The 576,716-nt window shown below is 35.7% G+C and overlaps 30 protein-coding genes across 57 annotated transcripts; 12 read left to right on the top strand and 18 right to left on the bottom strand.

Moving 5' to 3' along the window:
* Positions 1-42,579: 42,579 nt before the first annotated feature.
* On the bottom strand, positions 42,580-63,264 carry LOC115448483 (acetylcholine receptor subunit alpha-type acr-16). Its single transcript, XM_030175934.2, has 8 exons — positions 62,048-63,264; positions 59,044-59,119; positions 58,587-58,781; positions 55,854-55,940; positions 52,180-52,289; positions 51,642-51,868; positions 49,653-49,868; positions 42,580-49,206 (listed from the first exon to the last, which is right to left on the bottom strand). The coding sequence occupies exons 1-8, from the start codon at positions 62,081-62,083 to the stop codon at positions 49,122-49,124; spliced, it is 1,032 nt and encodes a 343-aa protein (XP_030031794.2). The 5' UTR covers positions 62,084-63,264; the 3' UTR covers positions 42,580-49,121.
* A 10,902-nt stretch (positions 63,265-74,166) lies between these two features.
* LOC119190581 (neuronal acetylcholine receptor subunit alpha-7-like) lies at positions 74,167-140,594 on the bottom strand. The gene is made up of 4 exons (XM_037442794.1): positions 140,549-140,594; positions 86,726-86,865; positions 78,791-78,835; positions 74,167-74,280 (listed from the first exon to the last, which is right to left on the bottom strand). Exons 1-4 carry the CDS (start codon positions 140,592-140,594, stop codon positions 74,167-74,169), a joined length of 345 nt encoding a protein of 114 aa, XP_037298691.1.
* Positions 140,595-148,435: 7,841 nt separating this feature from the next.
* Positions 148,436-150,337, top strand: LOC115448201 (mediator of RNA polymerase II transcription subunit 27). The gene has a single exon (XM_030175558.1). The coding sequence runs from the start codon at positions 148,562-148,564 to the stop codon at positions 149,459-149,461; it is 900 nt and encodes a 299-aa protein (XP_030031418.1). The 5' UTR covers positions 148,436-148,561; the 3' UTR covers positions 149,462-150,337.
* Positions 150,338-150,609: 272 nt separating this feature from the next.
* On the bottom strand, positions 150,610-154,372 carry LOC115448194 (RCC1-like G exchanging factor-like protein). The gene is made up of 7 exons (XM_030175545.2): positions 154,133-154,372; positions 153,483-153,658; positions 152,745-152,936; positions 152,202-152,404; positions 151,692-151,864; positions 151,210-151,374; positions 150,610-150,992 (listed from the first exon to the last, which is right to left on the bottom strand). The coding sequence occupies exons 1-7, from the start codon at positions 154,245-154,247 to the stop codon at positions 150,655-150,657; spliced, it is 1,362 nt and encodes a 453-aa protein (XP_030031405.1). The 5' UTR covers positions 154,248-154,372; the 3' UTR covers positions 150,610-150,654.
* Positions 154,373-154,972: 600 nt separating this feature from the next.
* Positions 154,973-157,831, bottom strand: LOC115448185 (centromere/kinetochore protein zw10 homolog). Its single transcript, XM_030175534.2, has 5 exons — positions 156,331-157,831; positions 155,881-156,087; positions 155,677-155,806; positions 155,433-155,574; positions 154,973-155,334 (listed from the first exon to the last, which is right to left on the bottom strand). The coding sequence occupies exons 1-5, from the start codon at positions 157,829-157,831 to the stop codon at positions 155,119-155,121; spliced, it is 2,196 nt and encodes a 731-aa protein (XP_030031394.1). The 3' UTR covers positions 154,973-155,118.
* Positions 157,551-160,538, bottom strand: LOC119190528 (protein POLR1D-like). The gene is made up of 2 exons (XM_037442601.1): positions 160,280-160,538; positions 157,551-158,085 (listed from the first exon to the last, which is right to left on the bottom strand). The coding sequence occupies exons 1-2, from the start codon at positions 160,345-160,347 to the stop codon at positions 157,833-157,835; spliced, it is 321 nt and encodes a 106-aa protein (XP_037298498.1). The 5' UTR covers positions 160,348-160,538; the 3' UTR covers positions 157,551-157,832.
* A 289-nt stretch (positions 160,539-160,827) lies between these two features.
* On the top strand, positions 160,828-163,568 carry LOC115448212 (translocon-associated protein subunit beta). The gene is made up of 3 exons (XM_030175569.2): positions 160,828-160,979; positions 161,132-161,508; positions 162,977-163,568. Exons 2-3 carry the CDS (start codon positions 161,137-161,139, stop codon positions 163,175-163,177), a joined length of 573 nt encoding a protein of 190 aa, XP_030031429.1. The 5' UTR covers positions 160,828-160,979; positions 161,132-161,136; the 3' UTR covers positions 163,178-163,568.
* Positions 163,569-177,790: 14,222 nt separating this feature from the next.
* LOC115448371 (CSC1-like protein 2) lies at positions 177,791-180,655 on the bottom strand. The gene has a single exon (XM_030175785.2). The coding sequence runs from the start codon at positions 180,418-180,420 to the stop codon at positions 178,171-178,173; it is 2,250 nt and encodes a 749-aa protein (XP_030031645.1). The 5' UTR covers positions 180,421-180,655; the 3' UTR covers positions 177,791-178,170.
* Positions 180,656-182,720: 2,065 nt separating this feature from the next.
* LOC115448592 (scm-like with four MBT domains protein 2) lies at positions 182,721-196,701 on the top strand. Its single transcript, XM_030176070.2, has 8 exons — positions 182,721-182,962; positions 190,660-190,792; positions 191,690-191,967; positions 193,565-193,687; positions 193,913-194,041; positions 194,157-195,019; positions 195,291-195,466; positions 195,786-196,701. The coding sequence occupies exons 1-8, from the start codon at positions 182,888-182,890 to the stop codon at positions 196,616-196,618; spliced, it is 2,610 nt and encodes an 869-aa protein (XP_030031930.1). The 5' UTR covers positions 182,721-182,887; the 3' UTR covers positions 196,619-196,701.
* Positions 196,702-196,828: 127 nt separating this feature from the next.
* On the bottom strand, positions 196,829-199,048 carry LOC115448603. The gene is made up of 2 exons (XM_030176079.2): positions 198,864-199,048; positions 196,829-197,898 (listed from the first exon to the last, which is right to left on the bottom strand). Exons 1-2 carry the CDS (start codon positions 198,865-198,867, stop codon positions 196,865-196,867), a joined length of 1,038 nt encoding a protein of 345 aa, XP_030031939.1. The 5' UTR covers positions 198,868-199,048; the 3' UTR covers positions 196,829-196,864.
* A 328-nt stretch (positions 199,049-199,376) lies between these two features.
* LOC115448761 (neuroglian) lies at positions 199,377-252,097 on the top strand. 2 transcript variants are annotated; one of them, XM_030176325.2, is made up of 16 exons: positions 199,377-199,524; positions 199,904-199,993; positions 204,431-204,557; positions 212,317-212,931; positions 214,366-214,556; positions 221,163-221,438; positions 240,509-240,650; positions 242,300-242,427; positions 242,775-243,056; positions 243,356-243,578; positions 243,710-243,854; positions 244,108-244,269; positions 244,482-245,454; positions 245,660-245,867; positions 246,032-246,129; positions 248,036-252,097. In XM_030176325.2, the coding sequence occupies exons 2-16, from the start codon at positions 199,939-199,941 to the stop codon at positions 248,197-248,199; spliced, it is 3,789 nt and encodes a 1,262-aa protein (XP_030032185.2). In that variant the 5' UTR covers positions 199,377-199,524; positions 199,904-199,938; the 3' UTR covers positions 248,200-252,097. The 2 variants fall into 2 exon arrangements, with proteins under 2 accessions (XP_030032185.2, XP_037298858.1); XM_037442961.1 differs by lacking the exon at positions 248,036-252,097 and adding an exon at positions 246,655-246,878.
* A 3,306-nt stretch (positions 252,098-255,403) lies between these two features.
* LOC115448851 (protein shifted) lies at positions 255,404-269,262 on the top strand. 5 transcript variants are annotated; one of them, XM_037442925.1, is made up of 9 exons: positions 255,404-255,765; positions 260,887-261,047; positions 262,091-262,330; positions 262,694-262,837; positions 263,801-263,815; positions 264,994-265,194; positions 268,047-268,142; positions 268,338-268,541; positions 269,059-269,262. In XM_037442925.1, the coding sequence occupies exons 2-9, from the start codon at positions 260,888-260,890 to the stop codon at positions 269,097-269,099; spliced, it is 1,101 nt and encodes a 366-aa protein (XP_037298822.1). In that variant the 5' UTR covers positions 255,404-255,765; position 260,887; the 3' UTR covers positions 269,100-269,262. The 5 variants fall into 5 exon arrangements, with proteins under 5 accessions (XP_037298822.1, XP_037298820.1, XP_037298823.1 ...); XM_037442923.1 differs by having other exon boundaries at positions 262,694-262,858; XM_030176430.2 differs by lacking the exon at positions 255,404-255,765 and adding an exon at positions 257,431-257,552 and having other exon boundaries at positions 262,694-262,858.
* Positions 265,770-271,229, bottom strand: LOC115448859 (5-demethoxyubiquinone hydroxylase, mitochondrial). 3 transcript variants are annotated; one of them, XM_037442927.1, is made up of 4 exons: positions 271,211-271,229; positions 267,768-267,862; positions 266,645-266,873; positions 265,770-266,147 (listed from the first exon to the last, which is right to left on the bottom strand). In XM_037442927.1, the coding sequence occupies exons 2-4, from the start codon at positions 267,849-267,851 to the stop codon at positions 265,870-265,872; spliced, it is 591 nt and encodes a 196-aa protein (XP_037298824.1). In that variant the 5' UTR covers positions 267,852-267,862; positions 271,211-271,229; the 3' UTR covers positions 265,770-265,869. The 3 variants fall into 3 exon arrangements, with proteins under 3 accessions (XP_037298824.1, XP_030032328.1, XP_030032302.1); XM_030176468.2 differs by lacking the exon at positions 271,211-271,229 and adding an exon at positions 271,005-271,177; XM_030176442.2 differs by lacking the exon at positions 271,211-271,229 and adding an exon at positions 270,928-271,059.
* LOC115448809 (DNA-binding protein Ewg) lies at positions 270,545-287,650 on the top strand. Of its 9 annotated transcripts, XM_037442917.1 has the most exons (12): positions 270,545-270,660; positions 270,827-270,897; positions 274,458-274,617; positions 275,458-275,623; positions 276,034-276,158; positions 276,461-276,634; positions 277,807-278,082; positions 278,352-278,468; positions 279,921-280,043; positions 280,631-280,885; positions 285,508-285,645; positions 285,934-287,650. In XM_037442917.1, the coding sequence occupies exons 3-12, from the start codon at positions 274,519-274,521 to the stop codon at positions 285,973-285,975; spliced, it is 1,515 nt and encodes a 504-aa protein (XP_037298814.1). In that variant the 5' UTR covers positions 270,545-270,660; positions 270,827-270,897; positions 274,458-274,518; the 3' UTR covers positions 285,976-287,650. The 9 variants fall into 9 exon arrangements, with proteins under 9 accessions (XP_037298814.1, XP_037298818.1, XP_037298813.1 ...); XM_037442921.1 differs by lacking the exons at positions 270,545-270,660; positions 270,827-270,897 and adding an exon at positions 271,069-271,198 and having other exon boundaries at positions 275,470-275,623; XM_037442916.1 differs by lacking the exons at positions 270,545-270,660; positions 270,827-270,897 and adding an exon at positions 271,069-271,198.
* A 1,832-nt stretch (positions 287,651-289,482) lies between these two features.
* Positions 289,483-291,029, bottom strand: LOC115448887 (cytochrome c oxidase subunit 5A, mitochondrial). The gene is made up of 2 exons (XM_030176489.2): positions 290,776-291,029; positions 289,483-289,948 (listed from the first exon to the last, which is right to left on the bottom strand). The coding sequence occupies exons 1-2, from the start codon at positions 290,910-290,912 to the stop codon at positions 289,627-289,629; spliced, it is 459 nt and encodes a 152-aa protein (XP_030032349.1). The 5' UTR covers positions 290,913-291,029; the 3' UTR covers positions 289,483-289,626.
* A 520-nt stretch (positions 291,030-291,549) lies between these two features.
* Positions 291,550-296,476, bottom strand: LOC115448770 (bifunctional arginine demethylase and lysyl-hydroxylase PSR). The gene is made up of 3 exons (XM_030176335.2): positions 296,289-296,476; positions 293,673-294,376; positions 291,550-292,139 (listed from the first exon to the last, which is right to left on the bottom strand). The coding sequence occupies exons 1-3, from the start codon at positions 296,359-296,361 to the stop codon at positions 291,756-291,758; spliced, it is 1,161 nt and encodes a 386-aa protein (XP_030032195.1). The 5' UTR covers positions 296,362-296,476; the 3' UTR covers positions 291,550-291,755.
* Positions 296,477-297,079: 603 nt separating this feature from the next.
* On the top strand, positions 297,080-373,466 carry LOC115448135 (kinesin-like protein Klp10A). 3 transcript variants are annotated; one of them, XM_030175455.2, is made up of 14 exons: positions 297,080-297,140; positions 335,264-335,457; positions 346,293-346,329; positions 360,452-360,621; positions 361,605-361,820; positions 362,165-362,344; positions 363,322-363,467; positions 363,772-363,883; positions 364,345-364,479; positions 364,880-365,035; positions 365,355-365,508; positions 366,005-366,354; positions 367,148-367,322; positions 368,534-373,466. In XM_030175455.2, the coding sequence occupies exons 1-14, from the start codon at positions 297,080-297,082 to the stop codon at positions 368,680-368,682; spliced, it is 2,235 nt and encodes a 744-aa protein (XP_030031315.1). In that variant the 3' UTR covers positions 368,683-373,466. The 3 variants fall into 3 exon arrangements, with proteins under 3 accessions (XP_030031315.1, XP_030031347.1, XP_030031336.1); XM_030175487.2 differs by lacking the exons at positions 297,080-297,140; positions 335,264-335,457 and adding an exon at positions 337,839-338,040 and having other exon boundaries at positions 368,534-368,682; XM_030175476.2 differs by lacking the exons at positions 297,080-297,140; positions 335,264-335,457; positions 346,293-346,329 and adding an exon at positions 352,244-352,476 and having other exon boundaries at positions 368,534-368,682.
* A 786-nt stretch (positions 373,467-374,252) lies between these two features.
* On the bottom strand, positions 374,253-379,975 carry LOC115448160 (protein adenylyltransferase Fic). The gene is made up of 4 exons (XM_030175500.2): positions 378,772-379,975; positions 377,842-378,039; positions 377,032-377,212; positions 374,253-376,324 (listed from the first exon to the last, which is right to left on the bottom strand). The coding sequence occupies exons 1-3, from the start codon at positions 379,800-379,802 to the stop codon at positions 377,080-377,082; spliced, it is 1,362 nt and encodes a 453-aa protein (XP_030031360.1). The 5' UTR covers positions 379,803-379,975; the 3' UTR covers positions 374,253-376,324; positions 377,032-377,079.
* Positions 379,976-381,145: 1,170 nt separating this feature from the next.
* On the bottom strand, positions 381,146-430,421 carry LOC115448167 (transmembrane protein 205). The gene is made up of 5 exons (XM_030175513.2): positions 430,121-430,421; positions 398,794-398,963; positions 392,042-392,205; positions 387,140-387,262; positions 381,146-383,488 (listed from the first exon to the last, which is right to left on the bottom strand). Exons 1-5 carry the CDS (start codon positions 430,363-430,365, stop codon positions 383,327-383,329), a joined length of 864 nt encoding a protein of 287 aa, XP_030031373.1. The 5' UTR covers positions 430,366-430,421; the 3' UTR covers positions 381,146-383,326.
* A 46,915-nt stretch (positions 430,422-477,336) lies between these two features.
* On the top strand, positions 477,337-479,585 carry LOC115448572. Its single transcript, XM_030176048.2, has one exon. The coding sequence runs from the start codon at positions 477,862-477,864 to the stop codon at positions 479,506-479,508; it is 1,647 nt and encodes a 548-aa protein (XP_030031908.1). The 5' UTR covers positions 477,337-477,861; the 3' UTR covers positions 479,509-479,585.
* A 10,157-nt stretch (positions 479,586-489,742) lies between these two features.
* On the top strand, positions 489,743-526,625 carry LOC115449042 (zinc transporter 2). 6 transcript variants are annotated; one of them, XM_030176757.2, is made up of 11 exons: positions 489,746-489,843; positions 509,565-509,663; positions 518,968-519,134; positions 522,179-522,283; positions 522,366-522,486; positions 523,279-523,458; positions 523,783-523,876; positions 524,340-524,495; positions 524,968-525,099; positions 525,583-525,691; positions 526,153-526,625. In XM_030176757.2, exons 1-11 carry the CDS (start codon positions 489,827-489,829, stop codon positions 526,296-526,298), a joined length of 1,326 nt encoding a protein of 441 aa, XP_030032617.1. In that variant the 5' UTR covers positions 489,746-489,826; the 3' UTR covers positions 526,299-526,625. The 6 variants fall into 6 exon arrangements, with proteins under 6 accessions (XP_030032632.1, XP_030032617.1, XP_030032602.1 ...); XM_030176749.2 differs by lacking the exon at positions 489,746-489,843 and adding an exon at positions 504,866-505,016; XM_030176772.2 differs by lacking the exon at positions 509,565-509,663 and having other exon boundaries at positions 489,743-489,843.
* On the bottom strand, positions 526,624-535,565 carry LOC115449024 (myrosinase 1). Its single transcript, XM_030176699.2, has 11 exons — positions 534,574-535,565; positions 534,176-534,273; positions 533,349-533,541; positions 532,895-533,066; positions 532,395-532,599; positions 531,951-532,045; positions 531,335-531,526; positions 531,013-531,123; positions 530,473-530,714; positions 529,881-530,028; positions 526,624-526,866 (listed from the first exon to the last, which is right to left on the bottom strand). The coding sequence occupies exons 1-10, from the start codon at positions 534,612-534,614 to the stop codon at positions 529,881-529,883; spliced, it is 1,497 nt and encodes a 498-aa protein (XP_030032559.1). The 5' UTR covers positions 534,615-535,565; the 3' UTR covers positions 526,624-526,866.
* A 190-nt stretch (positions 535,566-535,755) lies between these two features.
* Positions 535,756-540,504, bottom strand: LOC115449031 (myrosinase 1). 2 transcript variants are annotated; one of them, XM_030176713.2, is made up of 10 exons: positions 540,418-540,504; positions 540,169-540,266; positions 539,295-539,487; positions 538,853-539,024; positions 538,445-538,649; positions 538,024-538,118; positions 537,263-537,454; positions 537,028-537,138; positions 536,516-536,757; positions 535,756-536,155 (listed from the first exon to the last, which is right to left on the bottom strand). In XM_030176713.2, exons 1-10 carry the CDS (start codon positions 540,456-540,458, stop codon positions 536,008-536,010), a joined length of 1,497 nt encoding a protein of 498 aa, XP_030032573.1. In that variant the 5' UTR covers positions 540,459-540,504; the 3' UTR covers positions 535,756-536,007. The 2 variants fall into 2 exon arrangements, with proteins under 2 accessions (XP_030032573.1, XP_030032583.1); XM_030176723.1 differs by having other exon boundaries at positions 540,451-540,479.
* A 1,172-nt stretch (positions 540,505-541,676) lies between these two features.
* LOC115449008 (myrosinase 1) lies at positions 541,677-546,774 on the bottom strand. 5 transcript variants are annotated; one of them, XM_037442643.1, is made up of 10 exons: positions 546,684-546,774; positions 546,282-546,379; positions 545,978-546,170; positions 545,509-545,680; positions 545,184-545,388; positions 544,307-544,401; positions 543,609-543,830; positions 543,370-543,480; positions 542,996-543,237; positions 541,677-542,573 (listed from the first exon to the last, which is right to left on the bottom strand). In XM_037442643.1, exons 1-10 carry the CDS (start codon positions 546,722-546,724, stop codon positions 542,423-542,425), a joined length of 1,530 nt encoding a protein of 509 aa, XP_037298540.1. In that variant the 5' UTR covers positions 546,725-546,774; the 3' UTR covers positions 541,677-542,422. The 5 variants fall into 5 exon arrangements, 3 of the variants coding, with proteins under 3 accessions (XP_037298540.1, XP_030032528.1, XP_037298541.1); XM_030176668.2 differs by having other exon boundaries at positions 543,639-543,830; XR_005112982.1 differs by having other exon boundaries at positions 542,338-542,573; positions 542,996-543,250.
* A 3,489-nt stretch (positions 546,775-550,263) lies between these two features.
* LOC115448640 (protein lethal(2)essential for life) lies at positions 550,264-551,115 on the top strand. Its single transcript, XM_030176138.2, has one exon. It carries the CDS (start codon positions 550,317-550,319, stop codon positions 550,917-550,919), a length of 603 nt encoding a protein of 200 aa, XP_030031998.1. The 5' UTR covers positions 550,264-550,316; the 3' UTR covers positions 550,920-551,115.
* A 2,087-nt stretch (positions 551,116-553,202) lies between these two features.
* Positions 553,203-553,979, bottom strand: LOC115448649 (protein lethal(2)essential for life). The gene has a single exon (XM_030176150.2). The coding sequence runs from the start codon at positions 553,906-553,908 to the stop codon at positions 553,360-553,362; it is 549 nt and encodes a 182-aa protein (XP_030032010.1). The 5' UTR covers positions 553,909-553,979; the 3' UTR covers positions 553,203-553,359.
* Positions 553,980-555,923: 1,944 nt separating this feature from the next.
* Positions 555,924-559,079, bottom strand: LOC115448613. Its single transcript, XM_030176091.2, has one exon. It carries the CDS (start codon positions 559,004-559,006, stop codon positions 557,774-557,776), a length of 1,233 nt encoding a protein of 410 aa, XP_030031951.2. The 5' UTR covers positions 559,007-559,079; the 3' UTR covers positions 555,924-557,773.
* A 972-nt stretch (positions 559,080-560,051) lies between these two features.
* On the top strand, positions 560,052-560,860 carry LOC115448936 (protein lethal(2)essential for life). Its single transcript, XM_030176570.2, has one exon. It carries the CDS (start codon positions 560,142-560,144, stop codon positions 560,670-560,672), a length of 531 nt encoding a protein of 176 aa, XP_030032430.1. The 5' UTR covers positions 560,052-560,141; the 3' UTR covers positions 560,673-560,860.
* Positions 560,861-565,769: 4,909 nt separating this feature from the next.
* LOC115448696 lies at positions 565,770-566,689 on the top strand. Its single transcript, XM_030176215.2, has one exon. It carries the CDS (start codon positions 565,801-565,803, stop codon positions 566,575-566,577), a length of 777 nt encoding a protein of 258 aa, XP_030032075.1. The 5' UTR covers positions 565,770-565,800; the 3' UTR covers positions 566,578-566,689.
* Positions 566,690-571,215: 4,526 nt separating this feature from the next.
* LOC115448984 lies at positions 571,216-572,474 on the bottom strand. The gene is made up of 2 exons (XM_037442912.1): positions 571,776-572,474; positions 571,216-571,423 (listed from the first exon to the last, which is right to left on the bottom strand). Exon 1 carries the CDS (start codon positions 572,433-572,435, stop codon positions 571,896-571,898), a length of 540 nt encoding a protein of 179 aa, XP_037298809.1. The 5' UTR covers positions 572,436-572,474; the 3' UTR covers positions 571,216-571,423; positions 571,776-571,895.
* Positions 572,475-576,716: the final 4,242 nt, after the last annotated feature.

Genomic DNA, 576,716 nt, shown 5'->3' with positions numbered 1-576,716 from the left:
GACCTATGCAACAAATTACGAAGTCTAAAACTTCGCGAAGGTTCCATTGGCAAGTGCATAAAGAGGATCAATTTGAACTTAACAAGGTTCATTTTATCGAAAACTGAATAATGAAGTAGGAAAGAGCTCGTCGTTCGTAAAATTAACAAACTAAAAGGACAAAGACAAACTACTAGTAAGTATCGTATTTAAAATATGATCTTTATTTCTTTAAGTTTATATTTATATAGAGGTTAAACTAAAATTAGCCAACCTATGTTTACTGGTAGTAGGATATAATTTATATCCTCCCGCATAGCGAGTAAACAAGGTGTTAAAACCCGCCATAGTGGCCCACGTAAGAGTGTCGCGTTCCAGGATCAGCCTGTGTATATCCGGTTCCAACAGGCCGGCATAATTGTGTCGACTACCGAGGGATAATCTTCTCTCATCAGTTGACATTCTATTAATTCCACTCCATCAGCAGCATTGGGGTCACTTTGCCGTGCTCTCTGCTCGTATAAAAAAGATTACTTTTATGACATGATGAATATGACTTTTAAGGCACCGGGCAGATACTATGAACTATTTCACCACATCGACAAAGAATGGCGACGAATTATGAATATTTCGTATTGAAACAATATAGTCTGCCGATTTCTGCCATTAAGGAATTACTTAACACAGTTTATTGATAAGAATAATTATAAATACGAAATATTTATTCAAAAAATCATACTATATTGACACAAAAGCTTTTGCAAATTTCAAACACGAGCCTAAAGTAGGCTGTCACCTTTCACATCAAATAAATAGTACCTTTCCACGTCTTCCTAATAAACGCAGGGGAAGCTGGGAACATCCCACACATAATTAACAAAATGAGGCCCATATGTGCCTAGAGGTGTTAAAATATTTTTCCCCCGTATGTATAAACAATATTAATAATGCATGAATGCACAAAAAAGCAATATTTCTGTCAAAGTAAACGTAGGTAATCCCTTGTGAGGGAAACAAGCCTTTATGATTTTGTTTACGCTGGAATGTATTATTTTATGATTGTCTTCTAATCACTAACTCTAGCCATGTGTTAAATGAATGTCACTCTTATATTGGCACGCTATTATTCTCTAGCGAACTCAACCCTTCGGGGAGATAGGGTAATAATGGCACATGCATTTTTATAAAAAAAATAATAATAAACCAGGCCTATTGTGCTCATATCTGTAACTCACGCGCTATTAAAGAGGTCTCTCAGAATACCGCGCCGGAGCGCCGGACCGTATCTCAAAGCACCTTTGCCGTCGATAAAAAAACTAAGACATTTTACGATGGTCATCACAAAGAAAAATATAACCTAAAAATATATTAAACTTTCTTGGGATAGTGCGAATCGCGAAACTCTAAAAAGAGTTCCGTACATAATTAATGTAATAAACTTATTATATAAACAAGTAACGTTTAAGAATTTTAACAGTTCTAAGGTGATATAAAAGACTTATTTATGTTACATATGGATGTTTTACTGATTATTATCGTTTGCCTTAAAGACAAAAAAACGTAAAGAGTTCTACATGTGTGACAGGTTTCCATATTAATTTAGACAGTACATATAGTTACCCAAAGCGTATTTCACCATCATAGTGGTGCCTAATATAATACAAAAAAACTTACTAAAAGAAAAATGTTACTTAGCTTTTAATTATTAAATGCCTATACAGCAATGTTTGAGGACATTTCAGAAGGTCAGTCTAACCAAATATACTAAATACAAATAGGTTTTAATCCAAACGAACATGTAAACTAAATATAAAGAGTAGTAATGAGTGTACCTACGGGACCTTGCCGTCCCGTATCTAGTGTAATGGAGCCTTTTAATAGATGCCGGGGATCTTTGGAGAGGCAACTTCAAATAAAAGGATTATATTTTATATACACTTGTAACGTATCTTTCTTGATTAGGAATTTTAGTAAAGATAATGAGATTTTGAAGGTAATGAACGTGTTTACTCGAGTAACGAGAATATTTAGTAAATTTTAACCATGATGTGGAGTATAGACTTAAAGTCTATAATTAGGGGTTTAAGGTCTTCTTGAGGTCTAATAACTTTATTAACAATGAAAGCACTATGATAACTTATAAAACTTGGTACCCCGTTCATTATTTTCACCGAAAGATTTGATAACTTAAAGTATTTAAATATTTTATGTAAAATACATAATACACACACACAACATCACGGATTTATCCCCGAGAGGGTATGCAGAGGCGCCACAAGGGCACCTACTTGTGTTCCGTTCTATGATGTGATGGGGGCGAGCCTATCACCATATCGGGCTGATACTGAGCAGAAAAACCCAAAAATCATTTCGCCCGACCCGGGATTCGAACCCAGGACCTCAGAGCTTTGTCGTACCGCGTATTCAGTACATTTACGCCACCGAGGCAGTCGTAAAATACATATAAGTTTACAAAAATTATCTAACAGTGGAAAGTTCCTCTTCGATATACATTTACCACCACCCTAATATCACTGGCGAAAACCAAGCCTATTCCATTGCACGTCCACTCCTTTGCAGAAACAGGCTTAATATTTTCATCAATGCTACACGTAAGCTTCTTATAGGAACGTTTGGACCAAAGATTAACAATGTGCTGGGATTTATCAGGGTTTTAGAGCTTGAAATATTTCAATCCTTAGTTTACAGTGATATATGTTTGTCTAAGCTTGTTGAGTAATATGAGCACTTCAGCTTAAAGAGGTTTATTCAAGATCAAAGAATATATATTAATATCAGCCCTGTTATATACTGTCCCACTGCTATTCACGCGCCTCCTTTTGCTACTGTAAGGGATTAGGCCTCAGTCCACCATGTTGGAATAGTGCGGATTGGTAGACTTCACACACCCTCGAAATTCTTACAGAGAAATTCTCAATTATGCAGGTTGCCTCGTGATGTTTTCCTTCACCTTAAAGCAAGTCATAATTCACAAAGAATATGACGATGGAGTTATAAGGTCAAAATGTAATAGTCAAGAGAATAACAACTTTCTCTTTGCATCGAAGGTTGAAAATAGTTGTTGCTCTTCATGGTGTACTGGAAATTGTGAAGATTTAGAACTTAGAACAACAATATCTAATATCTGGCGATGATGCACGTACTATAGTAATATGCAGTGTTTTATAAATCAATGTTCTAAATATTGCTTTGGGGAAGGGTCCATATAACCCGATTTATGCCGGCTTCCCTTTCTGTAGAATCAAATTATCATAAGAACGATTTTAGACCTCGTTTATACATATTAGTACCTATATGTTGTATCGGATTTCCTTTCGTAAAATTTCACTATTCGCCACTGCCGGGCAGCCATTTCGTTTGCTATCCGATGAACGGCTAGTTTTGTTTTAGTAACAAAAACACGTCCTTAATTTTTTATATATTACTAGTTAAATTTATTTAATCTTTAGCGACTCTTTCTTCGCATGCCTGATTTCCTCAGCCTCCTCTTCCCCAAAATCATTAGTCTTTTCACTTGTCAACATTGCAGTTTAAGAATTTGTATTCCATAGAGCGAGCATTATGACGAAAATATATCTATTTTGTTTGAAAACAACCGATGTAAAGGGGAAGTTGGGGCCGCGTCGCTGGATAAGTTCAAAGAAACTTATTCACGAGTGGTTAAATTTCAATACTCAGAAATGAAAGAACGTATTTCGTAACTTTATTACAAAATTTATGGAGCGCTGTTACAGACCGACTATTATTCATTTCAGTCTTTGAAGGTTTACGTGTAATTTATTTTCTGGATAATTCTTGGATTAGGACTCTTGAATTTGGTAAATTATTTGGGAATGAGGCCATAAGCTTTGATGAGGGTCTGTCAATTTCATTTTTAGATTACTGTTCTTTTTCTCTCTGCATTTTTTCACTCCCATATGGGGTTGGAATAAATTACCTTTACAAGCATATTATAGACAAAGTGTGGCAGAGGTACTTACAAAACTCAATACATATAGTGTTTTTATTCCTAAAGGCATGAAATGCATTGAATTTTGGAATTTTTTACCGAAAAAGTAGGCAGAGGTACAACCAGCGCAGTCACTTTTCTCATGTTTGTTCTACCCTTTAATATAACAGGGGGAGCCTACTGTTATAATGTACACAAATCCCAGACTCTGGGAAGATAATAAGGATAAAATCCTAATGCCACTTCTCTCATCCCGAAATTCAAATCTGGGACCTCAAAGTAATGTGGTATCGCAGACGCAGTGCGAGTACGCCACTGAAGCAATCTTCGACAGTGAAATAGACATTAAATAACCATTAGCGCGTTCATCAAAGACTTCAGCTTTATATTATACTAGTTTTTGCTCGCGGCTCCGCCCGCGTTGTAAAGTTTTTCAGGCTAAAGTTTTCCTTCCTGGCTTATGTTCTTCCCAGGATTTCAAACTGTCTCCATACCAAATTTCATCTTAATACGTTGGGTAGTTTTTGAGTTTAAGACGTTCAGGCAGACGGATGCAGCGGGGGACTTTGTTTTATAATATATTTTTATAGAACTTTTTAAGAGGAACAATCCCGTCATACATCATTGTTGCATAACTTTAACCGTTTACGCAGCGCTCGCAACGGAAGCTCTCAAAACTAATAAATTGTCCCCATATTTGCAACATGTTTCATTACTGCTCCGCTCCTATTGGTCATAGCGTGATGATATACAGCCTATAGTACCCCATAAATAAAGGGCTATCCAACACAAAACGAATTTTTCAGTTCAAACTGGTAGTTCCTGAGATTAGCCATTACTGCTCCGCTCCTATTGGTCATAGCGTGATGATATATAACTTAGAGCACTCCACAAACAAAGGGCTATTCAACACAAAAATAATTTTTCAGTTCGAATCGGTAGTTCCTGAGATTAGCCATTACTGCTCCGCTCCTATTGGGTATAGCGTGATGATATATAGCCTATAGCACTCCACAAACAAAGGGCTATCCAACGCAAAAAGAATTTTTCAGTTTGGACTGGTAGTTTCTGAGATTAGCCATTACTGCTCCGCTCCTATTGGGTATAGCGTGATGATATATAGCCTATAGCACTCCACGAACAAAGGGCTATCCAACGCAAAAAGAATTTTTCAGTTTGGACTGGTAGTTCCTGAGATTAGCGCGTTCAAACAAACAAACAAACAAACTCTTCAGCTTTATATAATAGTATAGATTGATGCTCTGCTCTATTGGTCATAGCGAGATGTTATACCCTTCCTGGATGAATGAGCTATCCAACATAAAAATAATTTCTCGATTCGAACAAATACTTCCCGAGATTAGCGCGTTCAAACAAAAAAACTCTTCAGCACTAGCCTACGCCGCAACAAGGGAACGAGCCTGACGTGTGCGGGGCCGCGGGGTGGGGAAGGGTGTACTTGTAACGATCAGCTGTAGTAGTAGGTATCAGGGAGCGACCGACATGCGCCGAATTTTATTAATACAAAAGATAACTGCATGACGTAATTTTAATTTTTTTTGGGATAAAATATAACATATGTAAAAAAATTGTGACAAACTAATTTCGAGTTTGTATTATACTTAAAGTATATTATATAAGATTTCCTTCTCAATGACAAAATTCATCTCATTACGCCGCTCTTAATACGCGAACTGACGCTAAGTTTAATACAAAGACGGTGTCTGCGTACATGATGCAGTTTACTTTGTATATGAAAGTTTCGAATTAAGACGTAAATGAGGCGCTCGAGATATACCTCGTCTCCCCTGTTTCGAAGTACAATTCTGTATTACTCCTTTCATGTTGTTTCTGTTATCTTACTAATGAATGTGTTGGTGAACATAATTGTATGGAAGTTCAATTTTTTTCTATACGGATATAGCATTACCCACATTGTAAGGTAAGCGGAATGGAAGATAGAATGTCAACTAATGAGAAATCATTATACCTTGCCTGTCGACACAATTATGCCGGCCTGTTAATATTTAGATTAACATAGCAAGGAAATTAGACAGAGCCTTAACGAACTTCTTGCTGGTGGTAGGATATATTTTATTTGCGCTCGAATAGTGACCACCGTACACAATGTATTAAAACCCGCCATAAAGGCCCACGTAAGTATGTCGCGTTCCCGGATCAGCGTGTATATATCCGGTTCTAACAGGCCAGCATAATTGTATCGACTGTCGAGGGGTAATCATCTCTCGTCAATCCCATTGGACCTCACTTCGCTTACCATCAGGTGCAGTGGGGTCACTTTGTCATGCACTTATAAAAAAGAACGACACCTCTTCCTTGATTTATATAAAAATTGAGAGTCTAAAGTCCGAAAATCCTCCGGCTCTCAGGTGGCGTTATGAATGGCCTTCCAAATTGCAACTAGCTCCGAAGTGTGATACTAAAGCAATTCATATTTCAAACACGTTCGAGCTAACACGGGTCAGGGCCCGGACGGAGACGTTACGTCGCAAATTAGATACTGCCTCCAGGAAGAATTTAAAATGTGAATCAAGAGAAATGGTTGGTGTCGGAATTCTTACAGTAAATGCCGTGCTTTATCAGGATTTGAAGGCAAATGCAGTTTCCAACAGGTTGGTCTGGGAATCTTTAGGGAAGACCTATTTTCAACGTAGTGGTTGATGATGAAATATAAGATATAGATTTACTATATCGCAACACCAGACTATTACGTGTTACCAATTATCAAGATTAAGCATCGAAATATTGAATAGCGTCAATAAGGCTGAGCATTGCCTCTAAAAGCAACTAAATCAAAAACATAATATCGAGCATCATGCCGACCACATTGCAGAACATATATTTATATTCTTAGACTGACCGAATGGAACGAATTTGAATGAATGATTTCGACGATATTCTACGTCAGCTAGTCGCCTCAATTAAGGACTTGCAAAGGCGAAAGTTTTCGCGTAGTTTTCAACTTCTTATGGCTCGATAGTCGCTCGGTAATTTTTCCTTACAGTTTGTCGTACCTTTTGCTGCATAACTTTAATACGGAATTTTCAAATATAACTTTTATTTTATTCAATAAAGAGACGATTTAGTGGCCTGATAGTTAGTAATATTAGTGCCCATAAAGAACTCCAATATTCCCGAGGTTTTATAATTAAAAACACTATACTCATCATCTTGTCTACTGCTTCGCAAGTCTCAAATTGGCTAATGATAATTATACCCGCTAACGGCTATAATTGCATTAAAGCCAACACATGATAGTTCTTTCACACTGCTGCTTACTAGTAAAAATACACAACGCGACCCTAAGCTCAGATAGAACTTCCAAGATTATTTTTTTTATTAATTGCTAAGCCAGCCCATATTGTACTTTTCGCCAGAACATATCATCATTCCTTCCAATAATTATGATAATTTCTCAGCTATTAGCACGTTGAAATATCTCCTATTTTATACGTTTGTAAATTCTATGTGAATACACGGTGTATTTTTGTGGTAGTTTACGCGCAGTATTCGAATCTCTCCCGCAGGCGATAATTGCAAGATTCTCTGAAATGTATAGTGGGAGCATTTAACGCGTGTCTTTACCTACCTAATGATATTAGAATTTCTAATGTGCCGCTTTTAGTTTACCAGTAATTGTCTGTAATGTGATAGTAATTAGTATGTATATTTAATGTAATATCAGCTGTACGAATGGTTCTGCTTTCATAAATTAATGTAGTCTCTAAGCTTATTGGAATTTCGTCTTCCAAATAATATAATTTTCTTCAAATACAAATTACATGTTTTATTGTCAAAACTAAAAAGGAATCTTAAATTCACGATTGTTCGTAATCATTGCCAGTTGATCAGATTTAAACAATAAAGTTACTTCTGTGGTTAGTCTTAGGGTCTCTTTCGGAGTCGCAAGGATTCGAAATCCAATAACACATGATCACTCTTCAAAAGGGTGACGAGGCACAAAAGAACCATCACATCAAATCAATTATAATACATTACCATAACAATCACATAGATAATGTATGCGAGCCCGCAACGAAAATACAGATCTTCCGCCCCAATTGGGCCGATGCTAAGTACGAGTGAAATCAATGGATTGTAACCTCAGGGCAGGGACGTACTAGTTTAACGAAATAGGCTTGTTTTGACATTTCTGCATAAATATTTTTGTCAGACTGCGGTGAAGTAAGGAAGTTTGAATGACGAGACGAGCTTGCCGTTCGCCTTATGGTAAGCGATACGATCGCCCATAAACAGTAAAATACCATCCAATATCTTTAATTATAAAGCATTGTTGGGTATACCACTGCACTCAAATATCTGAGTCTTGTTATGTCCAGTAATTACACTGGCTATAATGTCCTTCAAACCGGAACACAACAGGGACTACGTACTGTCGCCTGGCGGCAGAAATAGACATTGCGGTGGTACTTACCCAGGCAGACTCTCACATACGAGAGACCTACCACCGGCATGGTCATGAACTTAATTCCCTATGTATATATTGAATAAATATTTCAATCTAACGCTTCTTAGTCCTAGCGAACCGATTTTAATCAATGATTAAAATCAATCAATCATCAATAACCGTGGATACTGAAATATATAACGTTATATTTTATTTATTAAAGTACTTAACCTTTTTCAATATAGTTAAAAAAATCAAGCCAAAAATACTGGTTTGAACGGTATACAAGTATTTCTAAACGTGGAGCACCGAAACACTCGAAAACATGAAAAAAGTTTGTTTTAACGCATCGAACGTGCTTGTATTGTTGGATTGCACAGTTTGACATTGGATTTTTCGATAGTAAACACGAACAGAAAAATACGCTCAACTTATTTCGTGATACACATGTTGCGATGTTTTTGTGGAATATCAAATTAATATTATAAGTAAAATTCTTTAATCAAATTATTTTATTTTAGTGGCCATGGTGACAGAGTATGTGAACTTTGAATCGAAGGCTTGGATTCGTTTTTTTGAACAAAAGTTTGAGTACGTTTTGTTATAAAAATAACAAAATTTGCTAGAATGCATTCTCCAGAAGACGTTGACGTCGAATATGCGATACTAAAAAATAATATTTTTATAACATATTTGATTAGTTCCTATCTTCCAATCCCACTTGAAATCGGGACAAGAGAAGCGGGCAGACGAAAACATTTCTTTTTATATCGTCTCTACATAAGACAGTTACTAACATTTCATGCCAAATCAAGTCAAAAAAAACAATTATCAAGAATATCCAGTCCAGCCCGCCCCTGCCCAGTCTCCCCACGAGGGAGCCGAGAGATGCCCCGGGTGTCGTTATATCGATCTGAATTGCATCGCCCTTACCTGTCGATTAAAATATTAATTTGCTTGAATTGATATACTGTATAGCTCTTAATGCCATACGGGTTTCGCCAAACTTTGCTCTAGTTCACGCGTCCGGGCGAGGCTTGATAATAACATGCGAAATATATATAGATAGATGTCTAGAGTCTAAACTCTAGATATACTTTTTAATGTCATATTACTGTTTGTTTGTAATAAATGTATTTGTGAATGTTGGTACATCTTTATTTGGTAAGCACATAAGGACAGTACTATACACACATACTAAAAAAAAATTGATTCAATGTTTATCATGTGTAAACTGTTGATGTTCCTAATAATTATAATAATAATAACAATTAAGAAGTGAATTGCAAGGCTTTGAAAATTAGTACGTTTTAAGTGAAGGATGTAGAAGGAATGATTTTTGAGTCCCCCCTGGACTATGAAGGTTGCATAGTCTTCAAAATGTCTGGAAAATTATAATATAAAAAACTGTAATAAAATCCAAAAATTTGTTTTGTTACAATAACAAGCTATACGGTGAAGAATGGTGCATATAATCTGATTCTTGCTGACTTTCCTTACGTAATTGATGTAAAATCTAATTATCATTAGAACGAATTGCAGGCCGCATTTATGCATATTAGTGCCTATATTATGTTGTATCGGGTTCCCTTCTGGAAAAAATCATTCTTCACCGCTGTAGGTCTATATAATATATGTTTTTCACACTCGTCAAGCATTGTAATCTATGCTCTCCCACCGCAATACAATTTGCAATTAAATCAACAATTAGGCCAGCATTAATAGTATCCGATACCAAATTTTGTTAACCGAAATTGATACGAAATTTATTGTATATTTGAATTCAATAATTACATTATGATTACACGTATTTAATTAGTAAAATTCACGCTCGTGTCGATATTTACGGAAATGTCTATTTGTTTTTGATGCCACTTTAAATTAATCGAAGTTATTTTTGCAAAAATAATTTACAGATTTAAAAGTTTCTTGTAAACATACGGTTCTTGTAAAACGTTCTAGTAGGTAAATACGCGGACGCAACTACGAGTGTAATATTATGCATTCAATCCTGGGTTCGAATCCTGGACAAAGTGTTATTTGGGTTTTTCTACTCAATATCAGCCCGGAATTTGAAATTGTGCCCGATACGGCGATAGGTTCGCCCCCTATCATGGGACGGAATAAACTTGGCAAAAAGTGGGTGCCGTGGTTGCGTCTCTGCATACCCCTCTAGGGATAGATACGTGATGTGTGTGTGTATTAAATACTAAAAAACATGAAAGCGTGTTTACAACTTGTGTTAAAATGGCGATAACTATTTGTAGGACGGAAAGCCTAAGATATCGTGATTATATGTTGTTGATTGTTAACTACCTAAATGTTTTTTAATGGCACATTACCAACGATCAAGTTCAATAATTGAATTCCTCGGGCTATAAGTCTATCAAACCTTAACAGAAATAATCAATTTGGTAGTTACTCAATTCCCAATCCTAAAAACTATTACTTACATAATTTATCCATTGTTACCAGCACTCGCATTCGGATTACGTACCTCCAACTCTTCGCACTTAAGAAAGTAACATCAAAAGATTAAACTTGTGGTTCTCGGCTGCATAACTTTTCGACTCCATTTTGTCTTATTTACGCCTTGAAAACAATAAAACGTTACCTGCAAGATAAGGGTCAGTGCACATTGATAAAAGGTAAAGGTATTTTTGAATCGGCTTAAAAACCTGCCATGCGAGTATCTATCTGCATAAGGTTTCTGTCGGTACGCAGTATTGTACATGTTGTGTTTCGTTTTAAGGATATTGTAGCTAGCATAATTACTGGAGATTATGAGAAATATCATAAGAACTCGTGCGTTGTTAGTAGTTTACTGTCTTGAGTGGTATTATCTCTACTTACTATTAAGCGCGCGGCTTGCGCGTCTGTTAGTGGAGTTGTGTAAAAAAACAAGAGGTTTTATATTTTCCACGTGTCGTAAGTGTCTGTTGATTCTTAACAAAACTTTAGCTGCATATCCCGACGTTTCGTCATCACCTAATATATATTTTTCAATTTATATATCACTGACTAAACTAGGTCGGTATTGTAACTCTGGCTTTTCGGATGACTAGCAACTCAGTCCGCCCTATGACCACGAAGGCTGTAGTGTTCAAAACGTCGGGAGAAAATTAAAATACAAAAACCGCGATCTAATCCGCAAAATAGTTTTATTTCACAACCTTATCGCTAGTGTGCGATATCCCTTAATGGACACCAACGGACTTAGAGGCTTGTTAATGAAATAAAACAAGTTTATTTGTAAGAAGCTTACTTATTAATTTGGGGAAGAGTTTGAGGGATTTATTTTGTAAATTCCTCGGCTTAATTGATGTTTTAGAGGCTATATTTAGAAATAATCGACGGATTATATTTCTCTCTTTATCCATTATAAAGTCTGTTAAAGAGATTTGCTTATCGATTTCATGAATGTCGATTCGTCTTCGAAGTTACTCGGGTTTTATCTTAATAAAATTCTAACTTGTACTACATAAAATACGTATTATGTGGGTGGCGTTCCATGTATAGAATTCTAAGCCAACAGCTTTATTTATGTAGGAATAGAACGTTAGTGTGATGCTTGGAATGGAATGTAAAGTGTGTGAGCGAGATGAAAAGAGAGAAGCGTAAATGACAGACGAGTTTTGGAAACGACAGACTAAAGACGTCAGAGAGAAAAAATATTAAAAATGCAATTAACTTGAAAAGTAAAGTTTTATTTTGTAACTAATCCCACATTTATATCTGGCATCAAGAAGTAGTTGCTAGTGTGTGTATTTCCCATTTAAGAACATCTAAGACTAGCGGTGGTTCTCAAAGCAACAGCACGGCAGTGAAAGGCGAAATTTTACAAAAGAGAACCATAACATATAAGTACTAATATACATGAATGCGGTCTGCAAATCGTTCTAATGATAATTAGATTCTACATAAATTACGAAAGAGAAGCCAGCAGGCTTATCCAGTATAACTACTGGACATAAGATTTAACATCTCATGTCTTAGGATGGCGAGCGCAGCGGAATACCAAACAATAGTTTGTAATTCATGGCGTTGGATGGTGTTTGTCCTGTTTATGGGCAGTCGTATTGCTTATCATCAGGCGAACGGCAAGCTCGTCTCGTCGGCAGCAGCAATCAAAAAAGCAGCAATCGGGTTATATAAACCCTACTGCAGCACAGCGTTAGACACTGCAGTACAATCTCACTCTTATTGTTGGTTTATATTCAGTTGGTCACATCAGGCGATCGGCAAACTGTGATTCAGTTATAAAAACACATAATCCCACACATCGGCAAATAAAAACATTTCGGAATTAAATCCCGCGAATGCGAACAATAAAGCATCAGTAAACAAATAACGCAGTTGCGAATGAAATATGAAATGCGTGGACAAAAATTTGAGCTGACCCGTTAACCGACGAACTTTTAAATCTCACTTAAACTTGGTGAAAAATTTAAATCTCTGAAGAGCTTGTGTCCCTTGACTTCAGATTACATTCAGATGCTTAGATGAATTCAGATAGGCATATCAGGTGAGTAGACGTTTTATTAATTTTCTTCATCCACCTATAGGAGTAAAGTACCACATTGAATTGCTGGTAGTAGCCGATAGCATAATTGTATCCACTCGAATATCGACCACCAAGATGTAACACCCGCCATAGTGGCCCACGTAAGTGTGTTGAATTCCGAGATCAGCCTGTGTATATTTGACTAAAACAGGCAAGCATAATTGTGCCAACTGGCAAGGGGTAATCGTTTCTTGTCAGTTGACGATCTATCTAGACCTCACTCTGTTCACCATAAAGTAACAGAATGCAAATACCATCTGGGGTTGTATACTACGTGGAACTTGTAGAGACTAGGCGGAATTTTCGTGCTGAAAGGTTTGTGCTTACCTATTATTTAAATCAAATCTAACAGCTCATGTGATAGGACCCTTACATTATTTTTTTAACCGTGGTGCTTTACAACTGGCTTCTCTAGTTGTAAACGTCGCTATACGTGAGGTTAAAATACTTTCTTAGTTCATCACTTTGCTTCCGCTTTGCTGAGGAGGGAAGTGGATAATTAATATTTCCAACTGCTCCCTATCTTTCTATTTGATTAATTTCGTTGCGGGATAATGACAAATTAGTTTTCCCCGAGTCTAGCTGAGCTTCAGCGCTCATAAAATGCTTTTTTTTTCGCGAAAAAAAACGCGTTATCGCTATCACCACTTGGAGGGTGAATGGAATGGTTATGTTGGTTTCACCGGTCTTACGACCCAATGTCGACGCTCAGGAGTATATCATCATCCGAGCGAGCATTGGACCGAGTCCTTAACCCCTGTATACCCTACACCGGCATACCAACCAAAACCCGCAGAGGCCTTCTTCGGCGCATACGGGACGGCCTCGGGGTATCTTGTTATACTAAGATAGCTGCTCGAAACCGTCCCTGGTCATAAAATGCTTGCTGATTCTGATTCTGCCTCGCAGGAGTTGTAGTGGTGTAAGTGCGGGAAAGTCTCTAATCAGGTGCACTTTGCAGTATCCTTAAGTAATAAAACACATACTCTTACACGCGATTTGGTTTAGTTTTATTGCCGGTCACCTACCTAAAGAACGTTGTAGCCAGTGTAAATACTAAAAAAGTACGATGACAGACATTAACATTGAAAACTTCATGGAGCGCACTGCAATATGCAATACTTTGAAATCTAAATATTCACTTTTACGGCAACAACAACGAACTAGCTTTTAATGGTATTATACATTTTTAAAATCTTTTTGATATGAAACCTAATTTTATTTCTTTAATAATCAATTAATAGACGACTGTCAATTCGTAACAGGCAACGTCAAAATGGCGATCAAAATTTTTGGTGCACTGAAAAGATTTTATTTCGTTTGGTAAGTTATTTTAGATTCGAATAGAAATATCAAGGCGTCTGCTCCAACAATAATAGAGACAGCCTAATAAAGATTGAAAGGGAAGGTCTATTCCAGTGTATATCTTATATTCTAGTCTCTTTTAGACATGTCAGGCCAAATGCAAATTTTAAAAGTGTTAAAAATGTACAACTAATATATTGTAGTCTCAACTCTTTTAGGCACGGCAGATCTAATGCAAAGTTTAAAAATATACAATTCGTTGATACAATATTATGTGTGAGTTATTTTTCTTTGAATATATGTTTTAAACTTGTATGCAAGACGGATATATGCTGGCATGGGTAACTTATTGTGTGAACGCCTCCTAATTATATTACGATATTGTGTTTGTTTAATTTGCTGTGCTTGAATTAATTTTAAATTAAATTATATAAGTACATGTTGTTTTCCGACACACGTTTTACACTGGACACTCATTTATCTTTAAAATAATTATGACAAAAAAATGATCGCTATAATATTTTTGTAAAAAGCAACATCTCTTTTCACTTTTTTCAATTACTTGGTTTTATTATTCACTATTTGTCGTGTCCTGAAATAAAAGGCTTTTTATTTTATTTATTATTACATGTTGAGTTTCCCTGGGTTTACATTATAGCTATGTTACAATATTTTAATTACTTAATGTAATTGTGGTATTAAGTGTGCTAGAAAACCTTATAAATAATAAATAAGACATTATTATTTATATGGCATTATAAACCTTCTATTTATTGACTGTCATAATGCTTATTATTATTGAATGATTTGTTTAACAATACATAGAGACAACGTAGTTTAATTTATAAGTATGGTTTCATCATAATAATGCAAAACACAATCTCGTCACAGCTTTATCCCGAAGATGTAGACAGAAATGCAACCAACGCACTTTTCACCTTGTCTGTTCCGCCCTAGGATATGATAGTAAGTGAGACTAAAGCTATATCGGGCATAAACTCCAGACTCCAGAACGACCGACCGACCCGGGAATACAACCCGAGACCTCAGAGTGGAATTCGTACCGCGAACGCAATAAAACTACAAAACCGAGGCATTATATTTTATTAAATGACCAAAAACGTAAAGGAGAAATCCAACAAAATACTTTTTTAACCTTAGTTACTAAACTCTTCCTTCAGTTTCAGAACCAACTCGTTTGGGTACAAAAAATGCCAGTCGCCGCTAGCGATCAGCCCGCACGCCTACGCCATCAAGCTTGCCACAGTCCGCATCTCTCCGAACCTTAGGCTTCTCTCGTTCAGGGTCTCCAAGAACTATCTCTACTTCAGCTTCGCCTCCCCTGACACGGACCTCATGGAGTTTAACCAACTATGCCAGGATAATGAATCTGTCTGATATTCCACTGGTCTACATTCAAGTTCATGTATTTGTTTAATTTTTGGAGTTTATAATGTCGTTGGTTTGTCAGCATAGGCAATTATGGCGAATTTGTCCATTTTATTACTTTGAATTAGTAATGAAAACATACGTGATTTCGGAAATATAACATGTGACGTTACAATGTAAGTAATATAGTAATTAGCTGTGAGTAAATACAGTAAATTCATATATGATTCCAAGCATTTTGACAGTGCACCGCGTGATATTACTCCCCGCAACCGTACTTTGGCAATTGTTTTCACAATATGGTTGAATTTTTTCATTAAAACCAAAAGTATTTATGTATGTGTTGTGCGTTCAGTGTTGTCTACTTGTAATATTGTTTTATCTGTTGTAATTCTAAGTGTTCTAATTGTGTTTGTTAATAAATATTTTTTTAATAATAATATGTTAACATTTTTTTCATAAATATATTGAGTATAGCAGCGGTGTTTTAATATATCATATATTTGAAAATGATAATGATGGTTCCGAAGATGGTATTGCGTCAAAACTTATTACAAAACGGGAAATATTAGTATTCTCGTCACATATACACGTCAATATAATGACTGGTTCAGCCTGTATATATCCGGTTCCAACAGGCCGGCATAATTGTGTCGACTGCCGAGGGGTAATCATCTCTCGTCAGTCGACATTCTAATGGACCCCAATCTACATACCATTAGCTGCAGGGGGGTCATTGCCGCGGTAGTACAAAAAAATCTCACATTCAATCGAACCTATATTATTTTTAACAATACCTATGAACTGAATGATAGACGCCTATTCATTCATCGTTTCCTGAATCGATTGTGACCAGTCTGAGATTCTAATGCTCTTCATATCTTTAGAATACGCCCGTCAAAATTACTTTCGAACATATTGAATGTCAATACATATTTTTTAAACGTGTTTGCACACTATGTAAATTTGACCAAGCAAAGCAAGGCTCAATTTTTGACATGAATAAAAACTTTTCAAAATAATAATATAGAAGGATACGAGCGAGATTCCACCTTGTCATTGTTCTGAGGATTCCACAATAGTCTATGAGATCTGACTTCACACATCAATTGTCAATATAAGCTAAATAAATCCATTAAAACATGCATTAAATTCATTTTATATCAACCGCAATGTAAACCATTCAATGATTTAAAGATAATGATAATTCAGAAGCACAAAAACAAATAAAAGCCGAAAATGCATAACAATGGGGAAGTGCCAAGACTTCTTCGGGTCCCTTTGCTGCGCTTGCAGTATATGTGACTGTGTGAGACAGTGCTTCAGAAAATGTACGCAATGTTGCCGAAAAAATGGTATCAGGCGAGTGGAACAAGTCGAATACGTGAAAATAAGAAGAAGGTAATGGAAATATTGTATGGGAAAGTAGCATGATTGTACACGGGAAGTAATATTATTGTACCAACAAATTTAAATTATGTGATGTAAATGATATTAAATTAATAAAGACCGTGAAAGCTAGTTTTTGTTGTCTATTGAGGACAAAAATAATTATTGCATACTAAAATTTTGTAAAATAATTATATTTAAATCATTTTCATAAAATGCAGAGACGTATACGTTAATTGTATTGGATTAGTTACCCAACAACACTTAAAAAAACGCGAAGAAACGAAAAAGAAAGATATTTCAAAACACATCTAAATTACTAAAATATATTATCAATCAAGCAGTAGTACCTAAAACAAGAAAAATTAAAAGAATACACATTAAATAATCAATCAACACAACATGAAATTTCATTCATTCCATTAGTCGCATTCCCTTAATGCGAGTACTTAATTGCAATTATGCAAAAATATAAGTTTTGGTTAAAGCAGGCGCGGTTTCGTTAATGGATCTTCAACGTACTGCCGATATATAACTTTGGAAGTTCACGCAAGCTAGAAGGATGTAAGAGGTAACATCAAATAACCCAATAAATAATTCAAATAAGACAAACATTCATTGATATTAATTGCAAATACGATATCACTCTATCATATATTGTTTAGGCTCGGATATAAAAATTTCACCTATACTGGTATAAAATGAGCATAAAGGACTTGTTTAAAACATCGCTACAAACAATATTTTTTGGTTATTTAAATGCAGAATGGCGATTAATTGCTATGTGCTTGAATTTAAATATTTAATGAACAGATTTCCTTCGAATGTTATTTATCTGACATTCCTAGTAAAGGCCTGGTCAAAAGTACCTTGAACCGGCGGGAATGCATGAAGATTGATGAAGGTGAAGGAAACGGAAGCAGTATGCCAGACTTGTGCAAAATGGCAATCCATAATCTCTGCCTACAACCATGGGATAGAGGCGTGATGTATGGACAGATTTTGAGCTAGTGGTTTATTATTTAGTTGTTTTAACGCATTAATCGCTGGATCTACTGCTTTCATTCCAAAAATCTTTCTCAGTTAAGACTTAAGAGTATACATTATCTTCAAGGTTTATGAGTGGCATAGACCACTTTTAACCCAGCAATGAACTATTGCACTAACCAATGCAAATCTATACATTTTATAAAACAAAGTCCCAAAAAGCTGTCTGTATGTGATCGATTTTCTCAAAATCTACTGAAGGGATTTTTATACGGTTTTTACTAAAAGATAGCGCAATTCTTAAAGACGATTTAGGTTAATAGTACATTACGATTTATGTAAACTGACTGGAATATAACGATTACTGTTGAAGAGGTCGCGTGTTTGTAAAAAATCTTTGGGTTGGGATTTACGCGGGAAAAAAATTGTGACATACTGGTCCACGCGGGCGTACCGCGGGCACAGCTAGTAGATTAATATTTCTACTACTAAAATTGATTGACTGCGTCCTCCGTTCAGACATAAAAAAGCCCAGAACAAAATAAGCGTGAATACAACCAACTTTCTAGAACATTAGCCAACAGATACCGCGGCATCGCGTGAGACGGCGGTGTTTATCACTGAGTGATAAGCGCCAGTCGCGACCTACTTCGCTCGCGTATTCGCGATATTTACGCCCGTGCAGCTTCCGTCCGATACTACACATAAGGTAATGTGTCTTGATGTGTTGTCATGTTTGAAAAAGGTTAAATCATTGACGTATATTCTGTAGATATGAACGTCCATATAAACTATTTGTTCAACTCAAACTTCAAAACATCACTGTTATAACTTATTTATTTACTTGAACAACAAATAATTTTACTTATATGACTAATATTTTTTATTCACATCCAGGTTTGCACTTAGACTCGCGTTTTTATATTATGAGCGCCATTCCGAACACAACCACAAGCATCAATATTGACACCATACTAAAATCAGTTTCAATGGATGACAGTTCATTTCAGTTGAACACAGTGAATGTTCGAACGCCACATCTAGTACGTAGTACATATATATCGATGGTAAATTTAGTTCTCGGAATGGAAAGAGTACTGATCTGTAATCCATTCGTCGTTATTACAAATATTCTCAGAAGATACATTTATTTGAGCCATTTTACCCCATAATGGAATAGAGGTAACCATATCACCATTTCGGGTATGAATTCACACTCATTCTATTTGCTACGCCTGGACATCAACCTTTTTTTAAGCGAGCACGGTAAAGTGACTCTCATGCACCTGATGGTAAGTGGTGGGGACCAATAGAACGTCGACTGACAAGAGATGATTACCCCTCGACAGTCGACATAATTATGCCGGCCTGTTGGATATGGATATACACAGGCTCATCCTGGAACGCGACACTTACGTGGGCCACTTTTACCACCTTGTGTACGGTGGCAGCTATCTGAGCGGATTTACAATATCCTACCAGAAGCAAACAACCTTGGAAAGACGTGGCTTACAAATTCAGTGTGCGATCATTAAACTAATAAGAGATAACCCTGCATAATAATCTACATTCATCTACTTAAACACAAATACTTAGCAAGACCTCTCGAATACTTTAACTGCGCAGCGCTGAAACAATTTTCCGGCAACAAATCACCATTATTAGTCACGAATCCTCATAGAACATCGTTCTGGAACAGCTGTCGCTCGCTCGCTCCGTCCATTATAAAATCCAACGATATCTCCCGTAATATTCTTTAAAAAATCACCACAAACAATGTTTAATTGTTTGAATGCGAGATGGCGATTAATTGATATTGTGCTCGCATTTAAATTTTTAATAGACAGATTTTGAAGAAGCGCTTTATTGCTTGTGGTTTTAAGTTATATACTCGGAAGCTTAGATTTTTATTGCAAAGGACAAATTAGCAAGAGTCTTACTGAAATGAAATTAAATAATTTATTTGAACCTGTAAAATGTTATACATTATTTAGATTCCGTCATATAAACTCTACCACCAGTTCGGAAGCTGTTCTCACCAGAGAAGAACGGGCAAGAAACTCTGGTGTTGCTCTTTTCGAAATCAGTTGTTAAGTTAAATCCCCTTCTCAGCTAAATAAAAGCCTAGAATATAAGCATTATATACATTAGGGTAAGTATGAACAGACCGGCGGTCGCTGCAACGCCACTTTACGACCCATCGCGTTAATAGCCTTTAATCCTTCGCTCGTTTTGATTGGTCCAATGACGTTTTATTACGTCATTGTTTTATTTCTAATATATAATTCATTAGACTGTTGAGTGGTTTTATAATTAAATATAGGTAGCCATTACGCTGGCTTACTACAAGGTCCTGTGATATTTTTTGCATATATTGGAAAAGTGAGATTAGGATTTTTATGTTGGTAAAAATTCCTACTTTATTCCTCCTTGGGGATAAAAAAATAACAAAATACAACTATGCCAGTAGTCAAGGCGAATGGGTTAAAAATACACGATAAACAACTTATAATTTACATACTAGAATCTATCTGAATAACAAAATGAAAAGCCATCCCCACAAACGCGGCAATAAAACAAATAGACAAGGGGTGGTGGTGGGAAGAGAGGGGGGATCTATGGAGGTAAATAGAACACGTATCGCTGCCGCCGACAGGATATAAACCGCATGTATGAGTTAACCGGGTCGCTGTCTTCATTATAAAGTATTTTTGTTGGATCGTAAATTGTGCACTTTTACCCCAATATGTTGGGGCGAGTTTATGGACTGTTGTTTTAGTTTGAATTTTTTGCTGTACATTAAAGTTTGTTGTTAAAATTGTTTTTGTAGAACAATGTATTTACCCCAATAACATATGAAGAAGAAGTTATAGTATAGTACGTACAGTTAACCTAAGAATTTAGTAATGACTTGCTGAATTCTTAGGTTGAATACCCATGTTTACGCGTCATACAAAACGTAACGCCAATTTTGATTTCTATTTTCCACGATAAATCAGATTTCGCTTCTATTGTATTAAATTCTGTGGAATTCGTATCTACTCATAATAAATTACGACTTCAATGTAAGTCAAAGTAATAACATAAAATCTTATACCATTGATAAAGTTGATTATATTTTTACTGCTATTGTTTACTTATCTTTTATATGGAAGAGGGGTAGAGTCAAAGAAGGTATATATTTTATGTTTGAAGTATTGTTTAACACGCTATTACGAATAATATTTATTACGATGCAATATAAAATACTTACCATGCAAACGTATCTGAATGGTTATTTTATCAAATAATAGTAGAATTTACGAATACAAAATATTTTAAACGGCTATTTTTATATAAAACCAGTAGGTAACAGACATTTCCTTGCAATAGACCGCAGTGGCCTAGGGTTACATTTTCCAAAAGGGAAACAATATATGTGTAGGTACTACTACCCTGTAAACCAGAGATTCCTAAACCAGAAGGTTCCGCTCAGCCATTGCAAGGGGCTATGTTGGGGTCTCCGTGCCTCTTACGACCTCTATTAATATTATCTGCCTACACTAATAGGTGAAGTCAAGCCAACATTTTAGTACTTTACTATCAAACCAGACAAATTTACGTGAACCCCCGCTTACCAATTGTGGACTCCCATTTCTTATTCACGCCAACGTACCCCGTCTAGTCTCCCGTGGACCCCTGGGAGTCCGTATGGACCACTTTGGGAATCAATTCTGTAAATAAAAACACCCGATTGTCGTCTTATGGAGACGGAAGTTGCGGCAAGTTACATCATCGTTTGGACCCAAATCTTCTGTACTACGACCGCTCTAAAAATAGCAAAACGACAAAGAAGAAGCCCTCTTATACCCCATCCCAAAACTATAACTAAGCTAAAAATGTCGTTGTACAAAGATATTTAAAATTAATAAAAACCACGCTTTTTTCTTTTACATTTACGATTCGAGTTATTAAAGTATATTTCATCAAGATAAGTACGTGGTTTCATAACGCTATGTCAAATGAAAATGAATCATGTAAAAACACCATTTATCATAAATTCCATATTTGAGACAGAATCCTGGAAAAGCTTCCAGGAAACAAGACAAGGGTCACTCGCTAAACATTGCTGGTATTGGCCGAGTAATTATTTATTGCCACCCGCCGACCCGGGAGGAGCTTTTTGATTTAACAAAAAATAATGTTATTGGCTATGTCAAACACAAGTACTTGATAATTTTAGTTAGAAGCAGTGAGGTTTTAGTGAACTAGGGATTAGTACTTAATAAAATTTGGGATTTCGTTTTCATTTATTAGATCAATGATAAAATCACAATATTACGTCTAGTCATACATAATGTAATGATGATTGCCGTTTACCTCAAAAGATGGAACTAAATAGATAGATAGATAAAAAAGTTTCTTTAGGCTACAATTAACACACAGTATAACTTAAGATATAACAAAGACAATAGACAAGTAAGTACATATTCATTTGTGCGATATCGCAGCCGCAATCGGGCCCCAGCTCAGCAATATGCTCTGGTCCAAGGAGCAAAACGCTGGTAATTCTGCTGGTACCCAGTATAACGTATCAATACAGATCATAATAAATATTTAGCTACTCCAAGTGGCACGCTTAAACATGGAAGAAAGAGAAAACAAATGTGTATAAAAGTGATAAAATATACAATTGACAATATCATAGTCTTACATAGCGCCAAAATAAAGAAACTTTTATCGTCTGCCCTAATTCCTTTTCATTCCAGAATGAAGTGTACAATTTTTCAATCACAAATTTTTCCTTGTGACTTCGCCCGCGTAAAGGTGTTTTCCGGGATAAAAGTTCCGCTATTGTGTTGTTTGCAACCTTCCCAGGGTCTCATCATAGTTTCCTGGCCATCCTACAAGCACATTATATATTTTTCTTAAATAACATTTAAATTCGAAACCTTACGGGAGGAATTCAATAAACAAGGCATTGGCTATAATGCAAATTGTTAAACTAATTAGGACTATTTGAAAATAAGTTTAAGGAACAATTTAGCTTACAAACGTCCGCGAACAGTAATTCAGTTTGTTACTTTGATAAACAAACTTCGTTTTATAAGAAAATGTGTTAATTTAAGTGCCATTAGCTATTTAAAATGATTTAAATAAAAAACTAATCACAATGACACTTTATTTATAATTAGGTGATAGGCAAACAAATTTCTAGTACAATAAATATGTAACAAAGTAATACATTCAGAAAATTAATATCTATCAGTGTTTAAGTATCCGTATAACTCTATTCCAGTCAGCTTCCCTTTATTTAAAATTTATTTAGAATCTTATTATCATTAGAACGATTGCAGACGGCATTCATGCATATTAGTACCTACCAGTGGCGAAGCGTCCATACAAGCCGATTCCCACCGGCTTCCCTTTTAGGTTTTCGGTGATACTAAACAATATATTTAATAGGTAAATTTAAATTACAACATATCAGACAATGGACAATAATTATAATAGCTTAAATTATTAATTAATGATAACTTAATAATGACATCTATCGGCCATTAGCCCGTTGTTTATTAAATTTAATCGATATCGATTACTTATTTAAAATAACATTAGATGGCGCACCTTGTATTTAGTTCCCCAGAAATTCCGTTACCAAAGTGAAATTGTGACGCTACAGGCGCAAGGTAACCCGCTGTCAAGCGGCTTAATGTCGTAGTATGTTTTTTAATATAGATGGCAGCACTTTCTATGACTTTCTATGCCAGTGTTCGTCGAAATCGCGCGGAAGATATGGGCAAAGGTAACCCGAGCTAATTCGGCTTCACGTTAACCGACTTTGTATAGTTGTCGCTTTTTACGTCCTTCAAACGTCATAATTTATTATGCTACCAAGTTGCGGTGTTTGTAAATTGTCATATTCATTTTATTTTTTGATAGTTCTGTGTTATTTAGTTACCAACGCTTTGTAGTCCATTGAAAAGTTACATTTGGGGTTGCGTTTTTTAGAGGACGCAATTTTATTTTTTTGAAGTGTAGGGGGGGTCAGTCTAAATCTAAAACCAAGTTTGTGGGGTCGCCACCCTTGTCCCACGGCCGCCATCTTGAAAATAGGGGTTGAAATGGTTTTTACGATGTATCTCTTAAACTATTTATCTGACAAAAAAAATGTATAAACATTTTTATTGCAAATAAAATTCTCTATAACTTTGGTCTAGTAACTTTTGTCGTAGAACTATAAATAAAAAAGTTATAAGCGAAAATGTTAAGAAATTCAATGTTAAGCAATGTCCATTGCAACGTCATCAGAACGTGTGTTTATAAGGTTCATAATACTTTTTTATACTCTCATTAATACCCAAATACCCAAGGGACCATTAGGGAACAAAAGAACATCTGCCTGCTATTATTATTATTATTTCTAACCTCTCTTATTGTAAGAATAGCTGATAATATTGTGTTGAAGTTGTCGTAAGTAAGTTATTTATTAGCATATTGACTTTTAAAAGTCTTTTAAAAGTCAAAATGCTAATAAAAAAAAAGTAGTTTTCACTAAAGTTAAAATCGTGTCTAAAATCATTCGAAATCGTCTTCACAATCAAAAACAGAATAAAATACATCCGCACGTACAGAAATATGTAGCACAACTAAAAGATATAAGTTGAACGACAACTTCAACACAATATTATCAGCTATTCTTACTATAAGAGAGGTTAGAAATAATAATAATAATAGCAGGCAGATGTTCTTTTGTTCCCTAATGGTCCCTTGGGTATTCGGTTATTAATGAGAGTACAAAAAAAAGTATTATGAACCTTATAAACACACGTTCTGATGACGTTGCAATGGACATTGCTTAACATTGAATTTCTTAACATTTTCGCTTATAACTTTTTTATTTATAGTTCTACGACAAAAGTTACTAGACCAAAGTTGTAGAGAATTTTAATTGCAACAAAAAATGTTTATACATTTTTTTTGTCAGATAAATAGTTTAAGAAATACATCGTAAAAACCATTTCAACCCCTATTTTCAAGATGGCGGCCGTGGGACAAGGGTGGCGACCCCACAAACTTGGTTTTAGCTTTAGACTGACCCCCCCCCTACGCTTCAAAAAAATAAAATTGCGTCCTCTAAAAAACGCAAGGTAAGGCCTAAAAAATGTAACATTTCAATGGACTATTGCTTATTTAGAAACTACAAATAAAAGTGTATTATAATGGAAATAACTAACTACTTTGTGATCAGTTAATGTCTACCTTTACGTAAGTATATTATTAGTAAGTATGTGATTTCACATATTAGTATTTAGATGGTTAAATATTTGAAGTAGATCTGAAAGTTGTTGATTTCAGACACAAAATGTTTGTTAGAAGAAAATAAATATTATATTTTACTGAATTTAAAATATCACCACGCTACAATCAAAAATTAACGAATAACCTTTCTTGATTATTTAAATTGATAATTATATAAGTTTATCATGTAGGTGCATTTAAACTGTTGGTCTGTTTGGCGATCGTGATAGCTATTTCTATACGGAGAAATTACATTTACTTACAGTTTATTTTGAAAATAAACAGATAATCATAGGTACTACTTAGTATGGTTATAATTTGAATACTTACTTTTGTTTGCTGTTATAATAAATTAATACGTAGGTACTTATAATTGTGATGACTGGAAGGGGAATTATCTACGTTTATTGTTCGATTTTATGGATGTTTCAATTATTTACGCATAATAGGTAATTAAGTAGGCATGTCAATGTTTGTCGATTTCGATTCAAGACTAATTCGTTGTCTTCGTTTTTGTTTTCCAATAAATTGCCCCGATATCTTAACTGACGCCAATTTTTTTTACACCGGGTTACCTTTTAAAAAATTTCACCCTTCGCCACTGACAAGTAGGGCTAGTTTTATGAAATATTTAAATTTCTTTTAGTGAGATCCGATCGAGGAAAAATTGAAAAATTTTCTGCTGTACCAGATTTTTTGCTAAGTGCCGGCATAATTGTGTCGACTGACGAGGAATCTCTCATCAGTCGATGCTCTATCTCGACGTTATACCATTTACTATGAAATAGAATGCAGTTAATAAATCTATCAGTGGCGAACGTCCATACAGCACGATTCCTACCGGCTTCCCTTTTAGGTTTATTTACGTTTGTCTTAGTCTTTGTTTTCTGTTAAATTGGCCGCCATATGTTAGTTAAGACAATTTTTTTTCTCGGGTTACCTTTTGAATATTTTCACCCTTCGCCACTGGTACCTATATGTTATGTCGAGATCCCTTTAGGAAAATTTCACCTTTAGCTACTGATATCTATATATAATGGGCATCATAAAAGTACATACACCTAGGAGTCATTCATAGGAAGATATTCTTAATTATACACCAATAGTTTTTAAGTAATTACTAAAAATAAAAAAATGCCTTATCTACTGACGTTATACAAAAAACAATGCGATGGCATAAATATTTCCCTAAAAAGGTAAGTAAGTAGGTATTTTGGGTCATAAGTTACATTAAATGAATTTATATTGTCTTGTCTCTTCTACATACCCTATATCTGTTTGTAAAAAAGGAGGAGGTTATCAATTCTATGTGAATGTTTTGTTTGTAATTTTTTTTTTATTTTAAATTCTACTGGTGGTAGACCTCTCATATGTGAGAGTCCGCCTGGGTAGTTACCACCGCAATGTCTATTTCTGCCGCCAAGCAGCAGTGTGTAGTCACTGTTGTGTTCCGGTTTGAAGAACATTGTAGCCAGTGTAACTACTGGACATAATGAGACTTAACATCTCACGACTCAGGATGGCGAGCGTAGTGGAATACCAAACAATATTTTGTATTTCAAGGTGTTGGATCGTGTTTCTACTGTTTATGGTCATATCGTTTACCATCAGGCGAACGGCAAGCTCGTCTCGTCATTCACAGCAATAAAAAAAAACTATTGGCGTCTACACTTTCCTACTGCTGGACAGAGTCCTCTACTACATTCGAAATTTTGATCCATAATTCTTGGGTATGTCGATCTCCTTACAATATTATAATCCTCATTGCTTATGATTTATGCGATGAAATCTCTATATAACTGAATTATAAATAATAAAAAGATATACTATTTCTCGCCTCCACACACGCCCGTGAGCTTTTTCACCCTGAATGAATAAGCAGCTTTGACACAATATTTTATTACTCAGCGTACGATATTTATATTCTTCGATTTTATGGTATTACAGAAACATTTTAATGCATTATAGTTTTATATTGGATTTGTTATTGCTGGATACTTACTTAGATAAAATTAAAAATGAGAGAAAATTTTATATTTATAATGTATAAAAATATAAAAAATCAACGTCAAGCACTTTATCATAGCTGATAGAATTAAGGCTATCGTTTCAACAATCTGTTTAACTTCTATGTAGGCTATATTTTTTTCACGTGACATATATCAATTAGATAATATTCCTTAATCTTCTTGAAAGTAGGTGTATGATAATATTTTATCAACTGTCGCTCGCTTCCACGGTAAAGGAAAATATTATGAGAAAACCTACACACCTAGAAATTCAACATAAGAATTTTGTAATCTATATAAAGTCTGCCAACTATCACTAAAACGTAGTGGACTAGGCCCTGGACCCTTATCTTAACCCGCACGCGACAGTGAATGTAAAATACACGTAATATTATTTAAATTATCTTCCCTAAATCAAAATAACCGTAAATCACAAGAAATATTTATATAAATTACAAACAGGAGCGTATTACAATACGTACGTGAGAGGCAGTTCCTGTACATAATTTTAATTTAAACTAGACCGCCTGCTCAAGACTATCTGATACCGGACTATGCTTGAATTCTTAATACACCCGTAAACTATATAAATAACTATAGTTAGGGGGCTCTATTCCGTCTACAGAGGCATATCCATCTATTTGCAAATTACGCGCATTCTAATTGAAGGACAGTTTTCTTAGCAGTATAGGTAAGAGTAAAAAAAGCCTATTTACCAATATAACTTGTACAGGTCAATTAAAACGCCAGTGATTGCAAAAAAACTGATTCGCCCTGTCGATGGAATAGGGCGCCATTACTATATGTTTATTTTTTGTTGAGTAAAAGACTGCGTCGCTGGCGTAGAGTATTGCGTGCGCGGTACAACTTCCGTGCTGAGATGTCGCTTTCGAATCCCGAGTTTAATAAATTGATATTGTTTTTTATTCAGTGTCAGCTATTATATGGCATTTATATGGCGATAACCTTATTCCTATCACATCATGGGACGGAATACATATGGTGTAAAATGGGTGCATTGGTTGTGCCTTTCCCTACCCGAGGACCTAATCCTTCGAAAAAATAGGCGTAAGTGTGCGTGTGCTTTTGTCAGTGTGTGTTTAGATTCCAATAACAAAGTTATAATAATAACCGGCTACATCATCCTTCAACTATAGGTACAATATACTTCAAAATATATTATCCTGTTATAAAACATAATTATTTAATACAAAAAATGATTACAATCGCCAAAAGGTGGTTTTACAATAACACAAAACATTAATATCTTCCATACCGGCCTGAATTGCAACGAATTATTTTAGAGCAAACATTTGCATTACCTAAATGAAGCAGTGGCGAATAAATCTTCAAACTTTTCGGTGTCATTTCCCATTCGTGACTCGTGCCGTAACCCAGGCTTGGTTTTAGCTAGCCTTTTATATAGCAAGCCATTTTTAATTTAAACTCCGCGACTAAGTCAAATATTTGCGTGCATAGTTCGTTACCTTTGATGGCGTGCGCTAGATGTTTTTCATGTGAATTTGTATAAGAATTGGAGAAGAAAATTAAATGCAATGGACTTTGTTAGAGTGTGTTGTTAAAGATAAAACATAAATAGTAGTCTAAGTTATAGACATCTTTGTCAAAGGATTTAAAAAACGTTGTCTTATTCCAATTCACCTTATGCTGTTTAATGAAAAGTCACTTTGTTTCTTACAGCCGAAGCGACAAGTCAAATTAAATTAATCCGTGTTAAAATGTATAAGCTCTAGTTATCAAACTGCGTAGTACTCTACAAAACAGCGATTTGGACAAATTGTATGCCTAGATACTTATTTTATGCGACCATTAATACACAAGGTGTTAAAGCCTTAATGGCCCACGTGAGTGTGTCGCGTTCCGAACTGTCCGTCAGTCCGTTTTTGCGACACTAAGTTACATATTTAAAATCAACTCGTTTTTTTTTCTTTTCTAACCTAATAAAAAATTTACGAAAAAAGATGTCTCTTAAGTCAATTAACCTTCCAACCGTCGATAATACTAATATACTAATAGGCATGAATGCAGTCTGCAAATCGTTCAAATGAAAATTAGATTCTACCAATTCTATATAAACGGAAGCTGGCAGGAATAGGTTATATGGACCTTCGCTACTAATAAAAATACATGTATATAAACGTAAAAGTAGGATACAGACCAAAATCTAAGCTCAATTAGTTTACCTTGTCTTGCATACCTGAGATATGTATACAGACAGCAAACTACGTAAACTGAGCTATGCATTATAATTTTTATCAGTATCAGCTATTTTCTCATCATTTATGGCGATAGGCTTACCCCTATCACATCATGGGACAGAAGTGGACACGACATACTTTTTCCTACCCCTGGAGTTTTTGTAAGATACTAAAGATTACTTACAAACAGAACATCACTATATGATTTTAATAAAAAACAAACACAAAAGTCTGAAAACGTAGAGCTGTTCCCGCCTTTCCCATTCGAGTAATCATCTCTACGTACAGGTGGGCCTTCTAAAATATTGTGCATTAACGTAATTGCTATATCGATGGGCCTATCGGGGCTGTGGCTAATCGATTTCTGTTTTACTATAGTTAACGGGTTTCAATAATGCATTGTTAATTTGTGACGTATTATATTGGAAAGTTGACTATTAGAAGAATATTCGATGTTAAAATATCTATAAGAATTATTCTCCGTAATATGATGAGTCAAATTACATTTAATTTAAAATCATTTTCATTGCTATATTTAAAAAAAATCGTAATAGTACTTTTTTATGTTTTTAATTCTATAAGATTCCGTGTTTAGTATGCATATATTTTTTTATTTTATTTTAAAACTCTGCTTAAAATATGTTTCAATATAGACTACTTCTGAAACAAAAGAAGAATATATGTGAAACTCATACTAGCAAAGGTATTTCCGGGCAAAGCCGCGTGCAACACCTACGCACAAAATATCTAATAAAGTTGAACATTACAAGAATCCCTTCTACAAATCCACGATGAGATGTACATTGAATACACTAATGGAATATAAACGTATAAAGTGAAATGTTCTTTTGTTGCCTGCTTACGCACTACTCTCAATTTTGTATATGAAATTTTTATCTCGGCTTATGTATGGACTCTATGATTCCGGAGGTTTTGGGATATTCCCCTGTATACTTGATATAATATGTTGAATTAGATTAATATCAATATATAAAACCAGCCCTGTCTTATATACTGTCTTCTGGTGAGCACGGGTCTCCTCTATTACTGAGAGGGTTTAGGTCGTACTCCATCAGAACTTAGGCTCTACTTAGACTTTACAATATACCTTCTTATTTATTTATTTAAGGTAAAAGCAATTGTACTATAAATTTTATACAATTAAGATTACAAAATATCGGAGGCAATTGTACACTTAACTACATTATCCAAATACTCAGATAATTTAAATAAATATGGAGGAATCTCAGACATGTACGAATATTCGAATCCGCAGACCGAGCCATACCCAACTAGGCTATCGATAATATAAATATTTCATTAAATTTTCCCATCCATATTGAATTCCAATGTGAGTTTGGTACAACACAAACTTACAAGAATTTTGAAAAAAAAATGGATAATATTTTACAATCAATTATCTCTTTGACGGCCTCTTCAGAGATACTTCGTGACAGGTAAACTATGCAAAAAGGGACAAAATTGAAAGTGTTGCCTGATCTAGTAGAAATGAAGACCTCTATAATCTGCAACTCATTTTATAACTGCCTTTAGTCCAAAGCATACCACACACGAGATAATGATTTCTACACGCATGTGAAATAAAACTAATCCAATAATTAATTTTATTTCAATCATCAAACATCTTTTGCACTTATCTGCCGAATATAACACTCATCTAAACTTTCCCAGACCGACCTGTTAGAACCGGTCTGCTCCAGCGATATTCATCATACAAAAGTCTTTATTAAATAAATATCCCAAATAACCTCAAACAATAATCACCCTACAAAACTACGAAGCCAGTCGAATTAAACCGAACACAGACTGCGAGTGTAGACAAATTTACCTCACGCAAGAATAATATTTTCATATCACATACCAAGTGCACGAAGTCTTTTATTAAAGCGCCATTCGGAAGCTATGTTCCTCTACATTTTCGTGTCGTCAAAGAACTGAGTAATTTCTCGCGCTTACGAATACTTTTAGATGGTTTGGTAATAGATGGCTTATCTCAGGTTGGCGCTTTTCCGTGGCTTTAAAATTTCAGTGAAATGTAACGTTGGACTTTGTAAGATAGGCTCGAAGGCGCTTTGACCCGTAATGAGAGTGGCTGATATTGTAGGTGGATCGGCTATGTTTATACTGACTTTCGTTCCCGTGTGTCTTGGAATGAAATAAATTTTTAAAATATAGTAAAGCTAATTTTTTTTTTATTTCTTTGAATGACGAGACGAGCTTGCCGTTTGTCTGATAGTAAGCAATACGACTGCCCATGAACAGTAGAAACAACATCCAACACCTTAAATTACAAAATATTGTTTGGTATTCCATTGCGCTCGCTACCCTGAGACTTGAGATGTTAAGTCTTATTATGTCCAGTAGTTACACTGGCTACAATGTTCTTCAAACCGGCACACAAATAAATAAATTCAACAGTGACTACATACTGCCGCTTGGCGGCATAAATAGACATTACAGTTGTCCCTACCCAGGCGGAATCCCACATACATATGAGAGACTAACCACTAGTTAAAGAATTTTTAGAAGCTTCAATAGTTCTAGATAACAGACAATTTTGATTGTAACATCTTGCAAGAAATATCACGTCTCTCATGTCAATGAAATAGTACAATTATAAAGGTATATTTAACCCGCATTGAGACGGTTGCGGTGAGACTGAGTAAATGAAACTTATTATAGTACAATGTCTGGATATACTGTGATGATACAATATATAAAGTACTCGGCAGTGAATATCATGTAGACTTGAAAGATAATCTTCTAGTTCGCCTTATTTGTCGTCTTCTTCTGACTTGTCGATTATTACTATAACTTAATGTGGTGTTTACTAGTACTATACTCGTGTGCCCGAAACAGTTTGCGAGGCAGCAACGGGGTCGAGGAGCAAACTAGCGGCTCTCTTTAAAATATTAAATTTAATGGCACGCTTTTGTCACCCGCGGATTACCCGTCCCTGCACCTCAACCCCAGTCTTAGTTAATAATTAAAACGCTAATTTACTCGCCTAGCCCGGTTCTTGTTAGCGATTCTTTTTTAATCTTAGCAAGTTTAAGATACATTTTAAGTTTAAGAGGTAATAGCGTCAGATTCGTTTCAGTATCGACTAATTCTGAAATTGCTACTTTAGTTTTTGTCGTCACATGTATAGCATCTTACTATATGGAACCTTGCACGTTCAGGCTTAGCTCTGCTCAGCTCCTTGCACGATCAGTTTCCGAAACATATTATTTACTAGCTTCCGATCGCAGCTTCGCCCGCGTGGATTTCGGACTTCAAAAATGGAGGAGGTGCTCAATTTGTCGGGATGTTTTTTTAAGTATGGCGGTATGCAGGTGGTCCGATTATCCTGTCAGGGTCTGATGATGGGATCCTGGTGAAATCGAAGGAAGCTTATAGCATGATTCAGTATTCACGCGTGATGGCTTATTATTAGCGTATTTCATGTATAACTTTGGTGTTTCTATACCGATTTCTATGAATCTTTTTAAGGAATATTTAATAATGTTAACTTTTTAATTAGGGATGACTGAGAGTGTTATAAACGTAAGAGTAGTCAAATATAATGAGAAAGCTTCGAACTGCTAAACTATCGGGAGTTACACGTGTTATTGTGAGTCAACCATAAAAGATAGACATATGCTGTCGTGGGATATTTTTTACATAATTTTAAGGAGAACATTTCCGTCATACATGATTTCTGCGTAGCTTTAACCATTAAGGTTGCACACGCGATGGAAGCTTAAAAAATGGAGTAACTTCCCCCGTTTTCCCAACATTTCCCTTCACTGCTCTGCTCCTATTAATTGTTGCGTGATGAAAAGTATACTATAACCAGCACAGGAGTATGACAAATAATTGTACCAAGTTTCGTTAAAATCCGTCGAGTAGTTTTTGTTTCTATAACGGTTATACAGACAGACAGACAGACAGACAGACAGACAGACAGACAGAAAGACAGACAGACAAAAATTTTACTAATTGCATTTTTGGCATCAGTATCGATCCCTAATCACCCCCTGATAGTTATTTTGGAAATATATTTCATGTACAGAATTGACCTCTCTACAAATTTATTATAAGTATAGATATAGATTACACATACTCTTTATATGTCGTATAACCGGGTGTACGTTCCCCCGGGCGTCTCAAGGAGCATTGGCTTGATGTTCTACGGGATATGAGAGTCAATGGTCTGAGCAGGATGCAAAAGACTGGGCGAAATGGAAGGATCGCAGTAGGAAGGCAGATACTGGCAGCTAGGCCGGGATGACGCCTAGCAGAAGAAGACGATGACTCTTTGTATGTAACAGCTCATTTGTATCACGTATACTCCACGACATTTCCTTGAACACATATTCTGCTCATTACGCATAACTCTTTATATCTAGCAACGAGTTTTGATCACGTATACTTTACATTTCCTTGACCATTCTTCAAAAGAACTTTTAAAAGTTATCCGCGGCTAGCACCTTGCCTATGTTCTATCATTGCTAATATCGCTGATCAACAATAAACACGTACCATTAAATTATTGGGCAGATGAATTACTTTCCCGTGCCAAAAATAAAAAAAAAAACGACCATCTTATACTACTTATGTCCAATATAAAATTGTAGTTATATAAGCGACATAATTTGAGCAATAATTAAATATTCTCATATACCTTGACTTATCATAAGCGCAACTATGTTCATTTACGTTGAATAAAGCATTTTTTTATACTTAGCCAAATCCCATTTAGTAGATGAACAACCCCGACCGCAGCGCGATTAATAATTTATTAGCTTGTTTAATGCAACACTTGAAGTTTAACGCAGCCGCAAGATCTAGGTAAGCTAGATTAGAGACTTCACAAATAAAAAATAAGGGTTGATTTTGTTTGAATGATCATAATGTCCTAACGTATCCGTCGACAGTGACTCTTACTGTCTTAGATGAGATCTGATATGACTGGAGAATCCGATTTTTATCTTAAGTCCGGTCACATGTGGCGCAATATAGTTGTGTGATAATAATGTGTGATTATAGAGTTTGTTTTCTACGTAGGCATGGCAAGATGTACTCAATGAACCTGATGAAAGGTCATGATAGAAGATTGGTGATAGGATATTTGTTTTCGTCAAAATAGCGACCGTACAAAAATATAAAACCCACCATAGTGGCCCATGTAGGTGTGTCGCGTTCCAGGGTCAGTCTATGTATATACGGTTCCAACAGGCCGGCATAATAATCAAGAGAAAATCATGTCACTATCTGGACTTCACTCCGCTTACCATCCGAAGCAGTGGGGTGACTTCCGAGGTCATATATAAATAAAACAGCACTGCAGCAATTACTTACGGAATTGTTAAAAAATAACTATGAAAGGTGTATATTTTGTTGGCTGTACAAAAAAAAATAAAAAAAACAGTGGAGTGGAATCTTAATAGATTACCAATCGATAATAGATATACCAGGCTGTTGGTGTTTATGAGAAACAGGTTGGTCTTCATATTACCCGGAACGTGACACACTTACGTGGGCCACTAAAGCGGGATGTTTTCATAAAATATTGTTAATTAATTGTAAAATGTATGCTTTTCGCCTTATTTCCAAGAAACAGTATATCATCACCAGTGCTGAAGTTGAAACAACTGTAAATGTGTTAAAATATGTCAGTGTTTCACAACAATTTGTTGGCGTCTTCACTAAGCCTTAGAAATGAATTCTTGCATTAAACGAATCCTAAAAATACCCGGCAATGTAAAAGTCTAGAAGCAACGGATGCTGCTTACCATCAAGCAAACCGCTTGCTTATTTTCCTATTAAAGCTATACAAAAAAAATCCGAGATCACCTAACACGTCACAAACTCAAATCATCATCATCATCAGCCCTGTACTATATACTGTCCCACTGTTGGGCACGGGCCTCCTCTATTACTGAGAGGGATTAGGCCTAAGTCCACCACGCTGGCCAAGTGCGGATTGGTAGACTTCACACTCTCGAAATTCCTATAGAGAACTTCTCAGGTATGCAGGTTTCCTCACGATGTTTTCCTTCACCGTTAAAGCAAGCGATAATTCACAAAGAATACACACATAATTTTTTAGAAAAGTCAGAGGTGTGTGCCCTGGGGATTTGAACCTGCGGACATTCGTCTCGACAGTTCGTTCCACTACCAACTAACAAACCCAACCGAAGCCCCTCACTTCTCACTGTATCCTTCAATTTCCTCAGCCGGCCTCAGTCATACGTCAGCGACGCTAATGTTAAAAATGTTCGTCCTGCCCAAACATATTGGCAACTTCCATCTTGTTTAACTGAATTATCGTGGCAGTCTGTCTTGGTTCTGGTGTAACGGATCGACAAATGTGATTGGTCATGCGATATTCTTTATTTCTTTTGATAGCCATCAAAAGAAATAAAGAATATCGCATGACCTATCAATTAGTACCTATCTGTTGTGTCAGCTTCCTTTTGGCAAAATTTCAGCTTTCGCCACTGTTATTTATAATTATATAATATCCATTTATTAAAAATAAATTACCAGATCATATTCAAGGAGCGATAATACTGTTAATAAAAACATTACCTTCCTGAGACCAGGGGCTATCGGGCAAACATGACACTCAAAAGAATAATACCTCGTAATTCACATTCCGCGCCCGTTTTATTTTTACGAACTTGTTAAGCCAAAGAAGTAAAGTGAAAAACTTGACGTCATTTGTTAGCGACGAAATGACCAGCCTCTACCGTAATGATGAAATGAACGCCATCATTCCAAGAACTGCGCGAGATTAAAATTGTTTGCAATGATATTAAAAAGGGAAAACAAGAGGTCCGGAACTTTATGAAACATCGCCTTGTATTTGAATACGAGTTTTTTGGGAGATTAATTTCAATATTTCTTTTAATGTAGTGGGTTTTTTGGTTTCTTGAGTTTTGTTAAATAATACTTAGCATAAGTAAAATATATTATATCAATTTATGAATGACCGTATTGTGTATATCTTGACGGTCAATTTTGCCCGAAAATTCGTGTATATTACGAAATGTTGCGCATCTGGGAATCGAACCCAAAACATCCCGGTCCATAATCTAAAGTCACTAGACCAGGGCAGCGACTCTATGTATAATAAAAATATGCAAATATAATTCATTCTATCGATTAAATAAAAAATTACATAATGTAATCTCAACATCAAAGAAAAATTGCATATTGAGTAATTGCATTAGAAGTAATTTTTTAAATAACATTTTCCGGTCAAATCCCAGTGAAACAGTAGCTTTATTTCATAGAATATCATATATAATTGACGGCTATCAAAGAAAAAAATCCCACGACGAGATCTGTAGCAAAATTGTTGAATTTCGTCGGAGTTTGTGGTTTCTCCCGCGGTACGTCAATGAAACTGCCCGATTTGCATAATTCGCAACGAGAAGAAACTACGTAAATTCTGGCAAAATGCGAGTTAGACAGTTTCATTTTCTGATGCTTTGTGTTTTAAAGTTGCTTACGAGTCAGTGGTATCTTCAAAGGAAGTCAATTATAATAAAATATTTAGCTTTTATAATTATTATAACCTGAAAATTATCACAATTTTTCATTTTGCACCTATGTCGTCTGCGTGATTAATAAAGATTTATATATATTATATTAATAAGACTATGTACTGAATAATATTTTTAGCGTATTTCAAAAGGACTTTTGTCAATAAATATTTCAGATTATTACAATATTTTTAAATCAATGGGTTTCAATCACCATCGTATCTCAGTTAAACACCTTGACTCAGTTTAAAAGATCGGCTCGTCGGGGGTCCCGCGGGATCGATACGCACCCTGCCGTCGCTCCCCCTGATAACCTGGCTATCGGGAACACAATATTTAGGTTACGAGGTGCAGGTTTCAATTGCTTTGTTTTATTTTGTTATAAATCTAGTTAGCAACACCAGAATTTCTTGCCCGTTCTTCTCTGGTAAGAAATGCTTTCCGAACTGGTAGTAGAGTTAATATTGACGGTATCTCAATAATGTATAAACATTTTACAGGTTCAAATAAATTATTTCATTTCATTTCATATCAGCACCATAGACTGTTCTTCTCACCATAAATACCTCTGTCCCATGGTACTTTAGATATAATCAAAGGACCTAATAATTCAAGTGGTCCAATGAGATAACACACGCTCGGATAAGAGTCCTCTGCCACAAAATCACCACTTTAGAAAACAAATGGGCTTTTAGATAATTTTTGGAAATATATGTACGTTTTTTAAAAATGATATTTTTCATTGATAAGCATATTTTGGTAGCAGTTTATGAAATAATATTCATAATAGCATTAGAATATAGTATATTAAAATCTAGATATATTAACTTGCGTACCAAATTAATATAATGCCTAGAGTTTTAAATCGACGTTTCACGACTGGCTTTGTAACAAGACTCTGAATCCAGCCACCGAAATTTTTGGCAGTTTTAAAAAAAATCTGTTTTACCTTTAAAATCGATAACATAAAATTTCCTTTGTTATGAGTCTGCAGATAGATAATCAGTTCATTTCTCAAATCGCAACCTTCATAGTATATTAACACTAAATTCCCAATAACATACGAGTAAAGACATTAAACATTATAGTTAGTTATAGACTAGACAACAAGAGCAAATTTGTGCTCAAAAAGTATTCAAATAAGACAGCGACTTATTACCAATTGGTAATTGAAATGCGACAAAATGTCACAGCGTCCTTAGACAGATACGCTAATAAGCTCATTAAAAACATCCAATTCACAATATGGAAGAAATATAAAGTACTTTTCTTTGTTTTATTGATATTTTTCGGTCGATTGTGTAACCATGGACGCAAAATTTTTGTACAACAATCTTCCTAATGCCCGCTCTATGTATTCTTAGAACTCTTCGCATACGAACAATGAAAACTAAATTTCATTTTTGAACGTGGCAGGGGCGGGCTGAACCACTTGTCTCGCTATCTAGACATATTTGAATTTTGAAACCCTAATTGAAATTTAAATTTTGGACTGGATTCAGTGAGACTGGAAATCTGTTGCTGCGAGAGTGATTTTTGAATTTAAACTCGGCTCTCGTGGTCTGCTACGGCATTTTCAGCCATGGGGATAAGTGGCATTAAACTATATTACGCTTGGATGGCAGGGGTAGGCAGAGAATATGGATCGTAATTTTGCAAGGTTCTAAGGACTACTTTCGTTAATTTTTCTTTCTATATGTTTCTCATGCAGCCAGTTAAGGGTAATTAATAAAAAATAATATAATGGGACATTGTGTTGTGACTTGTGGTACATTAAACTCCAATACTTGGCAAATTTTGAGCTGTAACTATGTATGAGACTTCATTCTTAGTAATAAACGTCCTCACAGTGGAAGACCGCGATATTTTTTTATTTCTCCGTACCTGCCAACCCGAGCTGGCTTCTTCGTTTTACCATGTGCTGTTACCACATACATATAATATTGCGTAGCTTCAACCATTTACGTCGCACACGCAACGGAAGCTCTAAAAAGGAATAAACTTGCCTCTTTTTTGCAACATTTTTCGTTGATGTTCCGCTCCTATTGGTCATAGCGTGAAGTTATAGCCTATAGCCTCCTCCATAAATGGGATATCCTACACTCAAATAATTTTTCCATTCGAACTAGTAAATACTGAGATCATCGCATTCAAACAAACAAACTCTTTGGCTTTATATAATAGTACCTACGTCGATTTGATGATATAAATTTCCCTAAGCACATCTATTTCATTGCATGTGTATTAATTTAGAATGCTCGGATATTATGAGACTTACCATCAGATAAAAGCATTTTATGCCTTATAGACAGCTTAATAGGAGCGTCTAGCATTCACTTATCAGTATAATTATTGAAGCTTCTGAATATATTCTGAATTCTTCACAAACATGAACAAAACTTGAACTCAAAGTCCCAGCCAATTTCAAGAAAAACAACAAGCCTATGAAAAAACACGATTCCGTGATGTCTCCGTTCATTAACTTCTCAATTTGTCAGCCGTCGGCAGTAGGCGAGGCTTTAAAAATGCCACTCTCGGGTGCCTTTCAAAACAGATTAGGCAGGTCAAACGCTCGGAGCGACGGGTCAATGGAAACCGTCTGTAATCTCGGATGCTCCGTTACAGACTTGCCATTGGGACGGATAAACGTCTATTGCAAACAATGATCTGACGTCGAGATCATCTGTGTTCTTCGATCGGATTTCTTTCTATTTGAAAATATAGATGCTGGCTTTCGTACTTCGAGATAATTAATATCTATAATCTTAGAAACACATTTATTTTATAATTTTTTCTGAATTTAGCAATAACTTCATTCATGTAGACTGTGTTTAACCTAACTTATATTCAACTCGCTTTAAAGCCCTATATGTCAAACATATTCATGTATTTGACTCATGAAACATTTCGTAGAAAAGAAAGGCAAATAGACGGTATGAAAAATGTTGTACCTTTCCGACTAAATTGACATAATAACTTGGACAGTAACCTTTACCACTTACCTATTATTGTAGGTAGCAGTGGCAAAGGGTCTTTAAAACTCGATTCCTACCGGGTTCCCATTTTGTACAATTGATGTATGAACTAATGATCATTAGAAGATTTGCAGACTGCATTAATGAAAATGTTGTTTCAGGTTCTCATTCGGAAAATTTCACCTTTAGCCACTGGTAGGTAGTAGGTACTTAATACTATTGCTTTTGAAACCGGTCAATGGTCTGCATCTCAGTAGATATGTCATTTATAAACATGTACTATATTAAAACAGAAGGGTGAAATATAAATTATAACAACTTAGTCGTCATAATTTATTTGCCGTATAGCGTTCCACCTCTTACAAGTGCCCACAATTCAATGTCTCCTAAAATGAATACCTCGGGTATATACCTAGTCTTGCCATAAATATTGTAATAAAGAAAAAAGAAAATTGTTAACTGCAAATAACATTTATTACTTTTACAGTGTGTCAGTTTAATACATAAATATAAAACAATTAAAAATATAAAAAGCTTATTCGAAGTGGTCTCCATTGGCTGCAATACAGTCCTTTAAACGATGAGGCCAGTTATCAATAGAAGCACGCACTCTTTCCATGGGAAAATTCTTCACTGCCAATCGTATAGATTGTTTTAGGGACTCCAAATTATCATGGCGTTTAGAGCAAGCTGTACTCTCTAAAACTGACCACAAATCATAATCCAGCGGATTAAGATCGGGACTAGACGACGGCCAGTCTTCAGCTCTGATGAAGTCCGAAACGTTCGATTCCAACCAAGACTGCGTGGACCGAGCTTTATGACCCGGCGCCGAGTCTTGCTGGAAGGACCATACTTGGTTATTGAACATGGTGATGTTAAGGGGCTTAACTACCTTCTCAAGAATGGTATCTTGATACACTTGTGCCGATGTTTTGATACCTTTTTCACAAAAATATGGCTCAGTCACTCCTTCATAGCTAACACCCCACCAAACCATCACTGAAGTCGGATAATGTCCACGTTGCACTCTGTCGACTAATTGGGAAGCTTCCTTAGAGCTTTGAGCATAAATACGGTCATTTTGTTTGTTAAAATGTTGCTCAATTGTAAAAATTTTCTCATCCGTAAACAAAATTTTTCTGTGACCTCCCTTTGCGTACCGCTTCAGTAGTTGTTTCGATTTTACCACCCTATTCTTCTTTAAATTATCAGTTAAGAAATGGCCAGTGCGTCTCTTATAGGCTGCAAGTCCTAAGTCATCTTTTAAAATACGCGACATGGTTCTAGGTGCTATCTTCATTTCCCGAGATAAAATCTTTTGCTTTCGGACAGGATTTCTTCGAATTCTTTCCCTTACTGCTTTGACCACCTTTTTCGTACGAACACTACGTGGACGGCCAGATCTTTTTCTGTCACAAACAGAGGAGGTCTCATTGTACCTATTAATAGCCCGGTACACAAACATTTTACTAATACCAAGTGTATGGAGAGTTTTAAAAATTGCATTTGGCTCCATACCTACTTTGTGTAATGCTATCACAGCGATTCGGTTCTCTTTATCACCCCACACCATTTTAATATCGCAAAATATTTTACAATGTATTGGCGCCAAAATGAGAAAACACAATGAACAATCGTATAAAAATGACAGATTCGAAATTCAAATGTAATATTTTTTTATAATTAAGTGTAACAGTATTTATGGCCAGACTAAGTATATTCGTAGATTTAATTTGTCCCCTTACAAGTGCACATAATAGAATGTTCCCTGAAATGTATGACTCGGGTATTTATATTCATAGATTTTATTTGTCATGTCACGAACAATCAATGGCGGTCCATAGATAATATTGATACTTCTGCTAGCTCAATTAAAAGTTGCGGCATTTCATCTTCGTGGCATGACTTTAGCTTGGCTTAACACATGGCTGACTTTGCATAGCATGTGCTGTGCTGTTACAATATACATGAATATATATTGTGTAATGAACTATGCAGTTGAAAACAGATACAACAGGCCGGCATAATTATATCGACTGGCAAGGAACGAGAGGTCAATTGATGCTCTATCTGGATGCTACCTTTATCAAGTGCAATACAATCACTTTTCTTTTCATTAATTAAGTTTGAGGACAAAGTAAGTAAAAGTAAATCTAGACAAAGCTCGCTCTGAACCTAATGAAGTTTAGCGCTCATTTGTGTGTAAATTGAGAGTTCTTTTTCGGTCCCAAGTCTGTTATTGAGGTAAAATGTAGGCCATCTAACCATATCTAATCTCTTCAAGTTCTAGAAAATATTTCTTCTTGTGGTGTCTTCTTTTTGATTTTTTTAAACAAATTTGTGACCTTTCTTTATGAGAATAGGGTCCATATTCTTTGTAAATATGGGATGCAACACTTCAAATAAAACAACATCATATTATAAATCAGATTGCTTTAATTTATTTTATAATTTTATACAAATCGAATACTACTTACGATAGTCAATTTTAACGAATAAACATTTTTTATCCGTTCGCGTTTTTATTTTACAAATTTACCTTTGTATTTTATTTTATTATTATAGTTTTCATCTATTATAAAAACCTCCATAGGGGCTTTCGTTATAAACTTACATTACACTCGGCTGTATTTAATTTTGCAGTCGTATATAATTGTCCATTTTTATTAATTTAATTAAATTTAATTAATTATTCCATTAATGGTTAAGCCACAGGAACACAATGTGGAGCATCACGTGCGAAAGAGATAGAAAATAAATATACAATGAGTGAAAGAGTAAGCTGGCATGTTTAAATTATGAACTTATTTAATGAACTTAGTCCGCCATCCATATTATTTATAACATATTTTTAAACGTAGACTGTACACATAAAACTATAGTAGATATAATGTATTTAAATACAATGTAACGTAATTCTTTATACCTTTATAAGAAATGATAATAAAATAACAATACACTCATACAACAGGACAAGGTAAATATTGTAATCTATTCCAGAATTCAGTTTAAATAAAATTTTCCATGTTATTATATTTTATAAACACTTTTTTATATTGTAACAACTGTAGTTTTCAAATACATATTTGTCTATGGATGGAAGACCAACGGTCATTAGTACGCGCCATTTCTCTATGTCAGCGCCATTTTGTATTTGCCATCATTCGTAAATCATACAGCCAATTTAAATACAATTTTTTTTTTAAATAATTGGCTGAAAATCTATGGCGCATACATTGGCTTACTCTGTCTGAAATAATAATAAATATAATATGACAGAAGCACTCTTGAGGCAATGTTGTGATATTCAAAATGTACTACAAAGCGATCGTGATGAAAGTTTTATGTTTATAGACTTTTCTTGACGAATAACGAATGAAAAAATATATTTTATGTTGACTGACATTATGAATAGAAAGATATTTTAGTATCTAAAAAAGTTACTAAAATTTATTTTGCTGTTTCAAGTATAGCAAAGATTTTACATTTATTTTACACGTTGAATATTATCACTGCTCACGGTTTAAAAGAGAATTATATATACAAGTGAATACCAAAACGAAACAATGTTGAAGAAATTTACTTTCAAATAAATAACAATCGCAGCCGTCAAGAAAAGTGACAATTTGAAATTTCGCGATAGTTTTAAAACGTCTCAAAGTCTTACATCATAATAAATTTTAAACTTGAAGATGAAAAAATGGAAATTATTTTTTAAAATCTTAAATTACATAGCGTTCAGAAGTAGAAATGTACATGTGAGTCCAAAATACCTGTTTCACGATTAAAGCATTAGTTTCTGTTGTGCAGTATGCTGGTGTGTTTGTATGGCATATGGTTTAAAAATTACATAAATTGAACTGAAGAGTTGGTCCTTCGAGCCCGACAACGGAACCCTGTTATTTATCAATTTTTATCTTTAATTTTTTAATAATCCATTACAATCAGTTTAAAATTTAAATTGATTTCTATTTGATTCTTGCAGCCAAGTTTGTTATTTGTTTTTCAGTATCTCGAGACGTCCCATTTCATATATTTCATCAAATATATTTATCATTGAACCACATAAAATACCTCAGAAAAATTTTAGCGTGAAATCAGCAAAACACTAAGTAATTCTAAAATAATTTCTAACTGTAATTCCAGGACCAATTTTGTCGAAATATTTTAAATCTAACCACTTGCAGACCACTAAAAAACAATTCAATTAAAACTTTAGCAAATCTAGATCACGCGAGATATAACCTCAAAATGTCTTCGTGAGAAGTCAATGGACCGCCGCCCGCGAACATTTGAAGATCATAAGAGCGCATCTGCTATCGATTAGAAATAGAGGGCGACGCACTCTTCAATGGCTTCGACTTTGCTCAATTTAGAGTATAGAAATTTAAACAAAGAATAATTTTTTGTAACGCCGAAAACAAAGAGTTTTTAATAAACATGAAACCAATGCATATTTAAAAACAGAATTGGCTATTTATTTTCCTAAACATTTAAAAATGGAATAAGCGCTTTTGCTAGAAATTAGATTCATTTTTTATTCGATTTTAGAAATTCGTGATATGCTTAGGTATTAGGATCAGAAAGAAAGATTTTTCAGAGCCGTGAAATGCGCGCGGCTTAGGACATAATCAGATACTGCCATTTGCGGTTGCTGGGACACAACCTTATTACACCCTACAAATTTAATTAATTAAAATGAATTAGAATAAAACAAAAAATAACACGTTATTGTAAAATTACACTATTATTCGATAACTATTTAAGTCACCACTTCCACCATGTGCAAAGCATATTGCTTTATAAAAAACGCACAACAAAGCGTGTTACAAGAATGTTTTTAATAGCAGCAAACCATACAAATAAGTAATTTTTAAAGTTCGAGTTAAAAACTTTATATGCCATACAAACATTTAAAAATAATTACACGTATATAAATATAAGTACTTGATAATATAATGCAATTCGGAAATTGTGTTAGGAATGAAATACAAAATTATATTTACACATTTAAAAATCACGAAAATATCAAAAAATTATCCGCATAATAATTTTTACACTAAAAGACGGAGAGAAAATTATTTATCACGATATTTTCAGCACAATAAAACACATTTTATGTCCATTATTGGGAGCTTTCACTTTCAAAAGCTATTTATTGGTCCTGGCTAGTAAATTGATGGATTGCCGATTATTAAAAAGCATTTCAAAAGACTGGCCACTAAGTTAAAGAGAAACACATCAATTTAAAAATAGAATCCTGTGAATTTTTAAATGAAAAATACAAGTAAGTAAATATTAATTTCTCCACAGCTCAAATATTGTTCAAACATTTTATGATATTTTCGTGATAACGTTTCGTAGACTTTGTAAAAATTTCGTAGTTTTTAAAAAGTACAATTAGTATGGAAATTTGATGACCTACAAGTGCACTGAAATATGGATTAAACAGACCAAAAATAACATGAGATCATCGCTTCAGTTCATTTTGTACGTTTATTCTAACCCGGTCCCGAGCAGGCGATTTTATTTTTATCCCATTTTTAATAATTATATTATACTACTCGTTTTTAATTGTATATTTTTATATTAAAATCGATCCATCACCGCGGCCCTTACATTTCACAACCTTTTATTTTTTTAATAAAATAAGTGCTTTTAAAATTGGCTGATTGAGCTGCGGTGACGCACCGACGGAGCAACATACGCGTTAACAATGTCCCTAGTTCGTTTATTCATTTTTTACAATAAAATCCAACTTTATTTAAACCCTATAATTCAACTTAATTAGATATTTATAAACCCTATTTTTGGCACTAACAAACCTAATTAAATGTTGGATTAATAGGCGAAGTCGGTTACGACGACTTATCGAATGAAAATCTGAATCGATTTGAGAGCTCCATTATCCATATCGATTATTGTCTGCGCACTAGGGTTTGCGCCGCTCAGTGTTAGTTACACATAAAGAAATGTGGACTGTTATTAAGGCGCTCAATATACTAGAACCGCTCATAGTACTCGCCAAATGACTGTACTTAATTTTTATTACTTTTCACACTATATTTGTCCCGAACAGTTTTAAATGTCGCAATTGCTGATTTTAGCGGAAAAATTATCGCCTTTCGTCATAACCGATCCGCCATTTATATTTTGAAATATACAATAGGGTTCAAAAGTAATCAACAATTGATAAAATATTTAAAAAAACAACGTGAGATCAACCAAGTCCTGCACAAGTACCGTACGGTACTAATAAACAACAATAAAATAACTTGCGAAATTAAAACATTTGATAAATTCTATTTTATGTTGGTCGAGCGGCTGTTGTTCATTGACAGGCTAAGTCGACGATTGGTAATGTTAGCTAACTGCATTAGACGGAAACGAAAATTAGCTGGATATAGCTAGGAATTTTGATTTCAAATTTAAATTAATTTGACTTCATAGTCAACAAACAAAACTTTATTAAATTAGATCATATAGTGTCAATATCTAATCAAGAAAACTAATAATTCGATTAGTCGTCCAACAAAACTGCCGCTCTCCCGTAGGTAACACGACTAATATCTTAAAACGACGCTCTTACTCGAGTAGTTATCGCAATTCCTAATAATTCCTTAAGCTACATTGAAAATACGCTTTTCAATTCGTACACCAAAAATTCATTTACACAAGATATTCGAAATATTAAAAATAAAAATAGAAAAGGACACACATAGATCGTTTAAAACTATCATTATTTAGTGAGCTTTCTTACTTTATTCTAATTCAAAGGGACACGACAATAACTAGGCTATGACGACATCTATAAGAGAAATCGAGGAACGAATATAGATAAAGATTTGAATTATTTTTAATTTAAATAATCTATACATACAAAACTGTGGCAGAGTCGCATCTCGGACTGTCTGTGAAATATTTTGACATAACGTTTTGTTATAGTTTATAAGCATTGTCCGTAGTTAATTAGCGAAAGAAATCGCTATGTGTCTTATAATTGTCGTTAATATGTGATTGAGTGTGTTGGAGTGTTTCGTTTTGAAGATAAGCATCATTAAGCGTGCGAAGTCACGGTAGAAACTAGTGTATCTATAACTAGATGCTACAGTAGTGCTAAGTTCGTTTGTCACTCACTGTCCCGTTAACATAAATCTGATCTCGACCGCCATATTGACTTAACCTCACTTTTAAAACTTTCCAGAATATTCGTTCGAACTCACAACGCCATTTTTAATGAAAACTATCTCGAGAGACACGTCTTAATAGCATTTTTAAATTGCAATGATTTCTAAAACGATGCTTAAGATTGGGTGATCTAAGTGAAGAATCGAGTCTTTTTTTCAATTTATAAATTTTTTCTCCTAATTTATATACATGATATTCTGTATGTACATACTTATAATATACGGTTATATTGATATTTCAGCGGCGTTGTATATTTTGGCTATGCGTTAACTGTATATGTGTAAAACAACTAGATATAATCTATCATTAACAGTGTGATAAAAGAAAACTACTCGAATACCTCAAATTTATTTCCGATTATTAATAGTATCGATTTTTCATATCGATTCTTTATCGAATTTGTTTTTTAACAAATTTTAACGCATTTTACGTCTACATTTTAATTGTTATTCATTAATTTTAAAGTTCAGTATAAGGACACAACCTTCCTATTATTTTGGTTCCATTTATATTGTTGATTCTTTTATCAATTCCACTAGTTAACAATTCCTGAATAAGTCGAGTTTCGAGCGTTTTCTACTACGATTGTTTAACTAAAGACACTCGTTTCGATTGCGAATTATTTCATTGGTCTTTTGTATCGATTATAAAAGAAAAAGATTATGAATAGCTGTAACATTCAATTAGTTTATTAAATATTTATTGCAGTATAACAGTGATATATATTTCATAAAATCGAGATGAACAATTAATTTAACAGCAAAACTAATTTGATTAATAAATATTAACAATATTGGCCTATTTACTAATATTGGAGGGCATTAACTTTATTGCAATAATATTTCGTATCCACATACGATGCCGTGTGTGGAAATATCGACGTTTAATCGATTTCAAACATAATCGATACAAAAGACCATCGATACGCAACGTTTATCGAATAGGTCCTTCTTATAGTAAACTATTATGTCGCTACCATTACTTGATCCTTTATGTTATGTACACCATACTTAATATAATGACCATGATCCCTCTTTTTACTAAGGATACCATCCGAACGCGATTGCATATAAATTTCCCTTCAATCCTTACATATTGTTTCGATAAACTTCGAGCAGTTTTATTAAGATCAATAAAAGAAAGTACTTAAGGTTTGACATTAAGATGACACTAAAAACGTTTCTCATTCACGTGGCAGTGAAAGTTTTTTATGTGACTTGTCCAAAATTTTTCGGTTAAAAAACTATTTTTATAGAAACATGACATTGTTCAATTACATTAAAAATTATATCGAAATAAAATGAAAGAATTGAGGACATTGTGGTTTTAACTTTTAGGTATCTCGGCTCAAAACATAGATTTCTTTAACAAAATTCCCGCGTCGACAAACTAACGTCGCCGGAGTTTTCATTAATCTGTCTTGTCGCCGAACACCGGATTTGGCAAACGCAATGACATCATACCGGCGAATGACAAACGATCACACAACCTCTCGACCTTAATAAAACTCTCGATAACATCGATCATTCGTTACATCCGAGTCGATTAAAATCTTCCACGAAGCCTAATTTAAAATGAAAATATTAATCTCGTTTTTTAATTTAATATTAATATTATTTATTTAACAAATTACACTCGTCAACATTTATCTGTATAACGTACATAAACATCACAATTTATTTATAATACTGGACTTAACTACGTTTTTAATTATTACATTTACCGTCTTTGGACTTAGGGTTGGTGTGCACACGCGCGCTGGCGCTTGAGTACACCCACTCAAGTGCAGACGTGTGCGTTTGAACCACGTATTTAAATGATTATAATTATGGTCGTCTAATATTAGTTCTCTCTTTGGTGCGGACGTGAGTCCGGCGCTCACTGCACGATGATATGCGGCGCTGACAGCAGCACGGCGACCGTCGCCACGATTGTGAACAGTGTGAACACGAACAGGCAAAACCTGCAAGTGACAACCCTCAGTGCTCTGCTACATCGCTAGGGTTTCTACAACTTAAACTATGATTCATGAGGTGTGCAACTTAAATCATTTTAATAGAATAAATGAGATGGAAATAAAATCATATCTCAACACTCGAATATCATTAGGCAAGTATAATTACCATACCAGACCCATTAATAACATCAGAAATTTTACGAATCTATTAAACTTAAAGAGCAAACGCGTTATTCTATTTCCATCAATGTCATATCTGAATATTATAATGGGTTACGTATTAAGTTGCGTTCTCATCAGTCATGAAAATGCATTTTTTTATTACAATTGTATACCGTAGAATGATAAGCGATATGATGGTTTATAAACAGTAGCAAAATCAAAATAAAAAGGTACTGCATAGTAATAATCGATATAACCTTATTGAAAACCTTACGATATGATTAACTGACCTGTCAACAACCATCGCTGCGAACTTCCAGTCGCTAATCAGTTCAGCCTCCTCATCAGCCTTCTTCATCCTGGCTGTAATGAACTGAAGCTCCCTCAGGATCAGGTGGAGCTCCCGGTGGTGCCCCAGGCCGCCGCCCACGTCCTCCATCGTAGACGGACGGACGAACGAACGGCGAAAATCCGTGCGGAATATTGAACACCTGGTTGGAGAGAGTCTGTCAAGAGGTTACACAAGTACTTTCATGGAAAACATTTGCTTCTGTCTTATAGAACATAATAATTTGTTTAATCCTACTAATATTATAAATGCGAAAGTTTGTGAGGATGTATGTTTGTTCCTCTTTCACGAAAAAACTACTGAACGGATTTGGATGAAAATTTACAGTAATATTGGTTATACATCAGAATAACACAAAGGCTACAATTTATAATGATTTTGTGTAATTTGGTCATAATATAACGATACATATCAAGTAAGTCGAAAAAAAATTATCCCGGAAAACTCCTTCACGCGGGCGAAGCCGCGAGCAAAAGCTAGTAATTAATAACTTCGGAAGCTTACTGAAGTAAAATATATATCATTGGTGGAAACCTTCATTAATTTAATTCTATTTCTCATTGCAATACTATCCGCTACGACTAATCAGGTTTTAATTAAAATACAATAATTAGAACTTGAATGTGTTTTAATATATTTTTTTCTCTGAAAATTTATCTGTATCGAAGCATAATAGGTAATTAACCATTATTTTGTACCAATGCTTAGAAATACGCTCATTGCAGAAAACTAAAAAGCCCTAATATTAGCACTACTAAAAACACCAGAATCCACTTAATCAGAGAATCCAAGAACCCTTTCTAAAGTAATTGACTATCACCTCATAAAACCAGCATTGAAACACGTACTAACAATAAAAATACATAGAACGAATGGCCTAAATACAAGTACATTTATGAGATGAAGACGCCCTTGAGCCAGTTCTAGGCTGCATGCCTCGCCTTGACCTGTTGCTGATAAGAAAGAATAGGAACCAGGGTATTTATGTCGAAAGCTTTATTCTGCTATTAGTGTTAGATGTGTAGACTCGTCTTTATCACATCATGGGACTGAATACACTTTTGCTGGTGGTAGGATATATTTTATATCTACTCGGATAGCGACCACTGTACACGAGGAGTTAAAACCCATATGTCCACGTAAGTGTGTGGCATCCCGGAATCAGCATGTGTAAACCGGTTCAAACAGGCCGGCAAAATTGTATCTATTGTCGAGGGGTAATCATCTCTCGTCAGTTGACATTCTTTTGGCGGTTCCTCCACTTACTATCAGGTACAGTAGAGTCACTTTGGCGTGGACATTTAAAAAAACGGTGGAAACTCGGTGCTTTGGTTTTGTACCCCTTAGTGAATAAACGCATGATGTGTATTATTTTGTTTCTTAGTTTCCATTAATCTTCTGGTATTCATTATAGAGTACAATTTCGATTACTATTGAGTGCTTGTATTATATTGAAATCTGCCTCTTGTATTAATATAGCTGATAAAATATTTTATCCCCAATAAATAAAATGTATCGACATTTTCAATAATTCTGTATTGCACAGAAAAGCTCGCTGTAAATGAATACATATTGGTAAAGATATGATTGAAAAGCAAACGCAAAATGTATACTTATATGATAATAATTTAATATCATAATCAGTAAAATATTAAAATATTTTTATAGTTATGATCCGATGTATTAGCTACATAATATGCCGTTTTTGCTACGCCTAGAGCGGTATAGTAACAACATCATCTTGTAACTTCTCCTATCATCTCATAGAGAAGTTGATTGAAAAACAACACTACTGTTTGATTGGTCAGCTCACTCGGTTTAGAATGTTTTTATTTTGTGTTCATTGGCTTTTTAATGCTTGTCCTCGTCTACGATAAATAGATCTTGACTGATTTAAATAAGTAAAATACATTATCGAAAATCTCCTTACCCCGGTCCCAGATTCCCCGTAGACGCCGTGCTGTTCGGCGGCGGCGGCGCGTGTCTGAAGTCATCGTCGATGTCCAGCACGTTCGCCAGCAGGGACTTGGACGAGCGCTCCTTCAGTTCCAGCTCCCGCATCCTCGACGACATGATGATCGTCTTCCGCGTGATCTTCTTCCCCGGCCTCGACATCCGCAGCACCCACGGCAGCCATTGTAGGAACACTGTTTTTATCTGTTGTAAAATTTTGATTGTAACTTATCCCCATCTAGTATCAATAGTTATTTGAGTAAAAGAATTTTAGCTAGACAAAGAATGTATCGTCTTAAAGGCAATATTTTTGCAACTGTTTTTTTAGCCTATCACGCTCTGTAAAACACATTTTAAATGGGATATCTAAGTCATACCCTACGGTTTAGTCACGTAATTAACTACCTACTTTTTCATGTCATGCGTTGTTTAAACTGATCTCGTAAAATTACAATCTGTCTTTACACCTAAAACTGTGTATAAAGTTGAAAATAACAATATCACCACACACTCACCCACTGCGGCATCTCGTGTATGTCGGCGGTGCGATGGTGGTAGTTGAGGACCACGACCGTCAGCACCACCGACGATGCCACCATGAACATGATGCAGTTGAAGTACGTGCCTGTCATACAATACCACTGCTTCACGCTTTGTCGTAAAGCACATTTTGCGAAAGCACGCGACGCCATTCATTACGTTACAGATTTGGTGTTTGTATGAACTCGTTTTTGCTTGTGCGACGCTGTTACGTACGCGTGCAAACACTTGTAAAGGATATTGCTTATACAAGTTTTCAAATAATCGTGATACATTCCGCAACATCCTAGTCTCTAAGGAATTTGAGCAAAAACAAACCCACACGCGTTAATCGGTAAACGCTTTAAGCATAAATATTCCAAAAAAATATACTGACGTAAACAAAAGGTCATACACGTAGCAGTGGACGCACAACTATCCCACAGATTTACTGATAAATTTAATCGTGTATAGATATTTCACAAAGCGGAACGTACAGGGTAATCCATACCAGATTAAATTAACAGTTATAAATCGTTAAGACAATTAGTTCAACCGCCACGACGTCTATAACCCGTCTAAGTCATATATGGAATAACCTCAATAAATATGGAATTACTGAGTTCTTATATAGCAAAAAGGTGCATAGATCTTCGAATTACACAGAATAAATTGACTGCCACGTCTATACGCTCTAAAATCTTTTACCTTTCCACTATATTCGAAGCTTTCGCACGTGGGTACATGCTCTGCATTTATCGAGATATTTCGTAACATAATTACTTACATGGCGCCGCGTGTCGCAAATGCTAACAAATACTGTTAACGCTAAAGGATCTACAGTGCTTCTAAGGATGGTCGAACAAAACATAAATATAAGGAGAAAATTAGGTACTTGATTTATATTATATTTATGAAATATATTTTATGGTTGCTAATTAAAGTCGACACAGACAGCCACATGCATTTTAAATGAGCATGCAACGCGTCTAATTTACATTTAGATGAAATTTATGCGTTGTATTTCATCGTTTGTAAATTATGTTACATATTTTTAAGGTTTCATGGAATTGCAATGAATATGATTTGTGATTTCATTGTGTTTATTGATCTAGGTCCCGTATACAAATTAGATGTCGAAATTATACTTTGAATCTATTATAATTTGATCATGGATACAAATTCTGAAAAACGAGAAATGACATCAAATTGATAACAAAGCCTTGCTTTTATTATTATATTGATTTTATTAGAATTGTAATAATGAAATTGAAGAATGTTTGCTTCTATTAAAGTTACTCTTTAACGGATTTTTTTTGTTTCATTTTTTAATATACTATATTGTCAATAGGAATATTTCATTATAATTAACACGATTATAGCAAAAAGTATTATAATTACAGATTGTTTCCAAAAAAATACAATAAATTATACTATAAATCACAAGGTATTCTACATTTTTTGTTGGTATAAATAAAATATACACAAGTACTTATATTCATTCCAATAATCACCAAACAATTTAATCACTAATTTATATTGATTACAAAATGTGATTATTTAACAACGTAGTCAAAGGAATGACATTTATAAAATATAAAGCAAGCAAACGGCGGCACATTAGAGCGATTTAATCAAAAGAACTTAATACAAAGAAAACAAATTGTAAACAAGTAAAGCAGTAAGCTTCAAACTGGAAGTTTGAACTAGTTAGGTCTGCAGTTCGCTAATCGAGTCACTCCTTTGACAACGCCAAGTAAAGTTTAAAGGTTGTCAGTAATTGGTAACAGACCACACAGAGAGATCCGAAGTTCACGAGATACTTGGAGGCTGGACTCTGACTACCCGCATCCACTTTGTTGCTTAAAACCGTTGTTTAACTTTAAGATCCTTCAAACTACAGGCAATCACCTATTTAAAAAGCTCGTTTAATCAGGAGAGTTGTGCTTTATTTTGTATCGTTTAATTTATTTTAGATCATGCCAAAGTAAAATCTGACGTCAGTAGTCACATAAACACTACGGCATTTTCGGAGGCCAATCGAAAAATAAATCGGACAAAATAATCTCATAAAATTTTCAATGAAATGAACAAGGAACAAAATTATTTTTAAACATTACAAGAAGATCGGATGCCAGTTAAGGATACCATCAGAAATTGTATGTTCAGCGTCTAAGGATTTGACTAGCTCGTATGAGTGCAGTAATTCTAGCTGAAGTGTCGACAGAACCGGCAAGAGCTGTAAAGCATAGAGTAGTCCCTAGAGATGCCGAGACTCTAAAATGCAAGTCGAAAACAGAAAAAAGTACAAATCTATGGTCTCGTTTAAATAAATTTAAAATCAAGCAATCGCAACTATTTAGATCTTTGTTAGTTTGGTGTCGCGGACGGCCGGAGAAATATTTTGGACACAATCTCCGTTGCTCTTGAAAATATTCCTCTAAGCGCATCCTGTGTTTACAAATCTAGTCATGTATGTTTATTATTTGCTCAGTTATTTAATACTTTGGTTGCAAACGACATTTCTCACCTATTAGCGGGATCGCCTCTGAGGTTTTTGTGATAACATGTCCCACCAATAGAGAGAAAACTGTTTGCGACAGGAGGATTGTAACACCTGCAAAGATCAATATAATATTCTATGAAAAACAAAAAGTTTCTATGTTCCAACCTACGGGTCATCGTGTACATCCAGTACTCGTCATGGGCATGATGCCGTGTCGGTGTGCTGAGTCGGTTCGGGGCTCAAGTTAAATCATAAACAAAACATAACGGATAATCATGCAAACTATTTAAATACAAATATTATCTCTGGCTTTTATATTGTTTTTTAAGAAGGGTATTATTTAATTATTAACGCTACACCACCCTCCAAGTATCCACAAGTTAGTAATACACGAGACGGAGAACTTGTTTTCAAACAAAAACATTCAAATTTGACACGAAAACCCAAAAGTGTACACCATGGAATCGATTACGTATGAAACAAAAGAATCACATATTCCTAAAAATTAAAAACACGAATCACATTTAATATTATAAAATAACTCGACTTACCTTCGGATCCACCAGATTAACAAAAAACCTTGTAAAATGAGTAAAATGCATGCCATGCCACTTAAATCGGAAATAAGTCTGCTTGTATTCAAAACCATTTGTGTGTTCAAGTATATCAACCAAAATAATGAATAATCAATTCATTAAGCTAAAGCAAAGATCCACGAAATCGATTCCAGGATTTCTTATCCAAATTTAATTATGAGTATTAAGTACTAGAAACAATTACGACTTCAAGCTTCAATTACTTGACTTTGTTTAACTAATTGAATCGCTCACAATAAAGCGAAGCATTTATTTTACAATCACAATCAATATGTATGACCAATAATCCTTTAAGAGTATAATGAAAGCTAATGATACCACTCAGAAGCTATTTAAGCTTGCAAATTTCATCATGATGTAATTAACGTACATAATTTACTCCTTGTAATGTTTTAAAACAATTCTTAATTAGATGTATATTTTAATAAAACGAACAACAAAAACGAAATATTGATAGAAAAATATGTGAACGAAACAAAATCAAAAGGACATAATGATCGTGAAGAGAAAACAAATGGAGCGAAGCGGGATGGAGCAAAACGGTCGGGGCTAGGTGTGGACAGTGTACCTAACAGGGGGATAGCGTCGGAGACCTGCGGCAGGGTCTCTGCCACCAGGTTGAGGAACACCGTCAGCGATAGAAGAATAGTGACTCCTGCAATCAAACACAATGTTAACACCCCTACCAGCCCTCACCCGACCGAGTACACAACTCTTCTAATCTTCTCCTACATGTCCAGGGCTTTATACAACATCGCTGGATGATGATCGTGATGATGCTACACCAAATTACTCACCACTTGCCTCTACATCGGATCTTTGGGGTACTAAGACAACACATATTAACAGTCATACCACATTCTAGACAATCTAATATTTATAGAGTGCACGCTGCTTCCTCACTAAAAGTATGAATTTTATCTGACACCTGCACGTCCGGCAAGCAACGAATGAAACTCTTTGAAACATTCAGTAGCACGTGAAACGCGGCCGTGTGCTTTGTGTGAACTTTCATAAAAGATGGACATGCATCAAGAATTATATTTTGCTTTGTACAAATTTTTATCAGGCATAAAAATTCTGTGTGCGAATTTTAATTTGCTTAATGCATCTGGATTAACTTTATCTCTTCCATTTTGAGCATAATTATGTTATTAAGGTTAAATTAATTTCTACAAATTATTATTTTTTATACATTATCAAGATTCGTCAGATCTATTTTTCTGGAAGCAGCGTGCGTATAAGTTCGGTGTCCTAGAGGGCGATACCTATGAGAGGCACTGCGTCCGATGTCGAGGGCATCTTTTCAGCGACCAGGTTCAGAAACACGGTCAACGACAACAATATCGTCACACCTGCCGACACCAGCCAAATTGTTATGCTGGCCCTTTTTAATGTTTTAATAGGTATCCTTTTAGGGTCATAGTAAGCAATTTATTTAAAAAATTGATAAAAATTTAATGCCACTAAAGACACTTATATCTTCAATCACATGATTGAGTTATCGAATAACTTACTTATATGTTGGTATAATACTTACAATTATAAATTGCCCTTATACTTGTCATCTATTACTAAGGAAGCTATTCTCTAAATATCGCAATCATTTTCTATTCATAAAAAGTATACTTCAAAGAATATATTATCGCGCAGATTTAAAATTTTTAAAGGTTTCAATGTAAAATCTTTTACCAATAGAAATACTTCAAACGGAAACTACGTTTTTCAACTCTAATTAATTCCATACAAGGCTTCAGTGAAAAGAAATGTCCCGATAAAAGCTAATACAAAATTTTCAAACAGTTAAGTCAGATCTCAACTTCGAGAACCGTCCGCGCAATTAAAACCGGAACTTATATTTAAATTATTTCTAGAACAAAAAGGAATGTCAAAGACTTCGCGGAACGGTCCAAGTCGGAACAAGACATTATTGATGGCTGGATGATAATGCCTACATCGTAGATTGGCTGTTAAAGTAAAGTGTGTTCCGGAAAGCCGTATTTGAGCATTGTGGCCTCATTAAAGATAATTAAATTGTAAAAGCGGTAATTGTGGCCAGCTACTTTGTAACAAATTGCGACTGCCGGAGAAATGACGTCTCTTTGGTGATAAAAATTACTACTCGAAACGGCATTCGGAGCTCCTGAACTAAATTGAAGTCTGTTATGAGATCTTAGAGAATAAGGAACGTGCTCTCTGTGTCATAAGGACAAATTATGTTCCTAACAAACTCTCGAAATTTAATCTAGAAAATAAATTAGTGCGTAATGTAAACCCTGAACCTATTTATGTTTAGAAATCTTTCTGAAGCGTTCAAAGATTTATTGCTTCAAATATTATACTCTCTATTAATTTGTAACTTTTTAAATAAAGTTTCGACTAAATAACAAACCATCTAAGCAACTTTAAAAAAATATATTTACTTGTTCAAATGCTAACGAGCCTCATATAGAAAGAAGTACGAGCAACTGACTGCTTGCACTCACTCGAAAGACGACAAAGAACATTAAGCGTTTCAAAGGAAAGCATTAAAGAAAACAATTCTTACATCTCGTTAGAAACAAACTATGCACAACTAAATCACAGTATCCCGTTTTCTTTAAATGATTTGTTGCATAAAAGTTTGTATTTCACGAACATTATTATTCATTCAATATATCTATTATAGTTTGAAGGTTTGATCTCAGCTGCCTCGTTCTGGAAAATTGAATATAATCCAGTAGCGCTAAGCTATAGCCCCTGATGTATCGTTTGGGAATAACCTGAAATCGCCCTAAGTTCTCTCGTGTGACTCTAAATTCTCCAAATTCTACTTATGTGGACCACTTTTGAATATTATAAATTTATAATCTATGTTTATTCTTTGATCCGGTAAAGCATTTCTTTATAACATAATATCAAAGAAAAATATTTTATAGCTTCCTCAATCTTTATATGATTATCCTCAATACGCTCTCTAATTTGATGCCCAAAATATTGTTTCTCGTTATTTGAATATCAAAATATTAAATATATAATTTACACTTTCAAAACAGAATATCTAATTTGGCATTACTTATTCTTGTACTCTGTTTACTTATTCTTCTTTGGATTCTGTATCTGATATTGGCCTCCATATTATGCATATTGGCACTTTAATTCATTATTAGCTCGACTCAGAGTCGAGCGCAAAGAACTCGTCATAATATTGAATCCAAAATATAAATTGAAAAATAAATATGTTCCTTTAGCTATCCCCATCAGAAAATAGTATATCCCAAATTACAACATCGATATAAATTACAAAAGAACGGATACTGACCGAGTGTGAGTTTCTCCCCGGAGTCGGGAGGCAGTGTGAACCCGAGCAGTGCCATCGAGGATATGAGCACGCACGGCACTATCAGGTTGAAGAAGTAATACAACGTTCTTCTCCTGATCATGATGGTGAACGTGACGTCTACGTACGGCTCCGGACAGCACGCGTACGTTATCGTGTTCTTTTTGCCCGGCATTCCTGCGGAGAGATTTGTTGTGAATGATCTTGTTGATTGTTCTTGTGTTCACTCGTTGAACGTTAATGATATAGGAGATTGAATTATTCCATTGTTAAATGTTCAATACAGACAACTGATATTTAGATTTTATAACAAAGTAATGTACCATAGACAAGTCATTATGTTCGAAATATACAACATTTTGTAAAACTATTTCGACAACTTCAGGTCTTATATTGAGCTCATTAAAATCTTAAAAAGTATTAATAAATATCGACTCACCTATTAAGTACCACTCTCCATTCGTGATGAAGTCAGACAGATCACCGCCAGCCTCATCTTTTAGCACCAGATCCAGCTGCCAGGGAAACACAGTCAAACCTCATACAATACAAGCAGCCGGACTAACAGTACCATACTAGGAAGTCATGCAACCGCCTCATGCCGTCATCATACAGACCGACAGGGAAACGTGAGAGACTTAAGAGTGCAGGGTAACAGGGGAAGGAATGCATCATGCTATGTAGAAAGAAGATAGAAAAATTAAGAACTGCCATACGGATTACGCTTCTTTATTAACAATCAGGTGCATATAGCAATACCGCTGATGAACACCAATTTAACAATCGTTGAATTGTTATCGATGAAATTTTGACAGACCGGTGTTGCTATATAAACATTTAAAAGCGGAAACTCGTAACCAATCCTTTGCTTACAAATTTAATTAAATCCTATAGTGTGTTAAGTGAATTCTGCCATTGTCAGTCGGTTTATATTCAGTGTATTTGCGTTTGGCAGCAGACGAATCCTCATTTGGAGGGTCCCTTGTAGTGATTTCGACAATGTCACTCATCTCACGCCGGATGTCTTATGCCTAAACATTTCCTTTTCTATTACGTCATTCTTAAATTATATTTTGCTACAAAATGGAAATATATTTTTCTTATCACCACTGTTATGAACCAGGATTAAAAGCCTAATTTAATAATTTGCAAGCAAAGGATTTTCATTTCACAACACATTTTCAAACACACGTTTTCATTCATGATTGACATTTATTACATTCAATTGATAAAAATCTTTACACTACTAAATGAAGAAAAAGGGTGCATTATACCTATCTCTATTTTACTCGGCTAATAGGTAGAGACAACATAACAAGTGGGTCACATAATCCTAAGTTATCACTGCAACTACTATACAAATTTATATCTTGGCTTCGTTGAAGTTACTAGTTCAATTTGGTCCATTCATTTCCTCGGAATAATCGCATCACACCCCTGTATTCCAAATTATAACGTCAATAAGTACTGCATACATTATGACACGGCCTTTACAGATAACAAGGATGAACACCGTCTAAGTATTGGCTCCACAAACCACTTTAAAGGTGTTGGAGTGTGTGCAAGTTTAGAACTTCTAAGCTAACTAACAGTCACTGGGAACAAACATCTGTTACCATTTAACTACAGCTCGGTTTACCGTAAGTACTCGGAAACGAAATTCCAAATGTAAACCACTTTGTTAAAAGTCTAACTAGTAAATTAGTACTCATTAGACGAATGAGAATTACATCGGTTACAGTTAAATTTTGGATTCAGTTATAGCCTTATATAATAGACAAAATTATTCAACTCCAACTATGAAGTTAGATGAAGTCAGTAATAAACGAGAGGATCTTACCGTAGGTAACAAGGACCAACTGTGATAGAGTGAGGAATTATTCAGCCAACATTCAGCGGGTGGAGTGGTTTAAGGAATTTATAATAAGTCTCGCGGGCGTGCTGGAACGCGTGGAGGGTGACTGCGCTTGTGGCGAATGTGGGATATTTAACCTGCACGTGAAGCCAAATTTCGGATAAAATTCTATCCATGAAGTTTTTATATCGAATAATGTCAAATAGTTTCTTATTAAGCGAACATTTAAAAATTAATATGAAACATTCTGACTAATAAAATATAAATTGAAAGAGACAAATACACTGAAAACGGTACTGCTTTATGTTTTTCTATAATATATAACGAGGAAGATAGAACATTCTCTTTTTGAACCACCCAACATCTACAAACACTCGTATACCTATATGAACTACTTTCTAATCTAATCCTAGACTAGGTTTAACTAAGTCTATCCTGGGAACCTGAACGTGTGGTTAACTAAGACACGAGAAGCTCCAGTCCCCAATGCGATGAAACTTAAAGTAGTTATTGTATTAACTGCCGTAACTTAGCAGTTTATTTATAAGATAAGTTACGAATTAGGTATTTAAGAGAGTACAATAATTTTTAAGTATATTTTCGATCTCAAGTGATTGATAAATTTTTCTCTAGGCTAGTAGTAATGCTATCGTGCAATTATATCTAACTAAATTCAAGAATAAACAAATCGTATGTGACCATGCCATCTCTTCTAAAACTAGTAAAAAACATAATATACAATTCAAGCGTCACAAGAAAAGGCTAATTTTTAATACAAAATTATATTTGGAGTAGATGTTATATCGAATTACTTTAACACTTTACCTAAATCAGTAATGGACAACTATGTACACGTAACTAAAAAATATGCAACTGAAACTAAACATATTGAGTTTTGACATCATTTTAAAAATAAAACAAACCATAATGCTACAACGTGAAAAAACGTGCTAAACAAAATCATATAAGCGCAGAAGTAATTTTCACACGAAATGTGCGAACTTTTGGATTAGAAATTACTTTCGCGCTGGTTCATGCTCAACTATAAATACTAGACTCAAATGCGTCTTAAGGCGCATCCGTATGGCAGTACAGAAGTAAAGTTTGTGACTATATTTTTCCTTTGAGTGCTTCATGTGTTGCGCCATGCAAAATAGTACATACAAAACTTTTGGGATAGTAAAAGATATCCTTCTGGTTTTCTCACATGGTTCCCTTGATTCCCCCTACTCCTAACGCCCTAGCTTAAACGATTTATATCTATTCTTAAATTAATCGATACATAGCTGCTGTTATATGAAAATTTATTAAAAAAATGTAAAAAGTTAACTGTCATGAACATTTGAAACATGCTTTCCAGGTCGCGTGGAATACTTTTTACCAACTCTTGACGCTTTCTAATCGACCTCAAAAATTATCGATTGACTGGTAAAGTATCGATTCTAACCAATAAATTAAATATCATTAAATTTCCAACACTATTTTGAAATCGATTTTAAAAACTTGTAAAAGAGGTGGCAAAACGAATCCCACAATTTCACATACCAGCAGCTAATTGTAATAAAATCTATCCGAAGCTATGCTATACCTGATTGCCATCGTAAGTCCAGCTACCGAACTTCATGTCACAGTGTTGGTCGTCGAAGGGAAACCACGTGATGTCTATCTTGCATGTGCTCTTGAAAATGCCCGGGGGCACGTACAGGCAACTGCCGTTGTTTCTGACCACCACGTTGGTTTGGTATGTCCCGTCAAAACCTTCGTCAGCACTATGGTACCAATAAAAAACTCGTCAACATCTTCATCCTCAACATCGACTACGTCATCCGAATAATCGACTACCGATCGTCCGAGTGTTCCATTTTTAAAAATGCGAAGTATTTAAACTTGACAAGCCAGTTTAGTTTTGAGTTCGAAATGAAACTTTCTGACAGCGAAATATGTTTCAAATTTGAAATACGCTCGCCGTCCTCGACGGACAGTTGGCATTCCAAAAACTTTGCTACCGATTTAAATACGGTGCTCCAAAAACGATGCCATAGATTAATTAACAAGGAAAATTTACAGTAACAAATAACTCGAACAAACTGACCCTTCTCAAATCCATAGCTAACAAATGTTGCCTGGAACGACATTCTGATCAGAAATTTGATTAAAACTTCTCTAAAGCGTTCGTAATAAATATTTAAACTAAAAACTCTTTTTATTTATTATTTTAACGTTTAAAAAGCATCAGTGTAAGGCAACGATGAAAGAAAAATAGCGTTTAGTGATAATCTGTTGTTTATTGGTTTATGGAAGAGATTATGTCGACATTTATAGTTTAAGTTTATCTAAGTCAAAGCGGCTTTAAAGCGTTTATTTATTGTATTTAGTGCTTCGGATTCATCTGGGACTAAGTTAATACTAAGCTGTTATTGATGAAATAGATTTCATCACTAACAGCGCGACATCATCTTCTCGTCTAACCAGACTGCGGCATTCGCCCTTTCATTGTTGGTAACATTGAAAGAATGAAGTGTTGCCAGTTACAAAGTTTGACAGACGAGATGATGACAGTGGTGTTTCAAATCAGCGACTAGCGTGCCATGTACGTTTATATTTTTATTTTATGCGGTGGCAACACTAGTAGGAGTTATATTCCACGCGAACGATTGTTACTTAAGGCTGAACGTAAAATTTAAAAAAAAATGAAGTACCAATCGTCACATTCGGGCGTATCTCCTACTGTGTTGTCACGATATCTGAAAATGGCTATTATGTACATTATTTTAATTATTAAAAAAGAAAAAAAAATGCAAATAAAATGAGGTGCTGACAAATAAAAATCGTTTTATTTTTTCGTTTATTTGTTATTGATTTTAAAGTAAAAAAAATTAAGTAAAGCATATTAAATGTATTATCGAGAAAAAAAAGAAAATAAATTTAATAATAGTTGATGAATTAAGAAATGTGTGGATCGTAAATACATTATAAATATATTATTTAATTTTAAATATATAATTTTTATACAACTACAGACGACAGCAACTCGTCTGATGATAAGCATCAATTCGTCTTACAGTAGCCATATCATAATATTACCGAGAAATATGAAGTATAAAGTAAATTCATTATTGAAATTTAAATGTATTATTAATTTAAAAACACGCTACTGCAATGCTTTCGTCTTTCTAAGACTTTTGACATTGTAGTGTATTAATTTTGACAACTACACTCAATAAAATTTTATTTCATTTAAAATATCAGACATCTGACATTTATTAAGAAATAAAATCTTAATTTAAGCTTTATACTAGTTTGATTCAGTAAGTCTGTTTCCTACAATATTTATTGTAGGATGTTTGAAAATATAACAACATATAACAACATCAAACTTGACAAAGTATACTATTAAACGACTAATAAAGACTTTTTTATTTTATAGAAACATAAAAATTTAAAAAAATAAGTCTTATTCTAATACCACCAGATTACATATTGCTTTTTTTTACCAGCAAAGGCAAATTACATTGTGTCTAATATTAGCACAATGTAATTAAATAAAATTAACGACTAAAAATATCCAACAATTCGATGATAATGGCCAACTCCTTCAAAAACCTTTTAGGTAACTTGTTACTAAGATGCGCATTGGCAGTTTTTGTAGTTCGAGCCAAATAATAGGACCCATTATGGAGCCAGGATGGTAATTGATATGGGGTTTTTCTGCTCAGTATAGTCCGGAATCTGAAATTACTGCCCGATATACTGAGAGGCTCGCCACTATCACACCATGGGACGGAATACATAAGGTGAAAAGTGGGAGTCCTGGTTGCACCTTTGCCTACCCCTTTGGAACTAAAGTCCTGTGTTTTTTTTAGTGAGACTAGCAACTCGTTCGCCAGATGATAACCTTGTTCAATCCTGTTTCTTAACTATAATAATATTATATTATCGTCATGTCATCATGGTATCTTAGTAAAGGCAAAGGGAGAAGGGTTGCTTAAAACCACAATGGAAGCTACTAGAGAAGGCTTGTGCCAACAGGCACACTGGGTTGAGAGATATAATACAACTTCAAAGATCAGATCTCTCACACAGTTCAAAGATCTAATAAATAAATAAACTGCCATCATCAAATGAAATGTAATAAAATATCCGAAAATAAAACAATTCATTGTCGCCCTAACAAAATGTAAATTTTATATGTAAAAATGTACAGAGTTCCTTATTTCACAGGACATTTTCATTTCGGAATAAAACATTATCCCCATGAGGAGTAATTAGCGATCTTCTGTCGTATATAATAACGCTGAGTTCTCTTTCCCTGCGAATGGGAGGGGTTGAGAGAATTTTTACTACCGTCCCAAAGCTGGAGACGGTCTTTCACCCCATTTTTTGTGGATATTCATATTAGCAAGATTTATAAGATTAAACTATAGCTATCATTAAAAGCGGCGATAGCCTCGTTGGGTGTAAAACGGATTGCCGAGACGAATGTTCGCAGGTTGAAATCCCAAGGGCACACACCTTTGATTTTTCTTAAAATTATGTGTGTATTATTTGTGAATTGCTTGCTTTAACGGTGAAGGAAAACATGTTGGGAAACCTGCATATCTAAGAAGTTCTCTATAGGAATTTTGAGGATGTGTGAAGTCTACCAACCCGCACTAGGCCAGCGTGGTGGACTAAGGCCTAATACCTCTCAACAGTAGAGGAGGCCCATAAGTGGGACAGTATATAATACAAGGCTGATATTATTATAGCTATTATTGAAATAAGAAGAAACAATGAGGCATATTTATTGTCGGTAGCAAAAAGCAACCAGTATCATCAACAAATATAAAACAAATAGAAAAATTTACGCAATTTTTGCATAAATTGACTGAACGGACGAGATATCACGTCACAAATACGCAATCTCTATCTAGGTGGTCATTGTTACTACAACTATAAAATAAATTAAAAGATTTACGCGATTTTGATCCATAAAAGAATACGAATCACGTCCACATAAATTATCTGAACGGACGAGATATCACGTCACGAATACTCAGTTTAAATCCCTTTTACCTAGTCCATCGGGGATATATGCGAGCCGATGAAACGTACCGAATTATTTCGTTTACAGTTCGGGAGTTAGAAATGAGTCCGCTAAACACAAAGCACTCCCTCGGGATCTTGTTATACACGATTCAACACTATTTTAATACAATTTCACGTACATGTTTTATGTGGAATTCTCAGCTTGAAATTGCGAATGTCTGGGTTAGTTACTGGATATTATTCTTTCATTACGTTGGTATGTTTTTGAAACTTACTCGGGTGTTCAACAGATACTGTAGACTGAAAACCTAACGTTATTATTATGTAATTTTAATGTAAAAAAATAATGATTTATTATGTTACGCGAATAATAGATCGAATTACAACTAGTTTTCGGAATATGTCGCGTTATTTTTATATTTAAAATAAAAAACTTATATTTATTTTTAAATAAAATAATGACGTATTTTATCGTCATCTCTCACAAACGAATTCCAAATTCAAATCTTCAAACGTCACCTCAACTGACCAATAAGACACTCTCAGCTAACCCTTCAAAGGCATAGTTGAAAACGTCAACATTTTTATAACACAATAAAAGTAAAGGCGCTCGAGCGGTGTGATAAAAACGAGATAAAATCTCATAGGAGCCGATGCCGCGGGCCGTGTGCGGAGCAACAAAAGTATCCCGGGGTACTTTATGTAGTATTCATGGATGGGAACGTGTCGCTGTAACCACTCCGTTGGCTGGCGGCCCGCCAGCAAATCTGTATTAAGGGTTGACTCACACCGTTGTTTTTGAGGGTTATTGAAATAAGATGGCCATTTTTGACTGTTAAAGATAGCGGGTGATACTAGCTGGTTTTAGGGTTGCTTGGACGAGGTGGTTGCATTGTCTATGGTGAAAATTGATTTGACACATGTTCTTATTAAATCTTTAGTGTTGTTGGAAAATAGGGATGTAAATCGATACTATTATAAAGAGGAAGACTTTGTAGGTTTTAAGGGCTAATCTCTGGAACTAAGTATAGGGAGAATTTGCAAAGAGCCGCGGGCAAAAACAAGTTATAAATAGATGTCAAACAAATATATAATTACAATATACGACACCCCATATAAATGTAATTACTCTACATATAAAATCTCTATACGTGTAAAATCATGACCCACTGTTCATACAAAAATAAATTAATGTTGTATGTTCAAACACTATTATAATTACAATACGATTAATACCCACGTTCCATCCATACCAATAAAATTAACCAATTTAACTTTTAATGAGGTTGCGTTAATAGGTCTCTTGAAACAGGCCGCACGAAAAGTAATTATAGTGTTATTTTAACCTATGCAAAATTTAATTCCAAGTTTTCCGATTATATTAAGTAATGAATGCACGGCTTTATTATTCTGTGTCAGCTTAAATTTAAATTTGGAATCGATGTTAATATCGATTAATTAATTGCTATTATAAATCATTTATATCTTAAAATCATAAACTGGCATTACAATGATTAAAACTTAAATATATAACATCTTGTTCCATTTTCAAATAAAAGTTACAGTACGGTGTAAATATAAGTTTCGTTGAACCCAACGAACGGCAAACGGCCGGCAGTCGGTAAACAAGATGCCACTACTAGACGAACTCCAAAGTGATTTAAAAGGCTTCATAATCGAACGTTGGGCAGCGGTTTGGCTCGTCGCCAAACATTGGACCCAACACCAATGTCAAACAGAGCCCGACAGGATTTATCATCAATTTTATATGAAGAAATTAAATTTTGGGACCCAACTTAAATCTTTTAGTACGGTCGGTAAATCCGTTCGTGATTTAGCTATTTTTCATCGACTCCTAAATATTTCATTTCGTGATGGTCTTAAAACTCAATCAAGTAGAACTTTAAAATTGCCGAATAGTAGAGTATAGGGCTAGCAAAGTGACGTCACTGTAACTAATAGTAAGCTAGTGTCGACTGAACAGAGATACCCTCGTCAATCGACACAATTATGCTTGTGTGAACCAGATAAACACAGGCTGATTCCAAAACGCGACACACTTACGCGGGTCACTATGGCGGGTTTTAGCATAATATGTACGGTGGTTCTACCCGGGCGGAAATAAAATATATCCTGCTACCAGCAGGATAGCTCTTGGTGCTAGACTGTTACTGACTATTATTCCTTACGGGTATTCCTTGTCGTGGTTGGTATCCAGGTGGATACACATCTCTCACCATTAATTATTTTTATAGAATTGTAAGTGTTAATGGGTATTAATGATTTAGATAATAAGACGACTCGTTGGTTATCATCAGACATTAAACAGTATAGTTATAAAACGGACATGAGAACCAAATTTATCCTCCAAAAGATATTACCAGTTGCTAATAACATGTCCTGTTTGAAATGTCCGTGTGACAAGATGTCACAGAGTCTATCTATATTAATATAAAAATAACATATTTACATAAAATATGCTAATACACGCAATGAAAACGTATAAATTACGATATGAAAAAATGTGAAGAAATTTATATTGGTGTTTTGCTATTTCATAGTAAATTGAGTAACCTCAAATTTTTGTATGACAACCTTTATGTTTACTTTATATAATCTTACATCTGAAGTTATCAATGAGTGCAACATTTATGTTTGACAACCTTTATATCTACTCTATATAATGTTAGATCTGAAGTTATCATCGTATGAACAGTGCTAACTATAAAAAAGATAGCAACGAATGACTTTGCTTTGCTCTCATTAAAAATAAGTCTCAGAATCACTTCCCTTTATTTCAGAAACCGATATTCAAGCTTCTTTTATCTGTCAAAACATTTACCAAATATTATCGCGCGTACAATAACATCCTTTTGATTCATACGAACTAAGCAAACATGTCAGATAGACATTGTTTTTCCTCTTCCCCTTTTATTATTTCATATTATGGCCTCAAGTACAGAATAACTGGTTGGGAACAAGTAAAATAATCTTATATATTTGTTACAATTTTGTTCACAGTTAAAATACATTGCTAAAAGAAGGGCTATTTAATAATAAATTCTGTGTATCTACACATAGAGTTGTTCTTTCATACATCAAGTAATCGATGTCATTTGCTACGCGAATAAAAACATTTTAATCACAACTGTTTGAACTAAGGTCCTTGTAATAGAATTTCAACCACGAACACTAAATATAATTCAAACAACACAAAACTAATAGAGAACAAATTGAATGTGCCCAAAACCGGGCTTTTAGCTGGCTTCAGTCCAGCATGGCCGTTTAAACCTATTTACGTGTATTTGTGGCCATTTTAAAGCTCCGTACGATAAAGTGCTTTACACAGGGGACGGAAGCTTTTACATTAAAATGTTATATTAATGTATTTGCAATAAAGTTACACGAATGAAGTGGAGATTTTATCTCGGATATTACTCTCCTGGGATTTTATTTATTGTTATGATTCGAGTATGGAATTTATTATTATAGTCAATTACATACAAGTGTGCACCTACCCTGAACCGGTGAGAATAAAAAGATTGATGAAGTTGAAGGAAGCGAAAGAAGTATGCCAGAATCTGTCTCTGCCTACCCCTATGAGATAGAAGCGTGATACTATTTATTAGTGCGGACCGCTCAGAAAGAGATTTCGATCCGACTGTATCTTCTGATTTTTCAAAATGGAGTTTAGTTTTAATTGTTAAACAGTCTACATAAGCAATATTTCATAATTTATCAAAAATTAAAACATCAACGCGTTAAAACTCCCAACACAACTACTGCAAAATCTTCACATTCGTAATCATATTGATAGATAACAGGGACAGGAAACATAAACATAAAATACTATATTATTTATTTAAGCAATGATTGCACCAACAATGGGCCTTCCATTCAGCTTCGCGGCAGTAATGCAGCGCTGGTTTTTAATGAGACAGACATCAAACCGGTACATTTAACATAAATATAACAGGGAAACATGCCCATGACCTCAATATGGTTTCCATATGTAACCATTACACCAACTGAGGTAGTCTAACAATTGAGTACTTATTATATGTTAGAACTTTGTGAAAACTATTTTGTCATATTCTAAACCTATAACTATAAATCACCCCCCCCCCCTTTTGTGTGCGCGGTCTCCACACGCCCATGCACTGGGAGATAGTTGTCGCGGCCCTATCCATACAGTTAAGTGTGTATACCTCATGGTTGCCATTTCACATTGAGGCCTATAAGGGCTCACGAACAGTTCCTACCGTTCTCCCCTCCTCCTATTCTAAGAGGTTTCCTTATCCTTTCCCCACTTTCCTCCAGGACCCTGCCGTCGCTAAGCTGGGGAATTCCAGTATCCCGTTCACGGGTTTTCGCCTGTGTTGACTGCGAGGTCCGATACCCAAAAAAAAAACTACCATACCTACACGACTGTTAGAACTTCATAAAACTATTTCGTCATATTCTAAACCTTATTTATCAAAGACATATTTAATAAATATTTTTTTATGATATATACACATATATATTATTATTATTATTATTTATTTTTTTACTTTTACAGGTACTACCGTAAATGTACAATTTTATTGGCGTGCACCTACTATGTTCTATCTCTGCACCATCTCAGATTGACTAGTAGAGAATGCCTTGAGCATTAAGTCCACCTTTACATCTTTTGTATGAAGTGCAATAAATAAAATAAACCTATAACAATAAATACCTACACAATACCAATTGTCCGTTCTATCGCCGATCTATTCGTTTGTCCAATTAATCTATGGTTTTGCAATTGGCACCGACACCTCGATCGATTGCTGCCATAAGACAAAGGACCATTCAGAAGTTCAAACGTCTGCCACACGCTTGGCTGAAGGTCGGCGAAGTGAGCTCTGCTACAAATTAATTTGAGTTGGAACGCCATATTGCGTATATGAGTTTGACTGAGTTGAAATTGATCCCTCACATGGAATATATATGCAACGCATTTAAGGGGGATTTATATTAGAAAACTTGCAAAAGTTATCTTCCATAAGCAATTTTTACCAATGTAAAAGCGGCAATTGCCTAGTTGGGTGTGGAAGAGACTGCCGAATAAATGTCCGCAGGTTCAAATCCCAGAGACACACCTCTAACTTTCTTAAATTATGTGTGAAAATATAGAAACCAGCATACCCGAGAAGTTCTCTATATGAATTTCGAGGGTGTGTGAAGTCTACCAATCCGCACTATGCCAGCGCGGTGGACTAAGGCCTTAGTATAATACAGGGCTGATAGTATTAGAAATCGCGACTGTCCCATAAATGAATTTTTAGACTAAATTATAAGATTTAACTCACACTGTCCGACCAATGCAACCGCACTACCACCGGAATGAACTATAACAAGTTCACACCAACTGTACTGTGGTTAATTACAAAACATATCAAATATACCACAGGCAACGGCTCCCTAGCACACCTAATTTACAATATTGCACTCTAATCTCAAGGTAGAACAGTTAAATATAGCTTAAACTTAGCAATAAATCAAACAGGATTCAGAGTACTGTCGCATTTATTGGGGCGGCTAGGAGACGACGAGGGCGACCTCTGCCCCCAATCCTGTAATAAACACCTCGTGTTTGGGACGTTAAACACCCTGTTCGAGAACATTCTGGCAAAATGCCAGACATTCCCCACAGATACAGTTCATCACATTTTAACTATCCCGGATTATTCAAATTTATTAATTTTATTGTCATAATAAAAACGGCCGCCGTAACGGCCAGTTGTTTTTCGGCCATCTTGATTTTTACTTGTTGATAGTATTCAACAATCTGTTTAGGCTTGGCGGGGGACCAAGATATCTTGATATTACTGAGGACTATTCCAAATAGTCGATTTATAGTGCTTATATGCTGTTTTTTATATTTTTTACGCTATTACGACTAATTAAGTTTTATTTTAGCATAAAACGTTCGTGAGAATGAGATAATTCCAACATCCCCGATAGGTAATCAGTATTTAAAACCCTATAGGAAAATGTAATAGCCATTGGATACATCTACGTTCTTATATTTTGGATTTGAACTTAGGTTCCCAGGTTGAACTAAATTTGTTCTCAATAAATGCACTCTATCTGTTTGGTATTGGTAACCCAGCCAATCTCCAACTACGATTACCTATTCACATCATGGCTTAAACATGACAATGAAAGAACGACAAAGTTTGACAGACCTATTTACGTCATTGTCTACCCTTCGGCAACATAAGCTTATCAACTAATTAATATTAGGTACTATTAAATTTAGTGCGAATAAACTATTCATAGAAATGAGTTAACATTCACAGTAAACGATAATAACGCTTTGCTCTGTGATTATGAATGTTTTATTACATTACATAATTATTTAGTACGATAAACAGCATTTATAATAAAATTTCACTTTTTTTTTAAATCTGATTATTGTAAGGTATGACTACTAAAGAGGTTCATTAATGTGTTATGTAGTTTTTAAAATGTGTCCTTTATTTAATTGCAAGGGAAAAAATTTACTCGTAAATATTTTCTAATTGTGGAATGCGTGTCATTAAATTCCAGTGACGTCATGGTGTATAAATTTATGTGATGATATGGCATACTATCCTAGTGTAAGAAGTGTTTCAAAGGGTTTGTAAAGTTAAAAATAATCATAATTAATATAATAATAATCATAAATTTACTAGTCTCATTAACTTCTATTATTTAAAAAAATATTTTTAACCCCGTATTTAAACAAATTTGCTTTTTAAAAAAAAAATAGTAAGCGAAACTTGGTTCAATAGTATTATAACTAAAAACAAGACTGATTCCTCGAGAGCTCTACAAAATGATTCGTGATGGTATTGTCATTGTAACACAATGACATAAGCCGCTCCCTTCCCTACCCATTCCCCTTTCACATTTCCTGTCTAACTGATTGCAAGAGGCCGTTTATTTAGCTCGTTATTAGATACTTGTGTCTTAGTGGTGATCGCTTGAAATCACTTTTAAATAAAGATTTCAAACATGTTGAGTTTTTTATGTTGGGCTTATATTATAGCTATAAGTTATATTTTAATGATTTTAATCGTAGTGTTAGTGATCAGTACTACCGATTGTGTAAAATGTGTTTTAAACTTGTGTTATCACTTATTAAGCCATTGTGTATTTTTTAAATATCTTAATAATCTACTTTTAAAAACAGAACAGTTCTATAACCATAATAAATATGTTCTAACAAAAAATCTCGTACAAAAATTACTAATATCTGGAATTGCGTGTTATACCGGCACCAACCCGGCGAGATGAAGTAATTATATGAAACAGATGCCAATTTGCAACACCAGCCAATTTGGGCAGTGGAATTTACAAATCGTTAATATTTTCCTCCCTACAATGTTTATCCGGAATTACTTTGTATCAAAATTTCGGTGTTCCGGTTAATCACTGTAAATGGACGATAACACCAATATTCTGATTACGTTTCTTTCTACGCAATTTAAACAATGTCCAAACTGTCTACGTATCTGACTATATTGTTAACTTGATATATTGTACTGGATTGTATGTACAGTTCAGTCCAAATATTATACTAACAAAAGACGTCTCTTGAGGGCGGACAAAATTATACCGGGGCGTGCCTGGATGTACCCGATTGACCCCGGAAGGCGTCTCATTCCAACGAGCCAAACTGGAGAATTTTACACGCGCCAACCACTTGAATAAATTTGGAATTTGAAGTTTTAAGAATTACAGTAAAGAAAAAAATCAGATACTAAAACTGTATAATTGTTTCGAGCATGTCCTAATTTTCTGATATTACTATTTGGATCCAAGAAACACTGAAAGAAAACATTAGTAAGTCCCTAAAACTCCTTACATTTAGCAATATCTACCATTCTTTAATTTTAAGTATCAATTTAATATATCCGGAAACAAATTTGGACATATTATTTAAATAGATAATTACTTCTTTAATCAGAAACTCTAAGCTTTGAGTATATATCCATAAAAATATAACTAAAAGTACATATTTCTAACTTCTAAATTGTCATTAAAGCGAAGACTGAAAAGAAACCAGCTCAAACTCAACTAAGCGGTCACGCTGCTAATGTAAAAAGTATTTAAAAAAGTCTTTTGTTTCTTCACTCCCCTCCAATTATCCCAATCAGTACAATTAACCTTTGTAAAAGGGGTAAGTTATTACAGACCACCTGGCCTTTTTACAGCTGCGTATAACAAAGTAATCTACATTAAATTCAACTACATTAACTCTAAAAAGGTCCGCACATAAAAATATAAAACAATTTTTCAAACAATATCTAACAAGACTGTCAATTTAGCACCTTAACTTTCAATTTATTAAAATTATTATTTTTCCCTGTTCCGACATTCAGATTTGATTCACATCACGTAACTTGTTTTAATAACTTTCAATATTACCAATTGATTTTCATTTTACTTTGTAATAAAACTAGTATCTATTTCCGAATGGACTCTGGTTATAATTTGTCTATTCGTCCACTGACATACCATTATTTTAAACCAGTAATAATTGTATGCAATATTCAAATTCTTTAGAAAGGTCGTCTGATATTTCAATTAACTGCATGATCTTACAAAAACTCGTATAATTACCCACAATCCTAACCCATCCTAACCTATCCCCCGTCTACATTCTCACCTATTATACATGAGGACGTCCGGTTTCCAGAGCTTGTTTGGTGTTATCCTTAGATCCTTCACACCACCGTATTCGCTTTCGTTCCACCTCAAGTTGTAGTCATTCCATTCCTGTCATATATAAAACAAATTTAATATATAACAAAAGATAAACCGTCGAGCAAAAATGTTCAAACTTAAAGAGCATTGTGATAGTGTATATAAGTGTTTAAAGTATACACATTTGTGTACAAACAGCAAAAATGTTGTGCTATAATATTCAAAAACCAGCCAAAGAGGTCTCGCCGTCCCGCACTATTCTCTCAAACGGGCTTAAACAAATGGACTAATATTTTTGCTCGACAGTGTAAATTTGAACAATGAAGGCGTGCTCGTGTCGTTTTTACGGTCGATTTCAACAATGAAGTAAATTTCCTTTGTCATAATTTTATATTCTGTTCAACCCTTCCCGGTCCTCAGCATTGGACGGTATAAAGCGCCGTTAATTTGGACCCCGCCACTCTACTTCCTTTATTTGAGGATTTCTGTCATTTTTGACCCTTCATTAGACAGATGACCCTTAATTAAATGGGACAATTTTGTCTTAGGTCCTCAAAAGGTTATTCTTTGATGATAACCAGTCTTAAAAAAGGTCGTCATTTAATTATGTTTATTTAATACATTGCTATGCAAATATTTTTTTGACTGAGTTTATATAGGAAACATTACTTGTTTTTAGAGAGTCAAAGCGGAAAAACGTCGTAATATTTCTCTCCGTATTTTTAGTTTTATTTTTTGCTTACTAACCCAAATACGAAGCGTATTATTTTGTATAAATATTTCCGTTTGTGCTACACTAACATTCGGGAATTACGAGGCAACAAAGCCCCAAAGATTATAAAGATAACACAGATGTTAAAACAGGTAGTGCTATCGCTACAAAATTAAGTCACATTATGATGTTAGCACAATATTGGCACGATGTTCACACGGATTATGGGAAACCAAATGTTTGTAAATAATAACCAATGTTTGCCAAACGGTGTCCCCTCATTATGCGGTATTAACATCGTAAACTTCACGAGTTACCATTAAATTGTTTATGGTAACCGGGCAAGATTTGGCTAATATCCCGTGCCAGTAATTATGGAGGAAAAACATTTCATAAAGGGATAAAAAACATTTGATCTCGGCTGGAATTTACAAAGGGACTTCGTCAACATTTGTTACGAGATTTTGTGGTTGCGACCGGTTCCTAGGCTCCTTTAAATTCTTTATATTTTAATGAACCCCGTTTGAATATGTAATTATGACTTAACCCTTGTAAGTACGTTGAAATCGGCCAAGTAACGTGTCGTGTAAGCCTTCGTAAATTTTACAAAGTTTCTAAGGTAATATTAAAAATATAAAAGCGAACACGAAATTTTTGTAGCATTTTTGCTAGCTGTAACTATAGATTACTGCTTAGATCATTAATATTATGGATCAGGAACCGAAAATAAGCCGCAACAGTTGCTATAAATGTTTCAATAAGATATCAAAATTGCCTCTACTTGTATTTTACCTTTATTAGGTTAACAATTTAAAAATCCCGCCAAAACGATCGCTACCGATTCCACACGCAAACAAATTCGCTTTTACAACTTTCAATATTGTCCTCAGAAGCCGCCATACCGACTATAAGAACAACAGCCATGTTATCCCCCATTTAGATGGGAAACAAAGCTTACCACAGGGTTACCAGAATCATTAAATACGTAATAATGCATCGTTGTGTCGAAGGACGCCATTTTGCTTTGGACGCCATTTTTTAAATTGGCAACTTTCTGGTATTTGTCAGCAAAAGAACTAGTATCATACAGCCAATTAGTTTTTATAACGTAGCTACATATAATTTATTGCAAGAGGAAAATTATTAATTGGGTTAACTTCAGTTTTTGCAAATTTTTCCAATATTTATTTAGTATATCTAATGCTTCAATAATCGCTTTATAATATATTCTAAGTGAAAACAAAAACATCCGAATGAATTTCACAACCGTTGTTTTTACTACGCGATTAACCCGGCAACCCTGCCTTACAAAGAGCAAACTTTGTACCCCATCTAGCAATATTACGAAAGTTGTTCACCAACTTAACTGTAATATCTCGCAGATATGAACATTGAAGGGCCCTTGCAACTGTCAACTTAATAGCTGGTATGGCGGCTTTGTAGACGCGGGCTGATGTCACACTTACATCTTACTTTATGTCTCCTCTTGTACTATTACAAGTTTACTAATAGTTTCAGGCGGCTCGTGAATGTACGAGGGCATCCCTTGGTAGAACACGAGTTTTGAACTAAACTGTACTAGTTCTGTTATTGTGGCGGCGATGACATTCAAAATATTTTTAAATGTAAGACAGACAATCTTCTTTTATTTATTACACGATTTCCTTATATATCTTAAGTTTTTCGTTGTATATTTTCGTATAGAATAAAATTTTAATATTGTAGTCATTAACAATAAAATACAAGAGGATACACAAATCAAGACGTATATTAGATAATAGATGTAATAAAAATAATATGTAACAATTTGCGCAATGAAATTCCAATCTTATTTTATTTTATATTACAACCGATCGTACAAATGATTACATATTACAATATATTAAGACCTTATTAATAAGAGCTCACATGTAACAACACACAACACCAATCTACACTATAGAGAGGAAAATTGCATTCATTTAATGACATCTTTTTAACAACTCAATGATAAGCAGGCCGTTCGCCAGACGGTAAGCGCTACCACTGAACTTAAATAGTTAGGACATACGCGGAAATCTGTCTAAAAACACTGAGTAACTCGCCAGTGCTTTTTACACATTTTTAATACGTGCACGACAAAGATACTACACTACACCTGATGGTAAGTGGAATAGGGTCCAATAGTATATCGACTGCTGAAAGATTACCCCTCGGCAGTCGACACAGTTATGCCGGCCTGTTGGAACCGGATATACACAGGCTCACTTGCACACACTTACGTGGGCCACTACGGCGGGTTTTAACATCTTGTGTACGATGGTCGCTATCGGGGTAGATATTAAATATATCCTACAACCAACAGACAGGCATTTCGCGGCAGAAATAGAAAAGAGACATCCTACCATCTAATATGCATTTTCCTCTCTGTAGCAAACACATCTACAAACAATTAACATTCAAAGCAGAAACATGCAAAAATAAAAACCATGCTAATGGTTCACTTCTCCTATCCTAAACAGCTATCTATATCTCACATTCTAACAATAACACCGCAAGTTTTTTATATAACCGAGGTATTGCGGGATTTCTACTATTCGGATGTATAAGCTGCCGTATTGGTAAATGCTAAAATAATTACTTTTTTAACACACCTCAAATACATACCTTCAATGCTGGAATTTTGAAAAAAGAATGACTGTATTCGGTTGTCTATGATTATTTACGGCCAGCATTAATAGTAAATATTAGGCTTTATTTTATTTTATATATTTTTTATTGATAAAATTAAAAACATAACTAAACAAACTCAAAATATCGGGAATAACACAAATCAAACTCTATTCGAACATAAAACAAAACAAAATGGGTTGTCTATGGCTTTATTTTAAAATTTTAATATCAGTGCACAATTTATTATTACAAAATAGATATAAAATCGAATTAAATCTCGGATGTGAAGTATGTTTAAAAAATATTTTTAAATAATATAATATACGAATTTTTATATAACCTAATATTTTTCTGCAGGCAAACTAACATACAGTAGACAGATCCTCCCAATTCCGAAGGGACTTTGCTCCAGTTATAGAATTCACATAGCATAACCATGCAAAGAATCAAAGGACACTACGTTTCAGGATTTCAGCGAAAATAAAAAATAAACGTAACAGCGGACTCCCGGATTGTGCAAATTTAGTTTACAGTGAACAATATAACAATTAACTTGTGCATATTATAATATTACTGTCATTCACATATTTCAATATGTCACTTCCAATTGACCCGAGGTTTAGCACCCATATTTTAATATATACATATTTTTATGAGATCTTCATTCGCCAAACGGCTGATGTTTATATTTATAGCAGATTAACGTCAACCATTAGTACATATTGTTAAATGCATTGCGGCGTACACGGCAGTTACTAGTGGTGAGCATGTAATGCAATATGTAACTCTGATTGTGACATATAAATGCACACTTAGTCTTAAATTAGGCGATATGTTGTATATATATAGTTTGTTACACTAAGTTTCTGTATACTAAAACGATGACAGCTGAATGGCAGTCCGAATGATGGGATGCGTGTAGGGACTACTGACTATCACTACAGCGAGTCCAAGGTTCAACGTTCAATAGGAGTGTCCAACGAACAAGCAAGTCCATACAGACTCAACAGACAAAAAACAAACTGCCGCATATTCCACAATGCTATGCAATTTTCAAAACAGTCAAGAGTTGAGAAGAAAAATAAAAACAGAGACAACTCAACGAAGGTGGAACACAAACATAAATATAGATAAAAACAGTATGTGAACATAAACATAAAAACAGATTTAAGAAATTTTAGTGTTAAATTTTAAATTCGGGCGTTTAATCACACTTACCAATGACAGCCATATATTGGTTATAAGTAGCTGATTCTTCTCGTCCTAATTGGGAAGACGATGTCAACAAAACAAAAAGGGCGCAGTCAGTAGATGATCTAAACCACACCTTTCGGGCACACATATGGGAGCGGAGGACGGCGGAGGGAGAGCCGCGCGGCCGCACTCCCGCCGCCGCCCGCGCGGGCACACACTATCGTACAACATGTCGGACAACACAGCATCGCCGCGGCCGCGTACCACGCCGCGCCCGCCGGCTGCAGCCGCTCTGTGCTCTCAAAGTGATCTCAGTACGCAATACTTAACATTATCGAAAGTGCATTGTGCGCTGTGTGAACTGTAACGTATGAAGCGGCGAGCGCGCCACGCGACCGTCTCGGCTCCTAAAACTTACCAAGTTAAGCCACACGTTCGTGGTCAGGATTTGATTTTTCTCATCCTTATTTTGTATAACGAACGCGGCGACGCAAGAAAGGAACGAAAAAACATGATTGCCATATTATTCTTATTTCAGTTATGTTTCTCGATGTTACTGGGCGTGATTGTGCGAAATTCACTGTATATTTCTTGCTTTCTTATAAATATATCATAAGTAACAGCTCTATATTACATATCCTTCTCAAATGTTATTATAATTATTAACGATTTTACTGTTAACACATTACAATGTTACTTGCAGACAATGTAAAGAAACATTTAACTCAATATTTCTGCTTGAGTTATTACATTATACTAACAATGTTTTTAATCCAATGACTTCAATACCCTGTTTCAGAACGTCACGTTGGTTTTATTAATACAAAGAAAACTTTAAAAAATATATAAAAAGAATTATAATTATATGTTTGTTTACACCGTCCGCAAAAAAATAATAGATACGTGATTTTCAAGCTTCATACTAATTAATACAGGGCTGCCACTCACAATATCGTTTAATCCCATATCCATACTCTTACCAAAGTAATTACCCATTGATGAGCATATAAATAACAGTATCTGCCAGCCCTCGATAATCGCGTCCTCATAATCCTCTTTATGGCTGTGTCGTTAGGATGACTCAATTAAAGATATTCCAGCGAATAACAGAGCACTGTAAAATGCTTTTACGATTTTATATAGAAATGTCGTTGCGATATTCAAGATTTTTACGAGCTGTTTTATGTCTGTGAAATATCGTAGTTTTTTTGATAATCGTTTATGTTACTGCGGCATATACAGTAATAACTGAACTATAGTTATATATAAAGCTGTAGTTTGTTTGAATGCTCTAATATCAGGAAGTACTAAACAAAGAACTAGGAAGCTACATTATTCCTGAGTGCTATAAGCTACTTTTTATTCCGTGAAACTATTTATCCTATCACGCGGTCGGAGTCGTAAATAAAACCCAGTAACTAATAATTGTATAATCAATGAAGGAAATGATACGTCTATGTTTAAAAAGTAACAGTTTAACCACTCTTTAACTTGTCATTTATACCTCTGCAATCTTCCATAAACATAATATAAAAATATTGTAAAGGCCTCCGCCATTTTCTATTTGCGAAAACGTGTATGAGACTGTTAACGTAGTATGTAAACGCTTCTGTCTTCAAAGTTATATACCAATTTCCTTTTATTATTTACATATAATTTATATCGCTTACTCTTATCGCCTATTTAGGTAAAATAAAGATCAGACAATACACATCATTTTAAAGTTTTTTTTAGTTTAGCATCTTTCTTGCTTTATCCTTCACTTTGACGGCTTGATAAAAACCTAACTTTTTAAACTATCTAAAATGAAACGAACCATGGTCCTAAAGTGTGGTTCGTACAGATGCAGACGACGTTGTGCGACGTCTTTTTGTATTTTGAAGTATGAAATTGTTCACACAGAGCGTCTGGGGAACGTCTGAAGGCATTCACTTCGGATCCGCTTTTGTAAGAGGTATCCGCGACTGTATGACCTGCACTTTAGGTTCACGCTGTTGGTGACGGTTGTAACCGTTATATAATTCAATTTTGTTCTTTTTTTCAATTCGATTATATTTTGTTCTTTATTTAAATTCAATTCTGTCATTTGTTTCCTTTAGTCTATGGTTTTTGGCCAACAGTGACTCTTTGGAGTTGGAATTTGTGAATAATACGCTGATAAGTTCAATATACAGAAATGCCACAATAAACTGTGCTTCACTAATTGCAATCCTACCTTGGTATACTAGCAAGAGTATATAAATAAAAATGATTATGCTTCTGTATTCCGCTGCAAGGCGGTGAAATATGCACAGTGCATAAACTTTTGACATGACTTTACGAGCGGCCGCCTCCGCGACGCATGCTGCTTCGGGATTTTATTGTTACTGGTTTGTCTGCCAACGTATGCAATATCGTGACAGGTTTTATTATTTTAAACCCCGGACTTTTATTCCTAAATTAAGTTGTTGGATACTGCGTTAAACACAAATTAATTAAAGCCTTAGTTTTGGCCTACTGATCGTATATCTCTTCTATGCGAGAGGAAGTCTGGATAGGCGGCGCCGCAATGTCTATATCTACCACTAAACAAGTACATGTTGTGTTACGGTTTGAACGACGATGGCCAGCATAACTGCATTATGAGACTTAACATCGCATGTCTCAGGGTGAGGAGCCCAGTGGAGTGCCGCGGTACTTTGTTATTAAACTTCTGCATAATATTGCTGCTATTTATGGACGCTTACCATAATGGTAAGCCGACCGACCGAGCCGACTCATTTCATCATTCACTCCATTGACCCCGAATTAAGGGTTATTTGAAACAATTAAAGAAACACACTATAGTCTGATTTCAAAATTAAATCCATCTGTTTATAACCTATATTTATTGTTTCTCTCTACCTATTGTTTGTTTATTTGAACGCGCTAATCTCAGCTAACTACTAAACCGATTGCGAATATTTTTTAACTAATATGATACTACATTACCCCTGAGTGGTGTAAGCTTCTTTTATCCCGAAAAAATACAAAGCGGGATTTTTATTCCAGAAAACCTTTTTTTTACTCAGGTGGAGCCGCAAGCCAAAGCTAGTATTTTATATTTTTGTATAGAACACTAATAACAATGAGTGATATTACTTCATTTGACTTCAAGCAAGCACTCGCACGCATAGCACGACTTGACACATACAATATGAGTTAACTTCTGTGATTTCATTAAACGATCAAACTACCAGTAACGAAGGGTCCCCATAACCCGACTCCCATTTTATTTCGTAATTAATGTAAAATCTAATTACCAATGGAACGATTTGCAGATCGCATTTATGTATGTTATTGGTTATGCATATTTTCGTGTTGGGTGCACTTTCGGAAGACTTCATCTTTCCTCACTGCAAGCTACCATACTTAACATTCGTGGAGATATGTAACACGTCTAGAGTCTAGACCAGTGTTTCCAAACCTTTTTAGGTCGTGCCCCACCTTAACATTTCTAAAATTTTTATGCCCACCATACATAGTTTTTAACCTTTAAAAATTGTTTTGTTCCCTTAAGAAATATAAATGATAAGTTTTAGGAATAAATCACTATGAAATTGTTATCAAAACATCGTAAGTAATTTCAAAACATATAATGAAAAACTGAAAATTCTGTTCAAATCGCCCCGCTTAACTATCAAATTGTCCCCCTGTGGGGCGTGGACCGCACTTTGGGAAACACTGGTCTAGACACTTCAACTGGATACTACGATGCGAACACCAATTTTTCACTACTCAATATAAATAATTACAACAATATGCTAATGTCTAATCCCGAAACTTTACGAGCAATCGGCGAACATGACATCTGGCGGTCTCATAAAACCGCTAAAATCCAAATTAAAATTTAGATTTGCCGCCCGCAAAATCTTTTTCGTAATCTCTGCACTGACTAATGAAATCTCGCCTTGACTTCATAAAGTTTTTAATTTGAAACTTTAATGTCTGCCCGTTTCTTTGTAATTATCTCCAATAAATTTCGGATAAGTTTGCGTGACCCATATTTTAAGGACAAAAACGACCTAAATGTAATATGATTTAGTGATAATCTGAAGGAAAATTAACCTTTTATTTATTTGGATTTTTAATTTCACTTTATAATTTGGTTTTCAGTTTTTTACCCTTTTCACACAGTTAATAAGGACTATTTTATATGAGATCAATCTACTAAGTAATTCTTAAATGAATAATCAGGTAGGTCGTGTTTGCACAGCATTGATGCGTGGGTTGTAAAATTTGATTCGCACTTTGATAAGCGTGTATTTTCTGATTACATTTGTGAATGGGAATATCTTTGTTGTCGAGTGATGTTCAAAAGACTGCTTTTTAAGATATCTCGCTATCACGTGATGCGTGGAATTAGTTTTGAACATATACGGAATTATAAAATAATCATTTTAGATTCGAAACTTTCATGTAACGTGAGATGGCGAAATATATTTTATGCTTTCCAACAAATTTTGTATTTCCTTACAAATTGATTTTTTAGCTACCTTTTTTATTTTATAACAAATATATTAACAAGAATTTTCATAAAACGATCCAAAAAAGATCACTAAAGTAATTACCGAATTTAAATACTCCTTAAAACATTGATTCAAATTATACTATACTCAACACGTTAAGGTTGTGCAGAGCTAACCATTTCACTGAAGCCAGCTCCAACCACGTCACAAAGACATAAAAAACCCGTGGAATGCGCACCACAGTGACCATTTAACAAAGCAGCGAAATATTTGAAGCTCGGAGCTCTTTGGCCTGATGACCCCGCGGCCCCATCCCCCGCCAGCCCCCCCGAATTTTTCCACTGGACGTTTCAATTTCCGTGCGCACTGTTGATTTCTGTAAAATCTGCTTTTAGCCGGTATTTTTCTAGCAAATTTCGTGTTACTAGCGGAATTTTTGCCTCGTGGATGTGATTTTAATGTTGTTAAATACATTTTTTATCGTGTATATGTGACTGTGAAAATATCAATGTAAAAGTAAAGATAATGTGTTGTTTTACTTTCTGGTATTATAAAGAAAATTTTACGATAAAATCCGACATTCTTTATTTTGTATAGTAGTAAAGAATTTCTAATAGTAGTTATAACATGTTTTATAATACTGAAACCTATACATTTAATTTTTACAAAATATATACTCATTTACTAGCCGGTTTACTGGTCTGAAAATTTTACGAACAAATCCATACAATATGTTAATTTTAATAGCAGTTATCAGCCAAAATAGTCCGTATAACCAGAGCTTTTAAACTTAAAATAAATAGTCACAACCTGAATTCGAGCCGTGCAGTTTCTTTTTATAACAATTCCCAATTTATACCCGCTTCTAAACCCGTACAAGGTAAACCTTCGCATGAGATTCGTTAGTGAATTCGCTGAAGATCATGGCAATTTGGCTGGCAGGGTCTTGTTCCACGGCCGGCTGATTGTGTGACCATACGGCATATTTATTGCGAACGGACCAGTGTTGAACACATGAATGGATGTTTTTTTAACACTATACCTAACTGGCCGGCAGTGGTGAAACGTCCATACAACCCGTTTCCTACCGGCTTCCCTATAAGGTTTATTTACGTACATCTTAGTTTTTGTTATCTATTTGTCCGCGATATGTTAACTAAGGCACTTTTTTTTTGCCTTGGGTTAACTTTAGTAAAATTTTACCCTTCGCCACTGCTGGCCTGCATATTTATTGCGACCGGATCAATGACTAGAGCGACAAACGGATGTTTTTTTAACACAATACCGAACGTCAGTGCCCCTAGCACGAATATGCGTTATAGTATACGTTTAGTTATAGTATCTTTATGTAAATATCTGTATGGTTTGAATAACGCTTCGTTATGCATATATGGAATTAATATACGACAGCGTAAGCATTGCATGAACTTCAAATTATAAATCGTAGCTGTAGAACAGTATGGGTAATATTATATGGTAATCAGCAGCATGATTGTATTTTTGGGGTATAGTAGCGTCTAATGACTCTAGAGAAATACTATATGCATTAAGTTGATACAAATACTTTGCGCAATTCTTTATAATTCGTGCTAGGGGTACAGCTTAACTGTAATTAAACTACACTAACACTTCACATAAGGTGACTACTATCAATCATAAATTTAAATATCTTATGATTTGCACCATATCACTTCATCTACCAGCAGCCATTTTTTATTATTATTTGTTATTTATGAACATATTTGTTTGCGACTGAAACGAATAAATTGTTTCCATTTTTTCGCTTTTCTTTCTTTCTACCCACACAAATATTTATCCACCCACTACTACCACGACAAAGTCCCTCAAATCAACTTAACTTGAGTTCTCAATATTATAAACTGAACACATTACACAAACTATTTCTAGCCACTGTCCAACCCCTACGGTACAGGAACAAATTACGAACTACCCCCGTGTTCCCCGAAGCCCCACGCACCTCGTAAACAGTTACTATACCTGTCGAGCCTCGGGAACGGCGGGATGGTGATAGATCATATCATCTATTAATACTTTGTCATATATTTATTAATGTGCAAAATCTATACTAAAATATAATGTTGAAGAGTTTGTTTGCACGCTCTAATGTTAAAAGCTACTAAACTATTTAACTTTTTCCAGTAATAGGAAGCTGCATTACTCCTGTGTATAATTATTTTTCTAAAGAAGAAGAAAGAAGAAAGAAGAAGAAAATTTTTCTCTTATTTTGGTCGCATTTTTGTTCATTGCTTTGAATGACGAGACGAGCTTGCTGTTCGCCTGATGACAAGCGATACGACCGCCCATTAACAGTAGAAACACCATCCAACAACTTGAATTACAAAGTATTGTTTGGTATTCCATTGCACTCGCCATTCTGAGACATGAGATGTTAAGTATTATTATGTCCAGTAGTTACACTGGCTACAATGTCCTTCAAACCGGAACACAACAATGACTACCCAAAGCAGAATTAGACATTGCAGTGACCATTCAATAGCAAATTTGAATTTCTATGAAACGTTCGGATCTAAAATATACATTATATTTTGCAATATTCTGTTTTCCGGAATATTAGGTTAAATATTTTAATTAAATAATTACATATTCATTTCGAATAGCACAAGAAGTTTCACAACGCAACTGAAAACAATTATCATGAATTACATTATGAAACATTATTCTATAAAGCAATGTTCATAAAAACATGCCAGGCTTTTATTATACAATTATTGTATTCCAAACTTCACGTTTTAATACAAACACAACAAAAGCTAATGACTATTCTCTGTTATTCGCCTGAATATGCCTCACGGACTGTATAGGGGCTTTCGCGAAATGTACTAAAAATATTTTGATGCCATTTCGAAGAATTATTACATAAAACGCAGAAAATAGAGACGATAAATTTTTCGGATACCTATTTTTCATATGAAAACAAATGTACCATTCGGAATTCTAATTTCAAAATTGACCATTTGTCAAAGTGACGTTTCATTTTAAACCATAGACTATACGGAATTCGAGTTGAAAAGATTGGTATCCAAAATAATTTTCGTCTCATAACTTCAACACACATTTTGGGTCTGGTGAACAGTACAATTTACATAACTTGACTTGTATAGTATATATTAATGGGTATTGTTTCGTCTTCCGTATAAAAGGTTTAAATATAAAAGAACCAATTGAAATCGTTAATTTTGTAATACCAATAGTGATCGATTTATCACGTTCCAAATTTAAGTCAATATCACGTGCAAAATGTGATTTTATTAAAGAAATAATATTTCTGGGCTAGATAAAAAAGATTCTAAATTTAATTTTATAAACTGCCAACAAAATTAATAGCCTTAGCCAAGTGGCCAAGGGTAGAAATCAATTAAAACCATCAATGATCATCTACCGGAAGAGGAAACACCCCTCTCCCCGCCCTCTAATTATATCAGTGACTTACCACATCGATGATCTGTTGCAGCGTGAGTCCAAAGCGGACTTCCAGCGGCTCGCTCTCGTTGGCGACTGGCCGCTCCAGCGTATTGTAAGACGCCAGCAACGCGTTCAGAAGACGCTTCTCGTGGGGGCCTTGTTCCGATACTACGGAGAGATGGTGTTCGGGAGTTCAAAATATATTTAAAAAATCGAGAATTTTCGAAACAAAATTATGTTAAAAATAATTTAAAGATTCAAAAAGCCTTATGTTATAATGCGTGAGAGCTGACGTGTTTGACGTTGGTTTAAAAGAGAGTTTGACGTAGACTCTATGTGATGTAATTATGAATTTATTAGATAAGATACTTGAAACCTAGAAAACATTTTTTTTATGAACGATATTGCACTGTAAAATTCATTATTTCTGTTCTTGTCAATTCAGTTTAACAATGTATGTTAACGGCCATTCTAAAGCAATGAAAAAGTCTAGTAGATGACATCTATCTTCATCAAAATCAGAGGCTCAGTAAAAGAAATCTACAGTAATGTACGCCTAAAATTGTAAAGACAATATTATATATCGAGTAGAAACAGTACTTTTTTTCAACAAATTGTACAAATCCACAGAATTCGCCAACTGAAACTACATCTGGCACAAGAGTAACGGCCGGATAAACCGGTTATCCACGCACCTGAACCTATAAATCGTTCATAGACCTTAACTCGGACGCAGAAGGTGCATTTTTGCGTTGAAATATGGCGCGAACGAGAGTCCGGCTCGAAGGACCAACAATAAACACTCATTTTCTGAGGCTTACGAAGCTCTCGTGCCCTTGATGTATGAAGGTTGGAGTGGGATGGATATATGCGGGATTATTGCGGATGAAAAGGACAAATGTACGTTTCGTTGTCCGCTGACAAAGTCAGGTAATTTATATGTGAAGGAATCCTGGTCTCACGAGGTATCAGGTGCGCGTAATAGTTTTCTGACCGCTGTATTTTATTAGTTTTAAGGTAGCGTCTTTACTTTGCTATTTATATTATCCTTTATTAGATTAGGTGACCTAGAATATATTACTAAGTCTAGTTTTGCAAAGTAAATGTGTATCTTATAAATCCTCAAGTCAAACACGGTTTACTTATCTTAAGACCGTAAAGTAAATCAACCCTCATTATAAATCCAGCTAAATGTATTTCGGAATAATTAACTAAGTATAATAAGGTTCTTGCGCATAAATTATATCCTTGTATCCTTAGCATTTCTGAAAACTAAACTCGCATAAAATTATAAATAAAAAGAATTTTGCTCGCAATTTTTACTCGCGCTTTGTCCTGCACGAAAATCCTTTCACAAATGAATGATGATATCCTTTTTTGCATGATAAGTGTGCTATAAATTTTAACAGGATTTAGTTGGGCACCTGCCCTTCCCCAAATGCAGAATCGATGCAACAAACTTTTTAACCCGTGTTACAGAATGTCTTGGTCCAATTTTTAACAGACCTCTGCTCTGGCATAAAACCTACCCTTTAAAATGCTGTAAATGTTTTTGCTGGAAAATTACCAAAAGCACACTCCATAAATCTTCAAATGTTGCCCATATAAAACATTTAGTTTAGCTAATGAATTTTATATGGTCGGTATATCGGCGGGGGTTGATCACTAACCCTCTAATCCTTTACGAGATTAACGCTTTTACAACTCCACTACTGAGGGTTGCCAGACTTAGAGGATATTCCTTTTAAATAGTTAGCTTTGACGGGTGGATGAACATTGGCTTCACTTAGTTTTCAACCGCTGAGTAACGTTAAGACGTCACGTCGTTAGCTGCTGTTAGTATTCGCGATGTAGTATTTGGTTTTGTATCGATGCCCGCAATAAACACAGTCGGAGACCTGCGAATGAGATAGTGGAATCCACTGGTATAGCGACTGCAGGGACCTGAAGGAAAGTTGGGAGGGGATATCTGGGGAAGGAAGTGTGGGGAATGGAGAAGCAACCCTCTCAGGAAGGGGAGATGGCCAGGAAATGATCAGAAACCCTCATAAGCCTGAATGTGAATTGGCAACCATGAGATCAATCAACACACAATCAACAGTGCGTCTAAGCATACATTTGTCACGGGGGATATGCGACAAATATCCCCCGTACATGAGCGTGTAGTCGGTGTGGAGACCGAGCTTACAAGAATTCCCTCGGGGGGAATGTAGTTTTGATTGACCACCACACCACCACAAAGATATCAATGATGAGATTCTACATATCGTCTTTTGAGACCGAAGTTTTTTTACTTGTCATATTCTGGTCTAATGAATATGAATGAGATTCTGGCTCGAAGGATCAAAAGTCAACATATTCGAGTTATGCTTGTAGAATCAAAAATAAATATTCACTCGTCCATTCTCCAGAATCCGGTATAGAAAATTTCATCGGTGACACGACTGGGGTGTGAATAAAAATAGTAGCTTCTCTGCCCACATCTGCGTGTATAAAATGTATTCACATATCTATTAATATGTGAAGCAAGAACTTTGTACCCTTTTTACGAAAATTACGTGAAAGGCGTATTCAATTTGGCACAGTTAAAGTTCATATGAAGAAGGAGTGCAAATAGCTAATATTTTATACAAAATGCGTTTGCAATATATATTTGGTCACTCAAATAAGCTTTTAACACACATGTATACTCTTTTGTAGATTGTTAAAGTCTTTGGTCAAAAGAGAGATAATATTTATCTTTAATTTCTATAGTCTTACTGAATGTGAAACATAATCATAATGTCAAAAATGTATATATATATACATGAAGAGAAAACGTTGGACCCCATTTTAAGCACACTACGCGCAAGGAGTGTAAGATTTGGCATTATTAAAATTCATTAGAAGAATGCAGAAAAATAAAATTTATGTACAAATATATTCGACAGTCAAATTTCGAATTCTCAATTTCTAAAATAAATGTCTGTTTTAAAAAAAAACAGAAAACAAATCCTTGTTTATCAATCGATTCTTTCAATTTATAATCTAATACTATTTATTACTACTTAATAGCAGATATTATTAATATATATTTTATATTGTAAATTATATTCAACATGAGTACATCCTTTAGAAACTGCAACTCTATAAGATAACGTAACAGCCCTTACGGCTTGAATGGCAACAAAGTTCGCGCGGTTTTGGCAGTTACTGATTATTCAATGGGTACTTTGTGGAATTGGACCGACATTCACTAGCGCTTACGCTGAGCGCGTTCATTGTTCTCCTACTAAATAGACGTGTATGCAAGATACTTGTTTAAACAGTGGCAGTATGATTGTTACCTTAGCTTATCAATGTTTGTTCTTGGAATAACAAAGTGAGGAATTTGTGGGAAAGCAAATTTTGAATTTCGAATGTTGTTTGGAAATAGAATGATGGGTCGATGATTATGTATTTTTACGGCCGATTACAACAAAACTATAATTTGATGTTTCTTTCCATCAGCTGTAATAAGTCAGATAAATAATGTAAGGAAATAGTTTACACCATATAGCTCGCTACGTACATAAACACCTATATTTTTATTGGTGACAGAAATGACAATGATGACTGTTAAGAAAGTAAAGAATAATAAAAAAATTACATTCCGCAACATAAATAACAATGTAAATTAAAACAGGCATGAAAACATTATAAACATTAACTTCAAACATCTAACTCACGTAAATCGCCTTAATAACATCATCACGCGGAAATTAAATGCGAAATTATGAAACTTGCATCTTTATTAGAAATTTAAATATCACCGAGCAACAATGGCGGCCTTGCGCACACTCCCAGCGCTTTTATTGCTTACATTAGAAGCGCAATAACGTTGCATCGCGGCAGCTAATCTAGTCGGAGCGTTGAAGCGCTGCAGCGCTGTGGCTGCTGCGGCCGCGTGCCGATATTAACGCGCCGAGTGGACGAATACGGATTAATTTCAGCGCTATTGTCGCTTTATCAGTATTGTTGCAATAAATGTTATTGCTTCTCGTATTTGAATAGAGAATTTCGGTGTTGACAGCGATAGCAGCGCTGTTAGGTTAATGCTCTGGCGCGGGAATAGCATAGTTCGCGCTGGATCAATGGTATAAAATCAAAATAAAATTTAATAACTAGCAAACAGTGTAATATTCTGTTAATTAAAATGGAATTTTTCGATAACCGTAAAATATTTAATATATGGATATATTATATGTGAATAACCAGAACTTATATAAAAATACAAAAAGCTTGCCATATAAATAAATCTTATCTTTCCGCCAATGTAAAAAGACCGACTACTGAAATAATAAATGGCTTACAACGACAACAAAAAGCAAAATTACAAACCAAAATCCTCGAAGCAACTAAACACCCAATATGGCTTCCAATCCGGGCCCAACAATCCGATCCGAAACAACAAACAGGGCGGGCAAAGGGTTAATTAAAACCTGCGCGCCATTTTCTCAACAGTTAACACAGTTAGCTAAACAGGGCCGCACTGGCCGCTCGAGTTTGGGACCCACTCAAAGGTAATTGGCTAAACGCAGCACTTAAACGCGCTAACAGCAACTCATTGTGAATTTCCTCTAGAGTAATTACAATCGATATTAAGTTTTTATGAGCTGTTTTCAAAGTGAGAGTTACATAAACTCAAAGGCCGGTGACATTATTTACATAAATGCAACATGTTTCATTGGTAATATCGGCCCTGTATTATATATAATAATCCCACGGCTGAGCACGGGCCTCCTCTACTGCCGAGAGGGATTAGGCCTTACTCCACCACACTGGCCTGGTGCGGATTGGTAGACTTCACACACTTTCAAAATTCCTATAGAGAACTTCTCAGGTATGCGTATCCTCACGATGTTTTCCTTCATCGTTAAAGCAAGCGTTAATTCACAAAGAATACACACACAGGACACTAATGTGACTTTAATCTTACAAAGTACCATTTACTTTGAATCGGAAATATTTTTCCTCGTATTTCAAGAGCTGTCTCACATTGCAAAAGAGAGTAAAAAACTCATTTTCGTGCATGTTTCGTCTATTTTAAGTTCCTCGGCGCATTTCCCGCATTCTTGATCCGAAACGATTTTAATCAAACTTATTGAAGTAACTCAGACTGTGCTATCTCGTTCCGCTAAATTAATTCGATGGTTTTGTGTTGTTGTCGGATATAAATACTATGATTAAACCATAAACGGAGATGTATTGTCTCAAACAAGGGCTTTGTTAAGTTTTTTATTCCTATATCAGTAATTTATTTGCAAGTCACCGCGGGTTTTGATTGGTATGCCGTGTGGGGTATACAGGGGTTAGAAACTCGATTCAATACTCGCTCGGATGATGTTATACTCCGGAGTATCGACATTAGGCCGTAAGACCGGTGAAACCAACATAACAGTTCCACTCACCAAGTAATGGTAGCGATAAAACGATTTTTGTTCCCGTAAAAAAAATGTATTTTAAAAGCACGTATTAAAGCTTCAAAACGATGGACAGTCTCCTAAAAAATCTTATAACTACACAGGTTAAGGTATCTGCCCCTACTGCCGCCTCCGAAAACCTACCTGGTATATACGCTGTTCAGAGCGTCCTATGTTTAGAATGTACTTAATGGTTTCTTATGTTTACGCGAATGTTAGACATTGAAATAAAAACTATTTAACGGATTTATTGCGGTTTTTTATATTATTATTTTCTCCCGACGTTTCGAAGACTTTGCAGCCTTCATGGTCACGGGGGGACTGAGGTGTTGTTCATAGAATGTACTTTAAAGTACTTACAGTAAATGAACGAAGTGGAGCAACACAACTCAACAATACCAAGAACAAGGGGGGGCACACCCCCCACCGCCCTCAATCCAAGTTTCTGTCAATACTAAAAGCACCTGTGAGTGATTTCCAAGACAAATAGTTTTCGGATTTTGTTTGCTCAGGAGTTCTTGATCTCATTGGTTGGAATACATGCTGTTTGTATTCTTAATGTAGGCGAAGACGGGATGTTAATATATAATGATAAAATACTGAATTATCCTATATAATGACTTAATTTTTATTAGGAATTACAAGAGTTGAAACATGAAAGACAGTGCTAATAGTTTTTTGTTTTAAGTAACCGTCTTACTAGACTATGAGAGTGAAGGAACAGAGAGTGAACCTGTGTACTGCACACATACTTGTGCACTAAAATATCTTTTGTATACCTGGCTGATCTACGTCGAAATTGGCCAGATTCACTACGAAAATTATACTATTTCACCAAATAAGTAATGAGTAAGTTAATTGCTAAATACTAATCAGTCCTACTCCTACAAATAACCTTACAAAAACACCCTTAAATAACCAATTCACGAAAAAACCCATACACTATCTCACTTAATAAACACAAAAGAACTCAACCCTAATCATGGCTCTTCCTAAATCTTATTACTTCTTACCACCCTCTATACTTAGGGATTTACAAATACGTGAACCGGGGAAATCTTACATATGAAGACAACACATATATTATTCCTAAGGGGCGCTTAAACTGGCTTAAACAGCGGGCTCTCGCTAAATGCGTTACGTTATACAATTAATGGAGTCGTGAACTACCCGCGAATATGTATAGTTGTTTATAAATCTGACGATACAATAGTTTAAGGTACTTAGCATTGCCGAAGGGTTAATATAAGCCGATTCCTGTTGGCTTCCCTTTGTGTAGAAATACCTTTTGCTTGCAAAGTCCCGCTTTATATTTTTCCGGGATAAAAAGTAGCCTATAACCTTCCCAGGGTCTTAAAGTATCTCCATATAAAATTTCATAAAAATCCGTTCAGAAGATTTTGAGAAAATCGATAACATACATACAGACAGATATGGGGACTTTGTTTTGTAACACGTATAAATTTATGTACAATCTAATTATCATTAGGACGATTTGCAGATCTTATTTCTGCATATTGGTACCTTTATTTTGTCGGGTTCCTTTTGAGTAAATTTCACCTTTCGCAACTAGTACTTAGGGCCTGTTTCACGTTTATGATAATTTTATTTGTCAGTTAACAGCTAAAGATAGTACTTATTTATTACCAATTATTTGGGAGCCTATATTTCAGTGTGACTTTTGTATTTGGTCAGCTTACGAGAAGCATTTACTCGTGTTGTAAACAGGCTCTTAATGATTGGCAGTCATAAATCATTTTAGTTAAATTAAATATTGAGTGGACCAATTTACTGGCTAATGTACTCCGGCGAAGTTAGTATTTGTTAAGATGTTTAGAGGTTTGGAAATCTGGTTTGTGAAAGTAATCGATATATTTTTTTGAGACGACATAATAGCTAATTAATATCCAATATTGTTGTGATATAAAGAACAGGGTATTGACTTGTCAGCGAGGCATGGAGCGCAGTATGCTAAAAATCAAAAAATCTCAAAAGGTCAGACACTCAAAAATAAGAAACGTCACCAAAACAATAGATGCGGTGAGTTATGCCCAAAAGCTAAAGTTCAGGTGGGCTGGCCATGTAGCGAGATTGAACGACAACAGGTGGACATACGAGACTACTACATGGAAGGGCCCCGTTGGCAAACGACGAGTAGGCAGGCAATACACACGATGGGAAGACGATATAAAAAAGATCGCTGGAACACGTTGGATAGAAGTCGCAAAAAATAGAGACAAATGGAAAACTTTGGAGGAGGCCTTCACCTGAGGGGGGTCCATGTAAAACCAAGAAACAAACATAATATGTAGTTACTTATTTATTTTTTTTAATTATTGCATGGAATAAAAGGCTTTTTATTTTTATTTTATTTTATTTATTATTATATTGTTGTGACCATGCGTTGCGAATGGATCTATTGTCGTGTGGATTGTGGCGGTAATGTCACGCTCGCCTCTCGGTTATTGACGAGTTTTCCGTACAGCTTGAGCGGGATATGTGTGCTAGACCGCCTTGTAATGCACTAATGGGAATACTAATTAAGTACCCTTTATTAAGATAAATAAAAGTTATTTGAACAATATTTTCACATTATTGGTTCTCCGGGGTTATATATCAAAGACTTCATAACGAAAGGAGGTATAGACAAAAGTAGCGTTACAGAACAACAAATATGTCAAAAAAATAAAATTAATAAATTCCATAACAAATATAAGTTATATCTAGAAAGATACGTGTTCCAAACAGCCTTATTCAATCACACCTCAAAGTTTCAAATGAATGTGCATTACCTTATAAAATAATATGGATATCTTAAGGATAGATTCACTCATCGCCACTGTTTAATTCATATTACAAAATTGAACTTCACGCACTAATATAACATTTATAAGCAAACCAAAACAATATTTCATACCAAACTAACTCATGCAAAAACTGAGAGCCACGAAATTTTCAAACGTTCAATGAATTATACGCAAAATATATGTCGATACTCCACTACAGGGGGCGGGGGGGCGCGGGGGTCATGCCCCCCTCCGAGGGGGACATGAATGGGTGGTACACGTGCGCTCTACGGTTTTCATGTCTGGCCGCACCGTTGGCTCACGTTAGATACTTTATTTTTAATGGATGTATTTTTAATTATGTTGTTAGGCGTAAATGGTTTAAATGAGAAGTTGTAACTTAAGCAGCAATGAGAGGCACACATGTACATTACTTGGTAGGTATCTTAAAGATTACTCAGTCGCAGCCAGGAGTCAGGAAGTTGGCGGTGTAATACCCCCGTGCCTCGGAAAGCCGTTGGTCCTGCGCCTGATCTCTCTCCGGTAAAGTCGGCTTGCTGTCTATCCGAACGATGAGATTGAAGGAACAGAGAGTGCACCTGTGCACTGCGCACACACTTGTGCATTATAATATATCCTGCGTACCTGGCTGATCTCCGTTGAGATTGGCCGCCGTGGTCGAAATTCGGCTAGGAGGAGATTATTACTTGGTAGGTAGAGATGTAAATGACCGCCGACGGTAATTTTTCTATATCAAACAAACACACATCTCGAATTTATCCCCGAAGGGTTATGTAGAGGCGCAATCTGTGCACCCACTTTTCGCCAAGTGTATTTCGTTCCATAATGTGATAGGGAGCGAGCCTATCGCCATTTCGGACACAGATTCTAGACTCCGGGCTGACACTGAGCAGAAAAACCCAAATATCACTTTGCCCGACCCGGTATTCGATTTCTTTTTTATACCTTTTTTATACTAAGAGCTTAAAATAATTCCACTTATGTCATTAACTTAGGCATTCCAAAGAGACATGACCTTTTGCCTTTATAATAGATATCTGTCCTCATAACCTTACCAAATCCATTCTACGCAATCTCATCAAGCTAATAAAACCAACATACCTTACTTCTAACAATCAGCACTTAGTATAAACAAAGACTTAATAGGATTACATGAGATCTGGTCTAGAATTATTTAGTACACCCTACACCAAACAAATTCAATCAGCAATAATCTATTCGGCAGACGCACTCCAATCCAAAATTAATTGAATCTTCGGTGCGTTGACATTGTACTGATGTCCCTTCACCCCTAAACTAACACCTGCTCGGGATTTTAACTAAGTTTGAAGGATTTAGATCGATAAATTACCTTGATTTATGTATTGAAAACTACGTTGTGTTTGTCCAATAATTGCATTACATAGACTTGAGATTTATGATAAAATATATTTTATTTTGTATTAAGACAATAATATAAATCTTATTTGATATAATGGTATTATAATGTTGGGTGTACGTATATTGATGCAGGTTAATACTAATATAATTAATGTAGCACTTTAGGAATGTTTAAACATTTTATACGTAAAGAAACATTCTGATTACTATTATTTCTAACATATTACTCATAGCAAGACAAATAAAACAGTAATTTAAACCGATTTAAAACAAAGCCAAGTATTCCATTGGTCGGACAGATAGCTAAGTTAATAGAGTTCCGTATAAAATGAGTAGGGAACCCTAATCACATATGAGTTGATAGAAAGCCTCAGCTCGAACCTCCATTATCTAAAACACGTATCTCATAGTCGTTTTCGGGATTTTTCGGGCTTATACCATATACTTGATTATACTGACGTTTTCAGACCTCCCTGTGATATTGGGCTCATGGTGACGGCTGACTCGACGGAAAAGGTGAAACGAATCCACGCCTTGCGATGTAAGCTGATTTCATGAAATTCATTAGATTTTCCGGAAAAGTGTTGGAGTAAGATGAAACGGAGTATTTTATTCAATTTTGTAAGCGATGATACGTAAGATGAAAATGAATACTAGGCCAGAAAGATGCCCTTTTTGTTACAGCTAATAATTTAAAAATAATTCTTTTTATTTTTTATTTATTTGAACCCTTTATTCTTTTATCAGATCAGAACTTATTTCTACCAGTTGATGCTATACTTTATTATTCTTGGAACTTACAATATATTGCGATTTATAAACATTACCAACACAACAAAATATACAAACTCAAAATTCTCATGAACAATATTTATCAAACCAAATCGCTAAATTACGCAAACAAAAGCTCTTCCACAGCCACGCAGCAGCATTACAAAGAATTTATATTCCTCTAAACATTTTCATAAACAGTCTTGCAATATGGGCACTTATTTAAACTGAACTGTCCTCCGAAGCAACAAGCCCGGACGGTGCGGGCGCGCTGAGGCGGAGGGAGAAGCGAGGAGAGCGGAGGGGACGGGAGCGTTGTCATGGCAACCGGGCGAGCGACCCACCTCAATTTTTGCCCCAGTTACGGCCCGACAGAGCAATTCAGATACAAAGCTTTGTACATTGGGCGAAGGCCATAGCTGTCAAATGATCGTGATGACCACTTCGGGCGTGTTTCGGATGCAAATTCATAACGATGTTTGATTATCGGGCGCCAATCAAATATTGGTTTTTAAACTAAAGTAGTATTTTTTTAAACATCTGTTATGCCAAATGAGTCGCACGGAATATGCGATCTTTTGACAATAATAAAAATGGTTACAATGGAGTGAACGGAGTGCTTTTTAAACCTCAGCAATGCGATTTTTATTATTTTTCTATGGTATAGTGTCAAATAATCAGCTTATTCGGGTCAAAAACACGATTAAAACTAAGCATCAAGTTATAATGAACTGCCATCTGAGGCTCTTAAACTAAAGCAATATTTGAACATAAGGCATAATAAGATAACAACTAAGATTTATATTGTAGTAATCATTGAAAAAAATTAAGACCATAAAACTTGTATTCTGTACAGATTATAAAACGAAGTCCCCTTTCCATCTGACTATATGTAATCGATTTTCTCAAAATCTACCGAACGGATTTTTATGAAATTTGGTATGGAGATAGTTTAAGACCCTGGCAGTGTTAGGCTTTCTATCCTGCGAAAATATATAGCGGGACTTTATCTCAGGAAATCAAGCAAAAACTAGTTTGTAATAATTTTACACATCAAAGAATAGTTTCAAAATACAGCACGTGAGCATAAAAAGCAAACGTGCTTAATGCTACTGCCATTATCGCTTAACGACTTAAGTTGGAGCAACCAGCTACCGGGCGAAGTTTCTTAGCTGTCTACAAGCTCCCGGGAGCCGGGATGGATCGCGATTGTTCTGTGCCAGTTGTACAGGGAATAAATGTCAGCCTCGGGCCATAGTTATGGAGAATCATCGATTGAGACAGTGAGGTTTAGAGTTCGGTTACCTGTAGTTTTTAGATTTTTGAGTTCTGATTGGAAGAACATAAAAGTTAAGGAGGAATGGGAAGTGCTCACGATTTCGCGCCCTAATTTCACCCCCTTTTAATTTAAATTCACCCCCTATATAAAACAAAAATAACCGGGTCTAACCTTACATACCGTAAATGCTTCTTTCAAAGATAAAACTACGAACTCACATATAAGACAACCATAAGAAATAACACGTCATAGCCACGAACAACTTCAACCAAAACTTCATCACAACTATAAAGGAAACGCAGCCATTTCAAAGTCAGAATTGCACGCTCGCTGTGTGCCGAAATTGTCTGTTCCTTGTGCACAGCTTTAGAAACCATTGTGTCGATTACCTTTTAACTGCATTACTTTAATATCTTATAACTTATCTTTTATGTGCTTTACTAAAGCTATTATAAACTCGGTAAAGTGGTGTACTAGTTGCGCTTCTTCTACGTTTATCCTTACGTATAAGTGTGTGATTATTATGTAGGCTAATAAACGGGCGAGTTGGTGAAGATGACATTCATCAAGAAGTATCCATCACCTATGAATGACAGAATTCGTTCAGCATGACTGATACTTAAATTTGGAAATGAGAAAAGCGTTATGGTCTCCGATACCCATTAAATTGACAAAAATCATCGCGCAATTCATTACAGTAAAAAAGTAACATAACTATAAAAGTTTGCTATATCTACAAATTTATTAAAAATTTATAAAACCGCTTAAAAAAATAACCTCATAAAAGTTGTATCAAAACGAATTATTCACAGCCAACACGTGTAGCATCCAATCTCCCGTACAAAAAAACAAACAAAAAGCATTCGGCGCTCGAGATGCAGTGTCAATACGAGCTCTCGACTATCAAATCCGGGGCTAATCGGGAAATGGTGACGTCATCGACTGCCTGATTGATCTTTAAGTAGCTCGCCGCTTAGTGGCTCTATGACATCTTCAAGTCTTTGTGTTTATGGTCGATTTAACTAATGATAGGGAGTGTTGAGGGCTTGTATAAATAGATAGATACCGTTGCCTTAGAGGACATTAACGTGAAATACCGTTTGCTAAGTTTATTTTATATGACCAAATAATTTATTAAATTTTTTGTGTGAAATACAATAAATATGACGTTAAGGACGGCACAGAAAAAAATCCTATCCATTAAGTTATTTATCACTCACATTAGCAACACCAAAAATCACTAAACAAAAATTTGTGACACTCTTCGTAGTATTTATGGAATATGAAAAATGACAGTGTGAACCAACCTCGAATATTATTCGGATTCTCGATGGTATACTAGGAGAACTTCGTAATTTATTGCCCGCAAAGAAAACTTTTACCCCAGTTTTGTTCAAGAAAAATTGTGAGACGTGTAAACATATTTTTTATAGCCAACTTGCCTCAACCTGAGTAACAAAATACCAAAACATTTGATAACTCAAACATATTCACTATTTAACCGTGATTTTAACTTTACTTAAACTAAACAAAAATAATAACGGTATAATAATATATAACGAAAAACCCCTTAAAAATTGCCTAAAATACCTCTCAACCGTAGCACCGATAGCTACGCGAAACGTCGTAGCGTATGTAGCGCTACGGCGTAGCAATTTAGCATGTTGCTTTTTTGCAACGACCCATTTATCGGGCGGGCACAGGCCTCTCGGAGTTATGAACACAACGAGAGCTAATTGACATAGTTACCAACTCCGGGTTAGTTCAAACTTCAGGTGATCGCCGGCCGTCATGCTTTGTCATACTTTATAACGCGATTTTCATATAAAGTCCGAAAGTGGGGCATACTTGGTAGACATTAATTGACATAGTTATACGATTATAAATCACTCACGAATTTATGCGATGTATACATACATACAATTATGTAGTATCTCACTGTGTGATAGCTCATAATTCACATACTCTACTTTATGCAAGTCATCGAACGCTTTTGTGATAATAGTTTGCGCAGGGTTGTCGCTAGGTCTCTTGTAATTTAGATCACTGGCTCGTATATTATTCTGATGATCATTATATACAAAGTGCTCCTTCATAAGCATATTTCATGAACAGTTAAAGTAAAACTTGTAATTTACCATAGCCATATTGACACAAATGAGTTTCCACAATCTTTGTTCATCCCAGCTTAATCTATAATAATAGAATATAATAATATCAGCCCAGTACTAAGTACTGTTCCACTACTAGACATGGGCCTCCTCTCTACTAATGAGAAAAATTAGACCTTGCTCACCACACTGGCATATTGCAGTTTGGTAGACTTCACATACCCTCAAAATTCATATAGAGAACTTCTCAGGTATGCTATTTTTTCACGATGATTTCCTTCATCGTGAATACATACATACATACATAACTTCACGCATTTATCCCCGAAGGGGTATGCAGAGGCGCAACCAGGGCACCCACTTTTCGCCAAGTATGTTCCGTCCCATGATGTGATAGGGGGCGAGCCTATCGCCATATCGGGCACAAATTCCAGACTCCGAGCTGATACTGAGCAGAAAAAAACCAAGTATCACGTTGCCCGACCCGGGATTCGAACCCAGGACCTCAGAGCGCTATTGTACCGGGCATGCAATACAACTACGCCACCGAGGCAGTCTTCGTGAATGCAAGCAATAATTCATATTACATACACACATAACGTTAGAAAGGTCAGAGATATGTGCCCTTGGGTTCTGAACCTGCGGACATTCATCTCAGCCGTACGTTCCAATCCCAAATACTTGAAAATTATTAAACAAAACATGATAACAAATGAATTTAAGCAGACATGATAATGAGGACTCTCTAACGCTTATTCATCTCAACATCTTCATTTTCAATTCCCTTGTCTACACGCGAAAGGGGTAAAGTTGTGAGATTGTTTGAAGGGGGCATCTCTGGAACTACTAGGACGATTATATAAATTCTTTTATAATTAAATATGTTCGCTTACGAAGACGGGAGCAAAACCTACTTTATATAATAATAATAATATCAGCCCTGTATAAATACTGTCCCACTGCTGGGCACGGGGGCCTCTTCTACTACTGAGAGGGATTAGGCCTTAGTCCACCACGTTGGCCTAGTGCGGATTGGTAGACTTAACACACCCTCGAAATTCCTATAGAGAACTTCTCAGGTATGCAGGATTCCTCACGATGTTTTCCTGCACCGTTAAAGCGAACGATAATTCACAAAGAATACACACATGATTTTAGAAAAGTCAGAGGTCTGTACCCTTGGGATTTGAACCTGCGGACATTCGTCTTGTCAGTGCGTTCCACATCCAACTAGGCTATCGCAGCCGCCGCAAACCTACTTTATAATAAGGCAAAATATTATTCATAATTAATTTGAAAATCTTAAAAGGTTGCACTAATCCTTTCAATAACAAATCTCCAATATTATACTATAATAATACCAGAACCATTCACAGCCAGTCTCCGACAAATCGCGCCTTTCAAGAATATAATAAACATGATACGTGGAGAGGCGAGGCTCGAACCCTCACGTCCTCGGCTTCAGTGCTTTAGTGTCATAACTTTCAGTACACTGTATATTCCGGAGATTTTGCTATGAACGTCGAAAATATATAAAATGTAGATAGAAAGAAATTTACAACATAAATAGATAAAACTGAAATCAGTTATAGAAAAAAAAACAATAAATAAGGAGATGTATGAACGCTGTGTAAAATAAATTAAGAACCTCAATGTTTATACCCTGTGTAACCCTAAACAAGTTTACCATTAATTTAATAAACTAAAAATGTTATGGATCAATAGTTTAAGTGTGAAATAGTCACGCATAATGTCTCTTGTTAACTAATCATAACGTGATTAAATGTCATATTGTATCTAAGACTTTCACCAGCATAAACAAATTTGAACAATTTTCAAAAACAACTTAGAAAGCAATCTCACAAGTAGATACAATAAAGTAGAATGTCACGTTAAAATTTTATAAGGCAGGAAAATTTATCGACGTGGTTTACAAAGGCGTGACCGCGAGCGACGTGTTCCAGCGTCACAAACAGGACGCGTGACAAAGCGACGTTTCGCGCCTGCGGTCAGCGACGGGAACGGACGCCTCACCTAGTTCTAACTATTTCTGCTTTATTGATCACGCTGAAAAGTTAAAAAAATTATAAGATGATAAGAAATGTGAACTTAATTATACATTATTTTTAGTGTTATACTAACTTTAACTCCTTTTTTTAAGTAGTTTTAGATATCGAATGCTTCATTTCCACCTTCCCAAACGTAATATTATAAAAATGAAAAAACACGAAACGTTTAAAACAGTACTATTAAATGTTCCAATGGAAGCGCAAATATTTTAAACCTTAAAATATGTGAATTGAATAACAGGTTTTGTAGCGCGTCCGCGCGTGACTGACGCGACGTGTTGACACGTCGTGTAACAAAGCGACGTGACGTGCCTGCGGTTGGGACTGGACACGACCTGTCCACCGCGCCAATCCCTTCATGTTTCAATGGAATAGTTTCCTACATTTGGCTACTTTATATTGAATTTTGTTTCACTAGATGATGGGTAGGAAAACAATGGTCTATAATTGTGTAAACGCACGAGAGCGTAACGTCCAAACACACCGCGTGACAAAGCGACGTGACGTGCCTGCGGTCAGCACGCAGCGATTTAGCTCACTCTACATTGTACAGGATCACTGAGGCTTGATGAAAATCGAATAATTGGCTCAATAGAATGTACGCTTTGGGATGTGTTTCGGATTAGGGGTGCAGCGGTGTTTTTATTGCTTGTAGACTTTAACCTCGGCTTTTTAACTATGAAATTAATATTACAGATTTGTTGGTCGCTTATAACAATAGTTAACTTGCATACATTTTTAGTTTTTTTCTGTTATTGGCTCAACTTATATATAACTTTAAATAAATACGCCAACAAACACCATTAAAAACTATTCTTATAAAGACTTACGACTAAATACTAAACTCAATAAAAACTTCTTAGTCGTTTGTAAAATAAAAAAAATGGTCATCATAACAAAACAAATAATATTATAAATTCTACAACAACTAAGCTACAGAATATTAATAAATTAATCAATTTTAATCTAAAAATACACGGCTTTGCACGCTTCACGCTTTCGTCGTCACGTCGCCCCCTTTTGTGCGCCGTGTGAAAGCGTATTGGCTAAGTAAGATAAATGTACGTGTCTTGTTATACTGTTGTAGCTTTTATCTACCATTTAGCGTGTTAAAGTTCGACTAATTGCTAGTTCAAATTGTCTGTGCCATTTAAAAATCAATACAGCATTGCAAAACAAAGTCGCTTGGCTAATAGTGTGTTACGACTGCCCAAAAAAGTTTCATTCTTAACTTTGATTGCAATTATAGTACTATACGACTCAAGTCAATTTGAAACATTAGATGATTAGATAAATGTCTATTAACTGTACTGAATAAAACAGCCATAAACCATGATTGTTCGATAGACTAAGTATACGGTGATACCAGAATGACCTCGAGAAACTAACCACCTAGCAAACCAACTTTATTTTTCCAATCAATCCAAAGTTAGATTAAGTTATTAATAAAAGTCACCTTAGCATTTCACAGCCACTCAACAAAAAATTCAGATCAGTATATTAAAGCAAACGATATCACATTCAAAGAATTCTGCGTAGAACGGATCGCAAATCTTCAATATCAGTCGTCGGATAATAAATATTGAGAAAAAAAGCGATAAACTACAGAAACGAAACGTGTCGCTAACTGTACAATAAAATGGAGAAAATTAATATCGAGCGTATAAATTTGGCTGCGATCCGAAATTCAGTTATAGCTCGCAAATCTATAACACTTGTACCCTACTTAAAGATTATTGACTTGACTAGAGCTTTAGGTTATAGGCTATTAGGTTGGTTTTTATAATTAAAAATTCGACCATATTATTTATTTGACTAAACTAAAACACGTGGTAACGTTGCCTTCTAGAAAAATTGACGACCTAATCTTCTTAGGTCGTACGCCTTAGACTTTAAACAACGTTTTAAAACAAATAACACTTAATTACACCAGCTTAAATACTTTACGAGTGGTCCTTTGTAAATGACAAACATTCATTAGTTTTCCAAAAGCATTTGTAAAAACCTTTGTGTCACTTCAAGTAATATTCATTTGAAAACATTTTACTAGACATTATATCTCAATACAAGGGGCTTACCCGAGACGTTTAGGAGAGGCACAATTAAGCCCTTACATTGAGAGCATGATAAATGAGAAGCTCGTTGCGACATCTGGCGAGCTCTCTTAGTTGATAAAACGATGGATTTCCCACTAAAATACTTTGTATTTTTACCATCGAGATATTCGATTTCATAAAGGATTTACGACTCACTTCGATCTTGGTTATTTTTCGTAAGCTATTGACCTACATTGTGTAACGGAGATAAGAGAATATACTTGGTCTTTGCTAATATTTTGATCAATTCAAAGAATATTCACACTGACTAAGCCACGGTTTTAGTTCATACTGTATAGATAATATAAAGCTACATACTGGAAATTATCAATATATTTAAGATAATTATATTGATATTCGTAAATTTTATAAATACTTAGCAAAGGCCTAAAATACAACACGCAAAAAAATGTACATGAAAGATGATTAATTAAATTCTCTAATGTAATATTAGATAAATTATATAAAAACTTTTTTATAAATAATCAATGTAATTACGCACAGTCTGTGAATCTGCGATACATGGCAACATCGGGTTTATGAGCAATAACCAGGCAATATGGCCGCCACAGGCGCGCGACAAAATATCTCCACTTTCGAAGTATCGTTCAGGATTTATCGCGCGGTTTCTTCGACGCTTGTCTCCTCGGACGTGGTAAATACATTTGCACGGATTTATTTTTGTTTTGTGCCACGTATCTCTCAATTTATAGTTGTTGGCCATGTTTATTGGGACATCCATTTTAGCGGGAACGTCTGCGCGGCCACTTTGGTTTAGAAATATTTGTGGGTTGCAAATGTTTGATAAAAACATTAAGAAATCTTTTAGACTTACAATATTTTTGTACACGTAAACTCTTTTTCGAAAATATCACATGTATAGGAATGTTTTAGACGCTTGGAAGACAAATAGCGTATATATTTTAATATTAAAATATACATTAAAACTGATTCGAACACAGTTTTCATAACAATATTTTACTCAATTCATATTTATCCAACAATCCAGTTGTTTCATACACAACTTTCTACCAAACACAAAAACAAAGGCAGAGAGACCCAAATCCGTCGATTTGTTTCCGAACCCGATATCGGAAGTAATTCTTTATTTATCATCGACATGACTTTGCCCTTTGCTTCCATTTGAGATTTGTGAGGTCTCGAACAATGCTTACCCTACTCTGAAATCATTTAGTTTATTTAGAGCTGCTTTATGTTTATACGTATATAAAAAGTCAAATTCATGGCTATTTTATATCATAACTTTGTATCATAAAATTATATGAAATGAATTTATATAGCAACAATGCCCTATTTTATCTTATCATACAACATTAAATATTCAAATAATAAGTAATAGAAATGTTCAAAAGGATAATAGACAATATATGGTAGACCGTCCCTAGCCTAATGCGTATATTTTTTGTATATCATTTGTATACAAAAAATACACAGCCAGTTCGTGTTTCATGACAACAGCTCAATAGCTTTTTTTTAGTTTTTTATTACAGTTGAATGATAAGACTTGTATGCCGTTCGCCTGATGGTTATAAAGCCCCTTAAACACTAATACAGTATTTTAATTATATAGTACTGCGTGGCACTCCACTGCGCTCGTCACCCTAATGACCCTGTCACCCTGTTAAGTCTCATAATGCCCAGTAATTACGTTAGTTTCAAATGTCCTTCAAACTGCAACACAACGATGTATCCCAACTGCTACTTTGCGATAGAAATAGATATTATGATAATACTTATCAAGACAGTCCCTTGAATACAAGAGATCTACCACTACTTTTAAGAAATAATAAATACCAGTCCAACATAATAACCTTCTTTTATCTATATATATAAAAATGAATCCCTATTTCTCTTGGTCACGAAATCACGCGTGAACGGCTGGACCGATTTTACTAAATTTTTTTTTGTATTTCTTATTGTCAGGAGAAGGTTTTTATGAAAGAAAAAATTCAAAAAATTGCGCTGAAAATTATAAAATTTAAGAAAACTTAACGAAAATATTAATTTTATATAACTGTCAATTGTTTGAAATAACTGTCAGCGATTGACAGACTGCGTGCTGTAAATTCATAGTTAAGGAGGGACAACGTCTGTCGGGTCAACTAGTCGATAAATAAAAATCATAAAGCGACGATTTTAAGAAGTAATCAACATCTACCAATAATAATTAAAAATACAAAATTATTTCAACGTTTGCAACACCGACCCTCAGATCCCTGTCATGATACCCAAGGGCTGGGAGATAAGGGTAGACCCCCGCGTCACCTCGTCGAGCGTCAGCTTTTGTTGACATTCTTCACGATAATACGCCATTTATAACATTTTGATTATAGCTGAGTCTTCCTGAAGGGGAAGTGTCGATGAAATATTGAATATCCAAATTTTACGTTGAATGGATTTTTTGCACCATTTAAATTTGTTGAATGTAAGCCTACTGATCAATGGAATTGTGTTTTTTTTATTTTATATCTATCATAGATGTCTCATTTCATTATTTCATACAGGATTGAATAATTACGACAACTAACGAGAGAATAGTGTAATTTTATTTAGTCTAATATCAAAAGCCTAAAAGCTGTCTCTATTTGGAAAAAATATATGTGGAAACTGTTTGGCTAATGTAAAAATTATTGTATTTAATTCATATGTTATAAATATGTGATGTTTGTTTTCCTAAATTAAATAAAAATAAAATATCATCTGTCGGTTGACACTCTATCTGCATCGTACTGCACTTATCATCAGATGCAGTGGGTTCTTTCTGCCGATATATAACCTGCCTTCTGCTTTAAAAATAATTATCCCACATTGTTAATCATCATATATCCTACCATTCAACAATTTCGCACAATCCACCCCCTTTTCGACTCCTAATGCAAATTTGAGCCACCCCACCTCATAAACTTATTAAACAAAGACATCGTGCCCTACAAAAACAGCCGCGTCACAGTTACTTGCTCGGTATAATTCGCCATCTTATTCACAATCCTCGTGAGCACTGACTTTTGTTTATGGTTTCTTCACAATATTAAGTTATTGTTTTGGTATAAGACCTGTGTATTTACAATGTTACCTAATTAATGTGGGCCAACGAGAGGCATCGATTTAATATTCTAATTTCCATTAAGTCTCTAGTATACGATGTTGACTCGTTTGGTACCATCAGAACGTTTATTTTTCCGCCAAGCAGCAGTATATATGTGTAGAAGCATATTATAGCCAACATAATTACTGGGAATTATGAGACTTATCATCTCATGTCTCAGAGTAAGTTCCAGTAGAGTGCCACTAATTACTTGGAATTATAAGGCTTACTATGTCTCAGAGTGAAGTTCCAGTGGAGTGCTACGCACGATTTCCACGTTCTAAATGGCATTGCGACTGTTTAAAAGCGGTAGTATGGTCATATCAGGAAAGCAGCATGCTTATCTTGGCATTCAAAGGTTATAAAAAAGCCTATCATACGGGAGAGTTCACTTACTCTTCCCGGGATGCCACTGTTAGGTAGATGTACTATGTTTTTGACCCTATCTTGTCCAATCTGCTACATACAAAATAGTATCTCGTTTATCGTCTGCGTAGTAATATCGCACCTCTTATATTATAAAATAATACACTCACCATCCTCTACTACCGTCATATTAACAGACTAAATAGACAAAGCGTATAATCCTAGATTCATTGCACCGAAGTAGAAACTAGCGGCAAACACGCAACATGAAACATGGCTGAGAATTACCCGTCAAGCTATCTTAGTCCAAAATACGGCGGAAGCACCGCCATTTACAATTAACTATATTGCAGCTTGTCTAAATAAACTAGCGGTGGGATGTTCACGAGAACTGAGTTGGTACATTTCCGAAAGATTTAAAATGGACGTCGGCTTTTATAATTATGGAAATAATAGTTTCTTATGTTTACGCTAATGTTAGACATTAAAACTATTTTTCGGATTTTATCGCTTAATTACGAAAATAAATTGAATAATATATCGAAAGAAAATAAACACACAATATTTTTCTTTTAATATAGTTTTTAATTTAAATAATTTACAGTTTGAATATTATTATGGTCAACTGTTCGAATAGCAACATACATAGGCAAAACATATGATCTAGAAACTAACCGTGAAGTAAACTAACATAGTTTTTGATTTAAGAACATTCAAGAGGTCTATAATAAGAATTTTATACCTAATATATCATTAGGTTATAATTACATACATTATGGAACATATACTATGTGAGCAAATTGTGGGTTAACACCTCTACTTAGTTTATTATTTTTATCGTCGCAAGCCCTGTTGCATCCAGCCTGCATACAAGACGTGCTTGTCCGCGGCGCAAATGAATAATTTATACGCATACTGAGTGCAGAGCAAGTCAACAGGCGAAGATAAAATTTATTTATTACTTCACATTGCGTGCACCCGACGCGGAGTCTCCGAGACCGAGTCCTCACCTGTCTTATTTATGAGATACGCGTGCTGTTTACAAATTATTATTATCGGAAATGTAGTTTAATTTCAATTATGTAATATCGTTTATCGCTTTAACTAGGCACTGTATATTCCTTGTCAGTAATTAAGAAGATTATGTTAATGTTTGTGAATTATCGCTTACATTGACGGTAAACGAAAACATTTTGAGGAAATCTGTATATCTAAGTTCTCTATAATAATTTCGAAGGCATGTGAAGTCTGCCAAACCAAGGCCTAAAACCACTCAGTATTAGTCCAGCCCTGCAGTGGAACAGTGTTGTAACACAGTATTGATATTCTTTACGAATGTTTTTTAAGATAAAATAAACACGGCCAACGATCGAGATTTTTAAACAAAATTGGAAGAGGATAATATTAAAATTTTTAAACATAATTTCTTGAATCAAGATAGGATATATTGCAACAAATTAGTTGATAAAATGAAGATCCCTAAAACCAATTTTAAGAAATAATTAATCATTTTACATGAATTTATTGCCAAATTCTAAACGTTATAACTTTCAATAATGAATCTTGCCATAAAAATATTAGTGTTCAAAATAACTTTCCCTAAAAGATTCTTTAGAATATAGTTTCACTTGTATATATCTAGGCGTAATCGGCATGAATCTAAGTACCTGTCAGTGAAACGAGAGTTCGACATCAACCGGACTTGTCCCAGCCTCGCTATAGATACATAAAATATACATTTCCACATCTTGGCACCGGCAATGTGACTATGAACCCTATAGAAAACATAGCGTACCGACAAGATGGGCTAGGAAAATAAAAAGCCTGGTTTCGGGTGGACACTTCGTTTTCAGAGAGGTGAATAGGTACAACAATGATTATATTGATTTAAAATCTTCAAAGTTAAGCGATAGCCTAGATATGTGTATCGGACTGCTAAGACGAATATCCTCAGGTTCAAAACAGGGCTCACATCTCTAACTTTCGAAAATTATGAGTGTATTTTCGTTTGCTTTTACTGTGAAGGAAAACATCATGAGGAAACCTGCTTACCTGAGCAATTGTCTGATATTATTATACACAAAGTTACTTCACTCAGATCCAATGATAGGATAAATAAATTTTAGTAACTCTGTATAATCAAAAAAACAATGAACAGCAGAGATGGAAGCCAAAATGCCTTTCTTCAATAATTAACTCTAACGTTATATGTGAAAATGCTATATCCCAGGCATACTTATCTATAGTATATGTCATTCCCATATTTTTTTAATTTTCTATAAGCATCTTGACTATAGTTTCCGACGTCGCAAAATTACCCGACCTGAACAAAATTGAAATTTTACTTTAGGCTTTTAAAATTCAACAGTAGCTTTTTTATAAAATATTCATAAACGCGTATTTTTAGACACGAAAACCTACTTTAGTAGATAAGCAATAGACGCCACTATTCAACCGCAAAGCCGCTCAAATCGTATGATTTACAAAGGCTGAACAGCTCGCCACCTCGAGAGGCATTGTGTAGACGATCGATATAAGAACCTGTCACTTTGACTCCGCCGCCGGGGCTGGGCGGCCTGTACATACAATTACAACACGCGGCGTTGTCCGTTATTATATGATTTTTTATTTCATTCGTGCTAATAATCTTTGATGAATGAAAAAAATGCATAACTGAAAACAGTGATCACATAAAACTGATTACTGGTAGTCTAAATTACAAAAAAAATACTACGTTGTTGTTTTTTTTTATAGGGACAAAGTGATCCTACTGCACCTGATGGTAAGTGAAGTGGGGTCCAATAGAATGTTGACTGACGAGATATAATAATCGGCAGTCATCACAATTATGATGACCTGTTGGTACTGGATATACACAGGCTGATCCCGGATATGGATATGGTGGATTTTAAGACCTTGTGTACGGTGGTCGCTATTCCAGCGGATATAAAATATATCCTACACCAACAAGTTACTTTGAGACTCTAGATACTAGTTGTCATAATGCCCGGCTACACTGGTTATTAGTTACAAAACAGGATATAACAAAACCTACAAATTTACTAGCACGATAAATAAAACAGTGTACATATCACGACTTAATCTTGGGTACAGTATTTACCACATATATACGTAGAAGTCTTTATAAATCGAAAAACCATCCCCCACATAACAGATCATGAAGACAGGCCGAATCGATAAAAAATGTTGCATAAGAATCCCACCAATATCACGAAAATGAATATCCAGATCAATTTTACCAGATTTCTCGTTTCAAAGTCAACAAGTCATCTTAGCTTCTAAGAAAACACTGAATATTCTCAAAAGAAAGAAATTAGGCGACATTTTAATATTAGAGACTTTCGAGATATCGCTCGAGCCATTGTTATGCTATTGATTTGGAAAGTCACCGTAGGCTGAAGCGCGCGCCGACGTGAACCCGAATTCAAAATGGCAGGGTAATATTGAGTGTTTTAAGCCGTCGAGAAGTTTAGTCTTTATAATAATTAATAGGGGTTACAGATTTACGTGTTGAAAAGATGAAGTTAGATGTCAATATTATGTTGCACGAGGGCTTTAAAAGAAGATAATCCTTTTTGGGTTTCTGGACGAAAACTCATAACATGATCGCGTCTAGAAGACTATGGTAAGGCAACGCAAAAATATAATATACGGCTGTAAATTTCGGCATGTGAAAATCAAATTTATTGGTGGTAGGTGTAGGTGGTAGGCCTCTCATATGTGACAGTCCGCATGGGTAGGTACCACCGCAATGTCCATTTCTGCCGCCAAGCAGCAGTGTGTAGTCACTGTTGTGTTGCGGTTTGAAGAACATTGTAGCCAGTGTAGCCACTGGACATAATAAGACTTAACATCTCATTTGTCAGGATGGTGAGTGCAGTGGAACACCAAACAATGCTTTGTAACTCAAGTTGGATGGCTTGACTGTTTATGGTATCGCTCACCGTCAGGCGAACGACAAGATCGTCTCGTCATTCAAAGTAATAAAAAAAATTATCCCCAGATTCTATAAAAAGTAAAAATAGTTTGAAATAACCGCGACCCTGGTTATCAGTTCAAATTAAGCGTCGCCCGCAGGTCTGCCCTCGTTAAAATGTGCAGACGTTACGTTCACTGAAATATTATTAAATGTAAAGAATATAATGTAGATTTCATAGCAATTTATTAAATAAAATAGAATTATTTTAAAAATATCGGGGAAAAGTTTTAAAAAGTCACGTAATTTTGGAAAAATATAATGAGGCATTTTTAAATAAATCTTTGAAATATTTCCATTAAAGCCTATAGAAATCCATACTTATGCAAAAGGCACTCGATCTGTTTGTTACGTCTTACGGCTGACCAACTAAACCAATACCGATGAAATTTCTTATTGAGATAATTTGAATTTGAGCCCTGGAAAGGACATAAACTACTTTTTTTATCTCAAAAAAGTAGGTATATAACGGGACTGTTATCTCGTACTTTCGCGGGCCGAGTCACAAGCAAAACCTAGTAATTAAATTAACCAATATTTTATTATTAAATTTCAGATTCTACTCCATAAAACTCTCGACAAACGATTAAAAATATTAAATATGTAACAAAGGACTAAAAATACTTTTTACCTTACCCATTAATTTCCTACACAAATAACTTTTATTTTTATAATTATTCACAATTTGAAAAACACGCGGTGCATAAGTACCCTAAACTTTTAAAAGCTAAGTTTGTTTAAAGAAATTTAAACAAACTCAATCGAAAGTTGCAATTGTTTCTTTAACCAACAAAGATGCTAGAGAAGGAGTTCTGAACTTATTTCAATATTTACCGAGCCAAGAGTGTTTTTGCGAACAGCACTCCGGTGCGGAAATGTTTGCGATTGTAATACATGTTCAGGAATCGTCCACAGACTTAGACAAAACGCTATGCGAGTTTTGGCTATCAGTTCAAGATTCCGTTAGTATAGAGTTTTTTATTGTAACAGAGTTTTACGGCATAAATGATTTTTGCGTCGTATAAAATGATTATGATTAAATAAATTTGCACTAAGTTTTGATTCATGACTTCGGATTATTTTTGGGAAATTTATTTCTACTAGATGAATCTAAGATCTAGCTTTCCAAAAAGTTACTTGACTATGTGAATAAAAAAACACGTACACGCACTCGTCTGTTATTCCCGAAGGAGTAGGCAGAGGTCGATTTGCCCGACGCAGGATTAGAACCCGAGGTGTAAGAGCGGAAGTTGTACGCAGGCAATATAACAACGCCAGCAAGAAGAAAAAAAAGAACACAAAAAACGTGAGACCACAATATAACTACGCCAGCATGATAAAAAAGAAAAACAAAAAATCGTAAAAGGCCACACCTATATAAGAAACTATCTCCATAGTGACGAGATAAATATCAGTCATTTTATTTTTACGAGCGACATATTTCAACAGTAAGTGATATTAGCTGAATTCATTCGGATCACCTTTACGTTTATGAGAGCCCTCCGGTGTAATAAGGAAAAGATGACTAGAACATTGCCGAGTTACGGGTTATGCCAAAATTATGGCGCAATTTTGTTTTATTGGTTTTGGTGTGAACTTAGCCGTTGCAGAGTTAACCTTATTAAACCTTGAAGTAAGTACATGTGATAAATCATAAATCGTTAAATTAAGGTATGTTTTTTTTACTGCATTGCCAGAAAAGCTTGCCGTAGCAATACGACCGCCCTTAATCAATAGAAACACCATCCAACACTTTGAATTACAAAGTATTGTACGGTATTCAACTACGCTCGCCATCATGAGACATGAGATGTTAAGTGGTATTATGTCCAGCAGTTACTACAATGTTTGAGCTTTTAAAATTTCTAAATAATACGGTTGTAAATCGGAATGATATTATATTAAAGACATTGCAATATAATTTTTGGTAATATGCGTTTTTTTCGAATAACACAAAAAAGTAATTACAATATACAAATAATAACAGCACATCTTCCATTGTTGACTCATCAAAAACATATACCAAACAGATATTTTTATGACTAAGTCACCCGCCTGATGGTAGCTCCATGTTTGACTAAAGTCTAAATCATTTTCTTTGATCTACTTCGAATGATCACACGCCTCACCCAGGGACATCTGATGTGAAGTATCATAAATCTTTGGCAACAAAAATCACCAAATACAATGTTGCCTTGGAAACAACAGTGCTTGATTAGTTCTTAAGAAATAAACAAAGCAGTGAAACAAAGCTTGCACCACACTCGGCAGACCGAAAACAACTCATAAACAATAAAAATAAAATAACTAAAAATAACCATTACGACAAATAAAAAAAAAATGTATTGAATTTCCAAAGCCTTTTCAATAAACAGTTATGTCACCGTACCGACGAACAAATGCAATTCAAACGTGAAAAGTCAAATTAAAAAGTTCACGACAATACAATCGCATCGAATGACAAATGGTATAAATGCTTGGGGACAGATTCAATTTGCGAGAATAGCGAAATGAGCAGGACTTGGGAACTCGCAACCTGACCGTGACCCACTGATTATAAAATATATTAACAATTCTATGCATATAACTTATTAATAAGAATCTATACTGTATAATTACAATGTAGTCATAGCTTATTATAAATTATTTATTATTAAAATTAATTGGTTAAATTGTTAGGAATTATGTCTGTAGAATGCTTAACACGTTAACTAAGAAAAAATATTGTGATAATTATTTATGCGAAGTTTGAAGGATACCAAAAGATTACTTTTTTAACGATAGGGGGTAGTATTTCGTATTATGGTATGAGCTCTACTTTGGATAAAAAAGTCTTTATTTAACATTTTACGCTACGTTACAGTAGTAGACGTAAATAATTATGTTGGCACCTTAAATTTATTTATACACTTGATAGTATATTTGACCCCCGTTTTAAAAACTTAATCCGTTTCTGTACTCTACAAAACAATTAGAGTTTCTTGTCGACACTCGTTGCGACTTGTTTCGATATCGGCCGTTTGGGACTTTTTATAGGGACGTTTGTTGAAATACAAAAACTTTGCGAAGCAATACACTATTTGTACACTGTGAATAAACATGGTTATTTGTAAAACACCGGCAACAAATGAAACATAGATGTATAGAGGTCATGACAGTACAATAAACACTTCGACGCTTGAAAGGCAATAATATCTAAGTTACAAATATACCGAAAATTAATTATATAAATATTTAGAATCGCCATATGATTCTGCGTCTAGATCTAGGTTTTGTAGGTCTAAGACAATTTTAATATCATTAGGCTATATCTTTACAAACAAAAAGTTGAATTGTTATGAATTTTTGTATTAAAATCGAAACTTTAAATCACTCTACTCAAAAAATTACTGATTGTCGCTTAGATATTATTGCCTTTCAAGCGTCGACTTGAAAAATTATTTTTATTTAATGTATTGAGTTATATCGTGACTCATAGAACAAAAACACTGTTGTTTATGATGTTAGCTATCTAGTCCTGCGACGTTGTAAGTTGGAAATAACCCTGTATTATGAAGAAAGAAGATGTTAAATATACATCATGTGCGTACTATATCGTCTCTTCCACGGGAAGTGTTATGAAGAACTGTTCGAAATGACACTGTCATCTCCGTTTTACCACGAGCCTAACCGTTCTTGGAGGAAAATTTATCCATGCTAACTGGTAACGATGCACTATTCATTAACCAACTTAAAAAAAGGTGTTCTCAATCCGACGTTTATTTTTTTCAGTGCTTGTTGCCTCATAACTCTGTCAATTATTAATCAATTTGAAAAATCTTTTTTTTATTTGAGTATATTTTTCTAAATCACATAGTTTTTTTTTCAAATTCGGTTCTATACTTTGATTTTTATATAACCGATAAGAATGTCGTCCAAGTAAACTAAATTGAAAATTTTGCTTCCCTGTGACTTTCCAGCTGTGATTTTGCTTCGGGTTTGGTTGGGTCTACCTCTTATCCACAAAAGAATAACCAGAGGGCTTACTGATACCCCACGACATCAAAATTTCTATTACATTTAGTATTCAAACACAAACATCTACCAAACTTCGTCATGACGTATCAAAAACCTCATTGGTGACCGGTGATCAAGGTATCAACTGATATCCAAACTGCAACTAAGTTAGTTGCAAGTAGGCCGTGAAATGCAAATCCAAGGTTCGATTTCGGTAGGCTTGTCTTTTCCAGCATGTTCCAGCTCCAAAATCCGAAATCACATTTATGTTCGTAGTCTCGACTTACTTCCCACAAAATGACGAAAATAGGTACGGTTTGCAAAATATGGAGGTGTGCGTACCGTTCGCAAAATACGATATTCAGAAGCATAGGTGTAGAAATGTTTTAGTTTACACGTGATGAATAGCCCCGCCATTGATAGTTCACGAGTAACGTTCCGAATTTAATCAGTATATTCCTATATATATAATAATATATAATATCAGCCCTGTATTATATAATGTCCAACTGCTAGGCACGGGCCTCCTCTACTACTGAGTTCCGTTCCCTTCTCTTCTTTTCACCGTTAAAGCAAGCAATAATTCACAAAGAATACACACATGATTTTAGAAAAGTCAGAGGTGTGTCCTTAAGATTCGAACCATAGAGACAAAGCTATAGCTATTTTTTTGTTTGGCAAATTCTTAATACATTGGGTCGTCAAAAAGAGGCACTTATTCCATTAATTATTTATTTTCACTGGACACTAACCATATAAAAATATGCCATACCTTCCCATTTGGTGTTATCCTAGGTATACCAGTATTGAAAAAGAACACACCCGAGCTAAACAAAACTCTAAAATTCAAAAACTAAAAAGAAATGCAACTATTCCTGGCAACACACACACGTAGAAACGCGTACGCCGTGGTAGGCCTTAATTTGCATGAAATATTCAATATTATACACGACGAAGATACATTTGGTATTCTATTAACGTGGCCGACTTCAAAGCGTTTTCAGATTTTATCCATCCCCCCAAATTCTCATAGCCCCACACAACTATACCGCACGCATATTTTAATACATGTTATATCATGTATGCAATAGATCGATTGTGATGGCGATACATTTGGCATAGCAATGTTGAATATTGCGAGTGAAGATATAGTTTGGTGGACTCTTGCTTTTGAAAATGTAAATTGTAAGTGGGACGTTGGTGCTGAATTTTACAAGATGGCGCAGGCTTTCAAAATCTCTTGACGGCCGGAGTAGTGAACAACTTTATTTATTAAGGTTACATTGGTTGGTGTATAACAGTTGCGAAGGGTCCGTATAGCGCAATTCCTGCCGGCTTTAAGTAGAATCATGGACATCATGAGACGTAACACGCTTGACGTAAAGAGGGTGCTCTGTTTGCTCCTCTGCATATCTCTTCGGAGAGAAAAACGTGATGCGTGTGTGTATTTAAATAGAAAATCGTCTTATTAAAGAAAAATTTACATAATCGTATGAGCAGCAGTGGCGAAGGGTCCATATAACTCGATTCCTATCGACTTCACTTTATGTAGAATTTATGTAGCATCTAAAAACGATTTGCAGACCGCATTTATGTTTTCAACAGTTAAACTAGATTTAGCTTGTAGCTCGACTCACATGAGAGCCTTTCTAGAAAAATTTCCGCTAAGTATTTTCTCGCTAAGTAAACGTCTCAACCTATGTCCATATCAAACATCGGAATAAGTTTAGTGGTTCAGTCGTAAAGCGTAACAGGCAAAAAGACGAAGTTGCTTTCGCATTTATAAGTATGCCTAACAAAAAACTGCCTCAGTGGCGTAGTTGTATGCGCGGTATGATTACCGCTCGAATTTCTCGGGTTTGAATCCCGGGGCGGGCAAAGTGATATTAGATTTTGTGTTCAACATCAGCCCGATGTCTGGAATTTGTGTCCGAATAGTTCACCAACTATCACATCATAGGACAGAATACACAAGATGAAAAGTGCGTCCTAGTTGCATATCTGCACCTTCAGGGATAAAAAGTGTAAATTGTGAAAAATGATTAACAACTAAACACACTCACATTGAAGTAAGAACGAAACATCTGGAAACAGAGTCCATTTTCCATGTAATAATAAATAAACAAAGAAGCATCTAACCACGCCGTAAGGAACTGGATAGCTCTGACAGATTAATTAACAAGGAACAAATTGTGTAGCGAGTCCAGGACGCACACTAAACGGACCAAATACTGTTTTTGTGTTCGGTAATTAATATCCATAGAAATGTATGAGCAAAACTGTTTAACTGTATTTAATTTTAATTAAATTCACAAACATTTACTAAATATTTCATAAGCAAATACAAACGCAATCAAAAACTATTCATATCCGTTTTTATTTCATTCCCTTTATTTTCAAGAGGTAAACACACCTTCATCTATTCCCTAATACTTCATTAAAGATAGTTGTAGTGTTTATTGCCTAATGGTGTTTTGAAATAGAATAAATAAATAAAAATAAAATTTTAAACTGGACGTTTATACTGAAATTAAGAACCTAAAATTATTTTTAATTAATTATCATGCAAGTTGTATAAAAATTAGAAACTTTGTTCTTTCTGTCATTGTATGCAAAGTGTATTTATTCGTCAGTCGCAGAAATCTCCCTCTAATAACAGTCAAGATGTTTGTTACTAAATTATAGGCAAGGTGACATACCGCTAATAAAGAGGCCTGTCATCTGACTTCCATCAAAACGCGTGTCTTTCAAGATTTCTACACCGTCTTTACAATAGCAGTATAGCTAAGATAGCAGTGGCTAAAGGTGAAATTTTCCGAAAAAGAACACGACACAACATATAGGTACTAATATGCATGAATGCGATCTGAAAATCGTTCTAATAATTCGATTCTACATAAATTCTACATAAAGAGAAGTCGATAGAAATCGTGTTATATGGACCCTTCAGCACAGCAAGATAGTAATCTATAAATCCCTACTCTATGTTACATGGAAATCACTTAGAATGAGGTACAAAATATCTAGCATCCATTGGCTAGCAAACATGGTTGTGCCTCGGCCATCCTTAATACCCCTGATATTAATTTGCCAGAGAGGCATGTTTCGGCCTCTTGTGAAGCATCGAATAGGCCTCCGAGCCTTCCCAGGCTCATATTAAAATAGCCGCAGCGTAATTATATTGGATACCGTTATATTGGATAAAATTAATATGCAATTATGATCCAATAACTAATTGGTTCTGAATCATCACTTAATGGCACTTAATGGCAGTTAGTTTGACTATGATAAGTTCTAGCGTGGATCTTGCTATCCTTCTAGAGAGTTTTTAAATTCTACAAACACGCTTTGTGAATATTAAATGTGACTCTAAAAAGGAATACATCACTGTATAAAAAGTTTGATACAAATAAATTACTAACAATATATCATTTTGTTATTAGGAAAGAACACTGTATCACTGGCAGTGGCGAAGCGTCCATACAACCCGATTCCTAGCGGCTTCCCTTTTAGTTGTATTGTCAGTTTTTGTTTTCTGTCAAATTGGCCTTGATTGGTTAACTGGTTATTTTTTTGCACCTTTTGAAAAATCCACCCGTCGCCACTGATCGCTGGTATACGTGCCTATAATTATAAGTAATAATATAAATAGAAATTTACAAAGGAGTCGAGGGTGGTGCGACCATATTTCTTCTCGATCTACCACTCTAATTTCAGTCTACGTAAGTTTAATTGCGCTTCGTCCTACACAATATATTGTAAAGTTATTCATATATGCACCAGTGGCGAAAGGTGAAAATTTCCGAATGAAAACCCGACACGATATATAGGTACTTACATGCATGAATGTGGTCTGCATATCGTTCTAAGGATAATTAGATTCTACATAAATTACGAAAGGGAAGCCGGTAAACATCGGTTTATATATACCCTTCGCCATTGCTACTCATACCATTCTGTAAGTTCTTCTTTAATAAGACGATTTTCTATTTAAATACACACACACACACACATCACGCATTTAAAACCGAAGGGGTACACAGAGACAGAGCACCCTCTTTACATCAACTGTGGTCCGTCCCATGATGTCCATGATTCTACTTAAAGCCGGCAGGAATTGCGCTGTACGGACCCTTCGCAACTGATATACACCAACCAATGTAACCTTAATAAATAAAGTTGTTCACTACCCTGGCCGTCAAGAGATTTTGAAAGCCTGCGCCATCTTGCGAAATTCAGCACCAACGTCCCAGTTACAAACTCAGATTCTAGTTCGTATTGGAAAATGGGTTTTCTGAATTTAATTTATTTACTTAACAATGTTATTCGGTAGGATTTACAAATAATATTTCAGGGTGCTACTGAATCTTGTCGTTTAATAACTAGATGTTTAAAAGAAGTTGTAAAACAACTATTGGTAAAGTACGCGTCAAATGCTATTACTGTATGGAAAATAGAATAATGCAGGATAGCATTGCACTCAAAAGTTTGCTGGGTCCCTGTACCACATTTTATGCTTTTTAAGCCACAAACCAAAATGATTCTAGCATCATGAAGATTGCATGCGAACTTCGTATTTAAATATAAACTTAACATGTGGGAATAATTGTTATCGCCTTTTTAAAAACTAGTCCCATTTGTATGGCTATTAAACTACAGAATATATTTACTTCAAAAAGGCGCAAAGTGGCTAAATAAATAAATTGCTAGTAGCCAAAATGGGTCATTGTACATTTATACAGAACACACCGCTGAAATATTCAAACAGAGCCTAGCTCTTTTCTTTTACCTTTGGATTCTTTTTACCTTATTACATACTTGCGGGTTTAGGGTTGCCAAAAACTAGTTGTATTTTTTTGCATTAATTGCCATTAATATTACCATTTTGTGAGAATTCTGGCTCGCGACTTCGCCTTATGATTCTTTTTCAGGAAGGAAGAATAAATAGCTGATATATTTATCTAGACCTGTGTCAACAACATAACCGCACCAACCATGTTCCTAAAGACACTTTTCTTCGCAAGAAAAAAAATGATTTGTGTCAATATTTAGATAGAATCCATCAGTCGTTAGCTCTTAATGTGCAGATCATTTGATCTATAGTCAATCATATGTACAAAATTACATATTTATAATATTGCATAAATAATTTTTAATAGAACTATAAAAATTCTTAAAAGTAGAGAAATTTTGAGAAATCTTTTTTTTATGTATCACGAGAAAATGACAACACAATAATAAGACATGTATTATAAAATAATACATATCCCTATAATATCTACCCTGACCACAAAGAAGTGGCAACCCTACGATCATAGTCGTAATATCATTACGGCCGTTCGCCGGCCAGATTCATAAATAAAAACGGATAGGTTCTATCTCACCAACTATTTATCATACACACATTCGATTCTGTACCTAAACCTCTTTGTTATTTATATTCGCACATGGCCGAAAATGATTTTAAAAATGTTTTTGTTTTTTTTTTACGAACTGGCCGATACTTTTAAATTAAAAAAAAATTGCAGCAACCCTGCTCGTGGTACACGAAGTTCTAAAATTTAAATGTGGGTATATTTTAAGCTATTCTCCTTGTTTTCGTATTTATTATTACAGTGGTATTCACGTGCATAAGGAACACTCGATGGCTTCTAAGTAAACTATCGTATTTAAAAAATTGATTTAATTTTTTTTAAGTTCCGTTATCAAGGTACTGTTTACTACCAAACCTATTTAAAAAATCTTAATTAACTTTTTTTAGTGGTTTTAGAACTGAGTTACTAAATAGAGAAAGCTGAAAGCATATTACAGTACATAGATAACGAAACCAGAGCCATCGCACTAATCATTTTTCTTAAATGGATATATAAAAAATTTAAGACGCCATGTTCTGTAATCTCTCTAAGTTGGTTCGCAGTTTTCGTATTCACTCTAAGTATTAGATTATTTTCTTACGAACTCAGCAACGTAATATTTTTGTCTAGACCAACAAGATAAGCGCGTAAGAATATCAAGTATCGTCAAACCGTCTTATCACTTATACAGATTTCAGCGAAGATTATTTCGGAGACATGAAAAACCAATTAAGCCGCGCCACCGTTCTATTAAACGTCCAATAGGCGAAATACAAACTGTAATGGCGGTATAAACGCTTCTTTACACACCAATTAACAAAACACCCGCATAATTAAATTCCCGGTATCTTGATAACGAGACGAATTCGTCGGTTTGAGACGCCTGCGCATTCAGTTTTGCAAATATATGTTTTAATTGTTCGTATGTTTATAACTTACACCCTTTAAATACGCGTATTGATTTTTAAATACTGTCCGACTACTGGGCACAGGCCTCTACCTCTGTGAGGGTTTTGGCCTTAGTCCACCACGTTGGCCTAGTTCGGGTTGGCAAACTTAGCATACCTTTGAAATTATTATAAAGAACTTCTTAGTATGCAGGTTTCGTCACGATGTTTTTCTTTACCGTTAAAGCAAGTAATTCAAAAATAATACGCATATAAATTTAGAATAGTCAGAGGTGCGTGCGCTTGGGTTTGAACCTGCGGACGTTCGTCTCGGTAATCCGTTCCACAACCAACTAGGTTATCACAGCTTTTATTTTAAAATATATATTTTGAATTAATTGTTCATGCAACTTTCCTGTGATTATATTTTGTAACCAATTCGGAATTTAGGACGATAGGCTCTTAAGTACAAGAAAAGTTTAAGTTACTAAGTGTTGAAGATAGTAGTAACATATTTCGAAATTACTATTAACTTTAAGTATAGAACTAATAATTTACCCGGGATCAATGTGGTCTCACCACAAATAAGGAAACCTTTGAGCAGAATATTTTGTAATTTTGAGCTTATATACATACTCAAAATTCCTCGCGAGTACATAATTACTGCATATCATCAAAACCCTGTACAAGCATTCTTATTTCACAAGGAGTACTCACGTGTGTCGAGTGTACACTCTGTTCAGGACCGTATTGTTGTGGGAACAAACGAAATACTTTCTACAAAACACGCGTCCGACACCGATCGACTCATGTTCCAACATATAGAATTGAGAACTGTACTGGGATTCATTTTCTTAAATTTGGCTATTTTCCAGCTAGATTTTATGACTTATTCGCATTATTGTTAAGCTAACCTAGCATTTTACGTAGCATATAAAACTATATGCATCAAATCAGTGCGCGTGGTTTTAAAACGACGCGATGGTATACATTCAAATATTCGTTAAAAATAGATTTCGTGAAAAAAGTATAATCACTTGATTTTTAAACAAGACCTGACTAACAAATTCTAACTACAACAAATGTAATAAAAATAAATGACTAATATTAAACTTAATCACGAGAGCATAAGCATTATTTTTCATTGTTTCCTAACAGACAAAAGCTAGATTTTAAACTACTCGCAATAACAATAACCTAAACGGTATCGCACCCGCGAATGTCCGCGCGCCCACTCTCCGCAAACCGGGAACGTTAAAATTCACTGCCACAGTTAATACTTATTTCAAAATGTTGCGTAGAATCTCGGAGAACGAATCCGCGTTAATTGAAACCCGCACTCTCGGGAGTCCGCGTGTTGCGAAACACCGTTCGTGAAAGTTGAGTCGCGCCGAAAAGAGTTTCTAAGTTTCAAGCTAAAGACGTTAATTGGACGTTTGGGAATTTTTATTATCTGTACCCGTTCACAGACTTCATGATTAAATTAAATTAAAGTTTTTTTTTTAATTTAGTGTAGTTGAGGTGTTATTGGCACCGATATAAATGCACCCCTTCACTTTCATGTACACATGATCTGCAAACTGTCATTCTAGATGTGGATCTTATATAACCAAAAGCCTTTCAGTTGCCGATGCCTTTAATCACGTCACTATTAAATATATTTGTTTAGATATAATATATTTAAAAACTAGGCTATTTGTAGCTTTTCTTTTTTTATACAAACACGGCAAAGTGACACCACTTCACCTGATGGTAAGTGGAGTGGGGTCTAATAGAATGTCAACTGATGAAAGATGATTACCCCTCAGCAGTCAACACAATTATGCCGGCCTGTTGGAACCGGATACACAAAGGCTGATCTCGGAACGCGACAAACTTACGTGCGCCACTATGGCAGGTTTTAACACCTTGTACACGGTGATCGCTATCCACATATACAATATATCCTATCACCAGGAATCTACAGCACAGCACCTTTTGCAAACTACAGATTTCAAATGTGAGGGACTGATCTATTTAATAAATCATAGAATGGCAAAATACTGTTTTTACCCTGCCCAACAAAGCGACTGTATTCGCCAAAAAATTAAACAAAATGCAAAGATAAAAGATTGTCCATGGCATTGTATCGTTTCACCAACTCATGACGGCTGGCAGCGGAGCAAATCACGTTCAATTTTGCAAGTAACTGTTACTCTGACAAATGGTAAATGTATTCTGATACAATTTCATTTGTTGTCACACCTTTATTTAAACTGTTTAATATTAAATTTAAATGCTTTATGTTTTAAAATTAAATGTGTAATTTTAAATAAAAGCCGTGGAATATATTTACAATGAACGATTTCCATATAATAATTATTATCGTGATTTCAATAAAGTTTTTCAGTAATATTGTACAATAATATATTTGGAATACTATTTTAATTTTATTAATTAATTTTGTAATAATGATAATGTAACTAAAAAGTATTTATAAAATATATAATTCTTACATGTTTCACTAACAATTGAAAGGAGAGGATAAAATTTACGCAACGAAAACAAATGTCACGATTTAACTTATTTGATGCAGTCCGCCCACTAAATATATATCATGAGCATTATATCACATTGATCATGCCTTAAATATCATTACTATCATGAGACCTTAAAACATTTTTGCAATAAAATGTAAATCAAACCAAAAATTCCCTCAAATCTTAGTTTTCAAAGTCGAAAGCTCAAAGGAACGTTCATATTTTATTTGGTTGGTATTCATTCCGACCGTTCGGTGTGACTAGCGCAATTGAAAATAACACTCTGTGGTACGTGCCCGAATTGGCAAAACCTGAGCAAAGTATTAACGTTTTGGCACAAGATATTTCAAAGGCGAAAGATCGCCGGAGCTACGGTAGTTATCTATGAAGAATCCTTTTTTTTTGGTATTTTGGTGATAAGACGAGCTAGCCGCTAATTTGCTGGTTAAGGTATTGATTAGCCAAAAACACTGGCAACACCATTCGAAGTTTGAACCCTGAAGAATAGCTTATAGATTGATTTCCTTCGCGCTCATCACCCTGAGGCAAAATATTTTAAGAGCAATATTATTAATTAATTACCTTTTGAGTTCGCTCTTAAGTAAACGTTTAAAAAATTGAACTATTTAATAAAAAAAAATTGAGCTGTAATTTGCGCGCTTGTTGTTATCTGATTCGGCGCTATTTAATAAACAAAACCTAACTGTCAAAATCCGTCAGATGCTGTGACTTTGTACAGAGGTTAGAGACTCGGTCCAATACTCGCTCAGATGATACTATACTCCTTATTGTCGACATTGTGCCGTAAGACGGGTGAAACCAACATAACTAATCTACTGATGGTAGCGATAATGCGTATCTTCCCCGCGAAAAAAAAAGATGCTATGACTTAAGATATCATTTGAGCTGATGATATCTGTTTATTAAAAAGCCACAATCTTAAGATACTGACTGTAATTAGACAGCGTCTCAGCCGATATCTCACTTCAGAGCGAAATTCAGTTGTATCTATAGGTATTAATCAGCCCTAAGTCTCATAATCTTCAGTCGCTACACTGGATACAATATTTAAACCGAACACAATATTTGAAAGCTCCCTACCAAAACCAATAGATGAGTTTCTTACCGAGTTGTGGTCTTGCATACACGAAATGTTCTCTTTATAACATTTTAAATGTGATTTTTATAGTTTGGTTTGAATTAAAATTATTGGCTGTTAAAAACAATCGAAATATGGGTTTTTGTCTCCGGTTTCCGGTGGGTTTTGTTCTTTGTAAGCTTTGATTCGCTATTGTCACCGTTTTCGAGCTAGGTTCGTGTTAAGCGTTTACGTTCGGTAAAAATATTGTATTGTTTCATTTTATTACCCATAGTCATTGGTTTCGTGGAAATAAAAAGTTATTTTTAACGCACAAATTTGTATATTACTTTATTGCGAAATATGTAAGTTACTCGTAATAGAAATTTGTTTTCAATACGTCAATAGTCTCACCACCTACAACATGTGAGACGGAACACTTTTCAATCAGTTACTTGAACCTTAAATATGACATAAAAAGTGAGCATTTTGAATAAAATAAATATTAACAAAAAGTAATTAAAATTTTACACACCCTATTGCCACGGCTACTACTCTAAGAGATATCGTCGCAGCGACGTTACACTTACAGTCAGAAATACCCTCACACACCCGACATGTTTACACTAAACTACAATATTATCAAAAAATCAACAAGTAAACCTGAGATTTTCGATGGAAAAAATCATTATTCGTATATGATTTTTGGCACAATGTTAGCAAAGGTACAGATGAGTATGTGATTTCATTTATTAATACAAAGTCAGTAATTCTGTAATCCGTAATATATATTATAGAATCTCACATCTTACCTGTATAAATGTGAATGTTTGGACGTTTGGTTGGGTTTGGATATTTGTTAGAAGTAAACGCAGAAACCTCTAAACAAATTTGAATCAAAATTAGCACAGGAATGGAATGATGGGATACTGCATCTTGGATTAAGAAGATTTTTTGACTAATTTATCATATACATCACGTTGGAGTCATACGGATGGCGCTATGGCACTTTTGTAGTAAGAAAGGCTTTACACGCGGGCGAAACCGTGACCAATACTAGTATCTTATAAAGCCAAAAAGTTCGGTAAACTAGTTCAAACCTGTCTGTGGATGTGACCACAATTTTTTAACATTTCCCATGAATGTAATAATGATCAGAGGAATTCAAAATATCGAAGCCCTGTCCAATAATGTATCCCTGAGGGTTAAACTGTCGAGGACAATAATGAAACACTCGACAGTCCTGTGCCGTTCCAATAACTTGCCGAAGGGAGTTCAATTATTATATTTTAATATTATTAATGTCTTATATCCTCTAGCTATTTGTAAGAAATAAATATTTTCCGAGGAGATTATAAAGCTAGATTAAATGTATTCCTGGTTAACTATATTCCTGGTTCAGAAGAAGTTATTTTTTTAAAGTAACGATAAGACCACTGGCTCAAAATTATAAAAAAATGGTTTAGTTCTTTCTATTACTGCACTAATCATCTTGATATTAAATTTTATTTTAATTTATATATCAGGCGAACGTAAGACGATCCATTCTTTATTCAAGCTTAAATAGACGCTTAGCGATTTGCTCGTCGCGTCTTAAAAACTGTCCGTTTTAGTCTCGTTCCACATTTAAATGTTGCCTAATTAAATTATCTTTGAAGACGCCAACGCTAACCATTACAATTTATAAACAAATAGAGCGGATGAATCCGTTTCTTTCCGCCAAATTAAACTGTGAACAAAGAGTCCGTTTTGCTTTTGTGTCGACAAATTAATGAATTTTGAACCGTTTAGGCACAGATGTTTAGAATACGATCGATTAGTTTGTTTACACGGAGTGACTTTAGATTGTCTGTTTAACTGTCGTTTATAATACTTATTTGTAGGTTACGCGTTATGTTATTAACTAAATAGAACACGTTTACTTAAATACTATGTTTAAAAAAAGTTGCGATAGCCTAGTTGGTTGTGGAACGGACTGCCGAGACGAATGTCCGCAGGTTCAAATCCCAAGGGCACACACCTCTGTATTTTCTAAAAAAATTATATACTTGCTTTAATGCTGAAGGAAAACATCTTGAGGAAACCTGCATACGTGAGAAATTCTCTATAGGAATTTTCGAGGGTGTATGAAGTCTACCAACCCGCACTAGGCCAGCGTGGTGGACTAAGGCCTATTCCCTCTCAGAAGTAGAGGAGGCCCGTGCCCAACAGTGGGACAGTATATAATACAGGGCTGATATTATTATTATTATAGTTGCGAAGGATGAAATTTTCCGAAAGGGAACCCGACACGACAATATGTATTTTATTGCTTTGAATGACGAGACGAGCATATGGAACTTTATGCATAACTAACAATATGCATAAAGGTCTTCAAATCGTACCATTGGTAATTAGATTTTACATAAATTACGAAAGGGAAGCCGGTAGGAATCGGGTTATATGAACCCTTCGTTACTGGGCCCTTATTCTGTATGATAGTGTAAACGCGTAACGCTAACGTTATCTTCGAGAAATGTGCGTGGAATGGTATTCTGTAAGCCAAATTCTATAGTCCTAAACATGATGCGTTGTGTTACGTGCTTGTTACGCACTGTTAAAATAACGTGCGGGATAGAGAATAAGGCCCCTGGTGCTCTAACATCAAACATTGTGTAAATGCTGATGCGCTCGCCTTAAACGTGTAGTCAGTGTTATTTCTGTGTATTATGCGCATAACATTCAGTCTTAAAACAACCACACCAGAAGGCAGTGTGAAAGTATAATTCAATTTCTTGCTAGCATTGCTCCCGAGCCCGCCCATGTGCAAAAGTTTTTCCTAGATAAAAGTCCTGCTTTATATTCTCTCGGAACAAAAATTAACTTATAACACTCTAAAGTAATATTCCTTTTAGTTAAAAATTTCAAAGTCGTTCTAGTAGTTTTTGCGATTAGCGCATTCAAACAAACAAACTCTCCAGCTTTATATATTAGTATAGATTTTGATTTTATAACTAAGCAATTATTTCCAGACGAACGACCTAACTAAATACATTTTTCTCTACAATCTATTTAATCAAACGCATTAGTTCGACGTAGCGGCGCATCAGTGATTAACAATGGCGGCTATTCAGAACATCGCCCGCTGATTCGTTTCCAGTCATTATACCGCTTTAATGATGTACTAATCGTTTCCAAATAAATCAGATACAATTTTAAAGGCATTTAGTGACAAACTCAAAACCCAGTCATAGAAACATAGTATTAAAATATTGATATTAAGTGATGTTAATATCGGTCTGTTATGAAACGAATAAATGGATGGATTTTAATTAAAATAGATTTTAAAGAATTTTCATTAGACAATATTAATCAGTCTTAATATGTTGTTAGACAGGTCATTGATTTTAATTCTCTATGTTACCTTATTACTGCCGTTTTGTCACCTAACTAATGCTGAGTTAAAAAGTAAAATAAAGTCGTGTAAAAACTAAGCTATATAAAACTAAAAATCCAGCTAAGGGTCCAGATCCATGCAAAAAAAACTAATTTCTTGGTATTGCTCCTGTTTAAAAGCATTTCTATCATGAACTTACACGTTTCATCATACATTTATACTAACTTATCAAATAAGATAATATATAACAGCTACTGTTTTTATTAACAATGTGATATAGATCTCTAGGATTCCACTTTAAATCCTAACCTGAGACCAATGTTAACAAGAACTCACAAATTTGCGATGTTATCTCCGAGATCAATCTAAAGCCAGCGTTGTGCACTCGCAGTCACTCTATACTCTAGCCGCTCAGCCACGAACGGTAATAAAGATTAATGCAGCTCAGTTATTTCAAATAACTATGGAGCGGCGTGCAATTACTTTCTAATTAGTATTTATGATTTTAGACCGGGGAGATTAATAGAGCGAATGAAATCTAAAATAGTTTAATTTCGATGTCCAACATTCACATAAACATAACAAATAATTATAATAAAACTAACCATTCTAGTTTTAGGGCTTAATAATAATAAAACTTAAAAAAAACTGATTTCTGCTGAGCACGGACCTGTTCTAACACTGAGAGGGTTTTAGACTTTAACCTAGTGGCCTATTGCAGATTAGCAGAATTTATATACCATCAAATTTCTTATGGAGAATTCCCAGATATGTAGGTTTATTAAAGATGTTTTGCCTTGGCTTTTGAACCCGCCTACGCCTTGGTAGCCCATATTTCCTGAGTTTAAATGGAATTCTGCATAGTCTTGGTTTTCTTCCATTTTTACAAACAACCTGTCTTTTTTTGCAAACAAAACGATACAATACCTTTCCAGGTAAACTTTGTTACAATAAAAGTAAGCCATGACCGGAAACTATGCCGAAACATATTAATAATGTCTGAGACCCGAAGTTCCTGAAGCTATCAATAACGCTATCACAAAAGCTCAAGTCGGCCTTTCACAAACTTAGAGGGCTCATTGTCGCTACAACGCTACTTGAACGGTAGAACCAATTCAATTGGATCACCCTTCAAAATTAATGCAGGAACCAGTGTTATGAACAAAGAGTTATTAACCTTTATGAATTCGCTTTTAGATTTGAAACATAACAGGACTGGCTCGGTGGGGTAGTTGTATTAAGGTACGACTGCAGTGCTGAGGTCTCGGGTTCGATCTCCGGGTTGGACAAAGTGGGGTTATTACTCAATATCAGCTCGGGGTCTGGAATTTGTGCCCGATATGGCTAGCACATCATGGGACGGAATACAGACGGTGGAATGTGGATGCACCAGTTGCACCTCTGCCCCTTTGGGGATAAAATGCATCAGTGTGTATGTGTGTACATAACAGGAAGGACCATCACGCGTTGACGTGGAGGCTTTTTGATACAAACACATTTTAAGTCACTGAATTATATGAGAATACAGAAACTGAAGTTTATCTGTGTTCGGGTTTGATGGACAATATAATCAGCGTAATTACTGGGACTTATGAACATTCTCATGTCTCAGGATGACAAGTGCAGTGGAATGCCACGCAGTACTTTCTAACTCAAAGTACCGTATGATGTTAATGCTATTTATGAACAGTCGTAGCTCTTACCATTAGACAAGCGGCATGCTCATTTCTCCATTTAGTAGTCATAAAAAACTCTTTCCAAAGCCAATGCATAATATTAATTGTTGTACTGCTACTTGACTACAACTGTAGTCTATTGCATTTAATTTTATAGCTTGATATTTATTTATTACGGAATAATGCACGATAGTTGCATTAAATATTTATCTGGCTGACGTCATTACGCTTCCACGAGCTAATCTAGATATATCGTAATATTCTGACGATGCAATGATCGGATAACTCCAATCAAAGCCCCATTGGAGAGAATTTATATAAGCGATCCGATATTGTAACCCGGTCGAGTAGTTTGAGATCTTAATTGCAACCGTAATTGTAATAATATCGTACTCTGCATAATTATTGTAAATTTGTTTTTGTTCGTAATCATTTTGATGACAGTGCTTATTAAGGCTGTTTATTATTCGTCGTTATGTCGTTATTTCATTCCGTCACAATAAATATGCCTTCATTTCCGATAGCTATATTGCAACAATTAGCTAGCCATATCAGAAATTATGCTGCCCTGCGTAACATCTTTATATTTCTAACGGAATACGTAAACCGCCAAACAGTTCATAAATTGCACGTGGATTGGAATCACAAATGGACCTAATTTCGTTTCGAACTAATCTGACGTGAAACAGAATCATCTAAACTTCCACATTATGAGGATTTACTGTGTGCTACAAAACTCTACAATACGCTGTGCTACACATCACGTAGCGGTGTAGTACGTACTACGCAGTATGCAATATCCGCGTAGCACGTTCGTAGCGTATATGTGTAGCGTATGCGTAGCACGCACGTAGCGTATTAAATTAAACATTCTGCGGATTTTATCGCGTGCATTTCATGTTTACCTCTACATTTTTGGATTTCGCCACAGGCACTATGAGATCGGTAGTATATATTGTTTTGTATGTTTTCCTTTTAAACTGGCACTTTTATTCAAAGTAGGTACATTATGCGATATGATGTTTTGTTTATTAAGGTAAATAAATATTTTTTATTTGGGTATCTCTTTTCCTCTTAGACCATTAGAATATATCTAAGCGTTTTCTATAGAAGCATACTTGCAATATTCCATATTATTTGAAACAGAAAAAAATAGACAAACACAAATCCGACGATTCGCACATCAGCGAGTAAATACACCGTATTTATCCGATTTGAAAGCAGAAAACACAGAAAATGCTGCGTCACGGTTTCGAGCCTACGGTCAAGCGCAAAACAGAAAACATAAATCTGTGTCAATACCAATTAATTTGGGCCCCGCTCGGTCGGAGTTCGGACAAAAACCGAGCGAGCAGACGGTAATGCTGTTTGGTTATGCAGCTAATTTGTGGTATTGTGCCTCGACCGCGCTTATTTTAGTTTATTATCGCGTTATCTTTGTTAGATTAAATTGCATTTTCAAATTGTTGGATACGATGTTTTGAATGTTTGAATATCCAGGCTAAATAGTATAGACTTAATACAGAACACTGACGTATATGCTAATTTGAAATTGTTTTCGTGCTGCACTTCGCTTGTTTTTGCTGTTTTCATAGCGTATGATTAAGGATAGTAATTTCTGTGATCTATACATATTTGTTTTAGCGCTGTGTATCTAAAAAGGTTACTCGTAGTCGATACCAACTTGACTTTTATATTTACATTTTATTGAAATGAAATGAAATGAAATGATTTATTTGAATCTGTAAAATGTTATACATTATTTAGATTCTGTCAATATTAACTCTAGCACCAGTTCGGAAAGGGGTTTTCACCAGAGAAGAACGGGCAAGAAACTCTGGTGTTGCTCTTTTCAATCAGTTTAAGGTAAAGACTACAGTACATGATAAAGTGAGAAGAGAAAAAAAAAAGTTTAGAGCAGTTCATTTATAGGCTCGTGAAATAAGGAATAAATTAATTTAAATTTTTATATGACTGCACAACCCTCTCAGGAATCATGAAATTTCTCTATTATCCTTATAATTATTTCCTCCCAGCACCTCTAGCAATTAGAAATTAGAAATGTAAGCGAAATGGACAGAACAGTCCACACAAGCAGCACCCGTTCACGAGTATGACGCATGTGCCAGCCATCGGCGTCCTCAACCATATTGTAGGGAAGTGGCCGACCCGTCACACGACGCCGCCGCAGGTACAGACAGTTAGAGATTATTTCATACCCAAGCCGCTTACTTTGGAGTTGGAGTCAAGACTACAGTGGAGAAGGGTTCATATAACCCGATTCCTTTCGGCTTCCCTTTGCGTAGAATGTAATTATCATTAGAACGATTTGTAGACCGCATTCATGCAAATTAGTACTTATATCTTGTGTCGGTTACCCTTTCAAAAAATTTCACCCTTCGCCACTGCAAGACTATTTGAATTTGAAGTTTAAATATTAAGTAACATAGCTTGAATCTACTCTGCTAGTCCCTTAAAAATTAAATAAAAAATAGCAATCTCCTAAAACAACCTATTTATTTTTTGCCCCCACTGCGCACAATAAACACATTAAATATTAACTACATAACCAAGTTCAATAACCTAATAAATCAAATGTGTAAAAATGTTTGTTACGATCACGGTGAAAATACTGGCAATTTGAGATAAGACTTGGCATTAGCGGTGATATGGCCGACGTTGGGCGTGTGCCAGCTAGAGGTAGGTCTGTGCTGTCGCCGGTAATGGACACGGGTAATGCTTAGGGGAATGGGAGGTATGATGTATTTTATGAAGTAAAAATATGGTTATATTGTAAAGTCATTATAAAAGCTTTATGGGTTTAGTAGTATGGTAGCATAACTGATGTAGTTTTAAAAATCGACATAACAAAATCAAATTGTAAATTAAAAAAGAAATTGATGAAGTTTTAAAATCATCAAAACAAAATGAAATTGGTAAAAAAAAAGTGATTTTTATTTCTGTCCTATTTGGCAATATCGTCGCCCCTGTCACATCATGTCATAGAAACTAATAAAGGCTGTATTATAAGACACTACTGGCATTTTTATGTACTCATTATGAGATAAATATGTTACCTTCTTTCTTTCTATTCTTTCGTACTTTCTATAAATTTATGTTGTATCTAAAATACGTATAATGTTCTGTAGTGACAATCACGAGTAAAAAGCCTAGTGCCTGTGTACATGATCCCACTTTTTGCCTCGCTGACAAATTATCGAAAAAAGAACGTCAGTCACAAAAACGTCTCGCGGATGAAAGCAATCGTTCGTGAAGAGATTTATAGCTCCTATGTCCCCATCGGTACAACAATCTATCATTTTCGTGCCATTAGGACTACGCCCAGCCGTTCGCTTAGCCGGCGGTGCCATTCGTCACAAATACACCACGTAATTTCATTTTATGGTGCGGTGCATTAACGTCTGATTGTGCTTGCTCGAATCGGTTTTGCAAATTCTTCGAATTACGTTCTGTTTGTGGAATTCTGTTTATTTGCATTTTTATATCTAATTGTACAGTTACGATTTGATTTAAAGGAATAAGGAATGTCAAAGAATATAATGGTAGGTAATTTAAGGCTATATTTCCAGTTTGCAAATTACTTATTAGGGTGTACCTTGCATATTCTGACACGTCTGTCTCAAAATTATAGAAAATTTCTTTGTCATTTCTCCGATAAATTTTTTTTTGAAAAATTTACTTTTATCAATATGACCGCAATGAATTAAATCTTAATGGCATCTAGAATAGTCTTCTACAAGGAAACTCTGTCTAGGTACCAGTGGCGAAGGGTCCTTATAACTCGATTCCTGTCGACTTCCGTTTATGTAGAATATAATTATCATCAGTACGATTTGCAGACTGCATTTATATATATTAGTACTTACATGTTGTGTTGGATTCCCCTTTCAGAAACACTTTCACCACTTCTAGATAGATTTCGTCTATATACGTCGCAAACCAAGGAATACTAGGCGGTGTACGAATTCGAACATATTCGCTCACATTTAGAAGATTGAAATTCGTAATCGAATAAATCTAGACATTCCCGAACGAGTCGACAGACACTGCTTCGTTTAAACGAAAAGGTTTTCCTAGAATTGTGTTTGTGTTTTTCGTTTTGGAAAATTGGAAGGACACACAATGTTATTAGTTGCAATAATGTTAACCTATGTGTTAAAATATGATTATATCCTACAATATATATGTAATGATGTCATGATGCCAAGACGAGTGTAGACTCATGTAAACGAATTTAGATACCATGGCTTTCGCACACAAATTCACACTGACTCCAATATTCAGCACTTTTAATATGAATTAGTATTCTTAGAAGATTTCTCGTATAATAATTCAATTATACCACATTTTCTTGTGCCAAGCAAAGGCATATAGGCATGGTGTAAATTTATTTTACAGAATTCTCTTCTGCAAAGCAACGGTATATAAGCATGGCTTCACTCTGATTTACAGAACATTGTAGCCATAATTTGATATGGAAAGTAAAACTCAAAGCATTTCCACCTCTGTATAGAACTCCCCGATTCGCTTTTCTGGTGGTAATCGTGATGAACTAATGAGTCATCATTAATACTTTATCCATAATTAGAATTGTTTTCACGCACGTCCCTACCAAACCAAATACGATTAATTAAATCTTCATAATCAGATATCGTGATAAATAAAGGTCTTTTAACAAGTGTTTACCAGCAAATAATGGGACGATGCGGGTGATAAAATCTGAGGTACAAAGTAGAACGGCGGTAAAGTTTTGTGTAGATTTATATAACTAAATGATGAGCTAATCGCTCGCCTGATTGTTAGAGCGAGATTAAACAGTTGCATTGCCAAGTATTGTGAAATGTGAAGCACTCTATTCTCCCTAAGATTACAATGGACGACTTATTGGAAGGTCCTTGACCTGCAGTAGGTCGAAAACAATTAATAATATTAACGCCCTGTGACCTGTACTAAATGCCCAGTAATTTTACCGACTATAAGGTCCTCCGATAAAGTATGTTAATGTTTATACACTGTCGTTTAGAAAAAAAATTATAGACAAAATGTAATGCGACTACATATTTTAATATGCGATACAGCTTATAACTACTAAATAGGATATTGAATCCAAAATGAAACTTACTATATTTAAAATTATTTGTAATAATTGCGAATCAATGCTTATCCATCATTTTGAATCAGTGCTACCACATTTTTTCTATCATTTCTAACATAAGAGACAAGGTTAAACAACACTTAAGAAACCTAATAAGAAAAAAGCTTAGATTAGCAAGAAGTAAGTATTTTATATCTTAACGACTCATCTCTTTATTGTTGTCAGAGTAATAAAGGTAACGGTTGTTTCAAACTCCTTTTCATTATCAATAATAAAGTAACTTTAACACAAGAACTGATATTATAATGTAAAACATAAGCTCATGGTTTATACACAGGTAGACATAAAACAAAGCTACTACATCTCGGAGAACTTAGTCCGTCCTAAGTACCTATAATTATTTATTTATTTACCCACTTTACCAGTTATTAGGTAAAGACAGAATTTATCCTATTCCAAGATTATTTTACGTGTATATTTATTAAAACAAAACTATTTTTCGGATTTTATGGCGGTTTTTATATTAATTTTCTTCAGACGTTTTGTAGACTTTACAGCCTTTGGTAGTCACGAGGGACTAAGATATTTTGGACGACCAACACGATGAGAAAAATAAAATTTAAAAACCGCGATATAATCTGAGAAATAATTTTATTTTAATATCTAATATTCGCGTAAACATAAGAATGATTGTGTATTAATTTATATATAATATGCTTCAACAGTATATGCGGACTTATTGCCACAGTTCTTTGTCCATCAACCTTAAGTTGTTGCAAAAATACAAGAAATATATAAAAGTTATTCCGAACAAACCACAATTTCCTTTAAAATAACTAATTAACTTTTTATCGCAAAAACTGATTACAGTCAATGTCCAATATAAAATCATTATAGTTAAAAATAAACTATAAATAACTAAAGTAGTACTTACGTGAGATCTCCAACGGTATCAAAATATTAAAGGTATGTACCAGATTTATCGGATTATAAATAAATTTCCGCCGACATGATCGCTGGCACTAGCGATATTCAAGAATTAGTTGTGAAGGAAATTAAAGGGACAGAGATAAGCAGCTCCAAAGTAATTTATTTCTTACTCATTTTACTATTTAATTTAGTTGTGAGTTAGACCTTGGTGCTGATGTGTTTCATTAGAGAAATATTCACTGATTATTTGCCGAATATAAAAGAGAAACTAAATAAATTAATCTATAATAGTCCGGTTTTTTTGTGCTTTACTTTATATATCTTCACTTTATTTTGTTGCATGTCTCGATATTATGTTAAGCGAAAACGTAAACCACACAAAATTCAAGAACTATGGCGAGGGATTATCAATGCGAATAAAATTCCATGCAGTTTCTTAACACAGTAAATAAAAAGTAATACAATAAGGTAACCTGATGATAAAATACTTTATATTAGAACTGAGAACTTCTCTAGAGACCGTTTTCATGCTTTGAGAAATCCGCTAATCCGCACTATGCCAGTGTGGCAGACTGAGGTCTAAACCCACACTGTAGTAGAGAAGACCCGCGCCCAGCAGCGGAATAGTATATAATACAGGACTAATATTATATTATATTAATTTACTGGTGGTTGGTCTCTTGTATGTAAGAGTCTTTTCTTTGTCTGAGTACGTACCGCCGCAATGTCTATTTCTGTCGCCAAACAACACGGTGCATGCACTGTTGTATGCGGGAATGCCAACATTGCAGCCAGTGTAAATACTGGGCATTTTGAGACTAAACATCTTATGTGTCAGAGTGAGAAGCGTAGTGAAGAGCAGATAAATCCTTACTCGTATTTGTACAAAATAATTTGTATATGATTTATCTTTCACAGTGTTTCTGGAAAATAATTTGACATCTGCGCTGCGCCTAAATCTCACTTAACCTTTAGAAAACGGTGATATTCTATGACTACGATTTCAATAAAGGGCTAAAATCGCAACCCCAAAGCGTCGCACGCTATACACCGACCCTTAAAGATTCTATTGCCAATAACGCTATTAAGGCTCTTTGTGGGAGCCGCTTATGCATATTCAAGTAATTACTGACTTAGAACGAATGTTCTGCGAATTTTTAGCTAGTTTTTCTTTCTTATTTGTACAATATGAAATACAGATGATTAAGTACACTACATAACTATTTTTCGCCGGTCAAATTTAAGCCAGCATGATTTAATAATAAATCCCAGAACACAAATCATTGAAAGAAACCACAAAGAATATTTTAACGTATGTAAGAATCAATTTACAATCAACCGTTCTAGGAAATTATGAAGATGAACATTTATCATCCGTAATGCTAACAATCTAATCATTTCTCCACATTGTAACATAGAACAAAGATCCATTCCCTCCTTTATCTAAATCTTAGGGACAAAAATTGGTAACTGGCACATTAACAACTAAATTAGGTTCGGGAGAAACACATATTAATTTTCCTCTAACGTCTTTTTAATAACTAAGTTATTGGACTAAACAATATTGAGAATACGAAACATCGAACAAAGAGTCAAGAGTCCTTTTTGAGTCATGTAAGGACTTGTTTCAGACAAAGACTTGTATCGGGACAAAGCAAATATGTGAACATTGGAATCAGGTCAATACGTTATGATAATACAAGACAACGAGTACGAAGTTCTACTATACCTGGACTTAATAAACAAACTTTTTACAAAATTTTTCCTTTGTAAAAACTCACCTATACAACTTAATGTAAGATTGAATATATTACCGATACGTCAACTCGCTCCCTGACACATTATAACAGTGGAATGTTCGTCAAACAATGAGTTATATCTCTGGCCACCCCTTTAGGAATATAGGCGTTAGTTTGGCATGTCAGAAATAGAACGTCTATCAAAGATTCTGAGATATGCTATCAAATGGTCTTAATTAAGTTTACTTATCTCACCCCAATGTAATTCCTACGTGAATAAGAATAGTAGATCTTATTTGTATTGAATATGGACTAATACTTATTTTATTCTTGTGACAACCTTGTAATAAGTTGCAGTCTGTTCAACATATCAGTCCGGGTACAAGGCGTCTCTGTTCTTTGTCTTTAAATGAAGGATAGCTTCTTCTAAGGGATAATACTCCTTTTTTACGCCTTACTTCTACAATTTGGGACTTGCGAAAAACATGCTCAATGATAAATCATTATAAACTTAGCCAGAGACGAAACTTTACACCTTTGAAGGCAAATTTTATAGATGTGACTACAAAGAGATTGAAGACGTCGGAACTAAGTTTAATAAAATATGATACGAAAGTAATGTAACGTTAAATAGAAGTCTATACTGACTTGATTTCATAGAAAATTACAATACATTATGGAGTTATTTTTTAAGTGGAGTTTTTGATTACCTGAATTTTTTGTCTCTGACTAATATTATTCAACATTGGAAAAATCACCGATAAATAAATGGTCATAGCCATAACACAAAAGAAGTCGATACTCTCTGCCTGCCTATAGCAAGCAGGCATGATATAGGTCAAGATATCATGAAAATCGTGATTATATCTATTCGGAAAAGACATTTGTGTTAGATCACATACTATTAGGACGTACATCATGTTCAATGTATTGTAACCATGCTTTAACAATACGAGACAAGGACGTCAAGATTGTAATCTTGGTTTACGGAAACCACGACGCACAAAACATGTCTTTGTGAGTGCAAATCGTTGGAAATGCTCAACGTGTGAAAACAAAAAATGTACAACAATTTTCCCACACGAGTTTTAAATTGCGAGGTTTCTGTTTACATTTTTTAACAAAATGAATTTTAGTAAATGTTTTTGGATGAAAAATTTATACGGGTTATCATTAATAATGAGTTTTCTACGTATTTTGTGGCTTGACTTGCCTATTTTACCTATGGGAGTTCGAAAAATAGTATTTTTCTGTTAAAACTACATAACGGTACTCTACCTAACTCTTTATTACTCTCGTTAGATGTATCCTTAACATAATCTCTAGACTACCAAAATTTGTTGATTATAATAATATATAATGACGCCCCTAAACAAACGTGCGTGGAAAGTTATTTTCTCTATTATGTACGGACCCTAGCGTGTGAAATAACGGACCTCTACAACGCGCGAGAAAAATCCTCTACGAGATTTTACTACAAATCCGGGCTTTACGAGTTGATCGTTCGGGGTTTCGAGGTTTCAGGTAATCTTATCTAAATTGTGTAGGAATTGTCTTCAAGCGTGTGGCCTGTAGGGTTGTCAAGCCCTCGTTCCCTAGAGGAGTCCAGCGCGGGGTCCAGGTCCTCCAGCGGCCTGCACCTAGGGCACGGGATCACTCACAACACGTCAGCTCTCAGCACGCCAATCGATCCCGCACGGGTAAACAAACGCGGTGCGCGGCGGCCGCCTGTTGCGCGCCTCTTGTCGCTCACTCACCGGGCAACAAGGCGAGCAGCGCGACCGCCGCCAGGAACGGCGCCATATCGGCACCGCGCGGGCATACCACACCCGCGCACGCTGCGCTAGCACGCCGGCGCGCTCATACAGCTGCCGACACGCGTGCGGCCCCGGCGGCGCCAGGCGCGGGACTGGCCGCGCCCCGCCGCGCGCCAGCCGCCGCCACCCCTGCCTCCCCAGCCCGCGACCACACCGCCCCGCCGCTGCGCAGGTGCGCGAGCCGACCTGAGCCCTGCCCCTTGGAAAATACTATAATCTCATCACTATCTAATAGCGATGAATTCTGGAGACATTTGGCTAAACGGCGAGAGGTCCCGCGGGTGCGTGCAGGCGGCCGGGCCCAAGGTCGGTGCAGCGGCGGCGCCGGGCGGTCGTGATGCGCGGCCGGGCGCTCAGCCCCCGCGGCCCTCGTCAAATATTAAGCGAGGTACGCGCTCGACCCACGGCGTCCACGATTCATTAAACATTTCAATGGGACCTAGATAGTCGATGCGCGTTTCATTCACAGATAGAGAAGTGCGCGAATGCCGCGACTGCGACACGCCGACACGTGCCGCCCGCAGCTCTTGAGCGACAACTTCTAAACTAGAACTTACTCCGAACACAATTACCGAGACAGGCGGCGCGGAGTGTAACAATGCGCCGTTTTTCACACTCGTCTTCACATGTCGGCCATTATGTCTATTTTATTTCACACCCTCCGCCACAAAGGAACTGTCGATCAGGATCAAGCGTATTTGAATAACTCTGGTATTGTTGGACACGGAGATCACTCACGAGCTCTTAAACCATATTTGCACGCATTTGTTATGCTTTAATAGACCGTGTCGTATCGTCATTCATTCATATTTAGATCTTTTATCAGCTGAATTCTGATTTCAAATTTCGTAGAACTACACTATTATCAATTTCATCTAACACTCAACTGACCTGTCTCCTTCAGCTATTTCACAGAACCTATTTGAATGAAGTAATTTTGGGTAGGTCATATAACACGACCACCCCCTCACACTTCCACTCTCGCACTAATTATTAACTATTATGACGGTCCATGAAGTTGCTAATTGCTTACTATCAGTAGTCAATTTGATGATTGGCTAACATTCAAAAACGTCAACCGATCGAAACAAAACATTCCTCATTTTCCCTTCTTCAAACTACCGAAACCTCTCACAAATTCACAAGAAAAGCAATCACAAAAAGCTTCCGCGACTCACTCACAAAGCATAATTTTCTTAGCATCGGAAAAATAAAACAAAGAACGCAAAGAGAAGCCATTGTTAATCAAACAGAACTCATTGAATACGTAAGAAGGTTTTCAATCGCGATAACAAAAAATAAACATCTATATAACACTAAGATTCAAGTCTTAAGTCAAGGGTATTAGAAACTACGAGAGCAAATATCCACGTAGATTTTACAACACGAATTAAACATAAAACAAATTAAACAAACACGTCACGCCTTTATTCCCGAAGGGGTGAGCAGGGATGCAACTAAGCCACCCACTTTTCGCCATGTGGGTTTATTTCCAGGCTGATAATAAAATAAAAGTTATTCTTATTTTCAGTATATTTATTGAGTACAGTATAGTAAATCTTCCTTCGTACTAATATTATAAATGTGCAATTATGTGAAAATATTTGTTAGAATTGGACAAGGTAATACCTATGTTACACCTAAACGGATTTGGATGAAATTTGGCACACTTGAAGAACATGTCCTAGATTAGCACATAGGTCACTTTTTATCCCGGCAATTTGCCTATGGGATGAATACGCATTATTAATCTGATTTTTAAATAAATAGCGCTATAAACTACGGTAGTAACTTAGAGATTTTTGTAACAGGAAAGACTTTTCACACGAGCGAAGCCGCGAGCCACAACTAGTACTCTGCATAATATTGCAATATCTAAATAAATTCTATTATTTTTATAATAGTCTAATACCTAAGTAAAATCTAGATTATTCACAAAAACAATAACTAAACATCTCATCAGCTATAAAACACGGAACCTATCCACTTCCATTTTCGCTCAAGCGGGCACCTGTTTAGTATTCAGGTGGAACAAACCTCATTTTCGGCTCTCCAGCTGTAAACACGGCCCAGGCACCGCGAGAAAAATGTTATTGATGCTTTATTACGAGAATTTACTACAATGTATTGATCTATCTCTTTCAAATGTGTTATAAGTATATGTTGTAACAGATTCTACGGTGGTCGCACAGAAGATGAAACCTAATGATAAATAGAGATTTCTAGTTACATCCCCTATTCGTTAAGTGCAGAAATCTGAAGTAATGTGGTTTGCAGACCAAGAACTAATGTACTGTTAGTTTAACTTAGGTCGCATAGATAATTAGAGATAGTTTTATAGCATGCATTTATAAGCATGAAAAAATATGCATGAGCAAGGCTTAAACAACTAGCTTAGCTTAGGATCGATTGTTATGAAATATGGCGTTATCTAGACTCGATCACTAACACTTCAATATTTGAGTAATAATTAAATTTTGTATTGCGACAAAGAACTCGCAGCCTCTCACTACATAGCCGGGCTAAGAACCTTAAATCCGGAAGGATTTCTAGGTGATATTACAATTAAAACAAACATAGTTATTACAAGATCCCATTTCCAACATTGTAAAGCCCTTCACACCGATGCACGTCCATGCACGGAGGGACATTTGCCGCGGCCCTAGTCACACAGTCCAGTGTGTATACCTCATGGTTGTAACTACAAATTGAGGCTTATGAGGGTTCGCGAACAATTCCTGGCCTTCTCCCTTCCGGCCATTCTAAGAAGGTTCCTTTCCCCCACACTTCCTTCTCCAGACATACCGTGCCAAATTTACTTCAAGGCCCTGCAGTCGCTAAGCCGAGGGATTCCAGTATCACATTCGCAGATTTCCCCCAGTGTTGACTGCGGGATCCAATAACTATAAAAAAAACCTTGTACTAAAAATATAATGAATTAAAGTCAGTTCTACATATTCGTAAGAAGCGAAATAAGTGCAGCCATTAAAACGCAATTTAAACTGAAACAAGCCCACACGCAGCTCGAGAATGGTTTGAAAGGAGCGTCGACGTGCACAAAGCTGTTTCGTTTGCGTGGACATGTTGAACGAGTGAATGAATGACAAAAAGATATGCGACTCAAAAGTAGATTGGGGTGCGGCGTGTGAGGAACGTGTGTTCCTTTTATCTATTTTTGAAACTTCTTAATGCGATATTAATTTTCCAGTATTCATTCTTAAGTCGATGGCCTCGGTGGCGTAGTTGTACTGCATGCGCGGTACGGCAGCGCTCTGAGGTCCTGGGTTCGAATCCTAGGTCGGGCAAAGTGATAATTGGGTTTTTCTGCTCAGTATCAGCCCGGAGTCGGTAATTTGTGCTCGATATGGTGATAGACTCGCCCCCTATCACAACATGGGATAGAACACACTTGGCAAAAAGTGGGTGCCCTGGTTGCACCTCTGTATACCCCTTCGGAGAGAAATGCGTGAGGTGTATGTGTTTTATTTTCTTGTAATTCTTACGTGTTCTAAATTATGCAAGTACTTTTTGACCAAAAAATAACTAATAATGTAACAATAAAAATATTGAAGAAATATGAACGCAACCTCCTTGTTGTGTAATTTATTGTGACTGCATAGTTTGTTCTAAAAACAAAAAACTGTACATTCTGTCTTCTTTCACGTTTCAACTCATGTATTTTTCCTAATAAAAACTAACTCCGTTTATATACGATAATTTATTATTTTATCAGGTTATGGGCCCAGACGCCTAGTTAGTTCAGTTACTGTAAGAAAAAGTATTAGTTGTTCGTTCGTGTATAGGTGCATTTGAAAATCATATAAAATGACGTCAAATGGGCACATGGTACAAATTGAAAAATTACAAGGCCAGGATAATTACGCCACATGGAGCTTTGCTGTACGAACGTACCTGGAACACGAGGAGTTGTGGAAATGCGTGGAAGATGGCGAGGAAAAATTTACCAAAAGTGAGGACACTAAAGCCAGGTCGAAGATCGTGCTACTGGTGGATTCCGTAAATTACATCCACATACAAGAAAGTAAAACTGCTAAAGAAGTATGGTCTAATTTACGTAAGGCTTTTGATGATTCGGGTCTGACAAGGAAGGTAGGTTTGTTAAGGGAATTAATTAACACAGATCTAGAAGGTTGTGGAAATGTTGAAACCTACGTCAATAAGGTAATTACTTGTGCACACAAGCTCCGTAATATAGGTTTCATGGTCGATGATGAGTGGCTGGGTACACTTCTTCTCGCAGGATTACCGGAATCCTATAGGCCTATGATAATGGCTATGGAAAGCTCAGGCGTTGTTATAAGTACTGATCTTGTTAAGACAAAAATTTTGCAGGATGTTAAAAATATGAATAACTCTGCTGCATTTTATTCAAGTCCTCACAAAGGAAATATGAAGTATGTTAAGCCACTAGGAAAAGGTCCCCGTTGTTTTAAATGTAATAGATATGGACACATTTCTAAAACCTGCCACTCAAGTCAGTACTCAAAGCAAAATAAAGACAACAAAACTAAGAAGGTTAACTTTAATGTGAATGAAAATTCTTCCAGTTTTGTAGCTGCTTTTGCTGCATCCCCAGATATGAACAAAGGATGCTGGTACCTGGACTCTGGAGCTGCAATGCACATGACAAACAACAGAGACTGGATTTATGATTATGGACCTGCTCCGGTTACTACCATCACAGTAGCTAATAAAGGAACCTTAACAGTGAATGGTTGCGGTAAGGCCAATTTGAAAAGCTATGATGGAGTAAGCAAGCAATTAATTGGCACTGTACAGGTAAAAAATGTATTGTATGTTCCTGGTTTGGCCGCCAATTTATTATCAATACATCAGATAACTCGCAACAACTGTGAAGTAAAATTTGATAAAGATTGTTGTAAGATATATCATGATTCAAAATTAGTCATGACTGGATATAAACAAAATGAGAGTTTTATATGTAATACATATCTACAGGGTAAACAAACCAGACAGCCTTTTAAGAATGAAGGCATTAGGGATTCTCGTTTACTTGATGTGATCAACCGTTCCCCTACAATATCTATTGATTACAAATCTCCACGAGAATTGTGGACAGGTAAGAAGCGAAACATTCAACACATGAGAATATTTGGATGTCGTACTATGGCACATATACCCAAAGAAAAGCATTTGAAATGGGATAATAAAGCTAGAGAATTTATATTTGTTGGGTATAGTTCAGAATCCAAAGGTTACAGGCTATATGATCCTTATTAGCAGAAATACGAAATTTTTTGGAAGAAAGTATAGAGATAAAGTTTAGGTTAATACCAATGAGTTGCACATGAGAAGAAAGTAATGAGAATATAAATGATAGTAAGAGTTTATTTGAAAGTACTATGAAGGAAGATATCGCTGATGATGAGGATTACGTTCCTGAAAGAAGTAAAGTACATGGCATACTATCCGCAGCTGTTCAAGAGGCATTATAGCTGAAGCAACTTTATGAAGTGGTGGCATTCAACTGTGGCTACAGCTACAACTTTGTTAAATGCGATAATCAGAGTGCAATTAAAATTACAGGTACCACTGCTTATTATGCTAGGAACAAACACGTTGATGTTCGTCATCATTATGTCCGGGACAAAGTGGCAACTGGTGACATAGTTGTCAAGTACATCAGCACCAACTTAATGTTAGCAGACTGCCTCAAGTCGAAGCTGCACAACTTTCTGAAAGGACTGGGCTTGCGTTCAGGAGAGGATGAAGAAATATGAACGCAACCTCCTTGTTGTGTAATTTATTGTGACTGCATAGTTTGTTCTAAAAACAAAAAACTGTACATTCTGTCTTCTTTCACGTTTCAACTCATGTATTTTTCCTAATGAAAACTAACTCCGTTTATATACGATAATTTATTATTTTATCAAATATTATTAATAGTGTTGATTTCTATTAATTCTCATGGTAAGGGATGGTTCTACAAAACTCATAAGACCAAGGTAATACTCTCACTTTTAATAATATCTCGCGTAGTACCTTTATATGAACCCATCTGGATATAAGCCTGCCGCCGTTTTGTTAGGAACAATTGTGTTCCCCGGGATAGATGACAGCATAAATGGCCGTACTTTGATGCGCAAAGCCTTGAGTCCAACCAAGAAATGGATCGCAGGATCGTTTACAGATGAAGACGAGGTACCGCCAGAAGAGCCCGCTACCTCTCAGCCACGCGCTTATTTGTATTTTATAATTCAGGGGTTATATTGTTTATGTGACACTTACATCGACAAGGAAAATTTCTATTGCGTTGTTCAATTATTTAAAAATAACACGAATATATTAACTGCTATAAAATTGCAGAATATACTCATAGTCAGTAATGGCTCTAAACGGCGCAAGGTGATATCAAAAAAGAATAACGCGAAGCCCCGCGCGGAGCAAAGAGATACCCCGGTTTTAACAATCACTAAGATCGTCAAAAAACATCCTCAAGTCACCGCGCGAAGCCCTGGGCGGTTGCCCCGTTAGCCTCCCTCTAAGACCGCCTCTGCTTATAGTCAGGGGGCCCTATTTCGCCTAAGAGGGCGACATTTTGCAATTACGGCCGTTTTAATAGAAACACAGCTTTGATAGCTGTTTAGGTAAGAGTGTAAAAATCCCCTATTTACCTATTAAAGCTGTTCATCAATTAGAACGCCCGTAATTGCACAAAGACCCCGCAGATGGAATAAGGCCCCGGACTATAACCTAGAAAAACTCCACACCGATCACTTTAACCTTTATTTATTGCGTCACGTAAAAACGGCGCAATGATTAATAGTTGCAGTAATGAAAGGAGCGCAGAAAATCTGTACACTAACGGAAATGTCAGTCCGTAATGGAGATGGAACGGGTGAAAATAACGAACGCGCTACTTTCCTATTAAAAATACAACATGTATTACGGAAAATGCAGTTTCATTACACTGCCGTAGAAGCCATTATGTATTATCAAAGCTACGGAAGATGCTACTGACCTTTTTAATCCTGATGCAGCAAGTTGCGCTAGATAGGTGCAATATACTTAGTTCTTTATTTTAGTATGTATTTTGATGGTTACTAAAATGATGCAGACTTGCCAGGATGAACACCGATGGACAATGAATCGAGATTATCTAAGACAATTTATTTTTACTAAAGTTCCCAATGTATTACAAACTTTAAAAAGAACTTCAGTTGGATTCCGCTGTTCATGATCTTCTAATTTTTATACTAATATTTGCGTAAAATTAAGCGAATGCATTGATATAATCTCGTATTTTTTATTTTGGTAGGTACCTATGTTATATGTGGTGATAAATACCTCACTTTATTTAATTCCAATCTAAAACGATATAGGGCTAATTTGTTTTTTTTTTATCTTTGTCAAAAATAACAGTCATAGGAATCCATAATATACATACGTTCCTACAGTAATAAATTGACTAGACAAATTTCCATGATATACTCACATGCGAAATTCGAATACAACTAAACAGATGTACGGATGGAAGATGTTATTATCAGAGCCATCTTATTAGTTATCATTGTAGTGACATCTATTGAGTGCAAGTAAATTCTACCTGTTACCGAGAAATAATATGTTTCTCCCTGCCAGAGCCCTGTTGTGAAATCTTTTGTATAGGATGCATTTATGATACCTATTATATATCTTTGATTAAGTATACATTTTCGCACTATAAAATAAGTTTTTATGAAGAATTTAACCGAATGCAGTCAACCAAATACATATGTTGTTCTTATGCTGAAAAACAAGAAAAGTTTGATTTCATGCGAGTGACAACTGGCATTTGACATTTGGTAAATGACAGTTTGTAATTGTTATCAACTGCGGGATTGTTGGAAAACACTAGCATTTTTTGGTCAATTTATTTCCCTCTTTTATCAGATACTGTTGGCATAATATTTACATGTATATCTTCTCAAGATGAACCAGACAATTAACGTAGAGCAATTAAATTCTGCTTTAAACTCCCTGAGAACTTTGCGTTCCAGCGTCAGTCATGTGTTCGAAACTTTGTCCAACGGGCTGCGAGCAGACCACGGCGAAGACGGGAAAGACAAGTTTCTTCTAGAACTCCAAGAATTACTGAACAATGTGAACATAAACCTTAGAGATTTGGAACAAACTGTGAACGGACTGCCCATACCTACAGCGCCTTTTAACTTGGGGAATACGACATACCTCAGCCAAGAGACCACTCAAGATAGACAGGCGTTGTACACGCAGCTTGTCAATAGCTACAAATGGACGGATAAAATACACGAATACAGCTCTTTTGCCCATACTCTGTTAAGTCAAAATTCTTTGAAACGCTCCTATATAAATTCGGGCAGTACAAAAAGACGAGGCAAGTTGCAGAGTAACCATAACGTGGCACCACTGCAGGTCGATAATGTCATAAATAACATTGACAGGTCCTATAATGACATGAAAATCACAATATCACGACCATTTGCAAGTAATGCTGTAGTACAAATCAATTTAAGCCATGTTCTAAAGGCTGTAGTCGCATTTAAAGGCCTTCTAATGGAATGGGTAATGGTGAAAGGTTATGGAGAAACCCTTGACTTATGGACTGAGTCTCGGCATCATGTTTTCCGAAAGGTGACAGAGAATGCGCATGCGGCAATGTTGCACTTCTACTCTCCAACTTTGCCAGAGCTAGCGGTGAGGTCCTTCATGACTTGGCTTCACAGTTACGTAAACCTGTTCAGTGAACCATGCAAGCGTTGCAGCTGTCACCTGCACCACACATCCCTCCTGCCTCCCGCGTGGCGTGACTTCCGCACTCTTGAGCCATTTCACGATGAGTGCAAGCAATAGTCCATGTGGTATTGAATGGGATGGCTGTGAAGCTGTTCTCATTCAATATATTAACAGACTTTTAAAAATGTGTTCATGCGAACTGTTAGTGCCTCCCAAATTGTTCTAAGAGGCTTTTGTTGATTCTGCAATTTTTGCTACAAAAGAATACTATTATTATAGAAAATTATTTGCCTTTTTGAACAGTATTGGGACACATATTTAATAGATAAATAACAGTGCTTGAATTCAGCGAATTATAATTTTAAGGTTGAACTATAGTGCAGAGTGAATGTTGTGTTGAAGCCAGAACAATACAAAAAGATGACAGATATTGCTACACAGACTGGATTATAGATTTATCATCTTTGCATAAGTTTTTGTATTATGATAAAAATGCTTAATAAAATAATTATATATCAATGTACACACTTTATTATATGGAAATAATCAGTAAAAGTCAATTTACAGTATTTAATTGAACTTGTGCTTGCAAGAATGGCCAAATACTTTATTCAAGGATGTGGTCTTCATACTCTGATAGAGTTCCCAGTCTTGTTAAAATCAAGTTTGCACATATGCCATTCTTGTTCCAACTGCAGATATGACTATATTCAATTCTAGTATACTAGCTGCAAGTCTTATGTAAAACTTAATATTTCTGATATAAGTCAGTATTACAATCCATATAGCATTAAGCCCCTGATTGTCACTCAAAAGACCGCAATAAGATTTTGATTATTAATACGAAATTTAAATAATTTTGTTTTGTACAAAATTATTTAATACTTGGAGTCACAAAGACTTGCCTTGTACTAAAAGTGACTATCAGCCTTTACTACTGTAAATGAATAATTTACTATTATAAGGATACTAAATACATAAATGCAATTTATACATTTTCTTTTTCATTTCCTAATTTATACCGCCAAACAGCACTGTGCATGTATTGTTGTCTTCAGGTTTGAATAACATTATAGCTAGTATAGTTACTGGGTATTATGAAACTTAATATCTTATGTCTTAGAGTAACAAGTGCAATGGAATGACAAGCAGTACCTATTTTGTAACTCAAAATTTATATCAATACTACTGTTTATTGGTTGTATTCATCACCATGAGTCGAGCAACAAGCTCGTCTCACCATTAAACTGCAATAAAAAAACACATAAATTCAACTATTTATTCATAAATTAACAGTCTTAACACTTAATTTACATAAACGGCTTGCAAAAAGCCACAGAGTGATCAACACTACACGCTACATCCAAAACATGGGCTCCGATGGACACTTTCAGCGGAAACTGCTGGTCTTTCATATGTCCAAGGCCCAAACAGCCCTGCCTGTTCCTCCCCCACATGTACAAATCTCCACTGTTTGTGACGGCTGCTAGATGCGCGATTCCACAGGCCACTTTGACGATCATACTTTCTGGGTTGAACTCATTGCGTCCAAAGAGCGTTGGAGGTATTAGCTTTGGTTTCGCCGCATGTTGGACGTTCGGACCGAGCCCTAGTAGACCGAAGCCCCAAACGAACACGTCACCTTGATCTGAAAAATGTCACGGTATACAAACATTTTCAAATTATAACTAGAATATTATCCTTTAGGCCTTAGTCATTAAATAAAAAATCCTTTGTAATACCAGCAGTCATGCACATATTTAATAAGCATCTCGAATTGACTTTCTACAAAACTCGAAACAAATAATAACTCTTGATAATTTTACCCATAAATAAAGCCTTAAAAAATATAAAGAACTACCCACCATTAACAATCATACAGAAAGAACCTCCCGCTGCGATGTCGACGATCCTCCCCAAACCCTTAGTGAGCTCGAGTAGAGAGTACGATGTGTTGACTTGCTGTTGTTTGGATGCCATCGGGACCTGCCCATACTCAGAGTTACCCCAGCCGAATAGCTCGCCTTTATCTGTTGAGTATACAAACATTGCTTAAATTATCTAAGTAAAATACAACCCAAGCTAATAAAAGCGTGTTAAAAAAAGGAACAGCTTTCTCATTAAATCAACACCGACAGAAAAATAATACGCCAACTAAAATAATTTTCTCCCACTTCCAACTCTTTTCCTATCAAGGTGTGTCTCCAGGAATCTTATTCAATAATCCCAAGTGTAATCTAGTACCTGAGCTTAGTGCGGCCTGTTAAGACTCCAGTTGGTTTACCATATAAAATACTACAGTTATCAGGCCCCTTGCTATTACTACCTAACACTTGGTGAAACTAACCATTCAAAGCCAGCACACAGTCGCCAGTGGAGGCAACCTTCACGATCCTCTCGCTTGTAACGTCGCCCTTGACCGGGGCCGGCACCGCCTGGTTGGTGTAAACGCCGAGTCCCGTCTGGCCGTCCGCACCCCATCCGCACGCGTACACCTTACCCGACTCTGTTATGAATAAACTGAAAACATTTTAATCGGTTTGGATGACTGGGTAAGACCGGAAATTTTTAAATAATTAGAATGCAATGTTAACATAAGGCAATTTTATACACTTAGAAGCATCGCCTTTAAATTTGGTAAGTGAATGGACGCATTGTATTTTTGGGCTAACCTCTGCAATTGGTTAAACAATTCTAAAGAATTTTTCAAGCAAGTAATACATTTTTGAGAGAACAATCAAGAAAATATTTTGAAGTTTACATGATTTTACTTGGACGAAACTCAAAGTTAAAGCTGGTATTCAAGATATTAAACTGGACACCACACAACTTAGCATAAAAAACTCCTAAAACTTACGTATGATCTTGCCCGCAGCACACGTCGGTAATATTCTCCTTGCCGAGAGTCCTGATGTTGTGCGACACCATGCTGCCTTTGTATTCCTCCCGCTCGTTTATTTTCCTACCACACTGTCCGTATGCATTGTTGCCTAGCGTGTATGCGCCCTCGTTATCTGTCAATATCACAGTATGCGCGCGGCCTGCTGCGACGCCTATTACCTAAGTAAATTTCAAACAGTGTGTATTATGTAAACAAAAAAGCAAACACACATCACGCATTGATCCCCAGAGTGATATGCAGAAGCGCAACCAAGGCACCCACTTTTCCGTGTGTTCCGTCTCATGATGTGATGGCGGCGAGCCTATGGCCATATCGGGCACAAATTCCAGACTCCAGGCTGTTACTGAGCAGAAAAACCCAAATATCACTGCTCAATCCGGGATTCGAACCCAGGACCTCAAAACGCTGCCATACAATGTACGCAGCACAACCACGTCACCGAAGCAGTATTATGTATCTTCTCAATAATTTATAGCATATCTTGTAATGATGCATTACCTTGGTTTCTATACTCTTATACGATATGTAAATCGGAGCTGGACTGAGCAGTAATTCCAGTGGATGTCCCCTGCGCGGCGCATGGTAACCAATCTGCGAGTCTGTGTTGATGCCTGTACCAAACACTTTGTGCTGCTCGTCGGTCTTTATAGACGCCACAGTGAATCCATATCCGCATGCTATGTGGGTCACCTAGGAATCGAAGTTATCATTGTTATAGGAGTCGATGGATCCAGAAATGTTGGTGTAGATGGAAAATGTGAAATGGAGGAACAAATCAATTCCATCAATGCAAATATTTTAATGACTGTATTTGCTAAAAAGTTTTGGATGATGTTGTGGAATTGAGTTAAAACATGGTTATCGAATTAATAACCTTACTCCAAAACATTATTTTAATTGATCTATTTTCTTGTTTACATAATATGTCAGGCTATACTTGTTAGCTGCAATGCGTGCACGCAAAATTCACTGTATATTTTGTACTCTCTCCAAAACATTTTAAAAGTCCGTTTGCTACACAATAAAAAATAACACATAGGAAAGTGTGGTGGACTAAGTCTTAATCCCTCTCAGAAATAGAAGAGGACTCTGCCCAACAATGAACCAGTAAATAATACGGAACTGATATTGTTATGTAAATAAATTTCCCAACCTAAGAATTAAAGCAGACCTCAAAAAATTCATAATAAAATATTTTGGACTGTACTAAACTGTAGAAACTCAGTTCATACTTACATCAAACCTCTCTGCAAAAGATGACCTCATTGGATGCCAGACCAGAGAGAAATCCCGTTTGTACTGTTTCCTTCCCTTCTTGCCCCGAGGAAGGTGAATCCCCAGAGCACCAGTCTCCGCAAAACCCCATACATAGACTCTTCTGTCTGAACTCTTGCTTACTGGATACTGGAAAACTAGATAATTTTTTTTCATAATTATTGAGTTAAAATCATGTTTATTTATTTAAATTGATATAACTAGTGTAATTGGTTTATCCGTTCTAATTGAAATAAATAAATAAATAAGATCACATAATTAAAAAATATATATATAAATATATTATATATTCAGATGACAAAATGTTTTATTTAAATGCTAAAGTTGAATCATTCTACAAAATTATTGCATTGCATGGTATAGTGGCTGCCTAAATATTATTGAAATTGATTAAAATACCTACATAAGTGTTTTATTATACAGAACATGGCTATAGTTGGCTGGCCTTTATAGTGTTCAATTTAACAGCAAGTTAAAATCTATATCACGCTAATGCAGTAGTCATTACGAGTTTACTCTGGCTTAGACTCATGTAAAATGAACAATGTTTGTAATAAAAATCTCATTTGTTTATAAAACTAAACATTTGTAATAAAAAAACGTTTATATACTTGGTAATTGTTCCTCTTCATCTGGATCCGGTATTTTCTTCTTTGTAGTCGCATAAGCACGAGTGGCGAGCAAATTAGTTGTACGACGTTGAACTAACAATTTTATAGCGTTCATCTTTACAAATTTTAAACCATTTCATTTATACACAATATTTTGCACCACAGTTTTTAGGTTATGCACAAGCAAAACAATTTGAAATTTTTTGCTACCGCTGCGCCACAGAATACAAAAAATGTCAAAAGTCAAATTAAATTATCAAATGTCAAATTCCGACAAAATTGTCGTGGCGCCACCTGGTGTCTAAAAAGAACCTATATGGCTTAGTTCAAAGTTTCTCAAATAGTGGAATACCGTGGTATTTGCATATAGGTAGGTACTGACGTACCTGAACGGAGTTATAAATTATAATTTATACCTACTACTACTTTGAAATTGATAACGTCTTGGTAAAATATTCATATTCAGGGCTGGTTAACCAGAAAGCATAAACTTTAAATTATAATTGCAGAGCCGCGGTGACACGCTACCTACATGTATACAGTATAATCTATCGGTAATAAGCTAAATAATATATCCGCAAGCCCAAATAATCTTCCAAACTTGCGTAACCTCTACATGGTATCCATGAATATTAGTTTAATTTTTTAATTATAGGCGATGGAGATAACCATCATTATGGCTTCGCCAATAACAAAAAGTCCGGGGCTTTTATGTAATCTGTAACAACTTAATTATAAGTTGCCGCAACTTTAGTTCCCACAAATGTGAGACTGCTCACAATCCCTGCCTCTGTAACTGAATGTCCTACAAATGAGGGGGAATTCGAAATAAAACACAAGTGAGATCCAAATATCGTTTACGATAGGCGAGGACCACACAAAGTCGGCTCGCATGATACCTTATAATAAGTATAAAATAAACACCTAAAAGTACTGGCATATTGATACAACATTTATGAATAATGACTGGTAGACCTACAAATTAATTATTTAATCTTAGACAACAAATTAGCCCGGATCTGTGTGTTCTGGAAAAGTGCCTTGATCAGGTTCCTAAGTTCTTCGGTTCTGAAGTGAACGGCGAGCGGCCCTTTACCGTCCTTCCAGTGGTTCTCGATGTCCTTGAGAGAGCCTCCCAAAACAAAGATCAGTTCTTGCAGCTTGATCCAGGATTTCACGTGGGTTTCGACGTCTGATGGTTTCTGGAATATAAGTTTATGGTTTAAAAAACGATGTATGTTTTAGATATTGTACCACAGTATTATTTCGTCATTTAACTTAAAAAAAATATTATTTGTACCTGGAAGAGTGTGGGTGCCTTTTGCACAACAAGGGTATACATTTCAGTTAGCTGCGTGGCCATCTCCATGGATATGTCTTCGACGGTGCAAACGCGATGAATCAACTCCTCAGCGAACATATTCACCAAAGTGCCCATTAAACTAAAAATATAAACATGTTCCGTTAGGCACTTGTTGAAAGAAAAGCGAGTCTATACGGCTCGAAGGACCATAAGTGCAGAATAACCGAAATTACGAACTTACCGTGTGAATACATTAACGGGAAACACCCCAATCCACACATTCTTTAATAGCTGTAGCTGCCTGAGGCACTGGCGCACGGCTGCCTCTGCGTTTTCGCTAAGCACGTCTTTTACCACTATGCAATTCAAATCTGTAACCAATAAACATATTATAAAATTTGACAAGGTAAAGTCACAATACAGAGTTATTAGTATTATTTCTCACCTGAAGAGCGGATGTTGTCCAGGATTTGGTTCCTCTGATGTTGCATGTGGATTATGAGGTGTTTGTAACCTAGATCACGCATTTTCTGGACTAGGTCGATGAAGCTGATGGGGTAGTCCATCTCCCGTCCTTCCATTAGGATCAACCACTTATCGCCTAGGGTCTGCAGGTTGTGCGCTAAGTACATGCAGTTGTTGTGGAATAGTGCTGCAAATAATAAATGTATTTAACCAAAACACAATATTTTGTCTCACAAATATCAATAACCATTAAACAATGTGGAATTTCTAAGTTGTTGTAAATCTGATTTGTAATTATCAATTTGCATTATAATCTGAACCATGGACTTATTCATCTTAGAAAACCAGCTGCACTTTTTATCCTGGAATTATTTAAGGTAAAACAGGTATGTAGTATGAAACAGACAATATGAAAAAAAAGTTTACTTACCAACATATTGCGGAATGGTCAGCAAATAATCCTCATGATGATAAGGAACCACGGCATCATAGAGTTCGAAAACAAGCCGGGCAGTGTTATACAGTTTCTTACACACCACATCCGAGCACTGGACAGCTTGCTCCATCATCATCATTACCAGGTCTAGCAACTCCTGAGCCGACTTTGAAATCATGCACCTTGGAAAGTAGAACAAACTTTTTGGTATTGTCTTGTCTAGCAATTTCAATGCCTCTTTTGCAGGACCATCATCTTGCTTCTTAACTGGTTCCTCTGGTATTGACTCCACTCCAATAGACATTGTAACGCTTAAATCCTTGAGCATGATCGCACGTGCGGTCTCTAAGAAATGCTGACTGGATTTAGTTGCAAATAGAACATCTATGTTCTTAACATACTGAAGTATGGAGTAACCCTCGCGAGGAAAGAATTTGACGAGACAAAGGAAAAGTTGAAAGTTTTCTATCTCAGAAGTAATCCTTCCATAATGCTGCAAATCGTTTATGTTATTTGGTATAGTGTCTATGAGACAATCCTTCACAAGTATATCACTAAATTCCACATGGATTTCTTTGCCTATCATCTTCATGATAGTGTTGTCTCTATAGTACTCAATATTTAATTTGTTGCTTAAATAGTGGAATAGTAACCTCAAATTGGCAATTACCTCGTCATAGGGAGGCCTGAAATTCGGCTTATGGTTGATGGTCACAGTCATCAGTTCGTCAGTTTCCGCAAACACTGTACAATCTTTATTTATTATTGGTACAAGGACATCTTTTAGTAAAGCCTGAGCAAATTCTGACACCTTCTGACTGAGATGCTTACTCTTCTCTAAAGCATTTACCACATCTACCGCCATCATGGATTCATCAAAATTGAGTGTTATAGTTACTATAGTTTTCTTAGTGCCTGGTTTTACATTCCAGCTAATTAACCTTCCCCATTCTGCAAATAGATCATGAAGTAATCTATCCAAAATTAATTGAGCTGTGTGCTTCGTGTTTACATGAAGGTCCAAGCATTTGAATCCCTCCACTGGCAGGTCTAAGTATTGGAGTAAGTCGTACACAGCCTCAACAGCTCGGCTGTAGCTTTGAGCCTGCCTGCCTTCTTCAAACTCCTTAACGAGTTTCCCACACTGCAGAACATCACATACTATATCTAGAGCAAAATTTACGCGTTCTAATTCTTTGGATATCATATCATGGTTTTCAATTGATTTGAGAATTTCTGCCATTGTCTGATCTTCTATCTCTGTTTTACATTTTTCCATATCTTCCACTAACGCCTTGCTTAATTTTGTGATCTCTGTACTCTCCTTCACAACAGAATCTATGTCATATTCGCTGCTATCTAAAAATGTTTTGAGATCAGCCTTCAGAAATTCAATTTCTTTTACAATTAATGGGATCTTATCTGCCGGTTTCCAGTCAGGCTCATTGGTGTCAAATATGCCTTTTAAAATAGTATCTACATCGTAATCCGCCATCTTAGTGTTTTCTTTTTGACTTGTCTTTTCTGATAGAGGGCTCTGGATGTCTGTCACGCTTGGGTGATTTGTGCGAACGATGGTAGTTGTTCCGCGAGTGATATGAGTTTGAACTTACAGCATTGCGTATTGTGTTAACTAGGAAACGCTTGTTGGTTTTCTGTTGTGGGACTTTGATCCAACCGGAGGGGCCGACTATTTCTGCACGCGCGGCTCCTTGGACCGCTTCACGCATCAGCTCTTCTACTGCTAATCTGAAATTAAAAGATTACCTCAGGATGACAAATTTATTAACAAAATAGGTCTTATGTTACATTGGCTCATAAATAATTATTAAAAATCATGGAAAAATAGTGAAGAATAAAATATTCAAAAAAGATTCCAGTTTTCTGACTGCAAGTGTGTTGTTACCGCTGAACAGATTCTCTTTGAGTAGTAGTAGTGGCATTAGGACACATCAAATTTAAATTATTTTTTATAGATATTTATTTTATTTGAAACTTATACTTTTTTATTTCACATTTATGGCTCGAGTGATGGATTGTAGTGTTATTTTCAAAAAGATAAGTATGTAATTTATTTTGTAATGCAATGTCAACAGACCCTATGCCCACACCTTTCGTAATTATATTGATGTTGTGCAATGTGCTAAGTATTATGCTATGTCAAAACAATTACTTCATATTGAAAAGCAATAGTGAGACATTTTTCTCAGCGAGTCTTTATCTCATTATTATATTGGCTTAAAAAAAGTCCATCAACATAATGAGTCAAGAATAATAATTAAAAAGATGGATTATTACATGAAATTGGTATCCTTGTTCTACCACAATATTAAATTTGGAAAGTACAATCATACAATTAAACTAACTTTTGCTTGTGGTTCTACCTGCATGCAAATGAATTTCTAAGATAAAGGTTCAGCGATATAATTTTTGCTGATAAAAAGCCTAACTCTTTCCATTGAAGGGATTTCAACTATCATACAGTACCATACAAAACCGGTTTAGTGGTTCAGCTGTGAAATAATAGACAAAGTTACTTTCTCAATTATAGTAGAAGTATGGATAAGAAGTATTTCATTTATAATTTTATTTTGCTCATTAGGTTTGGTGGTAAAAAATATTATAATAAAACTTCTTTCATGTAATTAAAACAGATATAAACCCTTTTATTCTATAACTATAAATATAAATAAATGGTAATATTAACATAGGTTTTATTTAGTTAATACAAAATAATCTTAATGATATTATAGGGATAAGATTATATAGGTAAATTTTTTTTTTGCACATGCTGTTTGCCGTCCTGTAGTACCATACTGTATCAGATTCTAGATCACCGATTCCACAAATTCTCAACACTCTCAATGCCCATTTTAATAGTGGACCACATTTTGACATGACATGTTTTCAGCTGATTCAAATGTGATCCAGTATGAATGTTTGCACTGTTGTGAAATTAACTCATGCTACCGCATATTTCATGTAATTATTAAGTACATTATTGATCTGGTTAATATTTTACTCTAGTTATATATTGTTATTATTAACTTAATTAGTTTATCCATTCTAATTGAAATAAATAAATTGTTAGAAGTGAAAGCTGAAACAGCGGTACAGATTGGGATGAAATTTAGCAAATGCATTGAACACATCCTGGATTATCACATAAGTTACTTTTAACCTATTATTTGTCTACAATGGGAAATAGCAGAATTTTTATCTCTTTCTTTTAAATAGATAATGCAGGTGTCCCATATGTCGTGTTGTGAAATGCTACAGTGATTTAAGGACTCCTGTAGTAAACAAAGCTATAAGAAACACCTTAGAGATTGACTTATAACTAAGTATTATTTTTTCTTTTTATTAAAAATTAAAGAAAATAGATACTAAAGAACAACAAGTATAAGGCATATTATATGTTACTGAATTCGCATTAACTACTAAACAATTCGCTGTAGTGAATCTGCTGATTGTCTACTCATGTCTTCAATTATCACAACATCCTTATAAATGATTGATGCCTATATTTGCAATAATTATGTTTGTTATATAGTTTGCACAGCTCTGTTTTGCAATAAACATATTTATACTGCAATGTTCGCCTATAACGAACCAAACGGAAGTCACTAACAACATAATGATTGTAGGATATTGCAATGACTATACAAAGTATAACAAATTATTAGTTCTATAGAATATTTATTTCGTCTGTGTTAATGAAATACTAGTTCGGTTGTTTAGTTCTATTAACGCTAATAATTATTATCTGAATAAGTGCTGTTTCTATGTGAAGTTAATAAATCGACGCGGGCTAATATGTAAAACCAATAGTTATATATGTAAGAACACAACCACAAACTTCGTATTAATAAGTAATGAAAGTATGCCTTCTAACTGTATTTTAATAGCATGAAATAGATTAATGATATATTCAAATACATACTTTTCCAATGCTTCGTCGTCTAATTGCACGGGTTCAGTTTTATTGGTAGCATCTTCTTTATCTGACATAGTTTATACCTATCAAAAGGTATCGATTATCGCCACACTAAGCTGCCAAGTACAAATTAATACGCGCAGCCACAATATAATTAAAAATATTCGCATAAATCCATATTTCCTACCAATTTTTCGCCTATACCAGAAAACAAAACACGTACATATTGACAGGTCTCTAGCCCTAGCCTACATGTAAAATATAATGCGTTCACACAAAATTTTAATATGAATTATTAAAATAGATTATTATTCAATATAAAAATACATTATGCGATTATTATTATGAATACTAAGAAATAATGATATATTTTATTTACACATTAGCAATCAAAAACAAAAGCTTTTGTTTAATGCATGGTTTAGGGATATTTAATATAACTATAAACTGTAAATATACTATAAATGATTTTTAAGATTACCATGCGAATTCAGAATAGAGAAGTTTTCAAACGGTAGTGGAATTAGAAGATCATGAAAGGCATTTAATTTATATTGAACGCAGCTAAAAAGTGAAATCATGCCAAATCTAGCAATAATTTTGGACGCGTGGAGTGAAACGTCAGCCACGTACGAACGACTGTCATATGCCATTCACAACTTTACGGGACATTTTATTTAGAAAAACGATATAAGTGAGAAATAAGGTAAAAATATCTCTTCTTTTCTTATTGTATTATATTTTAATACTTTTATTTACTATTTTGCTTTACGGTGTACTGATCTTCATTCACAGTTTTTTCCAAATACCTTACAAATTGAGACCACCGAAACTGATTACAAAAATTTCAATTTCCAGACAGAATGACCGCGAAAATTCTATACCTGGTGCTGTTCATCGTTGCGGCGGTGTCGGCTGACGACGAGCCGGCGGTGGCGAGGTTATTAGTATCAAAACAAGTGCTGAACAAATACTTGGTAGAAAATATGGACATTTTAGTGAAATACACCCTGTACAACGTCGGCACGGCGCCTGCTGTAGACGTGAAGCTGGTCGACAACGGGTTCCACCCTGAAGTGTTCACGGTGGCGGGCGGGCAGCTTAGCGCGGAGATCGACAGAATCGCGCCACAGACGAATGTATCGCATGTCGTGACGGTGCGCTCCAACCGCTACGGGTACTTCAACTTCACCTCCGCTGAGGTCACGTACAAGCCCAGCGAGGATGCTACTGAGGTGAGATACTCTATACTAAACATATGTTTACCATTGCTATGTCACAAGTTTAATGCAATCTGTAGTCACTAAGTAATTCTTTTAAAGCATAATCATAGTGTTCTTTATTATGTCATTATAACAGTGAGTAGGACAAATAATATCAGCATTGGTTAAATAATTCAGCCAATCTAATTGGATTCCACTTGTATGCACTATACAAGAGGCATAATGGCAGTTTTTAGAAAGCAATTACTGCTTCTGTTTGTGTATGTATATTCTTGTAAGAGCTTTTTACTGAGATAAGTAGTCAAATCAAAGTTAAATCCGACCTCTTTTAGTAGATAGTGTTATTTTCTAAAAATATTTTTATTGCCAAATATAATAATGTAAATTAAGGAAATATGGTCTATATTTTGGTTTATGTGGTATAACAAAAAACTGAAATAATGCATTAAGTACAATGGCGAGAAGGCAAATCTATACACACAAGTATTATTTATTTCAAAACTATCTTGTAATGCTAGAAATTAAGAGCATCATATTAATAAATATTGTATATAGACAATCCACTTACAAGATTTAACACTTAGTAACAATAGACAAACAATTTCCAAGCTAATAAACTTCTATTATAGGATTACACTGTAAACATTCTTTATGTCTATTAAAAGTCTTTTATATTTTAATTTTCTCTGAATGTTGCAATGTCACAATATCTGTCTATATTTCACAATTATGTTTTTTTTTATTAATTAGGGATTTAAACAAAACATATTAATATCATAAAAAAAATGTAAAATGTAAGGAGATTGAGTAACATTGACATTTGTGACGACTTACACCTCAGTCTGCCTCGTGACCATGAAGGTTGCAGTTTTCGAATTGTTGGGGAAAAATTAAAATATAAAAACTAGGATAGAATTCGAAAGCTAGTTTTGTTTCAAAATATAATACTGGCTATGGGTCTATAGATGACATGTTTGCTTTATCACTCTTACACTTCTGTCTAAATTGTTTGTTAGATAACAATATATCCATAAATATATGTGAAAGTCAAACACAATGTTTTAACATAATTTTTAATATATTTTATATTCACAGTAATTAGATTTTATGGATTTATGATATGGAACCCGCTGTCTCTGTAGTTACTATTCGCTCTACAGCCTCTGAATCGAATGTGCGAGCTGTTGTTAAAAAACAAAACGGATTTTACTGATTTATTTGCTTATACATTTTTTTGGTTATATATTATGCCACTGGTCTGTAAAGTTTACTGTTCACATGTCTATTATTAAATTAGATACCTAAAATATGCTGAGACTTATATAGTTATAATACCACTAATAATGTAGCGCTTACAATATTTTATCCAAACACAGTATTGTTGGTATTGTTTGCATTTAGATATTAATAAAAATAACTATTTTTAGAAAACAATCATAATTAGTTAATAGCTAATAATTCTACTTTTTTTTTATTCTAGGTCCAATTCGCAATCAGCAGTTCTCCTGGAGAGGGCGCTATCGTCGCCTTCAAAGATTACGACCGCAAATTCTCCTCTCACATCCTCGACTGGGCGGCGTTCGCAGTCATGACTCTGCCATCTCTCGCGATTCCATTCGGCCTTTGGTACTCGTCGAAGAGCAAATACGAAAAACTCTCAAAGCCTAAGAAGGGTCATTAGTTTAGTTCTAGTTAGTTAACTGTTGATAATGTTTTATGTACTTGAAATAATGAATCATCCTACTAAAAGCGTTTGAGCTTAGTTTTTGCACTAAGCTCAATATTGTGAGCTTGGTTTGAATTAAGCTCAATGATACGAGCTTAGTTTGAATAAAGAATTTGTATGGAATATTAATAATTGTGTATTTTTTGACATTTGAAGTGTTTTGAAGTTTGATAAAATATACAAATAATGTGATCAATTAATTTGTGTAAATACTCAATATGAATCGAATTTACAGGGTGCATAGAACATTAGCAGCGGTCCTCATTTCCTCATTAGTGTCGTTTCACCCACATTTTAATTGTTAATATAATTTATATGAACAATAAAACAAAAGATTTTTATAGTATAATGTTTTTATTAATAGATCAAGTCTTATAAACCTAATGGACTGAGATATGCCAAAATGTACTGACTAGTTTTAAACAACATGTGTGGATTGTTATTTGCTACAGCTGGGTTTTTGTCTCTATAAAAATTGTGAATTAGTGAAAGTAAAGATTGCAGTAATTGCGAGTTAAATATATAAAACATATTTTTGGATAATTTGTGGGTTGGTACATTTTGACATAACGGAAATCAAATATTGTGCAGGTATGCAACCCATACATAAAACGTGATATGAATATAATGTTCTGTGAGAACACCCGTCTTTCGCTTAGCTTAAATTATATTTCTTTGTTATATCCTTATTATTTACCGGTGTTGTAAGCAACTTCATCTGCATGAAAAACCTTTCCCGCTATAAAAGTCCAGGCCCCCAGGGCCCTACGGGAAACGGGGGTCTTCGTTGGCGTGATCAAAAAATGGGGGTCCACAATTCATAAGTGGTTTCACGAAAATGTATCTGGTTTAATAGTAAAGTACTAAATATACACTTAAATTCACCTATCAATGTAAGCAGATAATATTGATAGAGGTCGTAAGAGGTACGGTGACGATAACTTATCCCCCCGCGATGGCTAGGCGGTAGTTATAATGCACTTTTTCTGTGAAATCTAAAAATAAAGGTTCACCAGAACCAGCAAAATTTGGAAAGGGATCTATGAGAAAAAAAAGTTTGTGAGCTCTGTATTAGATCTTTAATATTTAGGGACAGGCACCTGTAAGGCAAGCAAAGCATAATCCTTTTAAAATAAGGATGCTAGTGGGATACTGTTTATGTTTTAATTCAAAATTTTCTAACTAGATGGCGTTAATGTCGAAATAGTTTGCTGCATGGTTTTCCGTGCGAGCAATCGTATAATAATTCCATGAATATACTTATATAAATATGAATATATACTTATAGAAATAAGAGCTCGGAAACTTCTTAGTACCGTGAAATCTTCATTACAATGGTATTGTAAGGTGACAAACACTTGTCCACCTACAAGTGTTATTGTATAAATTAGTTCGTGCGCGTTACTATCATGATTGTAATACGCGTGAAAATGCTAAATATAAATCGTACATGTCGATAAAATATTGCTCAACTTGTACCAAAAAGGTAAATTTATTATTCAAATATTTCCTACATAGATTTAGAACCTGTTAAATCAACACTTACTGAGACACCCGTAATTACTTATAGTATCATGGTACCAACCAAAAAGAATTATAATATTACTAGCTTTTGCCCGCGGCTCCGCCCGCGTTATAAAGTTTTTCGGGCTAGTTTTCCGTTATAAAAGTCACGCTATATATTTTCCCGAGAGCCTGTGTTCTTCCCAGGGTCTCAAACTGTCTCCATACCAAATTTTATCCTAATACGTTGGGTAGTTTTTGAACGGGGGACTTTGTTTTATGATATGTTTTTGTAGAACTTTTTGAGAGGAACAATCCCGTCATACATTATTGTTGCATAACTTTAACCGTTTACGCAGCGCACGCAAGAGAAGTTCTCAAAACTAATAAATTTTCCCCTTTTTTGCAACATGTTTCATTACTGCTATGGCCTATTGGTCATAGCGTGACGATATATAACTTATAGCACTCCAGGAACAAAGGGCTATCCAACACAAAAATAGTTTTTCATTTCGAACCGGTAGTTCCTGAGATTAACCATTACTGCTCTGCTCCTATTGGGTATAGCGTGATGATATATAGCTTATAGCACTCCACGAACAAAGGGCTATCCAACACAAAAATAATTTTTCAGTTTGAGCCGGTAATTCTTGAGATTAGCCATTACTGCTCCGCTCCTATTGGGTATAGCGTGATGATATATAGCCTATAGCACTCCACGAACAAAGGGCTATCCAACGCAAAAATAATTTTTCAGTTTGGACCCGTAGTTCCTGAGATTAGCGCGTTCAAACAAACAAACAAACAAACTCTTCAGCTTTATATAATAGTATAGATATATGTAAGGTACCAACACCATCTGTAGTTGTTGAAAAGTTAGTTACACATATTATAACCACCACCAGACCAGACTAGACCAGTTCCACTTTTGTGAACTCTGGTCAAGTGGTAAGGTAAGTATTTATTTTGCTTTAAACAGTGAGGTTATAGGTTCGATTCTTAATTCGGTAACAGGAGAGCCGGTCAATGGTTTTATATGCCCACATGAATCTTAAGGTAGTCCAAAATTATATACTTACAAAGGATCATTTTAGATGACACATAAAGAAATAACCTATGTAATTCATTATGTCATAAACATGGACAAGGAACTTGGGTAGAGAACCTGTTATGAATCACTCAATATCGCTTCAAGTCCAAATAAAGCGTTTACGTCATAGTTGTCCCAATATAAATACATCTATCGCATCGACTCGGTAATATTCGCTTACTATTAGGAATCCATTATTATAAGTTACATAAATACATTGATTCATAATAACGAAAGTTATGAAAAAAAATACTAAGGTTGTTCGGGTAAAACCGGATCGTGGGATAAATCCTTTGTTTCAAAATAATTTCTAAAACTAACACAATTGTATTAAGTACTATAAAAAATAGCACTTCAGGCTGTGTTATCCATATAAGGAAATCTTGTCAAGTTTAGCAATAATCTTGTAACAACGGAATTACCCCGTGAAACTGTATTACCCCAACACATATACTTAATAGTAATCTTTAGTAGAGAAATAAATAAACTGACGTAGTTATTCTACGTAAGTAATTGTGTTGTAATAATTACTTTTTCACCCTACATTATAAGAAGGAGGCAAGTGTCAGGAGAAACCAAACCGCGGTTATTTGCATCAACAGAATATTTTGTAAGAACATCATTTTTGAGCCAGAATGGAGGAAGTAATAAGACTGTACCAAGTAATATACTGTAATATACTGGCCTGAAACCAGTATTAGGCTATCCTAAAATAATCTTGCTTCTTAATCGGAATATGTAAATAAGCGTCAAAAATCAAACTTGTATAAACTAATTTATACCTATATAATTATGTAGCAAGGTCAAACAGCAGTGTGCGGTTGGTAGGGCTAGAAATGTCACGGGTCAAAAAAGGGCAGTGAGGTCAGTGACTCGAAATGGTACGCTTGTTTTACTATTCATAATTAAAGGGACTAATCGAAGTGCAGTGTAGGTATCTTATCTTTAAAAAAATCACTCATCTACAATCAGAAATTTAAACAGTATAGTTAGTTATAGAACTCTTTGTCCATAATATTTGGATATAGAAAGTAGATATTCTCGACTGCTTCCAAATATATAAATTTCTACATTTCACGTGTATCAAATATGAAAACCGAAAAGATAATCAACTAATTGATCTAATGATTAAGGTAAGTACCAAGATATTTAATTAGTAGTCATTGATTTCCCGGTAATGCCATATACTTACGCATAAGTAATTTATGATGCTCAAGTATAGAATTTACAATGTTTATAATTTCTAAACTTCATGCAATTGTGCAGTTAATGATTCACATTATCAATGACTCGTCAGCTTGCCACATGCTACGCATCTTTGGATGTATGCCTAGTAGATATAAGGTACATACAACTAATTTACATTTAACACACATCTCGTTTATACAAACGGGCCTTAATTTATTCATAACACGTTTATCAGGTTTAGTTTAAGAGTAGACTCGCTCGTTTTTAAGAATCTGTAACAGAGTTCTCTTATACTAATTCTCTATTATAGTATCCCAAAGTCTATCTGGGTTTTGTTAACTTTTGCTGCCCAGCAGTATTCAATAATAACTTATTTGACTGAACAAACCTTTACTTGAAAGTCTTAGGGTTTGAAGTAAATTGTAGGCAGTGTATTGAAGGATATTATGTAGCTTTAGTTATTATTTTGAGAGAAATGAGATATATAATGTTACAAAGTGACATGCGCAATGTGTTATGAGGTTTCCGTCATCCGTGCGACTACCAATTATTATAACAGTTCCGTACGACATGGGTTATTGGCAGTTATATGTATTTTGTGTAAGTATATTATATTATGGACATTCATGGATAATGTCGGGTCTTCTCTACCACGAAGACGGTACGGAGTAGTACGGGTCGGCTGCATTATATGAGTGTAAAATTATTAATGTAATATCTACCTATTTAGTTACTTAATGGTATTTAGGAGCCGCTGTATACCTACTGTTTAATTAATAATGACTCTTATCTTGTCGTTTTCGTTGTGATAAAAATCATTATCAAAACCTAATAATATTTTATGTATTAGTATATATAAACACATAATAATGGCAAACCAAGTATTTTTCAAGCGCAAACTAGCGGAATCATCAGTACCGAAAACTGTTCTCCTACATACAATAGTTATTATTCTTGTTAAAAAGATAATTATCTGAAAAGTTTATCATATGGCTACGTTATAAATAATACAGTAAAATAAAGATTTAGCAATAATTAGCTATTTTTACAAACGGCTATAAAACATGAGCCGTTCCTGCACGCACCGCGCCCGTAGTTAATACTTTAGTAGAATGTATACCTAATTTAGTTTCCGATTTCTGTTATACGGCTTCTGGGTAGAATTACAGTGTCTTGTCGATAATAGAGCTATTTAAAGATGTTATAATATTGTGAAACACAAAGAGGAACTGAAAATTTACATATATTGTTTAAAATATTTATTGGGAAAACTGATTCATACATACATACATAACATCACGCATTTATCCCCGAAGGGGTATGCAGAGGCGCAACTAGGCCACCCACTTTTCGCCAAGTATGTTCCGTCCCATGATGTGATAGGGGGCGAGCCTATCGCCATATCGGGCACAAATTCCAGACTCCGGGCTGATACTGAGCAGAAAAAACCCAAATATCACTTTGTCCGACCCGGGATTCGAACCCAGGACCTCAGAGCGCTGTTGTACCGGGCATGCAATACAACTACGCCACTGAGGCAGTCTGAAAACTGATTCAACTCAATAAAAACTGATATCGGAAGAAATGATAAGTCGATGTACTGCATAGGTTCCTACTTACAAATACATAGGTACTTACTACATAAAATTTCAGAATTTTAACTACGGATTTTCTACATTACAAGACGTAAGCTCGAGACTTGGCCTGTTTAAAGTAATTTGTATTTACCAGTTGTAATAAATAGCTGCAGCAGCATTTTATCCTAACAGGAAAAGTGTTGATAGAGACATCAACGACGGAGGTTTGAGGTATCCTCGACTCATGTGTCGTTCAAATAAAAAAATCACTCAAATTATTAACTGGACATCTAAATAAGAACACGACGAAGATCGCTCACCTGAGGGAAGCAAAATGTCTTTTTTATAATAATAACATCACCTAATAGTAGAAATTGCAAAATATAATAATACTTATTGCCTTTGATATCCTGCAACACTATTTTTTTTGTCTGGATGTCCAGTAGCTCTTGAGTCTAGTCTTCGGGTACATAGGGTTAAAGAGCTCAAGCATCTTCATAAAGCATCTAGGCTAGTCCTATGAACCATCCCTGGTAAATTCGAAAATAAAATTGTTACCTACTATATCTTATATCATTCATCCAATATTATGTTAACAACGGATTACTCAAACTTACCCTAAGTTTGAGTAATCCGTTGTTTCAAGCTTTCTAATGTAAGCTTATTGCTAAAACCAACGACATTTCTTAGTAGGGACACTACATCCTGAACTGTCATTTTGTAGTTTGTAATGTTAGGAGGCACTAACATTTTTTGCACCTGTATTAAGTACAGTGTACTTAGTATTAGTTACGGTAGTAATTATTTCGAAACTACGAAATTTCCCCGTAATTCAGACTTACCCCAAATCACCCTAACTATTTTTTTTTCAGTAGCTTTTTACTGGAACAAGTTTACGTAAGCTTTTCAGCGGCGTAGGGTCCACATAACTCAATTCTTGCCAGCTTCCCTTTATGTATAACTTATGTAGAATCTAATTATCATTAAAAAGTTTTTCAGGTCATATTTTTACATATTAGTAACTAAGTATATATTGTATCGAGTTTCCTTTTGGCAAATTTCACATCTCGTCGCTGAAGCCTTTCAAACCAAATTCCTATATCCCCCACTGTCAATACAATGTCCTTCAGACCGGAACGCGACGATGCTCGTACTACTTTATCGCAGTAATTGTTGAAAGAAATATAAAATGTACCCATTTTGCACGATGACTCACGGAGACCGTGCGGGCGGTGTGATTAGGTAACTGAATCGAAAGGCGATTACTTCATTATCCACAGTAGACAAGGTAGACAAACACGATAGCGTGGTGTGTATTCTTTTGTTTCGCTGGCTACGAAATACTTTTTAGGGATTAAATATAGGCTGGGTTTTACCAAAGGATTTATTGTTTTATTGCAATGTCGATAAAGTGCATGATATGTTTTATAATGTAGAGTTTGCAACCTATTTGTTTCATATAAGTAGGTAGGTATATTTCTGATTTTATTATATTTCCACTACGCAGTAGGTACATAAATGCAAATCCGATGGGAAGTATCACTTTTTGCCTATCAATCAGCGAAATTGTAGGAAGCTCAAGAAATATACTTCCATCCACGGTACATTGTCTTATATTTGCCTACACACACTTCTCTGTTAGGTAGATATGCAAGTAGATACCGAGAAAGTTAGTTGGTGATGATGATAACTCACCATGTGACATTTGTTATCAAACACGATAATAATCGGTTTATCAATTAAAATAAGTAAATACTTAAATTCACTTTGATCATAAATTATAAGGAAGGGAATTCTATAATTACCTGCTTGCACTGACTAAGTTATTAATACAATAAGTATAAGTAAATCATTATGACATTTGCTCATCCTTAAAAATTAAACTTTCAACTTTGTTGTAAATAAAAAAAAGTAAAACGTGGCGTAGTACGAAATGTGGACATTCAAGTAAAGAGTAGGTAAATATTAAACCGCAGTCGTCTCGATGAAAATGATATCGTTTTGTTTATTCAAGTGTTCTATATTGTTTCTGATATGCGATCATTAACACAATATTCTTGCTTTGTTCCAAAGGTAGTTAGTATTTTCGAAATTTGGTATAAGTACTTATTATTTATTATTAAATTGGTTGTACCAGGTAGACTTGAAAGTATATCTAATATTATGATACATTGAAAATGTATTAAATACTTGCATATAGACAGTTAACAGGCCCAAACAGTAAGGACAAGTGAGGATTCCAAGTTACTGACCTACTTATAAAAAGTCCCCAGAATCACCACAAACGCGCATTAACCACGATTTCGATACTGGAACAGGAAAATTTAGCCTTTACAATTATTTTAAAAATCTAGACTACAGTACCATATGTGGGTCCAAAAGTTTGCGATATGGCCCCTTCCTGCGCAGGCGGCTTTGCGCCATTCATAGTTGGCGGGGAACGTTACGAGCGGGAATATGCAGAAATTTACGAAAGCTTACCTAATTTCTTAAATAAAATAAGTATTGTTGAAAATTTTAAACTACCAAATTATTCCTTATTTAGTGGTGGTTGCAAATTAAAATGATGTGTAATTTAGAAGATGCACTTTTGCTGGCATTTTAATATTAAAAGTAACGAAACAATATCTTCGTTATAAAAAAATATGAAATAAAGTAATGATAACTTATTGCAAAATTATGTTTAACTTTTTTTCTATACCTATGTATAATAAAATTTGAATAGATAGCTTTTAAAAATACGATCACCGCGCCGCGCCGTTTTGCTGCGGCTGACTGTTAACAAAAAAGGAACATTTGACTGCATAAGATTGTAACCTTGATTCAAGCAAGAATAATATTTGAATAAATCTCGGTCAATCAGAAACATGTCATTATAGAATGATTAAATTACCAATTCAAGTTGATAGCCGGAATCACACATGCAAGACGTGGGCGTAAAAGGGATGGCATATCGGAATATTGAATTGCTAAGTATGACCGTTGGTTCGCCAAGATAATGTTTACGTTATTAAAATTTATCTGTATGGCTTTACAATTTGGTTTTCAAGTAAATAAATTTTTGGTTGGATGTATGTTTAATTTGTAATTTTCCCTACAGCTTTGCTATGGAGGCAAGTGATTGTTATTTAACTCCAAAACACTTTGGTATCAATATTTGGTTTATTCCATTGTTATTATGTGACATAATTCTTTGTAGCTTCAATGCTTTGTGTCCTAAGTATGTGTCACTGTCAATCATATCTTGTAATTAATACTGGACGCCTATGGCGATGATACGTCATTACCAGATAAAGTGTGCTACTTTAAATCGATCTAATAAGATTTTCATTCATTCATGCTTTTTATAAAAATCTATCTCGTTATATAGCTCTACACATAACCTACTTTCCAACGGGTTACAGCATGTCATTTACAGCGATAGGTGGAATGCGGACAAACGATAAACAAATGAGCTCAAAACACGATAATTCGGTACATAATATACATAATAAAGATCTGATTTCCTTTATTTACATTTATAATTGCCTATGATTATTTGGAGTACAAATGATGCGAACTTTGATGGTTAAATTTATTATCCATACTGCCTTTTGCTCGCGGCTTCGTCCGCGTGAAGAAGTTTTCCGGGATGAAAGTACCGCTATATAGTTTCCCGGGATGTAAAGTAGCCTATAACCTTTTTAGGGTCTTAAACTACCTCCAATTTTCCTGAAAATCCGTTCTGAAGATTTTGGGAAAATCGATAACATACAGACAGACAGAAAAGGGGCCTTCGTTTTACAATATATACTTATAGATTATGGCTGTTATCATTTCCTATCTTCTAGTGGGGTTGACCCCACGTCAAATTAAGGTGATATCGCGCCGCGTTTATGGAGCTTTGTTTATATAGGTACAACGGAATGATAAAACAAGTTGCCGCTGATGAATGTTGGTAAACGAGATAAATGGTCGTAGACAGTAACACCATCCTCTGTTATAAGTAAACTGCGTGACGTTCGTCACAGTTGCACATTACATACTGTCTCGTAATACCCAATCATTACATTGGCTGTAAAATAGAACGATACAATGCTTCACATAACGGCTTAACGGTAGTTATACAATTATAAACACAGCTATAATACTTTAGTAGTAACTAGATCCTATTTACTTATAAAGAGTTTCCTGGTTATATATATTTAAACTGAACATCAGTAAAGGTTTATATTGGAGTTTGTAAAACCTATATGTACTTACTTACCTATTAGTTCCTACTTCCTACATTCAATGAAATAATTAGTGCGAGCCGCGCCAATTAAGACAACGAGAGTATGGCGGATGAGTTTGTATCTCATATATTTGCAACCACAAATTCTCATGATTTTCTACCTTTTTTCCAGCCTGAGATCCGAAACCGTCGAATTTCTTGTGGACAACCGATTGACAATTCAACGCCCGCTGCGCCACGAAGGCCGATTGTATATTGTAAATTCAAGGCCCGAAAACAAAATATTTGATGTAACATTTTCCTTTGTAGTCATATTATGCTAATTTGTTTATCGAGTGTTGTATTAGAAGCGATGGCGTTAAAGTCTCGTTATTAATAGTTTCAACTTGCAACATGCTCGTAAAATATTTTCATTATAAAACGCTATTTTATTATGTACTTATTGTTGTGTCTGGTAGGTATTAATAGTACAGGTGGAGCACTATGGAGGCAGCATCACAACGGGTGAATCAGACACCAATAAACTGGGTGAATTAGCAAGACAATTAAATCCAATATAATTTTGTTGACACTTCGAACGTAGCTATATCTAACGTTCCGCTGGATTCTTACTTGGCCATGGTTCTAATCAACGAGGTAGGTAATACGTTTCTATTAGTGTAGGCAAGGAATCGTCGAAACGTCTAGAAATAATAAAACAATCGTAACACCTGTGTGCACGCGTTTATTTGAAAATAGCTTGGTTCATTTGATAAATAAACTAGAATGTAAGCTAATTTGACTGATACAATTATCGCATTAGAGTGTTAAATTTTTAAAGCATTAGACTGGTAACAAGTTGACGGTTACCTAAACTGCAAAAGACCCTTTTAGGAAAATGTTATAAATTTATATACTTAGGTATATACGTGTAGGTTTCTTTCGAAAAAAATAATACAAAATAAATTTTATGCATAGAACCTTATATTTCTCTGGAATTACTTAAAAAAAATAACCATGATGCATCTTAATTAAAACAGAAATTATTCTTTATAATTATCGAAATTGCAATGGACTTCTATATTTCAACTTACGAATTTTGGCGCTATCGATTGTACGACGAAAATATGCAGTGTCGCTTGTAATGATCGGATGGATCCTAAAAATAGTTCGTAAACAAGATTATTGGCTGTCTAATGTCCAGTCATCCCTGCCCATTTCCGAAATACCTACGTAACCGTACCGACGTTTGATACAAATCATAAGCAATATCCGGTTATCGAGAAAATGTACTCTATGATGACATCCGTTATTGAAAGTATTTGGAAATATTTTTTTTTTCCGAAATTAAATTAAATAATTTATGAACTTGTAAAAGTGTACTCACATTTAATTTAGATTGCACCAATAAAAACTCTACCTACCACCAGTTGGGAAAGCAATTCTCACCAGAGAAGAACGGATAAGAAACTCCGATGTTGCTCTTTTCAAAATCACTTTAAGGTACAAACTACAGTACTTACATGATACAGAAAAAGAAAAAAAAAATCATTTTTTTTTTGTTGTTTTGAGCAGATAATTCTGAAGGCCTACATGAGTGTGAACACGAATGACCAATCTACCATTATGTTTGTGGTTTGATCTGCAACAGAAACCTATGTATACACTGGATAAAGAATATAATCATTTTACCGAGTACAATTTGATATCGTTATCCGAAACTACGAATAAATAATTGAACTTCATATAAACATATCCTAATAAATAAAGTTTGCATATAGGTCAATCTTGGTCTCGCCTCGCTAACAAACCTCAGTATCGATTCAATCAGCTATTTTAGGAATTATTGATCCAAATCCGAAACATACATATATCGAAGTTGCTCTATCTCAACAGCCAAGCTTAAATTATCAAGATTAATTTATTATCTGAACATCTGAATTGCAATGGAAACTCCATTATCGGACGTCTATCAATAAAAACATCCCCCACAATTTTGAATTACATGTAGATACGGTTTGGTACTAGGGTCCGCTAACAGATACCTCAGATCATCTCAGTGGCCAGTACTTCATTAGCTTTTATGTCCTCCAATCCACCACACAATGCTTTTTTTTGTACGGTCACAGCAAAATGACCCCACATCACCTGATGGTAAGTGGTGTAGGGTTTAATAGAATTTCGACTGACGAGAGATGATTACCCCTCCGCAGTCGACACAATTATGTCGGCCTGTTGGGACCGGAAATTTAGTACCAAAGGTTGATCGAAATAAAGAAACTTACACACAAGTTTATTCTGTAATAACATCAGTCTAAATAAATAGGAAGGTGAATAAACACAAAAGGCCAATTTACAGTGTCCAAATAGTTTATTGCCAAATAATTAATTGATCAAATCAATTTGAGTTTTCCAAGCATTTGTATTCATAATAAATATTTACATTAGGTTGTGCATGGAATGATTCTATAATAATAACTACTCGCTGAATTGCAAATGTCTACAAAGTAGCATCAAAACAAGGAAGATAGCAATATGAACATTTATTTCACATCAATATTATCCACCTAATAATAAATACAAATGAAAGATCTCATTATATTATTTATATACAAAAACAAAACATTGTTATTAATAAGTTAGGCGATAAAAAAATGACAGCCATAAAAATAAATCACAAAGAACTTTGGGTCGTGTCTGAAACCTTATTTTGAGCAGTTTAAGCTTTAATATATTATGCATAATAAATAAATTGAAATGCATTATGAACAAAAGTAGATGCTTAACGAGTAGTCATCACAATATCTTGCTATCTTTGGCGCACACCCGCACTGTAATAATGGTGACGTCATGGTGTCATGCATCCTTTATCGAATATTTCATATTTAATTAGTTAAAAAAAAATGTTTGATTATGGGAAACGTAAGTTTTTAATATAATTTGTAAGCGAAATACTGATACAGTTTAAAGCTAAAATATGAATAACATACATAAAATTTATAAATCATCAACATCTTGCATAATAATGATTAGACATATGTAACATAGCGTTTACATTTTTTATATTATGCATCATAAAAACAAACCGGTTTCAGACTAGACAAAAAACATAACTTTACCAATAATAAAAAATACTTTTGTACAATACGAAAAATATTTAAACCATACCGTGAGATATTTATCACACGTATATGGTATTAAAATGACCTTGAAAGTACTTTAGGGTGGCAAAGTTGAACGGCCTAGCAATTGCGGCTTAGACGAATATTTGATCAGACGGGAGGCCTAATAATTACTGTACTTATTTTAAAACTACCAATGATAAAATTTACAAAACAAAAACATCCTACGTTCGAAATATAAACAATTAAATTTACTGTACTTTTTGACCGACATTTCAACAAGTTAAAAAATGTTTTAACTGCTTAAAATTTCTCGCATCCATCATTCAAAGCCCCAACATGGGTTACTTCCATATTTTAAAAAAAATTGGTATTATTCTACTCAGCTACTCACTATTGTACAAATGGTAAAAATCTCATCAAAAGTAATCATTCCCTACAATCCACGAACATTCATTACAAATTGAATTTTTAAGTCTGTTGTTGTTGCCAGACCTTTGGACCGGGACTTCATTGATGATTACTGTTAATACTTGAGTGACTTAAAATTTGGGTTTAGACGTATATCGGACATCTAATTTAGCGAAAGTAGCGTTTATAAAACCTAATTATACCAGCTACATCCATCGCTTGGCTTCTAACCTGTAGCGTAGCTTGCTGTAGTGGGGCCATATATCTATTTGTTGGGGGCTCTTCAGAGCAGTGCGTACTTTTGGGCGCCTGCTTAGTTTAATGTAGGTATGGGCCAAGAGGGCCCCAAAGCTCAGGGGCCCTGTTTCACTCATACAGCGGTCGCTACGGCCCTACTTACTGACCATATGTTTGAATCCTTTTACCGATTATTATTTTACAATATTATGATAGTTTGCGTGTTCACAGTAATTAATGTGATACACAAACGTACAGTAGTTTCTACGTTGAATGTATACATTGATATCGTACACTTGAGTGCGCCGCACTTATTTTTTCAACCGTTTAGTGAATCAATAGTGTTAATTTTTCATGGAAAATTATCAAGTTTGAAATGGTTTCCGCCCTGTGGATTGAGGGCGTTTGGAGAATTTCACCACGGTATCCCCTGCCTGTCGTAAAAGGCGACTAATAGGGGCCACGATGGGGGTCGTCGGCGGGCAGCAGGGGGCTGTCCGCCCTAGTGCATTTTTGTGCGTCTTTTGCACAATTTTCGGCTGACCCCGGGATGGACGGCAGTGTGCAGTTGGCCTCATGCTGCCGTAGACGCCGAGGGCGTCCTTCGGTGCGTGGGGCTCCTGAGCCCCTCCCCACAGGAGACGGGCCGCACTAGGCGGCACCGCGCTGGGGCGGCTGTGGAAGCAAACTTAGACATTTCCGTCAGAGGAAGCTCGCAGTCGTCCCTAATGCGCCGAAGAGGGCCACCGCGGAGTTTTAGTTGGTATGCCGTGCGTTGTATATAGGTTAGGGACTCGGCCCGGCGGTCGCCTGAAGGTCGACATCAAATCCAGGCGGCGCAATGCCGGGTCGTAAGGCACGGTGACCCCAACATAACCGCTCAGTCGCCCCCCACGAAGGCTGAGCGGTAGTCATAAGACACTTTCTCCGCGAAAACAAAAAAAAAAAAAAAAAAAAAAAAGTTTGAATTGGTTTGATGTAAATATCATGATATGTAAAACAGTTGAAATCTATAATATAATTTCAAATATGTTGTTCGAAATAAAACCTGAAGTAATACTTATAGTATTATCATCAATAGCTTTATATTGGTTAGAACTTAACATTTTTGTTGTGATATTTCATTACAGATGACCTACATAATACTTAAATTACTCTCGTAGAACAACGTATTGTTCTAACTTTTTGATTACGTTAAAAAATTAAGCTCATTAACATACGTTTACGTAAACCTTTATGAATCTAAATTGAAACTAATTAGTGTTGTAAGTAACTACTTTCTAATCACACAATCACCCAGTGTGCAACATAGTTACTAGTATTATGCCAAAACATACTACAAAAATATTCATTAGTTAGGCCCTTCGGGACCGCTATTGTTATGATAGGTTATTAGTACTTATTCCCATAAAATAGTTGAATGCGGTAGTTTACTTTTAAGTGTTCAAACTAAACAACATAAGATCTCAGACAGCAACTTGATCAATAATAATATAAAAATATTGCATTTAGTTATTTACATTTAAAACTCCTAATCGTTATATCAAACATTATCCGTCACATTTATTATCGTGCGATAACATCATAACGCGAATTCGTAATTAAACTTGATAATGGTATTTCGCTATTTATATATTTATCGGCTCTGGACTGTAGGTATGCTGGGTGACAGGCGAGGAGGCGCCGTAGTCCGGTGTGGTAGGTGTAGAGCTGGGCGGCGACTCCAGCGGCCTCGTCAGCGCCGGCGCCACGTACTCGGGAAAACTCACGCTCGACTCCGCCTGCAGGGGGGCGGGCGGCGTGCAGCTGGGGAACGGACTTAGCAGCAAGAAAGTCCCGAACGCAACAATAGACGCCATAATAAGGATGATGGTCCGCGCTTCGAAACCGGCCCTGAGACCTGCCCACGCGGCCATGTTAATCAGCAGCAACAGCACCGAGATGCGGATGAGCCGCACGGCCGTGGAGTGGATGCGACCGCCGCCCACGCCGCTCATGTCACACGGGCCGTACGCAAAGTACAAGTTATGCTTATCCCCGACGTGCTTGAACATTAAGTAGAGAAGGCCGAACGGAGCGATCAGCGGACACGCGAGACTGTACACCATTGTGATGGAGAATATCGCTATGCTCCATGCGTAGTGAACTCCGAATGGGAATTCGTACAATATGGCCTTTTTCACGTAACTCTTCTCGGCTTTAGATTTTGACTGGAGTAGGTACCATACGTACAGAAATAGCTCGGGGAAACGGATCAGCTCGAGGGCTGTACCGATGAAGCCAGAGGTTATTACGTAGTTGACAAAGAAGGCGCCTTTGTCTGGTAAGAATACGCAGTCCCACCGCATTGTGTCGTTCTGGTGGTGCAGGGTCCACATGACGAAGGTCTCAGCACTGGCTAGCCCTAGGGAGGGCAGGATCAAGGTCATGAGCAGGAGGAAAGAGACAGTCTTGGTCATAATAGAATAGTTTTGTTGGGACTTGGTCCAATGTGAGAGAAATTTATCAGAGAATGCAACAATGGCAGGCATCACAGCAGCCATGGTCCACAGCAGCAAGGTGGGGAGGAACTCGAATATGATGCTGCTAATCCTGCTCAGGGATTCAGGCTTCTCCACCATTGTGTTAAATAAGTTAACAACAATCGCAGGGGTAGTTAAAAAGAACAACACAATGAACAGGAAGAAATTGACAACAATGGCTTTTACATACCACACACCTGGTTGCACACTCAGATTCTCCCAAATAATGTCAGCAGGGTTGGTTGCGTGAGACAACACCCAGTCACGGTGTAGGCTGAAGTGGCTGATCACATGCTCAGCAAGTTGATAAGATGGTAATGTTAGGAATGCAATACCCAGGGGGTCATTGAGCACCATCGCACGACACCTCTTAGCTTCATCCTTGAGTCTCTTCTCTTCATTAATGTAATACTCCAGGGCATCCAGTTCAGGGCCACACCATTTTGGCTTTACTGTGATACGTTTCCCAGTCTTCTTGAAGTATGTATCGCTGTAGAATAATGCTTCATTGACCATGTCCTTCTGCTCTTGCACTTCATTCAATTTGTTGATATTGTAAGCAAGACGGAGATCTATAATTTGTATATGCGGGAAATTGTGAGCAAAGTAAGCTCTTATTGTAGACTCATTCCTGTCTGCTTTTGATATGTTTGTGATCATTATGGTGCCCGTGAGTGATGTGGGCACTGGCTTACGGCCAGTACATCTCCTCATGATGAGCACAGATATTGGTAGAAATGAGATGCTTATCAGAGTATGCACCCATAGCCAATAAGATCTCCCGTTCAGGTTACTCAGTGTTGTTTTACTGAATGTGCTCACATCGACATCAAGATTGTTTCCTTGGAAGTTGACGGGCAAGATGATGCCAATGGAGACTAGCGTGACAATAAACATGAGGGTTATTGCGTGTCTTTGGAAGGAGAGGTAGTGAACAGCATCTGGGCCACACTTGGCCAGCACCTGCTCACGGGTGAGCCGGAACACGGCCGGCAGCCACGTGAAGAAGCCCTCATCGATGTTGGACGACTCGTCATGGCTACGCCGCCGCTCTACCAGCGCGTCGTTGTCTCCACCGCGGTAAAACAAGTTCGTCCAGCGGCTCTTAGTGCGCTGCACGAGCGCCATACGCCCATAATTCCACGCAGTCCGCCTCAGTACGGTGAATAGTATGATCAAACTCGACCATGCTATCAAGTTGAGAATCAATGTTTGCGGTATTCCATTATACGCTCCGGTGATGATAACGTTCTGTGAGGGGTTCACCAGCATGCAGCCCTCGTCGTCCGTGCCATTAGAGCTGTTTGCGGGGGCCGCGGGCACGACAGAGAACAATATTTCTCTCGCTATACTCATTTTCGATGTCGCAACTCACGGTCAGTCGGGCAGCAAAGAGAAAGTGTTCACATAATGAGATTCCCTCAAAACAATAAAGAGCACTGCACAAAACTTATTTGTGTACACTAATACACCAATTTTTTAATACCATCTGGAAATCCTTTTGTTTAGATAAATTGGATAAAGAGATAATAAAAATGTATGACGTCTGTCTGATCTACCGAGACAGCAGTACTGTGTGTTGCCAGGTGTTCAAATTAAAACTGCCAAAAATTGCCTTAATTAAATGACATTTGCCGAAGCAGAGTCGCAGCTGACAAGAAATTTTAATTATGTAGTGATTAACTATTACGTTTAATATCGGAAGACAATTAATAAAATAATACACTAATGAACATTAATGTTAATGAATAATCATCAAATTAGTGTAGTGATGATAGTAAAAGTAATGTTTACCGTGGATTACAAGGTTTTCGGTAAAATTAATAATACGCAGACGGAGAATCAATGTCGTTTTAAATGATTAGATCGACATCTACTACTACATTTTACTGTCTGTAGAACATACATTATGATATACACATATCTAGTTTACGCAATTTACTAATTTAGTTCACCCTTGTTTTATAATAAGGAGATGATTTTTACAATGAGTGCGAAATATTTACCTACGCTATTATTACTTTTATTAGGAAAATAATATAATGTGAAATTGTACATAATTATGTTTATAAATTTAATGTAGGACACAAGAAGAATAGAAAAAGTTAAAGTGTATAGCGAAAAAATATCTTACGTTTTCATAAAACAATATAAATAATTTGATCTGCCCCTTTTTCTCTGACAATCGGAGTATTCACAAAACATAGCAATCACTGGTCATTAAAATTATATTTATCATTAGCTCACCTAAGTAATGATTTTATGTGAAATTGTTAATGAAATTGTAAAAATATATATTATTATGTTTTTAGAACTTAAGCAGGGATGTTATGGATATGAAATTTCGGATATGGATACGGATATGGATATAGGAATAAAATTATATCGGTTTCGAATACGGTTACGGATATGTAATTATTTCGCATTATCCGGTAGTTTCGGTTACGGATATTAGATTAAAGTAAAATAAATAAAAAAAATATATTATTTAATACAGTAGGGCGACGAATACTAACTATCGTTCGTCGTCATCGTCGATTATTAATTATCGATGAACTAATTGGGGGACAAGGGTGTTAGGAAAACCTCAGTGTTTTAATTTGATATGAAGTTTCAGTGAAGTAGTGCTACCTCCTCTCCGTGAAAAGTTAATTTGATAAAAAAAAATAATACTTTGGACGTATTTTGTCCTTATAAATGAATTTAGTACGTAACACAAAACTTTTCCTTCGCTTTACTAAATAATAAAATACTAGTTATGATCGAGGTTATGTTATGATTAAAAATAACAAACAAACTATACAAAATTCACGTAGCGCGTGAGCGGTGAAACAAAAACCTGTCGGAACATATTATCCGTAACTTATCCGAAACTTTTGTAACGGATACGGCTACGGTTACGGATATATGTTTATTTCGGATATCCGATAGTTTCGGTTACGGTTACGGAGCTCCATAACATCCTTGAACTTAAGTCAGAGAAGGCATCGTATTTAATACTGGTGGATATATACATTTCAGCCACTTACATTTTTTGTTAGTTTTTAAGCCAGTGACGCTAGAACTTGTTAAAACATCAAATTACGTGGTATAGTAAAAAAGAAAAATTTGCATTGAATACTCCATTAAAATTAGGAGTATTTTTATCGTGTTAATACTACGATGACGATGCCACAGACAAAAAATGGATTTGACGTAACGTAAACCGAATGACCGAAGCTATAAAGTGTTGATTTAGCACAAAACAGTTGCGCCACATGCACCACACATGCTTGTCTCTTTCTTACGTAGAACTTTTATAGCAAATCCTTAATACTAAATTGAGATAGAATGCTACTAAGCTAGATTGCTTACGTTCCATTCTACTAGCAATTAATATAAACATTGTGCTATACTTATATACTTGCTAAAATGTATTATATTATTAAATATATCATTTTAAAATGAACTATAGGATCTTATAATGAACGCTTAATATAAGATTTTTCAAATGTAAATTGCAATTATATTCAACTTAAGTAATTTCCATGAATAATCATATTACTTTATAATATACTTGTGCAAGTACTATTATTATGATTTTACTCTTTCATCTATTTGGCATTATGTTTTTATGCCATGAACATTAAAAAAGTATTCACCTAAAGAACGAAACAGCTATATAAAATTGTAAAGGAAAATTGAGATAGATGTACGTGATAATGAAATGTATGAATATGAAAGAAATTCTGAAATTCGTACAAGTTCGACCGTTCGATTAACTTGTTTTTAGTTAAATTATATTTTTTTTAATGAATTCAAACTTGATTTTTTTCCGATTATAATGGCGGAGTTCGATTGGAATAATTATTTAGAAGCAAATAAATGCATCGCTGTTCCCGAAGAATTGTTTTCCCATGTAAGTTACGAAGTATTTTTTTTAGTGTTGTATAATAATATTTTAGGATTGTTTAATGGTTTTTATTATACATGTTTTTAATTATATCCTTTATAAACATTAATTTATCATTAATATTTCTTGTAAATATATTTAAATCTCCATATACGAAAGAAAAAAACAAGTGGGTATGATCAAGTCACAAAAAAATATATATCTATTTTTAACCAGCGTTCGTTGTAATGTACATAAAACTCATTAGAGCGTTTATGTTTATTGTAATTTGTAAGCGTAAGTGTAGTTAATCATTTCAATTTCTTAATATAAATGTACAATATGTATTAAAAGAGATGTACAGGGCTCACATATGCTGTGTGCAAGGGCTGGCTGTTTTGCAATTAAGTATTATTAAATCGAAAATGTAGTTTTCTTATCTTTGTTTTGCCAGCTGTGACAAATTTATAATATTTCTCAGGTATGAACAATAAAAACGTTTTATATTTGAAGGTGACTGAGAATAATGATTTTATTTAATAGTTACCATGTTGTTCCACAATATTTTTTTTAGAAAGTATAATTAAAATTTGCATGATTAGTTAACAAACTCAGTCATATTTTTAATTTCAATACAATATGTATATGTATAATATAATATAATAAATATAATATAATAAGTATAATAAATAAACAAGAATTATTTATTTTTATATAAACAATATGACCTTATAATATAGTCCATTTCCTATCACCTTATTTTATTAAACTGTTTGAGTATATAAAAGCACTTTAAAAAATTATAATAATCTTAATATAAATAAACTACAGAAATATTAAAATTGCTGAACATAAATAATATTATATTATTCCAAAAAACTAAATTATTCATATATTTTTGACATACAAATTAGTCTACATTCATCTGATATTCATATTATAAATTAATACAACAAGGCATTGTTCAGGTACACATTAACAGTCTATAAATCAGTAGAAAATCCCTACAATTTATGTAATTTTACTTTGTGGCTATTTTTATAGCAAAATATAATAAATTTGTAAAATATAAACAAGGTCTAATGCTCTTTAAATTCACCACAACATAAGTAACTAGGAATTTATTTCATATATAATTATAAAAAAATATGCCGACAGAGATCACTAATAATACACAACATATTGATAGCTTTAATCAATGATATATTTTAATTTGACTGCCATAATAAATGCAAGTTACGGACTCTGACAATATGTTCCAATATCTAATCCAAATTTTAATGTATTTGATTTGTGAATGTGCATCTTTTGTATTTCAATAATTTCTAAAATACCTTTGAGCATGAATTTATTTTTTATATTGATTTGCATCTGTTATTATTTGTAGTTATATTTTTATGACCTTCATTCTGAAGAGTAATTCAAATATATGAAACATGTACACGCATGAATTTATATTTTGAATTCACAGCATCACCAAGAACCATAGTCACGGGAATTTGACTATGCATTTAAGGGTTTTAAATAATTAATAAAATAGTGTACTTACATAACATACATTTTATTATTTCAATGTCTTTGTGCTACATATTTTTTTAATTTATCAAGACTTTAATCATGACTTATCACTTACAAGGTCCTATGTTAATTTTAAATTATGTTAAATTTTCATGTTAATAAAAACTTTAAAACTTAAATTTGCTTGCCGTTTATTTATCTTTCGGGATTATTGGATTTTTTTACTGAACATGACATAGAATCATGTGCTATATATAACTTCTCTTTTGTCCAACCCTATTCCCAATATTTAGGGCCGGGTCTCTTCTCTAATTTACACCAGGCTAATCTATCCAGGGTTGCCACATCTGGTACTTGGGCTTTCTTGTGGTTTCTTTTTGTATTAGACTCTTTTTAGATATGTTTAACTTGAATTGTGCAAAAAATATAACATCGAATCTTGTGTTACAAATTGTCAAAGCTTAAAAGTTAATATCACAGTAGTAATAAATAACAATAAATGACGTCATAGTCTAAGTCGCGTGCGAATAATATATATACGAAGCAAGTATATAAATATATATATTAGGTACACATGTTAAAGGAAAATATTCTTCTTGGAATATCACACATATATTTTTACTATAACATAGTATGCCCACATAAGGACATTACTATAGGGACATTCACAGTGGTAACAAATCCAGATTCGGCCCTAGCGTTCTTGACTTAGAAGTATTAATTTAAGCCTAAGTCCAATACCACCCCTTCGGTGATAAGGGCGTGACGTATTTTGTTCTTTTATGGGTAAAAATATTCGCCACTTGACAGGAAAACCTCGTCAGAAGCTAGTTTTATTTTTGATATCTCATGGAACTTTTGCGCCGTCGCTAGAGATGACGGCGAAGATGTCCTGTGCAGAGGGTATTCATTGCAGCTTACTGTTTGACCTGTATAGTCCTTGCCTACCTTATCCAATTCTTAACACGTTTTACTGCGGTTAAGGTGCTTATGACACATTTGGGCCATTTTCTCGAGCGATCAACATATAGCTCTACTGCGGATTCCACAGCAAATAATAGTACAGTAGGCGAAGCCTGGCTCTCACGTCTAGCCGAGGGGCATACTCGTTTTTTAAAGTTGTACATAAAAGAAAAGGAAAGAAAAAAACGTATGTATGTTAAAAGTGAAAGCCTTGATACTCTCGTAATAACTGTTAGCACAATGTCGTGAACTGCTGACTCATGCTGTCGATCCCTAAATGGATAAGTTCAGAACGCCCTAGAAATCGTTTGATCATTACTTATTAAAATCACATAATTCAGTGTTAGGGTATTTATCCTGTGTAAACGCATGGGTATAGCAGGGGTAAGTGGTCTGGGGCACGAATGCCCATCCTAGAAACGTATTTGCCAATGTCGTCCGCTTAAAGATGCCTCGCGAGATTCAAGCCTTTCGTTAAACTCGGCGACGTTTTTTTTGCTTCTGTTGGATGCCCCCTCTAATTCATAGCTACGTTAATGTATAACCGATAGTATTCTCTATTCAATCTTATGGTACAGTGGCGAAGTGTCCATTCAATCTGATTCCTACCGGCTTCCCTTTTAGGTTTATTTGTGCTTGTCTTAGTTTTTGTTTTTGGTTAAATTGGCCGCAATGTGTTAACTTTAACAATTTTCTTTGCTTTAGATTACATTTTGTAAAATTTCACCCTTTGCCAGTGCTGTGTTGATACGTTTTTATACTTTTTTCGATTCGTGTCATCCGAACGGTGTTTGTCGATGTAATATTATGTTGACGATTAGAGTTAGGATACCCACCCTATTATATCATAGTTCTTTATTAAATAAATCTGAAGAATTCGTTTCTTTTATGCGCTTATATTTGGAACTATTAGTTCAATCCTGTAAATTCTTAGGCGAAGTTTAGATTAGAGAGAAAACGGGCTTGCAAAATTCGCGGCGAGTGGCATGTGTATAAAGTTATGAAGATACTAGGTATTTCTAGGGACTGAAAAGTCTTTACCGCTTCAAAAACTCCTTAAAAAACTGTTCGACTTCGCTGCCATCTATTTAAAAAAATAGATTTAAAATTACATTATTTCCCATGGGAGCGAATTATCGGGGTAAAAATTATGTGTGTTAATCCAGGACATGGCCTACCCATCAGCCCAATTATATCGAAATCCATTTAACTGTTTCTAACCACTTCTACATACGCTACTTTTTATCCCAGTAATTGGCACACATGGGAAATAATAATAATATAATTTGTAAATCTGACTTTTAAAGATTTTTTAATCGCTATAATGTTTTTGAGACTTGTAGCGCAAAGGTTTCTCACGTGGGCGAAGCCGCGAGCTACACCTAGTATTTCATAACTCTTCTCTTAAACTACCCAATATTATGGGTCATGATTCCTCCTTGACTGTCATCAAACGCAATTGCTATTGCCAATTGATGTAGGTAAATGAAACCAATCATGAGAAATGACGTAACATTAGCACTGCATCGCGTGCCGGCTGCGTATAAACCTCAGAATTTTGCGTTTCTGTTACCCAATGTGTGATATTTCAAAAATTTATTTTTTTAGAGCAGGCCATCAAATAAGCAAAGAGGTGACGTCGTTTTAATAATCTTGATCGTCCATGAACACGTTAAATTCCGAATTTGGCAATCTCCAAATGAAAGGATAAGGAACTAGGAAGGAGTGAGGATATTTTATAGAAAGAATCAACCTAGAACGGTGGTTTGCTTGTAAGCTGTAATTGACACCGATTAGAAGTAGGTAAAACCAACAACTTGAGATCTCATCCCACGTCTCTACAGTACTGAACTCTGAGAGTTGTCTTTCAATAATTTAATATTTTCCGTCACTTACGGTGCCCATAAGATAGGATTGATATCACTGGGTCTTTTAACTTAAAAGCCAGTTCCAGTTAATAGAACTTGAGACACGATTGGATAAAATCATGGAATAGTGCATCTCATCATCAGTCTTTTAATACGTTACAACTTTTGCCCGTCTTCTGCCCACCATCGGTTTACGTGATTAGATGTAGCCTACAGTATTCCGTAGTAATTAAGTGTTTAACAGGGAGAGAATTTACTAAATCGGATCGATAATATAAATTTTGGGGCCGTATTAACAGAGGTCACTCAATTCCGCTCTGGAGTGCGTAATCAGATGAGACGCTGTCAAGTTGAATACAGTATCTTAAGATCGTAATTATTTAATGAACAGATATCTTAAGTGTCACCATTTGACGGATTTTGACAGTTGAGTTTCGTTTTTTGAACATTACCATCTCAACTGATAATGCATGCTTAAGTAACAACTTAAGTTTTAATTTCTTATGTTTACGCGAATGTTATACCTTAAATTAAAACTATTTTTCGGATTTTATCGTGTTTTTTATTTTACGATAAATCTTCAGGAGAAAAATCGTTCTACAAGAAACCGCGATACAATCCGAAATATAGTATTTCAAACTCAATTTTTGTTTATTAAATATTTCAATGCCTTAAATGTCTATTTGAGATCCGACTTAAAGATGACATAGATTTATTATTACAGCGTCTAGGGTTTACCTCTCAATTCAAATTTTTTTAACTACAACTAAAGCTTTTTAACAATATAGATTATACAACTATGGCAAAACTTTGCGACGAAATTGAATATTCAACCCACTGGTCGATCTATTAGATAGTTTAATAAAATTGTAACTTGTGAGAGCTCGTTAAATCCAAGAGTTGAATCTCATTTGTTATCGAGTTGCAATATCGTTATGCCAAGCCCTTACGGGTGGTTGGAAACTGGCAAATCGTCATCCATTAAAGACGACTTATACATATTTGAAATGAAAGTAAGTGTCCATTGAATAATTTGCATATGAATTATCTATTTTCTTTTAAAGTTATATCAAGTGTTCGAAAGGTAGTTTTGCCCAAAGGATAACAACATTGCATTTAGTGATATATCCAAACGACGGTTTAAGTGGCTACATTTTACTTATTGGGAATTTTAGGTAATTTAGGATTCTTAAGTTCTTAGGTAATAATATTTTTAGGTAAAACATATTAAGTTAAAAATTACTTAATATTTCTTTAGAATAAAACTATCGGCTCTCAAGTCTCAACGTCTTGTTTTCAGGATAATAAAATAGTCGATATCCCCAGACGGGATTGTTGCGAGCGGGTCTAAAAATATCTAATCTATCGATAACTAGTTGAAAAGGTTTTGCGTCGATCCCACTTAGAAGTCGTATAAGGACCGATGAAAGAAACATAAGCTAGTCAAATCTTGAAATTGTGCTTAATATTGACTTTGTACGCTGGCAGCACATTGTTTTAGTCTAGCTTAATTAGCAATTTTATTTAGACACCGACTCCAAAATTGGTATCTAATATATACCTGTTAGGTGAAATTATTTTTTGGTTTTGAGTGGTTATTGAAGGCGGTTTAATTTTTTTTTTATTTTTTAATTAATAATTTTTTAATTTTATTTAATTATTTTTATAGATGTTTGCTGTAATAAACTATAGTTATGTTTGATATAAACTATAGAACACCTAATGCAAGGAACTACAAACAAAAGTACCATATGAGTTATAGGGCATTCCGGTTTTTTTTTTTTTTTTTTTTTTTTACTTTAACTATTTCCCATAGACGACGGGAAATCCGTTCTCTTTATTGCATCATGTTATACTTATTATGTATAGGTTTCGTACTATTTCACGGCCACGGCCGCAGCGGTCGATCGCAATGGAGATCGGCCAGGTATGGTGGATCACTACATAGTATAAAACAAAGTCGCTTTCTGTGTCCCTATGTGTGCTTAAATCTTTAAAACTACGCAACGGATTTTGATGCGGTTTTTTTTAATAGACAGAGTGATTCAAGAGGAAGGTTTATATGTATAATAATAACATCCATTAAATAGTCAGCATTGCACCCGTGCGAAGCCGGGGCGGGTCGCTAGTATATTATATAAGTGAGTGCGTAATATACGGGTGCACTGTCGGTTCCTTTACTAATGCGGTGAGGCAGAAATCCTATGTGACCCGACATTAGGATCAGAATCAACGGCTTTATGTGCTTTGGCACAGGGGTAAAAACTCCGCTAATTCCCGGATTCCAAGCTGCGACTGAGTAATTATCTAGGGCTTAGTTAAAAAAAAAATTGTCCGACCCAGGATTCAACCTCTGGACCTTAGTGCGATAGTCGTACTTCGTATGCAATACAACTACGTCACCAAAACAGTCAAAATAAATACTTGTAATTATAGAGTAATAAATAATGCGATATAGACTTCAAAGGAAAGCATAAGGGATTAAAAATGGAAGGACCGAAGAGGTTGTTTCGATCTTCAAATATTTAAATCATTGTACAAAATGCACCGACATCAGCATAAGCTAGGAGATGATTGCATGACGGTTTCGAGGCAGTGATATTATATTTCCTAACGCATCGGCTTATCAACCTTTAAAGTAACATCTACAGCGTAGTCATACCGGTTTTAAATACATGCAAGTGTAGTAATTCTAGAGCTCTCTTATGAATTATCAGGACGCGACACATCGAATCCGGATTACTAGAGGATAATGATACCGGATGCGATGATAAATATTAAAAACCTTGTGTTTTTACCACACGAAAAACAACAGTATTAACAACCAGACCTAACACAAATGCGAACTTTATTTTAGTTGGCAAAAAAGTTGTCATTTTCGGAATTACTGAACCAACTTTATGGCCTTTAAATTTTTAAGAATAAAAGGTACTTATTTAATAAAAGGTTATGAACAAGAGTCAAGTTAAGTGGTTGAGTTAAACGCCTTACAATCCGCATACTAATTTACCTGTATCCGGCATAAGCTTACTTACCTTATTTCTTGGTTTGCAAAACAAACAAACACACATCACGCATTTACCCCCGAAGGAGTTTGCAGAGGCGCAACCAAGGTACACAGCTTTCGCCAAGTGTGTTCCGCCCCATGATGTGATAGAGAGCGAGCCTGTCGCCATATCGGGCACAAATTCCAGACTCCGGGCTGACACTGAGCAGAAAAACCCAAATATCACTTGCGTCCGGAATTCGAACCCAGGACCTCAGAGCGCTGCCGTACCGCGCATACAATACAACTACGCCACCTAGGCAGTATAAAGAAAAAACGGTAAGAAGAACAAAATAACATTTAGGTAACATGTCCTATCTTTGTTACAGGTGGAGACGAGCCTTAACAATGGCATCAAGCAAGGCATGCTGCTCGAGGTGTGCCATAAGAACAACCCGGACATATACTGGATCGCCGAGATCACCATGGTCTGCGGCCATCTACTACGCATCAAATTCATTGGTAGGATTTTCAGCCACGTCACTTTTAACTCCTGAATGTTTTGCTCGATCTTGGGGGGGTGACTTATTTTGGGATAAAGAAATGGAGTAAAAAAACGTAGCCTATGTCGGAATAGTGTAGCTAAAGTATTTTTTTAATCAGTAGTTTCACATTTACAAATTTGCAAAATTTACCTCTTTATAATACCAGTGCAGTATAGATATAGATCCAAAGTAAAATCATTATGCTGATGAAGCTTTTGCTTGTTGGTTTGAAACACGTTATATTCTGCACCTACTGTTAGAAATATAAAAGTTCTCTCACTAATTTAAATTTATTTATTTATTTATTTATTTGAACAGCCAACAAAACATACACCTTACATAGTTTTTTTTTAAGAATTCGGGTAAGTAATTTCTGCAGTGCTGTTTCAATTACAGGCTGTCACAGCATGAACATTTTAAATACATAACAATTAACAATTGGCTGCACCATAAGTGCAGTATATTCTAAATATAAGACTGAATATAAAACTAAATTTAGGTTTCAACAAGCGAGTTCAATATTTTCTTTTTGAAGATAGGAAGCGAGTCGTTAAATATGTCAATACAATCAGATTTTTATTTTTAAATGATCTATAAGCTACTGTTTACCCCTGTAACTGACTTCTACACTTCTAGAAATGTGAAAAAACAATCATTTAGATAGAGGCATGAGTCGTGAGCACACTCGTGATTGATCAGTTTGCCGTCGTTCACTCAAACGTTTCACGCGATTGGTTTCTTAGTCGATGCTCGTTTTCTATTGGGCTTATGTAATTTATACATACGCGATCTCGCAACCATTGTTCCTCTGTGCTCATTACTCATGCCGGATACTGTAAAAAATCAATCTCTTGAACCAACAATTTCATCCTAGGTGCGGACACAGATTTCTGGTGCGACATATCAAACACGAAGGTGCACCCGCTGGGTTGGTGCGGGAAATACGATGAGCTTATCGAACCGCCGGACGAGATCAACGAGAAGTACGGGGACACTATAATAGACATGATGCAGAAGGTGCTCCTGAATGGGCAGTCGGTATCTTTAGAAGCGCTGAATAATAAGGGACTGTCGCCCATAGATAGGATCAAGGTGGAGATGAAAGTCGAGGTCCAGAATACCTTGGATCCGTACAGATACTGGATTGCGACGGTGAGTAGGTTTTTCGATCCAGCGCGAAAATGTACCAATTAGAACAGTTTTTTATATGCTTACTGACAATGACATTCTTTAATGAGATTATTGGTATCAGATCGAAGTTAAAAATTGGGATAGTTTATTGAAAATGGCCTTTAAGGTTGCGATTTAAGTTTTTCCAGGATTTGTATTAAGTTTGCAAGAAGTGTGATGGTAAAGGTACAAAAGTCCGGATTTGGCAAGGTACTAGATGGCATTGCGTAGGGCGAATCCTGAAACGTTCAACATTACCTAGATGAAAAGTACTATGATGCTAGTAAATGTTATTACACTCTCAAAATTAGGGCCATCAGACTTTTTTCCACTAGAATGGTATATTATGTGTGAATTGACACATCACATGATTTTTAGTTTATTGCCGCAAATATTTTCAATAACATTTATACTGGCGCGAATAAAAGCACATAAAATGAGCTAATGTTGTTCAATTCTACTCTGGCTCACATCTGGTTAACTTTAAAATTATTCGCCCCCATTTCCGCCAAACCAGAACATAATGTTCGGTGGCAAAAATAGACAACGCGGTGGTAGCGCGCTCGCTGTCACAAACCGCATGATCGTCAAAACCTTATTTATTTTTAACTCTAATATCCAAGATTTGAATTTGTATCATCAGTGACCTCCCCCCCTCTCTCCTATAATAAGCTACTTACTAAGCCACGTGATTAATGTTTGTACGAAAATATAATAATTGTGATACGGAGCGCGTACGTTTAGCGCAGTGGAAGGTCGTTTCCTTGTTTCGAATTTCGCATATTTTCCGTATTCACTCAAGGTTTTAACGAGCTATGAATATTGTGTTTTTTAAGTTATATAAACTATTTTTCTGCATTTTGAGGTTGGCAATTTGTAAGACGAAGCACGACATTATTAATATAGTATAGATCGCTTAGTTTTTTTTGGTATTATAGAGTTAACTAACATCGTAACTCCAAGTTTACAATTCGGGAAGGCGCAATCAGTATCAAAATTTCATCAAGGGTATATCCGTCCCGTGATAAAGTGAGAAAAATGCAAATATTCTGCGCACAATTCCTTCTTATTTGAAAGTTAAAGAACGCTGTGCATTTTTATAACGATAAAGCTACAATATACGGGGATTTCACGTTAGAGAGACAACGACTACAGAAATTACCGCGTCAACAAACAGAATGCGAGAATTCCCCACAGTTGGAGTAATTAAATATTAAGTGCCATACTCCACCTCGAGTAACTTTTGGCAGCGGGCGCCAATCTAATTTACTGTAAATACTTGGGATTACGAAACTTAATATAGATAAATTGGTTTGCATTGACAAATGCAGCGCCATACATTATTTCGTGTTTAAAAACTGGGCAGTGCTGCTATAATGGGCCACACGTATACTACCAGGCGAATGAACTCACTGTATTTGCTACAGATCCTTACAAATCGTAAAACAATAGCGTTTGGACTACGGTTCAGAGGCAGAAATTGATATTACAATAGTATTTCTCAAACGGACTCTGGAAAACGAAATACCTACCGCCATAAGTATACAATTAGATTACAAAATTATATCTTTGTCTGCAGGTGTGTGAGAATGTGGGCGGGCGGTTGCTGCTGCGGTATGATGGTGCTGACGACGACCAGCCGCAGTTCTGGATATTCTTCACCAACACGAGGCTCAGCAGCTTCGGATACGTCACCAACAAGGTTCATAACATTCATTTATTACAAACTTAAAATTTATCAGATATTCGTTGTTTCTAATAGATCCCTTTTATGTTCAAGTGGTAAAAGCCTTTCATTTGCTTACATGCATCAGTGATATCCATATCAGGCGCCACATAGCTCTTTACGTTATAACATTCAGTTCTAAAAGCAATATATATGGATTTCACAAGCATATATATCATTGTGAGGATTGTTTGTTGCCAGGGTTCCCCATGGCAGTTCAAGTACCCAGGCAAAGTGAACAAGTTCTCGTGTAAGAATAAATTGAGCACGCAGCTACGCCAGAGCGCCGAGGAATCCATCAAGGAACCCACGCCAGCAGACCTGTTCATGGTAAGGGTATACAATTACTAGTAGCGACATAACTTTATAAGCTTATAGTCGTACCAATCGATCAAAAATGTTCAGTCATTGCCAAAAAACTACAGTACTCTTAATACATTTGCAGCTGAACCCAAACCTCGAAGCGCACAATTTCGTTACCGGAATGAAGCTAGAAGCCCTGAACCCGCAAGACATGAGGACCGTCCGTCCCGCCACCGTATTCAAAGTGTTTAACAACTTCCACTTCCTGGTAGTCATCGACGACCATGTGGAAGACCACGAGGACACCAAGATGGCGTGGCTATGCGACTGCATGCACCCCTACATATATCCCATAGGCTGGGCGCAGAAGCATGGCATAGCATTCAAAACGCCCAAAATATGGAAAGAGGGTACTTTCGATTGGGACGAGTATTTGTCCATGACGTCATCCGTGCCCGCGCCAGACTACTGTTTTGGAACCAAACAGCCGCTCGAAGGGATCGAAGTTAATATGAAGTTGGAAGCAGTCAACCCTCAGAATCATGAAGAGATCCACGTGGCGTCAGTGGACGCGATAGTAGAACACATGTTATGCGTAGAACTTCTGCCTATTGGCGAGAAATTTTGGTACGCACAAGACAGTGACTTGCTCTTCCCAGTTGGCTGGTGCGATAGTAATAATTACGCACTCCATATACCTGATATAACTGCGATTAAAGAGACCAAGCCAGTTGAGGAAGCCAAAGTTAAAGAAGACATTAAAAGCTCAGACGAATGGTGTGATAGGATATACTTTAATTATAAGTGTTATGCGGGTCCGTCGATCAGTAGGAATAAGCTGTCGCAACTGCCCAAGCACGTGGGTCCTGGACCACTGTCGCTGGTGCTGAAGGAGGTCCTGAATAAGATCATCTCGGCGTCGTATAAGCCGGCGAAGCTTTTGAAGGACTGGGAGTCGGAGGGACCACCGGAGGAGGGAATGAGACTGGAGATGCTGAGGGCCAAGTGAGTATACATTGAATCCATTGAAATAAGGGTACCAAATGTATTTGGGCTCTGTATTATAGGGTTCGGTTCCTAAATTAAATTGAAAATTCTTTGCCCATTTAGAAGCTTACAGGCCTTGCGACGAATCGGGGAATTGTCACTAGTGTAATTAACGCATTTGGTAGTTCTTGTGCAACATATTGCTAGTCTAAACGTAGTTTAAGCTTGATGCAATATCTGTGAGTAGAATGTTGCATTTGCTAGTATGTTCACTGCGCGCGTGTCGCAGGCTGAAGTCGCGCACGTACCACGCGTACGTGCCGGTGGCGGCGCGCGCGGCGGGCGTGGGCGCGTTCTGCGCTCGCGTGTGCGGCGCGCTGCAGGCCTGCCCCAGCCTGTTCGGGCCCGACCACTACCCCGCCGCCTGCCCCAACAACTGCCAGAACGTCGACAAGTCCACATTCCGTTAGTATATTTTTTATTCTATTTAAAAATAGTGACGCTTTAAAGAATTACCTACAATGTTATTTATCATAAAAGACAAAACGTTGGTTACCTAATGCTAAATGACCTCCCCCCACTGAACATTTTTACACTTAGAAAATGGCATCTCAACTTATATTTATCAATAGTATTTTTTATAAGTAAATAAAAATAATTCAACTCAAACGTTTTTCTTTACCTTTACTATGTTCTGTCATAATTAATCTACTTTAAAATGTTTATTATGAGGTAAATGTAATAAATACGTCATAATACTTAAATGTAAATTTAAATTTTTCAGATAATGGAACAGAACGTCGAGGCAGACCAAAGGGAAGCGTCAATGGCCGAAGGAAGAAGAAAAAAGCTCCAGAGAAACGAGAGAAGGAGCAGCAACCTTCCCAGGAGACCGAGAGTAATAAGGACGAGAAAGAGTCCGTGGAGAGTGAGCACAGCGCCGGCTCTACGCCTCCGTCCGAGGCGGGCACCCGGCCCAACTCACCCGACAGCACGCTCGACTACAAGCGCTCACAGCGGCGCAAGCGCGAGCCTCGCAACAACTACCCCAAGATGGAGATGAAGACGCGAGGCGCCAAGCTTCCTAACTTCGCGCTGCAGATGAAGGAGGCGCACTGGAACAAGAAGGACGTCGAGACCATCTACAACAACACTTGCGTCAAGAAACAGAGCTCGCACGACAGCGACACGGAGAACGACAACGAGACCAGTTCCAACTCACGAGATGCCAAGAATATTTCTGACGTGTCCGACACAGAGGAGCCGGAGCTCAAGAAACTCAAGTTCACAACATATGACCCACTGCCGACTGATAACAAAATGTTTGAGAAGGACATGGCTATGTCCTGGATGAAGGGAAAGCTCAAATTGTCACCGAATCCTCTAGACTGGTCGGTTGATGATGTATACGCTTATCTGAGGAGCACGGACGATTGTAAACTGATTGCTGATAAGATGAAGCAAGAAGAGATTGATGGGCAGGCGTTCGTGATGCTAGATCTGCCGGTGATAAGGGAGTTTCTGCACATGAAGAAAGAGTTCGCCTTGCAGTTGAGCAAACACATCGCTATGATACGGTGGTACACGCTCAACTTCGAAGAGAATTGTGAATCGTGATATGTTCCTTGTTTTATTGTATATCTAGTCCATGGTAAAGTATTTTGTTGAATGTATTATTAATATAATAATTGTAAAGAGCACATGCATTTGTATCAGTTACTCCTTATCCGTATGTAGAAATCGTCAAAAAATAGACAAAAAACTAGACTTAATATTCGCAGAGGGTAAAATTTGGTATTCGATCAGCAATCTGTCAGTAATAAAATGTTAACGACATTACTTTTATTAACACAAAATTAATAGTCATCCAAATGAATTTCTACGGAATCTCTTGCACAGATAATTGCAAAGTCTGGCCATAAACGACTTCGAATCGCCACTGTAGTTAGGAGCAAAGTCTTCGTCCAGATGTATATTTTTCTTTGCATACGAAACTTTTACAGGAATTTCTCTATCCGGTGCATTCACTTCTTGTTGTATATAGTTCTCTAAAAGGAGTTTTTTAGCTGCCAGTTTTTTTAGGTTATCCGCAGACGCGATTTGATTTTTCGCAGCATCAAGGTTGGGAGATTTTATGTTTATTTCGGAAAGGTGGTTGCGGTCGTTCATTTTAATTTGTACACAGGGTCCATCGTTCATTAAGATAATTCTCAATATATCATCTGTATTCTTTACTCCTGATGTATTTTCTCGAGGTATTATAGCTTGAGACCCATCTCCGTGCCCTGACCATGTCTTAGCATTCACCTCGCTCTCTGTTAAAGATTCAGACTTATTACTTTCATTCGACGCATCCGAAGACATGATGTGATGAATCATATCTTTTATAAAATCCTCCATGTCGCCGAGCGAATCCTCTCTATTCTTCGCTAATATCTCATGGAACCTTTTTTTATACAATTCAAAGTCTCTCATATTTGCGTAGAAATTATCAAAAATCTCCTGCACAGTTGTTTTAAAGAATTTTATATTGGATTCGAGACTGCTTACTGAGCTCTCGTCGGTTTGCAGCTGCTGCGATACGTTGCTGAACACCTGGATTTCTATTTTGTCCAGTTCTGAATCAGTGAGAGTCACTTTCCCGTCTTTCAGAGAACTGGAATTGTGTAAACTGGATTCCTTTACGGGCGCTTCGTCATGTTCATATCTTTTGTAGTATTCATCGTCAGAGTTCTGAAAGTTGTTGTTCCTGTAGGAACACGAGGCGGTCATGGAGTCGTATCCCATCGGCACATGTATGGCTGACTTGGACACAGGTTGGGAATGTGTAGATATTTTCGGCGTTTCCGTTAGGTAGAAGCTTTTGTTTGGTTTTAAATTTAATTCGCGCACGTCATCTATAAAGAAATATCAATAAAGTAAAATCTTATCTGTTTAATATTAATGCGAATATTTGCGGAAATGCGTGGAAATAAACGCAGTAACCGCAGAACTACTATTTTTAACTGAATCAAAGAGAATATAACCACTACGTTAAAAACTGAATTAACATATAGGCTACTTTTATCCCAGTAATTTAGTTGCGCAGTAAATTGTTTTTTTAATAGATGGCGCTGGTGTACTATTGGATTTATGTACGGCTTCAGTGATATAGGTTAAGATATTTTTAAAACTTCATTGCATACAGGAACTTTTTGTAGCAGGAAAGATTTTTTACGCGGACACAACATTCCGCAACTAATTGACTAAAAAATATAAATTGCAAATTCTGAACAAGTCCATTAAATGGGTATATGCACCATGTAGCAAAAACCATATGGATAATAAAGAAATAGCATGCGAAGTGGAGGCATAAGAGTAGAATGGGGGGGGGGGGGCACTAAGCTGGGATATCACCGGGCAGAAGAAGATAATGTTATGACTAATAAGTTTAAAAATACAAATTGAAAATGGTCGGTCGTCTGTTGTTAAATGTATTTGAAGCAAAAAAAATGTCTTCAAACTCTAAGATGTTTTCATTACATAGATACGTTGTCCGAGCTCAATACTGGCAAGACGAAAGTAAGGTAAATGCCCGACTTAACAGCCAATGAGCGTGCGGCACTAACGTTGTTACGTAACTGTTGATGTATATATATCCTTTTCTAACAAATGTGTGCTGCATCTTTTTATTCCTTCTTCGAGCCAATTTGTAATTATATGTATAGGTACGTGAATATAGCAAGTAGTGCGCCGTTTTTATGTGCCATTTTGTTAGTGTATGACGCGTCTATTTGTAAAACGTCATTGTTCAAACTAGTTTAGATCTAAAAGAATATCTAGTGGCTACATATTATAGTTTAAATTATATTTTGTAACTTACCCATACTGGAAAATGATTGGTAGTAATGTTATTGAAATAATTTAAATTTTAGATAGAAATTAACCAAAAAGGCAATAAAATAATATAAATTCCTATAATTTGACAATGATTGGCATTTATGTTTTAATTTTGTAACGGTTGGTAAATTTAAATTTCGCGGTCTTTTTGTGCGCGTCAATATGTTAATCATAGATACTATAAGGTCAAATAGAATTCATAAAAATTAGTACATTTTTCTTTTTTATAAATATATTCATTATTTTCCATACAATAAAAAGGGTGAATTTATCAGGTAAATAAGTGATCACTTCCAACATGACCAAGATTATAACTCAGTCTACAATAGTAAATTAATATTATCATAGTAATTCTTTATTGATATGTAATCTAATATATAAATAAATCTATTTTAATGTTTTGCTTTAAGGCTTCATACCGGGATCCTTGAGATAAAGTTATGCGTGAATAGGAACGAATGAGAAAAAATTTAAACCAAGGTGCAAAAAAGATTCAGTTATGCTCTATGGTACGCCAGTCATTGAACCGTCAATTGTTGAACGAACGAACGACAGCGAATCTCAGAGGCCCCGCCTATAAAATATCCGTATTTAAGAATTATAGATCGTTTTCGCGATGTTATTATAATAAAACACATACCTAGGTAATTTATTTACTTAATATATGTCAAAGTAATCGTTCCGCGTTATTATAAATACTGCACTAGCCTTATTGAATTGTAAATTATTGATTTGCCGTGTACTGCAACAAATAGTGAGATTGTGCGGTTTTGCAGTCACAGTTCGCGGTGAAATTGTGTAATTGGAAGGGCATAGGGTTTCGCGTCTTATGTTTAGTTCTCGTAACAACTTTTTGTGTCATAAGAGGGCGACAATTTAGTGAATTTGTCGTTACTATTTTTAGTGGGTGTTGTCATTGTGGCCGAAGCTTTATTCGGATTAGGTCATCGTGTGCGGTGAACATGTGTGCCGGGGGAATGTGTTTGGCTGTAATTTAAAGTGTATTATTTGTATTCTTGTTAGATACACGAGTTGTACACGGCAGGAGTTGTGCCACCATGGGTACGACGTTTCTGTGTTTTATCGCGCTAGCGGCGCAGGCGGCGGCGTTACGTGAGTATTATTTACGTTTATTTGTGTATATATCTGTGTTCATCGATTGCTGGGTTCGTTCAACTTTTTCCTATAAATCTGTATAATTAAATTACGCTAGGAGTCTACGATAGTGCATTGGCAAGTCCCTTTCATCGCCGGTGCAAGCTTTACACTCTGTTTCACACGACCTTTACTAAAGTTCACTGTTCACTGTTTTTGAAAAGTCTCGTGTGTTTTAGAAGTGTAACATATATCCAATAATCAATAGTTGTGAATGACCTTCTTTATTAGATTATGACTAAAGTGGGGTAATTGGTGGAATGCAGGATAAATGCCTTTTACTACATGTTAGATGTTTCTAAACTTAAAACTTGCAATACCACTTGTAACCATCACAGTTTGAGAGAAATATATTATATACCATGAATTGCTAAGAATTTTATATAAGTAATAAATGGTTCATGGATCTAGTTAGAATTGTTTTTTGTTATGACTATCCCAAAAATCTAAATCAAAAGCAGCTTGTAGGAAAAACATTGGTTGTAAACAAGCTATAGGAAATGATTTCAAAATGCTTAGTGATACAAAAGTCTTTATGTTATCTATGCCACTTTCAGTATATCAATGACCTAAGGAAATATGAATTTAATGCACAAAATGTCCTCAACTAAATATTTGGCTGTCATTAACATTCATGCATTATGTCTTATACAATCGCCCAACAACATGTTACTACGTTACACGTAATTATAATGACAATAAAAATCGAAACAAATTGTTTGAAAATATTAACTTCTAATCCATACTTATAATAGAAATGCGGAAGTAACTTTGTATAGTATTCCGGAAAAACCTTATCACACAGGCAAAGCTAAGAATAAAAACTAGTTAAAATTTAAAAGTAAAAAGTATCTAATAACAATTCTATATTTTCAAATAGTTGTTAAATCGATTACAGACCACACATTACAAAATTCCGAACCATAGAGATGACTGTTTTACAATTAAACTTTCTAGTCTTGATCTGTGGATTTCTTACTCTGTATTGGATGTTTTTTAAATTAAATAACCTACATATCCAACACATTGTCTAGTGTCATTGATGACCAACTCCATTGAGTAATTCAACAAGAAACGTGGAATGACATCAAAAACTCAATCACGTCTCTAGCCAAGGTCATAACAATACAAGCAATTAATCTGGATCATACACATGCCTAGAAACTGTCTCATAATTGGTGGCCACAGAAAATTTCATAATTAAAAGATATTGAGTTATTCTTTTCAGTATTAGCCTGAAATCTGGAATTTGTGACTGATTTAGCAATGGGATAATTTGGACACAAATTGATTATCATGCAGATATTATATTATTCTTTCCTGGTTAAATGATTATTACGTTATTGCAATATCATAACTATATTACCTAATAACTATGTTATAACACCGTTTCTGCATAAAATTATATTGGAAAATTTAAATTAGATCAGGCTTTAAATAATTTTAGGAAAATTTTTTGTTAATATTTTTTTAAACTTCACATCCATTAGACTTTAGGGATAAAGTAGTTTACAGCAAAAATTAAACAAGATCTCAACGTTCATCAATGTATTATTAAATTTCATAGAAGTAAACTTTTATAGTACTTAAAGCCAAGATCTCCAAATGGTAGCTGTACCGCGCATACTTTTAATAAATTCTATTATTATATAAGCTAAAATTATAACCCCTTTATATTTTCTTGTCACAATACTGGAATTTAATTTTATTTACATCAAAATAAATACAGGATTATGTAAGATTTGATAGAATGAAATGAAGCTAAGGTTCCATCCAACTTGAAAGTTCATTATAAAGTATAGAAAATTAGTAACAAAATATTTTCCTGTTTTCCACATATTAGCTTCTTATTATTATTAACCACATAATGCAGAATAATTTATTATAATTCTGAGTGAAATAGAATATATGAATTCATTTCATTTATAATTTATTAAATTTCTGAGAACAGTTATTCAGTGAGCTATTTGTTTCATCTCACTATTTATAATAATTTACATCCTGTCTTCTGTTATTTTGTATATGAAAACTTGTACCAGGAAAGTCAATTATATAATGTGGTGTTCAAGAAATTGTGCAGATTAAAGTATAAGGACTTTTTATAAATTAGTTGGATTTATTTTAAACATTCTACTATTTGGTGTAATTCTACAGCTTGTGTTAATTATTCAAATATTAAAATTCTTACATTTAGACACTATACCATACTATTATATAACTTATATAATATTTTATGCAATTTTTATCAATTTCATTTATGGCAAATTGTGTTTATAGGAACCAATCCAGCCTAGCAGAAATTACTCAATCAACAATTTATCACAAATGAATTTGCCTAACCTGGTGTCCGAACTCACTACCTTCCACAATTACGCAGCTCTAATCGGCTGGTATAAGACCTTTTCAAACGATTCGTTTCGATTTTTATTGTCATTATAATTACGTGTAACGTAGTAACATGTTGTTGGGCGATTGTATAAGACATAATGCATGAATGTTAATGACAGCCAAATATTTAGTTGAGGACATTTTGTGCATTAAATTCATATTTCCTTAGGTCATTGATATACTGAAAGTAGCATAGATAACATAAAGACTTTTGTAATAATTTTTATTTTCACATAAACAAGTAAGAAAACAATAATAATGTCCGTTCCGCTTGACCGGGCAGAGGCCCAAAGCAAAGAGCGGTTTTTTGCTGTGTATTTCTCGTCCTACAATACAAGAATAGTCGCGACTCGGCCGGTCTGTTGCAATCGTATCGCAGGCTATTGTAGTATCGAACTTGGCTCAGAAAAAAACTAGCATTGAATGAAGATGCTGTCTGAGATGAGAATTCCTATCTTAATATTCAGGGAAGGAAAAGTAGTCTCAACAAATATTTTGTTTTGCAATGAAACCTTTGTGACGTCAGTGTTATTTAGGTGGATATTTGCTTGCATTTTGTTTTTCCCGCTACGGTATAAATAACTAAAGTATACGTGTTCAGTGAGTGCGGCATTTAAAGGAAAGTCGTTACCGTAATGATACTGTTTGATTAGTAGAAGGAAATACTTACTGTTTGATTAGTACTTCTATCATTCATAACTCAAATGACCCACCACACATATGTACATACGTAGTGCGTTTTTTCGTAGAACCTTTAAGGTAGGTAAATATGAATAAGATACGATTTGGTGGTTCTTGGCAATATCAATGAGCAAAAGGACCGCATCGGCAAAATGCAAACGCACCGATCTGAGAGATCTTGAGATCTGAATAAAACTGATTTATTACTCCTGTAAACATATTTGAACCTAACATTATAATATAATCTTTATGATACCGATCAAAAGAGCTTGTTTCTATTATAACAAAATTGTTTTGTAGCGCGGCTGTACCCCTTAGAATATTATGATAAGCATATTCTACTTTATGTATAAAATACGTTAACACGTGTTTTGAAGTCTTAATTAGACGAAATTAATGTGAATGGCAGGCATGACAGCAAATATACCATAAATGCTGTCACAAATAACGCCAAATGTGGTAATGTGCGGACGAATTTTATTTTGTCAAGTTACCAGAGTTATAGCTCTGTTTTTATTATTAGCTACATGAACTATGTGACGTAATATGAGAATTGGTTAATGATAATTATCTTATAGAGTTATTGTTAGATCAAATTTTATTTTGTAGAACGTTGTCTAGCCAGTTAGCTTTTAAATTCAATTCCTTCATACTTAGCTTAGATTACTCAGAGAAATCTTGAAAATGAGGTTGATTGTGTTGTATATGAACTTGACCATAAAAACAGGTCAGAAACGTATTGTAAGCTGTTTAAGATTTGTGGAGAGCTGTACATGTAAAATTGAGTATACCTTTCAATATAAGCGTGATTTAAATAAACCGATCTGAAGGACTACACGTTGGGTAAATGACTGCTATCGGGTTAGCCACTCGAAACTACTCGAAAGGTAATTGTTGAAAATATTCAACTCACTGCTGTGTAAACAGGAAACGTGGACTCTCCCGACAGACCTCGCATGGGTTCTCTCAATTCATAAATTACATACAATTTTGTAGAATATTCTCCATTTCATATTCTGGCATGTGTTTCGTTCGTCCAATGACAAATAATTGTTAATGTTAGTTATAAATTACTAGAGACGAAATTATTGGCTTTAGAGGATGCAGGCTCTAAGTACAGTAGGAGTTAGCGGGTGAAGGGAGTGACTGTAAACTGAACAAAATTAAATTCCTTAAATCATTGCATCTTAAGTTTAATGCAGAGCGAGTGAGCAATACAAAGATAAAGTTGAACGTTGCCCGGAAAATGCGTAATAAACCATAAAACATCTCGTAAAATGTCACTCCATTATGACTCGTGACTCAATGCATGATGATGTTGCGCAGTGACGTCACCACCGAAGATGGTGAAGCAGCCGACGCAAGAGGAGATCCTGTTCCAAGTGGCGCAGGCCGGCGAGGTGGACAAGCCGTTCATCATAGAGTGCGAGGCTGAGGGAGAGCCGGGACCTAAGTAAGTACAAGCATTTATAAAACCTTTTGTATGTAAGTCTGCGTTCATCTTTAGATGTGATAAAGTTCTAACAGGACGGTGTCTGTACATTGTTGATATTGAAAAGCTAATATGGAGGTCTTTATTAGAACAGAAGCCAAAATAACAGTATTAAGAATTTTTATTTTTCTGTATGTACAAAAATCACGCTAAAAGTATTGTGTGATATTAAATGTAGTTCTGAACGATGTATTGCTAGAGATCTAAATTAAACTATAGGCTATATTTTATCCCGGGAAAAGCGGGAACTCTATCCCGCAAAGTATTTCGCCACCGGGAGGAAAAGTTAGTAAAATATATAATATAAAATATATAAATATTGTGTTGTATGCGCTGACACGTATCAGGATTTAAATTTAATATCTTATATACGTTTTAATAATACAATCTATAGCTATATAGAAGTAGAGCTATAATATATAGGCTCTCAACACCCAGACTCGAAACAAATATTGGCTGAAGATTCAATTATTTACTGACTACTAGTTTAACTTGTTTATTGATTGGTTTAAAAACCAAATGTATTTTAAAATGTATACGTTCGATATTAAATTCATTGCTTGCATGGTACATACTCAAATAACTCATTGGGATAGATTACAAAATGTTATATTGTATAAAAAAGTTAATTGTATATGGATAGCTACCACTTCGTTAGTTCGCAGAACTGACCATATGCTTTGTCGTCAATTTGAAAACAACTTAATTATTAAGTAACAAGAAATCTACTGGTAAACAATAGTTTGGTTTTCTAGCAATCTTTAATAGTAGTACATGTAAAAGTTTAAAAGGTTGTTTCTTTACTATAATGACAATTCGATCAAGGCTTTAGTAATGGTATATTTATTGATCATCTGTTCTGTGTACAAATAGAAAATTATACGCAGTTTGAAGAAAGTCTTTGGTTTGGTGTTTTTAATAATTAACTCCGTATACTTTAATTCCTTTTCGTAAGTTATTGTAAAGGTTAACAACCTAATACTAATACCAACTTAAAAAAAAAATTGTAGTGCATAATGTGCTTGTCAATGAAAGCCACTATGGCGCAGAAGTCGTTGAACGGTTGTGAACTAGAGTAGACAGGTTCATCCCCTCACTAAGCTCATTGGGTCTCTTGTAAGACTGTAAGCCTCCCTCGCAGTACCCCAATCTCTTAGGTCTGACACAGGACAGTATAATTTTGGTGTATTATAATAGTTAATGCATAACGGATTCACAATCGTTTAAGGGTTTACAGCGGAAACCAAACCTGCACGAAAGGTATTCCATAAAACACTAAATGTAATTGATTATAATGAAGTTATTAAAATTCGTGGCGTGCCCTAATGAACTTTACTAATTTGCATAAACATTTAATATAGTGACGACGAAGTTATTATTATAATCGAATTAGTTTGTAGGTCGGATGTTTATCGGTAGCGCGGATATTAGCATCCCTAAGACTAGATAGGGTTATGATTAGTCGGTGGAGAGTTGGTCTAAAAAAACGGGTTACTCAGTCGGTCATGATAGTAAAGATGTGGGGATCTTCATATCCTATTGAAGTTGAACATTAGGTCTCATTTCAGTAGAATATTTTATCACATAATATAATGTTCGTTGCTAATAACTATCCCTGAATTTTCTATACTAATTCGAACTTACTTTCGTCGTGTAATGTCATGTCGAACCTACCGTTTTATCGGAAGCAAATTGTATTATCAGCAATGTTTTATTTCGAATGGAAACACGACTTGTTTAGGAACTTATGAATATCAGAAATGTAAGAGTGAATTTTAGAGACGTTTTCTAATTTGTAGAATATTTAATTGATCCGACTTTATGACTGACTATAAATTATTTAATTATCCAACTGATGATAGCGTGCGTTACCTTTCTGGGTGATTTAATGTAATTATTGACCATCATGAGACTTGCCATCTGATGTCTCAAGGTGAGAAGCGCAATGTATAGCTACGCATTTCTTTGCAATTAAATTCTCGGTTGCAATGTTAATGATTATAGTTAAAGACTTGCTTGTCGAATTGCATAGAAATTTTTCATTGCTAAGACTTATGTAAACCTTCGAAGTCCAAAATATGTCTTCGTTTTCTCAATTTTCCTTCTAGACTGATAGCAAAAATCCTGCATTAGTTGTTTCTTCTTTTGTGATAGCTTTCTTTAAGGGGACCCATTCAGGCGATAGTCGACCACTATAAAAAAGTATCACAGAATTATATTAAGGCTGGTTAAGGCATGAGTTATTTAAATAAATCTATCAAGAAAAGAGGTCGACCAGTCCCGAAGAATGTTTACGCAGGCAAGTATTTATGACTGCGTCTAGACCACTAGACGTCGTAATTTTTCCTCATGGCGATAGAAAGAGGTCAGGCGGTAATGCTAACGACCCAGGGCCTTTAATCTAGCATGCTCTCATCCAAACCTTAAATTATGTCACACAATGTCATACAAATTACATGTTATAACGACAATTCCATCTCCAAATGTAGGATAAATTACATGACTTATGGAGTAATGTGGGCTTTGTTTTGTAATAATTTAACGATTTTAATGACGTAGATTCTAGTTACTTTTCTTTTTATCAAACCTTGCAGCGTGGTAGTGAACGACACAGTCAGTTTTGCCGACAGCTTTATTGAATGGCCCGGCTCGAGTATGTTATTATTTTACAGAAAGGCTATTTGAAATGAAAGCCTTTTCTTGTGTTCGCATATTCATCAGAATCCTAATACCAGTGTCAAAGAGTTAAAATTTTTGGAAAGGTCACCCGTCAACCCGTCACAATATAAGTATAGGTAACATACATGTGGTCTGTAAATCATTCTAATCACAATTAGATTTTACATATGTTACGAAAGGCAAGTTGGTAGGGATCGAGTTTTATGGACCCTTCGCCACTGTAGCTGACTCCAATCTCCGTGACTGATGAGTGACCTCTCTCGCTGCAGTTTTACGGTCAGTCCGAGTCTTAGTAGATTAAGCAATATTGCGGGAGTTCCTTTACTGTATAGAGCCTTGAAAACATTATAACATATTCAATAAGAGCCCTGGAATTGGTTTTAGCTTTCCTTCCTTCCGTAACTTATGCTAAAAGCCTCCATGTCTGATAGTATAGTTCCATTTTGAATCTATTTCGCCTGTTATCATCCCATATGAGTCCGGTAGAATAAGGCCATGTTACCGGATGCAGTAAAGCCGCCGTGCTTCGTTTGGTCATCGGGCATCCAGATCCTTTAGTATCGAGGTCGCGTGAGCCTTATTGTGATGATGTATGATTCATATCTGATTGAGCTTTCCTTATCGTTATATAAGAGGATGAAAGAGAAAATTAATATCTAATTTTATGTAGTCTGTGTTGCTTGTGATGTTAATGTAGTGAAGGTCTTTAAAAAATTACCGGCAAAGGTCGTTGTACCATTTCTAACGAAATTATGTCGCTGTTCATAACTATGGTGACTTGATATTTTAAATTAATGGAGTTTAAATTGTGTAGGATGGCCGTAGAGTTTTCCCATACCTTCGTATAGCATCATTCATCAAATTAGTTATTTTATTGATAAATAAAACAATCACTATAATTATAATTTTCATTCATATTTACCTCTGTCGGTTATGAATAATGGATTCGGTGAGTCAGCGCAGCCCAGGAGCAGATGCGGTCATCTCTAGAGACCGAGATCGGTTGTGTCACAATGTTATAATCATTGATGCGCTATTTATAACAATTATCTTCGTTTAGGTGTAAATTCGTCATATATTTTTTTTGAGGTTGGGACTGGTTTGTTAATGGTATTTGGCTTGGTGGGGGCGGTTTGTCTTAGGGCGAATTCTTATATACAGATGTCGATTCCGGTGTGGCTTATGAGTCATAGTATTAAAAATAATTATTATACGTGTTTGTGATAACCCTAATGACGTCAGTGTTTCTTGAAAAAGTTAATAATGATGAAGAATCTATATCGTTTACAATAAAATCCTTTATTTAATTAATGAAAATAATTTTGGTAGCCGTCCCAAACATCTTCCAAGAGAATTTATACAGTACGTAAATTAATAATTATATTCATTTGTTTATATTAATTAATTAAGTTTGCAGACCGCGATTGCGGTTAGAAGCTCGCTTATAAAGTTAGAATTGCTACGTGTAAAGGGAATAAGTTAATCCATTTAATTGTTTACAAGTCAAATAAACTTACCAACTATTTAAAGAAAGCGTATCATGGAGTGCGGTTTTCCTTGCAAATGTACAAAAGTTATTTTATGACGAGACGAGCTAGTAACTCGTCTAATCGTAAGCGCCAGCACTGGCCATGAACAGTGGCTGTACTATAATGAAGACCTGTATAGCGCGAAAGTTGTAGAAATGAATGGTGTTAATAAAAATGTGCAGGTACGACTAAACATGTATGGATGCCATTTCTTTCAGATTCTTTATTCTCTGGAGTTTTCGTATTATGCAAGATATTACAAACTATTTATGGCATAATTTTTTAAATGTTTAAAAAAAATCCACAACAAATAATTTTATTTACAAGTTCTTTTTACATACGTGTACGCAATAAAATGTCTATTACCCGAATATACGTGTTTTTAGTAAATTTCGTAGTCGTAAATCGTCCGGTGTCAGTAATTTATTGACGGTAAACCTAATCGATGTTCAAGCCACGTACGCGATGAGAACCTTCTTTGACCCTATCCATTAGATCGCCTTTATAGGGTGCATGATCTAATCGAACCGACGACCTCGACATTAAGACACCGGCCCACTCCCAGCGCCGATAGCGCCTTGTTTATATACCAATCTTGTAATATATATAGTTATGTTTAATACGAATCGCGTATAGTATTTATGTTTAAAATGGGTGTTGCTTGCGCCTTCGTCTGCGCGCAATGCCTATCCCGCTACAAAAACCCAAAAAATTTGCGATTCCTAGCATCTGTACGACACTAGGCGCATTTATTCCGTTTTTTATCCGATTTAAAAAATTACTGTATTTCCCATAGGGGCAAATTATCCGGGATAAGTAGCCTATGGGTTATAACAAGACATGGTTTGCCAGTGTGCCTAATTTCATCCAAATCTTTTCAGCTATTTCTGAGTTTACTTGTAACAAACATCCAAACATATTCACAAACTTTCGCATTTATGATATTAGTAAGATTAAGATAAGTTTATTATATAGAAATAAAGTGCTAATAATGAGGATGTTATGGCCTTGTTATTTTAGCGATCGATAGGGTTCGATTAAACTAAGCTTTTAGTTTGATAAATAATAATGGATTTGAAATCAATGCCTTATATTGGCATAATATATTTTTTCCCGTAAACCATAGGACAAAATATTTTTACTTTGCATTTTTGATATGCCTGTGTTTTAACTGGAACTAATTTAGTATTTGCTTACGGTACATTTGCCATACACAATCGGTTTCTATGTTTTACAATTTACATATACATTGTATAGTAGTCTAGGTACAACCCATAATAGCATGATAGCGGTTTTACAGTAGGCAAAAAGATATGCGGGCTTTATTCGTCTTTGTGGTTTTATTTTGCCTATATTTAAAACTGCATAACAATAACATGGAAGGCATTTTATGTGTGATAATTACAAATATTTTTGTTTATTTTCAAAATCCCATGAACTTCTGGCCATTGGATCATTTGTGTTCTAGAATTTTGATTAACATATCAATGAAATTTGTATCGAAATTTGAAAACAGACTGGTCTTATCTGTTACATGAACAAATTAACACACTACTTTATATTTTTTATAACAAATACGCGACACAATAAACTCAGCACGGAGGCATTAGATGCGCCCGCACGGGATGCGGTGAGTCAAACGCTTGCACTACATATAATTGTCGGCATGTCCGATTGTGTGCTCAATCAGAGCGTCCTGTACGTAACGACGTGCGGAACAGTCGCATGTCCACTGTGGAAGTGATCACTGGACTGAGCGATAAGGGTGGCTTCAAACCAGCAATAAATATGCATGTCGAAAAGGTAGTTCTTGATGGTACGCGATTAACAAAACCTTCCCCTAAGCCGTCTCATATTCGAATTAGAGTACTGCGAAAAAATTTGTTCTCTACGCTAGCACGTGGAAATAACCCCCGACACGTAAAAATAAATATAAAATGTAAACAAATTAAATGTGTTCAACTTTATTATAAGTACCTAGTATTATTAGGCACGCATTACGAAGATACAAACGTAAAATTTATAACAATTTTTACATAAGGGGTTTAGAATAATGTTTAGTTTCATTATAAGGTGTGATGTACAAATATTTACCTTAATTCTAAATATTCTAGGACCAAAAGTCTCTCGTAGCTCCATAATGTTTATCTCAGTAAATCAGGTAATAGTCAAATTTGCGTTATTTTCAGGACATTTAAGTCCACTTGACTCAATGTGAAAGTATAGGTTTCCGCGAATATAAAGCAGGTCAAAAGTTATCTCTGTTTTTCATTCAGTTATTAAAACGATAAATCTTGTACTCATCGGTCTAGATTACAGATAAGTGCACAGCGTACAGGATGCCACCCACCTCACTCCTAGCAGGTCACGATAATTTGATACGCGGCTCTCAAGGCCGGGAATACGGAGTATTTCAGCTTTATTGATTTTGTTGAATGTAGTAGTTATGAAGAGAGTTTGAGGTAATTCATACTATAATGAGAATAAGGGCTGGTGTAATTGTTAAAAAAAAGGTTCTATAAGGGCGTTGGCATCAAACAATTTTAAATTATAAATGTTGGCAATGATTATTTCATGTGAAAACAACCAGATTTAACAACGTATTGCAATACGGACGAGAAGTGTGTGAGCATTATGAGATTATGCTTCTATTGTGATGGGTCGACAACTGCACGAAGTTTCAGTAATTGTTAACTTCAAATATTGGATAGGCTGCTGTTTATGCTATGCTGCTCATAAGACTATCGACCTATATCTTATCGCCATTGGGTCATAAAAAGTAGTATTCATTACAGTATCAAGAACTTACTGTATCAGTTAATGTTCTTCGCGGTGTATAAATAGTTCGCAGTCGATATAAATCGTTAGGAACAGTTGTGCTTTATCTTTGAAAGTCAACCTTGACTGTCGCATATTTTAACTCGCTTCTGCGTTTGCCTCTCCGTAGAGTTTATATGTAATGTGTAATGATATTTCACGCTAAATTAGACTTTATTGTGTTTGTGGGCTATAAAGATTTTGATATTTTTGTTTGAGTAAATAAGAGTGTTACACATGGTCTGATCTCAGCCAGATTTCTTCTCCGGCGCTCTTACCTGGCATAATGCTGCTGAATATCGAGGGACGCCTCATATAGCGTTTTTCGAAGATCGACAGTTGATGAATTGTTCTTAACTTACCTTAATATATAGTCTACTGTGCTAGGATAAATGTTGTATTTTACCATAGTTAACTCCAATAGGTTTTCAACGAGAAAAATATTTTATTAGACCCGTCATTAGATTATACTAAGGTCTTATCTTCTGACCAGAGTTTCTAACGAATTCATAAACTTTCCGACTTATTTTACTGGTATTTATCAATTACATAATTTTAATATTTAATCAGATACGTAATAAAAATCTTATTATTTAGCATATCTCTTGTGACTATAGCATTAAGGTTAACAAAAATCATAGTTATGTCATCATTTTAAATATTCACTCGATTAACACATTATATTTGCTCAACAGATACCGATGGATCAAAAACGGCAAACCGTTCGAGTACACGAGCTATGACAACAGAATCCTGCAGCAGTCCGGGCGAGGTACCCTCGTGGTCAGCAAGCCCAGAGACGAGGATCTCGGACAGTACCAGTGCTTCGCCTACAACGAGTGGGGTACGGCCGCCTCCAACTCCGTGTTCGTGAGGAGGGCTGAACTCAACTCCTTCAAAGAGACCGATGGCCAACAAGTCGTGAAGGCTGAGGAGGGAAAACCATTCAAACTCACCTGCGAACCTCCTGATGGCCACCCGAAGCCCAAAGTGTACTGGATGTTGCAAGGAGACCAGGGTCAATTAAAGACCATCAACAACTCCCGCATGACATTGGACCCCGAAGGAAACTTGTGGTTCTCGAACGTTACTCGCAACGATGCCAGTGTTGACTTCGCATACATTTGTACGGCAAACTCGATCTTCAGAAATGAATACAAGTTCGGCAACAAGATCTATTTGGATGTAACCCAGACTGGTATCTCGCCTACCCTGAACAGGCATGCGCCGGAGCGCCAGTACACCACCAGGAAAATAGAGAAAGCTCTCAAAGGGAAGAAGGTCGAACTGTACTGCATTTATGGTGGAACGTGAGTATATTTTTGATCCATGGTTCAAGGCGATAATTATTTTAGTCTTAAATGTTTCGACAACAGATATATGCTTAACGGTATGTAGGAATTTGGGTGTTCAAAAGTATAGTTGATGCAACGATTATAATTATTTGTATTTTTATTAGGTACCAAGAAAAACATTGTATCCAATAGTCAAACGGTTAAGCTTCTTTACTACATTAAAATTGTGAGTCGATACAAAGATTACTTTATTTGCAAGTTAGTGTATTTTTCATACACGATAACTGACCGCAAAATTATTATATTTATCAAAATTGGCGAATATATCGAAAAACCGCACATATCGCGTGACTCTAAAGTACTCTTGCAATGTACATTGTTTTCCCTGCGTAAGTCGCCACTAATAGCCTGTTGCGGTTAGAAAATATAAATAATATCCGCAAACTACTCCGGACGTTGGATAACAATATCCGGTATCGATAGTTTGTGGGTGTCATCGATTTTTATATCCCTTTTCTATGTACTGTCTGTAACATGAAATACAATTTGTTGTCTTCTTTTTTAATACTATATTTACTTTCTTTATTCGATATTACAAAAAAAAATGATGTCTTTATTTGACTATATTTGTCAATAATAGGAAGGGAATGCTTTTTAACTCGTTGATTGCATCAGGGATAGGTGAAAGTATGTTTAATTTTCAGTTTCTTATTGTCATTCTGTAATCGATGTTATTTTTAATCGAATGTTCATGATGGATTCACAGAGCAAAAATACCGCTTACACCCATCTAATCTCCTATCATTTTGATTTTTTCATTTGCTGAAGTAAATTACTTTAGTGAAGGTGGGCATGAAATGAAAAAGTGTTAGCGATGAAGGAATTACACCGCAACTTCAAATCGTTTGAGATCGAGACAAGATAATGTGCTAAGTGTAATGGAGAGGTTCAGATTAAGTTGAATGTTTCCCTTTTAAGTCGTCAAGTCGTACGCAGTTTATTTGTGTCGATGAATGTGTTTCATATTGTGTTAGTCACTTAACGTCATGCTCAGACATGTTTCAGTGGCGCATGCGCTGACTCGTGGTTTGTTATCATGGTGTTTGCTAATGTCTATTTCAGTTTTATCAATAAAAGCAAAATTACAATTGCAACATAATTGCAATGGAATTAATTGCCTTTAAAGGAAAATATTATTTTCCTTAAGCGAATATTGGCAGCGTAGTTAAAATCGTTGGTATTTACCATCCAAAAATAGTTATTATGATTTCATTACGTAATAGTCATAAAATGTTGCCTTCGCCAACGAAGTACTTTTATTGATCAAACTAGGCTGTTGCTGAAACTAAACAAAATTAAAGCTAAGCGTCGAATTGGGTAGTTGTTAATTCCTGGTTTTTCAATTCTTCCTAATCATCGTATTATGCTAAATAAGACCCTCCCCTCCAGGCCGCTGCCTCAAATCGTGTGGAAGAAGGACGGGCACAACATCATACCCTCAGCGAGTATCACGCAGGACAACTACGGCAAGACGCTCGTCATCAAGTACCCGAACTACGAAGACAGCGGCACGTACACCTGCGAGGTCAGCAACGGCGTCGGCACCGCGCTGTCCTACTCTATCCAGCTTAATATTGAAGGTGAGTTCTTTTGTCGCTTTACTATTGCTAAGTATTACTTTAATTATAATTAATAAATCATGCAGAATTTTTATTCAAAGCAATACGCAGTTCTCGATACTATCTAGACCAGAGGTTCCCGAACTTTTTTTTCTCATAGACCTCGTTGTATAAATTTTCTGGTTCTGGTGGAAGTTTTTTTTAGTTTTCGCAGATAATGTGCTTTACTACTACCGCCCAGCCACCGCGGGGGGCTATGTTGGGGTCACCGTGTCTCTTACGATCCCTATCAATATTATCTGCCTACATCGATAGGTGAAGATAAGCCAACATTAAAGTACTTTACTATCAAACCAGATACATTTTCGTGGAACCCCACTTACGAATTCTGGACCTCCATGTTTTGGTCAAGCCAACGTAGACCCCCGTCAAGTTTCCCGTGGATGCCTACTGGTCCACCTGGACCACTTTGGGAATCAGTGATCTAGACCCATGAACCATTAGGTTCGGTGGGGTTACGTTGCCGTCCCATAAAAACATGATAAAATTCTTCCCCTAAGCTACGTCAATATATCTGCAGAACAAACAAAAGAAATTCTAGAATATTCTTCGTCTGACATCTCACAACTCAAGCGTGCAAAGTTTAATTGCGTTTAAAATAAATGTTGGTATAAAACTACACGTCAAGAACCGGCATCCTTGAAAGTTGAAATGAGTCCCGGAGTGGACGGTGGCTCGGTGCGAATGCGGAGTTGTAAAAAATATATGCGAATCCATTCCTTCTCGCTAACGGAACGCGGCGGAATATTAAATACTTGGGAATATAAACTGCTGTGGGTTCCGTGTTTATTTGAAAATTTCTGCGAGTCCGCACGACGTTTTTGAAGGAAAATGTTGGTTTGTTAGAGTTATGGTTTTCGTTTAGTGTAATCATGTTTGATCATTTTAAGGGTATAGTAGCAATGTGTAATATTTTACATGTTATATTGCGAAAACGTAAAGTACCCAATAATTCTAACAAGCCTGTAGAAGGTGTCCTAAATCATTTTACTAATTGGGAAGTCATTATTCAAACCCGTCTCGAAACTCGTCGAATCTTCACCGAACCCCACTCGTCAGCTATTAAAACCCAACGCTGTCTACTCATAAAACATGGATTCCGTAATTCCGCACCGCGAGTAAAAACATCAAATATCATTCCAGGTGTACTTACACGTATATACATACGTTGGCGTGGTGTTGCCAGGTATAATTTGGTGAAATGTCCCGTTTTTCTGGATTAATCTAGATATTCACAAGATGGAGATACCGGGATCCCTTAACATGATTGTTTTTTTAATAAGTCAGTTCGCAATGATCTGTTTTTCGCTGTGGTTTGGAGTTTTTATCCCCGTCTAAATATTTTAACCGACTTAATAAAGGAGGTATTATGTATTCGAACCGTATGTATGTTTGTATGTCCGGGATTTTAGGTCTGATCTGGTCCGATTTAGATGGGTTTATTATTATTATTGTCTTTAGGAGAGTGTCACTATGCGCGTGTAAATTATGGAGGTAGGAATTAGCGTCATCCGTTAATAAACATAGTCATTTCACATTTGAAGGTAACTGAAGTAAATATAGCAAAAATAACCAAAGCAGTCATACAATAACTCTGATAACCATTGCAAAATCTCGTTGTGCGCCATATTTGACCTGAACAAGAAGAACAGTGACTTCCCATGCCAGACTGAAAAATGCGACCAATCCCCCTACATAGAAAAACATGGCAAACAAAAAACGCGTCCCAACCAGCCCCGGTATTAACTGGCAACACCGGCCGGCGGGTACGGCGCGGCGTGTGGAGCAGACCGTGGTGAAAACCGAGCGCGTTTGCGAGCGGGAATTAAAATTTAAACGCCGTGCCGCCGCGGTGTCATCTCATGCATGTTGGAGTGCAGGGGACGTTCCTCCACAGAACTGATGTGGGAAACTTTAACGTTCGATTGCTATCATGTTTAGACTATCTAGAAGATTGTATTTGTATCATTTAGTGTTTAAAACAAACGCTTTGAAAGGTCAAAATTAAAAGACCAGACAAATGCTGCTGGGTTTAGAAGAACGTAATTTCTAGAATTCCTCGTGTTCACTATATTGTCGTCTCGTGTTTTGTTTATTATTAGCTTTTTGATTCTTCAACCAGACTTTTCTACTGCTATCTATAATTTAATCAGAATTCACACTTACCGATTTAAAAGTAGTTAGCATCGCATCACATTTTTTGGTAAGGGTTTCAATAGAATGTCGACTGACGAAAGATGATTACCCCTCGGTATTCGCCACAATTATGCCGGCTTGTTGGAACCGGATATACACAGGCTGATCCCGGAACGCGACACACTTACGTGGGCCACTATGGCGGGTTTTAACAGCTCGTGTATAATGGTCGCTGATGATAATCTAAACCTCGCTATATAAATATGTCCCACATTGCACAATCCTAACGTGAGAAGGGCGTGTGTGCAAAAACTGGAACAAACGCGTCGAACAGCATCGAAAAGGGTTCTGACTCACGCACACGCGTACCCGCGGACAGCGTGGGCGGAAACCTAACTGTTTGTTGTGACCTGTCACTCCTGTCTTTATGAGGGGTAAGCAGAACATTCACACAAGGTTTGACCTAACGATGTCCAAGCAGTTTGCAGTGTTATCAGTCCCGCGAAAACATCTGTGAGGGGCGGGTAGAGACGATAATACTGCGGTTCCGACTTCTAGTTGAGCGTTATTTTGTTAGTGATCGTCATTTAAGGATATTGTATGTTTGATCTAAGTATATCCCTTTTATTATGTCTCTAATAAAATAAAATTTAACAGGAAATTTTATGTAGGGTTTTTTTTTATTAGAGCAATAGAATCCGAAACGTCAGTTTAGATTTTTTGGCTGTATGTTTGTACACATCACGCAAAAACTACTGCATGCAATTGAATGCAGTTTTCACCAATGAATTGCTAGGTTCGAAAAACCTCAGCTCGATTGCAAAAGCTAGTCTTAAATGTAATTCGAATGAAGTATGGCTCTCAAATGGAATACGAACGTCATAATGTTTGACGTTTAGCAATTTCGTATCGATTTCTGTGTTTACTGTGTACACAGTTGCTGAGCTATTTCCAGTGTTACTATTTCTATACGGTACCTGAATCATCGTGTAAATATTTTGCAGTTTTTGATGGAACAGTTTAAGTGTTTATTGATTTTCAGTTACTATCAACATGATAGCTCTCGTCAGTTGAATAGAGTGACTGTGGCTTACTCATGGTTTACAGAATGCGTTATAATTAGTTTTTTTCACTAATAGCCCATACGGATGGTTATATTTTTAAAAGTTGATACCCAGAAGGACAAATAGATTTTTTTCATAGAGAGCTACAAACGAGTAATTAGGTCATGCGATAGAATCCCAGTTGCAAATCCAATAGCAAAACTCGGAAACAAATTTGTTTTTTATACACGATGGCGCCACCCAAAGAAGATATAATTGAATACAGCATACTTCCACAAAACATCATACCGCAAAGCACGTTGCTACAAGCGGGCGCGTTTGTATGTTCATATATGACATGCCATAGTTGTCTTTATAGGCAACAATGACGCTGACATTGTGCCGTAAAGGGCTCGTAGTACAGAGTTATGGACGCTTCCTACCGGCACGCCATAATGATGGGACCCTTTCCAAACTAATTGGTTGTAGGAAATATGTCACAGCGCCATGTAAGGATGGTGATTTGGTGACAATTGGCCTATATTGAGACGTCGCGTCGGTCAAAATGTTTGATGTCGTTCGATGTTGATGATTTTGAATATTGGGAGACTATACATTTTCGTCTTAAGAGGTACACGGAGGCATAACTCATGATCTGTTAATTTGAAACTATTAGACGCAGATTTTCGAGTCCTTAAAATATGTATCAAAATAGACTAAACCTTGATTTAGAATCCGATTAATATATTCCCATCGCTGATCTTAACCAATAGCGCGTATCAAAATAAGTAGGTACATATATATGTAGGTAGATATGTTTCAATTATCTGAACGGGCCTATGAATACGCTGAACGGATTGACTCGTAAATTCCAGTGTGCTCTGCCGGCTAGGTCGAGTGGAGCGTGTAGATTTTGCGCATGTCTGCGATAAATCATGTCCCGGGCGAGGCAGCGCTTGTGGAGTGGCTACTTCACCCACTGACACTATTTAATCATCTTACTAATAGAATCCCGTATTGTAAACCTTATTATGATATAGATAGAACGTTTATTTCTTTAATCATAATTATAAGTTCTGTTTAAATCACAGTAAAATTCAAAATAAAGCAATATTTTTTTTATCGTGAAATAAATATTAAAGTAAGTAACATAAAAATTATATTGCCACGTATAATGCTTCATCTGTAAATGTTTGCGAGATGACGCGCATAAAAATATCAATGTAAATTGTTTTCGTAAATGTAAACACATTTTACATTCTCCTTTTATTATTAGAAAACTTTACTAAAGCAAATATAACAATCGTGGTAGTTTATTATCTTATTAATTATTTCAGGCCTTTTTCAAAAAAGAATTTCAAGACTGTTCTTTCTCTCCTTATTGATACATCATTATGTATATTCCGCAATTCTATTTTTACATCATGAAATGGAAATAGTGTAGGTGAAAGTATGGATACATCACTACCTATACTTCAGACGTTGCGGTATGTTTTTATGATTCCTGGCTACTACACTGCCCAAATAATAAATACACTGTTCAAATATCATATCTACCAACGTCAGAAGTTGTCCCTTAACGATTACTTCCTACTGTATGAATACTGTTTACACTGTACGAAAATAATAACTGAAAACAAACCCTCCCTAACCAGCTCGTTATAAACGCGTTGATGCCGCAATCAGTTAATTGTTTGCGAAGTACGAACCCGCGGAAGGGCGTGACGCAGTTTGCGTGGTCACGCGAACGCACGCGGGTCTCCTCACGTGCCAGATGCGGCCCTTTTTATACACCCCCTCCACACCCCCTTCCACACCCCCTTCCACACCCCGTGCCGAAAAACGTGCGTGAAATTGTAACTGAAATGTACATTACGGGCACGAAGGTGATCGTTGCAATTTGCCAGTTGAGATACGGCTTTATTTAAGAGTATAATAATAATAATATCAGCCCCGTATTATATACTTGCCCACTGCTGAGCACGGGCCTCCTCTACTACTGAGAGGGATTAAGCCTTAGTCCACCGCGCTGGCCTAGTGCGGATTGGTAGACTTCACACACCTTCGAAATTCCTATAGAGAACTTCTCGGATGTGCAGGTTTCCTCACGATGTTTTCCTTCACCGCTGAAGCGAACGATAAATTCACAAAGAGATATTTAAGAGTAATCTTTCGAATATCAATGGAGACTGGTTTGTTACTTCTAGCAATAAATAAATCTAGAATTATGTAACCGATGATGATAATGATATTTTTATTCAAATATAACAAAAAAGGTTTTTAGTTACGTAAAGGACGTACAAATCTAGTTCGATCGATTCGCGTGATAGAAGGACAAACGGTAGTTCTGAAAACTGTCAGCGATTCCATACCCTCTAAATGCTCTGATCGGTGCCTAGATATATCTATAAATCCAAACCTACACTGTATTGGTTAACGAACAGAGGAATGGCAAGCACATATCGGTGTATTTTGTGCCGAACACGGTCGGTACACAAGATTACTGTCAACGATCGTAAAAAGTGAGTGAAAAGTGAAAAGCGGACGTACGGAGCAACTGCGTTGTGAAATAATGACCAAGCTCCTTAAATAAACATTTTTAAAAAATCGTTGAAGCTAATAGGAAACAAAATGTATGCGACTGACATATCCAAGCGACATACTTATCGATCGTATTTGTTATTTCCATATTTTTCTTTTGTTTTCTATTAGCGTTATCGATTGTAGGAAGGCGTCTTGTTTATCGCCCTTGTACTCTTTTCGACAATATCACGTGTTGTACGCTGCCAACCCCCTTAACCTTTTTTTTGTACCAATTTCTCCCTTTTATTATGTGCTAATTAATATTTTCTTCCCTTTCTTTCTCTGTTTAATATCAGCAAGTCAGTCAGGCCCCAAATCAGTCATGCTAATATTTAAGCCGGTCGAGTAGAAATTAAAATATTTCCGGGGTCGCTGTAAAGCCCGGCTCGAATGAGTAAGACGTTCATGACTAGGGTTGAAATTATTACTGACGATGCAAAGTAAAAACATTTCTTAGGTTTTTAACCAGTTTATATTTTTATACTTTTTCTACTATTATACTACTACTACTTTATACTAATTCGTCATTTGAATTGTTAATCAAATATGTTTAATAAAGAAGTGTTTGCGAGATAAAAAGTAACGAAAGATATATTTTCAGATCTTTAATGAAACTAAATGATCTCTAAAATCAATAAAAAGTTGAATTAATTTCAGTTCACACAAATTCAATCGATAATTACACTAGTTATGTATTTTCTCTCTGCTGAGCACGGGCCTCCTTTACTCTCTCTCTCTTTTTTTCTCTCTTTCTCTTTCTCACTAAGATGAAAACCAAAAAACTAACCAACTTTCCATTCAACAGCGGCACCATTCTTCACGGTGGAACCGGACGTCCAGAACCTGGCTGAGGGCGAGACCGCGGTGATCCGGTGCGAGGCCGGCGGCACCCCGGTCCCCAAGATCACGTGGATCCACAACGGCAAACCCATCGAGCAAGCGGAACCGAACCCTCGCCGGCAGGTCACCGCGAACTCCATCGTCATCACTGACCTGGTGAAGAAGGACACCGGCAACTACGGTTGTAACGCGACAAGCTCCATCGGCTACGTGTACAAGGATGTCTACATCAACGTTCAATGTGAGTAGTAGTTTTATGAATTAATCAATTCCTCTTAGCTGTATTTCAGCCACAGTGGCCAATCTCATAGGAGATCAGCCAGGTACGCAGGAGATGTTATAGTGCACAAGTGTGTGCGCAATGTAATGCAAATAGTTTTAATATTATAGATGGTGTTTTTTTTTTATTTATTCTTCTTTGACGCAATTCATGTCTTTGGAAAATAATAACTAAAATTACTATTTTTATTAACAATCACTACAAAATATATTAGAGCTTTTGGACGTGACCTGTATACATTCTGAAGTATTATGATAATATATTACAAATACAATAATTCATCTTTAATAATTATTAATAAAGCAGACAAAACTCGTAAATATTAAACACTAAAAATGCTATAACGGCAGATAATTCAACCACGCGTCTAATCCATCATAATAATTGCTTTTAATGTTCAAATCAAACAGACGAGCTTTAATAACCACCATCAAACATCGATCATTGTAGACAATTATTTAAATCGTTATTAAATAAATTGTTCAAGCAAACTATTTGAGTCACATTATATTGTGCACACTCAATCACGCCTTTTATACTCGAAGGGGTAGGCAGAGGCGCAACAGGTGCACCCATTTTCCGCGTCTGTATTCCGTCCCATGATGTGATAGAGGCCTATAGCCATAACGGGCACTTCAGGCTCCAAGCTGATACTGAATAGAAAAACGGGTACTACTAACTGAACCGGGGATCGAACCTAAAGGAACACTTCAGTCGTACCGTAACACAACCACACCACCAAGGCAGTCATTATATTGTTCTTAATGAAAAATTTGTTAATATTCAAGAACTGCGAGAAAATAATAATTTGCCAACAAAACTAAAAAGTAGTTTGCTGACGAGCCTAAGGATGAATGTACCGGAAATTTTACGTGATTAATTTTCGTTTTCGCTGCTCGCAAAATGTGTAATGACGTCCACACACCCTCAATAAATTCAATTTGAAAGTAATCAAAATCGCTTTGAAAAATTGAAAGCTTGGCGCAAAACCACGATTGCGTTCCAATTTCAAACGAAGTTTTAAATCGTAGCAATTTTAACTAATCTCTCCGATAGTGGAGATTTTCGCTTAGATTTGGAGGACATTTTAGTAACGTAGATTGCGAAATTCAGACTCAAAATATCCTAGATTTGTATCTAGCCTTCAACATGAAGGCTAGCCGGCGCCCGACCCGGCGCCAGCGTTTTCAGCTGTACTTTTTATTGGGTTAACGACGAACTATGAAGAAATGGGGTTACGGGTTAATGCATTTTTATAACTTCCCAACGTTACTCGGTAGCCGTTTCAGAGTTCAACGGTTTGCGTTACGTCATCAATGGTGAAGCTATGTTTAGATCTTGAAGCATAAAATACGGACTTTAATCAAAAAAGAAGTATTTAAGAGTTGCGCAAGGTGAAATTTCCCGAAAGGGAATCCAACACAACATACAGGTATTAACATGCATAAATGCGGTCTGAAAATAGTTTTAATGATAATGAAATTCTAGATAACATCTTCATAAAGGGAAGCCGGCAGGAATCGGGTTATATGGACCCTTTGGCACTGGTATCTAAAAAAGAAGTCTTACATGCCATTCAGAGCCAATCGATTCCTGTCGTTCCTAGGTCACTAAAACTTGTGATATTTGTTCAACCAATAGACATTGTTTGTCCGATATAATGATAACGATTACAATCTCATCGCAGTGTACTATTGTTTGTAATCAATTCACAGAATACTCTAGGCTGTCTAGACCTTCGTGTAAGACAAAGCGGTCCGAACAAAGTGATTGGATATGTAAAACGATTCATCAATAAACAAACGCTGTTCCAAACATTGTAGTTGCTAAAAACGTAAGCCGCCGCTCGGCGCCATGCCCGCCGCTTATACACACAATTGGATGTGCAAAACAAAGCCGTGTAGGGTGGACGTTATTTGGACACAACGTGGGACAAGTACAGAATAACATACGACGTATAATAATTTAAACTTCATATGTATTTTTAAAAAAAACGTTATACCTTTGTAAGATGTAATGAAAACTCTGACTTCTGCTTTATAACATTGTTACGGTATTACCTAAGTAATATTGCAAGAATGTTGTTACATAACGAACTGCAGGTTACATATTAAATGTTCGCAAATCACATAGTACATACATACCTCATTTTTCATTGACCTTAGAGAACATTATATAAGTATGCAGTACAATATTATGTAACTTTGTCGGTATTTTGGTATTGAAGAAAGAATACGGGCGGTTATAAAAAAATAAGTCATCACAATTTGAACTAAAAACAGGACGATTCCGTACAAAGCAGTTATTATGGTCACCTCATATATGTAAGACAATGTGCATATTTATGGTAATCGTGTGTCCACAGTTTTAATTCGCTTTCGTCCTGTTGCGCCGCTCTGCTGTGTCGTTTTATTAGGAAACCACTTCCACACCACATTAACGTCACTCATAGTTAATTATCGCCCGAGAAAAGCACTTTATAAATAAAAACTAAACTCAATCTTATTGTGTTAACTTAAAGTTGAAAGTAAAGTGGTCATGTCACGTGGCGTTAAAAACTTAACAAAGACATATTTTGTGCATTTAATTCTAGTACAATTGAGATGACATGACTAATTGTACGTTCATACATAGTTGTATGTGCCTGTCTCATACACATAATGCATTGCATGCTCGAGTAGAATTTAATATAGCCAACTACCTACTGCTAGGTTTTTTAGCATCACTGGCTTGAAGACAATTCTCTTTTACATATTATCCGGCAAATTGCGTTGGTATTCTTGAAAAAATGTGTTGATCGAACTGAGAAGTTTGGAATTTAACTTAAATTCACAACGTTAATTAGAATCGATTTTCTCTTACCGCCAGTTTCAATAAACGACCCTAATCGCTTTTTTTCTGTCTATCTCAAAAATAGACCAATCAGAACAAAGTTTGTTTTGACAAGCTTATAAATGACTTTTTTGATTGGTTCATTCTCAGAATCGGATTGAAGATTGAGATCGTTTATTAAATATGGCTACTAACAATGACATTTTACAAATAGACGCGTCATACACTAACAAAATTGCACATAAAAACAGCGGAGTATTTACTATAGTCACAGCCCTAGCGGCTCGCATCGATACGGGCCGAGCGAGCCCGAGTGGTTCCGAATGGGCCCGAGCGTCGGCCGCCCCGTCGCCATGACAGTCGAATAAAATGGATTTATTAGTTTAAAAAATAAGTTAAAGAGTGTATACTTATTACTAACGTATAAAATGAAACGTTTTTCATTCACAGTTGGAGTATAATGTGTACATCGTCTAAAAACACAGGAAGGCATTTTATTTATAAAAATACAAAAAGTTAGTAAGCCGACTAGTCGCGACAGTGGTTGGAGGTTGACTAAGTGAATGTCGGGCAGTTACCTTACTTTCGTCTTGCCAGTATTGAGCTCGGATAACGTATCTATGTAATAAAAACATCTTAGGCTACTAATCACACATCATTAATTTTTAAGGATCAATAAATGCCTCGGTATACGCTATCAAAGTTTATCTATAGTTTCCGTAGTAGTGCGACCACGGCTCAAACCCGATTAAGTCGTTATGTACCGTTGTTGAACCGTCTTTGTATTGGCTGGAGGTAAACACGCCCCGAGGCACGCCGAACGCCTAGTTAAGTTTAACCATTGATGTATGTTTTAATGAACTCGCGTAGAATAAGGTGTTATCGCTGGTGTAGTGGTGAATGGTCATGTTTGTTTAGAATTTTAAAGTAAGACTCAAGGTAGAAGTGTGTAAAAATAAGGCAAGCGCTCGCTGATAACACTTGCTAATATGTGTAATACGAATGGATGGTTGAATTCTAGAGTCCGTCTGGTTAGGTGTTCCAACTTTACACATATCCGCTGCAGGAGTGAGCAAACACTGTTTTATCGATTTGAAGAATATTTTACTGAGCTTTTAGGCAAACGACGTTGTATTATTTTTCGTATACGCGTGGCTCCGCCTGCCCGAAATAGTTTTCCTACATAAAAGTCCCACTTTATATTTTCCCAGGATCAAAAGTAACCTATAATAGCACTCAGGGAAAATGTAGCTTCCTATCAGTGATTTTTTTATTAAAATCGGTTAAATAGTTTCTAAGATTATCGCGTTCAAACAAACAAACTCTGCAGCTTTACATATTAGTATAGATGTTAACGTTTCAGCGATTTATAGAATTTGCTTCGAGATAAATGCTATTTCCTAAAACCTTAAAAAGTACTATACAATACAATCCTCACAGGAGAAAACAAACCAATTACCTCAAGCTTTTACTTATATATTTAGGCGCTCCCGTCTTACGTAACAGCATCGCAGCGTCTGTCGACAGAGTGATGGCGGAACGTACACGCGGAAGTGTTTGCTCCGGGTGCGCTCGCCAGATTTGTTTGTATAGCAAACGAACCTGCGGGCCGCGCGGTGTCGCTTTCTGACAAAACGTAAACATTTCTCTTAAGTGCTGCTTTACACTTGAGTAAAGTCATAACATTTGAACGGTTTTAAGGAATATTATTGTCTACGGTATTAAATTGAAAATTGGTGAGGGTTGAAGTACTTAGAAGTTCTAATAAATATGGTTAATGTCTGTACTTCCTTTCTTCTGCAAAACACAAGACAAGTTTGCTCGTGGTGTTTCGTAAAATATGCTGTCAGAATTAGGATTAATGATTTGGAATTATTTGATACTGTTCTGCGGGATTTTAATGTAATGAGGTCCCTTTGGATTGAGTATTTCGTAAATGTATTTCGAAATACCTGGGGCTATCTATTCCATTACATCCAGAATATATATACCTATTTCTTTCGTTTTCTAAATCATTGCTCCTAGCGAAACATAATAAATAAAAAAAAATACCTCATCAAATAAGTCGTCCTCATAAGTTAAGAACATTACCACCAGAATCCTTCCAATAGCTAACATTCACGTTGCGCAATGCGTATGATTTCATCCGATTCGCTTGTAGGTCGCGCGACTGTCTGTCTGTGTTCTAAAATCGATACCGCCGGTGCTCATTTTACACCTACGACGGATAATGTTTGAGCCAGGACGTTATATTTACTTTAGAATATTGTCAATCAAGGCACGCTGTGTTTATTTATAAATATATTTGCGAAATTTTAATCAAATTACAAATAGGACTAGATTATTTTTTCGACTAGAGGCTAGAAAAGGAGAATAAGAAGAATTTGTGAATTACTACATTGCTCATCTTTATACTTATTCCAAAAAAAATATTAGGTATATTTATATCTAATGTATATCTCGTTCCTTAATTCTATGGCATTGTGTTTCTTTGGCTAGGAGGTAAATTGGTACAAAATTCAACAATTCTTTGAAATGGATTAACAATTAGGTCATAAGGTTATTTGCAAATGTTACTTAGATTGTGACCTGACGCAGCAATTATATCTAATGAGATTTTCTCGTGACACCGAGGACATCTCTTTGGAACACATTCAAAATTAATTAAGTCCAATGGAATTCTGAACTAGATTAATGAAAGTCCATTTCGCATTCGCCATTACCGACGTCCCACATTCGTATTCGCGTTCGCGTATACCATTATGCAACTGCACCACATAAAATTGGGGCGCCACAAAAAGGCATTAACCCATACATTAATCAACCGCATTCCCACAAGGACAGATCGAGGACAGTTTTTATGCCCTAGCCTGTGTTGGCACGCGTTTGACGACCTAGAAAATTTATAGTTGCCGAGAGTAAACGAGAGCTCTAGAAATCGCATCGAGTGGTCGCAGCCTTGGCCAGATTAGCGCGGAGAGCCATCGATTTTGTGCCATTACGGATAATTGACTTGTATGGAGTTTTATGTTTGGGAAATGTCGGTTTATGGCTGTATTTACGACTGCCGTTGCGTCTGATGGGAATTGATAAGGTTCTAGGAATAAATTTGAATGATAAGTGTTTGCGAATTCTAATATTCTGTTATGTCTAAATGTATTAATTCGATATTGAAAATTTGTATTTAAAAAATAGGATATTCTTTGTTCTAATTATTTGATAATTACGATATATGTATAGCTAGGTATTCGAGACGTCTCATTCTAAGGGAGAGTCTAGGCCAACTGGTTCTCGGGCTTGGCGTCAGTAATTTTAGATACATGTTTTCAGTCCAACGATGAGTTAGATGCCAAGATTTAAGAACCCATAAAGTTTATGGTATATATTGATTAACCTTTAAGATACTAGATAGTTATTAGTGTTGGTTGTTGATAGTTAAAATTAAAATGGGAACGAGACGAGATACATTTCTAGATACAATTTCTCTAACTTGAGAATACTTATATAAATATTTTAACTCGTCGCTGTTTTGTCATTATTTAACATAATTATGGTGGAATAAACGGATGAAATTGAGTCTTTGTTAACTGATAAGGGAGTATATTTAGTAAATTATATCCATAAAGACATTTGCGATCGATTTGAAACTTCGTTTATCGGAAATACCATACACAGTGAAATATAATAAACCCTAGGAACGCCTAAACGGAGTCCCATGCGACATGAAATAGCCTGGCGGCCAGCCTTGACCCAATAACGCGGCGCGGGGCCGCAGCGCGATGCTGTCAGCGCCCGGGCGCGTGCCCGAACCATACTCCTAGCTCCATTACTGGCAATAACCGAAATATTTCGATATGGGATTAGGGAAAGTAATATGGTGGAAATATATTGGCAAAATGAGGGTATGATTTTGCTTGTACAATAGCTTATGATTGCAAATAAAATCATTTACCATCAGGACACCAGATTATGCTCGAATATCTTGCTATTATAGGCCTTAGAGATAACAGCAGGTGCGAGGATGAAATCATGCAATTGTGCTAATATAAAGACATTTTTTAAATATACTAGATACCATTTGATAATCTAGACGCTTATAATAACTAGACAATAAGTCGTTTCGTTTAGACTTTAGCTAGTGAATATGAACTTAAATCATCCCATTATCCTGCCTGCTGTATACAATGTCGCGTCCTACGTCTTTCATCATCGTTTCGTGCTAATCTTATCCACGTAGGCTCACAAGGTTCATAGTGTCATCAACCTATCTTTGACATAAATTCCAGAAGGGATCATAAAATAATTACAATATGTTGATACGGAGTCTACCAATCCACGCTAGGACAGCGTGGTGGAGTAGGCCTTAGCCTAATCCCTCTCGGTAGTAGAGGGAGGCCCGTGCCCAACAGTTGGACAGTATGTAATACAGGGCTGATATTATCTTGATAATATATTATCTGGTATAATTGCTGCGTATTGCTTTTAACATCTAATATCACAGGATATTGATGACACTGCAACGCAGCCCTCTGTAGATCGAAGTCCAGGTGGTGGGCTCTCAATAAGGCTTGCCATTTGGCCGTCTCGTCGCTTAATGGTTAAAATAGTAAATGCTTTCCTATTCTAGGAGAAGTAAATTTGTGAGTAGTTCACTTGATGATCACTGAAATAAAATATAATATGCTCTGTGATCTATTTAAAAATTATAAAATCAACTATCAAGATGCATGTATGGTATAGTATTATCAATTCTATAATAGCCTTTATTCGCGTCGTCGTTTATAAATTTCCATAATAACAAGAAATGTCAATCTTTGCCGGTTTCAATAATTATATGGCCTATATTAACCACCTTGTAAATTATTTTTTCTTTAGGTCAGACTAAATTTATATTTCCTGCCGTCGACCAGTTTGTAATATCCATTTAAATCAGCATTTTGTAAAATTAAAATAAACAATATTGATAATGGCTATTTACTTAAAAGTAGTACTATTTTTAATAACTTAAAATAAGGTTTGAAATCAAAATCGTAAACTTTCACAGATTAGCTATAAAAGTTCGAAAATAAATTAATGATGAGTAAAATAGATAAAATATCAAGAGGTTGCCTCAGCAGCGATGATTTAAGATGATAGATAAAGCATAACTACGTGTTATCATCGCGTGTTATCTTCACTTTAACTCAGGGTTGCCACAACCACATATTTAACGTTAAACCTACGTCGGAAGGGTCTAGGATTTTAATAAAGAAATATTTTGAAATAGTGAAAAGAGAATGATCACCCGTAAAAGCGGACGCATGGAGCGACATGGTCGTGAAATTACGACCAACCTCCTAACTTAAGATAAATAAAAGGATGTTAAACCTAACTTTATGGACAAGTGCTCTAATGAAAACAGAAGGTTAATGACATATGAAGGTTGTAGGAACTCGCTGTATGCAAGCCCCTTCCAACAGGCTAATCTGGAAATCTTTAGAAAAGAGATATCTGCAAAGGCGGACTTCTTGTGGCAGATGATGATCATGAAAACACATGAAATGCCGCCTTTATCTTTGAAGAGGTAGGCAGAAATCCAACTAGGGTTATGTGTTTTCTGTCCTTTAGTGTGATTGGGGCCGAGCCTATTATCATATTGGCCAAAATTACCGGACATCAAGAAAATACTGAGCAGAAATATCCCATATAAATTTGCCCGACCCGATTTCAAACGTAGAACCTCAGAGCGGTGACCATACAGCGCATGCAATACAATCGAAACGCGTGCTGATCATATTATAGTTTCTAACCTTAGAATAACTTTTTTTCTTAACTTTAATAACCGTGTAAGGATTAATAGGCAGCCCTATTGTAACGTGCCTCGCTCGGTATTCCCGTAGGAGGCAAGCGCTCCTAATTGTGTCTATTATTAGTACGCCCCGCCGCTTCCCACTCATTATAGATATTTAAGGACACTCGTCTAAGGAAATGGGATTTTCTCGAGTTTTCCGATATTCTGAAGAGTTTAAATATAACTACAGACTTTAGAGAGACTATTTTTGCTGGTTTACGTAGTGAAACAAAGTTATTTGCTTTATATAATGTTTACTTTATAGTGCAGCAATTGTAGAATATAAAATTAATGTAAGAAGAGACCCTATTCTTACATTGCATTCTAAGGCATCTATCTATCAATCCTCGAGTATTGTGGATGCTCATGGACAGCGGTCATCACTTACTACTAGTGACCCAATTGTTCTTATACCTTTGCTCTGTAATACCTACCTCAACCTTCGCGATTCCGCCCTATCTTGAACGTTGAAATAACTACTAAGACCTATATATTGTTCAGTTACCTTTCGTCTATAACCATCCACAAATGCCACTAGTAATTTCTCTTCTATCTTAAACGTTAAAGTCGAAATTATTTACAAAACTAGTATACAACCGTTCCAAATACTTGTCCACAATGTTAGCTCGTTCGCGTTGAGTTTAGCGCGCGTTCATATCCGGTGCGAGTGACGGCTCGGACGGAGGTCCGTTACTCGCGCTGTGACGTCACGCGGCCGGTTCTCCGACTACACGCTCCCGTAAACATGATTATTATAAATAGCATGTTATATAGTGTGTTGTTGAGAAATGTCGGTTATTTGTTGATGAACAGTGTACTTAGGCTGTAGAATCGGATTCGATATAATTCAGACCGTAGTAACAAGAATTGAAAAAGAAAAAAATTTTACTGTTTAGACTGTTTTCTATCATATCATGAGTCAAACATATACTTTTACTGGGGGTAGGGCTCTCATATGTGAGAGTACGCCTGGGTGTGAAGGATATTGTAGCCAGTGTTACTGAACATACTAAGACTTAACATCTCATGTCTCAGGATAACGAGCGCAGTGGAATACCAAACAATAGTTTGTAATTCATGGTGTTGGATGGTGTTTCTACTGATGATGGGCGGTCGTATTGCTTACCATCAGGTGAACGGCAAGCTCGTCTCGTCATTCCAAGCTATAAAAAGAAACTTTGAGAACAGTGTGACACTCGTTGCACCTCTGTCTACCCCTCCGAGGATACATACCTGTCATATCAGTGTTTTTAACAATGCTAACGCCAATATAGCGTGTTTTGCATGAGTCGCCGCTAAGCTTGATAACAATAGAACTTTACATAAAGATATGGCACGGTTTTGTGTTTGTCGTGCGCGGTGTAACCGCTTCAGGAAATGATAGGTGTTTTTACATTATGTATAGTGCATGTAAGAATATAGCTCTCACAGATCTAAAAAAACGTTGGCCTTGCGATTCAAAATTTAAAAATTAACTGATGACGCATAAATATAATTTGCCTTGATATTTTGAAATATCTCAATAAAACAAGAGTTAATAGTGTTACGAAATTTCTAAGATTCATTTTGGTACTTTCTAGATACAGCGTATAATTTAGTTCGATATTGAAAGAAATTATTTAAAACAAATTTCCATAAAATTACTGTAATTGACAATAATTGTAGAATCAATTTCCATTCCAAATATTAAATAAAATTTTCCCGTTTTTTCATAACAAAATACATCCAAACACAAAGCACAAGTCAAACGCTAGACGATGATGCGATATTTATTTTTTATCGCAGTAAAATCCGATTATCGACACACTCGCGCTCAGTGGAACGCATAACCAATAAACTTTATGGCGATATTGTCAAAGGAGTTGTATGAGTATAAACGCGCATGATGTCATACGCGACCTCAGCGTGCCTTATGACGACTGCGGCCAGTAAAAATAATCATGGTTCCGTATCTATTGCTGTCAGTCGACAAAATGTCTACACGAACATAGACTATCGAATGTATGTGAGGGTAGTTTTGAAAAAGATTTTTTCTAGTGTAGAGTTTTGGCCAGTTTAATTTCTCCAGGATTAGGCTATGTCAGTGGAATAGCAGTTACAGATAATATTTCATGCATGGCCCAACTAGATACACATCGTTCTATTACTTCAACTTTCATTTACTTTGATGTTGAGTTGGTATATATCCAAATACGATCTATCTAAAAAAAAATTGATAGTTGGATTCAAGCATTCTTTAAATGTAGCCACAACAGATTAACAATACATATTGCATGTTTAATATGTGGTAATTCAAAGTAATGTGTCCCAAATGTGAACGCAACTGTCTTCAAAGTTTCGTGTGCGGAACTCTATTACACGCATAACATCATCCCGTGGCCGTGACATGGTAGTTATATAATAATGTCAATATGCATATTCCCTCTATACTTCCTGCCTCCTCGTCCAAGCTCTTCCGCATATCTTAAATAATAATTTTGCTAATATATCTGTATTAACATATGTGACGATATGAACCCATCTCTCGCTCGCGGTAATAGCAATGATGCTTCAAAGCGTCAAGACAGGTTTCGTGGCCTGTAGTCCTATACAATGTCATTATCCATAGTAACTCACAGATTCCGTAAACTGTGAGTTACTATGAAAAATGACCTCTATCTTCTTGCTAATAATTTTGTTTGAACTCGTATATGAGTTTAAAAAACGAAACTGCCGGCGAACACCGTAAACTTTCCTATAGTATAATATTTTTGATTCGCGTTATTTGTGACATTTTGAATCCTGACTTGTGACACGCTGTTATAACATTAAACTCAAACAGCTCATTATAACATTATAGCAAATCATGTTTAACAAAATTTACATATTGTTGGTAATGTCGTCAATATTAATATCCAATGACGAATTTATTAATCATGAGAAAAATTCTATCGGACGTAAACTACGAAATGTCAAACGTTCCTACCAAAGAGTAATATGCCGATAAAAAAATCCGTGGTAAATGAATTGTAAAAGGAATAGAAATAAACCCGATAGTTGTAAGGGCGTACCCTAGCCTTACGCGCCCCTCCAATTAATTATCAGAAATACAATAAGGATAGTTGCTAATCACGCAAGTCGAAACTAACTGCTAGTGTAATCAATACTCGTAGAACCGTCGGATTAGAAGCATTTCACTTAATATTTCACCGACAATTTTCATATCGGGTATTATAGCGAAAGTTCGTGAAAATGTCCGGATGTTTGTTGGAAGTAAACGCAGAATAAGCTTTACAGAATTGTATGAAATTTAGACTGTCTTGGATACGAACGAACGAACGCATAGGCTACTTTTTATCCCACCAATTTGTTGAAATGGTAAAAAAATGTTTTTTTAAAGATGTGTGTAACATTTTGTGCTATGAACATTATTTTGAGTATTTTTGTAGCGAAAAAGGTTCTTTTCGAAAGCGAAGCCGAGAGCAACACCTAGCATTTAATATTACTGTATATAAGCTACTTTATTGGTAAAAAAAGGTAAAGGCTGTGTCAAAAAAAATACAATCTAACAGCTCTTTGTAACAATCGCAAACTGCAGCTGCATTGATTGCGCTGTCCCGTGACCGCGCGGTGTCTACCTGAGATTGCATTCAGCCCCGGGCGAAGGGGCGGGCTCGTTTGGGGTGAAACGCTATGTCTGCGGTTTTTATTTTATACCAGGGACAGTATTGTAGATTAAAGTTTTTGTATCGGGGATCGGATATCAACGCGATGTTTCGCAGATAAAATGAAATTTGTAATTTTATTAGGATGTGTTTGAATTCAACAGAATTTAAAGCAACATAAAATTTTATAAAGCAACAGTTTTGTAGGCAATAGTAACAGTAGTAATCTGATTAGTAATACATATTTAAAAATATTTTATTTAATTCCTAAAAGTGAGAACCTATACCCTTGTAAATAGTTTCTATAAATTCATATGTACTAGTAATTTGGCGTATATTTAGGGGTAATAAAGAGCAGATTTGTTGCTCCTTCCCACAGTTTATATTGCAGTGACAATTTATAATAAAAAAAAATAATTAGAGTTTATGACTCGATTAAAATGTTGACAATGATGGGAACTTCTGTTACTCAGTCAAACTAAAATCTACAATGACCATTAGATTACAAGAAGCTCACCCTTCTACCAAGTGTAGGCAGAAATGTAACTATTTCTAGAAACACCGAGCTTAATATATCAGTCCTATCCCATATCGCGCACAAACTCTAACCCCGCCAATTTAGGTGTACTTTTGCAGACAAAAACGACCATAAATTTTGTTACATTTTGGAATCAAACACATAACCTCTTTCACTACCTAAATGTGCTACTACTAGACCAATGAGGCGATTAATGGTCACTATTATAGGGATATTGATGAATTAACGTAACAATATGAGGGTGGGGGAGTGGTGACCCCGTAAGTGCGGGATTCCCTTATTTTTACTCGAATTTCGTTGAATAAAGTTCATCAACCCGGCGAGTCTCATCCGATATGTCCACAATTCGAGCGGAATTCAATAAAAGCTCGTCGAACTAGGGTTGCCACTTACTAATATTTCCAAATAAGGTTATCGATTTTCTTAATGCAAGACATGGTTTTGTCGGAAGAGGCTAAGGCTTTATTAAAAAAATATTTTGATTTCATCAAAATTTAGTAGGCACGGGTAGAAGTGGACGTACGGAGCGACATAGTCGCGAAATATCGACCAAGTTCCTTAAATAAAGATTAAAAAAAAAAAAGACATGATCGTCTTAGATAAATAACGTAAAATAATTAGCCTTAAGTAATAGACTAAGGCGCAATATATGTGCCTAAACTTTACTGAGCTTATATTGTGGTAGATTGCGTACTAAATTCCAATTTTAAGCAATAAGGGCCTGCTCTTAAGATCAAAAAATAAAATTGAATCGAATCCAGTTCATTAGTGAATATAAAGAAGGTTATTTAAGTGATTAATATAAGTATTTATTTATAGTAAACATGTTTTTGTGCTGATCATCGTATTACAAAGTGGTTACATTAATATTTATATTCTTTAGATAATTTATATCGTAGAAGATTTTACAAAATATTTGTGGCGTAAATACGTAAAGATACAAATTAAGTAATGCTGATAAAAACAAAATGCCATATCCTAAAAAAGTTGTTGGCAACCCTATTCTGTAGGCGGATAGAAAGAAATCATCGGTATATTTGAATTTATTTCCGCCCCTATTGTATTTTTATTTGATTTATAACAGTTTTTTTTTCCCAATATATAGTCTCGACTCTGCAGATAAGCAATATATTTATTCATTGAATGAAAATGTTTATGGATTAGTGATTTTTGTACAAACATTAAGGGGTCTTAAGAAGTAAATCTTACCTATAAGAGGATGGGACTTTTTTGTAAGAAATTTAACGTGGTTTTCTTTCATATTTTGTAAGTCCGTATCGTTTGTTACGCTTGAGTGACTGCAAGAACTTATTTATGTAAGTGGATAGATAATATTTAAAACGTCTTTGTCTGCTTCCCATGTATCCCTTAACAAACTCAGTAGTCTCCTTAGCTAGAGACGCACCCATTCTTAATCTCGGGCTATAAGTACTTAGCAATAACAATCACTTACTAGTTTCCCAATTTACAGTTACAATGATATGTATTATCAAATTGCATTTAAACTATATTCAGAAAAATAAACCAAATACAAATAAAAATATCCACCCGTTTTTCAATTATCGTTATTACGTTTGGTGTAATCAAGAGGACATAACTAATGTTAGCATAATGTTAAGGGTAGAATAAGCTGATTAAAATAACTTTACCCAATACGTTTTGCATTCGCTCAATATGGTATAGTTTCAATACAAACAATTATGTTAATATTCTACTGGCATACACGATCGTGCCGTCAGAAATCTACGTTGGAATCGAAATGAGATTCCGAACGTCGCGCCGTTTGCGAAATGGCATTTCGGGAGCGCAAGTCATTCGACGGTGCGACGGCAATACGCATTCACAGGCCGCAGGGGACCGCAGAGACAAAGGAAATGCTTCCTGTTTCCGGGTTAATCTGGAATTGCAGTGGACTTATGAGACCATGTTCTATATATGAATAGCAGTCTTAGTAAATTTAGTAGACCGACTTTAGATTTGAGTACAGGCCGTGTAGGAACCAAATTTGGTATAAGTGGTGGGACCAAAGCAACGGTGACGCAAGTTCGTGACAGCATCATGAGTAATATGCAAACATCTATATTTTTGGCAGCCGTCAGCATACAGTTCCGCCATCCATAGTTAGACTACGCATTGTTTAAAGAATGAAGCCTTTAGCTTTCGTAAAAAAACTATTTAACTTTCTTATTTGTTGACAATCCAACGGTACCTGTCAATCATGTATAAATTTCAAGTTGTACCATTTCACAAAAGAATCGCTTTCAGAACCTAAGTACGTATGAACCAGCTAAATACAGCTGTAAGAAGAACCGCCGCTCTCCCTTAGTGCATGATTGCACAATGAAGCGTTCCTATTTCTTTGTTTCAAACAATGCGTTAAGGAGTATGAAGTACCATTGGTGTAATTGCAACCACTCGTTCCCACTTTAGGAACGCTCTGAGCTCCCACCGGCCCAGAGCGCGCGACCCGTTACAGCGATAATGTAACAAGTCGATGAAAAGAAAGACAACGCTCCTTTATTCCCGGACCGGGACCGTGGCTCCGTCTATGTTCCACTTTAAATGACCTAGTACTTAAAAATTACCCATCCGTATTCAAACCAGTTGCAAGTAACAAAGTGTTGACAGTTTTACTGCTACTTGTTTGTGTCACTTTCCGAGTTGGTTGTTAGCCAAATAGTGTTTTGCACGACTGGGCATTGATTAGGGTGCTGCCAATTAGTTCATCTTACTTTTTGTATGTTCAAGTCAGTAGTTAATGCACTGCATGAATAAGCTATATTGATTATGGAATCTTACATATACAGTGGCATCTCTCACATAGTCAATTTTATTATAACTGTCCTAAAACTAACTCTTGTACTGTAATTAGCAACTTTCCTATGATGTCTTCCGTCATGATTCATGAACTGACATGATTGCATTCGAACAGGTTTACTATTAGCTTCTTTGTCAGTCTTAGGGTTTCCAATATCTATCTACATGTATATCCAGATTACTTTCAACAATCCATTAGCGATTCCCCCTAGTAGCTCTTGCCATTCCAAATGGCTGCCTAAAAATGCAATAGTCTATTCATTGTTTGTGTCTGTATTGCTAATAATTAATTCAGTACTATCTACGACCCCATCCCCTACGCCCCTACATGTAATAATTTAAGGGGATCTCTTTACAACGACATGGTGATATAAAATGACTTGGATATTAATGCTGCCTTTGGATCTTTGTAACTAGCAAGGTTCTATGGGTGTCTGGTCTTAAAAGTGGTTTTGTTACGTTTAAGTGTAATATATTATACATTAAAAAGGGTGACCTTTTGATATGATCATTAACCGCCATTGTCAATACACGATACCTATCGCTTTTTTCAGTATATCTCAAAAATAAAGCTATAAAACAAAATTTTCTTTGTCATGTTTAAAAATTAGTTCTTTGAAATTATTCGTTCTTGGAATTGGATTGAAGATTGGGATCGTTTATTGAAAACTGCTATTAGATGTAATTGAAAGAAATTTTCCTTTCCAAAAATTGTGAAAGCCTGATCAATTGTTATAAGCTCACTTTCTCGCTACGAAATAAGTTGAAAGAACTCCTCCTGCCCTTTAGCGCGTGTTTACTGTGTATTTCAAAAAGGACTTCCGTCAGGGAGCCGCGTGAAACTTGCATCAGTCTGTGTAACCTAGAAATGTCAGCCATCCCAGACGAGTTTTTGTTCCCGGTACTAGTTATTTTCTACGTGCTGTGTTGTCAGTCGTCACGAATGCAACCACATTGTAGCGAATCTCTTTTATAAACTGTTACAGGAATTGTATATAAAATATAGAAAGCAAAAGAACTAAGGTATTCGTATTAATAATGAGTACTAGATTAATTTCGGACGTGGCACTGTTAATCTCAACAAATTTTGGTGTTACCAAGAATTTAACTATCGATATTGATCACAATTGTACAATTTGGCTCTTTCTTGCCGTCAAAATGAAAGAGTATTACACAAAAAGTATCGAATATACCATATCATAATTTATCCCGAATAACAAACAAGATACAAACACTAAACGTTATAACTAATAACCATATCAAGACAATTTGAACTATTTACGTTGTCTAATTCACACTGTGCCAATACGTTAGCACCTGCCACCAAAGCGCGCGCATTTGGCGGCCGATGATCGATGATTTCTCGGTTCGCGATGATTTATTACCGGTATGGTGTTTGTTTTGCTATGTGGTAATATTTACGCGTATTAATGGTAACGGGCAGGTGTTTAGCGGAGATGGCTAAGTTTAGCTGCTTCTGTAGTGGACTCAAGTGTATGTGAAAGCAATATGGCCGAAGAATCTTTGTATATCTTTCTTAGAGGCAGTTTTGTATACAAGGGTATATTGATCCCTTGTGTGTTATCACTTTGCTATTGGCTTTCAATTTTTCTTTGTACTGAACATCTATTACAATTATCAATATTACATAAAACTTTTTTTGTAAGATTTTTAATTTGCTAGTCTTGTCACTGAGTCTGTATTTTCGGTGATAAATTGGAAATATCATTGTAACCAGTGTAAGTAGTAACCACTGCACGTTATTAGAATCAACATGTACCTCATGTTTCAAGATGACGATCATTTTAGATAAGAAGAAATATACGTGACCACATTAAACAAAAGTCTTTTATCCTTAAGGTTTTAGGTGTTAACAATTCCTTATTTTATAAGTATCCACGCATTTTGACGTAAAGAAATAAAGTAAATTTGTATTTGTATAATATTTTATTACTCTCCTTAATACTTATAGATATGACAATAATATGAAAGCCAAATTGACTTCTATTAGATATACAGCTATGCAGCACGAGGCTGATGACAGCTGTCCATTTATCATCTAAAATGTGTTCAACTAATAACGCCACTTGTGATGCGGATGTGACAGTTCAAAGTGCTCAGGAGACGAATGTCTATGAAATTAATCGTGACGATTACTCATACTAGTGATGATACTAAAGTTTTCTTTATAGAGAACGTAGGCAAAGCAGTATCAGCGATGAACAGCCGTGCAGTAAAAGAATTGTTGATGCAATACGGACCTGAAGGGACGAATGAGATTAGGAAGGGATAGCGGATTAATGAAATAGCTAAACTTACAATCTGTATAAGATTTGACACTGACGTTGCCACATCTCTCCGGTTTTCTGTGAGACAGTGATACTAACTCGATTGAGTCGGACTAGTCCCGCAGTAAATATTTACCACATTACCCAATTATAATCAAATACGGTGTCATATCCTTCAAACTGGAATACAAAAAAAAACAAAGCATGCAAAAATGCAGAAAAAATTGGGTAAATATTCCATATTGTCTATTCTTAGAGTCTCCTCTGAACCGACATAATGGATAATAGAGGTATGATGATACTTTAATGAGTGAATAGTAAAATCAATGTCGTTAGCATTAGCCAGCAAGGCTAGTTGCCCGTTCTATTGGACACATCCTGACGAGTGGCGGCGGCCGCTCGCACGCCCACGAAACGCGCCGAATCTACGCCCGGACATTATGTCCACTCACTAAAGCACGCGTCTGCTGTCTCATTTATTATATTTGATAAATTGCTAGATTAAGATATTGTAACAGATGTAAATTAAATGAGCAGGATTGTTTAGCACATAATATTTTTATTTAGTATACTAAAAATAACAGATGGATCAAGATTTCTTAAGTTTACGCGAATGTTAGACATTTAAATTAAACTATTTTACGGATTTTATCCTCCCGTGACCATCAAGGCTGCGAAGTCTTCGAAACGTCGGGAGAAAAGTAAAATATTAACACCGCGATAAAATCCGTAAAATAGTTTAAATGAGATGGATCAAGTAAGTCCTTATACGATTTCAGATTGTATGCCCAATGTTTCGTATTGTTTTTCCAAAGACATGAATTCTTAATTATAATTATAAAATCAGTTATGTCCTCAACACAATGTACTCGGCATTAGAATCTCCAAGGGTTGACGTGAGGCAGGCGGTCGGCCGTAAAATCGTAAGCAAAAACCATCTTATAAATTGCTTGGAAAAAATGCTTTGCGACAGCCCCTCATTAAAATAATATAAAAGGAAATGTAATAAGACAATGTTATTGCATAAGTAGAAATAGTGAAAACTTTAAATCAAATACAATATTTACCGCTTCTGTTGACAGCGATCCCGCCTGAAATCAAGGAGGGTCCCGAGAACCTGACCAAGGTGGACGGTTCCGAGGCTGTGCTCAAATGCAGAGTGTTCGGAGCGCCGAAGCCAATCGTCAAGTGGATGAGGGATGACGTCGACATCACCGGGGGGAAGTCAGTATCCAATACAATTTGTAATATATTTTATAGCTTCATTAGTATTAGACAGGTTAGCGATAATCGAATGACGAAGAGCAGCTCGTTGGTCAATATTATGTTGACCAGACAACAATCAACTTAATAGTCATAATCATTTTGTGATCGCAACTGTAGTCTCTGTTCATATAAAATGGACTATAAGTCTAACCGGACCCAACTTCACTTACCATCAGGTTCACTAGGGTAACTTTGCCGTCCTCAAATAAATACAGGTGACTGATCGGATAAACGACCCCGGTCTCTGTGTATTTAAATTCCCATAAAAAACACATCATGATTCACACCACAGTTTATTTTTAAATGTATCGTACCGCTCCAGATACTTTTAATTAAATAACTCAATACATTCCCTTTGACATTTTAAAGCGTTGACCTTTACCGAGGTCCCAATAGCCGTTTATAGACACGGGGTAGCCGACCCTCGTAATTAAAAAAGGATTTGCTATAAAAATCCTAAGTCGGCTTAATAAGATTAACCGTCCGTTCTCGCTACGGATTTATACGCTTAATTTCGGCCGGTGTACAGAACTATTTATTGTTGGTTTAATGTTGTACGATAATAATGAAATAGGATCTGTCTACCGCCGTCACACTAAGATTACGTATAGAACATAATGTACAAATGGGGTAATGAAACTTACTTTTATTTAAGTAATAAGAAAGTTATACCACTCAAAATTTAAAGAAGGAAAAGATAATAATACGTGAAAGGCTATTAAACAAATAGGTAAATAACTTTTCAAATGTTACGTATAATCCGAGTGATGATTTATAAGGATGCATTGCCGCTGCTATGACGTCATCGCGATTAAGTTGCGATGGTGCAAGGGAGATAACTATACTTCATTCTACGTTGCTGTTAACAATAACAATGTTTTAAAATATAAGAAATGCTACATTTCCATAGTTGATGTTGCATATAAATTAATAATGTGAGAGCTAATATAATACGAAATTATCATATTCTAATAAAACTTGCACTTTTGTTGACTGTATTATTGATACATAATTATTACATTACAGTATTCTACGTGGGCGTGTTATAGTTACTGCACATTGCACAACAATGTGAACTATGCCATCAAACTACAAAAGCTTAGTTCGGTAATCGATTTACAAAATTGGTATACAAAAAGTTGATGGAGAATCGATATCACAAGCATTTTCCTCGAATATACTGCAATCTAATGCCATATAACAAATATGTAATAAAAATCGACCTTAATTTGTGCAAGAAATTATATCGACCTATTTAATACAAATTGTTATAGTTGACTAATGACATGTCCTAGTTTTTTCGATGTTACCGATGTTGTGAGTTCTATAGTATATAGCGTGGGCTAAAAGTGAATTAAAATATATTTTGAAAGCAGCAAAACGAAGACTAAGAAGTTCTAATTAGGTCTTTCCAGTAAATTGTAAATATTAACACATATTTTTTTCTAAGTAATTAGATACTGATTTGGCTATACGTATCAAATAATTCCTCTCACCATTAATACAATTTCAACGTAGCTGAACAGATACGATGATGATTAATTCTCACTTCCGTTTAGCCCCATTTCACATCTAAATTCTAACCGCAGTTGACAATGTGTTGACAGATACAACATCACGTCGGAGGGTGACCTGGTCATCCGCGACGTGTCGTTCACAGACGTCGGCACCTACCAGTGTTACGCGAAGAACAAGTTCGGAGAGAAATCGGCGTTCGGATCTCTCGCCGTCAAGAGTGAGTTGCGTTTGTATACTTATAATCGATGCTATGCACAGTTTTGTGCTTTAGAAACAGACTTCAAAAAGGAGGTTCTCAATGCGTCGCGTTTGTTTTTTTTATTTACTCTTGGAGATGATCTGTAAGGCGGTTGTTTCGATCATTTGAAACGGTGAATTTCTAGAATATTTATTACAATCTACGACACCGTTTAGGCTTTAAATATTTTTCTCCAGTATAATTTCAAATCTAGGCAATGGATTTAATGATATGTATTATTTTTAAATGACTACATTGCTCAAACATCATTGCTGTCAAATACCACCGACTTTAACAGAAAATAACCTACAAATATTTTTTCCCAGAGCGCACCGTGATTACCGACAAGCCGGAAGACTACGAAGTGGCCGCGGGTTCGTCCGCCACGTTCCGATGCAACGCCAACGCGGACGACTCGCTGAAGCTGACGATAGTGTGGTTGAACGATGGGCAGCTGATCGACTTCGAAAACCAGCCGCGCTTCCGCATGACCAACGACTACTCGCTGCTGATATCGGACACCACCGAGCTTGACTCCGGACAGTATACTTGTATCGCCAAGACCGCGATCGATGAGGCGCGTGCGCAGGCCACTCTTACTGTGCAAGGTTGGTTTATTATTTGTTGTTGTATGACCTTCTATGCTACAGTCTCTTAATCAGCAATCTCTCTAAGATGAAGGGTTGTTGATTAGTATCAACTTAACAAAAAATTAATATTTCTAATATAACACCTGAGTATTAAGCTAACAAAAATTAAATATTTCTAATAAACACCTGTAGCGCACGAAAGACTACTCCAGGATTCCCTAGAGCTGTATTATTATTTCCCATATTGTTATCATTTCACGAGTACCGGCGCTAGTGTGTCGAGTGATGGAGCATGTGTAACGTGTATGCATGCGCAGACAAGCCGAACCCGCCGGCGCTGGACGGCGTGGAGTGCGGCGCGGCGACGGCGACGCTGCGCTGGCGCTCCATGGGCGACAACCGCGCGCCCGTGCTGCGCTACCAGATACACTACAACACCAGCTTCACGCCCGACTCCTGGGCCGCCGCCGCCGACCACGTGCCCGCCATCGACACCTCCTGGACCGTGCAGCTCAGCCCCTGGGCCAACTACACCTTCCGGTACACATATACTTACCATGTTAAATTAATGTCGATATTTTCTTTCTGTGACAAACTGTATATTTTTGTTTAAAATAGCATGTAACAAACGACTAAAAATTCGTAATCATTAATCAAATCCTTTATTTTAGAGTGATCGCAGTGAACAAAATCGGTCCTTCGAGCCCGTCGTCGCACTCGGACGTGTGCACCACGCAGCCCGACGTGCCTTACAAGAACCCCGACAACGTCAAGGGCGAAGGCTCCGACCCCACCAACATGGTCATCTCTTGGTCGGTCAGTATCACACTAAGTTCGTTGTTTATCGATATTTATAATCACTATTGGCAGCATCGACATTGTTAATATCGATTCTGCGATCGATATCAATATATTTGTTATCGACAATACTTTCGACATGAATGCTGTCAAGATCATACTTACCAAATTTGATTTCAACATGTCGCTTATTTTGTACATGTTCATTACCATCATAAATATCACTATTATTAACATATTTAATCTTTTAAATTATTGTGTTTTCTTGCAGAAAATGCCACAAATCGAACACAACGGTCCCGGGTTCTACTACCTGGTGTCGTGGCGGCGCAACATCACCGGCGACGAGTGGAACAAGGAGCAGGTCCGCGACTGGCAGCAGACGGAGTATATAGTCACCAACACGCCCACCTTCCAGCCGTACAAAATCAAGGTACGGTACAAAATCGGGTTTCATGTTTAAAATATTTGTTGTAAGGAACATTTTACTGTGCTGGAATCGAGCATAAGGATCTCTGCCTACGCCTATGGGATAGAAGCGTGATTATTATTTATGTGTGTATAAAACCAATTAAACAGCAGGTTTTCGCTTAGATTGTGAATCGAAAGCCATTTACTGACTGAAAGTTATGTTCCATTCGCCAGGTTACTGCCGTGAACTTCAAAGGCACGTCAAACGTGACGCCTGTAGAGGTGATCGGCTGGTCGGGCGAGGACACGCCCCTGCAAGCTCCCGCCAACTTCACACTGGTGCAGGTCACCACCGGCACCACTGCGCTGCTCAGCTGGAATGCAGTTGCTCCGGAATCCGTCCGCGGACACTTCAAAGGATACAAGATACAGACCTGGACTGATGGTGAAGAGGACCGGCTCAAGGAAATCCTCGTTAAGGCAGATTCCACGTCCGCACTGGTGACAAAATTCAAGCCGTTCAAGAAGAACAACGCCCGCATCCTGGTCTACAATGGACGCTTCAACGGCCCTCCCAGCGATATCCTCAGCTTTGAAACGCCTGAAGGCAAGCCTGGCACTGTCCGCACCTTCGGAGTCTATCCCATTGGATCATCCGCCATGTTGCTGAAGTGGGAGAAACCTGTGGACGAGAATGGAGTGCTGACTGGGTACAAAATATACTACCAGAAGGTTACTGGAACATCCTTGGGACCTCTTCAGGAACGTAAGAAGGAAATCGACCCTAAATTCGACCGTGCTAAGCTTGCTGGATTGGAACCCAATACCAAGTACAGGATCATCATCAGAGCGAAGACCAAGGCCGGAGAAGGTGACGAGTACTACGTGGAACAGACGACGAAGTCCGCTGTTACGGCTAAGCCAGAGATACCACTGTTCGAGACCAGAACCTTATCGGCTAAAGAGGGAACTGCTCACATTCTGGTTAGATGGATTCCTTCGTTGGACGGCCACGCTGGCTCGCATTTCGTGGCATGGTACAAGCTGAAAGGCATGCCGGACTGGCTGAAGACTAACGACATCACGGACGACGACTACGTTATCCTGACGGGGCTGGAGCCGGGCCAGGTGTACGAGGTGAAGGTCACCGCTCACGACGGCGAGTACTTCAGCACCAGTGAGATCAAAGACGTCGACACTACTATTGGTGAGTGGTGATTTAAATACATTTATGTCACAATAGTGTAAATTACAAAGTTTACTAACTCAAGTGAAGAAGTGTAATTGGCAATTGCGACATGCTTAGGCTTTTGCAATCGAAATTTTTACTTTACATGCACAATTTAATAATAAGAGGAGCAACGTGTGCGACTCGTATTTTTTTAAGAAGAAACATAATTTTGATATTGCAGACGGTCCTATAGTGAAGCCGGACGAGAAGATGGCCGCCGCCGGGTGGTTTATCGGCGTGATGCTGGCGCTGGCGTTCCTGCTGCTGGTCCTGGTGCTGGTGTGCGTGGTGCGGCGCAACCGCGGCGGCAAGTACGACGTGCACGACCGCGAGCTCGCGCACGGCCGCCGCGACTACGCCGAGGGCGGCTTCCACGAGTACACGCACCCGTACGTACACCCGCGCTTCACTTTCAATCGCACCTTTACATTTAAAGAGGCCTAAATAAAAAAAAACAGTTTTGGTTAATACCGACATACCTAACATTTATCGATGTTTCGATTGATGAATTTTGACTTTTTTTATACGAATACCACTACATTAATAATTGCAGCCTGGACAACAAGTCGCGGCACTCGATGAGCAGCGGAACTAAGCCCGGCCCGGAGAGCGACACCGACTCCATGGCCGAGTACGGCGAGGGCGAGACTGGTACGTAACTGTAGTTATTCATGTAGTACCTTAGCATTACATTAACCCAAACTAGAAAGCTTTTAAGACCCCGCATTGACATAAAATAAATATTATTACAGTTCCGTCTGGGACTTAGTCCGTATCAAAAATGCATTACTCTGTATTATTGGTATATGTTTTTATATAGGAGTATATGCACGATAGAAAGATTATTTCTCGCCTTGGTGATGCGAGATTAATTTTGATATAAGTGCGACTTAATTCGACGAATGTGAAGTTCTGAATGTTAAAATTTATTATAAAAAAAATTCTAGACTAACACTTTAAATCTGTATGAAGTAATGTTTAGCTTCATCTTGCGTTGGTTCACGCAATACTCTCCTTTTTAAATAGTTAGCTTGAGTTATTTTCCCAGTAACACGTTTAAAGCACGATATTTTTTTGCTAATTTAAAAGCTATATTTGTTTTTATTTTGCCATACTTTTGTGTGCGTTTGTGTTACGCATGTGTGTGCGCTCGGCTGTATGCATGGTTCCTTGCAGCCGGCATGAACGAGGACGGTTCCTTCATCGGACAGTATGGCCGCAAGCGACGCCCCCCCACGTCCGGACAGCCGGACTCCGCCTCGCAGGCCTTCGCCACGCTCGTCTAACCATCCCTTCCTATATCCCCTCCTTTTTCAATTCCACTAAAATTAGTACATCCCCTATGCCTTTGCATCCCAGCTATGAAAAAAGCATAGTGCCATCGCATCACATTTTGAAAATAGAACGTTTGTTTCAACCAATCACAATGCGCAATCGTTCTCATTGGTCATTATTGGCAGTGGAGGCGCCCGCCAAAATTATTATCGTACTGACTAAAATTTTACCTGGAGTTGTGAATCTTTTATCTTTTTATACATGACTTTTTTGATATTATTATAAGTAACTGCCATTTGTAGAAGTTCTAACACTGTGTGATGTTTTTCTTATGTTCTTTTATTAAACAAACAGGAGCGCGCATAATGTTTATATTGAGAAGTATTATAGAATCGCTTGGGTTGCTTAGATATAAGTAAAAAAGAAATGATTTTTATAGGGTAACGCAATAGACTTTTTCACTATACATTGTTAGAACTTAACATTTAGTTATTGGGCGCTCAGGGTCTTTATTGTACTATTTCAAAAATAGTGTTTTATAAAATAAAGGCTTCTAGATACTAGATGAGTCTAGATGTCGGTCAGCACTTCTACTTATTAGGTTTAGACTATAAGTACACATATCTAGTAAGTGTAGGGAAGGCAGATGATATAAGAGATATTATGATATGTATAATGCTTTACGTTTTGTTGTCCGTTTGCGTGCTTTCGTTTGTAGATGTGTAGTGTCCCGTTTCCGTCCCCTTTACTCCTGTTAACGTTTCAAATTGCACGAGCAACGATTTTTTTCTCATTTTATTTTGCGAGGTATGTTATTGTTTTGTTTTTTTTTTTATTTCCGTTTTGTTTTGTACGTTTTTTTTTATAATTGCGTTTTTTTTTATTTATTTCTGCTAACAAGATTTGTTTTATTTTGTACATTTCACCAAAGTAAATTTGTTAGCGATGGGATATATTTTGTATCCGCTTGGATTGCAACCAACGTGTATAAGGTGTTGAAAGTTTTGTACGTCGTAGACACCAATGTGAGTGTGCCGCGTACTGGGATCTGCATGAATACATCCAGTTCAAACAGGTCGGCATAATTATGTCGATAAGCGAGAGATATCATTTCTTACCACTAAACGCTCTATCTGGATCCCGTTCGCTTCCCATCAGTTGCATTGAGCTGACATTGTCATGTCCATATAAACAGAAAAATCAATTTGAATATTTTTCGTCACTTTTAATAAATTGAAATCAACAGATATAAATGTTAATATTCACCGTGTGTGTGCCGCAGGTCGGTTCACGGAGGACGGTTCGTTCATCGGGCAGTACGTGCCGGGCGCGCGCGTGCTGCCGCCGGCGCCGGGCGCGCCCGCGCCGCTGTCGCCGCCCTCGCCGCCCGCGCCCGCGCCCGCGCCCGCCGCGCCCGCCGCGCCGCACCCGCCCACATACGTCTAAGCGCACCGTCTACTGCCTAATGTGGCTAGAATACATCGCGTAAGCTCTTTTAATGTCTCCGTACATGAATAAATGCAATTCTGTAGGTAATCAACTATACATTATGTATCGATTTAAAAAATTATAACAAATAGCTTGACTCCTTCAAACAGTGAAAATCCCTATGGTCCGTGTAATTTTGTTTTTAAAATATCTTGTTGCATCTATTGTATATTCTAGCCACATTACAGTATGGCGAGCTGTGCACTTTATCACATACTGCCATGATGCGTTTAAAATAAAGTTGAAACGTAATACTGTAAAATCTCAATTTTACTATTTACAATCTAAGAATCTCGTGTGAACATAATGGTATTTAACATGACAACACTACCACTTATCGATAAAAATATCGACAAACTTAGCAACTATTTTCACTTTATTCTAAACGTAATAAATATCATCTTTATATCACTTACGCTATCCATAGGCAGAATTAACGATATTTAGTTGAGATTTATCGATAGGGCCAATTTAGAATAAGCTGAGTATGATGCCTACATTAACCGGTTTTGGCCCTAAGTAGTAACACTTTGAACTGTAGATTTTTTTTACTATTCGTTTCAGCAGTTTTGGTAAGTTTTACAAATAGACAAGATTTTGACTATAGTTATAGTTAACGCTAAAAAATACTCATACACATCGTTATTTAAGACTGAAATATGTGTAGTTCGATTTACATGACTCTATACGTCAAATTATCTTATCGATAATAGGATGCTAATTGTTGATATCAAAACGGTTTTAAACTCAAACTTCCCTTAATATATCCTATGTACACTAGATCACGTATTGTTAACATCTTTCGAACTCGATTATTGCACAATTCGATATTCCATTTAGCGTTAACTATAAATAATGATACTAAAAACGATAGAAGCCATCGATACAATGTAATCATGTTAGTTTTTTCTAAATCTGTACGAATAATGCTGTTCTTTCTTTATGAGACTGATTTTACGTAATGAATTAAACAAAGTAATAGTCGACAAATTCTGACATAACTGCGTATGTTTTTGAGAAACATTGATGAAGACTAGCTAACACTCAATCATTTGCATAATAATATACAACAATATCGATATTTTGTATCGATATCGTTTGCGGTTAATGCGATATATCGACATTTAGGCAATGTTTCTCAGACGTCCGCGTCATTACTTTCGGCATGTGTAGTGTGTCGTGCGTAGGCGATCAGCTCGATATCAATTATAATTAAGGATACGATGTCTGGTATATGGAGATAAGAAAGCTATTTTTGTCAAGGATGTAAGGTAAATTAGCTCTGGGCTCCGGTGGTCAGACTGGCTTTGTGCACTTATTAACTTATCTTTGTCGGTGTTTGCACCTTACTATTGGAGATTTGGCCATGGGTCACACTACATTTCACTACAGTGGTGTTTTGTGAACTTATCTGTCTGTACTAAAGACGCAACACAAGACTTAGATTCGTTTGTAAGTGATTCTTCCTATCGCTATATTTATTTTTGTACCAAAATTTCGAACCCTATTCTTGTAAAAGTATGAACCATAAATTATTTTACTAACTACATACTATCCGTTTTGTGGCGTCATAATGTTTACCTATTTCGACACTAAAAGTTATTTCTCTATACATATTGCGCGTTGACCAAAGCTTATTCAATTACCGTTTTCATTGTCCCGTAGATATGAATCATTGAATGTTTGTCAATTTTGTTATATTAAAATCTTGGAAGTAGAAATATATTGTGAATCTGACGGCATGGCAATGGAAACGGCTTTATCATCCTAAGAAGAAAAAATATATTTAAAAAAATATAAAAAAAAGTATTTTTCTACTTGACGCAGTTTGATCACCGGATATACGTTGGTGCTTTGCGAAGATAAAGAGAGACGGTTGGTTTAAATTATTCGATGCTGTGATCGGTCGATGTGTAGATTAGGACGGAGTCTTCTTTGATTAGCAATCACTTTACCCTTCTATCCCCCCAACCCCTATCTAGCTTTCCTTAATTTAAAATAAAAGTATTCTAAAAAATATCGATTATCCCAGTAAAAAAGATCTGTTATATGCAAAAGATTTTCTCAATTTTAAAACATTAAAGATCCCATAAGTGGATTACATAAGAATCTCAAGTCGCGTGTCATCATATGACTGCACTATAATTCATCCATCAAAATAAAAGTGTTCAGTATTTAAGGTTTTTATCGAGTTTTAACAATAGTGTAGTAGTACCTTCTGTGATTCTCGATAAAGCCAGCTGCAATCTCGATGACAACTTATCTGGGAAACGTCTCTCTCGTAGCGATGTAAGTGGTAAGCTTTTTGTATTAATATGTATATGACATTATTGGAGTTCTTAAATCACATTGAAGTGTTATAATTTTTGGACGACGCAGCGTCGACGCACGGGACCTCCAGTGAATATAGCACATTAATTGTTTAACGGTAAAAGTCATTCGATAATCGATAGTGCTTAACCCGTGAGGTAGCTGAATGTTTGCCGGCAAACATTGACAGCTACGCGTGTGACGGAAAAATAACCTTATTATGTAGTATATATGTAGTATATAAGGTTATAATCCCGTGACACACGCAAATGTCATGTAGCTGTCTTGGCTCGCCGGCGATTCACGAGAGACCAAGAGTTAAATGAATCTATATAGGCCCTTGTGTCGACCCTGCGACAAGCATTGGATATGTATCGTGTTAGATGGTAAGGCTAGGGATTCGCGTTAATAATGTTAGGCAGCTAACTCGCTCGCTTCCGGCATGTTGTACCGTGTATCCAGCCTCGTGCGCCGACGTGCACGCGATTAACGCATTATTTATTTACGTATATTTATTTGTTTCGCCTGAAAGGTGTCAGGTCCTGAACAATACATTCCACGCGGTGTGACCATGTTGATTTTTTAATATTATTAAAATTGAATATATATTTAATTTGGTTTAGTTCGGCCCCGTCTCGCCAGTCAGATGTAATCTGAGCGGTGTTTATGAAACGGCTGGCTTTCGGAACGTCGACGGGCCGTTTCTATTCTTGTGTATTTTTCTCACACGTTGTATGATTCCACGAATTATTGCCAATTTCGAAACGTTCTCATTTAGAGCTTACACTGTAACTATCTGTACCTTTATATATTGCATTATATTTATATTTGATGGCACTGTTATGGTAACCCCTTTAAGTTGTTTGTTAAGGAGTCTTTATCATGTCTATTGTCTAGTAAGAATTTAATATTTATATATTAATATTAATGATTAGTAGGGAGCCTTGTTCGATTCGCGTCTGTTTTCGTCGCTTTTTACGCCGACCTGTTGTTCGTGAATGATTTGTCCCCTCTCAGACGCGTTGTTGTTAGAGGCCGCCCGCGGAGACGCGGCGGCACGTCACTGCCTTCACATACTAAATTCATAGAATTCATGTGTTCAATTTGTTTCATCTGTACCTTGTACGAGTAAAACTGATACTTGCCTTATTTAAATGTAATATTGAACATGAAAATGTGATTTTCATATTGTACTGTGAACTCAGTCGAAGCACAACATCTGCATTTGTAACGTGTCACAATGTAGCGTTTCATGTTAGCAATTCATTCTTGTATGACGAATGAACATCACTTCTCTACTCGGTGTTAGAAATCATATATGTAACCGTTATGTACATTCATTTGGCCGTATGTGTATTGATATATGACAAAACACAGTATGGAAAGTCGACGCAATGTTCACTTTGTATAAACTCGTAAAAGGGACACATTTGTGAAGTTTTTTTGCCCACCGCCGAAAATAAAATACAAAATGTGTAAATACGTGTGGACATGTTTTTAAAACCGAGTTAGTACGAGTGAGAATGCGTCGATTTTATAGTTGAAATATTGCAATAGCAATGTAAATGAGTAATCCGTAAGATGGTAGGGTACTAATTGTTGTACGTTGTGTTATCTGTCATAGATGCCCACTTATTGTGTACTGCAGTGTAAGGTTTGATGAGCGTGTTAGGGTGGCGTTCTACGCGTATAGTACACTGTGGAACACACTTACACGCGAAGATGAACTGAAACTTTGCAGTACATAAAGAGTGTGCGTAATACATTTGCAAAGCAAGCTTTTTATGAAGAATAATGTGGTGTTTTGTTAAATTAGTCTAGTTTGCATTTATAATGAAAGTATCATGACAATTTGATTTCTCGCTGCTGTTAGCGTCCTTAGTTCCCTCGTGCGATGTTCTTTTCAGGAATATTTTAAAAATTACGTTTTTAATTTCGCATTAAGTAACTGTAATTTATTGTAACTATGATGAATATTTTTTTATGTTGCATAGAAAATAAATTTTAAGAAATATTTGTGTGTTTTATTTATTTCCCTCAATATAAAATAACTCATATGTTGTCTGCAGAAGATACCTAATACAACATTCTTTGTGTTGAAAAAGTACTCGATTAAAATTATAATTATAGAATGATTGAGCAATAGTCAAAAATAACACTATTCATAAAATTAGATTTATATTTTTCTTTAAAATTATAAACACATTACGCCTCCTAAATAACCCATTCACGCTCTACTAAGGAGGCAAACTACATAACTTGCATAAATGCTATTAATTAAAGAGTATAAGGGAGGTCCAATTGCGTTCATCCTAATTAAGATAGGCTGGCAACGATGTTCAATTATTTCCTAGTTATTAATTACTGTGCAGTGTTTCTAATCGATATGTCTTCACTGAGTCGCTTTAATCGCCTAGGTCCTAGTTGCTTACAGCTGTTTTCAATAAGCGATCCCAATTTCAATCTTCAATCCAATTCAGTAAATAGCCTATCAAAATAACTCATTTGTAAGCATGTCAAAATACTTTTTTCTTATTGGTAAATTTTTGAGATAGACCGAAAAAGCGATTGGGTGTGTTTACTGGTCGTTAGACGCATAATAGAATCTAGGTACGTTAGCTGTCAGATTTGAAGCGAAGTTTAGATTAAGGCGATACCTCAAGGTCCATTTTCATACATTTTGTTTCGGCTTTAATCTGGGTAACTAAACAAGTATTGGCAAGTAAAGAATTTAAATTCACGTCTAGTTAGTGATTAGTTCTCGCAGTTGAAGAAAAACGTAAAAATAATTAATAATCATGGATATTTCGGCCTTTAAAATTTAATATGACGAAATTTTAAAGGCATGATTATTAATGGACCTTGAGGTATCGCCTTAACCAGTAAATTTGTAGATGTTAACTTCTGCCGGCAACTTTTACCGTATAAACAATCTTGCTTGATGGAAAAAGCGTGCAGGAGTTGTGGGAAGTGTATGTATATATATGTAGATCTTTGTAAACATTGTGATTAGTGTAGATACCTAATAATATAAAAGTTCTTGCGCTGTAATTGCTGTAGGAACTTTCTAGCCCAAACTTTGCTTTAGGTCACGGATTATACAGAGTTCATGTAATCTTTGTAAGGTGATTTCCAGGCGTGTGGAATGATATCGTGGGCTTAAATATCAAGCGATATAATTCTTCTAAATTTCGGTTTTTAGCTCATGACGCTACATGGACCGTGAAGGTACCGTAGTATTATGCTCAAAAACCGGCCTAGCTGTCTCGGTGATGATTCAAATGTTATTGCTGCATCCGCTTATAACAATTAGCTTAGCTTACATAATTATCGCGAGTCGCAACCATCACACTACCAGTCAACGTTTTATACGTCAAAGTCCGTACTACCGGTCGGGCTATTATTGGTGCCTGTGCCATGTAAATGACAAATATGACCAAATCGCGTAATTATTTGTTAGTGCGCCACAAATTAGACAGCAGCGCTGCTTTGTAAATCCATAAGAATTTGCACAACACAAACGCCGCTAAAATAAAAGTGCTCCATCAATTTGCCGTTCATTGCCGCGCGGCTGCAGCGCGACAGTCACCCGATGGATTCACCCTGACGCGCGACTAATTTGAAGGGGCCCTTAGGTATATACTTACTGTCTACTAAAAGTTTATCAGGGACTTAGTGACTGTGAGCAAAGCCATTGCGGTAAATAATGATTTCATAGAATTCAAATGACGTTCAAACTACTATCATAAACCTAATGTGGTCAAATGAGTACGTATGATTGAAATAAATACCGTGATATTATTAAATTTACCTTCTGGCTGTGCTAACGACTCCGTCTCCAGATTTGTACTTGTTCTATTTACTTCCTCTAAGAACGACGAGAGACGAAGGAGTAAGTAGAAATCTTTTATCCAACAATTTAAAATGGATGCAATTAAATTAATAAAATAATACTTAATGCAGCAATGATTTTTAATCTGACTGATAATGCAAACCTTAAGCCGGTACATATAAGCTACAGAAACAAGGAATTTTGCCCAAAGATTTCGTACATAACTTACATAGTTGAGCACTCAGAAAATATTTTAGGAAATTCAGCTATAAAGTTTATGTACTTATAGTCAAAAGTCTCCGAAACAATGCATACTTCGCGTCGTAACCAATTTATAGACTAAACAATAACCTGTGGCTATGTGCAGGTAGAAATTAAACACGCTTATACAACGGTTAAAACTTGAGCCGAGACAAGTCATAATGGGTAAGCCGTTAGCGCGTGTGTTGAACTTGTTAATGTTTGTTAGAGTAGATGTGTGCAAAACTAGTACCTACTTTGCGGGAAAATCTATACTTACTTATCTAAAGTAAAATAAATACATATTAAATACATTCGATTTTGTAGCGGTATCTGTAGCGGAATTAACGTCTCATTATTGAACACAGGCTGTCTTTGCTACTAAGAGTGAATAGGTGTAATGAATCTGATACCGTCATAATTATAATAAATTATCAAAATGTAGTAAGTTACATAGAAATAAGAATTATTGTTGGTACTTTCAATTTCTATGCCTTATATCTCCATTCCAATTAGGCTCAATTTTATGCTTATTTTCACTTTAATAGTGCACAATTAAATATCAAGCTTCTAAGATTTCTATGGACTCTAGTGCACCAAACTAGGTTGGGATGCTTATATGGAACTAGAAATAATATTTTCTTAGCTAAGCTGTTAATACCTCAACAAATCTTCTAGAATCCTGAGTTAAGAGTGACTTTAGCGACCGGTAATATATTATTGTCTCGTTAATTCACAAGTTCCAATGTAATAAAATATAATGTGATCCTTGTCACATTATTGCAAACTTGTGTATTTGGCGCGACCCACGCGTGACGCGCGAGATCCTATCATTTGGAAGCGCTAAAAGCTGACTATAAAATTCGTGTTATGCAAGAATGCACCAGTATCCTTCGATAATTGCTGGTTATTAGAGTTGAAAATTCGCTCTCCGGACTTTTTCGAGCGAATGAATAAAGCCGAGGCGGCAAAGCCACGGAATGTAGCAGTCTGCCCCCGGCCGTTGCTAAGACTGTACGCGCTCGAAAAATTTATTCTTACCTAGTGCACGCGAGTTCGCGAGTGGTGTTGTGACTTCTAAATTATGAATACGCGTGTTGTGAACTTTATCTGAAACAGTATAGACGGAATAAATACAAAAGGTAAGAATAAAATGTTTTATCAAATAAGTACACGAGACATCGCGAAATTTCGTTTGAGATGACAACAAAAGATCATTGATCCCACTTAAAACTTAATTGCTAGATTGCATAGCGCGTCGACAAGGACACCACAAAAAGTATAATAGAAAAGGATAATCATTTTGCTACGATATAAGAAGTTTTGTTGTTCTAAATAGGTGCGTTTGATGAAACAGAAAGACTAACGCGTAAAAAACGTAAACATTGCTATCTGTGAAATGTAAACAAGGGGTATTATTAGAAGCTCCACCTATGGGATCATACGGCGGAGTGCGCACCGGCCTCGTGCACCAACTATGAGATGTAAGGCACGCTGTTCACCTCACGAACCCTTTTGATATGGCATGCACGATAGGTGCAACTTATTGTATGACATTGGTGTGGGAAACCCTTATCGATAAATCATAACTTCCCGTTTTAATTAGGTGTAAGTATGTCCTAAAGTAAAATATTAACATTCTTTCATGCGGTCTCATCATGGTATATACCGATAATGGAAATTATATAATTAAGTAAGTATATAAACTTGTTCAAAGGCTTTATGGCAATGTCCCAGCCCAATCTTCCAGTAGCTAACAGAATGCTCATTATCCTCATATCTCATATAAATCCCTTCAAGAGGCATTTCCAAAACTATTCAACGTATGACGGTTCTACTTTATACCTGTTGGAAGTTATACAATGCTTATGGGTTTTGGTTTCTTACTATATTAAAAAGTAAAACGAAATAATGCTATAGTAAGACCAAAATCATTCAATTGTAAACAATATCCTTGATCCCATACACAGCTTCCGCGTCACCTCTTGTCACAATGGATAACTTAATTCTACAGAATACAAAATATAAATTCTCGAGCAGTTTACGTGTAATCAAAGTCCCTGAACCAGACGATATGTTCGATATGTGAAGTACACATCGATAAACTAGATTTTTTATTTAACGCTAATTGCTGTTATCCAATTTTATAGTTTTTTAATAGGCCTGTATTCTCACGGGACGTTGAATCGATTCGACGTGGAATAAAGATATATCTTTAGATTCCAAATTAAAAAAATCAATGGAGTCTTAAAAGATTTTGATAATTAACTGCGAGTGTTTATTGTTTACATTATATTGAAGATGAGTACTTGTTTATTGTTAGTAAATACTTATGAACGGATCTTATAAAGCTCTAAATAGACTACGGCACACTTTGATCAATAGGTATTATAAATCGAGATATCATAATCCATTCAGTAGTTATTTATTGTTCAAAATTATAACGATATCAATGACAATGGAATCCGATATTTGGAACATGTTTCGCCTTTAATTAAATTTCTTAGGATATAAATGTATTTTATTCTCCAACGACATACTTACTTTACATAGATTCTTACAAGTTAGCAACCTTCTTTTATAAATGTTATATAATGCGTGCCACTGATAGTGTAAAAAAATCTATAATATAGATATTAAAAACAAAAATATCAGTAGCAGAAATATAACAAAAAAAATGTAAATCGTATGGTGTCGTGCAGTGAACAGCGGCCCTTAGTCGAAGCACGGGGACGACCGCTGCCCGTCTGCCGGACTTATCTCTTGTTTTTTTTTTTTGTTTTTTATTCGGTTACCTGTTCCCTGAACGGGTACTGGTTAGGTTAACAAGTGCATCGGCCAGGGGTTCTGTACCGTGACACTTTAACGTTTATTATAACACGCATATAAATATATTAATCGCATTCAGATTCAATCGAGAAAAAGATAGGTAAGTACTAACTTATTTAATGACACATAATTATTTGATTTTAAACAAAATAATGTTATCTAAATATTCGTTAAAGTAGTTTAAGTATATAAAACGCTAAGTAATGTTGATATCATTTTGCATAAATTCTGAAACTGATAGATAAAAATTATCTTTTTTGATCCACACAATAAAACATGAAATAAAGATTATATTAGCGAGATATTTTTAGAAATGACCCGTCCGAACTCGGAACCCATGCATTTAGTAAATTTACTTGAATTGATTTTGTTTATATCTTCTCGGAATATTTGATGCCGCGGGCGCTAAATAGCTGTATAATCGGCACCGCATTGATTTATAACAATTTATAAATATCTGAATAATTTATTACTACCAAATTGAATATTTCAAGCAAATTCTGTAATCGATTCTCTCCGATCATTTATTTTGTGTTGTGGTTTTATTTCTCTTTATACGTCTGTGGGTTTTATCTTATTTATGCCTCCCAAGCTGCCATTAACGTTGAAGCTTATTCCTATTATGAGATTACATCTGCTCAATTTCAGAATCCACACACTGAAGGTCTGACGTCAAGCAGTCTAGACACGTTGTAAAAATGTTTTAGTTGAATTTCAAAGGATTCTGATTAAAAATATAATCGGCGCGAGGAGTGGCAGAACGGTCATTCGCACATCCTGGCGATAACGAGCCTGACTCACGTCCTTTGAAGGGGTAGACAGAGAGAATTATCTAGAAAACCTCTATACATATAGAACTGTTATCAGTGTATCATTTCGCCTACGTTCCCCGCGTTCTATTTTAATTACTGCTGTGATAAGTGACACACCTGCATATATTTTGACATAATATACTAGTTAACTAGTATCTACTATCTACACATAAAAAGACATCGATGGTGCAGTAGCCAAATTCAATTCTGAAATATCATATTTCTATTTTTCCAACGTCAGTCGGAAATTTTAAGGGTGTGATCGAAGAGCAAGTTATCAGCTCGCGGTAAAGATTGAGAGGATTTAACTTTGCAGTTTGTTGTTTGTGATACACGAGCGAGCCAAAAAGATGCTAATTATCGGTATTGCGCGTCGCGTACCAACAACTCTGACGAGCCGCAAGCCGGACTCGTCTACAAAACCGCGTTATTACGGAAAACCAGCAAGTCAACAAAAAGTCGGTTAAGCTCGCTCGTCGATCACACCCTTCAAAAATTCAAGTTATTTGAATATGATCGAGGTACACCTAGAATTATCTCTGGCACTTAGCTCCAGTACCCTTAGTATCTAAATGAATATTAGCTATATATCTTACCTTTTGACAGTCTATAAGATAATTTTCGATCACTATTTAGGACAATCTGGGTTTTGCCCACCACAAAACGTTAGAGGAAAAACCCTTTACTTAAACTTAGTGTTTATAATACATGTTTACGTATAGCTAATTTGATATGTTACATTATGCACTGTCCAAAAAGTGATGTGCTAAAATTTTCCATTGTTGACTACTTCAGAAACTTGTCATTATTCAACAGTTTTTATTATGTGCATACAGATATTTTCTGTTTTTACGTTTTGAATAATTTGGAATTTTTACCTAATGTCGATTAAAAGACCTACACATAAGTTAAACCGATGACTAAATTCTAGAAGCATGAAACACGACTCTCCAATGTAACATCGGTTAGTACTGAGAAGGGTTTTATAATTACATCCTCATGAAGATTTAAATCGTATCTGGCGCATGACCACTTTTAAAGTATTTCACTGTATTTGTAGTATTTTTTATAATATGTACCTATAACTGATCAGAGAGAGTTAACTGAGAATGTAATTTATAAAGATTTGCTATTTTAAAAACTATGACAGCCTCTCCAACGCACCCACTATTTTCAAAAATAACGGTTATTTAGTGTTCCAAAACTCACATTACATTTTTACCCTTCATATGGAATAAAAAACAATAAAAGCGATTGCAAAAAAGCATTATTCAATAATTGTAATTATAATTATCTACAGACAGTAGAATTTAAATTATATAAGTAACAATAGTTCTGAGTTATCTAACCAATCTAATAACATAATAAAAATTGGACATTGCCCCATTTGTCTTAGAGGTCACTGATATATACACCAATATTTATACATATACATTATACTTTAGTATACGTAACTTCCGAAAATACCATGAGAAACATACATAATCATTACTTTAATAAATATGCATTATGTCCGAATAATTATAAAAGTAGGGTAAACAAACCGTAGTGGACACTTTCTTAAACCGCCTAATCAATTGTAATCATAGACGAAAAAGTTGAACACCTCTGCACATAGGTCCATTGAGTGTTCTTTTTTGTTAACACCTTTTGTATGTATGATTTGACATCGGGAGCGAGTGAAAAAAACAACTAGTAGACATTACTTTTTGACAGGGGATATTTAATGAAGTTGTCGGTTTTTTTCGACGCGCCGCGGGACGTTTCTCACGATAATACCATTGTGGAAGCACGTCCCAAACGGTCCCAATCAATTATGTTAACTGTGATAATTTTGGTTTTTCTTAACGTTTTTTCACATCCCTAAAGCGGGTTCTGTACGGGCAACAAACAAATTATACGCTAGTTACACGGCTATTATCGACTTTGGACTGTAAAGAGGGACGCTCTAATGAAATCATGATATACGAGTATATCGCCGATAGCTCGCTCGCCATCGTTAATTGGAAATCTATGCATTGGATGCTCGTAAAATTGGATGGGTTTATCTTACATGTTTTTATCAACTTTTAAAAGTTTTTTTTCTTTTGTTTTGGTATCTGAAGTTGCGTAATGTTACTTATATCGTTGACGTAATGTTTTCTTTTGTTATTTTCAACTGTACATATTTTTTTATAATATACTTAATTTATTATACTATGATGTACGTTAAGTATTGGCAACTCACTCCTGGCACTCCCAAATAAAAAAGCCCGTGATTTACAATTTGTGTTTACTATTAGTCTTCAAGTCGCGACTGACTATTTACATAAGGGTGATCTTTCGTGAAGTGTTAGTGGGCAGGGCACATAGCTTGCAGAGCTGATGGCCGTTGGGGTAAGAAGGTTCTGGAGTTGAGGCCACGAACTGGCAAGTGCAGCGTCGGGCGTCCACCCACGAGGTGGACAGAAAAAAGTCGCAGGAGTTCGCTGGATGCGGGTCATTTCCAATAGGGCAATCTGAAAATCGTTAGGGGAGCTCCATGTTCAGCAGTGGACATCCTGCCGCTGATGATAATCTTTCTTAGGATTTTCGTTTATCGTCGAGTTTTCTGGATAACCAGTAAAAGTATAATTTGTGTAGAATGTGGCGATCGGCTTCGCTTGGCGCGCGCGTGTGCGCAGGCGTGGCGCTGGCGATGTCGCTCACGCTGGGCGCCGGTCGCCGCGACTTCAAGGACCCTGAGGCCAAACAACATGATATCTCACTCTGGATCGAGGAACGACAAGTACGCATGTTCAGTGGTAAGGACATTATTTATAAGTAAATGGTATTGCCGAAAAAGTCTCTCATTTCAAGACCCAAAACTAATATATACTTATTAGTTTTACTCACGACTCCGCCTGTATGAAAGTCATTTTCCGAAGTGCCAGTCCCGCTGTGCACTCCCACGATAAAAACCTGATATTTCAGTACGTACTTATTTATTTAGATGTGCATTCAGAATTTGGTCTATCTATACGCTAAATTTCGTTCAGCGATATCAAAAAACCAAGTCATGTCCAGAATGATACTTGGAACCTAGCCACAGATAAACCATTATAATCTATGAGTAATACTAATTAAGACATTTAATGAACTTCAATCAAGGCCTCCATTTGTTTTGACGCGGGTTTCATTTGATGTAGCGTCGGTATCGCTATTATTTTGTATTTATCTATTGCCCTGGTCAATGTCAAGGCCTAAATGTTAAACAATCAACTTGGACTGTTTTATCCGTCTATCCAATACAAAAGCATAATTATCTCTTTGTAAAGAATTGATAAACCTAAATATTTTTTATACCATCGAAACAAGATGCATTTCTCGAAGGTCATGTCTGTATATGCCCATTCGGCCATAAAAAACCCAACACCAATATACAGCCCTGGAGCAATGCTTGTGCGCTCGGTCTCCGCACCGAATGGACGCCCATGCATTGGAGGACATTTGCCGCGGACCTAGGTACACAGTTCAGTGTGAATAGCTCTTGGATCTTGGTTGTATATATTGGCATTGAGGCTTATTAAGGTTCGCGACCATTTCCCTTCCTTCTCCCATCCAACCATCCTAAAAAGGGCTCACCTTCCCATGTCCTTTCCTCCCCAAACCCCCTCCCTACGTATCCTGTTGTGCCGCACAACTCTTACCACCATTATGCTATCGGATAGCGGACCTCGCCCCCCAACAATCACCGACATCATCTCTCATTTGACTCAGAAGGATAAAAATCACCAGTACATATTATTTTCTCAGTTTAAATTACATACCGTACAGTTAGACTGGTAACCTCTGTTTCATCTTCCAGGTATATCGATGCGGATATTCGCTATCGTAAATGGCCACGTGTCACCATACGTGTTGGATCCGAACTTCTCTAACAAACTGCCGCTCATACCCTCAGAGGTGGGATACGTGAACTTCACGTGGAGGTCTAAGAAACGGTACTATTACGATTTCGATACGCTAACGTCGTCAGACCCTAAAGTATTGAATCCGCCGTTTCTATCTATAAAGCCGCATGGAAGGGTGCCCAAAACTGCTAAAGGTAAGGTTTTTGAGTGATTTCTTTATATGAATTATTATGGAGGCCTTAGGCCCTTAACGCCTCAGTTACCTCCTATTTGTTTCTATTAAAGCCGGCAATATATCCAGAATCTATTGGTATTGTGGATGTTTGAAGGTGGAGACTGGGTAACACTTAATATCAGGTCTCTCTTGCTCGATTGCCGAACTATTCTACAAAAAAAATATACAGATTGGATATATGCTTTTGTTTACAATAATGAACTGACTTTGGATGTGAATCTTGGTATAACGAATGTTTATGGACTGTGATAATGATCTTAGTGACGGGTCGTAAATACCCGAAATGAAATGAATGTTTTTTAGACGCGCAGTTTGTTCACAGAGTTCAGTATAAACTTGCCATGCGTGGGCAACAGCAGCGGCGTGGCGACCTTTGAGATTGGTCTTGTACTTAAAAACGGTCGAGGGATGCCGTTAAAAGGTACCCCATTAAGGTTACGTCTAAAGAAGGAATGCGCACAGAGAGGTGTGTATTTAGAAAGGACAGGTATTGTATCGCCAACGCATTTTTAACCCTTGTACGCCGGTGATTTTGACGTTGTTTTACAATGAAAGCGAAGACTGTGTCCCCCAGACAAACATATTCTGTACAAGCAGTGTTATACATCGCCGAACAACATCAAAAACACAGGCGTTACGCTTTTACGATACTATAAAACGTTTAACAATACCCACATTCATCCATTGATATTCACGATGAAAGCTTTATTAATTCGAAAAGAGAACAGCTCTGGCGTCACAGGAGCACTAAACATTGCATTTCTATTTCCAGCTGATGTTTTGCTTACGCTACTAATACTCGTTTAGGTAGTCCCCAGCGAGCGAAGTCTTCAGATTGGCGCCAACCACCCGCGCCATTGTGTTATTGCAGAACAATACAGTGATTGACATTCTATTACAGTTTTGTTTATGGATTTACGATGGATTATATTAGCTCTCGTACGTCGAACAATTGGTCATTTAGATGTTTAATATTTAAAGAAACTCGTTTTTTTTACTATTATTGCTTACTACGCTGTACTGTTTGGTATTGAAAGCAATTGAATAAAAATCGAAACCTATAAATAAGGAAGTGTTTTATAAGCAAAGAAAATGTATTGCGTTCTTATGGCCCTCGCAATAAAATTAAGACAATTCCCTTATATAATATATTAAAGATTGTAGATAAACTTCGAGGAATTACTGCGTATGAGTTATGAGGATGTCAATAACTGCGTAGTTCTCCCTATAAGGGCGCGTGTCCACTCACTACAAGGACAAGCACTCTTAAATCCATAATTTCCTATACTGCGTTGCTCCTCTATACTAATAAATAATAGTGTGCTAGCCTGAAATACTCCAGGCCATATTAACATGAATGCGTTATTTTCCGGGTGCCTTTTTCGCCGAGTATGCTGTTTGGCTGAATTCGCGGTGCCTCTGCTCACAGCATTTACACTTTTAGGTTTGTACCACACGCTTGCTTTAACATTAATTACTTGCTTTTTACGAGTGGTTACACAATCCAACAATATTTTTTTCGATTTAATAAAATGATGTTATAATATGTCATCATAAACTATGAAATTAAACTAAAAAGTATATGCATTTAGTAGTTTATGTGGAATAGTATTCTACCTACTAGTTAAATAAAATGTTTTGTTGAAAACAATCTGTAGGTAATAGTTGAAATACATTATTATTTTTTTTTAAATTAAACTATTTTTGGGGGGGACTCCCCGTGACCACGAAGGCTGCAGTCTTCGAAACGTCGGGAGACAACTAAAATATTAAATCCACGATAAAATCCGAAAAGTAGTTTAACTTTAATGTCTAATATTCGCGTAAACAAATACCCACTTATGATTGTGTAACTATTCTGAAAAAGTAGAACTCTATTATTTTTTAAAAATAATTTTAACTAAGATATAATAATTGTTTATAATATTTAAATATTGTTTATATTATAAGGATTATAGAGGTAGGTACTATGGTAAGCACGCTAATTTAAAGCCCCTCAAAATCATTATGGCAGAATTTATGTATACCCACTTCATAAATAATCAGAGTCGATAATTAAAAGCTACGTGGGTACACCAATTTATCGAGTATATACTTATTTTAATATTCTAACTAATAAGTTGAAATTGCACATACATTATAAAAGCCAGTAAATTTCGCACATTATCTGAGTATTTCTCAAAATAGATGAATGAAATAGTTTTTACAAAATATTCTGTTTCATCTGCATTTTTTGTTTGTCTTAATAAAGATCTTTCTACCTATCCTAATAAATAAAGCTGAAGCTTGTTCTTTAAACGCGCTAATCTCAGGAACTAAACCGATTTTAAATTATTTTCTCTAATAGATTAATTACCCCTGAGTGCTATACACTACTTTTATCGCGGGAAAACATTTATCCCTGAATAACTTTTTCACGCGAGCAGAGCCGAAGGTAAATATACTATTACTACTATATATAATATAATACTAGTCAAATAATATTTATATACAATTAATTTATTAACACAAACAAAAAAAACAGATGAGAGAGAAATATTAGTAATAACTTTATCGTGATGTATATTTATTTGAGAAATACCTACTAATCTAGTAATATTTGGTTATATTTCTATTCCCTAGGACCGGATCCAGAATGCGACAAGAAATGTGCTAACCAAGGCTGGTGCAATGACGAGAAGATATGCCAGTGTCCCGAAGGATACATGGGACAGCACTGCAGGACCGCGCTCTGTTACCCGCAGTGCATGAATGGGGGAAACTGCACTGCCCCTGGAGTTTGCTCCTGCCCCCCAGGGTATCAGGGGAGGAATTGTGAGGGAGGTAAATAGACTACTTGACTACTTACGAGACGACTACTTACTTACTAGACTACTTTCTTTGCAAATATCCAAAAGATCGTAATCCCTTATAATAGTCGGACCAAATCCACTCTACGCTTAACTCCAAACTGCGTATTGGGCTTCACAATGCCAAGGATAGGAATATTACTCCATGTTCAGGAGATCACGACCCTCAGCAATGAGGAAAACGATGCGAAACTGATTCAGACTATGACTTTATTATAGACCTAAAAAAATAGTTCGCAATGATCGCCTCTGTTGTAGTACGGAACGAATGCTTATAGGCGTTTGATCGGGAAGAGGTTAACGATAAAAAAATTAATGAAAATCTATTTTAATTGTCAAAACAAAAATGAAACAGAATTAAATGTTCCATGACCAAAATATTTTATAAAAACAAAAAATCTTAACGCACAAAAAACGAGATATTTGCAAAAAACTAAACTTTGGACTTAGCCGCGAGTACCTCGACAATACGTCAATGTTTCATCACAAGTAAATAACACTCGAATATGATTCAATCGATATATCCTCTGAGAACAATAAAACGCAGTATAATTTAATTATTTTATTATCTAACCACGTCATATCAAAAGGAAAGCAAAAACACTTTTTAACCTTTTTATAGTCTATGTGAGGCACTTCCGTACTTAATCTAAACCTTTTTGGATATCGCGATGGCCGCCTTGCAACCCGCCTTGATAACCTCAGTCAGGGCCTTGTAGAAGGGCGCCTGTTCCGCCCCGTGGTCGATACCCGTGTCATGATGCTCCTGTTCTTCATCACGGAACTTGGTGATGGTCTCCAGGATCTCCTTGTCGATGTGAGGATCTTCCATGAGAGTCCGGAGTTGGTCGTTATAGTGGTCCACTATGACGGTCTCCACTGCCACTGTGCACGCCATGGCTGCCTCTTTTCCAAGAAGTGCTGTGCCTGAAATTGTATTGTGGTTATTATTATGGATTCCATTGACAAGAACAAACAAAATCTGCACAATTATTTTGTGATCTTTGCTACTTATTTTTGGTCGCTTTTCCGTACTGCGCAGAATCACCAGTTCAATGTAAAAGACAAAAAGTGGCATCATTCGACAAATATAAATTGTATTTGCTTTACATTACTGTGTACACAGTACGTAGCGTGGGTTGCTGCTGCCTCTAGACACTGAGCGAGAGCAAAAACAGGCAGCCCCCCTCCCCCTAGCTACTCATAGACGCAACAGAAACAAATGTGGGGTTTTATTTTAGGGATATTATCGTCTTAAGTACAGTTCAGACTGTCTGTTATACGTTGTCTTTCGGATAACACCACAATTAATTTATCTTCTTTAGTCCAATTAATTTGATGAAGCAGGCTCATTTATATTTCCAAATTTTTATCTCCCTCACACATAATATAGCAAATCAAAAAATCTAGCAACTGCCACTCACCAGCTCCCAGCATAAACCCGGCCACATTCCATATCGGCGTCAGCACAGTCGGCCTCACTCTGTACTCGTTGATGAGCTCCTCAAACTTCTCGCGATGCTTCTTCTCCTGGTCCCACATGTGCTGTATGAGCGGGCCCTCGGCGGTCCGGCCCAGCACCGCCATCTGTCCCGCGTAGATGCGATCAGCCCCCAGCTCTCCTGCATGATCCACGCGGATTATTTTATCTAACTGCGGAATTCAAATTATCTTAGTCAAAATATGTAGATGTAGATGTTCTGGAAGTATGAAATGAAATTATTTATTTGAACTTATAAATTTTATATATTATTATATTCCGTCAATATTAACTTTACGAGCTTAACTTTTTGAGCGGCGATAGCCTAGTTGGGTGTGGAACGGACTGCCGAGACGAATGTCCGCAGGTTCAAATCCCAAGGGCACACACCTCTGACTTTTCTAAAAAATCATGTGTGTATTCTTTGTGAATTTATCGTTCGCTTTAACGGTGAAGGAACACATCGTGAGGAAACCTGCACATCCGAGAAGTTCTCTATAGGAATTTCGAAAGTGTGTGAAGTCTACCAACCCGCACTAGGCCAGCGTGGTGGACTAAGGCCTAATCCCTCTCAGTAGTAGAGGAGGCCCGTGCTCAGCAGTGGGCAAGTATATAATACAGGGCTGATATTATTATTATTAACTTTACCATCAGTTCGGCAATCAGTTCTTACCAGAAAAGAAAGAGGATATTAAACTTAAAATTAGAAGGTGTTGCTCTTTTCAAAATCAGTTTAAAGTATAAACTACAGTTGCATGACACAGTGAAAAAAATACTATTGATGTATTGTTATTGTTTAGAGCAGTTCATTCGTATACTCGCTAAATAGATAAAAATATTTTTTTAGTTCCCATACGAGAGTACTACCCTCTCAGGAGAAATAGGAATTAAGGATGCTGATAGATAATTTCCTTGTATATTACTTAACCAAATCTATAAGATTGAGGTGGTGATATGGCAAAAAAAACGGTCAGCAAAACACCGCTTAGCATTTTTGGGTCATGGTAGAGAGCAGACTAATCACACAAAAGCCTATTGAGTCTTCATAAATATAATGGAGCACTTACATGTGGGTTCTTTTTCCAATACGGCCTGCTGCTGCTACTGGAGTGTGTCCACCGCACCGGCGCACGCAATGGCGGACGCCACATCTTGTCGCGTTCTGTAATTAAAAAAAGAACATCAAATTCAGAACGTCCAAAAAGTGGCCTGCACCACCAACCTTGTGGACTCAATTACCCTTTTTGTTATATTGAACTCAACCAACAAATGTAAAAATCCACGCTTTAGATACATTTCTGAATCCATTCTTCAGTATATCAATGACTTTGAGTACGTTGTTACAGGCATATGTTCGCAGAAATGTTTGAATGGCGGTAAATGCATACAAAAGGACACGTGCGAGTGTTCCAAAGGGTATTACGGTCGGAGATGTGAATTTTGTAAGTAGCACCAAATTATTTGTACTGTTATAATGATTGATTTACCAAAATACGCATTTTTTTCAATAAGAGCTAAATAACGATGAGCACTTCCACCTGATGGTAACAAAAAGACAGTCTGAATACTATTTTAATAAACGTTCTTGCTAAACAGCGTTTTACTGCATTCCCTTAATCCCACTGATATTTCGGCAGCAAAATGCGTGATCCCGTGCCTCAACGGCGGTCGTTGCAAGGGTGTGAACAAGTGCCGCTGCCCGGCAGGGCTGGGCGGTAACCACTGCGAGGTGGGGCGCCGCGCCGGGGACTGCTCGCGCGGGTGTCGCCACGGCAAGTGCGTGGCGGGCGGCTGCGTCTGCGAACCTGGCTGGAGAGGGCGGCTGTGTCACCGGTCTTCGGGTAAACATATGTTTCAAAAAAGCCAGCATAATTTTGCCGACTGGCGAGGGATAATCTCTCGTCAGCCGACGTCATATGCACCCACTCCACTTACTATCGGACGCAGCCGGACCATTTTGGCTAGCAACAAATCCCATCTCCCTATCACAATCATGCTATATTTTTTAAATTTTATCCATATATCTTCCTAAATCCCTTTGTCTTTCTTTAATATTGAATTTATTTCTTGTATTATTTCCAATAAGGTAACTGATAGGCATTGACTTAATTTTAATATGTTCTTCCAAAGCCTTCTTCTTTTCAAAATGGCTCCACCGTTCCATCAGTGATTTTATCAATGTCAAGTGGGTCAGAGTTAAAATATTGACATAAGATTATTAAAATAACTTTCGACTCAAATTGAACTAAAAAAGAAGACACCAACAACATCCAGTGACAATTATTAATGCTTAAAATCTTAAAAATTCCACTTAATACATATTATTTTAATTGTAATCTTAACTTTCAATATTTTCAGGATCATCTGAAGAATCTGGTGAATACAAGAGACCACGATAATATCAATGTGACAGAAGTTATAACTGCTTCAACAATGTGATTTCTTTGTTAAAGAGATATTTTTTATAATTTGATGATTTAGTCATTTATTTTTAAGTCCTATGTCATTTAGTTACTAATTAGATGTAAGATCATGCAATATTATTAAACAATAATGACTGTATGAATAGGTTTTATTCTACCCCACAAATCTATGTAATAACATTTTATTTATTTTATTTCCTCACAATATTGATTGGTAATTTCAAATGTTTACTAACATTACAATAGATTACTTTAATATAGTAAAGTAAAAAACTTATTGATTTTGAGGTTAGCACGATAGATATTTCTGTTACTATTAAAGGATACTTTACTAAAAATGAATCCTGTAAGGCCATCAGATTGTTGCAGCATTGATTATTGCACAACTTTCATTTCAATGTTTGTGTTGCAAAATGTTAAACTATAAAAAGTAAAAAAAAGGATAGCTTTATTGGTATGGAGATAGTATAAGACCCTGGGAAGGTTATAGGCTACTATCCCGGGAAAATATATAGTGGGACCTTTATCCCGGAAAACTCCTTCACGTGGGCGAAGCCACGAGCAAAAGCTAGTATATATATATAAAGTATTAGGAAAAGTTTGGTCTTTTGAAGACAATGAGACATTATACCCAAACAAAAATAATGTCAACAAAAATACATAACCTTGTCTTGCCATATTAAATTAATAGATTCATAAAATCAATATTACTATAAGCTTCACATTGAAAAATACACTTAGTTCAGATTTTGTGATTTTACAGTAAAAAAATATTGTGTGCACACCTACATATCTTAGAATTTTCTAAAAAAATTACATTGCAGGTATGTGAAGTCTGCCAACGTCCATTATGCCAGTGTCAACTTAGGCTTAAAAGGCCATACTCTGCAGTATGCACTGTAGACTATATAATACAGGGCTGGTATTATTTTTGGTGCCTGATTTAAGCTAACATTATGTTGGGACAAAGATAAATTATGCAAACTGATCTTGCTACTGCAATATACCTTATCTATAAAGGAAATAGTCTGGACTTACATTATGCCATGTAAGTGGAATTGGATGCAAGTGGATCTTCCCGAAAAAATTGTACATGTAAATGAATGATAGAATCAGATAGACACCTTGGTAACTTTTATTATTTACCAAAAATATATGTACCCCTAACTATCAAATCTATAAGCTACTTGATAAAATCTATTAGGCCATAAATTGTATTTTATATGACAACTATTACAGACAAAAACCAATAGATTAAAATGATTGAGTAAGAGTGATTCAGCTGATTCAAATATTGATACCTACATATAAATTGGTTTACAACATACATTTCTGTGTTTTCTATTGATATGTGCAAATTAGCGAAAATCGATAATATTGTGACATCTTGATGTCTAGATAGGCCAGCTGTGAAGGGACTAGCCACTGCCATACTAAAATACAAAAAATAAACAGAGTACCTAATCTACATATGTATATTGGTGAAGATTTTATAACCCATAACAATATAAGATGTTTGTTGTTTGGTAATTTTATGGTAAGTACTATTATACCATCACAAATATTTGTGATTATTTCAGACACTGTCTAAGAGGAGCGTGCATCATATTTTACATACCTTTTTGTAATCTTTACTTTATATATTTTCTTGCTCACTTTTACCACTTCTCCCATTTATTTTTATAAACTACGCCCTTTTTTAGGCCCCTCCTACAACCCCCATGGTCCAACATAAAGATAATGGATCAATAGCAACTGTTCACACTATAAGTAGGTAAGTATTATATATACTAAAAACACTTACAAACTTTAATTGTGGTCGACAAATAACAAAGCACGTTGCGTAATATTATAAATCCTCAATTTACGTGAAAAACCAACCTCTTAGCGCAAAAACGGGACAGTTTATTTACATTGATTATAAAATGTCAAACTTGGTTTGTGAAAAACTTGCTAGATGGCGCAACATTATGACGTGAATTGATCAATTTCGAAAATAAACTTGGAATTTTCCTGAACGTCCAGCATCTAAGGGCGTAAGAACTAATTAATACTAATATTTTTCTGCAAAACCGGTGAGTATTTACCTCTAAATGCGTGTTAATTCACTCACCAAATCATATTTCGCTGTCCCCCTCTCGGGTTGAGGGGCGATTTCCCTCCCCATGCGAAAACCACACCGCGCAGACTCGTACAAAATGGCTACCCAAAGATATGAAGTTTACACGGTCTACATACCGCGGCCACCGATCGATACCAATGGAGGATTTGGATTTTTCGGGGTCTCTCGTGCACTCCGTAAAATTTGTGAATTAAGTGTCCAGCTGAGTGTTAAAGTCGTTAAAAGTGCAGTTTTGAACGAGTTACATCACAGCGAGGCTGCAGAACTTCAAATTGGATCACAAAATGTGTTTCAAATCACGCAGGTGCGTACGCAGCCGTAGTCTTTCTATTCTGTCTGGGCCTGCTCGAACGCGCGACTCCCCTTCATGATGGCCATTCATTTGGGCTTATCCTTTACGCCGCCGCAAAGAGTTCGCGTCATGCGTCTTCGAAATTGACCCGTCGCGGCCCACCATGCACCGCGCAAACAAAACATACATCGTATGCGTCATTTACGCGGCCGTCATTATGGTGTACGGACTGAAATCACAAAATGCATCGAAACCGAGACATGGAACTACCGGCTGATGCATATTGCGGGAGCTGAAAACATTCCATTGTAGTCAAAAACGATGACTCCACATTGCTAGGACTTTTCTTGTCTCTATTTAATGTAGGCAATCATTTGACTGTGTGGGTAGCACGAGTATTGATTTTTCTCAGCTAGCCCTCTACACAATAGAACAGTAGGACATTTTGTGCCTTTTGTGCCTACTAGACGAATACTTTGGGGTGCTGAAGTTGCCGACCAACAATACGGTTTTTCGGCAGCCACCAATACTCTTAGTTTCAGAAATTGTTTGAGTTTTACTGTGTGAAGAAAATCTATTCAGTATAATACCTAGGTAATGTTTCTACCATTAAGTTTCATTAAAAGAATTTAAGCAAATGAGCATTTTCATTGTATTATTATTTATTTTATATCATGCATATTAGATGTTAGAACTTAAAAGTTCTGCAGTAGGTCAAATCTAGTGACATTTGGAATGAGTATTGATTTTTATTTGTTCTGTTGTATCTCCATCTTCATGTCTGAAAGTAACTCAAAAATATTCCCAAAATTAATAGGCACAGAGAGTTAGGCTTTTCATTAGAGACCCAATTTTTTTTTACAAATTTCTAATTAATTATTAGTTTATTTGTTACATCCTTCTTTGTCTTCAAACAATCATTAAACCATCTTACAGTGCAATGAATAAATCAGAAAGTGCTTATTCATCTATAAATGTATTTTATTTAAAACTAGGTCAATGTCTACTTTTATTTACTGCTTGAAGTATAAATATTGATCTCTATAAACTGACATGTATGCATTAAACTGACACTGTGAATACTTTATGGATTAGGCTGGGGTAACTTTTTTGTTTTACGGTAATAATATTCACCCTTTTTTAAAAGCAACCCCTTGGACAATGCCCATAACTTGTCACGGTTGACAGAACATGATTTGTGTTTTATAATTATTTTTATGAATCTAAGCCAAATGTTAATTCATATTTTAATAAGTTTATGGAGAAATGGTGTCATTTCTGAATCATAGTTGGTGTTGTGATATTACATCATGGTGTGTGACTTTTTAGTGTTATTGTTTTTGTTTATAAAAGCATAATGGTGTAATTTAGCTTCAAGTAAATTTATTAAGGCTTAAAGTTGTTAAATTAAAAATATTTATATTAATTTACTTAAAAAGAGTAAATATAAGCCCAACTAATGCTGGTGTATTAAACATTAGGCCAACTTTAGTTATGAAGATGTTATCTATAATTTCACAATGTTTTTAAATTACTAAATATAAATAATCTAATATCGCAATGAGAATTGTAGTGCAGTACTATTCAGTGCTTTGAAAATTGCAATAATACATCTATCATTTTAGAAATTAGTGAAGAGAAACTAATGATCACATTTATGCATAACATAATTAAATTATAAATCAATTGTTTATGTGCCATATTAAGTTTTATTTATATGAAGTCACATTTAGAATGAAGCACAATGATGACCAGTTAAAGTATAATAATAAACATATTTCAGGACAGTTTCCTTTTATTATGGTTGTTAAAAATGATCTACAGCGTACACATTTTATATAAGTGAATTTGATTACAAAATAGATTATTAAGTTCATTTTAATGTTTACGGCTAATGAACTTTTTAATACACAGATAGAATTTATATAGCAGCAGGCAGTATGTGCACAGGGTCAATTTGATATTGCGTTACTAAATAAAACCCCAATTATTGTATTAAAAATAACACTTTACAATAAGTTACTCAAGCCGTAGATGTAAAATAAAAAAGTGTAATTTTCGAACAAAATAAATATTAATAAAAAGTAATTCTCATTTTACACACCCTAATGTTACTACTACTCTAAGATAATTAATTCCAGAGGCAAGATCACACTTTCAACCAGAAATACACATGCACAAGCCATTTTTCCTCTAAACAGCAAAAATATTTTTTGTGAAATTATTCTTTATTCATGGTTCATTTTGGCTCAGCTTTGGCTTAGCAGAGGTAAAGATGAGCATGTGGTTCCGGTTATTAACGCATTGTCATCCTGTATAATACAGGGCCGGTATTGTATAAACTATTCTAATTGATACATTTTATTTCATTGATCAATTACTTCGATAGATTGGATCGATTATAAATATCTGTCGTAAGACGTAACACTCGCAGTGTTTAGATTTATTTCCGTCCTATTGCGAGATAGGCGGCGAGCTTATCGCTATATCATTATATCTGATATAAATTCTTTCTGTCTCACTGGTAATATATTAATGTTTAGAACAGCCTACCGATGTGCGTGTTTTTTCTTACATTATTGAACGCTAAGCGGGATGTGAAGGAGCAAAAGACCAGTACAACTAGCGACCAGATAGATACGTCTTTTCCTAATGAACTTCTTTTCTATCTAGGCGACTTTTTAAATCGTCTATTAATATTACTACACTGTATTAAAGTACACAACGTTGCGCGATATACTTTCAGCAAGTATAACTTTCTTTAATGTAAATAATTATTATAATATTTAAATTAAATTTTGCAATGACGCTGTCGCGGCCACTCCATATCTCATGTGGCGGATATGAGCCATCTGACACCTCTGCCTTACCGTTAGAATAAAATCGTGAGCATATAAAAATGAAATTGATTTTGAACCAGGTGGTGAGAGGTATCACAAGGCAAGCGTGATACTGGCCAGAGGCCCCGAAGACATAAACCAATGGTCCATAAGTTGAAACTTTTGGAGGAAGAAGGCGACAACCAAGTCGACATTATGAACTCCGCAGTGAGCACCGAGTCCATGGACATGGCCGAGGAGGTAAGCACATCTACTTTTGCCGTAATTTTACGGGAAATCATAAATCGTGAAGTTAAACTCACAAGAGATTTCAAGCGTAATATCCGCCTGATTAGTGTTTTTTCCTTATATGGGGAAGGCCTTGAGTTTGCAAAGTCCTTCTTCCTTCTTCATCCATTGGAATAAAAATTCGGTTTATATCAATAATTTATCATGTTATTAAAAACACACACAAAAGTAATTGAGTTCCCGCCATGAGAATCAAACCCAAGACTTCCCAGTTCATTGCGTATGCCCATAGTCGTTGCCACTAGACCCAGGAGGCGGAGTAGAACAAAAATCGATTCTGATTGAAATATTATTGTATTGTGATACTCATGTTGAAATCTGAGTGAAATGTTTGTTTACACTGTCTGGAAGTTGAGTCGGAAAAAATTTAGGTCAAATTTCATTTTTATAGATTACCTTAGTCTTTGTATATGTTTGAAAGAATGTCTTTATTGTAGTTTTGCGAATCGGAATTCTCATATAACCTTATAACGAACGGAACTTACATAACATAAAACTCCAGGTCAGGGTTTCATTTTAAACTTTAGTAAATTCTGTGAAGTGGTAGGGTTTATCTTTTATAACACATCAATGGTGATGATTATTGATGAGAAAGTATACGTGTAGTTATACCTTGCCAGTTGACACAATTATACTCGCATTTTCGAATACTATACAGGTTGATCTTGAAACGCGACACTCATGAGTCACTATAGCAAGCGACTAGGCGAGTTTTACTCCTTGAATACATGGGTCACTAATTTCGGGTTACAAATATATCAACCGCAAACCCTACAGAGAGTAGATCTCCAGTGGTGTTCGCAGGACATGTCGCAGGTGGACGGGTGCGGGCTGAGCGGCGCGTCCGACGACGAGGACGAGTGCGTGTCCTCGCCCACCGGCTCCACCTACGACGACGGCGCCGACATCATCAAGAACGCCATGAGCGACGAGGTCACCAAGCAGTTAGCCGCTGCGGGTCTGTACATTATTTCTTCTAATACGCACTACTGTGCCAGGAACCACGCCACCAACCACCATGATAGCTCTTCCTGAGAGATACAATTATATAGTGATAGGCAGTGATATATTTGATGATTCAATAGATTTCTTTATGCACCTAACTTTTTCATCATTGCGCCACCCTAAGTTGGCTGGGAGAGAATGCCTACGGCATTAAGTCTGTGTACAAAAATTAATTATATGTAAAGTGCAAATAAATATTATCATTAGTAAACACACTAACAACTGTACAGTTGTGTAAATGAGTTTAGTGAGTAATTCTCAATACTTGACATAAATACGTTGGTAGTTAGTACCTAATGTGTAAACAATGAACATGCGTGTGACGTCAGTCTCGGTGGATATTTTATATTGGCAACGCTTCAGGGCCCGTAGGCATGGCGGCCGCCGCAGCCATAGCGTCATCAAAGAAACGCAAAAGGCCACACTCCTTCGAGACAAATCCATCAGTCAGGAAACGGCACCAGAACAGACTGCTCAGGAAATTGAGGGTAATACACTAATTAAGATTATCATGTGTTGTATTTTTCATTTAATTCCCTGCCACCATATTTGCATAAAAATTGATGAATTATAATTATTAAGATGGCGTGACGATAAATCAGATTTTATTGTTAGATAGTATTTAGTCGACAAATTGACAGGTTATCAGAAGGTAAACTATTTGTTTTTTGATAAAATCCTTCTGAATCACTATGTCTCAACTCCACTAGATCAGGGATTATTAAGGGTATCGCTAAAATGCTCGAGTCCTGACCACCCCATTTAATGGTACAACGGGTGTGTGGTACAGCAAACGATCGAGGAGTTCGCGACTCGCGTGGGCCAGCAGGCGGTGGTGCTGGTGGCGACGCCGGGCAAACCCAACACCTCGTACCGCGTGTTCGGCGCCAAGCCGCTCGAGGACGTGGTCAGGAACCTGCGCTGCATGATCATGGAGGAGCTCGAGAATGCGCTCGCGCAGCAGGTAATACAACGCACCAACGTTATTTATCATAAATAGCACGTTACATAGTTTTTGAACGCACCCTATGCCAGGTATGGGCCTAGCGAACGAGTCCGAACGAACACGCGAATATTGTGTGTAAGGCGAACATACGCACGGTCCAACCATAGCTTTTGAACGCACTTTAAGATGGATTCTGAGCAAACAAACGAATCTGAACACATGCGGAATGTATGAACGATTGACCGAAGTCGAGTGAATTTGCGGTCCTAATCGATGACCCAATCGCTCCCGTTCGCTAAGTGTGTACCTGGCTTTATACTCACCAAAGCAGAACTAAGCAGTATACCTTTCAATACCTATTTTACACCCTTAGTGTTGGTTTTTAGTATAATACCCATATGAAACCTGAAAGCATGCTCGCATGTTGTAAAGATCCCATAAAATATATGTTTAGTCTAACCATTCCCATCTTTGAATAATGACAATGTTATTTAGATTTTACAAAAACAAAGGGTTAAAAGTCTTTTTTGATATTAAAAAATAACTGTAGTCAACAAAACCAATATTTAGTTATATCATCTCATCAGGCATTTCATGAAAAATAGTTGCAAAAATATGTTTCGAAACTGTGTGAATGATAGCGGCACAGCCACATGTTTCAGTGCAAAGTTTTTTTTTTGGGAAGACAGCACAATGCCAGAGGCGTCAGTTTCTGCACTTATAAAAGTGGTAATATAACAAACAGATATATTATAATGAAGCACTTAGTAAAATTAAATATATTAAAAAATGTTTAATTACTCACTGTCTACAAATCACATATTTTAGAAACATACTATCGAGGTGGCCGTCATAATTGGTAATGTAAAAAAATAAAACAATCTGTACAGTATGCTCATTAAGAGTTAGAAATCCAGTAAAGTTGAAAATCATTCAATTACACCATGTATTTTTACAACTATTGCTGTCGAAATTAATAAATTATCTTGATCCGTACCGATCGCGTAAAACGGACCAATCATAATAGAGTTTGATTTATATGAACATATATATCTCTATGTTACTTATTTATTTTCGGTTTTGATCGACGGATATAGATGAAAATGATTTATTAATTTAATCCATGTAAGTGGCTGATGGGTGTTGGTAGTGATATAGTTGTCGTTGTTCGTCCTGTATAACGACGTCAGTTCGGGCTGGGCGCGTGCCCGCAGGCGCCGCCGCCGCCGCAGGACGACCCCTCGCTGTTCGAGCTGCCGCCCCTCATCATCGACGGCATCCCCACTCCCGTGGAGAAGATGACGCAGGCTCAGCTGCGCGCCTTCATCCCGCTCATGCTCAAGTACTCCATGGTGAGGGGCAAGCCGGGCTGGGGCCGCGAGTCCACGCGCCCTCCGTGGTGGCCCAAGGACCTGCCCTGGGCCAACGTGCGCATGGACGCGCGCACCGAGGATGAGAAACAGAAGGTAATTACATAACAACCGGACACCATCTGACTTTTAGCTACCATTTATATACACCTAGACAGGCTCATCTATTTAGTAGGAAAAGACCAATACAACAATACTAATTTTCAGCAATCAAAATGTTATACATTTTAAAACTCTGACTCAACTCCCTGCTAAATTAGAATTGGGTCTTTCAACTGACATGTGATAATATTAGCTCCTACAATTATGCCAATAATTGTAGAGAATTATGTGAGACGTACTAAACATTCGATGTACAATTTCAGATGTCATGGACACACGCGCTGCGACAGATCGTGGTGAACTGCTACAAGTATCATGGCAGGGAGGATCTGCTGCCGGCGTTCACGGAGGAGGACGAGAAGGGACCCCCCACACAGCCTGTGAGTAGCCAATATGTAGAAATTTATTGTGGAATGAACGGGTATATCAAACTAATTCATTTAATTTTATCAGCTCCTGATACTAGTCTTTTAAGTTGACCAATTGTTGCCAGTTGAGGAAAATAAGTCTTTAGTATAGTGACAACATATACATTGTGTGATGTGATATTACTAAAAATTTGCTGATTGGAAGTAAAAAACTCTTGAATTGCTTTTATTCATCACTCCACGCGGCACGCGGAAATATATTATGACTTAAAGAGTGCTGGCCTTGACTTCAAGAGCGGCGGCTTCTTTGATAGGATTATCTTTATCGACCAAATATAAAAGGTCGTCTACATGAATCAGTTGATTTTAGGTACGTAATACGGAATTAGTGCCAATTTCGAAATTTTATAATTCAATATGACGTGTTCGCGTTTTTCCTCACCCGTTTCTTTACAATGTGGATGTTATGCATTTGCGACTACAATCTAAAATACGAGTGTTTATTCACGCTGTCGTTGTGGACGCTGCCTGGACCGGTATGTTAGATCTCGGCGTGCATGCCCAACGCGAGCTCGAACTCGTCGGGCGGCGGGGGAGGCGGGGGTGGCGGGGGAGGCGGCGCCGGACGCTCGCAGGCGCCGCAGAACGCACTCGCCACGCAGCAAGTCTGCATCGACCAGATGACGCTCGCCGACGTCGATGTACGACACACACACACATACATACATTCACATATACACACACACAAATTAACGTGTTGGATTTTTACACATACAAAAAATGTATCAATTATAATGATGAACCAAACATGAAACTCTAAGGATTTTATTACTGTATTCATTCCTGTTTTTGGTCGACATAAAAAAAATCGGCGTATTATGAGCATCAAAATATTCAGAATTCTATCTCCTCTATACCAACAGTGAAATTGTATCTGAGGATGAGGTCAGAAATCAATATCAAAAAATATTTTTACAGGGTGTTGTGGAATCAGAATATCAACAATAATTCTTGTTACAAAATTATATATATGTTATATATTACAAACTTTGTTCATCACCAAAACATGTAAATTTAATCATCATTTAATCTAATTGGATATCAAATATTGTTTAAAAATAATAATATTCTTGCTATAAACTAGTAAATACATATTCTAAAAGTTCTATTGCCTTCTATCAAACATTTCAATATATTACTATTATTTTCAGATTGCTAGTCTTAATTATTGATGTTAATAAAAAGTATTATAATTTTCTTCTAAGTTCACTAATAAACCCAAATCATACGCCTTTTATGTTGTTACCTATACCCTATTTCTGCAACACCCTATGTGTGACAGCTGTATTAATTTATTAAAAAAAAAAATTGGCACCTCTGTCATACTAATCAACAATAAAAAATCAACGCAACAGAAAAGAAACCATGTTGATATATTAATATGATCGGTTGTTATGTTGTCAGATGTCTCAGTACGCGCCGGCGGTGCTGCAAACCATCACGAACCCGGACGGGTCGGTGTCGCTGATCCAGGTGGACCCCAACAACCCGATCATCACGCTTCCGGACGGCACTACGGCGCAAGTGGTCAGTAAACGTAACAAGTATCGTCTCAGGGGCCTTTAATTCACTATTAAAGTGTAAACTCCTAACAGTAATGTTATGTTATCTTGGTTAAATTAACGCGGAATAGTGTTCTGCAGGCGTAGCCAAGATGGCTTTGTACAATCGTTGATGTTAATAGAAAACGCAATGAATGTATGGGAACATGATGTTGGGGTTAGCGACTGTAGGAAGTCATCGCGCTACGACCACGTGTATGCCAATTTCAATTATCATAAACGCGATGAGGCGTCTTACATGCTTATGACATGTTAAAACACGTGTGACATAATTGGGAGGCAATAGCCAAGCAGATGATGACTTGATTTTCTTGGAACGGGGAATTTGGATACAAATAAAAGGGGATAGTTTGCCTGAATCTCACTGATGCTGAAGCTCACTGCTTGGTAATATGGTTTTAAATTTTAAAAAGGCTGGCCTTCCTAACAAATACGTCTTTTGAATATATACTTTTAGTTAGCCAGTAATCTGATTAGCTTCTAAATACTTGGTGACCTACGCCAACATGTTCAAAAGACACCACTATTACGCCACTGTGTGAATATGTTTAGATCCACAGTGGCGAGGGCGGCGCGGCGGCGCTGGCGGGGCTGGACGGCGAGAGCGCCGTGGCCGTGGACCTGAACGCCGTCGCTGAGGCCACGCTCAACCACGACGGACAGATCATCCTCACCGGAGAGGACGGGCACGGCTACCCCGTATCCGTTTCCGGCGTCATAACGGTCCCAGTGTCAGCGTCCATGTACCAGTCGATGGTGGCCTCCATGCAGACGCAGGACGGCGTGTGCGTCGCGCCCCTCGTGCAGGTCAGCAGGGTCAAGATCGAACCCGACGATGCGTACATCGCGTAGTCGATAATAGAGGTTGTTTGTGAGGTTTACTTGGTGTTTATTCAGACTGGAATAACATATGCAGAACAAGGTCAATACTGTTAAGTTGAGAAAATTATTTCGAAGGTAAATATCTAAAGTTACAGTGGGACTGATATGCCAACTAATTACACCATGAGCATGATGAATAATATAAACATATTCTTATAAATAATTGGCGAATGTCGTGACACCATTAACATCACAAACAATCTCCATAACGACTGAACTACGACTCGATAAGGGTTGCCATTACATGGACAATAAATCTTAGACTAAATGTGTTAGCTACAAACTAGCACAATAAACGAACAGACTATTACGTACGTATGAATTTATTTAGCTTAAATAAAGGCATAGAGATAGATTATTTACATTATTATTATTTATTTACGCAAATTCTGTAAGTGTTTTTGTTGCAATTTTTAGTATTGAGTGTAGTCGCTTTACATACCTTGCAAACTTTGCCAAATATTATTAAGTACAAAACTGTAGGGTTGCGATTACCAATTAAATTAATTCATTTCATACGTGAAAGATTTTTTGTAGACTTCGTATATGTGAGGGTAGAGTGCAATACTGTGATTTATAGTCTTATTTAAAAGTTCTGTATATCATGACTTTATACTCACACTTGACGCCTAAGTCAGTCAGCATCAAACTGGCTTGTCATTCAGTTGACTAAAAACACATTAGCTGTTCAGGTTATTGTTAATCTATTTTCGCTCATTCACATATTAATAATCTTTTTTTACCATCGAGCTAGTATACAATTTCATGAAAGCTTTTAATTATGAGAGGTCGTAACAAGAGTTGCAATTTTGGCAATGTGTCGCGCCCCGAGTCCTCATCTAGTGCCATACAGTGATACCGCCAGTGATTATATTGTGATATTGTAGCGCGTTTACATCGAAACTTATCTGCTAGTGCACGATAAATTTTAATTAAGCCTGGTTGTTTCAAAACGTTAATAATTTCCAATAATATTGGTCTGTCAGGTAATTTAGTACAATCAAATGGGGTAAATAAGGATGAAACTGGTCCTATAATTATCACACAGATGGATGGAGTTTTGCTGGCTCACTATTGCATGATTCTGTGTTTTATTTGATGTGCAAATGGAATTGTATATATCACATGATTCTAAATCTATTTCAGTGAAAATTTCCAGTAACCTCGAATTATAAATAAAGGCGAACCATAAATTATTGTATTCAGATTTTTACTAACATAAAATTTTTACATCTACATTTTGCAACATAAGTAAAAATTTACCATAGGACCTTGTTATAGTGAACCAGAGATTTGTTATCAAGTATTTATTTATATTTCATAGTAGTGGAATTTATTTATAATTACACAAATTGGCCATTTTCGTCTATATTCATTTCAGTTAAAGTACTGAAAACGTTGACATAATCCGCGAAAATAATTTGTTTCGCAAACCACGTTTATAAGACATTTGAAACAACCCACACTTATTGGCGCACAGGTAGATTTCGTGTATGTAGGGTTTAAGAAACATTTAATAGATATATATCGTTTATAAATTAGCTGATGGGTTAAAACAACTTAGTTCATGTTGGAATGAAGAGTTGGAAATAAAAGTACTTTCCTGAATAAAATTTATGGAAAGAATTTGCAAACGATGCAAACAAGTGTAATTGGAATATATATTTCGAATTTGTGTAAGCAAGACGAATGTGCATGACCAAAGGTTATCGAAAACCGCATCGCTTAGTTAGTCTAATGTGTAAGAAGAAAATTTATTGCTTTACTAGCATATGTTAAAAACGTTTGCCATTTTATTATCTGAAACATGACATTTACTGTTGATTACGAATCAGGCTTTATTAAGTGTTCGTGTCTCCGGATTTTATGCATGTTTTCTCTTTTTATTTTATTGTGGCGTTTGACATAGATTTTGTGTTTTGCTTCATATTATTTTGATTGAAAAGTGGTGTTTTGCAAAAAGAAATTATTTTGTGTACATATTTTACATTAACAGGCATTACAACCACTGTTCAATCATAAAAGTGTTAAAAAATTGTAATTGCACTTTTATTTTATATTATAAATTTTAGTATCCAAATTATTTTAATTAATGATCCAGACAATCAAATATAAATTTAAACCAAAATAACAATATTGAAACTGAGAGTTAAACAAAAAACAATTTAATTATTTTTTTTACTAACTGTTATTTTTCTGGATCATGAATGGCTATTGTTATTTTTATTAGCATCAGTGATGTTAGCTTATATTGTAAAAACCTGACATACATTGTTCTAAACAACATTATTTGTACCAAAGTTAAGCATTTAATGAGCTAGTACTGCCAATGCATGTGTTTTGCGTATTTATTTACCTCCACGGTTGTTGGCATGAGTTTGAAAATGACTGACTTACACAGGTTAAAAAGTTGAAAATATGGTCACTATACTTTTAATTTATTCAACAAACCTTATCGGGTCATCTTACAATGTCAGCCACATGAAGCAGCCTATGTGAGCACTTCAAACAGCAAGTTCTTTATACACTCTTCAACTTCATTGAAATAATCTGCTCTACTAGTGAGATGGTTTAGGCCTAAGTCCATCACACTGGTCTAGTGCGGATTGGTAGACTTTACACATCATTAAAATTCTTATAGAAAACTTATATTGCAATTTCTAATGAGAGTCACAAGTCACTCCAAACTCACGTTTACAACCGGACGGACGGCAAGTATTAATTTTTAGTTATAATTTGCACAAAGCTTCTTTTATGTTACTTCACATAGACATTGTTGCCGTTTTATCGTTTGGTTTATTATTATTGTGTAAGTGCAATATTGTGTGGTGTGTGTGTGTGAGTGCGCGCTCGTGTATGTGTGCGTGAGTGTGAAATTATTCGATGTTACCCGTTTTGTTTGAGTATTATGTTGCGTTCTAAATATTTTGTACTGCAGGATGTTTGAATTACTTAAAATTGTTTATAATATGTTTAATATTATAATGAGGGTAATAAATTTATAAAAAAAAAATTGTAAATGCTAATCTATGGAATATATGGAAACAATCATTATTAATATTGTTATAAAATAATAGTAATTATTGACAGCTTAGTGTTATTAATTTAAAGTAAATTTTGCGAATATCGGGAGGTCCACATTTGCTTAAAAAAGACTGTCATTTATATTATTTGTGAATTTTTTCCGTACTTTTAACAAAAACAAAATTGGTGTATAATATTTTTAGTTTCCAACGGTGCATATATCCTTAAAATGAAAATATCTAGTCTCTAAATATACATATAATTCTGTGGTACAAAACATATAGAACACAAATAAATGTATATAATACAATTTATTTTTAATATTATCCTTTTAAGTTGACAAATGTGTTGTAAATGTTACGCTTTATTTAGTTTTTACCAAAATGAAGATATGATCAATTATTTTAAATAATTTATCAAGTTCGTGTGCAATTTTCTAGTTACTTCCTGAGACATAAAATAAAATACAAATTTGAGCCTTATTAAGCAGTATTTGAACCCACTTTTGAGCTATATTATTTTCGGTTAACACCAAGCTGCTTTAGGGTGGTTGTCTGAAATAAGATTTCAAATCTCAGTAATTTTTTTATGGAACCTTAAATAGGTGTAAACGGACTTAATTGTGAACAATTTTAAAGAATTATTATCAAATCAAACTTAAATATCAGGATATATACGATTTTTTCTAGTCGGTCTGAACGAAAATAATGACTTGGATTAAAGTTAAGTTGCTTTTTAATAATGCTTCCAATCTAAATTTCGTTATACCTCTAAATGCAAATTCACTCTATTTTACTGATGCTCAATATTTCATGTTATTATTGCGGGTTCAAATCTGTATAGTGTCCGCACATTGAGTGCGTCCCGTCGCCAATAAAATGTGGACCGAAATGCTTGTTTCATTTGTACATATTTGTCACAACGCACGTCCCGCCTCACTCGCACTGCGCGCGCATGTTTGCAGGTTTGTATTTTTGTTGCTAGTTTTATATTGTTATTTCTTTAAGTTTTTTTTAATAGTCTTAAAATTTTACTAAATAGGAAATGCTTGCAGTTGGTTTAGTGTAAAACATGGAAGTCTTCAACATAAGCATAATGTTTAATTTAAATTATTAGACATTTTAGTTTTTACAAAAGATCAATGCATTGTGGTTTACAATAAACTATTTCTTGTTTTCAGTTGTGTCGGTTGTCACCTACATGTTAATTTTACTATGTTTAATTCTATATTACAGTAAATGGAAGCAAATAGTATGGTTTATTACAAATAGATTGTTATAGTATACTTTACCTGCGTAAATAATAATAATAGTAATTCTGACACCCAATAGGCCATTAGGGCATTGATAAATAAGTAAAACTAAGACTGCCAAGTGAGTTGCCTGCATAAAACAGAAAAATAATAAAAGCTGTAAACTCGCGCGTAAACAATTAATACAAAATAAATTTCGATAAACATCACCGTTTACTGTCTCACTTAGTGTAAGTTCGTCAAAATACCACTGAAGGCGGGGATGTTGCAGGTGGAACAGAACGGCGAGGGCCTGGAAGCGATCTCGATGGGCGGTGGAGTGGCGGGAGTGATGCTGCAGGGCGGCGGCGAGACGCAGGTGTTGCAGGTGCTCAGCCTCAAGGACGCCACCGTACTCACCAAGGCGATGGTACACACACCTACCATAGAATATAACACACTTTCTCTTATACAGATAGGCGAAGGTGTAAATCTTGTAAACCTTCGACTACCTCTATTGGGTATCGAATTGTCATTGGGTATTTAATTCAATTTGCAGCCTGTTCCGCTCCCGAGTCCCAACTAGGCTGTTGATCGGGATGCTACCGGAAAATCAGAACTCGCATTTCGCAGTATAATAAATTGAAATATCGATCTCACAAAAAATTTTTATTCATAGTAAAATTTGTATAGTAATTTGAGCTTTTGCATATTGCAGCAAGTGAAGTCGGAGCGCGACGCGGTGGTGGCGGACTCCTAGCTGCTGACCCTGGTGGCCACGTCGCCGCCGCCCGACCACGAGCCCGACGCCGGCGACATGATGGCCGCCGACACATAGCGCCCCCGCACCCGCGCGCCTCTCGCACCGGACCACGCTCTAGCGGCGGCCGACGACCCAGGGCTCCCGATATGTGTCATCGTCGACACTAAATCTGTATAGGTCGATTGTATTGATATATTGTACAGAAAATTTCAGTAACTTTGCCGCTAATATGTAATACAATTTAATTTGATAAATTCCTGCATTGTATAAAATAACCAATTTAAAGTGATATAATGAATGATCAGTATTGTATTTTGTTTGAATTTTCATTGTATTGTAAGGACAATTTTTGTGTAATTTACGAGTAAATTATAAACTGTAATGGCAGCCCTGGGACAGCACTCGGGTGGTCATTTGCGATGGGCACGAACACTATAGCAAAATAATAGTTCCAAATTAGAGTAAAGTTATATATAAGTACACGCGGACCGCGCGCGTGTTTGTAACTCTCGCGCCGTTAGATAAATATTTTTAAATTAACTTCTTAACAAGACTTATGTTAGCAAATCGTTCATTCGATAACAGATTTGTGCAATATTTTACAAATGCCAATCGCTTTTATTTATTTATTTATGAGCAATGTTGATTTTTGTTTACCTGAAGTGTTGTAGATTAATTAGGTCACGTGATTAGCCACGGAGCATAGTGCATCAAAATTTGTAAAACTGTAAATAAAACTAAATGGTGAATGATGTGCTAGGTGAATTTGTGTATTTGCAAAAATATTCGTTAATAATTCTAGCTTTAATGAACATATTGGCGTATTGTAGTTGTATAGTAAAAACTATATCGACATTATTAAATCAAATAAATATGAAAGTATATTATTAAATTTCGGGTGAACAAAAACTAACACTAAGATTCCTTGCCATCGTACGCGCAAGGAATGACACGTAATATAAGAATACATTCCTCGTAATTTTATAAGTAGTGTTTGTTGAGTACATTGTTGTTTATGTTTAATTTATTTCTTGATAATGTTTGTTACCGCCACCTATATTCTAGTCTACTCGAGTCAAAGAACGAATCTAGTCTCACCAATAAATATATAAGTGAAATTATATGCGATATGATTTTATCTAAACTTTTATATGTAAGTCACGTATATTGAGATAGAATAAATTTATATAATTAACATAGTGTATTGTAAATTGGTGATTAAATTTTACAATTATTACGCAGGGTCGTGTTCCGTGAAATTTGGATGTTAATGGTTAGACGGCATAACATATACAGCGATGTGTGTTCCGAGCGAGTTCGGAATGTTTCCTACGTTTTGTAAATAAACCTATGGTAGGTTTTGAATCGCGTAAAACGTTAAGATTAATATTTATAGTCGGGTATAGACATAGGTAGGAGTTATAGTACAAATGGAGGTGTCGTGAGTGAAGGCATTTCGTTTCGGTAAAAGACTATAAACGCGTAGTATGTTTATTGTTTGGTTTCTGTCCATATTTTATTTTTGTTTATTAATTTATTTGAGTTGTAGTCTTGAGTTTGTATATCGCGTAGCATGAATAAAGCACAATTTTGTTGTTAAGTACAATAATTTGTGATGTAAATATTGGTATGGATGTGTGAACATGGCCATCATTAAACTATTTACGTATATGTTTTTGCTTTTTTTTCTATTTTCCTTTCCGAGGGTAAGATTCCACATTGTACCTACTATAATGCGTTAAAAACGCTTACATTTTTATTTTATTTAAAGGTTAGGTGAACATTGGAGATTTGCCTATGCATTAGGTCCCATGTATTAAGATTATCAACAATATTCTTGGTATGTTGTCAGTCAAGAGTTTGTACTTGCAGAGATAGCAAAGTTAGACTTCCCACCTACCTTTTACTTGTTTAGCGGGTAAAGAAAAATCTACCACTACTAGCTTGAAGCGGCGATTAGATGATTACGTTAGGGTTACCGGCCTTACGACCCAGCATTAAGCCGCCCGCAGAGATGGTAAACATCGAGCGATCGCCGAGTCCCAAGCACAATATAGGTACTTACATTATTACGCACAGCAATATCAATTAGAACTCCGCGATGACCTTTCTCTGCGCATTAGGAACGGCTGCAGGTTCTTCAAGCAAAAGAGGGCGTACTCGTCCTCCGCTACATCCCCAGTCTTCCTCAGAAAGAGGCTCACTATGCCTTCTAGTTATAGCAGCATTTACCTCGATCAAGAACACCATATTATTTACCAAATAGAAATGGCTAATTGCATTGTGTACTACGTAAGACATTAATGTCTAATTAGGAGAGGCTCGCCAACTAACATGAAGGCAATATTTCATAAGAGCTGTGTTATCTGCTCGTAGTGACTGCATAATAGTTTCATGGGAAACAATACTAATATCCAAATAATAAAAAAAAATGTGTCGTTTGTTTCGATGAAGCCATTGAACCCACGACCAATTTACTAATTGGTTACAAGCTTATTGCAGCGGCTATCTCTTACGTTAGCACTGAAATGCTGTTTGCGCGTTGATTTTACTACAATTTATATATCAGTATCCTTATAAATATTTATTCCAATAGCTATTCATGTAGGCAGTTTATTATTGTTAAATATATTCAATTAAACTGGGTTTAGGGTTGTGACAGAATTCTAAACTGTTACCAAAAACAATGTAAAATATAGGCTGGTATTTGTAAACTTTTATGCACAAAATATTATCTAATAAGGCTGTCCGACATATTATACTAGATATATGCATGAAACAAGTACCTATTGTAAAACAATGCCACATTTATATTTCTTCTAGGTTATAGCTCATGTAGTGCGGTACTAGTATAATAAAGGTTAAAATATTTACTCCTGCCATTCTCAAAATATGCATAGTTTGTTTATCCACATTGATATTCGTAAATTACAGCGGTTGATAAGTCTCAAAAGTGGTTGAATACTAGCATTTATGATTTTTAAGTTCATTAGGTCTTCAGATTTAATATGGTAATAATTATTGTTGTGTTTAGGCCCCTTTAGTACAGAAGTAGTGTAGATAGGGCCTGTAATTTATCAGTACGTCACTTGAGACATATGTATATAGATTATAGTGCAACAGTAGTTTTTGCCACTAACAGAAACTAACTCAGTTACATGCTAAGCCTAATTTCCTACGCCCTACACATTATGGTAGAATTATTTATTGGTCTTGACTGTGTCGGTGCAGTCACAAAAGTAACAATGATGTAACAGAAGCAATACAATGGATATGGGATTATATAATGGAAAATTGAATTTCATATAGGTACTGATACTCAGGGCTTTTTTACTTACATCCTTGTAAATAAGTAGGTATTAGATTCATTATCTGAAATAGTTCATGTCAATAAAGATATAGAAAATTTTGTTGTTTCTATTGGTCAAAGCAACCCATTTGGTCAAAACATAAGTGTCCTTACTCTATTATTTTATTTGATTTGGTTTAAAATGAAACACATAGTAATTTAATCTAATGTATTACATTAGACAAAAGCAGATTTCAAATGGTCGACCAGGAATACTCTAAAAGGCTGTGCTTCACACAATGTAAAATAAAATCGACAACAAAACTATGATACAAATGTTCTACACCTCACTGATGACCTTACATTTCATAAACATTCTCTAAAGCTAATTCTGGTTTGTCATAACCGAGTTCCTCCGGGGTCTCAATGCCGAGTTCTGTGAGCGTGGGTTTGATTTCCTGGATGATGTATGGGTAGATTTCGGTCACTTTGGGTCCGCACTTGTCTTTGCAGGCCTCGATGAACCTGACGGCGAGCGCATAGTCGTTGACTCGTCTGCAGGCGTGGAGCGCCGCCTTAATGATTTTTGGGTCAGGGACCAAGTCCATGCCGCAGAGGTCGTTCATGCCTTTGCGGATTTCCCAGCCGTCAATGTCTTTTCGGTTGAAGAATGCTTCATACCTGGAATTAAAACACAAAATAATTTAATATTGTTATTATTACTAACTTGTGGTTGAGACTTTCCCATTTGAAATTTAGTTTAAAACAAATATTAAAAATCCTTTTTTAGGTGTCAAATTTACTTCATACAAATTTTTTATATAAATTAGCTCAGTGGTATAACTGGGAAAGCATAACGAAAAACAGAGTCACTATTACATTTATGATGTTATTATGGAATAACCTAACCAGAAACGTATATGGATATTTAAAATTAAATATACACATAACATGTTTCTAGCGCACTGAAAATGACTGTATGGCATCTGCAATGCAGTCATTCTAAATTTCCCATTAGCAATTAAATTTCTTATAATGATTATCATACAAATCATTCATAAAAATTATTACCTAATTAATGTAATCAAAAGAGATTTTTCCGGTTGGAATCAAAAACTCGTTGGTATTAGGATAGTTTCTTATCAGTTAAAAGTAGGCATGATAAGGAAAAATCGATATACATAAATGTTATTGATCTACTTTTGAAACTAGGGAATTAAATTTTTTGGAACTTCAGAAAGTACTACTGAAATGCAAAGTAACAATAATAAAGCGAAATAGTTAGCAAAGGTACACAAATTGGAAAATTATATGATATGTACACCTTGTCTACAACCTCCTATATTAGGGCGTGGAGACACATAATGAAATTTTGCGGACTCCAAAACTACACCGGTATATAAGCAATCCTTATAAATCAGTTATTAATAATAACATCAATAAAGTATTGTTAGGATACTTAGTATTTTCAGTTACATAACGTCAAATTCAGTGACAAGAATTCTAACCTGGAATCAAATTCTTCATCGCTCTCGACGGGGCCTCCGTGGGATCTTCGCAGGGGCACCACGGCGGTAACCCTAGCCGCCGGCACCAGGGACCTCTTCAGCACATTAGCCAATGCACCAGAAGCTGATTTCAACATTTTGATCAGACGTTTCACAGGAACTTTGGCTAGGATAACAAATGGCTGCTCGATACCATAGACTAAAAAATGTCGTCTTGCCAGTCGTCGCAGGTGACGTTTTTAGGGATGTTCGCGCATATCCATGAAAGCAGTTTTAGATGGTGCTATTGAATCGATCGATTATATGATGTAAAAGATAAAAAAAATATATACTGAATTTGCCAAAAATATTTTGAAACGGAAACAAAAAAATATTTTTACCTAGTAAACAATAATAACTGACTGAATGTAGAATAACATTAAGATACAATTTATTCCTTCCTTATAATTTTGCACTTCATTCTTTACCACAAAAAAAATATATATTGTTGCACTATTTTTGTTGATAACAATAGTAACAATTTTATTTTCTACAATTAAGATGCATTTAGAAGGGTAGAAGACTAAGGCGTTGTATCATGAATGTGGAATGTGGGCTCACGTATATTTCGTTGTTTCAAATACACATCGAACATTTTGTCGACCGGGATTTAATATCTAAAAAAAATAAATAGATTTCCTCTCCTCTCCAATAAAAGGACGGCTATATGTTATAAACAAAAATGATTTTGGCAATTTTTTTAATAATCGAATAATTATCTACAAAAACAAACTGTCATGTGATTAATACTTTATTCATAAAGAACCGTGTAGTAGTCAGTTAACAAAGTAATTAGTCACTAAGAAAACAACGAGTAGAAATAAAATCATTTATGCCTAGTAATACAAAACGGATTTACACAACTCAATACATAATTTTTAAAACTTGGTACTCGTAATTTCCTATGCAGGTATTAAGGCTGTTTGGTCCACTCGAGCTGTCTATGCTTTCCTTCTTCTTTTCTTTTTGTGCGCTGTAATGCTCTCCTGGCCGCTGTCCTCTTCAGAACTGTCTGAGGAACTGGTATCACTGTCGCTACTCGACGAACTACTGTTCGAGGAACTGTCCGACGCAACGCCAGTTCCCTGGGACAAGTCCATGCTGCTAGCGACGCGGTACAAGTCCGGCTCTTTGGTTTCTAAGGCTTTGAGCCATTTCTTGGATAATTTCGGTCGACCACGGACAGTCTTGTGCCATACGACAGGGAAGTTGGTGCGGCTGCAGAAGTTTTGTGTCACGGCGACTGTTTCATCTAAGTTGAGCACCACGTGCCACCAGCCGCCCGGCACGAACACTGTCTCACCTGGTTTCTGGAGTATCTCCACCTACAAAAGAATTGTGATTAGGTTTTAGTTAAGGCGATACCTCAAGGTCCATTTTCATACATTTTGTTTCACCTTTAATCTGGGTAACTAAACAAGTATTGGCAAGTAAAGAATTTAAATTCACGTCTAGTTAGTGATTAGTTCTCGCAGTTGAAGAAAAACGTAAAATAATTAATAATCATGGATATTTCTGCCTTTAAAATTTCGTCATATTAAATTTTAAAGGCCGAAATATCCATGATTATTAATTATTTTACGTTTTTCTTCAACTGCGAGAACTAATCACTAACTAGACGTGAATTTAAATTCTTTACTTGCCAATACTTGTTTAGTTACCCAGATTAAAGGTGAAACAAAATGTATGAAAATGGACCTTGAGGTATCGCCTTAAGTGCATTCATTTGATAATTATAATTTATACTGCTTATATGACTAACATTGCTTAGTGTTGTTCATTATCAGTTGTGAATATTGTTTTCATAATCAATTGCTTTAAGTAATAAGGCAGTTACAAAACTACAAGACTAACAAGAATGCAGTAGTGACGTCATTTCTAATAATACCACTATCATAGAAAAATCAAATTCATACTAATGAATTCAATCACATTATATACTTTATAATATGATTCTCTCAAAGTTTTTTGCTATAACTATCATAAACAATGAGTTGCTATATGGATGTAACATTTTTTCCGTAAAATAACTGACTTATAAAACATTTGCGTGGGAAGAGTTAACATTGTGAAGTACAAGTTAATTTTCTCATATTTTAACCCGAGCGGTCATGCGCACACCCTGTGCAACGAACTAGCGTGGTCGGAAGTCTTGCATCAGCGCGCTTCTAATCTATAGGCGGGAGAAAACCTGTATCACTATAGACTTTACATATTGATAAATGACTTTTATTGCACAACATTTAGAAGAAACGACACAAAAAGACCTTTTACTTGCAACATATTATGTTACAAAGGGCAGCATTAGTAAACAAAAGAATATTACTATATATTTTATACAGGGTCATTTTGACTTTGCATTACTAAACAAAACCAAAAAGTTGTCTTTTGAAAAATAACACTTTACAATAACTTACTCAAGCCATAGATGTAAAATAAAAAAAAGTGTTATTTGCTAATAAAATAAATATAAATTAAAAGGAATTATAATTCTAACGCCACATTTGGACTAAGCTACAAAATATTTAAAAAACAATCATGAAAGTAAAACTGAGATATTTGGTGTAATTATTCATTAGTCATGAATGATTTCTTGGCACAATGTTAGCAAAGACAAAAAAATATATGTGTATTCTTTTAGTAAGACAATGCCAAAATGACCCTGTATATGTTTGCTTTTGTTTAATATTAATAATTTGTTTGTAGCAAAAATTTAAAACCCTATGTCATAGGAGGATCACACAAGATAATTATCACAATTTTTTTATTTCCTTTTGATGTGTGACCACAAAAAGCGAATAAACAATATTTAAGAATATTATGTTAATTACAAGTATTATACATTAAACTATACTTACTGGCTTGAATTCCTTTGGCCAACTATCCAACTGAGTCTTTGGATAAATTAATCTGAACCATGTGATAGCTTCATCCCTTTGCTTGCCTCCCATCGCACCAGTCACTTTGATGAGCTCTCTTGGTGTCTGAGTTGGGAATAAGCACCATCTTTTATGACCAAACACAAGTGCGTTCCATGCACTAGTTCCCAAGGGGTCTATATGAATCCCAGTGCCGGAGCGCTGTGGGCCCATCACAAACCAGCGGTACGGCGGGCGTCTCTCCTCACCACAGTATTTGAACAAATCATCCCTAAAATATGTTGGGACTTCATAATCTTCAAGTAATTTCTTCCTTCTTAGATGTTCGCCAAAACTGCTATCAAAAATATACAGCGGACTATCATCAGTCGTTGTCCTCATATACTCTACATAATACTTCATTTTCAGCTTAACACTATAGCCCTCATTATCCTCACCGCACTTGAATTTTTGGTTGCGATACTTTTTGGCAAGTCTATCTAATGTCCATTTGTAATTAGCTTTCCAGTTTGTCTGTACATTGGTTATAACTACTGGTTTGTATATCTTCTCATATTTCTCTATAAACTCTTCAGGGGACACCTCAGTTTCACTAATTCTGTCAACATTATCATTGCACTTGAGATACTCATCAAAGTTGTTGTAGTATTTTAAAGCTGTCCATTGGTACTTGTCTGCTAATTCTGTAAATTAAATATTTACACATTATTATACTGTCAACCATATTGTACATACCATACCACAGTAAAACACAAGCTTGTTTGACTTGTGAATATGGACTTAAATCCATCACATCGGTATAATGTAGGTTGCTGGATCACAAGCCTGGTTTGTTACGCAGCATTACACCAAGTGTAAAACACGATAGATTTCTCAAAATTGTTAGTACTTAGTGTTTTATTTATTAAATAATATTTCCATACCGTATTCAAGAATAAAGAAATCTAGATGTAAAGAGTCTCCATTTGAATACAATTTTCTGTCCTTGAATGTGGTATATTTCCATTTTAAATTATGTACTTATACCTTGTAAAATATAGGTGATATAATTTTGACAGCTCACGCACATGAAGTTTCGTATTATTTTCTGGTAAAATGTACTACATATAATATCATACTTTATGGATGGTTACCGCCCACTTAGTGAAGTGCCACTCATAACAAACAACCACAGACTATCCCAAATTACTTTTGAAATAAAATAAATCGATCATATAAAAATAACAGCTGACTATATCTGTTTTACTTTGCATTATATATCAACATATTATAGTTTTACTATTTACAGAATTTAATAGAAAATTGATATAAAATAAAATTAATGATGAATCATTTCCATTTATGGTTTTTTAATCTCTACACCACTTGTAATTATCATAGTGTTAACAATTTAAAAAAGTTAAAACATATTGTGATAAATGGTAAAATCAATAAAAAAATACATACAAAATAATTAAGCAACTATTGATAAAAGTTTTATAAGAATAGTAATTGATAATTGAATATGTTCATTAACAATCATACTTTACTCTCATCATTAGTGTGACCTGTCAAAATTATCATCCGAAATTTAACAAAGTATAACAATGATTGTAACATCAATCTAATAATTGTTGAGTTCAATAAATTGAATATATTGAGGTATAATAAACTATAATTTAGAAGGTTTACGATAAATATAACTGTGCAAGTTATCATATATTTTAAAACACATTTAAGTATTACAAATACACATATTACTCATGGTACAAATATAGAAATTCTAAATGATACAAGTGTTGAATCTATATTCAATAAAAAAGGGAACAGCTGTTTGCTAATATACCCCAATAAAGAATAATAGACAAGATCATTGGGATCAAAATACAAGGTTAAATGGACAGTAGTGCAATGATCTAATTATTTCAAATATTGAAGGAATCTAATACAATAAACACAGTTTGAACAGGAAATTTGACATTTTATTTACTTAAACAATGCAGTACTATAAGATTTTTTTTAAATATTCAAATGCCTGTCAATTTTTTTGAATAACTTTCTTAAATATATTAATGTAATAAAATACATGACAGGTGAACTTATGACATCCCAGTAATATTACTATTTAAACAAATAATTGGGTACGCCAGACATAGAAACTACAGACTAATGCAGTGAAGGACATAATTACATTTTATCTGTACAATAAAAATTACTCAAGATAACATCTTTTATCTCCAAAAATACTTGTTATGCTATTCCATTTGGTTTTTAACTGTTTAACTAATTTCAGAAAAAAAAATAACTATGGAAACCAGAATATGTTCTCATGCATCTATGTGAATATTATTACTAATAGGTTGATACAGCATGGAAACCAAGGTTATCGGCGTGAAATGCCGCTCTCAGGGTCGCAACGATGAGCGCCACATTTCCCTTGGATTGTTCTAGAAGCGTCCTAATTTGCAACAAAGGTTTTCATTTCAATATAAAGCGGAAATCATTGTTTTACTTGTTTTTATGTTTATTCCCTCATACATTACGAGATATTGACTGAAAAAATAGTGATAAAAGTAGGTTGCAAGTTCCTCAAGTACAATATTGATATTTGCTTACCAGGTCGAGCTTTTCTCTTAACTTCTTTAATACGTTTCTTAGCTTTGTGAGACAGTTTGTATTCACTGTCCATATTATTATAAAAAGGATTTTTATTTAAATCTGTTTTATATTTTTATTTTCTGGTTAATTGCTAAACGGCGTTCTTGACACAATTTGACAGATATGACATCCGTTCCGCGTCTTGATTTTTGTCTATGGAGCTTAGTCTTCTAGTTTTCTAGTGGTGTGCTACTTATTTTACAATCGAGAGATTGTATTTCAGTAAATAAAAGTAGTACATTTAATTTAACAATGATAGAGTTTTTATAAAAATATATTGTTTTAAGAACATTTGAAAGAAAATCATAATTAAATTTTCATAAAAGAAAACAATTTACTCCGGAACCCTAGATTTTTTTTTATACTGGCAACTTATTAATTTTCACCGCTTTGGCAAGCACACATTTATTTTTACAATTTCATGTTTTTAACCGAAATAATTTAAACGTTTTTAGTTCATAATTTTTTAAACTACGATAAAACTTTTACAATAATCAAATCAATTACGTTATTTAAAATATTCGATTATAAAGTGATTGATTTGACTCTTGTAGTGAAACAAATTTCAAACGTTCCAGTCTGAAGTGTGTAGCTAGCTCGATATAACTGTCAATCTGGGTGTAGAAATTTATTTTGTAATTTTCACCGGTTCTCATGTGTAATATTTTTATGTGTTAGACGTTTTTTGAACAGACGTTCGTAGAGAAATAATGTTCTATAGTGTATGTGGTGCATAAACGTGTACGAAAATGGATGACGGCACAATAAGGATTCAATCTGGTATCAACATCAACATCAAAAGAACAGATGGTAAGTGGTGTCGTACATGGAATATATGCGTTTCTATCGTTTATCCATTAATTTACCGTTTTCGCATTCGACAGTCACTAACAGCCAGTGTTTGGTGACATGTATATTTGTCGCGTTTCGTATTGGATGAATCAGCCGTGCTCGATGGCTGCGATCAGGAATTTCCGTTACTCAATATTCGTCTATGAATGTTCAGATGAAAGCGAAAGCGGTTGATTGTGTCCCTCGCTGAATTATCTTTCTTGCGGTGTCGAAACGACTTTTGAATTCCAACCAGAATAAACGGTCGCATTCAACTTTGTGTGCAAATCTTCGCCAAACTTGGTTATTGAACAAAAGATTTGGTTTATACACTTCTTTATGTCTCTGTTTTTAGAGGCTAATATTTATAACAACTTTTTATAATTGTTTCCAAGACCTTATTATAATTCCTTGTAAAAACAACTCTAAAATTAATTATACCATATAGGTCTCTATAGTTTTTGTTGTAAATATCTGTAAGTGGCATTTTCATAACTGTCAATAATGTACATTGCTTTGTAGAAAAGACTTAAGACTGAGCTATGATAAAATTAACAAAGAACCTTTTCTTCCTAATAATCAATAAAACTCAAGTAACGGTTCCAGTTATAATACCCATAGCTCTAATTAGGAATACATCTTTGTTTCTAATCAATTGAACCTCTGATTTTTTGTGAAAATACCTAGTAACATATGCACAGATTATTGGCAAATTGCCAGTCTATGACTAACAGCTTGAATATACTAGAATTTATTAGATTTTAAAAGGAAACTGCTGAATCTACAGTGTATCGTAATATGTTAAATTTGTCACTAAATTGTGTGCACACAATAAATAATACATGCAGATATTTCTTATTTGTTGTTTAGGGTCATTTTGACATTATACTACTAGATGAAACCATATGCTTATATTCTTATAAATAACAATAAGATACTCAAACCATAGGCGTAAAATAAAAAAAGTAAGTTGTGAAAAAAATATCAGTAAAAAGTAATTTTAATTTTATGAGCCCTAATGTCACTACTTCTACTACAGACAGAATATATTGTAGCAAAAATAGGAGTTTCAGTTAGAAATTACTCAAAGATGTGCCATATTTGCACTAAAATATAAAAAAAATTAGAAAAGTAAACCTGGGATATTTGCTTTAAACATTAATTTTCACAAACCATACAAATATAATATTAATTAATAGTGTTATATGCAATTAAATAGTAGCTTAGTAATGCAACATTGCTGGCACACAATGCATTTATTTTCTGGTTTCTATAGAAAATACTTATATAATGTTTATAGGTAATTTAATATTGTAGCATTTCTGCACTTTAACGCTGTAGTGTATTATTTAAATGAAATAATAATACAGGAAAGCATCAATTATCTGAAGATTGATTAACTAAGCCAGCACTTCACCGAACAAATAAATGCGCTTCAACAGATTAAAATCAAAGGCTTCTGCATGTAAAATATTGATTGAATAATTTATTTTGTTCTTCAGACTAATAGTACTTCATTTCCTACTTACCAATCTGATAAATGAGGTTAATTTTATAAATTAATGTTTTTGTTGGTATATTGGTATAAATAAAAAAGTATACCGTTTGATAATCTGAATTAACCATTCCTGAACTCCCATGTCCTCCAATTAATTTGTGTAATTGATGCCCAACTGTAATCATCAATAAATATAAATATTATTTATGTTTTTCATTGCCTTAGTCAGGTGCAATGGAAATGTGACTAATTAATTTCCTCTATAATCCTTATATTTGTTTTCATTCTGCTTAGTATACTAAGTATTGCATTTTGGAATGTCCTTTTTGTGAATGCTTAAATTAAATTATTTTTCCTCACATGTTGATCATGTCATACAGCAGGATATTTGAATAGTAACTTCTACCATTAACTATAATTTTATTGAGGTTGCTTCATTATTTTTCTATTTTAATAAATATGTATAATATTATATTGAAACAGTTGTAGCTGTTCATTCTTTTTCTTAATATGTTACAAGACATTAGGTACCACAAGTAAAATTAATAAAAAAAAAATTGTTTGTCTACATAATCTTCTTTGATATATTTAGTATACTGGCCATCCTTTGACCTTAACAGAGTGTTAATATAAAGCCTATTTTACACAATAAACTTCCATTAACTAGCTAAAACCGGTGTAAACCAGACAAGAACAACTGATTTAAAATCCGTCATCGATTGGTTGGTTGCGTTAATTTCAATAACAACGGTGTGTCAGGCGTCGCGGCGGCCTTGCGTTACCCGGGACCATATACGGAGGTCGACGCGACCGGCGCGACCAGAGCGACCGCCGGCGCGAGCAGTGTATCGGCACCAACGGAATTATGGAGATATTGGGACTGAAATTAATAGGCGTTCGCGTAATTCCTTATTCTTTATTTTACGAGCATATAAATGAACTGCTCTAAACTACAATAAAAAACCAATTGTATTTTTTTTTCTCCTCTGTCTATCATGTACTGTAGTATGTATGTATATGTAGTCTTTACCTTAATCTGATTTTGTAAGAACAGCTTTCCGAACTGGTGGTAGAGTTAATATTGACGGAATCTAAATATTGTATAACATTTTACGGAAATATTTTAATGATTTTTGCGTGATTGCAAAAAGGATCAGCTCATTAGTGATGATCAATATAATAACTAAGATACTGATGGTAGTTGTGTTGTCGATAATGTGAGAGTTGGCGGGAAAGGTTGGACAGCCACACAGCCCGCACTATTGCTTATAGTAAATCTACTTCACGTCGATGATCTGCAACACATTGATACCATCGCGGTAATGGTCATGCTAATTACTAAAGTTGTCTACGGATTCACTTTATCATATTTAAATAAAAAATAACCTCAGTTGTAAATAGATAGAATAGAGCGCATACATACAAATATATTTTGTTTGGTATTGGGGACAAGTATATGCACTGTCAGCATTGCGTCTCGATTTCGCTTTCTAACTAGTGCAAAATGTATGAAAATATTTCTACATTTATTTAAAATTGGATGTGATTGAGTTTTGAAACAGTATTAACATCGGTCTAGGAGTTTTAAGGTTATGACGGGAAAATTCGATGAGACAGTAATCAGTGCTCACTTCTATGAATGATTGACGTTAATTGGTAAGGATACGTCAGGAAAACCCGGTGGCCACATACTTCCAAGAATAAAACTCTACTTTCTTTCATTAATCTGCCACGTCTGACAAATCATATTTTGTTATTTTATTATTATATCTGATGTGTTAGATTTTATTATTCCATTATACGCTGTATGTTTTACGCATGCGATATTGATAAAAATGGTGTCCACACAATTCAATCTTTTTAAAGGTGAGAAACATTCCCCTAAATTATAATTTTCAAGATGTCACGTTATTGGAGAGAAGAGGCGAAAAGTTCCTATAAATTATAACAACTAGTTATCGGTAGATTATATCCGATCATCGCAACCTACATATGGCAATAAGCCACAAGGATATTGGATACGAATCTAGTTCAAGGCATTGCAAGATCTTCTCCTTATTCATAAATAAACTGTTTATACTAAATGCGGTGTTAATTATGTAAATAAGCTATTTTAGCTGGTATTTCCTATGTGGAACCTTAATAAAGAATTTAAGTTGATGCGTTGAGCTGTGTACAGACAAGCATATGATTGGACACTAATATTTCAGAAAACCGGGGTCCAATAATTCCGTTTGAATCTGGTTAGCAGAAAACTCACAATTCCCTTGACAGTTTGTGTGTTTACGGCAAAGGATTCCTTATTATCAAAATTAAGGTTTAATAGTAAGGATATAAGTCTTTAATAGGCGGAAATGTTATACTGCAAAAATACAGTGGTAACTCGAAAAAAGCAGTTAAGTAAATGATGATCTACAGTAAATGTTATTAAATATTAGGTACACACATTTTTTAATAGCCAATTTCCTCTAAATTTACAATTAGTTGACTTCATCCTATTTGTTTGATTTCTACGGTCTCTGTAGGTATTACTATAACAGGATAAAATATATGCTTCAGGACTTTCCATATCCTACAGAGTTATTATTAAAACAATCATCTAATTGAGCTTCTCAATTTGTGCCCTGCGCCTCCTAACCTTATAATTCGCCTACTTGCTATAAAATATAAAAGATCAGCACTCTAATCTTTATGGACTTAGCGACTTTTTGCTCTGCGAATGCAGTTTTCATATTATTACCGCGTATTTGTACTCTCATATCTTTGTTTATGTATATTTTATCTTATCATAGATATTGCAGGAAGCGTGTTTATTCCGTATCAGATCATTTATTTAGTCCGTCCGTACTTAGCCGTTTAAGGGTTTAATGGCGTAAGTGGTTTCCCGTCTGGGACCTTTTACGTCAATTGTGTGGGGCTATGATTAACATTTTTCTTTTTTCCATCTCGACAATGACATTGTTTTCTGACTTGCTGTTAAATTGCACTATTTTTTATTTAAAAACATTTTAGATTTTTCCATTAGGACATCAAAATTCAGTACCTATATAATGCTGTTTTGCTGTACTGTTATACTATTATAATTATGAAGTTACACCTCATTTTGATGTATTATCACAAAAGTTAGTCATTTCAATCAATCAAATCTGTTTGGTTTGATTGATTGAATATTTTGTGTGGTCCGAAAGCAGTCGCATTGTCCTTTCAAAGCCATTTACAATATTCCCAAGCTCCAGTGAAGTCTCGACGTTCATCAGTCTCGAAATGTCATGTTCACAATGATTTTCGTTAACTTTGAATTCTATTACAATATCGTCAAAAATGTTATGTTTCAGCTACAAATTTATTTTATAAGAAAATTGTCAAGGAAAGGAAAGGGAACTCAATTTCTCAAAAATCGATCTTAAGAATGCACCCTCCGCCATTGCGGGCGTCGGGGAAGCTATTTTGTATTCTACCGGCTATGCGCACGAACTTTTTCGTTTTTACCTATGCCGTAGTACACATACTATAAGGGTGTATCCCCTGAAAGTGACCTTCCTGTCAGCGGGGCTCGGTGCAGCTGTACTGAATAGTCTGAATGAATTAGTCCCACTACATCGTAAGGACGTACTACAATGTTCATAAATAATCCTGTTAAAGATCGTAGTAATACGATATGTTTAGTCTTAGTGAGGCCACCAGGATTGATCAAAATCTGGATTAGATCAAAACATCTTGGCAACTTTCCTAAATACGTCATGCGGTTGTAGATCAGTTGCACTACATATAAATCTAGAATCTACTGTTCGCCTCAACGCTGCCATGGTTAATGAAGCCTTTCACATTTTCACCTTTCTTTTTTATTTATTTTTTTATGAATTAATTAGTATATAATCCAGTCATTAAAATCAGAAATAAGATTTTCGAACTATTGACACTTCCTTCCTACTCACCTTTCACTATTTCATCTAAAAGTTGCAATTTGCATATTATTAATAAAGTATAAATGTAGTTCAAATAGCTATTGCTAGCTTCCTGCTAGCTGCCGTCCTGCCTGGCGTCCACCCACGTGGCCGGCGAAGGTCGATCGATCGGCAAGCCGGACGTCAAGGCAGATTAGCGATAAGAAGATACGTCTTACGCTAAGCCTTGTAAAGAACTTAACTGAAGTGCTGGATGATTAGGAAGAAAAAAGAATAAAAGATTAGGCAATATATCAAGTTATTTTGATGACAAGTAAATCAGGTTGTTTGATGCTAAATGCTATTACTGCTCTGTGAATAGCTGTAGCAGGTCCACCCAGAACGTTGAATTTCAAAGTTGGGTGCCATTCTTACTATGGTAGTTAAAATGCCCATTAATTTGTCTTTAATGTCCATCAAACCAGGCCACACGCTTTCATGTTCCTGCTTGGCGACCTATAATTAATATGGTTATCCCTAGGATGTTGTGTATGACGTGATGATTACGTATGGACGAAATCTTATAGACGAATGACCCGTTTAAAATATTATCGGCATGGTAAATTAAACCCAATGCTTCCATAATGCTATGTATTATTGTTTTCGAATTGGGAATCAGTATTCAAACGGCTCTAAATGTTAACAAATAGGGAAGATACAGTAAATGACTGGTATGAAATCGATTCGGAACCGTTGCGGCTTGTGATCGATAGGAGAAAGGCTTGAATCGATTAAATTTGTCTGGCTTTCTTGATGATCGATTATGTTTCGATAATGTTATTTTGTTGTTCTATTTTTTTATTTTGTTATTACTCAAACCCTGATCTTAGGAAGTCGAATTGATAAATAAAAAGAAAAGTGGTCGCTGACAGGGCAGCTCTGGTTGGGTCGAGTTAGGACTTTAAAATGCTCTAAAAGAGTTTAAATACATTGACCTAAATATATATTGAGGTGAATAGTTTTGCCAAAACGATAAGATATTCGGCGCACGTCCATATTCGTACAGAAAAACTAAACAACAAAGTTTACCGGATGTCGTGTGTGTTGCCAGTAAATTGGGTGTTATGTAAAAGAAGCGAGCTGGTCCGAATGTGGGCCATTGGACAATACCAGTGCAGAGAAATGGATGTCGTCGGTTTCGTGCATTAAATTTGACGCGAAAGTGATTTTCTTTTAGTTTATAAGCAGACAAATATATGGGAAAGTTGATTCATTCTAGTATATTCATAATGCTGTTAAAAATATTTTAAAGTTGGTGGTAAAGTTATGTAATTTTTAGATTGTTATGTCATTTATCCGCCGAAGGTAAACAGTTTCTGGTAATGCCGAAACTACATTCCAGGATTTCGACACTGGAATCTTGAAAAGATAATTATTGAATATCTTCTTTTATCTATTTCCTAAATAGATAAAAGAAGATATTACTTTCTAAGAAACAAAAATGGGAATCTATAAAGACATTCAACATAACACAATAAGGAGTTAATTATTTAGAATAAGGTATAACAGAATCATAAAAATAACAGTTATCTGTTAATTGCGCGCGTTTACTTGCCTACGCAATCTCCTTTAGCTTTGTTTTGAACGTTAAGTATTTTTCTAGAATGAATCAGCAACAATGTGCGCATAAATTAATAAAACTAATAGTGAAGGGGGCGCATATGCGAAACAAGTTGCGGAAATGTAATGAACTGGGTTTAAGGTTACACATTGCGAGTAAGGTTGACAGTGGAATTGTCATAAAATCGCATTGTATCAGTGGTTGCCCTTTTCTTTTGCCCATAATTAATAACGTAATCCAAATCTCTATCTTCAGATGTCAGGACATGCTTCAATCAAGAATTTTGAATTGCTAACAAAAGATATATTTTGATTGGTCTATTGTATTTGTGTATGTAATGGTAAATGAAAACAAAAAAAATATATAATATCCGATGTGCGTTAATGACAGACTTCTAACGCAGTACACAGAACGAATAGCTGCGATGCTATTACTAACTAGATCAATTCGAATCCTAGCTCGCATTCTCTAACCGAACCGTAACGCCAAGTCGCCAAACAGGATTACAATAGTCGATATAAGAATGTTACGACATTCGGTTATGCCATTCGTGAGGCGGATTGCGGCGCTGAGTCACCGGCGGGTTTCCTCGCGGGGGGCCTGGCTGACATACTAAATTGTCTATCTACATTTTATGAGCTACTTGGTAAAATTGCTAAAAAAAAATAGTGGTTGTTAATGGAAATTATGTACGTAATAAATAATATCTGTCGTCAATTGCAACGTTTTTGTGATTTTAAAATCTAGAAATTAGATTTTTATGGAATAGATTCGTATGGTTGACCTTTAATCGTTAGTAGCATCCTAACGTATGTGGACTACGCGTCTAGCTCAAGTTATACTACAGAAATAAACGTTTATTCCCACTTTATCATTGTTACATCTGGCAGCATAAAGCGCGTTACGACAGCGCTAGATCGTGGTCGTGGCTGAGTCATCGCGGGTTCCCTCGGCCGCCTGCGCGCCGCCCGACGCCAGTGTGACCGACATACTGGCATAACAGTAACATTTCGGTGTTTTTGCGCCGGCCTCATCAACCTGTCATTATGTTCTGTAACGGTGCTTGTTAGCTATTATGTTGATGTTTGGACATGTTTTTGGCAGGATCCTAGATTGTTATTGTCGCGTCGCGTTGGTTCAATTTATAAATTGATTTATTTGTTTTGATAGTTTAAAAACGATGTGTAAATTACCGCAAGACAGTGAGTAAAAATATTTGCTATAAAAACCGTTAACTCGAGAATGTATAAGGGTATTTATTATATGAAGAAATGACAATCCTGCCGGTATCGATACAACCAAGGATACATCAAGCTTCTATTTGTATCGAGTTTGCTAAACACAGTAATTTAAATCCACCTACATTTCAATAAAATAGATGCAGTGTCAGTTATATTAATTGTATATAAATAATATAGCGGGCGCGTCATCGATTGTCGATTTCAACATGCGCTTTGTTCCTACAACTCGACTAGTTGTTCAACTAGTCTAGTCGGCCGACTAGTCTGGTTTTTCTATCAAACTAGTCGAGGCGGTATTTCGGAGTCACGTGGGCGACAAAATGTCCTAAGGCTGGCTGCAATTAAAACAAAATGTGGTGAATTTATTTACCCACGCCTTGACTAATTGAGTTGACTGACATTTTCGTTGTATTCGCGAAATATCTTGTTTTGTAAGTTTTCGGGTCAACTGCAGATAATACGTGCTCTTTATTTTAGATAGAGATAATACGTACACTTATACTGTTAAATAAAATAAAAAAAACATTATATTGTTTTTTGAATATAATAAGCGTACACCTATTCATGGCTAGTCGCAGGTGCGAAGTCAACTTATGATTCGATGTGCACATTTGCACAGTAACTACAAGTGCAAGATGGTTTTGTAAATTCAACATAATTTTGATTGTTCTATCTGGAGTTTGAAACCAAAATATAATGTTTCGCAACTTAAGTATCTTCCCACTAGATTAAGATCAAGAAAACAATGTTTAAATTAACATCTGTATTATCCTAAGAGAAAAGAGTAACAAAACAAAAGTGATTTCTCAGAAGTTCGTAAATTGGCGTTGTTTTACAGCGACCCGACGCGACGTGCAGTCCTAATAAGCGGCCTTCGGGTCAAATGTCAAGTTTATTGCTAACAATGGCATCAGTGTTAAGGTCTTGTCTTGTCCATTTATCAAATAAATGCGCCATTACTGTCGTTATGTTATGGGCGGGGTATAGAGGTCTACGTAGTAGTAGAGGTTCATAGAGTGGAGACTAATGCTATCTTATTTCGTATTTTAACACAATAGTTACATTGCGATCTTTCGCTATTTAGCAAATTACAATAATAGTCTGCTTAATTTGCAATAAATTTAATTACTATACTGAATAATTCCTATGCTATTGTTAACAATTTTATAACTAACCTATGTGGTCTATAATCTGTACACAGTATTGACTAACAGCCTTACTAAGCGTCTATTAATCGGCTTAAAAATTAAACTTCTAGGATTGTGACTTACGGGCTACATTGACCTAAAAGGCGTTAGATGAGTTCTTTAGGTATATATTTAGAGTAGGTCGTACTTTTTTGTCTAAACAGGATTTCTTTGCAACGCACAAGACTTTCGATTTTACACGTGATGTCATACCGCGTAGGATTGTATTTAGTCTGGATTAAACAATATACATTGTTTAATCCAGACTAACGCATAACTCACAAACAGATCTCAATAGTTTATATAGAGGCCAGTATTTTTTTATACGGTCGAATTATGAACTCCAAAGAAACGTTTATTTGAAAATCGCAGACGGACACTTCAATAAAAATATATATATTTATAATTCACTAATGTTTAAGTCTTTTTTACCATTTTATAACTCAGTAAACGGTAAAATCTTCCTCGATATAAACACTGTTCGTTAATATAAATTCATAAAATTTTGCATTTCGTGACTAGGTCAATAAAGTACAATGGTTTATTGGAATATTATTTATCTCTATCGATAACGGTCAGTCTCATTTCAGCGGCGTATTGTAAATCGTTTTTATCATGTTCATTCGTAATACTTTCTTGCCAAATTTAATGTTTAATATTAGGTAAATCGTATTGAAAATAGTTTTTACTTCGGAAACTTACTTTACGGAAAAATAAAGGATTGTGCGCAGGAGCAGTTATGTTGGGGTCACCAGTCATATGACCCAGCGTTGAGCAGCCACAGACGCCTTTAGTCGGATTATGATCCAAGGTAGCTGGGTGAAAAGTGCAGTGCAGTGCCATACAGTATCTTCCTTATTCACTGATTGTAGGCATCGTATGCGAGAAGCAGTCGGGGTACACCGAACTTTTGTTTGTTTTTCTGCCGTCTTGTGGTATTTTCTTGTATCTACCGTCAAGCAGCAGTGTCCATGCACTGTTCTGCCTTTTTCGAAGGACAGTGTAGCCAGCGTAATTACTGGGCATTATGAAACGTATCATCTTATATGTCAGGGTGGCAGTGGGGACCGCCCTGTGGAATGGGGGCGTTTGAAGAATTCCACCACGGTATCCCCTGCCTGTCGTAAGAGGCGACTAATAGGGGCCACGAAGGGGGTCGTCGGCGGGCAGCAGGGGGCTGTCCGCCCTACTGCATTTTGTGCATCCTTGCACATTTTCGGTTGACCCCGGGATGGACGGCAGTGTGTTGTTGGCCTCATGCTGCCGTAGACGCCGAGGGCGTCCTTCGGTGCGTGGGGGCTTCTGAGCCCCCCCCCCCCCCCATAGGAGACGGGCCGCAAGGCGGCACCGCGCAGGGTCGGCTGCGGACGAATACTTAGACACTTCCGTCAGAGGAAGCCCGCAGTCGTCCCTAATGCGCCGAAGAGGGCCACCGCGGAGTTTTAGCTGGTAGGCCGTGCATAGGTTAGTTGTACTCGGGTTAGGGACTCGGCCCGGCGGTCGCCCGAAGGTCATCATCAAATCCGGGCGGCTCAACGCCGGGCCGTAAGGCACGGTTACCCCAGCATAACCGCTCAGTCGCCCCCCACGAAGGCTGGGCGGTAGTAATAAGGGACTTTCTCCGCGAAACCAAAAAAAAAAAAAAAAAAAAAGGTGGCAGTGGGGTGCCATGCAATATTTGTAATTCTAATTCTGTAAGTTGTTGCTACTGTTTGTGGGCAGTTGTATCGCTTACCATCAGGCGAGCGCCACGTTCGACTCGTCATTCAACTGCAATAAAAATACTAAGTTCTGTTGGTTTTATTCTCTATGAGCACTGATTCCGCTTACCAACATGTGACCGACCTGCCCGGCACGTCAGTCGGTTTTATAAAAAGCGTTTGTATATAATATCGCAGAGATTGACCCGTGACTGTGTTCAATTGATTTGCTAAACTCAATTGCACCGTTTCCTCTTTTTTGTAGGTTTTGAGTTTTTGCTGTTTCAACCATCAAATATTCCACATTGTTTAACTCTTTTGGCTTTTAGAAAGCGTACATTTTGTGAACGATTTACTGTAGCTATAAATATCTGATTTACCTCATCCAAAGACCGGTACCTATGAGATACAAATTTTAGGCATACAAATTGAAACTGTGTTGTCATCAGGATCTACTTATAGTTATACTATCTTTATCATTTGTTTTCTAAGTTCCAAAATCAACAGTGTTTTTATAACTTAGCGACATCATGTTATTACTCCACTTACTTTAATTATTACGAAATGTTTGTTCAGTAATGTTCCGAAACGTTTGGCTTGTGGTCAAAGTGCTACGGGCCTTGATGCCGCCCACTGCCCAAAGTCGCGTCACTGTCGCCAACACGCCATATGTTCATCGAAATTCGCTTCTTGATAGTGTTTCTAGAAACATGCTAGGATACATTTTAAAGTTGATCAAAAATGAGCTGGGAAGGTTTTTGGGTGTTTTGTTCGCGTGGACGACTGTGTTCGGTAAGAATTGTTTTTAGTACTTACGTGTATTGGACCATGACATGGTTGATAGTATGATAATAAATGGTACATTGTTAAAAAGTATATAAGCCCTACAATTAATATACTAGAGTACGTACTCTTAAACTAATTTCAATGTAACGAACTGACTGCAAACTTCGGCGAGGGCGACGATCAACGACAACCTTATTTAATTCATAAAACGATGTAAAAGTAGTAGGGTTATAATGACTCCTTATGTTAATGCGAATGTTAGACATTAAAATTAACCTATATTTCGGATTTTATCGCGGCTTTTATATTATAATTTTCTCCCGTCGTTTTGAAGACTGCCAGTCTTCGTGGCCACGGGGCGGACTAAGGTGCTGGTCATCCGAAAAGTCAATGTTGTAATATCTACCTACATTTTACAGTTATACAATTTTTTTTTTTTTTTTTTTAGAACATTACTGTTCGATCGGAGATCGGACCGTCAACAGTTTAATTTTAGCAGTAGGGTTATGTCAAAAAATGTGCTTTGATTTGTAAAATTTGATCATTAATTATTGTCTCGTGTCACTGAATTGTAATTAGAAGAATTTAACAATAAACATAAAATATAAATGCATCACGTTTTACAAATAAATCTTATTAAACCATACTGGTGTACATTTTTCGCGGTAATAAGGTAGTGTCTCGACCTTGGGTTAGATGTTTGGTGTTGCGACGGGCGCAACGCTCGTGAATAATTTAATTGCTTGTGCGGTTTACAATTCGCTGGTTATAATGTATGTAGAATGAAACATATGCATAAACATGTAGAATATAATGACGGATAATAAACAGGGCTATTAACATTCGAGTACTGGATAAAAATTGAGATAGTAAATGATTTTAATTCGTGAAAAATTTCGCAAAATTCAGACAGACGAAGAATACGAATGAGTGTTTATTAAGCCTTCAGTAAACAATCATATTACGGTATTAATATTATACAAAGTATTTTCAAAATTGTTTTGAGTTCAATACATAAAATTCACGGTAAACCGCATTTGACCTACATATTATTATATGCATAGATTATGTTTAGTATAATATGTCTTGGTTGTAATTAGTAGTTGTCCGCATATTGATTAATGGTTACACGAATACCCATTGTAGTGGTTTAATTGGCGTGTATCTGTTGATTAAATTAATCCTCGTGTTATTCAAGGAAATGCGATCGATTAAGCATGTAAGGACAACACTTTTTAATTTATAGACTATCGGCTGTTTTCAATATACAATCCGAATCTTTGGACCTATTTCACAACTTCTGAGTAAATGCTTCGTCGTCGTCGTCGCATGAAAGTATAATCCGACCAAATACAAAAGTAACAGTCCAATCTATATTCCCAAATAAATGGTAATATAATGAGTACTATCAACAATACCTATTTAATACGATAACTGTCAAATAAAATTTACTGGAAACCTTGTAAAACAGGCCCCTAACCTGTGGTCCGATCCTGAGAATAAACCAATCAAAATAAGTCATTTTTAAGTATGTCAAAACACTTTGCTCTGATTGGTCAATATTCGCAATGGATCGAAAAAGGGATTGGGATCTTCAAAACAGCAGTAAAACATATCTAGAATAAAATATAGAGACATAATTTTACCTCAGCGTGGTATTGCCCTTTACCGCTGTGTTCACAATTTCTCAGCAATCTGTAGGCTAGCTAACATGATCTCGGTAAGGTCACAAAAAACTAGTTTCATCTCTACAGACGTGTTGAACAGATGGTTACCGGTTTGTGTCAATTTTGTTACCTAACTCGATCGTTCCGATTTTACCTTGAACTTGCAATGTCAACAAACCGCCTGAGAAAGTTCAATGTTGGTGTTTTTTTATGATCTCAATGTTGTGTTGAAATCGTTCTGGATTTCTGTGAATTTTATGTATTTGGAACATCAGTTGAAGAAAAAATACACTAAAATGTGTCTTTATTATGTAAACATTAGAAAAGCGATGTTTTTTGTTTTTTGGAACTGACTGCCAGCTATCATCAATCGTTCAGCTATTGTCTCTCGCCAAATCTATCTTATTTATTTGGACAATGATCATAGTTACTCACAACTTTAAAAGATACGAGGTACATGTCTGTGATTGTAATTAGAATCTCCGACGTTCGTCTCAGCATTGCGTCCTACTCCCAGCGATATTGATACCTTGCTCTGTATTTATAAACGCGATTCATAGATTACGGTACTTTCATCAATGAGGCGTTAAGTATAATGCTTTCTCTATACATATACGTATTGATGTACGTTTATCTTAACACATACGAGTATAATATATTATAGCAGATAATGCACACATTAATCTGTTTCAAATCGCCGTGGCAGATGGCTGATGTCGTCGCGAGAGGATAGGCATGTGCCGACGCATTATCGACTTATCAGATTGAATGATAAAAAAATATACATGAATACATTTTCATTTGATTATTTTAAAGTAATATTGAAAATTTGTTAGTGTTTAGTAGATTTATTTTCTAAATTTTGTATTCATGTAAGTACAAATAAAAGTGAATTTCCTTATATAAACAAAATTAATTAAAATACATATTATGCGGCATCGGTGCAGCTAGACTACCACAGAATATAATTATACCGAAGATAAACTAAACTTCCGATTAAATTAAATCCGTAGCGCAAGTAAAGTTAAGACATAGTGGACTTTATTCACTGTCAGAAAGTCCCTTGGGGTTTTAAATTCATCGCGAACAACTCGGTTATTCAGATTACTCTGTAGTCTATGGTATATTAATTGTAAAATGTAATGATTTGTTGATTGATACAATGCGATTTAATAGTGGCCGTGTTAAAAAAAAATTAACACTATTTAACCTGACGAGTAACTTGGACGCAGTTAATAGTAACAACAACCAGAATTTTAACTTAAAATTTACGAATGGCGTAATTCATCCTGAAATTCTAGTTTACTATTTTAAAAATAAAGGCATGAGTATGTTAAAATAAATATCTAAGTGTCCGCAGATATCTACCAAAAAATCTACACATTATCGATATAAGAACATCCCTATTGCAGTTCATCGACATGTCGTTATCCTCAATTGGCAGGAGTTTGCGGCATCAATTAACGTCTCGTTTGGGCCCTAACGTTCTATTTATTGAGAAGTTGAATCACCGTTTTTCTCTTGTTAGCGAGATTGTGCGAGCGCAGAGACAAATTCGCTCGACGATGAAGCGGTGAAGTTGGCAAATACCACTATATCATTTAAAACCTTATCGATTCGTTGATGATACCGTATTTCATTGGAAATTTCCCTTAAAGATAGATAGGAATAAGTGACAAACATTTTTGGGTACACATTGATCATTACAAAATTACCATGTCGCCTTTGACATATCAATTTTGGTATGTGGTTTCATTAAAATTTATAGAGGATGCCGTCAATTTTACTGTAGAGAAGCATCTTGTTTTCTTCATATTGTGAAATGTGAAGGGAGCTCGCCTTGCATCTAATTGTACGTTCAAAATTCCGTAGATTATTTATTTGTGATTCTGTTGAAACTGTGTACATTCTTATGAAACACAATTACTCGGATGTGTTACGAGAATATCTTGAATAGAAAAGTTCGGACCGTTACTTTGTCGCTCCATGACCTCGTATTTTTTTTTCTGATTATTTTCTTTTCTGTAGTTTTTTTTTAATATCGGATATGTGCCAGTTTCTCTATACTCATTCGAAATGCAGACAGATGCATGTATTTGATTGCGTATATATATATATATATATATATTTAATGTCAGATATGTACCAGTTTCTATACTCAATCGAAAACTTAGATAAATAATTGAAGTGTATGATCGTTGAAAAATGTAGGAAATAAAATTATGCTAATAATATTGTACAATTAAACGGCTCCATAGGTGATAAAAGAAAGTTTATCAGTCATCGTGACGCTTGCTTCTTTGTAATGTGTCCTCTTTTAATGAGTTTTAGGTATTGTTTGTGGGACATAGAGTTTGAGGAAACGCTGTATAATATTTTAAAATGTATAATATGATTTTCATAATAACCTTCAGTGAGATGGAAATGACAATAATCACTCGTTTCGTTCTTATTACATTCCAGTGTACAGGCAGTAAAACATATTATGTCAATGTTCCGCGAAAACGATTTGACTTTTAAGGAACCTTCCCATCGGATTAGTCCAGTGGTTGTTGAGAGTCTAGCGTCTTCCTAATTTTATTTATCATATATTATTCAGGTTGTGAGGGCAACATTTTCGATTAACTGGTGCGTGTCCATGACCTCCAAAAAACACTTAATTATAATTCAAACAACATAACATGGTTTTATTTAAAATAAAATTATTGTATTTATTCTTGTCAAGTGGACTATGCAAAGACGATATTTTAGTATTATTGTGTCAGTAATCACGAATGTTACCATCGGTATTTTGACAACGTGTATACCATGGTTGCTTCAAGCATATAGAATGCCATCTCCAATAATTGCACAATGATGAGACTCTATTTAATCAGAGGCTCTTCACAATTGTCTAGGCCTACCGCTAGCTTATGCAACATGTCTCCATCACAGGGTGCTGTGGCAAGGCTGGTAGTCCGTGGGCGGCACGTGGGTGAAGCCGTGGTTCCGTCTGATGTCATCGGCGTGGCCTCTGGGCTTAAGCCTGTCGGGGAACTTGTACATGTTTACATCTAGCTCGGTTGATTTGGATGGACCTGTTTATTTAGAGTGATCTAGGTTTTGGAAATTGGGATAGGAATTAGATTTTGGATGTATGGAAATTTGTAGGACATACGAGAATAATATTTCGTTTAATTCGGTTTGTTTATGTCTATAAATATTTAACTTGAGATTGCCTTAAACGATACAGCCAAACAAAATAAATTGGATTGGAGATTGCCTTACAAGCAATCTTTATCAAGCTTTTTAAGTCGTGCATTATTTTAAACAGAACTTTTAAAAATACGTGCATTAACCATATTGTGATTTCTGATTTACAGACATGAAGTTATTGCGAATTTAACTCTCCGTTTGAGTTCTTAAGTGCAGTGACTCAAGATCGATTTGTATTCATGTTGTGTCGATTGTTTTTATTCTGTTTTGTTACATAACATGTAAATTATGTGGCAACGCGGTCGTTAGATGGCGGAAAGGAATTTAATTATGATATCCAGTAGACTCCTCAAGGTCGGTCAATAAGTTTACTTGAGTAAACATTAAGACATCCTCTTGACGATGCCTTTGAACAACTTAATAAGCTAGTCCGTCTATTTTATGACTCATGCCATTGATAATGGTTCAAAATCTAAAACGATTAAACAATTTCGTTTGTAGGACAGAAGAGTTTGTCCATCATGTTCTATTTTGTTAATTAAGGCCAAGATTCAAACGTAATGTTTGTCATCATGCGGACCCAATTTCGCTTCATCGATTGGTAAAGCTTCGCTTTAATCGTCATTTACAACACGGATGAGACTAGATTTCTTCCCCTTTTTTGTAGTCAAAACAGCATACACCTAAATATGAATAAGCCTTAGTTTAATTTGAAAATATAAATTTTCGTAGTAAAGCTCTTAAAATATTTCCCCCAATGTTTGTATAAATCAGGCCGGGGAGAATAGGACGGTGCCAACACCATAGTGCATGATTCATGCAATGTGTTTGTCAGTGTATTAAGTAAAGGTTGCACGGCTCTTTATCATATTTTGGCAATACAAGATAAGTTATCGTTAAAAAACAGTCTTTCTAAATTTGGTAACGATCTATTTGTTTCGACCTTCTTGAAAATATCTCAGGGTCGTCGTGTATTTGCATTTTCTTGTCGTTTGGTGTTGTGTGTTTAGCTTTTTGGTGATTTGTTATATGTTTCATTATTTAGGTTTATAATATTCAGCAATAGCTTCTACATTTAAGCTCATAACAAGAATATGCGTCAAAAACATAATTGGGGAGAACTCAAACATTTGTCCCAGTGCTACGATTGAACCTGCGGCCTCTGTCCACAGTCAGCGTATCATCCGTTGCGCCACGAAGTCGCTGGTTTTGACGCTCGGTCATGGTGCGTGGTGTTTCGTTACTTGATACCTCTGTGAGCAATTGGAGCATGTACTTGATATGAGCTTTAACAAAAAAACAACATAACATGATAGCGAGGTCGATGAAGGAAATGCTGTGTACATAAAAAACTACGTTCCTATAAATTGTCACGACTAGTTTTATGTTCATGGATGGGCATAAGAATAACAAACCTATATTTTAGTAACCATGTTAGGTTCCTAAGAAGTGCGGCTATTGCCATTATAAGCACAAATTCAGACTCCAGTCTGATGTTAAGTAGAAAAAACCTAAAATAATCTTATAGTCGTGATATAGTCATAATACGAAAAGAGATTTTTAACTTAGTATTTGACATTCACAAAAATATTCAAAAATAATGTATTATGAAGTCATCATTATTTATTAACTGTTACCACAATAACCACTGACAAGTAACGTGTCATTTACATACATTTTAAAGGGACGCGAAAAATGTAACTACGTCACCGGGTAAGAATGGTGTGGCGACACACTGTGCTGCCAAAATCAAATAAAATACCGATGCGCACATTTTATTATTATGTGATTAACAGTGTAAAGTTCCGCCTCTTACAAGTTTTTTTGGCAGTGCCAGAATACCACGAGGTTTGGAGACGGATCTTCGATTACCTAGTATTATCTACAGCTAAGATATAAAAACGACCTTGCCAAGGTTCTATTCGTGTTGTTTGATTGGCCGTTCTCTATGTAATCTGTGTAATCGATATTTACTTATTTTCGATTCACTATCTCTGGCCATTTCATATCTATTTTCGTCACGCTATGACGTCAGACGTCCAACATTCAATAAAAGAAGTTTGTTTTTATTTATTCGGGTCGGCTCAGTTTTACTTTTATGTTTTGTATATATTTTATGGTTTTATGAACTTGCTTTGGAATATTATATATTTTGGAATGGGATTGGGGTACTTTCAATATCGCCTGCAATGTGTCGCGATGGATAATGATGGAAAACACAAAGCCTTAAAGTAGGGAAAGATTACCCCAGACGTGTACTGTATACTTTTATTATTTTGATTTCGGAAATATTTATCCAACACAGCTAGTTGAGAACCCAGTTTCCAACAGAGGGCACGAAAGAAATTCGGGTGTGGTTTAATTTTACATAGTATAATATAGTTTGGACTACAGAGACTATTATAGTTTTTATACATTTAATTCATAACATTACAACATGCTTCTATAAACTTCAAACGCGTTATATTGACTTTACCAAATTGCACGTCCATGCCTAATGATCCAATTAAAGTTGTTGCAATGTTGTATTATTTTCCTACCAAAATAATGTGGTTGCTATTTTGTCATTATACGACGGTGTCAAATTGCCGCCGTCACGCCACACGTGAAAATCCTTTGCAACCTTGATTTGAATTTTCTACGGTTTCTGTGTTTCGAGAATTATAAAGTGTCCCTTTTATTTTCATGCATATAAGGCTGATGTTTGTATACTTGATGAAATAGGTAAAGACCTAAATCGCATCCTATTTTATCTTAGTTCAGTCCAATAACATAGTGCCTGTCTATCACAATACGTAATATGTAGCTTATTGCCATATGGAAACTTGGGAATTAAGTCGAAAGATTCGCAATTTTTTTGCGACCAAACGTGGATCGGGTCCCGTGCCTCAGTGAATGCAGCATTGACGTACTATGGACGTCGCCATTGGACCTAAGCAATTTGTATTTCGACTATTTTAAGGGCCTACAACTTTTGAGGAATTACTTTTAGTTACAAGTGTAAGCCGGCCAAATACAAAAGTTACACTATGCGCCTAAATAAATGGTTATAAAATGAGTATATTACTTTAGCTGTTTCATACGATAACTGTAAAATAAAATTTATTGAAAATTGTGAAAAAGCCTCTAATAATTCTTTTATACTTCATTGCTGTTTATATAAAATATTCAAAAGCTGACTACAAAACCGAGAGGAAAATTTAAAACCAGTTTAAGAGCTAAGAAGTGTTTCCTTTCTATGAATAATAAATTGGCAATGACGAGGTATTTGCATCATCATACCTACTATAACACTTATGACATAAGCATTGCTACATTGCGTTATTCTTTTGCATTACTGCTATTAATGTCGTGCATAGAGAATTATTATATTCTAAAAATACTAATCAAAGTCCTCCAACGGGTTGAAAGAAGGCAGGTGGTCGTTTTAAAAAAAATAACATTTCTGCAACACCCTGTGAGTGGAATAATTAACATCGTGGATCATACTGTATCAGATGCTACACTTTCATTGAAGTTGGTATAAAAACCTACAAATAATAGATCAAAGACATCATGTATTTGCTTTAGTACTCTGCCAATTTATAAGCATAATTCATCTTTTAATGAGTGCAATAAAATTTCTCATATTATACCTGAATTAAGATTTGTGCCGATAATAGCGTGGCTTGCCAAATATTTTTATGCGTTGCGCTGATTACGTTTACAGGTTATGACTTTCATTGATAAACATGAATGAAGCACACTTTAAAGATACATAATATAGTCTTTAATTAGACGTCTAGACCACATTAACGTGGAGTGCTGAGTAAGATGCGCCTGGTAAATATCCTACTTACTTTGTAGCAATTGCTTCTGATGACTGTCGGCTTACTCGACATTTTTCCTCTCATCTTCTATGACACTTCAATATGGGGATGGTGCAATACTCTTGTTCACACCAGTTGGTTTAGTATTTACGAATCGTTATCTACCTCATGCCAAATCGCTGTGGAGGAAACTGTGTTAAACTCCGCACAGTTTCACCCGACTTCGGGATTGAACCCAGAACAACATTGTACAAGATATTATGCTGTATGAAGCTTCTGCGTTTGAGCCCGCAAAAATAACTTAGCGGAGTGACACGAATTGTCGAAGTTACAACTACGCTTCTAGTCATAGAACTTATATGATATATCTGACTTGGAACTTACACTCCCAATCATTGTTAACTGTCAAAGTTAACGGTACAGAGGCACATAATTTTCGATAAGTTTTTTTTAAATATTACCAAGCGTTAAGTTTGACTCCTCTTTTAGTAAAGTAGCGCCGGAGTGCCTATTTTGCAAGATAAATGTAATAACAGTGTAATATACTAGGTAAAGCTCGGATGGTAACCCACATACTTGAGTGTCGACGTGTGCAGAACTCGGTTTAATGCATTTCGTTGTACGTAATATAATTAATGCACCGACAACTAAATATAGACAGTGGTTTGTGGCGTGAGCGACTAGATAGATATTTGATGTCTTTTTGGTTTTTGGACCATACGAAAAGACTGACACAATACCATTGCACGAAATTTTTGCAAATGGTATCATATAGGGTCTACTTTAATTAGATTTTGATTTGGTATTGATGATAATTAAATCATTTACTGTTTTAGATGAATATGCAAGCATTTGCTAGTTTGTTCAATATTGATCCCTAGTGTTAAAACTTTTGTGAACTACCAATTTTTATGTTTAGGAATAGCTGTATTTAGATGGACGTGTAACGTATTGAAATATCTTATGCATATTAAACCTTAAATTTGATCATAAAATAAATAAAATAGCACGGATTCTACTAATCAAAAATCTAAATAGAATAAAATATCGCAGAATAGTTATTTATTTTAACAACATATAATACAATGCGCAAATTTGCTAAAATTGTATAACCGCTGTAATTTTATAACGTGCACTGTTTAACGCAAGCGTGGCCGGTGGGTGGTGCGCGGGCGCCGCTCGTCTACCGCCGCCGCAGCCGGCCGCTGACTCACCAACACGCTCCAAGACGAGCATAACCTTACCCCTCCCGTTGGCACCTCCCGCTCCTCAAGCCTCCTCAAACCTCACTCGAGCACCGGTCTTGACGCGACGACATACGCGTAAGAGTGGGGATGTATAATTTAGAGTATACTGACGTACGCGCTAGAGATTTTCACAAAATATTCTGTTCAGACTAATTCATTTAGTCATTTATAAAAGTAAACTATGCTAACATACAAAAAATAAAAAAAAACATTTTTATTTGGACTCAATGGGTACATCTCTTGAGTCCTTTGGAATAGATATAACGGCGAGTGAAATTTCTGAGCATTAGGCGACCTACATCTTAAGTTGAGTATGAGGACTGCATTGCAGTGCCATTCAGAACTTTCATCTTAGAATTCATCGTTGCATGCTTATCATTCAAGTAACTTTGTTTAGCTATTAATCATAAAAAACATATCATAAGGCGCCTTGTTCTCTATGCCATACGTTATTTTGACTGTGCGTAAACAAGAACGTAACGTCATCGCGTTTTAGACAATAGAAATTGGCGTACAGAATACTATTCCACGGTAATTTCACGAAAATTACGTAACACTGCCGCGTTGTGAGTTACAATGTCATAGAGAATAAGGACTTAGGTGCGTTTTATTCACCTTAACGCGTAAGCATTAAAATGCTTTTATTGTCAACATACATTCTTTTACATTATATCAATCCTGTAGAAAAACAAACAAAGGCATATGAACCTACCTTAACAACATACACGTATTGTAAAGTTTGTAAGTTTGTTTCTAGAGATTAGCGAATCATCTCTGGAGCTACTGAACTGATTCTTGAAATTCCTTCACTAATTGAGAACTACATTGTCCCTGTCTAATGTTGGATAATAAATTTGAATTTTATTTCTTTCAGTCAACCTAAAGACATGACGCGTATGAAGTCGCGTGCACAACCTTGTAGATATGTTTTCACGATTAATACGCGACTCGTGGTATCGGTGTAAAACATTCACTTGTAATTTATACGCTAGTTTTTGTCGTACAGTTGCTCATTATTACTAAACGACGAGTTATGAGAGCTCGTAATGCAGGGAATATTAAACTGCATTGAAGAGTAATCACCTCTCCGCTCTAATGGGAGTGGCCGTAGACTGCGTCGGAACTAATGAGATTTTGTAATAGAGATTTAGTATTCAAAATTTGAGCGAAATTTTTGATAATAAAAAGCACATATTCTGCGTGAGATTGAAATTTGTGATTGACATGGGGATATGCGTATGCCCAGAGTTGGTGTTGATCGCGGCTACGCACGCATAAAAAGCTTTTCCGCTACAATAAATCTTAAAACGTAGCGCCACCTGTTCGATGCAAGCAACTATTTTCCATGGGGATAAATTACTGGGATTAAAAGTAGCCTATATGGTCTATACATGTGTCAAATTCCATCCAAATCCATTCACATGTTTCTGTGTTTACTTCTAACAAACATCGAAACATTTTCATAAACTTTCGTATTTATAATATTATTAAGAGTCAATTTCACCTACCTCATAGATGTCACGGTACCTTCAGATTATAATATAGGAGCAAAGGAAATAGAAAAACTTAATAAATACCACCTACTCAAAACTGAGATTAGGCGTTTATGGAACACGGAAACACAAGTCATCCCTATAGTAATAGGTTCAACTGGTATGGTGACAAAAAGTTTATCCAGATATATTAACACATTAAATTCCGGCATAGATATCAACGTCCTCCAAAAACAAGCAGCAATCCATACGTCCGTTATATTAGGCAGAGTGTTAGGAGACACGTTTTACGTACACGGGGAACAACAGGGAGACTGAATCACCTCTTCCCTGAAGGTATCAGGGCGGGTGTTTTTTTTGACTCGAGCAAAAAAGCTCGAGTCAGAGAAAACTTTGAAAGTTGAATTAAGAGTCAACATGGTAATGTAGCGTCCAGGAGGTGAGAGAACTTGGGAATTAAATCACCACTATCAAAGATTTCCCCTGTATCCAAACTTATAAACTATACCTCTATAGTATTAGTATAGACTTTTACGTCAATCACATAGGGCTTTCCAATTGTTTATCTAATTCCTTAACAACCTACACTTATAAGCGAGCTGAAAGTGAAATGCAATAAAGTTCATTGGCGTGACTTGACCACTTCAGCCGTTAGATTTATCGCTTCAATAATGCTTTAGTGGCAATTGAATAATGCCATTATGCACGTGTGGGTAAGAAAAGTAATCTCATTGTGCTTGATGTATGATTACCTCGCAATGGCATCTCTTACGAACAAGTATTTTATTAATGTGGAACGCCTAGGGGTGCCAACTATCGTGGGTTAAACTTGTTAAAATTTTGTAAACTCGGATATTTTTTTATGAGTCCGGGAAAAATAATTCATGATCTTTTGATGCTTGAATAGAAACTTGTTGGCTGAAATAGATACGGCCCTGATACACTCACCTATCCCGTCATCTTAAAAGACAATTAACTGATAATATTCAGTTTTTTTTTCGAATTGTTCTAAATGAGATTGACATCAAAATCCGGCGTCACAATTTAACCGGTGTTACGTCTAGTCGTGTAACCCAGTCCGCCTCGCACGTCGACAATTATACCTAAATGGATGTAGACTTTTTGCAGTGTTTTTTCACTCGTTTTATTTTTAACACGAGTACCTGTGCGTAATTGTAACGGGGTCAGTGTGGTAAGCTGACACTCTGTGAGTTATTCGAGCCCTTTGAAGGTTGCCGGTTATGTCATGCAGTTAAACTGTTGCCTACTCGTGGCATAATGAATTTACTAAATGTGGACTTAATTGTTACTATGGTGGAGTCCAATTTGGTCTACAGTCGCTGGTGGAATACTCTTAACATAATTTTAATATAGCTTGAGAAGCTTCTTGTAGGGAACACATTTTTGTAGTCAGTATTTACTTATTGCCTGTTTAATGTCTGTAAACTATCTTTAGTACCAAAAAATCCTAAGCCCCTTTAAATTCTGACATTTTGTCTAAATCTACCAATCCATCCTACGATTAAATTTAAAAAGATTCCTGTGAGTTTTCATTTAAGGCAAAGATGTCTGCGGTTAGAAGCATCAGTAAAATTTGAAATCCATAGAAACTAATAAGTATTGTAAGCTAACGTACTAACACCGAGTGCGAGATGACGTTCACATGAGTAATGGAGCAGAGCGCGGCGTTTGAGTGATTGCGCGGGCGCAGCGAAAGTGACGGTGAAAATAACTCGCCGTGCCGGAACGGTTTACAAATAATGACATATTAAAGCAATTGCGGTTTTTAAGGTTCCGCTGCACCTCTACATGATAACATCTATAGTGAAATAACTATAGAGTTGTGACTTATTTCTATTATTGATATTGTTGATCATATTTGGTAGCCCTTTTTCGTCCGTGAATACGAAGAAAAAGATTGAGGAGTGATCCTCAACCGCATTTCATTAATTTTGTATTATAGGACACAGAAAGTATTGATTATTTGCCGCCAAGTATTCCTTTCGGCCGTTTGCCTTCATGACAACTTATCATTATCTTAGTCACGTTGTTGATGAAATAACCAAGAATTACGTTTTAATTAAACCATTAAACAATATTTATTGCCGGTACGGAACCGTCGCGATGTTAATTTGGCTCGCGTTTAGCCGGTCGTGTTTTGTATGTAGGCCACGGCCGCAGCGGCGCGGGCGCTTTGCGAAATTACACTCATTGCTCTAGGAATAAGCTTATTTATACCTAAATTTATAACTATTGATGTACTGGTTGAAACCGTTTGCACATATTAATTTTATGTGTCTTATGTAGTTGGGTTAGCGCCTTGTTTGCTGTAAAAACGGAACAACGACTAACTCAAGTATTTTTATCCTCTCCCTGCTATATTTTTAATGTATGATATAGCCACATTGTTTTTCTCACAATATTTGTTTTTCATGAACTTGGCCGTGTTATTAAAATGATTTTTTATTATTGTTTTATCTATTCATTGCTTACGTAAAATAATTTGATAAAGACGATATTAATTTGATTAATTATCAGATTTAAATAGTTATTTGTTAAGGCCTCATTTACGGATTCAGAAATATTCGTATAATTATTGAGTGTTATATTTTATTATAATACTGAATAACTCATAAAAACGACAATACACGAGCCTATGAAATTAATAGAATTGCAGATCTGATGAGCAATAAATATGTAGTTAAATAATTTAATGTATTTCCAGTCCACTTGCTTTAGCGGTTTTACAATTATAAGCGCTTTTATAGGCGTTATTAATGACAATCAGATAAATCAGCAATAAATATTTGTTTTTGTTAAACTTTCTCTAGAGTATGATCCGTGATCATATCGGATTGATAATTTGAGATTCAAGTTTTTAAAATACGGAATCGGTATCGGAGTCTCCATAGGTAAGGGATAACCACAACCTATAAAACATTACTGTAAGCGTATTGTTAGATTTTATTGAAAGAATTAAAGATCGATCTGTTTTTTGGTTTATGTCAATCCGTAGTTCTTAAATGTCTGAAATGTTACAACATCGTAGTTACAGAAGTTGTTATTTAGAAGACAGTGGTCCTACCAAGATCTCGCGCGCATTCATGTTATAGACAATTTAAGCCACAGAGACTTCACTACCTTATACGGTCTTGCGTCACCATATATTTACTGGTATGTTTTAAGTATATATAAATTATACAGTATTATGTGTAACTTTAAATAATAGACATTCTACATTTATTAATGTAGCAATTGCCAATATCGTTATTAGTTTACGATGGTCTATATGAAAAGCTATTCAGATTGCGAGAACGTTCGTTAATCCTCGAATCAGAATTGCAAATCTATTATTTAATTAAACTCCATTCAGCTTGCATGCTCGTACCAATCTGACGATTGGTTGATTCATATCCCCTCTGTGTGCTCAGCGAGTATTGAGTTGTGTGGGCTATAATTCGAGTGAACAAATAAATATGTACATACAATACGCCTACAAAGTGGACAGACGCCCTGGAAAGGCTGTAAGAACTCGCTGAGTACAGGCCGCTTGCTACGGGTTGGTATGGAATTTTTGAGGAAGGTCTATGTCCAGCATTACACTTCCAAAGATTGAACATGATGATGATACAATGCGTTTATATAATAGGGTAGATGTGACCTTTTTTAAAAAAAACATTATCAAAAATCTATAGGAGAAAGAATTTTCAAAATCCACGCCATAATAAATAAGTTATAAATCTTTGAAATTGGATGCAAAAGGGAAGCTGTCAAATTTCAGTAATACTGTGTTATGTAAACTAAAATAGGAAATATCTGCTGCATATAGACAACGGTGCTGCAACATAACCAGCTAGCTGGTCTCTCGCATACATGTGATTACAACGTAATTGTCATATCTTTCTAAAATATTTTTTTAAGTGACTTCTTAAATTATATTTAAGAGCAGTCTATCCATACGTATAATAAGGTATACGATTTAATCGCCACAATATTGTTTGAAGTCAGCACTGTCTTAGAAAAGGCATTTTCCCATAATGCGCCGCGCGGCGTACGTTCCACGGTCAAATTGATTGTCTCCGCTAAGCCTGGGGCATATCGCTCGCTCCGTAATTGGACGGTAGTTGCCATTTCCAGGGAAAGATCCGCAATGACCTTATCCATAGGCACGCTAGTGTGGCCCTAAATGGCGAGATAGGGGATCGTTTGACCTTTGCACTCTGTCATGGGTTGTCTGTCACTTAGCGGTGCCTTATCTTGATCCCTCGGGAAGTTGTGCTTGACCCCAAGATTTATTTTGACAAACCAAGGGTATGTCTATTTTGGTTTTGAAAGTTGTAGCTTATAGGTTAATGCATGAATTATACAATGTTACATGGAATGTTTATTATTTGTTCGTTTATGATTTCTTCCTTATAGGGTTCTTAAAATCCTTTCTTAGTCTCTTGACTTTACTTTTTCAATTATCTCGTTAGTTAGCGACTAGCCGCAGCGTACAGAATGTTATATTTATGAAGTCCCGAATTAGCCCTAAACTGAATATTTGAAATGGTATCGTAATGTATTGTCTCCTGACGTTTGAATAAAGATGGAAGAACTTATACCACAAACATATTCGACAACATGCTTTTACATATGCTGCTGGCAGATAATAAAGACAAATTAGTGTTCCCTAAGATTCGCCGAACTTCACCGGTAAGTGTTATGAAATGCGTGCTACTGCTCATCCTGGCTTACAGGAGTTGTAGTGGTGGGTGTGTGGACGGGAAAGTCTCTATCAGCAGATAATAAAGCGTCTTCATAACTTTCTTTACCTATAACAGCCGTCATCAGCGCGTTACCGACAGCTCGTTTGTGCCGAACCACTACACGCACAGCAAATTGTATGTAATTTACCTTCATAAGGCTCTGGCGATGTGAACTTGGCCGTGGGAACGCGAGACAGTTTTCTACTCTTACTATATCTGATCGCTTTTCTATAACTTGATGACGAGTAAGAAGTTTTGGATGTCATGAGTTCTTAATTAGAAGCAACATGACCTCCACTGGATTGTATTGCTTTCGAATTATAATTTAGATTATATGGGACTGCACTAAGCTCGTATCTTGATACGTAGATGGCAATGATCAAGGCTAATGCAGAATGGTTGTAATAGCAATAATATTCTTAGCTTTTAACACAACAGTACTTGCATATTGCTTCTTGGTGGTTCATTAGACCTGATAAACGTAGCTAAAAATGAACCGCCTTGCTATTTATTTCACAAATTATTACAAATACCATTGTTTTATTAGAAATCATTGTGGAGTTTAATTTAATTTATGGGCAGCTGAAGTAAGAGTCTCTACGTAAATCGTGAGTGTCGGGAATCGCTGTGTAATGTTTTACCTAATTACGTTTTATGCCTTTGAACAAAACGTTTATATTTATGTGGCTTATATTGTATAACGCTATTAGCATAATATTAAAATATGAGGTAATTATTATGTTTTCACATTAGTTCTGAATCTGTAGTATCTGATGGTTTTCCAAATTAGTTATTTTCTAATAACATTTAGAATAATCTTGGAAGAAGAATTATAGTTTTTATTTCGCAAATTTTCTCCCAAAATCTGTGGTGTATTATATCTTACACGTCTTACAAAAGCTGCCTCATTCAGTGTCATCAAATGCAAGTCATTATTTATCTTAACTAATATGTGTTGTATTAGTAACTCTGACGTCTCGTTAAGCAGTTACTGCATTTTAAGCTGAATCAAACAGGGTGTGAGTATTAGTTATGCATAAACCTCGCTTCGGTTATCGGATATTTGCATAACATTTAGCATTACTCACGCTTCGGATCGTTAATGATGCTGGTAAGTTGTTTTGCTAAGGAGTGTGTGTAATTATTCGTTTAATACCTCCTGCGAATTATGTCGGCATTTAAATTGACGGCGATCGTTGTTTATGAAGAGCGGTCGACCGATAAAAAGCGGTCTTGTACACAGCTTGTTGGACGGACTCCCGTTTCAACCAGCTCGTTTAGTTTCGGGGATGCCTGGCCGCTTAAATATTCCGAAATATGTAATGATGGTATACTTATAGATATGAATAGTGTTTTATACTTTTAATGTATGTTTCACACTGTACAAATAATATCCTTTTACATAATAGAATGTGGATGGAAATTTGCATAAATGACCTAAATAAGTAACCGTTCAACAAATCGATACGCGATAAGGAAATTTTCCAAGCGGTTTTCCATTTCCTCATTAATGTCGTGGCGCGAGGGTGTCGGAAAACTCGCCGCGTGTGCTGTTTGCGGAAATATTTGACGTATTCCGTCGTCTCGAGCGTTCCAGCGTTCGCTAAGGAAACGAAACAGTATTATAATTAGCCCAGAGGCGATGCGTTAAGGGGTCAATGACACGCGCACCAGGCGACCGAATAAAATTCGTTACCGCCTGTGAAAGACCATTATGTGATGGTCTCTAGCTAGGTTACGATTATATGCGAATGAGGGTCGTGAAAAAATAGCGTTTCAAGTAAATATTTGGCAGAAAGCCACAAATGTGTCGGTTGGATGGATTCTAGGTCTGTTTCAATTAGTAATGTTTTCTATTTGTCAAATGTATTTTTTTTTGGTATTTTTTAGTCGCGTTTTTTTAGGCACAGTGTTACGTTATCTGTATTTAGCATTTTAGGGCTGTCACAAGAACACAAACGATTTGTCTGCCAACTTATTCAGTTCTACTGTTCACGAAACATAGATGACGTTGTTTTAATATGTATTTAGTAAATTATTCTATGCCATTTCTTTTAATGTATATAATTTTTTCTATCCTCAGTATATTTTGGAGTAGGCATTAGGTGCAATTTACGCTTGATCATAATGTATTTAGCGTTATTCAAGTAATTCTTTGAGAATGATTGCATAAATATTTTCTGATTCAGTATTCCTGGAAGTCAAAATAAACTAAATAGTTGGAATAGTTTTCGAGAAACCATTGACGTGTAATTTATTTATAAAACTCTTTTCCTCCTGTTTACCTCCTAAGTGATGCATCGCTATGTTTGCATAATGAATAATATTCTACGTAGCAGTGAATTTTATCAATAAACATGATTAATTATACCGAACGTAATGAGTCCTAATTTCCTTCTTATCGTGGTCTGAATCATGTTATCAGCGTCTGAGTGTTGCAAAATTGCTTTAATAATACTAACTTAATTTTAAACTGTCTATGCATAAGTCTTCGCAAGAACAACTATACGAAATATAGCAGTGGAAAACGCATTTATCGGTTTTTTTTTATAGAAACCGAGACATATTTTTAAAGATAGTTTATATATAGTTCCGAGAGTGAACATAATATACATACATGTTTATTTCCAAAATTGATTGAATGAAAATAATGGCTTATCATTTTCTTGAGAAAATGTAATTCGTCACATAAATGTATAAGCCGACCAAATACGAAAATCACACACCAATATAACTCCCAAATAAATGGTAATAATAAGAGTACTATCTACATTAACTATTAAATACGTTAACTGTCAAATAAAAGTAAAACAAAGCTTTTGAAAAGACCCTTGGATTTTTGCGATAGACGCGTGTTAAAAACGCGACCTTTGGGCTTAAATTTTCATATCCCCGTACCATTAACCCAGAGTATATAGTATATACAATTATTTTATATCCATTTCGCATTAAAGCAAAATGAGTCTTTAGCTTAACGTCGTCTATATAACAAAAAATACGGTCCATTACAGATGAATGGCGTGCTGTATTAACAAAGCTAATTGGGCTCTTCCCAGAATTATTAATAGATGGAGAAAGTGTAATTAAAGATGGATTCACCGCGTTACGCCATCCATTATCTGAAAATGGAGGATTTAATGCTCTTAGTTTTTGTAATTATCTCGAAACTAATTAAGTTTTGTCGTATTTGCTTTTTGTTAAACTACGTGAATCGTCGATAAATAAACCTTTTCCTCTATGGTAACGATGCTCATCTTATCGTGGCAGTAATAAATTTGGTCTTTCCCATCGCATTACAACCAAAAGAATGCGGAATGTTTATTCATTCAGCACCATTAAACTGTGAAATATTAGGCCGGTGCACGTGTTCCCCTAATATTTTGAATTCTTGTAACAGAGTGTGAAGGAAATTCCGATATTTGTTTGGGTGTTTGGAACAATAAGTTCTCTATAGTTCCTGATACATTTAACCCAACTTTTGTTTAAATGGTAAAACTTTGCATGTGTGCAATTGATTTGATATGAAAATAAATATTCCAAATGGAATAATATTTTTTACAGAGATTTTTTTCTTCTGCGTCCGTTGACTCTCATTTATTTTCATACATTTTTAACTGAGGGTGTATACTTGGTTTCCGTTTTCCTAAAGTTGAAGTTAGCTTATGCCAAGAATCGGCCAGAGGGTGCAAACGCATTTAAGTCGAAAGTTCTTTCATGACTACAAATGACTCTCTCAAATTAGGTATAATGCGTATTGATTTATGCTGTCTGATGGCTTAAGAATTCAAACCACGCTCTGAAATCGAGAGGGAGTCTAACAGAACCGAAGGGTCACGACTATACTCGGTCTGGTAAAGCAATCGCAAGATATGTAGAAAAACCTTCACAAAATAGCTTTACAGTGCTATAGAGAAGGGCCTTTTTTATTATATCAATAAACAAAAAAGTCGCTATGTAATATATCCGTATATTGTTTATAAATAATAAACCGCGCCGTAGATAAGTTGGAGTATGAAGAGGCCCACTAGGATGTTGATATTCGCAAAAATCCGACGTCAAGTGGCACTTTCGCTGTAGCTCTTCGTATTGGTTTTGTTTCCTGCCGGCTCAAAATGCTCGCCCCTTTCCTATTCAAATATCTTTCAGAAAGTTGGCAACGTACCCACGTTTTCATTCTGTGCATTTGAGGAAGAGAAGGCTTCTCTTGCTTGAGCTAAAAAAATAACATACAGTAACTACTGAACATAATAAGACTTAACATCTCATGTTTCAGGATGGCGAGCACAGTGGAATACCAAACAATACTTTGTAATTCAAGGTGTTGGATGGTGTTTTTACTGTTTATGCGCGGTCGTATTGTTTACCAACAGGCGAACGGCAAGCTCGTCTCGTAATTCAAAGAAGTAAAAAAAAATATTTCCAATTTAATTAAAACTACATAACCAAAGCTGACAGGTTGAAAGTCATAACATAACTTGTCTGAAGCGATTTAATTTGAAAGTTGAGCGCGTGGCCGCGTCGTCGTAATCCATATATTGAAGCACGTCATTTGTCCGTACAGTGTTGTGTTACGGACACGTGTCTCACGCATCGTGAGTCCAATCAATCCAACTGTCAATTAATATCACCGACACGTAGAGCACAAAAAGAAACTAAACATAAATAGTATATCATTGAGTAATGGAGATGTGATTAGTAATTGAATGTTACAATGTTATTGACCATGATTTATAAACATTAGAATGATTTAATTTACTTTCGATAGTTAATTCTAGAATACAGTGAAAGACCTGAAAGTTATATGTAGAATCTTTTTATCAAAAGATTTTTTTTTTATTTTTCTGATTAATTGAGAGCGAACATGTCCTTACCAGTTTACTATTTTTTTTTGTCATATTATACGACAATGGGAGATATTAATGGCTTTTTTGAAGGTAAGATAGTTCTACCATGCTTGCATAAATATCTAGTGACCTTTACCGATGACTAACGTCACCGTATATCGAAACAAACAACACGTACACGTAGGCGTTCGCGTTATGGTCCTCGGCATTAGGAAACGTTACTTAAACGATCAATCAGGTCGACTCTTACAAAACAAAACAATTTTGGGTATATTCTTACGAAAAGTCACCTTGGCGGTACATTTTCAAATTAACTTTGTACAAATCGAAAAGGAAAGTTTGGTTCGCGTAAACTACGAGACGACGATGAACTGAAATACGTTTTGACAAGTAATTAAGTTGTTCTATGTTTGTGACTTAATACTCTGTTAATATATTTTTAGTCTTGAATTTTACAAGTTTATTTAACATGCATTTTCTAAAAAAAATATAGTCAATTGACAAGATCGAATAGTTCTTCGCAAGATCTACGTTAACTTTTGATTTTCTTTGACGAGCTTCTATTAAACTTACTCTTTGTAGTATCATAGCAGACATTAGTGGTGTAGGTTTATTATTGTTTCGTGCTACTTTTCAGTTTGGGCCATAACCATGGCAACGGTTGTATGCTCAATATATTGCCTCGCATCGCGCACACGTTTCGCCGAATTTTCGTACATTGAACCAGGTTGGGGCGTTCCGTGGTACCACAAATGGGGTTGAGGTTTTGTGGACTGGCAAGGGTATTTTAATATAATTTTTAATGGTGTTATCGGGCCACTGTATTCATGTCATTCATAACGAAAAATTATCTATGTGTCTATCAATTATTGGGTACCGACCTACATACATGTTATTTAAGTTCCGAATCAGATGAACCAGTTTTACAAATAATTGTTTCCTGTTTTGAACAATAGTATAGAAATTAGTTATTAAATTAATAACAACGGCTAGATTTGAAGGTCGCCTAGTAATTTTGCTGCTTGTAGTGTTCAAATTGGAATACAATACGAGCATACTGCTTCAAGTCCTGACTGCAAAATTCGCTGGTATCTATGAGAATATTATTTAATATTTTTTATTGATCCGATCCTAATTTTACTGCCTTGCTGGCCTTGGTGGCGTATTGCGTGTGCAGTACGACAGTACTTTAAGGATCCTGGTTTAAATCCCAGGTCAGGCAAAGTGATATTGGGTTGTAACTGTTAAGTATCAGTCAGATGTCTAAAATTTCGGGGATAAAGGCATGATGTGAAGCTTTTTTTGTTTGATCATGATCAGAAACGATGAGATGTGTTCATAACTCCGGATTGTCAAGTTTTGAAGGCTGTGTGAAAACCCCCGTCGCTTCGTCGAGCCGAGGGATATTATGGTGACGTCGTGTTTTCCTTTCAACGCGTCCTCATGATAATCTATCATTGCGGAGACATTATCTACTAACGGTCGCATTAATGTCTTACACCAGTAATTACTAAAGTAAACGAGCTAATAACACCTAACAGGTCACAAATGAATCTTATCCGGAGTCTCAAGTATAGGGAATTTATCATAACTGACAATACTAGAATAAGATAATATTTTCGCGTTACATCTTTTACTGCCTTTGATGATGAAGTTATGATCCAACTGAGTTGGCTTGGTTACGAATAGCAGGTGAAATTTTAGGAAAAGGAACCCAACACAACATATAGGTACTAATATGCATAAATGCGGTTTGCAGATCGTTCTGATAATGATTAGATGTTACATAAATTCTACATAAAGGGAAGCCGGCAGGGACCAGGTTATATGGCCCTTTTGCCACTGATGAATAGTCACCAATCGACGAAGTCTTCAATGGTCCTTAGGTCCCGATTGTTTCATCTGTAGTTAAGTAAAGTTAAGACTTATCACACTAGCGAGTACACGGCGAAGCGAAGGCGTGTAATATGACCCTTAACCTTACTTGGTCACGGATGAAACAAACGTCTTCAAAGCTTAAACGTATACGGGGCCGTTCAAGTATTACGTAACATGTAACGCGCCGTAACATTTTTCTGTACCCCCCCTCCCTAAAACTTACGTAACGCTAAGTGTAAATTTTTATCTAATATTCACAATTATGGTACGTAAAGTCGCTAAAATACTTATGTTATCGTTTTAAAACAGAAAAACCAATGTTACGTAACGAGTTGTACGAATCCCCCGTCCCTTCCCTGTAACGTATCGTAACATTTTACAAGACCCCCAGAAATTGCGTTCCGTAATACTTGAACGGCTCCTAAGAGCAATTTTCCAGACATATCTTTACAGTCTACACTATACCAGTGGCGAAGGGTCCATATAACCCGATTCCTGTCGGCTTCCCTTTCGTAATTGATTTAAAATCTAATTATCATTATATTAGAACGATTTGCAAACCGCATTTATGCATATTATTAGCAGCTAGTGTGTTGGTTTCCTTTTCAGAATATTTCACCTTTCGCCACTGCACTGTACAGTGTAGACAGATAGGTCAATGTAGACACTACAGTATCAATAAGTAGCCGAAATATGATACAACACCTAGACTCTAATGTATATTAAGGATGAAGTTGAGCAAATGTTTTAATCTCAACTGGACATGATTCATAATATGTAAAATATCTTCTGGCGCATGTGAGATAATCCAATTTGTATGTGCATAATGAGTACTGTATTAGATTATTAAAATTTAGTAAGAGTAATAAAAGTGATGGAGGTAAAATGAGTATAATTTTGTGTGTAGGGGTAAATATGCCGATCCAATTCCGAATCTTTTTTCGCTAATAGGAACAAGAGCGTATTTGTAGATTAGGAAGAATTCTCTTAGATTTATATTATTTTATCATTGTCAATTAACTCTGCACGTACCAAAAAATTCTGAATGAAATCATGTTGACGAATATTAGTAAAATAGTTTTACTGAAAATATGTTTTACACTTCCGCATCCACGTACTGAAACTGAAAACGCATGAGCCGACGTCGCTCGGACCGCGGACGGCGGCTAAGGTCAATGACCTTGTTCCGTCGCTATTCTTATCTGATCGTCGGGAGATGCATTTTTAAAATAGACCAACATAGTGGAAAGTGAAACTGAAGATGTATCATGTGATTGTAATGTAACACTTAGAGCAGACAATACCTGTTTGAGTGATGAACTGGAAATTAATTTTGAATTGCTCGTTTGATAATTTTTTTTTTTTTAATTTGGTGGTAAAGATCGTGGATGTAAAAGGTTTTATTATCTCTAAGTCTGATGCTGAAAGTCGCTTCCCACTTAGGTGTGTTCTTAGTCCAAGTGCGTTGCCTATAGAGATTACACAAACTCCCTTACAAACGACACTATAAAAGTTATCAACTTTACCAGTAATCAGTGTAGACATTTGATATAACACAAAAGCTGTAAAGTTAACAATGTGTTTGAACCGATGCTACTCTCGAGTACCGACCCCTCCGGAATCCTCCCTATCGGTAGCCTGCATAACCTTGCCCTCTAAACGCGCCGGTGCTCGTTTGTTTTATGCGTCTAGTCACCCACTCTTGCTATCCCAGACATGTGATCCCCCTGTATTAACTGTGTGTTGTTGCATTGAATTTTGACATTGAATTCGTAGTTGGCTAATAGTGTGAGTGGTTATTGTTGAGCGTTGTTTTAGTAAAAAGTCGACTACCTCGGTGTCGTAGTTGTATTACTACTACGTAGTATGTACGTCTGCGATGCTGAGGAAATAGTTACTACCTCGATGCCGTAATTTTATTACGACTACGTATGACTGCAATGCTGAGGTCTCGAGTTCGATTCCCTGGTCGGGCAAAGTGATATTGGATTTACTGCTCAATATCAGCTAGGAGTCTGGAATTTGTGCCCGATGTGGCGATAGGTTCGTCCCGTATCACGTCATAGGACGGAATACGCCCGGCAAAAGTGGGTGCACCAGTTGCGCCTCTGCCTACCCCTTAAAGGATAAAAGTATGAGCGTGTGTTAGTCTACTAGTTTTTGCAAAATTCCACGGTATTTTAACTAATTACTATTCAGTTACTTTCTTTTTTCTTACTCCGAATAATTTGAGAGGCAAAGATTAAATTCTAATTAGGTTGTTCGCTAACGAAAATGTTTATTAGCAAATCATTTAGAACTGTTATATTAATATGTTCTTAAACTCTACAATATTATTGTTTATACTTTACACAAGATTCGAACTAATCCCGTATTTAATTTGAAACCCTGTTATTATCATCTTACGGTACACTTCCAAACCTAGCATTGATTTTTTGCACTATATCGTGTAAAATCGCAAGCTCACGTAATATATTCCGTGGGCGCGTGGAACGTGTTTGCGCGTTAACATCTGTGTAAATTGCATTAAACATACGACAGACACTTGTGTACATGTTTGTGAAGTGATAAAGCTGGTTGTTCATCGACGGAGAGTCATAGCGCAGGATTGAAGCCATCATATTAATCCCGTGATAGATCGGCTTTTGGTTGCGCGTGTTCGGGATCTTGCTGTCAAATAGTATTGTGCAAAGTGCTGCTCTGTTTGAAGGGCATTATGAAACAAAATCGAATGTAACAGGATGAATAACGCAGTGTCTTATGCAATGTTTTATAAGTCTTTTGGGTGGTGTTGCTACTGTTCATGGACTATAATGGCAATCACCACCAGACGAGCGACTTCCCTGTCTCTTCATTCTTAAAAAAAACCTGCTTGAACTTCGCCTTTACCAAGACTTAGTTTGCAGCCCGCCTAATGGCGTGCAATTTGCGAGCCTGCATTGTCGGAGGTCAACGAACTCGCGGAACGATTGTTTTGTCTTATCTATGTGGATTGTTTAACGAAAAATGTTGGTTCTCGGATTTGTTTATGACTCATTATATTTATTTATAACTATAGCATTAAATGTGGGTTGCGTTATATCGCTGTGATAACGAAATTTAGTGTTTTAACTGTCATATTTTAGTTCATAATATAATATGACATTCATATTGTTTTAAATTTGAAAATCATGGACAATTTGTACCATAATCAATGTCAATCATTCTTGCCTAGAATTTCGCATTTGACAGGACACGAGCCACAAATTTTCTTAAACATCGATATTATCATTATCAATACATCATTCTACTTTACCTATTCCAGGACGGATCCACTCGGCGATCGTGTCCGGGGTGAACCTGGAGACGCGCTCGGTGACGGTGGAGTGGTACGAGCGCGGCGAGACCAAGGGCAAGGAAGTGGAGATCGATGCCATCCTCGCGCTTAACCCTGAGCTGGCGGTCGGCCCGCGCCACCACACGCCGCACCTCCAGCCCATGCCCAACAAACTGGCCAGGGTAAGTGGTGTACATGGAGTGTATTTTTTTCTAAATGTATGTAATGAGTCCAAGGTTTTGTGATGGATTAGGAATAATTAAAGGGAAATAAATAATTGATTAAAGTCGGTAAAGTAATTGTCAATTTATTATTGTTGTAACTACTAGCATACATAAAATAAGAACAAACTTCTTTTCAGGTATCCGCATTAAATAGAACTTTATGAAGGTTAATTAAAAGAAGTGAAAATATTGTTTACAATTTAAATAAATTTAAGTCAATTAAGTAAAAAATAATTGTGGTGACACAGCTCTAGGTATTATTTTTACGGACAAATTTGAAATTTACACAATTTTTCATAGCTGTTTCTTAATATTTTAAACCAAACATCTTGGACATATTACATACATTATGAAAAAAAAGAGATAAAAACAATCACGAAACGTTAGTATTTGTGTTAGTGTAGCTCGGGTCAACAACCATTAAACACATTGTAGTAAACTCATTTTCCAATTGAACATACGATCATTTTACAACCGTCCGCCGCGCGATTTAAGGTGCGTTGGGGTTAAATCGGACGCTTTTTCGACGTGTTAAATAGTCTTCCCGAATTATTTTTTTACAATAATTCTATAAGAGCTATCATAATGAATCATTAACTTAGCTAAATATTATTAAATATACTAAATGGTGTATATTTTTCAATCCCTTATATATAACAGTTAATGTTTTATAGGGCTTTAAAAATGTACCATACTTTTAGAAATGTGTGAGAAAGATAGGACCTTCACAGGTATAGTTCGGACTACTATCTAAAATCGTCTATGATACAGGGATTCTAAAATCCATAAAAAGAGCATATTCTGATCTAAATATTCATTTATAAACATTCAAAAAAATTTATAAATTTCGGAAGATATTTTTAGAAGCGAACTTTGTTTTTTTAATAGTTGTAGGCATACGATCATACCCCACATGAGTGATACTGTAGATATTTTTAAAAATATTCGAAGAAATAGTACATACACGTGTAAATAAACAATAAATAAACCAAATCGACCATTCATCTGAGCTAAAAAAAAATACACAATTGGTGAGTTCAGACGTTTTCGTGTATAAATTTTGATAAAACTTGCAATATTTTACAAGTGCTAGATCGAACGATTTTTATCCGTTCTTTAACGACAAATAATTGTATGGGTAAAGATCGGATCTCAGGGAATATACGTGTTTCGACATATTTGAATAAACAAGTCACAAGATTTATTTCCTTTATGATAGTATATACCTACAAAATTAATTGAAAACAGTAAATACTCAATTAAAATTAGGCACATTCTTGCATGGGGTTAATCCGGATCTGCCAGGGAACGACAAAACACCGACATTCTGTTTGTTAGCACCGTAAACATTATTTACTTGACGGATTCACTCATGTGAACTAGTGGAACGTAGGGTACAAAATGGGGTCGCAGGTAGTCTTGTCCGAAAACAAAAATTATAACACAATTACGAGTTATTTGATTTATACGATGTTATACCTCCTACGATCTTACCCCAACGCGCCTATGCAGTTTAACAAACGATTTCATCTCAACGTACTAATCTACAATTCATCATAACATTATCTCCTTGTTTATATCAATACGCGATAAATATAATGGATGTAGGGCTGCCAGGAGTCTTTAAGGTATCCTTTCATGTACATTCTTAGTTTTCAAGATCCCTCGGTCTTGAATGTACCCTGATATAACAGGAAATTGTTTCAGCTCTGTGAAGCTTTAATTTCTGTGAAAAAAAAGGCTTTTCTGTAAGTTCTACTACTTTATGTGTTAGTTATGTCCAGTGTAATGTTAACTTCTAAGTAAAAGAACTGTCGAAGTTATAAATGGATAAAGTTTCGAAAGCATAACAGAAGAAAATATCTTGAACATTTTAATTAAATAATAAATAAACATGTTCAAGAATTACAATTTATAAATGTACAATATTAAAATATAAAAAATCCATGGCCAACAATCATTTTATAAATGTCCGGGGTTGTTTAATGCCTTGTCCGGCATGAATAATATAATTGATGGCAGCCCTACTGGTGAGTAATGCGGTCCGATATGTGCAGCCTTGCTTCCGTTGCCTGCGGTAGGTTTGAGGTGGCGCAATAAATTCTTACAATGATAAGCGATCACACTGCAGATGGTAGGCATTTCGTAGCCCGCATTGGCAAGCGCTTTCCTTCATACTCAGTCTAATCGATTGTACATGGCGCGATTAAAATCGGTAAGCATAACGTTATCGATTCGCGAGCCGGGGCGCGTACCACGCCGCGATCACTCTCATTGTTTGGGTCGCCGACGGCGTTGCTAATCGACACCAGACAGTTGCACTCGCATATCCGCGTCAGGCGATTGTGCGCAGCGCCCATGCCGCCGTGCTGCCACCGCATCATCATACTCTTCGCTATGACCACCGAACACTCGCTCAGTTACCCTAGGCCCATCAAGATCGTAGTGAAGTGAAGTATAGACTCGTAGTGCCGGCATCACGGCTTTCGCACCACCGCCGGGGAAAATGTAGAAATGTTCCCGTTCATCATCAGTTAGCAGGTGATCATTTGCAGCTAACACCACTGACCACCGTAGTTGTCATCGCTTGACGTTGGACATTATTTACCTAATTGCACGGTCTCCACGGCGATGACGGGCGACGTTGGTGAGGGCGGACACGGTGCAGCGCTCGCTCTATCGCTTATTGACAGCTGCGACCTCCAGTCTTTGCTGTCGACGGACGCCGGACGCATCGATTTACTACACACACGTATACACAAATAGCATTCCAGTTTCACTTTCAACTCGTACTATTTATGCATTAGAGCATTAGGGATGCACTTTCGCGCCGGCGTCACATGTCCAGCGCGGGGGGCGGACGGCGCCAGTAAGTGTTGCCAGTAATGTGATGTATGATTGACATGGCGAAGGATCCGTCGGGCTCCTCGTCGGACGACGGCGGGTTCCTGCGCGAGGGCGCGGAGGCTGAAGGCGCCGGCGACTCCGGGCACACGCTGCCCGTGCGCAACTCACGTTCGGTACAGTCCGCTCGCACGTTGCCTCAGCTCATTGGCCACAGCAATTTAATTTTATTTTCTTTCACATTTTCGGTTGCGTTGCCCCACGACCTATGATTTGCACACTTACGGCTTGTTATGGTGTTCATTTGCGAGCGTGGTATTGTCACAGCGTTGCGCCATTAGTTATGTTCCGCTCAGTGACAAAACAATGCTCTTGTAGTGTATTTAACTGATGTTTGTCGCCGGTAGGTACTCTGTATCCACCTGTCTGCGATTGAGACCGTTTTGGGCATGATCAGTGACATCAGCCCGTGGATGAATCACCGTCCCACGCGCCGCTGTACTGTCCAACAACGGACATTTTGTTCAAGTAGTTTTATAAACCAATTGCGAAATGATATACGCCTTTTAAATGCCCGTTTTCACCAACATTTTCTTAACCTCAGGGCCTCCTTAACGGCCGACGCAAATCTAAGCGATTTTAGGTACGTCTCTTAAATTATTTTTGCATAGTGATGCCAAGACGCTTTGGTTTCAGTTGGTTGTAAAAATCTCCTTATATTAAGCAAGGGTTGGTGAAAATGTGCATGAGTGTATCAGCTGTGGCTCAGGCTTTTGATTTCATTGTGCATTGTATTTTTAATGTAGTTCTCGCCTATGCCTGCGCTGAACGCGCTATAGACCCGTATTTTTGATATCTAGTTTGATTTTACGATTATATTATGCCCTTATGTAGGTAGTTGATTATATTATAATTCTATTTATTATTTTCATGTATTGTACTTTATAAAATATCGATCCTTTTGTATTGCAGTAGTTATGAATATAACAAAAAATGTGACTAAGTAAATAGACTTCAATTATTTACAGTATTTCCAAATTTTTATTCCAAGGCATTATAGTTTTAACCTCCGTTGCCTACGGGATATTTCCCCATGTTAAAGGCAGTTTAGGTACTCAGTTCTATAATGCCTAATATAAAAGTTCTGTTATTTTAAGACAAGCCCCCATGCCTGATTAGTAATGAACATTCAGTCAGTAATTAACCCAATGAATATCGCCTTTATAATACTCATATTAATACAAGAAAATGTCAAAACATTGCCTAAATTATACATAATTATTAACGTTTAGAAATAAAGGGTCAATACACAATATGAAAATAAATTATCCTGTTTTCCCGAATAATAAATTAGGCCGTAATGACAAGTTTGTGAGTCATTCTGCCTATGTGTGTGAAAGTGTTAGCATTTCTTTGTTGATCGCACAAAGCGTGCGCGTACAAAAGGAACGCAATTAATATCTACAACCAGACCGTTAATGGTGTCAGCTTAATCGTGTTAATGTTTGGTTAGTACCTTTGAAAATTTTGCTGAAATTATTGGAAAAAACGATCACTTAGATACCATTTAGACGGTGCGGTAGGAAGCAAAATTACGGAAAATGCAAATCTGGAATATAAAAATAGATATTTGTAGTCTCTTGTTGCAGTGTTCCCAAAGTCAATTTAAATATGCAAGGCATATGGGAGATCTCCCACGCTTAGTTCTCCTGTCGAACAAATAGCGAATGGAGGGTTTGTGTAAGACGTGGGAACAAACCGATACCTACTTAAAATTCGGTTTTAAAATTAATCTATTTTTTTTCATTTTATCACGGTTTTAATATTATAGTTTTCTCTCGACGTTTCGAAGACTTTGCAGCCTTCGTGACCACGAAAAATTATTTAATTTAATGTTTAACTTTCGCGTAAACCTAAGAAATCATAAAAATTTGGTGTCCATTTTAAAGCCTAGTTAACGTATCAAAAGTTATGAAACATCTTGGTGATAAGAACCAACATCTTATAACTAAAGTTGTCTTGATAAGAACCAATTCAACATTGAACCTGGGGCGCACGTCACCGTACAGTGTACAGCGGTCACACTCGTGACTCATCCGCGTAAACAGCCGCCGGCTATTCAACCTGCCCGAATAGACCTTGCCAGGCACGCACTCAGGTGCACGTGGAACATGGGGCACAGATATAATGTCTTGTGCATGTCGTGCTATCGATAACACGACGTGTCATGAACTCGTGAGTCGTGTTCGTGGACAGTCGTGGAAATTATTAACAGCTCTAATGGAATATACTGAAGTATTCGTGTGTAAAGAGGAGCCAAATAAAAAATACTTAAATAAAATGTTATTGATATGTCTCGCTTAGGTATTTTAATTACTACACCTTGTGCGAAGGAGATCACACTTCATGCATTGGTGATGGGTCTGTAGTTTCTTTTCTCTTCTAAAACATGATTGCGGTCAAAAACGTATCTTCAATTCAAAACACAATTTACTGTCAGAAACACCGTATATTATTTAAAATAAATACAAAGCTTTTGCTATTCCACTTTATTGGTAATACTGTCACTAAAAGGTATACAATAGACTTGTAATGAAGAAAAAGTTGGATAAAATAGTTAAATACTAACTAAGAACATGTGTTGTAGGTTTAACCAGACAGGTTAAAATAACCTATGTATATTTTAATATAAAAAAGAGTTTAAGGACATAACAGGATATTATTGCAGATGCAGATTTATCGATATTAATGTAAACACAACAATTATTTTACTTCTTGTTAAAGGTAAATAAAGAAAAGTTACACGATTATGTTTAGAAGCAATCAAACGGACATCATTTATACACCATACCGTATTTAAGTAAATGAGGGTCGGGTCCCTTCGCCCACTACAGCACAATCCTTCAGTTCGTGCCTGTACCACTCGTCGTTGGAGATAATGAGCTCGCTTCCGCGCATTCATGCTTTGTGGATTTGCATAGCTGCCGTTTTTAAAGTATTGCTCGTTTTAGCCACACACCCACAATCTCTGGAATCGTGCCATCATAATAGATTGATGGGGTGTTTGCTTAACAACGCCTTTATTTACAGTTTGACATTTGTGTTTACTTATTAATATTGGCAGATAACCTTTACAAGGGCGTTTAAAGTTGTGATTATTTTGCGTTTCCACTAACTTTTTTTTGTTAATACCTATAAGATATTGGGTGTGGTTTACTGCAGAAATGTACTGTGACTTTACAGATTTGTTGGTACCGTAATTTAACGGTAAAATATGATATGATAAATAATTTAAGTGTTGATATTGTGAAAAACATAAATCTATATATAAATTTGAGACTGGAAAGCTAATTTTCAATACAATTAACATTTAAATTCGACATTCTACACTTAAAAGTAATATAACCAAGTTTGCACTATCTTTAATCCGGCACTGCATACGAAATAAAACTTAAGTATTTCCGCAATGACGCATATGTTATTTTATTCGTACAATAAAGACGTTATATTTAATCTTAATTTTTCCATCAAACTCCGAGGCTTGGGTTTTACTGGCATAGTTCCAAGGCACAGAGAGAATCTGAGTGGTAGTTTTGTTAACTTTCAGTTGCGTGACACAATAGATAAACTTGAGTGTTTATTGTGTGATGCGTCAGTAATTCGATTTTATTTTTGGTAGTATTTAAAGTTTAGTTACATTGTTTATGGTAAAAAAATACTACCAAAATATATGAACTTGGTTACATGTTTTTAAAGAAGATAATATGTAAACTAGGTTTGATTTTTTATAGTTATTAAATTGTGATATTTTATAGATTTGTTTTATTAGTTATTGTGTAACAAAACAGATGTATTGTATTGATTTAGAGTTAGACATACTGACATTGAAAAGCAACAAAATTGGAACTTATTCAAACTTATTTTCTTGCTAGTAGGATATATATTATATTCGCCCGGATAGGGACCACCGAACACGAGGTTTTAAAACCCGCCATAGTGGCCCACGTGGATGAGACACGTTCCAGGATCAGCTCGTTTTAATCCGGTTCAAACAGACCGGCATAATTATGGCGACTGCCGTGGGGTAATCATCTCTCGTCAGTCGACATTCTATTGGACCCCTCTCCATTTGACATCAGATGCAGCGAGATCGCTCTGCCGTGCAAGTTTAAAAAAAACTATTTATAGAAATCGTTTTCAATTAAACTATTCGATACGAACTCTCTCGAGTAATTAATTAATACCTCACAGGTTCAACGTTGTCCTTCGGGATAGGTGTGGGTGTAATCTTTTCTTCCCACCCTCCTCATCTCGTCTCCACCCCGATCTAAACTAAATTGTAGGGATCTCCTCAGAATCTATTAGATCTCCCGCTTGTCTAGCTATATTTAGATTCTAGACCGGGGCTTGATAAATTAGTTTCTCTTAATTACATTAAGGTTCCGACGATCTGATGAGGTAAGTTTGTCTGTGAAGCGATAAGTTGTAATGTCGATGTCTTTCAGTTTGAAAGTTATAATTAATATAGAATTTTCCCAATATATAGCGGCGATAGCCTAGTTGGGTGTGGAATGGACTGCCAAGACGAATGTCCGCAGGTTCAAATCCCAAAGTGTATTCTTTGTGAATTTATCGTTCGCTTTAACGGTGAAGGAAAACATCGTGAGGAAACCTGCATATCTGAGAAGTTCTCTATAGGAATTTCGAAGGTGTGTGAAGTCTACCAATCCGCACTAGGCCAGCGTGGTGGACTAAGGCCTAATCCCTCTCAGTAGTAGAGGAGACCCGTGCTCAGCAGTGGGCAAGTATATAATACAGGGCTGGTATTATTATTATTTCCCAATGTTGTATTGAAGGTCTCGCTAAATTATTAGTAGGTACCTAATATTCACACTGGATGATATAAAACTGTATTTTTTTTTAAATTTTTATCCCCTACCTCATAAGAAGTTTAATTTATTGTAAATGATGTTCACCACCCGATCTGTGGCCTATATATAAATGTTTTTCTTTCTTTCTAATACTCGAAGTCAGGGTAGGACTGCTTTGTTTATTTGTTCGGCGAAGCAGCAATGGGCAAATACTGTTCGGATCCGACATGAGGGATATTGAAATCAGTGAATTTATTTGGTTTTATAGGGTTTAAAGTCGGACGGAATTCAATGTACGCAATGCAGTGCCTTGCAGTGCATTATGTAAATATCTTAGTGCTGATTCTACTGGTTACAGACAGTCTTGGTAGTGCTAGCATTATAACCTTCGCGAAATCAGTTAAGTTATGAACTCCACTACGTTTTACAGTCAAATGGACCCAATAACTATGAGATTATTAGTCAAAAAATTAAAGATTTCTTGAGCTAAAATAATTGCAGAATTTAATTCAATCAGCAAGAAAACACGCGGGTTTGCATAGTGTGGCACTTCACGTCAATTTTGAGCTAATCCGATGAATCGGCGAGCCAACTTGATCCAATCAACGAACCCAGCTTCCGGACTGCGGCACATGGCTACCGGTGGATTAATTACATTTACATACAGTGTATTTGATGAACGGGTTTGATATCAACATTTCTAGTATCTTTTCTTTTTAATTTTGGCAGGGAAGGTTCGCATGAAAGTCCTTTGCGGCATCAAAGTCCTAATGTACTATTTCTTGCGTAAAAAGAAGCTATGTTAATGCAAAACTTGGCCAATTTGTACTTTTGCCGTGTACGCAAAGTGCTTCTAAAAGTCTTAAGTCTTAACATCAACACAAACTTTTACATTTATAATAATAAGGTTAGCCTGTCTGTATTAACGTTGTGATGTCTCATGGCCGTTTTCATCTAGTTACAAGGGGGTCCTAACGGTCAAAGCGTCATAGCGATGATGTCGGCTCAATTTAGTCGTTGCAATTTGTACTAAGCTTTTATTTTTTATAAAATTTAAGGACTTTCTATACCATCAACATGCCAGTCTCATCATTAATTGAACTTTAAATACAGTGTTAAGTTATAAAAATATTAAATTGTTTGTATTAGGATGAGAGATAAAAAGGCTCATGTTCCTGAATGCTAAAGAGACATTTACAAAGTGTTGTATAAACCGTTCAATACAGCGACAATAGCTGGTGCTGCACAATGGTCTCGCGATCGACAATGACAACGCATTGTCTGCCGAGTTGTCATTCCCGACTGCAACACTCACACAGATTGCAATGCTTAACACGGGATCGGATAGCGAATGGGAGATGTGGTTTTGTTTTTAAAGATATCCTTCTGTGAGAAATTTTACTGGAATCTAAAATATTGTTCGTAATTCATTTTGGAGATAGGTAACCTAAACTTTTGTTATATTACGGTCTATGGTTTTGTTCTTTTTTAACATGAATTCATATTTTTTTAACCATATGACGTGACGAGCATGTTGCTTACCTGGTGGTCATCACAACCATAATCCAGTCTCTTTAAATAGTAGTAAAAAGATCCGGAAGAGACCTACCGCCTAGCACGTTGTTTTCCAATGAAATGACAACCCATAGCTTCTATGTTTCACAATGAACGGGACCAGTCTGTGTTCCATAACAGAGCATTCAATCAATACCAGATTAGAATCTATCAGACACGTACAAACATACCAGTTGCAAAGCGAACGCAACAGGCCGAGATCACGGGAAACGATCCATCAAGCAAGATGCAGCACCGCGGGGGAAATTCTGATGCGACGTTCGCGCTGGGGGGGGGGGGGGGTGATAAACGTCTCGCCCACTGACCCAGTTAGGTCTAGTTCTGCGAAGTAATGCCTAGTCGTGTCGGAGTATCGGCATTGGTATTTGATGGCCAAGTTGAGGAGCGGTTTTTGCAATAACTCGGGGACTGTCGCGGCGGTGATAGGTTTGCTTTTTGTATGTTGGTAATGGACGTTGTATGAAAGTAATTTCTATAGATTTTAGGGATTACGAGCCAAGTAAATTTGGTTCTTAATTACTATGGCGTATTAGGATATATTTTTATATGACGTAAAATAGCTTGCTTGATGTTTAATAAGTCAGAGGCGCTAGTCAGCTAGTGTCAAGAAATAGCATCATGATCCAGATCTTCAAAATACGCTGCCTGGAATTGCCATGCGCCTGGTACTCTGGTGCATGTCAAATGTCATAACGTACAGTAAAAACACAGGCTACAATGTTCTTGAACCGCTATGGTCTTACTACTGCGTGGCGGAAAAATTGACAGAATTGTAAATCTAGATGACCCGACACTTGCATACTTATTCAACTTATTTGAAGATGTGTGTAGATTCTTAGCAAATCCGATGAGATCAGATAGAATTAATGCCAATTTATTCAGATACATTCAGGTACTTATGTAACTAAATGTTTAAGTAAATATATTCTGTGCAGGTATAGGTGACAATAAATCACAAGACGTGTAAAGATATTTACGACGGAAGAACTAGTAATACATCATTACCATTGACTTTAGTGTTTGTCAATTGACTTGAACTTTTTGAATAAATCGTGATTATTACAATTATTGATAAATCAAAATGCACACTTTGATATGAAATAAAAATGAACGTCAAAACTTTATTTACTTTGTTATTGAATAGAAATGTATACCTATGCATCTCCCACCCAGGCAGAGATATGTTTCAATTATTCAACATCTTAAGAGAATTTAAAAAGATTTTAACAAATATTCGCTATACCGAAACACATATTTTAAAAACTTTAAAAAGTTGTAGATAGTAACGTTTTCCCAGTTTTGGCATCTTTGTATGAAGTTTCCAAAATTCCAAATTCCGTCTTCTATTTCTCAACACCACGCACCCACCTGGGAGTGAAGGCTTCTCTCTTTTGTATATACATATTGTTTAATTTTAATTTTACTTTGGGCTTTTAATATTTTTTATTTTGCTCTGTCAGAATTTTTTTTAGTTCCTTGTGTAATATTTTGTTTCTGTTTTAGGACATGACGCGGCAATCCATACCAGTGGCTACAAAAGGTAAGTGGATATCATTTTTATAATTAGTGATACGGTGGAATGGGTAAATAATAAATGTATAGTAACAACAGTCTAAGCTTATAATAATATCGCCTCTTTGCTCCAGTAATGTGATAAGTCAAATAATGAAAACCGCCGTGTTCAATTTAATTAAAAAAAGTGGTATTTTCTGTGCGTGCAATAGCGAATCTAAAAAATAACCGATTCAACACAAGCTTTCATTGAAAAGTGAAAAATAAACCTCTAAAATTTTATTTTGTAATATATCACATTATTGGAGCAAGTAAGCGTTATAGAGATTGGTAAACAGATAAATCTAACTGGAGACAATATTTTTCTACTCTCATAGAAAGCTTAAGATTAGATTTGAGTCGGTTTATAGCTTTTGCATGAGGCTTTGTTCGTAGAAGACCGATGACGGGATAAAAAGAAACCTATAACATTCGGGGATAGTGTTGCTTCTACTTATGAAACATATTTTTCATAGAACCAGCATTTGAGAGATGAACTCCTATGTAGTTTAATTTAAAAATAAGTTCCGAGTTCATGGTTCCCATTTCTATTTTACGGTTTGTAATCATTAAATGCGATGAGACCGCAACGCATGTCAAGAGCAGTAATCTTTTTGTACTCATTCTCGATGTTGATTTTAATGGTGTTTCTGGTTTTCCTCGTTATGATGTAAGCTATAGTTCTAACTGTCGTGTGGATGCTAAAATAGCGTCTTGCATTGCTATGCGTTGCTATTTCGGTTTTAACGAGTACTACCTTTTACGCTAAGTCCATCTGATTGTATTTTAAATTAATGAACTTAGATCGGAAACTAATAACCTTTTGACGTCTCTTTAAACTTTAAGTAACTCCACAACTACGTTGATAACAACTTTTACTCCTACGTATACGTTTTTATTAATGATTCGTCCGTTTGAAGTGAATTGTGTTATTGTTCCACGTGTATATTCTTTATTGTTAAATTATATCATTAGCCTCAATGTAGCGTGTCGTTTAGTGTTTATGAAGTCCATGAATCACTTTAAATTGTGGCGGTTACATTGTAGTGCAAGTACGTGTCGGATACGTATGGATTTACTAAGTTTATATTCTATTTTTGTCACGGGATTTGATGTTTACGTGGGTTTTATTGTTGATAAAATAGCATCTTTAAAAAACGTTTATTTTGGCTTGGCACGTGTGTTTTTCAAATGCTTTCCAAACCGTTTGCGATTTAAATTGCGTTTTGGTTGAAGTTCTTAACAATGGAGCTAACTTACCGAATTACGTTGATAAAATAAATAGATATCACTATTAATATGGTGTAATTCAGGGATCATAATTCTGTAGACCGTTAGAGTTGTAACTCTCATTTGTCGACACGACTTCTGTGTTTGTACTTAGTACTGCACATTACTTACTATTGGGTAAAATGCATCATTCACATTCCATGTCAGTATAAAAAGAGCCTACAAGATATTCTTTTGTGACGATTACCAAACATAACTTCGTTGTATTGTTGAAGGAGAGGTAAACGTCAGCCGGGTAATAAAAATATTGAACCAACACGACCTCAACGTGTTCTATATAGTGAGTACAACAAAAAATCGACGGCGCGACGTTAATCACCGCTCGTCGATCGTTCGTACAAATATTGATAGTGAGTGATAGTACCGGACGGTCACGCGATCTGCCGCCGTGTTATGGTGACCTGATTAGTGGATGGTAACATGGGTTCTCGAAGATTCTTCTTAGGTTTATTACGGTACGACTGCGGCGCTGAGGTCTCGGTTTCGATCTCCGAATTGGGCAAACTGGTATTGGGTTTTTCTACTCAGTATCAGCTTGGCATCTGGAATTTGTGCCTGATATTGCAATAGGCTCACCCTCTATCACATTATGGCTCATCATCTTCTACATTATGGAACGGAATACGCACGGCGAAAAGGGGGTGCAAAAGTTGCGCCTGGATGTTATGTGCGCCTTATTATTTCCCGTAGCCACCGTTCGTAATAAACGATTTCAATCGCTATTTCCGATCCATCGCGAATCTGAATCTGGACAAAGTTTCTTCGAAAAAAAAAAGAAACATGCTTACATATAACGTATTTTGATAGGTTTATTTTCGGGATCGGATCGAAGATTATAATTGAATTTACATTATGATACATAAAATATTAATTTCATAAGATTTACATTATGAAATACATATTATAATTTGTAACAAAGTTATTGTTCACACTTCTCTTTAGAAAAGCTTTCATTGCCTACTCGGCTGTGAAGCTTTTATCACACTATGGAATGAAAAAGAAATAGAGATGTCTAGTAGTAGGTAGGGGTTAGCGTTTCGAATGTTTGCCGAACAGGTGGGTGAATGGTTATACGTGAAAATTAGGAGATTCACTGTTCAGCTTTATGATTTTTTAAGAGTTTGCACTCTGCAATGCAAGTACTGTAGTACTGAGAATTGAATTTTTCTATTTTAAACAAGACAATGACAATTAAATATAATAAAACATTTTATGTTTCATGGTTGATGTTTCTATAATAAAAAAAAAATGCTGTTATTTAACACACATAATCTCAACCCGTTTTTTACAAAGGTGCAAGCAGATGTGTGACTAGTGCGCTCATGGATTATAGAGTTTAGTTTCATCTCATGATAAATAGGGAGCGGATGCTTCGCAAAAAAGAAACTTAATTTACAGATAGCATAAATTCGTGTATAAGTTACATTACGTGTTCCATTACTTACCATTACCATGAATACAAATTGTACGTAATTCCATACAATAATTACGTTCAATCTATTAATGTGTGGTATTGGTGTCATGGCGGTGGTCATCGCTCTATAGCGTGTCGTCCACTGTCACAAGCATCGAGTATTGATTGAATGGTGTTTGGAAGATATACGTAAGTTTGTCTATGTCCGGAGGTAGTAACACCATAATAAAAAAAATATAAATAAAACAGCGAGCAAGCGTCAAAACGTTTGAGGTTCGCGGGTATCAATTAGCTGTGAAAATGCGTGATGGGTGACGTTTTAATTGCGGGCTGTGTTTTTACGTCTAAAAAATCGCGTAACTGTGCAACGCGAGACACGGCCGTGTGTTTTCTACGGGATATTTCGAATAATTATGTTTTTAGGTGTAGGGAAAATTTCATTTCACGGTTTTTAGAATATTTTTAGGTGTTATCGCTTTTGGGCGTCGAATTCATTTTTCTAAAGCCATTGTTACATTCTACTTGACCTACTAGCCGTTTAGATCTATAGGTTTTATTAACAACCGCAATTTCCAACCATTTCGCAAATCTACATATTTCTACAAAAATAAGTCATTAAAATTGCATCCGCGGGTATTTTTAGCGAAACACAAGCTATCAGCATAATGTCAAATGTAATAATTCAGCCGGTGTTTCCAAGTTCACGACCTACCGCACTGAGGTGGTCGCTATCGTATCTCCGCTCTGGTTATGTCATCTGATTGCATAATATATTTGGCAGCGGTTGTGCGTTGTCGGTAGCGACTGGCGACTGACGACTGCGTCCTCGATACTTGTCCCACATTGTTGCGAACTTGTGGCCATTGGTGTTGTAAATAGAGTTCAATATTGTTTTTATTCAAGAGCGCAAATTGACGTTTCGCGTGAGATTTTTTAAGATTTGCTAACGTGAAATTTATCGGGCAATCTGTCTTAAAAATACGAACCTACCAGGGTCGTGGGGTGTTTAACTTTTTGCTGAGTTGGTGCTTTATAAAGTCGTATCGCCAAGGTCGTCTGCTGTGGTCTTTCCATTTGTCAAACTTGTCTCGGGATATCAAAAACTGACTCAAGTTCGATTCAAACTGGGACATCGAGGGTTCCACACCCACAATACTTGGCTTCGAGAAATACACGAAGTTCGCCCGGAATTGGAATTTATATCTAAAATCCAATGTTTTGATGGGTTTTTATCCATCATATAATGGGACGGAAATAATTTGTGTAGATTGTAGGATGTGGGTGCTCTATTTGCATTATAATACTTGAAAGGGAACATGATGGAACTAGAAATGTGAAATGTGAGAGTTTAAGGTTTCGCCCTTTTACTTTTGTATTCAAAGTCCAGCTCCTAATGCTTAAACACTTGAGAAATAACTTCTAACGATCTTGAGGGTAATGGCAGAACGTTGAATTTTCTTTTGATCGCTAATAGCATACTTATATTATAATTTCCATAAATATACCTACTTCACAGGGGATATAAAAGTTTACATAATTTCTATATTTATTGCAAGGTATTGTAATGCATTTGTAAAATATACGAATTATAATTGACATTTGAGAAAAAAACAATGTACCAATAATTTAAAAAAGGAAGAATCATTGACAATTTATTATAAACCAGTAGGTTTTATTATAGACAAGTGCACAGCGAAATTGAAAGTTAGAACGATATGGTATTGCATATTTCCATTTTGCTATATTTCCTTATATATAAAGAACAATACTTACAAATCCAGTAGAAAAATGGCCAGGAACGGTACAAATAGGCGCCGGGCGGCGGGTTCCCACAATTACAATGCGGGGTCATAATAAATTCATTGTTCCCACCTTGAGAACGGGACTCGAGCGCAACGCATCGCTCTTAATTAAATAACACTTTCTTACCACTCATTATTTCGTACCCATTGTTGAAAAGATAATTCTGTTTAATTGAATTTATGTGCCGTGTTTCCTTTTGTCTTGTACATTTTTATGGTCGAAACAACTTGCCTTTGATATATTTTGCGAGATTTTATTGCTTGTAATATTTCTTCATGAGTGTCACATAGATAACGGGTTTGGTAAAAAATAAATAATCATCAGGAAATGAGTAACGATTAATAGTTTTCTTTTTACATAATCTTAATGAAAAAACTTGATAAATTTATGGAGATTAAAACACAGGTCTTATAATAGACCTTAATCTGGTTTACTTAATGCTAAGTGGAAAGTGAAAAATTAAAATAATCGTGCATTTTTCATAGCGTAAAAGCATATAATTAATTTTATCAGGTTTAATAAATGCGCTTTCTTTATTTAGAACTTTAATTAGCTCAATTTAAATACTCAATGCCTTATTGTAGTGGCTAAAAAATTTGGTATCGCCATTATATATAAATGTAACGTCATCTAGGTTTTTATACATATATGACGTCACCACTCTGATGTCATACAAAGTTAAGACTTTTTTTTCAAGCTATATGCGATCAAAGCCGAGTGCTCTCGAAGTATTGCGGTCAGTAGGCTCTCGTCGAGGAGCGAGAGTCAAAGGTCGCGTGCACGGCTTCTATTCTAGTGCTGACCTTTGTAAAAACTTGCCTTTATTCCTAGAGCAGGAAGGATGTCCCAGTGATGTACGCCTTCCGAAATTAACCGTGTATTATAAATGTCGCCGTTGCTTTTTCCATGATAATTAACATGCCGTGTGGTATACTCGTATGTGGTATTGCCATGTTTGTGAAATTCCCGGGTTCTGGTGGTTTTTTAATTTGCATGTCACGGAAAATTGCAGTGATATGTTCTCTTTCCTTTGTGATTTTGTTTCATCGGCGCAACAGGCTAATATCGTCTTAAGAATTTTAAATAAGGAAATTTAAAGGTTAATAATGCGCCCGAATCCCGCTTTTGCAATCGTCATTGCCGTCGTAAAACGTAGCATACGCGTTTTGCTCATATGGTCACCACTTATCATCAGGCAACAAAAATATGATGTTCAAAAACATTGAAAATCTAGAAAAAATATAGTTCATTGCTTTTCATGTGGTATTACAAAAACACAGCAAGCCTATTTTAGGGTGGTTTGAATTTTACATGGGGCGGCCGACTGGCTGACTGCCGTTAGTTCACTAGCTATAAGTGTAGGCCGAGTTGAGTCGCGGACAGTGCGCGCCGGGCCGTGTGCCACAACACTGGTCCGCCACCTTCCGCCACCGTCCGCCGCCGACCGCCACCTTGCGCCGCTTCCCCGCCGCCCGCCAAATTCCAAATTCAAAATTAAACAAATGGATTACAACTGAACAGTGTCGTGAACTCACTCCCGGTTCCGGATCATTAGTTCGACCACCATGCCAGTGTTGTACGAGAGATGTGTCCAATCGAATTTGCAGGCGCGACGGGCGAGCGCGGGCCGTAAGTGCAACCCTATTGGTGTCTAATCAATCAAATGACGACCTTATTGGTGTTCTGTTAAGGTTTGTTGTCTATTGTAATTGTAAGCCGTAGGGATTGCCCCGGTCGCATCTGCCGCATACAGATGTCACTGCCGGGAAAGTTTTCCCGTTTTGGAGGGGTCGTCAAGGCGTCGTGCTGGTTGACATTGCCGCGTTTGGCCTCTCAACCTTCGTTCACAAAGGATAGTGGATTGTTTTTGTAATGAGTTCGTTTTTAATGCCAACTTGGACAGTTTAAAACTGGTTTAATTCATTGGTCCGATGACAGGGCGCGGTGTTTTCCGAGTTTCCGTCCCTTTGTGAAGTGTTGTCTTACTTTATATCAGGATTTAATTTAAAGTTTCTTCTTTGTTGTTACTTGTTTGTATTTTTATTAATAGTTTCTTTGAGAGAGGATAGTCAATGGACTTCGAAAGTTTTCACAATCAATTAACTTGGTACAAATTTATTTTTTTATAAATCTCAAAACAAGTGCTCGACTTCAAGATTCATGGTCTTTGTTTTTTTTTTTTTATAAAATATGTGTAATATATTTTTAAATTACAAATGAAATTAAACGATAAAGATTTTGATTGTTAGTTTGTGAAAGAAAATTTTAAAATCATACACATTTTTTTATGAATAGGTAGACTATCGAGCTTTTAGTTCATAAGTACCCTCACATAACCATCTACAATGCCAGACAAATCATGCGATACCTCTACGGAAAAGAATGAGATTTTTTATCCTATTAATTAAATATTCGTCTCGAACATCGAAGGTTCAACGAACCTGCAAACAGTCGATCGGTCAAATCGACCCACATGCCTTATTGCACAAAAGATAGTTTTTGTTTACCGCATCAGTGTTGAGCACTCGTGAGTCAACCGTGCGGTGTGGGCGCCGTTGGGTACCGACCTGTATTCTTGTGACCGGTTATCAATAGAAGACGTATGATAGTAGGGTATGATAGACCATAAGATTTGTAGCGGGCATAGACTGGACTTGAGATACAGGGTCTGGAGCAGATTCCTCGAGCAGGACTTGGTGATTTCCGGAGTTGAGGAAGGCCTTGTTCGCACTACGCTAGCAAAGCCGAGTAGCGAGTAATGTGGTTAAAAAACCACTGTGAACAATGATAATTCTGTCGTATACATTAGTACAGACACGTTTTTTAAATGACTTGTTAGTCAACTACATCATTGGCATAGTTCGTACTTGGCTTTAGGAACTAAGTCGTGATCAGTATTTCCGGATATTTCTCATGAACCTATAGATTAAAATAAAGAAATGTTTTGATATAGTGACAAGAGAGTGAACTCCAGTAAAAGCGGCCGTATGGAGCGACATGGCCGTCAAATTACGACCAAGCTACTAAATTAAGATAAAAAAAACTAGATATTATAGATATTAGTATTTTTAATGCTGTTCTCTATTTAAATTAATCGAATGTAATGGATAAATGCTTAACCTGTCACAACCGTATAACAGGCCCAAGCCCACCAATAAGAAATATAGGAACCTTATAGATCATGTTAACCTTGTTTACCTCAACCAAGTGCTGGGGTATAACGAGTCGAACGGTATCAGCTGCCGGGTAACGACCCGCGTCTCTCGTCCAAGTAATATTGAGCCATTTGTACCTGCTCGAGCATTGCCGGGTTAATTACGTGCAGTAGATTACCAGCGCGCTGCACTTTGATATACCGCCCGACGTGGACTGATTGCACCGTTTTAACGGAGCATGATTGGAAATATTAGGAATTATTTGTGAGATATGAGAAGTTATTTTGCTTGGGTGAATTGCTTTTCGTGATTTGTAATACTGGCATTTGTATAAGTAGTGCGAAGATCCATCTTTGATGGGTTTAAAACTTGGGCTAGAAGCCATAATATTGGTAATGGATATTGTCGGAGCCAATAACTCTCATACAATGATTTTCGTGCATATAGCCCAAACAAGATCACGACGACTCTGTTAAGAGGGTACGGCTACGAAGAAGAAGAAGAAGTCGCCTATGAAGAAAAAAGAAGATTCGTATTCGCTCAAAAGATATCCTTTATATGCGGTAAAGACGCGTTATCGCTACCGCCACTTCGGAGGTGCGTGGAACGGTTATGTTGGTTTCACCGGTCTTACGGACCAATGACGTCACTCGGGAGTATAGCATCATTCGAGCGAGCATTGGACCGAGATCCTACCCCTATATGTCCCCTACGCCAGCATACTAACCACAATCCGCGGAAACCTTCATCGGCGCATAGGTATGAGACGGCCCGGGGTATCTTGCTGCACTGAAATAGCTTCGCGGAACCGTCCCTGCCCAAAAGTTTTGAAAACAACTGTTAGGTAGAGACCGGCTTTATAAATATCTCAAGAGTAAATAATTTTTTTCAGTGAAAGGGTCTTCAATTAACGTTAAAATATTCCATGCAAAATTATTATACTCAGCCACATGTAACACGTAGTCATCTATACTATTATATAAAGCTGAAGAGTTTGTTTGTTTGTTTGTTTGTTTGTTTGTTTGTTTGAACGCGCTAATCTCAGGAACTACCGGTCCAAACTGAAAAATTCTTTTTGCGTTGGATAGCCCTTTGTTCGTGGAGTGCTATAGGCTATATATCATCACGCTATACCCAATAGGAGCGGGGCAGTAATGGCTAATCTCAGGAACTACCGGTCCAAACTGAAAAATTCTTTTTGCGTTGGATAGCCCTTTATTCGTGGAGTGCTATAGGCTATATATCATCACGCTATACCCAATAGGAGCGGGGCAGTAATGGCTAATCTCAGGAACTACCGGTCCAAACTGAAAAATTATTTTTGCGTTGGATAGCCCTTTGTTCGTGGAGAGCTATAGGCTATATATCATCACGCTATATTCAATAGGAGCGGAGCAGTAATGGCTAATCTCAGGAACTACCGGTCCAAACTGAAAAATTCTTTTTGCGTTGGATAGCCCTTTATTCGTGGAGTGCTATAGGCTATATATCATCACGCTATACCCAATAGGAGCGGGGCAGTAATGGCTAATCTCAGGAACTACCGGTCCAAACTGAAAAATTCTTTTTGCGTTGGATAGCCCTTTGTTCGTGGAGAGCTATAGGCTATATATCATCACGCTATATTCAATAGGAGCGGAGCAGTAATGGCTAATCTCAGGAACTACCGATTCGAACTGAAAAAATATTTTTGTGTTGAATAGTTCTTTGTTTGTGGAGTGCTCAAAGTTATATATCATCACGCTATGACCAATAGGAGCGGAGCAGTAATGGCTAATCTCAGGAACTACCGGTTTGAACTGAAAAAATCTTTTTGTGTTGTATAGCCCTTTGTTCCTGGAGTGCTATAGGCTATATATCATCATGCTATAACCAATAGGAGCGGAGCAGTAATGAAACATGTTGCAAAAACGGGGAAAATTATGAGTTTTGAGAGCTTCCGTTGCCTGCGCTGCGTAAACGGTTAAATTTATGCAACAATGATGTATGACGGGATTGTTTCACTTAAAAGTTCTAAATAATATAACAAAGCCCCCGCTGCATCTGTCTGCCTTAACGTGTTAAACTCAAAAACTACCTAACGTATTAAGATGAAATTTGGTATGGAGACAGTTTGAGACCCTGGGAAGAACATAGGCTCCCGGGAAACTACTATTTTTATAACGGAAAACTTTAGCCTGAAAAACTTTATAACGCGGGCGGAGCCGCGAGCAAAAGCTAGTTAAAAATAAACCGACTAACAAAGATTTTATAGCTAAAAATTTCCATGGAATTATAATGTACTTACTTTGTCTTTATTAAATTTAATAGGGAAATATGTAAGCTAACAACACGATAATAGTTTCGTTCTTTAAGTAAATTAACAAAACGATAGTGTACAACGTTACCACGCTATAACAATATGATATGGAGTGGCGACGTGCAGTTAATATTTTTTATATTTACTAAGTCATAGTTTTAGTAGTTGCATTGTTTTGCATTTGTTGCATGAATAGTGATACATTATTTTTAAATTAAAAGTAAGGCGTGTTTATTGGCCAATTAAAATGTAAGTAAACTTCTAAAATGTAATATAAGAATTTGCATTAGCCATTTATTGTCCTAGTTTTTATAAGTTACTTTCTCGAGTATACTGTTTGAGTTGTTTTATTTACGCAAAGATTTTTTTAGAGATGATTACCATTTTTATAAAGACGTATTAGAATTTTGGTGTTAATTAACGACTTTTTTATAACGTTTTTTCATTCATCTGTTAAAATTATTAATTTATGTCAACAACAGTCAAGTAATTCGGATACGGTCGCAAAGGTCCTGAGATCCGGCTCGAGGTTCAATAGAATTTGCGCGGTTAATCCTTCATGCAATTTAATTCGGCACACTCAATCTGCAACGCTGGGTTAGGTAGAGGTCTCGTGACTGGAACATGCGGAAGTTGGACAAAACATTAAAACTTTTGGATATTTTGGTAGAGTAAAATATTGTTCTTGGTGGGAATTGTTGTATCAGAAATCGCTCGTATTTCTTGATACTGAAAACACAAAATATAATACATAAGCGTGGGATTGTAAATATTTTGCTGGCTCGCTATTACAAGGTTATATATATTGTATTTTCGTAAAAAAATCCGATAATAGCAAAACATAATATATAAAAATTTACAAACATTTAAGTAAAAATTAGCATAGGACCTTGTAATAGTGAACCAGCGATTTGTTGTAGTACTTATTAGGTACTTCTTATTTCGAGTGGATAGCGGCCACGGTACGCATGTAGATATATCCCTTTCTGACGAGTAGAGATAGGAACTAAACTGACGTTATATTTGAATAGCATTGTTTTTATTATGCAGTCATTTTGCCGTCAACCAAAAACCAACAAAGAATACAAATTTATCAGCCAAAGAAATCGCCCCTATCAGTGCATCAGTAAAACCAATCTTAATGCACAAACCAGAATATTACGCGCCGTTCTCACATGCACGTCTGGAGGAAACGGCCGGGCGGTTCCGTGACGCGATAAGTGCGGGTTCGAGTCCGGGTCACGGCGATAAATCTCGCCATTGTACGGCCGGTGGTGAGCGGGTAACGGTCACGTTTCAGACTGAAAATAACGTTAGATTTTTTTGTGTGCGAGATGGTCATTGTTGTTTTTTGGTGTTAGATTGTCATGGTGCTTGCATTGTGTGATATTTTTTTGGGGTATCCGACCCGCGGTCAACACTGGGAGAAACCAGCGAGTGGGACTTTGGAAACTCCTGGCTTAGCGACATGCATTCGGGGCCTTGTCTCGTGCATTGCCTCGTTGCATTGTATGATTGGGTGTAAGATGCTAATTGTTTGAGGTTTTTAGCAGTGTATGATATTGAGTGGACTATTTCAATGAGTATTTGTAGAGTATACTATATGATAAATGACCTCCTCTTCCACCCATAAACAAAAGCAAATACCTGAACTTAGAAAGAACTGCGTGTTTGAGACGTTAGAACATTTCCACTTACACTGTTTTTAACTTTTCGTGACAAAAATAAAGCATCAGCAATTTTATACGTTTACCTAACTTATGTGATACCGATATTAAACTATAGGTTTAGGCGTGTTTTATAGGTTTCGTGTCTAACTGAATATTGATCTTCGTCATACCAACGGTCGTCAAGAGAACGGTTGTTATGCGCAATTTTTGTTACACCCAATACCATTTCTCTGGTATCTTTAGGCTTTGGAAATATACCTTTGTCATATGGTTAGAATGGATATCTTGTATTGTGGCATTTTCGGCGGTTGTTGCAATATATTTTTAATATGGTACCTAGGACTACACCTGATGGTAAGTTTAGTGGAAAAACGACTCTATGTTTGGTAGAAATTGTATCCAATTTTGTTTATTTATTTATACCAACATTATGGACGTGTGTGTCATCACTAGTACATGTTTCGGGTGGCTCAAAAACTAGAGTCAAATACAAAATATTTATATTATGATGATGTTAAAATAAATAATCCCGAATGAAATAAAGTTGAGTTGCAGGACCGACTGGTTGTTTAATTACAGTGCTCACGCTGAAAGTCCTGGCTAATTTACGTAATATCTTATGTAATTCGGGCCGAAAAAATTTAAAGGGTGACAAAAGTCAGTAACACTTAATATACTTTAGTTGAAGTATGAAAGAACATATTTATTTTGATGACATAAAAGTAGAAAATGACCGAATTACATGGTTATTGAATTCTCACGGAAGATTACCACATCTAATGTAGTCCATACATTGAAATGTTTGTTTGGCTAATGTGGGCTTTATTTATATTACCGATCAGCTTACGTTTAGTTTATTTTTGAGGTATCTGTTTTCGTCTAAACATCAAGAAATATTTTGAAAGATCTATTCATTGATTGATATACTATTTGCATTTTATTAAATTCTTGAAGAATGCCATAATATAACATCCACCACAATTTATCACCATTGTTCAGTAATTACACAAACCTTTTTGAACATAATTATTTAGTTTTTTAACTTTAATGAATGCAGTTTTAAATTCAACAAGACCTTCGCATTGTCAAGTTCACACCGGCCCATTGAACTGTCATGTGGTATCGATCGTCGGTGTCGGTGGTGCGTGACGTCACACGGTGGTACATTCGATCAGCTCGTGGGACAATGCCACCCACGTACAGCGATTAGCCGACGATTTGGTTCGATTGTCCGAGCTCGTGGCGTAATGGGTGAGCCACTATTCGTAATGTCAGTTGGATTGTCGTCGTCGCGAGCGGCATGTGTGTTGGGAGACCTCGAGGAATATTTTAAAAACTCTGTATTGTAGTGAGGCTCTTTGCAAGACTGAACGCAGTTTTGTCTGCACTAAGATTAAACTAATGGGGATCGCTCTTCCACTTCTGGATTACTTTGTTCAATCCTTAACGTGAAATTTGAGCAATGCCAGGGCTATGTTTTAATGTGGATCGGAGATGCGGGATATCTATGTAGTTGCGATAATTGTTTCGTTCATAATTCAAACTATTAGATAATTAAAGACATTTCGCTGTTTACAACAGTGTTATATTAAGCATTAAATGTCCAATTATCCAGGTCATACTCATTCGTCCTCGACTGTTTAAGGCGATTTGCGCTTTTGGTAAGGACATTTGCGAGTGATATGAATTATTCGCGTCGCCGCGTCGGATAGAGCGCGCGCTGCGCATGCGTCACGTCACGGTTCATTGCCTTGACTGCGGAAAGAGATCCTAATATGGCGGGCGCTGGATCGCCTTGCGCCGACGCACGCCATTCCCACCGGCCGCTCTACCAAGAGCACATGTTTTAGACGAGCATGATTTAAACCAAAGACTGATGATGTGTTGCTCGTGGTTGCGATGCCGGCGCCGCGTCGCCGACTCGACCGAACGCAATGTCGCCGAGGCGTTCGACAAAAACGATTCGCCCGATGAGGACGCCGCGCAGGACCCTCCGGCGGCACGTAAGACTCCACTTTTACCGCACCATATACGCTCCGTCGTGGACGTTTCGCTTTTGCACTGTTTTGGTTTGCGTTCTGATTGTTGTTGGTTTTTTTTTCGCGCATTTACCAACGTATCGCGTCACCGTGTGATTCATGGACTCGTTTAGGAGATTTTACTTTTGGCACTAGTCGTACAGATGTCCGTATGAGGCAATGTATGCTGATGTAATGCTTTGTTGGCTAGTGACATGGCTTTGTTTGCGTTAGTTTTACCCTTATACAACTACGATGTGGGGTCACCAAGACATGATTTATGCATTAAAGTAACTGACTTGGTCTTAACGACTGCGTCTTTTAGATGATGACAATTCTCACTGACATAGCCCAGGCAAATAGTGTTAGATATAAAATTTCTCCATTACACCAATACTATGATTTCATCAGACTAAAGATATATTTTGTCTCTGTTTGAAGTAATGTGTACCTGTATTCCAGCGCCATCTCGCGTGACGCGCAACAATCAGATGCGTCTGTCGAATGCGGGCGGCGCGTACACGAACGGGCACGGCGGCGACACGACGGGGCGGCGCGGGGCCGAGAACGTGCCTCCTCCGCAGCAACCGCCGCCGCAGCAGCCGCCGGCCAACTCGCGCGTCACGCAACAGGTGAGAACAGAAGCATTAGGTTTAGAATAGCAGTAAAACTTGCAGCAATCGACTTGAAGTAGCAGTTTTTACCGTGAAAAAATCATGGTAAGCTTCGTTCCAGCTCTGTGCAGCTTTACGCATATTTTCACACTGCAGCATATTAGTAGGGTGTTGGAAATAGCTGATGCGCGGCGCGCGCACAACGCTGACAAATGTGCAGTCACCATAACAATGTTAATGTATTGATTACAATTGCAGAAAACCTAGGTAGTATTTTCTTATTGCAGTGATATGACGAAGGTATCGCCCCGTTTGGCTGATGGTAAGCGATACTACCGCACATAAATAGTAGCAACGCCATACGGTACTTTGACTACAAAGTAGTGAATTCCCGCTCCTCACCCTAAGAGATAAGATGTGAAGCCTCATTATGCCCAGTAATTACACTGGAAACAATGTCCTTCAAACCGGGACACAATAGGGCAAGAATACTGCTTGGCGAGCATATTATCTCTTTCCTCACTTCCCAATTCGTCTATCAAGCTGCAGTTATACACAAGGAAATATTTACCTATACGCATGTCCCTTCCACCTCCCTGTCCTGCAGCCTGCGTCAGGCGGTCGGTCCCGCGCCGGCAGCACGCCCAGCGCCGCCTCGGTACCCCAGGGCGTGCCGCAACCATACCTACCTGTGCAGAGGCGCACGCCTTACATTAAAGAGGTTCCTTATTCCTTCTCACCTAGTTCTGTAGAATGTGATATGAACTAAAATTGTGTTGCAATAATTTTGGCAGCATATCCGATGTAGTGGAATAGAACTGATTTTTTTTGGATATTTGTATTTATCTAGTTTAGATAAGAATTTAGTTGTGCAAACTAGTCTAAGATTAATAGTATAACATCTATTTATTAGAAAAGAGGTCGTTAAAATTCCATGTCGTCGGGGATGGTGATAAATGATAATACGAATGTTACCTTAAATGTATTGTGTTACGGTGCAGTTCACGGCGCCGGTGGTGGCGAGCGCGGCGGGCACGCGCAGCGGGGCGGGTGCGGGCGCGGGCGGGGGGGCCGCCGGCGTCTCCTCCACTGTGTCCGTGCCGCACGCCGTCGCGTCCGGCGCCGTGCGGAGGTCCAACGTCGTCAAGGAGGTCGAGCGGCTCAAGGAGAACAGGGAGAAGAGGCGGCAGCGGCAGGCGGAACTTAAAGAGGAGAAGGTGCGTATACGCGTAGTGTGGGGGGAAGCGGGAGGGATGTAATTGTTGAAGAGGGTGAATCGTCAGAAAGAGGTGATTAGGGAGAAAGTGTTAAATGAAAAGTTGAAGCATAAGGGGTATTAAGAAGAAAGGGGGTAAAAAAACAAAAGTGTGGATTCTGTAGGAACTTTAGAACGAAAAGGTGAAAGGGGGATAAGGTAAATATTGAGATTGTTACAAATATGGCATTACAGAACTTATTATTGTAGTATTCAGCAATTTAAAATAATCATAAAAGGACAGGTCCTACAAATATACTTTAAAACTCGGAAAAACGTATCAATGTTTAAATATACCTGTTTCAGGAAGCCCTAATGAACATGGATCCGGGTAATCCAAACTGGGAGTTCCTGGCGATGATCCGCGAATACCAGAACAGCATCGAGTTCAGGCCGCTAACCGGCAACGAGCCTGTCGAGGACCACCAGATCACCGTCTGCGTCAGAAAGAGGCCGCTCAACAAGAAGGAGAACGCTAAAAAAGAGGTACACAAACTAGTCATAAAAATAAAGAATAAACAGAAATTACACCCATTGCTAATGATCACATTGATCATGTACCGACGACTTCAACACGTCACAAACTGTTTAACTTAATTGGCAGAATGTGGGTAAAACACGGTTTAATTTATTTAAGACTACCGTTCATACATCTACAGATAAGCATTAGTATTATAAGTACCAGATTAGTCAAACCTCAGCGACGTCTCTGGTTTATATAACATCTGAATTACCATTTACCTCCATTTTCAATAATCGATCCCAATCAATTTTTCGATCTATCGCAAATTAGAACCAATCAGAGCACAGTCTTTGATATGCGTACAAATGACTAATTTTGATTGGTTCTTTCTCAGAATCGGATTGAAGATTAGATTAAGATCGTTCATTAAAAACAGTTGTAACTCATCTAGTACTGTTTAATCATTCTGGCGGATAAGAAAAGGCATTCCGTTTAGAACATGACCATAGCCTGTCAATTTGTAACGTGTATAGAATGAATATAAATTACTGTACGCGTAATGAAATTGTCTTCGCGTTATTGCACCGGATAGTGTAATTGACCACTTGATCTCGTCGAGGTGAATCATTTACGAGTTGATTCAACTGTTTTCTATTTATTTGCACTGTTAAAGGTCCTTTGAGATAAAGGTCAAATTTCTTTGAGAAATCGAAGAGAAAGGCTTAATACATTTCCTTATAAATTGAAACACTTATTATATTTCTATAGGGAGGCGCATAAAAACTGCCTTTGGTACATAGTGCGAGTTGCCAGTAAATATGAATTCGCTAAAAGAGAGTTATCAAATCAAATGTAACAAGAAAGACATTTTATAATATACAAATATTATTATATTTTCGTTGTCCTTATTACTTAGTATCATAAAAATCAAATTTTACTACCATGGTCGAAATTCAATTGCATTTTGCAACCATGGTTGTAACGCACGTACTGTTTTAAGGTGGACGTCATAAGCGTGCCGACGAAAGACCAGATGATAGTGCACGAGCCCAAGAACAAGGTTGACCTCACCAAGTACCTCGAAAACCAGAAGTTCCGCTTCGACTACGCCTTCGACGACTCCTGCACCAATGAAGTTGTTTATAAGTATGTATCTATAGCCTACTATATTTATAGATACATCATAATATAATCGAATATATTTTCTTTTAAAATATATTTTTATAAAAAGTATTATTGATTACATAAGAATATGAAGCTCGTAACATTGACACTATTTTGGATTTTGCTAACGATATCTAAGCGTAACGGTAAAATTTTAGTTATTAGAAATTCTGCATTTTTCGTAGACTGTAAGTATGTAAATTAACTATTTTTACAAATAAATAATTGGGAGATGCGAGGAATAAGTTTTTTTTTATATAATTATTGATGGTATTGTGTTGTTCAGATATACGGCCAAGCCGCTGGTGCAGACGATATTCGAGGGCGGCATGGCGACGTGCTTCGCTTACGGACAGACGGGCTCCGGCAAGACGCACACCATGGGTGGCGACTTCCAGGTACCGACACTAGTCTAGTATCGATACAGAGAAAATATCGATGATTTGTTTGTCACTCGATCACTCGATACCGGCTTGTAAAAAAAAATATGATAATTTGTTACACATGGCTTAATACGATAATGCTAAATGTCGATACTTTATGCTAAGTATAGATACTTTTGTTGATTTATTGGAAACATAGTTGAGAGCGTGACTTTTATATTTGGTTTTGTTAAAAATATCGTTCCCAACAACGCGTCTTGGCTTGTGGAAACACGTCTTTATGGTCTAAATAATATTGTCTCGAAGTAATAAGGCCGGCGTAAATTATTGTGGCCACTATGGATACCGTTCATCATTCGCTATTTCACGTCACGCTATTGCACGTCTCTTTAACAATCATTGTGTCAGTAAAGAAATCTCCTATAGAATGGTATTACGCATAATATTTTTTATTATAACAAACGTTGTACTTGCAGGGTAAGACACAGGACTGCAAGAAGGGTATCTACGCGATGGCGGCGCGCGACGTGTTCGCCTACCTCAAGTCGCCGAAGTACAAACCGCTCAACCTCATCGTATCCGCCTCCTTCTTCGAGATATACTCCGGGAAGGTACACATCGCTATAGAAGCACCAATGTTGACTTCAGTATGCCGCGATGATTGCGGCGCTAGTATTTTGTGAAAATTCCTCGTTATGTAACATTATAATATGTTCTAGTTGTCTTCGTAACATTAGTTAAATTCTTAGATGTGTTAACAATTACCTACTCTTAGAATTTTCGTCGCCGTAAATGTCGATAACATTGCTACGCCTGAGGTTGAAACCTCTGGCCTAATATGATGTTCACAGGCTCGATATTGCATTTATAATTCCTATATAGATATTAAATTTATTACAATTATTACGAAAAATATAAGTATTAGTTATAAGTATAATATATAAAGGACAATATCGACAAATCGATATTATATCGATAGTGCAATTTACATCAATAACTGACCTTTTACAGGTATTCGACTTGTTAGCGGATAAGGCGAAGCTGCGAGTGTTGGAGGACGGCAAGCAGCAGGTGCAGATAGTGGGCCTCACGGAGAAGGTGGTGGACAACGTGGACGAGGTGCTCAAGCTCATCCAGCATGGTAATGCAGCCAGAACCTCGGGACAGGTGAGACTGATCTATACACAACAGCTATCGGCTATGTTAGGTCTGAAGTTAGTAACGAAATGTGGCGTGGTTATTGTTTTTGAAGGATATTTTTTTTGGTGTGATGACTTGTTTCATGCGAGCTGTGATACTATAATGCAGTATTGTTCTTGAACAGTGCATTTTTGAGAATCATGTTTCTATGCTAAGATGTTTTTCCTATTGATAGTTATGGAACCATACGTCTATGATTCATTATTTATGGAACTTTAGATTCTCACAGTCTAAGTGTCTATTAAATGCTAGTGGTAAGTTTACTGATGTGCGTTTTCTGTTTCAGACGTCTGCGAACTCGAACTCGTCGCGGTCGCACGCGGTGTTCCAGATCGTGGTGCGGTCGCCCGGCATGCACCGCGTGCACGGCAAGTTCTCGCTCATCGACCTCGCCGGCAACGAGCGCGGCGCCGACACCTCCTCCGCCAACCGGCAGACGCGTACGTACCGCGCGGATGTTACTTACACTCGTTGCAATGCACCACGCATATGCATAAATGCGATAAATGAATATAATAATAAAATCAGCCCTGTATTATATACTGTCCCACTGCTGGGCACGGGCCTCTTCTACTACTGAGAAGGATTAGGCCTTAGTCCACCATGCTGACCTAGTGCGGATTGGTGAACTTCACACACCTTCAAAATTCTTATAAAGAACTTCTCAGGTATGCAGGTTTCCTCACGATGTTTTCCGTCACCGTTAAAGCAAGCAATAATTCACAAACAAAACACACTATTGCTCGAACACCAATTATATCGATAAGGTTGAAATGACATTGTGGATTTTGCATATTTGTATATGATCACAATGTTTCACCTGACGGTAACGTTTGTCTGCATTAATAAAATCAGTTGCCAAGTATTATCCCACAGAAACGGCGGTATTAACATCGACTCGGTGATCAGAAAACATAATATGGTTATATGTTACAGGCATGGAGAGCGCTGAGATCAACAAGTCATTACTCGCACTGAAGGAATGCATCCGCGCGCTCGGCATGAAGGGCAACAACCACCTGCCGTTCCGCGTGTCGAAGCTGACGCAGGTGTTGCGCGACAGCTTCATCGGCGACAAGTCCCGCACGTGCATGATCGCCATGATCTCGCCGGCGCTCTCCTCCTGCGAGCATTCTCTCAACACACTGCGCTATGCCGATCGCGTCAAGGAATTGGGCACCGCGGACCCGAGAAGAGCTGACTCGCCGCCTAGGGATGTGGATATGCAGGATCTGCATGATATGCAGCCCGCGCATGATGATCTTGCGCATCTCAGGTCACTTAATGTACGTAAACAATGTTATCTATATATATTAAAATGTATCCCTATTTCCCTTGGTCACGCCATCACGCGTGAACGGCTGGACCGATTTTACTATTTTTTGTTGTTGTGTTTGTTATTGTCAGGAGAAGGTTCATATGAAAGAAGAAAATCAAAAAATTGCGTGGAAAGTTAGAAAATTTAAAAAAACTTGACCAAAATATTAATTTTATATAACTTTCATTTGTTTGAAATAACTGTCAGCGATTGACAGAATGCGCGCTGCAAATTCATAGTTAAGACGGGACAACGTCTGTCGGGTCAGCTAGTAATTTCATAAATATACTGAAAAACTTAATATTGATATTCTATCTTCACGTATAACGTGCACTACATTTCAAAGATGGGCGACTTGGAGCTAGGCACGATTCTGCACCAGCTTTCTATCTCAGCTGGCTTCAACAGATACCTAGAAATAATTACTTTATAGCCAGTAACCACTGGTGACTATCTTCACGCTATTCTTTAAACAATCGAACTGTAAAGTTATATTTAAACTATGTTTAATTATAATAGAACATAGTAATTTTGTCCGGTCCATACAAAATCTGTTGCATATTAAATTGTGTTACTCTTGTCTCATGACATTGAGTCTTTTGAGGGGGGCTTGAGGAAGCAATTAGTAGGCCGACATAATTGTATAAACCGTCAAGATACTTTCGTCCTTTGCCGGTTGATATTTTTCTTACACTTAACACCAGGCGAAGGAAGTCATTTTGCAGAGCCCTTAATCTTAATTCTAACTCATGCATTTACAGGAGGGTGACATGTCAGCGGAGATGTACACGTTCCACGAGGCTATCGACGAGCTCCAGCGCGCCGAGGAGGAAGTGCTCGACAACCACAAGGCCATCTCTGACTACCTGCAACACGCGCTGCAACGCTGCAACCAGCTGCTCGGCATCACTAGGGACGTTGACTACGATCAGGACGGTAAGGACTTCTATTTATATACAGAGACCTGGATTAATTCTTACCCTAATTAATTTAATTGAGACTTCTCGAGCTTCAATACTCAGTGTTTATAATGTATGCCTTTTTCTATAGTTTATAAGGTTTATAGTGGCGTGTATCTTGATTTTTTCCCCTTTTTGTGGTTTTATCTGACAAAAATATTTTGTACCGTTGCTGTAACATGAAACTTACATTTAATACTATTTGTTGTAGAAATTAATCTATCTTATTATTTTAGTACCTCAATAAAAACAAAAAATTGTTTATGTGTATGTTTGTGTTCGTGTTGCAAGCTATTGGCATGTGTGAGGCTCGCGTTTGTGTTGCTCGTGTCGTGTCGCTACAGTATGAGTGCATGTTGCAGATGTGTGGCACTCGCAGCGCAAGCGCGTTCGGTTCCTCGCGAGCAACGGCGTTGGCACGCGACGTCTCAGGATGTTAGGTGTGGCGCGCAACCGTGACACGCAACATTGTAACGAACATGTGTCGGTCCGCGACGCGAGCGCGATCAAACGCTTTGATACGTTAATGCCAATGCTGTCGCTCATAATGGAAACGGTGTTATTAACTTGCGAGGACGTATTCAGATTGACGACTTTTTTAAACAATTGCAAAAATATTATTTGTGATGTGTTGTACGATATATTGGCAATGCTTTTTAGATATGATAAATATTATGTGTTAACATAGTTATATCAAAATTGGTTGGTAATATCAAACTTACCAATGAAAATTCACGCTTAGGAAAGAGCGGATGTCGATTAAAATATGGTTTAAATTATTTTATAATGAAATTCATTGTATAGCTTATTAAACTAAAGTAATATGACCGACCAGTCAACCAGTATAGAATAGCATAATTATTTGCTGTTTTTGTCGACTGTAAGGCCGTTAATCTGAATATAACCTATTTCACATTCAGAAGATTTAAAATTGAATACATTTATCATAAAATTGTATCATCGACATTCAACTGCTTTATATACTAAGTTATATAATGTTTACTATTGGTCAGGGTACTAATTGCATAAAAATCAACATTTAATTGAGTAACAGTATGATGGTTTTACCCCTAATAATTGTATCATACAATTTTTGGAATGGATTTAGAGCCACCTTACTGTCCTTCACTTACTAAAATAATGCAGCTTTCTTTGTACCCTTACTTAATGTGAGTTGTTTGTTTACAGCGTACGCGACGCAGTGGGAGGAGCTGTTGAACGAGCAGATCGCTGTACTGGCGCAGTCACGCGACCTCGTCGCCGAATTCCGCGCCAAGATGACCCAGGAGGAGCACATCTCGCGACGCATACAGCCTCCGCTCTCGCGACACCACTAGCCGGCACATCACTAGCGAATGCGAACCGAACATGTCACGTCGGGGATAGGTTACATAGTACGAGCTGAACTGAGCGAGCTAGCTATGGACGACTAGGACTGTCAGACAGTTGGTTTTGAAGGATAGAGAAAGGCGAGTTGCAATAGGCTTACTTGACAGCAACTCTCAATAGGTTATAGGTGTCGAATGCAGTAACTTATCAGGCCAGTTCGCACTTTGTAACTAAGTTATTGGGCCGGACGTGGGCTGAGGTGCAGGCGAGCGGCAAAGCGGGAGTGATGTCCAAATTTTGCATCATAGTGTTAAAAACTAACTGAAATGTTGTATTAACTCATGTTTTTGTTATTTTGGGATATTATTAAGATTAGGTAATTCGTACTCAAAGTTTTGTACGTTTTCTCCAAGTTCCAAATTAGGTTGAAACCTGTAAAATGTGAAATAGTGTTTATCGCAACACAATACAGGAGGCAAGCGTGTGAGATATAAACCGAAATGTCTGTGCTGCCTCCCGCTCAGCACACGTTCAGCCTTAAGGCTATCCCAGTTCTTATGTTGCTCGTCTAAAACGAGAGACGAAAATCACAATTCGGTTACTGATTTGTCGACTTGATATTTATTTTGCTTGTTGGCCGCGAAGTTGCATGTTTGTTTTCTTGCCTTTTGTACAAAACTGTCGTGGAATTTTCGTTGATGCAACGTTCGCCGCGGGAGTGTGTTCGTGTTCGTGCTTGCGCTCGCATTCGCGTTCGTCCGGCGGTCGTGTCGAGTCACAACTTGATATATGTAAAATTCCAGTGTGTAAAAACTAATTAATCAGTATTGAAACTAATAAAAATTCAGTGTTCGATATGTAAGGAACGTGTGTAGCTGGCCTACTGAACCGCTTGTACACTATGTTTTGCCATCGACCAAGTTGTGACGGTGTTTTTTTTTTTTCAATATTTTATCCCTCAATGCTTAGTATAGTCGACGAAACGATGTGAACTGAGACTGTTTACTATAGGGGATGAATGCACAAACTAGACTCGTCGGTTTGTACGTTGAAGTTGTTTTGAGATATATTTGTCGATAGTCGATACGAAATATGTGGACTCTATTCAATACAATTCAGTTGGATGGCTACTGCTTCGCGGCTATCGACAGTGAGGCGGTCGAATATCGATAATTTTATCGACGTTCAACAACCTCGAACCATCGACTTGTGAATTCTAAACGCAAAATGGTGCGATACGTTTAGTTAATTAATAAAACTGAGTTTTCCCCTCGAGTTTAACCCTGACTTTTCTTTGAGCATTTAACTCCGCTAATGGCCTATAACGTAAAATAGTTATGAACTTTGATGATGTGCAAGTACAAAATGAGTTGCGTACAACTGGCGTCAGTTACGGCCTGAGGTTAGTCGCGGGTGGCGTCAGTCATACAAAAGGCGTGGGCAAGTCTGCCTAACTTCAGAGCGGTTGTTAGTATTGGCGTCAGTTGTACTACGTTTACTTTCATAACGGTTGGTGTCCACTATTTTGAATATGGTAATGAAATACTCGGATCGTTGTGAAATATAACTGTTTAACATTTATATAACGCAATGTGTGTTAGGAAGGAACGATAAATAGTTTTTTTAATCGAATATATCGATTCCAAGTATTGCGTAATGTAATCGATATATAATTTTTGTTGATTTTCAAGTTATGCACGAAAGACTTTGATATTCCTACCTTTCATACAGTGTCCTTATTTATCGTAAAATGTATAATTAGATTAAAACTGAAGAGGATATATCTCCTTATTTGTGTTAATGTATGAGATATGCTGGTGACACGATAGTGCGTGTAGACGTTTTGATAACATATCTATTGCCATTTCGCTTGTTACTGCTGCCGTCGCAAAATGTCCATATTATAAAGCTAATATACACATGTTGAAAAAATACTCCGTACTTATAAACATTTTTATTTAATATTTAGTGTTTTGTCTCTTTCTATCTTTAATGAAATGGTTTTATAGTAAGGGGTAAAAACATTGTTTAAATTAAAATGGTTATAAGAATGGAAGATAATTTAAAACAGGAGCTAGTGATGTCAAATTTAAGACTTATTGCTTATGTACAAGCTCCATGACTAATCAATTGTAAAATCCATGACAAAATTAAACATCTGGTATTGAAAATATAATTGGATTTTAAATATTTGGTTTTTCTGTTTATAAATTTCCATTGAGATTATATTAATCTGGCTGCTATTTGACGAGTATTAGCTATTTGAATTTGAGTATTGGATTCGTTAGTTGGCCTCAAACATTGGCGTATAGCATTTTGATCGGGCATAACGTATTTACCAAATATTGGCCGCGTTTGAATGCTATTATGGTATCCTTTGAGTGAGAGTGGAAATTCCACTATAATATTTCAAATGTGTTTCTACTAGGGTTGTAAACCAATACATAAATAATTATCGATATTTATTGGCTTCAGGTATGTGTAAAAGGCGAATCTATCTAAGAGATTCATAAGGAACTCTTATTCCATTTCCTAAAGCAATATCATTGGAGCTTTGTTCCTATTTGGCACAGCCAGAAATTTAAAAAATTCTCAACGTATCGACAGATGTGAAAATATTAATTTTAAATAATAGCTTATATGATATATCACCATGAAACTTACTATTCTTGCAACTGAACGACTTGGTGATGTTTACGAGTATATTTGTCGACCACTACCCGTCCTTTTTACTCTTAACATGTCGTATGGGGGAGACGGAATATTGTAGTAACAGTTGCGATGATAAAGTATAACTCGATTACAAACTGCGTGTGGTCTCTTTCTCTCAATATTATTGACAGATAAAGACAGAAAACCCAGTTTGTTTTACAATATTAAGCACAACGATCTTTATTTCGTATGTCGCTGTCCCTTTCTCTTGGAATTTCGACTTGAAGATGAAAGGAAGAATAATTTCGAAATGCGAAAAGTAGGCGCCAATTTGTTGTTCTATTAATCTGGTTTAGATGGCAATGGCTATGTGACTGCAGCCATAATGGTCACCCGAGATTGAGATATGGGGCAAATCGAATATGACAAAACTCTTGACTTAACTACCTTTAAATAATCACGACTATAATATATGATTTTTATTCGCTAATAATCGTTAAATCGCACAGAATCGAATTGTTAATCGATTGCAAATTCCTAACAGTAATCATTTAATGCAACGATTGACTATCGATGTAGCGAGAGATCGAATGAGTAATCGATGAGGGCTGGTGGGATAAATTTCTATACACAGACATTACTGGATAATTATAATTTATATTTACATTATCATTGCATAACATCGTAGTAAAAAAAACGTAAAACGTGTCGTTTTTTAATTAATTAATAAAAATAGTAAAACTTCTTAAAAGACTATGTAACTGTAAGTTTTTCCAGTCAGTACGTTTAATATTTTTTCTTTTATTTTTTGTAATACTTATGTTGTGATAATTGAGTATGTGACGCGAGCTTGCGCTTATGAGCGAGGCCTTTAGCGGTTTGTATGCTGAATACTATCATTCTATATTACATTTTGTCTACTAAATACGGAGCATTGTCTTGTAATGTCTGCTCCGTAGATGACGTCCATAGTTCAATTTAGGATTCTCAATATTCATTTACGTATTACATTTTGTACTTGTGAATTCAATGTCATATAGAATGAAAGCATCCCAACGCGCAAAATTATTGTTTGTAATAACGACAATGTTTATCGATAGTATGAAAATAAATATTAACTTGGAATGATTGTAGTTTAACTGCGCTCGACTGGTGCTAGGCCTATTCGCTTTTAACAGTAGCCTCTTGGGTCTGACAGATGCGGTAAAATATAAATTGCATGTATTGGGCTTGGTTGAAAGTTGTGCGACAATTTGTGATAACGTGCACCGTAGCTTGTGTGCCATCCAATATGAAATTATAATCCGTCACTCTTGTTAAATGTGAAATACGAGTCTTCAATCCTTACATGTTTGATTGGCAGTTGTGTTGTGTGGACCCTCGGAGGTATTGTATACTGTAGCTTACAAAGAGGTTATTAGGTAGTGCTTATTATTAAATAAACAAACTAAATCGGTACTCTGTATCAGAGTCACTGCTTGCGCCGATGTACTGAACGAAATCTCTTTTTGTATGGAACGAAGCCGCGCACGGTCGCGTTTTATGCGTAGTTTACACAGCACGCTGTCTAGTTGGCCGCTTTGAAGTTAGTCACTAGAGGCAGTTATTGTTCCTAGGGATTGGTGGGTGAAGATAGATTTGCGGCTGGAATTGTTAAACAATCGATCCGGATTAATAATAATATAATAAAAATATCAGCCCTGTATTATATACTGTCCTACTGCTGGGCACAGGCCTCCTCTACTACTGAGAGGGATTAGGCCTTAGTCCACCACGCTGGCCTAGTGCGGATCGGCAGACTTCATATGCCCTCAAAATTCCTCTAGAGAATTCGATTTGGATTATTTAATAATTTCGGCCGTCAGAGGGCGCGTGTCGTGGCTAACTTCAGACTGCCCATCTTAGACCGATCGTTCTGTTATAACCTTGGCGTTTGTGTAAATGTAACGCGATCGTGTGCAGCCGAGTCCTAACGAGACGTGGAACTGTTCGCCTTCAAATGAATTGGTATTGTATAGTGTTCGTCAAAAGGACAAGTGAAGGACGAGGTGCGGGGCGTCGCGCTCTTGTTTAGTTGAAATGCTTTATTATAATAAACATATTTTAACATCGCACATTACAATAAATTAATCGAAATTGACAAGGCTTTTATTTTTTCCTTTTTAATTGCCGTAAACATTAAGACTGAATGGTTCTGCATTATTTTTTAAATTAAGAATTAACGCAATGATTGGTTCACAGGCAAATTCCTTTTTTAAATTTAGATCCACGCGCCTCTCCTACTTTTTATGTTTGCAATTCGTCGTTGCCGCCATTGCAATAGCAGTTTAAAATTCTGATCTCAAAATTCAGGATATTCTATAATATATTGAAATGTTTAAATTCTGTAAAATTAGTGTCGCAAACCATTTAAGTTTGTGTTGGTCTTGTGATTCGTGCATCGAGCTGGTTTGCCAGCCGCCGAGTTCTAACCGTGTTACGCAATCGTCAAGACTACGTCTATTGCCTCTTCGTTGCTGATCAAGGTAAGGGGAAGTAGCTTGGTTTTTTCGATTTACAATGCTGTCAAATAATACCCACGAATTATCTAAAGCAGATAAAGATACAATTAACTACTGGGCCATTAGGTTATGGCACAAACATCTAGGTTTCCATGCAGATGTTTCCTATAATCTTCAGGAGGTGCCTTCTGGAGTCTCTACTTAACCGTTATTAAGCTGGCATTACGTTTAGCGTATTCGTCAAAACATTTGCACTTTTTTGACAAAGCAACATCGACTTAGCGTTCTTTATGTACAAAGCTGATTTGTTGGCAAAAAAGGCCAAATACGCCAAGTATCACGGCATCCACGGTCTATCGAGCTAGCCGAGACAGAACACTTCGATCTAGTAATAAAGTTTGGATATAATAAATAATACTCTCTCATACAATGATTAGGAAATTGTATTTAGAATAGTAATTTGTACTGGTGTAGAAATGCACCACAATATATGCATACAAAATGCCACGCGTGCAAAAACGACCTCACATTTTTTTACAGAATTCATGAAGACCCCATACATAAAATGAAACCATATTCGCAATACAAAATGGGCAGTATTTTTAGATAAAATCATAATCATTAAAAATAAATAAATAGATAGAATCGGCAGACTTGTAAATCAGATATAGGTCGTTGTTGCCCTCGCGGCGCCAAAGCGAGACTGGAAGACAACACAAATATAAGTACAAGCGAACACATACGAGAACTCAATATTTTAGTTAGGATTAGATATACATGGTAATTTTTAGATTGCGTTACTAAATGAAACCATCTACTTCTCTTCTTGAAAATACCACTCATCATATTTTATACTTGAGTTACTCGACGTAGATGTAAAATAAAAAGTATAAGTGTCGAATAAAACAAATATCAACTCTAAGAGTATTTGTCACAACGCCAACATTACACTTTTATTCAGAAATACACTCATTTTTGGTGAAAATATTCATGTCATGGATGGTTTTTGACAATGTTAGCTGAGGTAAACACAAGTACGTGGTTTGATGTATTAACGCAATGTTTGTTTGATTTATTAAATTTATTAAAATTACCCTGTCTGTAGTACACGAGCGTAGGCCAGTACTCAAATTGAGCCCTCAAAACTGATCCATGAATAAAGTTATATATAGATTCATATACTCATAAAGAGTACGCTATCGTACATAGAACAGTATGTACTTGTGATGAATCCAGGGAGTGAGGCCCCCCGGTCTCCCCTGGCTACGCTCATCTTTTCTTAACAAGCGCATTCCTTATTCAGTGTTATAATATTATCATTAACGCTAATTATAGTAAGCAAGTTTATTTCAAACTGAAATACATTTAAAATAAGCTGCAATTGTTTGTGATATCCGAATGAGTATTTCATAGCAAATAGTGTTATAGTATTAATACATAATATGTCAATGCTAAAAATCACGTTAACAATATTGGCGCAAGATTTAACTTAACAATAAATAATACAGCTAAAACCCCTGTTAGTGTCCCTTTCCGATTGGCGCGTACATAAAATTCATATTTACATTTAAATAATTTAACGTTTGATTATACTTAATTACACACTAATGAAATTAATATCACAGAACATTTCTAGTGATTTCCAATAAATAAAACACACAGCGTGTAAATAGGGGGAGCATGGTTACAAATACTCTTTGGTTATATCAAATTTAACTCGGTGTCGTTTTTAGAGAGTAACAAAATAAATATAGTCAATAATTACTATATTAAACATTAATATTTTTCTAGAAATTAAAAAGAAAAGGACTTTTTTTCATATAAACATTTTAATTTCATATTTTTGCGGTTCTAGAAGGTACTATACTAATTCGGTTACTGGTTATTGGTAATAAAATATATATTTAAATTATAATCATTCGTAATCAAAGATAAATCATAGCAAAACGGTATTTACAATATTATGTACAAATATGTATTATTTTATTCATAACTTACTACCTTTTTTGTGGGCAGTGAAAATTGCGAGATATACCAATTCAAGTAATTTTAGTAAAATTGCTAACAGACAACTGTTTAGGTAATTCACCTACCTATTGAAGATCAAAATAAATTCAACATTTTTATATGTTGTATATTATACTTCAGTGTAGGGCAGCCATCCCTTCTAGACTCCCTTGAATTCTAATAGTGTATCATCCATCTAGAGGTTGACATTACCAACACAATATATTTGTAGCATCATGCGTTGCTCAATGAACATGGCTTAGTATAGGTACAAAATATAGGTGTTCAGGATAATTCATCACTCCCTTACAATATAGGTATAACAATGTGTCACACACAAATTCATTACTCATAATTCGAAATAATTTGAATAATATTCACTCCAATATACAATAGCATCTAGGTACATTTCAGGTTTCCTAGCACTACCAAATAAATATGTCACGTTGGAAATTGCCCGCCCGCAGGCAAGTGGAAGCTAAAACCCCATCTGAAATTAGAGAAATAGTTTGTCATATTATTATTATATTGGTAAGGAATAAAGGCAAAGGTGTAATTATATAAATATAGCACTTGAGTCAAATATAAGACATAAAGATGTCCTTAAAGGCGCAGAAAATACTTGCCAAGGTGGATTACTCTGTCATACACAATTCATCGATCTATTGACAGTATATCTTCAAAGCAAAAGAGGATGGATTTAAAAAAAATATGGCGATAATATTTTTTTTATCTGTTTCATTACATTATTTTAAGCTAACCAAGGCTTGGTTTAAGCAATTTACTCAAATTTCATTTAGACCGAGCAATATTTTGGCGGGCAGAGTAGTACGCAATTATTGCTAGCAATCATTGTCTGGAGTTTATTGTATATTGTTCAGACGTAGGCGAGAATTAAAAAGTGTCATGGCATTTTTTCGTACGAGAATCACTTTAGCAACTCTCTTGCCCATTGGGGCTGCTTACACAGTGACATTTATTCTCGAACATGCGAGTATCGTACAAATTGTTACGTATCTGTCAAAACTTTTATACCATTAGTGCTCAGGCGAGGCAAGTTTTGCCTGTCAACACGGGCGAGAATTGCTTCCCAATTGGCCATATTTAGACGGAAGAACTTCTTTATTTCCTTTCAACAATAGCACGTGTTTAGCAAGAGAATTGCACGTCTTAATAAGGTTTCTGAAATAATTGTACCTTAAATTGGCAGGTATAATTTGAGCTAGCCGTGGCGCATCGCCTTTGTCATAGCATATCGTCTTCAAACCCCTCGCCAGTGAGGATGTGCGGTTCCCCTATCGCCGGCACCATATGCGCGAACTCGCTCGTCGCCCACAGATACAGGTTTAGGGTCCGCTCCGTGCACTGCGCTATGAACCTGAAAATAGGTTTTTTTTTTATAGGCGCAGCAAAGTCACTGCACCTGATGGTAAGTGGTGTAGGGTCCAGATAGTGTTGTCAACAAGATATATTTTCCCTGGCCAGTCAATACAAGTTAGGTGATTAAGTAAAAAATAATTGTAAACATGGTACATAACATACATAACATCTCGCATTTTATCCCCGAAGGGGTATGCAGAGGCGCAACTAGGGCACCCACTTTTCGCCAAGTATGTTCCGTCCCATGATGTGATAGGGGGCGAGCCTATCGCCATATCGGGCACAAATTCCAGACTCCGGGCTGATACTGAGCAGAAAAACCCAAATATCACTTTGCCCGACCTGGGATTCGAATCCAGGACCTCAGAGCGCTATTGTACCGGACATGCAATACAACTACGCCACCGAGGCAGTCTACACTCTCTGCAAACATGGTGGTGTAACGAATCATGTTTTAGTAGTATAAATGAGACATTGATTCACAGAGTTTCTTGGGATAGCTTCACCCACCATCACATCATAACGCAGAACACAATTGGTGGTAAGTCGGTGCTCTGGCTGCACCTTTGCCTACACCTTCGGCAATAAATATTGACAAGCAAATACTCTGGTTGATGGTGAGCTTACCTAACAAATGGTCTGACATCCCCTTCGTTAGCAGTCTGGAGATGCTGGTAGTAGAGATGGCGATGTTGTTTCGCTATGATGACGGGCGGGTACCCGGCCTGCATGAGTAGCAGGTTCATTAGCAGTCGGGAAGTGCGTCCATTGCCATCTATAAATGGGTGGATGTGAACTAGTTTGTAGTGGGCAAGAGCTGCGTATCTAGAATGGACATAAAAACATTAGATACTTAGTGTAAAATACATTTCGGGGTACCACAGAACTATGGCCACTGTCACCAATTTACTGTATATTTTATACTAAATAAACCTTAACATTTTTCACTTATTACATTTGGTATTAATGTGGTATACAAATAATCATTTGAGTGAACATAAAGAGACAAACATTTTAAAATTCTTTAACATTCTGGAACTTAAATCTTGCATCTTTCAAGTATTTTCTTTAAATATATTTTATTTATAGACAGTTAATCTACGATTTAATTATATTAGGTTATATAGGGTCATTTTAACATTGAGTTACTAAATGAATCCACATACTTTTCTACTTGGAAATAACACTTTACTTACTTGAACCGCAGATGTAAAATAAAAAAGTATACATTTTGAACAAAGCAAATATCCATAAAAAGTAATTTTAATTTTTTATGCCCTAATGCCACTACTACTACTCTGAGAGAAATTGATGCAGTGGCAACATCATACTTTCAGTCAGAAATACACTCACACACATGATCAAAAATCATATTTGCAATGATTAAAAAATCAGAAAACAGGTGAAAATAATAATTTTTAATGGATGATTCTTGGAACCATGTCAGCAAAGCTGCTGACGAGTATGTGGTTTCATTTAGATCACACAATGTCAAAATGAACCTGTATATAGATGTTATTCAAAGTGTAATAGCAAGCAATCATTTTAATACTCTACCTTACAGGATGTAAGTCCAAAGCATCTTCTGAATTCAACCAATCTAAGAACTGAGTCATCAGGTGCCGTATGTCCATTGGGCCTGGGGGGATGTGACCGCCTACATACACTTGGGTCCGTCTGAAGTGACCACCTTCTACAGGGTCAACATGTCCTAAGACTCTCTTGTGAATCTCTAGGATATCCCCCATAGTAATATCCCTCAAACGATACAGTAAAGTGGAATTTATATATTTCATGGCTGCATCCAAGCCCAAGATCTCATTATGTTCATCTATACTCTTGCCAGATACTGCTATTCTAGTCTCCAAGACACTTCTTGTCTGTTGCAGGGTCATTGTGTTACCTTCAATACCAACAGTGTGGTATATGTGTTGGAAGTATGCTTCCTTCTTAGCTCTACGAAGTGCTGCACTGTTCTCTGGTATTGATGATAATGCATCTCGTTTCTCTTCGATTTTCCTTAACATCTCCCTGTCTAGGTTCTCGACAATGCTTGCTGTGCGCTGCCTGTTCATTAAAGCTCCAGTATGATCTGGATAGTTTGTTAATGCTAATGTATACAGTTGATCTGCCTTTACTATATCCTTCTTGGTGTCTTCTAGGAACTCTCCGTAGTGATTTAATATGTCGGCATGTTTTGGAGACAACGCAAATGCATGTTGAAATAATTTTAAAGCTTTATCTGACTTACCAACGCGTTTCATTTCGAGCGCTGCGTTTAGCGAGACCACCGCCTCGGCGTCCCGGGCGGTGTCACGATGTTTCGGCAGCGACCGCACGGGGGTCTCATCCAAAACAGGCTCCAAATAATTACCATACAGCCCATCCGGTATGGGTGCGAACGGCTTCGTGAATTTCACATCATAACTTAACAACCTATGTAAAGATATCACTACAGCTAACATACACACCACACTGGACAGTATGAGCACAGTTTTACACCTGTCTAATATCATTTTTGTGTATAAATGCCTTTTCGGATCGCACTTCATTTTCTCCGTTGTACTGCGTCTACCTAAAAACAACATGGCTGTAATTACTGAAACATGACACGGATGATAAAATCTCGCTATCGGCGTCGTTGGTCAGTGTAAATAATTTAGATTGCATTGTATAACGCAATATCGTTTCTAAACTCTAATACTGAATAACCACGTAAGGCCATTGTTGACATTTCTGCTTCGATATTTGGCGTTGACAGTGACAGCACCAGATGATTTTTTGTCCTCTTTCCAAAAAGGCAAAGGAAATGCAGTTCGTAGTATAATCAGCACTGAGTCGTTTCTTTTAACGTTGTAAATGTCGATTGTGATTATAAAGTATATTGTAAAGTGAAATAGTTAAAATATAATAATTTATATTATAAGTTGTTAAACTTTATTCTCGGAACCTTCGGGATCTCCAATTGGTTTATTTTATTACTAGGCATAGATTTATCACAGAAGCTACAAATCGTACGATAAGTTTTTAACCACGCAATCTTTCGCAATGGTCAAAATAGGTTTTTCGTCGATTTCTTAGGGTGTAATTTTTATAAACCGGTGTTTATATGTTTGGGTTTATATGTTAGACTGTAGCCAGAGTAACTACCGTACATAATGAGACTTAACATCTCATGTCTCATCATGGTGAGGGCGGTGGAATACCAAACAATACTCTGTAATTCAAGATGTTGGATGGTATTTTTATAGTTTATGGTCGTATCGCTTACCATCAGACGAACGGCAAACTCGTCTCGTCATTCAAAGAAAGAAATAAAAATGAAACCTACTTTACTTTTTGTAATTTTTGAATGAGATTTTCATACCGTGCATGAAATAAATGTACATGAGCTGGTAGTCTATATTCGAAAACTTAAATTGGTGTACCTATGTACCTATTTGTGGCATTTGTTGTGATTTGATGTAAGTAGAATAGATACGCCTACTGGATATTTTATTAAGTCAATTCATAATATTACTTTTGATTTTTTTAGAGCTAAGTTTTTTTAAGAATAAAATAAATAAGTAGATATTTAAACACGGCCCTTAGTCACACATACAGTTCGGATTCAATAATAAGAAGCAAATCTTGAGTCTGGGTTTCAGTATATAATGCAAGGGACTTTCGGTCCCCCTACCTTTAATCCGTTACAGACATAATATTGCGGATAATAGATCTACAACAAATATTTTAGAAGTACCGGGAATGGAACACGAGTAAATTGCTTCATAGCCAGCTATTGTGCGCTGTGCAATGGAGGCTGACGTTCTTTTACTATTGTAGTCTCAAACAAGCTATTACTACTGAAGTAATCGCAGTTATGGTAGGTACTTAATTATTATATAATACACTTCTTATTGTGTTGTAAAAAAGGTAAATAAATAACGCATTTTCATTATTGTATGTATATATATTTTACAATTTAAAAGTTTTCTATCTCACGCACACCAAATCTCAAATAAATAATTTTGCACATAAACACTCAGATCATTTACGAATATATGAAATTATCAATAATACTATACCAACTTTAATTTTACAATAAATGTCGCTACTGTAACAGCATAATTAATTACATAACGAACCCTCAGCCATTAAGGCCTAAGCTGCTTGACCAGGCGGCTTCAAACCGTCATTTCAACACGTCAATCGATGATCGTGTTCAAACGGCGCGTTAAGCCGCGGTTCCATAAACACTTCAAGCGCGACAATAAAAATCCATTGCGATTTTACGAACGCGTCGTAAACGTTGCTGACTAGACAACACGGTGATCACAACAAACTTTATCTAGCGTTAACCATTTGCGCTGTCAAATTTCAAACGGAAATCGACAGAGCAGCGCAGGTCACGTTACTCAAATCGTGCGAGTGTGAACACACAAAGAGTTGCATGCCTCATAACTTCCTGCTTAAGGAGTTTGCATAAATGATGTTACACGTTGGCAAGAGTCCTGTACATTGCTTAAAACTACACTTAGAGCTAACACTATGGCAGTAGTGCAGGAAATTAGAGAGCAAACAACGAGTTTCATCAAGCAGCTTAACGATGGGCTGGCTGCGGCCGACGGCTACACACGAGCTACGGCTGTAAGTGCGTTGGCTAAAGGTCTAGTCACACAGTCATGTAGGCGGGGGACCGTACTTGTCCGTGAAATATCTGCTACTGTTCTATAACGTAGTCGTGCTTGATATTATAACAGAGAACGGTATCACCATCACCGATATCCTGCACAGCTGTGTGACTGTACCTTTATAAATAAATGCCATTTTGTGTCTGAAGCAATCGTACGCTAGAAAACTAATAGACTTAGAAATGCATGGGGAATTGAGATTTCCCCATAATTTTCACAGCTTATTGTTTCATGCCATGCAACGGCAATCGACCTCGGTCGTCATCTTGCTTCAAAAACAAACATCACTTTACGTACATCTACTTACAATTTAAAATAATTATAATTGACATATTAGGCCTCAATTAGACGATGATGTTATAAGTATGAAGAAGATCAATTAGTATGTCGAATGCATATGCAGCAGCATATTCTTAAAAAAACAGGTGCATATTTGTGATTAGGTTTTATAGAAAAATCTGACTTCAAATACTTATCATTGAAATAATCTTTCACCTCCATAAGTATCCATTACATCTATTCATGCTTTATAAGCAACATCGTCTAAAAGTCACCTAATCGTTAATTGTAATAATAAAACCTAACCTTAAACGACTAAATTTTCATAATGACACTCGTTTGTTCCGCGCGGGAACTGCGACCAGCGCGTCAAGCCATTTGTACCCGTCAAGTCAATCGAATTTACTAATTTGATAATACTATACATTTCTTAAATAAAGCGTAATAACAGACTTCACAGCCTGATTTGAAAGGAAGTGCTAGGCAGCAGAAGATACCTACACCTTTGGCAAGCCAGGACATATCGGCATTATTCTGCGGACCTGAGTCGTAATTTATCGTTAGGCACTCTTTATTTGGACTGCGATATAAGCATGAAATTCCCTTAGTCGGGTCATGATTATAAAAAATAGTACAAACGGAGCAAAATTTTAGTAAATTATCTTTTGACAGAACAACGACATCGACCAAAATAGAGGCGTGTCGATGGATTCCATATTAAAATTCCTGACATTGGCGTGAATTCAAAGTCAATGGAACAGGTTTTGGCAGTATTATTAGCTTACTATAATATGGGATTTACACGGGAATTCACTCAAGGATTTTTTAGTTACAGATACAAACTCAATTTATACCTAACCTGTTTTCAAATTTATATTATGGAATTGCAGCATTTTTCAATACAACTTACAGAAATAATTATATTATGTAAATAGGTATAATTTTTTATACAGTTCACGATGAAACGAATATTTCGCTTCCTAAAACAATGCTGAACTACATAGTAAAAAAGAATAATTCAATTTTCTGCAAGTTCTATTGAAAAATACTTTACAAAATTCTAAGTTTCAGTACATTGTTTAACATTACTTCGGGGTAAACTTATTCGATAGTATTCGACTGTCTGCTGATTCTAAACCCAACACTTCCAGCCCGTTCGCCTATTGGCACATGGAGTCGACCAGGATCATGGTGGAGTATAGCGAGCAGCCGAGCGAGATCATGGTGCCCATCGCTATAGACGAGTGGTAGGTGCGGAAGGTTTTCAGCACGCGGAGGTAGCGCGGGCAGTGAGCGAGCTCGCCTAGAATTAGACGACCGACCTGGAACAATGAGAAAACATCATTAGTTAATATTCTTAAATGTAATGGCGTTGTGGAACTTTTAGGTGGTGGTGTCTACAGAAATAATTTATTAAAACATTGCTTTCTATCAAATGAAACATCAGTTTTATTGTTGCGTTAAACACGCTTATGCAACTTTTTACATAATATTTTCCTCCCTATTTTACAACTTCTACCATGATGATACTCGTTATTCAGGGATGGATGTGATTATAATAAACATGTAAGTAATAGTTTTATTGCACATTTGCTTCTCTAATGCTATAATAAAACTGATTGAAAACGAACGAGGTACTTAATCATCTTTAAAAGGAATTGGTTGAAGGAGTGACGCTTAAAGACATGAAACCCAGAGACTAGTAATCCGCACACACAGGTCTTTTATCTCCAAAAGGGCAAGCAGAAACGTAACTAGCGCACCCACTTTCCGCTGTGTGTATTCCGTCCCATGATGTGATAGGAGATTAGCCTATCGACATATCGTACACATATTTCGGACTCCAGGCTGATACTGTGTAAAAAAACCCAATTTAATTTTGCTCCATCCGGAACGAACCCGAGTCTTCAGTACTGTAATCTTAACGTAATACCACTACGCCATCGAGGCGTAAGTCATTTAAATCCAAATAAGGTAAAAATAAAGAATTCCATTCAGTAATTATAAAAACTATGTTAATCAAGTTACCAAGTATGCAATAAAATGCCTTCAAGTTTAACGAGATTTTTAAAGAAAGTTGTAAATTAACCCTCGTCATGTTATTTACTTTGGTTACAATGTTTGTTTAATGCAGTTGCAACGTTTGAATCGAATTGAAAGCGGTAAAAATATACTCAATGTAACGGCCTTGGATTTGCAGTTATCATAGTTAAAAGACGTTTAAAATTAAGAATTCCATTTCAATCTGCATTTCGATACGTTAAATATCTCAGACACTTGAATTCTTAAAGACATTAGAAGTATTATATAAGAGAGAGAAATACTCGAGCCGTCATTCAAGAAACCTTTTTTAATGACTATTCATCAAGCCAAAATTTCCATTCTCAGCATATCCCTGCATCCATGCCCGTTAAAGAATTATTTTAAGCTAAAATTTTGACCTCTATACCGGGAATTACTAATTTATTTTTAGGAGCAAACGCTTGGCAGTTACGAATCCGGTTCATGACCTAACGATATCCAATCAGCATCACGAAGGACGTCTGATATTCTGTCGCTTATTGTTCCGTTTTAATGGCTTCTACATGTAATTCCGCCAAACCACAAAGGACTAAAAATAGTTTTGTTACTACCCTGCCTAAATCCAATTATAAAAAGTATTAATCTAAATCGGTAGAACTTTTTTGTTCTGAATATTACTTACTACCTTTTTATTTACCAACAGATTATAATAAATATTATGTTTATGAATGAACTGTATAACGTTTCTTTAGTTAAATTGTTTAATGTATCGGCAGTTAGATCGCCCTGCAGTTGCAGACTGCATTACAACACAAAAGCAATCAACTGCATAATTATCAATTGAATTTAATTTTGACTATACCCATTCATTTGGCGCGGCTTTTCTGTAAAAAAGTTATTATATTTCTAGATTATTCTACAAAACTATTTATCTCCTATAATGCATTGTATAACTAGTGTTCTAAGTATAGATAGGTCATGTTGTTCGCATCGTTTACTACGAATATACATCGATCAGTGAATCATTGAAGACAATGCACGAAGGCCACAGGTGCGCTATTGTGTAACACTCTGTAACTGTTACTGGACAATTTACTAGTTTCCACCTGTTGAATTTTCTAATTGAAGTTCAATTATACTGCGCAGTAGGCTCATTATCTGTAATTACTGAGTTCTGCGCGCGACCCCGTCAGAATATTTTCTTTTTATTTACAAATATTTTTGGATTTTTGTTTGGAGATCTGCTTAATATAAATACGTCGAAATCCGTTCAGCCGTTTTTACGTGATATGCAAATTTTTAAACGATTATTTTAGTATGACACGATTCATCTAAATTCTAAAATGAGTATTCAATTGGTTATTGTGAAGATTTGGCATAACTTTTCGAGATAAACCACCTGTCTTTCCAAATAGAAATTCCGTGTTAATGCTTTCATGTGGAATATTTTCCATTAATGTTCTACTTGCTCTTGGTAATGTAAGTTTTCAAGGTAATATAACACCACTAATAGAATAATAAGTTGTTACTTTGTAATTCTAGGTACAAAATTATTTTTAGAAGGTTTTTATGAAAACACTATTTTCCACAATAGCTCATAAAAACATTACCATTTGCATTACCATTACAACATTCAATATCGTAGCAATTCCATTACATTCTTGCAGTTAATAAAATATATTTATTTGTAATTTTACTGCAAAGGTTTACTTGGTAATAATAGAGGACCATAAATGTATTTTTTGTTTTGTAATAATTGTTATTCATAATCAAATACTGTTTATAATAGGTACGCTATCACCATTTATATTTCACTCTAAATAAAGTAAATCGATGAAAATAATACCACCACGGTAGAACAAAACACATTAGAGACTAATATAAAAATAATTTTATTTTTGAATTATTACTTTAATTATTTTCTTATGTTCATATCTTTGCGATTAATTCAACAAAATCATTTTATGGTTTTGTGTCATTACATGACCCAGTTTTAGTAAACATTTTTATACTTTCCTTAGAAAAGTATACTTAACTGTATTTGATCTAACTGTCAATGTATTTTCGTCTCTATCACGTGAGGCAATGACTAATAACTGTTATTTGCAACGACGGACAGTTTGAGGGACAACTCTTTGAGTACACTTTGGAAGTTATCCAAAAGCGAGGAGCCAAGAAATTGGAACTAAATGGAGTCATTCACTTATGTAATTGATGTTCTTAACACATATCTGATTATTATTGTTGTTAAATATCTTTTGGAACTTATTTATGGACGGAGGGATATATTTTGTATTTATTTGGATGGCAACTATCGTTCAAGGGCATTGAACCTGCTCGTTTCGACAACTTTCGCATGCATTTGCATGGTTGCATCAATAAATATAATTGCAGACACGTCAATATTATTCTTTATTATTCCAACAATCGTTAGAGATCGCATGTCACTGATCGTCATAATATTTAAACACACACTCATTACCATCCGTGCCAATTCCCTTTTTGGATATGTTATTCCAACATTTAAATAGTTCCGATGGAAATATTACTGACGAAGCACGTGTAGAAGTCGACGCGGTAGACTCTCTCGATAATTACAAATTAATTACTACAAGCACCGGTACGTAGCGTGCAGGTAATTACATTATTAACTGAACACGTTCCGTTCTACTATACACTCAGATTGGGGAGTACGCAAAAATGATATATGCCCTCTATTGCTTACGAAGACATGATAATATGGATTCTCTTGAATTCAATGTGTATGCCTACAACATCAAACATCTGAAAATTTATTTCTGTATCATTACCCTCCTTTGCTAGTCAGTCTGTTCATTCCTTTGCAAATAAAAAAAAATTGAACGATAGCAATGTACATATTATGTGAAGATTTTGATTTGCTGAAATATGTTATAAATAAAGGTATTTATATTATTCAATATAATACTCACTTCTTGGCCACCCCCCGCTGCCTCTTCCATTTGTGTTTTGACATGCTTGGCGCGCAGCATAGGCCGCACCAGCCGGAGCCGCACGTACGACTCGATGCTGAATACGGCTAGCAGCAGGGCTAACTGCAACGCAATACATACAGCTTAATAGAAGCGGAAGATTATGAGAATAATTGCCAGGGGAATTTAGGCTTAATAGCATCTATCAAAATATGGTTGTGTCTCAGTGGGGAAGTTCAAAAAGTACACTGTTTCCGGATTTTAGATTTCGTATGCAAACACAGAATGTATTCATTCCACTTCCGTTTGTTTATAAGTAGGATAAGTCTGAGAGGTTCAGACCCTATAAATTTTGGGTTGCCTTTCCGATATTAAAATAATCCGTTATCTTCCGTTTTTTAAATAATTTTGTCACGCTAAACGTTAAGTACGGATAACGAATGCCGAAAACTCTACTTAATATTTTAAAAAATGTAAAATGAGAAGCGGAACTATGTTTCAAATTGGGATATGCGTTTCTTCTGCCATCTCACAACTCATTAAGTTGTAATTTGATCAATAGCACTGCAGCTGTTACTAAATCGGCAAAAACAAACTATCATAAATAAACGTAGCTTCTAATTACAAAATTAATCGACTTTTTGCATTCCGGCACGTTTAGTTACTAAATTACTCGGAACTCGGCTAGCTAGTGCGAGCATTAAGTAATGAATCGAATAACAATGAGGATTCTTTAAAAATGTGTGGAAAATATTGTCGTTTACAATTAGGCCAGTTAATGTGTGTAATCCCAATATTTTAATAAATTTATTCTTTTTTACTGTAACCAACTATAACAAAGTTGCCGTATGTTCCTAAGGTTGCTTTGTCACGAATCTACAAGCGCCAAAGCTATCAATCAGCTTATATAAATTAGCAAATCTAGCTCTCGGAAGGAACAATAGATTATAGAGTTGTGCCCTTGAGCTAGCCACTTTCATAAGTGTTGCCAGTTAATAATTCGCGCAGGTTAGTTCCACTTCCGATTCCTGGAATATTTCCAGAGTTATAGTGGACCAGTTAATGTGACCTTTGCCGCAAACCTTGTCTTTATCTCGGATTAAAAGGCGACTGTCACTTATCTGTTGTATTGAGCAATGTTTAATTACTGTCTAGGGCTGGCAGAAATGTCAATGGTACCTGTGTAATGTATATTATGCAAATTTAAATATCATTTAAAGGGCTAATGCTTTTTAGAAGGTCAAAGCTAACAATAATTAATAATCATGGATATTTCGGCCTTTAAAATTTCGTCATATTAAATTTTAAAGGCCGAAATATCCATGATTATTAATTATTTTTACGTTTTTCTTTCAACTGCGAGAACTAATCACTAACTAGACGTGAATTTAAATTCTTTACTTGCCAATACTTGTTTAGTTACCCAGATTAAAGCCGAAACAAAATGTATGAAAATGGACCTTGAGCTACCACCTTAATCGACATTAATGTCAATTTTGTTATTGAAATAATAATTGCGTATGTGTGTAATTCAAAGACATATTTTCATGTACATTATAAATCGTTTTTTTAGTAATAAATACCATTAACGAAACGAGTTAAAACGAATTATAAATCACCTTTAAATGTGCAAAAAATGACATTTGAATACAATTAAATAATGATTGCTTAAATTGTGAATACTGCCGTGTCCTCCAAGTAAACATGAAATAAGTTTATTATTGTGTATTTTAAAACAAATATTTAGATTCGACCTTTACATGGTCACGTATATCTTCCTCGCGAATAATATTTAAACTTATATTTAATACATGACCTCAACACTTCAATAATTACCATTAGATGTATTCATTGCAAATTTACTTGCTACCTTGAAATTGTTTCCACATTTTATTAGATACTCATTATTACATTATAATAATATGATTAATGTATGTAATATGGGAAACCTTGTTTTGTAATATGGCAACCCTGTCTGTACAAACAGTCCCAAGGTTGCACGCACCTCTCTATTCAGTTACAATTAGCAAATAATTGGTTATTTTCTACTAAGTTTATAACATGAGTGTTGTCTGTAAAATGTCGGCTTTAATCATCGTTATGAGCTACACATTGTTGTTATTTGTAATGAATATTCTAGCTTAGTTTTGTATTTTTTTTTGGTTCTGCGTAACCGATTGCTATTGCAACTACAATTCTAGTTCATTTAATCGTTATTCAGTGCGTTAGTTCTGTATTTGGAATGGAGGAATGTGAAGGAAGATCTATAAGATGTATTTCATCAATATCTTATTGGCTGCATTGTATAATGGCTCTTGGAACTTTCGCAACTATTTCTTAGAAGTGTAGTTCTCGACAACACGTTAACTTTATCTGCATTATATCTTATCCTTTCTTAGTAACACTATTTTGAAGATAAACACTGAATCAGATTTACACTATTCCTTCTAGGTCCACTGAGTGTAGTCTAAACAAGGTTAAAAGCAAAGTGGGTGAAGGATCCATTTAGAAAGAAGGTTAAGACGATAAATATATTGAAGAGGCTATCAAAATGTCATTCAATTACCCTCTTCAAATCTGCCGTCACATAATTTCTCTACAAGGAAGCAATTATATGTCAAAATATATCGAAAAGTTAGTCTTCAATTTATGCAATCATAGTTTATCAGATTCTAAAGTATTTACTGCGCTCCTTTGAACCTGTAGTTAATTTTAGTTGTATAGATTAACCGTTATACTCGTAAGTAATTTTTACATGATTCATGTATCATTAATCAATATCATGTTCCAGCTTCAACTGATGTTACTGACCTACAATCATCAAAGACCTTGGGAATAGATAAAAGGATATCTTTTCCGCATATGTTAATGACTTGCACGCATGTTAATGCCTTTAGTTATTTATAGAATGAATGTAATTATTGTTTGAAGTAGAGATTACAACATTCTCAGGTTTAGTAGCGCAAAACAAGTTGCTTTTAAAATTTAATTAGCTTTAATTTTAATTAGGCTTAGATTAGGAAGAAATCTTGCAGATTGTGAGTTCCGCATTTTTACAATGTAAACAATCATAGCGAGTTGTCTTCTGCAAATTTTGAAGCTTGCAGGACTTATGGCGTAGGTATATAGAATTATTGTATTGTTATTAATGTGTATGCATCTGGAAGTTTTTACGCAATACACTGCTTCGAGGACTTAAACTTAGCAAGAATAAGGCATATACAATTAGACGAAGACAAACATTAGTAAAATAATAATCTATACTAAGTTTACGTAAAAAATAGAAATTTTAATATGTTAACAGGCTATTTCAAAACCTGAATCATACCCATACTTATAGATTTTCTTAAGTTGTTTGTACATGACACGTGGCGATAATGGCAATGTCGATAACAGTTTCATTCGGTTTAAAAATTGATATAGGTAATCCATTATACGCCGTGCAAAGTTCGCGCAATGACAAAGTTGAAACTTTAGACTTTACCCATACGTTATCAGCTCAATGTACTACTTATTGCATTATTGTAATCGATTTTTTGTTGCAATTTACTTTATTTTAGATGAGTCGTAAATAGAAGTCCACAGTACTCAAAGAACGTATTTAGCTGGATAAAAATCCAAATTGGAACATTAAAATAAAGTTTATTATATTTCTTTACTATTGTTATAATTTTTTCTACTGTTAATTAATCATAAGTAAGTTAGAATTCTGTAAATTCTATGCCGCTATTTTTGGTTAACTTGGTTCAAACATTTAATTTATATTATTTCAATCAATAAAACTTTGTGATCATGACTCGTATTCTATTACGAATGTTGCAACAAATGTAATTCTGAGAACATTATTCCTAAATACTACAAATTATTACTCCAAATAAAGGTATAATGGTTAATACCAGCTCAAGACCATGTTGGTTATTAGGCCTAGGTTAGCTATTAGCATGCTTGATAGTAATCATGCAAGTTGTTTTAAAGTTCTTACTTTGTCAATTAGCATTATTTCATATTATTAAAAGAATAAAAAAACATGTTCCAGATGTAAAAATATTTTAACATTTAAATGATTTATTGCCATGTTTGTTACGGTTATCGAATTATTTTGTTTATTTTTTATCGAGTAGGTAGTGAATGTAACTGGTCTTTAATCGAATATCGATTAATTCGATTAAGGCCAAAGCCTTTAGCGAAACGAATTCGATCGGCGAACACCGTTGCTTCGACATTTCCGTCGATCACTTTCTTCATAAAATTTTGTTATTTTTTTAGTAATAAATCTGTCATGGTGTTTTTATCGTTAACATTTTTTACTAATGCATTATGCTTGCAGGGACAGAAGCGAAACTTACATTAGCTATGTTTATTTATTCGGATTGCAAGCGCCGCGCGGCGTTACCATGCCACGGGCTTTTTAGCAATGCGATAATAGTTTCAGTAAATTGTCAGTGAAATGACCTCGTCATTAATGTTGAGTAGCTTTCGACGCCATTATAATGTTGTAGGCAATTGTAAATATAATAAAACTCTTCCTACTGTACCTACTGATCTACTAATTTGTAATTTAAGGCGATATTATGGATAATTTATAAATTAATGAATACCTATCAGCTCATTGGACGTGAAACCGTGACCTTAAGCGCAATATCAGCGAAAAGTTACGTAATAAAAATATTAACGGACGTGCAAAGGTTTAGTGTTGCATTATTCTGACGTAAATATTATAGCTTTAATAAGACACGTATAAAAAGCAACTTTAAACATTTACAAATATTGTACTTTTTCGAATACACGTCAATATACAGATATGGATATGCTATATTTCCAGATCAGTAAGCCTTAATAGTAATAATATCATAGTCCTATTTCAAATACAAAATGGTGGAAGGTTTTGAATTTTGTGCTCACCTGTACCCAGGAAGTGTTCTCGAACTTGGTGAGGCACTGAGTTCTGAAGTAGGCGAGGAGTCCCAGCAGGCTGACGGTCGCGTTGAACGCGTAGTACACGGGGAACAGGACAGTTTGCACGCGCCCGAACTCGTGACGGGGCAGCGAGAAGTAAAGGACGATACCTGGAGAAACATATATTTCTTTTATTGTTAATTGCAGTGAATGGTGAGACGAGGATGCCGCTCGTCTCATGGTCAGCTCATAAACAGTAGTAACACTATACAGAACATTGAATTAAGTACTGCACGGCACTACACTGCGCTCGTCACCCTGAGACATGAGAAATTCAGTCTACTAATGCAGTAATTACTTTATACAATAAAGATCCTGTTGAATTAAAGTAATTAAACGAGGATATAAGTAGCCGTGTTGAGGATAATAAAGATCCTCGTATAAGCCAAGAAAATCTTAATGAAAGAAAATATTGAAGTGCATAACCATCTTATCATAAAAGGAAGAAATTTAACCCATTGCGACACCTAGTAATTAGTTTACCTCGATATGTTTTCAGTAGCTCACACAGGTTAGCTGTGCTTACATTTTAGAGACCCGGAAAAGGTAAGTGAATCATATTCAATTCGCGTAGGGCAATTGTGAATAATCTGCGAAGAGGAGTTACCCTTCAGAGATTACACGGCGGATGCATTACATCCAATCAAATGCGAACGAACTCCACCGCCAAATTGATCGCTAGAGCAATTTTAGGTAAGATGTGTCATCGTGTACGATCGGCAGTTGCGAAGGGTGAAAATATACAAAAGGATATTCGTTTTTCTACAAATTAATAAGTAGAATTGGCATAATTATTTGTCAATTTTGTTTTTATAGAAGCCAGTAACTGCTACAGAAAAGATACCAATTATTTTTGTAAGGTAGTTGTGCTGTCCAAATCAATAGGCCAATTTAATAGCCCTAGTCGAAACTGGCTACATTCAAGTCTGCTTATCAATCATCAAACGTTTTTCTAACACCTCGAGGTTCATGATTGGTCTCAAACATCCGGGATATATCATTGATTCTTATATTGTGTGATTATTCTACACGATAATCTTTTGTTTTTATAGTTGACATGTTAAGGTGGTAGCTCAAGGTCCATTTTCATACATTTTGTTTCGGCTTTAATCTGGGTAACTAAACAAGTATTGGCAAGTAAAGAATTCACGTAGTTAGTGATTAGCAAAAGAAAAAAAAATAATTAATAATCATGGATATTTCGGCCTTTAAAATTTAATATGACGAAATTTTAAAGGCAGAAATATCCATGATTATTAATTATTTTTACATTTTTCTTCAACTGCGAGAACTAATCACTAACTAGACGTGAATTTAAATTCTTTACTTGCCAATACTTGTTTAGTTACCCAGATTAAAGCCGAAACAAAATGTATGAAAATGGACCTTGAGCTACCACCTTAATTGATTCGGTAAATGTAGTTAAATGTTTACATAAGGTGATAATCAACTTGTAGGGTTAAGAAATTTTGTAAGGATGTTGAAAGGCCATTTACATTACAAAAATTTTCACTATTTTAACTATTGATAAATTAATTAGAAAGCCCAAAAAATCGTTAGAAAGATGTCCTAAAAAGGTTATAAGTATCTGTTATGAAACATGATGTTTTTTAAATATCTAATACCTCAGATGAGCATGGCCCCATGCAGTACTTTGTAATTCAAAATTTTTAAATGGTATTGACAATTTTGTTGCTTTTATTTGATACTTATCGACATTACGCTGATCCTGACTCAATAACAGCAGTATAATTAAAATATGTAAAAATGTCCAAAGGCGACTTTCAATGCATTAAAGTAATTTTATGCATTATCTTGTATTGATTCCGCAATTTCGGACACTCACTTTATTTTATACTTTTTTTTTATTCGCGGACCACCTTTTCATACCTCTTTATTTGTCACATTCGATTATTTTCAATAAACGCGATACTGGCCATGAATAGCCATATTAATGTTTATCACTCAGATTCGTTGCTAATGTCGAGATGGTATAATTTCTGGGAAATATTACGCCTTCTAAATAAATTATAGTCAGGTGATTGTAACGTTTATTTTACCTATTGTCGCGGTTTGGTCATTTTACAAAACAAATAATATCTATGATTGTATGGCGAACCGAAGTGAAGTCACTTATAGTCCGACTGATGCTCGTGGTAGGATATATTTTATATCCGCGCGTATAGTGACCACCGTACACAAGATGTTGAAACCCGCTATAGTGGCCCACGTAAGTGTGTCGCGTTCCGGGATCAGTCTGTTTCTATCCGTGACTAACAGGCCGGCATAATTGTGTCGACTGTCGAGGGGTAATCATCTCTCGTCAGTCGACATTCTATTGGACTCCACTCCACTTACCATCAGGTGCAGAGAGGTCACTTTGCCTACAAAAGTACAAGTACAAAAAACTATTTGCATTAGATATTTGTTTACTAGAAATTTACACTGATATCTTCAATAAATTACTTTTAGGAGCTACTCAGACGTGCTGAATGACATACAAATTATTAAGATTAGGTTAATGACTTCGGATCAATTATATTGTTCGGGCATAGCATATGAGACGAAGCAATAATGATTATTGATAGCCTGTCAAGGGTTTGTAAATTGAATTTACTGGTAGTTGAGGTAGCCAATTTGGAAACAATAAAATCATGTAACATCACAAAGGTACTTTAATTGAGGATATGGTAAAAGTAAATTTCATGAGAATCGAATATGGTTTCAAGGAAAATTATAATTAGCGTGTTCGAAATGAACTCGCGATCTTCAAATACTTTTTCATTACGTAATTATTGCAACGTTCCGCTTTGCGCAGAATTCGCGTGTAGGTAATTCAAATTGGGATAAAATTATTGTTCGAAAACTATTATAAAGAGTTTTAAAGTATCTATGATGCTATAAATCTATGGACGATGGTTTCGTGCCCGCTTCGCTTTTGTTTCAGATTTTTTTATAGAATATCCATAAAATAATAAAAAATCATAAATAGGTATATATTCTTGTTATTACAAAACATAAATTAAGTAAATTTCATTTTATTGTTCAGTAACCGTTTTTTATACGTATTGTTTAAAATATTTCATAAATCAGGTTTGTTTTTTATTCTTCCAGTCATGTTTACACAGTTTTTGTTTTGTAAATAATTATCATAATTGCCACTTTGTTATTATGACATGGGTGGTCGGAAAAAAAGGGAAAATTATGTATAATGCAGTTGTTAGGTTATTTAATATTTTTTGTTTTAAAATTATGATTTGATTTTATCAAGTTTGTTTTTGCAAACAGTATGTATCTTCTTATACGGCTTAAAAAAATGTTTGAAGTGCACTGGTGCATAGCTCGTGCCTGGATTATATCTAATTAACAATTATTTATAAGTTTATATGATGCTTGTATCATGTAATATAATCGACTACACTCTTAGTGTGATAAATATTTCAAACATGTATTTTGAAGTATAGATCATTTCATTCACGAAGACGCGCCCCTCTACTTGCCCTAATCTCTTACAGTGTGCGCGAGCAGCATACGTACACACGCACACTACGATAAATAGCGTGAGGGAAAGTGTTTGGGTTAGCCCTTTACCCCGCGACACTTCGCTCAAAAAGTGGTGGTGCGCGTCTTCGTGAATGAAATTACCCACAGCAATAATAGCAAGATATAAAAATCACCGCAATATACAATTTATGTTTAAAATATATATTTAATTGATTTTAACATGTAATTACAGTCGAAGATTAATTATACTTTATAAAAAGTCGTTCCGGAGTTGTGAAACTGGAAATTAGCTCCCACAGTGCTTCGAATACTTTTATCCATTTCGAGAATTACATCATTATTTTCACATGAAGAAAGCATCAGATATCATTTACGCTTGTGCAAAAAGTGCGGCCGAATCACAAGAAGCCATAACTTGTGCCATAACTATATTTCGTTGGATTTGTGTTAATATTACGTGTCATTTTTATACAATTGATGACGAGATGAGAAAATTTTATGGTAAACTTCGCTAGCACATTAACAGTAGCACCACATGAGTTTTGAAATTATTCAAAAAGTAAGCAAGCGTCACAAAACCTTTTAGCGCCTAATTATATTGGCTTCAATAACATTTCGATAATATTACAAAAATACTTTTCCTTGGAAAGAAATAGACAAAGGGGTGGTCTCTACTCAATGGGATTTTCACATAAATAAGCGGATACGCGATCATGATTTGTGTAAGAAAATCACGAAGCTATAATAAACAAAAATTAACTTGACGCTTACATTCAAAGGATAAATATAATTATAAAGCGTGGAGCAAGTAATAAATTTATTATTCAGTTCTCCTCAGGTAAAGGCCATGAATGCAACATTTGTATTTAAAATCTACTTTTAAATGCCTTCAGGGTTTAATATATGATTTATCGGGTATTGTGCCCAAAATATTAAGGTTTATTTACGTGCTAATTATTATTATGTAATTCTACATGTTCTATAGGATTTTTTATGTATATTTTAGAAATAAAATATGGTTAATAGACTTCATATAGCTTCGCTATTCTAAGTTAATTCTTAAATTTTTATATAATGCATTTAAAGTTGCTTCAATTAAAAATTATCCATGAAATGACAAATAAATTTGGTGCCATTTTATATAGATGGCAGACGAACAAAGTTGCATTCACGTGGCCCAAAACAAACTGACTGACACTTCCTTAAAAGTACAACTGTTTTTATCCGTGCATTTCTAATGAGATATCAATCTTTACCTTTCTCAGCTTTATCAAAACATTAGTACAGTTTGGTCATGTTTTGACGCATTCCTGTATTAGGAAAGTTTCCTAGAACGGAACGTGACTGTGTTGAAAATTTTCCGAAGCAGATATGACTCTTATTATTGAAACGTTGGTTAATGACCTCGTATAAATAGGCAAGTGATTTGTAATCCTTACCACCTATGTCGGAGAATTTTGCGCAAGTAATTAGGTACGACAAAACGACTACAATCCTTAAGGGTAGCGTAGTCTAAGAATATTGTAGTCACGATATCTTTTAACGGTCGTTACAAATACGCCGGCTTGTTTAATTGCTTCTTCATATCGCTTAGGATCCAATATAGTACGTAGATAGGTACGCGTGCCGGTAGATTCTAGAAGTTATGAATTTGTTTCTTATTTGAGGAAAATAATTGAATCGACAAGTCAATTACTATTGGGAATCACCAAAGTATTATTATTTCTAATTTTGAATCGGTTTTCACTTTCTACTTTGTTAATTAAACCAGTCTAAACTATAGATAAAATTGTCTACCGCCCGCAGCCCTTCCATAGAATGTATTGTGTAGTAAACTTGATTTATGATAATTAATAAGTTTATAGCGTGTACTAAAATGTAAATAGCTGGCGATATCGTTTGGGATAAAGTAATGTGCTTCCTTTTTAGTTTATTTCAGCACTTAGGTGTATGATTAAAATTTTATATCTATTGGATATTTCTTCTTATTAAATTTTATTTATGAAAAACTCAGTGAAATACTTCGCCTGTTTGTTCCGAGTCGATTTCCGGTGTTAGTTAACATAGTACATTACAAACAGGCATATTTTATGTATATTTCAAGTTTATTGAATAATTAATATCCTACTTCCTATATGATAAATAAATATTATTATTTATTCAAAGTGTTACAACTAATAATCAATAACTAGCAAATAATCGCCATCCTTACACGATGCCAAAACAGACATTGAATATAGACGATAGAAACATTTCAAAGAGTCTAAAATCTAGACCAGAGTCTCGATATTACATTGAATGCGTGCTTTCAATAACTTTATGTACTTATAGCTGCATAGAACAATTCTTGATTTATTTATATTTAGATACTGTATATTACCTCCAAACTGATAAACTAACTGGGTAGTTTATGGCATGGCATTAATTTTGTCAAATGATTCCTCATGACTAAAAGGTTAAGAAGCTGTGGTCTAAATATTTGTCAGCACAGTAAGCGTTGCATAACCAATCATTGGTACAATTGGTTTGACCCGTTTCGGTCAGCATAACGACCTTGTAAACACCTTGATAGCAATATCTGGGCAACAGTTTTTTTAAAGATCCTTCTCATTATTATGTTTTAAATTTTAATTAGATATATTTTTAGTGGTAAATGCGGTGTTCATTTATTAGTAGCATACATATCAAATGCTGTACCTTATTGTTTTATTATGTTCTATGATGTAAAATGTAGTGATGTTGGTGTACCTTATTTCAAATAAATAAATAAAAAATGATACAATTTTGTCTATTACTGTTGCTAAGTTATCATTGTGTTGTGGTTTGAGGATATAAGTATAATAAGGCGCTTAGGTATCAATTAAAGCACAATAAAAAGAGGACGGAAAGTGGGTGCACCGGTGGCGCCGCTCTTTGCCCCTTCAGGGATAAAGACATGAGTGTGTGCAGTGAAGTGCTGTGCACTAATTTGTAATTCTAAGTTTTGAGTACTGTTTATAACCAGCCACTACCTACTGTCTAAGCTAATAAGACGAAAGGCTCATAATTCAGAATGAGGAACTCAACACCTTTCTTTTGCGTCGGAGGCTAAAAATCATTGTGGTGTTATAATACGCGGCCTCCAATGTTAGGTCCCATGGCATATGATTAACGAACTATGTTATAATATTACCCCTTGTTGATGAAGTACTTACCAGAAACAAGCGTCATCCAAATCTGAGCGCCTAAATGCGTGGCGACGGCGGTTACGTATAGGGCGCGCCAGCCGCGAAGGTTGGACGCGGAGCCAGGCCGGCTTAGCCACGCCAGTAGCACCAGGATGGCCAGGGCCACGTGGTAGGGTTGCGAGGTGCGCGTCGCTATACTGTGGGCAAACAAACCTTATTAAATTCAGTCCTTCTACGGAATGATCGAAGATTGAATAACAGTTACCTACCAGTTAATAATAAAATATCTCTCAAAGCAGTAAGGAAGAATGTGACAAAATACTGAGTTCCCAAAACACTTATAAATAGCGTTTATTGGTGATGAGGACTATTAATGGACGTTGAATATGACAGTATGATTTTTAGGTTCCCAATGTATTGTAGACATTTCGCCTTTACCGACCGTCATGCGATTTCTAGTGCTCTTTGAACCGAGATTTGCGATTTCCTGCCGCTCGCGTGCCGCGGAATCGTCCATTCTATGACATTGCTTCACCTCGGCGACAAAGCTATCAGACCAAGAGGTTATCTACAAGGTTAGATGAGCATGCCTCTAATTGGCGTAATGAAGTGAATTAAATTAATTTATTTATATCTAAGGAAAATATGTATGGCAACACAACGTGCAGCCTGTTTTCCTTTTTCTATAAAGAAATATAGTATTTCATGAAAACATAGAGAAATGGTTAAAGTAATTTCGAAAAGACATTTATAATGATAAGGGCAAATGAATCAAATAATCCACCGATTTATTATCGACTTTAAGTACTTATGTTAATCCCAGCTTTTATAGTCCGCAATAGATAATTTGATTTAATAATATATTAGTCCATATAAATATACTATTAGTTTTGAAAAGCGACTCTGCCTTCCAAAATACTTACACGAAATTTAAAAGCAATTCCTCATTTTCAGGATAAAAATTACCCCGTATATTAATTCAAATGTATTTGAGATTTATATTCTCTTTCAACATATCTTAATTTTTTTTATTCGATCATGGCAATGTAAACTCACTGCACCTGATGGTAAGTGGAAAGTCTAATAGAATTTCGACTGACGAGAATTGATTATCTCTCGGAAGGCGACATAATTATGTTGGCCTGTTGGAACAGGATATACACTGGCTGATCCTGGGACGCCGCACGCTAACGTGGCCCACTATGGCTGGTTTTAACACCTTGTGTACAGTGGTCGCTTTCCGGGCGGATACAAAATATACTACTTACAGCAGATTTCCTCACTCATATTATTTAGTGGCATTTATAATTAAATATTTAAAGGGGTTTTCATCTTTCTGTTTTCATTTGACCCTTAACTTAAGAGTCTTCGACGACTCATAATTAAAACGGGAAAAGAATTGAGACAATAAAACATTCGCATAGTTGCAATATACTTGAAATCCCTTTGAGGATGTTCTTCATTCTCGTATACAAGAATTACTGGTTCCAATCCAAAACAACACAACTTATCCAAGCAGATTATACATTACGATAATGCTGCACATGACCATTACCGGGTAAAAAAATACATCAATCAGGTAATCTCTATGTGGACTAAGGATATGAGATGATACAAGGAAAATTACGTTAGTTTTCCTTTATTGTTTCAGATGTTTATCTGAACTATTTTATATATAATCTGTTGTTGTTGTCTGAAATAAATTGTTGTCACCTCAGATTATGAATTTATAGCTATTTAATTTTATTAAGTAAGTATTTGACAGTTCAAATGCAAAGGATTAAATTATTGCATACTTTATCAAAATGAATAGAGAAAAGAAAATCGTGTCCAAACACATAACGTCATGACGCGTCAGTACAGCCTGCTCGCGTTTGTAACTCCTGTATTATGTGAACTAAATAAAAAAATCGCAAACATTTATCAAAGAGAATAACAGAAAACAGAACGCCTTACTCAAACAAACGACGTCATTACACGTTGGTATGGACGCCACCTGCTCACGTTCGTGACCTCTGCATTATTTGAACTGAATTACAACTTGTCTGGCATGAAAATTGAAATACCTCAAAATATAAAATCATATTTAATTTTATTACCAAATATATGATTAGAAATGTCTGTTTAGGTTTTAATTTATTTGGCCGTCTTGGGTAGAATTGAGTATTCGATGATGACAACGTATGAACGTTATTTCATTTAATTATTTTTAATGAATAATCTTTATAAAGTAACTTAGATGATCTTTTTAAATAATTTATTATAGACATTGTTATTATTAGTACACGTATGACTTGACATTTAATTATTTAAAAACATATATAAAAATAAACTTTCTAACAATTTTAATTTTAAATTAAAACAATATATATAAATAGTCTCATAACAAATAACAATAAGATTAGAGGATTATCACTATCTTTCCTGTTTATATAGACTATATCAGCCATAATTGCATTATCAGAGTTGTGATAGGAGTGATATTAATCATTTAATTATGTGCGTACGTACGTCTAAACTTTTATATATAATTCCCAATTTCCTGTGGTTTTAAACACAGTAGATTTCGAAGAACCGTAGTGCTGTTTTGCTCAGTATGGATGAGATACAAATTTGATGCCCGGACACAGCACCAAAATAATAAGTAATGTTAAGAATTTTATATAACCTTTAGGAGTATTTCACGTGTCCAGATATGTTACTATTTTCTTACAAACAACTAAATTAGTCCTAATTTCATAAATCAATATCAAACATTATACTTTTAGCGAACAAAGAAAGGGTTCAATGTAATGCGTATTATCACTCCACGTGATAAGAGCAAAGAGACACATTGGTACAATTGATTTGTGATAATTTCTACGTCATATGATAATTAATATTTAAATATATGACTATCACGCCCACCACTCGTTACGTAAAGCGTGTGTCATATGATAGAGGTCATCCACTCCGTGACGCGTCAGGTGATAGATGCCAGTTATATGTCAATGTTATTTGTCACTTGATTTAGATGGCAGATATGAATAAATTATCATCTTTATTGTTAGGCAGATAAGTTCTGTTTTAAAGTGAAGAAATTCGTTCAATTTTGTAATTTATAAAAACCTTAATAAGTTTCCAGATTAATAGTATTTGATATGATTTTCGATTACTGGAGGCGGTTTCCTGCTTTAATCAGCGAATAACCACATCAATGTCTTTATTACTCTTAAAATATTTGACTGGAACTACAATTATGATGTACGTATATGTTTCTTAAATGTTTATAAAGCTTGTTTTTCATTTCTTTCATTATTTTAAAACGTTTCCTTTTACTAAGACAAATAACGTTGCACCTTTGAAAAACACATGTAACACATACGTCGAACTGTTATTCGAAGTGGAAATAACTGCAATTTCTTAACCACACAAACTATTTGTTTTCAAACAATACAGACGTTGTTTGGACGTATCATTGTTAAATTTAAACAAACATCCGAACACCTCACTTTCAGCTTCTAGTCTGTATTCACAAACACCGTATAAAATTATTTTTAGGTTATGTAGAGTTTAATGACATTATGACGTAATTATACGTGACGTGATTACCCGTTAACGATATTATTGCATATTCTCATGATCGTGTAAACACGTCAAATTAAGCTTCCGAGAGTTATTAAAGTTTACGCAATGCTGACAAATTGACGTCAAAATCAACAAGAGGTTCAAGGTATTATAAAGATTTTTAATGATGACATATTCTAAATAATGCCTACAAGTACTTACAAAAGATGTGTTTAATTTCAGCTCTATTTAAACTACTGTTTGATCAGTATTTTTGGCATGATGTCCTACTTTTTTGCGCCACTAATTATTTTATTTTCAACTGTTGAGTGTTTTAGAATCTATGCTATTGATCTGATATTATGTTACAACGTCAACCAAATAACCGTTCATTTCCAGAAAAGTAACATTTGTGAGTTTGTCCTGGAACTACCAAACCTATTCCATTTTACTTTCAAAAGAATATAGTAGAGATTGCAATCAATCTGTGAAGAGACCTGGTTTAGGACTTTTGTGGATCACAATGTTTCGCATGTTGTCTATATTGTAGCTTTAGTTTATGGATTTTGGGTATACCTTCGTAACATGTTATTAAGTCTGTTTTTGGATTGTTAATAAGTAAAGATATTTCTTGTTGCTGTTCTAGCATAATAGATATGAACTTAAGTGGTGATTGTTTTTACTTTCAAATAGGCAACTTACACTCAAGAGTACGTGCGGAATTATTGGATCATAATGAATTTGAAAATGACATTACAAATCAGAACCTACCCCATTAACAAACTTGTGATGAAATAGTTGAAAAAAATTATGTAACCAAAGTAAAACATTTTTATCATTTACTCGTATTGCAAATAAAATCGTTATCAGAGGTGCCGACGTGCCGAGCCTCACGTCTCCGGCGCACACTTTCTACGTAGATTTTCGGTTAGAATTAGCATTAGTGATGAAATGTGTTATTAGAATTAGCACCCTAAATATCTGACAAATAGAGTTTCAATTACTCTTGTTAACTATTGTATAAGTCGAGAGATAAAAAGACAAATTAATCACTTATAAAATGTGAGGAAAACATATCTTAAATATGGCTACCATTTTGGGGTTAATTGGACGTTATCACACGTAGTGAATGTGTGTAATTATTTTTTATCTCAACAATTATAAATAAATTTGAAAGTAAATTACTGTCCTAATCAATTCACAAAGTATCTTCAGTCGCAGTTACCATAGAGGACTGACGTATAATTACGTAAAACCTTGGAATTATGTCATCGAGTGACGTACAATGACGTCACCTAACAACTTTCTTGTACGTCTAAGAGCAAAAATGCAAACAAATCCTGTTATTTGAAAACCTTCGATGTATTAACAAATCCCTATCATTCACGGACATTCCTACATCGGAGTAGTTCATGCTCAAATTTTATCAAGTGACCCACTTATTCACTCGATCGTCTTTTCCATGAAAAAGTACCTATAGATACGATTATACATGTTGCTATAGACTCAAACGTTACTCAGTTGAATATTTCGACTACCTCGGTGGCATAGTTATGTTGTGTAAGCGGTAGGAGTACGACTACCATGATGAGTTCCCGAATTCGAAGCTCTCGGGTCGGGCAAAAAAATATGACTGGGTTTTTCTGCTTTCTGTGTCAGGTACACAGCTTTTTAATATTGAGTTTGGCCGCCGTGGCCTAAATTTGGCTAGGAGGGATTTTATTTCTGGTATCATCAGGAATATTGTTCAGCATTAAGGAAACTTCTCTCCGGTAATTACTATCGGAAGTAGACTACCCAGTAACCTAGAGATACCTTCCCAAGATATACAAATTTGTGCTTTGATATACGAATTTTAAAGAGACTGCTTTAAAAAATATTTTTTTAAAGTTGTTTTGCCCTTCAGCTTCAGCAGTTTCGTCACATCACGCAGCCGTCATGTGATAACGATTCAATCGGTTACATAGATAACAGCCTTTGTAGTCTATGGTGATACAGGACTTTGCACTCTGATCTTAAACGACAATGCGGTAAGATGATTGATAGACATAGTCTAGATCACGGAATATAGAAATAGGTAATGATTTCTTATGTTTACGCAAATGTTAGACATTGAAAATAAAAGTATTTAACGGATGTTTTCGCGGTTTTTATATTATTATTTTAAAATGTAGGTAGATATTGTAACTTTGACTTTACGGATGAACGGCACCTCAGTCCCCACCGTGACCATGAAGGCTGCAGTCTTTGAAACGTCGGGAGAAAATAATACTATAAAAACCACGAAAAAATCCGTTAAATACTTTTATTTTCAATAGAAATAGGTGTAAGAAACAATTACTAGTCTAGACCGTGTTCTGAAACTTAGAATTTATTGACAGTGCTAATATGGTAGCATAATTTAATTTAAGTATTTTGCTGTGTACCCTTGAAGGATGAATTTAAATTTTTCATTATTGTGGTTACGGTAAATAACGTAAATCTCAAAAATAAATGACTTAAATATCATGCAATTTAAATAAAAATGTTATCGTAAACATCACAGCAGGATCAGCGAAATACGTCAAAGTAAAAAATATGAGCATGTTGGCATAATGATTTTTTATGTTTACGACTATGACATTGAAAAACTGCTTAACGGATGTTACGCTATAAGTTTAATAAATAATAATTTCTTTACTCTTTACTTCCGAAGTCTCCAAGTATTGCGCATTACTGTCTTATTTTTCTAGTCCAGTTGCGGTTGCTTGTATTAGTATTTATTTATTGGCTGCTAGATCTCTCAAGTGGGAGAGTCCGTCTGGGTAGATATGACAGTATTGCTATTTTACCGTTTAATAGTTGTGAGCAAGCACTACCGTATTGTGATTTTTAGTACAATGTAGTCACTATAATTACTGGCCATTATGAATCGTAACTTACTTATCATAATGAATTAAATCCAGGTGCGTTGTAGTAAATTATAATTAAAAGTTCTGTGTGGAATTACTACTGTTTTAGGAGCTATGATGCCTGTTGTCTAAAACAAGCGAGTTTCCTTGTCTTATCTTTTAGTTTTGTAAATATACTTGGTAAATGCGATGAAACCTGGTCTAGTGAGGTCGACATGGATTCCGATATATGTCCTCTTATGAAAAAATATGCTAATTGTTTACGATGAATTCGCTTGAATGAAAAGAAATCCGGTTTGAAAGTGCTGTTTATAGTTGACATTTCGTGGCTTTTTTTTCATTTATCGATACACGGGTATTCGGATTGCCGCCCACATTGCTTTTCATTTGAAGACTGACATCTAACATGGGTAATAAGTACTTTCAAATACTGTGTGAAGAAATATTATTTAACTAGTTTATTTATTTATTATACATTTCGTATACATAAAGAGTATATGAATAGTTATATTAACATAATTTATATTAGAATCTTTTAAGATTTTTATAACTATATATTTGGTTTGGTATAATAATTTGCGCTGACGAAATTTTATAATAAGCAAAGGAATAAAGATACAGTGTTGGATGTTAATGCAAGAGCGTACAACCTCTATCAATCTCTATACGGGACCTATTTGCTTTTTACCTGCTTTCTGTTTTAAATCGAAAATAAAGTGCCGAAAAATTTAATGTATTATTAATGCCTTATATCGGACATTCGGAACAATATATAAAGTGCGTGTGGGCTATAGCCGTTTGTGAAGGTAAAAACAAAACAAATTGCGAACAAAGCAATGAATAATGCGTCGAACAAAACTGTTTTTTACACAATCGGTAATGCGGACGAAAAATATACGAACTGCACGAAGCTGCATTTGTTTCGGTTAAAATGGTAATGTAGTTTTAATTTTATTGAAGTTTATTTTTCTATTTTTTTTATGATAGAGATAATGATGTGCTATTAATGCAAGCATGTATTGCATTGGATATTATTTGTTAAATGTATCAAAAATATTGGCGTTCATAGTATTATAAAAAATGTATAAATATTTGTAAAAAATGGCCGTCGAAATTGAGAGGGAGGTTTGATGTCCCACAACAAACTCTTATTACATTCCTGGATTGAATCAAATTTAAACATGGAACAATTCGGGCGGACGCGCCACCGGAAGGTGCGCGATAAAAAAGTTGCCAGGACCGGACGGTGTAGGATGCTGGGACACAAAAACAAATAGTTTCGATACTGCACGCGCGTCCGCCGCACTCCTTCAGAAGTCATCGCCCGATAGTTTTTATGTTATCCATTCATAAACAATAAGGTTGTGTCTTTGACTTATAAAATCACTTGTTTATATTTTAATGGGTTTCGATGCAAAACATTAAGGTAACTAATTTAGTCAGAAAAAAAACACGCTCTCGATTAATCAGTATAAAAACAATTTTTCCAAATTATACGCTGAAAATATAATTATAATGTCTACTTTAAGTGTATAGCGTGAATATGATATACAATGCGGCTTAATTAATAAAGGCTTAAGACTTAAAGGTTTTAAATAATTGAGTCTAATAATTCTCTCAAAAATATAGTCATCTTAAGTGACATAAGGACGATGTAAAAAGCCAGCTTTATATTTATCTCCTTGAACCACTAGCATAGTAACAATGTATAAATGTAATAAACCAGAATTTATTGTCGACTGTTTCCAACAATACCTGTGCATGAAATATGAGGCAATAGCATGATGTTAAATCGCTTTACTGTCAGGTGATAATAACAATGGAGCCATTACAGTACAGGCAAGATATACAGGGTTACATGTCGCTTTATACTTTTATAACATTGAGTGATGAGACAGGTGGCTTTATATAAGCGCTTCTCACATACCAGAATTTTGTATAACTGAGCTATGACAGCTTTCATTACACTATCATTCAATGTTAATAATGCCAGTTAATCACACTGTAACATAAATAAAACTAAGAGGCTATAAGATTATATACATCACATTGAAACGTGTGCGCTTTTAGCAAACATTGTTAAATCGGCGCTATTTATCAGCGCCTTAAAACCTGCTCTATTAGAATAGGGCCCACGACCCACATACATGACAGCTGAGTGCTACACTGGTAATAAAGAAAAATAACGTGCATTCCACGTTTATTGATAGCTATAAACTGTAGGATTACATTATGAAATGTTATTTTGTGAGTTATAGGGATTTTATTATAATCAGGCTTTCTCTGCCGATGTATATGATGGATATGAATATAGGGAAAGCGGTCATGTGGTTACGATTCGAAATTCTCGAAATATGACATCGTATTTGTTAACTGGGTTTAAGAGGTTATGATTAATACTGCGTCATCAGATGGGTTAAGAAATGTATTTTGAACCCTAAAGTTCGGTGTTTACTCAGATTTTTTTTTTGTTTTGAATGAACAAACTAATTGTCTATATATTAATTATTTTATTTTGATGTGTGGCTTCATTTAATGTGTTGGAAATATTTTAGTTATACGCTATTATTGTTTTATGGTCTCCTATTGTTTTCAGATATAAAACTCATCCCGACCTTTATGCCAAAGTGTCTATTAACGTTGTAATGCTGTTAACCACAAGGTTTTAATAGCAGAATAAAGTTTATCGACTATAATATCGATTTTTAATACTAATTCCCATAAACACTAATCTTTATTGCGACGCTGCCCACATTCTTAAGAAATGTAATATATTTTCTTAGAACTATGGAGGAGTTTGTATGTTTTAACAAATATCTAATTACTTTTATCTGGTACACAATTTTTACCCCATAATGATGTAAAAAAAAGAAATTACTTTTCTAAAATTATGTGACTATTCTATGCATTATCGCTTGCTTTAACGGTGAAGGAAAATATCGTGAGGAAACCTGCATGCATACCTAATAAATTCTTTATACGTATTTTGAGGGTGTGTGAAGTCTACTAATCCGCACTAAGCCAGTGTGGTGGGCTAAGGCCTAATTAATACCTCTTGATAGTAGAGGAGGCCCGTGCCCAGCAGTGGGACAGTATTTAATACAGGGCCAGCATACTAAGGTACAAGTCGTATAGAATGTGGGCTCCTAGTGCTACAGTACTTAAACACGAAATATTAGCAAATCGCAAAAGATAACTTGTTCCTTTTTGCATTTAATATGTTCATACATAAAACTACCCAGCAAAACGCATTAAAGTCCCAATGTAGATGTCACAAACAAACTAAATTACTAAGTTATTAATATAGATTGCTGCGGTCAGTTGCTAATTCGCGACAGGCGCCAGTCATAACTCCAGTCAAGTCCATATAATCCTCGTATTAAAAGTTGTTTCAGCCGTAATGGTGTGGTCAGAGTCAAACGGCAATTATCGCATTATTCAAGACACAGTTTTCATATTGAATTGAAATTATATAAAATAAAAAATAAATTGTATGTGTAGTTATGATTTATTACGATAATTTGACAATCGTCTCCAAATGGATATTTAAGGTTTGATAATTTTGATGTAACGCAATATTTTTAGGCCTTATTTAATACGATTATATCATAGACGATGACATTAATCGTAGTCCCAGCAAGAAATATTAGGTTTACGAAATAAATTTTCAAATGTCATATTTTACTAAACATGACGCTATACTTCTATGAGCTCATTACAATTAAGATTTTGTAACGAATATTTTAATAAAGATTTAAATCAAGTTAGTTTTCTACTTTGATGTCCTTATTTAAGTTAACGTTAGAATAATTATTGTTGACACATTCCCATGCACTTAACTACGATGGTTACCAACTGACGGATATCTGTCATTTTAATGGCTTCTAAATGTAGAAATAATGTTATAACAAGTTTGTGAGTGCTGCGTATTTATGCCTCCCTAGTACTTTTATATTAAAACTCTAGCTACGATACATAGACCTCTTTGATACTAGATTCAAGAGCGCCTTTTGAGCTCAGAAGTAATATGTGGTACCAACTGATTTACAGTGTACAAATTTAAAAATGGCGATATTTTCGAGTTATGGAGCGTGGGAGGTGGAAGTCATATTTTGACAGCTGTTATATAAATTATTTTATTTCGTAAATAGCAAACATTTAAAGTATATCGAGCGTAAACAGAGTCGAAGTAACAACTGTCGCCAATCCGAAAATACTTTTTTTGACGTCACATTAAGGCGGTGCCCGAGCAAAACGGCGCGTAACCACATTTTTAGAAGATATCTAATCGAATTTTATTATATATTATGTAAAAATTAAACATCATACTTATTTCTACATGTTATCTGTAATGTGGATATTCTTTATTAAGATCATAATCAAAATGCCAATAAAATTGTCGATGACATAATATGTTTCCTCCTAAAGTACATATAATTTTAATTTTCATTAAATACTTTGGTAATTTAAATTTTTCACAAAGATTTAGAACAAATTTTTACAGAAATTATTTATAAATTTTTGCCTATCCCTGTCCGTAACTCATGCGCAGTAGAAGAGTGCGTAAAAAGTTTCTAATAAGCCCTCAAGTCTCTACACAGATATTTTTTTATCATTAGAATCTGGATTGCATCAGGTTGAAGGTTTTTTATTTGCTTACAATATTTTATAATAATGATCTCTCCGGTAAATTGAATGTATTGTATGAGTTAAAATTCGCATGGATTCTAAATTATCAAAGAGAATACACAATTGTTTGTTTAGTTATCTCGAAACTTCAAATATTTGTAGACAGGAAAATTAAGTTTATGACATGGCAATGAAGTATGAAACACCGCTTTGAAGTGGCAGATAGTATATCAATATATACATACTTATTCACTGTGAAATGTTTCATATTCAGGACAATGACAATTTCATTGCAGAGATAATTATATTTGTCACCAAGACAGATATACAAAACATATTTATTTGTGTAAGTCTTAATGAAAGAACTGAGAACTATTTATTTTGTCCGAGGCGGTTCTTTTCACATAAACAAACGTTATTTTTACTAAAAGTTACTTAAGGCGATACCTCAAGGTCCATTTTCATACATTTTGTTTCACCTTTAATCTGGGTAACTAAACAAGTATTCGCAAGTAAAGAATTTAAATTCACGTCTAGTTAGTGATTAGTTCTCGCAGTTGAAAGAAAAACGTAAAAATAATTAATAATCATGGATATTTCGGCCTTTAAAATTTCGTCATATTAAATTTTAAAGGCAAAGTGAAAAAAAATGTATGAAAATGGACGTTGAGGTATCGCCTTAAGAAAGAAATGCATGGAAAGGTTTCTTTTTTAACGAATATATTATTTAAAAAAAGAACGGAGCGAATGTAAAGAATCGAGTTTGTACGTTTGTGTCACAGATAGACAAGAATGTATGAAAATGAAAGTATACTCCTACATTGTCTCTTGCGGAAAACAGTGTGGATTATGCCTGCACGCGTTGATTGATTTCTATTCTTTCGCTTGCATACGGCGAAAATATCTTGTCAATATGAATATCTTACTCGTTGTTTTTAAATGACGTTTATCATCGATGTTCTAAAAATACATTCGCAACTAATTATAGCGCATGATTCATGTCATATCAACTTATTTATAAAGTATTATCTCGGAAATACAACGTGACTAATTCATGAATATTTTTATAAATGGATCTTGATAAATGTTTTATCCTTTCCCGCCTAAATACATATTTTTATCAAAAGGACCATGAACTATACCGACTTCTTTGATGAACTTAGCAAAGGTAATAAGAACTATAGTGCCACATCTCAGTAATTGTTTTAAAAATGTATCAAAATGTTTTGGAAAGGAAAACACTAATTTAAGAGCCGGTTCAAGTCGGTTCAGTGCGTGCGTAACCATGCGACAGTGCAAGTTGATTGTTGACCTTGTGTGATGTAGATTTTATGTCACCGACTGTTATCATTACGCGATAACAAACAATTGCTAAGAGAAAGTTTGTTCAATTTCTTTTGCATGCGACACGCTCGTGTCAAATCGATTTCGTTCATGGCACGTGGTTTATTTACTATCACCTTTTATTTATCTTTGCATAGATGCAAAAATTAATCAAGTGTTTTAACCTATCCTCGAATTCCTATTGGACTAAAATTACGAGTAACTTCAATTGTCGGAACCGACGTTAGCCCTAGGATCTGTCGTCAAGGGCGATAATTTATTACCACTGAGTTTTCGTATGCGTAAATATTCTGCCAATAATTACGTATACGTAAGCAAATAATTATAAAATATTTTCAAGTAACAAAATAAATATTTTTGGTTATTTTACACGAACTGATGTATGTATTTCTTAGTTCAATATATTGATTGTGTTATCGGAAAATATAACACTTTTATACAGAAATCGTGTGCCAAATCAATTAAGATTTTTATTATGCACGTGGAAACCTACGTATTTTCTGTTACATCAACAAGTAGCTAGTTATTTTATAGTTGGGCAAAAGTAAAATGTTATAAAGCCGTTAGCATTGTCCTTGGCCTGATATTTTTTTAAAAAGCTTTTAATGTGTGATTCTGTCTAAAATTGATTAGCATTCTTTTTTTAAATTATACTATATTCCAAATTCAAATGAAAGATAGCGCGCATTGCTGTCAATGGTATCTAGTTCTTCGAATCTAAAGTGGAAATAAAACCAGTTGTGACGTCACAAAGAGCGCCAAATCTGTCATATGCATTAAATGAATGTGTTTTTTTATCGGTCACTCGTATTGCATCAGATAAAAAGCGCACGCACGCCACGGGTATTGACCAATGTTTGTCCAAATTCATGCAAAAATACCGCCAAATATTTGATCAAATTGGACAATTACGATTTATTGCATCATGTCATTGACCGAAGATTTGATTAAATTTCGTAGTTTCTATATTATTTATTAATAACATTGAATGGGTTTTGATAAGATAATTATTATGTAAGGAGTGCTTAAGACAATGTGGGCGGCATTTATTTGTGATAATTCTTTACAGCCAAACCAGAGATTGCCAGTAAAGTCTCAAATTCAAATTATAAACTTAAATTGAATAAATTACTAATCATTTAATTCTGTATATTAAATTTATGGCGATCTTCCCTTGGCTTTTGAAAACAAACAAAAAATCATAAACCGCTAATGAATTTAGACTTGGCATATTCTTTTTAAATAACAATAAGGTAGGATAGATATTATTGTTTTCGTCAGAAAAGGAGCTACGTATTACACAAACATGTTTTCAGCTTTCAGGGTATCGATAAAGGTATTTACCTAATGATGTGTGAATGATATAAAACATGGGACTGTTTATCGTTATACATCTCTAGTAAACAAGTCATGTGACTAAGAAAGTATCGTTACTAAAAATAAACTTTTTTTTATATTTTTGTCATTATTTTGGCACACATTATCAGTTATTTGTGGGCATGACGAATGATCTATGTTAATATATTCATTAGGATCACGTGACGTCTAATCTTGATGCAAATGATTAATTGTCTTTCATAGAAATACCGGCAAAGCATTGTGTTATGACTCCAAATCTACATTTAATTCAAGTATTTTCGATTACTCGTAATTTTTATTTTTGGATGACAGATCCCACATCATATTTTCAGTTTTTTTTTATGAATAGTGGATACAAAGACTGTGCCTGTTTAAAAAAAACAAGTACCGCCGACAGCCGACATTATTTGGTTGTAAAAATAAATTGTACATAATTTTTCTCATATAAATAATTATAACCAGAATTCGATATCTCGCTTACCATCGAGTGCGAAATATTTCGAAGTAATGAATGTAATTTTTATAAATCCGAATAAAATAATGTAGGCCAGCAGTTGCGTGTTATCGTCGATCGTTTAATATTTAACTTGCCGCGTACGGTTTTCGGGTGCGGCTGCGCTGACGACGATTTGTCAGTAAGTAATTGCTGTTTACTATCATTTGTTAACTTGAATTGTACATTATTGTAAAGTATAATCATTTGAATTTATAAATTGATCATTTTGTTGAAGGAATTAATAATTTAATAAGATTTTTATCTTCAGAGTTGCTCGTCTATTTTTTTCAAACATTCTCTTTCCTATTCCAATTTGTTGTGATTTACTGCCTCATTTTAATGACAATTCTGCCAATGTCTAGTTTTAAAAGTCTTTGGCCACGTGAAAATGAAAACAAAATTCTCTTTTAACGTTATCTGACAAATGCAATGACCTGATTTGTTAGTCATTTGACAGGATATTGGTGTGAAGTGAAGTGACTACTTCACGTTTGACTGACTTGGCAGCTGGGGTATTCTTTCAACCGCAAGACAGTTCCACAAACATATAAAAAGTAACATGAATTGGATAAGATTCTATATTTACCAATAAACCGACTTAAGACTAAGGCAAATGGTATTATGTATTAGTATGGTAAGTTAGGTAGGCAATAAAAATTGAGGCAATTATTGCAATTTACGAACCTCATATGGGAATAAGATAGGGTAAGCGAAATAAGAATTTTGAGGGAAATACCGCTTAAAATTATTGCGAACATTGATAAAATTGTTTTAAACTAAATGCAGCAGACCGCTTCCCGCTGCAACCTAGACCGCAAACCAAACTGATTAAAGATCAAATAACTAGTTCTGTTGATATGGGATGCGAGAAAATCGCTGCCTTGTATAACTGTTAGTAATGTGATTCGACTGAGCGATTTATCGCTATTTTAATGCCGTCGCGACGAGTAATAGGCGGTTGTCGGCACTTTTTGCTCACATAGCTAGGTAATGGGATAATTATTAGGTTTTTAAGGTATAGACACTTTTATAGCATAGATAAACTTGCTTTTTTTTACTGGTTACAATTATGGAAGCAAAAATAGTAAAACATGGCGTCTAAAAGATAAAGCGTGTTTGTGATCGGTTCATTGTCATTGCGTTCATAGATAACACTTCCCATAGATAACAAATAATGTAATGGTTTTCGGTTACAACAGTCTTTAACAATCCTTTTAAACTGTAATTTGAAGTCCTTTAAAAATACCTGATAAAATTACCACTTGAAAAAATTACAATATTGAATAACAACTTTGGAATTTTGTTTTAATGATGCATCTAAGTATTTTTTTACATGTTTTAAAGCCATTGGTCGTTAATTAATGTCCCATAAAGTGCCTACAAAAATTCGCAATGAGCAATGAACATTTCCTTTTACTCGACTTTAAATAACTCTCCTCAACCGGTCACCAAGCCGCCGTAATAACAGGCTGTCGATAAGTACTCGTAGTAATGATCTTTACGGGTTTTCATTCTATATTTATTCGATTTAATGAAATTGAGTTTTATTTGGTTCTAGTATTTACAGAATAGAGGATTAATTAAAGGGTTTTATTTAGTTCTAGTATTTACAGAGGATTAAAAGGTGACAAGGTTACATTGTTTCAATTTAATGATCAAGTTTGATCAGGGTAATATTCCAAGAGAAAGTTGAAAATCTTTTGGTTTAGTTTATAAGATCTTTAGAGACTTAAAAATAAGGACTAAATATATCGTAAAAAAAGTGTTTTAAATTTATATGCCGTTTAATTACAAGACTGCATCGGTGGCGTAGTTGTACGTTGTACGGCATCGCTCTGAGGTCCTGGGTTGGAATTCCGGGTCGAGCAAAGTGATTTTCGGGTTTTTCTGTTCAGTATCAGCCCGGCGTCTGGAATTTGTGCCCGATATGGAGATAGTCTCGCCTCCTATCACAACATGGGACGGAACACATTTGGCGAAAAGTGGGTGCCCTGGTTGCGCCTCTGCATACCCCTTCGGGGATAAATGCGTGGTGTCGTGTGTGTGCGTGTTAATTTCAAGACTATTGTAAAAGACACAGAAAACGTTGAAACAAGGAAGTAGAAAACTTATTTTACATAGTAACATATTTTACTATCATGGCATCACTGATAGCAAACGCGTGATAACACTTAACACATTTATCGGTATCCTAAATGATTCACGATTCACAAAGAACGCGGAAAGTTTCAAACTAATACCAGAAATGAATCTTCCTATTCCTACTTCCTAGTTACCAATAAAACCGTTATACAAATGGATTAAAAATGAACCAGATTTACAATCTTCACGAAAGATCCATCAAATAATTATAATCCGACTTATTATAGGACAATTGAACAATCTTACTCAGACAACGATCGTTTCTTGTTTGTGTTGTTTTTATATTCAAGAATCAGTTACAAATTAATTAATTTTATATAGTGTGTACTTTGCGGCTTTTTAATTGATCATTTTGATCCAACGCACTTACCATGACGGATTACGGCGAGATATAAATTTAATTAAAAATACAAGTCGATTAATTAAATACACATAATTAATTACTTTTTTCAAAAAGAGAACGCGAGAATTCCATTATTAATTCTTAGACTGAGATCTTGTGTTCGATCGGCGAAATAATAAGAACGTATTTTTTAAAATAATAAGACGGGCTTTGAAGTGAAATTGGTTAAAATAAATGTTTATTTTTATAGAAAGTGTTTGTTCCAGAAATAATAATGTCCGGTGCGAAATAATCTAGAAATCGCTTCGACCTCATTTAAATTGTAGCATGTAACGGACATTTAGGGTTGCCTCGCAGATATATTTTTTGCAGAATTAAAATGATGAGATTTAGACAGAATTTTTTAAAATAATAATGTACTGTATATTTATTATAAAGTAAGTTAATATTTTTAAACAAAAAACTATTGTTGTGTAGCTAATTTTAAATAATTCGCATTAAACATTATTTTGACGTTTCTTTTTTTTAGTCGCCGGAATAGTTCGACGAGATTTAATCCAGCCAAGCCGCTTCCGAGAGACGAATACTTTTTAAACTGCGCTGTGCCAACCCTAAACCCAGCAGATGCAGAGTACAATGTACTGACGTCGCGCGACATGCCAGCGGTTACTATACTATACTATTTATAAATGCCTGTTAATAGAGCTTAATGCCTCATGAGTTAGTGTCAGAAGCTACACATAGATGACATAGCGACCAAGATTACTGAGCTTGTCGAAATAAAATTAGATTTCGGCTTTTCTCGCTGTTTTTTAACCGACTTCAAAAAAAGGAGGAGGTTATCAATTCGACGTGAATGTTTTTTTTTGTATGTTTTTTAGGTTTTATTTTGTTTTGGACGTTTCGAGGAGTAGTCTTTATGGTCACAGAGGGGGGGGGGGAGGGGGATGCGATTATCAGTTTTATGTCGATGTCTACATTCGATATTAAGGTTACTGAGCTGTTGACCTCGGTTTAGTGGTAACGCTTATGGGAATCTTTTGGGAGATTTTGAGTTCGATTTCTAGAACATTGGTAGTTTTTAAAACAGGGTTTATTCCTAAACTTTTTACCTTTAACATAAAACCAAACGTTTATACTCAAGAACGTTAGCAATTTAAAGCATATTTCTTAAATATTTATTCCACACGACATACCTATACTGGGCACTGATCCAAGGACAAATGTTGCAAACAATCATAATCCCCGACCTTGGAATTGAACTTATGACCTCATACTTTATAGTTTTACAGTGCTAGTCGAAGGTAATCATGTCAAAGTCACGCAAAACGCGAACGCTGTGGTCCGATAATGATTCTGCATTTGATAATTATTTTATACTAGCTTTTGCTCGCGGCTTAGCTCGCGTGAAGGAGTTTTCTGGTATAAAAGTCCCGTTATATATGTTCCCGGGATAGAAATATCCTATAACCTAAGCCTATAACCTTCCCAGGGTCTTAAACTATCTCCATACCAAATTTCATAAAAATCCGTTCAGTAGATTTTGAGAAAATCGATAACATACAGATAGAAAAGGGGACTTTGGTTTACAATATAGATAGATATAGATTTTAGCCTATCCTTGAGTCATCGTCTAGTGATATTTCATTAAGTGCTGTTATCAGTCGATTGATTGAGATACTTACTAGCAAACTGACCTCGTTTGATCTACCGTAAATGATCTCAAGGTTTGGCGCCATTCGTTCATTTTGTACAGCATTTGAATAAGTTATAAAAGATAGTGAAACTTGCAGCATCTAGTTATTTAGTAACTCCTTTGCGTTTTCATTTCAAACATTTCATATGTACTTTTTACAGAAACCTCATTAGTCGTTGTTAATTTTGAACTAATTTCCAAATTGAAATAAAGCTATATTTCGGATTTTATTGCGGTTTGAGAGTTGATGGGTCCCTTCGTGACCATGATTTGGAAACGTCGGGAAAAATTATAATATAAAAAGCGGCGATAAAATCCGAAAAATAGTTTTGTATCAATGTCTAACATTCACGCAAACATAAGAAATCATTAAATTCCAAATATCTTGATCCATTTGTTCAAATCCTAATTTTGTTACTCCAAATAGAAACAATTTTTCCTTATTATTGCTACTGTAGTATCGATAGTCCTAATCGTTTTGAACTGCACTTGAATTTTGATAATAATAAATATGAATCGGTCACGTTGTCTCGCACATGGTCTATATCTATGGCCTGTTTATAATCAGTTATAAAAACTTAATCATTGTCTATGACTTTTATTATCGATATAATGTCACACATGATACGATTTATTACTTGCATAAAAATGCATCACTATTCGTTTTTTTTTATATTTTTAATATTTTACTAATAAAATTTTTTGTTGATGTATTATTAAGTTCGCTCCGTGACTACAAAGGTTGCATAGTCTTCGAAACGTCGGGACAAATTATAGTATAAAATCCGCAAAATAGTTTTATTTCAAAATAAAATTATTTTTATTTTGCGGCTTTAGTAGATTTATTTTTGTTTTACCTTTTTAATAACCGTTTTATCGTTGTATTTTTGGCAAAACAGTATTTAAATGTGGAAAAAATACAGATTAGCTAAAATCGGTATAATCCTTTTACGTGACGGATACTTAATATTTAAAGTTTATCAAAAATACGTGTGTGATATTATAATGATAACATTAAATACACTTTTCTAATTAACGAACACCTCCTTTTTGAAGTCGGTTATACAGCTACGCATATTCTGCACGCACAAAAACATGTCAGATGTGAGATTAAAATGTTCGATCGATGCTGATTGTGTCAATAGATTACATTACTGAAAATAGTTGACATGGATGACAATATCTATGTAAAAGTAATACGCATAATATAAAACTATTGATTACACAAGCTTAGTTGTCTCTACAAAAACTGACTCAAAAATATCCTCTTTCTTTAGGCTTCCTTTATCCGCCTTAAAATTCCTTTACGTCAATTGATGAAAAGCAAAAAATTTAAAAATCTATTGACAAAACCAATATTAGTGGAGCTATCATAATATTTGCGGATAATGTTATATTCATTACACATGCACTACATTTACTTAAATATTTGATTATTCAATAGATTGGTTTATGTATTTTTGGATGCAGGTGTAGTGAATTTTATGTCTTATTTGTTTTCTCTTGTAGTTATTGATTGGTTATTTACTGTTTAATAATAATAATATCACTTTATGTCCCACTTCTAGGTCTTCTCTTCTACTGAGAGAGTTTTTTAATATTTTCTTTATGTTTATATTATGTTTTCCTTTACAATATAGTGTTTAATAAATGACGATATATTTTTTTAAAGAATAGTGGGGATAAGTTAAATACAACTTGATGAGTTGGAAAATACTAAAAAAGAGCACTAATAATTAGTCAATATGGTGATGATACTACACTATGTTAATAATTATCTTAGAGGCTACATCTCAATGTCCGGTAATTACAATTTACTCTGACTACAATATTGTTTAGACCGCAACACGCACTGGCTTGACACAAATAAATTGTTTTTTTTTTTAACTAATAATGGTTCAATAGCATACGTTTGACGGTTTTTAACCGAATTATTATCGCAAAATAACGGTTACCTAATAAAGTTATCGATCGGTAATCCCCGAGACGGTCTGGGCACATATCGAAGGTCGATGTCTTTCCGCTTATCAACGATAAATGGGGCCTGCCCTTTTCGAGCGTGGTTAATACATGAAAAGAAATTTTTAACTCTTAATTTATACATAAAACTAGTGGGTTAAAGCTCTTTGCTGTATTTTTATGAAAAAACGAAAACGTTTTTTTTGTCTCTTTTTAGATAAACTTAATTGGTCAATTGAAGGTATTAGTTTTTATGGAAATATAGCTAAGAAACTCACAAAATCTTAATTGCTTTGACTAATACTAAAATGTTATTATTATATTTCCCGATAAAACGTATGTTATGTTTGATATCTTAAATGACAAATTTGTAACAGAGATTATAAATATTATGGGTAATTTGAGTACATATTTATTTTGGGAAAGTAAAATTGTAAGTTTTCAAATTGTAAAAACAAATTATCTGCAACATCTAATGGAATATTGTTTACACTTTCAACAAATGCATTTGTTATGTACGTGAAATAAATAAACGCCCACATCCGAATGCGTTTTATTTTTAATTTAAAATTTTAAAATAGAAATAAAGTAAAATTATAATAGTTTTTTTTTTATTATGTGCTTGTTTTTATAAGATCTCTAAAATTGTCTATGGGATTAATAAATTAATTTCATTTAATTTTATTTTAATATAATATTTATTATGCAAGATTCGATTTTTAAATGCAAACGTAGAATGAAGCAGTCCATTTACATACAAAGACCCTTATCTCGATTTTCGGCTTTAAACTATTAACTCGACTAATGAAAATAAAATTTTCACTTATCAGGTGACTCTTCAAATCATTATATTCTTTATCTTTTGCAAACTGTTAAACAAATAACTCACGTGTTTGGCAACGTTGCCCTAAACATGAAGCATCGTCGTGCCGATTGCATCGCATGTATTGTAATATCAGAAAACATTGAATATTGTTATTAATATATATCTAAATAATAATTAATAACAAATATTATTATTTTCGCCGCTGTACTAATATATTTGCATGCTGTGGTCTCCTATATTTGAAGAGGCACGTTTAATTGTACAAATGCTACGACATTGTATTTATTATATGCCGTGTATCCTTCGTTGGAGGTCCTTAAATAAATAAATATTCTACGGGATTCCTGCCGGCTTCCCTTACCTAATTTATGTAGAATCTAATTATCATTAAAACAATTTGTAGACCGCATTCATGTATATTAGTACTTACATGTTGTTTCTGTTTTTTTTTGGAAAACTTCACCCTTCCTCGCTACTCTACAGAAAGCAATCTCTAAAGCACTATAGGTCAGATATTCTTTGCATCTAAAGTGCAATTGCTTTGATTGATTGTTTGACAGACAATACTTGATCTTCATGTCTATCGTACAAGTGTATTTTAGTATCTACGGGCATATATGGCGGAGTGCAGCGCAGATCATTTTTTTATGTCAAACTATTATCGACATTGTTTCATTGAAATAATATTCAAAATCAATTGACGCATCGATATAATGCAATTTATTCTTGTTTTAATTGATTTTGAATATTAATTCCATGAAGACAATGTCGATAATAGTTTAACAGTGAAAAATTCTCTGCGCTGTGCTGCGCCGGCCCTACGCGCATTGCCGCGTAACACACCCATATATTGAAAGATCATTGCGGATCAAATCTTCTCCAGTGGATAACGCTTAAGCATTCTCTTATAGAAATTTCTCGAAGATACTGGCATAAGTATATAAGATAAAGTGCGTCAGTGATACAAGTATCAAGATCGATGGGGATATATGAATTGCACATTTGATACCTACGCATAATAAAATGCTGTAAGTTGGTTTCCGTGTGATCTGATTTTTCCTTATTTTGTGGAAAATTGTACCTTTTTCATGAGGAAGGCTGGCAGGCTTTCTTGATCTGAGTGATTTATTTCACCCATAAAGAGTAATGCTAAGGAAATTGTGGACGCTTAGTGAATGTTGAATTTAAAAGGCTGGAGGAAGTTATGGTTTGAATTTAAAACTGCCTTAAATAAAAATAATATTGTGTTTAAAAGATAATGTAATTTTGTACGACAATGTGGATACAAATGAATAAATAAAGATATTTTAATTATGAATAATAATACCCAGTCTCGATACAGTTAATTTCAACATTAACAAACAAGAATATAGATCTTAGCTATAAAGAAAATTGAAAAAAATATATTCTATATATTTCCAACTCGTTTACAAGTTCCTAGTCCTACAAAATTACAATTGTAATATTATCAAAGTAATCTACGTAATCCCCCTTGTAATTCGCAAATGGTGTCAAATACTTATCAATAGATAAAGGTGGGGATTCATTTGTTACTATACAATTTGTAATTACGGCATCATTTGTTTCGGAAGCTAGACTAACTTATCGATTATATTTTGATTACAATTGTTTTGATTACCTATGATTACTTCTGACCTACGATGGGCGTGTCTGAGAGACGAGATGTTTCAGGTTCAATGTTCAGAGAGAAGCCATAAACTTGTAATAGGCGAATAAGTATGTAATTAGATTTTTGACAGGTCAGTTGATGGAAAAACCTGGTTTTGATTTTCGGATATAATATTTTAATATTTACTATGTACGCTATTTATGTAAGTTTTCTTTTTAATAATATTTATTACGGAATAAAAATATTGGTTTTGTTCTCATAAATATATTGATATATAATATAATCATTGATATCCAAGTGAGTTTTACGATAAATTTGATTGATTTCGTCTCCAGATGATGCCATCTCTACATTTAGAGCAGTCGCTGCGTACTTGTTTTATAATTCACAGTATTTCAAAAAACTCTATTATTTAACTCATCATGCTTTTGTTTTTCGGAAGAACGTAATTTTTTTTAAAGTTTTTATATTGTGGCTTTATTAGTTTGTTATAAAACGAAGTTAGAAAAATGATTAATGAATGGAAATGGAGTGCTCCTTGTCATATTTTTAGTTAATAATGCATTCCAAATTTAAACGGTCGAATCGAAATGGCCTTTTTTGAAACGAAGACTTATCATGCGACTGAAATATTTATTCCACAATTTATACATTCTGGAGCATTCGTTCAATTGAAGACTGAAATATGAACGAATGAAATTAAACTCGCGCATAACTGCACAATTGATTTATGCAGCTGTAACTCTCAATCTTCTGCTACATTAATAAACGCTATATTTCCTTGAACACAGCGAGAGTGAGCAAAAATCTATAACAATATGAAGTGGCAACAGTGGTTACGTGCCCGGCACCACGTTTGTGTAATAGGAGCAGTTCAATTAGTGGTGGCAGATGGACACCACCCATCACATTCAAATGAGGGGAGACGATGCAATGAATCGTGTCGTTTAATGGCAATACTTTGATATTAGCCTGCGCTAAATTCTTGATAAGATACGTATGACTGAATAAGAGTGAGTGGCTCGAGATTGGTATGTATGCTTCGTATTGTAAATTGATTGGTTGAGCATCTACCAAATTAGGCGACAATGATTTTACAATAAGTTGTTCTCGAGTCTAAAAGTATTTTATAAAAACATGTCTGTATGCATTTAAAATATTAAGGCGATTAAAAGCCTCTTAATGTCTACCGATAAGCGTAAAAATTCTTTAAATATAAAAGACATTTGTAATATCGTCATAATGCGGGTCGACTGACGTCTTGCAAACCGTGCGTCATTTGGCGCCACTCTATACATTGCTATCTAAAGTAGTTACTATACAATTTTTTGATGTTATCTTGTTATTGTTCTCCGAAAATTCTAGCTTCATGTTTGGGTCGAAAATGTTTTTAGAAAACGATAATATGAATTAAGATTACTTTAAAATGAATTATGAGAAAAGATCGTAAAGTTTTTTTGCGTTTAGTGTAGTCAGTAATTTTATTTTTTTCTGATTAAGTAATGGTTCGTGATAATGATTTCTTATGTTTACGCGAATGTTAGACATTGAAATAAAAACTAAAAACTATTTAAACGGATTTTATCGCGGTTTTTTACATTATTATTTTCTCCCGACGGATTTATTATTAATGGTTCGTGATTATTATTAATTATTAATTTGATTATTATTAATTATTATTAATTATTTTTAATGGTTCGTGAGTTATGTTTCACCACAATTCATCTCTTAATAACTATAAGTCATTGTTTTCGTTTTCTTCACTAATTAAAGAAATCCATTGACGGTCAGTAGAGGTAAAATATTGCGACATTTTAATATAAATAATTATTGAATCTATTTATTCCTTACTGCTTTCGTATTAAACAATAAGGATATCCTTCAATATACAACCAGTAATACCTTTGCATTAATTTTACAATCTACATTTGTGAATATAATTTTATATTATGAACTAATTACGAAGATCAATGTCAAAGGCACGATAAACTAATAAGTTTTATTCAAACTCAGTTCCAAAGAATCTGTAGCCAATTAAAAGACACATTTCTTGAACTATTGTTTATGTTCTAAGAACGTGTTCGTCTCGGCTGTCAAGCGAAGACGTTTATGTAAAGACGGAAGATCTCAGGTCATAAATCTTGATCCTTCTAGACTAACTGGTTACGTTATAAATCGACGTCTGTAATCTGGGTTACGTTAATTCTTGTTATTGATGCTAGGTGGCCTAACAAGCTTGGTGTAACGCCTACTAGCTGACATAATGGTTAACTCAGAGTTATCTTTTTAGAACTTTACTATACCTATTTTTTTAGAATTAGAGTTTAATTATTTTAAATTATAATGTTACCAGAACTACATTATTCAAAATTTTATACATCATTATTATTTTTTTCTTGAATAAAATTGTTCTTTTTGTGGGTTTTAGCAGCAATACTAAAATTCCATTGGAGAATTGGATGATAGCGAACTATGATTTTTATTCCGTCCTTATTTGCGGAGCTCTCTTGTATCGAAACGAGTATGTCGCTCAATACCTCGGCACTGATCGCGTCTCTACCCGTGCTCCTTACCCTAAGAATCATTTTTCTGCAAAATGCTGACCATCTCGAACACAGAAACCGACAAAATACCATTGAGCTCCTACAATCATATACGGTGATTTAAAAGTAGAAGTTGTTTTAACCTACGAGACATTTGTATAATTAGTTCCTGTACTCGCTCATATGACCGAGTGGCGACTAATCATCGCTCGTGACCGCGCTGTCTTGGGTTCGATCCAAAACTATGTTCCGCGAGTAATTTTAGATTAACGAATTTTAATCGTTCCTGTTTTTAGGAAGTTTTATCGGAAGTTGTGTGTTTGAATATGGAATTTATGATGATTGCGAGAGAGTAGCTAATTTGAATTTACTGAATGTTTTTGTTGATAGTGTAATTGATAGTTGCGGCACATTTTGCAATGAACTTTGCACAATATATCGCGTACTATTGACGCTAAAATTACAATAACATATTAACGGATTTATAACTTTACAAGATGATTTAGAAGAATGCTCTCTAAACGTCTTTGTGTCGTAAATGTTCTCTCGAGAGTATGACACTTGAGTCTCAGTAAAGATTGAAAATCTGATAATTTTATTATTTATATATAAACCTTTTTGGCATATCATTATAAACACCTACTGCCTTCACAAACAAAACTCTAAATTCCTACATGCACAATTGTTATTCTTTCAACACAAATAATTTGCATTATTACAACACTTTCATTGGCGAAAGGCCATAGTATCACGATTATGTGGTATTTTTTGCCAATAGCTGAGAATACCGACCGCCCACGATTTACAGAACGTCACCTGAAAGAAACTAGTTTAATTTACAACGTTTGAATTGTAAACAACATAAATGGGAGGTTCTTTGCATGATATATTTAGTTAGAATCGCTTTATTTCTGCAGTCAAGCAGTGTGCTCTAAGCTCTAAATATTGTAGCCATTGTAATGCTGGTGGTAGGATATATTTGATATCCGCCAAGATAGCGACTACCGCACGCAAGGTGTTAAAACCGGCTATAGTGGCACTCGTAAACGTCGCGTACTGGATCAGTCTGTATATTCGGTTCAAAAGGGCCGGCATAATTGTGTCGACTGCCGAGGAGTATCATCTCTTTTCAGTCCACTTACCATCAGATGCAATGGGGCCTTTGCCGTGATCAGTAATAAATAATCATGAAAAATTGTGAATCTCTTCAGTCATTTATAAAAGTTAGTAAATTATTAAAGTTAGATGCAATAGTCATCACAAACTCTGTTACAAGACTCGTCTTCAGAATGTTGACCCTTATTCTATTATTTAACCTTTAATTTAAGTTTGTTTTGATACATTAAGGCGAATTAGACCCTATCACTTCCTATTAGATGTGGACTATATTTTTATTGTCATTGACGAGAATTGGCTTACGTCACTGTTGGGCTCAATGCCCATCTTTGGAGTTTTTATATTGGAGTCAATGTCAGATCAGTAAAACTGTAGTAATAAGGAATTGAATGAATTTGTAATCCTCATTCCATTTGCGATTGAAAAGACTAATAGAGAGCAAAGAAATATACAAAAAGTAAGTGAAACGGCTGATAGATGGCAGAGGTAGTATTTAATGGTGAATTCTCTAACCTCTACCCGCAAAACGGATATTTATATAAAATTTTATATATTAAATTCTGATGAATTTGACCATATATTTATTTACAACCATTACACACGAAAAGATTCGGATTTAAAATTATGAACAATAATAACATTCAAGCAGAGATGTGGTAGAATTTAATTTAGTAACAAAATATTTATCATTGCATTTTTAGCAATATTCCCGGCTTCTACTTTTACTAACTATAGACCGGACTGGGTAGGAGAAAAAATAAAACATTTCTGTTCATTGAAACAAGCACAAACACACGCATTGTTTATAAAATCGACCGTCTATCGGCTTAACACGAAATCGGCAAAAATCGCAAAGCTATGTTTCCATTCATTTCTTTCCATGGCTGGTTTTTAAGCAGACATAATTTATTGGTTGACGTTTCAAAGACAATTATAAAAAAATACAGATTTAACGTGTAATATGTAAAGTTGGTGTAATCTATAATCAATAGATGTATAAACAGCATCAATTATCTCATTCTCCAGTCTGGAACTTCAGGATAACTAGTTGAATGTGTCTTTTACCTTTACAATACGGCCTCAGATTCAATACTATCCTATTGTTTATGCTTCATTTTATTTGCTTTTGGATGTTGCCGTCATAATCGCACCTGCCTATTCCTTCGGGGGTATAAAAGTAATGATTCCTTAAGTTTACGCGAGTGTAAGACATCGAAATAAAAAGATTTCGGATTTATCGTTTTTTAATTTTAATTTTCTGCTGAAGTTTCAAAACAGTACAGCCTTAATGGTCACGGGACGGATTGAGGTGTTATCCGAAAAGTCAAAGTTACAATATCTATAAAAAAAATGCTGTTGACGAACTACGCTGAATGAGCTCACAGTGTCTTGAAGTCATCGAAACGTCGGAAGAAAATTAAAATATAAAAAACCGCGTTAAAATCCGCAAACTTTAATTCGCTGAAATATAAACAATAATTATACAATTGTATTAAAATATTTGGTTGGTAATGTTAAGACAATTCAATATATTATTTGCTGTACATTGATGTATTTTAATGTGTCCTACTAATTGAATGTTTCTAGTCCGCTAATGCATGTATTGAGTTACTTATAAATTATTGACGTATGTAGGTTTGAATTCTAAGAATTATCAACTAGCAAAATATATTTGACACATTTAGGACACTAAACTGAAACATATTTTATAGTAATTCGACATTCTGATCATAGTCTGAGTTCCTAAATAGATATGTATGTGATTAAAAGTGGCAAATCATTAATTCAAAGGTTTTAAAACATGGGACTCATGGTTTTAAATCTAATCGTGTGTGAATAATCATTCTAAAGGATTTATATGTCAATATCTAACCTACATGTGTCTCTCGGGAACGAATGTGTCGACCATATATTGTATTTTAGTCATAGATCTCAATTTAGCTATTTTCGTTAGTAACTCAGTATTTTCTATTTTTTGTTTCGCGGTATTCTCCAATCCCCGACGTTATCACCTACTAAGAGGAGCAAAATGTAATGCTATACAATTCTTTGGAACTAATTTGTACCGTTATTTTTGTTTTAAAGGTGCGAGGACAAGAATGGTTCTTACCATACGGTGGAACGCGTGTTCGTCAAATAATTTGCATTCAAAACCCTCTAGATGCAATGTATAATAATCTATATTTATTTTCGTGACTATGAAGCATTAATCACAGTGCTACGTATTGACAGTAATTACCAAGTTCAAGTTCATTTATTTATATTATTATGTGGATAAAAATGATTGTGTAACTTGCTCGGCACTTAATGTTATTATATAGTTTTTGTTTTATTTCGGGTTATAATGTCTTTGCTTCTAATTTTTTCATAATTGTTGATATCTCATGCCTTCCCAGTGACTGTCCTGAGCCGAGGTTGGTATCCCGTTAGTGGGTTGCCCTCAGCATGGACATTTAATTTTCAAGGGTTGCAAGCGTCTAAAGCGCTCACCAGAATATCCGATGTGTTTGAATAAGCCGATCCTTGTCAAACCAACAAATGTAGGGTCATGTTAAAGGATTGATTAGACGGGCAGGTCAGGTCCTCTAGGCACTACCTGCCCATAAAGATTACAAATGATACAAAACTTTATATAACAAAGTATGCCATTACATCATCATGCTCATCATTTTAGCAAATGTTGAATGTCATATTACTTATCATTCAAAATGACAACAGACACGAGAACTTAGCATTACAGACATCCGTAATACAACTACACCAAGACTGCTTTACATAGATATGCTATATACCATTAATTATATTTTTGATATGTTATCAGTCCTTTTTAAAAACAATCTATACATATTTTAAAACAAAGTCCCCAAAAGCTCGATTTTCTCAAAATCTAAGTACTAAACGGACTTTTATAAAATTTGGTATGGAGATAGTTTAAGACCTTGGGAAAGTTATAGGTAATTAATTATAGGTTATTTCTATCCCGGGAGAATATATAGCGGGGCTTTTATATCGGAGAACTACACGCGGGCAAAGCCACGAGCAAAACCTAGTTTAAACCTATTTCTATATTAGAACATAGACAAAATTTAAGTCACGATTGAACGGAAGCAGTGGTCAATCCCGGATTTACTTTCGCGTTGTGTTACGAGGTTAGACAAAATCCGTGACACATAGACGGTGACGTCGTGACGTCACGGCAGCCAGAGAGATCTGGTGCACGGTTGCAAATCATGACGTATTTAACGCTCATTAGAATGTCTAAAGGGGTAGAAACTTAGAGGTTATTTTTTGTTTGACGCGGATGATAATTGAAATATCAAAATATAATGGTAGAGATTAGGAATTGACTGTACATAAATAGAACTCTTTTATTTTAGTTTTTATTTACTATCCACAGATTTTTTATGTTTACAAATTACATATAATTTTTCGCTTTTAAGCGAATATTTTGGTGTTTAGTGCCTAATATCAAATACGTAAATATAGTGTAGTTGTGGGGCTATGTGTATTTTATTCATTTCTTACTGAAAACTAATTTTGGACATGTTTGCCCTGTAAACTAAATTTGTATAATTATGTGAATGTAATTTTTTGTAATAATTTACCTAGCCAATACATTTTAAATATTTCGAAACACAAAACACAGCAAATATTGCGTTATACCTATAAAATATCCGATATAGATTAGATATTTTGAGAAGTGATCTTCAATCATAAGATAATAAGGCTTACGGTTGATAACACGTATAATATGAATGGAAATATGTAAAAAACAATAGTTACTAAGGTAATATATATTATAACTTATTATTTGTCTCAATAAAAAGGTGTCGGGATATACCTCATAGTTGGTTAATGTGATTCCCCGTTTTCATTATAAATTAGTAATGTATAACCACGTTGCTATGTGGTTTGGAGGGTCATTGCCTCTGTTAGTCGATCATGGTAGAATTGCTAGTATATTAGATTCATTCGTGATGCTGATATGTTAGATTCGTTCAAGAGTTTATATAAAGATATCGGTAGCATAAGAACATAATTTAAATAGTGTATAAAAATTATGTGTTTATAATACAACACAGGCCTATTTTAATATAAAGAGGGTTAAGGGATTGTCCACCACCGGTCTGAAGTTAGTAATGATTCCAATCTAATTAAAATATTGTAACATAATTTGTTTCGAATAAAATGGTTATAAGCTTCTAATTTCAAATGGAAAATAATGGTTGGCAACGGTTTGATAAGGTTTTTATAGAGTATTGTAGCGTGTATAAAGTCTAAAGAGTGGTAAATGAATGATTTTGTAATGTATTATTTCAAATTATAGTTAATTTAGAATGGTATTAGGTATTTAAAATTGTATAAAGAAATTGTTACAGAGATTTATAAAATGGATCGAAGCAAGCAAATCTTAAGTGCTCGATTACGGGTAAATTTTTTTGAATTAGCAATTTTGATATTACTTTCACGTGTAAAGGTGCAAGAAAGTATCGTAATGACTATAATTACTGTGTTATCACACTTCTTCATTATTCAAGGTTATAAATAAATTAAGAATAATATTGCTAATAGCTATGGAATACAAATCCAATTAGATGAATTACTTAAATATAAAATAAGTGAATTTCCGCTAAATATTTTACTCACTGTTTTGTCACATTCTTCATTAAATAAAAAACGATAGACATCAGTGGCTAGTTAAAATTATTTAAAAATCCTAATGGTAATAATTTATCATTTTAAAATATTCTGAAACTTGACACGTGTTTAAATAAACCATAAATTAACTGAAGCCAAACTGCAAGAGAAATGTAACTTTCTATCAAACACTTACACGTAAGCCTTGCTTTCCTGCATGCGGACCAGTCCTTGCTTGAACAGATCGTAAGCAACCTTCGTATACTGGGTGGAAACTGCCAGGAGATCGGGCTGATACTCCACCTCGCGTTGTTTTTCTAAGCTAATAGGATCTGTGGTGATGTTGTGTTTCGCCTTCATCCTCTCCAGGATCCTGGACACTTTGGGCTTGGCGGGCACGGGGGCCTCGGTAGTGACGTCTCTAGCACACATGTTGCACATTTTACCACTCGCGGAACGTGTGACCGGCGCGCGCTCGGTCGAGAGTATAAGAGAGGCAAAACGTATCCCCACTCCGCGCGTTTGATAAAAATTTTCATCGCATCGCATCGGAACAATGTTGACCTCTGGCGGATTCGATTCCCGTGTAATGAACAGGTATAGTTTGCATGCTATTTTTCAAGCTATTGATCCGATTTTGAGAATTGTTTTAATTGGCCATAGTGTTGATTTAATTTATCCCGAAGATGGATTTTTACACGAATAGAATCGGGTTCAATTACTAATTAATTTATATTATTATGATCTTTAAAGTTTTGAGTGGAATTTTTATATCATTATATATAAATATATGTATGAATTTTCCCTAGGGACTACAAAACAGCTGGAGCGATTTAAATGACTTTTTTAGATAATATTCAGACGTACCCAGCATATTATTCCGTAAACTTTGGCAAGGAACACCAATTTTTTTTTTACTTTTTGACAATTTTGTGTCGTCATCGGCGTTTGTCTATAGATTACATTTAATTGAGCGGTCAGGTTAGGTCAATAGTACAGTATAAAAAAATATTTAAGATATTTCTAACTTTTTTTTATTTACAACGTTTTTCATTTATATCTTTTTACTATCTCAGAAAAGATTTCGTTTGAACAAGTGATATGTTGTTTTTTATTTTAAAACATACTTTTTATCTTATATTTGGATGAATGATTCGTATTTATCATGATTCGGAAAACATGAAATTCAAATTACGTTTTATGATTTAGGGCTGATAAATCAGATATTTTTTTCCGAGAAATATATCTTCGTACTATTGACAAATTATTTGTTTATGGAGAATCTGTGAAAATGTTCCTTATTTTTTGGATAAAATGTATTCGCCAAGTATTAATGTCATTGAGTATTATTATAAGACGAAACATTAAATATATCTAATTTCCCTAACTATAATTGACAGAAACTTGGTAAATTTTTGGTTTATATTCTGGTCCTTAAAACATTCAGTATTTTGAAGGAATCGTTAGCATACTATCTTAAAAGTACATAATATCAAGTAGATAAGAGAATAGCTACAGTGGTCTAACAACAGCGTATCCAAGGTCATATTTTTGAGCTCCTGGGTTCGACTCTCAGGTTTGACATAAAAGATGGCATGAATTTTTAAATTTGTAAAAAAAAGCACTTTAATTTCCCGGGATGATTCATGCTTGATAAGGCGATAGCCTCGTCCTCTATCACATCATGGAACTGATAAAAACTTAGCAAAATGTGGGCAAACGGTAACAGAGATAAGAGTGAAAGTATTTTGGCTTTGATCAGTGCCCTTACATATTGTTTCTAGTTATAAGGTCACAGCCAAATCACCCCACAGCACCTGATGGTAAATGGAGTGGGGTCCAATGGAATGTCGACGGGCGAGAGATGATTGCCCCTCGGCAGACGTCACAATTTTGTCGGCCTGTTGGAACTGGATATACACAGTCTGATCCCAGAATGCGACATACTTACATGGTCAACTATGGTGGGTTTTAACTCCTTGTGTACAGTGGTCGTTATGCGGGCGGATATAAAATATCCTACCACCAGCAAATGATTACAATATTTTTAATATCCCCAAGACCCAAAACAAATGGTGCTCAGTCAGTATGAGTTGCGTGAATCGGAGTGCTGTCATTATCTTGTTGATGTCAAACAATTGACATTAGGTAATCAATTGTTTTCTTTGTTGTGTAGTCAGCTAGATAGCCGAAGGCCCGAAAATGCCCTCTAATGGTTAGTCGTTTCTTAGAAGCAGTCAAACCGGGTGCAGAATTAATTAATAATGAGTAGAAAAATCCTATATCACTTTTCCCGACTCGAGATTCGAACCAGAGACCTCAGAGCAAATCGTGCCGTGCGCGCAACACGACTACGCCACCGAGACAGTCACATTAATATTATAGGTAAAAAAACAAAACGCACTGGGTAGTTCGCTGGTCGGTGTACGCCTGCCTACCCTATAGCCTATACAGAGTCGTGACACTTCTGATCAGTTCGCTCGTTACCCGAATTTTCAATAAATATATTTTAACAACGATATCGGACGTAAGAACCTTGGCTCGGTGCATCCCTGCCTACCTAGTAAACGGGTATGTCTTCGGTCATTATCCTCTCCAAGGGACATCCCTCATCAGGCTTGCACAACCACACTCGGCTCCATCAAAGTTATCAGTTCTATCTAGCTCGCCACTTCAGTTTATAAACAAAGTAATTTTTGTTTATCTACTTTATAAAAGTGTAACTTATCCTCTCGTCTTCTTGTGGTGGCGCCTAGTCATTAAAACTCCAGAGAATAGGGGTAGACGACAGGTTTGTTTCTTACTAGCGGTAGGTCTCTCATATGTGAGAATTCGCCTGGGTAGGTACCACCGCAATGTCTATTTCTGCCGCCAAGCAGCAGTGTGTAGTCACTGTTGTGTTCCGGTTTGAAGGACATTGTAGCCAGTGTAACTACTGGACATAATGCATACGGTTCACCTGATGGTAAGTGATCACCGCCGGCCATGAACATCTGCAATATCAGGAGTATTGATTTAAGATATGATATGAATGGACTCTAAACAACTAAAAAAAGCATTTATACCTTAAACTGACTTTGAAAAGACCAACACCAGAGTTTCTTACCCGCTCTTCCCTGGTGAGAACTGTTTTCCTAACTGATGGTAGAGTTAATATTGATTGAATTTAAATAATGTACCACATTTTATAGGTTCAAATATATTATTTAATTTCAAGAGATGTGAGTAGAAATGCAATACTAAACAAATAGAGGGTATCGTTCACCTGGAATTTGAATTAAGAATCTAACACATGTAAATATAAATTGATGAAAAAAGTCCCGACAATCATATAATATTATACAGTTCAATATTTAGAGCTTCTGTGTTGGTTCAACACATTATTGTATATTTATGTTAATGTTTATGATACCACCAATATTATGATAACTAGTCTAACATTTGTAGTAGCTACTAAAATGTTATTTGACTTGGGTCTATACGTTTGGTAGGAAAACGTGACTTAAGGCGTGCTCAGCGGGAGCCAGCCAGCTTTGAAACTAAGTTCCGGGTTCCCGCACCAACATGGCATTTTACTGGTGGTAGGTCTCTCATATGTAAGAGTCCGCCTGGGTACGTACCACCGCAAAGTCTATTTTTGTCGCCAAGCAGTGTGTAGTCACTGTTGTGTTCCGGTTTGAGGGACATTGTAGCCAGTGTAACTACTGGACATAATGAGAATTAAGACCAGTTGAGCAGAGCGTAATTGAGCATACGGAATATTAGGAACGAAATTGGTGAATGCATTCCAGTTTCGACGTACGGGAATGATCGATCAAGCAAGTCAAGTCAGACTCAGGACTTTGGTTGCCTTCTATTTCCCCCTACTTGCCAGCCCGAGCTGGTTACTTCGGTTTGTGCCTTGTCTTTAGATTAAATTTTATCCCTAATTTAAAATGTCCATAGTTATATAGGTAATTTTAATAGTTGTTTAGAAATAATTATTATTATGCTTTGTTTTGACGTATCATAAGTGCAACTTTGTTCGCCTACGTGATAAATAAAGTACTTTTTTTTTACATTTGACAACATTTTTAAAATCTCTAGGGGGGGGGGGGTCAGGTGCCCCTTCCTGCCCCCTCTCCTTGGCGACGCTCTTTAAGGGGAGTATATAATTATATAAATTATATAATTAATAATTACATAAATTGTATAATTATTATAAGATATCTATATTTCGATAACAGGGCTAGGGCAACGGCAATTTTGAAATACTCTTATGACTAATGACAAACAAAGATTAAATTTGGATTAATTTAGTCACGAATGATGAAATATTTCATCATATCATATGTCCAATAGATTCAAAATATTGACAATGTTTTACAACAAGGAAAGGTAAACATATTTGTCACGCTTTAGTAATGTTTTTTATCTTACACATAAATTTTCCTACTTTTAATGATTCTTAATAATATGTTGTAATGTAATAGCGGGCTATAGCAGTTCTGGATGAGTTAGGCTTTAGTTATTATCCATCGAGTTTAATTTTCTTTACTAAAGGTAGCAAAATAGGTAGCTAGGTGACATATGTAATAGAGAATGATTAACACCGCCTACGCAAATCTATACTCGATGATGAATTGTAGGTATCCAGGGGAATCAGTTTTTCCGCCTAAAAACTTAACTAATGACTACAAAAACTCCACAAACTCGAATATTTTTTTGTTATCATCATTCTACGCTATTACTACCACAAAACTATACGAATTCCCATCTTCCCCCATTAATGAGTTCAATGCAACAAAACTTTTACAATAAATTTGGTTTCATTTTTATAATTGGCTGTTTTCAACATAAAATCCGTCTTGATGATGCTGTTCTCCGCAAATCGTAAAAACACGTATAAATCTGAATAATATAAAACCCATCCCTTTCAGTATTTATGTATTACTAGCTTTTGCTCGCGGAATCGCCCGCGTGATGGAGTTTTCCGGGATAATGCGTTGTAAAAACGTATGCGATTTAATTATATTTTTGCCTCGCTATTTTGGTCATAGTGGCTTCCACATAAAAGGTAGATATATGCTGTCGCGGACGTTGATTTAGAACTATTTAAGTCAAACAATCTTATGATACATCATTTTTATCTAACTCCAACGATGTAGGCACCGTATGCCAAGATAGCATTTTTTTCCGACCTTACTTTTATATGTATGTTATATTACACAAAAACATCATTAATTGTAGCCTTTGTGTTATTTGATGTACAACCAATATTACTGTAAAGTTTCATCTAAATACGTTCAGAATTTTTTTCCAGAAAGAGAAACATACATACATACATACATCTAGGGTTACCACATGCTTTTCATGTAGTCCCTTATAAATGCTTAAATGGGCAAAAAATATGGGATTTCAGTTTTTTACCCGGGACATATAAGAAACAATTATTTTGTGACGTTTTTTTTTTTCGAGGATCGAGTTAGTTTTAACGTATTTTTATTCGTTTTAACATATTTGTAACAGCCAGTACAATTATAACCGTAATTAAAAACAGGTAACTAACCACTTATCATTAAATTTATTAAAAATCGAGTCGTATTGATATGTATTCGAAAACGAGAACGTTGCGTGCATGAGTACTTGTCAATCCTAGATCGATCGATTTACATGACAGAGTCTGTCCAGCCGGGACATAATGTGCCTAAAATACGGGACCTCCCGGTAAATACGGGACGTCTGGCAACGCTACATACATCCATCTTCACAAAAATTCGCATTTATATTACTAGGACTACAAATAAGACATTAAACAGTTAAAATCCGAGATAGACCCGCCCGGTACGATACAGTTCTGTGCAGCAGCCGTGTCTGACAAAAACAGCGCGACTAACGCGCCGGAACGATCTCTGCTTATCTTGTCACAGTATATTTATTAGCTGTGTCTGTGCAGTGTTAACACTTAGTAAAGTGGTTATTATTTTAATATTGCTCTTTTTGTATTAGCGCCATATTCCGAGGTATCTTCTTTTTTATAGGCACATTAAATTTACACCACTGTACGAGATGGTAAGTGGAGTGGGGTCCAATAGAATGACTGACGAGAGATGATTACCCCTTAAAAGTCGACGCAATTATACCGGCCTGTTGGAACCGGATATACACAGACTGACCCCGACACATTTCATTTCATGTGTATGTACTACCTAAACCAATGGGCTAAAATACATACTCAATTTTTTCAAGATGCTTTAGTGACCTAAATCTTATTATGTTTTCAAAGTGTTCCAAACTCTATATACCTAAACCAATAGTCAAATAACTTGATGATTTTCTGCAAAAAAATGTTCTTTAATATGAAAATTATTGTTGTTTATGCTTTATATTATCAATATTTACGACTTAACATCTATTTAGATTATACCTATGTATAGGTTATTCATAAATGTAAGGTTAATTATTGTAAATAATAATTAATGTTTCATCAGACTATACGTAATTTCTGATAATCTAAAATATTGATAAGATCCCGATGTTTGCTGCGAAGATTGATTTTCGTTCTGAGTGTTCATTTTGAGTTATGGACAAGGCAAAATTACATTCAGCACCGCATAGTAAGCAAAGTATGTACACAAAGAGTTGACACGTTATGTCGGCTTATGGGAATTGGATATACACAGACTGATCCCGGAACGCGACACACTTACGTGTGCACTATGGGTTTTACACTTTGTGTACGCTCGCTATCCATGCGGATGTAAATATCCTACAACCAGCTTCAGTTTACTAGTGCCTGTAGCTGCAAAGTCGGGCCGTAGGTGGAAGGAAAATCTCTACGCGAGAACAAATTGTTATTGTTGTGTTTCAGTTTAAAGGTCATTCTAAACCGTATTATTTTTACTTTAACTGTTAAGGTGTAATTGTGAACGCATTGAAGTCATGCAGTGGTTAACAAAACTTGGTTGGAGTTGCTATTGTTTAACGCTAATCTAAAGTAGTGTCATTTATTCCTAAGCGAGCGGTTTCCTCGTTTTATCATTCCGTTGAACATAAAAGAACTGTTTCAACTAATAATCCTGCTGTTTTTATAAGGTATAGTGAGGGCGCCCTATTCCGTCTACGGGGATGAATCCTTTTTGCAATTACGGGCGTTCTCATTAAAGGACAGCTTTGAAAGCCGTTTAGGTAAATAGGCGATTTTTTTACTATTTTACTTACACGGTCATCAAGGCTGTCCTTTGAGAAGAACGCCCATCATTTCAAAAAGACGGTAATGTCACATTAGACGGAATTAGGCCACCTGTAAACATTTGTGTTGGCAACATCATTTTTTATGTGGCAACACCGCGTGTGCCCGAAACGAAAAAGTGTGGCGCGTTTGTACCGATGTGAACTGGAGAAATATTAATTAAGAGTTGATGATTAATATTATTTTATTTTGGTGTCTGAAAATACCTAACTATACCCCTTAACAATACATTATGGGATCGAAGCGTACATGATGTAAACTGGGTAGTCTAGTTGCATCTCTGCCTACCCCTTTTGGAATAAAGGTATGATGTGCCTGTGTATGTGTTTTATACACTAAATATTCTTAATAATATCAATGGTAATACAATGCATGAGAACAAAACGGACCTCACGCAGCGGATCCTAGAACAAGGACAAGTGTATGATAACGATCCAACGCATTTATATTCTAACTGTTATCCTTAGGATTATTTCTAGGACCTAAATCGATGAATAGATTAGTCGGCAATACGTTTTTATCATTGTAACGGAATAGGTTTGGATGTCTGGTGGATATTGACTAGTTAAAATTATAGAATTTAATATGGCGTACTTTGGGAGATGCCTATTTCCAGCAGTGGACTGCAACGGGCTAATGATGATAATTAATGATTTCTTATGTTTACGCGAATGTTAGACATTGAAATAAAAACTAAAAACTATTTAAACGGATTTTATCGCGGTTTTTTATATTATTATTATTTTCTCCCGACGTTTCGAAGACTTTGCAGCCTTCATGGTCACGGGGGGGACTGAGGTGTTGTTCATCCGTAAAGTCAAAGTTACAATATCTACCTACATTTTTCAAATATATAACTTTTTAAAATTTTATCTGTTGACGGTCCGATCTACGCAACCTGATGATAATTGTTATGAACATTTATCTAAATTAATAGAAGCTATTGCGCATTTAAATGATTAAAGGCGCTGACACAATATATATATTTAGGACATAGATAGACCAAATCCCACATTAACACATAGACGACTTTCCACTCGGGCCCAACCACGAGCAGAAGATTGTAATTTTGCTGTCACGTTATTAACTGCGGCGACCAACGTACACAAGGTGCTAAATCCTCCATAGAGGCACGCGTAAGTGTCGCGTTTCGAGATTAGCCTGTATACATACGGTTTAGAAAAGACCGGCATATTGTGTTGACTGGCGAAGGATAATCATCTCATTAACCAATAGTCTATCTAGACACTACACTTATTATAGGGCGGAGTGGAGAGATTTTATCACACATGCCTGTAAAAATAACAGTCTCCTTACTGTTCTGCGCTTAACCAGGGTGGTCATTCCTCGTATTATTTGCATTGGATTAGCATCATGTATTTATCATGACGTATTGATATGTAAGAGGTGTTCGTTCTGAGAACTATTGCTGGGAAGTACATGACCGGGTTTTTGCCGACCTTACGTGCGTCAATAGTTTAGGAGGAGGTCAACATATTAAAAATAAGACGAGGTAATGTCAAACACTTCACATGGAAATTTAACGAGGATGTTCTTTACCGTCAAGCAGCAGTGCATCCACTATTGTCATAGCCAGCATAATGACTGGGCATTATGAGACTACACATCTTACTTATTAACGTGACAAGCCTTAGTCCACCACGCTGGCCTAGTGCGGATTGGTAGCCTTCGCACACCCTCGAAATTCTTATAGAGAACTTCTCAGGTATGCAGGTTTCCTCACGATGTTTTCCTTCACCGTTAAAGCAAGCGATAATTCATAAAGAATACTTAATATATTAGCGTGGTATACTATGGCCTGACCCTCTTAGTAGTAAAGGAGGCCCGTCCCCAGCAGTGGGATAGTATATACAGTGCTGATATTATTATATTATATACATTGCTGCTTGGCGACAGTCATTAAGTCGTACATAAAATGGTGTTTAGTTTTAAGCAAGATGTCACATACCGCATTTCGTCACTACCAGTGACTCATCAAAGTTGACCGTGTCAAAGAGCTTTGCTGAGCTTAAACGGGATTCCGGTAGAGCTTAAAAGCTTGTTAGTGAACAATAGGGCACCTCAATGAAAAAATAATTTGATCGCATTCTCTATTATAATAAGGGTCAGGAATCTTATACGGATGTAATTTTAATTTTGTATTGGTATGACTCGATGCGACCGATTGTAATAGTGCACTTTATATAATGTAGTTAAAACATATAATGTGAACCAGTTAAAACTAGGGCGTTTGAGCAGAATGATGTTTACGCCAAAAATAAATATTGGCTGTGACTATTTCCAGAAAGGTAATAATTGGGTGACGGGATATTTAGTTTAATTTTATAGTAAACTAGCTTCTGCTCGCGACTACGCCCGCGTGAAGGAGTTTTCCAGGATAAAAGTCTCACTATATATGTATTGTACCGGGATAGAAAGTATAGCCTTACCATTACGTTTCCAGGGACTTAAATTACCTCCATACCAAATTTGATTGAAAAAATCGGTAAAATACAGACACACAGGAAAAAGGACTTTGTTTATAATATGTATAGATGTAAAATAAAAATAAATCACTTTGCTGCCAATTTTAATGTTTCAAACAGCAAAGTAGAATGCGGGCGGTATTGTTATTGCAGCTACATCGCAATACACGAAAAAAAATCATAAGTATGGCAAGTAAATGATCTAAAGTATCGAAGTTTGACGTTAAGTATAGGTAGGAGGATCACAACAGACCAACAAATATTCTACCGATTTCACAAAAATTCACAAGCGCGTGCAATAAATAGACAGTCGGTGGAACGCTTAACTCACAAAGGAACTGTAGCCTTGAACTTGTGAGTTCGATGCAATGGCTTTCCTAAAGGTCCTACGCGCCTTCGTGGAGGTTGACCACGCTTTGCGAATCTATCGATTTGGATATCGATATTTAAAAAAACAGATTTTTGTAATCGTTAAACATATGCAAAATTTAAACTTATATAAATATGCTAGACACAATATTCTAACCATAAAAATTGTATTTTCTGATTCGGTGATTCTGATCGTGTGAATCATAATTACTCGTAGCGGTGATGAATTGTAATAATTATTATCATATTAAGTAACTACCGCTTCTTATGATAATACCTTTGATTTTTGCGAAGTTAGGTGTGTATTTGTCAACTAAAATTATTTGCTTCATAGGTGAGAAAACTTACTTACCTCAGTAGTCCCACACCAACTGACATTTATTCAAAGACTGTCGATACTAAAAATCTATATTAAATTCCCGTACTATAAGAAAATATGGTTACCCACGTGAGGTAAATCTTTTACATTAGAAAGAATATGTTTTATCACAATAGACTAATGGCATTACGTGCGAGAGGCTTAAGGGCTAAGCGCCGCTCTAAAGATAATCCCTTTATCTAAATTATTCACGTTCAGATTATGTTTAGGGTCATAGACGAGTACAAAAATGTTAGAATTGATTTATTATGATTTTAAGTCGTAATGACATTTGTCTGTTTACTTCAATGTGAGTTTATGATTTGATTTAGATTTTACGGCTAGTCGCCTATTAAAATGACTCCAATTGGAAATGATACAAAAAATAAGATAGAAAGGGAGGTAATGAATAAATTAATGCTAGTCAACGTCGACTCTAATCATTCTATGTTGGGCAGACTGGAATTGTAAAACCACAGACTAAGGAAGGATAATAAAACAATAATAAATGAATGAATGAATCCCTCCTAGCTGAATTTCGGCCACGACGGAAAATCTCAACGGAGATCAGCCAATTACGTAGGAGATATTATAGTCCACAAATGTGTGCGCAATACACAGGTGCACTCTCTATTCTTTTATTTTCATAATCGGTGAGACGGCCATCTAACATGTCTCGAGAGAGATTAGGAGCAGGACCAAAGCTTCACTTGCTTTCTAAGAAAGACGGTATCGCATCGGTAACTTCCTTACTCCGAGCTGCAACTTATTAATTTTTGAGATGGAAAAACTCAGCCACAGTTATTTTTGGCCTACCTGCCATTCAAGACCAGGACCTCAGCGCCGTAATCGTACTCGTACAGCGTATAAAAACATATAATTAGTAATGACGATCCTACAAAGTCCATACATTAAATTAATCAAACTAACTTTAGAAGTGTATAGATTAACGCGTCTTGAGACTTTCCCGCCCTCACACCCACCACTACAACTCCTGTAAGCCAGGATCAGCAGTGGCACGCATTTTATGACACCGAGCAGTGAAGCTCGGCGAGTCTCAGGGAAAACTAATATGTCATTATCCCGCAACGAAATTAATCAAATAGAAAATTAGGGAGGAGTTGGAAATATTAATTGTCCACTTCCCTCCAGAGCAATGCGGGTGACAAAATCATGATGTAAGGAGGCGATTTAACCTCAAGGATAGGGACGTTTACAACTAGATAAGCTAGTTATAAAGCACCACGGATAAAATTAAATGAAAGGGTCCTATCACATGAGCTGTTAGATTTGATTACAATAGGCATGGCAAAAACGCCGGAAAGCACGGAATTAACGCGTCTTGTTACACATCACCTAATTTAAACTTGGGAGTAACTGATGATGTCGTCCTTCCACGTTGTATTAACAACGAAGGCATGGCGTGTGGCCGGCACTCTACCGTCACGCGGCGTCACACATTTGGTAACCATTGCTAATGTTCTTGTTATGTCTGTGTTTACAGCTACGATTCCATTGCGTCATACCGTAGGTGCAAATAATACATGATCTTTTAATGACATTTTCGTCACTTATGTTTACGCGAATGTTGGATATTGAAATAAAAATACTTCGAAGACTGCATTTTTCATGGCCACGGGGATGCTATTCTAACTTTTACTTTTCTTGATCTACATTTAAGTCCACCCCGTGATCATGAAAGCTGCAGTTTTCTAAACATCGGTAGTCAAAATTATACAAATAATTCGTAAAGTGGTGTTGTTTTAATTACATTTTCGTCCTTAACATCTACTGACAGGTATGTTTAATACTAAATTTAAATATTGTGGAGGAAAACCTATTTTGTGAACATTTTTCCGAGTCCAGGTGAGGAAAAATGGGTTTCATTTGAATTCATTAAAATCTCGTTCTTTTTGGTGCCGGTCCCTGGAATTTTTAATAGAGGATTACTGCAAGAGACCAAGCTTGGTTCCACGAAGCTGTAACATATTTTCCTTAAGCAGAATCTTACAGATGAAACCATCAGACATAAATGTTTGAAAATCTTATAGCACGAAGACACTTAATATTTCGCTGTGCTTTATTATTTATTAAGTATTTCTTCGAAGAGAGTCAAGGGTAAGTATAGAGAATTAACATCGACATCCTAGATAACCAACTACATTTTGTACGCCAGTGTCCGTTCGTATTGCTTTCGGAGCGTGATAACATTCATGCGTATTAGTATTCTGTACACTTAGCATGAGGTTACGTATTACTGTATAGACTACGTATCGAATAAGTTAACATTTGCGTTTGAGGATAATGTACGTCATAAAAACAAACTCGTACAGCCGATTCTAATAAATTTTAAGTTTACCGTCGTGTAGTATTTTAATTCCAGATACGATCACCGGGGCGCTGTTCAAACTTCCCTACAAAAATATACTTCGTGAAATAAATTAATTGAATTAGAATAATAGTATATAAATCTCCGTGCATACCTACATATAAGATGTATCAAATGCGTTTAGTTCAACGATGATCCACGCGTTTGCCTCCTTAAATAATCTGTAGATATCAAAGAATTTTATAAATAAATACGACTGTCGGTTTATTTGCCATATGTCTGGAACGAGTCTGTTGACGTGTATATCAAACTATTTCAACACTGCATAGGACAGGAAAGGATCGGATGATACTTTTTTTTTATTTCAGATGATACTTTCTTTTTATTATCTCGGATTTTCTAAAGTGTTGTCACCCTTGTCCGGGATTCGCACCACCGGGTGACATATTAGCACAATTACTACTTACAACGGTGTTATAGTCCTTGAGACAACAAGGTTGGACACAGCTTTTCGATTATGTATAAAGTATGTACTTTAAAGAACCTATTTAAATTTATATTTTTTTGGCTTTGTTAAAAAAAGACACTAGGATCAGTCTTTTTTTATTTGAGTATTTTTTCTTTTTGATTAACGACACCTTCACTCCGGAAGAGTGTATTACTTTATTTATTTATTATTAGTTCATATGTTTTTTTATACGAGGATGGAAAAGTGACCCAACTAAACCTCATGGTAGTGGAGTGGCGTCCGATAGAATGTCGACTGACGAGAGATGATTACCCCTCGGTAGTCGACACAATTATGCCGGCCTGTTGGAACTAGATATACACAGGCTGATCCTGGAACGCGACATACTTACGTGGGTCACAATGGCGGGTTTTAACACTTTGTTTACGGTGGTTGCTACCCGGGCGGATATAAAATATATCCTACCACCAGCTAAATGTCTTGCCAAATTTATCGACTTGTCAGATCAACACACTTGCAGGGGCGGAACCGGACCCCATGACATTGCTAATTTCACTTTCTATAACACGAAACAGTTATTGGGTTTACCGCGTGCAGATTTCGACTTTTAACTGGCTTGACTTGACAGGCATGACATTTGTTGAAACGGAAAATGTAGTCCGTAAATAATTTCGGCTATGTCTGCGATGGCGATTCTCATGTTTCTTTATAATTTACAAGATTACTTCAATTCTGGTGGTGACTGCTATTGCTTTGAATGACGAGACGAGCTTGCCGTTCTCCTGATGGCAAGCGATATCACCGCCCATAAACAGTAGAAACACCATCCAACATCTTGAATTACAAAGTATTATTTGGTATTCCACTGCGCTCGCCATCCTAAGACAAGATGTGAAGTCTTATTCCAGTAGTTACACTGGCTACACTATTCTTCTCACCGGAACACAACAGTGACTACACACTGCTGCTTGGCGGCAGAAATAGAGATTGCAGTGGTACCTACCCAGGCGGACTGACTGACTGACTGACTGATCTGGATAGTAAGCGTTTAGCGGGCGAATAATTTATTTGTGTTATATAAAAGAAAAAGACATTTTTCTTTTGCGGTTTGGCCCTTTTTCCTACAGATACTATAAAACATAATATTGGATTTTACATTGACGTCAAAACACGGCCTACACAAATATTTGGGAATCCCGGCAATGCTGCAGTTGTTTTATAGCACTTGTTAATAACGAACTTAAGGGATCTCAATATTATTTGGGTTCTTCCTTGTATGCCTTCTATGCCTTCCTGTATTTAATATACAAAAATGTTGCTTTGTTCGTATTTGAGCGCTACTGTTGCCTTATCAAGATTCATTGTAATAATGTGATCCTATTGCTTGAACTTGCGGGAACGGGGAATGCTAAACCTTATTACAAATATCTATCAATTATTTTTTTATTTATCTGCGAGTAACTCAAGACTCAAAATTATTAGTAAGTATGCAAGAAAACTTATACTATCTTAGTAATAATTATTAATTACAGCTTTAAAAACTAGGAACAACACTCCAATCCATGAGAGATAGTACAACAGTGATTTATATACACACAGTCAAATCTGCGCGCTGTCATGGCCAAAATGCTGTTGGTGCTTCGCGGATCCTGCGCACTAGAAAACTGTATTATGGTGTGGCGCATGTCGACCACGCCAATATACCCAATCCATTAAACGATTTGAAAGAAATTTTATAAATGGTTATATTTGGTTCCAGCTTAAAAGATAAAATACAGTTTTGGACCTTATGGGGGGCACTGTACTCGCATACATCACGTCTTAATCCCCAAAGGAGTACGCAGAGTTGCTACCAGGACCTCTATTTTTTACCATATGTCTATCACTATATTGAGCACAAATTCCAAAGTCCGGATTGATACTAAATAGAAAATTCCAATATCACTGCCCAACACGGGATTCCAACCCGGGATAAGTTAACACTTTTAGCTGAAACTAAAAGCAAAGGGTTCTGGGAGACCATCTATAACATTAATTCGCACTAATACTTACTGTCCTTCAATCTTTATTTGTTATAAAAATATGCAAATTACTTAACGCCAAGAACTTTAAGAAGATTGGCGTAGCAGCATAAAACGTGAGCATTTGAATGTATAATTTTGCGATTAATTAAACTAATAAATAATTACTACTAATAGTCTTCCAGAGGCTTAAGCTCGAGCGTCGAATTTGATAATATAATACGTACTTGTAACATATATTATATTTACATACGTTTTATTTTCTGCACCCCTTTATATGAACCTTGATAATGCTAAATCTCTCACTCTGAACACGAAATGTGCTTAAAAACGGGCATTTTTTTCTTGCGTATTAATATATGGATATTTAAAATATAAATTAGTTTTTTGGTTTGAGTGCTATTTGTTTTCTATATAATCACCAAAAATAGCGGCTTGAACTAAAGCTATAAATATTATAAAAATGTAAATCAGTAAGGCCCTAAGGCCGCCACTCTTAGTAGCAGTGTTGGTACTCAGTGATGAAAATTTGTAGAATAGTAAAGTCAGTTAGTCTTTGTGCATGTTGTCTGCAGGACATGCAATTATCGGAATATTCCGATAAACGATAAAAAAAATTATCGTTTTTATTTGCCGATAAAAACCGATAAATATCGGTTTTATAAATATAGTAAAAAATTTGTTTTTTTTTTTTGCTTTACTTTTATAGGAAAACGTGTAATTTATATTATATACTGCTCAAAGCAATCGGCTGAACAATATTTAAGAGTAGAATTTAACTCTTTGCTTAAGTGCGAGCAGTATTCGATAACCGCGAATGCACGATAGAGTCAATTGAAGCATGCCTGTTCCAGGATTCCAACCCTACTTGACGTGGCATATTTTATATTGTCTTCGATGTGATTATTTAGATTCAGATCACAGCAGGTCATTCCGCAATGCAAGTGAAATATCCTGAAGATTGGAGAGAAAAGAAAACGGGAATCTTTTGCACGTGATCGCTCACACCTGCGTTTTCTTGGCATTGAACCCAACTAGGATCTTGGAATCCCATATAGAAACGAGGCCAAAGTCCGGTTGACCCCAATGACGAGATCCTCGCGCCTCCGCACAACGAACCAGGGGGCTCATAACAGTATCGCCCATAAACCGTGCTGTCTTCTTCATAAAAATATTTTTTTCCAAGCGATAACATATCATTGATATGCAGAAGAAATAAGGTAGGCGACAACACCGAACCCTGTGGAATCTGGCATTTACCTTCATGAGCTTCGAAGCGTGACCATCAAACAGAAAATCCCCTTTCCCTAATTGTTTTAAGCAGTATATAACATAAATAAATAAATACTGAAAAAAATATATAAAACTTTTTAAAATCAAATATGGTATTTCTTAATAAAATAAAATTACCCTTTTGACTATTGACTATATTGACTCAGAAAAGTAATTCTAAATTACAATTAACAACTTATATCAAAGTTAGAAATTGATTGCGAGTCCCGAATACAAGTGTGTAAAAACGGCTTATTCGAGTGTATTCATCTCTCATAATTTATAGTTATATTCATTAGCCAAGTTATTCGGCAAATTTATTTGCAATTAGTGTAAAAAAGGCATCAGAGGATTTTTTTCGATAATTGATATTTATCGGTATTTTTTCCGATATTTATCGTTCCTCTTAAATAGCCCGATAACCGATAAATTATCTATTATCGGATTGCATGTCCTAGTCTGCACATACAAAAAAACAACATAGTAATGATGTTTTTTATTCAATATAGTAAAAAAAAAAATGGGATGGAAGTAAGCTCGAAGAGTATTTGTATAAGTTGCACCTCTGTCTACCCTTTCGGATATGGTGTATTTATGTTACGTAGAAATAAATGTCGATGACTTCTTTTCCCTCAAAAAACTTTCTATAAGGAAAATAGGTGTAAATGATTTCTGACTAAATATTTTAGGTTTAGACTCTGTACAGCGACTGAGTCATTGTTTAACATATCAGATCGATTGCGGACGTCACAAAGAGGCCATATATTTATTTGAGATAAACAATATTATCTCCTATTATCTTATAAAGAGAAATCTCCATTTCGTGGCGAGTTGCGAGAATTTCATTAGTAAACAAACAAATACTGATGTAAATTGACAAATTTATTATAACCTTTGCGTCTTTAGAACTTGTACGTGTCTTCAGGTCCGTTATTTTGCTGGTGTTCACTATCAGACACCAGTCTATGTCAATAAGCTGACGCATAACGTCAATTGTCGGTTTTAGCGTCTGTGTTTCGGTTTGAGAATAATAAAATAATATTATGTTAAAGTTATTAAACAGTATAGTTAGTTATAGACCGGAAAACAGGACCAAATTTGTGCTCCAAAAGTGATTACTAACTAGTAATAAGTTGTCTATTTGAAATATCCGTGTGACAAGATGTCAGCGTCCATAGATATTAATTAAAAATAACATATTTACATAAAATGTGTTATTATGTTCATTTAAAACTAGCATATCACGATATGGAAAAATATGAAGTATTTCACATTGGTGTTCTGCTACTACACCGTATATTGAGTTACCGTCGCATGAGCGCAAAAATTTTGTATGACAAACTTTTATATGTCTGCTCTATATTTCTTAGATCTCTTTGTATTATGTGTTATGTTCGGTTCCAGTCAAACCGATCGCTAGGAGACGAGACGCAGTAAAGGGCAGATGTAGAAGCGTCTCTTATTCTTATTTTTATTTCCAAGATGCAACTTATAGATAGAACAAAAATCATTTGCGCGCCGTAGTCTCGGAGGAGATATACAGTACAGTGAGCTACAATAGTAGCTTAACGAATTTAAAATAGTTTTACACTTTTTTGTTCTAATCAACAATCTTTTTATTCATAAAAAAAATCGAAAGGGCTTACTTTATTTTAGATATACTTTGTAGACAAACTAATTTCGGGTTGTCATAGACTAAAAATAATGTATAATTATTCAATTCATTCTCTGTAGCGGTGACAACATAAAGTACTCTGGAGAATCTTATCTACCAAACCCTAGAGATTAGAGTGATTCATCAATAATACACGCCGCTGTTACTCAAGCCATGTTTGATTAATCTTACGTCTTACTTTACTATACACGAGTTTTTGCCTGCGGTTCCGTCCGCATGAATTTTCTACTGGTATAAATATTTTCCCGGATTAAAAGTATAACACTTATGAAGAAAATTAGTAATAATAATTCGTGACAATTATTTCGTTAAGTACATTTAGCGGCGTAAAGGTAGACGCCACTGTAGAGAAACAGATGGTTGCGTTCCTCTATGGAGGGGAAGATTCCCAGTCAGGCAGATGTTGCGCCGGGCGGTGTATGCATTGATTGTACCGCCACATACATTTATTTTGAGAATTATTCGTCTGTGGTTTCGTTTACTAAATTCACAATTAGGTCAGCCATAACAAATTTAAGTGTGAAGACATAATGTTTGTTTTATGATGACGAGCGCAGTCCCAAAGCTTTGTAATTCCAAGTTGTGGATTTAAGAAAGTCGTATTGAATGTCTACTGCTCAAGTGGATTGCCCCTTCGAATGAAGGAATTGGCCTAGCAATAGTATAGAAGACGGTCCGGCCCATTCCAGTACAGCGTTGCCAGATGATCTGTCTTGGCAATTGGCAATGAGTAAATGCCTACGTGCTGGAAAGAATGTGCGCTGTCAAAAGTTTGTAAACATACGGACGTGTTTTGCAACAGTCGGCGACGCGTTCGTTTAATGAAACAAACATATCTTTTATTTATGATTTCAACGTCAACTAAAACTTTAAATTGGGTCGGCTATGCCATGAATTTTCTTGATCCAGATTTCTAAGCACGTTAATCTAGTTCTAGAAGACATTACAGGGGAAGTTTTTGAATACTTAAATGATGTAATGAGAGGAATGTTGGGTACATTTTCTGGTTATTTTAATAGAAGAGTTAGCCAGTAGTATTACTGTCTCATAATAAACCAAGAGGATGACAGCTTGATGTTGAGATTCGTGTAGATGAGAGGTTTCCGGGGACCCAAGAACCCTAGGCTCTTCTTCATTATTTATTTCCTTATTGCCAACGCATCGATGATTATTCACTATCGGTGTTTATAGATTATTTATCACTATCAAGTAACTTGCTTGTTTGAGTGGGTGATAGACTCGTTGGAAATGGAACGGACTGTTGCCAAAGGTACGCAGATTCAAAAACTTTTCTGCCTTTTTTACCATTCGCTTTAACTATGCAGGAAAACATCATGAAGGAACTTACATACCTAAGAATTTTCCATGGAATTTGGAAGGTATGTGAAGTCTGCTAACTAGACTAGCGTAGTGGAATAAGGCCTAAAGTCCAGCTCAGTAGTAGACGCCTGGGAAGTATACATATAATACAAGACTTATTATAATCTATTTACTCGCTTGTCGATCTAGGTCATAAGATATACACTGGACCTGTTCGGAGGTGTAATTTAGTTCACATTATCACAACTGTCGTAAGACATTAATTTTGACAATCGCCAAAATTTAAACACCTTTTTAAGGGACGCTGGACGTCCCCGAAAAGCAGCTTACCTGAACGACCATACTTACCATGCTCTAATATCTACATATATAATAATATTAACCCTATATTATATAATGTCGCATCGCCGGGCATGGGCCTCCTCTATTACTGAGAGGGATTAGGCCTTAGTCCACCACGCTGGCCTAGTGCGGATTGGTAGACTTCACACACCCTCGAAATTCCTATACTTAGTCTGGCCATAAATACTGTTACACTTAATTATAAAAAAATATTACATTTGAATTTCGAATCTGTCATTTTTATACGATTGTTCATTGTGTTTTCTCATTTTGGCGCCAATACATTGTAAAATATTTTGCGATATTAAAATGGTGTGGGGTGATAAAGAGAACCGAATCGCTGTGATAGCATTACACAAAGTAGGTATGGAGCCAAATGCAATTTTTAAAACTCTCCATACACTTGGTATTAGTAAAATGTTTGTGTACCGGGCTATTAATAGGTACAATGAGACCTCCTCTGTTTGTGACAGAAAAAGATCTGGCCGTCCACGTAGTGTTCGTACGAAAAAGGTGGTCAAAGCAGTAAGGGAAAGAATTCGAAGAAATCCTGTCCGAAAGCAAAAGATTTTATCTCGGGAAATGAAGATAGCACCTAGAACCATGTCGCGTATTTTAAAAGATGACTTAGGACTTGCAGCCTATAAGAGACGCACTGGCCATTTCTTAACTGATAATTTAAAGAAGAATAGGGTGGTAAAATCGAAACAACTACTGAAGCGGTACGCAAAGGGAGGTCACAGAAAAATTTTGTTTACGGATGAGAAAATTTTTACAATTGAGCAACATTTTAACAAACAAAATGACCGTATTTATGCTCAAAGCTCTAAGGAAGCTTCCCAATTAGTCGACAGAGTGCAACGTGGACATTATCCGACTTCAGTGATGGTTTGGTGGGGTGTTAGCTATGAAGGAGTGACTGAGCCATATTTTTGTGAAAAAGGTATCAAAACATCGGCACAAGTGTATCAAGATACCATTCTTGAGAAGGTAGTTAAGCCCCTTAACATCACCATGTTCAATAACCAAGTATGGTCCTTCCAGCAAGACTCGGCGCCGGGTCATAAAGCTCGGTCCACGCAGTCTTGGTTGGAATCGAACGTTTCGGACTTCATCAGAGCTGAAGACTGGCCGTCGTCTAGTCCCGATCTTAATCCGCTGGATTATGATTTGTGGTCAGTTTTAGAGAGTACAGCTTGCTCTAAACGCCATGATAATTTGGAGTCCCTAAAACAATCTATACGATTGGCAGTGAAGAATTTTCCCATGGAAAGAGTGCGTGCTTCTATTGATAACTGGCCTCATCGTTTAAAGGACTGTATTGCAGCCAATGGAGACCACTTCGAATAAGCTTTTTATATTTTTAATTGTTTTATATTTATGTATTAAACTGACACACTGTAAAAGTAATAAATGTTATTTGCAGTTAACAATTTTCTTTTTTCTTTATTACAATATTTATGGCAAGACTAGGTAGAGAACTTCTCAGGTATGCAGGTTTCCTCACGTCGTTTTCCTTCACCGTTATAGCAAGCGATAATTCACAAAGAATAACACATATATTGTTTTTAATGTCAGGTGTGTGCCCTTGGGATTTGAACCTGCGGACGTTGGTCTCGGCAGTTCGTTCTACACCCAACTAGGTTACTGCCGCTTTTTAATATTTCCATCCATACATCTAATGGTTCCCTAAATACATCCATAGTGCGAACATTAACCAGCGGCCTATACCGATGTATTCCAGCTTCAATGTTGCAAGTGCCCTCATTCCCGATGTCAATATTTTACGATCGGATCGTAAATATTGTATTGTTTCGCACAGAGTTAACGACCTCGGTTGACTCGGCTTTCGATAACTTCGTGGAATATTGGAGTGCTCAGATAGGCGTAAAGAGAGCGGAATACTTTCTTTAACTTGTAAAAGTATTTTGGTTTGGTGGTGTAATAGTATTGTGTGCAGTTCACCCCGCAATGAGGCCTCGTATTCGAATCCCGGGTCAGGCAAAGTAATATTGGCTTTTGTTTAGCCAGTATCAGCCCAGAGTCTGGAGTTTGTGTTCGATGTGGCGATAGGCTCGCTCACTACCATGTCAGGGGACAATTAATATTTCCAACTCCTCCCTCTCTTTCTTTTTGATTAATTTCGTTGCGGGATAATGACATATTAGTTGTCCCTGAGACTCGCCGAGCTTCACTGCTCGGTGTCATAAAATGCGTGCCACTGCTGATCCTGGCTTACAGGAGTTGTAGTGGTGGGTGTGAGGGCGGGAAAGTGTCACGTCATGGGACGGAACTAATTTGGCGAATGCTGTATGCCTTGGTTGCATATTTACCTATCCTTTTGGGTACAAAGGCATGATGTGTGGATTTTTTTTCAATGATCCTGCATGGAGAGATCCTGGAGTTTGATAGGGTAGGCAGTAAAAGTGACGTGATTCCAAGTATTTTGATCAAGGAGAAGGCGGTCCACCTGCTAGCGAGTGGCCACAGTCATGGACTCCTGCTATCCCAGCGGCTCAACCAAGTTAACGGTTAAAGAAACTTAACACGAAACTCCGGCATGACGTTCAAACTCGACTCAATTTTGGACTACTCAGTTGTATAAAATGAAATATGTAAACAGTTCGTTATAGCGTTTAAAAAGGTGACAGCGTCTGCGTGGCGCCTTAACTGTACGGAATTACTCACAATTCCTGATAAAAATGAATCAATTTTTTGATATTTTAAACGTTGTTATTTCCTTAACGAGTTATTTGGAATATTTTTGCGTAAGTCAGGTAAACATAGATGAGCACTGACCCAATTCGGAACTATTTTTACGATTGAAAAGTTCAAAGGAATTGTAAGGCGTACGTGAAAAAATTGCTTTTTTGCTGGACGAATACTGAGAAATATTAATACGAACATAAATGAAATCAATGGTTGTTTATCAGTAGTTATCATTTATTACGGTAATATTATGACAGATACAATTCTGATTAATTTTTATGGTCGCGTTCATTGATATGAACTGTTAACAACAAACATGATAGAGAGAGATAGAACGACTTAGCGGGTTATACCTGCCCCTTTCTAAGGGCTCTCGGCACGTTTTTTTATGGATTAGTAACTTACAACAGGAATCAAATCCACAGACATGATCGTTGTGCTGTTTATTCATGGCGCCACGATACAGAGTGATAAGATGCTTTCCCAAGAATTCTAAGAATATACTAATTATGTTAATATTCCAAATATTTCCTCCTACATTTCAATAATTAATTGTTGTGTTATGTCCAACGCATGCAACCGATCAATATCGGTCCTACAAAATTGAGCTATAATGGACTACATAAGGTTTATGCCAATACGCATGCTCCATTTCTATAATTAGAATATTGTTGTGTTACTTCGAACGCATGTGACAGATTAATATACATAGGTCTTAATAGAGCTAAAATAGAATACATACGGCTTATTACACAAATTTATGTAAATTATACGCGATGATTGAGCCATTGTCATTTGACATACTCTTTTTTATACCTTACATGTCAGAGTGACTTTTATTTGGGAAGACTATATGCTATAATGGCATTTATGTACGAAAAAAATCTATAGAACAAATCTAGAAGTATATTCTTTCAAATAAAAAAAATATCTAAATCGGTCCATAAATGTTCTAAGGTAACAAACATAAAAAAACATACGTACACATCGAATTGATAACCTCCTTTTTTGAAGTTGGTTAAAAATAGGCTCGTGGTACGTCAAACGTCTTACAAGACATATAAATTCATCTAGTATGGACGATTGCTATCGGATTTAGTTAAGATAATATACAAAAAATACGCTAGGATGTGATGGCATTGAATTATCTCAATATCGGACACCGACTATTGTCAATCGTATTGCAAATCGATTACCGAAAACGGTCGCCTGCGTTCACCGTTAAAGATAACTGATTCCGAAAATTCATTAGCATGCGTGACTAAAGCTGTCGTCAATAAATGATAATTATTATCTAGTTTCAACATTGAAATGTATGCAATTAGGCTAATGTTACAATGTAAATAATTGGAACAATGAGATGAAGGAAAATCGATACGGGGAAATATTTATCTCTATCCAGGAGAAAGATAAGGTTCGTTAAAAAACAGGACTGCAAGAGTTATTAGAATAGCATAGAGAAGGTCTTAAGGCTTTTTAAATCAACGCTGTAGTATCAGTCATGCTGGTACTGCAGCAAGAAGCTGAATGAGGGTTACCATTGTTGGCACAATGGGTATAATTGTGTTATATTTATTTTCATTGTTTCTTTTTTATCTTCTATATTGTACATGTTATACTGATATCCCAATAATAACATCTTTCTTTCTTTATTTTCTTTTTTAAATGTAGTAAAACCACGTGTATTCTGACTCGATCGATGTAGCATACTCTTAAAGAATTAACATGGAAAGATAGTTCTACTGTTGCTTGAGCGATTAGCAAATTCTTTAAACATAAAACCCTCCCAATATTCCTGAATATCGGCATTACAGTTTTAGTTATCAGGATTTTCTTGGAGTGAGTATACACATACATAGTATATCTCTATCCCATAGGGGTAGGCAGAGACTATGGATTGCCGCCACTTTACACGATTCAGTTCAGTGCGGTCGACCCCTTGGCTCTTCCATCCACATTTGCCTTATATATCCTCTTACGCTAACCACCTGGAGTACGCATAGAGGACCCAAAAACCTATTGATCAATGATAATGTGATGCCACTAGCAAATAATTGATAGAATGTGACGCAAGCGTGGGCCGTGACGTGATTGGATTGTTCACGTCTATAGTGCTATAACTGAATAACGAAACGGCTACGTGCGGTGGCCCACAGACTTCACCAGACGTTGTTTTTCCTCATTCATCAATAGGCTGGTAACGTATCCGGATTTGATAGATTTTTAAAGACAGTTATAGGGTGTATATTTTGGATATTTTTTTTTTTGATAAAATAAGTACAAAATATGATCTAATATCGCCTGTTTGTCTAGTGGAAGAGTTATTAAGCGGTTTGTGTCCTATCCCATTTGTAATAGGGGCGAGCCTATTGCCATATCGGGCGGGTATATTTATACTTCTAATAATATAAAAATCTTTTTTCTACAATTCAATGACACGATAAGTCGCTCGTCTGGGAAAAAGCGTCGTCAACACAGTAGATCAACTGAACTTTTGATATAATGAATTGCGTGGCGCTGCGTATCGCCCACAAAACCGAGACATATTCGAAGTCTGAAGTTCAATGCGCGACGCGCAGACATCCCGAGACATTTCGTTTTATAATCCCCAGTAATTATCCTTGAAATTAGCACATAATATGGTAATAACATAAATAAACTCTCTGTATACAGCCTGACGGCTTGCATTAATCGGAATTTTGGCGTACGTGCCTACAAAACAAGGGGAATGAACACGGACCTTACCTTGCGGTTTGAGTGGTGTTTGTCTTGAATTATTTGAAGGTAATTAGATCTTTGCTATTGAGAACTAGACTTTATGACTTAGGATTTTAAGTATTTATTCTCCTGGAATAAATTGATTACAATATAATTTGAGTATAGGCCAGTCCAAATGTAACATAGAGAAACAAGAGAGACGCTTCATCCCTCGGGGAACGTTAAATATGCCGATTTGCGTTACTAAATGTACTCCAGCTGATGTCGTCAATAGGCGACAGATACTAGGATTTGGATTTTTTTTTCTTAAAGCAGCACGGCAAAGCACAGCACTTGATGGTCAGTTACCACTCCACTCAGTGGCGTCTAATATAATGTTTACTGACGAAAGATGATTACCCCTCGGTAGTCGACACAATTATGCCGGCGTGTTGGAACCGAATATACACGGGCTGATCCCGGAACGCGTCGCACGTATGTAAGTGGGCCACTATAGCGGGTTTTAACATCTTGTGTACGGTGGTATCAAAATTAATTTAGAAAAAAATCCTCTAATCGTATGAAACGCATCATAGTAATCACTTTATATCTGCTTTCTCAGACAGTGGTACTTACAATTTGAGCTGTTACCTTCTACAGAAAACTATTTAGTTACTAAGCGAGTACAGTGGCTCTAAAATCTTTCGAATAAGAAAGGTCAAGTTCGCATTTGAGGAATTTTATTATAAACAACAATCTCGGGTTGGTTTGTGATTTATTACGTCTCGTGTCAGTGCCACCCAGGAGCGTGGGGTGTGACGTGTTTATTTAAACGATATAAATAGACGTTCCAAACGGAATTATGCCACGTTCTATTTGTCAGTTTACACACTGCTATTACCGAGTTATGATTCAGTAGAGATGTGGCTAACTATAATAATTAAACTAAGGAATCGTAATAAGTCAATGGACTTAAAGTTCGTTGCTTTTGCTTCTCTTAAAATTATATAGAAACCACAGCTTTGTGGCCTCGCCCGGCTTGAACCAAAAGGTACCTCATATTCCCGCCGCGCCGCTCCGATGAGCTATAGAACAGTTTGTTAGCATACGTGTGCCATCTTTTCTACAACATAGGGTTCTTTAAGCAGAGCGTGAAAAAGCAATTAAGCAGGCCGGCATAATTGTGCCGTCCATCTCCTGGGCATCTCTTTATTTACCATCAAGTGCAGTGAGGCCACTTCGTTGTACCCTTGATGAAAAAGGTCGCATAGATATTTTAACTGTATCAATACCAAGGCAACAGAAATGGGTATACCGCACCCAAGTCTAAACAAACCTTAGTACACTAAAAATCCTATAGTAGCATCATAGCCTGACATGTTAAAGGGATTTTTGGTAGTGACTGAATTCTAGAACCTACTGTCCACGCTGTTGTTTAACGTCATGACTTTAAAATTTAAAATCCATTCAAAATCAACAGTATATAGAATTCATCAGCTCATCCCATCTACAATATCTTCATTCGAGTGTGAAGGTGAGAATGTATGTAATTGTTATATAACCTATTTTCTTACAGTAACAATAGACAAATGCTCTTATCACGTGCGTTTATAGCGGTATTTATACTCGTGTGGGAGCTGGTCATGTGATGCCTGTACAATGAAAATAAACCACGTTGTTATAACTAGTCGGTGATGTTTAAGCCGGGCAGACACGCTGGCATCGGATGAATGGAAATATATAATATTCTATTCGGATTTAGTTCAATGGCTTTTGTTCGCGGTGGTGCGTGAAGTATGGATGTGGTGTAAAAGCCATTGGAACCGTTATATTAGGTTTAGGTCTTTGTCCAAATTTGATTCTAAACCCACTTAATATTATTTTGTTTGTTTTTACGACCAGGCAATATCTGACAGCAAACATCTCTATCAGATATCTGACATCTTAGTAAGGCCAGGTCAAAAGTACCCGGAACCGGCGGGAATGCATGAAAATATTGATGAAGGTGGAGGAAGTGTGAGAAGTATGCCAGAATCGTGCAAAGTGGGAATCCATAGTCTCTGCCTTCCTCGATAGAGGCGTGATACTATGTATGTATTTATGTAATTATCTTCATTGTTTGATGAAATCTACTAAAGTATTATTCGACTTGGGAATCAAACCCAGGGCCACTCATGCTTACATTGCTACTGGACCGAAGAATGCTGACGTACTACTAACTGTTTATTACAAAACTAATAATTGTGACCTCGGGGACGCACCGCACTGCGGTTGCGACGAATAAATATATTTATTTCAGTTATCAATTGATGCCGATGAGGTAATTCTAAGAACAATTCACATATTGAACTCTGCTTCCTCAAGCAGATTCTCAGAATGCATCTTATTTAAGTGTATTTACGGTTCACCTATTGTAATGAGAAAATTTGCGAATAGTTTATGATTCATGTTTGATTTGAAACACAGACTACAGCTTTAATTTATAGGCTAGTTTTGATCTAAATGTGTTGTCTTATCCTAGATTTTTATACAAGGTAATGGAACCATTGATGGTTGATATTAAAATATTTAAAAATTCGTGCTTGAAGACATATTAATAAAAACCTTTCATTGAATGCAACATCACATGATACATTTTTTTTTAGTAAGAACTAACAAAATCGTATGTTTTTGCATTACAGCGCCAAAAAATGATATCTTATTGGGTTTGGTCAGGAACCGAAATAAAATGCAAAACAATTTGGTGGCAAAAATAGATTGGAAATATTTAGGTTGTATATAGCAATCAGCTACCTTGTTAGCCCTTGGGAAGTTTATTATTTCTGAGAACTGAAATACACTGATTCTCCAGCGGCGAACCATTCGGGAGGAATAGTAAAAAATAGACGAGTTTTTGCATCAAAATACCTACCTAATGAGTTCAGCGCTGTTCAAAAACAACAATGATTATAATTAAGGAGGAATAGGCAGTAACTATTAATATTCTAGCTAATGATTACCCCACATACCCAAAATCACCTGGAGGCATTTCACATGCACGTGTTATTAATCAGGCCAATGATTTATCTAACATATAAGACCGAAATACAGGTTTACGAAGGGTTTCTTTTAAAAATATAGCGGCAAAAAAGGTTTAAAAACAGAATGAAACTAATAATAACTATGCTAATATGTGAAATTAAAAGGAATTCTTTTCATGATGTGTTGGCTCAACTTTAAATTCTTTGTATAGCATTAATATCACCACTTTTTCCTTTTTAAGAGGGTTGTACCACTCCTTTTTTGCAAGGTAATAGGCGCCATGTAATAAACACGATCCTATTGTTTTCCGAATACATTTACAGACTTCTGTCTGACTGAGTAGAAACCAACATCACTTAACTTTGGTGATCGACCCTCAGAAAGGCAGACATCCCACTAAGCTACTGAGACAGCCGTGTAATGTAGGCCGAAGCGACGCTTAACAAGCCTCGTAAAATAATTTACAGATGTACTTGTAAATTATAGCGCCGTCATTTTTCAAGCACAAACATATCCTCAAATAGCCGGCCAGTTATATAAGACGTAACAGGTTCCAATCCGTGCTGCGACCGGTTGCGGTAAACAGTTTCGCGTTAAGTCAAAAATACGCTTTTTGACTCAACGCCGACATAATTGGTACCCAGAAGGCTGGAGGAATCAGATCGCATGTCTTGTAAAAACAAGTGAAAATAGGTGGTACTTATATTTGCGGAGATTTCGTATCGATATTTTCGGGGTGTTCTCCGTTGACTGTAAAAGTAATGAACAATGGATGTCTTGTAGATTTTTATCGAAATCTGTTTCTTTAAAGTTGTGTTGGCGGAAATGTTAATCACAACGTATTTTTTTTTATAAGAACGACTATCTCTGGAAATGAATATTAAAAAGTTTTACTCCCACGGTTGTTTTGTTTCATAAAACTAACATGTTAAATATATAAAAATGACGGAAATAATGTAGGGTATATTTTATTTTGTAAAGAAAATTTGCATTATTCTTCAAAAAAATTGTATTTTGCACATAATAAAAATCCCTCAGGATTTGTGTATTTTCTGATAGTCATTGCCTGCCTCGGTGGCGTAGTTGTACGCTTGGTACGTTGTGCTTACGCGGTACGTGTACGGCTATAGCGCTGAGGTCCTGGGTTCGAATCCCGAGTCGGACCAAAAATAGTTGTGACTGGGTTTTTTCATCTTGAAAATTAGTCAGACGCAGCTCGGAGTCAGGAAGTTGGCGGTATCATATCCCCGAGCCTCGGAAAGCACGTAAAGCCGTTGATCCTGCGCCTGATCTCTCTCCGATCATGTCGGATTTCCGTCTCAACGGACTATGAGAGTGAAGGAACAGAAAGTGCACCTGAGTTTTGAACTATAATAATATCTACTGCGGACCTGACTGACCTCCATTGAGATTAGTCGCCGTGGCCGAAATTCGGTTAGAAGGGATTCATTAATTTTCTAGTACTCTTACTATTAAAAATTAATTTTGTGCAAAAATATTATGTATAAATAAACAAACTTTTACACCCTTAAAGGCTTATTAATAATACGGTTTACTTTATCATATCTTTTTAACACTTATTCTTCAACATAGTAATAACATTAAAACAAAGATCAGTAATACTGCGATAATTTAAATATTAATTAATGTTATTATCTATGTTAATTTATACAAAAGCACAACTGTCAAGTCATATTGCCTTGAATATAATAACTCAATTGAATCAACCGCTTGTCCACATAATACCATAATAACTATTAAATCCAGCATCAATTAATTTATTTAAATGATTCGCAGACCTCACAGACGTTGTCCTGTCTTAATTATGAATATAGAATTCGAATATAATAATAAAGAAAAGGTAATAAAGGCATTTATGATTTAAGTACGTATTTATTATTCAAGTCAAAAGTTTTTGGCCTGAATAATAAACCCATGTCCTCGCAGTGCATGTAAATACGCGGCCACTAGATCTATATGATTCAAATTATAATAAAAGGTTATTATTATAAGGAAATAAACCGGTGCCTCTAACTCAAAAGAATGGAATCCTTGCTCAGAAATTCAAGGAATGAATCGCAAATTCTACATATGGAGCAATTTGTAAATAAATAATTGAATCATTATCCTGTAAACTAAAACGCAGTTATTATTGGAAATGATATGTCTTTTCAATGTAGCGTATTGTTTCAATTTTATATTTTTTTTTTGTAACAGGAAAATGTAAAAATTAAAGTAGTTTTTATGGAACCTAATGGGTGATTAGACCGTATTTTTTTATTGTCTTAGTAGGTAAAAGAGCAAGCGGTCGGTCTCATAGTAAGCAGCATCAGCCGCTCATGGACTTTACAATGCCAGAGGTACAGTGAAGCCGTTGTCAACTGAGAGGTGAGCACTATGTACATTAATACAAAGCGTATAGGTAAAGAAGACAAAACAAACAGACATTACGCATTCATCCCCGGTGACGTACGCAGAGGTGCAAAAGGACAGTTTTCATCATGTATGTTCCGTATTACAATACGGGGTGAGCCGCACTATGAGTCACAAGTTTCAAACTCTGAATATTGAAAAAAAAAACACTTCGCTTGGTCCGTGATTTGAAACCGGGACCACGAAGCGATAGTCGTACCGCGCACGCACTTTAACTACGTCACCGAGGCTGTCGATGTGTAACTTTTAAGCTTACTAGACGTTACTGGCAAAGTGTGATACAACGATAGATGATATCTGCAGTTTCACTGATGTTAGTGTCAGTATTCAAATTACGACTTTAAGCGGCGCTAATGATCTACAGCGTTCGGATATGGGAATCTTAAGTTTTGATTTTGAGAATTTCGGCTGATATGAATTATGATTTTATACACAGTATCGTATTTAACAGAAAATTGGCTCCGACAATCGGAAGGCCAAGCGTTGAACTATTTATTTCTGTATTTGCGAACAGTGGACGGGTTATTTTATTTTTAATTTTCAAAGTATGCATAAAATAGAGTTTTTTTTTAATTCAAGCCCTTAAAGATGGCGACTGATAAGATTAAGTGTCAATTTCTCCAGCTATCATTTGGCGCTGCATTGGATGGAGAAAACATTTGGTGTTTCCACAACCAAGCCAAAGTTTTGAAATAAAGCATTATTCACAGAGCTTGTCACCTTAAAAGATGCTAACACTCAAAATATCCCGTAGATTATTATAATCACTGCAAGTATAACACCATCCAGATTTTGAAATTGTAAAATAATATTTATAGCCCTCGTCACCTTAAAAGTTGCTCACACTCATAATGCCCAGTAGGTAATTAAAATCACTGCAAGTAACAAAACAGAACACACTATTACGCACTTTTGCTTGTGTGATAGAAATAAATTTATCGTTTGACATATTAAAATAATTAATGAGAAATTTTAAAGCTATGGTGTGGAGGTAGTAATGCTACTACCATCTTACTAATAAGAATTTTGACTACTACTTAATCTCATGTTTACTTTCTGGCCATAATGTTAAGACTCTCCTCCTCCGAACGGTCTTGAGAAATATGAAAATATTTTGGATTATTTAAAAAAAAACAATTTAAGGCCTTTTTAAAAATTTTAGAGTACCGAATTGTTTATCTAATATTGTTGGTTGCAAATATTACTTAAGGAGCAGTTGCATGGAAGTAACAATTTTAGGGGAATTTTCATTAGGAAATAAATAAAACAATATCCACACTTTAAAAAAAACTAAATATCCAAATAAAGAAAACTAACTGTAGAAATATTGTTTTTTTTCTGTGTGTATAATAAATTTCGAATAGATAACTTCTAATAATTGATATATTCTAATTGATAAAGAATATAGATGTAACTTAAAAATTTAAAGATATGTGCCTTGGGTTTTGAACATGCGGACATTCTCTTGGCAGACCATTCCATTTTCAACTAAGTTATCGCGCGTTAATAATTTCTTGGTCAGGGTACAATAATATATATTTGTAAATTGTTTTTATTTCTATTTTTCCTTCCCAGCTTGCTCCTAGAATGACAATAAAGGAATTTATTACAAGAATTACATAAATCATTTTGAGCCAACTCTCATCCTATTACATACGTGACAGGGTCGGTGCACCCATTGCAAATCTATTCTGCGAATGATATAATCTTTACGAGCTAAACTAAACTCTATATTGAGGTAACACGGTTATAATTACATTGAAATGCTTATTGAGGGTTTCGCGTATTGAAATGGATGCCTTCCCGCCGTGTCCCTCTTGATATTAAAGACGTGGTCTGATATAGGCAAGTCCGCGCGGTGATAGTCATTTTATTGGCTTAGGAATAAAAAACAAAAAAAACATAGGTTTTATCTCCATAGTGATAGTCGCATGTGCAACTAAGGCGTCCATTTTTCACTCTTTTCTGTCCCATGACGTGATAGGGGGCGAGCTTGTCGTCAATCAGGAATATAACCACACGAGATTTAAAGATCAGCATCTCAGACAGTTACCAAATTATGCCGTCTTAGTGGATTTCAGGTTAACTATAAAAAGCATCTCGTCGGATGACTTGCCATGACTAATCTTACGTCAAGAGTGAAATATACCAATATGTCGCGCTGACAAAAAAATTTACCCAATGACATTAAACTGAAGTTGATGAAACAGCGGCTGCGCAGTGACTTATTGTTCCCGACACTGTTCGTATCCTTAATATCTTTGTTTAAACTAAAGCTAAATAGAAATTCGTTAAGTTGGTGCAGTGATCCGAGTGTGGCCTACCACACTCGGATCACTGCACCATTGTACTTACCAGTGTATTCAGGGACACATGACCTATCATGTGTCCCTGAATACGTGCATAAGATCACATTCGACCTTTTCCTGTAAGACTGGGCCGGGAAGATCCCTAGTGGTGATGATTTTTTTTCTCTACCGTTTAAGTCTGTATTAGCGTTGTTTCCTGTTGTTTTAAACTGTAATTGTCGGGTTTAGAGTTGGAATTTAAGTAAGAAAAGAGTTCATTTGGATATATTGTCGTGTATGCTAGAAATAGGGTTGAAATATGTATGTAATTTTAATGGAGTTATAAAGATCGAAGATTTGTATAGATTGTAACTATTGGATAGTACTGTTATTAGTTTTTTTTCAATATCTATAAAGTACAGACATCAGTCTCTTACAATTTTATTATATTATGTAAAAACGTTAGTACTCGTCGCATGCGCATGCTCTAAGCATCAATATTTCAAAATCAATCATAACTACGAGATTGACGTTTATAACCGAACGGTATTTTATCGTATTTTACTAGGCGTAATAAACTTACGTCGTAAATGATCGTATTGCGTGCTAACAACAAAACGAATTAATTATAATGATGGCTGCATCGAGAGGTAGGCAGAGGTTAGTGAACTTAGATTTGTTAACATTATTCGGTTTCTGTTTATGTATATTCTAATAATTTTGGAAGTAACTTGTATTTTTATTGTAGCCAGTGTAACTACTGGACATAATAAGACTTAACATCTCATTTCTCAGGATCGCGAGTGCAGTGGAATACCAAACAATACTTTGTAATTAAAGGTGTTTGATGGTGTTTCTACTCTTTATGGGCGGTCGTATCGCTTACCATTAGGCGAACGGCAAGCTCGTCCCGTCAATCAACGCAATAAAAAAAATAATTGAGTGATCCTTTTTTTGCCTTAGTAGGCATACGAGCGAGCTGTCCGCTTGATGGTGAGCAGCATCTACCGCCCATGGAGTAAAGCAATGCCAGAGGCACAGCCAAACCGTTGCCTACCAGTTTTTGGACATAATCTTACAAGGTTCTGTCCATAAAATTATTAGTAAAAGTTTTACCATTATATATTATATCTAATCAAATTAACCTATTTTTCGGATTTTACCGCGGTTAATTATATTTAAATTTTCATCCGACGTTTCAAAGACTTTGCAGCCTTATTTAATAATTTATTATCCTGGTAAAATGCAAAATGGATTCAGCAATCCGGCTCTATGTTTTATAGCAAATGTTTTGTAACTTTGTAAGTAATGGGACTATTTGCTACCGTCATTCGTACTTTCTATTCCAGATTAGAAGCAAGGGAAGAAATATCACACATCCAAATTATCTTTGTGTTTAAGCTAAGCTAATTTAAATAATAGAAGTCTAAAATGTTACAATATACAGAAGCTGGTCCTAAATTACTGTATGCTACAAAATGACGTAGATAACTTATCTTTATAATTGATTTGTGTTTAAAATATAATAAATATTGCCGTTTACAGAAGCTCTGTGGTAATTCTTCAGCTCAAATGCGAGCATATAACACCACACTAAACTTATACTATAAGAGATTTATTGGTTTATTAAAAAATCTGACAAAATTTTTTTTGCGATATATTATGATTGTATTCGTTATTAAATATTTAAATATAAAATTGAAATTATGATCCAAGTCAAACAGATATCGATATTTGTTAATATTGTATCGGAATCCAGAGGTCTACGACCTTGCAATATTAAAGCATTTAAAATAGTATGACGCGCCGTCGAAACATTTTTATTCGTCGTTTACTCCACGTGGATCCTTACGTATTTTTTTTTCGTGAAGAAAAAACACGTTTTTGCTACCACCACTAATGGTTATGTTGGTTTCACCGGTCTTACGGCCCAATGTCGACACTCGGGAGTATAGCTTCATCCGAGCGAGTATTTGGCCGTAACCCTATGGGCACTCCACATCGGCATACCAACCAAAATCTACGTTGGCCTCCTTCAGCGGGTATACGAGGCAAACATGCGCCGTAACTGCAGGCTCACTCACTTACCACCTCACTTCTCATAGGGCGGCCCTGGGGTGTCTTGATGCACTAAGATAGCTGCGTGGAATCGTTCCTGGACGTTAAGTAGAGGAGACGTAAAGTAAGGACGACGCCTAATGTATGTATATCTCTACCCACCTCTGAAAAGGAAAAACGGCGTTATGTTTTTGACCTTAAGATTGTGTTTTAACCACGTGTACTCCGATATCAAAACTGATTCCCTCCACAATTATAAACAAATTACCTGCTATTGTATCAAACCGCAAACATATTTGCATTTCAGTTTCCGCAATGTTATCTCACATTTACGTTTATTGAGAAACGCAAATAACAATAAACAGTTATTTGTAACTGCTTCCAGGTTGATAGGCGGTGTGTAAGCTGTGGTAAATGCGTCTTATTTGTTTAATAGGGACTTTAGGTGTTAAGAATTGGTAATTCATTAAATTACTTGTTGACAAATGCTATTATACTATAAAATACTATCTAGATAATATTAATCAAGAGCAATGACATAAAATATAGGTGCAACCCTAGATGTTAATTTTTATATATATATATATATATATATATATATATATATATATATATATATATATATATATATATATATATATATATATATATATATTTAAGATGTATTATTGTATGTTTGCAAGCCCGGTGGTGAAATATTGCTAAAAAATGTGACAATATTCGCAAACAATAAATGATTTGATTTGATGGGCCTTGATTATAGCGACGCGACGGTAGCCTAGTTGGGAATGGCACGGACTGCCGAGACGAATGACGCAGATTCAAAACCTAAAGGTACGCATCTCTAGTTTTTCTAAAGTTAAATAATTTGTCCTAATTGGCATTGCTTTTGTAGTTTTTCAATTTAATTCAATTTGTTTCCTAATAGTAATGAAATAACAATAAACTAAAATTAGATAGTAATAAATTATTCACTTATATGTCGTTCGTGACTAAATTAATCAAATATAAATCTAGGAAAAAATTGTAATACCCAAAGTATTTTGACTTATATTGCTATTTTCATTACTAAAAAGTCCAACACATAATTTACCTTGACACTACACTTTAGAGCACTTCTAAGAGGTATTATAGCGACTACCTTTCAATATCATGCAAAAAAAATTCAGCCGAAAAATCCTTTTATAATTTTCGTCGCAAAAATTCCAAAAATATTGCGTCGACGCAGCGCCTTATGACGCAACCTGTCATCGCGTCGATAGATTTATGACGGTATTTTAAATGCATTGCGTTGTAAACTTCTGTAGGCGTTTAAGTACAATAATTACGACTTTTCCAGAGGGGATATGATGCTGTTAGCCGATTATCCCTGCCCCCTAAGGCTGTCTGCTCGCTTGCGTATGGTGGACTATTCCCTCCCAATGCTGTTTTTGATCATTACTATGATCTCGAATTTGAAGTTGCTTTTATAGTACGATCAAATGTAGATGTTTTTTAAGTAAATAAAAAAAAAACAGATCAGTAAGCAAATGGATGGATTAAAATAAACGTAACAGACGCTCAAGCCTTTATCCCGATAGGGTAAGGTTTTAAACATTAAAACCTGGCTATCAAACTTATCAACACTTAACGATGACAGTTGCTTCAACTAGATTGACTGCTAGTTGATGTAATTTTGTATAGAGTTTTTGGCATCTGTATTGTGTTGTACCAAACGAGACATGTATTTTTCATATAGGTATATTAGATGTAATAAATGTTATAATTATAATAAATATACGGGAATGCTCTTTTTAAATATTATAATATTCTGTCTAAGTAGAATATTTGTTAACTGCAATATCTTAACAAATACTGCAAACCGCAAACTAGTGCGAACTGCATTTCAAGCATTTGCAAATACTGCATTAATACTTTCAGCTCTGACTGCCTCGGTGGCTAAGTTGTTTGCATGCGTGGTACAATTAGCGCTCTGAGAATCCTGGTTCGATTCTCAGGTTAGTCAAACTGATATTGGGTTGTTCAGTATCAGTGTGAAAGCCGGAATTTTGGCCTAATAGGCTCACCTTCTATTACATCATGGGACTGAACTGATATGGTAAAATATGGGTGTCATGGTTGCTCCTCTGTCTGTCCTTCAAGGATGAAAGCGTGATATGTGTTAAATAGTAAAATGTTATTTTTGCATAAAGAGTTCATACCCTTTCACTCCAGCTCATTCACGATTCGACTTTAAAAAGTTTTTTGACCTTTTTAATTTTATTAATCGCTCTTATATTTTAACTTATTGGATAATTTGTTTTAATTGATGCAATATTTAATGTAACTCGAGCACTATACTAACAGAAGGTTAATCCCAATTTAAGTTATCTGCACGCGATAGGTGGAACTTGAGATTTCGTTATTAAAGGAGTTAAAGGTTTAAAATACTTGATTTCCTGAGCAGATTTCATCTGACTCAGAGTAAGGTCTTTTTAACCTAATTTTGTAAATAAATTAATGTCGTAACGAGCAAGTTAATATATATTAAATATATATGTATATTGTATATAGAACTATAAATTACATGATAATTCGTGGCGATTCCTTGCACTCATCACTCTCTCGTATAAGATGTTGTCATAATGCCTAGTAATTACACTCGATAATGTCCTTTAGACTGGACCACCTGACACACACTCACACACGCACACACAAAATAGTACATGACGCTATAATCTGTATATTGGTTTGCTTGTAATCTAAGACTCACACACACATAATCATTTTTACCCCGAAGGGGTTCGCAGAAGCGGAACTGCTCCACCCAAATTTTCACATTCCGTCTCATAATCCGATAAGGGGCGAGCCTATAGCCATGTCTGGCATAAATTTCAGACCCCGGGCAATTACTGACAAGATAAAAATCATCACTTATAAAGTTTTGTAACTGTGGTAAGTTCTTTAGACCGATTACAACCTTTGCAAACTTATGCTTAGCGGCAAATAGACAAAGATGAATCTAACAAACGAGATTTGCCATACTGTCAGAGGGTCCGTTAATATTTTTTATACAAAAATAATTAAAATATAAATTGTATTTATCGATTTCTGTAAATGAATATTTTAATCATACTCTATTAAGTATATAAAATCGCAATATCAATAATTATAGACTTTCATAAGTACTTTAAACTACAGATATATTTTATTCATTTTAATGCATTGATTTCTGGACCTACTAGTCTGATTTTAAAATTAATTTCACTGATAGCTACTTTAACTCTGAATACTTCATCTCTGGAATTCAATATGATGTGGGCAGAGCTGCGCAAAAAATATTTATATTGACGTCGCCTCATTATAATTAATAGATTGACACACGACCATTATAATTCGTAATTGTACTATAAACTAACCAAATAATAGACCGGTTCATTGAAATCAATGACTTGCAAAAAACAGTTAACCCACGGGCATATTCCATTGAATGTTCTAAGAATATGAATGTAGTTCGTTATTTATTGAACGTCACAGTTTATTTTTACTCGATATGGTAAATGAAAAATGAACAAAATCTTGATTATAATAAAACAGTGGTACAAAAAATGATTGTTAAATGGTTCTGAAATTAATGGCAGACTGCTTAGAGAAACTAATTTATTAAAATGTTTATGTATTATAAATTTAAATGCGCGTTAAATAGCGTCTATATATTGTGTGCGTGTATGTGTGAGTGCGTGCGTTTGTGCGTGTGTGTATGTGTGTCGTTTCGATAAACTGTTTACTTATTTGTAAAATATCAATGTTGTATTATTTGTTCCGCATTTTAGCACGAAGCTCCACAACGTTTGAAATTTAGGGTGGGTTGACAGACTTTCACTATACTTCGAGCAATTGTTAGACAACTGTCAGGCGTAGAGATTTTTTAAGGTGTTTTATCCTCGTATGAAACAAGAGATGATAACGCATACTAAACTTTGAACGAAAGTACATACCTTCAATCAAATTCTACACTTCATAATTCTAGCAAAATAGCTTTGCTTAAATAAAATCCATTCATATTCTATATAACGAAATAAATCTATGTAATACAACGCAACTGAAATCTTCGCCTTAAATATTTATTATTCCAAGCATATTAAAATCATAATATGTTGCCATCCAAATGTCAAATACTGGAAATATTATCAATAATTGGTTGTCACTATTGGAATCCAAAAAATAACTTGTTTTACTTATACATTTTACGAATTGACAATTATGGTAGTTTTGGTATTCATATGGACAGCAAATTAAAACATGTTATTTTTTAAAACTTATAATTAGCAATTACAATTTAACGTATAGATGAAACTCACTTGGTTGATTTGTTATTAGTCTATAAGTTTTGCTTGAATAAAAAAAAGTAATTAAACTAATATAAAATATTTTTTTTCGAATTTCCTCCCGGTTTTGAAGACTGCAACCTCGGTCACGGAGGGGACTGAGGTGTTGGTCGTCCGGAAGGTCGAAGTTACAATATCCACCCACATTTTACAATTTTATGTTTAAAAAAAAAATTCTGTTGACGGTCTACTCTATAGAGAATTAGCTAACAGTCTTGAAGACTGGCAGTCGAGGTGTTTGGGTTTTGAGCCGACAAACCTTCATCTCGGTAGTCCATTCTATTCCCAACTAGGCTATTCTACACTTATTCGTGTTACATTATATATAGTGAAAAAATATATGTAGTATTTACAAGTTTATAAGTATGTGTTTGCTAAAAAAACGGATATGAATATATAATCTTATATTTCCAAGATTGTAATAGCTTTTAACTCGAAGGCTGGCGCCTCAATAAAACCAATACCGCAATAAACTCTTAAAATAGAAACCTCTTAAGTATAAAAGCTCATGGCTTAATAGGTTATAGTGGCAATATAAGTTTACGCCTTTATTACTATTGAAATAACTAGTTCATCTAGACCTGACCGAATCTTATACATCCCATGATGAGATAGTAAGTTAGTCTACTTCTATATAAGGAAAAGATTCCTATTACTCCGAATAAAAATTCTTTTCCAGGAAAGTATTGCCAAATCGAAAACTCACACAGATTTTGGTGGTTTAGTTATCGAACCTAGAAATCATTGGTTAAAACTTCTGGCACTAGGTTGATAATTAAATATTAAAATATTTCAATATATAGATAATATAAAATTTAAGGTTTAGAACTACCAGTCAATTATTTTATTTACATATCCCCTGTACGTCTAAAAATAATTACAATGCATAATAAAAGACCAACCAGAATCCAGTCAGAAGTTAAACTACAGCGCACCCCATCATTAATTGAAGCTAATAATACCTAGTTAAATAAAAAAAATATATAATAAAGAATTTGATTTAAAATAAAGATACGCGTTGATGTCTTTTACACGCGAACGCATTCCATTCCGGTTGTTAAAAAAAACACATAATTTGAGCGCGAGACGACTGCAAAAAGTTCATTCAGTTAGACAACGTTATGATCGTGGCGTTATTGCAAATCGAGCCGGCGGACGGACGGCTCGAATGGGAACGGGCCCATTTCGCACACTCTATGAGATAATTACGCGTTTCTGTTGCTTGAGACGTCACGATATTAAATATTTGTACAAAACTTAAAGAAAATTGTCAACTATAATATGATTTTTATTGCCTTTTGTGATAAAATGTTTTGTAATGTGTATCTTTACAGATAGTAAATAAATATTTTTTCTTAAAATATGTTATAACCTTTACAGATAAAAAATAAATATTTCTTCACCTTTTTATCCGAGGAGGATTAGGCAGAGATGCAAATAATTACAAAACTTTATTGAGCTTATTTCCACTCGATAATTTAACTCACAATAGTTGTCCAACCTGGGAATTAAAGTGAGAGACTACGATGTATAGTATAATTTTTCATAAATGAACTAATGTTATAAGTCGTTTAAGATATCCTCTACTCAAAAGGACTCTTTTGAAGAATTTTTCATTTGATACGATTTACGGATTTTTTTATCGAATATTGAACTCAATATTTTTTAAAGAATATTGCAAATAATTGCTTATTTAGTTCTAAAACTATATTACCATGTTTTACAAGTCCTGAAAGGCCCCAATGTAATATTACTAAAAATGTGGAATATAAATCATTGATTTAGTCTAAATTATTTTTCTTTATTGATAATCTAACTAACTAATTAAATTATAGAATCGCCGCTGAAGTCGATTAATTCCTTACATTTATGATTTGTTTTCCTATAAATTTAACTTCTTATAAATTTGGGTAGGCAATACAGTCATTCTTTGTGGTTAGGCTTTTTGTTTTGTCTTAATTTCTTCCTATTAGGAAAACCACACCGATAGGTGCTAACGCCGGTGGGAATGTACTAAATTTAAGTTTTTCCTTCTGAATGACGTCCGCTTTTTAGGTGTCGATAAAAAGCCTTCGCTATACCGTACCAGAATGCCGAAATGGTTATTTATAATACCCAAAGGCATAACAATGACCGGTCATTGATTTGTGTATATATATAGTTTGGAATTTTATAAATCAGGATTTGGGATTATCTTAATAATAAATTTGTTGATTTTTTACTATCTCCTCTTATTTCGTAAACAAATGTAATTTGCCCATGAGCATTCGTAAAGAGCGTGAAGCAAGTATTAATTCTATTGAGAAATATAATTACAACTATTGATGTCGTGCACCATTGGATACAGTAGCCCTAGGTGGCGTACGTGCGCCGGCGCACGTCGCGCTCGCTCGAGGAGCGGCGCGCGCGGCGCTGTCTCCTATTCCTCCGTCTGTTAAGGCGCCGTTATCTCCCTATATAGATGATTTATAAATCAATTGATTTGTGAGCTTTATTTACGTCTGATTATTGTAAATATCCCTCTCAGTACTAGAGGAGGCCCGTGCTCAGCAGTGGGCAAGTATATAATACAGGGCTGATATTATTATTATAATTATTGTAAATATGTTAAGGATAGAGACTCGTAGTTCTTTGTTAGTATCTACGTACTAAACGGGTTGATTGGCAAGTTGTCATTAATATTTAAAAGCTATATTACATTTCTTAAAGAGAATGTAAAGTAAAAAAAAATAGAAAAGGGTTTACCGCTTATATCTCTCTGATGCAAGTGCAAAAGAAAAAAAATATATACTGTCATTCTTTATCCACATTGATACGATGAATTCTATCCTTGACCGAGCGGGGCCAATTATGTGATAAAATATGAGTACAATGCACTTATACAACTCAATACCATTGTTGCTGCTTACTAAAATAACTTTTGAGTGAATCCAATTTGTTTAAAATATTATTTTATGTTTTTTTTCGATGCTGTTTTTTCAATACGTTTTCCCGCAATTCCGGGAATATGAAAGTTTTTCAGTAATAAACATTATGATGCCGTTGTTACTCAAAGATAGTGAGATTTTCTATAATCGAAAGTAATTTCAATATCAGTTCAATTTTAAATATTACCCTCCACAAACCCGATAAATGCTCTTTTTTACCTCCTATGAGTTTATATTCAAAACACGGTCAATAACAACTTTCTAAGGTATACAATTTATGAAAAGAAAAAATAACCTCGTAAAATATTTGTGCAAAAACAAACAAAAATAAAAACGTGTTCCTCGCATGACAGTCATGGGGGCTTAGCATCGATATGTCAGTGTTCAGTCACGCGTGACGCCGTGGCGTCAGATGACTCATCGCTGCCATTATTATTATTACAAATGGACATTACAGCGTCATACCTATTTGATTGTATATTCCAATTGAAACGTCACTTACGCAGTTTAAAGACCGAAAACTGAGCTAAGCAAACTAAGCTAAGCTTAGCTCGCATATATGTGAAATTATACATAGAATATAGCTTAGTTTAGATACATAGTTTGCATTCTCCACACAAGTATAAAAATATATTTTAGCTACTACCTAAACTTATATCTTCCATTTTGATCTGCAACCCACATTATACATAATAACTAGCTTAAGGGTGATTTTTTAGTCCAAAAAATGGTATCTATGTAATAAATTATAACCTGATTGAATATAAAATACAAACGAGTTTTGACGAGTCGTAGATAGTGACCAATGTTGGATCCAAAACCCAACGTAAATGGACGTCCTTGACTTCTACATTGATCCAATTATAGGGGAAGAAACACTATAAATTAAATCTTCATTTATTAATAAGTCTTTATCATTGAAGGGGCCATAAGCACAACTAATGCGTACTGGAGCCTGTTTCCGTTCGATAAGTGCGAGCTTTTACAAGTTTTACCCTAGAAACTGTGTGGATTGTTATCATCCACGACAAAAGTTCGCTGGCACAGCTTGTACTTGTAGTAAACAATAACTGATAATGTAAATTCTACACAAATATCAGTATAATTAACGTCATATTTAATTAATTGTGTGTAATCAATCATTGATACCTTTATCAATAAATTCAATACTGTAGTTAATTTTATCGTCGTGCGTGTGGCTCGTAATTTCTTTTGACACGGTCTGTGGTGCAGTGGACAGTGAGCTGGTTTTGAAACGAGAGACAACGGGTTCGATTCTCTCATTGAGATTTTTTGTTATAATTCACGAAAATAAAGAGCATATATCAAAATACTATAACAGAGTTCACTATAGCGCAGAATCGTGATTAATGTAAGGATTTTGGGGAGGACTTTGCCCAACATTGGGACATTATAGGTTGAAACAATACAATACAATATCTAAACATTATAATAGTATATAGCTTGTTTGAGACTTTCCCGCCCTCACACCCACCACTACAACTCCTGTAAGTCAGGATCAGCAGTGGCACGCATTTTATGACACCGGGCGGTGAAGCTCGGCGAGTCTCAGAGACAACTAATATGTCATTATCCCGCAACGAAATTAATCAAATAGGGAGGAGTTAGAAATATTAATTGTCAACTTCCCTCCATAGCAATATATATATATAGGGCATCTAGCGTCTATGTATTATAGTACTATAGTATATAGCCTTTATGTATTTACAACGCATAGGAACAAGAATGTTCAAGAAACCAATGAATTCATTGAGTTAACTTGCAAATTAACTCTCAGTAATCGACACGTTTCATTAGAATACCCTAACTTACTGCTAAGTGGTTTTAATCCGCTTACCAGCGATTGCATCTTGTAGGATTGTATATTACTATTTTCTATGTTGATAAGTTGTTTTTGCATTATATTAAGATTTGCATAAACATATTAATTCAATCCTGTAACGGTAGGTAGAGATGATACCATTGCACTCTCTGTTCGAAGAGATTATTTCCGTCTCATGACTGACAGGCTATCGCCATGTGATTAGTCTAGTGGTGACATATACGGGGCTGGAGACAAGATCTTAGGTTTGACTTCCAGTCATACCTTGCGAGGGTTGTCTAGCTTACTTGTACCTAGTTTTTAGCTCTATCTGCACTGAATCCTTTAAAGGGAATTGCCGTCATACAGGTCGTTAAAATTTCATCAAGCCCTTCATGCAATAAGATCTAAGGAATGTTGCGTCGACACCGGTAGTAAAGCTGTCGGCTTCCCTTCCGTATTTTATGTAAAATCTAGTTATCATTAGAACGATTTCCAGACCGTATTTAATCATATTATTAGTACCTATAAGTTGTGTTGGGTTACGTTTTTGAAAACTTCACCGTTCGCCATTGGTCGACACTATATTTTAGTGGAAGAGAACAAAAGAATAAAGAAAAAGTAGTGTTTTAACTAAGCTCTGTTTCGTCTTTTCTTGCTTATAATACAGAACATGAAACTACTATACATATCAAATTGAGAACATCTTTTTATAAGGCGGTTAAATCTCTCGTAAGTTTAATATATTTTTTTATTGGTAAATCCAGAATAGTTGCACACATCTACGCCTTAACAATACTCGACATGTACACAAAAAGAAATGATACGCGTGATCTCAGTACTGTGACCACAGCAGGTCATGTTTCTATAACGATTGGAGCGGCACTTACGCTATAGGAAGTTAGTTCTAGTGGCTCAAGGATTTAGCTTTAAATTAATAAATAATACTATATATCAAGGGCGAGTTGAGTGGCAATGGTTTAATAGTATAAACTCGTGGTAGATTTCTCATATGTGAGACAGCGCCCCAATTTACTTGAAACGAGTGAAACAGGCCTTTAATGCTGAATATAATCGTTTGTTTACCATTTATTTGGGAGCTTGACTTTTGTATTTGGCCGGACTATATTAAATTCGACTATAAGTGCTTACTGTGGAACTGGCTTTTAAAAACGAACTTTTAACAAGAATACGTTTAATATGAAGTTTTAATTTGTGTTGTTAGTATTTATCTGATATTTCGCTCTTTTAATAAAATAATGACCTATTCCAATAATGATAATTTGTGGGAATCGTGTAAAAACTAATTTCCGTTGGCGACCTTTACTTTTTCTTCCTTTTTTAATGCTATATGTTTCATTTTTTACCTATCTTTAATAAATTCAATTTTATAGCAACTTAAAAAAAGGTCGCAAACAAAAATTCGTTTCTTTGACGATTACCAAAAATTTACAATTATGGTATAGGTTATGGTTTTATTAAGAGAGCGATTTGTGAATTATTCTAGTCGAGACAGGTATATTTGTCTCGACACGGGAATCAAACCCGACCTTGTTCATTTCATATTCAAACTCTAGTTCATTGTATGAAGAAGGTCCATGCTCTCTATCTAATAAGATTAATTAAAGATAGTGTCCCTTACGTTACGGGTACTATATTTACTTTATAAATTACTCACGTCTCAAGAAATTCTTAATTACCTAAGTCAAGTTACAGTGTCCGTAAATAGCCACTAGAATTTATAAATCTAGATTCTAGATTTTTTCATGAATAGTAATTGCATGCGTAGTTAGAATGATAAATAGTACTATTTTAGTTAATTTATGCAATAAAGGTGGGCCTAAGGCCTATGTCTTAAAATTTCAAGTTCTTCTGTTATAAATACGTAGAGCTGTTTGTATTTGTCATCTGGTCACAAAATTCGGAAAGGTTTGCTATCTCATTCCTATTTGGGGTCGGTACAATATTATTTTTTACGGACGTTGTAGAAAAGCTTGTCATCAATCCAATTAAAATATTCAACATTAGGCTATATTAGAATTTCAAGAATCATAAATAGTGTCCCCCTTTCGGAATTAAATATAGTAGGTATCTTCCGTTTTAGCTTATACACGATGTATTGGATCGTGACACAATAAATTAAGAAGGATTGTGTATGTTAGTAGGGAAATAAACAGTCAACAAATAATACAGTTTTGAAATATATTGATATAATATGATTATTAAAATTAATGTAATAAATATTGCAGTATAATTAATAGATAATTAAAGTCACATTACATTAAACTCAGAGTATAAACATCCATTGTTTTGAACGCAACTACAATTTAATTATAATAAACATAAATGAACTGTTGTCAATAAAATAATTAATAAAACGCAATTTCGCTGTACACGCTATATAATTTTACGATCTATAACGATGATATAAATGTGAATTGTATTAATTAAAAAGCCAGCATATTGTGTTTTAATTTCTCAGAAGATTGTAAACATATGAGACTGTGCGTGAAGGAAATATATCGTGAGGGTCTTTTTGACAATTTTTAATACATTTTCCCCCTTATTCATAGACGTTATTTATCTAAGGACGCAACATTGCTGTGATAGTGTCTGTTTCTCAGCTTTGTTTATCTGACAGCTTGCTGTTTGTTCAGCTTTGTTTATCTGACAGCCAATTAGATTCAAGGTGTATCTCAATATTAGCCAATCACAAAGGCCCTATGTCTACGCACTGCGAAGGCTGCCACGCCGTCAGCCCTGTGAAACAGACTTGTTATCACAGCAATGTTCCGTCTTTATATAAATAACGTCTATTAATAAGGGGGTTTGTATTTAAATAACCCGTATTAAACCAGCAATGTTGCCAAAAGGTACAATCCAGCAGCGGCAGCAAACATAGGTCATGAAACTGACAATACTAATTTTAATAAAAAAACACAATGTAACACTTTCCCTTCCCTATGTGTCTGCTCATTGATATGTGTGCTTGAATGTATTTTGTAAAAATTCCATAAACTGATAATATAAATCACGATTCATCATTATTCGCAATTTTGTATTCTACTGCCCCACATAATCCTCAACATTAAATACATTATTGTCATAAATCTATTATCATAAAAGTCACTATTGGTGTAATGACAGCATATTTACCTATGATGGGTTGAGTCTGGGAAATTACCAGAAAAATAAATATCTCTGACGCTTAATACTTGTCTTACGACATGCGATTACAGTTATGGCTCTCGAAATAACTCCTTTTTTAAAAGTCTTTTATCATTCATTCAGTTAGTAGGAATTGAACCATGTGTTATTAACCTCAGCGAGGGAGCAGTGAGTACTATATATAACTTCCTTTGATCATAATTCGCTGAGTGTAGTAACCTTCGCAGTGTCACGGTCAAGATATTATGTGACGCAATCACTTCTCGTGGATTGCAATCTTTCTCGATATTATGTTAATGGGCAGCGAGTTAGATTCTTGGTGGATTAATTTTTATAATCATAATCAGCAATCATACCAGCGAGTTGTATTATAAAGGTACAATTTAATGAGAACACTATATATATGCAGTATGCACTTACATAATATTATAATAGGATAATACAAATTATATTTTACAAACCTTAAACTTATCCCTATCGACAAAAAAAGTTAATTGACAATTCACTTTCGACGTAATATCATAGTTTTACAAATGACAATTCCGACTATAATCCCCATCGCAAAAACATAACCTATGGTTCAAAAATTTGATAAACCGTTCAGTGGTAAGGGTACAAAGAAGAGCATCAAAGCCGATATCATCATCCTGGGATGTACGCTGCCGGGAATCGTCACCGCGCACAAACTGAAGAGACGGTTCGGCAACACCATGGACATAGTCGTTTTAGACCTCGTTGGGCCGCAACGCAGCGCGTCCAAATGCAACGTGGCTTTCCAAGCCTTAGATGACGAGACTGACAAGGAAAACAACCCTGACAGTCAGGACGATACAACCCGACAACTAGTTAACAACGTAGCGAAGTACTACCTGGCGAAATATGCTAAGGAATTCAGTATTCCTTTGCCAGAAGTTATCATCACTCCAGAGAAAGTAAGGTCGCCGTTAAGCAAACTGTTCCAGCATCGAAACGGTCAGACTGTCGAGTGCGCTAAAGATTTTCATGACTTCGATTACTTAAGCTTCGTTGAGAGGTTCGAAATGAGACAGTACCAAACTCTTCTGGACCAGAGCATGAAGAATCTGTTTCAAACGAGAGCAGACACGAAATACGAGAGGATGAGGCTTCACTATTATGATCAAACCACCATGGAAAAGCATATCTGCGACGCCTTGCTGTTCAGCACGTCGAGAGAGATTATGAGAAACACCGTGAGGTTGGTGTGTGGTGCACCAGCGAGCTCTGTGTCTGTCCTGTTCTACCTTCACCAGTGTCATAGGACTTGCGGTGCCAGAAACCATCTAGATGGGGACAACACCAAGTTCCGCGAGAAACTTTTAGGTTATTGCAGGAAAAGGTTGGCTAACAAATTGCAGCAGAGCATAGCAGACATAACCCTATCGGCGAAATCGATCACGGAAATCCGAACATATTCTGATGAGCAGGTCGTATTGGAGACCATGAAAGGTGAGACGAACTACGTATGTAATCTCTTAGCTATGGCGTTGAGGCCAGACCAGTTAAATACTATTCAAGTGGAAGGCCAATTGCTGTCAGAACAACAGGCAGATTTAACTGGTTCAATGAAGCCGGGACGCGCTAAGAAGTTCGCCATTCAGTACGAAGAAAATTTCTGGAGAAAGCAGGGTTACAGCGGCGATATATTAAGCATACGAGGACCTATCATTTGGGCGATGGAAAAACCTAGAATGTCGGGCACTGGCAGCTCGGAGAGATATTTTTCCCTGATTGGCTACCTAAAGGTAAGAGACGATAACATTGATTCCCAGGAAGCCGTAATTGAACAGCTTATTAAACTATTTGGGGACGAAGCTGCTACACCAGTAAGCTACAAGGAAAGGGACGTTGCCGATCTGTTCATACCTCGCTGCGGCGATTTTGTAGCTCTAAAGACTATGACGCGAGACAGCACTCCTAAATACTTGGAGTGGGGTGCTCTGGATATATTTGCTGATGGTGATGTAGCTGCTGCATTAGAAGCTGGACATACAGCGTACCTGAACCTCCTGACTTGTCTTCGGCCTCAAGCTATGACGTTTGAAGACCTTAGTACTGCTGAATGGCCTATTGTCCTGAACGAAAAGCCGCTCAAACGCTGGCTGGCCCACATAAACGTGATCTCTACGATGCATTTTGTAGTGTTCACTGCAGCTCTGTGTATTGGAGTTCGTCTCCTCAGGTCATATATTAGAAAATCTTAATTTCAGGAAGTTATTACCACGTTCGTTACAAATGTTAATTTTAGATATGTTTATGTTTTAATAAATTGTTTTATTTATTCTGCTTTTGCTATATTTTCATCATATATTGTTTACCATTTAATTACAAATATTTACTATACACTGGAACGACTGGTTGAGAAAATCGCCGAACGGTCTAGAACAATGTAAGGTCCTGGGATAATTGGCAAAAATCCTTTTGATACATGGTTGTATCATTGTTCGGAATCTGAGAGATTCCGTTTTTCAATAATACAAATATTTGTATAACAGATGTTGATTCTCACTTGTGAGTGATGAATTATATTTGTATATTATTCTTTGTAATGAGCGAAACCTTACGTGAAGATGGGCATGACGGATATTTGTTATTTAAACTCTACTTTCGTAATCTGCAAGAGTGATTTGTCAGTAGATTCTTACTTTAATTAATATAGGTATTTGCATGGAATACCCAAATATTAAGATGAAGGTCGGGGATCGTTTAAATATGTGTAAAGATTAATAATAGATATTCTTTTCTATCTCATCAAAGACCATAAACATGGACAATAAATGGTAAAAGATCACCATAATCCATGAGTACTAACTCTGTGCTTTGGGAGACTCCGAAAGGAAATTTTTTGCTTAGCAGCTTAATCCTTATTTGCTATAGAAGTCATACGAATATAGCTACCGAACTTTTATACCTTTAAACAATAAAATATAAGTACATTCTGTTTTCATAACAACTTACAGCATTTTAGAGTTATTCCATATGAGTGCTATCAGAGATGAACGTCGATCGAATAGTTAATATACGATATTCCGATCACATTCGCCTTGTCACTGGCCACCGGAGCCCTATTATAGGGCTCTTGTATGCAACAAGTAATATGACCTTCCATCCGTCATATCGTTGATCAGGGTCACGCAAATAGGTCAAGTTTGTTTGCCTACTTACCATGAAATTGATTTAGAAAAACAGTTTGTAAAACCTAATTATGTATTTAGGTTATTAGTTATAATTATTTTCATGATACAGCTGGTTATTTTATGCATATTGTTACGAATAATTTGTAAAATTGTTGTATTGGTTAAAGAATGCCTACTAAATACGGTTTAGTAAAATCTCTTGCGTGAGATATTGCTATTACATTGCTACAGGAGTTTGTCAATTGCAGAACCTTTCTATAAAATTCTTTAGTGTTATTAAATAGTAGAGTATTGGAAACTATTTTTTAAAGTTATAACTCTTATAAGTCGATATAATTGTGATTTTTCTTGAAACAAGTAAATACTTTCATGAAGATTTATAGTAATTAAACTTTATAGATAAACTCAACAAATCATGCATACAAAAGTTTAAAATAAACACACATACATCTCCGAGGATGCAGAGTAAAGAACAAATTATGTTTGTGTTGAAACAAACGAATAGATGAATTATGGACAAACTTAATATGTAGTAATAGAAATGATATTTATCGTAGATCAAATATACAGTTAGGTCCAAGTTAATAGAACAAAAGATTTTGGACGTCCAACAATGATGTTAAATCCATCGATTTAACGTCATACGGTACATCACTCTGTGTTGACTGCACCTAGTAACAAGATATAAATACTTAGTAACAAGATATAAGTACTTAGATTCCTAAAACACCTTATAATCTAAAACCTATTAATCAAACATTACAGAATATAAGAATAACATTTTTTGTAACAATTAGCCCACCAGCTTGCCAGTACCCACCTATTTCTTATTAAAACCTATTTTGAAATGAAATCTATTTATAAAATCCATGGCTTACGTTACCTACAAACTTTTTGCCGCCCGCCGCGAGATCGGAAGTCGTTCCTTAAAAAAGTTAACAAGAAATAGGAACAGGAAGCGTTGACAGCACAATGCTTCACTAACTACTATAATAAATTAACGAATAGTTCCTAACTTTTTATAAGTCCCTTTCAGTTCAGGAAACAAATCGTTATCGAGTGCTGGATTATTTTTATACAATCAATGACGGTCGCCTAATGGTAAGTGGCGCCATCTATGAATAAAACCACGTAGATGTATAACATATGACACTACGTAGCATTGCATTGGTCATCATCCTGTGATATTGGATGTTGAGTATTACTGGCTATTATGTCCTTCAAACTGGAACAATTAATGATGTTGTTAATAAAAACATCTTAGGAAACAATAAATTCACTAATGGTAACACCCCAGACGCACTCTCGGCTCTACACTCTCTTCCTACTTCTCAGAAGTCCTGCAAGTGTCTCCAAAATCCTCGGCCTGAGAATCAAACCAGGGTGTCATCTATCGATTTTATTAACTATGCTGCCACTACATCGTTAAGGTAAATTAAAGAACGACTATCTTCTGCCTGCGTCTCTGCTCGCATGAATAAGTTTGTCCGGATTAAATATTTTTCCGGGATGGAAAGTAGCCTATAGCACTTAAGTGTAATGTAGCTTCCTATTAGTGAAAAAAAAATCAAAATCGGTTTAGTAGTTCTTGAGATTAGTACGTTCAAACAAACTCTCCAGCTCTATATGAATGTAGATTTGTGATCATAGCAATTTTTGTGAGATGTGGAACAATTTGCCAACATTCGTGTTCCCTCCTTTCAACAACTTAGGACCCTTCTAGCGGAGCGTGAAGAAACAATTAAGCAGGCCGGCATAACTGTGCCGACCGTCTGGGAATGATATCTTACCGGTCGAACTGCTTTTTTAGCTCTCTTCACTTACCATTACGTGTAGTGAGGCCACATGTCGTCGATAAAAACAAATAAAAGAAAATAATATATCATATTACCTTGGTCGCATTTAGTGACCAGGCCTATAAGGAAAATGAAGGCAATAACTATTGATTTATAGATTTCCTATATATCTGTTACCTCATCACGTAAATATTATAATTCATAAAGATGTTTAATATCATAAACGTACAAGTCGCTAGCCAGGTAGCCGTCACGACTGCATAAATAAAACAGTAGGTAATATACGTAGGACATACATAGCACGCCTTTTTCCTTTTTCAGGGGTAGGCAAAGGTTTAACGCATTGCACCAGTTATGTTGGATCCCTGTAGGGGTCTATTGTCATTTACCAGCTCCATTTCTAGACTCTGGGCTAAAAATCCCAATATCACTACCCAACCTGGGATATGAACCTGGGGCCTTAAATAAGATTTTTTAAGTATTCTTTAGTATGACAACAAAACGAAAAATGTTATGTTCAGTTATCACTGTTTTCAATGCTCAAAATGCAACGAATTTTGTTTTGTTATTCTATTTACACTTTATATTAACATGATGATTGCCGGACGTTATTAAAGTATTAGTTTAAGCATTAGCATTCTCTACCGGTCAAATTGAGATGTTGCAGACAAGAAGCTAAATTGCAGATAGTTTTGTATCTGAATGGTAATTACTCCTCACACACCAAGAGAAAGATTCGATTACTGGTGGTAGGATATATTTATTATCCGCCCGGATAACGACCACCGTAAACAAGGTGTTAAAACCCGCCATAGTGGTCCACGTAAGTGAGTCGCGTTTCGGGATCAGCCTGCGCATATTCGGTTCTAGCAGACCGGGATAATGGTATCGACTGTTGAGGGGTAATCATCTCTCGTCAGTCGATATTCTATTGCACCCCACTTTACTTAAGATGAGGTGCAGTGGGGGTCTCTTTGCCGTGCATGCAGCATGTATAAAAAAAGGCTTTTCAGACTACTGAACATAATAATATCAGCCCTGTATTCTACACTTTTGCCCACTGCTGAGCATGGGGCTCCTCTTCTACTGAGAGGGATTTGGCCTAAGTCCACCACGCTGGCCTACTGCGGATTGGTAGACTTCACACACCTTCGAAATTTCTATAGAGAATATCTCAGATGTGCAGGTTTCCTCACGATGATTTCCTTCACCGTTAAAGCGAACGATAAATTCACAAAGAATACAAACATGATTTTTTAGAAAAGTCAGAGGTGTGTACCCTTGGGATTTGAACCTGCGGACATTCGTCTTGGCAGTCCGTTCCATACCCAACTAGGCTATCGTCGTTATACGTTACTGAAAATGGCATCAAATTAATAGTCGACCCTTTCCTACATTTGCAAACAAGAATTACATCGACGTCACGTCATTTCTTCATACGCAGAAATTGTATCACATTTTGTAGGTCACTACCACGGCACGCAACACGGCATACCGAGAATTACAATGAGACACACTAACCCTATTACATAACGCGCTTTCCATTCGTCGCGCTACCAAATATTGTATATTGTATAATATGCGGCTTATAGGGCTTTCTTTGCATTTCACCTAGCATAATATCTCGATAGAACTAGTGTAAAATAATTGAAGTGTGAAAAATTTACCTTATCTATTATATTCTAACTCTTATGTATCAGTTTACAACAGAGATGAAGGGTCAGTACGCTTGGCATTTAAATAGGCAATCCGGACCCAGACGAGTCCTAGTATACAAAAGACCCCTCATATAACAGTTCTTAGCAACTGGGTACATACATTCAAAGGTGATGGCGATATGCGGATCTGGATTCCAATCTCTTTCGTGCGTCACTAAGTATTTTTAACAGACTTTAAAACAGAAAGAGGTTGTCAATTCGACTATTTTTATGTTTGTTACCACAGAACTTTTGATTGGGTGAACCGATTTTAATGATTTTTTCCAACATGATTCTCACGACTACCTCTTCCGGGTGAAATGAGGGTGAAGGCAGGTGATAAATCTAAGCCAAATTTTGCAATATGCTTAAAGATATGCTTAAAAAAAGACGTGTGATGACGTCACTTCGCTCTAATCCAGTTTTGTTAATCCAATCGCTATCCAGAAATTCACGCGAATTCATATCATTCGCCATTGTTAGGTAAACGGTTATTACGCGGACACTTTCCTTGAAGTCTCGGGTTCATGTCAATGTTTACATCGCAGTGGCGCGGGCGCAATGATAAACACACCTCTGACACACGAGTGGTGTTTGTATTACTCTATAGTTCATGTTAGGGATAGTTTAGTTTATTGGGACGGACTGTCCATTTAGTGGTAAGTAATCAATGTAGTTTCTGAGATATGAACTTATTTTTTGAAGATATGAGTGAATTTTATGTCCGATATCGTTCTTACGGGAAATGAAAATATCGTGGCGAAGTCTAGATATAATATTTGAAAAAAAATATATTTTGGCTCGACTTCTTTGTGTACATTTTACATTTTCCTTCACTAAATTATCGCTAATAAATTAACTCTGCTCTCTGACGTCTAACTACAAAAATAATTTTAACCATAAATTAAACCGCCTTGAAAAACCACTCAAAACCAAAAAATAACTTCACTTAACAGGTACATACTGGATACCAATTTTGGAGTCTGTGCCTAATTAAAATTGCTAGTTAAGCTAGTTAATACATTAACAAATGTACATTGAACAAATATACTACAGCTGTGAGTAAAACCTACTAACACTTTGAATAGTTACGTTTAAATTCACAAACATTAATTCATTGTTGTGGCTTTGACTTTTCCGGTCTTCCCACAATCTGAATGTAAACAATCAAGTTTTTGCAGACGTTACCATAATCAACAATTTACCGATAATTATTTGGCGGCCATGGTTTTTACATACCGAAGTTGGCGATAAAAATGACGATATTTTTTACTTGTTTCGTTTTATAACAAAAAATAAAAGCACATCACGTCTTTATCTCCGCAGGGATAGGTAGAGGTGTAACCATGACACCCTGTTTCCTTAATAAGCGTTCCGTCCCGCAAAATAATAGGGGCATCTATCGCTGTATCGGGAACAAATTCTGGAGAAAACTCCAATATCAATTTGCTCGCCCTGGATTCGAACCCATGACTTCAGAGCGGTATCATACCGCGCACTCAAAACAACTGCGCCACCGAGGCATACACAGTTTCGTTTTATTCAGTTTTATATAACAAGACTATTCCAGTTATATTTATTCGAGGAAAAACTTTCCAGAATAAAAACCTGTATGATTTATAAATAAGGCCCTTGCCGGACCCAAAAGCCTTGAGATATTTTCCACACATTTAAATCGTACAATTCGGAGCAGGAATATGTAATGGTTTACGAATAGTTTTGCTGGGGACAATGCATTGAGTGCTAAATCTAATACAACATATTGAAAGGATTTTTGGACGCGCGTAATACTGTATGCATAATGTTATATTTACTTTGAAACAAAGCACCTAATTGATTAAACTGTGTGTTAATCAGGGATCCAAACCGGAATGAAACGTATTTATTGGTTTTAATCTAAAAAAAATATCGGTATTTATTAGGTAACCTTAATTTATAAATTTATCCAAACCGATATAATACAGGTAAGCGAAATAATAATGTAAACGTTACCTCTATTTATCTTGTTTTTTTTTTATTGCTTTGAATGACGAGACGAGCTTGCCGTTTGCCTGATGGTAAGCGATACAACCGCCCATAAACAGTAGAAACACCATCCAAAATTTTGAGTTACAGAGTATTGTTTGGTATTCCACTGCGCTCGTCATACTGAGACTTGAGATGTTAACTCTTATTATGTTCAGTAGTTACAGTGGCTACAATGTTCTTCAAACCGGAACACAACAGTGACTAGGTACACACTGCTGCTTGGCAGCAGCATTAGATATTGCGGTAGTACCTACTCAGGCGGCCTCTCACATATGAGAGACCTATCAGTATTTAGCACGTGCTATCGGTATATTCTGTTAAAGCGTAAGTGAGGTATTTTACTAATTATTATTGTAACAATCTTGGGTTAGAGGTCAGATCCAGAAGACAGTATTGCTGGACACGATACCAATTGTGAGGAGATTACTCACTTTGAATCTCTAACTACCGATGGCTTGGGTCTTGAGCCTCAGCATCGGAAGGCATTTTTTAATACTTGGTTGTGGATTGATATTATAAAAATATAAATAATAACTTTCAAAAGAAAGAGAGAGTAGTAACTATTTAAAGAATTACACATACAATTTAATTTGCTTAGGGACAAAAGGGTTTACATTTGCATTTGCGTACACACTATAAAGCTGTGTAAATACATTTCGTTTATAATATATAAAAACTGCCACATAATTAGCTCAAAAAAATGATAATGTCACCTCTACACGATGAGTTTAATTAAAATATATTTTTTTAATCTATACATATTATAAAATATAGTCCACTTTTGTGTATGTCTGTAAATATGTTATCGATTTTCTCCAAATCTACTGAGCGGATTTTTATGAAATTTGATATGTAGATAGTTTAAGACCCTGAGAAGGTTATAGGCTACTTTCTTTTCCGTGAAACTCATTCACGCGGGCGAAGTCGCGGGCAAAAGCTACTGTGAAGTAAAGTTCATTTTATTTTTATGAAGAGAATAATTTTAAAAGAACACTTAGGTGATTCGAAGATTTGGATTTGTTCAAGTACTTCCTATACCACTGACTGTTTCTGAGAGACTATATAGGTAGTACACATTATTTTAATTTGCAAAATAATATGTAGATAATTTAATAATAAATACTTTAATACATTTAAAATTTTCAAAAATATCAAAAATAAAAACAGTTAAATGATTAAAACTATGTTATGTTTAGACTTAATGAGGGCAAAATATAATGTCACACGTATGTGTTTTCGATATTTCGTTTGTGTATGCAAACGATCTCATGTTTGGTTTTTGCGGGTGAATTTTCATAAATATTTGCATTGTCGTATGAAAAATATTGCATTGTGCTATAAATATCTATATGTAGTTATAATTTTAATAGATACAATACCTACCTTAGGTAACAATACCATTGTTTACTTAGATATCGACTTTATGGATATCATTAATAACATATTTTTTATTAAACTCGGAGTTTTGTTGACTTACACATAGAATCCTGAATTGTGTAATTCACTACTTTTCTTTAATACATTCATCAAAAATGTATGTTATCCAAAATCTAGTGGAAGGGACAGCCGTTAATCATAAATAGCAAACTGTGACGTCATCGAGTGTCAACAGCCGCGTCGTTGGGTGCGTGAGAAAGAGATATCGCAATAACTCCACCACACCATCACTTCTGCTGTTATCAGTATTTAAAATATGAACTGCTTTATTTTCAACCAAGTTTGATGCTAATTTCATAAAAAAAATGGAATTATTTTCTGGCGGATGATCCATATACAATAATAAGAAAGTACTTTATTAAAATACCATATTTCAAGCTGGCCCCTGTGTGGCATAACACATTCGTCATTCAGCCATCATCCATTCTGAGCCATCTTAATTCTTATAGTACATGTCCAACTATGCAAGTAAGCATTGAAAGAAAATATTTTTTCACATCAGTTCAAAATTCACCGTACATAAATATATATAATATGTGTCTGTGCATATCTTCCAAATTGGCGCGCATTGATACAGCACTGTGCAGCCGCCTTGTCGCCTGGGCTATAATGGCCGACAAATTGCTTCTGATATGATGCAATGATTCTTTATGCCTGTGGCGTGTTTAGGTATCTCTGGGAAATTAGTATAGGAGCCTTTTTAGGTTTTATATCAGTTCATGCTCTAATTTGGATGTTGAACTTTACTACACAACAAAATCGATCGTTTCACGCAACTGAATAAATTAAAGATTTATGGGTTTTAGAACCTTATTACTCAGAGTGACAGATGCAGTGCAGGGCCCTAGTGAGTATTATATAATTTAATATTTTGTATACCTATTCTTGATATACTGTTTATGGCTTAATTTGTGCTTATCAGTTGAATGACCTGCCATATATTATGGAATATCATAAAAATTGCAGTTTCCCACATTTCCCGTATGTGTTGCGGTATTCGGTCAGCGATAATAATCAAGGTTACTGCGTATGTTACGTATTGGTTTTTGCCGCCATTTTCTTCAACTAATCAGCACTCAAATGTGTCACGAACTAAGCACATATGATAATTATTTAGGCAAATTGATTTTCTCGTGTATTCTGATGTACTGGTGTAGCAATTGCTAGTTCTACGTTGGCGAATTGATGTTGGACCAATCCTTGGCGCGACGCCATTTTGGAATGGTGGTAAAAAAATTTAGGTTATCTTGGGAAGTTAGAAAAAAACGTGATTGCACCTTATAAATAAATTATCATTGTCTAGCGAGGGCTTAAAGGCTGAAGCCGTTACTTTAAATACAAATAATTGCAGAGTTGTAGATACCTATTGCTTAATCGCTCTGAATTAGAACATAGATACAACAGCACCTCTATCAGCACTAGACTTAAATTATTAACGCGATAATATCCCGTTTTGCCAGCCCTATTGTTGTACTAAAAACTATTCTAATTACTTGAGTATTTAGCCGAAATATCTACGAGGCCATAATTAGGGCCAATATTGGTCACATTGTGTTGTTGGGCCAAGTGTTCTCAATAAACAAAATGCTTGAATGAAGTAATCTTAATTTAATTTGTTCCGTTATTATTTAAGAGGCAATTAGTTCATTTGATTAGCTTATAATAACGAGTTTTAGAATAAAGTGTTATTCTTCGACTGGTCCTTTGATTGGACTAATGTAAAGCAATGAATTTAGAAATATATGAGATAGTCATTTATAGCCCTCACAGATACTTAGACACAATATACTTAGGTCATGTGTAAATATTATCGATTTGTCACAATCTAATCTTATAAAGCCATCTTGACATCTTTGAAGTTTGATCTAATTTTCTGATATAAAAATACCATTAATTAGTTCAAGGATTAATATCATGATCTTAAAATAATATTATGTTTTGACGTCTTAAGATGAACTCAGTAACTACTCTCTAATGCACTTTATTTTAATGTTTTGAGTGGTGTTTCTAATATTTATAGAAACTGGACATTATTATCAGATATCCATTATCACATTTCTCATAATTTAATGATTGTTCATTCCACCAAATTAGTCCAATTCAGTAGTACTATAAATTATTTAGACTTATTTAGTAAGACTTTACATTAAACACGACTTAAACAAAATTATCACTCTCGGTACAAACACATATGTTAATTAGAACGTGTCATATATAATTATGTAGAAAAACAAAAACCTAAACAACGCATAACTCGATTATCAACGTTTGTTAACCAATTAAACAAACTATTGTTCTTAGCGAAATCTTATTTACCGACGGGGAAATTATTGCTATCGGTCCCTATACGCAGCACTTAGCAGTAAGAGCTTATCTATACTAGAATTTGTTGAATATAATAGTCAGAAGTTCGCTGTGGTGAAGACAATGATGAGCGAAATAAGGTGCGTAATGTTTTTTAATTAATTTGAGTGGTGTTGATTGTCTAATTCTTACAATGGTTTTCAATAAGTTTACGATGTATCGATGAAAAAAAAATGTTATTAGTTTGTATTTTTTTTCGTAAATATTTTGATTTCACTTGTTACGTATAAGAGGTTTTTTGGCTATTATTTTATCGGCTAATGTTAGGAATTTTATTGGTATTTTCACGAAGTAATTTATTTCAATATGTAAAGTTACTTGTTTTTACTTTGGGATATATTGGGGGAATTCTTATTTGACTTCTAGCACATGCCTTTTTTCTTTTATTTAATAAACTTATTTGAGATAATCCGCTATATATTCTAAAAGAGTCAAAATTTGCAAATAATTCCTAAATTAGCTTTTATGATTAAATCTTGACATAAAATTGTAAACCGTAAAGAAGCTAACATAGATCTATTAAGAACTTTTGTCGGTGTGGCATAAAAGTATCTAACGCAATAAAACCCACGTCCTAAGCTGATTAAACGTTACTATCATTCAACTAAAACGACATAGATTAAGTCATGGACGATTTGCTGAATTATTATAATTTATAACCCTTCAACCAATAATATTGCTCTATTAAAATGTAACTAAATTCTTAGAATTAGTCACGGGTTTTTGAAAGCGTTTGATTCAAACTAGATGACTTATACTATTGCATTTGAAAACAGCTCACGTAGCGACCCGTAAGGTCAAATGTTCAGCCTCGGAAACGACGTGTTAAAGCACAGAATCTCAATTCTTGTTGCGGGAAAATAGGCTATGTCTCAAACTAATTAGTGATATTGCATCAGGTGCAACCTTTATTTTTAAGGTAAACCAATGACACAGTAGACTTCCTTGATTCTTCGACGTAGAAAAGTAGACATCTTCATAATTTCTAGATTAAACTTAAATAAACGGAAGATAATCGGATTTCCACATCTCAAATCCTCACGTTTATAATTCATTATATATGTACATAAGTACAGTTTTTTAACGGTTCCAGACAACTACCTTAGTCCATTTGTAAGACGTGTAAACCTGTCGCCATAGGCATACAGCGTATACGCATCAATAGGATTAAAATCTTCATTGTCTAGGATCTAGGCCATAAGATATTCTAGACATTGGATTGTATTTAGGGACACAGTATTTTAACCGCACTATTATGCCATTAGACAATTTCTTCTAATATTACACATAAATGTTAAACGATGAGAAGATGCTTGAAGACTTGTAAGCGTATTCCTTTTAAACTGTTGAATGAATTTATAATTAACTTAGAGACTACTTTTTATCCCAGAAAATTGCATAGACAACAGATTATAATGGGATTATTATTCCGTCCAAGGACTTAATGCCTACGGGACTATATATTTATTAAATTTTATAGTAATTTTTCTTTAAACGCAATTTAATATTCAAAAAATGTAGATACGTCATACCCTAACAAATAAAAAGAAAAAATATATGCACATATATACACATTTCACTACATTGACATGTATGTAAGACATGACCTACTTATTTATACCTGTACAAATAAAAATACAGCTAGTATTTAACATGTACGCGTAGGGTATGGTCTTTATTGAGATAATTTCGAGGCTAGATTACTTACGCGAATGGCAAATCTATCGTTTTTTAATGTCATTAGTTATAGGTTCTTTTAGTTTGCTACATTTTTTTTTTATCGTACTAAAAATACTTGCGATGATGTATTTTATGGTATAACAGTTTATCCGCTATCACTTATCACATTTTCTAAATGCAGACCTGTCTTTACGATTTGGTCACACGTTTAATTTTTTATTGGTGAATTATTAACTTTTAAACAAAAAACATTTTTTTATATTGTATCATCACAAATCACTTCCTTTTTTATTAAAAGAATATCTTTATTCCCGTAATGAGTTTAAAATGACAATAGCAATTCACCTTCGCCCGCGTTCCGATTCCGTCATTGAAAAACAAAACGTTTTTCACTACGCAGACCTCTCGGCGTGTTATGCGACTGAATTAAGTATTTCTCAACAGCCTCCTTTACAATAGGCACACGCCGGCGCGCGTAACCGGCCGAGTGTTATTTGTTTAGTTCTATGCAAAGCGTTTGTTATATGTCGGGGAACGTCAGTCGAATCGCGCAGCTGAGATTGACAAGCTGGTAGTACACGCGCGCGATTGTTTATCTCGAGATGTCATCTAATATAATTAGCGAAAAATTTCATAATGATACCAAGTTGAACAGTTTGAGTGCATTTACTGATAAGAGTTTAGCGCCAATAAACGGTAGATACCGATCGAAGAGTTTATCTAGTGATAAATTGAACAAGACAAACGCAGATCGCGCCGCGATTTTAGAAGATGTGGAGGCGCATCACATAGCTGATAGATTCGAGACACCTGGTTGCCTGGTCGGGAACAAAATCATGGAGCAGGGTGGCCAGCCAACGGTTAACGGGTGCGTACATTCATGCTAATTTTCTAGTCACAAGTTCCTTTCAGTCTTGGTGACCTTTTGACAGTGACATAGCGAAGCGTTCGTAAATGCAGTTCTTTTCGCGAATTGACCAATTCATTCGATGAATTTCTAGAAAAACCTCTTGGAATAATTATAATATTACCTTTCATATCATAATTTACTTAAATAAGAAATTCGTTCAACTTATATTTTGCAAATTGTTATTTCTCGTGTATTCATTCATTGTAAAACACTATTTTTTAACTGTTATTAAACCTGAACATAGTTTCTCTAAGTGTCTCCTACTGGATTGATAAAGTTAGTCATCTTAAAACAGAAAAGGTGCAATTTAAATTTTAAATAAACTTTTATCAATAAAAGTAGGTTATTCATTACACAAATGTTTATTTTTAAATACTTTCTCTTCAAAATACATAATAGTTTACAATTCATGTGACTTAAATACCTATACAAGTGAAATATGAATCCATATTTTGTTTTTCTAATTTCTTTTTGCAAACTTGTTCACTAATGGTGAAAATAAAAAAAATGGCATTGAAACCACATTTTTTTTGCCACTTTCTATAGAGTGGACAATATTCAGACGATAGAACTTCATGCCTTCTCTATGCGAAAAGATTTTCCATATATTTAATCTTACTAAATTGTATGAAAAATTATATATTAATTTATTGTTAATTTAGTAAATAAAATAATTAAACTTCATTTTTAATATCTATGTTGAATAATTGGGACACTGATAAAAGCCTATTCAATTAAACACAAGTACTTTGATGATAATTCATTGCATAATTTATTTTGTTCTATTTGCAATTTAAACACGTTTGATATTATTTAAAAAGAAAAATGATATCACCATCCCATGTTTATATTACATTGGGGATAGCCAGTAGTGCATTAATAAAATTGAATGTTAACTTAAGTGATGTTTAATGTACTATCATGTGCATATTCCAATCTTGGGCACTATACAAGGTTTATATGTTAAAAACACATAAGAGATGGTTCACTATAAGTTTAAAATAATTGTCACAAACTTATTCTTCTAACACTAGACCAAGAAATTAAAATAAAAACCTTTTTCTCAATTCAATATACTTACAGTAGACTATCAATTATCTTAAAAATAACTTTACCAAGCAGCTGGGTTTGATTTGATGGACCAAAATAAAGGACATCTGTATGTAAAATGTTAATTAAACAAAATATTTTGTTCCTTATCTGAACTTTGTTTCCTACTTAGCACTTTGATAAATGAGATTAGTATTATAAATGTATATGTTTTTTGTTAGTATGTTAGAACTTACTTACATAAAATGTTTATGGTATAATTTTCCAAATAAACTGAGTTTGTGAACACCTATTAGTTTGGATCAAGACTTTACTGTATTTATGTTTATATTTGTATGAAGTAGCACAAAAACTTAATAATAAAGAGTTTTCTTGACCCAGTAATAATTTGGAGGCCGATAACATAAATAAAGAACTTTATGATCCTTATGATTATTTTCTTATAATAATATAAATATAGTCAATAAATATTCGTTTTATATTTAGAATAATACAATAATAGCTATAAATGGAACAAAAAATATTTTATAATATTAAGCCTTGGATATACATGTAGAACGACAATTAGTTATCAATAGAAAAACATATTATTAAAAGAAAATTCTGTCAGACATTCTCAAAACCATTTGGGCAGAAATCTATGCTTATGCATAAAACAGTGACTTTAAATTTAATTTGATACATATTTAAGTTGAGCCCCGTGAAAGATAGGCAACTTTTTAAAATATTTTATACAAATTGTATTCTATGTGGATGAAGCCTTGAGTTGGTTTGTAAGTGTACTGCAAAGAAATAAATAACCTGAGACATTTACCTGTCATGTTACAGAGATGTGAATAAATATCTATTACTTATCAATTACTAGTGTTTGTTGTGATTCTTTGCCTTGTATAATTCCAAGATACACTTCCGTGCCATTTGGCAATCATAACTATGTATACAATAGAACAATGTAAGTATATATAGATATAGTTATCTAGTGGGAGCGTCCTGAAATAAAATGAATTCGACATGTCAATAGACCTTTCTGGAACTATGATAAATTGAATTCTGAGATTAGTATTTCACTTTCTTAAAATGACTTGCATTGCCAAACAGAGGCAATATTGCTAATTTATTTATTGAATGTATATAGTTTAGTTTTACTACTTAATTATTGTTTAGGCTCTTACTTATAATAATAATAATAATATCAGCCCTGTATTATATACTTGCCCACTGCTGAGCACGGGCCTCCTCTACTACTGAGAGGGATTAGGCCTTAGTCCACCATGCTGGCCTAGAGGCTCTTACTGGCTTGGCTCTTACTTAGAGGCAGTTATTTCCTACTAGTATATTTATTGTAATATCTAGGTATTATCAAAACTCTATGTATAATGTTTTTAAATGTTTATGTATAATTTGTAATGCTTTCTCTATACCATAGTGCTCTGAATACAAATTCGAGTTAGGCCTATTTTCAACTTTTACCTGGTCATGGAACATCTATTATACACCCAAACTGCTAAGCTGTTATTATTGAACATATTATGTTGAATTAAGTCAATAAGACTAGGTAAATGTTATTTCCCATTCACTTCCCCGCTCTTATCTATTGTGTGAATAGTAGATAAAGCTATTATTTTGTCAATTTTAAATCTCTTTTTATTTATAAAAAACAATATAAATTACATTTGTGAGTCACAAAAATACCCTAATAAATTTAAAACTTCGTATCATAAATAGGCTTTTGTTTCATATTCAAAAACATTTCCTAAAAGGTTTGCTGTTTTCTAAATACTTAAAAAATTGTCTATATTACATAGCATGTTATAAAATAGACATAATAAGTAGGTATGTGTTCAGCTATTTTTGCTGGTGACTGTACCTGCTGACTATAGACATATGCAATGCCTACAATTACGAAATTAAATTGATAATTGCTTTTCCTATAGAATAATTTACATCCGAATTGCATGAATCCGGTTAGATTAGGTTATAACCTTTAACGAAAATGAATAGTTAGTAGATGAAACTTACGCATTCGTTAAAATATTATGCGCCGGTGGTAGGATATATTTTATATCCGCCCGTACAGCGACCACCGTATACAAGGTGTTACAATCCGCCATAGTTGCCCACGTAAGTGTGTCGCGTTCCGGGATCCGCCTGTGTATATCAGGTTCCAACAGGCCGGCATAATTGTGTCGAGTATCATTTCTCGTCAGTCGACATTCAATTGGACCCCACTCCACTCCATCAGGTACGGTGGGGTCAATTTGCCGTTCACATACAAAAAAAATGTACCTAGGTTTAAAGTACTTGAGAAATGTTTTGTGTTTAAAATTTATTATCGTAGAATAACTATAATTGATTGCCAAAGATCTTTAAAAATATATTCAATAATCAAAATTGTACATACATAAATTAAATTATTAGATTGAAATTGGCTTTTAAGTGTCGGGTTCAGTTTTTTTACTAGGTCATTATAAATGTGGCATGATAAAACCCCGATAATAAGAATAACAATATGATATCTCGAAATGTAAAAAAAAAATGTTGTGTGTGTTTTTTTGTTATTGTAACAAATAATGTAGACGAAAATTGGATATAATGCAAAAAAAAAAAAATTATTTATTATGATAAAACTTTATTATGGTCGGGAGGATTGGTGTCCGCTTTTAAGTTCTGCGCACGATCCCGCTCGGCATTCTCCTTCCGCATGTGACGTATGCGCAGGAGGCTGCTGTTCGCGACGACCTCCGATGGTGCCTACTTGGGGATGCCTACAGTAAGCAGTGGTCATCGATAGGTTGCTTGAACTGTATTGAATGATAAACTTTACGAGGCATGTTATAAAATAGACAGATAGAAAATATATTTCTGTAAATTATATTACATATATTTTCAATTTTTATTGTATTAGATATTCGTTTGCAATTTACTTATATATCAATAACAAAATAAAGATATAAATAAAAAGAAAAACCAGTAATTTAGAAGGGAAGTGCGACATACTTGGCTACTGTAGTTATACTGATTATAATCGGATAATCACATTTATCTTCCTAATACAGTTTCTAATTCATTTTACCTTAATCTTATTCAATTTCGATAACTTTCAACTGACCTATGAGATATTGTATGTAAAGTGTAAACAATGTATGTCACGAATACAATGATACAGAAATATTTTTGGGGATTTAGATACGACAGGTACTCTAGTATTTCTTAAGGTGCAGTTATGAGGTCATCTTTGCGTTCCGATTTTGTTTTTGTATGTATTTTATACATAACATATACCTTTTTATAGTTATTTTACTAAATAAATATGTATTGTTAAGGCCCAGATTAAGAATAGCAACGATTTTAATTCCTTTATCTGGGCATTTCTGGTAAAGTAATGTATCCAGATATTTAAAAAAATGATGATTCGAAGCACTACAAATCCAAACAAATTGGGGGACACCCCATGCTGCTCTGATTAGCTTTGTTAAACTTTCAAATACTTTGAAATTCTTATTGCACTAGTCTAAATCGTTTGAAACTTATAAAATTAACTTTTAATAGTTTCAAATATAATTTTATTTCACTGTACTAGAGCTTATATGAGGCTAGTCGATGTCACGTTCATAAGGTGCCTTCGGGCTGTCAGTTGCTCTGTTCTATAAAAAATATTATCTATTGTCATCGGTGATACTAGCACAAATGATTGTTATACAAAAATATTTGTTATTGTAATATTATGTTTTGCAGAAATAATATCAATGATATCGTTTTAAAATAAATTTGCATAAATAGTAATTGGATATAATATTTTATATGTTGGTGATAAGATATATATACCTGCACTAATAGCGACCGCCGTGCACAAGATGTTAAACCCTTTATAAGGGCCCACGTAAATATGTCACGTTCCGGGATCAGCCTGCGTTTATCGGCTTCCAACAGGCCGGCATAATTGTGGCGACTGTCGGGGGATAATCATCTCTCGTCAGTCGACATTCTATTTGACCCCACTCCACTTACCAGCAAGTGCAGTGGGCCACTTTGCGGTGCCCTTATAAAAAAAAGACATTCATAACACAATAATCAAAATACCAACCGAAACAATATTTTCCCTAATGCTATCTAAATCTGAAGCTAATCTATGTCATACTAATGTTTGATCTATACTATGAACTTGTAAGTGCGGTTGTTATGATAACTTATCTTTATGATGTTCAAACTGCCACTCGAAACGAGGCCATAACTACTGTATTTTGTGAATGCACGTACAATTTAATTAACTTTGTCTATGGGCTTAGTTGGGTAAAAAAAAACAGTAATCCGTGTCGCTTTACTGTTATTGGTTGATAGACTGACGTATTATAATAATAATATTTTTTTATTGTAAATAACCGAAATTGTTTACAATTTCAATGGTTACAAATTACAAGCTTATTATGAAAAACAAAAAATAACATTTGCCAGGGGTACCCAAACTAGGCTAGGCCTGTACCTTGGGATACCAGTAACAATTTAAATATAAAACATAATTTGGTTTTCTATAACTTGTTTGCTAGATGAGCACTAATAGTAAATAAAATTAAATAAATAACAAAATTTAGTGAGGTAACCACGAACATCAAAATTAAACGAATCGATTAACCACTAATATCAACATTAAACGAAATCGACTTAAAGTCGCATTTTTTGGGACATTCTAAGGATGTATGGTTTTGTGGCAGGTGGACAAACGTGGTGGGGTACCTGATGGAAAGTGACCTTTGATATCATAGCCAATGACGGTTTACAAATAATAGCTATGATCTAATAAAAACATCTTAGATCATAGCTATATCGGCTTTAGGTTTATGTTCAGTAATATATAATTTTCAATGATCTCAAAAAGTAATGGGAATAGAGAAGTAGATTTATTTGACTTTCAGCCAAATACGATAAAAGGTTAAGGATAAATTGTTAATGTTATAATGAATAATAATGATAGGCGTTGTTCGAATTTGGTTGATTAAAAGATATTTGATCAAAAAGGTTAGAGAAGTAATCTAATGAGTTCTAGTTTAGGAGGATTTTAGCAGAATAATGGTCCATGGATGAAAATCGATATGAAATGAAAATTGGTGCGTTTAATGTTTAATGTACTAATTTCATCTTACATCAATATATAGACATAGTTAAGCCAGCGTCAAGAAGGAAACATTGGGACGTTAAATTTACTTTACTCATTATATTTCTTTAGTCACTACTACATCAGACACTATTTTAGACACCATTTGGCAGTGGCGAGGGGTCCGTATTATCCGATTCCTGCCGGCTTTCCCTTTCGTAATTTATGTTAAATATAATTATCATAAGAATAATTTGAAGATCGAATTTATGCATATTAGTATCTACTATCTATATGTTATGTCAGGTTCCCTTTGGAAAAACTTCACCCTTCGCCATTGCTATCTGGATCTACTCCAAATATTATTAGGTACAGAAGGGGCATATTGCCTTGTCTGTAAATATATCCTTTTTGTAAATAGCCTGAACATATTGAACCGTTTCAGTCTACAAAAATTCTTGGTTTCCATTCCGGTATAATTTTAAATGTCATGATGTTAAAACAACCTCATGATTGTCTTTTCCCATGTTTGCTATGAATTGGTCATAGCTTGTTTAAAAATCTGTGTAAAATGAAACTGTGACATTATACATTTATATTATACATATGAAATAACCTCAGAAATAACATAAAAAAGCCAAGGGCAAAAGGAAATGCCATTTTCCGGCAAAATAAAATGACAATAGTGCACTCAACAATGCAGAGGCAATCACTTCACAATGACTTTTAAATTGTTGTTAGAATCGACATGGACATTTTTGAGTTATTGCGAATGTTGGTCTTTGGATGGATTTTGTATAATTTGTCAGAACTGTAACATACTTGGGTAACAAAATAACATAGTAAGCATGACTTTTCATATTATCTTTATTGTATTTGAAGAAGTTTATAGATTTGAACAAATATGTGCAAAGGCATTTTTCTCTTAGATCTGAAATTTTTAGTAGTTAGTACAATGCAATTGGGGTAGAATTATGATCTAGTTATCTAACATAAGTCTTTATTTACTATACATAAAAGTCGTAAATCGCATCTGGAAGAGTGTTCCGTCAAGCCTCAATTAACGTCCAATAACTATTATAAAATTTCCGCGAAAGAAAACGCGGGCGACTACTAGTTGTGTGATAAAAAAGATTACTGTTATCATTAGCGATGCGCTATCTCGCTTCGGCGCGTGGGTGGAAAGCATCTCGTTTCTCTCTCACAATTTTCTTATTAGTGTTATTGGCCTTTGAGTCTTCGTTAATGAACGTAAAGTCCATTATGATGTCAGCCCTGTTGGTAATGTGGTGGACGTGAGTGTATGCTTATCATCTTTTTGTTGGTGACGAGGAAGTATTAACTATTTTCTAGATAACATTAATCAAACTGCTTTAGACTGGAAGATAGTATACATTGTACACTCCTATGATATAAAATGTAAATTAATTCGTAGTTAGAATTAGTAGGTATGATTTTATATCATGTAGAAGACTAATAGCCTGGGCACCTGGACGGGGTGCAAGTAAGTGCCCAGAAATTAACCACAATAAATATAAGTCACTGAATAAATATGCAACAATGAGATTTATCGACCATAGAGGTTATTTTTGTCATTAGGCATTTTCAAAAACCGGCGCGATTTGAATTTGGAAAAAAACTTTGATATTATGGAGTGTAGTGCATAGATGAAGATACACGTCCCTAAAACTAATCATTGCAGCGCCTGTGCATAATAAATATGTTAAAACTAAGAAATAACCTTTAGATGTGTGGAATACACAGTATATAATGTATACAAAAACATAATGTCATGTATAAGGTATAAAGTGGGTGTACAATTAAATACTGTTTAACATCGTATTCGCCACGTTTCTTTATGTATGTTTTATAGATTAACCCCCTTATTCATAGACGTTTTTAATCTAAGGACGGATCATTACTGTGATAAAAAGTCTGTTTCTCAGCTTTGTTTATCTGATAGCTTGCTGTTTGTTCATCTTTGTTTCTCTGAGAGCCAACTAAATTCAAGTTGTATCTCAATATTAGTCAATCACAACGGCCTTATGTCTACGCATTGCGAAGGCTGCCATGCCGTCAGCACTGAGAAACAGACTTGTTATCACAGCTATGCTTACTCCTTAGATAAAAAACGTCTATGAATAAGGGAGTAAGATTTAGAGTAAAAAATATTTTATTTAACTTTTACCTTACGATGGACATTTTTAAAAGTATGTATGATATTCCCCGACCTCCTCCTTGCGTTCTTTAATTGTACAGTATCGGTATATTATAATATTTATTGCACCTGCACAGGACAAGGCTTCAATAAACCTTGTCGCTATGATGATAAAATCCTATCTTGAATGGTGATTCATAATTTACATTTTATCTAAATATAATAGGGTCGCGTTGGAGGAAAAATGTCTAATCGTAAATATAATAAATCATTATCATTATACATTCTACCTCATTGACGTATATACCAATAGACACGAACGTCCATATAAACTATTTGTTCAACATTAGTAATTGGATTATTTATACATATTATAAAACAAAGTCTGTCTGTATGTTATCTATATTCACAAAATCTACTGAACGGTTTTTTTTGAAATTTGGTATGGAGATAGTTTAAGACCCTGGGCAGGTTAAAGGCTGATTTGTATTCTGGAAAAATATATAGCGGGATATGAATCCCGGAAAACTCCTTCACGCGGGCGAAGTCGCAGGCAAAAGTCAATTCAAAATAAAATGTAACTAAGTTATACATATAAGTTTACACTTTCTATCAGTGAAATTATCTTCATAATCGGTTTAATGGTGCTAGCACAGTAGGTACACCATTCATCCCTTTCTTCTAAGTCATAGAATTATCTTGAAATTAAGACATTTTCCAGAAAATCTTGAAAATATATTTATATATTTATTTATGCGTGCACCGCAAAGAGACGTTAATACACCTGATGGTAAGTGGAGTGGGGTGCAATAGAATGTCGACTGACGAGAGATGAGTACCCCTCGACAGTCGATACGATTATTACGGCCGTGCTAAGCTCAAAAGCGGTAACTCAAAAAAAAACAAAACCTTGATTTCTATGTCGTCAGATAGCTTAGAGAAACACCCATCCAATGAACTCACCTAAATAACGGTATCTTGTTTAGAACTTGTTCAAAAAAACCTTAAAAGAGTTTCTCTATCTTTTACATAAAAAACTATATTTACAAAACTTCGATTATCTTGTAATAGGTTTCCCTGATATACTGCTTTTGCGCTTACCACGGCAGTATACCGGCCTGTTAATAACCGGATACACACAGTCTGATCTTCGAACGAGACACATTACGTGGGCCCCTATGGCAGGTTTTAGCATCTATCTGGGCGGATATATAATATATTTTACCACCAGCAACAATAGCTTAGCAGTATATTTAATTCTTTAAACATTTTTATAGTCAAGCGTTTCCACTGAACAGTGACGTATATTTTAGCGTCGATCGATTATGGATGTGTTGTGTCATAAATAGTATGTGATAATAGCATAGTATTGCGTCGCACTCGACATACAAACGCTTAGGAATACATGAGTAGCCTCTACCTTGCTAATAATAAGTAAGCATGGCTTGGGAATTCTATACTTTAATAATATTACTAGCTTTTGCTCGCGACTTCGCCTGCGTGAGAGTTTTCCGGGATAAAAGTCCCGCTATACATTATCCCGGGATAGAAAGTGGCCAATGTCCTTCCCAGGGTCTCAAATTTTATAGAAATTTGTTGTAGTTTTAGTTTATCGCGTTCAGAGAGGTAGACAGATGCGGCGGGAGACTTTATTTTATAATACGTATCTTTTAGATCTGATTAACATATAAGCTTTTTAACATTATAAGCTTCAAAAATTTGTTCGGAAAATACATATTTTTTTTGTATAACATGATAATGTTTTATCTTTTACTATGGTCTATTACCTTGACTCGATTTTATTATCGACAGGAATTAATAAAACGAACTAAAACCAAACCTTTACCTTAATATATTCCTTAAAACCAAGAATAAGTAACTGTGGTGTTAATCAAGTTTATGAACCTGCATATAGATATCTACATTAGATAAGTAATGCTAATTATTGCGCCACAGACAAATTAGGACATTATGAATATAAACATTACCCGGCTGTACTCACGAATTTATGGCGATGGTTTTGTATCTACTAGATTTAAATAACTATAAAAAAAATACGTCTTATAGTCATGGATATAAGCCTTTTTAATTATTATAGATGGGAGCCTAATTTCAAAATTCAACTCGAATAACATAGCTCAGTTTTTTTTTAAAAAGAAAATAAATTTGCTGCTGGCTGGTTGTTTCTTTTATTTTCTGAGTAGAAATCCATGTTGCTGGCCGACTTGGCTGTCCAATTCAGGCAATTACGCTTGACGGTCCTATATGTTTAGTGCCATTCAGATTTCAGAAATTGTGTAACGCAAGTGCAGTTATTTCAGACGGCTTATATCGCCTCCATGGTCCACGCTATACCTGCTGTTACTAAAACCGGTGTGACCCAATACACGTGTAAGTTATGTGTTATGTTATTATAATTTGACGTCCGCCGTAATCTATGGAGTCCCGCGATCAGTAAACATCGATATCGATGTTTGAATGTAAACAGGACGGCTCCGGACGTATTTGTTTGTCACGTAGGGTAAGTAGGGTAACTGTGTGATTTTATATTAAGAATTTTTATTTGAAACATGTTTATTTCTTTATTTATTTCAATTAGAACGGATAAACCAATTACACTAATTGAGTTAATAATAACAATATATAGTAAAATATGAAACAGATCAATAATCGACTTAATAACTACATGAAATATGCGGTATCATGAGTTAATTTCATTATCTCTGCACCACCCTAAGGTTACCTGGTAGAGAATGGGCATTTAGTCCGCCTGTATACTTTTGTATATAAAGTGCTAAATAAATAAATAATTTCACAATAATGCAAACATTCATACTGGATCACGTTCCAATCAGCCGAAAAAACGTCAAAATCTGGTGTGCTATTAAGGAGAGCATTAAGAGCGTTAAGACTTCGCGGAATCGGTGATCTAGAACGTTAGAAATGCTAAGATTTTATGGAAGTATGTTTTATGCTGTTCTCATTGGTTGTGCGCATCTGATACCGCGAAGTGTTTGATACTTCAATGGGCTACTCCATGCAGTCAACTACCAAACAAATACAAAAGACTTTTTGAGTTCGCACAAAAGTTTTTTCTTCAAAAGAATAAATTAAAAGCGATTTACTTTGCTTCACACATTTTTTTTTCATGTATAGGTGATTTGAAGACTTGAATTTTTTTAAGGTACGTTTCTGATTGATTACACTAATTATATCATGAGTAAAATGCCAGTTTGGGGTTATTTCTTTGTTAGGTTTCGATTGCAGATAAAACCCATCGTCTTGTTTCAAGTTTGACTCATACGCAGTGTCAAAAAGCCTAAATATTTTTAATATTATTTTGACTAGCGACTGCGCGCTCTACCAATAAGTGTGTAACTGTAGATATCCGTGCTAGTGAGTGAACAAAAGCAATATTTTTGCAACACAAGCAATACTTTACATTTGCGCAATTAATGCTGTAATCGACGCCGCTTCGATTTTCATGCTAAGGCGTTTCCAAATAGTCTGTATTTGTTTGTGTTTTAACGAAAATTGGTTAAGTTAATAACATTTTTAAACGCTTTAGTATTAAAAAGATAAAATCAATTATTTTTTATTAAATCTTTGTCTTAACAATACATTCAAATAGTTATTTTAAATCGTCACTGCATGAATTTTGAGTGGGGATAATGATCCACTTAAAAACATCGAGAACTATAAAGAAAATATCGTCTATCTATTCATACATTACAGTCAATCATTAAAATAGTAAAAAAAGGTTTATGTCAGTACTTAAAAATTATTTATTTCACGCGATACCTTGTTTAATTAGCACCAACATTAAAAATTATACGCGTGTTCGAAACAATCGCATGAACGAGGTGCAAATCAATTCAATTACTTACTGTCACTTGTTCTACAAAAAACTGTATATCAGTCAATTAATATAACGGCCTTTTTCAAAAACGATCCCTATCTTAATATTCGAATCGATCCCGAGAATGAACCAATCAAAATGAGTCATTTGTAACCATGCTTAAAAACGTTACTACGATTGGTCCTTCGTGATGGTTAGAAAAAAAATTATTTCGAACGTTAATTATTTAAAAAGTTATAACTCTATCACAATAGAAATCTAGTTTGCCATCGGCCTAAACACAAGCAACAGCCTAGTTGTATTTATCACAAATTACAAATTATTTAATGCGCCCCGGGTCATAATGTCCAACGGCGATTAGCGTGCATTATCGACTACCTACATTTAGTGTTTGGTACTAAGGAGTGTCAGATAGCGGATGATAACGGCCCAGTGCCAAGAAATCATTCAGTTTGTACTTACGCGTGTGTTATGTGCTAATATGACGGACAACAATCCGCTGTTGCAGTAAGTATTTTTTTTATATGAAGTTGTTGCGTGTTTGAGAGAAAAATGCCGGTAAAGTTTTGTTAATGTAGCAATTGTTTGTCATAAGTTGGTAGTGAAGACGATTATTGGGTTTAGAAACGTGGTCCGTCCCGGTTTAATTGTGACATGAATTTGATATTACCTCAGTAGTGAATATGGTTAGTAAATTAGATTTTTTGATTATGAGGGCGTTTTCGGAAGGTGTAGGAAAAGTATGTAGGAAAGTTAACATGTGTCCTCTTTGGTCGAGTTGTGACATCGTATAAAGAAATCAATAAACTGTATTTGGCAGAACAATTAAATAGCAATAACGTTAAAATCTGACACAATCATGATCTATAACTACTTACTACGAAACAAAAATACTTATACGTGTTTTAATTGTTTTAATCTTCAATAGACAAATAGGTTTATAGACGACTCAGGCGTATGTATGAAAAATAAAAAAAATATATATATATAAAAACATTGCGTCGTTTTACAATGTTATTTTCTATTCAATTCTTTATACGTGGACCAGTGCTAATCGCGGCTAAAAATGTACAAAGATTTATTTAAATATTCACCTTGCAGTACGTAAACCTGGTTAGCATTATAGTCTTAGATGCCGTGAATCATAAAAAATAATTACTGGTACCTAACACAATGGTCAGAATGACAGTCAGTTTTGGCGGGAAATGTTAGTGCGGTCTTCGTTCGCAATTATTTGTTTTTTTTTTATAGCTTTTGCGTGTCACTTGACGTTGAATTACTTTTATTGCTAATAAACTTTAAATAACGGTGAAGGAAAATATCGTGAGGACGTTGAATTACTTTTATTGCTAATAAACTTTAAATAACGGTGAAGGAAAATATCGTGAGAGCATATCCGAGAAGTTCTCTATAGGAATTTTGTGGGTGTGTGAAGTCAACCAATCCGCACTAGGCTAGCCTGGTGGACTAAGGCCTAATCCCTCACAGTAGTAGAGGAGGCCCGTGCCCAGCAGTAGGATAGTACTTAATACCTATATATAATACAGGGTTGATGTTATTATTATTTATTGCCAGAAGAGTTTTGATGTTATGGTGGTCTTAAAGACGGTTTAGTAAGGAATAGGATAAGCAGCGGTCGATCGGACCGGCAACATTCCCAACCACGCGGTATGCTCTAGTTGTATGTTGGCTATGTATACTGTGAACATTGCTTGTTTTTGTAGCATTTTACGTATTTATTTTTTTAATTCATACATAAATAATTTGAAAGTACCATCATAGGAGTGTTATACTGCGAATTTTCTTTGTACTGGTTGCCGCGCTGCCTATGTTCAAAGAATAAATGTGGTAGTGGAGGCACATTGACAAATCCATTGTGTAATGCATATAAATTTAATATATTTTTATCTGTTTACAAAGCTGATCTGCTAACCTAATTGTTTTTTTACAAATTTGTAATTATTACTTAACCTATAAAACCATATATACCAATATCATAAAAATATATAAAAGGCAATAAAGTAGGTGGTCCGCGCAAAGTCAAACACATATTATATCATTATTTGCAATACACGTTAAAAGCTTGTGTGGCCCTACGTGGGAGTGAAAAGCAGGCGACACTTATGTTTACTATAATTTTTTTATATTGCGAATGATTTTTGAGTAAAACTTAAAAATAACTCTACAAAATAGTTGTTTTCTAATGCGACTAACACAATGTGTTGTGATGGGCCATTAAAAATGTATACAAGTAACTAAAAGTAAATACTATATTTTTCAATAGATACATTTTCTACCAGGTTACGTACACAAGCTGCTTTGCAAGAAGAAACCATAAAAAATAATGGGAATGACATATAATATCGATAAGTCTATCGCTAAGATATGTCATTCTTATACATAACGTTAGCGTTAACGATTGGTAAAAGAGATCTTGTTTACAGGCAAAGATTTTAAACGCGTATGTTTTTATAAATCAAATATAAATACTCTGGTTCTCTGAACTTCTTCAACGCGAACTTTTTTTTATCTAAACATACACAGTTGCCAACTGCATCACGTTTACAGCGCGTTTTAGTTTCGTTTAAAAACGTTGTCTTATACTACAGAGGATTTAATTTAAAAGTTACGGAGCAATGCTATGGTAATAAGCCTGTTTCTCATTACTATCCGTATGATAGACTTCGCATGTCTTAGATAAGGTCGCTATGATTGGCTAATAATGATATACAGCTTTACTTCAGTTGTCAGATAAATAAAAGTAAAGAAAAATTGGCAACACTATTTGTTTGGGTGCACTGCGCGTCCTTATTTAGTTATCTATACTACTATACAAAGCTGAAGAATTTGATTGTTCAAACGCGCTAATATCAGGACCGAACGGTTCGAATGGAAAAAAATATTTTAGTGTTGGATAGCCTATCTATCGAGCAAGGCTATACAAAATCACACTATAACCAATAGGAGCGTAGCATTAATGAAAAATGTTGAAAAGACGAGGAGAATCTATTGACACTAGAACCAATTTATTTCCAAGATAATTTGATCCATATGCTAATTGCTAACCTTGTTTAATATCATTTAGTTAATCGTGAATATATTTTGTTGAAATAAAATGAAACGTAAAACTTTCATTACAATTTTACCTCCGATGGAAAACAGGTGTGTTGTAATTTTAACGTGTGTATCTGTGTATTGTAGGCATCGTAGGTCCCAAACGAATGGACTGATTTTGATGCGGTTTTTTTATTTGAAAGCTGATGTGACCGAGATGGATTTTATTAGACACTTAGGTAGGTCAACGAATTTACCTCGTGGCTCAAGTCAACAAAGCCGCCAGCCGAGAATGTTGATATGGAGAATAAGAAAAATATAAATTGTAAGTAAAGTCGAGAGTACATGTGCCTCCCCCGTCTCTTTCCCGCTTTAACAATAATACAGAGCAGAACGTAATTAAGCGTACGGACTTTTAAGTATGGAATTGGTGAATTAATTCGTGTTTTAGAAACTCTAGGGAGGTGCCCCTGCCTGCCCCTTCTTGGCGATGCCCTTGGCCCAAGGTACCGTAACTAAAACATCTGTGTGGCCCGTATCAATAAGATTGATTACTGCCGCCCTAAGACATCGGATATCGGAATACTCTTCTAAAATATGGTCTTCACCAAATTATCGATGCACGCGGGTAATTTGAACCTACGTTGACCATGTGACGCTTGGAACAAGTCTGGTACCTTTGCCACATGGTAACAACAGGTTTTACTTGATTTAGGCAAGGTCAAAATTAGTGCTTAAATGATACGTGACTTTAGTAGGCATTTTGCAAAGGGTGTAGCTACATGGTTACGGTAGTATCTACCTATGATCTATCTGTATGTTTTTTTTCCTAATTGATTTAATCGAAACATTTTTACAAACTTTCGCATGTATATTTTATAATATACTAGCGACCCGCCCCGGCTTCGCACGGGTGCAATATTTCTCCACTATTTAATGGATGTTATTATACATATAAACCTTCTTCTTGAATCACTATCTATTTAAAAAAAAACCGCATCAAAATCCGTTGCGTAGTTTTAAAGATTTAAGCATACAAAGGTAGGGACAGAGAAAGCGACTTTGTTCTATACTATGTAGTGATTCTTTTAGTAAGTCTATATATTCGGTTAATATTTTTTAGAATTAATAAAGGAGGTTTATATCATATACGATGCACACCCATGTGAATTGTGATATCAATGACTTGCACAATTTGAATTTCCTCGTATTTGCCGTTATTAGAAGCTTCGGCGATAATTGCTTGATAATAGATGTCGTATTGTTAATTAATGCGCTAATTCTTGTCGTGATTAAAGATAATTTTCTTGTTTATATGTTTTAAATATTAAGTAGAAATATGTGCGTCCTATTCTTTTTAATCCGTCGTTCTTAATCTGAATATTCTGTCCATGATATGTCTGGCAAGCGGACTTTGCCATTTCTACCCTGACCAGGCAAATTAAAAACCTCGCTATGTTGTGATAAAGTATGTCACTAATTTCTTTTATTGAACACGTTACTTTAAAACGAAAAAATAATAGTGACACTTCCAACGTACGTTTTTATTTTCTAATTAGGCTATAATTACATCTTCAGCTAACTCTTTCTAATATATTCTGAATGTAGTCAAGATCTACGAAGAAATAGTCGTCATTTTAAACTGTTTGTGATATAGGTATGAGAGGGATTGCCTTTGTTTTAACGTCTATCCCATTGGTATAAACCAATTTAAGGCATTCACTCGCGAAAATCGTTGTAACAACCCAATGTTGCTTTACCTGGATATTGTATCGAGGCCCGTGTATCGGGAAGCTTTCATTGAAGCATCTGCTGCCAACAGACCAGAGGCGACTTCTTATGATACTAGTAAATAAAAAAAGTCCGTTCCTGGCCACGAAGGCTGCACTCTTCGAAATGTCGGGAGAAAATTAAAATATAAAAACCGCCATAAAATCCGAAAAATTGTTTAATTTTAATACTTGAAGTTTCCTATTTTTTGATCGTAATATCTGTCGGTAGATCCAACAACACACCTGGACCACGCAGTACAATTGTCAGTGGCATCAGGGATGAGGCCAAGCCGGACAGAGACAGTAAACTGTGTTTGGCAGACGCAAAGTAAGATAGCAATAATTCTGGCACACTTGGTCCTATTGTAATCTAATATTGACCTGGTCCTGATTGTTAATTGTTTTATGACTCAAGTTGTGACCCGTATTGCAAAGGATCCAGGCCAAGGGTGGTGTTAGGTGTCAGCTCTTACGTCAGCAAATGAATCATAGTTTACGTAAATTATAAATCTGAGAATAATGCCGAAAGAGGTCATCAATTGGTCGGAAGATTTAATTTACCTTTTTTGAGTATGTAGTTGTTTTAATTCAATTATGATCAAAGTAAGTTACAATAATTACCTAATTTTAAACATTTTTAAGGCATCGGGCTGTGATATTGGGTTTTTTGTTCGGTGCAGCTCGGAGTCGACAATTTGTGCCCGATATGGCGATAGGCTCGCCCCAATCGCATCGGGCGGAGTATAAATGCCAAAAATTGGGTGCCCTTGTTGCAATTCTTTCTACCTCTTTGGGGATAAATGCATTATATTCTGTGTAGGATATAAAGGTATAAGGTACTTGTAACTGGATGTTGAACGGAACTGGACGTTGCATCGATTTATGATTTGTTTATTTAAGTATAAAATTCCGTGAAGAGACAGACATTATAATATTGTAAATATTTCTAAATTTTAGGCGATATACTGGATTAAATGTTCAGTCTGTATTTAAAGCTTTACTTCATAAATGTTTTATATCCGCCCGAATAGCGATCACCGTACACAAGGTGTTAAAACCCGCCATAGTGGCTCACGTAAGTGTGTCGCGTTCCAGGATCAGCCTGTGTATATCTAGTTCTAACATGCCGGCATAATTGTGTCGACGGTCGACATTCTATTGGACCCTACTCCATATACCATCAAGGCACACTTTCCCGTGATCGTACAAAAAAACACCCCTCGAATAAATTGCATTAGTCAAGGTTTGGGCTATCTCTGATTTGGTTTCTATCTCCATTTTAAGTCAGATAAAATACAAATTACGGCGATAGCCTAGTTGGGTGTGGAACGGACTGCCAAGACGAATGTCGGCAGGTTCAAATCCCAAAGGCACACACCTCTGACTTTTCTAAAATCATGCGTGTATTCTTTGTGAATTTATCGTTCGCTTTAACGTTGAAGGAAAACATCGTGAGGAAACCTGCACATCTGAGAAGTTCTCTATAGGAATTTCGAAGGTGTGTGAAGTTTACCAATCCGCACTAGGCCAGCGTGGTGGACTAAGGCCTAATCCCTCTCAGTAGTAGAGGAGGCCCGTGCTCAGCAGTGTGCAAGTATATAATACAGGGCTGATATTATTATTATTATTATTAAAATACAAATTAGGCCTATGTGTGATCACTGTCGTTTATTGTATCTATATTTATTATTTCGTTTTATACTGCCGAGTACTGTAATAGTATTTGCTATGCAATCGATAATGAGCAGAAATCATAGCTTCCTATTTATTAATGAGTGTTATTGTAATTGTAATGTACTTTACATTGTTGATAAGTAAGCATGTACTCAAGTTAAGGACATTAAGCAGAAATATGATACGATGCATTGCTTGTTTATACTTCCAATATAAATATGAAAGTTTATGGAGATGTTTGTGTGTTTATTGGAAGTTAAAGTTTGGATGTATTGTATACAAATAAATCGGCTGATATAATTGATACTATCTAAAACCTAATTCACTTACCATTAAGTGAAGATGTTACTTATTTAATTGTCTATCGTTTGTGTTGATTGCAAATTAATACGGTGTGTATTTTGGAAGATGCATGCAATCAACAATTTTATGGATATTTCATTATAAAATTAATGGAATAATAACATCCACTTTATATGTATAAAAAACACACACACACACACACATATAATACACACATAAACAAACATAAAAGTGTATAAACCGTTTTGAAGTTTAGAATTTGTACAGCTTTTTATGTGGGCGACTGTACATCTAGGTACTTGTACGCAACATTGATAAATATTCTTTGTTATTAGTATCTGATACAGGAAACCACTAGCATTTACACGCTCTCATCGCGTTCAAGTGTATTTCATTTCACACGTCTTGTGAATACATTATTTCTATTGTAATATATGTAGCACTGTATTAAGTATATACCGTCCCACTGTTGGGCACGGGCGTCCTCTACTATAGAGGGATTAAGCTTTAGTCAACCAAGCTGGCGTAGTGCGGATTGGTAGACTTCACACACCTTTGAAAATACCTATGAAGAATTTCTCAGGTATGCAGGTTTCCTCACGATGTTTCCTTCACCGTTAAAGCAAGCAATAATTCACAAAAAATACACATGTATTTTTTTTGTAAAGTCAGAGGTGCCCAGTGCCTCAGTGTGCCCTTGGGATTTGAACCTGCGGACATTTGTCTCGGCAGTCCGCTCCACAACCAACTAGGCTATCGCCGCTTTTAATATAATATATGTAAATAGTTTTTGTTCATTTACTTACTAGATTTTATTTGTGACTCGGGTTGCTGTGTTAAAAACCATTACACTTTTTTTAAATTTGTAAGCAATTAGCTTATGCCCGCGGCTTCGCTTGCGTGAAAGAGTTTTACCGGAAAAAAAACCGCTAAACATTTCCCGCGATAAAAACTACCCTCTAACACTCTTGAGTAAAATAGCTTCCTACTTGTGACAGAATTTTCAAAATCGGTTCAGTAGTTCCAGAGTTTAGCTCCTACAAAACAAACCAACTCATCAACTCTTGCACTATAAAATATTAGAATAGGATTATGAGCCTATGATTCCGGAGATTATCTCATACCTACGTTATAATTTAAAAACTTCCCTTAATAAAACTATTATAACATAACATCGGCCCTGTATTATACTGTCCCACTGTGAGGCACGAACCTCCTCTAACTATTGAGAGGGATAAGGCCTTAGTCCACCACGCTGGCCTAGTGCGGATTGGTAGACTTCACACATCTTCAAAATTCCCATAGAGAATTTCTTAGGTATGCCGGTTTCCACACGATGTCTTCCTTCACCGATAAAGCAAGCGATAATTCACAAATACACACATACATACATAATCTTAGAAAAGTCAGAGGTGTATTTAAAAGTATTATAGATTTAAATAAAACACTGGATCAGTCAATTATAATAAAAAGTTAAGCAATTTTTTTTAACAAAATTGATTGATATTAGATGGTAATAAAATACAAACATAAATATTACATGCGGGGTTTCCCGCCGCGATGTTTTGACCAGCTTTTTGTCATGCTTATTAGACGTACCGTTAGAATACACGTATTTTTGGGTCTGCGTTATAAGTATGCATATTTTGCTAACGGTACATCGCCATGACATGACAAATAACCTCGAAATCAATCATATGAAGCCTAGTTTTTAACATTTATATTGAAGAATTGCTAGCGGCTTCACATGTTTGGAAGTTTCTTCCTGGTAGAAAAGTCATACACCACTTACTCAGAATGAAAATAGCCTTTATTTTGAGTCTAGGCCTTGGTCTTTCTGTGTGCTAAGTTTAATCTAAATACACAGTCATTCATTTTGTCATTGCGTTGCTTAATGAAACCATACTTATCTTCTTGAAAATAACATTCATAATAAGTTACTCGAAATGTAAAGTAAAAATGTGTAAGATTCGAACAAAATAAATATCAATCAAAAGTAATATTAATTTTTCACGCCCCAATGCCAATATTTACTACTATAAGAGAATTCGTCGCAGCGGTAACATCACACTTTCAGTTAGAAATACACTCACAAACATATGTTCACAGTAAAGTACAAAATGATAAAATCGGAATAGTAAAACTGCGTTTTTTGGTTAAAATATTCTTTATTCGTGGATGACTTTTGACAATATTAGGAGATATAAAGACAAACATGTGGTTAAATTTATCAACGCAATGTCAAAATGACCCTGTATAATCAGCGATTATTAATTCTACTTCTGACAAATACCTTCACAAACTTTAGCAACTGTTATTAATTAGTACTTATAGGAAACACGATCCTTGCAAATTGCGATTAAAATGAGTTCATTTTATACTGAAAGCATGTGCGTTGTCCTGGATCGGAATTTATTCCCGTTAGATCGGTAGGCTCGCTGCTAATGACATCATCGAAATAGTGTTTGCTAGACGTGGTAACTGATCGCATCTCTGCCTTGATGGATTTGCTTGGAGTAATTTTATTTTTTTTGTTCAGCTACGGCATAATCACTCCAATCCACTAATGGTAAGTGGATTAGTGTTGAAAGGTGAAGTTTTTCGAAAGGGAACCCGACAATATATCGATACTAATTAAATGCGGTCCGTAAATCGTTCTAATGATAATGAAATTCTAAATAAAGGGAAGCCGGTAGGAATCGAATCTAAAGTCGATTGGCTTCCAGATAAATCGATTGGCGACACATGATTATTTTCCGACGGTCGACATAAGCAGGACTGTTCGAAACCGGACATATACAATCTGATATACGCTAAGCATGTGGGCCATTTAGTGCGGATTTTACATCTTGTGTACAAAGATCGTTATTGAAATTAACATTGAAATAATAAGAAATCTTAAGGATATAAAATCCTTGATAAGCAATTATTTTTTACAGCTACGTAATTAGTTGCAACGCTGCCCACCCTGCTAGATGTAGATTAAATATATCATTTATAATTCAAATCACTACAAGACCTCGTGTTATCATGTGATAGAAACGGTTTCCTCGTTCCAAACGCGCCTTATCAAGGTCGGGAGGGGGTCAATAAACCCTACGCGTGTCCTGCTTGAAGTTAGGACAGATTAGATTCCGTGCGGAGATTTTGTAACGTGCATTAATGTTGCCTCAATAAGGCAATGGTTGTTATGATAATTTAACAATTATTGGCCAGGGGGGTAGCCTGAACCTTTTGTAGTAGAGGATACTTGTATATAAGGGTGATATTACAATAAATGAAACCTGAAATTATGCCCTAATCTTATTAGCTTTATTTTTAGAGTAAGGGGCGATTCAATAGGTTGATTTGGAAATCTTTAGGCGGCCCATGTTTAGCCGTAGACGACGTCCTGCGGTTAGTAATGAAGGGGTGATAAGAGGTACAAAGAGCAGGCGAGGTTGATAAATATACTAACTTATAATGAAACCCCAGTATTCTAGTTTTCAACGACTTATTAAAAATGCCTTGCTGGTAGGATATTTGTATCCGCTCGGATAGCAACCGTACCCAAGGTGTAAAACCCGTCATAGTGGTCCGGTGACGCGTTCCAGAATCAACCGTACATCCTGTATCATACAGGCCGGCATAATTGTGTTGACTGGCGAGAGATAACCGTCTCTCGTCAGTCTCTATCTTGAACCTATTGTATTAGCCATCAGGTGCAGTTGAGTTTGCCGTGGCTCATTATAAAAAACCTAACTTCGATATCTCTTAGAATTCGAATGGTTTTGGATAGGTATTTAATATAAATATTTAGTTATTATTAATCATTATCGACTGTCCATAATTTTACCGTATTTCTGTACGATAAGAATATATTGAGTTGATACGCGGATTACACATACATCGCTTATAATCCGATTGAATTGTATAGTGGGCGGTGTTTTTTTTTATTATGCTTAAGATACGTGCAAAGACTAGGCTTATGTCTCTTGTTATTTTTGTAATTTCTTTACTCAACAATGAGCTATAATAAGAGTATATTATCTGAATAAAGGGCTAACACGTGTAATATTGTAAAGACTGTTGTATAATCCATTGTGTGCGTTGGAACGTCGTGCTTTCTCTCTCGCACACGTGCATTGTAATGGTAGTGACGTCACTGAGGCAGGTCTGTAGCGCCTTTTACCTGCCGTTTATTACTTTTATTATTACTACTGTATAAATCCGAAAAGTGACAAAAGCTTATATTAGAGAAATTTTAAAGGCTAATATTGGAGGAGGTTTATTATATTTTGGGTAATTTCTAGATTATAATACTTAAAATAATTTAGTTATGTTTCCTCCTTCCTTTTACAATATCTTTAGGTCGATAAAAAGCTTATTGTTAAACTAAAGGTGCAGTGTTGTAACTGTATCCGGTTGGATGCAATTGAATATAGTGATGTTTCAATTGCATTAGAGTGTAATATTGCATAAAAATTTTCGTAAGAAGCAACCTGTCTTAGTCAACGAGTATATTTTTGTTGTATTTAACATGAAGATACTTGAAGGAGTAAAAAAAAAATAATTAAAGACTGGTTGTTTTTAAAGAATTGACTCCCTGTAGTAAATGTGTAGCAAGACGGCCTATATTTTAATACATTTGAACTTGATTTGAAACGTATTTCAAATGTTAGTATACACAATCGATCAAGATTATTATGAAGATAACATTAATTGTACAATAACATATTACTATCTTGTTATTAGAGTTAAGATATTACCTACATTCAAAGTTTTTAATGCGTTTGTACTTCGAAACTTTACCATACATTTTAGTGTTTTTTTTTTCTGACATTAGAAAATGACAACACTGTATCTGAATTTTGAAAATTACATTCTACTATATATGCCGACGTAGTATCCGTACATCATTGATCCGTGTTGAAAATCAGCGCTGCAGTATACGTTAGACCGTATTGCAGTACAAAGCTGTACCTATGAGGGTTTCTATTGTTAGTACAATAGCATGCTTAATGATTTCATACATTTACGTGAATGTTGGATGTCTGGATGCGGACCGCTTGCTATAGGTCGATCTGGAAATCTTTCGGGGAGGCCCATGTTCAGCAGTGGACATCTTACGGCTGATGATGATGACATGAATGTTAGACATCGCAATAAAACTATTATTTCCTACATGGTCACGGATCTTCGAAAGTTATAATATAAAAAACCATTATAAAAATTTAAAAAATCCTTTTATGTCAATATCCTGTTTTTTATGTAATTTGTGTTTATAATTTGTTTGTCCCAGCAATAAAATCTTTTTTTCTATAGCCGATTTCAAATCCCAATCTCAATATTCGATCCGATCCCAAAGATAAAATAATTAAAATAAGTCTATAAGTATGTCGAAATATCTTAACTCCCATTGGTCAATTTTCGCGATCTCTTGAAAAGATAAAATTTCATTGGTTATTGAAAGCGGCGGATGTGTTTTATATACGTTATTTGTGAATACTGACATTGGCTAAATGCAACTAAACTACGAAGCTATTAAGGAAAAAAGATCGTGTAAGTAATCGCGTTGACATTTAAGTAAACACAGAATAATTAATACTTATCAAGTACGCATGGACAAGTTAAATAATTGATGCTTAATTAACTATATCGTTGTTAGTAAACAAACAAACATGCATAATACTATGGCGCACTGTTATACCTCGTGGATTTCGTAATGTGCACGCAGTTCAATTTGCGGATTACTGTGCGTTATCATTTATTGCCGTATTACTTAATGATAATAAGATTAGGGATAAAAGAATTTGTATTATATAGGTGTTAGGGTATATTTTATATCCGCTCGGATAGCGACCACCATACTTAAGGTGTTAAAACTCCCCATAGCGGCTCACGTGTGTTCCGTGATCAGCCTGTGTATATCCGGTTCCAACAGGCCGGCATAATGGTATCGACTGCTGAGGGGTAATCATCTCTCGTCAGTCGATATTCTACTAGACCCCACTCCACTTACCATCAGGTGCAGGTGGGGTCATTTTGTCATGCACGTTAAACAAAATACGGGTGGTGGATATCAGTAAAATTTCAATATTATAATTTTATCAATTACATACAATTTTTACAATATTTAAATTAAATGTATGTAGAAGTAAAGACAAAAAACTAATTATTTTATATGAATAGTGTAGTTCATTTTTAGAAGATAATGCTTATGTACAGTTACTGCTATTTTGAAACGTGCCATTTAAAAAAAAACCGAGGTCCAGATTGGAAGGATTAAAATTTCGTGTAGCCCACATTGCGTTTAAGGCGATACCTCAAGGTCCATTTTCATACATTTTGTTTCGGCTTTAATCTGGGCAACTAAACAAGTATTGGCAAGTAAAGAATTTAAATTCACGTCTAGTTAGTGATTAGTTCTCGCAGTTGAAAGAAAAACGTAAAAATAATTAATAATCATGGATATTTCTGCCTTTAAAATTTCGTCATATTAAATTTTAAAGGCCGAAATATCCATGATTATTAATTATAATAAAACCATTTCTATATTTTAGGACGTACCGAATTTTGGAATGTGCCTAAAGGCTGATAATATCAAAATTTGTTTACATCAGTCGTTTATAAAACTGCGTTATACAATAGAACTCTTATAAATAAGCAATAGGAGCGCGCGCGCACACAAACAAGAACCATTGTTCCATTTCCAACAATCACTATTACGCACAAATTGGTTGATAATATTATAATAGGCGCGTTGCTGTTATTTGCTCGTGTTTACTAACCACGTGAACTTTATGAGTTTCCTTCTGTTTTTCTGTTTACGCTTCTGCGTTATTTTGATGTTTGTAGTGTTCTAGCATTTCTCGCGGTCTTGTAAACATTGTTATTTAAAACTTGTAAACCGTTCGTGAAATATATTTTGCCAGCTTATTTTTAAATTGACACTTATGTTCTTAGGTATGGTAACTTGACTGTCAAAGAAATGGAAATCGATTAGGTTAAACACTGAGTTATATGATCCTGAAATTATATTAGGTACGTGTGGTGTTTTAGAAAACAAGCGATGCAATCTGCTATCTTCGATGCTTTTTGAAATATAAAAAACGTTAACCTTCGCGCCGTATTCTCGTATGTTAACGTATTAACAATATATTTTGCTTTGCGGTTTTATTATTTTTCACAGAACTCCACAAACGTGTCAGCACAAAATGTAGTTTGTTTATGCCATATATTAAAAATTTATCGATATACATACATACTTTAGCACGTGGAGTTAGTTTTTTATTAAACTAGAACAGTAGTTTTTCATTAGTATTTTGTAAAGCAATATTTGGAAGAATCTGAATAGTACAATACGTCGAACGACTGTTCCACCAACTGCTGGTTGAGTAAAGAAACTTAAATTCTCATTAAAGCAGTAGGATAGTAGCTCCACCGCTTAGGTTTTGTCAGGCTACTCTGGCTTTTGCTATACTTTGTATTAGTTGAATGTACTTCTTTCTACAGCTATATACTACTTTTTATTATTGCCTTTAAATGTGCGACAAAACGAGTCATATCTTTTGTTCCTAAGCCTGAAGAATAACAGCAGGTCCATTTCCAACCATGGAGTTAGTACCTATATACATATGAATGCTGTTATTATATTATACTATCTTTGTTTCCAGTTTCAAAGATGGCAAAGGGTCATACGGCACAGACAGCCCGGCGCGCGGCAGACGGGTGATCTTCTGCGTACACGGCAACCCCTCTACTGGCTGTTGTGCTGTTATCGAAACCAGCGCTGATGGAGACGACATCGACAGGAGGAATGGCAGCATCTCAGAAGCTGAAAGTGAGTATCATTATCCGTTAAGTACCTAAGTAAATAGGTGTACTACTATAACTGAACAAAATATGTCGCTCCTACAGAATTATAGAAATTTAAAAATGTTATGATTATGATGAGGTCGTGCAATAACATAATTGTTAAATTGTTTTTTGGTAGTTATTGAAGGCGGTTTATTTTTTTGATAATTTAATACCATTTTTCTTAATTGTTAAAAGTTATTATAAAATATTAGTAAACCAAATTTAAACAAATTTTATTGCCTACTTTGAAATACTGATATGCAACAAATTAGTATGCCATGCGTCTGACGTCATAATCTTCGAGCAGACGCGGAAATTACCACACAATGACTTATGAATGATGGTGTGTTACGAGTTTCTTACTAATTACGTATTCTAACTACATGTACAGTCAGCAACAGAAGTCGTTGAACATAATTTGTTTCCAATATTTCCTAATCATTATCATTTACCATAAGTTGCTGATTAATTTAAAAACAAAACAACTTGTCATAATTGAACTACAAAAGTAGCTGAACGCTGTCAAACCATTAACTGCTAAACATTACTAGCGACAATTTTTATGATCTGTAATAAATACAAATGTGGCTGAAATTAGCAGATTCTTTGTTTTATATGCAAGCTTTTTTTTTTCTATTCGTTAAATTGAACCCGTCAAGCTTCAAGACACCAATATCGCGAAGCGCAGCGCACCGCGTTTTTACTATCAAAACATTGTCGAATAAATACAACAGTCCAGGATGTTAATTAAATTGTTATTTTATAACATACTAGCTTTGGCTCGCTACTCTGCCCGCGTGAAAAAGTTTTTCAAAGATAAAAGTCGTGCTTTATATTTACCCTGCATAGAAAGTAGCGTGTAGGGCTTAAGAGTAATGTAGCTTAGTGAAATATTTTCAAAATCAGTTAAGTAGTTCCTGAGTTTAGCGCATTCAAAGAAACAAACCCTTTAGGTTTATATAATAGTATATATTGAAGTTAATAACCAGAATTATACATTTTTAAGTATGAACAAAACATCATAATATATTAGAAAGTAATATTATAACATTAATAGGAATAGGTTAATTACATTTTAAACATCCTATTTTATAGAGCACTGGCCGGTTTAAAAACAAATGTGTAAATTCAAAATTATTCTGACAGGAGATTCTCCTCGAAGGTTTCAACGAAAACGTCAGATTAGTTTTCATATTTTTAATGGTGTACGAGCTTTTGCCCGCGGCTCCACCCGCGATATAAAGTTTTTCGGGCTAAAGTTTTCCCTCATAAAAGTCACGCTATATATTTTCCCGTAAGCCTATGTTCTTCCCAGGGTCTCAAACTGTCCCCGTACCAAATTTCATCTTAATACGTTGGGTAGGTTTTGAGTTTAACACGTTCAGGCAGACAGATGCAGCGGGGGACTTTATTTTATTATATATTTATGTAGAACTTTTTAAGAGGAACAATCCCATCATACATCATTGTTGCATAACTTTAACCGTTTAAGCAGCGCACGCAACAGAAGCTCTCAAAACTAATAAATTTTGTCCGTTTTTGCAACATGTTTCATTACTACTCCGCTCCTATTGGTCATAGCGTAATGATATATAGCCTATAGCACTCCACGAACAAAGGGTTATCCAACACAAAAATATTTTTTTCAGTCTGAACCGGTAGTTCCTGAGATTAGCGCGGTCAAACAAACAAACAAACTTTTCAGCTTTATATAATAGTATAGAAGTATACATTCAATAATGAGATTCCTCAACTAATGCATTGTCAAGCTATAAAATGTTAAGCGACTTTTGTAACATTGAAATGATAACCTTAATCTGTACTCGTCTTTGGTAAGTGATTTGTGGTTCGTTTCAATGTTCAGGTGTTTCGTAAATTAGTATTTGTTCATCGACTTTTGTTGCTGATCGTACCAGGCCATAGGAAAGAAAAAAAAATAAGACTCTTTTCTATAATCGTTAGCACCTTTTTCATACGGGCACAGCAAAGTAATGCCACTGCTGGTAAGTGGAGTGGGGTTCAATAGAATGTCGACTGACCAGAGATGATTACCCCTCGACAGTCGACACAATTATGCCGGCCTGTTTGAATCGGATATACTCAGTCTGATTTCGGAATGCGACATACTTACGTGGGCTCCTATGGCGGGTTTTAACATCTTGTGTACTGTGGTTACTTCGTTTTGGCGATGCTCTTTTTAATGTCAGCAAGTGTGTACATAGTAAACTAGACCGGCATAATTCTGGCAATCGTCGAGATAGTTTTTACAATTTGAGACACATAATTGTGATTGCGTGACTACCAAATTTCGTGTTACTCGTAATTCTCTGTCGTTGACCTAATCTCTTTAAGAGTGTGTCAGTAGTTTTGTATTCAAGATGGCCATGACACTGCGTATCTACCTAATGTAATGTGTTTATAAGCCTTGCATAATAATAATGTAAACAAATATCTACCAAAGAACCACGGATCAATTATATATTAAAACAAAATCATGCAATTTCCTCACTATCCCTAACTATAATTTTACACATGGTGACATGACACCAGATATCTTAAGTTTTTGTAATGAACACATTAAAAACGTTATTTATTCCTTTGAATGTCGAGACAAGCCCGCCATTCGCCTGATGGTAAGCGATACGACCGCCCATAAACAGTAGAAACACCATCCAACACCTTGAGTTACAAAGTATTGTTTAGTATTTCACTGCGCTCGACATCCTAAGACATGAGATGTTAAGTCTTATGTCCAGTAGTTACACTGGTTACAATGTCCTTCAAACCGGAACACAACAGTGACTATACACTGCTGCTGGGTGGTAGAAATAGACATTGTGGTACCTACCCAGGCGGACTACCACCTACCACCATTACAGTAAAGATAATTAGATTATTTTAAAATAAGCCATTAATTTGATTATCTCTAAACGTCGGCCGCTGAATACTCTTTAAGTTTTGTTTTGTTCATATCTCAAGGTAATTTATGAGTAATGCTTGTGACGAATATTTTTATTGTATTTCCAGGGCATTGTCACAGATCCAGGAATGAAGAAATAGACAAACGCGCCAGAAGGAAACTGATCATAGCGAGCGTATTATGTGTTATATTTATGATAGGTGAAATCGTAGGTGAGTTAGAATATATAATCCGATAGTATTCACCAGAATCATCCTGGAAAACTTATCTAATCATCACCCCTGTGATTTCCAGGTGGTTATTTATCAAACAGTTTAGCGATAGCGACGGATGCTGCGCACTTGCTCACAGACTTCGCCAGCTTTATGATATCGCTGTTCTCCCTCTGGGTAGCGGGCCGGCCAGCCACCAGACGGTAAGTAGACCCTGCCTATAATCCGTTTGCCAACACTTTCAATACCGTATTTCAATAAGATTTAAGGATGAGATAGTAGTCAGGCCTCTGTGACGTAGGTGTATAACTAATGCCAATGCTTTGAGGTTCCGGGCTGGAATCCTTAGTCGGGCATAGTGAGATTTGGGTTTTTCTGGTCATTATCTATCCGGTGTCTAAAATTTGTGCCCAATATGGCGATAGGCCATACCATGGGACAGAACCACTTTGGGAACAGTGGGAGCCGTGGCTGCTGTCTATCCCTTCAAAGGTAAAGGGGTAATGTGTGTTTATTTGTTTCTTTAAGATACTTAGTACAATGTAGGAAAGCCTTTGAAAACACATTTGGTGATAATGAATTATAATTTAAACTCACCCAATGGCGCTTGGAACATATTTGCTTTACCACGGATTACCATTATTCCATTTTTTTATTCATTGTCACTATTATTCAAATTAAAGGCGGCAACAGATTAAAAAGAAGTGTGAAGTCTCCAATAGGATCGTGATTCATGGAAGGGTCTTGGGGAGGTCTTTGCCCAATAATGGGACATCATAGCTGATACAATACAACAAGTCTCCAATGTTTTCCACTTTATCCAGATGTTAAAAATATTTCAGTAATCACAATTTACTAAGTAGTTAATTTGCCCAACAATGGGACATTATCGGTTGATAAAATACAATACAATAAGTCTCCAAAGTCTTCCACTTTATCCAGGTGTTAAATTTCAGTAATGACCATTTCCTAAGTAGTCAATCTGTCTCTTCCAGGATGCCGTTCGGCTGGTATCGTGCCGAGGTGATAGGTGCCCTGACCTCGGTCCTGCTGATCTGGGTTGTGACAGGCGTGCTGGTCTACATGGCGGTGCAGAGAGTGATATACAAGGAGTTCGAGATAGACGCCACCGTGATGTTGATCACGTCGGCCGTTGGTGTCGCCGTTAATCTTGTGTGAGTGGTGAAGATGATGATAAAGTGGGTGAACTGATGGTGTACATTGACTGGATTGCAAATAGAGCATTAGTGGAATTTAATAGCATCAGGGAATTTTTTGGGACTTTGATAATGATTGATTATACAAAACAATATTAAACTTACTTTGTAGAAGTTTACTCTGAAATAAAACTAACTAACTAACTTCAGTGTTATTGAGGATTATAACAGCTTACAGTTTTCCACTATAATAATAAGTTGTTCGGTGGTTAATAATTAGTACAAATTATACGTCAGATCTTGTTCAGTTTAGGCAGATTAAGTTGAGGTATTGTGTCGCAGGATGGGCCTGACGCTGCATCAGCATGGACACAGCCACGGCGGCGGTGGACACGGTCACTCGCATGGCAGCTCCAACCCAGTGCTCAACAACAAGGTACCATATTCCACTGGTCCACTATACCGTAGCTGACTAATTTTTGAAGGCATTTATCATAACCTAATTAAAAAAGAATTTTCAATATTTACACAATAAAAAATAAGTTATAAAGCTTTGTAATATGGTGGAAAGAACAACATAACGAACTGTGACGTCACCGGCTGTAACGCTGTATGCGTGGGAAAGAGAAAGCGCGATAGCTCATTACGCTCTGACAACTCGTGGTCTCCGCCAAATGGCCACGAGTTGGCAAGCTAAGTGTCAGACGCTTTCCAGCTAGATGGAGTGACCTTTACGTAAAGCATAAAACTGAGAAAATTGCCAAATATTGGAGAAGAACTATGTCCAACAGTAGAATGGAATAGAAAAGACGATAGTCATGACTATTCTAGCATCTTCCTACCTATTCCATAATATTTGATGTGTTTGTCTGGTAATCGCTAACATTGTCTCGTGACAGAAGGAGCGTCCGGAGTCCGACGTGGAGAGTTCCAGCTCGCACCAGCACGAGCACCACACCGAGAACATCAACGTCCGCGCCGCCTTCATACACGTGCTCGGGGACTTCCTGCAAAGCTTCGGCGTGCTCATCGCTGCCATCGTCATATACTTCCAGGTGGGTTGCTGCTTGCTGCTACTGGGAAACTGGGAGGGGGGAGGGTCATTTTGTATTTGGACGGTCATATAAATAAATAAAAATCTGTTACCAATTGTATATAGGACTTAGAAACTGCTCAACTGATTCCGTTTTTGTTGTTTCTAATTATCAGATAAGGTTAGTATCGATGAAGGATTATGAAAGAACAACGGGAAAAGTTAGCAATTTGTGTGATATTTTTGTTTTGTTTGTAAACGCAAATCTCCGAAATCTCCAAAAAGATGAAAGGTAGTTTACATAAAATCCGGTCTATGGCAGGGCATCTGCCGGACCCTCTAGTATGGTAGAATTTGCCATGCTGTGAACTCTTGATTTGTTACTAGAGGGGATATCAAACTGTTTATCTGACGGTATACGAGGGTCAAACAAACTACCCTCGAAGGTATCCAATCAAATGAAAACAATTGTATTGCTCAACTGCCCATTCCAGCCGAGTTGGAGTCTGGTGGACCCGATCTGCACGTTCCTGTTCTCTGTGCTGGTGCTCATCACCACCTTCAACATCATCAAGGACACGCTGCTGGTGCTCATGGAGGGTTCGCCGCGAGGAGTTGACTTCCAGGTATACTTACATCCAAAAAGAGAACTGATGGTAACATATTGGAAAAATATTGAAGTTGCTGAGGATTGTAATTGACATTTATCTGAGGTAGAGTGATGGTGATGGAAAAGCTAAAAGTATTATGTATATGTATCGATGTATAGGTAGTCGTCATATATAAAATTCGACGGTAGAATTTTAACCATTGGACGATCACTAGTATTTTATTAAAGTATGTGATTCTTAATAATGGTTCAAACACGGTGTTTAAAGCTATGGTACCGGATTCGTAACTCACTCGTACAAAGTAATAGTAACTTTTCCGAGGTAATAGAAAGGTAGATTTATAAAGGCTGATGTTAAATATATTTTTTTCTACACATTAATATTTTGTTATTCTGTGAATGACATTATTTATTTTAAGTTTATTATGGTATATTTGTGTTCCTAGGATATCTCTGGGATGGCAATGATTATAATGTTTTGGTTTTGTGTTGTGTGCAGGAGGTGGCGAACACGTTCCTGTCGCTGGCGGGGGTGGTCCGCATCCACAACCTGCGCCTGTGGGCACTCTCCCTCGACAAGACCGCGCTCTCTGCACATCTCGCCATCCGTAAGCACCACCTCCATCACCAATACTACTACCACCACCACCTAATGTCAGCCTTGTATTATATACTGTCCCACTGCTGAGCACGGGCCTCCTCTACTACTGAGAGGGAATAGGCCTTAGTCCACCACGCTGGCCTAGTGCGGATTGGTAGACTTCACACACCTTCGAAAATTCCTAATAAAGAACTTTTCAGGTATGCAGGTCTCCTCACGATGTTTTCCTTCACCGTTAAAGCAAGCGATAATTCACAAAGAATACACACATAATTTTTAGAAAAGTTAGAGATACCGTTGGGTTTTGAACCTGCGGACATTCCTCTCGGCCGTCCGTTCCACAACCAACTAGGCTATCGCCGCTTGGCTTGGCTTGGCTACAACCACCACAATAACAATATTTTATTACATCATGGAGACAATACACGAAATTTACTTTATTATTAACACAATCGCATACCATTCCAGGTAGCGGAGTGAGCCCGCAGAAAGTTCTAGAAGAGGCCACCAGGTTGGTCCACGAGAAATACAACTTCTTCGAGATGACACTCCAGATCGAGGAGTTCAGCGACGGAATGGAGGAGTGCAGCCAATGTAAGATGCCTCAGTCGTGAACCAGTAGACAGATGATTATGGAGCGTATACAGGGTGCTACAAGGTTGATTTTTCAACGTCAGAACCCATCAAATATAACCTGACTGAATGGAGATGTCAATTAAAATATTTATCCATACAAATTCAATGTTATTTGTTGGTGTTATAATCCTATGTACTGACGATTGGAAAATCAGTCCTAAATGATTTTATGCTATTTATAATCGGGACCAAAAATATTTTTTGGTTATGTTATGTAATATTAATCTATGTACTATGTTATGTAATTGATATTGTAAAGTTTACATTACATATTACTGATATGGTATTAAAAGAGAATACCAATTATGTATATTATTTATTTTCACACAAATTCCTATATTCATACTTGGTATAAATATTAGGTTATATAAAGTAACACAATTTTTTAAACTGAAATTATTCGATGCCAGTATTATTATTAAATTTATGATCCCAATTTTTTTTATTAGAAAAAAAAAGTAAATCATCTTGTACAATATTTTACACAATATGGCTACAAATCTTATTGATATAGTATCAATTTACATCACTGCTTATGACCCGAATCTGAAACAAAATTGTAAATGTTATTTTTCCACCACAAAAATATTTAAAAAAAATAGTGACACATAGCGTAACCATTCAATGCATAAAGTGGCAAGTACTTACAAAATACACAAAAAATCCAGCTCCATAATTAGCTGATAATGTAGTCTATAGACTGTAGTTATTAGTATTGCAGTATATTCAATAGCTATAATAGTTCATCATACCGACTCATAAGACAGATAGCATTGACTGATCTCAATTCCTATCTGAAGTTCAATGTCAAAAATAAACTAAGTGAATAGTCATGGCGCAGCACAAGAAAGAACGAGTTTCGCAATTTTTTAGCCCACTATGTCTTCTATGCTTATGTCAAACTATTGTGATTAATTATATTTCGCGGTCGATCGAAAGATAGCTATTTAGATCGTTTGTTATAATCGACTGATGGCCCTAATCGATTGTTAAAACCGGCTTGAAGTTATCAAACGATGTTGCACGTAGCTAACTTCATGGCGGACTAAAACACTGACAAGAACTACTTCATACACATTGCTTCTTATTATTTGTAATATATACTATTATATAAAGCTGAAGTTTGTTTGTTTGTTTGTTTGAACGCGCTAATCTCAGGAACTACCGGTCCAAATTGAAAAATTATTTTTGCGTTGGATAGCCCTTTGTTCGTGGAGTGCTATAGGCTATATATCATCACGCTATACCCAATAGGAGCGGAGCAGTAATGGCTAATCTCAGGAACTACCGGGCCAAACCGAAAAAATATTTTTGCGTTGGATAGCCCTTTGTTCGTGGAATGCTCTAAGTTATATATCCTCACGCTATGACCAATAGGAGCGGAGCAGTAATGGCTAATCTCAGGAACTACCAGTTTGAACTGAAAAATTCGTTTTGTGTTGGATAGCCCTTTATTTGTGGAGTGATATAGACTATATATCATCACGCTATGACCAATAGGAGCGGAGCAGTAATGGCTAATCTCAGGAACTACCAGTTTGAACTGAAAAATTCGTTTTGTGTTGGATAGCCCTTTATTTGTGGAGTGATATAGACTATATATCATCACGCTATGACCAATAGGAGCGGAGCAGTAATGGCTAATCTCAGGAACTACCAGTTTGAACTGAAAAATTCGTTTTGTGTTGGATAGCCCTTTATTTGTGGAGTGATATAGACTATATATCATCACGCTATGACCAATAGGAGCGGAGCAGTAATGGCTAATCTCAGGAACTACCAGTTTGAACTGAAAAATTCGTTTTGTGTTGGATAGCCCTTTATTTGTGGAGTGATATAGACTATATATCATCACGCTATGACCAATAGGAGCGGAGCAGTAATGAAACATGTTGCAAAAACGGGGACAATTTATTAGTTTTGAGAGCTTCCATTGCGTGCGCTGCGTAAACGTTATGCAACAATGATGTATGACGGGATTGTTCCTCTTAAAAAGTTCTAAAAAATATATTATAAAACAAAGACCCCCACTGCACCTGTCTGCCTGAACGTGTTAAACTCAAAAAACTACCCAACGTATTAAGATGAAATTTGGTATGGAGACAGATTGAGACCCTGGGAAGAACATAGGCTCCCGGGAAACTACTACTTTTATAACGGAAAACTTCAGCCTGAAAAACTTTATAACGCGGGCGGAGCCGCGGGCAAAAGCTAGTGTTTGAAATAATTAAGATAGGTAGTTTGATAAAATATAAATTAAGTTTTTTTTTAACTGGAACCATACATCTCACTGCACCTGATGGTAAGCAGAATGGTTAGTGTCGACTGATGAGATATGATTGCCCTAGTTGTTAAAATTGTGCCGGCCTGTTATAGGATATACACAGGCTGATCCCAACACGTGGACCACTATGGCGGGTTTTACAATTTGTACCGCTATCCGGACGAATTAAAATTAAAACAGCAAAGTTAGATGAGTATTAAATTAACCATCCCGTTTAGGTAACCAACTGCAAATCCTGAAGGACTACTACCACGGCGATGGGAAGAAGCAAGTTGCTATAACTGATGATTAATACGCGAATAAGATAGTAAGCCCTGAATACCTTCTAGTCGAATTAAAGTTACGTCGGCCAATCTCAACAAAGGTGGTATTATAGTGCACAAGCGTGTTCGCAATACACAAGCATTCTCTTCCTTCACTCTCATAGTCCGGTGAGACGGTAATCTGACATGACAGGAGAGAGATCAGGCGCAGGACCGACGGCTTAAAGTGCTTTCCGTGGCACGGGGGTATCACACCGACAACTTCCTGACTCCGAGCTGCGACTGAGTAATTTTAAGATGAAAAGACCATGTTTAATATGGAAAGACCACGAGTCTGGCAAAGTTATATTAGATTTTCTACTCAGTCTCATCCCGGAGTCTGGAATTTGTGCTCGATATGGCGATAACCTCACCCCCTGTCACATGAACGGAATGCACACGACGGAAAATGGGTGCACCAGTTGCGCGTCTGCCTACCCCTTGGGGAATAAAATGCGTGAGTTTGAATGTTATCGATAAGCAATAACGTGACTCATTGTATACTTAGTACTTACAATAGATGAAGATATTTTCATTGTGAAGTATTATTTTTTTTGTAAGTGCGCGGCAAAGTGCCACACTGCACCTGATGGTAGGTGGAGTAGGGTCCAATAGACGTGATTACCCCTTGACAGTCGACACAATTATGCCGGCCTGTTGGAACTGGATATACAGAGGCTAATCCCGGAACGCGACACACTTACGTGGGTCAGTATGGCGGGTTTTAACACTGAACCGGTCGGTTGACCCTCGGTCGCTGTCCGAGCGGATATAAAATATACCCTACCACCAGCAAAGTAATTCATTGCCAGTGATTTAAAAATACCATACAAATCGATTCAAACAGGCCGGAATAATTGTGACGACTGACGACAGATAATCACCTTTCGACCGACACTTTCTCTGGACCCCACTCTCCTTACCATCAGGTGCAGTAGGATCATTTTCCCATGCCTATATAAAATATAACCTACCTATTTAGTGACATCGTAGTTGTAGTAATTGAAGTTGTCTGGGATGCACTTGGTCCTGGCGACTGTGGAGTAGAAGGCGGCGGAGAGGCGAGCCGACCGCGTCAGGTTCGAGGACTTGTAGTCCACCTCGAACAGACCGAAACGCTCGCTGGAAGGAAATATTTAAAGGTCCTGAAGTCTTGGATACTATTATGGGGTTTGCTCAGTATCAACTCGAAATCTGGAAGTATGCCCAGTAGATGGCCACGTCAGGGTCATCTCAGTAATTTAGCAGTTAACATGTACCATGGCGCGATGAGGGTGCATAACAAAACCTTGAAAGTGGAAAGAGACGTGATGATATTACAGAATGAATTTGGCTCAACTTTTACTCTGTCATAACTCCAGGGGTCGGCGCAGATATGCCATGATGATGATGATAATATGAAAAAATTTAGCTATGGCTAAGAGTAGCACAGATAATTTTTTCACTGTCAAACTATTATCGACATTGTCTTCATTGAAATGATATTCAAAATCCAATAAAACAAAAATAAAAAGCACTTCATTGTGTCGGTAAACTAGAAAAATGAGTAAATAAATTCGAACTTACGAGTAACCCCTCATCCACTCATAATTGTCCATGAGACTCCAGTAAGTGTACCCGAACACATTGCAGCCGTCCTTGTATATGGCGTCGTGTAGCGAACGCAGGTACGCCTCGATGTAGTTCACTCGCTTCACGTCTTGCAGGCCTGCTTCGAATGGTACGCCGTTTTCTGTGATTATCAGTAACGGGTTGTTGAACGAGTTCTTCACCCAGTTCAGAGTTTTTCTGAAGCCCCATGGCACCACCTGGAGATAGATCGGCTAATTAATGTAATTTAATTTTTTTTACTCCAATTGTATCTACCTAGATTCGTACACGATAAAGGAAGTCAAAGGAAGGCAACTGATTACATAACTTAATAAAAATTATGAAAAAATTTGGAGCTAATAACCATTCCATAATAAATACAAATTGATTGACCTTCCCACAAGGAGTTCTTCCCACAAGGAGCGACGTTTGAATATAACATAAAATGGATACATACACAGGATGTTAAAAATCATTACCCTTGCTTTGCCAGAATAAGTAATAAGTACAACTTACTCTAAGCCATGTGGAATTTGTTTTCGGCCACGACGGGTTCTGGCTTATCTTCACTCCCATGTCGTCATCGAATGATGGCTTGGTACTGATTTTGCCAGATCCTTTACTCACCTGAAAACAGGTTTTTGCCTCTAAGAGACACTTTCAATTTGCCTATTGGTAACTGTGCTTTTATATTTTATTAGTAGACATTTTTCAGGAACGCTATCCACTAGTGTTATAAAGTAACACTCCTCAAAGCTTCAAATAACTTCGGCGTTGTATTGAATTCCGCTCAACAATGGCAGTGTAAATACAACTCCAAGACGGCACAAAAACTTACCAAGTACGTAGTGTAGTGATTCAATCCCAAGAAGTGATAGGAATTCTTTATCATATCCACCTCTTCTGGCGTGAAAGACGGCAGGCGAGAGCGGAAGAAGCCCTGGCGTTTGGAGTTGCGGTCTATTGACTCTCTCATCACTCGTGGGTAGTCCCCTTCTTTGGACAAGATCGGATGGCTGAACCAGCCAAACTGGAAGAGAGGTCATTTTAATACTTTAACAATTTTAAATGTATAAGCTTTTTATATACTGTGGATAATACATTTATATCGGTTAAATGAACATATTGAATTGAATCAAAACAGTGTTCATTTGCTGTGTCCTTAACCACCAAAAAAGGATTTTTTCCATCAGCCTTCTCTAGTGGAGTTAATAGAATAATCCTTAGATAATTTTGGAGACTTTTGTATTCCAATTCCCTCCTTACTTTTAATACATTCTATTAACTATTGGTGCTGCATACCAACACATTAAGGTGGTTTGATCAATGCTACTAATCTGATTAGGTCAACTACCTCGGAATCTTGTTTTCCCTAAACTTAAATCAATGCTACCAATCTGATTAGCTCATCTACCTCGAACTCTTGTTTTCTCTTGACTTAATGTTTTGCTTACTCTAAATTGCCTTGCGGTCTCCGCGGCTTCCTGATCGTCTGCGGACGTCGTTGCCGGTTCAAGCCAAGACAAGTCCAGAGTGATTCCTACCGATGCTGCAAAATATAATTAACATATTACCCATACGTATAAGACTGATTAAAACCTTTCACAGACACATAAAAACCATATACTCTTTGTTTAAATCGTTTGGGTTAAAAACGCATGTATAGCCATTGTCCTTGAGCGTTGACCTTGGGCGTTATACAAAATGTTCACAAGATGGCGGTAGGCGTAACTACACAGCCACGGTATTATTACTCAGAACAATGTACCTATTATTCGAATTATTGGTTATCAAAATATTAGGTATGTCAATGTTACGTTTGAAAATGTTATGTACTGTAGGTACTGTACTTTAGCTGTCATAGCTTTTATACTTAATTATTATAAAGGTAAAAATACCTTTAAGATGACTAAATTCCCTCTGAAACATTCTGAAAGTCATGCCGTGTGCCCTCAGCACGTTGTGGCCGCAGAGATAATCTTCGAACCCGCTGGAGCGGCTTCCAGGGGCATCGTAACCTCCATACCCGTCGTGGCAGAAGGATAAGGGCTCGTTAAACGTCAACCAAGTGTTAACTTTGTGGCCGTAGTTTTCAAACAGCACCTACGGTGAAATTTTGTATGACAATGAGGTATTATACTTAGTAAGTACAGAGTATTACGTGTGTAGAGAGTTTCATTGAGTATATGCTAGTATGCAAAATAATATGATACTTCAATATCTTTCTTGGACTTCGTTTTATTCGTCATCATCCTTCTTTAAATAAAGAACCTCTTACTTTGATGTAGTTGAAAATGAAAATATCAACTCAGATATTAACTGATTTGATGATAACTATCCATCATGTAAGTTAAAATATTGGCCGTAAAAAGACAATGAGATTAATAGTGGAACTTACCCTAGCATAGTCGACGTAGTATTCAGCTATGGTGGGGTTGGTCCAGCCTCCCAAATCCTGCAGGCTCTGCGGCAGGTCCCAGTGGTACATGGTCACCACCGGGACTATGTTCTCCCTCAATAACGCATCGATCACGTTGTGGTAGTATTTCAGACCGTCTTCATTTATCTTGCTGTAATTAACAAACCTTAAAATGTAGTACGACTTTAATGATCCTTCTGTTTCTATAAATGCTTAAATTATTATTTTTGTAAATGGGAAAGTTTGAAGTTTAGCATACGGGATGTACCATAGATTGACATATAGTCTACTCATATCCTGAAATGTTAAAAAGTTGGACTTTCAATTCGAGAAAGGTGTTTCCTGCGTACAAAACTACTAGCAGATAGACCAAAATAGCTTTGAATTTGGAAAGTTAACTACCTGCAATAAATTCAATATATACTACACTTACTTTCTAAGGCCAGTGGGCAGTATCCTCGGCCACGAGATGGAAAACCTGTAGAAGGTGACGCCTAGCTGCTTGGCAATTTTCACGTCATCTTCGTACTTGTGGTAGGAATCAGTGGCGACGTCAGCATTATTGTGGTCGAACACCAGCTCCGGATGTTCATGGGTGTACCTGTCCCAGATGCTTTCACCTTTGCCTAGAACAGAGAAATATTAGTTGATCGAAAACTGGGTAGAAAAACTGATTGAAGAATCAATTTAAATAAATACCATGAAGTGATGAGATCTATAGGTATGTATTAAAGGATTCTCCATTACAATTTGATACGTGATGTCAGCCAACGCGTTCTAGACAAGCGTGATGAACTGAAGTCTAAACCTTCAGTAGTAGACAAAGTGTACACAGTGGGACAGTTATTATTAAAGAGCAGTGACTTGCTAATTGCCTTGTTTACTATAGCAACTGAGAGTTTATTAGATAAAGTTGTTGTCGGGCATCCATGACAGAAAAAAGTGGTTGGTATGCATTTTAGGTGGTCAGACAACCTAGTAAAGTCGCTACATCCAGACTGATCAATAGATCTAGAAGTCTTTGGTTGAAGTCTATTTTAGCAATAGACATCCTTTGGCTGGTAGTGATGACCTTTGCCATTCTTCAGATGGAGACTTTTCCGCCCTCACACACAACACTACAACTCCTGCAAGCCACGGTAAGTAATGGCACGCATTTTATGACACCGAGCAGTGAAGCTCGGCGAGTCTCAAGGAAAACTGATTTGTCATTCTTCAGATGGTTGGAAAGAGGCATTGCGATGATATTTTGTAACATACCTGACACGTTCCAAGCGCCTTCAGTCTGGAACGCTGCTGAGGCCACCCCGAAAGGAAACAAATTTGAAAAACATTGTTTCGGTGTTGCCTCGTGAGCTCTACAAACAATTAATCAATTTATCTAGACACAAATACGAAACTACACGGCCTAGTGCAGTTTACAGACAATACCACGGTTTCCATATCGAAATACTTTTACAAAAGTATGTCTCATCTGTACATAAATCAGATGATCACAATTTACAGTGAAATTTAATTCTGCCTCAAGACAAATAAAATTAAAATAGAGACGAAAATATGTTTTGTCTATTTGCCTAAACACAAACAACACAAAGAAACAAAGGTCAATTTTCCTTAATCACATTGAAAAACAAGTTGTAAAAATCTATGAAACACACCTGATAAACGCGCACAATATAAAAATTAGTAACATAGACATGTCAGGACGGGGGCTTCGCACTCTTCTACTGAGCTACTACATGCAGATAGCTCGCCACTGCAACCACTGTTTATACAGGGTGGGTAATTTTTCGTAGTTTTAAATTTGACAGCAAAGCTTATTAGTTAAGCAGAAGCTACGATGGTCGGTAGAACCGTTGAGTCTGTAAGGAATAATAGTTATTGGAATATGTCTAATATAGTAATTTCAGATAAGCGGGTTTAACTAAGCACCATGTGTGCTACCTCTAAACACTCTTGGGATCATTGATTTGCAGACTTTGCGGTGACTGAAGTATTGCTAAGACTTAAAAACTCGAAATTGGCTGAACTGTAATAAAAAAACATCTCAAATAATTCAGTAACTCCTAGAAAAAAATAGGTTAAAAAACAACGGCATAAGAAATAAGATATCACCAATAAATTAAACTATAGATTTATATACAAAAACATCATACCGTATAAACCATTATCAGTCGATGTGAACTGTGGAGTCATTGCCTGCGCGCACGCATGTTATGATTTATAATAATATTGTTGGTCATTATCGCAAATACAAACTAATAGGGTTTTATAAGTACACAGCTGGCCCCAGTTTAATCCCGGTTTTAGATAATTGTCTTTTCTATACTATTGCATGTATTAGCCAGCAATTTTCTAAACGTCACGATTGCTTTAAAAACTGTAGCAATATCCAAGATTTTCAAAGCTTTCACATTGCTATTGTCAGCGCGATCTATACGTCGTTAGTAATTATAATCAAAGTAATCATAAATCTTGATCTCTCTGAAGTTGGTTCCAAAATGATATTTTATTTTATCCACGAACATTCGATGCTTTTTCTGCAGGCAAGCAGCTAATTAGGAAAGACTGTTCAAATTATAATCCACATAATTCAATAATTGATTGATTTTTACAATTGCATTAAGATCTGTAGTCTATGAATATTATCGTATCATTTTTGTATGTATTGTTCACTCAATATTCAAACGTTTTTGAGTAGATAAATTGTTTTCATTCGAATATACATTACTTATCTAAAGTTTTTTTCATACGAGCACGACAAAGTGACCTCAGTGCACCTGATGGTTACCGTACCGAGGTCTAGATAGTGTCCATTGACGAGAAATGATTATCGGTCGCCAGCGAGCAAAGTAATGCCGTTATATTTGAATCCAGATGTACAGGTAGTCATTATTTAAGAAGATACAAATGTCCTATCATCAGCAACGCACTTAATATTTGGTACTCTAGATAGGTACGCATTACATTAACTTTATTGAATACAATTTTGAAAACCATGAGCCGAAGTCAAATTACAGTTGAATATTACAGTAACAGACTAGTATTAGATAAAGCATTAAAATAAAGTAGACAGTATTTAACAGCATATTTTAGTTAATAATATAGTAGTTGTAGTAATTGAAGTTGTCTGGGATGCACTTGGTCCTGGCGACTGTGGAGTAGAAGGCGGCGGAGAGGCGAGCCGACCGCGTCAGGTTCGAGGACTTGTAGTCCACCTCGAATAAACCGAAACGCTCGCTGGAACATTAATAGATGCTATTTAAGTACATATCAATTGAAATTAGGAAACGGAACTGCGAAATTTGCCAATACACGATAGGATTGAAGGTGGACTCAATCCTAGTTGAAGAGTAGTCCATTTATGCTTTAGACAAAGAATACAGGAAGAAAGAACATGAATACTTCATCATCATCAGCTGCAGGATGTCTACTGCTGAACATGAACATTAACTATTGTAGTTGCCTGTATCCAGCAATCTCCTGGGACTTTTATGAGGTCATCTGTCCATTTCGTGGGTGGGCAAATATTTACAATACACAAAGATATCATGATTTATCTTGTTACAGGTTTAGAGTCTTATATTAAAAGCTACTCACGAATAGCCCCACATCCATTCATAATTATCCATGAGGCTCCAGTAAGTATAAGCCATGACCCTGCAGCCGTCCTTGTATATGGCGTCGTGTAGCGAGCGCAGGTATGCTTCGATGTAGTTCACTCTCTTCACGTCTTGCAGGCCTGCTTCAAACGGCGCGCCGTTTTCTGTGATGAAGACTGGAGGATTGTTAAATGAGTTCTTTATCCACTTTAATGTTTTCCTGAAGCCCCACGGCACCACCTGAAGATCAGATCAGACCAGATGTCTGGTTTGTTACGAACCTTTTGAAGTCTCAGAAATATTTTTTTATAGTTTGTGATTTTCTTGCTAGAGATTTATTTAGCACTATTGAGTTAATTATAATTCTCTTCAGTTAAAATGTAAAAGCTTCCTACAGATACAATATCCCTAAATATAGGTACTTAGTTACTGTCACAGTACATGGCAGTAATTAATACGCATCAAGATTTCTCAATGTGCGTGATATTCACCGCCATGTATTATATTTACATTGATCCACGTGGCATTGGTCTTCGGCCAGGTCGGTTTCTGACTCATTTTCACTCCCATATCATCTTCGTATGATGGTTTGTTACTAATATTACCAGAACCTTTGGTAACCTGTAAAAAATAGCTCTTGTGTATTATGACCATATTCAAACGAAATGAAAGTTAGAAATAAAGAATAACAAAGAAAGAAAGGCTAAATAGTATTGAAAATTTGACTTGAAAAGTTACAACTTACTAATTTGGTAGTATAGTGATTCAATCCCAAGAAGTGATACGACTTCTTTATCATGGCGACCTCTTCTGGTGTGAACGTTGGCAAGCGAGAGCGGAAGAAACCCTGGTGTATGGAGTTGCGGTCTATTACCTCCCTCATCACTTGAGGGTAGTCCCCTTCTTCAGAAAGGATCGGATGACCAAACCAGCCAAACTAGAGGCAATAAAATTTTTGATTAATATTATTTAAATAATAATTAGACGCAAAAGCATTTGGTAGATTTTTTCTAGTGGTCTTTTGTATGCAAAAGGCTATCTGGAAAGTCATTACTGCAATTTCTATTTCTACTGCCAAACAACAGCATGTTGTCAATTAACAGCTGTGCATGCACTGTTGCATATGTAATGTTGTATTCCGCTTTGAAGAACATTGTAGCCAGAGTATAATTACTGGGCATGACTTAACGTCTTATTTTTCAGGATGTCGAGCGCAGTGGAGTGCCACACAGTATTTGGAATTTAAATTCTGCATGGTATTGGTGGTTCTTCGGTCATATCGCTTACCATCAGGCGTGCGACAAACCCGCCTCGTCATTCACTGCAATAAAAAAAAATCTCTTCGTCATAGTCCTTTGTAGAATAGTCGGTGCGCCCTCAGACACTGAAAGATGTTGGGTACTTAACATTTGTCAGGCACATTATGTCGGGTGAGGCTAGAAACCAGCTTTTTAGATGTATAACTTCGCTTATTTCCAAAATTTTAGCAAAAGTTTAAGCACTTACGGTGAATTGCCTTGCTGTCTCGGCAGCTTTCTGATCGTCTGCTGATGTCGTCGCTGGCTCTAACCAAACCATGTCCAGAGCTATTCCCACGTAAGCTGTAAGACATTTTATTAAATAAAACTGCTGATGGGAGATGGCAGGATATTATTTTCTATCATGGCGGAATGCAGATATGAATATGCTGCAAAACCCGCCGTATTTACTCCTGTATATAAGTTTCTTGCAAGAATCAGCCGGGTTATTCCAGTTTTCAATACGAGTGAGACTAGAATATACGTCCATGGTGAGTCTACATTGTTTTTATTCACTATTAACAAAAAACTCCTCCTCATGGAGGCGTTCAACATTATAATATCTAGACTAGAAAGTGAAGTTAATAAGTCTGCCATTCAGTCTGAAAAGTAAAACGAATGAAGGGTACCTTTAAGATGGCTAAACTCCCTCTCATACATTCTAAAAGTCATAGCGTGCGCCCTCAGTACGTTGTGACCACACAGGTAGTCTTCGAGTCCGCTGGAGCGGCTTCCAGGTGCATTGTAACCACCATACCCGTCGTGGCAGAAAGAACGGGGCTCGTTGAAGGTCAGCCAGTGACTTACTTTAATGCCGAAATTTTGAAATAGTAGCTATGAGAACAAAAAATAGATAACATTTAAACTGATAAAATTTCTTGTTTCTCAAAAACTAAGATATCTACCGATTGGCATATAGTGTATAAAACAACTTGGCTATCTTGGCAAAGTATTATGCCAATCCTCGTGACACGTGTAATTATTTTTCCATAGTGATTTAAAAATTATCATATAATAAAATAGAAAACATCACTCACCCTAGCATAGTCGACGAAGTAATCAACTATGATGGGGTTTGTCCAGCCTCCCAAGTCCTGCAGGCTCTGCGGCAGGTCCCAGTGGTACATGGTCACCACCGGGTATATACCAGCCTTTAATAACTCATCAATCAGCTCGTGGTAGTATTTTAGGCCCTCTTCATTTATCTCGCTGAAATAAATATTTCATTTAATTATATTACACACTCAGAAGCTATGCCTTAATCATATATTTTTTTTATTGGAATCGAAGGCAAATGAGGTACAGGTCTGTAATGCTAAAAGTAAAGCTATTTTACATTTATGTTACTTCATAGCCTCTACCAAATCACAGCATTTCTACCGTATAAGTCTTTCAGTACATATACATATATCGATGTCTTTCTCATTATTTTTGCTCAAGAAGTCAAATAGCAATATACATATTGCAATCAATATTTACTTTATTAATCCAGTAGGGAGAATCCTCGACCACGCTATAGAAAACCTGTAGAAGGTGACGCCAAGCTTCTTGACGTTCCTCACATCATCTCTGTATTTATGGTAGGAGTCAGTGGCGACATCAGCGTTGGTGTGGTCGAATACTAATTCTGGATGATTATGGGTGTACCTGTCCCAAATGCTCTCGCCTTTCCCTGGATCATGTAAAACTGGTTGATGAATTGCTCAGAAGATTGAGATAGACTCATTATTAGCTGAATGTATAGAAAGAAGTCGCTAAGCGCAACAACTAACTAGATGAATTGCTGTAAACAACAATAAAAATCCAATCGTATTTTTTTCTTTCTTAGTATCGTACACCGTTGTTTATACCTTAAACTGATTTTGAAAAGAGCAACACCAAAGTTTCTTGTTTTCCTTTCTTCTTTAGTGAGAACTGCTTTCCGAATTGGTGGTAGAGTTAATATTGACGGAATCTAGATAATGTATAATAATTTACAGGTAGGTTCCAAAAAAATATTTCATTTAATTTCAGTTCATTACCCGTAAGCGACGATCAGACTACTCAGAATTTCGAATTATCGCGCGCTACATAATGAATTGTGGTCGCTATCCTGACATATTTCTATTTCCAAATGATTTTAAAATGTTCCTAATATATTTCACTTACAATTATTACTTAATCAACTGATAATCATTATGTGTTGTCAATTCGAGTCACGGAGGGTGGGTGATATTCCGCTATTTTATACGTAATTCGGTGATGTAACTGTTCGTTGGTTTAGGTAGTAACCCGCTGAGAAACGAAAGAACGCGGGTTTGATTAAAACAGTTACGGGACATTCAGGTGTTGTTGCGGTAACTTATTAACATACCTGACATGTTCCAGGCGCCTTCAGTCTGAAACACTGCCGAGGCAACTCCAAAAGGGAACATATTTTCGAAACATTGTTTTGGTGTTGCAGCGTAAGCTCTAGAAATAAACAATCCATATATGTAAATTATGTAGGTAAATAGGCTAACTCAATATAACATTTCGTTGTCTCTTCAAAGCCTGATTAATTTTCACAAGCATCATAGTCAAACAAAACATAAATCAATCATAAAACAGCTAGAATGCAAACCTGATAACTGCCCATAATATAAATAATATTAACTTAGACATGGCGGCGGCGGGGGCTGCACACTATTCACTGAGCTACTGATAAAATAGCTTGCAACTTCATACACTAAATATACAGGTTGATACTTCTTTCTAATACCTCTAATATAGTTTGGTTTTCCTTTTAATTTTATTTAGTCTCTCATTTGCTTGGGTTCGTGCACGGTCACATCGTGGGATAAAAAGCTGGTGAAAATATCTTAATTAGCAATTTACCTATGAAAAATTATAACATCACCATATGCATTAGTAACTTAAAAACTTCGACAGCTCGAAGGGGTTCATTAGGGTTCTTTGCCTCGATTCATTCATTCATCTGATTAATAATATATTTATTTAGAAATAATGAGTTATATTCACACTTAAATAAGGTTTTGCAATTTTATTAAATTTCGAATATAAATCGTTTAATAGTTTAGAGTTATGTAATGAAAGCAAATGTTATATAAGAAAGATTTAGCAATATAAAAGCTTTAGGGTAACAAAAGATGTCCTATATTATGTAGCCTATAAAAACTGATTATTAGACTGCGACACGATATTATAAAACAACATATAATATGTAAATTTATAACAATAACATGAAACTTATTTATAAATACCACAAAGAACTAGGAAATTAACTATTTTTGTAAATTAAACACAAAACACATAACACGCTTATTTCAAATAGTTTTTATGAATTTATTTGCCAATTAATTTTCAGGTATAAAATTAACTAAAGATCGCGCATACGTCTAAAAACATCCTGTATAAACTACTATCAGGCGACGTGAACTTTAGAGTCACCGACTGTAGGTATTGTAGCGTATGCTATAATTTATCATAACATTGTTATTCATATACTAAAATAGTAACAATTTGACTTGGATACGTCATAATTTATGCACAAGACTTTACCCTAGCGTTGGGCAGAATAGACAACCCCTTACCAAGAGCTTCATCATCCGATGGCCTAGTGGGAAGGAGGGGCCAGTTGATATGGTGAATGAGAAAAGTATGATTGTAGGTAAAGTCGAGAGCACACGATCCTTCCCCGTTCCCCCTCTCCCGCTTTAAAAATAACATAGAGCAGAGCGTAATTGAGCGTACGGAATATTAGGAATGGAAATAATTTGCGTACGTCATTCCTCAATATTTAGAGGGGGGCAGTAGCCCCTACCTGTCCCCCCATGGCGACGTCCTCGCCTCTTTCCGCTTTTAAACAACTAAAGGCAGTTATTGACTGCTTCGATGGCGTAGCTGTATTGCGTGCGCGGTACGACATCGCTTTGAGGTACGTTGTTCGAATCCCAGGTAGTGCAAAGTGATATTAGGTTTTTCTGCCCAGCTTCAGCCCGGAATACGGAGTCTGTGCCCGATATCGCGATAGATTTTTTCCTCATGATTCACAAATTAGTTTTATTTTCACAAAGTAAGTTATAGATTGTTTTGTTTCTAGTTGGATGAGAGGGGGACTAGATTCCGCTATTTGGTACGTAATTTGTCCCCTATCGCGATAGGTTTGCCTCCCTTATTACATCACAAGACGGAACACACTTGGTGAAAAGTGGGTACCCTGATTGCACCTTTGCCTAAGCCTTCGGGGGTAAAATATGTGATGTGTGTTGTAAGGACGAGGACTACCTAAATGTTACCGCGTATATCGTTAAACCTAAAACATTATATAATTCTTCCTTACACGTACATCGTAAGCAGATACAAGTCGTCCTGTATTTTATTTCATTTATTTGTCTAACACTTATAGGTCCTATATAACATAGATATTAATATCATCATTTGATATCAGTACTAAATTATAAAATCGAGTTTTCGCAAAATTATTGCGAAATTATATTAGCCTATTTAAGTATTATTTTACTCAAACCAGTATAGGTTTAATTAACAATACAGGATGGAAAGAAATATATTAAAGTGTATGGTGTTACATAGGGCCTTTAAATTAAAAACAAGAGTAACCTCAGATTCTAATTATTAGTATCATTGTTAAAGTTGTAATTGAAGTTGTCTGGGATGCACTTGGTCCTGGCGACTGTGGAGTAAAAGGCGGCGGAGAGGCGAGCCGACCGCGTCAGGTTCGAGGACTTGTAGTCCACCTCGAACAGACCGAAACGTTCGCTGGAATTATATGAAAACGTACATTAATAAATTAAGGATAGCAGGATAAAATATAGACATTTCTACATCAAGACTCGGGCCATGTGCAAAAAGGATAGAAAATTTTATAGTTAGTTCATGACAGTTTTATGCAAGTTGGTGGTAACAACCTAGTGAAGCAAGCCATGTAGACAAAATGCAGCTAACCCCTACGACTTGTTTTACAAAAAAAGTACAGAATTTTCCCTTTCATACCTTCAACGGTATCTCAATATCTGAGGCTAGAGCAGTGTCTATTAGAAAACATAACATACAAAAAATCCTCAGAATTAACGGAATATTACCAAGTCTTTGTGGTTTTTAAGCTTGTACTCACGAATAGCCCCACATCCACTCATAATTGGTATACTAGACGAAGGAAGAGTAAATAAATTCGAACTTACGAGTAACCCCTCATCCACTCATAATTGTCCATGAGACTCCAGTAAGTGTACCCGAACACATTGCAGCCGTCCTTGTATATGGCGTCGTGTACCGAGCGCAGGTACGCCTCGATGTAGTTCACTCGCTTCACGTCTTGAAGGCCTGCTTCATACGACACCCCATTCTCCGTGATAAATAGTCGCGGGTTGTTGTAGGTGTTTTTTATCCAGTTCAAAGCTTTCCTGAAGCCCCACGGCACCACCTGGAGACGGGATCTTAGATACGGTAGGTACATTTCGTCGGTAGAAGGTTATTTCTGGCACTACCTATTTCACAAATATTTTTTTCCGTTAACAGAAACCTACGCTATCTTGAATTAATTTTCATTACTTACTTTTAACCACGAGGAATTCGTTTTAGGCCACGTCGGGCTCTGACGTAATATCGCTCCGACGTCATTCTCGTATGATGGTTTGGTATCGATGATACCAGATCTTTTTGAAACCTGAAATAATATAAATAAAGATTAGTCATAATATGAGCGAGCGCCTGTAATTATGAAAATGTGGATTCCTGTTTGCCTTCAGTTTTTATATACTGGATTTTTCAATAGAATTGCAAAGTGTCAATAACCTTACAAATTCCGGCAAGTATTAATCTCACCAAAAATGTTGTATAGTGATTTAATCCCACGAAGTGGTACGACTTCTTTATCATGGCTACCTCTTCTGGCGTGAAGGTTGGGAGGCGTGAGTGGTTAAAGCCTTGGATTCTGGAGTTGCGGTTTATTGCCTCCCTCATCGCTGGAGGGTAATCTCCATCCTTAGAAAGTATTGGATGACCGAACCAGCCAAACTATAATGAAAAGGTCTTTGATTAGTAATCTAAGATATGAAAATCTAAATATATAACTTGCAAGAGGATCAATAAAATCCCGAAGGTCGCCTTGCGTCCATGGCAACATTGACGTCAGCAGTCCGCTACAGGGACTCATTTGATCGGCTATACCTTATATTTAGAAGTCGATTTTAGAAGTAGTATAAGTATATTAAGACCATTTATACGCTTGATTAATCCGAATGTTACAATTTAATCGATTAAAATAAAAACATCAGCCCTATGTTAAATTATATTTTTGAAAACGTAATCAATCAAGCGGCGATAGCCTAGTTGGGTGTGGAACGGACTGCCGAGACGAATGTCCGCAGGTTCAAATCCCAAGGGCACACACCTCTGACTTTTCTAAAATCATGTGTGTATTCGTTGTGAATTTATCGTTCGAATTGTTGCACTTCACATACCTTTTCAATTATTGAGATTAAAGTACTCACAGAGAATTGCCTAGCGCGCTCTGCAGCTGCCTGATCGTCTACGGATGTAGTCGCTGGCTCCAGCCATGACATGTTCAAGGTTATGCTCACCGAAGCTGCAATGCGTTTAACATTTATAATATGAAATCTGAACATGGTTAAATACCCGAGTATTCATTATTTCTGGAGTGGATAGTGAACAGTAAACACCATAATATGCATAGTAAAGCCTATATAGATGTATACATCTCGAAGATGGACGATATACCTATTTGAACCATAATGTATTTACCATTGGGTGCAATGAAATATACCTTGCTATTATAGGTAAAAAAAAAATAGTTCTAAACTTATATGAATCCCTCTTAGCCGAATTTCAGCCACGGCGGCCAATTTCAATGGAGATTAGCCAGGTACGTACAAAAACCGGAGATATTATAGTGCACAAGTGTGTGCGCAATACATAAGTGTTTTCTCTGTTCCTTTACTCTCCTGGTCCGGTGAGACGGCAATCCAACATGACTGGAGAGAGATCAGGCGCAGGACCAACGGCTGTACATGCTTCTCGAGGCACCGGGGTACCGCGACGCCAATATCCTGGCTCTGAGCTGCATAATTTCTACGATGGAAAATCCTAGTTACAAATTTTTTTTTGCTCGTCTTAGGGTTTGAACCCAGAACTTTAGCGCAGTAGTCGTACCGCGTACACATTACAACTATGCCACCAAAGCAGTCGTAAATTTATATATTATGCATGTATTAACACCTATACATAAGGCAGATATTCATTACAACAAAATCCGTTCTTATTTCCTCAAAACACTTCGCAGATTTCAGAGTCTAATCATTTACTGCTGGTACGTTTGACTAGGATGCAATATAAATGATCACAGTATACCTTTAAGATGGCTAAACTCCTTCTCATACATTCTGAACGCCATGCCGTGTGCTCTTAGCACGTTGTGGCCGCACAGATAGTCATGGCGTCCACTGGAGCGGGTCCCAGGAGCATAAAGGCCTCCGTATCCATCGTGGCAGAAGGAATACGGTTCGTTGAAAGTCACCCACGTATTCACTTTTCCACCGAAATTTTGAAGCAGGACCTATGGGGTTGATTGAAAAAGACCTTAACTTAGTACCAATTATTTTTGTCTCGGATTTCATGTCATAATTATCACAATCTCCAGGTATGTCTTACGGAATATACACCAAACTTCACTCACCCTAGCATAGTCGACGAAGTAATCCGCTATGATGGGGTTGGTCCAGCCTCCCAACTCCTGCAGGCTCTGCGGCAGGTCCCAGTGATACATGGTCACCATTGGCTTTATGCCTTCCTTTAATAATTCATCGATCACCGCGTGGTAATGTTTGATACCGTCTTCATTAATTTCACTGAAATAAAATGTTTTATTGGTGCTTCTAATATAATGAATATTATGAATTTAAAAATATGTACCTATATCTTTTCTTTCTTTCGTCCTGTGTCAGCGAAGCATACTTTACTGTGTTAATGTTAAACACACCCATTGCCGATGTCAATCATTATCAGTGAAGTGATACTGATCAGTCCTAGTTCCACTCGGTTCCGTTGTATCAGTTACAGAGATGGTATCAATTATTTTGGTGGTACGTTGCACAACCGGAAAAGTCTATGAATCTTCCATTCCAATACTTTAAAATTATTATTACTCTATAAGTCCAGTGGGTAGGATCCTCGACCATGCTATGGAGAACCTGTAGAAGGTGACGCCGAGTTTCTTGATGTTCCTGATGTCGTCTTTATACTTGTGGTAGGAGTCAGTGGCGACGTCAGCGTTAGTGTGGTCGAACACTAGATCCTGATTATCATGGCTGTACCTGTCCCAGATGCTTTCGCCTTTCCCTGTATTTTGAGAAAATCTTCTATTCATTGTATCGTATGCACTTTAATATAAGTTATGTTCAATATTGTACACAGTATTTCGAACAATAATAAAAAAAATGGGTAACATACCTGATAAGTTCCAGGCGCCCTCAGTCTGGAGCGCTGATGAGCCCACCCCGAAGTGAAACGTGTTGTCGAAACATTGTTTTGGTGTCGCTGCGTACGAACTAGACACACAAACCCAAATAAAAACTAAGTACTAAAGTTATGAATGTTGGTGAAGATGTTTTGACGTTTGCCGCAAAACGAATAAACCACATGGAACCGTATATAACGCGTAAATTTGAATAAAGAGCAGAATAATAACGAAAATTATGTAATCTGTTTGGCAAGTTACGACACTAAAAGCGAAGCTAGATTAAAATACTAAATAATATATCGACAGTAGATACTTTTATCAAAAAAATATTTAAGTGTCCATTAAAGTAGCGTTAATTGAATATCAAGTTTACTAATAATAAGTTAACACACCTGATAACCGCGGTCAATATAAAAACTATTAACAAAGACATGTCGACACGACGTCTTCGCGCTCTCCTACTGATATACTACTAGCAGCGAGCTCTCCACTTCACTTATATAGGGTGATGTGAAATTTGTGTTAGTTCGAAAAGCATTTAACATCAATGAAAAAATCTCATTCCCTAACTTTAGATCGATCATAAACATGGATGTGATGAATTAAGCATTTTATTTTATTTTATGTGAAAGTCCGTCTGGGTACCACCGCAATGTCTATCTCTGCCGCCAAGCAGCAGTGTGTAGTCACTGTTGTGTTCCGGTTAGAAGAACATTGTAGCCATGGGCACCGTCAAGATTAGTTTTAGGGTGTTGCATCTGCACTTACGCACTACACAACATAATATCATATTTTTTTTTACCTAATTCGAATCGCGCGGGTTTTTGAAAATGTTTTATCACAAAAATACCTCTGTGGTCCATAAATCCCAATCAAATATACACAGGCTGATCTCGTAACACGACGCACTTACGTGGGCCACTAAGGCGAGTTATAACACCTTGTCTGCAGTGTTCACTATCCACGCTGGTGGTTTAGGTCACAACTTGTTTCATCTGAGGAACAACTTCTACTCTACTCCAGTCCACGTTAAAGTAGGATGCATATCGCACCGTCCGCGTGATAAAGTTATTTCGGGATAAATATTATCCTGGGACAAAATTGTATCCTATAGCACACAACAGTAACTTAGTTTCCTATTAATTAAATAATTTTCAAAATCAGTTCAGTAGTTACAGAGATTAGATTACATTGTTGCACATTTATTCAGGGACTTATATTTTTTGTGATTTATATCTGGGCAGGGGAGTGCAAGTGCAGCTACTTGCACCCTTCCCCGGCGCCCATTATTATAGCCAGTGTAATTACTGGACATAATAAGACTTAACATCTCATGTCTCTGGATGGCGAGTGCAGTGGAATACCAAACAATAGTTTATATGGATGGTGTTTCTACTATTTATGGGCGGTCCTATTACCAGTAGGCGAACGGCAAGCTCGTCTAATCGTGGTTACGGAACCTCGATTATTAATACTTAGTTATTTGATACGTAGCTCGCCCTTGGTCATTATACACCGTGATTTTACAGTCGTTTTGGAACCAAAATGTGGTTACTAAGGACAATTTGTAGGATCAAAAAAGTTTGAGTTTGAGAAATGACAGTAACCTCGCAACAATTATTCATCTACAAATGCATGGCGCGTCGCTGTCGCTGTTGTGTTGTCAATGACCGATACCAACGCGTGTCAGTGATACCTACCAATAGCGGTACGAAACGCACGCGGTTCTCGAGTCCCTCGAATTAATAACTGGTACCTACAACAGTAACTATCTTTAATATTGTTTTTAAACTCTATTATTGATACAGAATTTAAAATTTTCAGTTCCAAAACGACTATAACATCACAGTGTATATATTTCTTTTGGTTACAGACCCCGCAATTAGAACCGAGGGAAATTGGGAACGGCATACTGGTTTCCCCCGGCTTCACGACTGCAGGAAATGCCCTGCCCTGGAGGAAATGTGGGAAAAGAACAAGGAACCCTCTTAGGATTGAAAAATTGGAGGAGTGGAGATAGCCGGGAAATGTGCCCGAGCACTATGTTCTATGTTGAAGGGCTCCTTTGTCAGCACTTAGCCCGTAGTAGGTCGGGCCGTTGTACGTGGGATGCCGTCTATGGGTCTAGCCAGCCCAACTTCTTCCAGAAGCGCAGGATCTTCTTGGTTCCCCCACAGGCTCCTCGGAGTTACCCCGCTGTACCGAGGATTTCAGCCCGTTGTGCAGCTACTCCTTCGCATTCCAGGATAACGTGGGACGATGTTACATCAACCGACAGACATCCCCTGCAAAGGGGGCTGTCGGTGATACCTAAAACATATAAGTGTTTGTTTAAAGGGCAGTGTCCGGTGATTTTACCCACCATTATGAGTGGAGAGGCCCTGTCTAGAGACAGAAGGCGCTTCGTCAGACGTCGATCCGAGTGTGGCACTACTTCCCGGGACGGTTTGCATGTATTGTTACCTGCCCATTGATCCGCGTGTTGTCCTTCGTCGCAGCCATGATCTTAGCTGGTAAAAGTAGCGGTACTATTGGAGTGGGTCGAACTATTACCTGACTTGACCCTCTTTTGACCAGATCGCCTGTTACGTCGTTACCTAGAGAGCCACTGTGCCCTTTGTGCGAGGCCTATATAGGCCTCAATGTGAATCAACCATGAGTTATACACAAATAACCTAAGATGTTTTTATTACATAGATACGTTGTCCGAGCTCAATACTGGCAAGACGAAAGTAAGGTAATTGCCCGACATTCACTTAGTCAACCTCCAACCACTCTCGCGGCTAGTCGGCTTACTAACTTTTGTATTTTTATAAATACAATGCCTTTGTGTGTTTTTAGACGATGTACAAATTATATTCCAACTGTGAATGAAAAAAAAACGTTTTATTTCATACGTTATTAATAATTATACACTATTTAACTTATTTTTTTAACTAATAAATGCATTTTATTCTATTGTCATGGCGACGGGGCGGTCGACGCTCGGGCACACTCGGGCGGCGTCGGGCCCACTCGCGCCGTATCAATGCGAGCCGTTAGGGCTGTGACTATAGTAAATACTGCGCTGTGTTTATTTGCAATTTTGTTAGTGTATGACGCGTCTATATGTAAAACGTCATTGCAAATAACCGTGTCCCTAGAGCCACAACGAATGTGTTCCCATGCATGGGCATCGATGTGGAGATTGAACGCACAAGATTTTTTTCGGAGGTCATTATATTTGAACCTGTGACTGCACTGTAGGTTAGCATTAGGTCAAATGTATTCTCTACATCGTGATAAGACAATACAGTTAAAATGAGATGAATTACGTAAAGTAGGTGTATGGAGTATATTGTTGATCGCAAGGTTAAAAATGAAATTAAAAGTTTTGCGATTCAGTTCAAGGACTGTCGATATTAATGATTACAATGAAACAAAATTAAGCAGAGGAATCACTCTTCAGTGTTCTTAGAATAATTGCAGTTGCCCAATAGTTAGAGTAACAAGTCGCTAAATCGTTATTATTATTACATAGCAAGTAACAGAATACAGGTACATAATAGTTATAATTATAATTACCAGTAAGTATACTGGTAATTTAAAACACCAATCATATTATAGAAACTGTATTCGATATATTTAAAAAATGCAGTAGCAATGCGTTGCTATATATTATTAAGTTGCTTGATAACTTTTGTGATTACCTGTTATGTTTATTCGAATTGAATATCACACCTTTGGCTAAAATGTTTGATGTAGTTCCTCTATTCGACAAAAGATGGCGCTAAACAACATTTGTTGCTTATATTATACGAATGTTTTCGAAATACTCTGTTCCAGCAAGATCGCTCGTGTTCGCGTTGTTTACTCAAGTCAGTAGCATTTTCTGGAAATTTCGCTTCACGAATAATCTTTTTCATTACCGTAACTAGGTGGCGCTGGCGTAGAAGAGTATAAATACGCGGGCGGTGAGCCGAATCGCAGTTTCGATTGATACACCTTCCAAGGAGTCGAAAAGTGAAAACTGCGCATTAACGAAAATGTCTATGATTCCGTATTTGTACGATTTGGAGCGACCTTTTCGCATGATGGAAAGGGAGTTCTTCAAGCCAGACCATCTTCTCGGATATTCACCGTTCAACCAACTAGTTCCGCGGGATTACTTTGCTCCCCAGTTCTTGAAACCATGGGAACAAGCCATGAGACAATGGGAAAACGCCTTTAAACCCATCGAGCAGCTATCGCAGGCCATGAGCCAGTTGGCATTAAAAGAAATGGGCTCCAAAATAACTGCAGACAACGAGAAATTCCAAGTAAATGTGGACGTTCAACATTTCTCTCCAGACGAAATAAACGTAAAAGTGTCTGATGGGTACGTCGTAGTGGAAGGGAAACACAATGAAAAATTGGATGAACATGGCTACGTGTCCAGACAGTTCGTCAGAAGGTATGCCTTGCCACAAGGTTGTTTGCCTGACACTGTGCAGTCCAAACTATCGTCGGATGGTGTGTTAACTGTGACAGCGCCTAAAGTCCTTCCTTTACCGTCTGCTGGTGAAAGAATAGTGCCGATCACTCACACAGGACCTGTGCAGAAGCAGATTGGATCTTCCGAACCAGCGAGCGTCGAAGAAGTGTATTAATTTTATTGTTAAATATTATTTTAAAGACTGATTTGAATCTGTGCTATTATATTAAGTTATTCCAATAAATTGTATATGTGATAATATTGTAGTTTACTTTTATTTGTTATTTAAAATGGTGTTTCGTAATAGTTGCATTTTTTTTACTTAAAGGAGAAAATTGCAAGCAAATATCCAATAAATACTTCAAAATGTATTGGTTTTTTATTTACTTGTTACAAATCATATTTTTTTACCTATCATAATTACAAATCAATATTGTGATTAAACAACGAGGGTAAATATTTAGAGTTTTTAACATACTGAAAAAGCCTTATATACATTATCCTCCCATTGAATATTCATGGATAAAGTGAAAGCCATTTGTTGTGCAGCTAAAATATATAAAATAAATAAATAAATGATCAACAAAATAATTTACAATACAGCAATTTTAATAAAAAATATTGCTATCCATTTAGATAGAACATTCTAGACAAACATATCTCAAGATCTCGATAACACGCTAAGTAAATTGACAAAGTGCATACAGACACAATTTATTTATAGACTGCATTAGAGAGATGCTAATTCGTTGCCGTTGGTGTAATATTAAGTAACAACCTTGACACTGAAGATATTACGTTTGTTGGAAAAGTTCCTAAATCTAGGGCGTATCATAATGATTCATTTGAATAAAAACAAAACAACGAACATCAGATAAGGGAAGGAGTACTAGAGCTCACACTTTTTACCATTCGTGTTCTGTCGCATGATGTTATAGAGGGCAAGTTCATCGTTATATCGAGTACAAATTCCAGACTTTGAGCTAAGACTGAGCTGAAAAACCTAAAATCGTTTAACCTGGCCTGGGATTCAAACCCGAGTCATCAGAACGATGGTCGTAGCGTACAAAATAAAACTACGCCATCGCGGCAGTCTATGAAGAATCATTAGTAACTTTAAACAATGTAAATTTTGTTTCTTTTTTTTTAAAGAGGTAATAAGGAAACGAGAATCAGAGGTAAGTATTCTATTCTCCATTGTGTCTATAATATTACATATATAGGTAGATAATATAAAAAACACACTACTTGCACAGCTGTCCTAAAATCTGATGTAATAGTTTTTTTTTATGTATAGTTAAATGGATTTAGATGTCATTTTCAATATTATAGATCATTATAAAAATCAATAAATATGATGGCTTACATTAATAACTAGTATGCGCTGTTTCTTTATATTGTATTGTATGACAAATCTTGCAGCAAAAAATTCCTGTAATAATAAGCACAGAAGAAATCTTGAACCAGGATAAGATGTTATATAAAAGTTTATTTATTCTTTATTCAACACACACCCACTCATTACAGGACATACCCAATTGGAGCTGGCGGGTCACCAACATAAAACTAAATACTATAACTATTTTTCAAATAAATTCCTTCACATAAATTAAATATAATAAATAACATATAACAACATTTTTAGATGTTTTTGTGTTTAACATTTTGACATGCGCCTTTATAGTTTTAATCGCTCAGTTGTGAGGCGTCTTGTTAGGCTGAATGGCTCTTCAGCATTTTTAATCATGCAGATCGTCAAGTAAGCTTAAAATATGTAATGAGTATGTAGATTTAAAATATCAGCAGATACTTACTACCAAGTCATTAATCAAATTTAAGAAGGTTTAATCTGGCTAAACACGATCACTTAGGATTTATGCAGGGTCATTTTGACATTTTGTTACTAAATGAAACCACGTAATCGTCTTCACCTTTGTTGACGTGCCGAAAATTATGCAATTTTCACCAAAAATTCTGATTTTAGTTTTCTAATTTTTTAATATTTTTTTAGTTAAATGCGAATATGCGTGAGAGTATTTCTGACTGAAAGTGTGATGTTGCCACTGCGACGAATTCTCTTAAAGTAGTAGTAGTAACATTAGGGCGCGTAAAATTAAAATTACTTTTTATAGATTTTTATTTTGTTCCAAACTTACACTTTTTTATTTTACATCTACGGCTCAGTAACTTATTGTAAAGTGTTATTTCCAAGTAGATAAGTATGTGGTTTCATTTAGTAACGCGATGTCATAATGACCCTGTATAACGTGTTACCTACCGACTAACAGATGTACTAAAAACATTGTTGATATTTGGTTGAAGACCCTTGGCTCTTAGCCTTTGGGAATGCACCACACGTGAGTTTTATCTTGAATTGCTAGCATAGAGTAGCCTTTACATTGCATACTTTATGAATTTATATTACAACACATTTTATAGAAGTTCAATTAAAACCCAATAAACATACTTGAGCGTTTAATTCATGACATGACAAATATAAATAAACTTACAATAATGGAATGCTGATGCCAAAGCCTTAAATAAAACAAGCTAAATCGACCAGTAAACAAGAATAAAATCAATCGCTAAATCTGGCTTGGCAGCTTGCCGATGCACTACTGGCCGTTCTCGACCGGGGCCGAGCCCGAGTCGTCGCCACTCTCCTTGGGGCCGTCGAGCTGGGTCTTCACCGGTCCAGTCTGGATGATAGGAACGATGCGCTCGGTGGCCTGGGGACGCTTCAGCGGCGCCGTGACCGTCAACACCCCATCAGACGATAGCTTCGACTGCACCACATCCACATTGCACCCCTCAGGTAAAGCATACCGTCGGGTAAAGTTCCTCGACACCCAGCCATGCTCATCCCGCTTCTCGTCATGACTAGCCTCGACGATGATGAAGCCGTCGGACACCTTCACGGAGATATCATCAGGCGCGAAGTGCTGCACGTCTAAGTTGATCTGGAACTTGTCCTTATCGGCTTTGATGGTGGAGCCGGTATCGCGGAGGAGATGGGACAGCTGTCGCCACGGGCGGTAGTAGTCCCGCGAAGGTTGCGGGGCGACAATTGTGAGGACATCTTCTGGTGTCAATGAGAGCGCGAAGTGCTGGTCGTGGAGGCGTCTAGGGCGTTCCAGATCCAGCAAGAACGGCAGGATAGACATTTTCCACGTACGCGACGCGAATGGCAGCGCTCGACGACGTGAGGCGGTTGTCAGTGCGCATGACGCCGCGCGCAGGCTGATGCCGCCCGTCTGGCCAGTCGTGACAAACAATTACAAACGAGGTTTACTCAATTTTGAACATTATTCGAAATATTTTTTGTAAAGTTTTTTTTTGATTCGCAGTATTAATGTGAATAGCTTTGTTTATATTTATATATACCAAAGGCCTTTAATGTTGTTTTATTCAGCTTATTTACCTCATTTATACACATCTTTTACTGATTATTCATTTACTCAGGTCAGTTGTTAACACGATTAAATATAAATGTTAGCTAAACAATGAATTCTATAATAATAAACTATACAACAAGTCAATCACCACACTTAGTCTCACAAGCGTAAGTCAAAATAAATATTTGTTTAAAAAAATATTGCTAAAAATTTTTATACGAGAAATAAATCTAACCGATAATACCATTCGTCAATCATACATAACATCACGCATTTATCCCCGAAGGGGTATGCAGAGGCGCAACTGGGGCACCCACTTTTCGCCAAGTATGTTCCGTCCCATGATGTGATAGGGGGCGAGCCTATCGCCATATCGGGCACAAATTCCAGATTCATTCGTCAATCAACTAACGAAATATCACGTCTTTTCCAGTAAACCTCCCACGTCCAAGACATGCAAATAGATTAATTGTTATACAAAATTCTTGATAAAAAAATGGTTTGAACCCCCTGCAAGTATACCAAGTAACGTGAGAGACAATAACCACAACGCAGAAACATTATATACTGAGATATGGATTCGAACTGGTATTCCGATGAACGGAACCCAATCTGCAATTGTATTGGGATCAAGTTATTTTTAGACATGTTACGTAATATTCTTCGATGTTCTTTGGTAATTATTGTTTTATCATTTTCGTCCCTACAGCAAAATATGTGCAAAAGAACGGACCAAAATATAACCTATTTAGGTTAAATCAGAAAATTGGTAAAATGTTTTTAGGTTCTTGTTAATAAAAATTAGTTTAAACATAGAAATTGAAAATGGTTTGCTAAATATTCATATGTCCATGCATTTTCTAGTTTCATCTGCTTTTTTGTATGAAAATATTTATCCATTTATCGAAATAGTAAATTATGACGTCGTGGTAGGTTTTGAAGTCTCTGTCTTAAAACAAATATTTACCCAACCGGTAACCGTCAACTGATAAGCGGCTTACAGCCCTTTTGGAGCGACTTTAAGGGTATGTATTAAAATCTTTTTTATAATCTGTATTTTTACTATTAAATTAATTTCACTATATATAAAACCGAGTCATGAGTAAGCACTAAATTCTTCATTATAGAAATAAGTCTTTATCTATCTATATACACTAACATTTAAAATTTGTATACAAAGCTTTACCAAAATAAATACAAACAGCATCAAATCAAAGATAAGCAGTTATGCCCGGAAGTACCTATCTAGGCTCGGCGCGTGGCCTAGATATGTATTGATTACTAGACTACCAAAGCGGGTTGCAACCTAACTATGCATCTACCACTCTGGAGAAAATACGACGCAATTTCTGTGTGGACATTGTAGTTGAACCAAAAATCTAGACCCAAATCAATATTCAATACTATTAGTAAGAGGAGATAATAATAGGCAAATATTTAAAGAACCAATTTTTTTATTTACTTTTTAATATACTTAAATCCAGTTTTAGTTAGTTCGGACATTGAGAAGATTGTCATTCAAAAATTTTGCGCTTATGTGATGGTTATTCAATTTACCGTGAAATAGCAAAACATCAATGTAAAATACTTCATTTTTTCCATATGGTTTGCACATTTATAATGCGAATATTAGCATATTTTCTGTAAATATATTATTTTTGTATCTAAGGACACTGTGACGACTTGTCATACGGAAATTTTAAATAGGACAGCGACTTATTACCAAAAGGTACTAACTTGGAGAAAAAATTTGGCCCTGATGTTCGGTCTCACTCACTAAGTATATAGTATAGTATATGACTTTGCTTAAATCTTTATAAAAATATAATTATGCCATGTAGCTTATATTGAACTAATGATAAAATTATGAGGATGAGTGTTTAGCGGGTTTTTAAAACATTCAAGACAGCGGGTTCAAGTTCTATTTTAATTATTAGGCGGTTTGGTTTCCTTTAAAATCAAGGTGCTAAGGATATTATGCTATTTAAAAATGTATATATTTATTTCTTTGGAGGGCTGGAATATGATCACAATTTTCAATAATGTACCTTAGTGTACGTTAATTAAGGATTATTCGCAACGGGTGACATAATAAAATTTAAGGAAATTAAGGAAAAAAATTGTTAAAATCTAAAGCGTACTATTGTTTAACGGAAATCGATCAGGAACAAAGATTCAAAATTCATATTGCACATTCGCATATTGCATATGGCAGCACTCTGAAGTACTGGGTTCGAATCCCGGGTCGGGCAAAGTGATATTTCGGTTTTTCTGCTCGATATTAGCCTGAAGTCTGAAATTTGTGCTCGATATGGCGATAGGCTAGCCCCCTATCACTTCATGGGTCGGAACACACTTGGCGAAAAATGGGTGCCCTGCTTGCGGCTCTACATACCACTTCGGGGATGAATTCGTGTGTGTGTATAATGTCCCACTGTTGGACATACCTGTACAATGAATAAATAACCATTTCATCTACCACGTCGCACAAGAGTATTCAAATATAACAGTTTATTGGTCATGAATAAAGCTATATATTGTTACATCACACATTTATTAATTAAAGTTACGTTCGCGTAGCATATATTATTATAATTTTAATGTTAATAAATAGTATATAAAAATAGAAGGGTCAAGAAAGAAATGCAACATATTATTTTACTTATCGAAATACATAGAGGAAACATCTATTCGTCTTTGGCATCATATTATAACAAAAAAAGGTCATAGCATAATATTAAAATTGAACACAGATTTCTCCACAGGTCATGGAACTTAGAACTTATACATAATATAATAACTACATTTAGTTATTAATATTTGGCACATTTTCAAATTTGACATACATTTTCACAACATCCGAGTTTAATCCTAAAGATTTATTTCGCAAACCTGGTACACTTGTAAATAATCACGTAATACTAAAATAAGTATATTAAAAATAATTTATAAAGATCAATACTTTCAAATAAGCGTAAACGTTTTTTACAACCATGTATGTACTTATAACATAATGCAATTTAATAAATGCGTAAGTTTTATGTGTTTCAATATTGGAATCACGAGACTTACTTGCTTACCTAATAGCATTTTAAAAACACGCAACATTTAAAAAATAAATACAGTCGAATTGAGAACCTCCTCCTTTTTATGAAGTCGGTTACAAATAGACATAAATTACCAATACTCATTCCCCCATGCATTTTGGTGCAGTTTTAGTTTTGTACTTTTAGTTTTGTTATTTTTTTTTGCCTTTGGCGCCCGTGACATCACGAAACGGCCCAACGGAAGATCAGCGCTGGTTTTTTTATCAGCATATGCTGAGCTGGGTTCGCTTTTGTGACGAGCAAATAGATTTAAATGTATTAAACTTGTAATTATTATGTAATTTTGCTTGTTACAAATAAATATTTTCTTTCTTTCTTTCTTTTCTTTCTTTCAATAAAAATTAAATATCCTTGTATTTGCCCTTATCTGTTCTAACACTGAATTCGTAGTATTATTAATATTTTAGAACATGATGGTAGCAATGATTTATTGGTTATCATCAGAGTCGAATGCGCATTCTTCATCCTCGCTTTCAGATGATCTATCATCCAAACACACCGCTTTCTCTGATATTTCATCGACCATTTTATCTACCTCTGTCAGGAAACTCTCTTCTGTCTTTGTCAGCCTGCGGGCATTCTGCCAAACCCTCATCAGGTAAGGAATACACCTTTTTCTTAGCTATGTTTGTAATACTGTCCGTAGATAGACTCGCCTCGTCTCCAATATAATTTGTTATTGACGACAAAACAAATTTTATTGGGTTTAAATCTGGATACTGAATCGGCAAACGTAGTGCTGTGTGTCCATGTTCCCTGAACAAAGCCTCGGTTTTGTATTCCGGATATTTCTCCTGATTCGCCACAACTAGTTGGTATAACTGAGATTTGTACATATCAGCTGAGTAAGGGATGCCTCTTGCTGTCAGATAGTCCATGAGTTCACTTCTAGGAGAGGTAGCGTGCGGCATTGGGTTAGCCATTCTGTTGTGGAAGGGTGTTCCGCTATCAATAACAATAATACTGTTCGGCTTTAATGTCGGAAGAAGATAGTATTTGAACCATTTTTCGTAGTGCTCGAAATTTTCTCGCTTCGACTCATTTACATCTTTCTCGTATCTGTTATTATCATTGAAGATATAAATAGTACTCTTGACAACGTTCTCTGCATCGCCTGCAAGCAGTATCACTGATATGTTCTTCGCTGGTTTTAGGCTAGTAGACGGCCCAATCAACCGAGGTTTGTGTAACTTCCTTCGACTTTCAACCACCATTTCTCCAGTATACACTATATCTCGACCTTGGGCACGATAAGCTTCGATCTTAGTCAAAAACTGGATTCTGGGATATCGAAATTCGTGTTTTTCTATTAATACGTTGTTTTTGTCTTTTTCTATCCAGGTAAAACCTAGCTTAGTCACCCGACGCCTCAAGGAGAAGAGGGAACCCTGGTAGTCCAAGTCTGCTTTCACAATACGGTATAAATCAATTATTGACTCGAACACAACGTCTTTTGTGTACGAATTGTGAATTATTCTTCGTATAGCCTGAGCGTCGTAGTCGTCACATCCAAATCCTTCCTTATTTTGGCGCTGTGAAGGTTTTTTTTCGCTTGACTTGTCGATTGAAGTGACAGACAGCAGACGCTTGAGCGCGAATGAGGAGACGCCGGTCGCTTGCTTGACGAGCTGGATGGCCGTGACCGTGGAGTTGGGATCTTTTTCTATCTGTGACTGGAAATATTTGTATGTTTTCCACAATACTTCTTTTGTTTGATTTTTTAGCGGTTTTCCGCGCCCTAACTTCGATACGGGCGCCATGTTAGTAAACAAATTCAATGGGGAACACAAGTGGCGTTGATAATGAAAAGCGAAAGACTGGTGACGCCCTTTCATTAGGTTCCTCTGAAAGGGATAGAGATACGCAGGTTACAGTATGCGTGAGAGAAACAGCATATTTCTCTAATTCACGCCCGTTCCTCTGTTAAATTCTTTTATTGAAATATTTTACGAAGTTTTACTACATTGGTTAGTAAAAATATATTATAAACTTCTATTATATACTTCATAATGCAGTTATATCGCTATTATCATATATGGATTTTAGCAAGTGTTTTTGACAAATGATTACTAACGTAATCTATTGACTAATAGATAAAATACAGTAATGAATGAAGAATATTCTAGAATGTCAGGTAAAATCTACTGCTACTCGATAACAGATGGCGCAAGTCGTAACAATGCAGTTGTTTGAAACAATTGGATAGATTAAACATTTATCATAATGTTATAATGTATAAGACAAATAACGTTTTTAATACAAAACAGAGGATGTAACTTACAATTGCATTCTTATAAATTTGATTTAAATCCGATTCTTATGTGTGAAGTTTGAGAATGAGACCAATAAAATAAGAGTAAATAAAAAAATAAGATATTATATTACGACCTATCTAATATTGTTATAAGTAGGAATAAGTTAAGTCCAAAATATAAAATTTCAAATCTATATGAGTCCCTAACACGACGTATTTTATAGACAAAAAAATATCGAACGATTTTGATCATACTTATCAACTTATTTATCACTATACGTAACAATAAGACGTATAGCTTGCAGCTTAATAAAACAGTAACATAATTATAATTATCTTATTTTGATAAAAGACATTAATTCTAAACTTCCATCATGAATATTGTTTAGTTTTAATACACAACCCTGTTAATACATTCATTGTGTTAAAAATGTTTGTAACACCTGTCAGATTATACCAGAGCATTGTAATTTCTAGATATTCTAGAACTTTCCTGCTGCTACTAGATGTCGCTGTTGGCATATAAATACCGTACAACGGACTTGTTATTCATTGATCAGTTTGACATTCCAGTGAAAACGTTCACCGCGCACAAGTTCCGAGTGATTTTACTCAGTAATTAGACAAAGTAATTAGTGAAGATGTCTTTCTACCCATTGTATATTGAGTACGAGCGCCCACGGCACCGCCAGTTGCCCGACCAACATTTCGGGTTAGGCCTGACTCCGCGAGATTACCTCACCATTCTGGCAATGCCGCAAGCAAACAGAGACTACTACAGACCATGGAGGAACTTGCAAGCCACCGCCCGGGACGCCGGTTCAACCATCAAGGAGGAAAAGGACAAATTCCAGGTGAATTTGGACGTGCAACACTTTGCTCCAGAAGAAATTTCAGTCAAGACAGCTGACGGCTACTTGATCGTCGAAGCCAAGCATGACGAGCGGCAAGACGAACATGGATTTATTTCTAGAAGCTTTACGAGGAAGTATGCGCTTCCTGAAGGTATTCAGGCTGATCTGGTGACTTCTAAGTTGTCTTCCGACGGAGTTTTGTCTATCATGGCCCCTCTTAAGGCCCCACCGAAGGCATCTAATGAGAGAATTGTGCCTATAGTTCAGACTGGACCAGTGAAGAAACAAGTGGAAGGCGAAAAGGAAGAAAAGAGCTAGGTTTGAAAGTTTATTGCATTTAGATTAACCGTTCCTGTTTGTTTGCGTGTTTGTTTGTATTTGTGTGATTGTAAATAAGTTTCTTGGGACCTGTGTAATTGTTTTATTCACATATTGTGACAACTGAACTGAATTCTCGATTTGTGTAAGTTACGTTATAATTTTTTAATAAAAGAATTGGTTATAAATAGGTTTTTTTTTCTAGAAAATAGATGCCAGTAAAATACGCCCAATACTTTTTGACAAATCTAATTGAAGAGCCAGTCTTTTACTTATTTCAATTGATCCTACCTATATTTTAATATAATATTCTGTGTCTATACCAAGTATAGTAGTCGCTGGGTAGTAGGTAACCTAGCGAAACTGTAACATTAGAAATCTAGATAGATCTACAAATGCCCACTTATAAATAAAACTTGGCTGTGAATCCAAACTTCCTATTGCAAGTAGATGTTATATTGTGCATACAATACATAGATATTTATAGTATTTATTTATAAATGGCCATTGAAGATTGATTTACTTTTTCTATTTGTTTTATAGACGTGTATTTTACTGAATAAATATATAGATATGTTTAAAGTTATATATTTCAACGCCCCCTCTCAGTTTTATATTGTACTAATTTGTAAAGAGTTAATTATGCACGAAAAGAGGTTCGTACTATTTTCACTAGATGTCACTAAATTACAATAATATTCGAAATAACCATATTAAAGAGCATGCTAATATTCTTTCTGCACCATGCAAATATCATTCTAATTACAAAATTTGAAAACGATATAAATATTGAAATAAAACTATTTTCCGGATTTATCCGTGGTGTTTTATTACACTTTTCTCCAGACGTTTCGAAGACTGCAGCTTTCTTGATCACGAAAATCCGTGTTTTTGAAATGACGGGCGTTCTAATTGAAGGACAGCTTCGATAGTCGTATAGGTAAATAGTAGATTTTTTGTTCTTTTATCAATACGGCTATCAAAGTTGTGTTTCAATTAGAACGTCTTCCCGAATTCCAATTCTTGTGCGCTTGGTCTCCACACCAAATGCACGCCTATGCATGAGGGCACATTTGCCGCGACCCTAGGCACACAGCTCGTGTGTATATCTCATGGTTGCTAAGTTCTCAGTGAGGTCTATAAGGGTTCGTGAACATTTCCCTTCCCTTTCCCTTCCAACCATCCTATTAACTCCTACTCCTTTCTCTTCTCTTCCTTCCCTATATCCCCTCCCTTCTTCCTCCCGGGCCCTAAGACCGTTTAGCTGCAGGTTTCCAGCGAACCTTCAGCTGGCGTCTCCAGTGATTGCGGTAGGGCCCATCAACTCATCATGGGGCTGCCGTAGTGGCTAAGCCGGGGGATCGCTTGTACACCATTAGCAGGGTGATAATCACGGCAGTACGCAAAAAAAAAACAATTAGAACGTTCGTAATTGCCAATGACTGATATGCCGCCGTACATAGAATAGAGCTCTCTAACTACTATTAGTCTGACAGAACTTAAATCTATACTGATATATAAAGTTGAACAGTTTGTTTGTTTAAATGCGCTAATATCAGAAATGACCTAACGTTCTTTGTAAATGTTTTCACTAATAGGAGCCTATATGAGTCCTGAGTGCTATAGGCTACTTTTATTTTTTTTCCTGACAATTTAATCAAGATTGTTGGTTGCCAGTTGATTCAACTAAATTTATCGTTTCAGCAACATGTGTCGCGCAACAGTAACGATGTCTATGTAGTGTATTACTGTTTATGAGCAGTTGTCGCCTAATAAAAGAGCGATTTTATTATTATTAATTTGTTGACAAAAATAGGTATTTTCTTTTAGGTATGCATATTGGGATTCCCGTTCAGATATCTAATATGGGCTCTTAGCCTCTGACCCAACCCCAAGTTACTGATTATTATATTACACAAATTAAATACCGTTTCACAATAATTTTATAAGACACAAACCAAGTATTCAAGTCTCTGTCCGTCTCAAAGCCATAAAGACATAAAGTTCATTTTACCATTTTTTCACAAGAACTAATAAGTAGCCTCTTTATTAACGCGAGCCGAGACGGGAGAACAACCTATTAATAAAAAAGTAGTGTTATATACGGTGTCCCGTAAATAATTCAGTTTTGTTTTGTACACACACATTCCGCTTCTATCCTCGAAGGAGTAGGCAAAGTTGCAACTTGGGCCCCCACTTGTCACCTGTGTTCCGTCCCATGATCTGATAAGGGGCGAGCCTATCGCCATATCGGGCACAAATTCCACAATCCGGGCTGATACTGAGTAATGGTGGTAGGTCTCTCATATGTAAGAGTTCCCCTGGGTAGGTACCACTGCAATGTCGGATGTATATTACACGAAAACAAAACAAACAAAAATTCTCATATTGAACGCCCGCTTAAATATAGCGCAAAAGACTCCTAGGGCTAGGCAGTTCCTGATCCGTAGTGTTAAAGTGATTAAGCATGGGAATCAATTGTATAATTGTATAATATAATATATTAGTTTGGGGTATATCGTGGCGCATAGCCCGAGCATCAGCCCTTACATATTTGCAAATGAGGGTAACAGCATATTTACTGTTAATTTGGAACAATATGCAAAAAAAAAAACATAATTACGTCATGCTCTACAAAATTTACTCAAAGCAAGTTGCGTGAAGTTTTGCAAAATATGAATATTTCATCTTAAATAATTATACCACAGCTGTGTACTGCGCAAAATATAAACAACAAAGAATTACTTCGAAGTCTATTTCAAGAGACACAAATGACTCATTGGAGAATAAATATTTTTATCCACGTCGTGCAGAGATCCTTAAACTGTGGTTGCCTACAATAAACAATTAATTCCTACTTTGACTGGCAATGTATCTATTTTCCGCGTTCTTGTTTGTATAGGGAGATAGTAAAATCATCCCACTGCACCTGATGGTAAGCGGAGTAGGACCAGATAGCATTGACTGATGAGAGATGACATTGCCTCGTCAGTTGACAAAATTATGCCGGCTTGTTTGGAAAGTAACAGGATTTTTGGGTCATCCGAGCGGAACGTGTGCAATTATCCAGGCTGGCGTGACTGTGCCGACCGTCCGGGTATGCTTGTATCTTTGGCCAGTCTACACTTTGGTCTTCACTTCGCTTAACATCAGGTGTAGTGAATCTACTTTACCAAGCCACAAAACTAGTGGTAGGTATCTCATATGTGAGAGCGCCTGGATAGGTACAACCGCAATGTCTATTTCTACCGCGAAGCACCAGTGTGTAGTCACTGTTGTGTTCCAGTTTGAAGGACATTGTAGCCAGTGTAACAACTAGACATAATGAGACTTAACATCTCATGTCTAAGAATGGCGAGCGCAGTGGAATACCAAACAATACTTTGTAATTCAAGATGTTGGATGGTGTTTCTACTATTTATGGGCGGTCGTATCGCCTACCATCATATGAACGGAAAGCTCGTCTCGATATTCACAGCAATAAAAAAAAATAAACAACCTTATTTCAGAACACGACATACGTGGGCCACTATGGCGGGTTTTACGCCTTCTGTACGGTCCCTATCTGGTTGAATAAAAGTATCCTTCAGTGAGTGGTAGGTAGTATGTGGCAAGTACCTAAAGTAAGCTTTAACTTAAGGTGGTAGCTCAAGGTCCATTTTCATACATTTTGTTTCGGCTTTAATCTGGGTAACTAAACAAGTATTGGCAAGTAAAGAATTTAAATTCACGTCTAGTTAGTGATTAGTTCTCGCAATTGAAAGAAAAATGTAAAAATAATTAATAATCATGGATATTTCTGCCTTTAAAATTTCGTCATATTAAATTTTAAAGGCCGAAATATCCATGATTATTAATTATTTTTACGTTTTTCTTCAACTGCGAGAACTAATCACTAACTAGACGTGAATTTAAATTCTTTACTTGCCAATACTTGTTTAGTTACCCAGATTAAAGCCGAAACAAAATGTATGAAAATGGACCTTGAGCTACCACCTTAAGAAGCGAATTGTATTAGAAAATACATATTTTATTGTAATTTTTTTTTCTATGACTTGAAGTATTTGCATTGACTTACCTTCTGTTATAAAATGATATATTAAGATAAACTGCGCTTGTGAATCATTTCTTTGTCATAAGTTCCAACGTGTATAACTACTATACTATATATGGCCCGCGGCTTTGCTCCCGTGGCAAGGCTTTCCTGCTACAAATTTCTCCAAATCATCTATATACGTGTAACATACGACTTACATCGCCACTTGTACACTAGCGCCATCTATATGAAATCAGATTAAAAATTTAATTTTATTCCTTGGGAGCGTATTACTGGGATAAAAAATAGTCTAAGTGTTGAGCTGAGACATTATTTACATGTGTGCCAATTTTCATCCAAATCCGTTCAGCTGTTTCTCTGTTTACTTCTAACAAATATCTAAACATATTGACAAACTTCCGACTTTTTAATGTTAGTAAGAAGTAAGATTACATAATATAAAATGATAACTTAAGGAAAATAATCAAATATTTTATGAAATAAATTCATTTTAGGTGCAATGGAAGTTTCCCCTTCAATCCTTAATTTAACACACAGATATTAAGTAGGTAATTCATTTACTGATTAGAAAAGTAGGGTTTGAATTTTTTTTACATGGAATTGGAATAATTTTATATGATAGAGAAAAACAATTTAGGAGTTGAAAAGGTTTTAGTTGAGACCGTGGCTACGTTAACAAAGTATTATTAAGTGAAATATTTAAAGTATTAGTAATGAAACAAATTTGATAATATTTTATTTAATGTATCAAAAAACGCTTAATACTTTATATATACTTAGGATTGAAAATAAGTATGTAAATTATGTATCGCGAAACACACCAACAATATGGAATTATCCGAAACGGTACATAAAGTAAAACTGTTCTCGAACAAAACTAAACTCTATGACGCATTATAAACATAAAAGAACACAAAACGATTCGCAACATTCTGAGAATACGACCTCTCTCTCACACAGCGGCATGACTCCAAAACTGATAACATTGATACACTTTGAACCGTCATCCGCTTGTATAAATACCAGGGGAAGACGAATCGATACCAGTAATAAACTAAAATTGGTTGCAAAATGTTCCTCGTGTTTGTGAGTTTGCTCGCGGCAGCGGCAGCTGCACCGCAATACTTCCACCAGTCAATCCACCACGGATCGGACTACTTTCCTCACCACAGCTCCAATTATCCGCATTACCCGAACCGAGGTTACTTCCCCGAATACCAGAGCCGAAGTCCCTTCGACTCATTCTTCGAAGATAACATCTTCGACACAAGAAGATTCTGGTCTGACCTATCTACCGAGTTAAGGGAACTCGATAACGTACTCGCTGACTTCTACAGAAGATTCCCGTCTAGCGTGTCCAGGGAGGGCATCGAGGGCCACGACTACAAAATAACGATACCGCTGAACGGGTTCGACGAGAAGGATATCATCGTGAAGGCCAGACAGGGATTGTTGATGGTGCAAGCTGTCCACAAAATCGAAGAAACAGTCGTGAAGAGTTACTTGGATGTAAGGAATTTGCCTGACAGCGTCAATGTCACCGGCAGTTGGGTGTATGACAAAGGAGTTCTGAAGATCACCTTCCCACTTAAAGATGACGCAGTTGTCGACGAAAATAAAGGAGACGCAAGTGAAGCTCCTACGACCGAAGCGCCAAGCCGTGAGGCGATAGAACCTTCTGAAGATAACACCGAGGATGCTGACGTTGGTTTGAACAGAGGTGATGATGTAGTAGCTTCGGAGCAAGAGCACATGCTTCAGACCAACGAGGTTCCTAACAACACCGTGGAAGCCACCACTTACGCTGTAGACGTTAAAGGCGATGTGGAGTTTGTACCGATCGAATAAATAAACCTGTTATGTAGTTTTACTGTGTCTTTATATTTATCATAATTACTAAATTTATAAGTAACGGTGAGTTTGGAGACCAAAGAAAAAATATATTTAATTTCCACATCAATATCTTTGTTTTAACAAACATGGAGAGATAATATACTATTATTATAGAACTAGGTTGTAACAAACTTTTTGAAATTAATAAATTATATTCTTTGTCCATTCCTTTTTAATATATAGCAGGTCGTTTTCCATTTAATTGTTTATTTTTAAACGTAGGCATGAACCAGAAACGTCTGTTTTATAACATTGGGTACTTTTCCATGCAGATGTTAGCTAGCTTGTGTACAACCGAGAAGGCGAGTATTTATGTTATTAAATAATGATGCAATTGTGGTCACGTTTTATCTAGAATATTCTGGAATGGCCTCTTCGATTCCTTGAATATGAACATTAATGTTTCATAAATAAAAGTAATAATAGCTTTGTTTTTGTAAAACTTCACAACAAAGAATACAAAGTGCATAGTCAAAATAAGTAACTGCTTTATTGTCATTCTAAAAGATCGTAAACAAAATTAAATTCAATGATCTATCCAATAGTCCTAGATTTATATTTAGTTAATCCATTTATAGGCATTTCATACTAAATGTAGGTATTTAAATATGGATCCAGACGTGATCCACCCAGAGTGAGGGGGTGATTGCGACGGGAAGAACTCACCCTATGCTTTTAAATAGGGACCACCATAACTCGTGCTAAGTAATTTGCCACAGTGACTCGTTCTGATATTATTTTGGTGACCAATGAGAATTCGGCATTAATCTTTTTCTATTAGATTTAATTATGTTGTACCCGAAAATTAATTCAGTAATGCGGACTAAATACGTTATCATTGTGAACTCTGTCACAGCAGCTCCGCTCGCCAAATTCTTAGTTTTGCTTCTAGATAAGGTGGACATTAATTAGTTTTTAACCAAAGAATAGAATTGATTAAGTGCACACTAAATGCAGAGTTTAATTGCTAATGTTTCTTATTAAAAAAGGTAAGTTTTTCACGATTTTAAAATTATAATATCCTTTATGTTACATGCTTACTTTTTATTCAGAGAATTGACTTTAATGCGGCTGAAGTCACGGGGAAAACCTAGTACACATTAAAGATAACGACTAGCGACCCGCCTTCTGTCTTGGTCAGTCTCTGTTTGCAAGCAATGATTAAGGGGTCAAGCATTCACAGTTAAATGCAGATAGCCAGTTAATTATGTCCACACAAACAGCTAATGTTGTTTGCTATTGCCGACTGACTAAGCATTACTATCAGCTTCGTTGTTACATTCATCTTGGATATTAATGGCTTGCTTCATGATTATTTTATGAGATATTATGAGGTCGGTCTCGAGTCTCCTAGACTTATTTTGTTAAATCCAGGGTATTTTATACGTCATCATCATCAGCCACGCAAAGTCCACTGTTGAACATAGCCCTAAAGATTTCCGGACGGACCTGTCGAAAGGGGCCTGCATCCACCGTATGTTTTATAGATTTCCAATTAAAAGGGGTTTTGGCTAAGTGTTCCTGTCCAGGTGTCGCTATTAGGACAAACTTGGAAAAAGTAGAAGTGTCATATGCTTAATGTAAGTCCGCACTATATACACATATTTGATATTAGGTATATAACTGTTGAGACGGGCCGCATTAGGCGAAACCGCACAGTGGCGGTTGCAGAGGATGACTAGGAATTTTATGTCGGAGATACCCGCAGCCCTAATGCGCCGAAGATGGCCTACGCCTAGTTTTAGTTAGTATTATTGCATAAGAATGTATATAGAGACCCGGCACGGCGGTCGGTCGATGATTTCCTCCTCTCCAGGTGGCTCAATGCTGGTTGTCAAGCCGGTGATCCTATCATAATCGATAATTTACCCTTCAGACTTGGCGGTAGTGGTAAAGACGGTAACTCAGTTGTTGAATATCTCGGGCCTCAGTTGTAAGGACCTGATTGCGACTTTCTGATCATAAAGTTATGACAGCAGTTTCTTTGTTGAAATATTCGTAAGGTAAGTTGCCAGTAACATGTTTTTTGCGACTTATTTATGAGTGGAGCAAGCCTTTTATTACGAAATATGCAAATTAATTTTTTTTAATTTGTTACGAACACAAAGGATAGTCTAACACTGCATTGTGCTCGCTACCTTAGATTTTAAGTCACATGTGGAAAAAAATAGATTTACTTATAACTTTGCCTGCTTCATCATCAACTTTTTGTTGGAATGCAATAAGTTTTCAGAGATACTAATGAACCGTCATCGTGCAATAGATGGCGTGCAAGTAATATCCCTTTGCTTTTAATCTAAAAGGCATGAAAATGAAAAAATGCAGGCTGCCTAACTGACTTATAATTAGGATGCTATGAGTCTTTATATAAAAAACATTATCGGAAACTACAGACTCATTGAAGTGGCAATGTGTTAAATCATTTGCAAAATCTACGTGCTCAAAAACTAGATGGCATTATTATCAGGAAAATATACATATTATACAGGCGAATTTATTAGTAAAATTTGTGAAAAAAAAAATATTTGTACACAAACAGGTACATATTTAGTTTCCGTATGCGACAATAGATGGCGTTGTATATAAGTCTTAAAGTACGCTTTTTGCAACACACTGCAAGTACATATCAGTTCCAACATTGCATATCAAAAACTAACCTTCAGAACATAACAGTGGAAACACTGTTGTTTAGCGGCAGAGTTAATCAAGGTGGTATATAAACAAAAGGCTTTGCGTGGGGGAGACTTAATGCTTAGAAATGTAGTGACGAATACAGGGTATATAACATGCCGAAGGTAAATGGTCATGCCACTGTTTCTGACTTGTAGTCGCACTCATTATCAGGGGCTGTAGCTAAGATGATCATCTACAATGGTTAACGCTATTAAAAACAAAATTAACTATATTAATGTCACATCCAAGAGACAGACTTATTGCTAAGATACATCATTACTAAACATATTTTAGTTTTCTATTAGCGTAAACGATTGTAAAAAAGCGTTTTGGCTGCAGCTCTGACGTATATGAATTTTGCTATTTATTTATTTAACATTTTTACTTGGTTTCATGCCAAAGACATTCTCTACTAGTTAAACTGATGAGGTGGAGTTGAAATATAAGAACATGATGTTAACTGAACATATTATGTATACAATTCCCGGTAGGCATAACTTGGCTGCGCTCTCGATAGGTCCACGGATGACGCTTGTCACTTACCAACAGAATCACTTGATCGTTTACCTTCTTAGGCAATAAAAAAAAGTATTTGATCTCACTATATTTTTTTAATAACAAGGATCCGTTTCTCATTGACATCTGTTTTGTAGTTAACTAACTGCTTTTAGGGCTGCTTCGCAGACCCCGGATATCGTACACGCCATACGTCTCATTTGGTTCCCTCTTGCCGCAAGTAATTCCATTTACGAGGATTATACCGTTTGGAGAGCGGCGCAATATTTAATAAACGAGGAACGTTTATAATGAGCTCATCTTATTCGTAACTCCATTTATCGTAGAGAATAAAAAGGTGCCTGAGAATGAACTTGATATAAGAAAATTTGAAATCGTTGTATTTGCAAGCTTCGATGAAGAGTAAATCCAGCTCGCTCTTCAACGTGAAGTCGTTTGGTTAGAATCCTGGTATTGGAATGGTGATTTTGAACCCGTTGTCGTTGTGGTGGTATTTGACGCCTGAAACGTTGCTGGAGCGGTAATGATCGCTCAACATTTGGTCCAAAATGATCAACTTGGTTCCTATTTCTTCGTTTTTTCACATTATTTTCGGGTCGTTCCAGTGGCTTGGCAAGCAACCCTGGGTGACTGCGAACACTGACAGTAGAGCCCAGACACAACGCATGCTGGAGATCAGAATGAACTGACGCGAGAGGTCTCGGCAGCTCGCTCATATTAACTACAATTGTTCTACGACTATAATCTATTGTCGGCCTCTTTCACAAGTTTAAAGTAAATTTTATTTAAGTTTTATTTTATTTTATTAGGACATCTAGTGGTAATTACAATAAAACATAAGTTTTATTTATAAAACTAAATAAATCATTTAAATAAAACACGTGTTAAAGGCATTACCTTTAGGTGTCACAGCATGCACCGAATGGAACTACTTATTTATAAGTGAATACTTAACAAGTATGAAAAACATCAAAGTATGTAACAATAACAAATGTGAGAGGGATCAATGATTGTTATCATCATATATAATTTTTAAAACTTGTGTTCAAAGTTATGGTATTGAACGACTAATTTAGATAGTATTCACTTTATTACCATTGGTTTGGGAGTAAAGATTAAAGTGTGACTCTTATATTTGGTCGGCTTATCTATTATGACGAGTAGCATTTTCTCAGAAGTTGTGAATCAGGCCTAATAATAACTATATATTGAACTTTAGTCTAATCAACTTTGTCACATAACATATCGGTAAGATCGAATTATTGATAGCATTGTTGGTCGGTAGAATAATGCTAGCCTTACTGGATGTTCACAGGAGTCAGAATTCAAATCTTCGAAATAAACCACAACGGTGGGATTTTCCTATACAAGGTAAATCTTAATAGATACAAAAAAAAATATCAATAACATAATAAGCCGATAGCAATTCTATTTAAGGAAAAAAATCTCAGACACTAAACCGATAACAAAACTTACAATTTGTTTTATTTATATTTTTATGCAATAAAATCATAACAACAAAAATATAATAATAAGTTGCATTATTGAACTTCAAATTTTAATACTAGTTGTCACACGATATGCATTAATTGAAACAATGTTAAGTTTATAGCTTAAGGTCCATTTTTCATACATTTTGTTTCACCTTTAATCTGGGTAACTAAACAAGTATTAACAAGTAAAGAATTTAAATTCATGTCTAGTTAGTGATTAGTTCTCGCAGTTGAAAGAAAAACGTAAAAATAATTAAGATGCATGGATATTTCGGCCTTTAAAATTTCGTCGTATTAAATTTTAAAGGCCGAAATATCCATGCATATTAATTATTTTTACGTTTTTCTTTCAACTGCGAGAACTAATCACTAACTAGACGTGAATTTAAATTCTTTACTTGTCAATACTTGTTTAGTTACCCAGATTAAAGGTGAAACAAAATGTATGAAAAATGGACCTTAAGCTATAACCTTAAAGTAGTTAATCCAAATATATTATGTAAAATTACATTGTATAAGATACACTTTTCATTTACTTCTTTTGCGGTTAACTACTACTTGTCTTCGTGACTTTTGCAGTAGGTTAGATTTTTAATGCCTATACCTCTTTCTAGAGGCAGTCAATCCAGAACAGCACACCTCTCCTCGTCTTAAAACTATTACCCCGTTTTGAAGGTTCCTATTGTTGAAATCTAAGTTATGTTGCGCTTCCATGCCACCTGAAGAGTACGGTATAGTAATAGTGAGCTCATCTTCCTCATAAGTCCATCTGCCGCGACTTAATGAAAGGTAGTCAGGGATGAATCTGATGTCAGAATATTGGAGGCTCTCGTCGCAGTTGCAAGCGTTGATGAAGAGCAGCCGCCGTCCAGCCTTCACGATGAAGTCACTAGCTTCGAATCCTGGTAAGGGGATGACCATTTTGAACACGTCATTGTTATGGAAGTACTTGACGTCATCTGGTATATTGTTCGAACGGCAGTGGTTTATTAAAAGTTGGTCCAACGCGATCAGCTTGGTGGCGACTCCGTCGTAGTAGTCAACCAGTCTTTTGGGATCATTCCAGTGGCACGGCACGCGGCATCCCTCGGAGAGTGCGAGGAACGCCAGTAAAGCTAAGACCCGACGCATTTTGTTGACCAGATTATACTGACGCGAGAGGTCGCAGTAGAACGTTTATATCATATGCAATGAATTTCAGTTTATCTTAACGCATGACATAATTAAAATGTTGTTCGGCAGTTTATTGCGCTATTATTGATAATGAGATATGCTTGTTACTTGGTGATGCTTGGATTCTGTAGTATTTTTAGGTAGGTACGTACTGGATATTAGGTATAAGTGTGGACCACCTAGATATATAAAACGTATCGTCGGTTGAAAGAATTATCTCTGCCTATCTAAGTAGATGTCAGATATTTGGACTAAATTACACTGAATATCATAACTAGAGTACATTTTAAATTACTAGAATTTGATACATTATAAAGATACCTTTCCCTTGCATTTCTACGGCGTACAACCTTTTAAATAATAGAAGATTTATTTCAATCCTTTTTCAATTAACCTAAAGAGTGTATGTTTTACCTTTCAGAGTTGACGTCAAGTAGGCGGTCGAGCAAGTAAGTTGAATTGTTTCTGCAATATACCTGGATGGGTTGCGTTGACCCCAATTTGGAGTGGGAGAAGGGAGGTGGAAGACGATTAAACTGTATCTGATGAAACAAAAAGCGTAGATATGCTATACACTGACTCAAACAATTTTTTCTGAACACGTACTATGTTACATAGACTTAGGTCCTTGACATTATGTCGTGTGGGATTTTTTTTTGGGTATAGGGCCTCGCACTTAACCCCGGGGGAATTTTGTGTATGGGATACTGGAATCCTCCGGCTAAACTACTGCAGGGTCCTGGAGGAATTGGGAGGGGGTAGCTGGGAAGGAAGTTTAAGGGACGGATAAGGAATCCTAGGGCCACGTCAAATGACCCCCCGTGTATGGGCGTCTATTCGGTGTGAAGACCGAGCGCACGAGAGTTACCTCGGGAGGAGTCATGTGGGACGTGACGAAAACCAGAGGCTGCAGCCAAGACGCGTTCCTACCATCATTTACGCTAGTAAATGACAAAAATATGTATAGGAAAGATATTCGATCGTCAGACTTAGCGCTAAAATATGGCGATAGGTATACACTACGGCCACAGAACGAACCATTTTTTTTATCGCTTTTAATGACGAGACGAGTTTGCCGTTCGCCTGATTACCATCATCGACTGTCCATAAACACTAGAAACACCATACAACCTCTTGATTTACAAAGTATCGTTCGGTATTCCACTGCGCCCGCCATCCCGAGACATGAGGTGTTAAGTCTTATTATGTCCAGTAGTTACACTGGCTATAATGACCTTCAAACGGCAACACAACCGTGACTTCACACTAATGGCATATTTACCTCTATATTATAATATTGGTTTTGAGGAATAACTAATGCGCATTATCGACTTTATATTTAACAAGAACCTAGTATCTTAAAATGGAGTCGTGTCGGTAAATAATTATCCATTATCACTGAATTTTATTGCTTGGAAATTACATTGATAGAGAAATTAATTAATTAATATAAATAAAGTAATAAACTTTTGAACCCTGCTCGTTGAAAACCCGAGATTTGCATTATCGTGGTTATAAGTACGCATGTCGACTTGTAGGTGGTTACAATGATGTTATTCTTGTAGCTGGTCGGCTAGTGGGCAGATGTCTCTCTTAGTATAACATTGAAGAACAGGAATGGCAAACCAGTCGCACGCTTGCCAGAGGATCTACTTCGAAAATCGAAATCCGTAGTTTCGGATGACGGATCACACATTTTGTTATTACGATGTGTTAGGGATCCGATGACACAGATTCGACCGGTTTATCGCAACATTTCAGACATGGAATTAGTATGAACTTATACCATCCCTTTTTAAAATCACCTGCGAGGATAAAGTTCCACTGGTTTCTCCAAAAAAGATATACGGTAAATTGATCCAGCCACTAAGGTAAGCTGCAGAACGGTGACGGATCCGAAGTAATTTGGTAGTAAAGTTAAATCCGAAGTTTGTCGTTTCTTCGTTTCGGACCGATGTTTCGACGTTCGTTTTTCGAAGTAGACCCTTAGTAATCATATCGTAATCAATAAACCCTTACAAACATTACATCTGTTTGAATGATAGAAATGAAACATTACTTCATGTGCTTACCTCTTCGATTAAGACCATCAATCATATCACGTATGTACGTCGTAACTACATAATCAAATCTACGATAATCTCTCCATGACGAGAGGTTCTCAACTGTACGAGGGATTTAGCAAATTTAACAAATACCATTACTAGGTGCAAGACGTTCACTGCTAAATATAAGCTTCTAGTAATGTTTTTTTTGTTCTAGAAATAGACACTAATAGTATATAATATAATAATATTAACCCTGTATTATATCAAGCGGCGATAGCCTAGTTGGGTATGGAACGGACTGCCGAGACGAATGTCCGCAGGTTCAAATCCCCCGGGCACACACCACTGACTTTTCTAAAAAATTATGTATGTATTCTTTGTGAATTATCGCTTGCTTTAACGGTGAAGGAAAACGTCGTGAGGAAACCTGCATACCTGAAAAATCATCTATAGGAATTTTCGAGGGTGCGTAAAGTTTACCAATCCGCACTGGGCCAGCGTGGTGGACTAAGGCCTAATCCCTCTCAGTAGTAGAGGAGGCCCGTGCCCAACAGTGGGACAGTATATAATCCAGGGCTGATAGTATTATTATGTATTGTCCTACTGCTGGGCACGATCCTCGTCACTACCGAGAGGGATTAGGACTTAGTCCACCACACTGGCCTAGGGCAGATTGGCAGACTTCACATAGCCTTAAAATTACTATAGAAAACTTCGCAGGTATGCAGGTTTCCACGTTGTTTTCCTTCACCGTTAAATGATAATTCACAAAGAATACAAGAGTCTAATAATGTTAGCACTGCAATTTTTTAAGACAAATGTAGTTATCTTAATATTATTTTGGCCTTTGATTCAAATAACTTTTTTAAACAATGCAGAATTATTATTTTTTGACCTTTGTCTTTTTCTGATACGGCTGATAATACGAATAATTATTTTATTACTAATTATACACACATACTCACGCCTTTAATCCGCGGTGGGGTAAGCAGAGTTATAACTCGTGCACACAGTTTTCACAAGGTGAGCCTATTGCGCACAAATTCTAGACTTCGAGCTGCTGATTCGAAAAACCCAACATAACTGCTGATCCGGGAGTCATTATTATTGCTATTAATTTTTATCTTTATAACCCAAGTCTTAAAAACGTAAGAATACATTGTCTCATCCATACTTCCATTTCCTACAACCATTTTGACCATACTAACAATAATACCCTGAACTCCTAATAGCAATTACATCCAACAATTAACAATAAATATCAGGTAGCCATAACAAAAGTGTCGCAAAAGTTTTCTCATATCCGAGCTTTCTAATGTTCTAAGCGGTAACTATCGTCGCTAACGAGCTTTCGACTAACCGAATTTAAGTAATTAACTTAGATCTGCAGACTTAACTTAGTTATAACTTGCAAGTTAAGTTAGGTTTAAGTTATCCGCGCTAACTTCACCCTATGTTAATTCGGCCTTTAACTTCTGCAGTATTATCTGCATTTCATATATTTCTCGCTGTATAATGCAATGACTTTGTAATGAGTTTTAAATGGTTGAGACGGTAAATATTTTCATAAGCTATGGCGGGAAAAGCATGACAGTTGGACGGTTTCACGACTCTGTGTTTCATGGACAAGTAGAGATGGGAGAGGCACATTTTGTTCTCATGTTAGGTTCTTTGTTATAAACAAGTCGGCTTGAGTTTTAGACGAGCGAAACTCAAAAGTCCGGAGTGCTGCTCAAATTGAGGATCGATTCCGAGGCTACACGTCATCATATGACTGTAGTTCGTTTAATTAAAAAATAGACCTTGGGAAGGACATAGGCTATTTTTTATTGGCAGAAAATTTATAGCGGATTTTTTTTATCTCAGAAAAACTTATAAGAAGAGCAGAGTCGCGAGCAATAGCTAGTATTGCGTAAGAACATTGTTTCTATTATCATTTCCCTTCAAATACTTGTCGGTCTGTTTATTGAAATTCTCTGAGTGACAGCACATATTGTGAAATATTTGAAATGGAAGTTGTAGATTTGTAACATATAACAAATAGCCTACGAGGAAAATAAAAAGTCAGCTTTGAACGCTCCACTTTGCTTTTTATATTTAAAAATAACGTTTTCAGACTAAGAACGTTTGTACATATTTTACTTCAATATGGCAAGATTTTTTTATTTTCGTGGTCATGGTATAAGGAGCT

Source organism: Manduca sexta, chromosome 25 (genome assembly GCF_014839805.1).
Source record: "Manduca sexta isolate Smith_Timp_Sample1 chromosome 25, JHU_Msex_v1.0, whole genome shotgun sequence".
Lineage (NCBI taxonomy): Eukaryota > Metazoa > Arthropoda > Insecta > Lepidoptera > Sphingidae > Manduca > Manduca sexta.
This window is presented reverse-complemented; position numbering and strand designations above follow the sequence as displayed.

Bases quoted from the DNA above. Each gene is read 5' to 3' on its own strand.
- LOC115448483 (XM_030175934.2), bottom strand. From the start codon at position 62,083: ATGAAGTTCGGTAGCTGGACTTACGATGGCAATCAG. The intron at 58,782-59,043 runs GTGAGTCGATAT...ATCTCTCCGCAG, and splicing joins TGGAGAGTGGTACTTAATAG to GAATGCCGGGCAAAAAGAAC. The intron at 55,941-58,586 runs GTCAGTATCCGT...GTTTGATTGCAG, and splicing joins CGGGGAGAAACTCACACTCG to GAGTCACTATTCTTCTATCG.
- LOC119190581 (XM_037442794.1), bottom strand. From the start codon at position 140,594: ATGGCGCCGTTCCTGGCGGCGGTCGCGCTGCTCGCCTTGTTGCCCG. The intron at 86,866-140,548 runs GTGAGTGAGCGA...ATCTCTCCGTAG, and splicing joins GCTGCTCGCCTTGTTGCCCG to TATCGGAACAAGGCCCCCAC. The intron at 78,836-86,725 runs GTAAGTCACTGA...CTTCCCAATTAG, and splicing joins TGCAACAGATCATCGATGTG to GACGAGAAGAATCAGCTACT.
- LOC115448201 (XM_030175558.1), top strand. From the start codon at position 148,562: ATGAACCAGACAATTAACGTAGAGCAATTAAATTCTGCTTTAAACTCC.
- LOC115448194 (XM_030175545.2), bottom strand. From the start codon at position 154,247: ATGAACGCTATAAAATTGTTAGTTCAACGTCGTACAACTAATTTGCTC. The intron at 151,375-151,691 runs GTTAGTTTCACC...TATACTCAACAG, and splicing joins CTGTGTGCTGGCTTTGAATG to ATAAAGGCGAGCTATTCGGC. The intron at 150,993-151,209 runs GTGGGTAGTTCT...GACATTTTTCAG, and splicing joins TTTCTGTATGATTGTTAATG to ATCAAGGTGACGTGTTCGTT.
- LOC115448185 (XM_030175534.2), bottom strand. From the start codon at position 157,831: ATGGCGGATTACGATGTAGATACTATTTTAAAAGGCATATTTGACACC. The intron at 155,807-155,880 runs GTGAGAAATAAT...TATTGGTTACAG, and splicing joins GGACAACATCCGCTCTTCAG to ATTTGAATTGCATAGTGGTA. The intron at 155,575-155,676 runs GTAAGTTCGTAA...TTATATTTTTAG, and splicing joins CCCGTTAATGTATTCACACG to TTTAATGGGCACTTTGGTGA.
- LOC119190528 (XM_037442601.1), bottom strand. From the start codon at position 160,347: ATGTCAGATAAAGAAGATGCTACCAATAAAACTGAACCCGTGCAATTA. The intron at 158,086-160,279 runs GTATGTATTTGA...TTTTAATTTCAG, and splicing joins GACGACGAAGCATTGGAAAA to ATTAGCAGTAGAAGAGCTGA.
- LOC115448212 (XM_030175569.2), top strand. From the start codon at position 161,137: ATGACCGCGAAAATTCTATACCTGGTGCTGTTCATCGTTGCGGCGGTG. The intron at 161,509-162,976 runs GTGAGATACTCT...TTTTTATTCTAG, and splicing joins CCAGCGAGGATGCTACTGAG to GTCCAATTCGCAATCAGCAG.
- LOC115448371 (XM_030175785.2), bottom strand. From the start codon at position 180,420: ATGAGTATAGCGAGAGAAATATTGTTCTCTGTCGTGCCCGCGGCCCCC.
- LOC115448592 (XM_030176070.2), top strand. From the start codon at position 182,888: ATGGCGGAGTTCGATTGGAATAATTATTTAGAAGCAAATAAATGCATC. The intron at 195,020-195,290 runs GTGAGTATACAT...CGCGTGTCGCAG, and splicing joins CTGGAGATGCTGAGGGCCAA to GCTGAAGTCGCGCACGTACC. The intron at 195,467-195,785 runs GTTAGTATATTT...TAAATTTTTCAG, and splicing joins CGTCGACAAGTCCACATTCC to ATAATGGAACAGAACGTCGA.
- LOC115448761 (XM_030176325.2), top strand. From the start codon at position 199,939: ATGGGTACGACGTTTCTGTGTTTTATCGCGCTAGCGGCGCAGGCGGCG. The intron at 204,558-212,316 runs GTAAGTACAAGC...TTTGCTCAACAG, and splicing joins GAGGGAGAGCCGGGACCTAA to ATACCGATGGATCAAAAACG. The intron at 243,057-243,355 runs GTTGGTTTATTA...ATGCATGCGCAG, and splicing joins GGCCACTCTTACTGTGCAAG to ACAAGCCGAACCCGCCGGCG.
- LOC115448851 (XM_037442923.1), top strand. From the start codon at position 260,888: ATGTGGCGATCGGCTTCGCTTGGCGCGCGCGTGTGCGCAGGCGTGGCG. The intron at 261,048-262,090 runs GTAAGGACATTA...TTCATCTTCCAG, and splicing joins ACAAGTACGCATGTTCAGTG to GTATATCGATGCGGATATTC. The intron at 265,195-268,046 runs GTAAATAGACTA...ACGTTGTTACAG, and splicing joins GGGGAGGAATTGTGAGGGAG to GCATATGTTCGCAGAAATGT.
- LOC115448859 (XM_037442927.1), bottom strand. From the start codon at position 267,851: ATGTGGCGTCCGCCATTGCGTGCGCCGGTGCGGTGGACACACTCCAGT. The intron at 266,874-267,767 runs GTAAGTGCTCCA...TGAATTCCGCAG, and splicing joins ATTGGAAAAAGAACCCACAT to TTAGATAAAATAATCCGCGT. The intron at 266,148-266,644 runs GTGAGTGGCAGT...ATACAATTTCAG, and splicing joins CGGGTTTATGCTGGGAGCTG to GCACAGCACTTCTTGGAAAA.
- LOC115448809 (XM_037442917.1), top strand. From the start codon at position 274,519: ATGGTCCATAAGTTGAAACTTTTGGAGGAAGAAGGCGACAACCAAGTC. The intron at 276,635-277,806 runs GTAATACAACGC...TAACGACGTCAG, and splicing joins AGAATGCGCTCGCGCAGCAG to TTCGGGCTGGGCGCGTGCCC. The intron at 278,083-278,351 runs GTAATTACATAA...GTACAATTTCAG, and splicing joins CCGAGGATGAGAAACAGAAG to ATGTCATGGACACACGCGCT.
- LOC115448887 (XM_030176489.2), bottom strand. From the start codon at position 290,912: ATGTTGAAATCAGCTTCTGGTGCATTGGCTAATGTGCTGAAGAGGTCC. The intron at 289,949-290,775 runs GTTAGAATTCTT...TTTTAATTCCAG, and splicing joins GATGAAGAATTTGATTCCAG to GTATGAAGCATTCTTCAACC.
- LOC115448770 (XM_030176335.2), bottom strand. From the start codon at position 296,361: ATGGACAGTGAATACAAACTGTCTCACAAAGCTAAGAAACGTATTAAA. The intron at 294,377-296,288 runs GTAAGCAAATAT...TTTAATTTACAG, and splicing joins TAAGAGAAAAGCTCGACCTG to AATTAGCAGACAAGTACCAA. The intron at 292,140-293,672 runs GTAAGTATAGTT...ATTCTTTTGTAG, and splicing joins GGCCAAAGGAATTCAAGCCA to GTGGAGATACTCCAGAAACC.
- LOC115448135 (XM_030175455.2), top strand. From the start codon at position 297,080: ATGGATGACGGCACAATAAGGATTCAATCTGGTATCAACATCAACATC. The intron at 364,480-364,879 runs GTACACATCGCT...GACCTTTTACAG, and splicing joins TCGAGATATACTCCGGGAAG to GTATTCGACTTGTTAGCGGA. The intron at 366,355-367,147 runs GTACGTAAACAA...ATGCATTTACAG, and splicing joins CGCATCTCAGGTCACTTAAT to GAGGGTGACATGTCAGCGGA.
- LOC115448160 (XM_030175500.2), bottom strand. From the start codon at position 379,802: ATGTTGTTTTTAGGTAGACGCAGTACAACGGAGAAAATGAAGTGCGAT. The intron at 378,040-378,771 runs GTAGAGTATTAA...TGTCCATTCTAG, and splicing joins TTGGACTTACATCCTGTAAG to ATACGCAGCTCTTGCCCACT. The intron at 377,213-377,841 runs GTAAGCTCACCA...ACCTATTTTCAG, and splicing joins GATGTCAGACCATTTGTTAG to GTTCATAGCGCAGTGCACGG.
- LOC115448167 (XM_030175513.2), bottom strand. From the start codon at position 430,365: ATGTGCAACATGTGTGCTAGAGACGTCACTACCGAGGCCCCCGTGCCC. The intron at 392,206-398,793 runs GTAAGTACTTCA...ATGTTTCTCCAG, and splicing joins TTGGATGACGCTTGTTTCTG to GTATCGTCCTTTACTTCTCG. The intron at 387,263-392,041 runs GTGAGCACAAAA...ATTGCGTTGCAG, and splicing joins AGAACACTTCCTGGGTACAG to TTAGCCCTGCTGCTAGCCGT.
- LOC115448572 (XM_030176048.2), top strand. From the start codon at position 477,862: ATGGTTCAAAAATTTGATAAACCGTTCAGTGGTAAGGGTACAAAGAAG.
- LOC115449042 (XM_030176734.2), top strand. From the start codon at position 492,046: ATGTCATCTAATATAATTAGCGAAAAATTTCATAATGATACCAAGTTG. The intron at 522,487-523,278 runs GTAAGTAGACCC...TGTCTCTTCCAG, and splicing joins GGCCGGCCAGCCACCAGACG to GATGCCGTTCGGCTGGTATC. The intron at 525,100-525,582 runs GTATACTTACAT...TGTTGTGTGCAG, and splicing joins CGCGAGGAGTTGACTTCCAG to GAGGTGGCGAACACGTTCCT.
- LOC115449024 (XM_030176699.2), bottom strand. From the start codon at position 534,614: ATGTCTATGTTACTAATTTTTATATTGTGCGCGTTTATCAG. The intron at 531,527-531,950 runs GTAAGCAAAACA...CCTCTCTTCCAG, and splicing joins AGACCGCAAGGCAATTTAGA to TTTGGCTGGTTCAGCCATCC. The intron at 530,715-531,012 runs GTAAGTTGTACT...ATCTATCTCCAG, and splicing joins CAAATTCCACATGGCTTAGA to GTGGTGCCATGGGGCTTCAG.
- LOC115449031 (XM_030176713.2), bottom strand. From the start codon at position 540,458: ATGTCTAAGTTAATATTATTTATATTATGGGCAGTTATCAG. The intron at 540,267-540,417 runs GTTTGCATTCTA...GTTTATTTCTAG, and splicing joins ATATTATGGGCAGTTATCAG to AGCTTACGCTGCAACACCAA. The intron at 536,758-537,027 runs GTAAATATAATA...TCTGATCTTCAG, and splicing joins CCAATGCCACGTGGATCAAT to GTGGTGCCGTGGGGCTTCAG.
- LOC115449008 (XM_037442643.1), bottom strand. From the start codon at position 546,724: ATGTCTTTGTTAATAGTTTTTATATTGACCGCGGTTATCAG. The intron at 544,402-545,183 runs GTATACTGTGAT...AACGCATTGCAG, and splicing joins GGAGTTTAGCCATCTTAAAG to CTTCGGTGAGCATAACCTTG. The intron at 543,238-543,369 runs GTAAGTAATGAA...TCCCGTCTCCAG, and splicing joins CGAATTCCTCGTGGTTAAAA to GTGGTGCCGTGGGGCTTCAG.
- LOC115448640 (XM_030176138.2), top strand. From the start codon at position 550,317: ATGTCTATGATTCCGTATTTGTACGATTTGGAGCGACCTTTTCGCATG.
- LOC115448649 (XM_030176150.2), bottom strand. From the start codon at position 553,908: ATGTCTATCCTGCCGTTCTTGCTGGATCTGGAACGCCCTAGACGCCTC.
- LOC115448613 (XM_030176091.2), bottom strand. From the start codon at position 559,006: ATGGCGCCCGTATCGAAGTTAGGGCGCGGAAAACCGCTAAAAAATCAA.
- LOC115448936 (XM_030176570.2), top strand. From the start codon at position 560,142: ATGTCTTTCTACCCATTGTATATTGAGTACGAGCGCCCACGGCACCGC.
- LOC115448696 (XM_030176215.2), top strand. From the start codon at position 565,801: ATGTTCCTCGTGTTTGTGAGTTTGCTCGCGGCAGCGGCAGCTGCACCG.
- LOC115448984 (XM_037442912.1), bottom strand. From the start codon at position 572,435: ATGCGTCGGGTCTTAGCTTTACTGGCGTTCCTCGCACTCTCCGAGGGA.